The sequence below is a fragment of the Sphaerodactylus townsendi genome, linkage group LG03 (genome assembly GCF_021028975.2).
Source record: "Sphaerodactylus townsendi isolate TG3544 linkage group LG03, MPM_Stown_v2.3, whole genome shotgun sequence".
Classification (NCBI taxonomy): Eukaryota; Metazoa; Chordata; class Lepidosauria; order Squamata; family Sphaerodactylidae; genus Sphaerodactylus; species Sphaerodactylus townsendi.
In genome coordinates, this window is record NC_059427.1 from 34,082,523 (window position 1) to 34,560,358 (window position 477,836).

Below are 477,836 nucleotides of genomic sequence, written 5' to 3' on the forward strand. Positions count from 1 at the left end.
TGAATAAACGGTCTTTTACACCAAAAAGCCTTTTATTTCTGCTTCTATGGAATTCCTTACACCAAACTCTGCCTTTCCCACTCCCAGTCCATGAATTTCCCACTCCAGAGCTGACAGTCCTTAGAACAGGATGACAAATCGAAGAATTGCTGGTTTCAGCATTTAAAAGAAGCAATTGTAACATAACTCAGAGGTTGTAACTGAGCTATCATCGTTGTTGGTCTCCAATAACTCTTGGACTCTGATCCTGTCAGAAACCTCACTTCGGTGTAATTGTTGCAAGATATATGTAATCTGCCTGCTATATGTAATGTAATGGGCCATTCCTTTCTCTCTCCATCTTTATGGCTCAACAAGGAATGTAAATAACTAGACTGACCCTGGTGAGTTACTCCCCAGGGAAAACAGGATATGTCTATTGCCCTGCGGAGGTAGGCCAGCCAAGTGGCTGTCCCTATCTCCGACCTTGGGGCGCCTAAGCCCCAAAATAACTATTTTCACACATTCTCTGGGAAAACGGGAGGGAGGGTTTGTTGGGGATAAAGGGGTTCGGAAAAGCCAGGTCTGGCAGAACTGACTATCTGAAGCTGGGTGCTTCGTTGCCTTTCAATAAAGGCTACTGATCAAAAATCCGGAGTCGGTTTATTGGCTAAATGTCTGAAACCTAACCGATCCCTTGAAGGGCTGGGGAAATAAAACGCCCTCCCGCAACGGTTCCTTTCCGCTAAGAGGGCTGGCAACCATACAACCAATCCTAATCAGCTGGTTGGCCGGCCACTCTTTCACTCCGCCTTCTGCTCACGCGCTGTGGTCGCTGCGGTGCTCCGGACGGGAGAGGCGCGCGCGATGGACGTGCAAGTGGCGCCGTTGAGATCCTGGGACGATTTCATTCCCGGCCACGATCGCTTCTCCGTGCCGGATTTCAAAGACATTTCGAAATGGAACAACCGGGTAGTCAGCAATCTGCTCTATTACCAGACCAATTATCTGATGGTGGCCGCGACAGTGATCTCTATCGTGGGGTAAGCAAACGGTGGAAGGAGTTAAGTGTCATGGGCGGGGGGGGGGGGGGGCCTTGTTCACCTGGACGCCCCCAGTTCGACTTGGCCTTCTGACTGTCACTTGCAAACTTGTCCTTGTAACCTAAGATAGGTGAGGCCGCCTTGTTTTGCTGCACGGAATTGTCATTTGCAAAAATCCCCCCCCCCCCCTTTCTAACCAAAATAGTGGCGATTTTTTATTTTGATTTTTTGCGTTGAGTACGCACTTGCTGCAGCCTCTGGTCTTCAGAATTTTTTTAAAGATGGCGAGACGCTATACGAAAACCTAGCAATCGCAACGAAAACTAAATCCGGTAGTCGTAAACGGTGTGTATACTCGGAGAGCACCCGGTGGCTTAAGTGTCACTTCCTCCCAAGTGAAGACTGCTACTCCTGGCTGAATAAAGCAGGCGTTATTGCTTTGAATTTGGCTTCCTCGTGATTTCTTGAGCATGGCTGCCCGATCGGGTCTTCTCTACCAAAAAGGATCGAGGTCAACTCTTTTGCTTAGTCCCTTGAATGCATTTCTCAAAAAAACGGATTTCTCAAAAAATGGATTCTGAAGCTCAGCAGAAGCACATGGAGCTGTGGTTATGTGCCTGCACAGAACAGGCTAGCCCTGGCTGCGGCATTTTTGCTGTGTTATGGTCTTAACAGCAGTAGGCTATAAAAATAAAAGGTCTTTGTATACTTGGAGATTAATCCTAAATGCATGCATATTCTATTGGCAGGATTACTTGTTTATTCAGTCTGTTATTGTTAAGGAATCTACCTTTAATTTGCCACCCAAGACATCTATTAGGGTTGCCTTGTTTAGGTGTGGCGGAGCAGGTCAATTGTTGGCTTTCCGTTTCAGATGTTCCTTTTGAACCCGGCTTTGATTGCCTCTGCTTTTAAACTCATCTCCACTTGTACAGTATAATACAGTCTTGCAAAACAATAACAACAACCACCACCCAGTTTCCTCCTGTGAAATGTAGCTAACCCAAGAGAAAAGCTCCAGTTAGGACTGTCTTTGCTGCCTCCTCCATCTTGCTCACCTTTTGTGTATCTTACATTTGTTTGCATTTGTAGGCCACTTAGTGGCTTTGATGCATAATTTATCCCTGTTGTACAAGATAAGCAATACAGTAGTCAATATGTGTTTGACACTAACGTGGATTTGAATTATTGTTATATTGGTGGTATCAGTCACACGCATAATGTCAAATGAACTGCTTGTACTAGTCACAGCTGTTGAATGGACTGTGATAGGCATAGCTTAAACCCAGCCCCCTCCTCAGGCCTGGCACTAAATGCAGCCTTACCTAGTTTAAGGAGTGAGCATGACAGTTTTTAAGATAGTTGACTAGCTATTACTGGGGCACAAAATCCCAGTGTTCGACATAACTGGAAACAGATGGAACCAGTGCTCAGACTTCAGCTGTAACTTTCTATATGAGTCATGTTTCTCCCACTGCATCTGTGGTATTTCATCTTTAAAAAATAGTTCCTGGCAAGTCTTCTTGTGGTATGCAAGTCCTCCCGGCAGTGTGGAGCTAGTAATGACTCAGTCTTTCTCTTGTGTGGCAGGTTTTGCTGAAAAGACTTCTGACTGGTGCTGGTAGTGACTCAGCCTGCTTCTAACTTGGAGTCTTCACAGACTCAACCCCACTGCACAGTCATTGTGACTGGAATCTTGTCTGGATGCCTCCCCTGTTAATGTTCTAGAATCTGGTCTCCCATTCATTTGTTTTTGATCCGGCTTCTTGTCAGTGGCAACAAACGTTCCCTAAAAGTATTTCAAAATGTTTATATGTGTTTGTGCTGTCAGTTCACAGCTGACTTACGGCGAGCCTGTTGGGTTTTCAAGGCAAGAGACATTAAGAGAGGTTTCCATTGCCTGATGTTTCCTCATGAGCTGAGAGAGTTCTGAGAGAACTGTGACTAGCCCAAAAATCGCCCAACAGGCTTCATGTGGAGAAGTGGGAATTCCAACCTAGTTCTCCAGATTAGAGTCCACCGCTCTTATCCACTACTCTACGCTAGCTCCCCTTTTAGCGTTATTTAAAAATGTCATCATGCTTGTCTGTGGAGAACTACAAAGGACTGGCAGGAAATAGCCAACACACATTCTGAAAAAAAATTTGCCTGTTATTATCAAATGAGCAATGGATTTATTAGAACTTTCCGGAAGAAAGAAACTCAGATTGTTTCTTTTCAACACAGGCTGGGAGGTTTTTTTCCTGCCAAGGCCAAACACAGATTAGTTACCATTGCAGTTTTCACCAATGCTAAATCTCCTGCACATAACGTTGTTGACTCGCTTTAAGCAACCTCACTTTGACTGAATGGTTGCGGACTGGTTCCTGCATCATCATCAGCTGTTCTGGTGTAATGGCATTTAAGTGCCGAATAGCATGATTGGTGATGTCATGCTAGCTTAGAAGTTGACCTGACCCACCTATGCAATAACCAATCTGTATGGAAATAGCTGTAAAAAAAATGCTGCCTCTTTAGCAACTTGAAGCTTCTTTGTCTGCAGAACGTCATAAAAGCGTAGCTAGAATTCTCAGTTTTCAGGAGGCACAGCGACATAGCTGCATACTTCATCATGAAACACAGAAGGTGCAACCTGTCCTGTCTATCCTTTCATGCCACTCTGGGGTTGGATGTGAACAGCTCTGCCACTGCTTGATGAGGTGGGCACACACTCAGACACACACTTTGTAAACCTCTGCCCAGTAGACAAGCAGAAACAAAACATTCAAGGGAGAAATACATTCAGTGCAGCTTGGGCCCTTGTCCTAAACACGCTTGCTTAAGGGATGATATTTTATTGAAATAAACAAGTTTTCTTAAAAGTAAATGCTTCAAATCCACGTGCTGGTTATCATTAGTCATTACTCGTACCAGTAAACCTCTCTGAATAATTGGGTGCTGAGGGGATGCTACTGGGTGTAGAACCATTATTTTAGGTCACTGGTCTAATTTTGTTTGTTTTAAAAAAATTATTATTAGTATGTATGATTACTTGTGTCAAGGCTGCTGATTCAGCTCTTATAATTACTGCTGTTCTGTTAGATCACACAACAGGCTGTTCCAGTGTCCCTGGAGGCTAGGTACTTCTGGCAGCATGTCCCATAAATTGAGGTAGTAGGGAAATGTGAGGAAGGCTATGGTGCAGGTGATATGTTCTCTACTTGGTAGCCATGAAAATTTGGGGCCCCAACATCAGTGCTATAGCAGTGATGACTGCTGATTCAATGGTATATCCAGGGTCTAGCAGAGAATGGGACAACGATCTGAGCCATTCTGTCACTTCTTGTGAATAGCTCTGAATTGGAATATGAAAACTGCACAATTGTAGTATTTAGAGCAGTGGTGGTAAACCTATGGCACTCCAGATGTTCATGGACTACAATTCCCATCAGCCCCTGCCAGTGTGGCCAATTGGCCATGCTGGCAGGGGGCTGATGGGAATTGTAGTTCTTGAACATCTGGAGTGCCATTGGTTCGCCACCACGGGTTTAGAGGATGGTGTTGAGCTGCCATGGTTCCATACTAAAAATGTTGCTCAAGGTCCAGATTGCGTTTCAAACGTCATTCCTTGACCATGTTTCTTTTTTCACTCCATCCTTATTTATTCCATTCGAACAAACTGCCTCTCTCATCAATGTTTTGAACAGTGATCAGGGATCCATATGGCTACTTCTTATTTTTAAGTTACCCTATTACAGTATGTTGTGAAAAGTACTGTCTTCAGTAAAGGCAACATAGAAACTCCTAATGTTTAAAATACAAGTGAATAGCGTTTTTGTTTGTTTTCCCAAAAACATTTGTGTGAAGAAAATCAGTGCAGTTGGGTAAAATATGCAATCCAGCTGGGATACAGTTTGCTACAATATTCATTAGGAGATACGGAAGACCAGTGGTTCGATCTAGAGGAAGCTGCACGGGACCTTCATGCAAAAAGAGAAACTAATAATTCTGAAAGCGGTTAGGAACTGTATCCAAAGAGAAGTTGTTTTATGGCTACCAATCTTGATCTTCTTTGATCTGAGATTGCAAATGCCTTAACAGACCAGGTGCTCAGGAGCAACAGCCGCAGAAGGCCATTGCTTTCACATCCTGCATGCGAGCTCCCAATGGCACCTGGTGGGCCACTGCAAGTAGCAGAGAGCTGGACTAGATGGACTCTGGTCTGATTCAGCTAGCTTGTTCTTATGTTCTTATGTTAATGGCATTTCTTCTGACTGGCGGGAGATGTCCAGTGAGGGGCCACAGGATTTGGTTCTGGACCTGGTACTTTTCAATATTTTTTGTAAATGATCTCAATGGGAGTGAGGTTGGAGAGACGGCTCATTATATTTGCAAGTGACGCTAAATTGGGAGAAACAGCGAACACCCTGGACGACAGAGTTTAGTGAGATCTGAATATACTGGAAAAGTGGGCAGATGGGAACAAGATGCAGTTCAACAAGAATAAGTGCCAAGTTAAACATTTGGGTTACAAACATGAGAAGCACACATAATAGAGGAGCAACAATGTGTGCGAACAAGATCGTGGAGTATGGGTGGACCTTAAGTTAAATATGAGCAATCAGTGTGATTCAGGGGCAAAAAATGGCTGATGCAGTCTTGGAATGTATCAACAGAGGCGTAATATGCAAAATGTCATTAGTCAGACTGTATCTGTACTACTGTGTGCAGTTCTGGAGGCCTCACTTCAAAAAGGACAAGGACAAAATAGAGCAGGTGCAGAGGGGAGCAACAAGAGTTATCAGGGGCCTGGAGACCACGCCCTATGAGGAAAGGCTGAGGGACTTGGAAATGTTTAGTCTGGAAAAGAGGAGGTTGTGGGGGGACATAATTGCTCTCTTAAAATATTTGAAGGGCTCACAGAGGAGGGCAGGAGCTGTTCCTGTTGGCAGCGGAGGATAGGACTTGCAATGGGTTTAAATTACAGGTGGAAAGGTTCCAGCAGGATGTTAGAGATATGGGTTTTTTTTACTATGAGAGATGTTGATCAGTGGAAACAGCTGCCTAGGGAGGCCATGAGCTTCTCCTCACTGGTAGTCTGTCCAGTTGCTGCTTGAAAACACTTGTCAGGGATGTTCTAGTCTGATCCTACATTGAGCAGTGTGTTGGACTAGATGGCCTGTATGGCCCAGAGGTGGGATCCAGCAGGTTCTCACAGGTTCCCGAGAGTAGGTTACTAATTATTTGTGTGTGCCGAGAGGGGGTTACTAATTGGTGATTTTGCCACATGATTTTTGCCTTAGTTATGCCCCTCCTCTCAGCAGTAGCGCGCAGAACTTGAAGCAGTCTAGCAGGAGGTGCACCGGCGTGCGTGGCAGCCTGCGCCTGTGTGCATTCATTTCCCACCCAAGGACCGGCGCAGCGGCTGCGTCCTTGCCACAGCCCCACCCAGGAATGCCCCGCCCCCGGAATGCCCAGTCACGCCCCTTCGTGCCCCGCCCAGCCCCATTGGCACTATGCCACAGTTTGAATCCCACCACCATGGGAACCTGTTACTAAAATTTTTGGATCCCACCACTGGTGTGGCCCCTTCCAACTCTTACGATTCTTTGAGAATTGAGGTGGCAGGCTAAGTAGTAGCGATGTGCTAATTTAACAGGAATTAACCACATCAAATGGAGTCAGAGTTGATTCTCATGAAACGAATATGGGAGTAGGCTGCATAGTGTATTTTGCATTGATTGCCAGTGAAAGAGCTATGGTAACAGCTTGTGAGGAGTGGTACTTTGCACAAATCAGCAAGTTCATTGGCTTTTGTCAATAGATGAAAGTGGAAGAAAAAGAGCACAAATCACAACAGTGTTGTTCTGTGTAAAACTGCTGTAGGTAATATCCTGTTTCACACCATTGTGCTTAAAGTTCTGTGGATGCCAATTTGATGCTGCATCTGCAGTTATTGTGAGTCTACATACTAGTCTAAAAAGACTTTCTTTAGTTCAACACTTTTTCTTTTGATTTTCATTTAAATGAGACAACGGTATTGTGATGACCCTTCCACTCATGGCCACCAAATGCAATGTCCACTCTTTTTCTCTGTATAAATAAATATACAAGTGCCAACTAATATTTGTTCCCTTAATTCTTCCACACATGGTAGCTGCCACTAGGAATATAAATTCCAAATAACTCCTTTATCTCCTTTTGGTAGTACGTATGAGTTTATAAGGCAAAGTGGTCCTAAGGAAAATAGGCTGGGATTCCAATGTTTCTTCAAACAAAGTAAGACTTTATTTATAACTGATGGGTAACTTCAGGGTCTCAAGCAAAAGACTTATAAAATAAAAAATCAAACTGAGGCAAGAAATATTTTGAGGACTTCACTCAATATAAATTCACTTTGATACTTTCTGACAGCTTCTCTCTCTCTCTCTCTCTCTCTCTCTCTCTCTCTCTCTCTCTCTCTCTCTCTCTCATAGTTCTTTCAGAATCTCTATTTTGTCTAACAGTTTATTGAGGCTCTGACTTCCTCTGTATACACTCTGATGCATGAACTAATTCTTTCAACACTGGGTCTTTTCACTCAGAAGCCCTAACACATTCTTCCCTGCTCACACAGAGCTTTAACTCTCTCTGACTAGAGCTTTGGCACTCCCAGTCCTTTCACTCTGAAATCCTGTCACCTTCTTCCAGTCTGGCTCAGCTCCCCCCGGCACAATCTAGAATCAACCAGTCTTATCTCGCTCTCATTCCCCCCTCTCTCTCAAACTCAGCTCTCAGTTTAAAGTCTCTCTAAACTCTCTCTCTCTGTAAAATAATTACAGGTATCATTAGGTGCAGATTGACTTCCCCTTCAGAAAGGATGGCTTCAGTGTTGTATACTTTTAAAACAACATTAGTATGAGCTAGCCAGAAAAGCTGGTAGGATAAAGGTATTTATCGGGTACCTAGCGTTATTATAGCATTTCTCAGGTAAAACTTCTGTTTTTAATGTAATGTATGCACCAGCCGTGTGTCAAAAGTGCTTGGACTTCCCAAAACTGAACACTGCAAGATTTTTTAACTACGAGACCACTAGTGAACTGTAAGGCTCTGGATAGTGCTGCTACAGCAGGTCTTGTGTTCTTGTTTCTGAAGATTTTTCCTGTAGTTTAAAAAGCAGTGTTACAAGCAGTCCTATTTGATCCGAATCCCATTTTCTTCCTCCTTTACATTCACGCCTCAGAAATACCCCTCAGTCAGCTGTGTGAGAAATTCTTATAATGCTTAGCAACGCCAGTGAACGGTCTCTCAGTTTTTCTAAATTAAATTTGAATTTTACATGATTACATTTTACCCTTTTATTTCGTGGCTCCCTGCCCTGATATTTTCTTTCGTACTTTCTACAAGGGTTGATAACTCTGGGTTGGGAAATTCCTGGAGATTTGGTGTAGGGCCGTGGCCATTCTGGGAGGGGCTGATGGGAATTGTAGTCCATAACATCTGGAGTGCCAAAGGTTCGCCACCACTGGTGTAGGGTCTTGGGAGGACAGGATTTGGGGAGGAGAGGGGCTCAGCAGTGTAAAGTGCCATAGACTCTGCCTTCCAGAGCAGCCATTTTCACCAGCTAAACTGATCTATATTGTCTGGAAATCAGCTGCAATTTCAGGAGATCTCCAGGCCCCACCTGGAGTTTGGCAGCATGCCTTTTACATAATTATGTACGTAGTGATGAGCCACTCAGCAGGTCCATAAAAGCGTGACGAGGAATAAAATGTTGTTACTCTTGAAGGTGCCACTAGATCCCTCCTTAGTTTTTGCCTTTCTTGTGAATCTCTCTTCAAAATATGGAAGTTGTGCAGAATGCAGGAAGAGCCTGTTAGCTTAAGTTTGGAATAAACCACCAGTTGTGCGACAGTTCTTTATATGGTTTTAGTTACATGCCTGTCGCCCAGGCTGATTCCGCATGGGCCAAAAACAGTGGTGTGAAAATGTTGTGAAAACAGTATAAACCCTTTTACACCATTTTAAACCCTTTTACACCATTTTCACACCGTTTTCGCACTGCTGTTTTTGGCCCATGCGGAATCAGCCCCAGTGTCCTAGTTCTCTCTCCAATATTTCCTCAGATATTCATCACTTAATTTTCATCAGTGCTGTGTGCAGCCAGTAGTAATTTATTCTGTTGCCGTATACATTTATCCCTAGCACATTAGTAACAAGTAATTATTTTGGAAATATTATCATGGCACTACTGCAAGGAGGCAACTATTTCACAAAATCAGTGTGTCTGTGTGCATCGTCAAGTCACAGCTGATTTTCGGTGATCCTGGTACAGCCCTGTAAAGCTTAGCATTTGTAAAACAAAAGTAAATGTTAGAAACTGTGATCATGGAGGCATCCTCCAGTGTTAATTAATTCAGTCTAGGTTCCTTCATAATTTAGGAGGCAACTTTCCTTGCCTCTTGGCTGCACAACCAGGTATCCTGTGTCCTTATGGTTAACTTTTAAATTAAACTATCAGGCAGTGATAGTTTGGAAATATGCATTTGCTAATGTCGTGCAATGGTAATCTATTGCTTGAATGTCCTTGAGGAATACTACGGAGGGAATCCAACATCCCACCCCCACCTCCCGTTGTTTACCTGTTGTTGGAGCTTACCTGTTGTTGGCCGAACAGAACCCTATTTTGTTAGGACTTTGTTTTTTCTTTGTAGATGTTTTCTTTCTCTCTTCTCAAGAGACTGTCCTCCTACAGGACTGTATCAAAGTCCTTTTTTTCTAGAAAAGTGCTTATTCCCAATCTAAAATTGCTTGTTTTGCCTACTGACCAAGGTTTTCGATCCCTGCTGGGCTTTTATTCAATCGAAACAAATTGAGATAGGGAAGCACAATTTCAACTGCAGTCTGTTCCACATCTTTTTTCTGCTGTTGGTTGCTCAAAGGGGAATCTCCCAACAGAAAAAAACGGAATCGAGGATCACTTCTTTCACCTCCCACAGTTTCTTCGGCTGGTAGCATTTTCCCAAGAGCTGGCACCTTGTTATAATCAAAGAGAGGGCAGAAGTCCTCCAGTTAGCAATCTATTTATGTTGTGTTCTTCACACCTCCCTGATTATCCCTGCCACCAGTCGGTAACCTGTTCTAGGCAATAAGAGCTAATCACCTTCTTCCCAAGCTTCTGTCTTCTCAAGCTGTCCAAGTAACTTCCACCTCAAATTACTACCGTGCTACCATGGTGCTGGGTGTTTGTCCATACACTGAGGCAGCCAGTAAATCTCGCTAATGAGAGCTATATTTAGAGCGTATCCCGTAACTAACCTTGCGTCTGACACCACCTGTGGTATCAAATGACCGTGTGGAATTTGGAGAACTTTAGGTGCACTGTGGCGAATGACGAGAACAACACGAAGTAACTAGTTGCTTTTCTCTTCTTGAGAATTTTTTGATGCTTCATTTGAGAGAAGGTGACATACTGGCCCCTGTAGCTCATCAGAGGTCCCAGTTGCTCCCTGCCACCACTCAAATCCCATTGAACGCAACTGCCAGGAAGTTCTTGGCAGGAAGTTCAACTGACTTTGGAGGGGCATGTCTAGTTAGGGGTTGTTTGTGGTTATTTTCATTTAAGTGGCTGTTACTAAATGGGATCTGTACAGATTGTGGCAAACTAAGATGAAACTAACCCATCAATCTCTACGATGGCCTTCTGGGTATTACTCATACATATAGATGCCTGGATACACTATGGGCAGGGAGGCAGGCAGGCTTATGTGGCTGGTGGCAGGTCACCACGTGGCTTGTGAACTGTGCTTGGCTCAGTGAAGCACAAGATGTGCAGACTATAACGAAGTCCAAAATATAATTGACGCAATCATTTTTAGAAAGTGAGAGTTTTCTCAGCACTCACATGTAATCTTGTGAATCAGACACTGGAGTGATTTCTGCCTGGAATTACTGTTCAGGCTGAATGTTCAAGAAGCTTTGATCTAAATATAGTCTTTGGCTAACCACGAGCGACTAGGATGCTGCAAACAGCAAGCGGATCTGACTTATTTTTAATATGACGCCCTGAAGCTCAGATGAGCAGTGGGAACAGGTGGGGAATGAACTTGAAGATGTGAAGGAAGGGGAAACTTTTTCCTGTTATCAGTCCAAGTTGTACCCTCTTCATTGTGAAGCGATAACGGGAATAAATCTGCCCCAAAGTTCCCTGTGTTCAAAAGGAATAAGGAATTGTGATAGGAGTGTGCCCTTTGTGAAATGCAGCTCCTTGAAGGACTTTCAGAGGTATATTTCAAGGAGGCCTTGAGGGTGGGGTGTATTTTTTTGTGTCCCTTGTGCCGAGCTTCATGCTTCACCTTTCTGCTATCAAGTCAGGTCATCGAGTGTCAATTAGTGAAATATGTATTGTGGCCTCCTGGGTCATTTTTCTGTGTGGAAAATTAATGGCAACTTTAAATGCTGATAACTTACTGGTGAGCTGTTTGGCCCTGTGGGGGCAAAGGCTCAATGTGTTCTCTGCCCTTGGTGAGCCAAACCACTGGCAATAAAGCTTTTTGCTAAGTACATCATCCTGAGTTCCATGGAGGAAAGGCAGGATGTGAATGTGAAGAATAAAATATATGACTGATGCACTTTCAGGATAACGCACTCTTATTGCTCTGTGTCTGTACCCTTTAATAGCCAAACCTCTTTACACTTGTTCACACAAGCTTGGTTATATTCTTTTACTATCTTGAGTAAAAAATGATGTAATAGTGGTGTCACCCTCGTTTGCTCTCTCTAGGGCCCCTTCCGCACATGCAGAATAATGCGTTTTCAAACCACTTTCACAACTGTTTGAAGTGGATTTGGCTATTCCGCACAGCTTCCGCACAGTTTGAAAGTGCATTATTCTGTATGTGCGGAATGAGCCTTGAAAGGAAGGAGTTAAATATAGGGTGCTGTGTGGTTTCCGGGCTGTATGGCCGTGTTCTAGCAGCATTCTGTCCTGATGTTTCGCCTGCACGTGTGGCTGGCATCTTCAGAGGATGAAGAGTTAAATATATTCTGCAACTAATACTTTAGCTGATCAGCTTTTTGAAAAAGCCATTTCAGAATCTATAATGCCTGAGTCTAGAAGAAATCTGGAAACCACAAACAAGCGCAGCATGAGCAACAGTTTCAGAAGTGATAATTCTGGGTCTGATTTCTTACATATGTGCTTAAAACTGTGACAGTTGAGCCTCTCTGCGATTTGGTGTTATGGAGTTTGGAGAAAGTAACACATATAAAGAAACCATCTCAACCTTTGCATGTTCAGATGCCACAAGAGTATTATGGACAAGGATGATTTGAGACTAATTACTGTAGCTGAATTAAATTGCAAGAGGATTTTGCCTTTAAATCCTTTCCATTAGGGAAGCTATTTCAGTGAAATGGTACATAATGTTCAGTGAATGGGTCTCCCTGGAGCTGTGCATCATTTTATGGTATACGGACTTAATGTTTTGGAATTTAAACTTCAAGTCAGCTGAACTTATATATGTATCTTGTCTAAATATAATATATTACATTTCTTTCTATTTAAATTTCATACATCTGGTGACTTTTAGAGGTTCAGAAACAGAGAATTGAACAGAGCAACATAAAAGTAGCCATCCTAGGTGAAACCAGTGCTCTATTAATCTTTGCATGCTATTCCCCAACAGTACCAGTCAAATGTCATATGAAAGTCCACAAACAAGGTTCACAAAAATAACCTCTTGACATCCCCCCCAGCATTTGACAATGAGGACTCCTCCTGGCTAACATGGCTAACAGCTGGCAATGGACACGTCTTCTTTAACTCTGTTCAACTCCTGTTTAAAGCCAACTACACCAGCAGTCATCTCTACAACTCATGGCAGGGAGGCCCCCAAGCCCAATGGACCCACACTGTCCTTCCACTGTGAAAGCTGTCCATTCTTGGCTTCCTCTTCTTTATTTACTTGCTGGTTATTGAGAGGACATATTCTGTTTCATGACTAACTCAGAGGTCTTTTAAGCCACTCCGTCAAGTGCTTTCAGGAAGTTTAAGCAAACAGTGTGTACTGGGTAGCCCTTGTCTACATCTTTGTTGACACTCTTAAGTGAATGGTAAGGCAGATCTTCCCTTTTCAGAAGCCACACCATTTCTGCTTCAACAAGGCTCCGTGTTTCACAATTCTGTTTTGAACACTTTATGCCTATTTACCTGGAATGGAAGTTAAGCTGACTGGTCTGTGTTTTCCATGTTGCCTCTGGATTCATTTTTTTAAAAGGCATAATGCTGACTATTTTCTAGTCTTCTGGCAGAGAGACTAATGTAAACAGCAGCATTAACTGGGGGGGGGGGGGCTGGTGAATGTGGATAAGAAAAACTGTATTTAATAGGCAGTTTTTAGCCATTCATTGGTTGGATGTGGGGGAGCTTTTAAAAAAAATGCATTAGGCTATAAAGTACGTTATGATATTGAACTCAAAACCGAGTGGGTTTGTTGCACTAATTGCTGTTTTTTTTAAATTTCCCTTCTCTGTCTATAGATTTCTGAGTCCACTGAACATGATCCTTGGTGGTGCTGTGGTAGTCCTGGTGTTCACAGGATTTGTGTGGGCGTCTCACAACAAACAGTTTATCCGCACGTTTAAGAAGCAGTATCCCGCTGCGTTCGTCATAACCATCATTTTGTCAAGCTATTTCCTGATATCCTTTTTCGGAGGCGTCATGGTGTTCATGTTTGGAATCACGTTTCCTCTGCTGTGTGAGTTTCTCTTATGCATGCACGTTCCAAACGCTGAGTAAAGATGGAGGCTGCTTATTTTAGAAATGGAAGATGCTTTCGGTGTTGCGGAGAGGCACCGCATGTCCCTGGCGAAAGATTCTCTTTATTCTACCACCCCCACTTAAGGAAAGAAGAACAAACAATAGGAATGGAAGAAGGAGGAAATGACATAATAAACTCCACTAACTTCAGTGAGATTTTTTTTCTCCCTCATTGTTGCCTCTCAGTAAGGCAAACCAGAGAAAGGCATGCATTCATGGGGCTTGCTGAACAGAACACAGAAAAACAAATCTAGGTTATCTTATTTTAGCTTTTGCGTAACCATGGAACCTAGAAAGGGCTCGGTTGCTGCAGCAGAGCATATTCTGTGGCTTCAGGTCAGGCAGTGGGGTAAAGTGAATGGCTGCTGATTCATAGGCAGACTCTTAGGGCTTCAACCATGGTTGGCTCAGCCAGGGCTGATGCTGGATATTCCTTTGCTGTCAGCGAAGGACAAAATGAGACTGATGGCTTCTCAGGGGCCCAGCTCAACCTGAGCCGTGGGGATTTTGTTCTCTTCGCCTCCCTTCTTGACAATTTTGGCCATATTGTGCCAGTCGGCAAACTCTTACATTAGCCACAGCAACACTGAGAAAACCTGGAGATACTTTTACTGTTGGAGTAGGATGCCATGTGGAATTCTCCCAGAATTATAACTTGTCTCCAGGCTAATCAGGCCTCCTGGAGAAAATGACTGCTCTGGAGGGTGGACTTTGTGGCATTATACCCTGCTGGGGTCCAAACCTAGCCCACCCCAGAACTACCCCTAAAATTCCAGGAATTTCTTAATGAAGAGTTGACTGCCCTACGTTGGAGGGATTTTAAAACTTTGTTTTATTTGTTAACAGATATGAGGCTTGTTAAGCCACTTTCTGTAGTCCGTTATCTTTTCTGTTCATAACTATGCTTTTTAGCTGAACCCGTGGCTTGCTCTTGGGGCTAGGCTGTACATGCCTGTGTCCAGCTGCAAGAAGAAAAACTAAAAATGTGTTATGCTATGTGTTCAAGCATTACTTTAAGTGCTGCAGTCATTCCACTGCAGGGAAAATCCTAAATGTCTTGCTGCACTTGAATTTGTGTTGTGAGCTGCTTCCGATATGCAGATATTTTACATTTGGTTTTTAAAAAATTAATGCAAGACCCTTTTACTTCTTGGTGTAAATCCAGAAGACAGGACATTACGTAGTCCTTTTGGTGCTTGATTAGCCATGATGTCTCTGACTATCATGCAAACCCCTCTGAATTACCATCCTGTCATGTATGAAACATATGGCTGACCCCATGCTGGTGGCCAGAATGCTGAGCTGGCTTTGACCCAATATGTTCTTTTGGGGATACTGCAGAGGTGGGATCCAGCAGGTTCTCACAGGTTCCCGAGAGTAGGCTACTAATTATTTTTGTGTGCCGAGAGGGGGTTACTAATTGGTGATTTTGCCACGTGATTTTTACCTTAGTTACGCCCCTCCTCTCAGCAGTAGCGCGCAGAACTTGAAGCAGTCTAGCAGGAGGTGCACCAGCGTGCGTGGCAGCCTGCGCCTGCGTGCATTCGTTTCCTGCCCAAGGACCAGCGCAGCGGCTGCGTCCTTGCCACAGCCCCGCCCCGGAATGCCCCACCCAGCCCCATTGGTGCTACGCCACAGTTTGAATCCCACCACCATGGGAACCTGTTACTAAAATTTTTGGATCCCACCACTGGGATACTGTGATAATAAAATAGGGATTTATCAGACAGTATCTATTCACTAATATATTTTTCCCCCTCTTTCAGTGATGTTTATCCATGCTTCCTTGAGACTTCGGAATATAAAGAACAAACTGGAAAATAAGATGGAAGACGTAGGGCTGAAGAAGACTCCAATGGGTGTCGTCCTGGATCTTCTTGAACAACAAGAAGGAAGCATTAACAAACTAGCTGACTACCTAGGCAAAGTGAAGGAATAATGTTCTTTTGATGGGGGAAACTGGTTGATCTTGTCCAAGCTAATTTTTCAGTCTTTACTGGGGGAGGTGGGGGTAGGAAATACAAAGAGAAAACAAATCGCAAGCTCTTCAGAGCTCTTCCAACCAGGGTGGGGAGGAGACTATAACCTATACATAACATGCGACAGTGCATGGGGCACAAATGCTTTTGGTAGTTCATAGCACTTGCTTGTTTTCAGGGAAATAACAGGAAGGACTACTTTTCTCTTAAAAAAAAACCCTTTTCCTGTACGTTAGTGTTTTTCTGAAGTGTGGACATTTATGTGATAGTGTGCTAAAAGCAAATAGACCCTTTTTAAACTAACAAAGGCACTCTTGCCTACATCCAAAACTACTAGGGCTAACGAGTATGTATTTTCAATAGACCTTTTTAAAGATCTGTTTCCAAATAAAGAAATTGAGGGAGGAAGTAGAGAGAGAGAGAGAGAGAGAGAGAGAGACGTATGATTTAGCCACATAAGGAAAATTTTGGAAGTTGTGACAAATCTAGACCTTTCTCCTGTTTACAAACCAACTTTTTTTCTGCACCAGAATTCCAAGTCTGCATAGATAACATCTTGCAAATAGACATTCCTTCAGCACACCTTTTGCAGAATCTATAGCAGTTGGGGAGGGGGTGGTGGTGGAGGAGTTAATAACAAGAAGACTGCTGTTTTGTGCATGCCACATCTGACTGTAACATACATGCTTTAGTATATATGTAGTGGGACATGTAGGTAATTAAAAATAACTCTGCCAAGGCTAAGTATCTGCTATTTAATAGAATTATGGCTGTTAGGAAGCTTTGATCACTGTTGATGTGTTTATATAGATATATTTTACAGAATAAATGAACTGGAAATACCTTCCTCAGTGTCTCTAGATTTGGTTGTTCATACATCATAGTAGCAGTGAGAGTATCTTGGCTTTTTTCCCTACAGACGTGGCAGGGGGCATTTGAAGCCACCCCTTACAGCATATTCCATGCATCTTTAACTTTCTGCCTGAAAGCCAGTGGCATGAGTTTTGTGTGCAAAAAAAAAAAAATTGTTCCTTGTTCTGCAACACCACCCTCTTTTTTCTTTTCTTTTCCGATGCATGTATGCACTGACCAGACTGTTATTTGCAAATATCCACACAAGAGAAACCTCTAAGGCCTGGTTAGGGCAATGCTTTCTTCTTCCCCCAGAACTGAGAGTTGCAACACCTCATTCCATATATAAATTATAACATGGACAGTATTTTGTTGAGGATATATTTTCAATGTATTCCAAGGTTGTTGTTTTTTTTTCAAAAAGCCTTTGCGGCGGGCTTGATTTGTATGTTGTCTTATGTTAATTATATGGACTAGTTCTTGCAACAACTAATTTAGCCTGTATTTCACTATAGTGAGAGTTTTTAAAGATTAAAAACGGCAAAGAATAAAATTGATTAAATACTCAGAATATTGCTGTCGTTGTTTTAGTGATGCTTGTTAAGAATGAAGGCTTTCTGCAGGCCAGTGATATGTGCCAAATGAAGCTCAGACAACTCATGGGAATGACACGCATGGCTGGCAAACACAACACAAGTGCTCTTTGGATTTTGGCTTCTAAACGGACAGGGATAGTACAGTGACATGGGGTTTATCTTACCTCCACTGCCTGTGTGTTGGTTTGCATTATCCCGAGAATGGAGAGTTTCATCTTAAACGTTCCTTGTTCATTGGTGCACTATTTTCTGTGAATTGAGATCCGGAGGCCTGAGGAATGGAACTGGTCACTTAGCAACAACCTGTGGAAACGCAAGTAGCTTTCTCGATCATAACCCCTGTCTTTGGGCTTTACAAGATGTATCTGACTTCGTTCTAATCTAAAAGTTCAAAATTCTCATATATCCTGTAAAATGGGGGGCGGGGTGTAATTTCAAGTTAGAATTGTAATTTCTCTCATGGTGAAGCAATAAGATCACGACTGCTTGGATATACCTTTTTGAAAAATTATGGAAGAATCTAAAGTTTGGATCTCATCAAATCTCTGATGAAGGAAGAACTTCTCAGCCACTTCCACCCTCAAATGCTGTGATTGGAGAGTCAGGGGTCCCATGAACTGTGAGGGGATAAGTCATGTCTGCAGAGGGAAGAGGCAAGAAGGTTGACGCAATTAATCTCTTTTCCTCTGCAAAAATGTGCACTAGGATCCATCCCAGTAAGTGTGACTTGTGTACTCAAATGCCACTAAAAAGGGGGGATGTCATGCTTATAATTATTATAACCTTGTGTATTGTGTATGTATACTTTTCATTGATAAATTTCTACTTTCAGTGTCTTCCCTTGCCTCTAACAAATTATCTCTACCTGCTGTTTAAAGTTCTGTCTTTCTCATAAGGTATTGTGTGTGCCTGTGAGAGAGAGTGTGTGCGTGTGAGAGAGAGAGGAACATTTATTGTATACAGAGCTAGAATGTACTTTTGACCTGCCGGTAATGCACAGATGGGCTGGGTGCTCCAAGGCACGAAACTTGAAGTCCCATGCCTAAGTTTACAAAGAGATGCCATGTTTAGAAATGCCTGTTGGCAGTATTCCTACAGTCAACAGCCCTCACTGCAGCTGCTTGTGTCTGGCTGCTGCTACCTGGAATTCTGCAGCTCACAGGAAGAACTGTGATTGCCCCCAGTTAACTTTTTTAAAAAATCAGGTTCTAGTATTCTTTTTTGAACATATAAGGTACATTAGAACTGTACTGTGTGGGTTGCAGAATTCTATCAGTCTCAAAAGAAAGCCAAAAAGAAAAGCATGGAATCAAACTTATGTAAAGCTGTAAATTTGTGTATGCTTTTCACAAGAACTCTTGCAGTTCTCCATATTAAGCAAGAGGTTTCCTCTGTTGTCCAGTACAAATACTAGATTGTGGGGAATCTGTGTTCTAATTCAGCCTTGGATTTGCAGGATAATCTTGGTGGAATTTACTCTTAAACCCTTTTCTGTAGAATACGGACCTTGATGAAAGAACTTTAATTCATATAAGTTGCAATGAATTCTCCCACCACACAAATCCTTTTTCTCTGTAGACTCTATAGGTATCTGCAGTGGATTCGTTGCCATATATGTAGGGACTCAAAACAGCCTTGCCGCATCAGACCAGTAATCGGTTTGATAGTGGCTAATGAGCTGCCTTAGAATGCCAAAGCCAGAGCACAGAGGCCCAGGCCTTCTAATGTTGTCTCCCAGCACTGGCCTTTGCAGGCTTGCTTTCTCTGGATGTGGATGTTTCCAGTAGTTATCAACATAAGAGACGAGTTTGGATTTATACTCCTCTTTTCTCAACCAAGAAGAGTTTAAAGCAGCTTACAAACGCCTTCCTTCCTCCACAACAGACACCTTGTGAGGTAGGTGGGGCAGAGAGACTTCGGAGAGAACTGTGAGTAGATCAAGGTCACCCAGCAAGCATTGTATGTAGGAGTGGGGAAACCTAGTTCACCATATAAGAGTCCACTGCTGTTGTGAAGGAGTAGGGAGTCAAACCTAGGGCCTTTCCCCACACTCTTCGATCCCCCCTATGCCGCGCGCTGCTCTCAGCGCGCGGCATCCCAAGCGCGCGCCCGGGTGTCCCCACGACCCCGCGCTCTGTGCGGGGTCATCAAAAGGCGCCATTAAGAAGAGCGCCTGGGATGCCGCACGGTGAGGGGGCACGGCAGCGGCAGCGGCAGGGCGGCTGCGCTGTCGCCGCCCTTGTCGTGGGGAGTGCCTGGGGACCCTGCGCTACTCTCCTCAAGTAGTGTGGGGCTTAAGGTAAGTGGGGAAAGGCCCCTAGTTCTCCAGAGTAGAGTCTACCACTCTTAAGCACTACACCACTGCTAGGTCTATCATCTATGTTTGACTGTTCCACTTTTAAAGCCATATATGCTTGTGACCGTAACTCCATACACTTGTAAATTTTATCACACTTTGAGTGAAGTACTTTTTGGGTGTGGTACATCCTAAATCTGTCATCAACACGGAATGCTCCTAAGTTGTAATAATATGGAAGAGGGAGAAGAAGTCTTCTCTGCTTTTTCTACCTCACATTCTTTCTTTTTTAAAATTGAAGTTTCAGACTCCTCGGCCTTTTCTTTCAGGACAAGTCCCTTAATCATCTTGCTTGCCCTCTTCTATGTCTTTTATATATATAAAATATTTATATTTATATATATAAAATTATATAATTTATATATATATAATTTATTTATATATATGGTTTGGTGGATCTTGTTCCTAACGTTTCGGCTGCATCTGTGGCTGGCATCTTCAGAGGTGTATCACAGAGGGAAGTCTGTTACACACTGTGTCCAGTGAGAAGGGAATGTTTTAGTGGGGTATAAATTGCCACCTGGGGACATGACAATTTATACCCCACTAAAACATTCCCTTCTCACTGGACATAGTGTGTAACAGATTTCCCTCTGTGAGATACCTCTGAAGATGCCAGCCACAGATGCAGCCGAAACATTAGGAACAAGATCCACTAGACCACGGCCACATAGCCTGGAAAACCCACCAGAACCAGTTGAATCTGGCTGTGAAAGCCTTAGACAATTTTACAAGGGTTCATTTTTAAAAGTGTATGGGTAGGGAATTAAAATAGTGTTCTGAATTGCTGGGCTGGTAATAGCTATGCAGAACCTTGGTGCTCTACTTCCCATGTACCTTCTTGCACCTTGGCGGAACGTGAGTCTTCCTGGGATGCTATTGTTTTTCATTGTTCTTTTCATGCCCTGTTTCTGTTCTGCCTAAAATTATGGCAAACTTCAGAAATATGGGAAGTATGGTTAGACCCATCCAAAAGCAATCAGTAGTAATAGAGGAATCGCTGTATACTCTCTGTCATCCTTGGACCCAGCTTAGCAGTGGAACCACTTACCATGGAATGCTCGTATTAACATTTCTACAAGAAGAAGAGTTTGGATTTGTACAACGCTTCAACCGTAAGGATTCTCAAAGAGGCTTACAAACTCCTTCTCTTCCTTTCTACACAACAGATGCCTTGTGAGGTAGGTAGGGCTGAGAGAGTTCAGAGAGAACCATGACTGGCCCAAGGTCACCCAGCAGGCTTCATGTAGAGGAGTGGGGAAACTAATTCAGTTCCACAGATAAGAGTCCACCACTCTCAACTGCTACACCATACTAGTTCCTCTAAGGTACATTGGGAGTTTGGGATGGGGTGAAAAATAACTAGGCAGCTAGCACTGTGACCCCCTTTCTTACAGAAGGCCAGTGCTCAAGGATGAGGGGAGGCCACCTTGTGGTGACAGATTTTCCATTAACGGTCTGAGATAGGACTAATTAGGACTAATAAAAGGAAACACTTCTTCACGCAACGTGTGATTGGTGTTTGGAATATGCTGCCACAGGAGGTGGTGATGGCCACTAACCTGGGTAGCTTTAAAAGGGGCTTGGACAGATTTATGGAGGAGAAGTCAATTTATGGCTACCAATCTTGATCCTCTTTGATCTGAGATTGCAAATGCCTTAACAGTCCAGGTACTCGGGAGCAGCAGCAGCAGCAGAAGGCCATTGCTTTCACCTCCTGCATGTGAGCTCCCAAAGGCACCTGGTGGGCCACTGCGAGTAGCAGAGAGCTGGACTAGATGGACTCTGGTCTGATCCAGCTGGCTTGTTCTTATGAGATGACAGTGTGTCAAAATTTGGCAGCACCATAGGACTTGGACACCCAAGCCAAGCCTGCTAGGACCAGATTGAGGAGGGGCAAAATGAGAAAACGGTAGGAACGTTGTTTGTGTGTAGCCATCAGATGGGTAAAAGCCAGCAAATATGCATGAGAGCTTGCTGGGTTTTCTTGGTTATTAAACAAGAGTCACTTCTATGTTGATCTGCACATGGGCCAGCTTGACCTCTAAACAGTAACAAGATATAATTCAGGAGCGGTAAGTGTAAACCCTGTTAGGCAGTATCTGTAGAATGCATCTGGTGTCACGGACAGACGCACAGTTTCCTTGGCAGTGAAGCTAATTTAGGCAAGCATCAATGCCTTGTTCAAGCCTGTGGTGTAGATCAGTCTTGGGGGTGAGGATCTATGCTTGTTTGCCACCAGTCAAATTGATAGATTTGCATCGCATAGCTCAAAGTGCACAGCCAAAAGTATTGCAGCATGTGAAAGTTTTATATTCTATTCACGAAAAGTGTGCAATGCAAACTGCTGCATACATGGGTATCCTGTGAGCATCACGGGGAAAGGTGGTTGGTTAGAGCAAGTCGTTTGCAGGTGTCAGCCCTGAGAAAAAACAGTAACTGGACAATAAGGTATGAAGGAAGTAAGGGGCAGGGGCTAAGTAGTGCTTGGATTTGGATTTATACCCTGCTTTTCTCAACTGTAAGGAGTCTCAAAGAGGCTTACAAACCCCTTCCTCTCCCCAGAATAGAGAGAGAGAGTTCTGGGAGAACTGTGACTGGCCCAAGGGAACCCAGTAGGCTTCGGGTGAAGGAGTGGGGAAAACAAACCCTATAACACTATATGAGAGTCCACCTGCTCTTGATCACTACCCCACACAGCTTTATATGTTTGTCCAGTGAAAAGTTTGGCATTAGCAAGTTCCTATAGCCGTGGTGGCAAACCTTTGGCACTCCAGATGTTATGGACTACAATTCCCATCAGCCCCTGCCAGCATGGCCAATTGTAGTCCATAACATCTGGAGTGCCAAAGATTCGCCACCACTGCCCTATAGTCAATATAAGTACAGTATCAGAACTGGAAGGGCTATAGTGGATAAATTAGAAGTATGAACCAGATGCAAATATTTGCTGAAAGGAAGATGGAACTTTTTGCACAGAGCCCGGACAAAGCTGTCAGCCTCAGTGCTAGGAGGACCAGGTAATCCTAAAGGATAAAGATGGCAGGAATGAACATGTCTGTGTTTTCAAAATATTATTTCCAAACAGGAGGGGCTGTGGTTCAGAGGCTTTGCATGCAGAAGATCTCAGGTTCAATCTCTGGCATCTTTAGTTAAAAGGATCAGTTACTGGGTTTTGGGAAAGGCTAGAGACCAGGACAAACACTGCCAGTCTGAGTAGACAGTACTGACCTTGAGGCACCAAATGGTTGACGGTCAGCTACATGTGTGTTCACTCCCAAGTTGAAAGAGAGATTTTTTTTCCCCTACACACTGTCGTTTGGCTTTCATCTTATGACACAGTGATGGTTTTAAAAAAAAATTAAAGTTGCTGAGCCAGTTAAGGATTTCAACAAAACAGCATTTGGAAACTGACCTGGAGAACCCAGGCAGGTCTGATCTCATCAGATGTTGGAGGCTAAGCCGCCTTGGTTAGTACTTGGAAGGGAGACCACCAAAGAATACCAGGGTTGTGATACTGGGCTGGGCCACCCCTGAATGCCTCTTCCCTTGAAAACTCATTGGGGTCTCCATAAGTTCAGATGTGACTTGACAGCCAAAAAAGGCAGGGGGATTGTTCAAGGCTTTAGCTCTTTTGTATCCAGTGACAAATCTTCACTCTTTCACATTAGAATGTGAAATGTCCCAAATACCTGGATTAAACCATTGGGAAAGGGTCATATATGAGTGGCTGAGCACCTGCTTTGCAACAGTTCAGGATCAATCTCCCAACACCTGCAGTTAAAAAATATGGCCGTAGGTGATGTGAAACGCCTCCCCCTGAAACTCTGGAATGCTGTTGCTAGTCAGAGTAGTCAATACAAATTTCAGTAGACCAACAAGGGTCTGACTCCACATGCCATGTCTGACTTTTAAAGCAGCCTTCTGTGTGCACCCAAGGAGGAGTTTGGCATTAGCAAATTCCTACTGTTGGTCAATCATCCTAAAGAGATTACTGAATCCATAGAGATCAGTTTCTGAGATGCAACTACAGAGATTGTCTTTGCTTATGGGGAATGAGAGAAAGATATAGCAAGGACAATAAGGACCTGCCAGGCCAAAACAAGTCCCACGAAGTTGTCTGTGAGAGAGAGCGAGAGCGAGCTTGGAATGCTCTGTTTAGGTATCGCCAAGCACCAGAAGTCAAATGGCATACTGTGCCCTGTTGTTTGAAGCTGCCAAGTTTTTGCTACCCATAGGAGAGCCCCAGTCTTTATCAGTAGGACAGTGCCTTCAGGATGAAGAGTATGTTCTCTTTTCCCAGAGCCAGTTCAGCTGTCTGGCCTCATTTGCCTTGAGATATAACTGTAGGCAAATTTAACTTGCCTTTTCTTACATCTGTTGAAGCTTATCATTCATACCTCTGCGGCTTTTGAAAAAGGAGCCCCTCTCTGTAAGCTTTACCCTTCACCCTACAAGTTCCCTGTGCCACCTGCAAGAATCTGTAACAGAAGTTGCATAAAAGCCAACTTTGTCTATATAATAGAAATACTTCCTTAACAAAATTGAAAAGTAACTTTGAGAAGTAGGTTGAAGTTGATGGTGAAAAAACAGCATGATTGAATAAATGCATTCTAACGTTATCCCTTAAAAAGCTGTCTGATTTGGCACAGCAGTGTTTTACCCTACTTATTCCTTCATTTTAGGGTTGTCAGCACCCCCAGGAGCTTTTGAATGGCAGAGTGCAGGGAGAGAAAGTATCACCAGTATGGCAAAGTCAGTTGCAGATGATTACCCAGAAGTGATATCACAGCCTCCTCACCACCACTCTAGAAGTTCCCTCAATCTCTATGGCATATACGATAGAGACTTGGGAAATTTCTTGAGCATCATAGCTGTGGTGACCAGAAGTGATGTTGTTGCATCTGCAATATCAACCCCCCCCCCCTTTTCTCACACTGAGAGAGGAGGGAGAGCCGGCTATACGCCTACTTCAGTGCCTTGAGCAGTTGTCTTCAGTGCATAGGTAAAGGGGTTGCTTTGGGGGAGGTAAAGGGGTTGCTTTGGGGAAGGATCTGCTGCTGGTGCACATGTGGAGTAAACAAGTGGCCATCTCTATTTGCACACACCCTGAAAAAAACAGCAGGGTGATGGGACGTGGTCCGCCGAACGTGAAAAACATTTTGGTGCAGATAGGCCTGTCCAGATATTCCCTGGCTAGCCCCATACAAGCTCTCCCTTGCCTTTGCCCAATCCTGCCATTCAGACCTCTATACTCTGTTTCACATAAAGATGTTAGATTGTATATTCCTCCACCACAGAGCAAAGCATGCTGGACCTTCTTTGTTGTAGAATGTTCCACCTGGGTCCTACCTACCCCTGTGCCTACCTATCCCTGTTCCCTCCATCCATTTGAAAGTTAGAAAATAAAAATACATTTTGGCATAAATGCTCTTGTACAAAGTTCAGAAATGTTTAATAATGCACAAATAATGGTTTTGACAAGGGCAGTGTGTAACGGTCACCTCTAGAATGGATTATTGTAACTCACTGTATGCTGGCCTTCCTTTGGCCCTGATCCGGAAACTAAAACTTGTTCAGAATGCGGCAGCCAGGCTCCTCTTGGGAGCACATAGTGTCCATTGGCTGCCGATCGAGTTCCGGATCAGGTTCAAGGTAGGCCCCTTCTACACACGCAAAATAATGCATTTTCAAACCACTTTCACAACTGTTTGCAAGCGGATTTTGCTATTCCGCACAGCTTTAAAGAGCACTAAAAGCAGTTTGAAAGTGCATTATTCTGCATGTGCGGAATGAGCCGTAGTTTCCCTAACTCTCAAGACCAGATTTTTGCAGGGCAAGGCAGATGCATTTTAAAATAGTCTTTCTGATGTACTGGGCTTTTGACACATCAGAAGGCTGTCCGGCAGTTTGCGTTTGTTTTTGAAAGACCCCTCAAGGGTCAAACAGGTTTAGATTTTTCTTACCATGTCTGCAGCCAGATAAGCATAGATGCACACTGATCTCCTCTGTTAAGTAAAGATTTGTTTCTGTTCCTGTGTAGTGCTAATCTGGTTCCCCAGATTAGAGTCCACCTGCTCTTAACCACTACACCAAGCTGGGAGAAAGCGAGGTATAATGTCGTGTCCACCTTCTCAGCAGCCATTTTTTCCAGGTAAATTCATCTCTGTTGACTGGAGATCAGTTGTAATCCCAAGAGATCTCCAGGCAATTCTTGGAGGCTGACAATCCTAGTGTTTCATGTATGTGCATGTGTGTGTGTGAGAGAGAGAGAGAAAGAGAAAGCAACTAATCACCCACTCACAAAAGGATACCACATGTTTCTGTCAAACATGGCGACCGAAAGTAATAGTTCCAACAATGTTTACTAAAGGAAGATATAAAAGTGGTAACATGCTTAGTAACTGATATAAAGTACCACTCTCCCCTCTCCACCCCTGGAAGCAATTAAAATTAAGTGAACTGGTATAGACTGGGAGGCAGCCCATGATTTCAGAGTGGATGAAAACCATTCACCATGTATTCTTGCATTCTACCTCTTTTGCTCATCACCTCAACAGGAAGCATGCTTCACACATTGTTCCCACACCTTATTTGTCTTCCACCTGAAGGAAAGGGCCCCGAAATGATCTGAAGCAACACTGGCATAGTCTGTATATTTTCAAGTTGTTTCCTTCAACTGAATGGGGTGCTTTACTCCAGCTCTTTGGGAACAGGTACCTGTGTAGAAAGGAACAACACCAAGAAATGTTAATTGTGAACAGGGGAGGAAGGCTTTTCTTTCTGAAAAAGAACCTTTGGTTAAAGCAAGAGAAAGTCTAGTAAATGCTAAAGGAAATCCCAGGATGGGGAAAATGTTTTTCAGATGATTGAATATTTGTACGAATTCTCCATATCTAACATTTAAAGCACAAATGACATACAGCTATTGTCTGTGTAAGGGTTGGGGGGTGGGGAGGTTTGTGACATTCTTGGAAATCATTTTGTTGAAAGGAAATTGCCTTCTCCCAGCAATGAGATTTTTTCGTCTTGTTCTTTGAAGTTCGACCTTTCCAGTCATGAAAGATTTCTGTCTGCATGGTGTAATGCTCTTGCTTTCCATTGCCTACAGAAGTCCCGAATTGTCACTTGAAACGCTGTATTTTGGGGGCCATTTTGGGCTGCAATGGGAAGGTGAGAGGTAGGAAAATGGGCAGAAAAAAAATTGCCCTGCAGACACGCTCTGAAATAAGCAAATCTGTAAAGCTGCAAACGTTTGGGCCCCAATATGTATCATTCTGAGGAAAGGCAATATGGTAGGGCACAATTACAAAATATCTTTGAAGCTAAGCAGGGTTAGTACTTGGATAGGGGACCAACAAAGAAGACTCTGCTGAAGAAGAAGAAGAGTTTGGATTTATATCCCCTCTTTCCTGTAGGAGACTCAAAGGGGCTTACAATCTCCTTGCCCTTCCCCCCTCACAACAAACACCCTGTGAGGTAGGTGGGGCTGAGAGAGCTCCAAGAAGCTGTGACTAGCCCAAGGTCACCCAGCTAGCGTGTGTGGGAGTGTACAGGCTAATCTGAATTCCCCAGATAAGCCTCCACAGCTCAGGTGGCAGAGCGGAGAATCAAACCCAGTTCCTCCAGATTAGATACACGAGCTCTTAACCTCCTACGCCACTGCTGCTCCTCACTTGCTTCAAAGTCAACGATAGATCACTGCTGCTTCTCACTTGCTTCGAAAGCCTCTTTAAAGCCAAAGTCAGTTGTGACTTGATGACCCATAATACATATGTATCACTTTGCATTAACATCCTATCTCATCTTCCATCTTGTCTGCCATTCCATTGCTTGTTCACCAAGGCTGAGGAGACCTATTCTTCACATTCTGCTTGTCTGACTACCTCTCCTTTCTCCATCCAAACAATACCCCGAGGAGCTGTCCTCTTGTCCCATACATTTCCATTTTTCTTCACAGAAGGCTCTGCCTTGTCTACATATGAAGGAGAACCAGCTCCTCAAAAGCTGAGGTTGTAGAACTGATGGTGCTGCTCAAAACCGCAGGTGGAGACGCCTCGGTGAATATTCCCCATTGTTAAAAAAACCTTCATGAATATTGATTAAAAATCTTTACACCACACCTTATCTCTTACCTCAAGGCAGCTTATAGCACTATATTAACTAGAACAGGGGTAGGGAACCTGCGGCTCTCCAGATGTTCAGGAACTACAATTCCCATCAGCCCCTACCAGCATGGCCAATTGGCCATGCTGACAGAGGCTGATGGGAATTGTAGTTCCTGAACATCTGGAGAGCCGCAGGTTCCCTACCCCTGAACTAGAAGAACAGGAAGAGAAATTGTAGGCTGGGTCATTTTCTGTTCTGTTACTTTCTGTTTACATGGAATACAGGGATCAGCAGTGGGGGGAAGCAGGAAGGGAAGGCAAGAAAGTCGCCCTTGGTGGACAGAAGTTGTTTCATCTGTGGAAACCTTCCAGCACATCAAAGCCTGTCCATACATTTAGAAGTGGGATCTCTTACTTTGTGCCCAACTAGGAATGGTGTATTCTACCCCCTCAGCATCCTTATCACCTCCTCTTTCTGCTGTGTGGACAGACCAGGCCTCTTTCTGCTGTGTGGACCAGACCACGCCTACCAGACCAGGCCTACCAGACCAGGCCTACTTCATTTTGGCTCTTGTCTGGGGATGCCTTCAAGCTACCACTCCAGCCTCCACCAATGCCCAGTTCTCCAGATTAGAGCTCACCTGCTTTTAACCACTACACCATGCTAGCTATGCACATTATAAAATAAAACACTCTTGTGCTACCCAGATGGCTTGCACCATTAGAGCTGCACCAAATCAAAATGAGAAATTGTGAAACCCATTATAATTGGTATGCAGTTGTTTTTTCCTGGGCTAAGAACTAGTTCAAGCATCTTAATAAAGATGCTAGTATCTATGATGGATATTTCTTGGGCTAAGAACTAGTTCAAGCATCTTAATAAAGATGCTAGTATCTATGATGGATATTTCTTGATTTTCAGCCCTGGAAAATTATCTCGGCACTCCTGAAGGAGACCCAATGAATTATAAATGCTATGGGTGATCCCAACGATTAACAGGTGCAACACACTGGACTTGATCTGAGTGCAAGTATCTATGGAATGTGTAACATCGTAAGGATAGACATCTAGTGTGGACCGGCTTGTTCAGAGGACAGCTGCCCAGCTGTGTAACTGAGAGGAGGGATTTGTTGGGTAATGCACCCCATAGCTTACAGTGCATTCACTGGCTGACATTTGAGATTCCCCACTGAGGGTCAGAAAGGTTATTAAAAAATGCTCCTCCAGTGGAGCGACTGGAGGGAAGATAAAAATGAAACTGTGAAGCTGATAACGTCGGTGTAAATGAAGGAATTACACTTTTGTTATCAAGATGATTAAAATGAGGCCAAAGGATAGATTGGTTCCTTTCGTCCTAAGAACACAGATTATCTTGCCGTAACAGTAGCTGTAAAATGGATAGTGATAGTAAAAACATAACAAACATTTTGATGGACACATCCAGAAGCTCATCATTTCATGAATAAACTGATGTTTGAAAAGTGTTCCTCGAATCCTCTGCTCCTTTTTCTGTTCCCCTCTTCTATCATCCCTTTAGCACCTTATTTTGTTTAGCAAGGATATGCTTGCAGAAGAGACAACGCTTCCATCCAGAATAGGGTTTGCTATACAACAGTGCCCAGGGATGTAAAGATAATAGTTCAGTCATTAAGATTACATTAACATTACTACATTACTATTTGTTGGTGGTCCCCCGCCCCTCTATGATGCAGCTAGCCTCCACCAGGGCCAGGGCTTTTACATGGAATGCTCTTTCTCCAGCTGTCAGGGCCCTGCGGGACCTTAGGGAGTTCCGCACGGCCTGCAAAACCGAGCTGTTCCACCGGGCGTTGGGGGGGAGGCTGGCCGCTGAGCTGCCGCCCCTTCCTGATGCCCACGTATCATCTGTTTCTCTTCAGCTGTCTGCCAGGCCCCTCCCAGGGTTAGGACTGGATGCCATCCACCAAATTGGGGGTGGGTTGTAACACTCCTACTGTTTTTACTGGTTTATGTATTTTAATATTATTATTCGATATTTTTTGTATTTTGATATTTATTGCCTGTACACTGCTCTGAGCACTTTGGGGAGAGCGGTTTATTAAGTTGAATTACTACTACTACTACTACTACTACTACTACTGCTGCTGCTGCTGCTGCTGCTGCTACTACTACTACTACTACTACCAACAACAACAACAACAATAATAATAATACATCATTACGCTAACTCTTGTTTGCTGGAATTTCCAATTTGATGGCTACCTCCTACAACAACAGATGAAATTTAAGAACATAAGAACATAAGAACATAAGAACAAGCCAGCTGGATCAGACCAAAGTCCATCTAGTCCAGCTCTCTGCTACTCGCAGTGGCCCACCAGGTGCCTTTGGGAGCTCACCTGTAGGATGTGAACGCAATGGCCTTCTGCGGCTGTTGCTCCCGATCACCTGGACTGTTAAGGCATTTGCAATCTCAGATCAAGGAGGATCAAGATTGGTAGCCATAAATCGACTTCTCCTCCATAAATCTGTCCAAGCCCCTTTTAAAGCTATCCAGGTTAGTGGCCATCACCACCTCCTGTGGCAGCATATTCCAAACACCAATCACACGTTGCGTGAAGAAGTGTTTCCTTTGATTAGTTCTAATTCTTCCCCCCAGCATTTTCAATGTATGCCCCCTGGTTCTAGTATTGTGAGAAAGAGAGAAAAATTTCTCTCTGTCAACATTTTCTACCCCATGCATAATTTTGTAGACTTCAATCATATCCCCCCTCAGCCGCCTCCTCTCCAAACTAAAGAGTCCCAAACGCTGCAGCCTCTCCTCATAGGGAAGGTGCTCCAGTCCCTCAATCATCCTTGTTGCCCTTCTCTGTAAGCTATGGGGTGCATTAACCAATTTATCAAAGTCAGCAACAACAACAGCAAAAACTTTGAACCTACAGATCCAACATTTCTAAGAACTGTATTACAACAGAGCTTGATAATCAATGAGTTTACAAACTTCAGTTTAGTGCAGTGGTCAAAGCACAGGACCCACCTAGCTGCAACTAGGTACAGGAAGTCATGTGACATTTGAGTCACATGAAAGGAAGGGGGAAGCTAGGGTTCTGATCTCCCCAATGACCCAGGCAGCACGCCAAGAAAAAAAGACACACGCTAGGAGGTGTACCACAGTGAGAAATGAGCCAGGCGTTAAATCTGCAGAAGAATCCTCACTGAGCCACCTCAGCTCACCATTCTGCAGCTTTCTCAGCACCCGTGCAAGAAGAGGCTGGAGACTTGCTGTCAGTTCCTGAATGCTAGCACTAGGTCCAAAAAGCAGCAAAAACTGCCAGCTCCATAGTTCCTTGCAATCTAGAAGGCAGGACTCCAGGATGTTGAGAGGGATAAACATCCCAGGCTACTCAGACTGGGAGTGGCTCTCCAATTTAGTTGGTTTTTATGTTTATTGAATAGACTATTGTAAAATGCCCTAAGCCCCTATGGCAAAGAGCAGCCGACAAGCTGAATGAATAAACAAACAATCCTCCCTGTATTTTTCTTCCCCCCTGTATTTTTCTCTCCTATTTGAACGGGGCCACCTGGCACACTACCTGTATTGCTTAATAAACCCTGCTCAAAGGAGAGCCATAATGCTCGCCAGGTTTAATGTTATGCCTTCTACCTTGTTACATGGCAGATTTAATAAGCAAGAAAAGGCAAAAAGATTGTGCCCATGTAACGATGGCTCAGTTGAATCTCTGGCCCACCAATTACTACACTGTCTCAGATTCAAGGAAATCAGATCCAAGTATGTGAATCTTACTCCCTTACATTTACCAGATCTCCCCAATTTAATTAGATTACACTACTTGTACTCTGTATGATAGTGGAAGACTTTCTCCTGGAAATTACTAAACGCCAGTAGATTTCCTTCGACCTAACATTTATTTCCTGTATTGTATATGCTTTTTAATCCATTTTTTTATTGTTGTACTGTTGTCTATGCCAATAAAGGCTTGCTAATAATAAACAAACAAACAAATACATGCATACATACATGCTATTAGAGATCCTTTTAACTGGAGATGCCAAGGATGATACCTTTCTGCATGTGAGGTATTTATTCTTTCTGTAATCCAGCTCCTACTGCAGCAGTTCCTTATTCTAACAGTGTTATCTGCTTATTTTGAAAACAGTAACATTCTACTCGTAGAGAGGTGACAAGCATGCGAAAATTATATTTATGTAATACTGACCTCAGTGCGCAAATAAAATTACTTATGCTCTTTACAAGCCGCATTTTCTCCACAACATACAATTGTCCCGACACCCACATCCTTTGATTTTGAAAAGAACGATATCCTAATACCTTCCCGGGATTGCAACATTTCCCTACTTGTTTATGTTTCTCTGTTCTGGGTACTTACCGGTTTAAGATAAGCTACATTGCTCTGACGGATATCGCTCAGCAGCTTATCCCGAGGGGTTTCGTCTACCAGAGGAGGTGGCCGCCTTCTCGGAATAGGTTTAAGAGTCTTGATCACGTCTTTGAGGTTGGTTTTTTCAGCCGGCTCGACGTATTGTTCTATAGTGGGTTTGCGCTGGGTTCTCTTGAGCTTCACGATTTTGAAAGAGGGTGGATCATCACTCCTTTCTTGTTCAGGGGCTGGCTTTCTTACAGGTTCTTTTCTCCTCGTAACCGATGGGACTGGTGACTTTGGAGGCTGCATGGGTGGAGGCACCATCGAAGGAGGCACTGGTGCACCTAACATCTCCCACATTCCAGGAGGCAACCCAAATCCATTCTCTAGCATGGCTATTAGCTCCTTTTGCTCTTTCAACCGCTGCTGCTTTTGTTCATCTATTCTTTTCTGTCTCTGCTTATCAAGGTTTCTGCTGAGAAGATTGGTAACCACCATCCTGGGACCCGGAAGTTCAAAATGATAGCCAATCTTCAATAACGTTGGGTTGGCTTTCAATAGCCTGGCAATTTCCATTTCTGCTTGGTGACCCAACATATTTCTCTGGTTGTGAAAACGTAGCTCAGTCAGCTTCTCATTATATTGCAAGCACCTCATAATGGCCACAATGCCTTTGCCTGAGAAGAAATTGGATTCGATGTTCAAAGTAGTGATGCTCCTGTTTTCACGCAGCATATTGGCCAGGGCAAAAGCAACATTGTCATCAGCCCCCACATTGGCTAAACTGAATGTTTTGATATTCTTGTTCTTTTTCATGGCATTGACAAAGTCTACTAGCATTTCCTTGGGGATATTCTCAATGTTGTTCAAGTTGAGTTCTGTTATACTTGGATCATTCTTTCGGACTTTTCTCAGGCTCTCATCTAAATTAGTTTGATTTCCTGAAGGCCTTGCACTTAATTTCATAAAACTAGTATCTAGAGCTAGTTTTGAGGGAATATTTAGCTTTGATGGTTTCTTTTCACTGTTTTCTTCTTGTTCAGTTTCCCTTGATTCTGTGCTTCTGCTATCCTCTTCATCATATGGTTTCTTTGTTTCCAGATTTTCCTTAACATTTCTATTCTCTTTATTTTCTTCCTCCTTTTTTCCTTCTTCCTTCTCCACCTCTTCTTCCTTCTCCACCTCTTCTTCCTCTTCTTCATTTTCTTCTTCCTCTTCCTCTTCCTCTTCTTCTTCCTCCTCCTCCTCTTCTTCTTCTTCTTCCTCTTCTTTTTTATTCTCCTTATAGTCTCTCACATCTCCATTTATTTTCCCTGTGCCCAGTTCAGTGGGCTGTTCATTTTCATAGCTTTCATTTCTCTCTACTTCTGTGCTGCCATCGGCCATTTCATTCTTGTTGTCAACATCTGTTACATTTTCTTCAGACCTTTCTCCAGTGAGTCTCTGCAGGAAACAGAATGCTAAGAGCTGAAATAATTTAAAATAGTTTTACCACATCAATTAGATAATGTTCACAAAGTTGATATAACACATGGTATCACTGAGCTACTATGAAGGTCCTTCTGAGGTAGGCGGGGGTGAGAGTGTTCTGAGGGAACTGTAACTAGTCCAAGGCCCCTTCCGCACACGCAAAATAATGCGTTTTCAAACCACTTTCACAACTGTTTGCAAGTCGATTTTGCCATTCCGCACAGCTCCAAAGAGCACTGAAAGCAGTTTGAAAGTGCATTATTCTGCATGTGCGGAATGAGCCTTAAGTCACTCAGCAGATTTCATGTGGAGGAGTGGGGAATCAAACCTGGCTCTCCAGATCAGAGTTCGCCGCTCTTAACCACTATACTCAAGAGTAATTATTTTATGTCTTGAAGGTTCATGATGCTGATCAAAAAAGGGAGAACTCACACAAATCCTGAGCTGAGCCCACATCAGGCAACTCTCCCACTATTTCTGGATGGGCTGCAACTAAAAACTAAACATGGCCAGGTGTGCTGTCTTTGCTGTGGCTTCCTGCCCCTTTGGCCTGTTTTCAGCATAGCTGCCAACTACTTGAAGAGCAACAAAAAAACTCGTATCCATGACTCTGTTTCTCTCTCTGAGATAGTAAATGGACACTGATAACAAAGAATTTGGGTTGTTTTACGCATGCAATTATATCCCAGGCAGGGCAATCAATGGGCAGGGGGGTTTCAATTTTGCAAAGGTCGATGACGGTGCCACTGCCACATTGCTGCACCACCTCCAAAGAAGACCGGGGAGGCACAGAGAAGAACCAAAAATGCGGACATTCCCAAACCTCCCAACTCAGCCGTGAAGCTGTGTGGTACCCTGCTGCCGGCGTATTTGCGTGCCTCCTGCCAACACATTTGCCCCTTGTGCCAACATAAGGTGTAATCATGTCAGTGCACCCTCACGCCACATCTCTATTACTTACTATGTTTGAGATGAAAATTCTTTTGGCGGCTTTGGTTGGTGGCTTTGGTTGCACTTGTTAAGTGCTCATGTGATTTTGTAATCAGGTATTGGATCAGACTATTCCTCAGTATTATCTGCACCAATTGGCAACAGCTTTCCATGGTCTTAAGCAGAACTGGAAGAATTCATGGAAGGTGTTGGAAAAGCCTCAAATGCAAAATGCACCACAAGACAGGGGGTGCAGTGATCAAGGGAAATGCTTGTGCCACGGAAGTGGAGAAGAGAGGTAATTGAACTTTATTTCTCCTCATTCCCCCTCCTGCAGCCCATTTTGCTTGCAAGTTTTCCCAAGTCCTCAGATTGGAGTTTGGAGACAAATTATTATTTAAATGCAGTGGTGGGATCCAAAAATCTTAGTAACAGGTTCTCATGGTGGTGGGATTCAAACTGTGGCAATGGGGCTGGGTGGGGCATGACGGGAACTGGGCGGGGCACGACGGGGGCATGGCCAGGCATTCCTGGGCGGGGCTGTGGCAAGGATGCAGCTGCTGCGTCAGTCCTTGGGCGGGAAATGAATGCACGCAGGTGCAGGCTGCCACGCACGCCGGTGCACCTTCTGCTAGACTGCTTCAAGTTCTGCACGCTACTGTTGAGAGGAGGGGCGTAACTAAGGCAAAAATCACATGGCAAAATCACCAATTAGTAACCCCCTCTCGGCACACACAAATAATTAGTAACCTACTCTCGGGAACCTGTGAGAACCTGCTGGATCCCACCTCTGTTTAAATGTAAGTACAATATAAATATAGGCTCTAAACATTAAAATAATTAAGACCATATAAAACACAGCGTACAAAATACAGCGTCCAGACGATCTTAAAAGCCCCTCTTGAGAGGGAGACGGAAAGGTCCAGAGATGAAAATGGGCCGCAGAAGTTAAAAAGGGGGGGAGGGGGGGTGCCGTCAGCGGCCAGCTTCTCCAAAGGCATGGTGGAACAGCTCAGTCTTACAGGCCCTGCAGAACTCGCCAAGATCCGGCAGGGCCCGGAACGTTGGAGGGAGAGCGTTCCGCCAGGGCCAGGGTCGTAAAGGCCCTGGCCCTAGTGGAGGCCAGCCGCATCATCGAGGGACCGGGGACCACCAGGAGATTGGCCTGTGCCAAGCGCAGAGGCCGAACTGGGACATGCAGGGTCAGACAAATGGCAGGCTGCTAAGGGAAGATGGAGGCAGATCCACGCCACCAAAACCTCTGTGAACTCTTCTTGTAGATCCAATCCTGTTTGCTACGTGTGATCCTTTTGAATGTAAATATCAAAAATTACACCTGGACCCTTCTGCGTTCAAAGCATGGGCTTTCCAATTAAGCCACATCCCTGAACATATAAACACATGAATCAGATCACGGCTCTGTCGAGGCCAGTATTGTCCACTGGCTTTCCGGGGTCTTAGGACGAGGTCTTACATATCACCTACAACCTGACCTTTTTAACTGAAGATGCCAGAGACTGAATCTGGGACCTTCTATATACCAAGCAGCTGATTTATCCCCCCACCACATCCCTGCCCCATTGTTCCTCCACACTCATGCAAGCAGGAATTCACCCTTAAGGGAATGTGTCTGTGCTTTCTCTTACCCAACATTTATTATATTATACCTTTACCATATGGTACATTGATGGCCCAATCTGGGGTGGGGGGATCCGGCTCTGGGTGCAGTGTGGGCTCATTGAGACACGTTTGCCCCCTCTGCTGGTGGCAACCCTGCCAGGAGAGAGGGCAAAGGCACTGGTGTACAGGTGTCCCACAGTGGCCAAACCCAGAAGTGGGCACTGCTGTGGAGCTATGCTGGTATCTGTGTGGATGCTGGCACAGGGGTGGGAGGTGGACTGGGGTTTGCCGGGGGTGGAGCCAACTTTACTTGGCTTCCACCTGAGCTTTGGAGCCAGGAACACAAATTTAGGGGCCTCGGACCTATGCCCCCCCAAAAAGTGGTGTAACTGTTGAGCCCTATAGAGGGCTTTCCAAGCAGCCAAGTGTTTTCATTTTTTCACTGCCTTCCTGCTCCATCTGAAAGCCGTCTGGAGGCCGCATGGTGGTAGAGCTGTCCCCAGTCATGGCGGCCTATGGATTGGGCTGCCAATGTTGTATTATGTATCTCAGCATTCTCATCTCTTATTCATATTAAAACCACAATGTTTATGAAAAGAAAATATCTTGGACAAATTTTTTTTCTCTGTAATGTACAAGCTTGCTCTTAAAAGCATTTGCTAAACCTGGTGCTATTTTTTTTTAATGGATAAAATAAGATTAGGTTTGATTTTGGCGCAAGGGCAAATAATACTTTAATCTTGGTGACCTTTCAGATGAGAGCTTTCCCTTTTGCGTGTCAGGGGTCTCAGCTTGTTAGTGGCAAAGACAGACCGTTAGAAATAACAGCACTTGAATCAACAAGGCCCATAATTGCAACAGGAGGCAGGTGGTTAACACATGGTGAACTCTGGGCAAGGAGAGTGCGTGACCCTGGGCGGCCAAACGGCAGAACCTGACCACCCGGCAATGTCGTGCGTCACACATGGGGCAATGGGTGGAGCACGGTCCCTATGTATTAGGCAGCACGCGGTTGCTTCAGCCTCTTTTGGCGCTTTTAGCAAACTGACCCTCCCTCCCTCTTTAGGGACAGGGTTTTCAATGGTAATGCTACTCAGTCGTAGTCCTGGTGGCTTGGGCCGAGGAATGCATCCTAGTGGGGAGGCCAGAATAATGCAATGGGCCTCTTCACAGTTCGGGGCCTCCAACAGAGGCTTGGGGTGGGTTGGGCTCAGGAAGCATGCCGCGGAGGCCCCCCAGCAGTTAGGGGGCCGCAAGGGAGCGAACGCCCGGCGGCCTTGTACCTCTCTGTCCTCCCCAATTGGAATTGGGGCTGTTGCTGGGTCAACCGGGATGCTGTCCAGCTGTAAGATACGCTCCTCTTGCTCACCCAGCTTCAACATTAATAAAGGGCTGTGGCCCATTTTAATCCAGAATGTATCCTGTGGTTATTCACCTAGGAAAGATCTGCACATCTGCCCACAATTATCAGCGAACTGATCTGTAGCACCTTCCCTGAACCCTGGTGTAGTGGTTAAGAGTGGCAAACTCTACTCTGGAGAATTGGATTTGATTCCCAACTCCTCCAATATTTGGCTGATTTTCTTGTAGTGGAGTAAGTTCCTATATTTGAGAAATCTGAGCGCATTCTCAGCTCTCATTCTTGAAATGAAGTACAATGAGATGCCGAAATATCAAACAATGGATTTTTGTTTGGGCACAATTTTATTTCTCTTCTAAAATAAAAATTAGCTATTGGTCAAAATACTCCATACACATCCATCTTGTAATCCTTATAAGGGCCTTGTTAGGTGTCGTTTTTCAGAAGAGGGTCTGAGGCGGAATGGCTTCCTGGAAGGTTATGGCAGAGGAGAGATTTGAACTGGTCTTATTTCAAGCTGCCCTGCAGTGGACCTGAAGTGATATGTGAAAAACTGGAGCGATGAAATAAAAACGAAATATCTGCAGTATGTACAAGAAAAGAGTATCGATTAAAGTACATCATGAGTGTCTCTAAATGCTTATGACTAGGAGTTTTGTGATAAGGATCTGATCAGGCCTCCCAGACTGTAACTGAAGCAACCTGTTTCTCTGTGTACGGCTAAACCGGCTTTAATGGGGAACAGTGCTAGGCCAACCAAGTCAAAATGAATCCTAGTTGAATTGACTCTTTGGGGAAAGTGTACATGTGTGCACACTGCTGTCAAATCGCAGCCAATGTATGGCCTTCAGAGGCAGTTGTCTAGCCTCAGCTTAAAAATCTCCAAACAAGAGTCCACCACCTCCTTTAAAAGCCTTTTCCATAGAGGAACCACTCAGGAAGTTCTTCCTAATGGTTAGCTGAAAACTCTTGGATTAATTTCAATCCGTTGGTTCTTGTCCAACCTTTTGGGTCAACAGAGAACATCTCTTTTCTCTACTATGTTATGTTCTTCCAGATGTTGCCCCACTTCAAGAAATGACAGTTATTTAGGACCCATTGCACAGTGGTTCTTCGAGTGTAAGCCATTACAGCAGGCTTAGGGCTCTTTCCCCCCCTTTTGACACAGCTGGGAACCACCTTAGCACATGCGATTTAGTTACAAGGACAGTAAAGCTGGGATGTACTGTGCTTACACAGCAATACATAACTTTTAATAGTTATATATAGTGCTCTTTTGGAAGAATTATCCAATTCAGTCAGATGCCAGGGCAGCAAAATAGCTAATACAGCAAAGTATTAACTTAGCTTTGGCAGAATATCAGCCTGAGGCGAAACAGGTAAGGTTGTGTAACTCTAAATCCGATTTTTGTGACTCTTTGTTTTCACTAAGTCTGTTTGCTGTCTTATGGGGGAGAGGCAGTGAGTGACTCGGTGTCTTCCTCCATCCCCTACCTCACTCCCATCTCTCTGAGCTTTTTTCTGTTTGTTGTACTACACCTTTTTAAAATTTCTTTTCTGTTTATCATGTTACTGCCCTTTCTCTCCTGTAGAATTACTGTCACCAGCAGTTTCCCCTGACCGCTCTACACAGTCACCTGGCCTACACTTCCAGTTTTATGTGACTTTATGTTACATCCTTATTGGTTAATAATATGTATGCATTGGTCAATGGCTGAATTCTAGGGTTACCAACTTCAGTTAGGAACTTCCTAGAAGATTGAGGGTAGAGCCTGGTGAAACCAGAGTTTAGGGAGAGAAGGCAACTCAGTGGGGACAATGGACACGATGCCATAGATTCCATTTTCTGAAGCTGCCAATTTCTCCAAGGGAACAGATCTCTTTAGTCTGGAGATCCATTGTCATTCCAGGAGAACTTCATGCCCTGCCTATATGACTTCCTTATTTCTGTAGGGGGCTCCTATGAGGCAGGCTCTCTCCACATCTTGTCCTTCAGGGCAGTCTGGGACCACATCTCTTCAATGCAGTCTTGCCACTGCTCCGTCAGTGTGGTGTGCTGGGTGTCGGACTAGATGCTGGGAGATCCAGGTTCAAATTCCCACTCTGTCATGAAACTTGCTGGGTGATCAATTGACTGGTCACATTCCCTCGGCCTCACCTGCCTCAGAGAAGCCTTCTACAGACATGTGCTTGTGCAGGCTGTGTCTCAGTGATTCGGTTACATGGAGAGACAGTGGCCAGTTTCGTGGCTATGTGGAGATTTGAGTTCTTTCTTGCCATTCTCAGTCTGACCACTATCTCTTATGCAGCTCTTTAAAACACCATTGCTTCTCCTTTCCCTGGTTTGATTGTTTGTTGTTCATCAGAGGCTGAATTTACAATTTCACGTCTCCTGGCCTGTTATCAAGGGTTTGGCGTTGTCGAACTTCTGCCTCAGCAGAGAGCACACCAACATTCTCTAGAACAGTGGTTCTCTCAACCCTCCTAATGCCGCGACCCTTTAATACAGTTCCTCATGTTGTGGTGACCCCCAACCCCAACATTTATCCATTTTACAGATGGAGAACACTGATGCAGAGAGTCTTAGGCGACCCCTGTGAAAGGGTTGTTCGACCCCCAAAGGGGTCCCGACCCCCTGGGTTGAGAACCACTGCTCTAGAATTTCCTGGCCTCATTACTCCTTTTAGGCTGCTGTTGCCTGACCTCTTTGAAATAACAAGTAGTGAGAGAACAAGAAGATATTTCACTTTCTCCCTTTGGGTGGCAGTATGTATGGGCCCACTTGGAGTATGGGCTCAGAGGAAGAGCATGAGCCATTTTGCCATTGCCTGTCCCAGGGCCCACTTGGAGAGGTGAGCCTCACTGAGGATACACTGACCACAGCCCCCCTGCCCCAGATGTGGCCATAAGCTACAGCCTAGATCTCTCACAGCATGTCTCAATGGTACTGGGCTTTGACATGCATGCTGTCCATGTATGGCAGCATAATTGTATTACACAGGCAGAAGGGAAGCAAGGGCACAGCAGCCCTGATGGTTTCTATTGTACTGTTGCTTGTGTTGTGTTGGTCCCCAAAGTGGTGCAAAAATATTTTTGTTCACTTTCTGGTGTCTAAACCCTCACACTTGATCCTATGAGCTATTGTGCTGGCCTAACAACTCACAGAAGCGGATCATAAGACAATCATATTTAAACACATGAAAACACAAACATTGACGACAGTTAATTGAGTAGAACCAGGCATGTTGAAATGAGCCCCCTGTCTATTTAAGATGTAAGACATAGTCCCAAGGCCCACTAAGCATGGGACCCCCTGAAATGCAAACACATGGCTGGAAATCATGTGTCATCAGAGATATGTGAGAGGAAGAGGGGATGCAAAATGACGAATTCCCTGGGTTCAAAGTCTGCTCTATGAGCATCAGACCTATAAGTCAAGGACAGGAAATGCATCAGGCACCAAAAGATGTACCACAGTGAGGAAGCAAAGGGTCAGAGCCACCCCTGAGTGATCTCTCCTCTCCATCTTGCTGCTCCTCTAAGCAGCACACAAAGATAGGCAGAATATGTATCATCCTTGCTTTCCACTCATGGGCACTAGCAGCACGTGTCTTCCAAAAAGGACTGACATAGTAGTGGCCCAATAGGGGCTTGCTATCTACTAAGTGGTGCTCTGTGACACACCTGTGGATTCTGACCCATGGATTGGAAACTGTTGGTCCAAATGGACAGGTGTATTTGGTTAGGTCATGAAGCAGGACCTCTAGGCAAAGATTCGCTTGAGGGACCCAGACATTTTTGGTCCCATTCACATTCAGAAGAACATAGACAATATGTTTGATTAGAACAGGTATGTTGCCTTTGTCCCCCTAAAGCAGGAGTCTTCAAACTATGGCCCTCCAGATGTTCATGGACTACAATTCCCATCAGCCCCTGCCAGCATAGCCAAGTAGTAGGGCTCATGGGAATTGTAGTCTATGAACATCTGGAGGGCCATAGTTTGAAGACCCCTGCCCTAAAGTATCCTGCCTGGATTTATGAACCCCAGTGTGAATCAGGCCTCTGAAATTTTGTATCGCCTCATCCTTCCAACTATTGGTATCCCTGGTGGTTCTTGACTGTGCAACTCCCTCCCCAAGAAGGCCCACCGGAGCCTGTCTTTGCTTACATTTTAAAAAAATGTGCCAGACAATTCCTTTCCAGGAAGACTGTAACTTGCAGCTATACAGCATCTTGTTTTAGCTGTGCCATACGCCATGTTATCAGACTGGATACGTTTACTTTAAAATGATTTTATAACAACAGCATTTTAAATTTTGTAAGAGAACCGATTCACATTAAGACATTTCTTCACTAAGATAAATTATGAAGCGTTACCCATCCAGATCCATGCATCTTATCTGGAAGTACCAGATCACAAACTCTAGAATAAAATCCCCGAAGACTTCTTGAATACAGTATAGGCAGTTGGTAACATCAACACGTTTTCATTTAAAACGTGCAAATGGCTGATTGCTTAGAAGTCATTTTAATGTATGCCATTAAAGGTTAAAATGAAACGAATGAATGCATATCTAAAAATTCAGAATACCAAATGGCATTTCCGGCTGCTTACCTCCGAAGGTAAAAGAGTGACTGGGACTCTTTCATTCTCATGTATGTTCTTTGATTCCTTCTGCCAATACAGGTAGTCAACAAGAGATCTGTGATCAAAATTTCCTGTCGGAGGTTTCTCAGTCTGGTCACGCTGTATCATTCCAACTGGCACTTGAGGGTCTGGAGCCATGACATCCATTTCACTTTGTAGTTCCCTCAGTTCTTCAGGGGACAGATTTGCTAAGATTTCGTCTTCATCCAGCTCCTCAGAATAGATCTCTTCTTGATCAGAGTTTTGGCTGAATTCGGACATTTTCCTTTCTTTTTTTTTTAAAGGACCTAATATCAAACCAAAAACAAAACCGACCACCAGGATTGGTGAAAGTAGAGCAGTTCTACAGTTCTATTAAATCCAGAACAGCCATATGAGCTTTTGGTCCCAACTGATAACGCAACTCAGTCATAGAAGATACTCATGTTAGAGTGAGTGAGATTGAAGCATATGGTAAATCTATATTAAGCAGTGCTTGGCTAGTTAAAGAGAATTTGTGGAGATGCTGCCATGTTCTGTTTTCAGCTGCTTGTGTCAGCTGTGTAAGCCCGTCTGACATTTCAGTACAGCTGCTGCCCTGTAGTGCCTTCACTATAATGTTTGAGAGGATTCCCCTAAGGATATGCCTCTTGATGGCTCATTATATATACAAAATATTTGTATATTGAGGTAAATGTAACACTTGGTGACCTGTGCTTGACTTCTGCCCCTCTTTCATGTAGCTAACGCTCATGCTTTGTGATGGTGATGACTTTGTACACCAATCAATTTCAATCTCTGAAGGTAGCCTTTAACAGATGTTTGGAAAATGATTGATTTATGAAGGCTTTCTGAAATTACATTGGCAAACATCACTCTATTTATTGTTACTAGTCTTGAGCAGTGCCCTCTGGGAACTCTTTGGCTGAGTCATTGACATTTTGTGTTAATAAATCAAAGGGGTTGAGAACCACTGAAACAATATCTGACCATCAGCCAAATAGTTTTAAGAGACACATTTGTTCGTGATAAAGGTTGGAGTCTATGAAACATCTCTGGTCACTGTGTTCTTTTCCTTCAGCAAAAGGAGACATCCACCAGTGCAAGAACCTCTTCCATGGGGCGTTGACAGCTGAAAAGACCCTCAGAATCCAACCCAAAGAAAACTGGAAATCTTATTGGCCTAACTAACTCTTTCTGGGGAATCTCAGGGTTCAGTCTTTTAAACAAGATTGATGACTGCTTTTATCACATAAATAATTGATTTGTGTATTTACTTATGGCTGCAATACTGAGATGGACATGTTTCATAATGTGGATGAAATTTTAGAGGCATGAAAGAGGATGGGGACCATTTGCAACAGAGATAGCAAATGCATTAAAGTAACCAGTGACATAACAAGTCCAGATGACCTCCCTCCCTCCTTGCTTTGTGAGCTCTTCGTCTGTATAGTTTGTATCTCGGAATGTCTATATGGTGCCCACCCCATTCCTTCAACATTTATCTCACACCAAACCCACCTGATCTGTGAAGATTTTAGTTCTGACCTGATCCCCAATGAAAATAAAGCCTAAGTCTCTGTAAATTGCACTTGCTTGCATTTATCTGTCTTCCTTTTGTTGTCCATTCCTCTCCCCTTTCTTCCACATACATATATGGATGGCATTTAGATAATAATTCCCATGGAAGGGGAAATTGTTTTGGTTTATACTATAGATAACATATGGATTGATGGTGCTTTATGTGTGTGTAAAATGCTGTCAAGTCAAAGCCAACTTACGGCAACCCCAGCAACGGGTTGTCAGCAGCCCCCAGCAAAGGCAAATCAGAAGTAGAGGTAGTTTGCCACCCCCTTCCTCTGCAGAGTCTTCTTTGATGGCCTCCCATCCAAGTATCAACCCTGCTTAGCTTCTGAGATCTGGCAAGACCAGGCCATTACAATGCTGCCTTCCCTCCTCTGATGTTGCTTTATACAGGAGAACAAGTACTATGTACAACATGCAGGCTTTCCTGACTCCCATACTAGACCTCCCCAAAGGTATAATGCTTATTTATAGACTCATGGGAATAATTTTGTATAAAAGCACCCAACCAATTTTTTTCTCATGAAAATTGTTTGTTTATTATTGTTGAGGGGTAGGTTATGTAGATACAGTGGTTTTTGTTTTTTAAAAAGGGTGTCATGTCTTGTATGTAAGGTTGAACTGATTTCCACCAATTCCCTCCCCAGGACTTGGGAGAGCCCTCCTTCCAAAAAGGTGCCAGTATTCAGTACTGATGACTACTGTCACAAAAAAGTCCTGTATTGACATTTGAGTAAAGCATTTGCATTGTTCAGAAACATGCAATACCTACTGGGAAGCTGAGGTATTATTAGACATCTATTTATAGAACAAGGTTCCACTTTCCCCTGTGGCATGTAGTGATTTTGTTCTACACTGGTTGGCATTCCAGCTGTAGCTGTTCCTGGATAGGCAGGATTTGGCCACAAACTGATCACAACCAGCCTGGACTACCACAGTGCAGTCTCTGTGAGGCTACCAAGATGACTCTTTAGCAGCCTTAATTGATGCAAGATTGCTGATCAGTGCTAGTTACCAGAACACATCTCATCAGTTGGAAAACAGTGGCACTGACTTCTGGGCAATTGAAAAACCTGGTTATTATGTTTAAATGCCTCTATGATACTTAAATGATGGTTTGCTGCCATGATGTCTACCTCTTGGTCAAGGTTGCTAACTGGCCAGTTTTTCCACTTGCATGACTGCTGTTTCTCCTTTCTGGACAGTTGCTGGGTGAGGATTTATCCTTATAATAAAGTAGAAAGGTTTATTTTTCAAAAATTACACATTTATAATTTCAGAATCAGATGTCCGCTGGGCTTTCCACAGTGACCAGAAACAAGGGGTGAGGGAAATATATCTTCTGGGAGATAGAAGAATTTCTAAATCAATTCCTAATTCCTAAGGGAATTATACTCAAAGGAGGATTCTCTGGTGTATTAGTATTCTGCTTATCTTCTGAGGGAGATTTCTATAGAATGAGTGTCTAGCAGTGAAAGGGTTGGGTATACTGAGACAAAGGGTACCAGCCAGCTAGAACCCAGAGTCTTTGTGAATTCATAATTCAGTAACACCTAAGAAATATAAGATGAAACTGCACCTTCATGTGAAAGATGCTTATATTATATTTTATAACATTTAAGAAACATAGGCCCCTTCCGCACACACAAAATAATGCGTTTTCAAACCACTTTCACAACTGTTTGCAAGTGGATTTTGCCATTCCGCACAGCTTCAAAGAGGACTGAAAGCAGTTTGAAAGTGCATTATTCTGCATGTGCAGAATGAGCCAAAGAGACCAAAAACAGTTTTCAAAATCTCTAAGCCTGTAACAGCAAAAATATGTATATAGTTTACTCATGCTTGATTTCTATTGATTGAAATATCTCCTAATTCCATCTTTGTGTTCAATAAATCTTTGTTTTTATTTGTTGAACTTGCCTCAGTTCACTAGTGACTTTAAAAGGGAGTTTTGTTTTAAATAAAAAGCTTCTTTCAGGAATTCCTTGGGCTGAGCAGATAAGCCACTGAAATACCTACTATAGTGTGAGACAATATTAGAACTATAAATCCTCACACGCTACCTGAAAAGCTGCTCGGTCATAATAAAGGCAGGGAAACCTGCATCCTCAAGAGAGAAAAGAGTGTTGGGATGCCACAGAACCTCAGTGTCCCTCCAGGAAAAATGTGAAGCAGAGAAATGGCAGAGTGGAGGGGTGCTTAGCCTTTCTCTGCTTGCTACCTGTATGCTTTAAATCATTTCCCCAACCTGCTTTTTAAACATGTATGTGTTCTTGTAAAGACTGGCTTCTGCACAGAGAGGGGCAAATGGGGATAGAACTAAGAAGTCTCATTTCTTCCACTGCTTTTTTGCCCCAGATCAACCCTCCCAAAGCAGATTTCTTGTTGAGGGAGCCATCATAGTCAACTACAAACATTTGCCAATAATATGTAGTTAGACTTATCTCCTCACATTAATCTCAATATTGTTTTAATAATATTGTGTGTTTACTTATTTAAACTATTACAATACATTTTATTTTCTGCCCCACGCTTGTTGAACTTTACACTGAATCAAAAAACTTCTTCAAAGATGCTGATATGAGCTTTTTAAAAATAGGAAAATTTTCCTTACAGGAGAACCAAGCAACTAATTTGGTCCAGATGGCTGCTAGGACAGTTCCTGTTGTGATGAGCAGATTATTCAACCAGAATGTGGAGAGGAGGTCAGACATTAAATGACCCCTAACAGTGCCCTTCAAATTTTCAACTGAGATCTGTGTGGGAGAAAACTAGCCAGTGGAGCTCATAAGCAATCGCTGAACCATAAAAGGCTTAACCCATTATTTCTGCATGTGTATTTATCATAATTTTAAAGTTATCATGCCTAAAGCTGGAACTACTCTGCCACTATAAAATGTATACTTCCACAGTGGCAATTGCAATGTGTTTGTCAATCCAGTCTCAGAATGTTATTAGAGCTTGGGCTAGTCATGTTTGCTTGAGTGAATTTAGCTACCCAAAATACAGGGAGGTTGCTCAGAAGTGTAGCGTTAACAAGATGCTTGCCTGTCTTGTCTTGTGCCAATGTGCCATTGAATGGTTGCCTTCAGTGATGCTAACCACCCTGAAGGAGGTAGTTCTAAACTACTACTAAACAGTGGTGTATCTGCCTAGGGATGGGTGGGGTACCCTCTGTCCCTGGGCGCCACTAATCTGGTCACTAACCCATTTTCCCACCATATGCCTCTGCAGGAGCCATCCCTGGACCCAGCATGTTGGACTAGTAGTATCAACTACTAGTATCAACTAGTAGTAAATATCAACTAGTAGTAAAGATTCTCAATTGGGACATGTACATATAATTTCATACATTCTTTGATGAGACAGATTACCCATTTCAATCTGACTTCTGGCCTGGTTTTAGGACAGAAATACCCTTGTAACTTGACAGAGGATCTTCATCATGGAACACAGGCCATTTATGCATTAAGTGTTTACCATGCAACTACATGCTTTACAACTTTCTGTTTCAACAGTTTCTCCTGCTGTGAAGTGATTATTTGGAACTGATCCACTGCCTAGTAACGGTGATCCAATCCACCCTTTTGCCCATCCTTAATTTCCTTGTTCTATCTGTGGGGGGAGGAACTGCTGTTGTGTGGATAGGGATAGTTGGGAGGTGTGAGGAAACCCAAAGAAAGCAAAACACATGCTATTTCCCTTCACTTTCCCTACAAATGGGGGTGGAGATTCACATTTTGCCAGATTTCAAAAACTGTAGGGTTTCTCTGAACTGTGCCATAGTGAGTTCAGGAGCCAGGAAAATGTGTGTGCAACCAAGAATCTGACCTGAAGGGAATGTTCGCTCACTATGAGGCAGACAACAATGGCTTAAATGGCCAGAGAGTGGGAATACAATGTCTTTGAGGGCATTGAGCTCTGCCTCTTCTAGTACTAGGTAGTGGATCAGTTCCAAATAATAGTGCTAGGGTGAGGGGACACCTGCTTGGCTCCCTCGTATTTAGGCTACGGCATTCCACAGAATTCCATCTTTGTCCCTATGCTGTTTAAAAATTTACATGAACCCATGGGAGAACTTGCTTAGGGATTCAAAGTAAAGTATCAGCTTCTTTTAGTCAGCAAAGTCATGTCAAATAGTAATTCTTTTAAGAGCTAAGTAGGGTTGGCTATGGTCAGTACTTGGAGGGGAGACCACCAAGAAAGGCTGGGATTACTATGCAGAGGAAGACAATGGCAAACCACTCTGGCAAACCACTCTGCTCATCTCTTGCCTGGAATATCCGGTGGATCACTGCAGCTCGATGACACATTATTTGTCTTCTTAAATTGTTCTAGTTTCCATAAATCAGCTGTGCCTTGATGGCACTTTCCATCTCCATGATGCCTCAAAGATTTTTTTACAGAAGAGAAGGTCAATAAATATTTTAAATAAAATCAAACTTGGCAGATTCTGCAGTATGCCCCAATCAGTTCCTGTTTTACCTTACAGTGCAAACTGCAGAGGAGAATGGCTTTTTCAATTACTTCTATGTGCCAGGATAATTACTTGAGTCAGTGTGTTCTTTTCTTCTTCTTCTTTTGGTTTATGTAATCTGTGAGGGGAACAAACTGGGATTAACCAGTATTCAATTTTTTTTAGAAAAAGGAGAAACAAATCACTTGAAAGTATTAGGAAATACAAGTTTATAATAGTGTGTGTACATGCACCAATAGGACCTGGCCCCTTCAGGGATAGTCATTGCATTGTTTTAGCAGCTTTACAATCAATGATGAGCTCTTACAATCTAGATAGGACAAAATATCCTAAACCTTAACACTGAAGGATATGATCCACTCAACTTCCCACTCACTGGAATTAATTGTATCTGAAAAAGTGTGCTCTAGTCCACAAAAACTTACGCTGGAATAAAAAAATTATTAGTGTTTACAAGACCACACATTTTCTGTTTGTTATCTCTGTCCTAGGTGCTGGATTTATTTGGCATATGTGCATCCCACCCTTCTCTCAAGGGTTGCAACAGTGTTCACAACACCACCTCATTTTTATCCTCACAGCTGCTCTGAGATGTAGGTCTGTATCCTTCCAGGATTTTTATCCTTGGTCTCTCTCCCTTTCTTTCTCAGACTGCTTTCTACACATGCGTTCCTCTTTTATTTAAAGTATGGCCGTCCTTATTTTTTAAACATTCTAGATACTTTAGAATGCAGCAAGGCAAGAATTCCAAAAATAAGTCCTTGTTTCACATCAGTGTGAATTAATGAATCTTTGCCATTCTCCCTGTTGTCTTAGCCACTTGTAAACTTGACTTTGCCTGGCTCCTCTTGATGGATGTGGTAATCAGACAGCGATTGGCTAAGGCTAAATAGCATTTCCCAACAGAAAAAAATCCCTTATAAAAGCTGAGGGAGCTCCCTGAGCTGGGAAGTAGAGGCCTTAATAGATGGCCAGCACCACAGTAATGGACACTGGCTAACTGCCTGGATGGATAACTGGAAGGCTACCCATTCTGCACTCCACTTGAAGCAAAGGGTTGGGCATCCCCACGAGACTGGTGGGAAGGGGGCTTTCTCTAAGGGAATCCTGCCACACTACAACTTCCAGTCTGTAACCAGAAGTGACCTTGTTACATTGTGGGACTTCCAATCACACAGCCGGAAGTGATGTTACATCATTGTGGGGTGCTGTTTTGCCCCCATATCCTCCACTCCACCTTGCTATGGGCAGAGAAGGGATGGTGACAGGAGGTGGGGGAGGCTCAATTGGTCAGCAGAGATGGCTTGTTCTGCTCCTGTGCTCCTGTGCCTGCCCCCCCAATTAGGCTGTTATTAGGAAGTGCCGGAGGCTCAGTTGCCCAACTGAGATTGCTTGTTCTGCTGCACATGCTCTCTGTTCCCCTAATTAGGGTGCCGCTAGGAGATGGGGGAGGCTCACTTACATGGAAGAGATGGCTCATTCTGTAGCACATGTGCCCCATTCCCCCAGTTAGGCTGCTGGGAGGAGGTGAAGCAGGTGAGGGAGAGAGAAAGAGACCTCAGGTCACAGCAGAATCGCAACCCTTGGTAAAGCAGAAGCTGCAGCAATTAGTTGGGAAAGACTATGGTGAGCAAAGGCAAGAGAGAGCTAAAGGTTCCTGAGGAGACATTCAAAGATGTCAGCTTCTGTGCAGTGAGAGACACAGACCGGCAGGTCACCTTCCTTGGCCTTGCTGAGCTCCCTCCTTTTCTTGGCTGAGGCACCCTCAGCTCTTCCGCCTGCAGGACCCTCCAATTTCTTGTCTTCCCTGCCACCTCCTTTGAAGGGCCACACAGTGACAGTGGCTGGGGTAGGCTTTGGGCACACAAGGTTTCTTGTCGGAGGCTTAGGGCGTGTTCTACACACTTACTGCACGAGAAGAGTTTTGGGGGCTGGTGACCATTAACAGTTATGGATGCCTCATGCACCCCCATGCCTTATGCTCTGCTGAGGCACTAAAAACCCTGAAGTAGCTTGGAGTCAAAGGGGGTAGAGGGGAAGAGGACAGGTTCTTCTTTTGCCTCCCCACTTTAAAATTGGGAGCTGTGTTATGCTTGGCTTTGCCAAAGGTCACCAGTAGCCCTAGAAGAGAAGAGTTTGGATTTATATCCCCTCTTTCTCTCCTGCAGGAGACTCAAAGGGGCTGACAATCTCCTTGCCCTTCCCCCCTCACAACAAACACCCTGTGAGGTGGGTGGGGCTGAGAGAGCTCCGAAAAGCTGTGACTAGCCCAAGGTCACCCAGCTGGCGTGTGTGGGAGTGCACAGGCTAATCTGAATTCCCCAGATAAGCCTCCACAACTCAGGCGGCAGAGCTGGGAATCAAACCCAGTCCCTCCAGATTAGATACACGAGCTCTTAACCTCCGACACCACAGCTGCTCCTACCCCTTTATCTGATAGGCTTGGCCTTCCCCAAAGAGCCTGATTTTACACTTTGAGAAGGAGTGGGGGGGGGGGGACAAGAATGGAGGTCTGTTCACATGTGTTATGTTCCATCAAGTCGCTTCTGACATATGAATCAGTGACCTTCAGAAGTCCTCTCATTAACAGCCTTGCTCATGGCTCATTCCGCACATGCAGAATAATGCACTTTCAAACTGCTTTCAGTGCTCTTTGAAGCTGTGCGGAATGGCAAAATCCACTTGCAAACAGTTGTGAAAGTGGTTTGAAAATGCATTATTTTGCGTGTGCGGAAGGGGCCCATGTCATGCAAGCTGAGGGATGTGGCTACGTTTACTGAGTCAATCTATCACTTGTTGGGTCTCCCTTTTTTCCTGCTATGTTCAATGTTTCCTAGCATTATTGTCTTTTCCAGTGACTAAAGTACAGTTGTTTCAGTTTAGTCATTTTAACTTCTAGCAGCTTTTTGTGGTCTATACATATCAGGCTGTGAAAGAGAATGCGATGTGATTGGTGTTGCATATGTAAAAGTTATACATACTATATTTTTAAAAATGTCTGAGAAAAGGCTAGGCTGAAAAACCTTTTTGGATTAGTTCTTTATGTGCGCAGAGGGATTGTGGGAAGATTCAAACATTACAGTTAGATAAAATAATGTAAAAGTGTAATTATTCATTATGAGTTTGTAAAGGTCAGTTTAATTTATTTTATCATTTAAAAGAGTAGTTGATTATATATGTATGTATAAAGAAAATATGTATACATAATATATGAGGGGCATAATATTTTTTACTTTTGCACCCCTTCAAAAATGTATCTTCAACTTCTTTCTGTTTTTGTTTTAAATTAAATTAAGATGGTTCTGTTTATTGACAGCAATTCAGTAATGGCTAACATGTGTTCCTGATATTTGTTCTCTCTTAATGTCAGCTGTGCAGGCCCAAGATGCACATTTTACCCAACAAAACCATTTGTCTCAGTGAATAATGATTAGCAAGCATCTTTCTTTTGTTAATTTCTGTTTCCCCCATTTAATATTAATGTATGCAATATAATCACAAGCATTACATGTTTTGCTAATAAAAAAAGTAGAAATGTGCAGAAGGCAGAACATTTCAGTTTGATCTGCAAAAACAAGATAACCATGGGCAAATTTCCAGTGGAAAAATGTGCCCCCCCCCCTCCCCGGTTCCATAAGATACAGCACTTTCTCATCTCGGTCTCTGCCTCCCGACCGCAGCATGCGTCTGTTGAGGGGGTCAAAGTTAATCCCAGGATCAAAACCTGTAACTATTTCCATGAGCCCGCGATCTGTTCTGTGGCTATTTCCGATTGGCTGTTGTGTTGGAGTGGGAGCGCAACCCCATGCACGCCCCCTCTGCTTGAGGAAGTTTTTTTAAAAAAATTCTGGCTGCGCAGCTTCATAGAAACATAGGAAGTTCTATTTTTTTAACTTTTTAGCTGTGCAGCTTCATTTGTACACACACTCAGTGCTAGCTAGCACTCCTTCTCTTTGTAGGTTTATGCCTACGAAGCCATGACCAGCACACACAAAAAAACACCTTTGCGCGCTCTGTGCCCAGCCCACTGCTCTCTGATTGGTGCGTGCCTCCTAGGGCGGGAAAAATGAACCATATTGTTTTTCTGCTGCCTCCCCACTGATGCGGCCTCGGCCCGCATTTTTCAAAAAGGTGTACCTTCTTGCTCATTTTTGAAAAATGCGGGGTGGGGGGAGAATGCACACCAGGGCCAGGATGGAGCTGAGTTGGGCACTGAAACAGTGGGGACTCCTCACTCAAACCGGGACTTTTACCATGATTATCACATGCTTTTTTGACTGTGGGAAATTGCTCCATGTGGGGCGATTTCCCACTGGCGATTAATCCTGGAAAAGTCACCTGAAATATTTATTTATTTATTTATTTTATTTATTATTTAAATTTTTATACCGCCCCATCCCCAGGTTTCCTCACGATCTCCCCACTGCCGAACCGCAAAACACAGATCAGTCCCATTTCTTGCGCTCCCCTCCCCCTTATCATGGGATTTTCCTGGACCTGCTTGTACAGGCACCTTTTTGAAAAAACACTCCAATGGGAGCTAATAGGAGGTGTGGGCTACACATTTGAGGGTCCATAACTTTGGCCCCCATGAACCAAACTTCACCAAACCTGGGTGGTATCATCAGGAGGATCTCCTAAAGATACTCTGACATTTTGGTGCTGCTAGCTTTACAATTGCACCCCTGACAGCAGGCACCTCCCCCCCAAGGGGCAGGCCTAGACGTCTTCATAAGAAACATGCTGCATTGAGGATGTTGGAACCTGGATGAAAAGGCGCCGATTCTTTTGAAACTTGGTTGTATCCAGATTACATTTTCAGTGGGAATTTGGCCATGGACATTCAATTCCTGCTTATTCTGGCATCCCATAAAGGATGCATCCACTCATTGCTGGATATTGTTGTGCAATTGTAGTCTTTTGCAACTGGGTTCTTCTGGGCAGAAAAGACAATCCAGGAAGACAACAACTGCTGTAGGGCAGTTACACTACCAATCATGTGTCAAAGCAGCCCAAGATTCCCTGTTCTAAAATCTTAGGGCACAATACAGCCAAAGGTAGCTACTCTTAAAATCATTGATGTGAATGGGAGTGTTCAGCCAACGTCGAGTTCTCTTGCATTACATTTAGTTGCACTTAGAAATCTTATAATGTTTGGCTGGTCATGCATATACACAGAATCCTTGGCTGTGTCTACACGTGACTGGACATTACACAATTATTAAGCAATAGTTTGCTTGGCTTTCGGGGAAGGGCGGTCTATAAATTTAATTAATTAAATAATAAATAAATAAACACCAGCCAGTCACAAGTAGATTGGCTTGTCCACACAGGAAAATCCTGTCGTGGATTATTACTATAGCATGACAACAGCTCAATGCCCAACCATGCATGAATGCAGCCCTGCTAAAGTTAAAGAAGTAAGGAAGTACTGGATTCCCTCAGGTCTGCTATTTGTCTGCTGTTGGGCATTTATGTAAACCTATTTTTTGTACAGTGGACACACCCGCATTCTGAAGTGGAAAAGGAAGAGTGTGAAGTAGGAGACATCAATATGGATATTATAACATGATGATGGTGACGATTTTACATGTCAAATCTGTTGTTAACTGCACATATCCAACCCTGTCCCAAAGGCATAAGGCGGAACACAGCAAGGGCAGCTACTAAAAGTTAGTAGACGTAGAAAGGTCTTGCTTTGTGCTGCTGGCTTAGGCCTTGGCAAGTCTCTAATGGAAAGAATATTTCAAAATTGGAGAATAACATATGAACACATCCCAAATTCCAAGGCAAAAATAGTACTCATTTAAAGCAACTACCAAGAAACTAAGCTAAAAGTGACAAAGAAATTAGCACCAGATCTTGCTTTACATCTCTCACATTTGGGTAATCTTGTTATTTTGTATTATGCAGGCATAAGCACTCATAAGCCCTCCTCCTATATCAATATCTCTTTTCATACGTGTTCTAAACCCCAGGATAGTCATCTCTAATATATCCCATAAATGGTTTCCTGATGCTATCAAATAAATCAACCGTGGTCTCTAGCTGGCATCTTATTCTCTCAAACCATGTCATTTGGGTCACTGAAGCTATCCATTCTCCACTTGCAAATCTCCTGCTGATTTCTTGCCTGTAAATAAAGTACTTAGCCACCCTCTTATATTTCCTTGGATCTGCAACCATGCCATCTTGGGACTATGAGCTTGTCTGATCTGTTAAGTTAAGTAGGGTCAAGAAGACTCTTGTTATAGGCCCTGCAGAGAAACTGTCAAGGAACAGAAGATAGGGTTGACATGAATTATCAGCAATTTTAATTTGGCATTTCTGTTTATGATTATGAGAGCTATATTCACATTAGGATAAAGTCTGCATGTCGGTTTTGACATTTTTTTTCTGTTTGAAGTACTGCTATGGAGCAATTAATTAACAGCTGGAAAATAATTTTGGCCAGCTGTTGAAAGAATTAGCAAAATAATCCTAAATACTTTGAAAATGGTATTACATAAATGCTAAATATTACCTCTGTTCTACTATCTAAAGGACACACTGCTGGAAGTAGTACCTGATGAGTATCATGAGACTTTCATCTGAGTAGTAGTAGTAGAAGAGCTTGGATTTATATCCTGCCTTTCTCTCTTGTAAGGAGACTTCAGGTGGCTTACAAACTCCTTCCCTTCCTCTCCTCATAACAGACACCTTGTGAGGTAGGTGGGGCTAAAAGAGTTCTGAACAAACTGTGACTAACCCGAGGTCACCCAGCAAGACTGTAGAAGTGGGGAAACTTTGCCAGTACCTGCTACATGAAATCCATTAACTAGTGATGTCACTGACTGAATGCAAGACCATCTATTTACAAAGCATGTTGCTCTTCCACCCACCGATACCCTTTCTATGTAACACCATTTTGAGCCTAGTTTCATTTTCCTGTCTCACCTGTGATGGAGCATTATGATATAATGAGAAGTGATGGAAGATAATAAAGTCTCATTATCCTGCAGAGGGACATGTCCACACATATAATGTATGTATGTAGGTATGTATACTGGTAATTAAATTTCATTCTCTTCCACTATTTCACACTGTACATTGTATCATTGTATTCCTCCCTCTCCCCCCCTACCCACACTAATCTTTTAATCATTAAACCCCCTTGAACCTCGACATTTTAAACCAAGAACTGGAGATTCTATCATCTAACCATCTCTTTAGCTGGCATGTTCATGTATGTTTTATCATATTTCCCTATACAGAGGCACTGAATAGAATTTCATTATTCCACATCGTTTTCCTATATTCACAGAAGGATATGCTGGCATGGTGTGCTTGTGACATGTAATCAACGTCTGTGAAAAATGCCGGATCTGATGAATCTGTCTCAGTGCAGAGAGCTGGACAGTGAAGGACCCTCAGCGGCCTGCCACCCAAGCCGGTCTGTGATTCTATATACATTGCAAGGATGCTTGAGAGCCCTCAAGTATGGACCTGCAAAAATGACATTGTCCTTGACAGATGCCCCATTCAGCTAGGACATATATTTTTAGCTCAGTGATCTGCCGCACTGTCAGTTGCTGTGCATGGGGTTTCTTCCCCAATCCAATTAGCAAGCTGGCAATAGCATTGCTCGGTTTTTCAAGTCAGGGAGTGTGGTAATTGGTTTTGGTTTTCTCACTTCCCTCACCCTCCTAAATTGCAGATAATCATACCTGCCAATTTTCTGAAAGGCTGCTGTAGGTGTCCTTGTGGCTGTGGGTCCTTGCAGTAAAAATCCCCTTCTGTGCCCCCACCTTCACAGGTAAGGTGGGTAGAGACCAAAGACAGGGCTTTTTCAGTGTTAAATTACCATCCCTTGTAAAGTTCACCTGGTGCCTACCTTACTTTCTTTTAGGTGCCAGGCTAAAATATTCCTTTATACCCAGACTTTTAACTAAGGCCCCTTCCGCACACACAAAATAATGCGTTTTCAAACCACTTTCACAACTGTTTGCAAGTGGATTTTGCTTTTCCGCTCAGCTTTAAAGAGCGCTGAAAGCAGTTTGAAAGTGCATTATTCTGCATGTGCAGAATGAGCCCAAGAGGGCCATTTTATCTGGCCATTTTATCTACATTTTAAGGCTATTTTACACTCTTGTTACCATGGTTTGTTTTAATTGCATTATTTTTAATGGTTACATTTTATTGCCTTATGTATCAGCTGCCTCAAGCAGATCTTTAGAAAGGCAGCATATAGTTTTTCTAAATAAATAAATATGCATGCAATGCTGGACTGAAGCCATGAGGCAAACTCCTGACCAGGTCCAAAGTCCTCCAAAGAACTTAAGGAGGAATATGTTAAAAGTATGTGGAAATAATTCAGACAGTTAAGAAATATAGGGGGGGTTTTTTAGTCACAAGTGAAATAAATAATTTCAACTGTCGTGTGTCTGATAACAGATTATCATCAAAGTTAAGCACTTTTCAATCCCCTTGGTTTCTGTGGGGTTGACATGTGCTTAATTTGACAGGACCATGCCGAATTTCATCATCAGCATTCTCACGATGGTTTTTAAAGGGGAATGTACACATCTGTGGAGGATTAATCCATTAATGGCCATGGGCCATAATGGCTAAACAAAAAAAAACCCCTCCATGTTTAGAGGAAGTATCTTTTCGAATTGCCTGTTGCTGGGGGAGGGGGTCAATAACAGGAGCAGCCTTTGTTTTCTCTTTGTTGTTTGTGGGTCTTTCAACGTCATCTCATTCTTAGCTGTGGGAAACACTATGCCGAATAAGATGGTCCGCTCATAATTCTGCTGATTCATAATTATTGTGTCAGAAGGTTAAAAAAGGAAAAAAGAAAGAAAAATGCAGGGTCAAATCTGGATATAGCTGGTGAAATATCCGTACTGCTCCATTATTTATGAGAATCAGGATGACCCACTATGTATTTAAATTTCAAGGAAATTCTCACATATTACTTCTAAGTCCAGCTGAGACTAATTTTAAACTCATTGAGGGTGTTGAGTATTAGACATGACAACTTTGTTACTGTGCTGCTTGGAGTAGTTTTGTGGATCGTTCAAGTGCCAGTTTGGTGCTAACTAAGCAAATGGTTGTGGTAAAAAGTGCCATCAAGTCACAGCCGACATATGGCGACCCCATATGGGGAGTAGCTACAGAAAATGGCACCTGGGGCAAGCACCAAAATTGCACTTGCCTGCCCAGACTCCACTACTCCACCACAGTATCCACAGTGGGGCAGTGAAGTCTGGGCAGGGGAGGGGTTGTGGTTCTGAGCCACCCACCCTAGCTGTGATGACTGGAAGGAAGGAAGGGAAGAAGAAAAGGAAGGCAGGAAGGCTGATAGATAGAAACTGGGGAGGAAATGGAAGGAAGGAAGGAAGGAAGGAAGGAAGGAAGGAAGGAAGGAAGGAAGGAAGGAAGGAAGGAAGGAAGGAAGGAAGGAAGGAAGGAAGGAAGGAAGAGTCAAGTTGATCCAAGCTGAGGATTCCCACATCCAGACTCTGCTGCCCAGGGGGCGCACTGAGTCAAGCAACCCTCCGCAGTTCCAGCATAGCCTCCACAGCCCTTCCTCAGTGAGGAAAAGCTATGGCAGTGATGGCGAACCTTTTCGAGACCAAGTGCCCAAATTGCAACCCAAAACCCACTTATTTATCGTGAAGTGCCAACACAGCAATACTGAATACTGAGGTTTTAGTTTAGAAAAAATAGTTGGCTCCAAGGCGTGCATTAGTCAGGAGTAAGTTTGATGGTAGTCAGTGGCTTTGTTTTGAAGCAACCGTGCAACTCTTCAAACAGGTGAATCACGACCCTAGGAGGGTTTACTCAGAAGCAAGCCCCATTGCCAGCAACTGAGCTAACTCCCAGGTAAAGGATCGCACTTTAGTTCTTTTCATGAAAATCAGTGGAGTTTAACAGCGCTTAACAGGGTTACCTACACTGCTTCCCCAAAACTAGGTCTTAGGTTTAATGCTAATAATCGAGCCCAGCGGCCCAGGCCAGCCTAGATGTGTGTGTGTGTGTGTGGGGGGACTCTGTTTGCATGTGCCCACAGAGAGGGCTCTAAGTGCCACCTCTGGCACCCGTGCCATAGGTTCGCCACCACTGAGCTATGGTGACTGTGCTGGGGCACCACATTCCTCCGCTCAGACTCTGTCATCCCAGCGTGATCTTTGCAACCCTTCCTCAATTAGGAAGGGCTGTGGAAGCTAGACTGCACAACCCAGGTTGGGGTGGTACACCAGAGTCTGGGGGGGATGGGAAGTACTGAGCTGATTAACTCTCCCCCCCCCCATGTGACCAGTAAGGACTCAATAAGGAAGTGCTGTGGAGGGACCAATGGTGTGCAGATTTTGGGCAGGGTGGAGGGTCTGCTCAGAGGTGATTTGCCATTGTGTTCCTCTGTATAGCAACCCTGGACTTCTCAGTAGTCTCCCATCCAAATACTAACCAGTGCCAGTCCTTTTCAGCAGCTGAGGTCTGAAAAGATTAGGTTAGCCAGGGCCATCCATGTCAATAAGCAAAGAGGCTCAGCAAATGAACACAGTAATTTTGAACTGCGACACTATTTTGATGGTTGAATTTAAAATGTTCAAAGGACATCACATTTTACCATATAGCTGTTCTGCAGCACTAGAGAGATAATTTTGCACCATCATAGTTATTCACGAAACTTATGGACTCATTTCATCCTCAGCAGTTGTGATCATGGAGTTAATCACTTGCTAGCTGGTTCAAATACATCCAAATGAATTAGATGTGTGCCCATTTGCATGACTACACTGCTTGCAGCTGTGGCTCCTTTTCACCCTTCTGCCACTGCTGCCATCCTCAGTTATTAATGATAGGACAATTCTGGAGGACTTTGATTCATACGGTTGCCACGCATCAGATGTGACTTGATGACACTTAATACACAGAGTGTTACAAGAAAAAAATCCGCTTGAGATTTTTGAGTTGTAACTTGTTGCTTGGATATGTCCGCATGACTTTGGTGTCTGTCTTTGAGCCTATGTAATCATAATCAATTCACGTGATCATGTCACACACAGATGCTGCTGGCTGCGGATGTGGAAAAACAGGCAAATGTTTCAAAGACTCCTATCACTACAGGTCAAAAGAGAGGATGGCACGCAGGTGATTCTTTGCTTAGCAAATAGATCAATGTAATGATCCTACCACAGTCCCATGGCACATGTGTTTTTTTTTCTAGTAATCAAAAAGATTTAGTTTGTGGATTGCAAGCACAAACGTGGCCACAAGATGTGGCAGACGTGGCAAAATGTGGCAAAAGTATTTATTATTACCATAAAAGCAAGGCAAATCAAGCTGGTGGGTATGCCTGGTGGTTATGATCGTGTCAAAGTTCTCAATATGTTTGATTTTTTCCCAAAACTGACTTATTTGAACAAATGCTGGTTGTATTAGGATATTTCAAAACTCTAGTTGTCCTAATGGGATTAAACAGAGTTTGTTTTTGTGCTTGCATGCACTGTTGCACCTCGTCTTTTCACATTTTCACTGTTTAAGTCTTCCTGGTTTTGGCCGTGGAAAGTACCATCAAGGGTTTTCAAGGCAAGAGATGTTTGCCATTGCCTGCCTCTGCATGGGCTGAGAGAGTTCTGAAAGAACTGTGACTTGCCCAAGGTCCCCCAACAGGCATCATATGGAAGAGTGGGGATTCAAACTTAGTTCTCCAGATTAGAATCTGCCTCTCTTAACCAGTACACCACTCTGACTCCTGGTTTTGGAGGGCCTTAATTCAAACTCTAGTTGCCATGAACTGTAAATCCAGACTTCTATAAGAACTGGTGATTGTTTCCTACTCACAAACCAAGATTCTCAACTGGGATTAAACTGAAGTTTAGCACTCTGATTTGTGTAGAACAGGGGTAGGGAACCTGCAGCTCTCCAGATGTTCAGGAACTACAATTCCCATCAGCCTCTGTCAGCATGGCCAATTGTAGTTCCTGAACATCTGGAGAGCCGCAGGTTCCCTACCCCTGGTGTAGAAGAAGCAAATTCCAATTAGTCTGAACATCTACACTAGTTGGATTTAAGGCTTTTGATGCCATCTGCACTTCCATCAAACCATACAATAGAAGGAGGTAGGAGCTTGCAGACATCTGAACAAGCTGTGCCCAGGCCAGTCAGTTTTGTAGTGACATCTGAATTGCATTTCCCCAGAACGCCCAGCGTGGAGCTATCACTGTTAAAAGCAATATATTATACTTGCTGATGATTCCAGCAGCTTCTACCCCCATGGATTAAAAATGTAGTAAATGATTGGAGGAAGGAAGGCTCCTTATTTTGTAATGTATGATGTTAAACATAGTACTTTAGGTGTTTATGGCCGTCAGTAGGAGCTCAATAGCCAGTCAGCACTACCGAGGCAGCAAGAACAGTACAACCGTCCACCATACTTGGTTGGTCAATCACGTAGACCTTTACAAGGGCCAAACTAAGCAGCATGTTTGGCCATGAATTCTCCAAACATGACTTGCTTTTGCAGAGAATTGGCTTAAATGATGCAGGGTCAGCTTCAGATCGAGACCACGGCGCTGGGGGAGGAGGTGCTCTAGCCTTCCAACCAGGACTATTTTTTGAGCCAAAAACTGACCTGTAGGGATGCCTTATGCTCTGTTGCTGGACTGTGGTCAGTTCACATTAAGATTGCCATTTGACAGGTGAAGGAGAGGAAACTCTCACCTCCACCCCTATTGTTTGTTGTTGCTCAGGCCGGTGGGAAGGGTTGCCAGCCTCCAGATAGGGGCTGCACTTCTCTCCAGAGAGATCAATGGAGAAAATAGCTCCCTTTGGAAGGTGGGCTGTATGGCATCACATCCCCAATTAGGCCCCTCTATTCCCTCAAATTCTTCTCTTCTCCGGCTCCTTGCCTCCCCACTCAGCCTCCAGGAATTTCCCAACCTGGAATTGGCAATCCTTCAGGCACGGGGATATGGGTGCCAGCACAAGGTCCTGTGATACCATGAAATTATTTCTAGTTGCATGGCCATAAGTGGGATGGATCACTGCAACCCTAGACATCCTAGCATTCACCCAAAACTCTGTCATTTGAGAGGATCCTAGATTATCCAGTGATAGAGTGACATCACTTCCACTGATATGGCTAGAAATAATGCAATGGCATTATGGGGCATTGTTTTGGTGAATCTCCATCCTCCAAAGATTTTTAATATGAAGATCTACAACAGGGCAAAGAATGATCTGGTACCCCCTCTCCCACCTGAGGTTTCCCTGAAAATGAAGTCACACCGTCAGCCCAATGGGAAATGAGTTCTGGGGTGAGGACTCCTTGCTTCTGCTGGGCATGGTGGTTCACAGAGAATACAAAGATGGGGGGTTTGAATTGGTAATCAAAACTGTGAGCAATGCGCAAACAATGGCTAGCAGTGACTAGGACTGCATAGCTTAACACTTTACTAAATCAATAGTGTGAACAAAGTCTGCAAATGGGGTGTGAAATAGCTAGTGCCCCAATCTCTACAAGTATATGTCAAAGCATACAATCATTCATACTTTCAAACCAATGTAAGCTTTTCTAAGCTAATTAGAAAATCCACAATGAGCTGCCAGTATCCGGTAATTATCTGGTTTCAATGAATCTTCAAGGCTATGGTGACCAGACGTCCCGCTTTTGGCGGGACAGTCCTGCCTTAAAACAATTTTTGAAGTGTCCCGATTTTTGGAAGGCTGCCGCACTGCCTTCTGGGGCACAAGGCAGTGCGGCAGCCTCCTGCACATCGCAGTCAGGAGCACTGCCTTACGCCTCCCGCTTCCTGCCCCAGACAGGAAGGAAACGGGATTTCCAGAAGGTGCAGTGAGCTCCTCTTGGCAGCGCCTCTGCTGCGCAGCTGGTCAGCCACCACCCGTCCCGGTTTACAAAGGTGACCATGTGGTCATCTTATTCAATGCTCATGGGCATGTGTTATTTTCAATGTACACAGGATTTGTCCTATAGAAAGAGGTTCTTACAATTCAGTTCAGACCGCGTTATTCTTTGTGCTGCTGTCTCTTGTTGCAAAATGTCCTCCATGGGGGTGGCAAACCTACACCATGGTCCAGATCCAAATTAGGCCTTGTATGTTAAATACCATGCACATCACTTTAGTATAAACAAGTTGGGGTGGGGAAAACCTGCCGCCAAATGTATCATGTGCTTTGTCTCTAAATTAAAAATCCAAACAATCTGGAGCTGGAATCAACAAAGATTTTATGCCAAGGATGATACAGGTTCCCTTTGAACCTCAATAAAAATTACAACATACCCATTATCCCAGTCGCTTACCTCATAATCCTATTATTTTTTCCAAATATTTCCAGAAAGTTTGTGGGGAAACTGCAGGGATTTTACATGCCTTTTAGAGAAAGCTCAGAAAATATGCAAATGGAATGTGTGTCCTCTCTAGTTTGCTAGTTCCCCTTCTTTCAAAGAACAAAAACATGCCCTCGAATGGTAACAGCCAATGTGGAGGTCTCACTAGATAGGAGAGGAATAGGGTTTATAGATGTATCATTGCTAGTTGTAGGTGACACACAATCAGGAACAAGAAACTATGCCCAGAAACAGAGAGGACTTCAAATTCAGTGGTCTCCAGAGGAGAAAACATGTTCCTGGTTGCGATCACAAGTTTTATTTCTTGGTTGGCAAGCTCCTCTCACACATGACATCTCTTCTCAGAGGGATTTTATCCCCTTGGGGATTTGCAACTGGGACTGGCAAAAAGAGCCAACTCCATCACAATCCAAGCCTAAATTTGGAAAGGCCTGCCCTTGGCTCATAAATGACTGAGGCTTTCCAGACTCCCAATTCTGAATCCATCTGTAATGGTTCCTAATGCACGCCATATGGCATTTGGCCTACTGCTAAGGACTAGTATGGTCTGACACAAAATATCCATCTGGACTGCTTGGACTGGAAGTGTGGAAGGTGTGCCATGGGTTTATTTCCAATTACAATTCTACAGATCCAAAAGACCAAGATCGACTAACTTGGTTGTGGTTCATTATGATTTTAAACAGCTGCTGTTTATTTTTTTAAAAAAACAGCTAGACATATTTGAAAAGACCAGGCAAAGACACTGTTTACAGCATAAAATCTTTGAACTATAGAAAAATATTTTGATCAGAAACTTGACCATCTCCCAAATCACCTGTGGCTTGTTCAAAGTCTGTGATACTTTTACTGGGCATTGTTTGGGGAAAAATTGACTCCAATTTGAAAAACTTGGCTTCTTCTAGCAATTCTCCCAGTTGGCATTTGGAGCAGCATCTTATTGACATGAGTGATTAATGCCTCTTAGAGAGGTCCCAAAGTAAGTACACTAAATGCCACGTTAACAACTTTGTACCTGCTAGAAAGGGAACATCAATTTTTAGAACTGGCTTCAAATTTAGAAGCACAACTCAGAAGAACAACATATTTTCTGTAATTATGTCTGCTGTATGTAATTACGTATGCAACGTACAGACACTTAAAATGTTTTATTTGCATTCTCAAGTAAATTCTGCCATTGCCCTTTTACATTTTTGGTTCCTTAGTATTAAAGCAGTACATATGAAAAAAATCAAAATAGAAATAACTAACTAACTGGTAAACCAAAAAACTCAACATGTACCAACTTTAGAAATACAAATAAACAGCATATACATTTTTTTAACTGGACCCCAAATAATGCAACCTTACGATTTGGTTTCTTCACCCAGATGAGCCAAAACAGCCAGGAGCATGTATCAAACACCACATGTGTGTGCAACCCCTTATTTCTGTTACCCTGAAGGCTAGTATATTCATTTAAAAAATACAGGAAGTCTAAGCCATGGAACTTTTAGTAAGATCAATGGATACTGCCAGAACTCTGACATAGCAATTGTCTTAACACTCACGCTGTAATACCATAGTCAACACCAAAACAAAAAAGTAAAAACAGTGTCTATAGTGCATAACAATCCTGAGCAGAGCAGTACCTTTCTAATAGGTATTGACCTTGAAGTCAATGGACTTAGAAGGGTATATTCCTGTTTAGGATTGTTGTGTGGGACTCAGTGCATTTACTTGGAAGGAAATGCCACTGAAATAATTGTGAATTACTTTTAAGTCAGTGCATTTAGTATTCAAGGCTAACCTACATAAAAAATACAATGTTGAGGGTATTCCATAGCATTAATCCAAGTACTGACTCCAGAACAGACCTTCTCAACCAAGGAACACCAAGGAACATCAAAAATCTGTGGTTTCAAAAGCAAGAACTTACCTACAGCTTGGGTAGGAATATGAATCCCGGGAGAACAAAGCACAGCCCCGGTTTTTCTCAAGTCCTATGCATCTTCTTCAAACACTTTGGCCTCTCCGTCCACCTATAAGCTAAAAGCCGGCTCAGATAAAAGTGAGGCAGCAACAAACACATTCACCAAGGCTGCCTCATATGACACCATTTTAATCCTAGGTAGTGGGGTCATCAAAACATGCCTGAAGTGCCTCAAATGTTGAATGGGTGCTATTTTTAAGATAACTGATGGGACATGTGCTGACTCCAAATACTTCGGAGCAGATTCTGCCCCTCTGGCTTTCATTTTTTTTGCTGATAACCCCCATCTCTCCCTGCCGTCATATACTGCTCTCTCCAGGCATTCCCTATGGTTGTGCCAGAGCATTAACCGGATCCAATTGGAGGAAACGTAGCTATGAAATTCAAACCGAGCATCGTTTGTAAACTACTGTGTAACTAAGCATGATGGGGAGGGGGGGGGGAGTCTAAAGTTGAAGAACAGTGACAGGCACCACATTATGCCCCTCAAAACCCTGTAATGTAATATGGAGATTAGAAAGGGTCAGAGGAAAGCTTTGTGAGAACAACATTGGTCTTGGTTACCAGAGGAACCATAGAGATGGCTTGTGGAAAAGGATTCTGTAGACCCACCCCAGAATACAAAAAACTTCCCTGGTCTAGGTGCCTTAGTCCTCTGTGTTAAGAAGCAACGCTAGCATTCTGTGCCAGTTTCCTGGTACCTAATGGGACAAAGGTAGTAGAATAATGAGACCCCCTCGATCACATTATGGCTCAAGAAGTAGCATAAGTGTAAGGAGATCTGTTCAGGCAGTCCAAACTGGGCTACAACAGGGATATAAAACTGAGTAAATAAGAAGGAAAGGGAACGAGTGTGTGTGTAAGAGAATGAATGAGTAAAGCAATTAGATTGGATCCCCATGTGATTGATTATGTGCTACCACAGTAATTCACAACCTGAAAGTTCATGATCACACAAGAAAGTATGAAAGATGAGTGATGACACCCATTGCCATGTGGATCCTACTTGAGTTTCTCTCCTTCCTTCTGATCCTGTAGGGTTGCCAGATGCCTTCTAGGAGCACCTTGCTGGTGCTCCCCACCCCCCACATGCTCAGCAGAGAGGCAGGGGGACAAATGGGGAGATAGTATTGTGCAACACTTGCACAATGATGTCACTGCTGGCAAGGAACACAGAAATGATGTTTCCATGTCACCTGACACTCTAGTAATTACCCCAGTCTCTATGATTTTTACCATAGAATTTCAGAAGATATTAGAGCATCACACAACCTAATAGCACCACATTCTGCCATTTTATCTGGCCTCCACCATCTTCTTTCCCACTGGTTGCCAGTACTGGGTTGCGCTCTCAACTAAACAAGGCTTGATAGCCAGCAAGTCAAAGAACCAGAAGGTGCTATTACTGAACACTAGGTTGGCCCAGTGGAAAATATTTTCTATCCAGGCTCTGACTGTAAGGAATTCCATAGAGCAGAAATAAAAGGCTTTGTTGGTTGAAAGACCGTTTATTCAGACATCTTAGAAAGCTCACGTACACGGCGTGGCAGGAATGAAGTCTTCCCGCCAGACCCACAGGTTATAACTTTCTCCGTCCCATCCCCCTCCCGGTTTCCCCAGTCCCATTCTCATGGGAACGGCATTCTCATCATCTCTCTCTGTGAGATAAGGCCTCTACCAGAGTAATCGCTGCCGATTCTGGCCCATCGCCTCGGAGCCCTGAATCTACCCAAGGCTGCTGCCGCTGAGAATCAACACTATTGAAACCTTTGCACTCTGTGGGCTTCCCCTTAAGAAACACTTTTCCCCTGGTTTGTGTGGGAAGGTATGATGAAAGCAGAAATAAGGAGGGGCGTCAATATTTTCTGAATACACCCATTGATTATAAATCCAGAGGAATAATCAACCCAGGAAACCAAAGTATTGCCGTTTCGCGATTGTAAAACGAGAGTCCAGGATGGCGTCAATTTCATAATGCTTGTGGCCATCAATTATAGTCGGCGGGTATTCTCCCGAGGGTCGGTACAGGCATCGAGGCGGAAGCTGACTCCTTGAGCAAACTGGAATGAAAGACAGGATGGATATTACTTAAAGAATTAGGCAGATCTAACTGGGCAGTAACATCATTAATCACTTTCGTGAATTTAAAAGGTCCCACTAACTTTTTTTTTGCCCAGTTTGAGAATTTATGCACGCCTCTGAGATTTTAGTAGACAAGTAGACCCGCCTAACAACGCGAAAGGAAAGTCAGACCGATGTTTATCCCGCTTGAACTTTTGGGAATCTTTAGCTTGCTGCAAGGCAGTCTGAACCCGTTTCCACCCCTCAGCCAGAGATGAAATCCAATTGCTGGAATTCTGGAGGATGAAGCCCGGTAGTTGGGGCAATGGCGGGAAGGAGCGCTGACCAGACACAATTTCGAAGGTCTTTATGTACGGCTATGAACGGGCATTGTTATAGGCATATTCCGCGAAACGGAATTAAATCGCACCAGTTGTCTTGGTGATAGTTGGTGTAACAACGTGAATACTGTTCAGTTCTGTTCTGCTCTCCGACTCAATCAATACTTTGAACGCGGTAGGGCGCAACTGCCGGGTAGCCCCCAACAAGCCCAGGAAAGCTTTCCAAAATTCTTGAAATGAATTGGGCCCGCTGGGTCGGACATCACCTTGAGGGGAGGAGTGTAGACGCATATATATGTTGAATGAACAATCGCTACCAATTTAGGAGCCGGAAGAATGGAGGTGCAGGGGATGAAATGGGCTTGTTTGGAGAACAGGTCCACCACCACCCACAAGACTGTGTTTCCCTGGCTCTCTGGTAACCGTAATAAAATCCATTGAGATAACTTCTGTATGGAGGCAACGGAGAGGTTTTAACAGACCACATATGGGCTTTCCCCGGATGGATTTGGCCTCCGACAAACAGAGCACCCTGATATAAGCCTCAATGTCTTTGCATGGCTACCACCAGAATTGACGGCGGGTAAGTGCAGTGTCTTGAGAAAGCCAAAATGTCCAGCTGAGCGGGCATCATGACAGCTTCGAGAACCTGCCATGGCTGGGAGGCATCGTATCAACAATTTCCGGCTTCCAAACACCATTCACTAAGCTTAGCTGGGAGTCAGCCCGCTGCAGGCAGTTCCTGCGAAGACCCGCCTCGAAGTTCCTGCAGGAAGGGGAGACAAGGCTGGGAACGGGCGCTGAGGGAGGAGCCGGATGTCTGGGATCGAACGCCAACCCCAGTTGGGAGGGGAGAGGACAGCGCTGGATGTTCAGTAAAGCAGCTCCACCCTCCCCGAAGGCTGCACCGCAGCGCATCAGCTGTTTGTTGCTTTCGTAAAAATGGACAGTGAAAGAAAAGCGGGAAAAGAAATCGCCCAACGTAGTTGTTTTGCAGACATTTTGAGGGGGTGGAGAGAGCTGCTTAAGTTCTTGTGATCCGACTCAAACCTGAAGGGGTGTTTAGCCCCTCAAGCCAGTGGCTTGCCAAGTGGAAAGCGCCTGCCTCTGGGGCGCTCCTGGTTTCCCGCCCTGTGACACATGAGCGCGCAGCCACAGGAGTGCATGTGTCACGTGGCCGCAGGAGCACTGCCTTCTGGGGCGCTCCCGTTTCCTGCCCTGTGACAGCGCGGGAAACGGGAGCTCCCAGAAGGTAGTGAGCTCCCCAAGTGCTGGGCGTGCAGCGCCTCCCTGCGCTACAAGGCGCAGCTGGTCATTTCACCACCAGTCTCCGGTTTACAAAGGTGACCATGTGGTCATCTTATTCAATGCCTGTGGGCATGTGTTATTTTCTAATGGACATAGGATTTGTCCCATAGAAAGACGTTCTTACAATTCAGTTCAGACCGTGTTATTCTCTGTGCTGCTGTCTTTTGCTGCAAAATGTCCTCCATGGGGGTGGTAAACCTACACCATGGTCTAGGATCCAAATTAGGCCTTGTATGTTAAAATACCATGCACATCACTTTAGTATAAACAAGTTAGTGGGGAAAACCTGTCACCAAATATATCATGTGCTTTGTCTCTAAAATTCAAAAAAAATCCAAACAATCTGGAGCTGGAATCAACAAAGATTTTGTATGTTAAGGATGATACAGGTTCCCTTTGAACCTCAACAAAAATTACAACATACCCATTATCCCAGTCGCTTACCTCATAATCCTATTATTTTTTCCAAATATTTCCAGAAAGTTTGTGGGGAAACTGCAGGGATTTTACATGCCTTTTAGAGAAAGCTCAGAAAATATGCAAATGGAATGTGTGTCCTCTCTAGTTTGCTAGTTCCCCTTCTTTCAAAGAACAAAAACATGCCCCCTAATGGTAACAGCCAATGTGGAGGTCTCGTTTGGATAGAGAGAGGAATAGGGTTTATAGATGTATCATTGCTAGGTGTAGGTGACACACAACTGTGGTTCAAGAAACTATGCCCAGAAACAGAGAGGACTTCAAATCTAGTGGTCTTCCAGAGGAGAAAACATGTTCCTATTATGACCACAAGAAAGTTTTATTTCCTTGGTTGGCAAGCTCCTCTCACACATGACATCTCTTCTCAGAGGGATTTTATCCCCTTGGGGATTTGCAACTGGGACTGGCAAAAAGAGCCAACTCCATCACAATCCAAGCCTAAATTTGGAAAGGCCTGCCCTTGGTCTCATAAAATGACTGAGGCTTTCTCCAGACTCCCAACCCTGAATCCATCTGTAATGGTTCCTAATGCACTCCATATATGGCATTTGGCCTACTGCTAAGGACTAGGTATGGTTCGACACAAAATATCCATCTGGACTGCTTGGACTGGAAGTGTGGAAGGTGTGCCATGGGTTTATTTCCAATTGCATACCCTACAGGATCCAAAAGACCAAGATCTAATTAACTTGGTTGTGGTCTATTACGATTTTAAACAGTTGCTGCTTATTTTTTTAAAAAAAAGAGCTGATGGCATTTGAAAAGACCAGGCAAAGACAGTGTTTACAGCATAAAAATCTTTGAACTATAGAAAAATATTTTGATCAGAAACTTAATTCATCTCCCAAATCACCTGTATTTGTTCAAAGTCTATGATACTTTTAGGATTGGCATTGTTTGGGGAAAAATTGACTCCAATTTGAAAAAAACTCTATTTCTTCTAGCAATTCTCCCAGTTGGCATTTGGAGCAGCATCTTATTGACATGAGTGATTAATGTTCTTAGAGAGGTCCTGCAGGCCAATTACACTAAATGCCAATGCTAACAACTTTGTAATGCTAGAAAGGGAACATCAATTTTGTGAACTCATTTCAAATTTAGAAGCACAACTCAGAAGAACAACATATTTTCTTTCTGTAATTATGTCTGCACAAGGTAATTACTGCATGCAACGCATAGACACTTTAAATGTTTCCATTTTGCATTCTCAAGTAAATTCTGCCATTGCCCTTTTAGGTTTCTGGTTCCTTAGTATTAAAGCAGTACATATGAAAAAAATCAAAATAGAAATAACTAACTAACTGGTAAACCAAAAAACTCAACATGTACCAACTTTTAGAAATATGCAAATAAACAGCATATACATTTTTTTTTTAACTGGACCCCAAATAATGCAACCTTACTTCATTTGGTTTCTTCACCCAGATGAGCCAAAACAGCCAGGAGCATGTATCAAACACCACATGTGTGTGCAACCCCTTATTTCTGTTACCCTGAAGGCTAGTATATTCATTTAAAAAATACAGGAAGTCTAAGCCATGGAACTTTTAGTAAGATCAATGGATACTGCCAGAACTCTGACATAGCAATTGTCTTAACACTCACGCTGTAATACCATAGTCAACACCAAAACAAAAAAGTAAAAACAGTGTCTATAGTGCATAACAATCTTGAGCAGAGCAGTACCTTTCTATTGTGGTAATTGACCTTTGAAGTCAATTTGGACTTAGAAGGGTACATTCTTGTTTAGGATTACATTGTGTGGGACTCAGTGCATTTACTTGGGAAGGAAATGCCACTGAAATAATTGCGGGAATTACTTTTAAGTCAGTGCATTTAGTATCTCAAGGCTAACCTGGTATAAAAAAAATATTGAATGTTGAGGGTATTCCATAGCATTAATCCAAGTACTGACTCCAGAACAGACCTTCTCAACCAAGGAACAATTTCAAGGAACATCAAAAATCTGTGGTTTCAAAAGCAAGAACTTACCCACAGCTTCATAGGAATACATGAATCCCTCGGAGAACAAAGCACAGCCCCGTTTTTTCTCAAGTCCCATGCATCTTCTTCAAACACTTTGGCCTCCTCATTCACCTATAAGCTAAAAGCTGCCTCAGATAAAAGTGAGGGTAGCAACAAACACATTCACCAAGGCTGCCTCATATGACACCATTTTAATCCTAGGTAGTGGGGTCATCAAAACATGCCTGAAGTGCCTCAAATGTTGAATGGGTGCTATTTTTAAGATAACTGATGGGACATGTGCTGACTCCAAATACTTCGGAGCAGATTCTGCCCCTCTGGCATTTCATTTTTTTTGCTGATAACCCCCATCTCTCCCTGCAATACATATACCGCTCCCTCCAGGCATTCCCTATGGTTGTGCCAGAGCATTAACCGGATCCAATTGGAGGAAACGTGAGCTAAGGAAATTCCAAACCGAGCATCGCTTGTAAACCACTGTGTAACCAAGCATGATGGGGAGGGGGGTGGGGAGTCTAAAGTTGAAGAACAGTGACAGGCACCTGCATTTATGCCCCTCAAAACCCTGTAATGTAATATCAGATTAGCAAAGGGTCAGAGGAAAGCTTTGTGGAGAACAACATTGGTCTTGGTTACCAGAGGAACCATAGAGATGGCTTGTGGAAAGGGGATTCTGTAGACCCACCCCAGAATACAAAAAAACTCCCTGGTTCAGGGTGCCTTAGTCCTCTGTGTTAAGAAGCAACGCTAGCATTCTGTGCCAAGCTTCCTGGCACCTAATGGGACAAAGGTAGTAGAATAATGAGACCCCCTCGATCACATTGTGGCTCAAGCTAGCGGTAATAAGTGTAAGGAGACTCTGTTCAGGCAGTCCAAACCCAGCTACAATAGGGATTATAAAACTGAGTAAACAAGAAGGAAAAGGGAACGAAGTGTGTGTGTGTATGAGAAACAACGAGTAAAGCAACTAGATTGGATCCCCATGTGATTTGGATTTTTCATGTATACCACAGCAATTCACAAACCGAAAGTTCAAGGACGTCACACAAGAAAGTATGAAAGATGAGCATGACACCCATTGCCATGTGGGATCCTACTTGAGTTTCTCTCCTTCCTTCTGATCCTGTAGGGTTGCCAGATGCCTTCTAGGAGCACCTTGCTGGTGCTGCCCACCCCCCACATGCTCAGCAGAGAGGCAGGGGGACAAATGGGGAGATAGTACAGTGCAACATCAATTTGCAATAACATGTCACTGCTGGCAAGGAACACAGAAATGATGTTTCCATGTCACCCACACTCTAGTAATTGGCTCCCAGTCTCTATGATTTTTACCATAGAATTTCAGAAGATATTAGAGCATCACACAACCTAATAGCACCACATTCTGCCATTTTATCTGGCCTTCACCATCTTCTTTCCCACTGGTTGCCAGTACTGGGTTGCGCTCTCAACTAAACAAGGCTTGATAGCCAGCAAGTCAAAGAACCAGAAGGTGCTATTACTGAACACTAGGTTGGCCCAGTGGAAAATATTTTCTATCCAGGCTCTGACCCTGTGGAAGAAGGCTGATCTGGCATGTAGTGGGGGGGGGGGAGGGAAGAGTGGAAGAAAGATTTAGACTGTTCCAGTTGTGTCTGGTTGATTCACAGCCTGCACTCAAAACACTGGAGCAGTCACCACAGGTCCACATGAACATGCCTTTAGTGAATCAAACCAATGGTCCATCAAGGTTACTATTGTCTATTCAGACTGGCAGTTGTCTTCCAGGCTCTCAGGTGGAGGTCTTTCACATCACCTACTAACTGATGCTAGAGTTAGAGCCCAGAATCTTCTGCATGCCAACCAAACATTCTACCACTGAGCCCTGGAGGGAGAAATGATTATCTAACTTGGATTAAAACCTTAGTCAGACATCGTGTATGGTGAAAATTCATAGTCCAATGTCCGTAGTCCAAAGCAAGAAATCATGAGCTCCCATGACGTCACTGCTCATTATAAACGATATAGTTTGACATAATGCACATACAAATGAAGCTGCCTTATAGCGAGTCAAACTCTTGGTCTATTGGAGCCTTTATTGTCCATTCTGATTGGCAGCAACTCTCCATGTCTGTAAGTGGAGGCCTTTCACATCATCCCCTACCTGAACTTTTAAACTGGAGATGCCTGAAAATAAAAGTGGAACCTTTCTGTATGAAGAGCAAATCATAGAATCATAGCGTTGGAAGAGACCACAAGGGCCATCAAGTCCAATCCCCTGCCATGCAGGAACACACAATCAAAGCACTCAGGACATATGATCATCCAGCCTCTGCTTAAAATGTTCTATCGTGATCTATCAAATGTATTTGCCTTCTCCAAGAGTTCTGTATTTTTACGGCTTTCTGAGAAGAATATGGTCTTGAGGAGAATTTGCAAAAAAACCCCACCTCTGTGTATTCACCAGGATTAAGCCCCTCTCCCACCCACCTGCTTATCCCCCCATGCCTTAGCCTACATTCTTATTATTCAATGAATGCAGGATTTTAATCTGGCACCACAATGTTAATCGTTCTGTAAACCCTGATCATGTGTCAACTGGCGAAGTTAAAAAAACTTACTGCTTCCTTCATCTTCTATATATATAAAAATCTAACAGTGTGTTTGTCTCCCTCAGAAGCTGCTGGACGGATCGCCCCCAAATTTTCACAGGACGTCCCTCCCTGTTGCGGGCAGGTACTCAGACCTTCAAATTGCTGAAAGTCCATACCTGAGCCAGGTAAAATAAGTTCTTTTTCCTGGCGCACCAGGCCATGAAGCTGTTTGTGTTCAACTGTCACCCTTAGAGATGTTCGGGTGGCAGCCCTGTGTCTGGTCTGTGGCTCTGAGGGGTTTTAGAAATGTCTACCGTGCAGATGGGCAGAGATGAGCAGTGAAAACAGTAAATAGGCACATGCGAAAGTGGAAGTGAAACACATACACACTTTGCCGTGTGAGACATCAGGTGGGGTCCCCCCCCCCTCACACACAGGTAACTTTCACTCTCTGTGCCTCACCCACTGCTACCACACAATTAACAATGGCCACACATCCAGCTCTCATCCTCACATTAATTCCTCACTCTGCCCTCCCTCACATCCAACCACCACTTACCCACTTTCTCACCCATATTCGCCACAGCTCTCTTTTACTAAAAGCGAGCTGGAGTTTGTCTTTTTCTTCTAAGAAAATCTGCGGGGTGGGGGCGAACCAACACTACCGGCTCCCCTTCTTTTGCATGTGGCCCTTTAAGAACCCAGAGAGCTAGCCTCAATCTGAGCGCCTCACCACCCTGCCTCTGCTGCCTGACTGGGATAGCCTCCTTGCCCCAGTTCTGCCTTACCCAAGCCAGGACTGTGCGTGGCAACCAGCCTCATAGACAGTGGGATTTGCACTCTGGACAGTACCGCTGTGGAATGGAAAGGGTTACCTTATACTAAAAAAACAAGACAGCACCATATAACGATGTGCATTGAAAAGGGAAAGAGGGATTCCATTTGACCACCCCAAAAGGCTATGCTGGGGATCATTGGACCTGCATGGACATCTGTGTGGGTTGCGGACTGTGATGAGGACAATTGCCACAGCAAAGCATGGCCGGGCCCGCTAGTAAGTAATAAGCACTGATGGTCTGGAGTATTTGAAACAAAATATATTTAAGTTGTAAGCTACAGCGAACTCTCTTTTGGATTAGAATATTGGTTGCCATTTTTTCTGCACTTTCTTCAGCACTGTTGTGATCCCCAAATCACAGTACCCTGGTCTTTATAACCAATTGTACGTATATTCCTAATTCTCTCTCATCTTTCTACTATTAGGGTGTGGAAACAACAGACACCACCTGATAGCGTAGAGGAATTATAGAAGGAACAGAACTATATTTTTACAAAAACCATCTGAAGGTTCAGGAGCCTGGACTAGTACAAGTGTGACAATTACCAACAGTTAAGCCTTTTTTTTTTCTTTTCAAAAGTACTGTAGCTCATAAAGAGTTGTCAGAACTGCTGATTGGCTGACTCTGAAAGGCAGAATTCTAAAAGGCGGTGTGAGGAGATTTTGCGGTAGAGTTCTGATGAGAATGCCAGAGTGAACAGGTGTGTATGTAGCCCTGTTCTCTGGTGGTTTGGGAGTTCTGAACAGATTGCCAGAGTGAACGGGTGCGTGCCAATTGGGCTCCATTCTAGTTGGCTAAGCTACTTTGTTTGAGGGACTGGAGGGTCAGATTAAAAGGAGAATCTGTACTACATCCATGATGTTAACAATAACAATGCCACTGCATATACCAGTGGCATAGCAATAATGGGGTGGGGGGTGCCCCACCTCAGGCTCACACCATTGGGGTCACATGGGGAGCAGAAATTGCCCCCACACCCCTCCCCCTGCCCCCTCCCCCTGCCCCGATGGCTGGAGCAGGCTGTGTTTTCAGCCGGCTGCCGACTGCAATAAAGTAAATAAAGCAGAGGGTGGGGTTCGCAGGGGGCGGGGTTCGCAGGGGCACCCCCACACCCCTCCTCTTTGCCCCACACCACTTGCCAGACCCTGGCAGCTGAAGCAGGCTGTGTTTCCAGCTGGCTGTCGGCTGAAATAAAGTAAGTGGGCGGGGCAGGGCAGGGCTCCCCAAGTCCGGGCGCCATTTTGCCCCCTACGCCCCTGGCACACACACACACATGTTGTTTGGTTGTTTTGTCTCTGATATTAAGCAAGGAATCTTATGAGAGTAGTGGCAGAGATAAAGAGAGGAATTGGCTTCCTGAAGGTTAACTGGAATTCCTGCTCTGTTAGCAATGTGTGAGCTAAACAAATCTAATGGAGAGGATTGTCTAGAAATTAGCATCTTAAGGAAATACTTACCTGAGGGTAAAAGAAAGGTTTTTTTCAAACCAACAGTAAGGACAACTGAATACAGTGTCACCAAAACTGGGGTATGTACGTCTATCAAAAATAAATTGAATGCAACATTGTGAAGACAGTAAACTAGTGACCCGAGCCAAACTGGTAGCACTGATAAAGAGAGACACTGTAACTTCTTGTATTTAAGAACCACTTGATACCAACCTCTTGTTTATTAATATTTGTTCCTTTGTCAAAATCAGTTTCTGTGTTCAGGTAAATAAAATCTTCCTGTTCCATCATTTTACTTTAAAGAGCCTCTGGTGCCTGCTTTTTATTTTCTGATATAAGGGAAAGAGGTTATTTTTGTGTTCCCTCAGAGCAGTTTCTCTGCCTGACTGAGAGGTACCCAGGTGAGCAGCTGAAGAACATTTTTACTGTTTATTATGAATATAAAAATGGGAAAAACACAAAGTGAAAAGAAATAAAGTAAAATCACATCATTCATGCTATAGCATCACAATGTTAACAGACCAAAGGGCTGCTCGTGCACAGCATAGTGGCAGTTGGAGCTTTTTGAGGGAAAATCTCCCCAGGGGACTAATGGGCAGAGGGAAGGGGCTTGGGGGTGCAACAACAGGCAACAATAAAACACTTTTTGCATTGCTACTTTCCTTTTTGAGCCTAACTCCTCCCATGTCCTTTGGATGAAAAACAGCAACTGGCTTACTTCTTAAAACAGTATACACTCATGATTCATAGGGTTAAAAAACTGCTATAAAGCACATTGCTGAAAAATGCAATGGCCTATCAACCACAAGGACCTACTGTGAGAAAGCATCCTTCATGGCTCTAGTTCAGTGGTTCCCAACTTCCCCCCGCCCCCTCACGTACCCTTTGACAACCCATTTCCCTAAAATTGTACTCCCATATTAGCAAACACATTCCATAATTTATTTTGTATACCCCCAAGCATGCTAGCATGTACCCACGGGGGTATGTGTACTCCAGGTTGGGAACCACTACTCTAATTCATAACATTCTATATCGTTTGTAGATATGGTCTTTCATAACATTGGCAAATCATATTTTTAAGAAAATTGTTAGGTTCAAACAAGTGATGTCAGCATGACCCAGAATTAAGCACATGAAATAGAAAAGGGTTTTAAATATCTCTTATAGAAACTGTCCATGGTAAGATGGTACCGGCAGAAGAACTTATTAGATTACTTCTGCAACTTTCTAAAGGTATTACTGGACCAAAGTGTAAGGAAATTGCTCTCACTTTAGATTATTCTGTTTGTAGGTTATTCAATGCAATCCTATGCAGAGTTACTCTAGCTTAAGTCCATTGAAATCAGTGGAGTCGGACTGGAATAACATAGGATGGCACTATTAATGTCCCCTCTTTTTGCAAAGAACTCAGGGTGGCAGATATGGCAGATATGGCTGCTCACACCACAAACCTGTACTGAGATAGGTCAGGCTGCGGAGGGCGTCTGGCTCATGGTTACCCAGTGAGCTTCATGGCAATCACTGCATCACACGGGGTAACACGTGGGTTGGTTTATAGTAAACACCTGCCATTTAACCTCTACTGATTTCTCACTTCACTTTGTTGGGGTACTCAGAAAGCCATGGCAGATATTGCTCCAGAAATACCTCAGTGTATGAAGTGTCGTTATTCATTGTTTCCATTCTCCTTATGGGTTGTAACTGACATTTCGCTCTTGCAGCTGAAGGGACACTGAGATCTGTTTCCTCCATGACTTCAGCCTGATGTTTGTACAGCATGAACCCTATTTATCTTTAATTTCTCAGACGATGATGACAGGCATCATTGGCCAGGTGTTCTGTAAACGTTGCTTTCCTCATAGCTATTACTTTGTATGGGTTTAGCTTCTTTGCCTTGATGGTCTCATCTCTGGCAAGCTACAGTCCTGTGCTGCTGGGCTCTTTGGCCAAGAGCCCAAGTTTCTCAGGAGTGGTGTTATGTTTCACAAGCTGCTTGTGCAGGGCACAGCCAGTAAAACCATTCTTAGTGGCAACCGAGAAGAGAAACCACAGATGCTCGGATAGAAAGAGCAACAAAGTGTATTACCACTGGCACACACACCATCTTACCTCCCATGGGCCATGACCAATTCTTCAATAAACATCTATGGATAAGTACCATTACAGATCTAAGTTTGATTTAGTTAATGCAACAAGCTGAATCAAGCAAAAATATTACACGAGTTATTGCAAAATGGTTAACCCATGCTTATCGTACACCCTGATCTCTTAATGTAACTATGAATAGGATCATAAGGGAAAGCAGGGTCATGTCATGCTGACACCAGCTTCTACACATTCATATAGTGGTCTGAATAGAGACTACTATGCACAGTTTACACATGTATAAACTGCCTCCATACAACTGGGGACACTATACATTGTGGTATCCCTGTTGTACATACAGTCCTCTTCAGTCATCACAATCACACATACTTGAAGCCCATGGAGGAAGTGTATATTGCCCATTATGCTCTCAATATGCATGGTTGCTGTTTTTGTGTGAGTGGAGTTGCATTTATTGGGAGTCTCACAGGTAGTGTGCTTCTGTGAGAAACCCATTGGTCAGCTTCTGATGCGTGTGGTGGTAAAGTCTGAACAGGTATCTCTTAAATATCATAAGAACATAAGAACATATGCACAAGCCAGCTGGATCAGACCAGAGTCCACCTAGCCCAGCTCTCTGCTACTCGCAGTGGCACACCAGGTGCCATTGGGAGCTCACATGCAGGATGTGAAAGCAATGGCCTTCTGCAGTTGTTGCTCCCGAGCACCTGGTCTGTTAAGGCATTTGCAATCTCAGATCAAAGAGGATCAAGATTGGTAGCCATAAATCGACTTCTCCCCCATAAATCTATCCATGCCCCTTTTAAAGCTATCCAGGTTAGTGGCCATCACCACCTCCTCTGGCAAATCCATTCTGAAGACAGTTTTGCTTGAAAGAATATTGGCCCTGTTTGCTCCTTGACAATCTCAGGCAAACACTAGCAGCCTCTCTCCAAACCAGATACCCAAATATGCTCTGCCAGTTGAAGGCCAGTTGGCCAGAACTGTCCATGATGCATAACTGTTTGGCCCTGACACATCAAGAGGCCACTTCAGGTTGTAAAAAACATCATGAGTTCTGCAGGAGAAACCTAAGTTGTCATATGGGTAGTTACTCATGGATAGGAGGCAGTGTGTATTCATGGAATAAAATTGAATTTATAAAATCCTGCAAAGGTCGAGTCGTTGCCTGTGTCTAAGATTTCAGGCAAATCAAACAAGACAAAAATTTGCCCAAACTGTTCCACCATGGCTTCAGCAGTGATTGAAGACGTTACATTTTGTGTGGGCATTTACCACTATTATTAGCATTTTATGTCTGCCTGAGTTGCACAGTCAGCATGAAGTCTGACTCAGGATTTTTCTGGCTGTTCCTGAGGTGGGTTGGTATATCTGGAGGTGCTGGATGAGCTTCCTGACAATGGACCCAGCATCCCACCGAATGCTCTATGTCACAATGCAAGCCCAGCCACTAAACCAATCCACAGACCATTCTAGAAACACCAGGATAAGTTTCAAGTAGTTGCGTCAAACCCTACTTTCTCAGTGTTTGAAACAATGGCTATAATGTCACATCCTGGATTCTCCCTGGCCACCCATTCTGCACCCAACCCACAATGGCCACCAACTCCACACCTCTACAGGTTTCTCCTTCTGACAGCTCTGAGCACAACCTAAGTTTGATCCTGACGAAAGTTGATTTCAGCCTTTCGACCCTCCGAGGTCAGTAAAACGAGTACCTAGCTTGCTGGGGATAAAGTGTAGATGACAGGGGAAGGCAATGGCAAACCACGCCGTAAACAAATTCTCCCTAATAAACATTGTGATGATAGGTCACCCTATGGGTCATTAATGACCAGGTGCTTGCACAGGACACTACCTTTACCTTTAATAGGATGTTATTTACCTACATGCCCTTAAAAGCTTCAGCTGCCCTTTTCCAACCATTGAGACATCGTTCCACAGACCTGTTGGCAATCCTGCTGAGAACCTATGGAAGCCTTTGGTTTAGTCTAAATCTTTTAACACTGCCTTAAGCAGGTAGGACAGGAAAACTTAACAACACAACAAAAAACAGGAAATATCTGAGTAATAACACACAAGATGGAGCAGCTTGCTGGTTACTGGTGGACCTGAAGTTGCCGCCTGTCACTTAGTACTTTCTGTTCTAGTTTATTAAAGAAATACCACACATAATTAATGAGTAGGTGTTACTGGTAAAAATATTACAATAAACACTGATTAATAGATTATATAAATTCATTTTCCCTGCCATTTTCAATCCTCATTCACCCCCTTCCTCCTGGAGACTGAAAGATGTTCTGATGGGAATTGTAGTCAATGAACATCTGGAGGGCCAAAGTTGGACACCCCTGGTTGAAGGCATCCTTGACAGGTGTATCACAGGATTTCCAAACATGATGAGTTCAACAGACTTCCAGTTAGGTGCATTAAGGATTTCAGCTGTGCAGTCCAACCCTGCATGTCCCACTGCGTTCTTTCAGTGTACCAAGCCTCTTTTAAAATATAAAGCTGCTGTCAGCATTACACCACAAACATCAAAAATTCAAACCAGGTCTGCACCATGATATACTATGATGAAAATTATATAACAAACCCAGACAAAAGTAGTTTATATTGATAATGGGAAATTGAAAAACAGACAAAAAAAGCTTGCACACACACACACACACACACACACACACACACACACACACACACACACACACACACACACACACACACACACACAGAGACCCTGACAGTGCAAAGGAGAAATTTTTTAAATGCACAGAAAGGAAACTTAAGAAGCAATCTCTCTCTGTCTCTCTCATATAGATGCACACACAAAAATGAGACCTTTTACAAAACACAAACATAACAGAGGAAACTTGGGAAGGGGGGGTTAAAATGAGCCCTGAGGGAGAGGCAAGGGGAGGAAAGGAAAATAAAACCATACAAAAGGCTAAGATGGGAGAAGAAGATGCTAAGGCTAAGATGTTGTTAATGCTCATATTCAGAGTAACAAGCGCGTAACCAAGTAGACATTCTGTTAAGTGAGTTCACATTAAAATGCCTGTACTAAATTAGACTAGACAGGGAGGGTATACATGGATGAAAAACAAGAAAATACCTTTCTAACTATCTAAGCTGCATCATAGTTATGCTGGGACTAGAAAGTAAGAGGTTAAAAAGTGTATGGTGGAACAAAGAACCATCAACTTTTACTTAGAACTCCCCCTTTCACATCTTAATTGAAATCCAATGGCCAAACAAGTATTTTACTAATTATGCGAGAGACACCTACATTAAATAAACCATTCTAAATTCAACACCCTGTTTGTTACAACTGATCTGGTTACAGCATGCAAACAAACAAACTAACTAACAAACAGCAAGTTAACGCTTTCAAGGCTGTGGGGGCTGGTACTCACAAAATCCAACAGAATCCCAATAGTGGTAGGGGAGAAAAAGAGTTTCTTCTGCCTGTCCAGCTGATGCCTTTCTGCTAACTTTCATCTCCCGCTCTTGCCATCAGCTTGCTTGTCTCTTCCTCACCCCCGCCCCCTTCAATTTAGCATGTGGTGATGCCAAGGGAAAGGCTGAAGCCTCCCCTCCCTCCCTTCCTTCCTAAACCCAGGCACAGCAAGTGAGAGGGTGGCTGCCAGCAGCAAGCTGGGTGTGCAGGCTGGTGGGGCTGGTGTGCTGCCACAGCAACGCACAGCACTGAGGAGGCTCAGAGCTCGGACTGTGCTGACAACAGTTTAGCCAGTAATAATTAAAGAGATACCAAGTCTGTGGGAGAGTCCAGCACAATATCGATCAAATCAGGAGTCAAAAGCCAGGAAGGTACACAGCAACAAGGAGAAGTCAAGAATCAAGGTCAGAAGCCAGTCTGTAGTCAGTCCGGGTCTGGAGACAACAGTGGCATGCAGACAAGGTCAGGAAGAACATACTTTGCAACCTCAGTTCCTGCCAAAGGCCATTTGTTCCTCAGAGCTACTCACCTGCGACTGCTTCTGCAAAGACTCTGGGTAATGCCTAGCCTGTAATCTTCCTGAGTGGTGCCTCTCCTTTAAGGCCAGTCTCAATCTCCATCTACAACGCTGATTTACATCTGGAGACCCAGAGCTGCTGGCATCTTCCTTAGTCCTGTTAATTAGCTCTGAGCCAGAAGCCTGGACTGGTTCAGGCTCTACTGATTCAGCTTGTCTCTCTCCAAGGCTCAGTTAACTCTTCCTTGGACGAGCTGTCAGCTGCAGCAGGAGGGACCATGACACTGGGGCTTGGCAAGGAGTGTGCTGGCCAATCTCTGCATACCCAGGCCTTGCAGCAGCCCTCCTCTGCCATGCATCTGGGCCCTGCTGGGAGATGCTTGGCTTGTTTGTGTGCATGTTGCATGCACTGACTTGGCTGCTGCACCCCGCTGTACCTGGGATACCTGTCCCCCTTTCCCCTGTAGATCTGGCCCTGTGTGAGGTCACTTGTGCTTCTCAGTCTAATGCAGGGCCTTATAAAGTTGATGTGGGGGGAAAGTGGAAACCCACCTGAGCTTCCTGGAGGAGTGAATAATGAATAAACAATGTTGTTCTGATGGTTTGTATGCTATCTGATGGGGCTGTTTTATGGCTTGATATTTTATACTGTGTGAATTTACCTTTTGTGGTTTTATCTTGAGTCTGTGATTTTGTTAATGAGTATTTTGGAGTATTTTTATCCTTTTTTAGGAACTCCCCTTGAACTAAAGCATAGGAGAGCTGGTACATAAATAGAAAGATGTTCAAAAATCACAAAAACAGGCAAAGCGCTCAATCTCAGCCTCATCTACTTTGCAGCATGGGGGCTATTTTAAAGCAGGCATGGCTCTTCAATTTATGGCAGTTAAAGCATAAATTATTATGCAAAGGTACTGGAACAACCTGTGAAAATAATGCACATATTGAATAGCTTTGGGTTTTCTATTAAAACTTCTTCTTCTGTTCCTTTGAACTTCCTCATGAAAAGCCCATCTAGATTGCAATGTAGGCAGCAAGGCACTAGAGGGCCTCACAGCACCAGCACTGAAACCAGCTTTTTGCCACAGTTATTAACAATGGTTGTGAATGCAATGGTTCTTCTAAGGAACTGCCCTGAAGCTTTCTTCAGACACAGCAAGGGGTGTGTGTGTGTGTGTGTGTGTGTGTGTGTGTGTGTGTGTGTAAAATTTAAAATACAAATATTCTACTTTTATTCTACTAAAAAAACCCCTCCAAAGCAGCTGATGATACTACTACAGTGATCAACAACAATTGCAATAACAAAAAGACAGAACATCAATAATGAACACAACAGCTGATAAAGAAAACAGCCAACAATACAATTAAAAGCAGCAAGTCAGGTCACAGCCTAAATGAGGAGGGTGCAGCTTTGGTCCCTACTACCAGTCCGAAGCCTCTTGCTTAGCCAACTAAAGTGAGAATGCAGAGAACTGACCTTCTTTTCTTGCCAAGTTCAATAATTTTAACATAAATGGCATTAGTTTAGTGGCATTTCACTCCAAGGAACTATCCACTTGTTAGGCGTTTATTCCAGGACCATGATTTATCTCTCCTCCTCTTGACCCTCACAATAACCACGTGAGATAGGGAAGCCCAACAGACAGTTTCTGGCCCACAAGAGTTATGACCATTAGATTTCATGGCTATCTAAGGGTTCCCCCCGCCCCCGGGTTTCCCAAGTCCTAAGGGAACATGCTGGACACTATATTGGTTAAACTGGGCATACCTGTTCTCCCATATGAGTCTCACAGAGAAAAAAACACTTCTACATTCGTCACCATTAATACTGGAGAGCCAGGGTATTTTTTATCCATGCCAATTAGGTTACCAGCTGGCCTAGCATGTTTTGGTCTTTGAAATTGACTACTGGATGCCAAGAGAAGGGGGAAACTTTGTTTTTAAGCTCCTGCTCCAGTCCCCTATTGTTTTGAGAAAACAGCACAACAGTAGAAACGTCTGTGCTGCCAGTTTGCATCCACTAATTTGAGAGCTACAAACCCACTGCAATTAGACCACAAAGTGACAATAAAAATGGCAGCAAGTCCTCTGTTAAAAATTGATTTTGCTTGTGGATAAGCTAGAGCAGTGATAGCCAACCTTTTCGAGACCAAGTGCCCAAACTGCAACCCAAAACCCACTTATTTATAGCGAAGTGCCAACACAGAAATTTTAACTGAATACTGAGGTTTTCGTTTAGAACAAACGGTTGGCTCCACTCTGCACCTCCCTAGCACCTCCGCCTCCTCTGCCTCTGCCTCCACTTCGGGCAGCAGCCACCTGGAACACAGGCACCAGGCCAGCCAGCCAAGTCCTCCCTGTTTGCTGCGGTGCGTGTGCACTTTGTGCCCAGTGGCCCAGACAAGCCTAGATGTGTGTGTGGGGTGTGTGATTTTCTCCCCCCCCCACGATGAACTCTGTGCGTGCTTGCCCACAGAGAGGGCTCTGAGTGCCACCTCTGGCACAAGTGCCACAGGTTCGCCACCACTGAGCTAGAGTTACCAACTCTTATCATTGTTGTCATCGTCATCTTCATCATGCTAAGCAGCATATTGGACAACAAGTGCTGTCCAGCATTTCTGGATTGGGTAAGTGTTTCAGCCTCTTCCCATGCAATACTCAATGCCTTCAGGTCTTGCTCAAATGTTCTCCTCCAGGTGTTTCGGGGGCGTCCTCACTGTTTGGCATCAAGAGGTATCCACCTCATTGTTGTCTTTGGGATCCGGCCATTCTCCATGCGAAGGATGTGGCCAGCCAGTCAAAGTCTTCTGGGTGCAACAATGGCATGGAGATTGCACCTGCCGCTCCTTTGGAGCACCTCTTCGTAAGTGATGAGGTCATATTAGCAGATCTTCAAGATCTGGTGTAGGCACTTCTGTTGGAAGATGTCAAACCAACTCTTGATTGGGAATTTTCTGGAGATTTGGGGGTGGATGGCAGAGTGTGGGGAGAGGAAGGACGTCAATGAGATGTAATGCTATGGAGTTCACCCACCAAAGCAGCAGCAGGAGCAGCAGTGGCATAATAGGTTAAGAGCAGGTGCATTCTAATCTGGAGGAACCGGGTTTGATTCCCTGCTCTGTTGCTTGAGCTGTGGAGGCTTATCTGGGGGATTCAGATTAGCCTGTACACTCCCACACACGCCAGCTGGGTGACCTTGGGCTAGTCACAGCTTCTCGGAGCTCTCTCAGCCCCACCCACCTCACAGGGTGTTTGTTGTGAGGGGGGAAGGGCAAGGAGATTGTAAGCCCCTTTGAGTCTCCTGCAGGAGAGAAAGGAGGGATATAAATCCAAACTCTTCTTCAAACTCTTCAAAGCTGCTTCTTTGTAGTCTGGATATCAGTTGTAATTCCAGAAGGTCTCTGGGCCCCACCAGGAGGTTGGCAACCATGGGATGAATGTATCACATGCTCATGAATGATGCCCAGTGGAGGCAGCATGGAAGGCTGGAAGATGGTTAAATTGATTTTGATGTTTATATCTTACTTTTCTCCCCAGTGGAGACCTAAAGGAGTTTGCAACTTTCTGTTCTCCATGCCTATTTTATCTTAGAACAATCCTGTGAGGTAGGTTAGGCTGAGAGAGAATAACTGGCTGACCTTCCTTGACAGAGTGGGGATTCGAACCTGGGTCTCCCAGATCCTATTTTGACACTTTAACCATTACCCCATGCTGGCTCATTATCATAATCACTTACTGCTACTACTGCGGTTGATCCCCTGGCCCAGTTTCATCTGGCAATACCTGAACCAGTGGAGGGAACCTGGAAGTACATTATTGGCTCAGTTTACCCCTGGAAGGGATGCATGGAGTTGACAAAGGCCCTTTTCCCACTTACCCATGTCGGAGGGTTGCTGCGTGCAATTCCCAGCGCGCGCAATTCCTGGCGCACGCCCCAGCTTCCCCACGACCCCGCGCTCTGTGCGGGATCATCAAAAGGTGCCATTTGAAAAGGCGCCAGGAATTACCCGTGCTGAGGGGGCGCGAGAGAGGCAGCGTCGGGGCGGCTGCGTTCTCGCCACCCTTGAAGTGGGGAGCGCAGCTGGACCCCGCGCTACTTTAGGAGAGTAGCGTGGGGCTTAAGGTAAGTAAGGAAAGGGCCAAACAGGGGGTAACAGTGTATTGTTGAAGGCTTTCACGGCAGAATCACTGGGGTGCTGTGTGGTTTCTTGGCTGTATGGCCGTGTTCTAGCAGCATTCTCTCCTTTTGCGGGTCGTGTGGATTCTCTCACGTAAAAGTGTACGTTCTAAGTGGTTATAGATACGGTGAGCCTATGGTGTTTTGAAAGTCCTTTTGGCGGCAAGAAATGATGGGATAGTACGTGTATCTCTGCAGCGTAGAGAATGCTGCTAGAACACGACCATACAGCCTGGAAACCACACAGCACCCCAGGTGGTAACAGTATTTAAAAAATGGCTGTGACGTGAAGCTCAACTAATTCATTGTCCCCCACCCCACTCGTACCCCCTGTGCCTGATCTCAAGTCACAATGCTGTGGAGGCAATCAAATGTGGGACAGGAAGTGGGAGGTAGTTTAGCATGGCGACATTTTAGCATCAGTCACACATACCAGGTTGTTCCTATTTGTAACGTTCTTAAAATGCCCAATCCCTTCAAGTATGTTGCATATGTGTGTCTCATGCCTAACTTGATAAGTTGGACTGACTGGTTTGAGTTATTTGCTCTGCATGCACTTTTAGCTCTGGTGCTTGTGACCCAGATGCTATCTGTCCTTGTATGAATATCACCTGGTGACAGGGAACCGGCAATGACTTCCTGTGGGTTGCATCCTTGGTACCAGAATCTGTCCGAGTACCAACCTATTGTCGATCTAGAGTTGTCAGCTTATCCAGTAAGCAGGAGTTCTCCTGCCATGGCCTCCATGACTTTATCATTGCTTGAATGCATGATGAGAAGAAAATTGAGGTTTCGGTTTATCAGCATTGCAGTTGTCTCTGAAGTTCCTGACACTCGATGGTTTTACCCATAGAGTTTTATTCGATGGTGCTCCTGTCATGTGTGGACCCGTGTTTGAAGGCTTCCTCGTTTAGGAATGTAGTGTTTGTTAGGAATCTGAATTTGGGTGCACAAATTTGTCAGCCGGAAACCAATTTGTTGAATTGCCCAAATTGAGACATCACAATAAATTGTGGTTATATCAAAGACTTTGGAATTTGCTAGTGACAACCAAGTACAGCCTGAAGCATTAAAGTCACAGATTCTGCAGAAGAGGCCAGTTTCCCCTGATCTGTAATTATGGGGTGTCACTTCAGAGTCGGATATACTCTGTCCACTGCTCAGTAAATACTTGGAGCGGCTGATTGCAGGAAGACACGGAATGGGGGGAAACAGACACCATTTGCCGGGCCAGTCAAAGACCAGCTGTATTTATTTTAGATCTCCTCATCCCTTTCCCTCATCCTTGGTCTGAGAGGGGCGGAGCAGCATTTCTACCAATCAGATTAGCAGGGAAGGGGGGGGGGGGGAAAGCACCAACCCTCATCTTGACATTTTTAGCTCTTCAAAAGCCTGGTTTCACCTTATCTTCTGGCCCTCATTTCCTATTCTATTTTTTTCTGTGGCCTCTGTTCCTCCAACTTTTCCACTATCAGCTGTATGTAGTCTCCTTGTTCTCTGTCAGGGCTCATTCCATTCTCGTTTGAATTGAACTTTCTCTCCATTTTCTGTCATCTTCTTGCCTATTACAAATGGTCAGCTCCTTTACAGACAGGGTCACTCTCCTTTTTGTTGCTTATGAAACCTAATGATAACAACGATAATGATTCGAAATAAGGGAGGGGATTCAGAGGAGAGCTGTGGAGATTCCCTTCTCTGCAGCATGTGGGTTGCTTTGGTATTTTTGGTGGAGTCAGCTGGGCTATTTCCTCTGCAGACGCCTCCTGCAAAGCACCTGCTTCCTGCTGATATCATACGATGGTCTCAAGGCACACACAGATCTGCCAGCAGCTGTGAGTGGATAGACAATCTTGCCTAACACAGGAGTTTGGATGAGATGCCCTTTGAGTTTCTTCTATCTCAGATAAGGCGTGTACAAAGCAAACCCTTTGTGGGACGGCTGAAAGACCTGCGAATGGTTGTCCTTGGAAAACGCCTAAGGGGAAATATTTGGACTTGTTTCATGCATTTGGAGCTGCCTTGAACTGAATTGAACCACCAAGGCCTGTATTGTCAATTCAGACCGGCAGTAGCTGTCCAAGGTCTCAACTTTCCACATTATCTACTACCTGATATTTTAATTGGAGATGCTAGGGACTGATCCTTCAGCCTTTTGTATGTCAGGCAGATGCTCTACCATTTATCCATGCCCTCTTATCAGAGGTGTAGCTGGGTGAGCACTCTGCATTTTACGCCCCCCCCCCCCCGCCCACTTACTTTAGTTCAGGCTGAAAGTGCAGGCTGGAAAAAGCGGCCTGTTCACTCGAGGCTGAAAATGGCCTGGTGGGAACTACACTTTCCAGGAGACCTTGGAGCTCACAAGGTCTCCTGGGAAGTATAGTTCCCATCAGGACATTTTCAGCCTCAACTGAACAGGCCACTTTCCCAGCCTGCAGTTTCAGCCTGAACTAAGGTAAGTGGGGGGGCGCCATGGGGGGCAATTTTCCACCCCTCCAGGCGTGTACCCGGTCCAATGTGCTCCCCGTCCCCAGTAGTTCCACCTCTGCCTCTTTTAAATAACTGATTGTGTTCACCCTGTCTAGGGAGAACAGCAGAAAAAGTAAATGCATGGAGGCAAATTTAGAAGAAAATTTTGAAAATCCTTTTTTTGCTTATTTGTTTTATTCACCTGTGCATTGTTTCCTAGGGAGATCATTGCTTCCTTGGAAAAGCATGTATTTCTGTTCTACCTTGCTTTCCTTATGGAACTTAAGAAAGGCTTAAGAAGGCTTAAGAAAGGCTTAACTTGGTTTCCCAGAAAGTCTCCCATCCAGGTAGGTACATCCTGTCCTCCACAACCCCATCCTACAAACTCTGTAGGCTTCCTCCAGGCAAGAAAAGGCACCCTTGGGGTTGAGTCTTATTTTGTGAGGCAATAACCCAATGTACAAAATCTTGAACTTCTTGGAGGGAAGGGAGGAGGCAAATATGATAATGAATAAGCAAATTAAGAACAAAAAGGTTTTACACTCCTGGAAATTAATCCATGGAAACTCTTTGTTGCATTGATGCCTCTAACATAACAGAATCCAGTTGGTCTTATAGGTTTCTCCTGGTTATACAATATAGCCTTTGAGTCTTCTGACTGCATATGGCTTACCCTCCTTGGCTGTGTTTACTGAGATAATCTGTCAGGGTTTCCTAACATGGCACCCATGGACAAAATGATGGCCAGCAATACTCCTCGGTGCCCACCAAGCTCGTGTGAAAGTGTGTGTGGTCATTGCAAGGAAGGGCTCATTATTGGCTGTCCTTATTCCAGTGAAAGGGTTGTGATAACAGGCAGCCACTGGAGGACTAAGGTAACTGGAAAGCACTTGGCCTTTACTTAGTCAGGATGTGATTCTACTCCCCATTCAGACTTTCTTTCTTCCCAGGTGGTGTGAGGAGGAAAATATTAGGTCGGACCCATCTCCCAGAGCAGCCATTTTGGATTTGGTTCTTGTGGTAGCCACCCCTTCTCAAAACTCCAAGGGTATCCACAGGATCAAAAATGTTGCAGACCCCTGATCTAAATGAAGTACATCGAATGCTTGAAATAAACGATAAATGCAAAGTATTATTATTACTGCCATTGCAGAGCATTTTATCATGGCAGAGCATTATTCAATGTCTTGATAGGTAAGACCATTCACAAAGTATGGCACACCTCAAAGAGTGTACCAAAGTCATAATGAAGTAGAAGCCATCGTTTCTTTAAAAGTGTGGTATGTGGAAATAAATCATTGGGAAATTTCCTTCGGACCCAACCCCCCCCCTCCCCCGGGTCAATTTTCCTTCTCCCTGCTATTTTCAACACTCCAGCTGCCCTCAATATTCTGCATCTCAAATAGCGTGCTTGACTTCATCTTGTAATTTTCTGTGTTGGAGAAGGATTGTTTTTGATTGTGCAAAATAAATATTTTTCTGCATGTTTGAAGAGACATTAATGGCCCGGTCCTAAGCAAAGTTACACCTTTCCAATCCAAATATATTTAACTGGTTTTGAAGGCTTTCATTCTGTTTAGGATTGCATTGCTAGAAAGCGTGATTGTGTGAGCGAGCGGCTTAATTTGGCTGCCTTCAATAGTCAACAAACAATCATTTACTACAAACAGGAGTGATGATGAGGAACAAATTGTGACCAGATGGGAGAGATTATGCATACCATACTTCACGGGCAGCCATTTTCCCTGTGCCCTCTCTGCTATTATTCCACTCTTCTTGGTGAGAGTCCTGCCTGAGGCAAAGAGTGAGCCAGGGTTGTTTATCAGTGGAGCTAATCAATGGTGTCTGGATCTGGATGGCCCAGGCTAGCCTGATCTCATCAGAGCTTGGAAGTTAATTAGGGTCAGCCCTGACTTGTGCTTGGATGGGAGATCATTGGAAGGTTGCCAAGTAGAGGTAGGCAAAAGCAAACCACCCCAAGAAGAGAAGAAGAAGAGTTTGGATTTATATCCCCCCTTTCTCTCCTGCAGGAGACTCAAAGGGGCTGACAATCTCCTTGCCCTTCCCCCCTCACAACAAACACCCTGTGAGGTGGGTGGGGCTGAGAGAGCTCCGAGAAGCTGTGGACCCTAGCCCAAGGGTCACCCCAGCTGGCGTGTGTGGTGAGTGTACGGAGGCTAATCTGAATTCCCCAGATAAGCTCTCCACAGCTCAAGCGGCAGAGCGTGGGAATCAAACCCAGTTCACTCCAGATTAGATACACCCGAAAGCTCTTGCACCTCCTACTTACCACACTGCTCCAAGTCATCTACTTGCCTTTGGAAAAAAAAAAAAGAAACCCTACAGGGCTATGATTAGATGGCCCTTTCTACCATCAAATTAGTGGAGGAGCTTTCTGTAGCAATGTGGGGCTCGCCGGCTCTTTTGTTTATTTCCTTGCCCCTTGATTTAGCTTTGCCCAGAGCCAGGGAGGAGGAACAGCGAAGACTTCATAGAAGTCAGCACCCGAGGCCTGCCCTACTTTTCCCAGGTAGTTAGACAGTAATTACATTAGCCTTGCCGGGGAGTTGTTGTTTTGATGGGCAGCAGCCTTGCCTCACTGGCCACCTCAGTATCGATGTTACTGACATTTTTATTTTGCTATATGAAAGGCAGCAGCCTAACTGGAAGAACTTGCCAAACCAGTGAGGGCAAGCCCAGATTTCCCCCGCCTTTCTGTCTCACTCTCTCCTGTTGTCTTTGAGATTTTGAAAGGAGCCTCATTCACTTCTGATGTGGAATTTGGACTTGTTTAATTTAGATGTTTGCATCCCATCATTCAACTGGAAACCTGGCTCTATGGGTCACCTATCCTCCAAGCCTGAAAATAAAAATCATAATGCTGTATTTTTGAAATCACATCCACAATTGGTGAGAAGTTGGAATAATAAATAATATTATGGAATCTGGAATAAATAATATTATGGAATATGGAAAAATAATATGGAATAATAAATAATACACAATTGGTGAGAAGGAATAATAAATAATAAAACATCAAAGGAACTCTGCTGAAGGACACACATGGAAGGGCAGAACTATAAGGGGAACGGGGGGTGCGTGTTCCACCGGGTGCACACCTGGTAGGGGAGCAAAAATTTCAGGTTGGTTTTTGTATTTTTAAATTGTTTTTCAGTTTTTGGCCTGCAGGGGGTGCAGCTTTCAGGCTAGCAGCACCAGAATTTCAGGAAGTTTTTGGGAAACTCTTCTGATGATACCACCCAAGTTAGGTGAATTTGGTTCAGGAGGTCCAAAGTTATGGACTCCCAAAGGGGGTGCCCCCAACCCCCATTGTTTCCAATGGGGGCTAATAGGAGATGGGGGCTACACCTTTGAGAGTCCATAACTTTGGACCCCTGAACCAAACTTCACCACACCTGGCTGGTATCATCAGGATAGTCTCCTAAATATACCCTGAAATTTTGATGCTGCTAGCCTAAAAACTGCGCCCTCTGCAGGCCGAAAATGGAAAAAACACTAAGAAATACAAAAAACACAAACGAACATGGGGTGGGGGAGCAAAACTCAGATTTTGCACCAAGCTCCATTTTCCCTAGCTACGCCTCTGCACACATGTGAACAATAAAACCACCTGAACATGTCTCAGTGAACCCAAGAGACTGCTGTTTTCAACAGGTTGCACATCTTCCGTTATCAATCTAGGTTTCAGGGAATTGTCTAATTTCTAGTTCATGTTAGAAGAAAGCTTTTATGCATCAGCAATGAAATGCCAGAAAAATCTACCCCATCCCATCAATAGTCCATCTCTAAAAATGGATAATTGCCTGAGATGCGTATTTGGTGCCTCTGTTGTAATCATCTTGAAGGCATTTCTCTTGCTTGTTTCAACTCCTTTCTTTCAACTCCTTTCTTGTGAAATAACAGAAACAAGAAACAGGCCAGTTTAAAAGAACCAAGAAAAGGTTAAGAACATAAGAACGAGCCAGCTGGATCAGACCAGTCCATCTAGTCCAGCACTCTGCTACTCGCAGTGGCCCACCAGGTGCCTTTGGGAGCTCACGTGCAGGATGTGAAAGCAATGGCCTTCTGATGCTGCAGCTGCTCCAGAGCACCTGGTCTGCTAAGGCATTTGCAATCTGAGATCAAGGAGGATCAAGATTGGTAGCCATAGATCGACTTCTCCATAAATCTGTCCAAGCCCCTTTTAAAGCTATCCAGGTTAGTGGCCATCACCACCTCCTGTGGCAGCATATTCCAAACACCAATCACACGTTGTATGAAGAAATGTTTCCTTTTATTAGTCCTAATTCTTCCCCCCAGCATTTATACCCACCAAGAGTTCAGTTTAGGTAAGAAGTGCCTTACATTGCCTGAAAACCTTAACCTGTTATTCCAGATATATTCCTAACTGCCATTTCCAACTCACAGTATGATGTTAATACAACTGTTATATTTATTGCTTAACACATGAGGCCAGTGTGGTTCTAATACAATTTTATTTTGGATTCAATGTTTTTGCACACTTTAGAAATTCATGTTCTGTGGTGACTCATTAGGTTTCTCCAAGTTAACTGCATGAACAAGCTTTGCCTTCATTTTGGGGAGTTTGCTGACTGCAAAGTCCCAACCCGACTACTGCAAATCCTATCAAGCCTTCCCTCCAAATTTACAACATTTGCTCACACATTTTCCAATTAATTTAGCAGGGATAAGCCTAGAAACTTGTATTTGTGAAAATGAATGAAATTTTCAGAATGCTTAACTTTTCATTCAGTGCTTGATTATACAGACCTCTAGAAAGGAACAAACACGGAGTCCTTGATCTTAAAACCCTCCTAAGCAATTTCACCCATGATAGTGTGGGAAATCAAAATGAGAAATAGCAGCAAATCTCTCTGTGTCATTCTTTTCTACCCTTGTATGAAAATGTTTTGTTTGCTTAGTTTGGTGTTCCTTCATTAATGCTTATTAGACCTTCTCCGTATCTGTGTTTCTTTATATGTTTCTATTATGTTTTCTTTTTAAAAATATTGCATACAGTGGAACCTCGGTTTTCGCCGCTAATCCGTCTGGCAACAGGCGGTGAAAACTGAAAATGGCGTACTCCGAGGTATGCCGTTTGCGCATGCGCAACGCAAATGGCGCACTGGAGATATTAAAAAGTTGCCTCGGAAGCCGATGGAAGCTGAGGCAACCACTGATCTCCGAGGCGACCAAACGCCCGGGGGACACTGGCAAAGATCGAAACAGTCGATATTCAAGGGCAACGAAGACCAAGGTTTGACTGTATCTATTTGTATTTTAAATGCCTTTTCAGTGTCTGAAATGTTGTAATTTGTTAATTATTTCTTTTAATGTTTGCCTCCTCGGAAACCCTGAATTGGGTGGAAAGGAGGCATACAAATATTTTAAATAAAATAAAATAAGGAAAGTCCCGGTGGATCTACTACGGCATCCTGTTTCCCATAGTTGCTGATTCAATGTTTTGGGAAGGGTCATAGTGCGGCATAGAAGCCAAAGCCTCTCTCACTTGTTGACCATCAACAACTGGAATTCATAAATATACCTCCTTGAATGTGTCTCATGTAACAATTAACCACCGATGAACGTAACCTTCACAAAGCTGCCTGTACTTCTTTTAAACTAATTGAAGATAATGACCATCACCATGTTCTGTAGCAGTGAGTTCCACAAGTTAATGACATATTGTATGAAGAAGGTTTTTCCCCTCCCATCTGTCCTGAATCTACAGGTGCTGTTTTAAACCAATGGCTAGTGGAGTAGACTAAATTATGAACAAATAAAAACATGTCCTGCTGTGCAAATAATGTGGATTGTAGAATTCCGCTTGTATTTGTGTAGACTGTTAATATTTATCGGGTACAGAGTTCTAGTATGACCCTTCCAGCGAAAATGTCATCTTCGGCCCCCTTGCAGCGAATTCAAATCGTAAAATCAGTGCATGACACCATTTGTGCAGGGTCACTGTTCCATCCCTTACCCTGGCCCTCTTTCAGTCACCCCAGAACCTGATGCACAAAAGCAGAACAAAAGCAGAGACAGGCGCACCAATAAAACTGAGACAGTTCCGAGCATCAGGGAGCTGTCTGACCTGTTTCGTTCTAATATTATGAGCCTGAGGACAAGTTGTCGAAGGGCTATTCTTCACAGCGTTTCCATTGTTTACGAAGGAAAGATATGCGTGCGCGCATGAGAAAGAGGCTTCCGACTGCCATGCTCACTTCTTTTGTTTAGTGGGGTTCCTGCTGTGCTGTCACTGAGGGAAGGAGAAACGTCAATGGGCGCATTGAGGGGAATGACATATTGAGACTGACTGCCAGCAGGATTACAATGAGAAGACGTCTCTTGGTTTTATCCACAGTCCTCATGCTGTCGTGCCAATGATTAATCAATAGCTCTGCCTATCAACCAGCACCTGAGAGTTTTAGCACATTTGTGTGTGTGTGTGAGGGGGGGTGTCACAGAGCATCATTCCAACATGATGGCATCATTCCCCATATTCTCATTGGTTGGCATCTGAACATGGCCCATCCACCCTAGCAGAGGGAGAGGATGGAGGGGTGGCATGCAAGGGAAGGAGGAAGGGAGGGAGGGAGTAAGGCATGGAGGGAGTAAGGCGTGGCATGCAAGGGAGGGGGTCTGGCATCTGGACATGGCCCACCCACCCTAGTGAAGGGAGGGGGAGGGGTGGCATGCAAAGGGAAGGGGAGTGAGGGGTGACTTGCATGGCAAACAACAGAAAATGGTGTTTCATGGCTTAATTCTCGCCATCCACCCACCAACCTAAATTTTATCAACTTTTGTCACCCACCAACCTAAATTTTATCAGCCTTCAGCTATATTTATTATTTCGTTTGTGCCCCGCCTTTCTCCACAATGGGGACCCCAAGCAGCTCACACAATTCCATTCCATTTAATATTCACAAAAGCCCAGGTGAACATGTGATTGTCAAGGAGAAATAGAACATATTGATAGGATGGGTAAAGGTCATCTGCTGTCCAAGCATTGGGTCATTACTGACCCAGTGGGTGGTGTCACATCATGACATTTGCCAGGCAGGAAGGAGGAGGAAATATAGCTGTGGACGCCTGGAGCAAGCCATCATTGTTCACTATCAGGAAACAGTTTTGATCCCGTCTGAAGACGTTTCCAACATCTGCAAAGGGTGGCAGTGAGTGATGTCACCTTATTCCTCCTTACTGTGTGTTTTTAAACAATGGTTTGTGAGGTGTATTGTCAAAGGGCCACACAGCCCGGAAAACCCACCAGAACCTGTTTGTGAGGTGGTTTGCCATTGCCTTCCCCAGTCCTTTACAATTTACCTGCTCCAAGCAAGCTGGGTACTCGTTTCACTGACCTTGGAAGGGTGGAAGGCAGCCTTGAACTGGCTACCTGAAACCAACTTCTGTTGGGATCCAACTCAGGTCATGAGCAAAGCTTGAACAGCAGTACTGTAGCTTAACACTCTGGGCCGTGGGGCTTATTTGATGACAGTGACCAAAACAACCCAAGCTCCAGTACTTTTGAAATTAGTAGCATAATCATATATCTACCGAACAGCAGTGTCTGGTGGCAGCTGCAACTGGCAATTGGCATTTTTCTTCTGGCTTACATTTTTTTGTTTATAAAAACAGGAGGGCTGTCTTGGGTAGCAGCGTTTTAAAAACAAGAGCCTCTGTATCAGAGGTGGGATCCAGCAGGTTCTCACAGTTTCCCGAGAGTAGGTTACTAATTATTTGTGTGCGCTGAGAGGGGTTTACTAATTGGTGATTTTGCTACGTGATTTTTGCCTTAGTTACGCCCCTCCTCTCAGCAGTAGCACGCAGAACTTGAATCAGTCTAGCAAGAGGTGCACCGGCGTGCATGGCAGCCTGCGCCTGCGTGCATTAGTTTCCCGCCCAAGGACCGGCGCAGCGACTGCATCCTTGCCACAGCCCCGTCCAGGAATGCCACGCCCCCAGAATGCCTGGCCACGCCCCCGTTGTGCCCCGTCCAGCCCCATTGGCTCTGCGCCACAGTTTGAATCCCACCACCATGGGAACCTGTTACTAAAATTTTTGGATCCCACCACTGCTCTGTATCCTCAGTGCGGAGTAGTATCCCACACAGAGCAGGAGCCAGAAGGGCTGTGTGCATATACTGCTGCTCCTTCAGATACATGTCACTTAGCATGCATGCTAGGTAGCTGCCATCCTATGTATGTCTTCCAACATTTTTTTCAGTGGGTGGAAGACTAAATGATTTCCCTTTGACCTCCAAAAAACGACATGCTGGAGACCATGAGACCTACTTGGACAAAAGTCACGCAGGACAAGGGCTGTGATGAAGAAGGGCATTAAGAAGGATTCAGTAGAAACACAGCTTGGATCCAACCCATTTTTTATTTCTTAGGAAATGAATGTGATCTTGCTGAAGTTAAGTGCTTTCAAAAACTCTGTTGATTTAATGAAAGAGAACACATTTCATTCTCCCATGCAATTTAATAGGCCTCGGATATGCTTGATTGTGTGTTTTATGTGTTTGTGCCTCTTATCTTTATGCTTTGTTTTTGAGCTGTAACCATTTTTGGGATAGTATAAAATAAAAACAAACACACCCCACTATTTTAAAAAAAGAGAATGCTGGACGTGTTTAATGGGGTACTTTAAAGTTTATTGACCTACATAAAATCATAGGCCTTTAAAAAGTCATGTGCAGTAAAAGAATAAGCAAAAAAGATTTTTCTTGTTTCTAAAGGCTATACAAATATGCACAAAAGAAATAAATTATTATTTTTTTTGTTTCATTTTCGCATGTTTATTCCAAACTTTAATTCTAATCATACAAATGACTAAGGACCAGCTTAACAAATTCAGACTCTCTCAGCATATATATCTATATATAGATAGACTTATTTTTACATGCTTTGGAATATCTGTAAAAAAAGGTCCAAAAACTTATTTTCAGAAACTATTTACAGTATGAACAAGGAGTGATTCATCCTGTGTGTTTTTTTTAAAAAGACAGATCCCCCCAAAAGCACCACTGTATGGAATCCTGAAGCACACAGTATATCTGAGAACAAGAAAAAAAAAGAGGGAATCGGTACGTTTTGCAAAATTACACTAAATCACGCTGTTAATTTGTTCCTACGGACAGGTGATATGAGGTAGGCTTATTCCTCCTAGATAAAACCTGCAGTTAATTCTTCTCCCTGCCCACAAAACAATATTCAATTATTTTTTTGTAAAATGTGAATTTATCACTCAGTAGGGAGAGTCCTGATCTACAGAAGTCAATCCACACGTGAAAACGGACTTCCAAATCTGGACACCCTGGCAGCAGCAAAAATAAAAGGCTGCTCCAGGAGGGGGAAAACCATACCTACCAGGTGATGCACAAAATGTCTGCTCTTGGTCCCAGTTCAGGCTCCAGCCTGGACTCATTTCCAGGAACTCTTGGCCTGTCCTGTCCCCCCAGTCCTTCCCTTTGCTGACAGTTGATCAGAACTGATCTTAGGTCGTTTCCCCACTTACCTGCTGCTACGCGCGACTCTCCCCAAGTAGCACGGGGTCCCCCGGCACTCCCCACTACAGGGGCGGTGACAACGCAGCCGCCCCGATGCTGCCGCTGTTGCGCCCCCTCAGCGCGCGTCATTCCTGGTGCTCCTCAAAACGGCGCCTTTTGATGACCTGGGAGCGCGCCAGAAATGACGTGCACTGGGAGTAGCGCGCAGCAAAGCGTGGTCGAGGTAAGTGGGGAAACGACCTTAGATTGAAGTTGGGGGAAACTTGTGGAGAACAGCAGATAATTCACAGCCCTTTCCTCTTAGGTTTGGTGCAAGCAACCCAATAGTGCAATCCAAAGCAGGCTTACCACCCTTATAAATCCATTTAAATCCATGGGCTTAGAGGGGTGAAGATCTGTTAAGGATTGCATTGCCAACAGTACTTCGGCTATTCAGATAACCATTTTTATGCCCTTTGCTTTTAAGGCACCACCATGGTGTTACATTTTAATGTATTTGCATCCGGGTTTTTTTGTGGGGGGGGGGGAGAGGGGGAATACTGGCCACCATAATAATATTGTCCAATGCACTGGTGACTTTTTCGCATCTGCAACGCATGCCGTAGCAAATCTGCCGTTTCTTATGACATACCTAGTATTTCTCTGTGCATTCCCCGTATTAAAATCAAAACCTTCATGCATCTTTGTGTAAGTAAAGACGTATCCTGCAGAAGTGCATACGCCATTCGATCAGGGCAACGGTCTCCCACTCTTGCTTCCTAGAAAACACCCACCCCGCTGGATTAGTTTTCATGCAGTACATTCCAAAATGCAACTGCTGCTTCCTTTTTCTACAGTGCTGAGAACAGAAAGAGACACTCAGGACAACACACTATAAAAACCCCCCACCCCTTTTCCTTGTACAAAATACTGTTTAAAAACCCCGAACGTCCTTCAAGTAAATTGCTGCAATGCTTGGCTTCCCCCCACAGGCTCATGTCGTCCTTCAATAGACCACAAAGTTGTCTTGATCAGAAGATGCTACGGCAGAAGGGCCTCGGACATCACGACGATCTGAATTGTGCTCCTGGAAAAATCCTGCCTTCCCCAAGAAGAATCTCTTTTTTTTTCACATTTTTGTTGGAAGTCAGCAGCTTCGGCAACTTCCCGGCAGCTAAAAAGTGCTTTTTAAAAAAAAAACAACTTCAGCCAAAGGTTGTGTTTGGGAAGAGATTAAAACCAAACCGTGGAGATGGCTCTTCCTCATTTAGACAACGTGGATTCACGTCCAAGCAGCCTAACAGAGGAAGGGCTTGTACGGGTAAGAGACGGGGGTAGCTTGGTTGCACTGGGCCCTTCATTTCCCCACCCAAGTTCTCGTTTTTTAGTCGTGCTGGGAAGCTCATGGTGTGCAGGAACAGCATATGGTGCAAGGCACACATGGTCACCGGAGCAGAGAGCAGAGTCACACTAAAGTCCCAGGCTTTGAATCCTCGTGCCAGAACAGTCTCTGTTCACTGCCTTGCAAATCACCTTCCAATGAGTTCCGATCGCCGCTGCTCAGCTGGCTCGTCTCGGCGTACGTCCTGCCAGACAAAAGAAATACAGACTTGAGTGATGTGCATGACAAGGCCAGATTTCGAATGCTTGGCCACAGAGAGAGTGCCGCCCGGAGAGCCGTCATTATGCAGGATTGTCCCTGGGATCTAAATCTGTCCCTGGTAATTAAGGCCCCAAAAGTTCAGGCCTCAGCTATATAATAATAGCCCCCACTAAATATGGGTTTAGGTCACAGACAAAACTTGTGTGGGTTCCCCACCCCCCACGAGCATGTTGCCACTGGTCATTTATAATGTTCTTTGTAAGATAATATCCATTATAATGAGGTATGAAATCAGTGGTGGGATTCAAATAATTTAACAACCAGTTCTGGTGGTGGGATTCAAATGATTTAACAACTGGTTGTTTACAAGCACCATTTTAACAACCGGTTCCGCCAAAGTGGTGCGAACCTGCTGAATCCCACCACTGTATGAAATGCATTTATTTAGCTTTCTCTTCTATTTCATTTGGAAGAGTTAGAAGAGGCAATACACAGTTGGAGGAGGAGGAGGAGGGCTGGTTTTCATTCCCCACTTTCCTTTCCTTTAAGCAGTCTCAAAGACGGCTACAATTACAATCCCTTCTTCTCCCCACAACAGATACCTTGTGAGGAAGGTGGGGCTGAGAGAGTTCTGCAAGAACTGTGACTGGCCCAAGATCACCCAGCCGGCTTGTGGCGGAGGAGGGGGAAACAAACCCAGTTCACCCGATAAGAGTCTACCACTCTTAACCACTGCACTATGCTCGCTTAAAACAACAACAAAAATCAATAATAACCATGACAACAACAACAACAACAACAACAATAATAATCCTTTATTTGGCATAACAATAATCATAACACAATAAAAAACCTGAGATAAAAGGTACACAAATACAAAGGTTTAAGATAGAATATAAATTATTGATTGTGCATCACCTCCAGTAAAAATTGTGCTACCAATTCACAAGTTTCATAGTCAGAATTGTCCACCATGACATTATGTATAGTTTTAAAAACCGGGAACAGAAGTAAGGTGAAAAGAGGAGAGCCACTTCTATGCAAGTAGAGCTTGTCCAGTGTCCCTAACAACAGACAAATGAACCGCTTGGATTCAAAGGGGCTCCCTCCGGCCCTAACTGCAATTGTGGCATTGGCCAGGGCTCAGGACCAGAACTTTGGTGAAGAGCTGCCATACTAATGACAGCACACACCTCAATGTGCTAAGCCCTGGGGTAAAGATAAAGGTAGTCCCCTGTGCAAGCCCAGGGGGCTTACTGACCCATGGGGTAATGCCACATCCCAACATTGACGAAGCAGACTATGTTTTAAAGGGTGGCTAGCAACTGCCTTTCTCAGCCGACTACCCTTTACCCCTTGCCAGGATGGAAAGCAGAGTCCACCTGCAGCTGGCTACCTGAAACTGACTTCCGTTGGGATTGAACTCATGCCGTGAGCAGAACTTGGACAGCAGTACTGCAGCTTACCACTGCTCAAAAAAGTAGTAACTGATCATTGCTGCTATACAGCTCTAAACAACTACATAATAATATTCTTAAGAAGTTTGGTTAAAAGCCAGCCGGCATGGTCTGTATCCCTCATAAAGGACCATTTCGGAGGCCTGAATGAATGCTAACACTTCACTAGGCAATTGCCACACATGAAGCTGTCTTATGTTGAGTCAGATGGCTTTGGTTCTGGGAACCTGAGAGAGTGCATCTGCCCATATATTCCTGCTTGGGCGCTACAATTGGGGGGTGGGGGAGGCTGGCTGTTCTGCCTCCCCCTTTGGAAGTAAGGGGGGTGGGGGCAGTCTGGTGGGCCTTCTTTACAGCGGTCCCTACAATGTGGAATGCCTTCTCTCCAGAAATTCGCCGGACGCCTACTCTCATAGAGTTTTGGCACCTGGCGAAGACTGTCCTCATCACTGGGCGTTTGGCTGATTCCCCCTGCTAGGAGGGGAGGTCCTAGGGCCGTGGTGGCGAACCTTTGGCACTCCAGATGTTATGGACTACAATTCCCAATTGGCCATGCTGGCAGGGGCTGATGGGAATTGTAGTCCATAACATCTGGAGTGCCAAAGGTTTGCCACCACTGCCCTAGGTATTCACACACCCCTCCCTTTTTTGTGGGTGTGTGCGGGAGATTTTATATGGTGTTTGGGTTTTTAGGATGGGCTTTTACTGTGATTTTACTGTTGTGATTTTATTATTATTATTATGGTTTTTATTGTACTGAGACTGCAGTAAAGGGGAGGAATAAACGTAAACAAACAAACAAACAAATAGAAATAGACTAACTGGTCCATCACGGTCAGTGCTATTGACTTGGACAAGCAGTGGCTCTCCAGGCCTCAGGCTGAAATCCTTCAGATCATCTATTACCTGATTCTTTTAATTTCAGACATCAGTGACGGAACCTGGGACCATCCGTTTGCCGGGCAAATTCTGTACACAGATCCAAAGCCCCTCCCCCTGAGTGGAACTTCACACAAGACAGGCTAAGCAACAATAAGCTTGCAGCCGGCCCATCAAAAAAACAGGCATGTGCACACACTCAAATCTGACAGGTACTGTCTCTGCTTACCATGCAATCCTAAATGGAGTTACCCCCTTCTACCTCCATTGAAGTACATGGGCTTAGAAGTGAGTAGCTTTGCTTAGGATGACACTACAGATCTGCTTAGGATGGCACTACAGCTGCTAGCCTTAAGAGTATTTAAATACAATCTCATTCCTACAGGCACAATCCGTCCTTGGACAGAAGGGCCTTTGTTCCGATAGATAACAGGTGGAGTTAAAGAACGAAGGGAGGGAGTAGATGCAAAACGAGAAGCAGAGGCATGAAAAGTTTTTTTTGAGTGGCACTGGAGTGACACTCCGGGGAGAATCACCATCAGAAAAAAGCTGCATGGAAATGGCCGCTGAGAAGGGCCCCCGGAGCTGTTTCCATAGGGCAATTTCTCTGTTGCATGGATATCCCACCCCAATCTTCCAACAATGGGAAGCACTAGCCTCCTTCAAAGCCGGCTCTCATGGGAAAATAGGTATGTAATGAGTACAGTTCCAGAAGGGGGACATTCACGTATCCACCTAGCTAGAAAAGCTTATTTTTCTGCTGGGTGTTGAGGCATGTCAAACTCTCTCAATCATGCAAAGAGTACCAGAGTTTTTACCACAGCTTGGCATTCAGTTGCAACTTCAGTGCATCTTGTTCTAATCCCAGAGTTATTCCCACTCCTGCAGATGAAAATGGTTATCTGGTTCATCCTTGGCCAAAAGTCCCCCTTGAATGCTGGTGGGATTAGAGATGATGCACGCTCCATCTATCCATGGAATGAGCTGCCATGTTGAGTGTGCTTCCAATGAGGCCCAATTTGCATAGCTCAGGTCGGGGGGCGAGGTCTATGTGCAAAATGCTTATATCACATGTTACTTTAGACCAGGGGTAGGGAACCTGCAGCTCTCCAGATGTTCAGGAACTACAATTCCCATCAGCCCCAGTTAGCATGGCCAATTGGCCATGCTAACTGGGGCTGATGGGAATTGTAGTTCCTGAACATCTGGAGAGCCGCAGGTTCCCTACCCCTGCTTTAGACAATGGAGGAGTAGAAATTCATGTCCCCCTCCATACCTCACTGATAAACAAGATCCTCTGCCTTTAGCTGGCTGCAGTTCATGTAAGAGCATTTACGTGGCATATGTGTGGAGCCAATATGGTGCAGTGGTTAAGACCAGCGGACTTTAATCTGAAGAACAGAGTTTGATTCCCCACTCCTCCAGATGAAGCCTGCTGGGTGACCTTGAGCCAGTCACAGTTCTCTCAGAACTCTCTCGGCCCCACCTGTTGTGGGGAGGGGAAGGAGTTAGTAGGCCACTCTGAGCCGCCTTAAAGGCAGAGAAAAAGTGGGGGATAAAAAAAATAATCCAATTTTTTGCAGCTTTAAACAGTCACTTGGTGATTGTGTACATCAGCTGGTCACTTACATCAAATGCATGCTGGAACAATTCTGCAACTTCTGCAGTGTGCATCCAAGTTGCAACTGAGACCCAAGCCAGCTTGGTACCTCAGTGACTGATGAGCAAGTCATACTTCCTGGAATAGAAGCAATTGGAAACTTCCAGTTCTATCCGGTCTTTCCCAACCAAGTCTGCCCACAGATAAGGATGGAAACCTGGCCTCCTGCCAGCGCCACCACAGGCTCGACAAGAGTGTCTTCCTTCCTCAGCAACGTGTCATAACTGCCAGGGATCTAAAATGGCAGCAATGGCATACCCTCTGTGAATGTGGCTGCACTTGATTCCTTCTGGAAGAGGGCTAAAGTGATGTACAACCTTTCCCACCTGAGAGTTCAAATTACCAAATGAATAGCAGCTAGAGATCCACGCTTTCATGCAGTGCCGAAGTCTAAAGCCTGCTCTGGAAATAAATGCTCACAAGCGGAACTGTCCAAAAATGCAGGATGTCACATCATGCATCCTGGAAAACTCCATGGTGTAGAACTACATGGTGCAGGCTGATAAGAGGCTTGTTAGCACTGGGGCCTAAATAAAGAGGCTTGGTTTTTAGATTTTCTAAATCAGGATGGGCCTTAAGCCTGCTAAAGGTTTCTCCTGTAAACTGAATGTTGTAGGAAACAGGATGGTGAGCACAGACTGGCTTACGTTGCCTCTCCAGCACAATCTTCCAGGACATCAGTGAATTCCTGCCTTTGTCCCTTTTTAGTCTAGATCCAGGCCAGAGGGAAAGGTTTGCAGGAGGCCTTCAGTGATGCTGCCGATGATCAGAGATAAAGCAGCGAATGAGCACGGGCTGCTTGAGCGCCCCTAATGAGGCTGGCCGACGCTCCGGGAGGCAGCTGCTCCACACGCATTCTGACCGCAAGGGTGAACCAGCAAGGCTATTATTATACGCCACTCACCTGCTGTGCAGTGGATGGGTGCCATACATAGTTCCGTAAGAGCTGGCGTAAGAGGAATGAGACAACGTATCGTAATCAGAAAGCGCGATCTGATTCCGCCAGTTCCCAGAGGCATTTGTAGAAGATGCTAAAAGAAGGGGGGGGAAAATAACTGGTGAATAATTTTTTTAGCTGGCTAGCAATCTTAAGAGCAAGAAGAATTGGTTTTTGCACCCTGCTTTTCTCTAGCTTAAAGGAATCTCAAAACGGTTTACAGTCACCTTCTCCCCTTGTCCTGTAACAGTCCACCGCTCTTAACCACTACTGTCTTCCACAGATGTGTACAAATGTGCAGAATATGGCTGCATTTTAAGGCTGTTTTGAGAAGGCTTATGGGTCAGACCAGAAGCCTAGAATCCTGCCTCAAGCAACACTGACCTAGGAAACTCACTGCCACTAGAAGCAGCAGTGACAGAGACATGATCAAGGGAGATGAATTCACAGACGATACTGACAAACTCGATCACCGACTCGGGAGAATGCAGCCTGTTTAATGCCACTAGATCAGTTCTTCTGGAGTCACCAAGTGAACAACAGCAAACTGTGCACTCTGCTGCTTTTTGTGATTATTTTTGTTGTGATGCTGTATATATTACAACAGAATAATCGTGAAAATACCGTGACTCTTTCCCTCTGTACACATTTCTCAAGGTTTTTCTTGCTGCAAGAACTATGGCTTCTGTCTTAAATAATTTACCAAACAGTGGAAACCATAAACAGAATTATACACAATCTAACTCCTTTGATGTTGGTGGGTTCAGAATGGAATATCCCGTTTAAGATGACCCTGCAAGTTCAGATAGGCCCCTTCTGCACATGCAGAATAATGAACTTTCAATCCACTTTCAATCCTCTTTGAAGCTGTGTGGAATAGCATAATCCACCTGCAAACAATTGTGAAAGAGGATTGAAAGTGCATTATTCTGCATGTGCGGAAGGGGTCTTAAAGTCAGAGGGATTTACTCCCAAGAACTGCATTGTCAGCCTTTTTGTTAACTTTAGATTTTAATCTATCCTCAATTTGCATGCATTTCTTTCTTGCTATTTATCAATTAAATGTTATCTTTTTGGACATATGCGATTAGAAGGCCCCATGCTGTCACACTTTTTCGGGTCTTCCAAGAAATATCTGCCAGGACTTCTGAAAGCTTGCGTATTACAATCATTTTGTTCGATAGTCTCACATTACCTCTGACCACTTCCTTTGGGTCAACTGTCTTATCAGAACATTCGGCATTTCTTGCATCTGCAAGGTTCGGCAATAATGACCTAATGGTTGAAACTGCAGCACCAGTCCTATAATTTCTATGTGCTTGCCCCACTGTACAAGCATTTTGGGTGCCTCTGCTGCTTCCTGCTGTGGTTTAAGGAATGTCCTTAACCATTTGGACCTGGTTCGTGTGGGTGGCAGGATATGGGACTGGTGGAACCTCCTGTGTGAGCCAGTAAGCTGGTCCCTAGTTTCTCAACCTTCAGAGTACTCTTCATGGCCAATTACTTTGCAAACCAGTTTGGGCATCCTGTCAAAACCCATAAGGCGGGGATGGTTGCACAAAATACATAAGCTGAATCCAGAGCAGCCGGCTAAGCATGGAGGCAGCCTCTTATATAGTATTCTATCTAGGCTGTCAGAATGAGAAAGAGTATTTTTTACCTAGGGAGTCAAGTGAGTACAGCAGGCAAATACAGAAGCAGCAAATTGCCTCGAAACCAGTCCCATTGAAAGTACAAGCAATAAGAATTTGTATCTTTAGCCAACCATATACCTAACAGTAGCTTTTGGAGGAGCACCAAACTCTATACAGAATCAGATAGAATTATTGTAGTGAGTATGTTAGTACAGCCATGTTGGTTCAAACCAATTGTCCATCTACTCCAGTATTCTGTTTCACACAGTGGGTAATCGGGTGTCCCTGACAGGTCTGTAAACAGGGGGCTTAGTAACGTTGCCCTCAGCACTTGTATTCAGAAGGATACTGCCCCTGAACACGGATATTTTACATAATCGTCATGGCTTATAGCCGTTGATGACTCTGCCCTCCATGAATTTCTCAACCCCACTGTTACGGTCATCCGAACTAGTAGCTGTTACTCTATCCTGTGGCAGTAAGTTCCATAAGTTAATTCCTTATGAGAGCAAGCCAAAATGATTGACAGACAAATAATAAAAGTTGTCAAAATGATTTTGTTGCTTCATATTTTAATTTGGAGAACAGGTGGTGGTTTTTCTTGCTTACCCCTGAACAGTTCATACATACACATTAAAAATTATAATACCGGAGGGGTTTTTTCTCCCTGAGAAAGAATTCAGGCTAGGCTACATAAGAGAAGACAAAGAGTTTGGCTTTATACTCCACCTTTCTCTCCTGTAAGAAGACTCAAGGCAGCTTACAAACGCCTTTCCCTTCCTCTCCCCACAACAGACACTTTGGAAGGCAAGGTGGGGCTGAGAGGTTTCTGAGAGGACTGTGAATAGTCCAAGGTCACCCAGCAGTCTTTATGCGGAGGAGTGGGGAATCAAACCCACTTCTCCAGATCAGAGTCCATCTGCTCTTCACCACTACACCCCACTGCCTCTCACAAAGGCTAATGAAACCCAACAGAACAATAATAAAACCAAAGGGAAAAACCAGCTGATGAGCCACCAGAGACTAGGCTGGGAAGGATTCTCCCGCAGGATGATGTACTGACAGAGAAGGCCTCCTCCCACGATCCTGTCAAACTAACCACAAAGCGGTTGGGCCTCAGGGGGGATCATATGAGGAGAGCCGATCCTCACAGTGCACAAGGCCTAGACTGTCTAGGGCTTAAAGTATTATTCACCTTGCCTTGGGCCCCAAAACTAATAGGCAACCAATGCAGCTCCTTCCCCACACCTGCCTTATAGTTAATACCTCTCCGGAGCAGGAATCTGCATTCTGCAACCACTGCACTTTCCAGGTAGGTTTTGGGATAGTTCCAAGTGCTAGGCATTGATGTAATACAAACATGAAAGTTGGATGAAAGAAGCTTTCCAGTGCCCGATTTTCCGGAAATGGAGTTTGTCGATAACTCTGATGCCATCATTGTTCTGAAAATTCTCCCCCTGTAGTTGACCTGACTGCCAAGTGCTCCCGGGGGCGGGGTCTGCCCCATCGCCAGGACGGTCACTCGGAAACTCAGTGTAGCAGCCACAAGGGGGCCTGTCATGATGGCAGCAAGAAGGGCAGCTGCAACAGCAGGGGTGCAGCTGGAGCCCTTTGAGACCCCAATGCCACTGCTGCCAGCAGCTCTCCAAGGTTCAGCCCATCTGCGACAATGGGGAGGGGGGAAGAGGCTGTAGATGCAGCATTGGATTCTCTTGACACCTTGCAGAATCGCTAACTCTTGCAAGACCTTAGAACCGGCTTGGAAGCAGTTCAATGAAAAGGGGGCTGGGCTCTCTCTTCGGGGCATGTGGGTCAGCCTCAGTGGAAAGGAAGGGGAAGCAGGACCAGACACAACTCTGCAGGGCCTGTAAGACGGAGCTGTTCCACCAGGCATGCAGAGGAGGAAGCGACGGTGCTCTATCATGCGGCCTCCCTCCCTCTCTTCCTCCCCCTCCCTTTCCCTTCCTTTATTTTGTTCTGTCATTCCTTCTTACATAGGTATGAATGAGGAACATGAGAGATTTATCTGTTCAACGTGCCAAATTTTAACACAATCTCGAGGGACTGCGTTGATTTCATTGTCACTTTATGCCGCAAGCCGCCCTGAGCCCACGAGGGGAAGGGGGGGCTGAGAAATAGAACACAACCCATACATAACAAAGCAGATGCTGCAAATCCCCTCTTTAGTCCTGAGCCTCTGGAAGCCCCAAACGGGGGAGGCAGAAAAGGAACACAAGAGGTGAAGGAACGTCTGAGGACTCCCACTAGCTGTGATATGAATGACTCTATGGATGAATTTCTTAAGAGCAGCGGCCTCACCTGCGACTCAGTGCCAAGCGGACTGGTAAGCCATGCATCTTTGGACCACTGTCCTGTCCAGAGCCTGACTCTGTCCAGAGCCCTGCTCTGAGACAGGCAGGAAGCTCCTACATGTGCCTGCTTCTCCACTAATCACAACAGAGGAGCAGCTCTCCACGAACAATAAGGGTGAATGAAAGCTATACCGAAAAGAACAGGGAGGCTGCTTTGGTCAGGGGGGCTCTTTGCATTGGAGCCCCTGTGCCTGCAAGAGATTGCTCGAGCGGGTTAAGACATCAGTGAGGACCACACAGGCACAAATGAGGGAAAGACAACTGTAGCAAAGGGCTCGTTACCTGATGAGAATGATGACGCACGGCTGCTTGGACAACACGGCACCTGCAATCCGGCAAAGCCCAGGCTCCTCTGCGATCCCCTGTCATCAAAGCCCACCTGCAGGCCGAGAGCCGGGTCTTTCTGACCAGAGGCACGCTGGTACCAACCGCGAAGATGCTCCGCTACTAAGGCCTTGTGAATGTTCTTGGTGATGTGCTCAGATTTCGCAGACTGCTTCCGTGGCAGGCGCAGGGTGGCGTAAGGGTTGTGCGGCACTCGTTCCATCTGGTCCTCGTGGAAGGACCTGAATTCCCGATACCGACGCTCGTATCCATAGTGTGCCGATGAACGGTAGGAAGGGTTGACCGTGTATTGCCCCTCTGTGCCATTCTCGTACATATAAGGACCGTTACAGTACACGTCATACTCCACATAGGGGGCGTAGCCAGAAATATAGCTGTTGGCCGGTGGCTGCACTTGATTTTTGTGATACACACCATTGCGGACATCTTTTGGAGCCAGGTTTGGCATGCTTCCTGAATTGGCAGTGGAAATGTTTGGTTTCTTAGACTGCCTTCTGTTCCTTGTCCGATTGTCCAGAGTCTGGGCAGTATAGCAGGGGTTGGGGGCCACACAATAATATTCTGTGCTCGACTGGCTGGTGTAGGACGATCCGTCGTCCAGGATTTCTGTACTGCTGCTTCTCTGGGATTTTGAAATGGTAAACAATGGCTTTTCACTAGAAGTCTCGGACAGTAAGTTGGTTTGAGACTCCAAGCTGCCTCTTCGCTGCCTGAAGTGCTGAGGGGAGACGTCTGGCCTGGGAAGACAGAAAATTGTGTGTGTTACAAACACAGACAGCGGCTCTATCCAACACTGAGAAGCGCAGGGCGCAGTATTCCTGGATTACAGAAAGGTATAGACTTGGGCAGCTTCTGTATGGGGACGATTCCCTGTTTTGCTCAGCTGCGGCAAAAGAAAAGGCATTTGCGGTGGCAATGGAACTTCTCCGTGCGGGTTTTCCTTTGCATCCACAATCCCCACCAGGCCTTTTGACATTTTTGAAAAAATGCGTGATTGGTGTTTGGAATATGCTGCCACAGGAGGTGGTGATGGCCACTAACCTGGATAGCTTTAAAAAGGGCTTGGACAGATTTATGGAGGAGAAGTCGATCTATGGCTATTAATCTTGATCCTCCTTGATCTCAGATTGCAAATGCCTTAGCAGACCAGGTGCTCAGGAGCAGCAGCAGCAGCAGAAGGCCATTGCTTTCACATCCTGCACGTGAGCCCCCAAAGGCACCTGGTGGGCCATGCGAGTAGCAGAGTGCTGGACTAGATAGACTCTGGTCTGATCCAGTAGGCTAGTTCTTATGTTCTTATGTTCTTATGGAACTGTAGCAATTTCTTGCGAAGAAGAAAAAGCAGAGTTGGTTTTTATACCCCACTTTTCTCTACCTATAAGGAGTCTCAAAGCGGTTTACAAACTCCTTCTCTTCCCCTTCCTACAACAGGCACCTTGTGAGGTAGGTGGGGCTGAGAGAGTTCTGAAGGAGAATTGTAATTGGTCCAAGGTCACTCAGCAGGCTTCATGTGGAGAAGTGGAGAAACAAATCCAGTGCGTCAGATAAGAGTCTGCCGCTCCTAACCATTTAACCATGTTGGCTCTCAAACAAACTGCTAAAAACCCACTGATGGTGGGTTGGGGAAAAATGGCAGGAAGGAAGAGAAATGCTGGACGTGGGCTGGCAGTTGCAACAACCCACACCTTCCTCAAACCTGCTCTGGGTATGATATTTCCTGAAAGACAGGTTTGGGAAAAACTGGAAAGTAGGGGAATGCATGATAATGTCCCATGGAAACACAAAGAAAAAAAAACTGCTGCTGTTGACCTGGAGCTAGAACCCCGTGTGGAAGCAACCCCAGGTTGAATGATGTCAAAAACTTCCTATGTCTCAGAGCAGTTCAGTTATAGAGCAAACTACACAGGAAATACTATAATAGGAGGCTGGACTACAGGGTCTATTCTATTCTACTTTATTTTATTCCTACATGTAGAAATGCAGTGTTCGATTATCATAGATGGTGTTAAACTATGAAGCACAGCTGTGATTTACATGCATGCACATCAGTTAACACACAGTGAAAACCAGTGGTGGGATCCAAAAATTTTAATAACAGGTTCCGATGGTGGTGGGATTCAAACAGTGGCGCCACCGCACACACGCACCTGCAGTTCTTATTGGGCAGGGAGGTTGCTTTAGTAACCCCTTCTTGGCACTCAGAAAAAATTAGTAACCACTTCTAGAGAAGTGGTGAGAACTGGTTGGATCCCACCTCTGGTGACAACCCAATGCACTGAGACACATAGCAACAGAAGTCAGATTAGATGCTGTGAAAGTTCTCTCCGGTATTGGAATCAAGTGATGAATATGCATTTCTGAATTAGCCACATTCACCTGGGCTAGGCCTTGAAAATACATCAAGAAACAAAACTTAGGCAAATGGTATTGCTACAGCTCCGTTCAGCATCCTTTTGATCAATAGAAGGGGGGGGGGGGTGGTTCTCCTTTAGGCAACTGATTCCCTTTCCCAGTATCTGGGGCTGTTGATACATTTAGCGGAAGATATTTAATAGCAGGAAATAAAAGATGGGAGTTAAAGTAAACATCCAGCTTATAGGATGTACAGAGATCCCAAGACTATGAAAAAGTACATATCACTTGGGGCAGAAAATTACAAGGGGATTGTCTTCAGGGTTTAAAACAATTCTGTAAATTTGACGTCTACCAGTATAAAACCAGCCTCACAGGCAGACTATTTTATCTGTTTTAGGAAGAGAGTAGCATCCAGTCAGTCTAACTATTTAATCGCACAAGAGCACAATCAGAGAGTTACTGGCTGTATACATTCCACCATTTCTAAAACTCTGATTTCTTTTAATTGGACGCAAATTCCTTAAAGCCAACCTTTGATTTTGCAGAAGACATTTGTGCTGGAGGATCAGGCACAGTGCAACATCTGTTGCAGTCTTACATTTGCAAATATTAACGGTATTTTTTTAAAAAAGTATGTGTAAGTAGAACCAGATGTTGGATATTCCTGGCACTAATTATGGAAAGAGCAATCCTTTCTTGGGGCTGGTTATACACGTTTAGCTTTTAGCGTTTTTATCGCATGCCAGTGGACCAAGAAATGGAGATCAGGCAGTGGTGGGATCCAAAAATTTTAGTAACAGGTTCCCATGGTGGTGGGATTCAAACTGTGGCGTAGCGCCAATGGGGCTGAGCGGGGCACAATGGGGGCGGGGGTGGGCATTCCTGGGCGGGGCTGTGGCAAGGACGCAGCCGCTGCGCCAGTCCTTGGGCGGGAAACAAATGCACGCAGGCTGCCACGCATGTCGGTGCACCTCCTGCTAGACTGCTTCAAGTTCTGCGCGCTACTGCTGAGAGGAGGGGCGTAACTAAGGCAAAAATCACATGGCAAAATCACCAATTAGTAACCCCCTCTCGACACACACAAATGATTAGTAACCTACTCTCGGGAACCTGTGAGAACCTGCTGGATCCCACCTCTGAGATCAGGGCAGGATAAACACTCCCACTACAGTTGATGGGCCTTCAGCAACAATGCAGTCTATTCCAGCTCAGATTGCTGTTGGGGTTTTTTGGGCCCGTTCAGATCCACTGCCTGGCAGCATAAAACTGAGGAAGAATTCAACACCTCATTTTTCTCTTGACTGACAACATCGGTAGAATTCAAAAGCGTGCTGACGGTGCAGTGCATGACTGTAATCTTTGCCCGTGACAAGTCTCTTGAAATGCGGATACATTTGTGTCAGCACGAGAGCGGATAAGGAAGGAAATCAGCTTACTGTAAGTGCGTGCTGCTGTAGGCGTTGCGCGTGAGAACAGGCGTCGTGGGCATGCTTCTGCCACCGTGGCTGTGCCTCTCCACTGTTCTGTACGGGCTGCTGTGGGTCGACAAGGGGTCTCTGCGATTATAAACAGAGGAATCCAGTATGTGGCCACCTTCCCAATATCTTCAATAAAATGCAAAGCAGAAGAGCATTGGCATTACTTGCCTACAGACAGAAAGCACAAGATTTCTAGAAGAGAGAGGGCAAGTATAATAGCAAGGAGTGAAGATGGTCCCGGAAAGCGTCTCGCTGTGGAACAGTTTGCAGAACAGCCGTTACTTTGAGAACTAGGAAGGTGGAAGCTGATAGGCATAGCAGAAAATAAAAACAGAAAATGAAAAAATAGAAGTATTAAGAGGACATTCATGCCTCACAGGACTAACAATAACCAGCATTCAGGTGAGGTAGTCCCAGGCAAAATAGAATGGGAACATTTTCAAATGCAACCTGGGATTTTAGAGTAGGTTTTTACATTCCTGCTTTTCTCAACCATAAGGCTGCTCAAAGCAGTTTACAAACTCCTTCCTGCCTGTAGGATCAGAAACCCAAGCAAGATGGTCACCGCCTCCAGTAGAAGACCCATGGCTGAATTCATGCAATTCCATGTATGCTCTGGGGATCTCTGACATTTCCATCCCTGCTACAGTTCCTTGAGTTTCATGCACAATCACTCAATCTTTGGAGCAGCTTTCCACAAGACAGAAGGAGCTGCAGTATGAAGAAGAGGTTTCAAAAGCCCTTTGTGTGTGGGTGGAGGTGCGCTGGATCCAGCCCAGAGTCAACAGCAGCTTTAATTACAGGCCACACAGTACTATTATGTTTCTTTTAACCTAGTTCCTGGAGCCGTATGATAAAATTAGAATCTCGGATTTTCAAAGAAAGACATCGAAGTCGCTCTTAAATACTCAGACAAAAGCTTAGAAACTTAAAAAGTACATCTTAAGCTCCTTTGCATGATTTTTTTTTTGTAGCAAAGGGCAACAGGTAAGTAAAGACCTTAAACATAATGCGCAAAATCTCATCACATGACAGTAGAATGACTGCTTGAATGGAAAAGTAAGCAGACCAGGATAAAGCAGGTGCAGTTTTTTTTGGCAGGGAGAGGAATTCAGTACCTGGAGTGTCTTGATTCTAGGAATGGCTCATTCATGGATGACTTCCTGAGATGAATTCTGTCCACGCCAAGAGATTTGGGTGGTGGAGATTTTGGAGAAAAGGGCATGTGGTTTGTTCTTTGGCCAGGAACAGCAAGGGAATCACTGCCTGCTTTAAAAAAAAAAAGAGAACAGGATTAAGTCTTAGGGGAAGGGGATGTAACTTCTTGTGCCATTACAGCCTCTGCTGTTAAAACCTTTTTCAGGACAGCCCATTCAGATACATGTGGTGCTTCTTACCCAAACATGAGTGTTGGGCTTTGGGGAAAACATTGGTGCTCCTGAAGTGGGACCAAGATGGGGGAGAAATATTCTCGTATGTAGCCCCCCCCCCCCCCCCCGGCAAAAGAAGAGGTTTTGTATGCAGAGATCCATATTTAGATGGGCACATTTTAGTGTAAAAGAAAACTAAATTAAGTCAACGAAATGTGAAGCTCTGAAGGAGAGGACTAAACGTTGTTCTTTTCATGAGTTTAAGCTTGGAATGCCATCCGTTTGGAAGCAAATGCTTCGTGGCGAAGCAGTTGTTGGCTCTGAGTTGCATTCTAAGTCTCTTTCAAAAGCAGAACAGCTGCGCAAAGCAGTTACAGATAAAGAAACTCTATAGAAGGACTACTAATATCACACTAACATGGCACAGTCTACATTTAGCTCAGTCTAAGAGATGGGAACTCAATTTGACCAGTACCCTTAAAAATGGTTCATTTTCTTCCATTGTAAAAATGACTGTAACTCCTTCTAAACAGATCTTTATTTGTTTAAAGGAAAAACTTGTTACCTGGAAACACTAAGGCCCCTTCCGCACACGCAAAATAATGCGTTTTCAAACCACTTTCACAACTGTTTGCAAGTGGATTTTGCTATTCCGCACAGCTTCAAAGAGCACTGAAAGCAGTTTGAAAGTGCATTATTCTGCATGTGCGGAATGAGCCTCTGGGACACTTCATACTCTCCCCACTCATTAAGCTCTATGCTCACTGTAAAACAACAGACCTTCCAAAGCAAAAAGTTTTTGCACAGAAGACGATTGTGAACACTAAAAAGCTAGATCCCAAATCACGTGATTTATTCCAGTACTGGTGGAGCTATAACTAATGTGACTTGGCATTAGCAGACAATGAAAAAAGGGTTGTCAGATCAAAATTACGGGGCACTTTAGACTGTAGAACTCAAAGAAGTCATATATTTTGGCTTAAGTGATAATGAACAGGAAGAGAGGGAAGGTGTTTCCTGGTAGCTAATGACTACTTAAAGGAGCACGGTTATTTCATTCAGACCATAGGTTGCAGGCAGGAAATACCCTGCCCAGGTATTATTATGGCAATTAAATAAATCTGAAAATCCTGAAAACATCCCAAAGGATCCTAATTGCTTGTTTGTACGTTAGAAAAAGAGATGTACCTTTGGAGATTAAGAGACTGTTACCAGACAGGTTTCCTTCTTTTTGAAATGTCGCTAACAGTTAGTTCTTTGGAATGCTGATAATTTCATTGTTGTGTGCACGATGTGTGTGTGTGTTTGCAATGATTCTATGGATGGAGAATGAATATTTTATTAACTTGGTGAGAAGTTTTATTTTAATAGGGAACTGTTATTTTTTTCCAGCTTACATGTTTGTGAGCAGCCAAAGGATGAGACTTTTGTAATATCTGTAGGGACTCATCAGAGACACACAAGCAATGGACCAGCTTCAAGGAGCTTTGCCAGGTGCCTGATACTTTCACCTCACTACTCGCCCCCCTACAAACAACCATGTCTTGATCCTCTGAAGATGCCAGCCACAGATGCAGGCGAAACGTCAGGAGAGAATGCTGCTAGAACACGGCCATACAGCCCGGAAACCACACAGCACCCCGTTGTGGTAACGATGGGATTAAATACACCTTCGAAATGTGATAAGTGCGATTAAAATATTATTTAAAAATGGGAACTGTATTTTTTATTTGAGGCTGAATCAATTATGTAAGATTAATAATAATAGTAAGATTATTAATTTGTGAATGATTAAGATATAAATAACTGATTATTAGATGCCTATTTTTGTTTTGGAGCTAAAGGTTAGAAGGCAACACATTTTTATAGTATAGTATGTTCTTTCTAAATGATATTAGTGTTATAATTTTAAGATCCAATTAAATGTATATAACCTATGGGTAGTTGTATTCCTTTTCTTTTCTTTCTTTTTCCTGTTCTATATTTCCCTTTTCATGTTTGTAAATTATATTTGAGAAAATTAATAAAAATATTATTAAAAAAAGAAATGTGGTAAGTGCGGTATGTGGAAAAAGGTCCCAGTTGCTAAATTTATCTTCGCTGAACTGAGTGCACCTGCCTGGCTGGGAGGTTAATTGGATGTTCTCCACACTCCCAGATTGCACAGGTTTCTTGTATGGCTTTTGGAATAATTTTTTATAGACCCTCACCTGTTACCTGGTGGTCCCCCACAATGATTTGGGCCATCCTTTTTATGCATTCATTATTGAATGCAACATGTATTGACTCGTGATTTTTTCCCCCAGAACTTTAGCTGCAGTATCATTATTCTGGAGACTTTCCAAAACACACATGGCCAAATGCGTAGGAGGAAAAAAACTATAAACAGAGAGAAGACTGAAATACTCTGATCTCACTGATTATTACAGAATGATTTTTGAACCTCAGAGGCTGCATACACAGACCAGTCTTCCTCCTACCCAGTGTCAAGTCAGGTGAAGGAAAACGTTTTCCTGCAATTTATTGTGTACAAAAGATAAATGTTGTGAACTTGTACGATACAGCAATATACTGCACTTTACTGTCACATCTTTGAGGGTTTGTTTGTAATGGCTACGCCAGAGTCCTCAGGCGCCGTAAGTCAATAGTCCATTATTATGAAGCATGTCCTACTGTGAGGGATTTGTGTGCAAGGAAAATGCATTTTTAACTTTGATACGCTTTCCAGAAGGGGGGAGATGGTCTCTAAGAATACAAAAGTTGAGCATCCCAGCTTGATAATACAACTGCTTTCAAATGCCTTGATCCTGCTGTGGTTTGTTTAAAATGACAATGAGCCAGCAAGTCCTCATGCTGTCTCTCCCCTCCACACATACAGTAAGATGAAAGATTTCCTTGTAATGTTGTAGTCTGATTGTTTCCCTGCAAACTGAGGTTTAAAACTAGGGTTCACAACAAACTGCAGTTTGCAATGAGGAAGCCTTGGTTTTTTTGCATTACACGCAGCATTTCATTCTGAAAAGGTACTCCTTTTCATCACAAAATGAAAGTGGCTACACACATTAGAATCCAGTTCATGATGCTGATATACTTGATCGGAAAAACAATAGTCACATACCATCTTCACATGTTGTCGTATCGGATAACGAGCTGCTCTCAGATGGGATTATGTCATCTGTGGGAAAAGAAAAGGGAATCTTTAAAACTATTACTATTTCAAGTTATAATTTCAACAGGGATACAGTTATCAAACTAAACAATGTCACACTTAAATCTATCCCAATAGCTGAGTCATGGTATACTCTTAGAAATATCTCTAATCTGGTCAGAGCATCCAACTAAGCACTGACACTAGAAGAAAATGATCCTGGACAAGTCAGCTGTCTCTTTTGCGATGTCATATTGTCAACTGTTGTGGGGCCACACACACCATTTGCTGCCTCTGGCGCAAGCGTTAGCTGCTCTGCAATGTTTGGCAGTCCTAGCAGAGCATTCTGCAGTCAGCCAGGACTTGCGAGCAAACAGCCCGCGACAAGTGACATCAACAGGAGTGTGGGTACGACTGCCAAGTACACACTTAATCTCCCATTCCCCAAGGACACCAGAGAAGGAGTCTGCTATGACCTTTCTCACACAATGTTGCCTATTGAGATGCTCAGAAAATCTACAGCTGCAAGGGCTTCGCAACTTGTACCAGAAGGCCAATCCATGATTTTCCGAAAGCCACCAGAACAAAGAGAAGCCAATAGTTATTTCCGAAGGATGAGGTGGCTAACCATGGCCAAAGGATCTGCACACACAGTGTTAAGGGAGAGGCAGATGAAGAGTGAGTATCATAATAGAAGGCATCACTTTGTATCCATAGCAAACAATCCAAAGCTGTTAAAAATTGGGTCAAACACGTGGGAAAGGTTGATAGTCTAGTTATAGGGCAGTTTAGAGTTGTGACTCTGGCAGAGTCTGAGAAATAGATGTCAGGCACTGTGAAATGGCAATTATTATGGGGAATTTCCCAGCGTAATTTACCGTTAACATAACTATGAATTGCCCAAGTCCTGTGAAGCAGTATTTGAAGTGTAATGACTTTTGGTAAGCATTTTTTATCTTCTTAAGTCTTGGACCTTATTAAATCAACAGTTCTCGTTCTGTTGGAGAGACGTAAATTTTAGTGTAAGAAAAACCTCCTTTGCTCTCTTGAGCCATTCTCTAACCTCAGGCATCACTGGATTACCAATAATGTGCAAAAGTTAAATGTGATGCAGTAATTAGATACAAAGCTATATCTCATAACCTAATTGGTACACAATTCAGTAGCAGATCTTGGTACACAATTTAATAACGGGTACTCTGGATTATTTTCTATTGTCCTTTCCAAACCAACACTCACCAAACAACAAACCTTCTTCCAGAAAGAAACAGTTCTTGGGTGAAACACCACACATGAATAGAATCAGCTAATTCTGCATTACAGTAGAAGCAAAATCCATTTTCACTGTAGATTATTAAGTGTCCAGCCCTCATATTTTCAGAGATATTCTGAAATGTAGCCAAACTTGCAGTGTCTGATTGTCCCTATCTGTGTATGAATCTTCTGTTTTTACCCAATACATACTTTTTGGCATATTTGCATGTGCCCCCTCCCGCATTTTTTTGGTTTTGTCTTTCATTCCCAAGCAGTTCTTGAGAATTTTTAAACAACTGTTTACTTTTTTTAAAATTATGTGTTTGACTTTGACCTCACCCTTTGACCTCACCTCAGGCTCAGGGCAGCTTACGATAAAAACCTTAACAATTAAAACGACTAGATAACAGTGAAATAATGAAATCAAACTAGATGGCTCTCGACACAAAAGGGGACCAGTCAAAAGGAACGGGCAAGCCAAAATGAAATTCTAACAGGACAGAGAAAACAAAATAAAACAATAAGAGAAAAGAGGAAAAGGAAAGAGGGAGGGAGGGAGGGAGGGAAAAGGGGAAGGGTCACTGTACTCAACCATAGGCCTGGCGAAACATCTCAGTCTCACAGGCCCTGTGGAACTGCAACATGTCCCACAGGGCCTAGGTCTCACTCAGCTCCCTCCCAGCTTACTTTAGCTGAGGCTTAGAGGCCTCCCTTATTGGATCAACCTGTCCACTAGGTGTCCACCTGTCCACTAGGTGTCCACCTTATTGGATCAACCTGTCCACTAGGTGTCCACCTGTCCACCTTGTGTCCCCAGCCTCATCCACCCCAGGGCCCAGTATCCCTGCAGCCAGCATTTTTTGTTCCCGAATAAATTTCCACAGACCATATAGTAGATACAAGGAGGATATTCTAGAATTTTTTAAAAAATGTACGAGGTGTCACAACCCCCCCCCCTTTTCACAAATATCACATCCATCTGTACAATTTCACTCCTATTGATGAAACCACAATTTGCTTGTATTTCCACTTTTGATTTGTACTGCAAAGATTACACCAAAGGTCCCCTCCTTAACATTAACAAGCCCAGAAGTGTAAAATTTAGCCCTTGCTAGAAAAAGCCAACACTGTCTACAGGCAAAACGCGTCTTATCCCCTTTTCACTTCAGCCCCCATCACTATTCCTTTGCACTGATCCTGCAGCCCCAGAAATTATGTTTCTGGGGACAGAAGGATCTGCAGGAGCAGAGAGGAACATGAGAAGACTCCATGGCCCCTTCCGCACATGCACAATAATGCACTTTCAATCCATTTCCAACGTACTTGGCAGCTGGATTTTACTGTGAAGAATAGCAAAATCCACTTGCAAACAATTGTGAAAATGGATAAAAAGTGCATTATTCTGCATATGCGGAAGGGGCCCATGTGCCTTCTCTGCATGGACAGTCCTGCTAGCTCTGGATCAAACTATTGGCATGTATTTCTCTTCTATATTTATGCTCCTTCATGTTTGCCTAATGCAACATTGATCACACTGACAGCTACTTCTTTTCACAGCACCAAAAAAAATGCTTGGCAGCTAGATAAACTGTGTATCTTTATAACAGCAAGGTAATCTGGAGCAAATCAAAAACACCTTTTTAACATTGTCAGAGCTTAGCTGGGCTGGTTCCAGGCATTTTGGCGTCTTATGAGAAACAGGTTTTAAAAAGACAGAGAGGTTAAAATGAAACTCCTTACACAAGTGGGTTATTATTTCTGCTTTGATCTCTAAGGCATGCAGATGAGTCCAGATACATGGCCACAATAGCAGTGATAGGCACACAAGTAACAAAGGCCCTGCTGGGAGCGCCGCCTCCTCCTTCAAGCATTCACACATGCAGTTGTTAGCAGTACAGTAATAAGAATCCCAGCTAGGGTGGTCTTCATCAAGGGCAACAGGTAAGGAGAACCTGAAACAGTTCTGGACTCTATTTGGCATTCCAGACATAACGTTGCCATAATAACCTCTTTTCACCACGGTTTTAAACTGAGGGGGTTCTTTTCTAAAAGCTAGTGTTATGCTCTGCTTCTCAGTCTGAGGAATGTCCTAGAACTTTTATTATTTCTTTATTTGTATGCTGCCACTACAGACTAGGTCCGTGGTGGCGAACCTTTGGCACTCCAGATGTTATGGTCTACAATTCCCATCAGCCCCTGCCAGCATGGCCAATTGGGAATTGTAGTCCATAACATCTGGAGTGCCAAAGGTTCGCCACCACTGGACTAGGTTGAGGTGGCTCACACCTAAAACAGTAAAACAGAGTGAAGCAAAGAACGGTTGAAATATTTTTTTTAAAACCCACAATCAATAAAAACCATGCAGGGAATAAAGGCAGATACAAGCATTCCAAATGAGGAGAAACTTAGGGAGCTGGGTACGTTTAGTTTGGAGAAGAGAAAAATAATGGGGTCCAGAGAAGGGCGATCAAAATGGCAAAAGGTCTGGATTCCATGACCTGTGAGGAATGGTTTAGGGCAGGGGTAGGGAACCTGTGGCTCTCCAGATGTTCAGGAACTACAATTCCCATCAGCCTCTGTCAGCATGGCCAATTGGCCATGCTGGTAGGGGCTGATGGGAATTGTAGTTCCTGAACATCTGGAGAGCCGCAGGTTCCCTACCCCTGGTTTAGGGAGCTAGGAATGTTTAGTCTGGAGAAAAGAAGGTTAAGGGGTGACATGACAGCCATGTTTGAATATTAAAGAGATGTCATGTTGAAGATGGAGCAAGCTTGCTTTCTGCTGTTCTAAAGGCTGGAGTAATGGATTCAAGGTGCAGGAAAAGAGATTCCACCTAAACATTAGGAAGAACTTCCTGACATGTATTGTCGAAGGCTTTCACAGCCAGAATCACTGGGTTGCTGTGTGGTTTCTGGGCTGTATGGCCGTACTCTAGCAGCATTCTCTCCTGACGTTTCGCCTGCATTTGTGGCTGGCATCTTCAGATCCATACAGCCTGGAAACCACACAACTTCCTGACAATTTGGGCTGTTCGACAGTGGAATACCTTGCCTTGGAGTGTGGTGGAGTGTCCCTTCTTTGGAGGTTTTTAAACAGAGGCTGGATGGCCATCTATCAGGAGTATTTTGATTGTGTCTTCCTGTATGGCAGGGGGTTGGACTTGATGGCCCTTGTGGTCTCTTCCAACTCTATGATTCTATGATTCTAAAGGATGGTGGTGATGGATGTACAAAAAATGGACCCCTCTGTTAAAAGCCTGGGTAAGGAGAAATATTTTGGCCTGGGGTCTCAAGGAAGGTGCCAGGCAAACCTTAAAAGGGTGGTGGTGGGGGGGCATTCCAAAGGCAAGATGCCACCAGCAAACAAGTCCTGCGTCTGGTTGCTGCTCATCTCATGTCCACAGGTGAGGATACAGAGAACAGGACACGAGAAGAGGCTGGACAATATGGGAAAAAGCAGTCCTTCATGCTTCACTGGTTGTTTTACGACTGTTTTGAACATCTTGCTTATTATTTATACTGTTTGTCTATTTGTTTGGACACATATCAGAGCCTATGTGCCTAGGGTTTTATTGCATTATTTTACCTTGTGAGCTGCCTTGGGCAGGTCTCTAGCAGCATATAAATCCCCCCCCCCCCCAATCTGTTTCTCAAGCAAGGTTTGGACTTTGAGAACTGAAAGACAAGGGCCCACAAGCAGATTGAGAACAGTCTAGGCGACGTTTGCCCCAATTGCTTAGTGCTGAACCTGTTCCTTGCCACTTCTCCATTCTGGTATCATCTGAGAATTCCAGTTCTCAGCAGACATGTGCCTTCCACAGCCTCCAATAAATGTACGTTCATATCACAATGGCTACCTTAGAACCTCTTTTAAGACCATCATTCTTCTTGCCTTTCTGCGGAGTCATAGACCACAGGTGGTTGTTTCCCCTTCTTGCTCCTCAACCCATGTGGACTTTCCCAACACTTGTTATAACCCAACAGGGGCAGAAGAAATCAGTGCTCTAATTATGTGCTTGATTCATAATGGGCTCGGTGTTAGTCAAGAAATCTCAAGTGGCAGCCAATTTCTGCACAAATCAGCAAGACACAGCATATAATACTCAACAAAATAAGGTACCAAAGTAGTTTTGGCTGGAACAATGCCACCAGCTTTTCCTGTGCACAGCAGTTCTTTGATTTGCTTTTCCCCCTTCAACATGCCCGCGCTTGAGTTGTATTTTACCTGTATTCCTTGCTAACCACATTTTACATGAAGCATGACAAATTATAGGTGAGCTCCAGACTTTGCTGAAGTCAGGGGGCTAAACACCTATTGATTTCTTCTGGGCAGTACTGCGTCTTTGCCCGTCAGTTGAATCAAGGGCATGTTTTTATTCCCAGGCCAGTACCAAGCAAGAACACACACAGACACCCCACATTTGAGCAAAAATCACCACAAAGTCTCTCCCCGCATGCCCTCTCCTTCCTAATATTGCAGCATTTCTAGTACCTGTAATGGCTGGGGTTGATTTTGGAGCAGGTTTCTTCCCGCATTTAATCCTATACTCATTAATGGAATTTTCAATCTCCTGGAGCTTCTTCACTGCTTCCGTGTACCCCTGCTTCCTTTTCTTCTTCACATTTTTGCACAGGTCTGGCTCACCAGCAAGTTTCTTGGCGGCTTCCACTAGCTTTTGCTGAATGAGAAAGTTGTTCTCCATGTCCTGCAGGGCTGGGTCCTACACATAGAAAAATGAGGTATTGGCCATATTGTAATATTGATTTAAAACACATCTTTGAAGTTTCAAGTGAAAGAAGTACCGTCTATTCCAAAATGTCTCAGAGGGGTTGACAGATGGGCCATAGGTCAGCAGTGTTTTGATTCTGTATTCCTGCATGGCTGGGGTTTGGTCTCGGTGACTCTTGTGGTCTCTTCCTACTCTATGGCTCCTTCCACACATGCAGAATGATGCACTTTCAAACTGCTTTCAATGCTCTTTGAAGCTGTGCGGAATAGCAAAATCCACTTGCAAACAGTTGTGAAGGTGGTTTGAAATGCATTATTCTGCGTGTGCGGAAGGGGCCTATGATTCTAGGGCAAAAAGCACAGCTCTAGATCCTACCACTGTCAACAGACTGGAATGGCCCTTGTTAAAATATTCTGCCCCCATCTGCCTTCTCTAACCCATCCACCAAATACCCAGTGAAATCCTGCTCCTGGGAGACAGAGACCCCCTGGAACAGCATGAAAGTGAATCTGCTACAGGAGATAAAGCAGCAAAAAAGATAATCCCTTATGAGCCAGGCAGTTTTGCTTCTCAAGTGTTTACAGGAGCACAAACAAAAGGATGTTTGTTTATGCTCACCTCACTTTGAATGATGGGAGCCTGTTGGCAGAGAGATGTTAAAAGCCCACAAAGGAAGTAAAACCAGCCAGCCATGGCCTTTGGGACAATTTCTCAAGTTACTTTTGGAATTCATAAGCAGACACTGATAAAAGGCAAAGATGTCATGTGAGAACTAGAACACCAGCATCTCTTTCTCCTTGGTTTGTTCGTTTGTGCTGGGGTACATGCAGGTGGCATTAGTTTCTATGCTATATTCCCGTAGACACGATCTTCATTTAATGCTTTCCCTTTATATTAGCTTTTTGACTAGGCAATAAAGTACTATCCAGGAACAAGGAACTCAGTGAGACTGAAAATTTTACTGCAGAACAGGTTTTAAAAAGACAGGTTCAAGTCTGAGCCAATGCATGGAATTTATACCCATCTTAAACATCAGGAGCTCTTTGGCACAGAGCGGTAAGCTGCAGTATTGCAGTCCAAGATCTGATCACAACCTAGGTTAGATCCTAACGGAAACTGTTTTCAGCCTTCTGTTCATCTGAGGCTGGTAAAATGAGTGCCCAGCTTGCTGGGGGCAAAGTGTAGACGATGTGGGGCAAACCAACCTGTAAACATAGCACCCTATAAACATAGCACCCTATAAATCACCCTATAAACATAGACTGCCTAATAAATGTTTTGATGAGACATCAAACCGTGGGTCAGTAAGTCAGAATCCCTAGTGGCATGAACGCACATTTTTCAACTCCCAACAACCGGGGGAACAAACCAAGTGCTGTTTTTCAGCAACAAGACAGAGAATAAAATTCTAGTAAGAGCACCTCTTTGCACGCTCTGATTTGATCAAAACCAGTGGTTAATATTCCCAGCGACTTAAATGAAGTGAAATCAGAACTGGGACTAGATAGCTTTTAAAGACATTACATAAGTCGGGAATCCTGCGCATAAGTAATTAAGAGTGCTTTAATCCTGGCTGCAGAACATTTCCCCACACATTTCCGACAATCCTCCGATTTGCAATCTCTGCTTACTGACCTGACACAACCAAAAGGCAAACTATAAATATCAAAGCCAGCAGGAGCCAGCTGAAGAGATGCACCACCAGCGCTTTTGGCTGCCCTGTTGTGACTAACAAAAACTCCAAACGGGCTGCGTGTACCTCTTCGCTGGGAAGCAGGCTGCCGTCCAATTTGAAAGAGGTGCCGACACGCCTTCTGACCTGAGGAGGTTTCTCGCCTGTGTTCAGAGGGTATTCCCTCGGCATCTTCCCAGTGAGCTCCTTTGCAATAGAGGGAAAAGATCAGCTTCAGAATCATTAGGACGAACAGGTTCTATCCCCCCCCCCCTCGCTCTCTCTCTGCAAACACGAAACAGGCCTCACCGCCTCCCGAAGGCATATCTTCTTCAGCTCTTCAACTTTCTGCAGGAGCTTCTCTTGCAAAAGCTGCTCTTTCTTTTTCAGTTCCACGATTTTCTCTTTTTTCAGCTCTTCGCTGACCTCCGAATCTTGAGACCCTGAAAGATCAAATGCATTGGAATGCCAATTTTCCATCCATTTCTTTTCTTGGTCTTCAACAACGGGCATTACCTGGCAGGTTTTCTTAGATCAAAGCGTACCTCTGCGCTACAATAAAAGTCACTGGCTGCCTTCCATTTCCAGCTGAGCTGTGCGCGCCCGCACCCGTGTGCACACACACACCATACTTGCAACTGTCATCTGGTCTTGGGGTAACAAGATTGCATTAAGCAACCCAGATTTAGGAAACTGATAGATACAAAAAGCCAGTTTTTCAAACTTGTTTGATTTTTTCCCCCAGCTTTTAAATTATATTAGGGTAATTTTTCAAACACCTGACCCATATTCCTTGAAAATGAAGAGCTACAGTGTGGGCTACAGATGTTAAACACAAAGTTCACTAGATAGGCTGAAAGGCTTTGGGGGTGGGGGGAAGACTTTAATTGTGTGCAGCTGAAAATATATGATGTCCCTTCCCTGCTTAGTTATTTCCCAGAAAAACTCATGACCCAAACTCCATTTGACTTCATCTCCAGTGCAGCAGAGCCAAAGGTAAAGGGTGTGAATGAAGCAACCTAAGATCCAGAGTGCTTGGTCACCTGGGTGGGCCAAAAGAAAGTGCTGAATAGAACTGGATGTCCTGAGCTTGCCCTGGCTAAATGTTTGCTGAAGGAGTACAGCTACTTATCCAGACGGGACAGGCAATGAGAGAGACAGCAGGCAAAAAAAAAAAAAGGTTTCTTAATAGCTCGGCAAGAAAAACATTCTAGCTGCCAAGAGATCGGAATCACATACTGCTTCTTTCATTTCTTCCGACCAGGAGAAAAGGGAATGCAGGGATGGAACCTGGCAGGCTTTAAGGCTGTGGAGAGGCCACAGTCTGTCTAACTGGAGTTGCATTACCTGGCGATAAGGGATGGAGGATGTTACATGGCTGGGAGAAGCCAAATAAAACAGAAACCCATTGGCACCTTTAAGACAGACAGCTTTTATTTCACCATGAGCTTCCATGAGTAAGCGATAATTTCTTCAAGTGCATGAAGAAGCCAGCCAAAGCAGTACAGTGTGTGGGGGAAACCATTTTGCTTCCCTTGTTCTGACTGGAAAGGAGGTTCTAAACCAGCAGTTGAAAATGCTCTAGGCCACAATCTGAGCAGAGCTGCTTAGGAATCTATTTCTTGAGAACAGGAAATCCCAAAAGAGCAGATTGGGGGGTGGGGATGGGGAATCAGAGAGAGCCAGGATAAAGGAAGGGCCTGACAGTACCCCACCAGAACTAGATATTCTTGACCAGGGATGAATTACCTTCTATCCACAACAAGAGCAGTAGAGAAGGGAGCCAATGAGACTGCGGCATAATCCTGACCTTACTATGGTAGAATTTATTGTGAATGGCCTTAGGCTTTCAACAATAAACAAATTCATTCATGTAGAATTGGGGGGGGGGGAGTTACAAAAGAAGAACCCTTTCTTGAAAAGACAGCAGGGGTCCATGTAACACTCTGGAAGGACACTCTGAACCTGAACTTTGCCACATTGGTAATCTGAAACTCCTGTGACAAGAATCAGCAACGGCATGACTTGTGGGAGGTCTGTTTTCCTTAGCAGCCTTACACCCTTCAGGACAGTACTGACACAGCAAAAGCAGAAGCCACATTCTTGGGCAGTCAAATGTACCCCTTGCAATTCGAGAAGTAATGAGTCTTCCCAACTGTACTGTGAAACATACTGTTTCTCTGGCGTAAAAAAGGCCCCCCGCTATTCACTGCACACATGCAACCACGTTTCACAACACCGTTTATAAAGACTCAGAAACTAGATAGGTTACCTGAAGAGATTAAGCTGCCATTGCTAGCCGTAATAAATGGATTCTTGACTTCCAAAGTTGCCAGTTTCGAAACCTTTGGTGTTCCCATCTCTGTCAAGTCCATGGCAATATCATCCAAGCTTCTGACTGAGGGGATTTTTGCCTGAAGCAATTTAAACGGGCACACAAAACTACTCAGCAATTGTGTATCAAGTGACTTCTCAGAAAACTCTAGACAAAGGGTCATGGAAGATGATACTTCACAATAAACCAAGACCTAAATACAACAAGACCCACTGTAGGTTATTTCACTGCCTACGTTATCCCCCTATTTGTTAAAACCACTTGATTACCAATTAGGGAGCAAGTGAAAAAGGAGGCTGAAAAGATTTGACTGAGGTGTACATGTGGCAGATTTCTTGTGGGGCTGCTAACTGAAGGTCAAATAAAACTGATCCATTAGCTGCGTTATTATCAAATAACTATAGCAAAGCCAATCAGTACGTAATCTAAGCTTGCCCATTCACCTGTGGCAAGCAAGAATGGCCTCTAGTGACTAGATAGGGAAGCTTTTGCAAACTAGAAAACGCTTCCTCCTTTCTTTTAAGCTATCTGTATGCTAGACACAGGTAGCAAAGGTATATTTGTGCAGGTGAGGTAGTAAACATTTTGTGGGTGTCTGGAATGACGTGCAAGGCTGATATAATCTTGAGGAAGCACCTGCCACCTAAGACAAATATGCATTTTCAGCAACTAGGCTAAACTTTTTTTTTTTTTGGCAGACAGTAGCATGCTTAATAACTCACTTTGCTTTGTTTTCTGTCCAGGTAAAACTGATGTTGGCTAATTGCCATAACCCAGATGGATTTGATCAGAGAAGTGTTCGCATACCAGGTTCGCACCACAAGACCACTCTGTCCAAAGGTTCTTCTTGATACTGAAATTCTAAAGCATAAACACCCAAAAAATGGATTTCTTTGTTATGTGTTTAGATGTTACTCTGCCTTTTTCAATCCGATTGAAAACAAAACAAAAGACCACTTGCTGGAGTGATGTAAGATGCCCCACCCACATTCCCAGTAACTGGCAAACCTCTCAGAGACCAAACTAAATTTCTCTGGGCCTAGTTCATAGTTATTCTACAAGCCATCACACACGCACACACGCACACGCACACACAAAATATCTCATCAGTGGCGTAGTGCCCATGGGGACAGGTCGAAATGGCATGGTGGGGGCACAAAATCATCCCCACCCCGACCTGGCTCAGCTGGGTTGGCGTGGGCAAGTGCCTAAAGACAGAGCGTGGCGCCTGTCCGAGCTGCCTCCTTCCCTCCCCAGGCCCATGGGGGTGGCTCCGATGGGCGCCGTGGCAGCTGGCCGGCACAGGAACTGGCTTACTGCTGCGGTGCCTGTCCATGCTGCCCCTGACCCCCAGCATGGCGGGGGGGGGGGGCACCCAGAGCAGGTGTTTTCCCTGGGCGCCATTTCCCCCCGATACGCCTCTGAATCTCATAAGTCAGGAAATACAAATTTCTGTTTGTTGACTGAAATGACAAATACACACCATACCACCACAACAGGTTTGCAATCTGGGCTGAGACCCCCTGGACCTCAATCAAATGTACACCTCAACTCTGACTGGAACCTGATCCTGTTGTTGGTATAGCTGACCTAATTATTACTGAGATGCTACACTGGTGCTTGGGTTCAGACTGCTTACATGACTGAATGCTTCCTGAGGGCCGGGGAATACCCTATACTTAGCAAACTATCATGTCAGGGGAAAACTAGGTTAGAAACCTTCCCTGCTAACATGCCAGGTTTCTATGCAGGGGGGAGGGTCTTTTTTTTTTAAATGAAAGAGAATTCAGTCATCCGAGTCTTCACCCGAAACAGTCTGACGTGGCAGGGCAGAGATGGACAACCCTGGTGAGAATTCATCCTCTGTTACACCCAGACTTTTAAAGTTCTGAATCATGTGCACCAAATCTTTCCGACAAGAGTTGCATGACATACTGTGTTACACTAAAGGAAACTGCTGTCACTGTCAACGAGCAGCTGAAGTTCTGGGGATGCTCTGAAGAGGAAGAAGATACCCGCCCAATTCATGTTGCTGTTTCTAAGCTGAGACACCACAAGGAAGCTTTTCCATTGAGTATCAATCACCTTCATAGTGAGAGAATAGAGGTGCCAGCCTCCAGGTGGGACCTAGAGATCCCTTGGAACTACAGTTCATCTACAGACTACAGAGCTCAGTTCCTCTGAAAATGGGTGCTTTGGAAGGTGGACTTTATGGTCCTTGGTCTCCTCAGGCTCCACCCTCAAACCCCCAGGAGTTTCCCAACCTAGATCTGGAAATACCCCATCCCCTACCAGTGACCAGGTGGGACCCAACACGCCTAAGACCGATGATACTGAGAGTTTAGTCAGTTCTCATCTTGCCTGTCCTCCAAGAAGCTCAGAGAGCAATGAAGGTTCTCTAGTCCTCAATTTCATCCCTGTGGGTTAGGCTATGCTGAACATCTTAAGGTGGTCTTCATGGTTGAGTGGCCACCTGAGTCGAGTCTCCCCGGTTTTAACGTTTTTAAAACTCTCTGGTTTGATTTTGAGTTGAATCAATATTAGGAGAAGGTGATCTGTTAGGCATGTTGTGCCCACTCTATTTGGGAACGAGCTCTAGTACATACGTAACTATCTCCAGTTCATTTTTAGAGAATATTTGCAAGATGGTGCTCTCAGTCCTCACAACATTTTCTCAGGCAGCTTTTCCGCCACGTGTGTCAAAGGTAGCCTTATTTATTTTTGAAATAAACCCAGCGTAACCAGCTCCCCTTGGCGAGGCAATTAAAAATATATCTGCGAAAACATTTTGCAGAACAAGATAAAACCCCCATACAATCCTTTTGCATTATTGCAGACTTAAATAATGGATAGTGCTATGTTTCCAGCCCAGCACTCAGTACTGGGAACTATTCAATGAAATAAATTTGGCCTGCGATGGACTAGCTGTGACATGGATACAAAAGTTTGGATTGGAGCAGCAACTGCTCACCTTCGAGGGTCATGAACTTCCACGGCAAATTTCTTCTCACGGAAGTAGAGATTCTCCAGCTGTTTCCATTGAAATAACTGGAAGATGGAGAGAACAAAACAGAAAAGGCAATTTATCAAAGAACCAGTTTATCTTCTTATGCTGCTCCATAATTAATATTTTTTTTTCTGAGCACTGAGCTGAGAGAAGCTCAAATGATGCCGGAAGATTAATTGCGTAGAAAGTCTAAAGCCGTAATTACTGGTAAGATGAAAAGGCCCACGTCATGAATGTATACTGCTTGTTATAAACAGCAAACTGCCAACTGTGGGCTGCACGTGTGTTTTGGCCCACAGATGGCTGCATCTCCTTCCTCTCCTAGACCCCTCCCAACAAAGAACTTATATCGTATTCATGTTCTACGAACCTTGTTATTTTAGGGAAGATAGTGTCATTTTGATGCAAAATAGACATAAACAGCAACAGAAAAAGGCCTCATTCCCTGGAACTTTTGCTTTCCAAAAGACTGTGGGACCCAACGTGTATTTACCTTGATGACAACGTCTCCTCCAAGAAAGGTCACCAAGAATGAACTAGGGGAGGGTTCGCTGTTTAGTAAACCAAGCTACGAAGAGATGCATAGATTCAATAACACCACTCCCAAAGAGACTTGTTTTTACAACCTAATTTCATGGACATTGCTTAAGAAAGGGGGTAAATGCAGCTGCTTGCTCCCCTCCCCCAACAGTCAAGCAGGTCTTTGCAGAAGCAGTATACACATCTACGATAAATGGCACAACAGCATTGATGCTGCAGGCAAGCTATACTGGCGGCAAGGTATTGTGCCGTTACAAATACTGTGTATCACAATGTTTGTTATGATGAATGGGATTGTAGTCACTGCTTCTGTTGGCTATTTCACACCTGGCAAGAACTACTAAAAAGTCTGGGGAAGAGATCTGCTTCGAACTGCTGGTCCATTTAATATTATCCCTGACCATATCTCTTATAAGTAATGTGTATGTCTGTCAAGTCCTTTCACAACCCCACCACTTGCAGCAACAAAACAGGACCTGTTTCCTGGTACATGGTGCCAGGTAGATCAAGACCTGTCCAAACACACAGGCGTGCCAAGCAGTCGCTTGGGGCAGCAAGTTTGGGGCTTATGCATTTATTTTAATACTCAATTGAAGATACCAGTCCAGAAATCTGTGACACAGCACAGAAGACAATTTATCTAGCATCAAAAATACAGATGAAAGAACACCCCTTCTGTCATACATGGACACACAACAAAGTAACACAATAGTCACAGAAAGGTAGTCCATCTTAAGAAGACCTGGTAAAAAGCCTTTCATGTGTGTGTACACAATAGCTGTTTTCAATGCATGCATTCAGCCTCTGCTGCTGTATATAAACATTAGTCTTTGCAGTAGAATATATGCACTTGCATAACATACATACATACATATCAACAACTGGAGCTCAGTAGATTAGATCCAGTCAATGTATTGTTTTGCCAAACTTTGGCCAATCCCCACCCTTATTACAACCACCATTCCTGTTGAATGATGTCTAGGTGGGTCATCTGATCCCTTGTATGGCCTTTTTGGTGGTCAAAGGGTTCTCCTTCCTCCCTTTTTAATGGAAAAACTGGATGAACCCAGCCCAATATGATTAAGATGATTGGCTAGGTTATTGCAAACCTCAAATTTCAGCCTCAGTGAAATGGCAATGAACCTCTGGCTGAAAGCTCACCTGCACAATTTTGCCAGTCCAAAAGATACATGCGTATATATAGATAGAATGGAGAAGGTGCAGAGGTGAGCGAGGATGACGACCAGGGGCCTTTCCCTATGAGGAAAGGCTGAGGGACTTGGGAATGTTTAGTCTGAAAAAGAGGAAATTGAGGTCTGGGAGATGTTCCTGCTGGCAGCAGAAGACAGGGCTAGCTATCATAGGCTTAAATTATGGGCCAAAAGGTACTGGCTGGATGTTAGGATTTTTTAAGCAGTGGCTGGAGAAACACTTGCCAGGGATGCTCTAGGTCCGTGGTAGTGAACCTTTGGCACTCCAGATGTTATGGACTACAATTCCCATCAGCCCCTTCCAGCATGGCCAATGCTCTAGGTTGATCCTACACTGACTAGATAACCTATATGGTTTCTTCCAGCTCTATGATTCTATACATACACATGTGTGGGGATTTGTTTTGTGCCAGGAATGTTACATTCCGCATTTGACACAATAAAATGATTTCAGTCTAAGAGGTGCCGTGAAAAACAAACTTACTTGGGAGGGCTTAGTGTCTGGGCTGGGTCCAACACCATGGAAGGGTGGAACTAGTAGCCAAAAGAATGCAGAACTACTGCATACAGTTTGTGACCCACATTTGGGCAACACGCTGTACTTGCGGTAAACTTTGGAACCAGGGCACCAAATGACTCATCCATGGACTAGGGGACCGTGGGAAAGGTGGCAGTACAAATGTCACATGCATGCAGTGATCACGTCTAGAAGAGAAGGACTGCTTCTGCTAGTCCCAGCTCCTTTCAGAAAACATGACCTTCTCGAAAATTTACACGTGCAGGGGAAGGTTTGTTGCTGCACAGCTCATACTTTGCGCACAGAAAGTTCCAGATTAAATTATTGGTATCGTTAGTTAAACGATCTCAGGGTGGGACAGACCTCACTTTGTCTGAGACCATGGAAAACCTTTGCCAGAATATGAACTAGAATCAGTCAGCATAAGGCACATGTGTGCAAAGTATGTATGTGCAGGTTCTATATGTGCAATGAAGGACTCTTGTCAGTTCCCGACTGGGTTTACAAAATATTTGTGAGCAATTTACATGCACACAGGCTCTTTCAGAAAGTTATACTAAACATGTCCTGGGTGCAGTACTTCAGCCAGCTTTGTTCCCAATTTCCCCACAGAAACTTATAGAACCTTCTCTCCAAGAACAAGTCTGTCAACTTTTAGAGTCAGAAACATACATGCTGGTACAGTATATACTTAATTTTGGGAGATACTCCTGCTCACAGAGAACAACTTTCTTAAGTAATAGTTTCCTTAAGCTATTCCTTTCCCTATTAAACAACCTGCCCTGCTAAACATTGAAATCAGAGGGAGATTTTCAGGACAATCATCTTGAAAAATCCTCCAATCCTCGGTGCACAGAGGCAGGAGGGTGAACTTGGATCGTTGTCGCTTTTGCTGGCATTGTCCTCTGCTGGCTTCTCTTTCCTAAATCGAAGGTTTCGTGTCGGAGATTTTTAAAAACCTGGTTTTGAAAAGTGGGACAGTGTTCTAACAGCGCTGCACTGTGATCATTCTGTTCCTCCTGGAATTGCATTTGCTGAACGCACACTAATGAAAATACAGGTTTTATATGACCAGCTTCCTTTAGTAGCCCCATCACACCACAACAATGTCGTCTACTATACAGCCATATTAAAGGTGGAAAAGACCCCATGGTGTGACTTTCCCTCTCAATTATCACGTGGTCTGGTGAGTGTTCTCTACCTATTGAGTGCTTGGGGGATTTTCCAGTATTACTATATCTAATAATAGAGTGGCTGTCTCTTGTGCAGATCCCTAGAGTTGTACAATGGGGCGCTACACACACAAAATAGGGGATTTTATGCACTTAAAGAGAATCCTCAGGTACGAAAAAAAAACTTTGTAAAAGGAAAAGGAAAGGCTGGCTTGATAAGGACTGACTATACTCCAGGAGGCAAGGAATGCTGAAAGCAGTTAAATTAAACGGGGAAGGGAAAACAGCTTGCTCAAGCTTGTGAGAGCTAACTTAATGCTTGCAAGGGTGGTTTGGGAAAAGGACTTCCAAATTGTTTTCCCCTCAGTTCTTTACAGGCTCCCAGCTTGCATGGTAAGCAATGGTGTTGATCTGCAAATGTGGGACGTTTACAAGTCTGCTTCCAAGTGAAAATTTCAGGGGAAAACAAACTAGCGGGATCTTCTCCGTGCAGTCACGGGAACCCTGATCTTCACTATTGCCTACCAAATTGGAGCAAAAGGTGTTGCTGAAGTTACCTTTGCATGAGATTGATGCCCAGTGTCGGCTGACCCAGTTCTGCAGAAAGCAGTTCGGTAGCATAGCTATTCATGAGAGCAGGAAGTGAAGTGGAAGCAGAAGTACAGGGGATGAGGCTAAAGTGCGAATAATAGGCGAGCGAGTACAGGCAAGAGAGTGGAATGCATCGGGACTGGCGAGCGATGCAAGGGAAAAACATGAACGAGCACAGCAACAGACAGGTGTCTGCCAAATATATGACCTATATCATTAGCAAATGATTATCTGCCACAGTTTTATCTTGCCCTCCCTCCATGGCACACAGGGCAGTATCTGAAGTTCTCTTCTCTATTCTGGTCTCACAACAACTCTGGGCGAGAGTAGCTGCTCAGTCCAAGATCACACAGTGAGCTTCTTGACGATGGTGGAGGGATTTGAACTGGGTCCCCCAAGTCCTTGACCAACAATCTAGGCATCACACTAAAGCCTTCCCCACAGTGACCTGGCTCCTCCTATGTTTGACAATCTAGGAGTAGCCCTGTCACAATAACTCAGTACTTTCTGTAGTCATCTCTGAAGTAGAGGCCTAGTCAACAGGGAAAACGAACTACAGAACATTGTGCTGCTGTGGTTGATGTAGGGGGGTAAGAAATTCCTTCGGGTCTAGTGTTACAGAAAAGGAAACTTTCACCCTCAACACAGGACAGCAACTGCAAAAGGGGAATAAAACTGGAGCCCTGAGGCACCTTCAAGATGAACAAAATGAATTACAGCGTACACTTTCTCTTCATCAGATACGCTGGAGCACAAAAGGGAAAACAACTTCAGTACAGTTCTCAGAGATCGGTTGTTCACCCGTTGAATTATAGTCCTTCCACATCCTGCGCATAATTAGGTACTGTAAGAAAACTCCAGTGCTGTAGCTTACTTTTAAGCAAGTATCCTTTTTGGACACAGCCCTACAACTCGATTCTGGAGTTTGCTTAAGAATGACCAGCAAGGGTGCCAAAGAAACTTTAGGAAGGAAGCCAAGTTTTGCTGTAGTCCTTCATCTCAACCTTAGACACACTTCATGCACAAGATCACAACCTCGCGTATGTTTGCTTAAGAAGAAGGACCATTAAAACACAGTGGGAATAATTTGTGACTAAAGACTTAAGCGCTTATTGTATACAGCAGTTTCTCAGAAAAGATCAACACCACCAAAAGAACTTTCTCATGCTTCAGATTCTTCATATAAAACACTGGGACAGAACACTTTTAAACAAGCGTATGCCATTATAGTTGCTAAACATAAACTCAGCACTCAGCAACCACAGGTTTGAGAGGCGTGAAGATGACACCTGTATTTCCAATGCACTTATCCCATGTCTTAAATAAAGCATAATCCTTCCAATATATGCACGACAGAGCCACAAAACTGCTCTTTTTACAAGACCTCCGTCTTCACAAATCCTGCTAGATCCAAACTACGCCTGCGGCCAAAATGTACTTGACGATTGTTACTTGATTCTTTTGCACTGAAAAGCACCGCAAGTCGTAATCAGTGGGGCTGTAAAAACGCCCTGTTTATGGTTTGCTGGAATGTTTTACAGACCCTTATTGCTGAGAAGCCCAGCTATCTTTCCATGAAAAGAAAATAGAACATTCTCAAAACAGCCTGTTAAATTTCTCTTACCAGCAACCTACTGTTACAGAAAAGAAAATTTCACCAAGGGAGAAAATGGGGAGGACTTGTATTAATGAAGTTTTTTGATGTGTAAGAGCAACCGCTAGGCAAAACTATATGCTAGCTAACACTCTCAATTTAAAACAGGTCTCAGAAAGGCTGATTTCAAGTGAAGTATGCCCAGTTAGACTCTGCCTCTTACACCGAGAAGTCTTCCTTTCGCTGTACCTCTTGGGAGGAAAAACAACACCATTGCTACATTTTTTTGTTGCACTGACCCTTCATTCCTGGTCGAAAGGCAAGTGAAAAGCTAAACACAATGTCCTCTTTACTCACCTGTTGGTCTCGGCTCTTTGCGGAAGTCCCCTTTTTTACATTCCGTTTGTTAATCCAAAAAGTCTCCAAAGCGTCATTCTCTGTTGGGGTGGTTTTGCAAAAAAACTATGCGCGTGGTAATCAGTCCCGTCTCTTAAGCCCCTTCCCCGGGCACCCCGGAGAACTTCCTGGCTCAACTCCGGTGCCTGGCTTTCAGACACTTAGGTGTAACTCCGGTTTCACGGACGGCCTCCCTTTGCTGACATCACCACATTATCAGACGGGGCTGCCTCCCGATTCCACGCTCTCTCCTCTGCAGCCCACAGATAAAGAACAAGGGGAGGGAGGGAGAAGGAAAACCAAAGGGTGTCTCACAGGAGAAAGGTGGTGCTTCAAGCCAGCACTGGAAAGCAGGAAGGGATTTCAGTTGCAGCTCTGGACAAGATGGGGAGCACACCGTAAAGAAAGACAGTCCTCTTCACTGCTCTGTTATGCTCCCGAAAGCAACAGGTTTTACGAGAAGAGGATGAGGCATTGCAGCTTCACTCCCTTGAAGCTTGGATATTCGGTTTATTCAGCCAAAGACGGTGTGCGTGCCTTCAAAAGTGCCAGAAAGAAAGGAGGAGGAGGAAGAGGAGGTCTGGGTGAAACAAGATCTCTTGGAAGCCTCAGCTATCTCTCCCTCTGACTAATGATGACTCCTGACATGCCTTCCCCTTCTTTATCACTTCCTTGGAATTTTTAATTTAAAGCATCCAGCGTGATGCTCCCTGCATACCTGGAGGCTGTGGGAAATTCAAAATGCGCAGCGAAGAAGAGACAACCTGTTCTACCAGAAGTCTGCGAAGGTGGGAGATTTTGGCACCTGAACATTGCAGGCTCCTTTCACCTCAGTGATCCCTCCTGGTTCACACCTGGCAATTGCCTGCATAATCTCCCTAGGCGGATTTGAACGCAGTGCTGAGAAGCACCCAAACAGGAACAATTTGCAAGACGACAACAACTTTGTGGGAATACATGAAAGAAACGCAGCTCTCTAGGGTGCTGCATAAGAGCTGAGCGATGAGAGTTGGTGTGTGGAAGTGCTGGAACTCTTTCCCCTATATCAGGGGTCTGCAACCTGCGGCTCTCTAGATGTTCATGGACTACAAATCCCATCAGCCCCTGCCAGCACAGCCATGAACATCTGGAGAGCCGCAGGTTGCAGACCCCTGGTGTAGGCTGTTCCTGTCATTTACCTCCCAAATGCATACCACCACTGCCCAGCTTAGGCCGGACAAAGCAGTTGCATGGGAGGGGGCATATCAACATGTAGCATCTATCCTGTCTTGCTCAGGTCCAGTGTGGGGTGCTGTGTTGGGCTTAAATGAATTACATGGGCTATTCAACTGAATCTTCAGAGGGGATATTAATCTGCACCAGCACATCTGGACTCCCAGTCAATAAAACTGAAAACCGCTTCAAGTTTGCAAGTGCTTGAAAAAGTTGTGGTGAGGATATATATTAATTCAGATATTTGTAAACTGCCTTTCCTTTTGGGTCAAGGCACCTTACAAGTAATAATTAAAACCAGCTACAGTTAAAAAAATCCACAAGGAGGGGAACAAATTGGAAATTTTATCCCATACTTCGAAATTTCCCCTGCATGATTCAGGGGACCTGAATAGACCCACATCCGTCTTTAACGGACTCTCAGCATTTTAGGTGCCTAGAGCAGATTCAGTCCTTTCAGGCTGCTTCTCTGTCCTTTTCTTTGGCCAGATTTGGCAGTCATGTTTTCGTGCACCCTTAGGGAAGCCCCCAAGTAGGTAAGACCCCATGATATTGCTCTTTCAGCATTTAGTTAGGGCTGGTCAGTTCACTACCTGAGACAATAGTAATGGATTAAGGCATAGGTGTCAAACTCGCGGCCCTCCAGATGTTATGGACTACAGTTCCCATCATCCCCTGCTGGCAGAGGATGATGGGAACTGTAGTCCATAACATCTGGAGGGCCGCGAGTTTGACACCTGTGGATTAAGGAAACTGTGACCTCCAGAGACAATGTTCTGCTGAATGTGGCAGGAGGGGACTGCCTTCTTGCCTTGTGTGTGGGTTTCCTGGGAGCATTTGGCAACCTTTGTGGTAAAGAGGATGCTGAACAGAGCCTTCTTTGGTCTTTTCCAGTAGGACTCCTCTTAAGTTCTTAACTGACTATACTATCACAGACAGCTTCTATGAGCTAAGCATTATTCTTAATTTCCCTATTTGTTCCTTTTTTTAGCTTTAAAAAAATGCTGCCTATTACCCAATGGCCATAGCAATAAAATAGCATTTTAAGTGTTTGGGAGGTGGCCAGGTGATGTTTGATATTCTTGTGATCCTGTCATTAAAGTGAACAATTTATTTAGACGCAAATATTCTGAGACTCTCACTTCTTCATGAACACTATGCATACAGATGGGAGCAGCGGCAAGTTCTAGTTCGAGAGGCGGACACACGTTCAAGGGCTGGACAGAATCTGTAACTGGGTTTCAGTGACTTGAAGACTTCTTTCTCCGCTCCCTCTAATTAGCAGAAACGGAATTTATGTGATTACATGGACATGATTTTAATTGTATAAAGCAGAAAGGTTGGGCAATGCAGAAGCACATTCATAGCAAAGAGATTTGGTTTTTAAGAACATGGATCACATACCATTGCCTTGCAAATAAACAGCTCAGGACTAAAACATGACATTTGAACCCTACAAGCTCATTAAACACAAGGAACCTTGGGCCAGTCATTTTCTCTCAGCCTGATGTTGTTTGGAGGATAAAATGGAAGAGAGAAAAATGATGTTATAAGCCTCCTGGGATCTCCTTTGAGGAAAAAAGCAGAACATACCCATATCTATTTAAATAAACAAACAGCCTACCAAATGAATAAATAAGTTTCCCAGTCTCACATCTTCTCCTGAAGTACCTCTGCCTTTGCCTTAAACTTTCAAGTTCTCTGGATTGGGACTGAGGTACTAAGTTCTATTTAGGACCTGGGATGCTACAGTCACTGTGACCCAGACAGCCCTAGCTAGCCTGACCTCATCAGATCTCAGAAGCTAAGTAGGGTCAGAACTGGTTAGTACTTGGATGGGAGACGGCGGAGGAATATGAGGGTTGGCTGTGCAGAAGAAGTCAATGGCTAAAGCCAGTGGTGGCGAACCTTTGGCACTCCAGATGTTATGGACTACAATTCCCATCAGCCCCTACAATTGGCCATGCTGGCAGGGGCTGATGGGAATTGAAGTCCATAACATCTGGAGTGCCAAAGGTTCGCCACCACGGGGCTAAACCATCTCTGTTAGTCTCTTGCCTTGAAAAACCCACGGGGGGGGGGGGGGCGTAAGTCAGCTGCGACTTGATGGTGCTTTACACACACATAAGGCAGGCCTGAATTATATCAGGGATCCGAACTGGATAATATCCATGAGAGTGGACAGTCAACCATCACCAGCTCTTTTGTGGATGAAGCAGAGCTTTTATCAGGGGCAATACAGAACTTTACAGAACTTCCTCCCCAAGACAGCGCATCTACTCTTCTCAGATGAAGACTCTTCTTCTCTCAGGCATAATTAGCCCCTCTCTCTCCCACGGTCCTGATCTTTTCTCCCACTAACTCAGCTTTTAGCTCTGCTACTTTAACACTAACAGTGCAATCCTAAGCAGAGTTACACACTTACACGTTAACTAATATCAATGAGGATTACAAGGCTATAACTCTTTGTAGGGTGGCACTGCTAACCTCTGTCTAACATCCCTTCTTGGATTTAAAGCCACTTTAACCAGGGACCATCCTTATATAGTGTGGAAAATCATGATGCGTGAAACAGTTCTCCTTTTTAATCGGAGTTGAATCTGTTTTCCATCCATTTTACTGAGTGGCCCCAGGTTCTGCTACTACGAGCCAGGGAGAAAAACCCCTCTCTGATCTCTTTCCCCAGACAATTTATAATGTTATAAATAACTACAATGTGCCCTCTTTTCTGAAAAACAACAGCAAGAACCGAGAAGGCAATCGACCCACAGGAAAAAAAAAACCCACCTCTTTCTTTGGGATTGCTCACACAATTAAAAAGAAAAAAATCCTTCCTGGATAGCTTAAAAAACTGTCAGTTGTATCTGTAGATCAGGCATTGTCAGATCTTGAAGCTTTAGTACGGCCGGAGGGGATGGGGGAGACTGCATGCTCTGTGGGGGCGGGGGGTGGGGAGGGGTGTCAGAAGGCAAGCAGTGCTAATGGAAAGCTTGTGGATCAATAGCTTTGGGGGGCGCAGCTCTCCCATCAGAACACTGTGCAGTTGCCAGGAAAGATTCCTTTCTAGTTACACCATCAGTTCACCAGGGGGTCTCTCCTCTCCTGGCTCCTCCTTTTCACCCCAGACTCACTGTGCATCGTGCGGCACTGAAGAGCAAGTCAGGAAAGAGGCCGCCAGAAGTCTCGGCTACGTGGGCTACCCAGCAGGTTCATATGGACGTGTTACTGACAACATCCTGTTGCCATCTTTTTGTGGGGTTCCAAAGGCTGCTGCTCAAAAGCCAGCAAAAATACTGAGGTACTTTATCTTGAAGTCATAATGTGAAGTGCGCACAGCTAAACACACATTTGCTGTGTACACATGCAATGGTTCCAGCGAAGCTGCTTATCAGTTCAGGTATCTATGTCAATCTTTTAGGTCCACAAGCACAGCAGGCGAATTGAGTGCCTGTAAACTCAGGTGGAGGAATCTGGACCAGCAGACGGAGTGAGAGGCTGAAATCCCAGCACTGTCATAAGAACAAGCCAGCTGGATCAGACCAGAGTCCATCTAGTCCAGCTCTCTGCTACTCGCAGTGGCCCACCAGGTGCCTTTGGGAGCTCACGTGCAGGATGTGAAAGCAATGGCCTTCTGCAGCTGTTGCTCCCGAGCACCTAGACTGTTAAGGCATTTGCAATCGCAGACAAAAGGGCACTATGATTTTTGCGTGTTGGTTAATAAATAGTGAGGAGCTGCACCAATCCCCTCTTATCATTCATGCATTCGTCACAGAGGACCTGACACTGGCCCTTTCCACACAAACCTCAAAAAACATTTTGAGGCAGGGAATAAAACGTTTCCTCCATGCATTCCTCTGCATAGTTTCCACCCCACCCCCCCCCAATGTTCCGAAAGCATTTTGTTTCCAGACTGGAAATGTTTTATCTGAAAACCATTTTACAACAATTCTTTTGTGTGAAACATTTTCAAAATATTTTCCCTTGCTGTGTGGCATATTTCTTTTTTCCCCCACTGCATTTTCCACACCTCTGTGCTGTCCCCAAACATTTCCCACAGCAGCATTTTATCGCTTCATTTTGTCGCTCCGTTCCCCCTTGCCTCTTTATTTTCATCAGCTCTGTGGTTCTTTAAAAAGTTTTTGGGTCAAATCTTTTGGTCAAATATTTGAAGCATCAATGAAACTACAACAACAAAGAATCCATGCATTGAATCTTCAAAGCATCGATTCTACAAAAAACAAAAAAAGAGAGTGAAACCCCCTCATGGCGGCCATGAAACATCTTGAGGGGGTGAGTGCGAACAAACGGCGGGGGGTGGGGGAATCAAAAACATTTTGCAGACATTTTAGGTGATGCAGAAAGGGCCAAAATTTGTGTGCGTGAAATTAGGCCTGATGTGGTCTCTCCACCTGGCAGCCCAATATTACAGTCTGGCTTTTGATGAAGCAGCACTAAATAGCATCTTGTGCAGCTGCGAGTACAATGCCTGACTAGGAAGGAAAAATCATCCAGCTCATTTTTGCTTCCTTGACTATTTATTGTACATTTTTGCACCACCCTTCCACCAATGAGCTCAGAGTGGCATGCATGGTTCTAGTTCCCCCTCCCTTTCACCCTCACAGTACACATCTGCAGTACTAGTAAAACAGCTACTGGTGGGCATAGATTGAAACCAAACAAGCACATCTGTTTGCTACCAGCAAGGGCAGAGAGAAAGCACTGTGAAGTCAACAGTGTGTCTTAGAGCCAGGTGATGAAATAGATCCACTTGTAAAACAACAAGTTGAGAGCCTGATGAAACAGTTTAAAGGTTACTGTTTTAATTGTAAATGAAAGACATAAATGTATGAAAATACACCCCCTCAGAGGGGGTATCAATTTCAAACCAAACTTTGGACGTCCCTAGGTCCTATGTTCTGACTGACATACAGGAATCATCACAATAAGGTTTCCTTGGGATAAATGAGAAGTAGAAAGGGGCTCCCAACCTTTTTGAGCCTGTAGGCACCTTTTGGAATTGATTCAGGGTGGGCTGCCGCAGGAGGTAAAACCCACCATAAAATTGCTGCTGCTGAAGGCAGAATCACGCACAGAAGAAACTCGAGTGCAGAGGAAAAGTGGATTAACTGCTGTGCCCCATGAAAAACTCAGGATTAGAATATTATATTCTTTATTGAAGTACTGTAGCAGTATATTGGCAAGTAGAGAACCACAGACAGATCTAAACATACATGGCAGGATGTTTCCAGAAACGGGAAACGAATTGGAATCGTTGGTCTGAGACGATTTGAACTGGGACCGAGTGTAGTCTATAGATATGGGCTACAAACATCTGGGCCAACCTCTGGCCAGAAGGGATGCTACCACATGGAACAAAATGGGCCTGCTTTGAGAACAAATCCACTACCACTCAGATGACTGTTTTGCCTCCACTAGCAGGTAAATCCTTTACAAAGCCCATAGAAATCACCCACCAGGGATACAACTACACAGGAAGAGACAAGAAGAGAAGAGTTTGCATTTATACCCTGCTTTTCTCAACAGTAAGGAGTCTGTTCTCAACCGTAAGGAATCTGTGGGACAGCTGCCATGGAAATAATATTACTTTAATCTGCCCAGCCAATCAGCTCTCTAATGGCCAGTCAGATGTCCTTCTGGGCAAGTGTCCCACTGGCCCCGCCCACTTTCTAAAAACACTTGGTGAGTACCAGGAAAGGTGTTGGGGGTGCCACGGTGCCCACAGATACCATGTTGGGGACCCCTGACATAGGAACTTCTCGTGTTAATGAAACAAATATCCACTGATATAGAATAGTAAATGACTGGAAAGGAAAGTACGGTGCCCACACTCTGAAAAACAGATCGATCTCTTGCATGTCTGTGCAGAAATAAATCCCATCATTAGGGTTGCTACCTTTGAGTTGGGAAATGCCTGGAGGTTTTGGGGCATTTGGGGAGGGGACGGACTTCAGTGGGGTTTAATACCATAAAGTCTGTGTTCCAAAGCAGCCATTTTCTTCAGGCAAACTGACCTCTGTCGCCTGGAGACTAGTTGAATTAACAGGAGATCACCAGTCACCACCTGGAGGTTGGCAACCCTATGCTGAATGGCGCTCACTTCCAGGGGAGTGTGCACAGAACTGCAGATTTTGTCAGGGCCCTTTAGCAGAGTGAAACACAGCAATCCAAATCCTTATGTGGCATGCCTATTCCAACTCCAGTACCACTGCCAAGATGGCAGCCATAAGGCATTACTACAAGCCAATACTTGAACCAATAAAGATGGTGATGAAACAGAAACAGATGAAACACCTGCCCTGGCACCTGACTGCTCAATGTCCAACAGTCCTGCCTTTGGAGCATAACACTGCACTCCTGGACAAAGTTGCTCCAGTCGAAGCTCGTTAATTTCAATGGGCTCAGTAACTGCAGCAACTCTGCACAGGGTTGCACTATAAATCACCTAATTCCTCATGACATATGCCCTGCTTTCTGCATAGGGCTGCTATTGCTGCAAGGTTGTACCCACAACTGTCTCAAAATCAAAACAACAACACCACGTTTCTCTTGAAGGAAACTTATGGCTTAAGTCTAGTGGTTAAGAGTGGTGGACTCTAACTGGAGAACCGGGTTTGATTTCCCCTCTCCTCCATATGACCGGCGGACTCTTACTGGGGAAATGGATTTTTTTATCCATTCCTACACATGAAGCCTGCTGGGTGACTTTGGCCTAGTCACAGAACTGTCAGCCCCACTGACCTCACAAGGTGTCTGTTGTGGCGAGAGGAAAGGAAGGAGTTTGTAAACGGCTTTGAGACTCCTAACAAGAGAGAAAGGCGAGGTATAAATCTAAACAATTCTTCTTTTCTAAAGAAAAGAAGTGGCATAGGAGGTTAAGAGCTTGTGTATCTAATCTGGAGGAACCGGGTTTGATTCCCTGCTCTGCTGCTTGAGCTGTGGAGGCTTATCTGGGGAATTCAGATTAGCCTGTGCACTCCCACACACGCCAGCTGAGTGACCTTGGGCTAGTCACAGCTCCTCGGAGCTCTCTCAGCCCCACTCACCTCACAGGGTGTTTGTTGTGAGGGGGGGAAGGGCAAGGAGATTGTAAGCCCCTTTGAGTCTCCTACAGGAGGGAAAGGGGGGATATAAATCCAAACTCTTCTTCTTCTTTTCATGGAAAGGAGCCCTGTGCGCATGTGTGTACATGTGTGTACGTGTGTGAGCGTGCCAATTCCTGACTTCAGCATTCCTCTGACTTCTCCCTCATTTTGCTGTTCTCCAGAAGCAGCGTTTAAAGGGGCATTTCAAACTGCAGTAGGTATGTCTTTAGGGCAGGTCATACTTCTCTGACTGAAAGTTCTTCCCTGCACAGAAATTTGTTGGAATTCAATCCCATGTATTTTCAAAACTCCTTTAAAAATCTTTTTTAAAAACCCCAATGCAATATATTTCATTTTTTAAAAAACGTTCTGATTTTCATTGTTTCAAAAGAGAAGAACAAAAATGAGAAACCTCTCAAACAATTTAACAGAACGGCAAAAATATTTTGAAAAATAGGAAGAACAGCCGCATATGATCAATAGCACAGTATAGGCAAGGTATAGTGAAAGCTCATATACCCTCCTCCTTTCTCTGTTAAATGGATCTGATTGAGTTGCTAAGGAAAGGGGGAGTCCCTAGAAATATTTAATAGATGGTCATTTGCCTGCCAGTGCAAAAACTAGACCCTAATGAAGCAACTGGAAATTCAGGAAGATCACAGGGTTTAGCACATACAGACGCGGAGGCACGAACACAAATTTTGCAATACTGCTTCAGGCAAAAATAAAATCTACCTGTAGAACATTTATACTTGCGATTTCCTTCCCCACCTTAAATGACATTTCCTTACAGAAGTCACAACCAATCATATTGTTGAACTCCTGAGAGTCCAATCCTAAACAGTTATATGGACTTAGAAAAGTGTAAGGCCTCTTCTGCACATGCAGAATAATGCACTTTCAATCCACTTTCAATGCACTGTGCAGCTGAGTGGAATAGCCAAATCCACTTGCAAACAATTGTGAAAGTGGACTGAAAGTGCATTATTCTGCATGTGCGGAAGGGGCCTAAGTCGGTTTAGGGCAGTATTGTAAGTATCCTCCACAGAACTAGTGCAATGTCAGCAGAAAGGTACATTTGGATGGGACGACTTGGGTCCAAATTTAACTTAGAAACAAATCTCGCTCAACCTTACATACCTCATAGGGTCACTACTTAAGTAAAATGAGACAATCCCCATGTATATCTCTCTGGTCATCTTAAAAGGATACAAATGTGCTGAACGTATGAAAAATACTCGCAGGAGAAGCTGATAACAACGTATGGCTTCTTTTAGAACTATCATTCATCTTTTATTCATGTACAAAATATGACCTCCCCAGCAAAAATGAGAAAAAAACCCTCACAGGCTTTCAAGAAGGCAGATAAATCTTTTAACGATTTTTAATTCAGATGCATTACATCACGGAAGCCTTGTCCTACCATGAAGTGCAAGAACTCGCTTTCAGTTAGGACAAGGAGACCGTTAAAAAGGCATGATCTCCAGGCTAATGGAAAGTTAAAGGCTGAAGCTCTTTTGCTTTGCTAGAGGTTGCTAGAAAGTGCAGACTGGTCACTGATCTGGAATTAAGGCTGCATTCAGATACTGTGGTAAAGCGGGATTTGTACAACTCCTCAGTTGGTACCTTTTTGCTTTTTTATCGCCCCCAATCAGCAATGACACCCTCTCCCGGGGCCCAGCAGTTGCAAGAGGTGGTGTTTAAATTGCAATTTCTGAATTCAGGCATCATAACAAATGACAACTAGTAATAATCACAATCCATAAGACAGATATGATCTTAAAGATGGATCCAGAAGAAATTGTCATTGATGGAAGGTGTGTATGTGACTTTTGTTGCGTCTCCCTTTCTGCTTTAGACCTCTGATCGCCACCCTTCTCGCTCAGTTCTTTCTTTCACAAATAGCATTCTAAGAAACGTTATGGGCTACGTAAGGACAGTGGAAGCTATCTCGCCCCACTGATGAAAATCCTTTCCATCAGAAGAGCTTTTGCATGGGATACACTGTCTAGTTTGGCACCTAACCTTTCTTTCCCTTGGTTGCTTTCCTGCCATTGTAGCCGCAGTGGCATAGTGGTTAAGAGCAGCTGCATTCTAATCTGGAGGAACCGGGTTTGATTCCCTGCTCTGCCACTTGAGCTGTGGAGGCTTAGCTGGGTGACCTTGGGCTAGTCACAGCTTTTTGGAGCTCTCTCAGCCCCACCCACCTCACAGGGTGTTTGTTGTGAGCGGGGAAGGGCAAGGAGATTGTAAGCCCCTTTGAGTCTCCTACAGGAGAAAAAGGGGGGATATAAATGCAAACTCTTCTTCTTCTTAATCACTTCTTCCCTCCTCTTCCTCTCCTTCCAACTGTGGTTATTGATGTTTGCAACAATATTTTTGGAGTTGCTAGACAACTTTCAAAATGGCTGCTGAGATCTCGTTATCAAGCAGAATCGAGAGACCTAATTTCCCCCCAGTATGTTTTACTTTTAGCTTTGAAAAAAGAGGAAAAAAATCCCGTAATTTTTCCACCATTGTATGATTTTTCTGCATATTCTGGGATTTCCCCAGTCCTATAGATTACTTTGCATCTGAATGGGGCTTTATTTTTGCGATTTGTTTTCCTTCTGTATGTTTTGGTCATGTTTAGAATTAGATAAAATGACAGACACTAACACGAACTAGAACAATGAAATTTAAAATCAAATATACAGTTCACCATATATCATGCATAATCACACAGGATATAATGCTAAACTTCTGTTTCTACTTTATGACAATGCTCAAATACATCTGTAACAACTTCTAAATTTTAGCATGCCAGATTAAAAAGCTAGTTTATTTAAACCTAGTTATTCTCATGTGCTGATCAGAACATCCATCGTCTAATCTATGACTTTTATTTAGTTAAAAATAATACATACATGCTGACAAAGGAGTTTTGCATAATCAGATCTTTCTGCCAAGAATGGTGGAATGCTATCTGCATTCTGAAAACATATTCACGAATATAATCTGAAATACTGGAAAACCTACTGCAGTTCCAGTGGTAGATTTACTTATGTACTATTAATATTCCCAACTCAGTGGGGAATACACAGACTTGGCAGTGCAGTCACTATGGAAATTACATACAGTATACTGATGGTAACTTCTGAATAAAGCTACCCCCATTTGTATAGTAAGTGCAAATTTACCCAGAGATACAGGACACTGACATTGCTATACCTAGGGCCAATTCCTAATTTAAGGGCCCCCTGTGGTGCCCTCCAGTGATGATCCCCACTAAGCATGTTGGCCCCTTCTACATGGATGTACATATACTCTTAGAGTACTGGTTCCCAACTTGGGGTATGTGTACCTGCAGAGGGTACGTAAAAAAATTACATAATGGATTTACTAATATGAGGGTACAATTTTAGAGACATGGGTTGCCAAAGGTTACATGAGTGAAAAAAGGTTGGGAGCCATTGCCTTAGAGTAAAGAATGGAGGGTCACTCTCATATCCCTGTCACTCTCATATGGAGGGTCACTCTCATATGCTGTTAGGTAAATAGGTAATACACATCCAGCTCATCCTCACACACCTCACTCTGCCCTCCCTCACATCCAACCACCACTTACCCACTTCCTCACCCATATTCACCACAGCTCTCTTTTACTAAAAGTGAGGTGGAGTTTGCCTTTTTCTTCTAAAATCCACGGGGTGGGGGTGAACCAACACTACTGGCTCCGCTTCTTTTGAACATGGCCCTTTAAGAACCCAGGGAGCTGGCCTCAATCTGAGCGCCTCACCACCCTGCCTCTGCTGCCTGACTGGGATAGCCTCCTTGCCCCAGTTCTGCCTTACCCAAGCCAGGACTGTGCGTGTCAACCAGCCTCATGGATTCGAACTCTGGACAGTTCCGTTGTGGAATGGAAAGGGTTACCTTATACTAAAAACGCAAGGCACCACCATATAACAATGTGAATTGAAAAGGGAAAGAGGGATTCCATTTGACCACCTCAAAAGGCTATGCTGGTGATCATTGGACCTGCATGGACATCTGTGTGGGTTGCGGACTGTGATGAGAAGGACAATTGCCACAGCAACGCGTGGCCAGGCCCTGCTAGTTATCTAATATATTCAACTGTGACTATGATAATTTTTATGATTCTGAGTCTTCAGTAACCTTCAAGTCATACTAATATACAGTAACCTGTGTCCAAGTTAATAGAGATCCAATCCCGAAAGATGTGTATCTACGTATTAAAGCAATTCTATTGTGAGACCTTTGTGACAGTTATTTATAATATGTCCAATCCTGCCAAGGAATCAAGCTCGTTGAGAGTCTGCTGATTTCAACAGGAGATGCTTGAGCACACATTTCTCTTTCCTATTTAAATTAGTGAGGCTAAAATGAGGTTCATCTTGACTAGACTGCAATATTTAGCTCTCCCCTGCTGGGAAAAGCCATAGGGAACCACAAGAGAGATATGTTACTTCATCTCTGGCCCAAAAAGAGTGCTACAGAATTCATTCCATATGTCTTCCTAGGCTTTTGCATGCAAGAGAAGCAACCACACTAACTCTGAAGCCTTCTTTTTCGATGAGGAAAGTGTGTGTGGGTGTGTGTGGGAACAGTCTTGAAAGGGGTAAAAGGAATTTGCACACAAACAGTGCTGTGGAAAAAGGAAAGCATAGGGTGCACGCAAGGTTCTCAAATTGATTTGCCCCTTTTAAAAAAGGTAGAGAGATATTCTGTTTTTCTTTGCCTGGGAGAAGATTATTCTCAGATGGTGGGTTGAAACTAAAGGATGCTCACAGTCATCTCTGACAACTGCTTCAAAGAATGTGGAATTGACTAAAGGCCAGAAGAAAAAGAGAATGCGGTTAGTTACCCAGCTGGAATTCTGCCAGTGAACAAGGTAACACGCCTATATCTTGGTTAGAGGTATGTATCTTTTAGAACAAATATAGAAGCTATCCAGATTTCAGTATAACAATGGAAAACATATTTCCTTGGAAATGTAGGAAGACAGTTTCACTGTATCAAAGTTCTACATCTCTCAAGATGTAACCCATTCATATCATGGCTAATCTGTAAACTATACTGAAAACTATCAAGTGTTGTAGGAAACACCTGATGTTGCAAAAGGGAAAACCGTTTTAATGGAGTGCTCACTGCACGTCATGTAAACAGATTCTGAAACAAGCATTTTTAACATAGAGAAGCATTCACTTATCATACCTCTGTTGGTAGAAACAGATACTGAACAGCTTTCTTGCCAGATGCAAACTTATTTTTGTCTTGTGTAAGGGAAGAATATAAAAGGAGGGCTTTCCCTTTTAAAAGAGGGATTAGTGTAAGGAGAGCCCTTAATCACTGCTTTTTAGATAAAATGGTTTCTGGTTTTGGCTGGTACAAATAGTCATCACAAGTCTCCGAGGTCAAATTAGGGGGACCACTGCTCTCTCTCTCTCTCTCTCTCTCTCTCTCTCTCTCTCTCTCTCTCTCTCTCACACACACACACACACACACACACACACACACACACACACACACACACACACACACACACACACTTTTTTTTCACACATACATTTGTAATGGAGGTACAAGTGAATTTATGGACTTGTACACAAGCATTTATAATGCTTTGCATTTGTTTAAATAACAGTATACAAATTAAAGCTGCATGTAAAAGATTTTATACATTGTACAAAAATATCAGCTATTTTTAGTCATTAGCAGCCTGAATAGCCCAAACATTGCCGGAGCTTGTCAGAGTGCAGAAACGAAGCAAAGTTGGCTATGGTTAGTATTTAGATGGGAGACCACCAAAGAAGACCAGAGTTGGTACACAGAGGCAGGAATGGCAAACCATCTCTGGTCATCTCTTGCTTTGAAAACCCCATGATAGGTTTGACATGTTGGTTGTAATTCGATAGTACTTATTGTTATTTTTCAGACTTTACAGCCATGTCCACTGGGAGGCTGGCAACCCCAGGCATATCCTCCCAATACATGGTCTCTGAATTCATGGACTGTTCTGGTATGTGTAAACTAATCACTGATTTTTTCATGGTTCCGGTTCGCATTTGCCAAAGCTGTATGTGCCCTATACAGAAGGTACACGGTACAATATACATCAACCAAAGCAAATACAGCATGTGCAGCGTGTACTGGCACGTCCAAACAACAATTGCACTGTACCTATGCATAGAGTTAATATTTCTTCATTGCAATTACACAATCACAACAATAGCAAAAATGCAATCGTTCACTATGCATATAGAAACAACAACTTACAAAGTTACATGACCCTGAAAACGAGTAAGGTAGAAGAAAAGTCTCATTTTCTGGAGAAAACCAATTGCAACAATTATGACACACCAAGCAACTGCACAAAGAGATGGTGAATACAAAGAAGAAGAGTTTGGATTTATATCCCCCCTTTCTCTCCTGCAGGAGACTCAAAGGGGCTTACAATCGCTTTGCCCTTCCCCCCCTCACAACAAACACCCTGTGAGGTAGGTGGGGCTGAGAGAGCTCAGAAGAACTGTGACTAGCCCAAGGTCACCCAGCTGGCGTGTGTGGGAGTGCACAGGCTAATCTGAATTCCCCAGATAAGCCTCCACAGCTCAGGCAGCAGAGCGGGGAATCAAACCCGGTTCCTCCAGATCAGAGTACACCTGCTTTTAACCTCCTACGCCACTGCCCAAGCTGTGTGAATGTATCAGAAGTGCTTTCCACTGGCTTCTCCTGAAAGCAGACTTTTCTTCTTGAACTCATGGTACATTCACGCAACTCTATGCATATGTGTATCTCAATTTTTTGTTTCAATGTGCCGATATACACATAATGCATGCTGAAGCTGTTATGCACATACAAGATCGATAGAGGATAGATGAATAGGTAGAGTGTTAAAAAAGAATCTTCCGGTTCTTTGATCATTAACAGGCAGAAGCAAATCAGGAGATAACGTTTCCAACTTCACTGATAGTCAACTGCAAATATTTTTATAATGTTTACCATATGCTGTGTGTATTATATATACAAACGTGCTACTCCATACACAGTCCCCTTTCACTGAGAAATATTTACGCTCACATAAAGCAACAGATCCACTCCTGTAAATTTGACTTATTAGCTAATCCAGTCAATGTGCATTTGATTCTATAAAATGAAGCCATTTCCCTTGTCCCTTTGCCATGTGCTAAGTCCTTGTACCCCAGGACTTCTAATCTCCATCATAAACATTTGTTGTAGTATTGGGTCTCTCACGAAGATAACTACATTCTGAACAACAAGCTGCACAGTCCCAGGAAATCTAGTGTATGGGAAGAGACTGACATGGATATTGCTAGCAAATATTCTCTCGTTCCTCCTCTAAACAACTATCTGAATGCAAAGCTCATTTGCTTGTTGCAAATGTCATCTTGGCTGACATTTGAGGATGAGGGACACATTTGAGGATGATGGCCCACAAATCAAATACACAGGTCAACAATTATGTGGTATAAAATATTGGCCACGGCCTGGTTTATTGATTATTGGCAAAGGAAGCAGAGTTGCAGCATAGTGGACAGATCCTAAGATTGGAAAGCTTGCTTGCCGAACCCAATACCATGCCTTTCGCCAGCAGAGCAGCAAGTTTTGATGAGACCCATTTGGGTGCTGGATGCTAGATGAATCTCTTATTTCTGCCTGGGGGTGTGGACCTGTTAGCAGCCCATCACTTAGGCATGTGGTATGGAGGCTGCCCCACTTCCAAGGCTCCTGGGGGTGGGGCTCCACTAATGGGGGCAGGTGCTTAAGCTCAGTCTCCCCCAAAAGGATTTGACCCCATGCACAACCCAGCAGGCTATAATAGGAAATAAAAGAACAACATGACAGACCAAACATGTTACAGAAAGGAAATACAAATAAACCATGCAACAAAGGGCAGGTGGGGGGGAAGAATGTCAGAAGCAGAAGCTGAAGACAGGCAGGCACCCACCTTGCATGGCAGGCACCCAACCAACATCATACTCCATGCTCACTAGCTCTCAATGGTCCAGGCAACCAGTGTGGATGGCAGACCTGCCTTCTACCTCCCCAGAACAGCAGTACTGGTTCACAGTAAGTCCCGTGCCATTCTTTACCACTAAGTAACAGTAATTCAGCTCACACTACCTGAGATTAGGTGGAAGGGATTCTGGCCAGATGCCACAGGGATCAAGTCAACTTTAGCCCCATCACCTCTCCATTACAAGTTAACTTATGGTCAAGGGTTGTCATGGCTGGACTGTGGGGAACGGTACCAGCAAAATTGTTGTTTTGGGGAAGGAAATAAGTTGCTTTGTTAGAACCACTGAATATGTCAAAAGAGACACATAATACAGCTTTTTGGCAATATGTCAGAATGCTCCCTACACATTTATTTATTTGCTGATAAATTTATGCTTGCCTCTTTTCAGTCATTATAACTCACTATAAAACACTACAACTCTTAAAAGTGATTTACAATTAAAAGAAATCCCTCTTTCAAAATTAAAAGTTGCTGAGACATACAGTGCTATTGGGATTTTCCACAACACTTGAAAAAAGGATTCACAAAACACTACTGACTTCCAGTTTGTAGAGGTGATGAAGGCGGAAGGCCTTAGCTTCCAGTGGCTTGCAACGTCTGAACCCTATGAAATTCTCGATCAGTTATTAGACAGGGAACATTCCAAATGTGATTCTTCCACATTGAAAGCCAAAAGGTAGGAAGGTTCCAGTATAGCAGTCCCAACAGAGACCTGCTTTTTAGTGTTCAGGGATGGTTTGATGCTTTCTAAAATAAGTTTTTGACATCATTTTACACCCAGATCTCACCACAGCCTATCCATTTCTCATGACCTGGCCAAGACACATAAACCTTTCCCCTTGCGATTGTTCTGAGCTTGACGTTTACTTCTAGCTAGCAGTTTGTTGCAAATGGCAAACAGAGAACCACCCTCTGTGTAAAGAAACTGGTTGCACTCCTGTCTCTTCTGTCATGTTAACCAGTGACTCTTTGCTTGGAATAAGTCACTGTTTCCTAAAGGTAGTTAGTATCAGTATCCACATGACACACTGGTTAGAATGCTGGACTAGGACCAAAGGCATTCATGTTCCAGTTCCTACTGCCATGTAGCAAGTGTGTTGGCAGACCCTGTGGTCAGTCCCTCTCTTTTTCCATCTAAACCCCTTGGAGGATTAGTCAGGAAAATAAATAGCTACCTGTTCTGGCTTGTTGCCATTTCTTTATGTTGTATGCACATAACTATCCTGGGAACACTTTTGTATATATGTTGGTTTGGGGTAATATTTTACGAACAGGTCTTTAGAGACAAAAAAACATGTTTTGCTCCTTTTCACTTCATCACACATCCCCACAAAGTTTGACAGAACACAACGATTGGCCTTTTGACCCTTACAAGAACAGCCTCTCTGGTAATTCAGCCAGAGGCTGTGGACGATGTTTGCGATAACTATCGATGTAATTCTGTGCAGAGTTACTCCAGTCTGTCCACTGATTTCATTAATCTTAGACTGGAATAACTGTGCACATAATTGCACTGTGTCTAGAGATGCAGGATACTTATGAAAGTTCCCTTAAGACCTTTATCCAGCCAAGAATACTTGAGCTCATTTAAGATAGCCAGGTAATCCCTGCCCCAACTCCATTAATACTACTTTTGGAAAGTTACACATAGTTATTCAGTTTGGGAGAAAACAGAGGCAAAAATAGAAGTTGACTAGAAATAGAATAGAACAATAGAATAAAAATATGCAGCTGGCAGAAGCTGTGTATAAGATGTTTGACCCCTAAATGCTCTGGGGGGCAGGAAGAATAGCAGAATAACCAGCTTTTGGCTCGGATATGCAGGTAAAGCCAAAAGGTGTGGCTGGGAAGAAACAAGGCGCGTTTCCCCTCAAGCATAATCTCTACACTTGCTTAAGTTTCCTCCCTGCACCTTTTCAAGGTAAATGAGTTCTTCCAAGGGACTTCAGAGCTCATTCCAGATGTCTAAATTGGTTCAGGAATGAACCTCATGTGGACATCATGTACCTAGGACAAGGAAAGGGGCCTCTTAGGAGTGGCCGAGGAAAGTAGTGTGGTAATGCAAAACTTCATGCTTGGGCATACGAAAAAGAGTTATTTTGCTCCAAGTAGCAGTTCATGGGCAAAAAAATATCATCTTCCATATATTCTCATGCCACATCACAGTCACAAATTGAACTGACTGGATTTCACCTCAATGAGGCATGGGAAGAATGCCTTGCATTCACAACTATAGACTGTCACAGAATACTTTGGGGGGGGGGGGGTCTGACCCTAGACCAACACACTGAATTTTAGCTTACCACTTCTTTTTGTGCCAGGGAGATCTACTAATTGTGGGTTAGCAACACAGATACAGGGCGAGTGCAGGAAGGGCGCATTCCTAACAGCAATGAGCAAGGCTTTTGTCAATTCCGCCTGCAGTGCAGCTATTAAAGGGATGCAGTTTCTGCGGTAATCCTATGTGAATCAGGAACTACAACAGCAAGAAATAATGATTTGCCCATTTCCCTCAGAATGAATTGCACAAGTAGCAGAGAAACATATGAATTGGTACAAATGCTGGTACTCTGCAGCCTAAAAAGTATGTGTTGACTGCACCTCTGCATGTCACACAGTTCTTAAACAAATCAGGAAGAAAGTGTAGCCCTTGGCCTACGTACTGCAGCAAAGCCACGGCTTTTTGTGTGGAGGTACTTATCAGTACTGAGTACGGGCACATTTAAGGGGAGGGGCTCTCCTCAGGTAGAAATTAGGGGAACCTTATATACAGTAACCAGCACTTTAAATAAACAACCAACCAACCACAGAGTAAAGCCATGGAAAAGAGATTCTAAAAAGTAAACAATAAAAAAATTAAACCCACTAGTTATGACTTCCTGTGCTCTGGCCAACAGAATGATAACACGCTACATTCATACCACTTTCACATAGGGCTGCCAGGCTGCAACCCAGAGAACTGTACATTCCTCGACAGAGCATCGTAACTTCTCCTGCTTGCTCCTCCTCTCTCACCGAGCACACCTGGAGGCCCATTTGTTACAGCAAGCCAGGGATAGGGAGAACAGGAACAGGTGAAGGAAGCTGTGGCTGCCTTAAGTAACTTGCAGGTACACACAAATCTCACTCTGAGAAGCCCTAATTAGGAACTTTGCACAGGGCTGTTGGAGACAGGTGATCTTGGAAAGATGGGATTTTCCAATTATGTGTAAATAGCATAAGACAATGGGGAGTTCATTTGCTGTTATCATGGTCCACTTCTCTGACTGACTAAACTGAATGGCTTCTGAACATGGGCGTGCCATCTTTTTAGCAGACATAAGCCAAAAGGGTACATGAGAAATCCTTCAGATGTTTATTTAATGATCCTGCAGGCTATCACATGTGTGTTGGAGTTAGAGCCCTTATACTTTCCTATACCGTCTTGGTTATCTTTTTGGAAAATATCCTGTCCACCCTATAACCAGACATAAGTCAAGAAGGTACCATTTACAAGTACAATTTATTTCCTACCCTGGTTGTAAAGAGGTCTGAAATTATTTTCAGTTGTGTCAGTATCGAAGGCACAGTCCGTAGGAAAACGATACAGTTCAATGTATTGTCAAAGGCTCTCACGGCCGGAATCACTGGGGTACTGTGTGGTTTCCAGGCTATACAGCCGTGTTCTAGCAGCATTCTCTCCTGACGTTTTGCCTGCATCTGTGGCTGGCATCTTCAGATCCTCTGAAGAACTATCAGATCCTCTGAAGATGCCAGCCACAGATGCAGGCGAAACATCAGGAGAGAATGCTGCTAAAACATGGCCATACAGCCCGGAAACCACACAGCACCCCCGATACAGTTCAAATGAGTTCAGAGGCAGAGAGCAAACTCTCAGCCAACTATGGACTTTTATTAGAACCCTCAAATGGTTATTTCTCCAAATTCACTATCCAGAAGACGCACATTTCCGAGGCCCCTAGTCAAGATTCCCCTTCACCTCTCAAAAAACACCTAGTCTGAAGCAGACAATTTAACTTGCAGAGAAAGTTCTGGTTAACTACTGCTCTGGGGGAAAAAGTCTGATTCCAGCGGCACCTTTAAGACCAACAAAGTTTCATTCTTGTTATAAGCTTTCGTGTGCATGCTTATACTGAGCAAAATTTTGTCGTCTAACACACATTGTAAATAAACTCATGGGCTCCAGATGTTATGGACTACAGTTCCCATCATCCCCTGCCAGCATGGGATGATGGGAACTGTAGTCTATAACATCTGGAGGGTTTCATGAAGCTTGGATTAACGGCGGCTAATAGATGCAACTGGACTTATTTTTCTGCTGCTTCAGGTCAACATGGCTACTCGCCTGAATCTACTCCTCTGGAAGACTACTGGCAGCCAGGAGCAAACATAGACAAGTCAAAGCAATACTGCTTACTTCTGCAGGGTCAACTCACCCGGCTTACTTCAGGGCTATTATGACTTCCCAGCCTATGTCTGATTTAGTCTGGCCCTTTACTTTTGCCACATATAAGAATGCTTTCAAAGTCCACATTTTGAATCAGCAGTCAAACAGCTGGGTTTTTTGGGTCCAGCTAGTATGAACACAACAAGCTTTTACAAGCAGTACTACAGGGCTTTGTAAAAATGCTTTTGGAGCATTTTTCACAGAGTAGATGCGGCTAAGGCCCCAAGAGCCAAGAACCACAGCAAACACACCCAGTAGAAAACAAAGAACATGCTGAATTGCTTTATGCGCAGAGATAATCTTTGGAGGAAGACAGCCATTTCCCATTTTGCCATCAACAAACGGGCACAATTCGTCCCTTCCTGTTCCATATCTCTCACTTAATCATACCAATAAGGAAACACCACCCTGGAAAAACCAAATCTTTCCATCTGCTTTTCTTGCCACGTACATTTGAACAGATACTCCCAGAATTCTGCCAATATCTGAGAAAGGAAGAACTTTCTTTTATCCCCAAGACATGTTTCATACTGAAGCTGTTTTACTGGATTCAATTATTTCAATTAACAAAAGAAACAAGTGCTGGCAGTCCATTTTATTATCCCGCCTCTGCATATGTGTGCTGAAAACACATCCACTTACTTTCCTCGGCTTGACCTTATCTTGCAAATCGTACTGGCCGATTCCTTTATAACTGATTCCAAGCCACCACGGGATTCCTTGTTTATCCTGTAAGAAGAGAAGAATACGTATAATTAAAATGGGAGAAAAAAGTTTTTTTTTTAAAAACCCACAGAGCTGGTATAACATTTATCTACTTTACTCTTCAACAAGTATCTGCAAGTTAGGCAGACGGAGGGCGCTCTCTGTTAGCACACCTGCACTCAACGGCGCAAGGATTACTGTTTAAAGGGGTCTGCCATTCCTTTCCCAGCTGGAAGATGCTGTGCAAACAGGCCAAAAACAGCAGGGAGGAGAAGCCTGCATTCTTTGAAACGGCGGCTGCGGGCGGGGCACAAGTTGGGGAGAGTCCGCGAGCAATAAAAACAATCGGGATACTGAAATAGCTTCGTCCAAAGTACAGTAGCATTGAGTCACTGAGAAGAAAGTAGTCCTCTAGGTATACTCCCTTCCATAAACTGTTTTACGAGTTCACATACAAAAGACATAGAGAATGGAAGTGGGTTAAAGTATAGCATTGGTTGTGATTTTTTTTATTGTGCCACTTTCTCTTGACAAGCCCGTGCAAGCTTTCAAGTTTCACAAAGCTCTTCTTCGTTGGGCCCCCAAATAATAACCGTGATAACACTTTGAATTCATGTAGCCCATTAGTATGTTCAAAGTGTTTGCTATCACAGTAATCCTTACAGCACAAACTGCTGGTTCTATTGCAAATTGAAAGGGTGTGATGAAGAACAAGTGATTTTTTTGTAAGGCTACTTTGTGATTGCAAATGTGCATGGGATTCAAACACACCAGCAAATGCAACTGTCAATGAATTCCCCTCAGACACATGCAAATATGGCTCACCCCCTGTGAAGTGGACAAAAAAATACAAACCCCACCATACAATCACTCTGCACTGGGCCACAGAGAGAAACACATCATGTGACATACCTCTGAAGATGCCAGCAAAACCTTAAGAGCCAAAGCAACCAGACCATGCCCACACAGGCTGGAAAACCCACAACACCCAGCTACGTTGACCAAGGATTTCCCAGTGGCCCTGTTGGTTTGCCTCAGTAAGGCAGACTGTGGCCCAGGGAAGGGAAAGCTTAATGTCCTTCCGTGCTTGGCACTGGGACCCCACATCTTTAGGAAAGAACTGACAGCTTGACTTAATTCATTCAGTTAGCCTATTTTTTTTTAAAAAAAGAACGGTTCTGACTGAATAATCCATTTTCTTCCATCTACCATGGTAAATTATGACCTTCAATATGACCTGCCTTATACTGAGTCAGTCTCTGAGGGAAATCCTGAGCAAGTCTACTTAGAATACTATGCAGGTCTATTCCAGGGAGTTTACTCCTAGGAAAATATACTGAGGATTGTTTTGGAGGTCTAGTTTGTTTGCTGTCCTCTGCTTAGACTGAGGCTCATTCCGCACATGCAGAATAATGCACTTTCAAACTGCTTTCAGTGCTCTTTGAAGCTGTGCAGAATGGCAAAATCCACTTGCAAACAGTTGTGAAAGTGGTTTGAAAACACATTATTTTGCGTGTGCGGAAGGGGCCTGACTCTCTGGGATCTCAGATAGGCTGATGGGTCTTCTCTGCTACCTCCTTTTTTGCTAGGAATGCCAAGGTTCAAACATGGGACTTTGTACATGGAAGGCGGTGCTCTACCTCTGAGCCACGGTCCCTCCCCTACACTGCTAGATGCTGAGGTTTTATTTTTGCAGTATTTTTTCCATCATGCTTTTCTTTAAGCTCTCCGACAACCCCAATGTCATGCAATAAACAAAACACCCTGTCTTCCAGCGATCACTAACCTTTACTCCATAATAGTGGACTCCATAAGTAGGCAGAGCTTCAACCAATTTCATGTACCTAGAGAAAGGTTAATAAGTATACGAATCAGATATTTTGCACAATCTTCTGTTAGAACATATTTTCTTTTCCATTAGTTAAATTCATATTACAGTTTGTTTTATACATGGGGTGTGGGGTGTGTGGGGGGGAGAGAAGCTTTAGGACAGATCAGCTAATGCTTGCGCCTCAATTCTGTTTACAAAGGAGTTCAAGCAAAGCAGCTCATTGCAAAGACAAATCTCAGGAGAGCTCAGTAAAATGGAAAAAAGCATATTTTTAGGCTGTCAAACATCCAGAGGAATTCGCCAGGTGCTCAACTTCTTCTGCATGCCTCTATGACAGCTGAGCATTACAAACTTGGCTCGAATTGTAGTGACTAAGATCTCTATACTACAGCTTTGATTCACATTGGAATTCTCTGGCATGGCTATGTTCTTCCTCAAGGTGGCCAGAAGGTAGTGTCTCTGCCTCCCCCAGGTGGTTATTTAGGTGCCTGCCAAAGTAGGGAGACTCACTGACCTGCTAGTTAACAGTTCAATACTTAAAGCTTTAATTGTAAATAATGTTGACAGACCTCCGACCTCCCGGGTCTACCTAAATAAAGGTTACTTTGTTGCAGAAGCTTTCTGGAGTCTGGAATTTATTGTAAATACTGTGAGACTATAACATCTATAACTGTTTAACTTAAATACTGTGAATCTATAACACATCTTTGACTGTTTAACTTAAATACTGAGAGAGTCTATAAATATCTTGGACTGTCTTAACTTGTTGTTGTCACCCAGCTTCCGCTATACCTAACTGCTGCAGTCAAATTACTTCCATTGGCCCCCAACTGTCAAAACCAGACGGGTTGCTGGGTAATAACTGCTATAGGAACACCAGCCCTAGGGTTTTAAAGGGACAGGAACTAAATTAGGTTCCTCCCACTGAATAATTATACAAACATAGCTAAACCCACTAATAAGTGGGAACTAGTTAGAAATAAAAGGCTCTGTGGGGCATGACACTTCTAAAACTCTCCTTCTGGAAGTTTTAATTATCAACTTCCATTAACTATACTTAACTATTCTTACTGTACTACTCTAATCACTATCTATCCCTAATACATATTATCAAACTATGCTAACTGTAAACTTCTCATAACTATAACTATAAACTTCTATGCTAACTATAAATCCAACAATCTTACTGTAGAATTCAAACCGTTTGTGGTTCACTGAAGTTCAACGCTCAGGAACCTTGAATAAAGAAGAATTCTCCATCTTCATTCTTAAATTCAGGGTTAAAGTCATTAAGTAGCAGAAAATGGATGTTTTCCACAAGACATTTATCCAATCACAAAGAGAGGAGCCTCCTTTCATGTTTGTCTGTTGCAACACCGTGGGTCTGAAGTTTCTGTGGTTATTTCTAGAGTATGTTTGTTGAGTTGAGCTGCCGTGATCATGTAAAGGGAAGGCAGCCATTCCTCCGCCTTGCTCCTGGAAAGTTGAACTGTGGTTTATCAATTCTGTGTAAAGTCTTCTTCACCTGTTGCTTTAGTTGTTCTTATTTTAACCTTGGCACTCTGTGGTCCTCCTGAACTACTTCTGCCCACAATGGCCAGAACCTCCGTGGAGATTCTTTTTTTTTTTTCCTTCATCAAGACCACGCCTCCACTTGAAGATCTGGTTGGGTTCTTCCCATTTGTTTTTTTTTTGTAACAATGGCAAATAATATTCTCTCTTCCATCTTCCAAAATGCATTAGCCAAAGACTGCACCTGTTGCCATTGTTTGTAGTGTACCTTTTAAATCTGAGGCTATAGTTATATCAGGTCCACTCTGGGATAGGTGCTAACAAAGTTGTTGGTGTTAAAATGCTTGGATTTTCTAGTCCATGAAATTGGCATTACAGGCTGACTATTGACCTAGAGCCCACCTCCTGCCATCAATGTAATCCATGACTCCCTGTGGAAGATTGCTAACATTCAAAGGCATAGCATCCAGGGAGTCTTTTTATCCCTATCACTCTCCCATGCCCCTCCCATATGGGGACACATGTGGTGGATTGAAAAGCCATTTGCAGACCTGTTTAGAAATTCTTTTGTGTTTTGTAGAGATATTTTCATTTTTACTTCCTGTTTGTGTTGGACCTGTTATTTTCTCGAACTTGTCCAGAACAACATTCGAGCCCAGGACATGTCTGGAACGCCTCGAGTGCCAACTGTTTACTATGAGATCATCTTCTGGATCTAGTATGTTTCTATCTCCTTCTGATGCACATCTCTCCTCTTTGCTGCATAGAGGATGTAACAATCAACTTATGCATCAAATCATCTATCTCAGGTTCTGATTCAGTACCATTCTTCTCACTGGGCTTCGATTTTACAGCTTAGCTGATTTTTGCTTTTCTGTACATGACTTTGTTTTTTCTCAGTTCCGCTGATGGTCGTATATCAGGTACACCTGTTATCTGATGAATTACTGATGGGATTCATCATGCTCTGCAATACTGGGTTTTTTCTATCTTCATACACTGGACATAGTACTATGCAGGTACATCAAACCTCTCATTACACCTTTCCTAGTTCACTCTCCGAACTTTCAGGCGCTGTACGCCAATGACGCATTATTTGGTAACTTGTCTCTGGGTTCTTTGAAGGCAGCATCCACTGCTCATCCTGCTGACACTCTCTCTTCATTATGGCTAGGGAAACGCTTTGTCTTCTATGGACAAGGCTGGCTAATAATATGACTGTAATTTAAACGCTTGATGACCTAACTCCTCCCATGCTAAGTGATGTTGTATCTGATGTGATTTGGTAGTCCAACATCTGCGTATCGCCCATTTGGTATATAAACCCCATGGTGAAGGTGTGTATGTTCAGGTATTCTTTTGTGGTTCAAAACAAACTGGGCCTAGGAATGGTCCACCCAGCCCTAACTCCTCTTCTGAGCAAAATGGGCATTCCTGGGGACCTTTCACTTGTTTTTTTGACTACTAACACCTCTGGACAATTCAGGCCGATAAGCAGCAGAATTTACATTTGGGTCAAGCTCTGTATCTTGTCTGCTATAGACCTAGGTGCTTGTGATGCGTATGATGCTCTTTTTATTGGGATTTGTCTTCGCCTTTAGGGAATATGTTGACATTCAAGGAGAGGTAGTTTAAAATTGCTCTGTCCCATCAGTTGGATTGCAGAACAAATCCTGTGTTGTTCTTCCCGTCATGATTTGATTTCCACTACATGTGGCTTGTGACATATTCTATCTCTTCTGAGTGTATGTTAAACATCCTCAAAACCTTGAGTGGCTAATGAAGTATCATGAAAGGCCTAATGCCACATACATAATGCTGGGCTTGATACAGGAAGCTTTTGAGTAAAACATCTGTGAGACAAATTGGATGGCACGTGATCTTTTGTTCCATCTATCATTTGGCAGTGCACGTCGCTGTTGCTGTTCTTGTTCTCCTTGGTTGTGATGGTTCTCCAGGATATTTCCTTCTGGCTCCTTGGTCTCTTTCTTGGTAACTGAAGTGGTTTTGTATGATGTAATGCTGAACAATGCTGTTCACTGGAGCATTCTTGGCACTTTACCTTTCTTTTGCATTCGTTGGTCTCTATGGTTCTTTGAAAGAGCAACATTTAAAACACAGTTTCGTTTTATGTAGGACACAGGCTTCATAAGGCATTTCTCTGAACTCTTTGCAGTCATTGAGGTTGTGCAATTTTTTTATGGACTGGACACATAATTTCCAATGGCTTGGCATTTTGAGAATTGTTTGACTGAAAGTTTGTATTTGTTCTGTCTTCCTAACCATAACTTGAGGTTTACCTTTAAACTTTGAACGACTTCTTTCTCTCTCTAAATTTTGGTACAAAAGAAGCAACCTGTTTGAGATCATTTCTTTCTTTAGCCATTCTTTGATATAAATCTTTACAAGATATGAATATGGTGGATACCTTGTTGATGGTTCTCTTTGTAATTAAAACTTCTTTACCCCATTGCTCCTTTCAGGGAAGGGCAATTGTCGAGCAACTCTCTCTTTGAGTCAAAATGCTGATCCAAAACATGCAAGTCCCAAGGTGCCTGGTTTTCTTTTGCAGACCCATCTCTGAAAGCAGATCTGTCAAATCCCACAGTTTTGCAATCTTCATTGCAAGTTTGGAAAGGTTTTAAGCCTTTTGTAGAAGTGGAAGTTTCTATTTCTGAAGATGTCTATCTTCGGCCTAATCTACTCCACATGCTCGTCTTCTAAAGCCATGGGAGGGTTTCATACGTGCTGCATATCCTTTTCTTATTTTTTGCGCCTGACGATGTTGTTCCCAAACTGGGCTATAAGCAAGGTCAGCTCTTCCCTCGGCATCTAGTTTCAGGTCTTGAGAGCTCTGGAAATGTAATTTTCCAAAGTGGTAGTCTTCTGGCTTATCAGAAAACTTCTGAATGCCTCTCTGTCTGCTAAATCTCTCTTCTAGGATTTCTGGAAAGGGTAGTTTTCAAAACATCTGACAAATTTGGGATGTCAGGCTGCATAATGGGATTTGTTGCCTGATGATGGAGTAGAGTATAACCGTGAAGCTGATACCCAGGTACAACTGTGTCTTCAGGGAGACTTCTCTGCTCCTGTCTAAAACCAGAGTCGAATTGGGCATCCCAACTGGATTTTGTAAAGGTTTTCTCCCTCATTCTGTTCATTTTACAACTGACTTGCTTTGTTGGATTACTTTAGCAGCTCCTTTTGTGGTACCTCTCCTCGTCTGCTGACTCACCACTACTGGTGCAACCATGCTATGCTGTGTTGAACTGGACCAAGTGGATTGCTGCACTCTTTGGACATCTACATTAGTTCTGTTGATCTCTGCAGCTGCCAGATGTTCTACTCTGAATTTTTCTCCTCTCAATCAGTGTCGCCTCTCTCCAAAGTTGGATGACTGTTGGATTAAATAGGAAGATACCTTCATCATAGGGTCTTTCCTCTATTTCCTCAGAGCCGAAGGTAAATAAACTCTCTTTAAGGCCTTGCCCAAAACTTGAGCTCTTTGTTATCAGCTTCTTCTCTTTTGCTCTTTGTTTTTTTTCTTAGTGTGTTGACAAGGCTGTTTTACTTTTGCTTGTCGTAGCCCTTCCAGCTTAACTGGGCTTGATGTGTTCCAAGGGCCGCTCTGGCTTTTAACTGTGCCTGATGGGCCGCCTTCCTGGGCTTTTAACTGTGCCTGACGGGCTCTGGCTTTGTGAACTGTGCCTGACGAGTCAGCTCCTGGGCCTCAAGGGAGCTTGTTCTTCAATGATTTCTTTTCGCTTTTAAGAAATTCACTTTGTCTTTGCAGTCAGCCACGCATCAGCCTTTGGCTTCCAGGATCTTCATTTCCATAGCCACCTTTTAGAACCACAAGAGGCACTGCTATAATTTGAGCCTCCGACTTAGTGCTCTTGTTCTGGTGGGGATGTGTGGAAGACGAGGTTTTAGTTGCAGATTTAATGCCACACTTGTTTGGCACTTCAGGGTGTAACCTTCTTGGAATGTGAGGTGACATTCTTATTCCTCTATTCTCTCATGTAGATGGGTGTCTACAGTTGGTTTGGTGATTGTTCTTCTTGCTGTTGGATTCTGATTGTTGACTTGTTTGCAATCCCTGAAACTTGCTGGATAAACCACACATAATGTTGTTAAAGAAGTTTGTCTTTTCTCTGATCCTTCTCCATCTTTTGTCTTGGATATTCAAGGCTTCTGATGTATTCATACCTAGAGGGAGATCGATTCTTAGCTGACCTTTCCATAGAAAATCGTTGTTGTGTTGCCCTTACAACTTAATATTTCTCTTCAGTCGCTGCATTTTCCAGATTGATAAATAGCTAGGAGGTTCTACATGTCTTAGAGCATTTGAGCTGCAATACATTCACCTGATCTGCAAAGATGCTAACATTTTGGTAGTGGTATTTTTATTTCTAGTCTTGCTTTGTGAAATAGAGCTTGTTGGCTCTGGAGGAGTTTCTTCTCTCTTCTCTGTATTGCCGGGTGCTCCTAGCAAAGAAGACTTAAATTTTCCTGTGTCTAGCTACTTTAGGGCTTTAGAACCAATCTCTTCTGCCGCCGGGTGCTCTAGCAAAGAAGCACTCAATTTTCCTATGCCCAGCACTTTAGGGCTTATAGGAACCAATCTCTCTGCCAGCTCCCAGCTAAGAAGACTTCACCTTCCCATGCTCCAGCCACTTTAGGGCTTTCACAGGAACCAATCTCTCTTCCAGTGCTCCTAGCTTAAGAAGACTTCAATATTCCCATGCCCAGCTACTTTTAGGGCTTCATAGGAACCAATCTCTGCCCAAGTTGCTAGGCAGACTTCTTTTGTTCCTCTCTTTACTTGCTTCTCACCACCACTGAAAACTTTCACTGCCTTTTGGAAACTGGAAACATTCAAGTTAGGACTGTTCTGCCCCTAGGTGGTTATTTAGGTGCCTGCACCTCGGCCAAAGCAGAATGTAAGACCCACTGACTCAGTTAACAGTTCAATACTTAAAGCTTTAATTGTAACAATGTTGATAGACCCTGACTCCTCCCCGGTCTACCTAAATAAAGGTTACTTGTTGCAGAAGCTTTCTGAGTCTGGAATTTATTGTAAATACTGTGAGACTATAAATACCTATAACTGTTTAACTTAAATACTGTGAATCTATAACATCTTTGACTGTTTAACTTAAATAATTGAGAGTCTATAACACATCTGACTGTCTAACTTGTTGCTGTCACCCAGCTCGCTGGCACCTAATCAGTTGCAGTCACCCAGCTCGCTGGCCCCTAACTGTCAAACCAGGATTGGCTGTTGGGTAATAACTTATAGAAACGATCAAAGCCCTAGCTTCTTAAAGGGAATAGAACTAAATTAGGTCTCCCAATTGAATACTATACAAAAATATAGCTTAAACCCATACTCAATTAAGTGGGAACTAAAGGGGAAATAAACAAAGGCTCTGTGGGGGCATGACAGGTAGCTGACCTATTTCCCACATTCATTGAAATCTAAGAAGAATTTCACATTGTCGAGCTCAATTAGCAGTTGCTCACATCATTTCTGCTGCTGGATCAGTAACGAATCAATTTACTTGAGCTGGGGTCCTCACATTTTTTGAGCAGGTGAGTACCTTTGGAATTCTGACTCAAGGGTGCAATCACAAAATGGCTGCCACAGGAGGAGGGGAGATCCACATATTCCTTGTAGGAAGGGCAGGATTAAAATGCAGCAGAAGTACTCTATTGAGTGGCAGAATGCCAGAAAGGTCAAATCCAGATTCCAACATACTCATGTATCCTATCCTTTCTCCAAAGAGCTCAGGGTGGTACATATAGTCCCCACCTCCCTATAAAGCTGCTTTATACATGGTATCGCATTGTTCACCTTATTAGTGGTTTTCTCCAATCTTAATGTAGGAGATATTTAAGCAGAGGCTGGAAGGTCATTTGTCAAAGGTGCTTTGATAGTGTACCTGCATGCCAGGGGTTTGGACTTGATGGCCCTTGTGGTTTCTTCCAATGATTCTGTGATCTTTCACATCACCTGCAACCTGATATTTTTTAGCTGCAGATGCTGGAGCCTGAACCTGGGAACATGCAAACTTCAGGTCTTTCCACTGAATCATACGCCTCCTTCATAACAACTCTGTGAAGCAGGTCAGGGTGAGAGTTTGTAATCTGGCTAAGATTATCCAGAGAGGTTTGTGACCTAGGTCTCCCAAATCACACATGGCTCATCATACAGTATTCCGTTAAGCATAATGGAATGAAGAGTAGGAGAAAATTCACAGTGTAATAATTTGTAAATCAAAACATACAATGCCATGTAAAGAGAACAATTACCCAAGTCATTCCTAATAGGGAACTCCCTTTGCGCTAGTATTGGAAAGAAAATTACGGAGGAGCTTTCTTTTTGGAGAAAGTTGCAGGGCACTCTTTTAAAAAGAGGGGTTTTTTAAAGCAAAAATAAAGAAATTTATCTAATTTCCACCCCCGCATTATTACGGTCTTATTTGTACCATGGATAGCCAACTGCCAAATGAATGCATGGTTAGTGAAGCTCCTCCCACTTCCCAAATTAGCCAAGGCATTACTTACCGAACAATGGCTTGCCCTCTGGTCAGCCCCTTGATTTTTACGTAATGTTCGATGACTCTATCCTCGCTGTGGAAAAAAGAAGAACAGCCCATTAATGGACGGACAAAACTGACTGATGCTGAGAACTGTATGGCCGTGTCTGGAAATATACTCATTATAAGAGAAGAGATACTCCACTGCTCTGCAAAGTATATTTGCTAATTCAAGACATGAGAGAGACAGAACTATGGGCCCTCTCCTTGATATGGTGGAGTGGCATCTATATCCCATTTATTGACTGACTGGATTGAAATCACCTGAAATCATCGGGCTCCTTACAAAACGATGTGTGTGACAAAACATGAACAATAAAACCAATCAGTAAAACAAATGAACATCACAAATCATAAAAACAGCAGGAATATTTTGAAAGTAGTGGTTTCATGAAGGGCCTGGTAAAAATGTACTTTGATAAGGTGCCATCTGGAGATGGCGTTTCATAACTGTGATATTGTTACGGGATGGTAGGCTCCCAAAGAAGGGAAGGTCATGTGGGTTCACATGGGATATTCTCAAATCCCAAGCTCTATAAGCCTTTGTAGGACATGTTTCAGATTGCATTTGGAAGTAGTGAAGCAATTTTCACCTTGATTAGATAATTAATCCAGTTACGTTGGATATCACTTGGATTATTTCATTATTGCTGACAAAATGGCAAACCGCCTCAACACAGCAGAGCTGAACTTTGCCAGAAGCTTTTGCCAAGAGCTGGGTTAGGCAACACATGCCCACCCCCTTTGTATAATCTGATGCCATCACATTTCACCATGGTTAGACTTAGTAAACGGAGTAGAATTACATTGGGAGGGGCAGCCATATCTGCCTGCATCAGGAAGTGCTGTCAATATTGCAGGAAAGAAAGATATAATGCAGACTATTTTGGGAAAGACGGTCTGACGCTAGGTGTAGACTAATGGATTCTCTTTTTTCCTCTCCCACAAATGGCTCATGCAACTTCCCAGTAAGTCCTAGTGAGAAAACTGGACTACACATGAAATTTTATGTGGAAGGCAATGGCAAACCTTCTTTTTATTAATTTAGGCATATAACAATACAGGTCTTTCCACAGGGCACTGTGCTGCGCGCCGCACAATGCCGGTGCAATGCACACACCCCCCCGACTCCAGATTAGGTTTCGCGCCTTCCTCTAACCGCTGGTTTACTCCGCCCTGCTGGCTCCCCTCGTCAAGATTGTGCAGGCCAGGGGACACGCCCCCATGGCCAGAGCCAGCAGGAGCAGGTGTCGGCTGGGTGGTGGAAACTGCCTTCCAGTCGTTGCATGCCCCTTGAAAACCTCGGCCTGAGCCGAAAATGCAATGCTTCCATGCTGCTTCAGCACTGCGAATGATGGTGTTGCTGCGTTGCAGCAGCTTCTGCTATGTGAACGCCCCCCAGAGACGGCATGCTTTGCTATCCCAGGGACGCTTCTATTCCACCTTTCAGGTGGGAAAGACCCAGAGTCATGTAACCCATTTCCTCAATAACTACTTATTGATTGTTTTAACTATGGTAAGATCCACAAGGAATTGATCCACATGGAAGATGATCCAACATACATTTATTGCCATAACCAGTATTTGGAGTGTGCACACTGATAGTGTGCAAAAAATTAATAGGGCTATGCTCACTGAAATTAGTTGCACATGTTTGGGTAAATCACATTTAATCATTGGTGTATTAATCCTGCACACAGGGACACTACTTAAATCCCAGTGATTTCAATATGCAGAATTAAGGACTCGGATAATGGAAAGGGTCTATGAACTGTCCTCTCCCACAAGAAGAAGAAAAGGAAGAGAATTCATTTTGAGACTTCAATTTATAAATATAAATTGACCTTGCCAATAAGGAGCAATAAGGAGCAAAACCTTTATATATTTGACAGCTATCACAGAGGGTGAAATGTGTTTTATTTTTGCTGAACGATGAATCTTGCTTCAAGCAGAGTTAGAAACATCTCTGTTCATTTACACACACTATATTTGAGTAACAGTTCCCATGTGCCAACATTAGTTTCGACTGGACTTTTCAGCAGCCTTTCGAAGCCATGTATTATTGGCTATTCTTTGAACTAAACTCTTAAGTCTCTTCAAACGTCTAAGGGCGTAGAAGAAAGATCTTAATTGTGTAAACTCACCGTGAAGCCAGGACCTAGATTTAGGCTTATTTAAAGGTTTCTCAACGTTGGTAGTGTTTACTTGCAGTGTCTGGGATTAAATATATCTATAGTATTTGCCCAGCAGTTTTAAAACACTGGGAAGCAAAGGTCAACTGTCATGAGAAAGATTTACACATGTATGTTTAGTTGCTTATAGGAGCCAGCATGATGTAGCACGCAGAAGGTAGGATTTGGGTCTAAACAAAGTAGATTTAACGCTTCCTCAACACATAAGTGTGAAACTGTACACATTCTTGCAGGGTTATTGCACAAATAACATAGTCCAAAATAACCATGCTAGGCCAAGTCTGAAGAAAAGGCAGGAGACCAAAGGGGGGAAAAATCAATAAATGGTTCTTACCAATAACCAAGAGATGGGTGTTCCTGAAGCGTCTTGGTAGGAAACACAGGCAACGTTTTTAGATCTTTTCTTGTATTTTCGTCACTATAAAAGGGGGAGAAGGTTTACAAATCACTGTCTTAGAATTGTGAAGATGGGCAATCAATTTTAGGAAATGGTATTGAATTTTGGCAACTCAAAAACATATCCATTCACACAATCTTCTGCAAACATAACCCTATAGACCTTGCTTGATAGGGCTGAACAAAAAAAATCCACTCACAATTTTTTTTCTCATTAGAAGACAGTTATATCCAAAAAGTTTGATTGCTGGCAGAAAGAATAGGTCACTAAATCGTGATTATTGAAAAAAAATTTCTTAATGCTATATTCTAGCATAAAGGAAAGCCCACACAAAAGTGCTAAAAGTAGATGGTAAAGTTTCCAGCCAGAACAAGTCAACTTTTAGATGAAATTAAATCAGGGCACCCCAGTCGATCTAGCTCTGGGCCAGAACAAAAAGAGTAGCTGAAAGGAATGAGAAAATGCTTCCTCTTAACAGCGTCACTAGATCTAGGGATGGGGCTGAGATTCATTTAGTTAATTTAAAAGACATATGTGAGTGTGCAGAAAACTTTCTGTTGATAAGCTCAATTAGGCCATTCAGTTTCTGCAGAATTTTTGCTGGCTTCAGCAGTGATCAGATCAAGCTCCGGCTTGACTTTTCAGTATCAAGAAATGCATTGGGGCAACTGAGTTAACAGAATATGCCTTTGCATATTCCAATGCAATGCAGCAACTCATGTGATTTATTAAACAACATGGCCAATTCTTCAAAAACAAAAATGCAGAGTTCACTTTTATTTATTTAGATATTATTTATATGCCACTTTTATCCTCAGCGGGGACCTAAAGCAGCTCACTGAACAGAAGAATTACACCTCCTTGTAGGATTTCCCTTGTGGGCATATATTCCTAACAGCATTACCTCAGACTTGTCAGGTTTCAGATTCAGCTTGATCTGCCTTAGCCTCATGGTCAAAACACTGGTCCAGAGCCAGGACAGTTCCATTTGAAGGCTCACTGTGAACTCCTAAGGAGAGTTACTCCAGTCTAAGCCCAATTAAATGAATGGGCTTAGACTGGAGTAACTCTCCTTAAGATCATGCTGTTAGATAATGAAGTATGGAGCCAGATATTATCTGCCTACTGATGACCTCCAACCCCAAAGATTCAGACAATCTCATTCAGTGGCCTCAGCTAAATATTGAAGGGCTTAAGGATCAACGCAGTAACTTGAGGCGCACAGTGGCCCCTTCTGCACATGCAGAATTGTGCACTTTCAATCCACTTTTAATGGACTTTGCAGCTAGATTTTACCATGCGAAATAGCAAAATCCACTTGCAAACACTTGTGAAAGTATATTGAAAGTGCATTATTCTGCATGTGCAGAAGGGCCCAGAATCAGACATGGCACATCTATTGGGCTCCATCAGTGTCCAACAGACAAAAAAAGACAGAAACCACTGAAGAGCTACTCCTCCAACACAACTTAATATGCCAGCCGATGAATAAGGATGATGTGATAAATTGTCTGTATCAAAGGCCCCTGGAAGATCTAAGCAGCATCAGCAAAGGATAACTGAACCTGCCCAACTTTAAATGAAGATCACCCCTCAGTCCAACTAAAGCCATCTCCGCTCAGATCCAAGGCCCGAGACCACACTGAAATGGGTTAAATGCAGATGTGTCAACCTGTAGCATTGCTCTGTCACCATATGCTCTATGCCAGCTGTTCTAAACCTGTGGGTCGCAACCCCTTTGAGGATCGAACAACCCTTTCACAGGGGTCGCCTAAGACTCTCTGCATCAGTGTTCTCCATCTGTAAAATGGATAAATGTTAGGGTTGGGGGTCACCACAACATGAGGAACTGTATTAAAGGGTCGCGGCATTAGGAAGGTTGAGAACCACTGCTCTATGATCTTCCCTTAAAAGGCATGCTGGAGATTGGGCTACATTTCGCCATGTCATCTCTTGACAATCAAGATTTTTTAAAGCACAGGTCAAATAACTGCTTCCTTCAAAGGAACAAGAATAACTTCCTTGGTTAAGGAGGCATTAATGATGAGTCTCCATGATGTTTCTCAAGCATAATTTTATAAGCCAGAACAAACATGGATCAAAAGCACACATGGTGGCTCTGAAAACTGTCATCATCTGTTGGCAACCTCAATCTGTCCATAACAAAAGGACAAACAAGTGTTCACGTACATTCAAGTACAAGAACTGCTCTCAGTTTGGCTTCCAAGTCCCAGTGGATGAAAGAGATTTTATCAGCAAGCAATTTTGTGAAAATGTCACAGCTTGAGGCCAGATTACCATCATTAGCTGGGTCAAGCTTTGGTGTGATCAGGTGTTGAGCCATGTGAAGAAATGGCATCTTCCACTGAAGTCTGAAGGAACGTTTTAACCATTTTCCCGCTCTGGGCAGGAGGGAGGGGGAAGTCATTTCAATTATTTGCCTGCCTCATCTCAGCCACCTTTTAAAAATGCTAAAGGAGGAAGCAAGGGACAATGGGATGTCAAACCCCACCCTGCTTCTCCAGGCAGGTATCACAGATTTGGAGATATTAAAAGTGTAGATGGGCATCAGGAAGAAGATTCCTGGAGGAAGCAGGAAAAGCTTCATTGACCCAGAATGACTAGGTCAAGGGGGTGGGAACTGGGAACTATGAAACTCTTGGGAGCAAGGATAAAACTCTCTTCTGGTTGGGACCATCAAAAGGGACAGAACTCTTGCTGCTGGTCTGGGGCAGGCAGCCATCTTGGCCATGTGCTATGCCAGAGGGCTGGCACAATTTTCCAGGTAGTGGGAACTCTGTGAGATCTGGAATACTCTATGCTTACGGGCCTGCGGTATTTTCTAACAACTGATAGGGCATATACAGACAGAGGGACAGAGGAATTGCATTCTCTCATTTATTTTGAATCCTTTACTCAATCTGGCACTGTGCTAACACCAGCAGGCCTGCTCCACTACAGTTCACTTTAAACAACTGAGCTGGTTGAGATTCAGCTGATGCAATGGTGGCAGAATTTCCAATATATGAAAAAATATGCAAGGAGAGTAAATGCACAAAAGAACCATTCGTTACAAGGTGTCAAACAAGTTTCTGTTTCGTGGTATTCCTTTGTAAAAGAATACGTCAATAATTTGTTTTAAAAAGCAGTCTAATTTATCCACTGTTTCTCAACAAAATATATCCCTCAGCACGATACTAGCACAGTATGGGCCCGATACAGTCTAGGTCCTACAGGGCTAACAGCTACATATAACCACAAGAAAACCAAACTGCATACCAGTGCAAGGATTTTCCTTGGCTTTGTCTGAGGTAGTTAGGTGGTTAACTTCTACATGAAGTTGGTCAAACCCAGAGGTTTTGACTAAACCCCGTTCAAAAAGTGGCCCTCAGATAAAATTATACTGGGTACAGTTCCTTGAGTGGTCCACATCAGCATCTTCATTACGAAGGCTACAACACATGACTGATAGAACACTTACTTTTTCTCACATCTCAACATCATTCTTTCATCTGCAAGTAATCAAGTGTGTAATAATCAATTATAATCAGTAACAGTGCAGTCCTAAACAGAGTTATACATTTCTAAATCCATTGAAGTCAATGGGCTTAGATTATAATTCTGTTCAGGGCTGTACTGTATGTGTTCTACGTATATGGGCGAATTACATCTATTTTGCTGTATAAATTCACCTACTGAACTTGAATGGCATTGGGGGAGGGTCCAGTTTGGCTTACCCAAATGCGCAGCCCTCTCTGCCACGCCACCCCAGCTTTCTTTGTTTCTCCTTCTATCTCCCAACCCAGCTCTTTCAGGTTTTTCATACGATCTTTTAGTCTCGTGGGACATACAGAAGTATTTTATGTGATTGCTGTCACTGCTGTTATTAGCCTCCTTTGCCTGGGATGCTGTTTATGTTTTATGCTTTTTCATTTAGTATTTTTAATATCACATTCATATAATAGTGCCTAGGGAGTCTTCATAGGGCAGAAAGGCAGCATGCTCATGTAAAAAATAAATATGATAAAATCAATTAGGAAAAAAAAGGTTCCAGTTAATCAGTTAATAATGCTAAAATTATATTACCATAGGCATACTGAAATTATATATATATATTACTTCAATGGGCTCAGAAAGGCGCAACTCTGTTCAGGATTGCTCTGTAACTCTTTGTTGTTAAAGTGTTTTTAGGAATGGATAAAAAAATCAGAGAGAGACAGTGAGTGAGAGAGAGAGAGAGAGAGAGAGAGAGAGAGAGAGAGAGAGAGAGAGAGAGAGAGAGACCAGAAAGCCTACTGTGACGACCTGCAGAGAAAAGTGAATTTTAAAGTGCAGGTCTGTCTAAAGCAGGGGTCGGGAACCTGCGGCTCGCGAGCCGCAAACGGCTCTTTAGAGCCTGTGGTGCGGCTCCACGCCCCTTCCTGGGCAGCGTGGGATTCCGCCCCCTTCCCCCGCGCAGAGACTCCATTGCCGCTGCGTTGCCATTCCGGACGGGGGGGAGAGAAGCGAGCGGCCTCCCCGCCGCCGCCACTGGCCAGCCTTCGAGAAGAAAGCCGCCTCCGCGCCGGGCCACCCCAGAGAAGAAAGCGCACCGCTTCCCCCAAGAGAAAAGCGCCCCGTGCTGCCGCCTCTGTGAGAGAAGAAAGCGGGCCTCCGCCACACCGCCCCACCTAGGAGAAAAAAGCGGCCTCCGCGCTACTTGTGGGGAAGAGAAGAAGGCCCCGCCACCGGGCCGCCCCCCCCCCCAAAGAGAAAAAAAGCCAGCACTATTGTTCCGCCCAAAATCCCCGAAACAGCTCAGCCCTGAAAGTTGGCAACGCAGGGGATTTTTTGACAGGTCGAAGAAGGGGGGGGGAAGGAGCCGCAAAAGCGGTGAAAGTGAAACCAGCCGAAGCAGCAACAGAAGCAGTGAGCCGAAACAACAGCCCCCCCCGCCCCCCCCCCAGAGAAAAAAGCGGCCCCCGCGCCCCCGCCCCCCCCCCCCCAGAGGCGGGGGGGGGGGGGAAGAGAAGGAAGTGGAATCCCCCCCCCCCCCCAGGGTGCGGCTCCATGAATTTTCTTTTCCGGGGAAAATGGGCCCAAATGGCTCTTTGAGTCTAAAAGGTTCCCGACCCCTGATCTAAGGAAATCAAAAGAGTCCAAAATAATATGAAACATGATCAGTAGGTAGAATATACCCACTGTGTAATGCAGCATGTATTACAAGGCACTTGTTGAAGAATTCTTCCATGAAATCAACATTTAAAGAGGTAGCTTATAAACAACTAGTTAATGAAAATTCCATCAGCTTGCCCAGGATTTTTTTTTTAATTTGACATATTTGTATCTTTCCCTATTTTCTCAGACTCGGGGTAGTTTACAGTACAAGAATGAGTTGCAAGGACTTAAAAACCCAAGCCCAGTAACAACACACGTCCATTGTGGTTTACTGTTATATTGATTTTATTGGAATGTAAATGCTGGAAATTTCTCTGAGCCTGTTGTAACAGGGGAGAGTAGCCTAGAAAACTGATAAAAAGTTAAAAAAAAAACAGCACAGAGATTAAAAACACGCAGCGAAATCTGCCAAAACATTTCTACCTCCCATGCCCTTTGAAATGGGACAGTCTTGTACAGTTTCCTAAACTGGCAAAAACGAATGCTCACTCTGGTAAGCTATTCCAAAGGACTGGACCTTCCACAAAGGAAACCCATGAACTGGCTGTTGCCTATGAATGCCTCAAGGAGAAGGTTTTCTGAATATGAGAACGCCTCAAGGAGAAGGCTTTCTGAATATGGTGGTTGTCATGGGAGTATGGTGGATACTGAGGCCTAACTTAAGTGTGATACTGACAGTTACGATCTTCCTTGTATGATCTTCCATATACACACTTTTGTTTAAAGTAGGTGCAACGGACCCCCCCCCCCCCCCCCACACACACACACACACTCTTCCTTAACTTTTTCAGGCAGGGAAACCACTCACTGACCTGACTTCTCAGGTTTTCCCACCCTTTCCCTTCAGGGACTGAGGTGCTTAAGAAATGGTAGCGTTTGGTATAATAAAAGTAATGTCCCTCAGTCCTGTAGCTGACGCAGAACGTGAAGGATGCTCGTTTACTTAAACCTTTCTGGGCAAACCCCACACACAAAAAATGTGGCGCTCACAAAAAATAATACCAAGGCAGATTTTACATTTAAACAGAATAAAGTTTTATTAACAGAGAGGAGATGGGAAAAGGGGATAACTCATAGAGAATGAATGGATGATGGATATAAGCAGAGAAATATATATATACACTAGAGCAGGGGTAGAGAACCTTTAACACTCAAAGAGCCATTTGGACCCTTTTTCCATGGGAAAAGAAAACACTTGGAGCCGCAAATAATTTTTGACATTTAAAATAAAGATAACACTGTATATATTGGGGTTTTTTACCCTACTCCACCCCCCATTCCTGAGAAGTTTGATGGATGCACCTGGCCTGCCACCTGCAGGGCTGGCAAGGATGGGGCCAATAGCTGGGCCGTACCGGCCGCTGGGAAAGCACCCGCCCTGCTCGAACAAGGCGGGCGAGAGGGGAAGCCCATGCACCGCTCCAGCCGGCCGCTGGAAAATTGGTGCTACCGCCCTGCTGCCCGCAGGTGGGTGGGCAAGGATGAAGTCATGGCTCGGCCTCACCTGCCACTGGGAAAGCGCCCGCCCCGCTCCAACAGGGCGGCTGCGAGAGGGTGCTCGCAGCGCGGCCCAGCCAGCTGAAGGCAATTGGTGCTTCACCCTGCCACCCGTATGGCAAGGATGAAGCCGGGCGCTTGGCTCGCGGGAGAGCCGAGAGTGTAAGGGGCAGAAGAGTCAAGATGCGACTCTCGAGCCGCAGGTTCCCTACCCCTGCCTTAGATTGTCAGTGGGTGAAGGCACTCCATACACACACAGAGAGAGAAACTCTACACAGACTCCATGTGTATTCTGGACTCCAAGAAAATGTGTAAACTGGAGTCATAGCACACGCATACCCACACACACGTGTGTGTTTATGTGACAATATATGTGGCTAATACTTAGATGGGAAACCACCACCAGGTTCATTGTACCGAGGAAGGAAATGGCAAACTGTCTCTGTTAACTTCTTGCCTTGAAAACCCTACTGGGTTGCCATAAGTCAAAGAACAACCAAAAACATTTAGAGCTTTCTTTGGCCGGGGGGCAGGGGGGGGCACTACTGATTGGCACTCAATCCCATCCAGAGCTAACAGGGAAAACTTTCAAGGTTCAAGAATAACCTTAGAGCAATAGATGTGGTCTCCAATGTATTAGATGGGAAATGAATCTGATCCCCTTTACCTGGGGATTTATTGTGATATAAGTGGGGTTATTAATGGTCTGCCTGATGTTTGAAGACTCTATCCTGAAGGCGACAGACTTGTTTTTGCTAACATTCATGGGTTCTTCCTCTCTGCACAAATGTCAGATTAGCCAAATTAGTGGTGGTTCTTTTGTGCAGTCGCAACAGTGAAAGGTTGTTATCATAGCCCTATGTGCTGATAACAAAGACACCGCATAATATACAATAGCAGATTTGGCATATCTACAAGGGAAAGGGACATCAGCATTAAAACAACTGTCCATGCTGTGTCTGCTGCACATAGTGAGCTCAGTCGAAGGACACAGGCAAGAGAAAGTGGGGAAAGCACAGAAATCATACAGTGAAGCGTGACACAATGGAACGCTTCCAATGCTTTTAGGTTTGTGTTGACTGTGTGTACAGTTATGTCACAATGGTCTAAATGGTTTCCTGACTCCATCAATGGAAGCTATTAGAGCGACCTAACTAGAGTGAATCACGAGTGATGAGATCAAACCAGCAACAGCGGCAGTAACCAAAATAACTTTTATATGGGACAACTTTTATCCAAATACTGCCGAGGCTTTGCAACAATAATCAAAAACAAAGCAGTGTCCCACAAAGAGTTGTGAAAATGTTTTCTTCCCGCAGCAGCTGCAGGTGTAGCATTAGTGTAATCCTAACCCTTGCCAGATGCCCAAACATCTACAAGGGACCGTGAGCTTACATCATAAGTGGCAATTTTTCTCTCTTGTGAGAGGAAAGGATGTTACCCTTCACTTTTACAATATGGTATCAAGTTTCTCTGTTTTCCAGGAATCCAAGAAACTTTTTGATGCTCTTCTTTATCACCTTACCACACCCTGTGCCAGGAAAAGAAACTGACAGGGCTCTGTCCTCAATCTGTTGAAGCCACAGTGTCCTACTGGTACTACCGTTGGTCCCTGACTGCCAGCATGGTTTAATGATCATCAGAGCTGGTTTAGACTCTCAGAAACTAAAATAAATTCTGGTGCGTCTCTATCTTTCAACAACAACAACAACAAAAACCACACCAGGTGAATGCAATGATGGATTTAGTCAGAAGGATCACACATTTTGCTTAAATCATGAGGTAACCTTATCAACCATAAGGAACACAAGATCTTACAATCTCACAACTTTAGGGTTCCTCAACTATTTCTTGTTTACTTGTGCACAGGATCAAATAGGGATTGGCTTCTCAGAATCCTTACAAACAGGTTTACTCTAGGTACTAACTTCCATTAGGAATCCCAGGTCCAGCTTCAAGGACAGGACAACCAGAAGAGGAAACAGAAAACAGGGCTCCCCAAAATGGAGAAGGCCATTCCTGAAGAAGAGCTTTCTCATATCTTTCACCCAACTGGTAGATTTGTCAATCCACACATTTCCACAAAAATATCTTACCCTTCCCCCAAGGGGCTCAGGATGATTTTCATGGTTATTCTATTGTCCACCCAATGTTAGATGGACAGATTAATGAGACAAGAGGTTCTCTGGGTCAGCAGAAAGGCAGACCTGGGACATAAAAGCTCTTCTGTCTTTGATTGGGTTACACTCCTATTGAAAAGTCAGGTTTGCAGTTTGGGAGTGCTATTCAACATAAAAGTCACCTTTGAAAACCAGTACCTGCAATGGTTCAGAGTGCTTTTGCCTAGCTTTGGCTAGTGCACCAATTATGCGTATTCCTGGGTCAGTCAGACCTAGTCATATGTCTTGGTTGAATATGGACTGGACTACTGCAATGCATTCTACTTGAGGCTACCCTTGAAGAGTGTTCAGAGGTTGCAGCTAGTGCTGAATGCTGCAGCTGGTCAGGGCCAGGAGTCTAGATTGCCCAACCCTGATTTTACAGCAATTACATTGATTACTAGTCCGCTCCCAAGTCCAATAAAAGTAGTGGTTTTGACTTTTAAACGTACATGTACATGGCTTGGGACAGATATCTTCTTTCATATGTTTTTGTCCAGGAACTGAGATCACAGAGATAACTATCCCATCAGTCAAAGAGCTTTTTTGATGTGTACACAAGAGTGGCCTTTTCAGTGGTAGCCCCACAATTATGGAACAAGCTCCCCTGTGAGGTGCACCTGCCCCCCCCCCCTCAATCTTTAGTAGACAGTTGAAGATAGTTTATTTAGAACCACATTTGGTTAAGTCTACAAGCAGTCCTGAGTTGTGATTTTAAATTCTGTTTTTTATGTTTTTTATGTATGTGTTTTATCTGAGCTAGGGAAGAAAGGTGGCTACTGTTTTAAACAAACAAAACAAAACAAACAAACAAATAAAAAGGAAGGATAGTTAGTGATAAAGAGGATCCAATGGATAATATGCGATCAGGATCTCTATGGCCCCTTCCGCACACACAAAATAATGCGTTTTCAAACCACTTTCACAACTGTTTGCAAGTGGATTTTGCCATTCCGCACAGCTTCTGTGGGAACGGATCAGAATGTGTATAAAAATTGTATTTAATCAAGTAACATGAAAGTCATAGAACCAAGGATTTGCAAAGAATCAAAATGGGAGCGTCTGTGTAAGTGACCAGCAAAAGCCTGCAGTTTTGCAGCAGGTCAAAAAGGCATGTTACCAGCTTGCTAGTGACTATGCAAACAAGCAAGATAACATCTTTAGTATCTTGTAACTACAGGTTACTACGTGACAGAAGACAAATGCAATTTATAACTTTGGTTTTTGGGGTTAGAAATGAATGTGATTAGTTAAATCAACAAGTGTTTTTCTATATAGTTAAATGAACACATAAATGATAAGGAGAAATTCACATGTATTAGTACTTTACTATAATTCTATTGTGTTAGAATCAGTGTATGTATAACTCTTTTAAAATGTTAGAAACATTTCATGCTGGTAAAGGGAAGTTTTATGATCTAGAAGTATGTAGATTCAAACCTGCAATACCCTGCAGGGGATAGCTCTCTCTGGGAGAAACTTAGCAAAACGGGTTTTTCTTGGAGACAGCAAGCTAGTTTTATGGCTGCCCTTTGTATATGCCTAGAAGGCCATGCACTAACAGCATGTAGCGTTTGACGTAGAATACAGGCTGCCTTCATGTGACCAGGAGACAGATCTGACCAATGGGGTTTGACCACACATGCTTGTAGCACGTGAAAGGAGTATGCGTTAATACGTGAGTAAGGGGATGGATTGTGTGACGTTTTTGCATCTATAAAAATTAAGGCTCTTTCTCTACTGGCCGTGCCTCCTTCGAGAGCCACCCGGGAGGGGTAACCTCCTGTAACGATCTAAATTCTGTGTCTATCACTCGAGGGCACCTGGGGCGTGTCTCTCCCTCGGGAGAGTTCACATTCTGTAATGTTCTAAATTCTGCTAAGTAAAAACTGTCTGTTTGTTTCTAATGTCAGATGTCTTTTGCTTTTATTTCTAACTTAGTTTTTCTTAAAACTAACTCAGCTGTGTAGGACCAGAAACGCGATCCTGGCCCCACAGCTTCAAAGAGCATTGAAAGCAGTTTGAAAGTGCATTATTCTGCATGTGCGGAATGAGCCTTTGATTTTCTCATGTACATGCTAAAATTCAGGTGGGGAATGATTAGAACAGAGCAATATCCAGTGAAGTAGGGCATCCGATATGGATGAATAGTTAAATCCACACTCTCCCCTTCAGCCTTCCAAGAAAGAGCGCTCAAATACCCACAGCCGCCACGTCTGCTCCCTTTCCCCCACAATAGACAGGGGAAGCTGTGCGCTGGCTTAACAAGCTGAAGGGAGCAAAGAATGCGATTAACACTCCAGTGGAACACAATCGGCTGATTCACGTCAAGGCAAGAGACCAGATTAAGGCCCAACTAGACAGTGCCTCAGCATACATACAAAAGAGCTCACTTTCAGCACTATGTAATTGGTCTTGACCTTGTCCTGTCTACTTGCATTAGGCAACGCTTCTCATGGGCTACTTTTATTTATACAGCATCAGTGACATACACCAGTGCTTTACAAGAGTTCTGAAACAAAAAAAAAAAGGAGCTCCCTGCCTCCAAGGATGTTAGAGTCTGCAAATTCTAACACTGGGAGGAAAATTCAGGGAGGCGCTTTTTCGGATCTGGTCCCAGCCTGGTGGAATGCTCTTTCGGGTGAGACCCAGGCCCCGAGAGACCTTTTACAGTTTCACAGGGTCTTGAAGATGGCGCTGTTCTGCCAGGCCTATGACTGAGGGCCACAACTGTACCCAACTGACTGTCCTCCTGTCCTTCTCCCTTTCCTTGTCATTTTCTTTTGTCTTACTTTGAGCCTAGTTCAACAGTCTATATTTACTGTTAATTAATTCCCCCTCTGGTTGAGTTACTGTAGTAATTCAAGGTGCCGGGATTTTGTATGGCAGTGGTTGGTTTTGGTATGTTTGTTTAACTGTTGCAAGCCGCCCTGAACCCATCTGATGGGGAAGGACGGCCTACAAGCCTAATGAATAAAAATAAACTAAAATGTGAGTAAATGAAACTCCTTGTATTTAGGATTTAATTTGGACATAACGATCTTGCTTCCTGGGCAGAGGAGTAGCTAATAAACTGGCGCTCGGTGCAAGCAGTCTATATTTTCCTCACTCTCGCATGGCCCCCCCCAGGGCTCCTGCCCTCTTTCCCCTCTTCCTTCACTTACCTTAGTTTTTATTCTTTTCCTAGAACGCCAGGCTGGTGGTCTATTCACAGTTCAGGCTTAAAAACGGCCTGATGGGAACTATTCTTCCCAGGAGTCCTTGTGAGCCCCAAGGTCTCCTGGGAACTGTAGTTCCTCAGGCTGTTTTTAGCCTGTACTGTGAACAGTCCTTTTTTTCAGCCTGAAAAAGCTCTAGGAAAAGGAAAGGAACTAAGGTAAGTGTGGGAAGGGCTTCGTGGGGGGGCGCTGCAGGGGGGTCGGGGGAAGGGGGAGGGTCCTGGGGAAGGAGGAGGGGTCAGGGGAATTTTGCACCCTGGGGAAGGAGGAGGGGTCGGGGGAACTGTGCGCCCGGTGCATGGCACACACATCCCGTCCACTGGTAGCCCCACCTCTGTTCCTGGGAGATGGAAGATTGTCCATCTTTCAGGCAAAAAAGTATTATTTCTAGTCTATATAGCAGTCAGTATGCTACCAGCGCAATCATAAGCCCATTGAATTCAATGGACACAGAAGGCTTTTTAACTCTCCTTAGGACTGTACTGTAATGGTACCAAATAAATGGGAGAGAGAACTAGCAAAAGTACCTAGCACTTAACAACAGGAGCTCTCAAAACAATCCACTATTTTAAACTGACTCACTCATCAAAAATTATAACACCATTCTTTTAAATATAATTTTGGATGACAAGCTGATATGGATGAAGGTATTCCTTGTGTTTACACTTTTCCTTTGCCTGATATGGGGACTCCTCACTCATGGTTAAACAGACAGACTTATTTACCAAAAGAATTTGAAATTTTGCAAAACACTGTCCAAATCACACTGAAGAAGTTCATAGTGAAATGTACAACTGTTGATTAGGGTCATGATGAATTAAGTAGACAGTTCGTTCATTGTAAGCTAGGGATTGCAGTAGATGAAAAAAAGAGAGAGAGAAAACAGAAAAAGAGAAAAAACCCGAGTGTGTCCTTTCGCACATGCAGAATAATGCACTTTCAATCCACTTTGCAGCTGGATTTTACTGTGCGGAATAGAAAATACATTTGCAAACAATTGTGAAAGCGGACCAAAAGTGCACTATTCTGCATGTGTGGAAGGGGCCTTAGACTTGCTCTCAATACAATATGGCAATTCTGGTTCTGACTGTGCAAGTAACAGCAACCTCCCTGCCCACCTGCCCCCGGTTTGCTCTTCATCCTCAAACACACACACAAGTAGTCATTTTAACTCGATCAAGTCACCATGTGTCAACCATTTTCAGCATAATCATGTATAGATTATTTTTTGAAAATATTTGATATTGCCAGCCTGGACTATTTATATGCCCATAGTCCCAGTTCCACCATTCCAATTAAAGATTCTCCACATATCCCATCATTCATTTAAAGAACTCATTGCCACAAGATGTGGTAACAATGGCTACTAGCCATTCATATACTGCTTGGGGAGGGACAACCAACCTCTTTGGGGAATACAGTGCTTGCTAGATGCATCCTTAGTTTAAAGCAACAGTCTTATAAATTCAGGCATCGGCAGGGCCTCTTCTTGAGTGTCTGGAGGCTGGTTGTCAGGGGTGATATTGTACTGTGACAACCCTGAGGAAGCTAGCTCCATGCCCATTTTTAACCAAGATGCCTTGGAATAGTCATTTGCTCTGGCTGTTTCTTTTAAAAAAAAGGAATCTGAAGTGATTTGAGCCCCTTGGGGTCAACCGTCAGGTTATGTGGTCTGTTTCCTTGCTGCTGAACTATACTTGAGACTGAAGAATGTGTCTGTGTAAATCTTGATCTATTTATGCCTATTAAAGGTTAATAAAGATAAAGATAAAGACACTTTGTAACTGGCAGCAATTTTAAGGGCTTGCGCTGATTTCCCCCCACTACCTCCACATGAGCGGCACATTTGGTGAACTGAATTTGTTCCCCCACTCATCCACCTGAAGTCTGCTGGGCGACCTTGGACCAGTCACAGTTCTCTCAGAACTCTCTCAGCCCACCCACCTCACAAGGTGCATGTTGTGGGGAGAAGAAGGGAAGGGGTTTGAAAGCCGCTTTGAGACTCCTTGCAGGAGAGAAAAACAGGGTATAAATCCAAACACTTTTTTTTAAAGCCAGTTCAGATTTATGAGGGAACCAGCTGTTTCACCACAGCACTGTTGTGGCTTTTTAAAAACTAGAGAAACTCTTTCCTTTGAACAGTTTCCCTGTGGTACCATGTCTAAATTAAATGTCTTTCAAGCAAATTTGGAATGTGAGACCACTACCGTTGTTCAGCATTTATACAGTACATCAAACTACATGCTGCACAAATTACAGAACTATGAAAATCCATATTCCTTTTGTCTAATGTAGAAATGCCTTGGCAATCAAGGTGGCACATCAATCTGCAGGACATAGTTTTAAACACACCACTTCCTCTCACAAACTGTGTTTATCACCCATTTAACTATAGCCCCTCTGTTCCCCCGCACTTGTCAGCTATCAGGAATTCATTACGCTGTCTGTGTTATGCTATACCAGGCACTAGTTATCTTTGCAACCCATGGGCTGCAATAGGAATCCAGTATGTCAGCTATTTAAAGAAAATGGAAGCTTTCCTGGCACCAATTTAATTAACTTTCAACGGAGTATGCATGACTTGGTCTGAGCTCAGAGAAACCTTGACACTGGAATATGAGATTACCTGTCAGAAAATAATCTATTAATAGGGGTGATGCACATAATACTGTATATAATATATGTACAACAATCCAGGCATATTTATTCAGAGGTAGGCTGATGGGAGGGGGATGCTAAGTGACAAACCTCCAAAGGTCCTAGTCACCTTGGGGATCTGGACACAGTACTACTGGTGCTCACCTGTAAAGTGAAGTGGACCTTTTATGCAGGGAAGGGAAGGGTGCAGTAGGTCCTCCCAACTCATCAAGCTTCTCCTATCCTTTTGCTGGAATCTTGGAAAAGAAATAAGCTTTTTGTCTCTGGCTTTCCTGTCATGTCATCGCATTCTGCCTCAGGACCCATTTTGGGGTATTAATATTGTTTTTTTGGCCGTTCATAGGGTCTGGATCTATGCACCTGCCCTGGATGAGCATTAAACCATAGAATCTCCAGTGATTCTGAGTGCAACATGATGTCGCTTCTGGATTTTCCCTGGAAGTAACAACACATTGTGCCAGTGTTTTTTTTTTTTTAAACTGCTGCAGGCAACAAAGGCAGCAGGCAACAAAGGTGGGCTGGCAGGAGGCCTCCTGCCATATCCTAGGATGTGCTGTGATAAAGTCCTTGGTTATAGACCTGAGAGAATATCCCCCCTCCCAATTTATAAATTAGCTAATCTTTTTAAAATTCTGAATTAGAGATCCATGCTGCTCAGAGCTTATGGCTAACTCCACCAATAAAATGTTTGCTTTTTCTAAAAAACAAACACACCCCAAAACAAAAATTCCCTCATCTGGGAAACTTTCCATTCAAAACTCCTCTGCCCAAAATTCCCTGGCAAACTCCACGAAATTCTGCCTCTTTCAAGTAGGTCATGCTGGTGCCAAACCTCTCTGGCTTTAAGCTACTACAGAGCTTTCAAATTATGTTTGAAAACAAACATTGTTTACCACCCCCCTCCCCCACCCAATATAACATCAGTGCCACCATCCCTCAGGCACTGCTGTTTCATTAGCAGCATACAATATTCTGTGTATACAGCTGATTAGTACACAAGCTGATGCCTGGGTATGACCCAGGCTTTGGATAAGAAAAAATCTGTTTCTTTCCCGTCAACAGCTCTGATTCACAGGTCAGAAAAAGTTCCCACTCAACAATCCTGCCCTGACCAGCAGCGTGTCATTTTCTCAGTTCTGGAGATTAGAAACAAAACCATCAATCCCACATTTTTTTTAAAAAAGAAAAATCTGAAAATGGCCAAAATGGTTAGGGTTGGAAAAAGAAAAGGTACTATCGGATTCCATTTTTAAAACAAAACTCCTATGTGGCGTGACTTTTAAAAAGTTCGTTCCTCAAGTTAGCTCTCTAAAATGACAGAATGTAGTATTGACGTTTAAAACAATTTTAACTCCCCCCCCCCCCGGCCCCCAAATAAAAGCCTTGTCAGTCAAAGTCTTGGGAGGCCTGAAACGTTTATTGTCAAAACTCGGTTCCAAACAGCCCTCTCTTTCTGAACCCAGGTCAGATATCAACAGACTGTCCTGTGTAAAACATGTGCTTCCCACCTGCCACTTTGCCAACTGTCCCAACATGGAATCAATGCAGTTATTGTGTCGCCTGAAGACTCACTGCAGCCCCCTCCCCCAACAAACCACTGTCAATGTTGGGGCAACTCTACTCTGTCTCAGCAAAAGTAAAAAAAAAAACCCACAAAATTATAACTGCATTTGCCACATGTTGGACCCAAAGGGGACAGAGCATAGTCGGGAACTAAGTCACAATCAGGGCTGGAAAGCCAGTCAATTATTTAGGTTGCTCAATAATTAAGAACCTTAAAAATGTGATGCTGATTAAGCAGACAGGATTTTTAAAATGTTAATTGTTTTTCACGCAAGACTGGGCAACCCACAAATGGTGGCACCCCTTGGCCTTCTAGCTTCCTTCTAATTCACACAAGGACACTGTGACTCTTGCAGTCAGTGATGTGAATGGGATTAGAAAGCTACAACTCTGCTTAGGATTGTATTATTAGCATCCTACTTAGGCCCATGCATGGGGGCTCAGGATATGAGGGGTAGATGGGTACATGATCACATGTTGCTCACATTGTCAAATATGGGGGCGATAACTTCTTTGGAGAGCCCAACACCTGGGAGCAATCTAGCTAAAACTATACTAGGTGGTTCAGAAACTCCTGAATGTTAGGGATTGTCCCAGGGGGGACACTAAGTAGCTGGTCAGCCTCACCCTCAGCACTCCCACTAGAAGATAAAACAACAAGAAGAAGAATTTGGTTTTTGATACCTCACTTTTCTCTGCCTTGAGGAGTCTCAAAGTGGCTTACAATCACCTTCCCTTCCTCTCCCCACAAAAGGAGGAGGAGGAGGAGTTTGGATTTATATCCCCCCTTTCTCTCCTGCAGGAGACTCAAAGGGGCTTACAATCTCCTTGCCCTTCCCCCCTCACAACAAACACCCTGTGAGGTAGGTGGGGCTGAGAGAGCTCCAAGAAGCTGTGACTAACCCAAGGTCACCCAGCTGGCGTGTGTGGGAGTGTACAGGCTAATCTGAATTCCCCAGATAAGCCTCCACAGCTCAAGCGGCAGAGCTGGGAATCAAACCCGGTTCCTCCAGATTAGATACACGAGCTCTTAACCTCCTACGCCACAGGCACCTTGTGAGGCAGGTGGGCCTGAGAGAGTTCTGAGAGGACTGTGACTAACCCAGCAGGCTTCATGAGGAGGCGAGGGGAATCAAATTCAGCTCTCCAGATTAGTTTGCCACTGTTAACAACTACACCATGCTGACTTTCACTGGAAACAAAGAACCGCGGGCTTGTCGAGGCTATGAACGGAACTCAGAGCTCTAACAGCAGTCTAGTGACCTAAGGAACTATACTGGTCTTCTCTCAGCCATGTGTGGTTCTTGTCTACTGAGAGATATTTTCATATACAATGTACTGACATTCACACCATTCGGTCCTTAATATGAATTCTAGCAGCCTGCAGAAGGAAGTACATCAAACGCACCAAACTGATGAGTCAAAGCTTGCTATGGACTGGTTCATACATGATGTACATAAACTGCTCATCATTTGGTTACTCAGCACATGATGGCTGGCAGCCGAATGTGTGAAGCAAGTTCAGTGAAAAGTACTGTTGCTCAGGGCTGACTCACATATTACTAGGAGCAGCTTGGGATGGGAACTATTTCCTGTAGCTGTTTCCCATGCTGTCCTAGAAATCACGTGGAAAGAGTTCATTGTGTGAACCTATCGAGGGAGACCATTCAGCTCAGTACTGACTGTTCTGATCAGTAGTGGCTCTTCAGATAACCTGAAATTCTATAAACGGAAGCTCTCAGGCTTACTCCAGGGCACCTGATCAAAAGAACTGGCAACAGGGCAGTGATGCAGGTATAATTTTTATGGGGTGGGTTCGGGGGCAGGGCCAACCCACACCCACCCCTGGGGTGGGGGCATGGCCACACCTCCCAAGCCCCGCCCCCAGCCTAAGTGCTTAGAAAAGCAGTTCTCTGAGGCTAGGGATAGCAGACTCCCCTGCCCTGCCCCCCCCCCCCCGCCACCGACTGGGCTCCCAGCTGGCAGTCCCGTCTCCCCTCCCCTCCGGGCAGAGGTGTAGCTAGGGAAAATGGAGTCGGGTGCAAAATCTGAGTTTTGCGCCCCCCCCCCCAATGGGTGGTCATTGTGTTGCTGGAATCCACCCCAAACAGCATCACTTTCAATGCTGTTTAAACTAGGGAGCCCAGATTCTCCTTTTAAATCCACCTTAAAGGGAGAATCTGGGATCCCCAGTTAAAACAACATTGAAAGTGATGCTGTTTTGGAGTGGATTATCCCCCACCCTGAAACAACATTATTTTCAATGTTTAAACTGGGAACCTCAGATTCTTCTTTTAAATCCATGCCGAAGGGGGATTTAAAAGGAGAATCTGGGGAAATTTGGGGGGTGCCTGCTGTCAGGGGTGCAATTGTTAAGCTAGAAGCACCAAACTTTCAGGGTATCTTTAGAAGACTGTCCTGATAATACTACCTGAGTTTGGTGAAGTTTGGTTCAGGGGGTCCAAAGTTATGGACCCTCAAAGGTGTAGCCCCCATCTTCTATTAGCTCCCATTGGAAACAATGGGGGATGAGGGACCCCCTGAACCAAACCTTGCCTAACTTGGGTGGTATCATCAGGAGAGTCTCCAAAAAACTCCCTGAATTTTTGATGCTGCTAGCCTAAAAGCTGCGTCCCCTGCAGGCCAAAAACTAAAAACACTAAAAAGTACAAAACAATACAAACGGGGGCGGAGCTTTTGACATTTAATGGGGGGGTTGAACCCGGGAACCCCCCCCCCCTTACCTACGTCCTTGCAACAGGGGATGGGAAAGACCTCTGCCTGAGACCCTGGAGAGTTGCTGCCAATCTGCATAGACAACACAGACCTTGACGGCCTGACTGATGGTCTGATTCTGTATATGGCAGCTTTGTATATGTAATAAGCAATGTTTTGCCAGTAGCCAACCCACGAAGGGGTTACAAAAACCGCTGTCGTACAATCATCAATTCTGCCTTGCCTCTATGTCCCCTTGTTGTTGTAGCAGCACCGTAAACAAGCTATCTCTCTTTTGCGCAAGGCAGGCTGAAGTAAAACATTAACATGACTACAGCTGACCTTTTGAATTTCTGTTTGTTCACTAGGCCACACTAATTACGCTCTCCCGCACTCCCTCCCACTTTGTAGTTCAGACATTTGTTTTTCCTTTTTATTCTTTTGCCTCTCCTGAAGTGGCTGCCAATAACAGGTAGAAATCGGGGGCAAACGGGCCACTCTGTGCGTTACTGGGAAGAACTAAGCCCACCGAGCTCAAAGCCTCTCTCTAGCCACAATACGACTGTCAAGTCAAGAGCATGACGAGTGAGGCCCCCATGGGGCAGCTGCAAAAGAAACCTTGCCCACAGAGCTCCAAAGCAGGCACCTGACAAACTTCATCTTTCCGGGCACACATCAGGGCTATTCACAAGGTGGGGTCACGAGGAGGTTCAGATCTTTTAAAAAAATGAAAAATAAAAGAAACAAGAGGGATGAAGGAGCCTGCAGAATGCACAAAACGCTGGTATTGTTCATTCAAGTTCCGCCTTATTAGAGCTTAGCTAATGTAAGCAAGCAGGTTATGGCAGGGAAAGAGAACCGTCTGATTCACACCCCATTCACAAAGGAATCTCATCCCAGTTCCCCTGGGACCGATTTGGTGCTGGGGATTTTGCTCCCGCGCCTGCGTTTAGTTAGCTCCCCTAATGGTGAACTTCGTAGAAAGATCCTTTTTAAGTGATGCAGAGTAAATTGAACAAGCACAGTCTTTCAGTTAGCTGATGCTGAAAAAGGGAAATGTAATTACCTGGAATAGTCCCCCTTAGCTTCCTACGGTTGGGAGGAAAAAAAGCAAAATAAGGTTAAAGTGCTCCCTCTTTTTCTAACAACGTGTGTCAAATGTAGATACCATATCACCTAATAGGTATTTCTTTGCTTTATTAAAACAAACCACCGGTATGCATGGCCTCTCTCGCAGTCTAAAGAATATTACTGGTTTTACACAGTTATTTTCTTTTAAAGTAATGATGTTATTCCAAAAGTACCAGGGAGCTGATCCTTGGTCTGTTCAGCTGCACCCACTCAGAAACCAAAATCACAGGGGAAATCACCACCCCTTGTTAAAGTGTTCTGGGTTAGTCCAAAACAACACCATAAAGTCACAGCGAGCACCAGTCTGCTGATTTGTTTTGTCAGCGGAGACCCGGCAGTGTTACGTGAAAACATGTTAAGCGGTAAGACAAAACCCCTGCAAACATGGCAAACTATCAAGGTTAACCGCAAGAAATTAAGCTATGTATTAAAAGGAACTTGACCGAAGTGGGTATAGATCCCTGGCTTGTTTGTTTTAACCAAACATATTGTATTTAAGGCTTTTTTTGGTAAGCTCAAATTACAAGAGAAGCCTCTGCATTCAGCATCATGACTGTATTTTTCTTCCTCTCTAATATAGTTACATATCATGTGCATTAAGGAGGAAAAAATATATTAAACTAGAACTACATTGAGAGGATGTAGCTTATCCCAATCACCCTCTGGGGGGAAAAAGTTTTCCTCCACTGTTCTCCTACTTCACCACAAATGCTGACATATTAATATCTCTCCCCTTAGCCTTATGGCTATACACATAAACAATAAATGGATTTTTGGGGACAAGGGGGAGTTGAGTAGATATTTACATATCATAAGTATATGCCAATGGTTGCAAAAATGCCAAAGTGAAGGCACACTAGAAAATGCAAATAAAACAGAATTTATGAAAAAAAAACTTACCTGCAAAATCAAAGCAGCTAATCTGAAGACTGTCTCACTTTCCACCTCAATATGTCCCTATTCAAATTAAGAGGAAAATATTAGGAAGACACTGGGATGCCCCCCTGGGGCTAGACTGAATGTGTTAGTCTGTCACTACTCTGGTTTTCCTTCAATTGCAGGCCATACCATTGTGACAGAAGGGGTGGATGTAATTTGAGCTGTAAAGTTTCCGGCACTAATAGGGCTTCCCAGAGAAAGTCAGCAAAATCATTCTGCAAAAAGGGAGGACCCAGAAGACCAGAGGAAGCCGACATGTGGATCTGACTGACTACTTTGATGAATCACACCTTTACCGTATAAACCTATCACATCCAGGCCCTGCAGGTCTCCCAAGATCCAGATTCCTAACCAAAATACTTCTGTCCTCGGGTGCGCACTGTGTTCCATACAGATGAAATTACACACATTGATTTGAGATATAAAGTAAAAAAAAAACTGTGTTGGTTCGTATCAAAATCCAAAAACAAGAGGGAAGGGGATAGATTTCAGGCCATGATCTTATGACCCCCTTTTTTGCATCCTGGTTTTGAATATCTGAGTTAGCTTTTCCCGTCGCAAAACACTTAATTGATTTCTAGTTAAATGTGTAGAATAGGGCATGAAAACACTTCCATGTACTATAGGCACTGGTTATTTGTAAAGTACTAAACAACTTGAATGTACGAGTGATATTTCTAATCCACATCTGTTTCTTACAACAATACCTGCTCTCCCCACAGAGGAGACTATTACAATTTACATTTCGTAAGTGAGGGTATTTGAAGAGAAAGTTCATATTGTGAGGGTGGGAAATTGTATCAGTGGGAGATTTGTAAACAGTTTTCCAGCACTGCATTAAACGTAAAAACAACAGCAAAGGATCCAGTTCAAACTGGAGCTATAACTGCTGGAGTTTTTTTTTTTTTTTTAAGAGCTATAAGGGAAAATATAAAAGATTTCCAACGTGTGTTTATACATTTATTTGGCTGGGCAAATGGGAAGGGGGAGCGAGGAGGAGAGGGGAAAATCTGAATCCAGAGAAGGGGGGAGAGGGGGAATAGGGGAACACCCCCTTCACCAATGCCATGACTGTGATGTTTTCCTTTATGCCTTAGAGAGGTATTCACAAATCTCCACACACTATAACAACTGTGCTCCTGAGGAAAAAGTAATCTGCTATGTTTGTCAACTTTATGTTTATTTATTAGTTTACTGGTTTGATCATGGAAACTGTGTTCAGGCAGATACTCAAGGAAGGTTGGGGTCAAAAAAGCCAGATGACTTCAGAGGGAGCCCAACATCTTCTTTAAAAATAGCCTTACACTCTCCTTCTCACTCTCCTTCTCTTGCCCCATGACTTTCCAGGTTCTGCACTGCTTTGCTACATCCTTACTCAGGTTGCAGAATGTTCTAGAAATCAAAAGTTGACATGACTTGTCCAAGGAGTATCTATGGCTAAATAGAGATTTGCACTCAAGTCTCCCCTGTCCAAGTTACAATAGGTTGCCTAATGAAGTACATTTGCTCTTTTTCAACACGGCGGATTTACTTTCAGTGGAAAGCAGAAGCTACACATCATATTGGCACGCCTTCCATGGAGCAAGTGATAACTCATTACAGATTAATCTGGAATAAAGAATGATCTTGATTACAAAGAAGAGAATGCACAAAATAGATTCTCTGGCCATTTTTTTAAAAATTATATAAAGCACTCACAATCACAAAACTGCAGCCCTAAGCATTATCACTGATGAGAAACCTTTCTACAGATTTATGCATTTAATGAAACAGACTTGGGAGGAGTTTACCATACTTTAAGTACCATGAATGTATGAGAACCTGATTAAATAAAATGCTTCATCCATCCATCCATCCATCCATCCATCCATCCATCCATCCATCCATCCATCCATCCATCCATCCATCCATCCATCCATCCATCCATCCATCCATCCATCCATCCATCCATCCATCCATCCATCCATCCATTCCTCGAGCCCTTTGGGGGTGAGGCGGCCTATAAATCTAACAAACAAACAAACAAACAAACAAACAAACAAACAAACAAACAAACAAACTCATTCATTCATTCATTCATTCATTCATTCATTCATTCATACATACATACATACATACATACATACATACATACATACATACATACATACATACATACATACATACTCACTCTGCTTTTTTCCCTGATGGAAACCCAAAGAGGTTACAGCATCATTCCTTCCCCCAGTTTATTTTCACAACAACTTTGTTAGGCCAAAGCAGTGAGTGAAAGATGGGCTCAAAGTAACCCTGTGACTATGAACAACTACACCATGCTAGAAAATTGAAACTGGGCTTCCTAGTTCCCAGAAACAAACTCAGTTCATCTAAGCTGCTGAACTGGGTTGCCCTAATCCTTCAGGTGACCTTGGGCTAGCCACAGTTCTCTCCGAACTCTATCAGCCTCACCTCACAAGGTATCTGTTGTTGGGGGGAAGGGAAGGCAATTTTAAGCTGCTTTGAGATTTCACTGGGTAGAGAAAAACAGGGTATAAAAACCCACTCTTCTTCAACTCCTCTTCAAATATTGGTCCAACATTCTAACCACTATATCAAACTAACCAAACCTGCACTGAAAGAGTTACTGAAACTCATAAGGAATGCAATTCCTGTGCCTGGAATGCTGCAGAAGAGAGGATTTCAGCAAACTTAGTTTCTCCTGTGGTAGTGCTGCGTTGATGATTTGTCTCTGTTTTCTGTGACTCTATTACAAGCGCATGATCCTCCAATTTGGTAATTCTACCTGGCAAGCATCCATGTGGAAGGAGTGGCCAAGATGACACAGCTTTAGAAAAGAAAACAAAAAAGAAAAGAGTAGCACATTTAGCATTTCTGTCCTGCTACTTTAAGATTTGTGGGTATCCTCTGGTTTGATGGCATCAAGCCAATAGGGTATACAATAAGATGTATGCGGTTATGAATTCTGTGGGAACCTGTGGATATTAATGCAGAATGTAACACTGTGTATTCAATGAAACTGAGTTCACACAAAGTGGTTCAATGTACACTGAAAAACAAACACACAAATGGCATGTATATGAAAGTGAATCACTAATTTGGAGCCAAGTAGTCTATGCTCTGTTTCCCCTAAACAGGTAAAGACTTCATTAAGCAACTGTCTATTTCACAACTATGTATTTCCCAGCGTACTGTTCAAATTGTTGGTGTATTATGTTTACATATAAAATATTTATGCCTCGAGACAAGACATGGTGTGATGAGATGGGTTCTGTTTAGTTTCTCAGCTTCGGCAGAAAAGAAAAGAAGAAGACTCAGCACAAAGGGAACAGGCTCAGCACTTGTACGCATGGACTTTATTTATTCTTCCAGATACATTCTTCCACTGAAGGATCAGTGGTAAGGTGGAAGAGGGAATAGTATGCTTCTGCATTAGAAAATAGTCCTGAATGAATGTGAGAATTATCATTCATTTTTAAGCACTGCCTTTGTCAAAACCATTACTGTATATTTAAACATAGCTTGGTGGGTAGGGGAGCAAGAACCCGTCAGGGAGAAACATCTTCAGGCCGCCTCGCCAATGAGGTGGGAGGTGGTTGCGACAGTGGGGCTCGGCAGGTGGGGGGAGCAGGAACCCGCCCGGGGGTCAGGGGGAGAAATCTTCAGGACACTTCGCTGATGAGGCAGGAGGCTGCAGCAAGGCTTGGCTGGTAGGGGGAGCAGGAGGATGAGAGGGAATGCACAGGCAGGCACAGGGGGCCAAATACACACACAGTCACTCCCACACACCACACCCAGCATCTTAAAGGGGAAGGAGTGACGGCCAAAGGTTAATGGAGGGGGAGGGAAGCAGAACTAGGTAGGCACTAGGATCAGAGGTGGGATCCAGCAGGTTCTCACAGGTTCCCGAGAGTAGGTTACTAATTATTTGTGTGTGCCGAGAGGGGGTTACTAATTGGTGATTTTGCCACGTGATTTTTGCCTTAGTTACGCCCCTCCTCTGCTCCTCAGCAGTAGCGCGCAGAACTTGAAGCAGTCTAGTGGGAGGTGCACCGGCGAGCATGGCAGCCTGCGCCTGCATGCGTTCGTTTCCCACCCAAGGACCGGCGCAGCGGCTGAGTCCTTGCCACAGCCCCGCCCAGCAATGCCCTGCCCCCAGAATGCCTGGCCACGCCCCCGTCATGCCCTGCCCAGCCCCACTGGCACTACACCACTGTCTGAATCCCACCACCATGGGAACCTGTTACTAAAATTTTTGGATCCCACCACTGACTAGGATCCAGGCAGAGTACTCTATGACAGAGAAGGTCCAGCATGTGGTGGATGAACATTCATCTGTACCAGGGGTAGGGAACCTGCGGCTCTCCAGATGTTCAGGAACTACAATTCCCATCAGCCTCTGTCAGCATGGCCAATTGGCCATGGCCAATTGGCCATGCTGGTAGGGGCTGATGGGAATTGTAGTTCCTGAACATCTGGAGAGCCGCAGGTTCCCTACCCCTGATCTGTACTTTAATCTTTCAGTAGAAAAGTGTATAATTATATTCAAAATGTCTGATAACCCCATTCAATGGAGGGGGGAAGGGCTTTAGGGAGCGGCACAGCCGTACACTAATGCATTTGCCCTTCCCAGTGGAGGTGGCAGATGTGCTGGTGGTGCTCATCCCTCAGCCCCATGTTGCAAAACCTGGAAGTCTAGGTTGCGGTGGGGGGCACTGGCATAGTGGGGGGGGGACAGGCCAGGGCATTCCGGGCCAGGAGTGCTGTGCCTCTACTCTTGGACTTATGCCACTCTTTGTCTTGCTCCCCACGCTCCCAGAAAGCCCTCTTGGAGGCAGAGGGGCACCACATCCAGTGGTGGGATTCAGCAGGTTCGCATCACTTCGGTACAACCGGTTGTTAAAATGGTGTTTGTAAACAACCAGTTGTTAAATTATTTGAATCCCACCACTGACTGCATCCCAACACCTCCGTCTTTAAATGGGGAGGGAAGGTGTGGCATGCAAGGGAAGCGGAGGGAGTGAGGGGAGGGAGGGCAGGGGGCCCGGCATCTGGACATGGCCCACCCACCCTAGCAGAGGGAGGGGAGGGGGAGGGGTGGCATGCAAGGGAAGGGGAAGGAGTGAGGGGCGGCATGCATGGGAGGGGAGGGAAGGGAAGTCAACATGTTAATAATTCCATCTAGTCAGCCCCCCACCCCCACCCCAGTATCTGCTTTAAATAAATCCTATTGGATAGCTTTAATGGGATAACTGGTCATGAAAAGCCTCATGTTGTAAAAGGTGCCCAAACTTAGCTTGCTTTATGTAATCTGGACAGAAATACCCAACAACTTTTTTGGGAGGGGGTGGGGTGGGGTGGGGTGGGAGGGAATGGAACTGCTAACTGATGCAATGTATGTTTGCCAGTCCCAGCCCCACACATGCCTTGCGTGGTTTGACAGACAGGACTTTCCCTTTCAAAGTTACAGGTAAATCCTTTCTGAAAGGAACTAAAGCTTTATCTAAAACTAGCGGGGCCCGGCCACGTGTTGCTGTGGCAATTGTCCTTCTCATCACAGTCTGCACGTGTTGCTGTGGCAATTGTCCTTCTCATCACAGTCTGCAACCCACACAGATGTCCATGGAGGTCCAATGATCCGCAGAATAGACTTTTGGGGTGGTCAAATGGAATCCCTCTTTCCCTTTTCAATTCACATTGTTATATGGTGGTGTCTTGTTTTTTTTAGTATAAGCTAACCCTTTCCATTCCACAACGGAACTGTCCAGAGTGCTGTAATCCCTTCATTGTCCATGAGAGGCTGGCTGACACACACAGTCCTTGGTTTGGGCAAGGCAGAACTGGGGCAAGCAGGTCATCCCAGCCGTAAGGTGGCAGAAACAGGGTGGTGAGGCTTCAGATCCAGGCCAGCTCCCTGGGATCTTAAAGGGCAATGTGCAACAGAAGCCGGAGCCAATAGTGTTATTTTGCCTCCACCCTGTGGACTTTCTTAGAAGAAAAAAAAAAAAACTGTAGCCTCGCTTTTAGTAAAAGAGAGCTGCATGCGATTAGGGTGAGGAAGTGGGCAAGTGGTGGTTGGATGTGAGCCAGGGCAGAGCGAGGTGTGTGAGGATGAGCTGGACAGGCATGAGTATGTGTGTTGTGTGGTAGCAGTGGGTGAGGCACAGAGAGTGAAAGTTACCTGCGTGTGGGGGGGGGAGAACCCCACCTGACATCTCACACGGCAAAGTGTGTATGTGTTTCACTTCCATTCATATTACCTAACAGTATTACCTATTTACTGTTTTCACTGCTCATCTGTGGCCATCTGCACGAACATTCTAAGCCCTCATACCAAAGCCCCTTGTGGGCCACAGGAAATGCTGCACGTAACATACTGCGGGTGACAGCTAAACACAGCCAGCTTTACAGTCTGGTGCGCTTGTGGAAAAAGACATTTTACCTGGTTTGTAAGGGACTTTAAGTAATTTGAAGGTTCAGATTACCTGCCCGCAATAGGAAGGCAAGGGATGTCATAGAAAATTTGGGGGCTTATCTGTCCAGTTGTTTCTCAAGTAGGGGCATGTAGGGACTAACAAATTCCCTGTTAGCTTTTTATATATATAGATGGGTCCCTCCACTAAACCTAATGGACAATGATGGAAACACTTGTATGTATCTGCACTTAATCTGAAAGCATTTTGAGGAAGAACTCTGCAGAGCTTTCCCCCCAAAATGTCCTCAGGATGTTTTATTTGGGCTCACAGAGTCTTATTTAAACGTTGCTAAAATGTGGACTTTCCCCCCAGGAGTCCTCTTTAAAATGTCTCCTGCTCGGCTTTGCAGAATGCAACCCAAAAGACATCTTATTTTCCCCAACTTCTACCCCACCCCCCATCCCCATTACAGCATTTACTTTCATTTTTGCTGCACCTTGCTCCCACCATTTTCAGCAACCTGGGATCTCCCGCTGCTGCCATTTGCTGCATTTGTTCCCCACAGAGGTTTCCTCTGCTTGCAGCTCATTTGATTGTTATTTATCAAACATTCATGAATAAAATTTGTTTTCCCTGGCAAACCCATACATGTGTTGTTTTCCCCTTTTTTTTGTTTAAGGGAAACTGTATTCCTAGCTACGATTACACAAATAAGAGAATTGCAGCCACTTGGAGGACTGATCTATCCACCATTAAAAAGTATTAGGTAGACCTGGCCTCCAAGAAGCATCTTCGTTTTCTAAAAGACTGTTTGCAGACAATACATGGCTGACATGGTCCACATCTGCGTAAGAACCTTTCTCTTGCTAGCGACAGGAATGTATTTGAAAGCAAATTTAAACTCCTCGCAGACTTGCAGGCGTGATGTTTGGGGTGGGAGAGACATTATGTCAATCTTCACCCATGAAAGTAGTCCTCTATGGGGCTTTCCCCACTACAGAAGAGGCTAAGGTCGACTCGGTTCCCTTCAGTGGAGGGCGATTCCAGGCTGTCCCCACAGCAACTGAGTTGGCCCCCTTTGTGAACCGAAGCGCCTAAGTAAGTGAGGATCATCTTGGTGCCTGTTTCGCTCCTCGATCATGATTAGCGCTTGTGTTACGGTAGGAAACGGGAGCGTTATATTTTTTTACAGTTTTTACAGTTTACAGTTACATGCCCACCACGACTCTTCCGTTCTGCGCATGCCACAAAAGCGGCTCATGATTGGTTGAATGGATGAGGTGTCGTTTCGATGCTTCCCCACTTCGAAGCTTCGAAGCGGTATCGACCTTGTTCTAGCAGAAAAGTGTAGTTCATAACTGCGACAAGGATGTCGCAGTTCTGAGGGGGGGAACTGAGACAAAACAATGTTGAGCTCGGTGGCAGTGGGGATTCACTGAGGCGAACCTAGGTAGAAACCAGTTCAACTCTGTCAGTGGGAAAAGCCCCTATGAAAACACTTTGTGAGTTAGAACCCGTTTCAGGTAACGATAATTTCCTGCACAGATATTACTTCGGGGAAACCACATCAACCAATATATACATATCATAGTACAAATAAACACATAATGCAGCAAATGTGCTAAGTAGATCTGAGTCTGGTCACTCCTTGAGTAAGAGGCATCTGGGAATCCTACGTGCTCTGCCAGGAGTTCCACGTTAAAAGAAAGGCTCTGATGCAAGTGTAACAAACAAATGCGTGTCAGCAGGGCAAATATGCTTCTGGCAGTCTTTAATCTGTTAGCTCCTTTGTTATCACTTTAATTTAAAATGCATTCATATTTAAATCTCATTTAAATTTAATATGAATTAATTGTCTTTTAATATGATTACAGGCCACCTTGGAGGCAACAGCCTCCAGAAAAAAAGGTGGTGGATGTTATGAAGTACAGGAATAAATGCTTTTCTATGTAGGGGTTTTTTTCCCTGCATGCTCAAGTTATTCCTGATTTTCTTGCCAGTTGATCCACAAGCACTGGAACTGACATTCTGCCTGTTCCTCCGAGGAGTTGGGATAGGATTTAGCCTTACAACAACCCAGTGGGTTGGGTTAACCTATATGACTTACTCAAGGTCACCCAGCGAACTTCATAGCTCAGCAGGAATGTGAACACACAGGCAACCCCAGCTCGCTAAACTCTACCTTGACCTGATTCCCAGTGGTATGCCAAGCCTTTATTTGGGAGGGCTTGATAAAATCTTAATTTACAGGAAAGAAGAAGAAAAGAGATGGAATGGGCCTACATACACTCAAATATAAGAACATAAGAACATAAGAAATAGCCTGCTGGATCAGACCAGAGTCCATCTAGTCCAGCACTCTGCTACTCGCAGTGGCCCATCAGGTGCCTTCGGAAGCTCACGTGCAGGATGTGAAAGCAATGGCCTTCTGCTGCTGCTGCTCCTGAGCACCTGGTCTGCTAAGGCATTTGCAATCTGAGATCAAGGAGGATCAAGATTGGTAGCCATAGATCAACTTCTCCTCCATAAATCTGTCCAAGCCCCTTTTAAAGCTATCCAGGTTAGTGGCCATCACCACACCTCCTGGGGCAGCATATTCCAAACACCAATCTGCGTTGGCGTGAAAAGAAAGTGTTTCCTTTTATTAACCTCTAATTCTTCCCCAGCATTTTCAATGAATGCCCCCTGGTTCTAGTATTGTGAGAAAGAGAGAAAAATTTCTCTCTGTCAACATTTTCTACCCCATGCATAATTTTATAGACTTCAATCATATCCCCCCCTCAGACACCTCCTCTCCAAACTAAAGAGCCCCAAACGCTGCAGCCTCTCCTCATAAGGAAGGTGCTCCAATCCTTCAATCACCCCCGTTGCCCTTCTCTGCCCTTTTTCTATCTCTTCAATATCCTTTTTGAGATGTGGCGACTAGAACTAAACACAGTACTCCAAGTGCGGTCGCACCACGGCTTTATATATCAAACCTTAAATTCCTCAAAGGGCAAAGATCTACTGCACACTGGAAAAATGATAAGCATTAAATCATTTGCCATCAAGACTTTAAACCTCGCACCTATTTGCACACTGAGTCATGGGCACAGAAATGAGCTTCCCTTTCAGCTGTAAAATTGGCTTTCTTCCTGAAGGCGGGTGTCATCCAGTGGAGACTATCAAACTGGATAGAAAAGATTAAGATATAGTCAGTATGACTGAATTGAGGGCAAGTGTGGTGTAGTAGCTAGCATGTCAAACTAGGGTTGTGAGACTTGGTTCAAATCGCTACTCAGCCCACTGGGTGACCACAGCTGCTAACAGGCCTGGAGAAAAATGCCTCGTTCCTATTATTATTATTATTATTATTATTATTATTATTATTATTATTATTATTATTATTATTATTATTATTATTATTATTATTATTATTATTATTATTATTAATTAGGCTTGATAGATTGCCCAACCCCCGAAGGGCTCTGGACGGTGTACAATGAGACATAAAACAAATACAATATAGAATCTTATAAATACAATAGCGATAAAACATTAAAATTCATTAAAATACATTATAGCAGCAATTCCAAAAATTACAGATAAAAATACATGCACAGATGCATGCACAGATGGCGCCCAACCCAAAGAGACAATTGAAGTAATAGACAGTAATAGACAGTTGAAGCTTTTCACATTATGGGGGTAAGTAACGACATCTGTAAATAACATCACATTAAGCCTCTGTTAAAGGACAGTCGTTGATCTTCAGGCTTGTTGGCAACCCTATGAAAGTTACCCTTGACCAGTCACTCTTTTATAGCTACTTTACTTCACTTGTGAGGACAAATAGGAGGAGGAGTGACCCAGGCGCGGTGCCCTGAGCTTCTTAGGAGAAGTGCAAGGGAGGAAAAAGATAATCACTTCTCTGTGACATTGCTTTCCAGTTAACTGACTTTCCAGTTAATTTCATTCATTTTAAAAATAAAAACATATATTACTAACATTGACCGTCTTGACACAGTTTTCACAGATTACAGAATAATTTCGAATAGGATCGTTTATACTGTCAAGATATTCCTAAAAACAACTTGGGGTTAATTTTCACAAGAATGGGAAAAACCAACAGAACAGCTGGGTTATCAGTAAAAGGTAAGGGTTTTTTTTAGTAATGCTATACAAGGTGAATGCGAGATAATCAGTTAGATCTCTTTTGCTGTTTAGTCTTTAATTCTGATGTTTATCTATTCTTTTAAATGTCACTATACGGGCTATTAGTAGTTTCACAGGGGACATAGGTTGACACTATGCATTTTCTTTTCTGATTTCTTTTCTATGTAGGGTGGCAGGTCCATCATGTTTGTAATTGTTCTAGATGATAATTTTTTAAAAAAAAATCGTTTATGAATGTGGCTTGGAACCTAAACCAGTTCAGGAAATGAAGTGCAATAGCCTCCAGACAAGGAGGCTGCCCAGTGGAGGGATCCAAAAATTTTAGTAACAGGTTCCCATGGTGGTGGGATTCAAACTGTGGCGTAGCGCCAATGGGACTGGGCGGGGCACGATGGGGATGTGGTCGGGTATTCTGTGGGCGGGGCATTCCGGGCGGGGCTGTGGCAAGGGCGCAGCCGCTGCACCGGTCCTTGGGTGGGAAACGAATGCACGTAGGCACAGGCTGCCAGGCACGCCGGTGCACTTCCTGCCAGACTGCTTCAAGTTCTGCGTGCTACTGCTGAGAGGAGGGGCGTAACTAAGGCAAAAATCACGTGGCAAAATCACCAATTAGTAACCCCCTCTCGGCACACACAAATAATTAGTAACCTACTCTCGGGAACCTGTGAGAACCTGCTGGATCCCACCTCTGAGGCTGCCTGAACTGGGTAGTCAGGAACCAGCTAGTAGTAAGAACAACCAAGTCCAGTAGCACTTTGGAGACCAACAAGATTTTCAAGGTACAGATTTGAAGGTTTAGATTTTGAAAGAAAAACCTCCCTTCATCAAATCTTGTTGGTCTCTATAGTGCTACTGGATGGATTTCTTGTTGTTCTACCCTCTGAAACAAGAATATTGATATACTCACATTGACACATATGAATGTTGTATTTGTCATATATATATTAATTACAGTGGGGTTTCTTTTGTTGAAGTCTTGACTTTGTAGTTTCATAACCACACAATGTTATAGTGCTAAATCACTCCTTCAATGTGGCTGGCACTTGGATTGGAATGTGCTTTTGCAAAGCCATTAAGTTGAGCAACCTTCTTCATGACTGTCAGCAAACAGCCCAGTGTTGCTTGCAAGTCTCAAGTGTGCTGAGTCAGCATGCCTGGCATTCCAAAAACTGTTTCCCCTGCAAAGCGGCTGCCGTGTTGAAAAAGTTGAGAACCTGCAGCAAACAGTTACCAGACTGTTCAGATCATCTGAAGATGCCAGCCACAGATGCAGGCGAAACGTCAGGAGAGAATGCTGCTAGAACACGGCCATACAGCCCGGAAACCACACAGCACCCCAGTTACCAGACTGCAGGATCACAAGCAAAACTCACCTACAGCACATTGTTTAATTTAAGCAGTGTATCTCTGCAGTCGAAGGGTAGAAAAAGCTCCTACTCTGAAAATCTTGTCAGTCTCTAAAGTGCTAATGGACTTGAATAGAGCTCTTTTACTGCAGACCAACATGGCTAACTTCTGAAATCACAATGTTTGTATATGTTTTATAAGCTGCCTACCTCCAGAAGCCACCAGAAAGATAATATTTTATTCCCATTTTGCTGTTAAGGTTGTCAACTGACCTGGAGAAAAGAATGTCCTGTCCCTTTTAATACAGACTCCAAACTCTTCTTCATCATCATCTAGTCCAACTCTCTGCACAATGCAGGAAATTCTCAACTACCACCTCCACACCCCCAGTGACCCTTGTTCCATACCCAGAAGATGGCAAAAATCTCCAGGATCCCTGACCCAGAGGAAAATGGCTTCCTGACCTTAAAGAAGCATTACCGTGGACATGTAAGAAAGTGTCACGAGAGCCAAACACTGACACAACCTTCCTTGCCTTCCTTCTCATGATCTGCCAAAATTGAACACAAGGTTCACAGGGATTCTCAAGAAATATCCTATCCAACCAGTGGTCACAAGCAGACCTCCTTAGCTTCAGTAAAGTTGCTGCATTATGTGTTTTTCAACCATAACCTGGATCTTACATGTTCTGGGTGAATCTTAAAGCACAACACTGACATGGTGATGTCACTTCCAGGTTTGTGCCAGAAGCCACAATGTTGGCACATTTCTCCCTGCTAGCCTGCTGAGTGGCAGTGGAGAGAATGAATGAGCAGACCATGGGAGGTCCATTGCCATCTGATATCCAGTCACAATCCAGAGATACAGGTCATCCTTAGCTGGAAAACATGAATTGAGTTTTAATCATCTGTGGTCGTTACCTTATGTTTTGTGAACTCCAGGTAGCACATCCTTAACCTTTCACAGACAACTAAACCTAAGGGATTCTGGCATTCATGAAAACCTCTCCATATGTGCATTTTCAGGCTGTCACCCCCTCCTCCACTATGGGCTTGTAGGAGCTCTATCTTTAGAAACAAAATGATAAATCTAGTCTGCTGCAATGTATATTTAAGTAGTCACAGACCAAAACAGAACATCCTTCAGAGCAAAAACACTCCTCTGCTCCAGACACGAGACTGGGGAATTGTGCAATGTTTGTTATAGAACTTGCTTGCTGTAAAACTTGCAAGAGCTGTGGGTTTGGGGTTTTTTTTTTTTGCAAACTGGCAGGAAGCCAGACATTGTAAATGCTCGGAGACCTGCTTCAGGAATTTGAGTTTTCCAGCAATGTTAACTGGCTATGTGTACAGAACTGATGGCAGATGAGAACCGAAACCTACTAATTTTAATTTGAGTGGTTTAAGTAGTTCTTGCAAATCTATGTCAAGTACTGAACAAAATCCCTTGATTGTCCAATTAACAAACACTGTACCATGAGTACAGAAAAAGGGCACGTGGAATCCAATTTAGTGAATGGAATTAAAAGTCTGTCAACGTACCACATAGATGGTATGCTGCATATAATCACTGAAAGTTGTTTAATTTTAATTCCATTGGAGTTCCACAGAACACTAGGTGGTATACCTGGTTCTTCCTTCATTTTACCCTTACAACAACACAATGAAGCGGTCCAGGGATATATGGCTTTGAACCAGGGTCTCCCTGGATCTCATCCAACACTCTGACATGAGTATTTCTATAATACTTTTAAGATCTACATCATTTGTTTTCCACATTTGGTTGATTTGCATGATAATTTGATATTCTTCCTTCTAAAGCCTATCTCGAGAATTCACCCCAACTAATGGCCCATTCCTATCGGGGGATGGGGGCAGATGGGCCCCACCGGTGACAAAATGAGAAAGTGGCTGCCATGACAGAGGAACACTGGTGTCTGATTGGACACCAGTGTGTGTGGAGAGGGCAGTGGGCTGAGGTGTGCCCAGAGGTAGGCTTCCACCCAGATTTTAGGGCCGGGAATGCAGTGGCCAGGCTCTTGCACTTACATCGCCCAAAAGGGTGGAGTAACTCCATTTAACCCTATGGAAGGCTTTCAGGTAATGGTTTTTTTTTTGTTTTAGCTGCCTCCTTGAACCACCTAAAAGCCCTCTGGAGGTGGCAGGGTGGCATGGAGTAACCTATCATAATTTAACAGTAACCAATTTACTGAGTGTTCAAATTTACTGATTACTTTTCCTGTTTTGTAAGTGGATATGTACACATATATGGAGTTGTCATCCTTAATGTTTCAGGTTCCCTGTCAATGTCTCTAGGAGTGGAGAATTCTTGAACATTCAATAATTTGATTTTTAGGTTCATTTCAATGATTATTTTATTGTAGTTATTTTTATTTTATTTATTTATTGTTTAGATTTAGATTTAGATGAGCCTTCGGGGAGGGTGGTATACAAATACAATAAATAAAATAAATAAATTTGTAGACTGCCCCATCCCCAAGGGATCCCCCATCCCTATTGGACAGAAATGTTGGATATTATTATTTTCAGCGAATCAGTGAATGAATGCAGCCACCATGAAGTGCCTGGTGACAACTGAACAGTTTCCACTGGTTCGTTTTCCACTTTCACAGTTCAGCTCTGTTCAATTATTTGTTTGCATTTTACTGCTGGTAGTGCATTGTTATGTAATTGTATAATCTACCTTGAGTCTCTAAGAGAAAGACAGACTAGAAACAAAAAAAGCAAGCACCTAGTTTCTACACTGACTTCAGAAAACAAACAGGATTGCCTATTTAAAACGAAATTATATGACATACAACTGGCAGATATTCATCCACATATCATGGACATTCAAGAAGCCTTCAATGTAGGAACAGAAACATGGCAACTCAACAAAAGCATTCCTCAGATCATTGTTGAAATACTGGTAGATACTGAACGTCTATGCCCTTAATTATCCCAGCCAATGTCTACTGCCTCTTAGCCAGAAATTGGGTCACTATGTCCAAACTCCAGTTGAAACCGCCTGAATGTGCATCTTAGTAGGTGGCTATTTAGGATATGAGTGGGTGTGACAATGAGCCTCACAACCACACAGGGTGACCTGGGCAGTAGAATCGGAGACATGAAATGCAGTACAACAGGAACATAAATAAGGCAGAGTGCAGGCAAGCTGCGTAAGACATAATAGCTATAAAAGCACCAGGTTTCAATAGTAGTTGAATGAGCAAAGGGATGCCACAGGGGACAGGTTCTAGAACAGGGGTCAGGAACCCGCGGCTCGCGAGGTGCATGCGGCTCTTCCGCCGCTGTTCTGCGGCTCCATGAGCCGAGCCGGGGCCCCATCTTCGCCCGCTGATTTCGGGGGCCAAGGCCCGAGCCGCGGGCTTTACCTCTTGCCCGCCCCGCTGATTGCGGGGCGGGTGCTTTCCCGGTGGCCGGCCAGGCCGAGCCGCCGGTCCCCTCTTCGCCCGCCCTGCAGGAAGCAGGGCGGGCGCCATCCCAGCTGCTGGCCAGGCGGAGCGTGGGCTTTACCTCTTGCCGCCCCGCTGGGTGCAGGGCGAGTGCGCTCCAGCGGCGGCCGGCCGATGTCGAGGCGCCGAGCCCATCTTCGCCTGCCCTGCAGGAAGCAGGGCAGGCGCATCTCTTGCCCGGGCCAGCCAGGCCATGCCGCAGGCTTTCCTCCCGCCCGCCTTGCTGGTTGCCCTGCGAAGCGTGGGGGGGGAATGAGCTGGCCAAGGCGAGGGAGCAAATGTCAATGCGGAGGAAGCCCGGACAGAAGCGTCTTGGCGAGCGGAGTAGAGGTGGAAGTGGCGGGGGAGGGTGAGCCAAATGGCTCTTTGAGCGGAAAAGGTTCCCGACCCCTGTTCTAGAAGGTCCTTCCAGTCCTAATTACATTCCAATGGCGCTTCTTCAAGCAGCTTCAAATTTACTCCTGAATGTGTGTGTTAAAAGTCAAGATGCTTCCAACTCATGGTGACCCTATGAATCAATGTCTTCCAAAATGTCCTGTCCCTCATTCCCTCCCCCTTGTTTCTTATAAATACTAGAGTGGTGTGTCCCCTACCCTTGGGCATATTCTAGCATCATAGGCTAACCGTTTTATACGTTATTGTTATCTTGTTTTTGACATTTTAATTTTAAAATTATTATTATTATTATTATTATTGTTGTTGTTGTAGTAGATTTCACAGCTGCCAGATCTTTAGCTGGTTGTTGGCCTTCATTACAATTTGAGCCTCACCCAGAGGCCTAGGAAGTTGTAATGTATCGGCATAGTATTCGTGCGGATTCCAGCAGGACTGCCTATTATTATTATTATTATTATTATTATTATTATTATTATTATTATTATTATTATTATTATTATTATTATTATCATCATCATCATCATCATCATCATCATCATCATCATCATCATCATCATCATCATCATCATCATCATCATTATCATCCTCCTCCTCCTCCTCCTCCTCCCCCGGAGGGCTCAGGGCAGTGAACAATCATAATATAAAATACAATATAAAATATCATTTAATTAAAAACCAGGAACCATATCATGTCAGATGGTGTTATCCCTCCGCCTCTCCCTCCCCCCCCTTGTGCCCACGGGAAGCCAGATGGAACCGTAGCGATGGTCTTATCCAGGCTGGCCAAATGCCTGGCGGAACAGGTCCGTCTTACAGGCCCTGTGGAAGCTCTGTAAGTCCCGCAGGGCCCCGATCTCCCTTGGGAGCCTGTTCCACCAGGTGGGGGCCAGAGCTGTAAAAGTCTGGCCCTTGTAGAGGCCAGCCTGATTGCTTTAAGCATAAGCATAAGCATTTTATTGTCATTGTGCATACAAGCAGAAATTTACAGCAACTTCTCAGTGCTGTTCAGACTCATACAATTTCAGACTCATTGCAATTTCAGACTCATACATCATCATCCTCCACCCCATCCTACATAGCCCAAATACATCAATATGGAAGCAGCGGAGTTTAGCATAGCCACAGCTCTAGAGTAGAAGCTCCCTACAAGCTTGCCTCTGTCCTAGTTCTGAGGCCCTGTATCGTCTGCCAGATGGTAGCAGTTTAAAAGAGGTATTAACTGGATGGTGATTCCCTTAGAATGTTGGAGCTTTATTTGGACTTCAGACATTGAATTTCTTCCAAGGAGGAGGGCAGCCGATAATCCTTTGATAAAGTATTGATCACCCTTTGGAAGCCTTCTAATCGCCACTGTGCAACTGGAGAACCATACACAGATGCAGTATAGCACGAGGTAAAGGACACCAGAAGTTTTCCATCTAGTTGTTGCTTCCTTAAAAGAAGTCTCAGAAATTACAGTCTTTGCTGGGCTTGCTGAACCACCGCGGGAGTCTGTGCTCCCCAGGTCAAGTCGTCTTTAATCTTAAGCCCAGGAATTTAAAATGGCCACCGGCTCCACTTTGATCTCCATTTATAGTCGGGAGGGCTGAATTTCTGAATATTCCTTCCTATGTCCTAGACTCCTTTGTGTATTCCCAAAGTGTTAAGAACCAGGTTATTTTCCTGCACCATGAGCAGTCGGTCCACTTCATTCGATAGGCAGACTCATCCCTCAGAGATGAGCCCACCACCGTTATTAATCATCAACAAGAGATTTGATAATGGTGTTTTATGATAGACAGGAGTACAATCATATGTATAAAGGGTGAACAGTAAAGGCTCAACACACAGCCGTTCCATATTTAAGTAGAACTGAGGAAGCGTTTCCCAGTCTAACCCTCTGGGAGCGACCAGACAAGAATCCCTAATCCACAAACAGATTGAATGTGAGAGTCCAAGATCACAAGTTTGTCACCAGTCTTTGTGTGAATTGTATTAAATCTTCGGAACTAAAGTCCATAAAGAGCGTCACTTACATAATTCCCCTGCTGTTCAGATCGTCAAAGCTGTGTGGAGGCTAATGGCAATGGCGTCCTCCATTAGATCTATTGATAGATATCTTGAACTGATGTTTATCAAATGTATCTGGAGGCAGAACTAGCTGCTATAGTTGAAGTTGCTTGAAAACACTTCATGATGATGAAGTGTGAAGTGCCACTGGTCTATAATCCTGAAGAAGATTGTCAGCAGAAATCTCTTTGGTAGTGGAACAATGGTGGAAGCTTTCAAACAAGATGGAATGGTGGACTGGGATAAGAATCGATTAAAGATCAGTAAAAAACACCAGCCAGTTGGTTAGCTGTTCGCTAACACCGACGGGAATACCATCGGTCAGCAACCTTCGCCGGATTACAGCCCTCAAAACTTGCCTCACCTCATGTTCCTCCACAGTGAGGTGTGAGCTGCAATCACCTGGTGGCTGTGTGTCATCTCCTTCTGATAGACCTGTTTCAAAGCGGGCAAAAAAGTGATTTAGCTCCTCCGCCAGAGAAGAATCCCCATCCACAGAAATGTCATTGTTTGGTTTATGGTTGGTAATTTGTTTAGGGCCAGGGATCACCAACACGTCCTCCTCCGAAGAACGGAGGGGCCTGACAGGGCGATATTTATCTGTAAACTGTAATTAGATGTATTGGAAGCTGCTCTGAGCCCACTTTGGTGGGGGAGCAGGGTATTAAATCAAGTAAATAATAATAAATGCCTTGCTCAAGTCTTACAAACTGAAGACCATGGCTCATGTTGGTCTTCCTCTTTTCCCGCTGTCTTCAACCTTTCCTATCATCACAGTCTTTTTCAATGACTCCCGTCTTTGCGTCATATGACCAAAGTATGACAGCTTCAGTTTAGCTTCTATCTCTCCTGAATGGTAGCTCCTATATGTGCCTCAAACAATACAAATATATGCAAGCCATCATTGCCACCAAACAGGATATAATGAATGGGTCTACTGCACTATCCCAGATAGTGCGTTACAAGCTGCAAGTGGGTCAGTATAGAAGATCTTGATGAAAATAGGATAAACTTCCTAGGTTGTTTGGTAATGGGGATCTATTAAAGCCAGGAAAACGATCAGACAAGAAGGAAGAAAAAGACTAGGCAGGGGTGCATCTACTGGGCTTTGGCAAGCACAGATTGTGAAGCAGAACCTGCTATCTGCTACAGAATGTCACTTCCTGGAAAGCTTAGCTCTGATTGATCAAAGAGCAGGAAATACTCCACAATAAAGCAGGCAGAGATTCTGGGGTTGAGCCTGCCTCTGTACTACCAGTCCAGTGAGCAAAGTTAACCAATCAATTAATTAAAATATTTATACCTCACAATTCATTTTGGCTCATGTTTGCAGACCTCTTACAATCTAAGAAGACTTCGTCCATCTTAAGTGGCTCTTCTGTTGGAGAAAGAGTCACTGAAGTTGGAAGAGGATTCATAGGTTGGAGAAAGGCTACTTGGAGGACGGTTGAATCCACTTCATTAGCTACCTTCTATTCTACTCTAGACAATTTTTGCCAACTCATCTACCCCCACACTGCCTCTGATGTGTATCTATGCTATCAATTTATAGAATCTACTTTAAGACAGAAATTCATGTTTTTATGGTGCGCGTATCTGGCTTATTTTTATGCTGTTCTTTTTTTATGGGTAGTTTTGCTGTGCCCGAATGCCTTGATTTTGTGAGCTGTCTGGACCAGATCCTAGACAGAACTTTATTTTTAAATGTACTTCAAAATAGCTTCAGTACAATCAAATACTGGCTAGAACACAGGGCTGAACTCAGAAGGTCCACTGTCTCCCTTTTAACCTTCCAACGCCACATAGCAATTTCTGCTACAAAATCCTGCACACAGTACATCCCAGGCAAAGGCCAAGAAGCCAACAAGATGGCTGTTTGACAGCAAGGCTGATTCTGTAAACTTAGGTCATGAGAAGGAGTCTAGGAATGTATGAACCCAGACTTGACTCTTGTGGCCCTTTCTTACATGCCCAGGGTAATGCCAATCACCACTGGGGGGGCGGGGTCTGGAAGGAATTTTCTTCCAGTCAGATTGGTCAGGGATTGGGGGGGGGGGGTGTTACATACATCAGGGATAATTGTGGGGAGAGGTATACATCTTAAATACATCAGGGATCACTGGGGGGAGAGGTAGCTATGAATTTCCTGCATCATGCAGGGGGTTGCACTAGATCAGTGGTGGCGAACCTATGGAAGGCGTGCCAGAGGGGGCACTCAGAGCCCTCTTTGCGGGCACGTGGGCTGTTGCTCCAGTTTTGGCACTTGACAGTGGCATAGCACCAAGGGGACGAGGGGTGCACGATACACTGGGCATGCGCCCCTGTGGGGGCATGGCAAGGGCATTCTGGGGGCATGGTGGCAGTGTTCCAGGGCATTCCAAGGCAGGGCGGGGGCAGACAGGGGCATGGCAGGGGCATGGGACGCACGCATGCCCCGGGTGCAGTTTCCCTTTGCTCCACCCCTGGCACTTGGTCTCTAAAAGGCTCGCCATCACTGCACTAGATGACCCTGGAGTGTCAAGACTCTATTAAGACATGTTAGCATTTTACCTCTTCCCTGGTTCTTGCCATGAGACTTTGGAGTGGGCAGGTAGCTATGTGGGAACTCCTGGCTTGTTTTCTTTGGTTTTAGGTACATAGTAACTTTTTCATCCTTTGGGCTGTCCAGAACCAGGTCTTATCTTCAATTTGGCCTTGTAAACTCTGAACTGCTTGGGAACACTGTTAGTAATTTCATTCTGCTGGGACCTTGAGGGTGGGGTTGGGGGGATATTTTAAAAGATATTAACCATGAGATTCTGTAGTGGAACTCAGTTCCAGCAAAAGCTAGTTTGCATGCTGTTTATAACAACCTGCCAATAAACCAATTTCTGAACCCAAGTTTCTGGCTATTGCAGGGGTTGACAGATCCTGACATGGAGGTCCCTTCCAGCTCTATGCTTCTGTTTTCTAAGAAACAACATCATGAGATACATGCCATCTTAGTAGCTCCTGACAACCCCAAGAGACTTTATCAAATTATAGCTACAGGAGACAGCAAAAAATGACCAAGGTCACAGCCAACTTCACTTGAACAAATACCATTTTCCCAACCTAAACACAAGACTCCATTTCCCCCACCACCACCCACTTTTTTCTATGGTGCTAATCTCCTCACAAGAACAAACACAAGATTAGTTATACTAGTGTTTGGTGGAAGTGTTTAATTTGCCTTAAGGGGAGTTTGTGTGCACAATGCTATTTATGCTCTCCTCATGACCACAGCATAGAATGAAACAAGTCAGGTGGAAAATGAAACAAACACAGAACTGAACTGCGCAGGCAGGTTTTTTGTCAATAGGTGTGTGAAGTGGTGGCTTTAATTGGAAAGACCTTGTGCAATGCTCACTGTCACAGCTTGCCTAGTGGCATTGAAAAGATGTCATCCCTTGTCTCATAAAAGCCTGTGGCACCAAGGTGTGTGAAAGTAAACATGGCCAAAAAGACACAAAATCCCATTAGGGACCTTGCCCCCCCCCCCTCCCGGTCCATCTTGTACTTCTCAGAGAGCTGAAGAGAGCTCAGAGGAAAAAAGGGAAAGAGGGAAGAAGAGGGAGAGTACCTACATTTCATCAGGTGTTATTAAGCCATTTGCTCCTCTGCAGACTTTGGTACGCCGCAGTATAGTTAGCCTAGAGCAAGGGAGTTTCTGGACAGCTATGGAACAAACAGGTCAGCTCATACAGTAATTGATGTCTTGGTTACAACACGAGCAATGCAGCCTGTTCATCAGTTTGCGTTAACTGAGGCAACACACTTTATGGAGGAGCTCCAGCCTGCATTAGGAATCCTGTTCTACTTCAATTACAGAATGACTTGGGGTTGCCTAGAGATCCCTTGGGATTACAATTAATCTCCAGATTACAGAAATCAATTCCTTGGGAGAAAATGGCTGGCTTTAAGGCTGGCATTATAGTTCCGTAGCATTATACCACTCTGAGGCCCCCATTCTCCCTAAATTGCACCCTTAAATGTCAGGTGAGAAGACAGCAAATAGTCAGAACCCTCAATCATGCTTAGACCCAACTTCAGCTGAGAGGCCCTATCTAAAAGGTCATTAGAAGGAAGACAGGAAGTAGCCAGGCCTCCTCCTAGCATGCTTGACTCTGGTTCTAGTTGAGAGCTCCCCCCTTTCCACTTCCATCAATGAGATCATCAGAGGGAAGATAGAAAGCAGTAAGGATTCCTGTATTGTGCCTGGACTGAACTCCAGCTGAGAGCTCCTTCCCTCCCACTTTCAACTGCCATCCATGAAGCTATCAGAAGGAAAACAGGAAGCAGAGAATCATGCCCTCTTCTGTCTCTGAAGCAGCTCAAGCCGAGAATCCCTCCCCCATGGATCTTTCTACTGATTTTAAAATGTCATTTGTAATAGTATTTTAAGTACTGGACATTGTCTGAAAATCTTGACACTGGGTGCGAACCAAGAGGGGTGGCGCAAAAAATCCAGGGTCATTTGTGTTTTTTGTATTTTTAGTGTTTTTTCAGTTTTTGGCCTGCAGGGGGTGCAGTTTTTAGGCTAGAAGTAGCAAAATTTCAGGAATTTTTTGGGAGACTCTCGTGATGATAGCACCCATGTTAGGTGAGGTTTGGTTCAGGGGATCCAAAGTTATGGACTCCCAAAGCGGGTGCCCCCATCGCCCATTGCTTCCAATAGGAGCTAATAGGAGATGGGAACTACATCTTTGAGGGTCCATAACTTTGGACCCCCTGAATCAAACTTCACCAAACCTGGGTGCTATCATCACGAGAGTCTCCTAAAGACACCCTAAAGTTTTGGCGCTGCTAGCGTAACAATTGCATCCCTGACAGCAGGCACCACACAAATTTCCCCAGATTCTCCTTTTAAATCCACCCCCTTCAGCATGGATTTAAAGGGAGAATGTGATGTCCCCAGTTTAAACAGTGAAAGTGATGCTGTTTCAGGATGGGGGATAATCCACCCCAAATCAGTATCACTTTCAATGTTGTTTAAACTGGGTACCCCAGATTCTCCTTTTAAGGTGGATTTAAAAGGAGAATCTGGGCTCCCTAGTTTAAACACCATTGAAAGTGATACTGTTTGGGGGTGGCCCAGCTACAACCGCAGTCGCCCATGGGGGGGGGGTAACTCAGATTTTGCACCAGGCTCCATTTTCCCTAGCCACCCCTCTGAGGTCTATTGCCATTTCTACCACTGTGCAGAATGGTCCATTGGTGGAAACCAGGCAATGGGGCTATTCAATGGGGCTTGCTTACTTTAGAATTGCACTGCAAATGTAACAGGTAGGGTGATACAAAGATTTGTATCTCAAAAAGTAAGATATAAAGCAAGCATTAATCTGACTTTCCATAATATTATGAGTTCACTTTTTAATCCAGTCAGTGCCGTCATAGTCTTGCTTCCCTTTATCATGGTCTCAATTAAAAAAAAAATGCATGTCCACTTCTATATCCTAGTGGATAATTGTTTTTCCTGTTCTGCAGCCCTCTCGATGGTTATTTGTTTAAAAAAACCTCCCCAAACCTTTTTCTCAAGGTTCTTCAAGCTCCTTTCCTTCTATTAACAAAGCATTTCCGTCCATTAAAAAGTATTAAAAAGCAGCAGTATGTTCCATAGCCTCACACTTGACAGTTTAAAAAGAAACCAAACAATTTGTTTGATGTGCAGGGTTCACAAAGGACACTGCATAAATGCCAGTGCGGAGCAGAAGCTACAGTTCTGAACTAAGACCAGGAACACCTGCCTTCAAATCTGGACTTCAACATGACACTCCCTGGATGACCTTGGACGACCCTTGGTCCCTCGGCCTCATAGAGTACTATTGCAATGACAAACTGTGTGTGTGAGGAGGAAATCACATGTGATACTGGGAGTTCCTTGAAGGAAGGGTGAAATAGAGGTCGAACAGATGGCTAGGTAGATATCTACATAGATAATAACAAAAGTAACTGTAAGGAAACAAAGCATTCAATGTGCAGACACAACGGAATAAGCTATATACAGGAGTTGTTCAGTGGCACGGAGCATGGTGCAAGAGCAACAGAAACGCAGCCACTCCTTGTAGCCAAGCAAGCAAGACATTCTTCAGATGGTATCCTACAGAACTTCACATAAGCCATCCAATTTGGCCCCTATTCAGAGAAGCATTTAAATGAATTGGTTACTTTTATTATGTGTTTAGACGTTCTTGGAGTGCATTCCTTCAACAGTTGGACATTAGTAAGTTGTCTAATACACCTGGGATAAAGGTCTGAGAGTATAATTGAGATATTCTAAAAGATAAAGTTTCCCCTTCATTCGTGTTCGACCCTGGGGTACGACTGCAAGCAGTGATTTTATTGGCAAGCCATTTTTGTGGGGTAGTTTGCCATTGCTTTCCCCGGCTATTCTTTACGCCCTAGCTATGTGCTAGGTACTTATTTACCAACCAAGGAATGGCTGGCTGGCTGAGTTGACCATGAGCCAGCTGCCAGGATATCTGACCCACAGGGGGCTCGAACTCCTGACTGTGTGAGTGGCAGTGCAAGCACTTAACCACAATGCCACGTGGCTCTTGGAGATATTCTAAACATCTGCTATCGATCTATCCAGGTTTCTGTACCACACCCCTTTATCTCAGCATCTTTCCTTTTGGGCTACCACATTCCCAGCCCACACATGCTTTTGGGAGTTGTACAATATGTTGGATACAAGTCTCTTTGTTTCATGGTTTAAGTAAGTGTAAGTTGATTGGTGATTAGTTTCTTTTATCACATTTAAAACCATTAATTAGGGGGCAGTAGGAGTGTCTCTAACTCTGTTTGGTCTAGTTTCATGGTTCCTATCTGTTTGATCTATATAAATGATGTCGACATAATCCTAGGGTGTGGAAAACCCACCATCTGCAGTTCAGATCCATGGTCCTCCTGGTTGGTAAAATCCTGTAAGGAGGTGTTAAAAATTCTCTATAATAAAAATCGTGAATATCTGGTTGACCTCAGGGGCTTTCCTTAAGCCTCTTGAAGAAAATGTTATTGGACCACTGTTGAAAATGCTTTTCCTGGAGAAGAATGTGCTGGCGAACTAACTGTAGACCTCCAAGATTATTGAGTAGGTAGAGAAGAGTAGCCTTGGGTTATCTGAACAATACATCTGCCCATGACTCCTCTCAGGATGGCTTCAGGCCTGGTTTAAGAACACACTCAGCTTTGGTGACGTACTAGTGGATTATCTCTATTTACACTTTGATGTAAACGCATCTCTGCTGTTGCTGCTGAATTAATCTGCTGCTTTTTAATTCAGAACATTCTTGAAGTAACATGAAGAACATTCTTATATTAAATGGGTTCAAGGAAGAGCTGTGTTTTACACTTGTGGTCTAGCACAGCCTGGGGCAACTTTTAGCCTGCAAATTATATACTCAGGCCTGCCATGACCTTTGATTTTTCACATTAAGACGGGCCAGAAAAAAACAAAGTTTAATGTTGTGTTCTGAATGGTGGACTACAAGGTCCAACAGATTACTTCTGTATATGGCAAGGAAACCATGACCTATTTCTGCTGAAGCAGTGACAGAGGTAGTGCTGCTGAGCAGGAAGGGGAGCCAAGAGAACTGAGGAAACCACACTTTTTCAGACAGTTGCAATTCTCAGACTGCCACCTTATAGTTGTCCCCACCGCTTTGTTGGCAGGTAAGCCCAAGGTCAGACAGAGGGGGTCTGTTTTTGGACAGTGCCCTCCCTAGCTGTCATCTTTATTGGCATCACAGACAGTTCAGGCTAAGAGGGGTGCTAAATCTTAATTCTGGACTTTGATACCAAGCAAGGGGCTTAGCCTGAAGCCATTCCTCACTCCCAATCAACACACATGACAACAAAAGATTTCCTGGCAGCTTTCTACCAGTCCATTGACAGGACAGTGATAACAGCCTCAGAAAATCACATCTATGCTCAGCTTAACAAGGGCCAGGGCAACTGCCTGGTGCCCGAATTAATTCACACTTTGCTCCTTCCTTCCTTTTCTGCATGCAGCCATCGCCTGCCCCATCTCTGAGAGATCTAGAGCTCTGGAGCATTTTAACATATCAAAGGTGGACTCCTCTCTGATTGAATAGCCCTCAGCATCCATCTTGTGATCTCAGCTCCAGAGTAATCAATACTCTGGCTATAGTTCAGTACAGTCATCATTTCCAAGCATTTGATCCTGTCTGGAAACCATCATTGGCTTTGTCCAGGGGGTGGGTTCCCTCTTTAGCATCACCAGAGGGCCAAATGTTCTTTTACTGAGACTCTCCAAACCATACTTCCCTGCCCATTGACCCTGAGCTGCCTTTGGCTTTGGTTCAGTGTGGCTGACATAGTTTCTTCTTGACACTACCAGTGCAGGAACTGGTTTTTGCTCTTTTGGACCTCTTCAGGTCAGGAAAGGTAATTATCACCCAACCCTGAAACTATTTCAATCTATCTTCACCACTATCTAAATCTCAGGCTTCCCACAATTCTGTGTGCATGTATTACCACAGTGGTGCTTGACCTCTCCCCCCACCCCCCATAAGTATTGCCAAACTTATTCACATAAAACCTGGTCTCCTAAGGATTTCTACGGGGAAAAGCCCTGGTATGATTGGTGGAGATCCTATAGCCCATCCTTTTGCAGCACAAGGTTTGTCCCTCTAATTTCCCAGCCAAAACCAGGACAGATCCCTCCAATTTGGATAACAGCTTAGGGTAGCCCTCTAATGTCAATCAGAGCCCAGGCCTTTTCTACTGTAGTTTCCATTTGGATGGAATGGGTTCCCTGAGAAGATGAGGACTTTACCATCTCTAGACCATGGATGTCAAACTCGCGGCCCTCCAGATGTTAGGGACTACAGTTCCCATCATCCCCTGCCAGCATCATGCTGGCAGAGGATGATGGGAACTGTAGTGCATAACATCTGGAGGGCCGCGAGTTTGACACCTGTGCTCTAGACATTTTTAGGATGCGCTGTAAAGATATTCTATTTGACTGGCCTTTTAATGAAGTATAATGTATCTTTTTGTGGTGGGCAAGTTTTGGGGGGTTTGTTTTATTCTACACATGTTTAATTTGGGATATAGCATACAGAATAACCTTGGAGATGGATTGGAGAAGCAGGAGTTATGGTATTTCCTAGAGAAGTACACAATAAGGGAGAGGTGTGGACTGCGTATACAGCTGCCCTGATAATTATAAAGGGGAATCTGAGGCAGACATGAGGGTTGGGAATGCTCACCAGCTGAAAACAAAGTTATTATGATGGCTGAGGCCTAACTGGTAAAACATCAGGGCACAGAGTTCACTCCCAGTCTGTGGTCCCAATCATTTCACCAGACAATCATCATTATCACCATCAGCACCTCCAATTCTGTCTCACATCTGTTTATGAGTATGAAATGCTTGCCCAAATGAATGGGTACAATCCAGTCAATACTAGCCCAGACTCAATGTTTTCATTAGGAGTGTTAAACATGTACTTATTTCTACCATTAAAACCAATGTGACTTCAAACATTTACCTCTGGATGGTTTGCACTCTGTGTTTCAAATCTGTACTACTATGGAGCAATAACTAACAGACAATAACTTGAGCTTGGACTTGGACAGATTTATGGAGGAGAAGTCGATCTATGGCTACCAATCTTGATCCTCCTTGATCTCAGATTGCAAATGCCTTAGCAGACCAGGTGCTCAGGAGCAGCAGGAGCAGCAGAAGGCCATTGCTTTCACATCCTGCACGTGAGCTCCCGAAGGCACCTGCGAGGGCCACTGCGAGTAGCAGAGTGCTGGACTAGATGGACTCTGTTCTGATCCAGCAGGCTAGTTCTTATGTTCTTATGTGCTAAGCCTCTTTGAGCCAAGAGGAAAGCTAGGGTATAATTATTTTAATAATAAGCAAACTACATGAAGCGTTAATCAAAAGAAGAGTTTTGATTTATACTCTGCTTTTCTGAACGGTAAGCCATCTCAATTCAGTGTATAAACTCTTTCTCTTCCTATCCCCACAACAGACACCTTGCGAGGTAGGTGGGACTGAGAGAGTTCTGCAAGAACTGTGACTGGGACAAAGTCACCTAGCACATTTCTTGTGAAGGAGTGAGGAAACAAACCCAGTTCACCAGATTAGAGTCTGCTGCTCAGGTGGAGGAGTCGGAAAATCAAACCCAGTTCTCTAGATTAGGGTGCACTGCTCTTAACCACTACACCACACTTACTATATATTTCTTGACCCTTGAAGGGGACTATGTAAAAGCCATCTTTAGAGAGCTATATAAATTAACCAATATCATATGGGGAGCAGCTAATCTGTAAGGATGGTTTTCCATGAAATTCTGTCTAAATCTGTCTTGTAAAATTAAAGTACGCAATGATTGTTGACAGTTAACGAGTTCTTAATTTAAGATTTAAATTAGCTATCTATAAAGTCATGGGGACACAGATGTACTTGCCCAGACACATTCACCTTGCCTATTTTGAATGAGAAAACCATCAAAACGTTTGTGGCTTGCCACTCAGCCAAGTGCTCTTGGAAGACGGACAAGCAGGGCATGGAGGCCAATGACTCCATCTATTGATTAGGATCCACTGGCAGTGGTAGGGGCGATGTAAGGAATACACTCTCCATGGACAGAAATCATTTCTGTTGGTGCAAATCAGCACAGGATCCAAGCCGTGGTTGCCCTCAGCATCTGTCCGCAGCTTCCTCTGAACATGGAGATGCTATTTAGTTATTGACGCTAAGTAGCCGCTGATGGACCTTTCCTTCCCAAAGTAATATAACTCACTTTTACAAAACCAGTGAAACTAGTGGCCATCACTACATCATGTGCTTTGACAGTGGTTTCTAGAGGTTAATTACCTCCATCCTTTTGTCTAGCCTGAATCTCCTGATTTTCACTGGATGCTTGATTGCTTCTCTGAACTACTCACCTGTCTGCTAGCTTCTGACTTCTAGGGACAGCTGTTTTGCTCTTGAGCTGACAGGCAGGCTCAGCAAGAAGCCATCACCTGGCATCCTCTACCCTGATACCAATTAAAACACACCTAGCAAATGAAAAAAAAAAGGCTGTTCTCACTCAAAACTGCCCACAACACCCTTTGAGCCTTTAAATAAACTGCTGACAAAGCACAACATCTATAATTCCGCATCTGTGCATCAGTGTCATTCATTAACCAGTTCAACTCAAAATGTGTTATGTGAACAGCAGTGATAATTTAAGTGTCATAAAACTGGGCTAGGTGACAGCAGCAGTGTTTATATTTTGAGCGTTTTCTCTGTTCCTTCTGCATATATAAATATGTACACATTCATCTGCACACCCACATGGACAGCTACACCCAGCTGTTTGGGTAATCCAACAGTACTTTCATACCTACTTTGTTCTCGATTTACACTCATGACTAATGCAGAAAGATTTTTTTTTATACTGTTTCATCAGAAACCTTTATGCCTGGTTAAACAGCTTCAACACTCCCAGAAACTATGCTTATGAGAATCAAGATGCTTATATGAAGAGGAAAAGACAGCTAATTCTGAAATCTTTTCTTACTGAATGTAGCTCAGTGGATCCTAAGAAGCACCACTAGGTTTTTGCTGATAGAGAAAGCTTGTCTTTCCCTCGACTTCCCCAGAGTGAGGAAATTCCTAAACACAATGCAAACATTCTTACATATTATGCTAGATTTTTTTAGTAGTCATGCAGAAGGGGGTGCTTAATCTTTCCACTGTTTTCCAAACTAATCATCAGTTTTTGTCTTCAACACTGTGTGGGAGGGGGCTTCCTAAAGTGTTGGATTTGCAATGCTGGGCAAAGTTACACCCTTTTCAGCCCATCAGTTCTGCACCCTTACACTTGGTCTCAAACTGTGGCTTTCTCCTAAAGTGTAAGTTCATTTAAAAAAATCCCCCTATTCTGCTCTCCTAAATGCAGTATGTGTAATTAGTACCATTCTGAAAAAAAAGATTCCTTGCTTGTGAGAGCAACTGTTCTTATGGGTCCCAAGTGCAAAATAAAAACTAAAAATGGTGCAAGCAGGACATGCAGTCAACTAGTTGTGTACGTAGTCTGCTTTGCCATGTGAAACATTTATTCTTGAGCACTAAAATAGTGATCTCCTGTGGCTGAAGGGCACATTTCCCTTTGACAGGGCCTCCAGGAGAACCTCTATGCATCTTTCCAAATAGCTGAAGGCTCTCAGAAGCCTTCCCTCTGGACGAGAGGACAGGCCAAGCAAAAGCAGGGAAAAGACCAGGGGTGAGGTGTCAACTGAAAGTAGAAGATGGAACTCTGGGATAAATCTGGAAGTGACATAGGGTAGCTCTAGGTTTCTTCCAATTCCTAGAGGGGAGGGGAGGGGTGGAATGCAAGGGAAGGGGAGGGAGGGAGGGGTGGCATGCAAAGGAAGAAAGGGAGGGGAAGGGGGCCGGCATCTGGAATGGCATGCAAGGGAGGGGAGGGAGGGGGCCCAGCATCTGGACATGGCCCACCCTAGTGGAGGAAGGGGGAGGGGAGTGAGGGGTGGCATGCAAGGGAGGGAGTGAGGGGTGGCATGCAAGGGAGGGGAGGGAAGGGCTGGATGTAACTCTGTCTATCCAGCAGCTGGTATATATGGATAACCTGTTCCTTATGGTGCTTGTGCTTAAGAGCTCTTATGTGCATCAGTCCTGCCAAAGACCCTAGAGTTGTAAATGAAGGTGTTTTTATTTTGGATCTTTTGGGTTTACTCTGTGAGCTGCCTCGAGCAGGCTTTCTAAAGAGGTGGCATACTACATAAATAACTACTCTAATAAAGGTCCATTATTCCCATTTGCATGCTACACCGCACAGGGTGTCCCCAAACAGGCAAATATATTTTTCTGCAATGACAAATAAAAGAGAGATGCCAAACAGGAAGCCAGGGCACCACTCATAGAATCACAGAGTTGGAAAAGCCCACAAGGGCCATCCAGTCCAACCCCCTGCCATGCAGGAACACACAAAGTACTCCAAAAAGATGGCCATTTAGTCTCTGTTTAAAAACCTCCAAAGGAGGAGACTCCACCACACTCCGAAGCAGTGTATTCCACATTCGAACAGCCCTTACTGTCAGGAACTTCTTCCTAATCTTTAGGTGGAATCTCTTTTCTTGTAGTTTGAACCCATTATTCTGAATCTTGGTCAAAATAGAACAGAATCACAGAATTGGAAGAGACCACAAGGGCGATGAAGTGCAACCTGCTGCCATGCAGGAATACACCATCAAAGCACCCTTGAGAAATGGCCATCCAGCCTCTGTTTAAAAACCTCCAAAGAAGGAGACTACCACTGGCTGTATTCCAATGTCAAACAGCCCTTTCTGTCAGGAAGTTCTTCCTAATATTTAGGTAGAACCTCATTTCCTGCACCTTGAATCCATTACTCCTTAGCCCTAATCTCTGGACTAGCAAAAAAACAAGCTCACTCCATCTTCAACACAACATCCCTTCAAATATTTAAAGATGGCCATCATATCACTCGTAACCTTCTCTTCTCCAGACTAAACATATCAAGCTCCCTAAGCCATTCCTCATAGGTCATGGAATCCAGGCCTTTTATTATTTTGATTGCCCTCCTCTTGACTTGTTCCAGTTTGTCAATATCCTTTTTGAACTGCGGTACCCAGAACAGGACACAGTATTCCAGGTGAAGTCTGACCAATGCAGAATACAGTGTAACTATACTCCTAGACACTATACTATAGATCTAGACACTATACTCCTATTGATGCATCCCAGAATTACATTGGCTTTCTTGGCTACCACATCACACTGTTAATTCATGTTCAATTTGTGGTCTACTAAGACTCCCAGATCACTTTCACATGTACTGACGTCAAGCCAGGTGTCATCTTATATCTGTGCATTTCGTTTTTTCTGCCTAAGTGTAGTATCTTACATTTCTCCCTGTTGAGTTCATGTTGTTAGTCTTAGCCCAGGTCTCTAATCTGTCCAGGTCATTTTGAATTCTGACCCTGTCCTCTGGGGTATTAGCTACCCCTCCAAATTTGATGTTATCTGCAAATGTGATTAGCGTGCTCTCTATTCCATTCTCCAAGCCATTGATAAAAATATTGAATAGCACTGGCCCAGGACAGAACCCTGTGGCCCCCTGCTAGTCACTCAGTGGTCTTGTCAGCTGTGTGCTCTGGAAGGAAAATCAAAGGCTTAAAACATGCCTCCTTGAGAGTTTTCTAAATCTGCTATTTCCACAAAACCTAAAGAAGCAGGCATCAGTTTTCTTCTTATGCCATAAAAGGGAAATGTGGGTATTTAGCCAACCAGAAGCAGCTTCATTTCGCTCAGGACAGAGATTTAGAGCTGCTGAATCAAATGACCCACCGGCTGTACTGTCAGGAACCTGTTTTATACGTGTGTGTTGGATTCCCTCACATTGGCAGAATAGGCAACAATTGAACCCACCTGTTTCTACTTTTATAGACCCCCCCTCTCTCTTTTTTACAGAGCTACACCTGTACCTGCATTCATTCATTCCTTGCCCTGTCTTGTCCAGCAGCTGCAGGTTTTCCCCATCCCTCCCCACAAACTCTATGGGGGCCAGAGAAAGAGAACAGCAGTTGTTCTTTATGTCACTTGACACTAACCGTTTGATCACTAGCGAATGGCTTTTGTGATAATCCTCCCACATGTTGTACACTTTTACACCTCACATTTCCCTTTGCAGATATTCAAGTCCCACCGTGGAGCCGATCCCTACAGGATATCATTTTAAAACATACAAGGGTTTGGGAACATTCATCGCAGCAAAATCGCTATCTTCATAATGCAAATATATTTTCATCAGACATTTTTGGAAAGAAGAACCCGTTCCATTAACAGAAAATACATGCTGTCCTTAGGCCATTTTTGGTTTTAAATATTTGTTGATATCAAGGAATTCTTCTCACAGTTTATGGCAGATCATGGCTTTGATCCAGTGGAATGTTCCCCTGGGCAAAATGATTTCTATCCAGAAAATGCAATTTTTTCTTGCCTCCCCCTCTGCTGCAGGAAAGTTGCATTTGTTGGGTGGAAGACATTCTGCCCAAGGCAGAGGCGTAGCTGGGCCAAACTGTGCCCGGTGTGCAGTCTATATTTTCCGCCCCCCTCCCATGGTTCCCCTGTGGTACCCTGCCCCGCTCCCATGGCATCCCCCCTCCCACACTTACCTTAGTTCCTTTCCTTTTCCTAGAACTTTTTCCAGCTGAAAAAAGGCCTATTCGCAGTTCAGGCTTAAAAACGGCCTGACGGGAACTATGGCCCTTTCCCCACTTTCCTTAAGCCCCGCGCTACTCTCCTCAAGTAGCGCGGGGTCCAGCTCCCTCCCCCACTTCAGGGGCGGCGAGAACGCAGCCGCCCCAACGCTGCCTCTCTCCCGCCCCCTCGCGATTGCCCTGAGGAAGATTGCTGGCACCTTTGAGTAATGGCGCCTTTTGGCGACGTGCAGCGCAGTGCGCGAAGTCATGTGGAAGCTAGGGCACAGCAGCCCGTAGGAACTTTGCCCGCCCAGCAAACCTCGGAGCAAAGAGGTGGAGTGGGAAGGGCCGCTTGCTTCCCAGGAGACCTCATAAGGATGCTCCGCTGGGAACTGCTGGATTTCCCTCCAGGCCATTTTTAGCCTGTGCTGTGAACAGGCCTTTTTTTCCAGCCTGAAAAAGTTCTAGGAAAAGGAAAGGAACTAAGGTAAGTGTGGGAAGGTGGGTGGGGGGTGCTGCAAGGGGGGCGCCGCGGGGGGAGGAAAAGGGAGGGGCCTGGGGCCCTTTTCCACCCCCCCAGGCGTGAGCCTGGTGCATGGTGCCCTCAGTCCCCTTGCAGCTCCGCCACTGGCCCAAGGTACGTACAAGATCACACTCATGGATACGTGGTACTTCTCATTTGCAGAAACTGCTGAAGTACTTCTGCTATTTCAATTACGGACAATACCTAACATTTCAAATATGTCTCTAAGAGGATTAGTACATTATCAAAGTTGATCATCTATATTAGGGGATAATAAGAAACAGAGTGCACTACCCTAGGTAGCACTAAAAGAAAAGAAAGGTCTGGAGGATGGGAAACATGAAAGAACATTTTCTTAAAGTACCTATGCTGAATTACAAGCGATTTTGTTTCCTTTTTTTGAGTAGGATTGCACAATTCTAGAATGTGAGCAAAGGGGGAAGCTTCAGCTATTTCTTTAATATGTCACACAGCCCAGTCCAAAGCGGGGGTGGGCAGTAAGGAGTGGCCAGAGACAACAATGGGTGCTGCCTCCAAAGAACCCATCAGTGGTGTGGGCGCCTGGAGGAGAAGGAGAAGCTCCTTTCTGTCCCAGGAAAGCCCACAGAAGCATATGACTTATGTCACACCTCTAGGTGGCGTAAGTCTACGCCACTGAAGGGGGGCGCTCTGGGTCTGAAACGCCTCTGGAAGTCAACTAAAGTCATCTCTGCTCTGGGAATACTTTGGGAATGCTCCACTACATGTTGGAGCAGCCTCCTGTGGTGCAGAAGTGGTGACATGGAGTGATATGTCTGAGGTCTACCGCCGTGGAGCTGCATGGCTCCCCTGTGCTGGTCTAAGTGCCCTTATGCCAGTGTCCATGCCTCGTTGCCCAGCACTGGTGGCACTGGTGTAGAGGTCATGCCACATTTAATGCTGCTTCAGCCCCCCTTTGAATTGCAGTCTTAATTCTGCCTTTACATCACTTTACCATAACAATCACCGTATGATGTAAAGCATCCCAGGTTGTTCTCAACCAAACTTGAGAATACTTTTTTTGCATTAATACTTCTATGCCTCACTCAGTCTGATCATGGAAATGTGGATGAGAATACCAAGGTTTGCCACTGTTGGTTGTCTCACTTATGCGTCCTGCAAAGATTATGGTGTATTAGGCAGAAAGTTATGAATGGAATTTCTCTTGATGGCAAATCCTAATTATAGATTCATACAAGATTAGTGTAGCTCAGTGTGATGCCTACTGAGCCAATGGGCAAAGCCAGGTGGGAATTTTGCCCAGCAAGGCTTCTGATTGGCTTTGCCACTTTTTAAACACATTGTTTTTGGCAGCAGATGCCATCATAGCACAAAGGTCTAAACTATATAAGCTGTGGCAGACATCTTGCGGTTGGCTCCACCTTCTGTGACACCCGTTTGTGTCTATATCCATCACCATGTGTCAGAATACCAAAGGTACCCCACAGGCTAAAAAATGTAGGGACCTTTAATAGATGTACAACTATTTGAGACATTATTAGAAAGAAACATTATTTTCAGTCAAATTTGTATTCTATTTTTCTTCCATCATAAACCTTAAAGTGGTCTCACGGGCCTCACATTGAGCAGATCCAGACCTGCTTATCTCAACAAAACAGTTACAGAGTGTGCCATAAAACCGGACATCACAGAGGCTTGTGTAAAAATGTGTGAGATGACTGCTACTATTGGCAAGGTTATTTTTTCATTTGTCCCCCTATCTGTTATCACAAATACTGTGTGATGTTCAGATGTGAAGGCATGGGACTGAATTAAGCATACAAACAGCAAGCAAATTACCTTATGCACACAGGCCTTGGCATTCAAGAAGAAGAGCTCTACTGTAGTTTTGTCTTTCAGAAAGGAAATACTTTCAATGTAAAATCTGGAAGAAAAGAAGGAAATGAGACAATTGACTTATTGCGGGGTTCCCACTATGAACTAGCAGTACCTGTAGGATTGTGATACAACACAACAGATCATGACAGAACCATGAAAGGACAATACATGACCTATGGTTATTGAGACATAATGAAAAAGGGACCTTTTGGAAAATACATGAAAAATAGTGTCATCAAAACTGCAAGGTGAGTATGTGCTGTCAGAGTATTTATTTATTTAAAATATTTATATCCCACTTTTCTGCCTTTACAAGGGCCACAAAGTGGCTAACAGTTTAAAATATACATAACCATATTTTAAAACCGTTAAAACCAACCCTGCAACACACACCATTAAAACAAACTGATAACAGAATTAAAATACGTACAAAGCCTTGAGACAGAAATTAAAAATCAGGAAGCAGAGATGACTGAGAGAATGCCAGACAAAACAGGGACGTTTTCATCTGATGGAAGATGGCAACAGAAGGGAACAGAATTATGTATTTATTTATGTGATTTCTGCACCTCCCTTTCCCTTCTGGGCTCAGGGCGGTTTCCAGTCTTCATAATATACAACAATGAGAATAAATAGAAGACATAAATACAAGTTTAAAATTTAAAAATTTAGCAGTTGTCTCTTAATTGTTCTAGACTAAGATGCCCATTTTCTTAAAAGCATATACCAGTTCTTCCAGATGATGAGAAACTTGCCATGAGGAGAATAAGGGAAGGAACAGAAGGCAAAGGGAAGGGGAAAGAGGGGAAAGAAAAGGAACAGATAAGAGATAATGGGCAACAGAAAAGGAAAGGAAAAAGGGGGAAAGGGAGGGAAAGAGAGTTCCAGAATTTTTGGTGCCGTGATCAAGAAGGCTCTTTCCTGGGTTGCCACTGAGCTAGTCTCAGAAGGCAGGGGCACCTGAAGGAGGGCCTCCAAAGATGACTGGAGTGATAGGGCAGGTTCATAAGGGATTAGGCAGGCCTTCAGGTAAATTGGTCCCAAACCATATAGGGCTTTGAAAGTCAAGACCAGCACCTTGACTCATGCCTGGAAACAAATTTGCAGCTAATATATACAGGACAATGCTTGAGTGATAGGATTCCTGTGAGCCACTCTAGTCAACCTTCTGCAGCATTCCGTACCAACTGAAGTTTCTGAACACTTCTCAAGGATAGCCTCATGTAGAGTGCATTGAATTAATTTGATCTAGATGTAAACAGGGCACGTTCCACAGTGGTCAGATCTTTTATGTCCAGAGAAGATCACAGATGGTAAAAGGCACAAATTACAAGAGGAAAACAAAAAAAATATATAAAAATAATTGTTTAAAGTTCAAGTTTAAAGATCCCTAGACACATTCTGAATTTTCCTAGTGTTGGATGGGGATTAGTATTTCATAGTGGGATGTGAAACACCCTGGTTTACATTCCCCACTCTGCCATGAAGCTCACTTGCTGGCCACGGACCAGTCACCTTTTCCCGGCCTAACCTACCTCACACAATTGTTATGAGGATAAAATGGGGAAGGAAAAACCAGGTATATCGTCCTGAATTTCTAGGAGGAAGAGTCACAGTGTATCTAGTGTATCTAGAGTATCTAGTGGGGTGGGTCTCGTGACCCAGGCGCCACTTGTCTCAGTCATGGAGGGGGGCATATTTGGCCATTGCCGCCTGCTGAAACTGGGAATCCTTATCACATCCTGAATATGTATTTTCTTTTTCTACTGTTCAACCTCAATTTATTAAGTGACAGACTTTGAAAGTGTTTATTTCTTTTAGACTATCTTCATTCTTCTACACTACAATATGCACTGTACATTCTTATCACTACCGAATGGGCAACGCTAGTCAGAACCACAAGCAGATAAGGATGATGATGAAGACAGTGGCCAGCGTGTTTCCTGCCGTAATCTTTTGCGGTCTCTGCCTGTCGCTGTTCCAAAAAGAGTCAGACTTCCATTACTTAACGCATGCAAACTGCGCAATATATTGAATTGCGTCACAGCACGTCAAATGCGAGTCTGCTGTGCTAATTCAGGCCACTGTGTCACCTTTGAAGGATTGTGCTTTTCAAAAGTATGTCTCATTTGTTGGAATGTTGAAGGTGAAAATATAAAGTCTAAGGATGTACTATTTAACAGAAAAGCCTTTCTAATGGCTTATACACTCACTGCACTTCACTCTTTGATGGCTCTGTTTATCTCTAGGTAGCTTCCAGAATATAGCCGAATAATGGCTAGAGCAGGGGTAGGCAACCCACGGCTCCGGAGCCACATGTGGCTCTTTCAGCCTTATACTGCGGCTCCACGTGGCCTGGAGGTCGGAGGGTAGCGTAGGCGTGTCCCTCCAGCCCTCCAGAGCAGTGCTGGAAGGAAAAGTGAGTGGAGGGGCCGAACCAGAGGCGGCTCCATGCGTGAGGGCACTGCTTTTCGTGTCCCCTCCACTCACCTCTTCTTCCAGCGCTGCTCTGGAGGGACACGCCCAGACTGCCCTACGACCCCTGGAGGGTGTGTCCCTCCAGAGAAGCTGCCATCCCCACAGCCGCCACCCCCCTTCTGCCCCATGGAGCAGGCGGCTGCCTGCTTCGTTGGGCAGAGGGAGTTTCCCTGCCCGGCACCGCTGCCTCCCGCAGTGTGAGAGGCGGTGGCACCGGGCAGGCCCTACAGAGCAGCGCTGGAAGGAAAGGTGGGTGGAAGGGCCAAACTGGAGGCGGCTCCATGCGGAGCTGCCTTTCCGGCTTAGTAGATCTTTGGGTCCGTGGAAAACGGGTCCAAATGGCTCTTTGGGTGGTAAAGGTTGCCGACCCATGGGCTAGAGAAAGTTAATTAGAAGGAAGCAAAACGTCTTTTGACTTGTAATTGGCACCCAACTATATAGAAGAACTACATAACTAGTTACCTATCAAGAGAAAATTCAGCCCACCAGTGATGTTTAGGGAACTCTTGGGTATTCAAAAGTCCCATAATTGCCATCCCAATTCCTCTGTTCCCAAGAAAATGCCCCCCCCCCAAAAAAAGGAAAAAAAAACCTTGAATGGTTATTGGGCTTCTAGTGGGCCATGGTATCTTTTGATGTCCAGTTTGGTGACTTACAAGTTATTCAAGTCAGTTAAAACTCTTGATTGGATTTTGTGGTACCTTAAAGAAGATCATGTTTATTATCGATATCCTGCTATTTGGTGATCAATGGAGCTCACACCTGCTTAGAAATACTTTAAAACAAGCCATTCAACACCTTCTTTGCCGCATTCCCCCCCCCCCAAAAAAAAACCCCCAGTGTTCAACTGGGGGGAAATGGATCAGAAGATACAGTAGGGGAAATTCAGCACAGAATAAAGAAAGAGCTAGTACAATTGCCTTGTAGTCGACCTATGGGTGGAGCTGGTCTCGCAGATACAAGGGTCCAAAGTCATCAGGAGTTTTAAAGACCAACTCATTGACTTAAGCATGGAAGCAAACTGGGGGACAATGTAACAATCTTATTGTGTTTTATCCCCCTTCATTAGGTTGGTAAAGTTCATTCTCAACTAACACAATTTAATATAGACACAAGAGAAAGGAAGGTATGAACATGGGTGAAAAGGTGAGGGCTGTGATATTTCTATGCTACACTAAAGCTGTTAATCTGTGTGCTGCTTCAGGGCTCTTCTTTTGTTTATCCTGCAACAGACTAACAGACTTGGTCCACTGGAATGTATAACAGTACCTAATTTTCCTCAGAGTGCTTTGGTTGTCTGACTTTTTCAATGTATACATATACACACACAGTGTTACATCTAACATTTTGAGGAACCAGACTAAGATTTAAATACAGAATTGAAACATGACATAGCATGCTATGTTCAAAAGCGACAAAGATGTGTGAGGCAGTCCTTATAATATGCCATTACTCAAAAAAGGCAGAGAATTTTTTCCCCACAGCATGTTTTTTCCCCCCTTTCAATTATGAAAAATTACAATTTCAGATTTCATACCGTGAGTTTATTCTACGTTGTAATTCTGCATGGGGTTAATACTTACCTAACAGCAAAGTACAACGGTACTGGACCTGGTTTCTTGGGCAGGTCGTGCTCCAGAACTCTGTGATCTAGCTGTAGCCAGATAGTCTGACCTCTATAGTGAATAAATACAAGGAAGAGAAGTTAATTGATTCAGTACAGATTGAGAAAGAATAGCTTTTTTACACCTCATAATTCAAACTAAAGAAGTAAAACAGGTTGCCCATGTCTGCTTGTCAATCATGCCTCTGAGGCTTTTGACCTAACAACTGGATCCTGTTAAAAATGCTGAAGAATTCCTGTTCTGACCAGAATCCTCATAAAGATAATGAAAAGTGGATTCAACTACACACAACTGACTCAATCCATGGCAGAACTGCTGGAAACAAGGGATTATAAAGAGAACTAGGCTCTGGGAGTCCTGTGTTCGAATTCCCACTCTCGCCAAGGAAGCTCATAGGCAACTGACTGGGGCAACACTGAGGCAGTCACTCTTCTCAGCTTAACCTACCTCACAGCGTTACTGTAGAGGGGATAAAACTAGAGACAATGATGGTGCAAACTGCTTTGGGTCCCCACTGGGGTGAAAACAGCAATATAGACAAACTGATAAAATGCCTCTACTGGAAAACTGGTTATTCAGTGCTGGATGAAGCAAGCAGGCGAGCATTTGAAGCATACACTGACTTAGGCAAAATTGAGAACTTAAGCAGAAATGTTGGCTGTGTTTGGAGACATGGCCAAATGGTTGCATGCTGGTTTGTCACCCTAGTAAGGGGTAAGCGAATGCAAACTGAGGCAGTAATTGCTCTGCTCAGTTCAAAATGATGCTTCATACATTCTATTTGAATGAATTCCTTACTGCATGTAAAATCCAGGAGGAGAAAACAAGTCTCGTGTTTCTAAATAAAATGTTCACTTGTGAAGCTAGCATTATTGATCCCTCTTAAAGGGTTCTTTTATAATGGAGTATAAGGAATATATGAAAGCACCTGTGCAGAGGGAAAATCCGAGCAGAGAAAAGCCATTTCTACAGAAGCAGAATTCATTATTAACTAGCGGGTCACAAAATAGAATTTGCGTCATAAAATCTTTGCCAGAAGCACAGTTTGCTATGTGGGTTTAACAGGAGAGAAAAAAACAATGTGCTGAGCTGCTAATAATGTGAAAACAAAATTGGGGGGGAAAGTTCTAAGAGTAAAGACTTGACCGCCCTCTAGAGGTGGGAACCTCATATTCCACAACATGAAGGGCTCCCAAGACTTCTCCAAAATTAAAAAAAAACACCTGCTTTGTAGCTGAGGAAACTATAACCCTTGAAATAATTTTGTCAACCACATCAAGTAGAAATGCTCCAAGAAGGGGGTTGGGGGTGGCGTTCAGCATGAAAACAGGTAAACAGAACCCATAGGAGTTTATAAAAAGAAAGCATTTTCCATTTGTGGGTGAAGGATGCAGGTGTAGAATGAGGGGGGAAAAACAGTTCTATTTTCCAGGAAGATTTCCCCAGGTGGGCCTGTTCCTCCATAAATATACTAGTGAAAACACAGGAATCTTCAGAGAGAAAACTAAGTTGTTAACAAAGATAGTAAGAGAGAACTAACATGGTACAGTGGTTCGAGTAATGGCTTAGGACTTGGGATACCTCGGTTTGAATCTTCACTCTGACTTGGAAGCTTGGTGGGTAACTGTGATTTACCTCACAGAGTTCTTGTGAGGGGAAAATGGAGGATGTAAGCCACTTTGGGTTTCCACGAGTGAGAAAGGGTGTGTGTGCAAATAAACAAAATAAATTATACTTTCTGACTAGGAAAGCATGCCACAAAAATCCAGCATCGTCATGGTAAAAATATATATTGCATACATACTTGTGTACAAAAAAAATATCCTGCAACTTTTTGAGGAGGACTGGGAGTAGAGAAAAAGGTCTTAACTATTCCCCTACCTACAACTCTCCTGTTTCGAATTGCCCCCTCAAGCTACTCCCTTCCCAATTCAGACTTTCCAACTTGTATATGGAAAGAGGCAAATCTGTGTATGGCATTCTGTAGAGAGGGGATGCTGGTTTGGGGGTACTTGGTACAGACGAAAAGTGAGCTTATCTCACGTTGCCCGCATTTCAAATTCTCCTTTTTGTAACATGATTAAGAGTGGAAACCATAATTTCTCTCTTGTAGCAGTTATATCTGAAGATGGGTGCATTTTATACCTATGTGGAAATAGTAGAGTAACCATGTGGGTGAGTTTTTACTCCACAATATGTGATGCCATCTTGGTAGGGGTTTGCTAGATGGTTCCAACACTTACCACGGACTGAAGGAAAGGATGGCTGAGCAAGATACAAATACCTGGGTCTGTGATAATTACCCTATGCTTAACACACAGGTCTTGGAATAAATTATCTTTAAGATGGATGCCACAAATAGGGTGGGATTCCATTTCAACACATGGCTCAGCTTGGGGATCAAGGAGGGAAACACGTTCACACACACTGAATAATACTTTTTCAATCCACTTTCAATGCACTCTGGAACTGGATTTTACTGTGTGAAACTTGCAAATGATTGCTGAAATGTATTAAAAGTGCATTATTCATCATATGCGAAAGCACCTTTAGACTGGTCTGCAGAAATTCCTTGACCCCCTGCAAAGACCCAGAAGTCAGTTGGAGATTTAAAGAGACGCAGACAAAAGTACAGCAAATTGAAACGATTTTCACCTTTCACTACATCATTACTGAAACCATTAGAGAGTAATTTCTCAGTAGCCAAATCTCTTTTTTTGGCAGCAGTAATAAAAAACAATGGACAAAAGTAGATACTTACGTATCATCTATAAATGTTATCCCAAAATATTCCTTTTCTTTGAGGCTGAAATGCGAAGCCACCAGATCCAACAATTCCCGAGACAAAAGTTTAGGCTATTGAAAAGAATTACATTGATTATATGAGGGTCTAAGCTTCCTTTCTTTGAACAAATAACCTCTACCCTGTACTGTGACCCAGATGTTATGCTTGGCGTTTGGCTTTTGTGTTTATCCTAATAGGCCCATGCTTCTCTGATCAAACTGACAATTTGCATTTCCAGCCCCACATATGCAAATCTTTCTCTCTCTGCAGCCCAAAGAATCATACAATAAAAAATAGAGGGTTGGATCCAGTGGTCTGTGGGCACAGAGATCTCAGACCTCCCTCCCTCAAGTAATACTTTCTGACCAGAGGAATATTGATTCCTAGCACAATCAAATTTGAGACTAATTCCTGTGGGTCATGAAAAAGGTTGAAAAAAAGTCTTCTCCATTTTCTGTCACCCAGAAAAGGGAACTTTTAAAGAGATGTTCCAAAATTATTCACTCAAAATTACTCAAAGCACTATGGTGAGAGCCAGTCCATGCAAAAGCGGTTCATCTATTCCTTTATCAACCGTGCTAAAACACTTACACAGACTACATTTAGGATATATTCACTACTGCAAATAAAACTCCAATGTATCTTGGAACAGTCAACTGTTACCAATCAAATCCATCTTTCTGGCAATGGAGTGTTCCACAATACTCAAACACCAAGAGACTAGATAATACACTTTCACATAGAGTGGAACATTTTCGAAGCAACAGAACCAAGTTTTTTGAACCCAAGATATTAAAAAAATTAATGAACTGTCATAAAGTATGATGGAAAGAACCTACCATAACTAACCGCCAATACTGTGGTTGTTTGGGAGTTATTTTCTACCTCAAGTACATGTCTGTCTGGGGTGAGGTAAATGTTCTCCTCCAAAGCCCATTGTCCTCTGAAGCTTAGTGTACTGTAAGGTGACCAGATGGTCACCTTTGTGAACCGAGACGGGGGGTAGGCGGCCGCATGCGCGCGCTGCCACAGGAATCGAGCTGGAATTACAAGAATTACTGGAATCGAGCTGAGTTCGAGCGTAGTTCCCTGAAAAAGTAGTAGTTCCCAACTGGAGTCGGAAATTTGACCGTTACACGGGGTGAAGCTGGTACAAAACCACATCGATCCCAGTGGTTGTGCGGAGCACGTAGGTCGAACGCAGCTCGAACTTAGGTCGATAACCCGTGCAGAATCGACCACAGTCTCTTCCTTGTTTCGCTTTCTGTTACTTAGACATATTCAAACATTAGAAAAAGAGAAGAGGTTGGATTTCTACCCCGCCATCCTGTCCTGTAAGGAGACTCAAGGAGACTCCTGTAAGAAGTCTTACAAACTCCTTTCCCTCCTCTCCACACAACGGACACCTTGTTAGGTAGGTGGGGCGGAGAGAGTTCTGAGAGAACTGTGACTAGCCCGTAGTCACCTAGCAGGCTTCATGTGGAGAAGCAGGAAAACAAATCAAGTTTACCAAATAAAAATCTGCTGCTCATATGGAGGAGTGGGTAGTCAAACCCAGTTCCCCACCAGATTAGAATATACCACTCATAGCCACTACACCATGATTAGCCACTGCCAAACTGAGCCCAGGCACAAAACATTGCTTTTGTGGGCTGAGCTGATATTCATCCCACTTGGGTTTTTGTGTTGGTAAGGCCAGAGCTTTTTTCAAAAATGAGACCTTTTGAGTCAGCGATATACCATTGAAATAATTTGTGTAGGGTATAAGGCCATATTATGACAGCCAGTAGGGTGGAGAACTCAGGAACGACTGCCATGAAGTTTGCAAGATTACCATAGCCTTATCATCTCCCAACCTTATATATAGGGTTGTCTGAGGATAAAAAAACAGGGACTGAAAACTCCTCCATACCGCCCTGAGGTAAATGAAAGGAAGCTGATGGTAAACTTGCATGAGGGGCTTACCTGAACCAGCAGCTCTAGCTTCCTGTCATCCAGTAGCTGTACTTGGCAGTGTCTCCCTTCTGTCATCTGCAAAAGATGAGACACATTATGTATAACAGTGAAATGGTAACAGACCTTTGCCTTTACAAGTAGCCAGAGCAATTAGTTCAGGCACAGCATCCTATTCACTGTTCTACACTGGGATGCAACCAAAGCAAAACTATTTTATAAGTTCATCTCTCTCTGTATTGTCGAAGGCTTTCACGGCCGGAATCACTGGGGTGCTGTGTGGTTTCCGGGCTGTATGGCCGTGTTCTAGCAGCATTCTCTCCTAATGTTTTGCCTGCATCTGTGGCTGGCATCTTCAGAGGATCTGATGGTAGGAATGGAAAGCAAGTGGAGTATATATACTGTGAGGTCAAAAGGTGAGGCCATCTGAATAAAGTAGCCTGGCATGTGAGTCACAGAGAAGTCTGTAACATGGGAGCAACAATGAAGATAGCAAGGTCAATAGGTGGATGGATCTGAATAGAAGTATCCTGGTCTTTGTTCCCTTTGATTGCTATAGTCTATAGTTGTCCTGTGTTTGTGTGGAGCTGATCAGTCACTGTCTTGATTCTAGAGTTTTTCAACACTGGCAGCCAAATTCTGTTCACCTCCCCCTCCCTCCCTCTCTCTCCCTCTCTCCCTGTCAAAACTCTGTACTATTAATTAAGTGCTCTTTCATTTTTTTTCATTCCCAATGTATTCTTGACAGGAGTATTTGTGACTCTTTATGGGAAAAATTAAACAAATATTTACCAAAGGACAAAGTACAGCAGGTAAGAAGAGTAAGCCTGAAATGCTAGCTGGGGGAAAATTCAGTGAAATTGGCCTCTAAGTAATTGTATCTTTAACCAGACTGCAAGAATCACACCAACATTACTTACTGCAAAAACCACAATCACATTTTTTTCTGTTAATGGTGGGTCAGATCCTAATATCTGGGAGTTCTGCTCACAAACAGAATATTTCCTGCCTCCCACAACTATAGTGTCATAACTCATAGCTGGCACCTGACCAAAAGTACTGGTGCAGATATATGTAAAATGTAATGTGTAGTTCAGCCCTCTTGAGGGTTGAGGAATTATGTGAGATGCATTGTGGAAGTGTACATCTCGAGGAAGAAATCTGCATAATTGCAGATCATCCCTCTCCCCCAAGCAGATGTACCTTCCATTCATGCAAAGGCATCTTAGAAGTCAATCCCAGGCTATGTACACAACCTACTTTTATTCACTGGTATTTATCCCTGAACAAAAATACTTAAGATGAAGGGTAGTGCTATGACTCAGAGGGCAGAGCATATGCAGCTCAAGGTTTTTGGCAAGAGGTTTCTGTGCTTGCAAACCTCAAGAGTCACCATTACTCCAAGCAGATAATACCCAGCTAAATGGAGCAACAGTCTGCCTCAGTAAAAAGTAGCTTGACATGTTTACAGGGTAATTTTAAATGCTATCAAGTCACAGCAGATTCATGGCAACCCTGCAGAGTTTTCACTATAAGAGATGTTCTGAGGTGGTTTGCCATTACCTGCCTCTGCACAGCAACCCTGGACTGTTTGGGAGTCTCACATCCCTGCTTAGCTTCTGAGAGATGACAAGATTTGGGCAGCTTGAACTTTCTAGGTCGGAAGGGGGGTGCTAAGTCCACAGTTTGGTTGGCAGATTTGGTATAACAAAACATTTCAGATCCTCATTTCCAGGAGGACTCAAAAATCTACTTCTGAACTCAACAGAAGATGTAAACATTCCCAAGCTTAAAGAAGGTTGGAACCATCAGGTAAGCAACAGGACTTATCATGGCCGTTTTGTGAATGGGATAGCCCCAACCTAGCCTGATCTCATCAGATATCAGAAGCTAAGAAGGGTCGGATGGGCAACCCCCAAAGAATTCCAGGGTTATGATGCAGAGGCAGGAAAGGGCAAACCAGCTCTGTTTCTTGCCTGGAAAACCCTCCTAAGCCACCATAAGTCAGCTCTGATTTAACAGCAAAAGAAAGAAAGAAATTGAGAGAGAGAGAGAGAGAGAGAGAGAGAGAGAGAGAGAGAGAGAGTGTACATGTGCTCAGTAGATTTCTGAGACAGTCCTGAAGGGAAACTTAGTAAGGTAATTTCCCCTCTGCTCCCCAATATGCTTCATATTGGTCCTCCACTGTAGAGGTGGGGTTGTATTTTTGTGAGATCAAAATAGTTCAAGATACAAAATAAAACAAATCCATTTGCTGTCAAGGCCAGTGGCTTGCATACAGAAAACCTGTGAAACAGGTATCACAATAATAAAAGGTATTGAAACTAGAGTATCAGGGAAAAAAGAGGGGGAGCATATGTTCTTGACTATGTAAACTTCATGGCCATCCTGTAAGCTTATACTACTTTGGAGTAAAACCTGCAGGATATTTGTGTCATTTCTCCCCATGAGCTGCATCCTCTTCACTCACAGCATGTTGTTAGAGGCAATATTTTTAGACCCCGCAGTGTCACCAAGTCATACACTAAACATATTTAGATTCTGTATAAACAGGAAGCCTCAGGGAGAAAATAAGCTTAACTAAGGAAATAAAAAAGCAAAGGCGAACCTGCATGCCTAAATACGGAACAGTTTTGTAGCAAGGAGGTGTTTAGAGTCGCTACATATGTCTAAACCTAATTCATCCTCCAGCTTGGACTGTGATTTTATTTTCTACTTATAGAAAAAAAAAACCAGTTGGTTTGGCAAGCTTTGCCTGTCACCCTTTCTTCCTTTTATGACAAGTTTTAAAAAAAAATAACGCACCCAAAGAGACAGGATTTCTAAAAATGGTTAACCGGATTTCTAAAAATGGTTAATTGGAACAACATATAATTTTAGGATATAACAGTCCAGGGATTAGTTAGTATCAAAATACGCATTTTGACTCATTTCATTCTTCTGGGCGCACTTCTGCTTGCTACCATTTCTATCTTTCCCAACTCTGGGTTCTTTGCAGTTTTGCTTCCATTCTTTAGATGCTGCTGCTGTTGAGTTTTTACACAACAGTCTAGGGGTCTAATTGCTAGAGACTGCCAAGATTTGTTCTTGAGAATGTTTATTTATCACAAGCATGGATCACTACCTTTTGGGACAACAAGATTTTTTTGTAGATGTTCCAGGACATACTGAGCAATGACCTCAAATGTATGTCGAAGCGTTCACATTAGAATAAATGCCCCCAAACACCCAAGGAGCCAGCTAAAGATAGCTTTCCATGTTTCCATCCCTCAAAAACACAATCAGTTCTGACCTAGAAGGCAAAGGAGCTTCCTTTCCTAACTCCATCTCTGGTCACCAGCCGTGCGCCTTAGGAACATATTTAAATATTGCCCTCTGTGAATTGGCTTCATTGCCACAGTCTCCTCTTCTGGCTAGGCTAAATGCTTTCCCCTCTGCTGTTTGAGTAGATTCTGGGGAGCACTCTGCTCAGATATGTGTGTGGGGGGCTGGGGCAACTGAAAGTTTATTCCATAGTTTCTTTGACTGTGTGTTGACTGCCCCTTTGAGAGATCTGTGGATATAGCCGGTGATAGTCTCCAAGGTTTCCATGCCTTTCCTTCCTGCTGATACCAATCTTGGTATTACTAGGGCAGTGGCTTCTATGTGACGATGGAAATGGAGCGTGGTATTTTTAAGACTGATTCCGTCCAAGACTGCTGGGTGAGTGGGCTGTTAAATAAAGGCTACTTTTCCCTCAAGAGTTATCAAATGTTTATATTTTCTTATATTCAGGATGAACAAACTAAGCAACTGTTGTATCCATTGCCAGAGAACATAGTGATAACAAGAATAAATGGCTTTAAAAGAGGATTTATGTAGGCTAGGTCCACCTGTCAGTGGCTACTAGTCATGATGGCTATGGTGAACCTCCATATCCAGAGGCAGAAGCTCTCTGAATATTAGTGTTAGGAGGCAACATCAGGGGAAGGTGTTGGACTCCATGCCTGAAAACAAGAGCCTGCTGAATCATACCAGATATCCATCTTGCCCAGCATACTTTTTCAGACAAAGGCTCACCAGTTGCCCAGGAAGTCTAACAAACAGGGCGTGGAGGCCAAGGTTTTCTCAGTTTGCTGGACTTCCAAGGCAACCGACTGAGCACTATGCAAAATGTGATTCTCAAGTAGACGGACAGTAGATGTTTATGGAATGTTGAGAAGCAAGGAGAGCATAATAGCTGAGCTTAAAAAGGTTAAAAAAGAGTCTCCTGTCTAAGCACCTGGTCATTACTGACCCATGGGGTGATACCACAATGTTTACGAGGCCGACTATGTTTATGGGGTGGTTTGCCGTTGCCTTCCCCGGTTGTCTACATTTTACCCCCAGCGAGCTTGGTACTCATTTTACTGACCTGAGAAGGATAGAAGGCTGAGTCAAACCTTGAGCTGGCTACTTGAAACTGATTTCCATTGGGATCGGACTGAGGTTGCGAGCAGAGCTTGGACTGAAAGTACTGCAATACTCTGTGCCCAGGGCTTCTAATAGCTGAGCTTACTACTTAATAAAACCAAAGCACCCTGGAAAAGGGCAGGTTTTTTTTAAAGTAAATTATTACAAGAAAGAGCCTGTTTGGTAACAGGATTTCTAGATGATCAAATACCACTGGAGAATCAAGTTAAATTTATATATTTACCCTTGTTCAATTAAATTTATATATTTACCCTTGTTTACTTTTGTAAATCATCTAGGAGAAATCTCCCCCATTTCTCCAGCCACTGTGTTAAATCAGATAAGCTCCTTTTGGAATGTCTCCCTGATTTAAGAGCAGTTTATCTCATATTAGCCTAATCGCATTACTGGATCAATGAATGCAAACTGAGGTTAATTCACTCTTAATTGAAAAGGAAGAGTGTCTATGTGGTGCTTTTTGCAAAACTAGTTTAAATTTTCACATCTCATAAGAACGGATTCATATACCCAAGATTCATCTTGTAGGCAGTAACAGAAAAAGACAGCGCGTCTTCAGCTCTTTAGATCAGTCTATTACACTCAGAGGTTTCTAGATGTACGCCAAAGTAAGGATCTGTCACTTGGTGCCGTGATCTAATATTCTTTTCTCTCAGAAGATCAGGGTACTAATTCAAAAGATTTGTAAATGTGTCAACATCTGTCCTGAAATAGTTAATCATTAAAATCTGGATTTAAATGCACCCTAAACTCTGAGTTCCAGCGGAAAGAAGCATACAACATCACCAATGCCAAAGCCTATTCAATGACAGAATCCTAAAACCTGCACTTTTTTTGCATTTTGTGTATTTATTTATACTTATTTATACTTATTTATACTTATTTATACTTACTTATTTATTTATTTATTTATTTATTTATTTATACATACATACATACATACATACATACATACATACATACATACTTTAGGCTTCTATACCGCCCCGTCCCCGAAGGGCTCTGCTAGTGTTACTAAACTGGGGCCCAAGCAACATTTTTTTATAAACATAAACGTATATAAACGTATGACCATCTGTTCAATAGTAATTAAAGAAGACATGCAATATGTTGTTTCGTACTCAGCCCTGACTCTACTTCGGTGTCCCATCACAATTGTGATGTCAACATCTCAAGCTAATATGAGTAAGAAAAGCGGGAAAGAGTATTTTTACATGCAGCAAGCCAATAATCTTTGATAATCTCTTGACTATTGAAGATTATCGATTTTGTGGAGAAAAATGACTGCCCTGTTCATGGAGGCTTAACACGTAGTGTTAGAGGAGATTTTCACAGATACTGTGAACTGCTGAAAAAACAAGTAAGTGGGTTATAATCAAATCAACCTGAACATTACCTAAAAATTAAAATGACTAAAACTAGCTCACTTGGGTCATCTAATGAGAAGACAACAGTCACTGGAAAAGACAATAATGCTAAAAAAAAGAGTTGAAGACAGCAAGAAAAGGGGAAGTTATAACACGAGATGGAATGACTCAGTCAAGGAAGCCAGGACTCTCAGGCCCTTTCTGCACGGGCCATTTACAGCGCCCTAGGGACAGCAAAAACGCCGTCCCTAGGGAGCTGTTCGCATGGGGGGTGCAGCTGCATCGCAGCCGTGCCGCCCTCGCTCTCCCCCAACGGCGCGAAGCCGTTGTTTCCAAACCTCGCTCCCTGAGCAAGGTTTTCTGGAAACAGCGGCTGGAAGTACCATCCCGCGCTTTTCCGATCCAGCGTACCTTCCCTCGCCTTCCGGTTACGCATCGCCCAGTAGCCTGGGGACCACGCCCCCCTGCCCTGCGAGCTGCAGAGCTGTCACGCAAGGGCGGGGGGGCGTAATCAGCCTAAGCGCGATAATGCGCGGAAAAGATCTAAGCAGAAAACGTCGATTCGATCAGGCAACGGTGCACAGCTGCACCGTCTTCCCTGCTTTTACCGGGACCATTAGGTGAAAGAGCGGTCGAGGAGGGTGTATTCGGCGTTGTATCTGCCGACGCACCCCAAGCGATGGCCGTTAATGGAAGCTTTGGCCTCCCCGAGTTTTCAGGACTTGAGCAAGGCTGTTAATGATACAATGTTTGGGAGGTCATTAATTCATAGGGTTGCCATAACTCAGAAGGGACTTGACGGCACTTAACACACACCATGTAATGGAAACAGGCAGTTGAAATAAATAACATCACCTAGTAAACAGCCTCCCATTAAGCCTCTTTTAAAGGGAGGACCATTTTTCTCCATGTTCATTGGCATTTCTATCATTATTTGACAACAAATTTAGTCACACTTAAGGCAGCTGAAATCAATGAGCTTAATTACACCTAGTTTTATTTTGGACTGTGGCTTTTGTGGGCTCTGTGTGGATTTAATTAATACAAGACAGAAAGCAAAAAGAATCACTTTTCAATATTCACTGTTATACGTTAAACCTACAGCCACACCAGTCAGCTGTTCTGCACGTTCTTGCATCAATCACTGACTGGCTGGAAGAACCTACATGTATATCCTGTGGCAATGCCCTGCTCTTTTCAGGGACTTTATTTTTTCTTTTAAAGCATATTATACTACCTTCCCTATTACAGAAGTGTGGAGTGAAAACCTCTCCATAAAAATGTCTAGTGTTTTATTTTTCTGAGGAAAATTGTTCATTTCTCAAGATTCCCCGTTTCATAAAATGAATAACAATGAACAGATACTGTTGCCAATGCACTAACAGGCAAGTCTAGCAGTTTCTGAGCTGTAATTATTGTTCTTCAGCTGATTTTCACTAGGAGTAAGTAAATGGGAAAGGGCGAGTAAAACCACAGACACATATAATAATTTAAACAGAAATTAAAAGTAATTAATCTGACTGGTTTTGATTTAATCTGCACAGCCAAAACTGACATTGTTTTTACATGCGTCATCACACATGGTGGAAGGAACGTTGCAGTTACCAGTCTGATATGGAACTATCAAGTAATGTTTTAGAAAGTGATAGTGCAAAACTTTTCTGGAAGGGAGTTAAATTGTATTGACATAGGGGAGTAGTATATCATGCAAAGTTTCTTGCATATATCAACAGTTGTTGGTACTGGCTGTTGTGGGTTTTCCAGGTTGTGTGGCCATGGCCTGGTAGTTTTAGCTCCTAATGTTTTGCCCGCATCCATGGCCACACAACCCAGAAAACCCACAACACCCAGTTGATTCTGGGCATGAAAGCCTTTTTGATACCTTTGGGGGTCTCCTTAAATTGAAACAACATAAGAGAAGGACATGCTATATTGTCTTTTTTTTATGAGTACAGTTTTCATAAAACCAATTTCCTCAGGGAGCTTTGCATTTGTCTGAATGTAGCTTTTTAACTATAATAGTTCATGTGCCCTGTTACTATTGGGGCACAAAATTAATGAGGCACTTTATTAAGTACTGTTTCCAAAATTTAAGCCAACATGAATGTGATAAATCAGATCATACTGTGTTTTAGGCATCATAAATGTTTTTTGGAGAATTTTCAAGTTGTGCTACATACATCCTGATTGTGTAAAAAGAACTTTGTCCATGACATTGCCTTACTTTTCATAGCAAGGTAGAAGAAGAAGAAGAGTTTGGATTTATATCACCCTTTCTCTCCTGCAGGAGACTCAAAGAGGCTTACAATCTCCTTGCCCTTTCCCCCCTCACAACAAACACCCTGTGAGGTAGGTGGGGCTGAGAGAGCTTCAAGAAGCTGTGACTAGCCCAAGGCCACCCAGCTGGCTTGTGTGGGAGTATACAGGCTAATCTGAATTCCCCAGATAAGCCTCCACAGCTCAGGTGGCAGAGCTGGGAATCAAACCCGGATCCTCCAGATTAGATACATGAGCTCTTAACCTCCTACGCCACTGCTGCTCCTAAATTTCATGGCACTCCAAGAAATATTATCTTTAATGTAGTGGGTTTTGTTGTTGTTAAAATGCTGGTATTGATATATAAGGTTGTGCCAATTTGCACCACTTCCCCCGTGCCTCTGCATTCCCCAATTAGGCTATTATTGAGGCTCCACTATCTTTTTCATTGGCTGAACAAGGCAGGCTGGCATATAAGAATCAGAACTTCAGAGAGCTCAGAAAAAGGATACTAGTGTACAGTCCAGGTGAGTACTATGACAAAAGAAGACACTGGATTCCAAAAAAAGGAAAGTCTAATTGTTTTATGCATTTTTGGACAGATCGCTTATGCTAGATGAAAGATGTGAGATTCAGAAGCTTAAGAAACTGGGGTTCAGGGCTCATGACAAGGGATTATGTGTCCCCAAAGGTTCTATGACGAGAAGTCAGCCTTGATCCCTGCAAACACGTTGCTGCTATATTTTGTTCTTCCAAGCAGGTGATAAAAGCACAATATGCTTCTTTATTAAGGATGTCCTTCATGATTAAGTTCTGTGCTTTTCTGTCCCAAAAATGCAGTATATTTACTAAAATCGATTATAGTGACTGCAAAGCATTGATGCCTTAGGACTCTGAAGCATGAATGTATAAAAAGAGGTATCGGTCCCAATATTATTATAGAACTGAAGGTTTTCGTTATCGCATAAAAATATTCTGCATTCACTGTTTCAAGCTAGCCAAGTTCTCAACAGTTCTGACAGGCAAGGGGGGAATTAAACAGATTCCAAATAATATGACAAAGAAAATTTGGCCATTCCCCCACCCTTCATTATTAGATCAAGAATTGGGATGGATTCAAAGAATGGTCAAAACAAGGGCGGCAAGAACTGTCAAGAGTGGTGGACTCGAATGTGGTGAACGGGGTTTGTTTTCCCTGCTCCTCCACATGAAGCCTGCTGGGTGACCTTGGGCTAGTCCTAGTTCTCCCTGAAATCTCTCAGCCCCACCTACCTCACAAGGGCTCCGTTGTGGGAAGAGGAAGGAAAGGCATTTGTAAGCTGTTTTGAGACTCCTTAAAGGTAGAGAAAAATGGGGTATAAAAACCAATTCTTTTTCTTCTTGAGAAGATGTCAATGGTGGGAGGATGCCTTAAGAACTTGCAGGCAGAAGAAGAAGCAAGTAGATGAGGATGCTCAATTACTGGATGGGTTGGTGAGAAGCTGGGAGGCAATGGAAGTATAAGTGAAGAGCAAGGCCAGAACTGGCCCAGGCCAAAGACCCATAGCTTGGGCCTAGCATGGTTTTGGGCCAGGACTGCAGCAGCGAGAGGGAGGTGAGAAAGACTCCCTTCTCATGCAGAAATCCCACCTGCAAGAATGCTGTACTGGATTCAGGCTCACATCTGAAGGCAATGTCGGCGTGGTGAGGGAAAGTGCTGCCAAGCCACAGCTGTCTTTTTGCAACACTGCAGGATTTTCAAGGCAAGAGCTGGCCCTGTCTCTCTGCAGCAACCCTGGGCTTCCCTGATGGTCTCCCATCCAAGCACTAACCAGGGCTGACCCTACTTAGCTTCCAAAATCTCATAAGACTGATCGGGTTGGCCTGAGCCATCCAGGTCAGGGCAAGACGAGCTTAGTGGGAAGCAATTGGCGGCTTGGAAGCTGACAGAATGCTCATTTTTCTTCTTTATTCTGTGTCCCGGAATAGCTCGCCACATACAAAACAGTTTGAATTCTAGTCAATGCTTACACCTACAGAAACTGCACTGGGAAAATAACTGCTTGGGATTGATGATGGATGGAAAGCTTGCTAAGAGGATATAAAGAATAGCAAACTTCATGCCTTCTTTCCAGGACCTTCATCCTGGAGAGGAGTGACTATACCTTGTTCAGGATAAAGATGACAGGAGATTTGCAAATTCATCTGCCATTTCTTGGACCGTCCTTGCTCTAGAATGCTCCGCTTGGGTCCTAGTGCCTTGGGTAAAGAACTAGGTAGACACTAAGATCCACGCAGAACATTCTAGAACAGTACAGGAAATGGCAGATGAATTCACAAATTTCCTGCCATCTTTATCCTGAGCAGGGAATAGTGGGGTGCCACAGAATTCTGTCCTGGGTCCAGTGCTATTCAATATTTTTATCAGTGACTTGGATGATGGAATAGAAGACATGCAAAGCAAATATGAAGGTGACATCAAATTAGGAGGGATAGCTAATACCCCAGAGGACAGGGTCAGAAGTCAAAATGACCTGGACAGATTAGAGAGCTGGGCCAAAACTAACAAAATGAATTTCAATAGAGATAAATGTAAGACACTACACCTAGGCAGAAAAAAAATGAAATACACAGATATATGATGGGTGACACCTGGCTTGACAACAGTACATATGAAAGGGATCTGGGAGTCTTAGTGGACCACAAACTGAACATGAGTCAGCAGTGTGATATGGCAGCCAAGAAAGTCAATGAAATTCTGAGCTGCTTCAATAGGAGTATAGTGTCTAGATCGAGGGATGCAATTGTACCTCTCTATTCTGCATTGGTTAGACCTCACCTGGAATACTGTGTATAGTTCTGGGCACTGCAATTCCAGAAGGATATTGACAAACTGGAACAGGTCCAGAGGAGTGCAACCAAAATGGTAAAAGGTCTAGATTCCATGCCCTCTGAGGAACATCTTAGGGAGATATACGCATTTTTAATTTGGAGAAGGTTAAGGAGTGACATGACAGCCATATTTAAAAATCTGAAGGGATGTCATATTGAAGAGAGAGCAAGCTTGTTTTCTGCTGCTCCAGTGACAAGGACAAGGAGTCGTGGATTCAAGGTGCAGTAAAAGAGATTCCACCTAAACATTAGGAAGAACTTCCTGACAGTAAGAACAGTTTGACAGTGGAATATTCTGCCTTGGGGTGGGGGTGGAATCTCCTTTGGAGGCTTTTAAACGGAGGTTGGATGGCCATCTGTCAAGGGTACTTTGTTGGTGTATTCCTGCATGGCACGGGGTTGGCCCTTATGGAATCTTTCAACTCATCTATGATCCTAGGTGTGATATGTATTAACCCACTGCAGTTCTATCTTGACTTTTAAAATGGAATATAGTGGTAGGCTTTGTCCTTTTTGCATATTAATCTTTTATGATGTTTTCTCATGTACTGAAATAAAAGGAGCAATAGAGCTGGGCTCCAAGAGCTTTTTCATTCTGCTGGACTGGGGAGGGGGGGCTCACATTTCTCTCAAATGCTAACGGCATTCTATGGGAAGCAATGGCAGCCCAATTCCTACCCAATGGTGCTTTCTTTCCAGGGACTTTTGGCTGTGTAGTGTTGATTCTGGCTGAGTCGCCGAGCCACTTTGGGATGGTTTCATAACTGTTCAGTGAAAGCGTGAAGTTTGATTCTAGTGTAGTTTTTTTTGGTCTACAAATAGAAGACTGGTCCTCCTCGTTCCCCCGGAAAAAAATGTTTTGGCTCTTCCATAGAATCAACTGACTTTCATGTAATCTCTCCACCAGCTGAGCCAGTAAAAAGTCCTGGCAAAGACTAGCATTCTCTGCCCTGACTGGAGGAGTGCCACTGTTTATTCATCAGGACTCTAATCCTTAGACTCTGAAAACCCAAAATTCTGCACCCAGGTGATCTCCCCTTTGTGCCAAGAAAACTAAGGATACAGATTTGCTTATTATGCATAACTCCTTCCTTTGCTTCCAATATACTTATGTACTCCTTAAGCTAAATACGGTTGTAGCAAAATGGAACTGGCCAGAATGGAATTTTTTAAGTAAGGGAAATTGGGTTGCAGTCAAACAGAACCGTTCAGGGGAATATTTTTTTATAAAGGGAACAGGATTCTGACTTTAAAGTTAGAACATTTTAGACGGCTTTTAAAAAATGAATCTTGTATTTTTATTGTATATATTATGCTGCTTTCTAAACTATTTTCTAATTTTGCAATCAGTTTTGTAAACATTGTTTGTACTATGCATTGCACTGCGGTATTGTCTGTATTTATTATACTGTTTTTAATTGCACTGTCATCCCAGTCAGCAATCCACCCTGAGTCACAATGAAAAAGGCTGATTATGAATTAAAAAGTGAATTACATGAATTTAAAACAAGTAAAATTCTGGTATTTTTAGGACAGAGTTAATCAATGAGAAGAAGGAACTCAGGTGGCTGTTTAGGATGGAAATACTAATGGGAAAAGATAAAGAACTGAATTTTCACTCTAACACCATAAACAGGGCTATATATCCTGCTTTGGTTCTTGATTGTGCTTCTGATCTTTTTCACAACTTAGATTTGGAGTCCACTTTATCACTCCTTCTTTGCAACTTCCTACATTTCTATAGGCCATGAAATTTCTGGTGCTTCTCTACAGCCACCATGTTTTTGCTGGAAAAATGTCCACGGAATGACAAGGCCCTAATCAGCTGAACTGCAGTGATCCAAAGTCCACTACTAACCTAATGGACTTTGACAGTAAATCCTATTCATCCTCACACTTGGGTTTCTAAAATTTCACCAGGTATTTTTCTCTTGTTTTCCCTTCTGGGATACTACATGTTCCTTAATAAAAGAGGAAGTTGTCAGAAAGACATTTTCTCTGGAAGTTGTCAGAAAGACATTCCAGATCTACACAGAAGGAAAACTAATAGTGCATACGGTCCACAGACACAAGCATCTCCAGAGACAGAACTGAGGAAAGAGACCTGGTATTTATTTGGATGCCAAGACTACTGCCCAAGTCAAAATAATGCTGAAATTTTGGGAGACTCGTTTCAAGAATCTAAACATTTTAAAGTGTTTTCTTTTGCACTTCCAATCTGAAACAAAATATGACATTTGGATCACTGGATCAGAAATATCCAAATGCCACCCCCTAAGAACAGCCCTGCGCATGCCTCCACTATTAGAGTTAAGAACACTATCAGAAAACTAATCAGTTCAATTAGCTATCAACTCTGACCCAGTGAAATATTCTGTGTACATCTGATCTTCGGCCATAATGCGTCAATGAGCACTTATGCACACTGCACTGCATGCATAATGCTGGCCAAAGCATAGCAAGTTATAGTAACCTGTCAGATGCTCCTGCACACATTTTCTCCCAATTTCTTGCACTGAACTATTACTGCATTTCCAGGGTAGTCTCATGAGACTGGATAATTCCTGTAGTATTAGAGCAACAGTTCCGGTAAGAAGCAATAGGATGGAGCCAAGAGTAAGAAACAAAAATATAAACTAAGGATCTTATGAACTGTATTCCTGTCTTTTCAATATACTCAAAGTATTGAGCAGATCCTTAAACCTGACTCTGGTAAACGTACATGTTGGCACAATGAAGTACCTAAGTACCTTTTAAACCATGTTCATAGACATTGTTGGCAGGGTCTCCCACAGTGATCACAATTTTTTCATTGGGATGGGTTTTTTGCTCAATATAGGCAATGGAGAGAGGGGTCTAGTGCTTCTTCCTGCTTTGTATTGTTGACCTCCTATAGCTTGTATTATAAACAGTGGCGCATGGCCCTAGGCACAGGGGGTACCCTCTGTCCCTGGGTGCCACTAATCTGGTCACGTGGGGGCACAAAATTGCCCCCCACATGACCAGGAAGACATCATCTTGAGATGCCCTTGGCCCCACCCATGTCATCATCAACATGGGCGGGGCCAAGGAAACCCGAGGATACCACCCCCCAAGCCTCGCCCCCTCCTCCCGACTCCCAGCCAGCAGCTGGCAGTACCTTCTGTCCTCCCCTCTGGGGACAGCAGAAGCAACTAAGGCTCCGTCTTTGTCTCCTTTACTTTTATAAGCACGGGGGTGGGACTGGGGGTGGAGCCCCGCCCCTGTGCTTATGAAAGCAAAGGAGATGAGGCCGGAGTCCCAGAGGGGAGGGCAGAAGGGATTGCTGGCTGGGAGCCGGGAGGGGAACGGTGCTGGGGTTTAGGGGGGTCCACCCCCCTGAGCATAGGAGGGTACCCGGAGAACAGCTGTCTCCAGGTGCTATTTTCCCACCATACGCCTCTGAGCAAGGTTAGGGTACCTCGAGGCCATTGTTATGGCTTATGGGGCCATTATGGCATCTCTCCTGAGATAATCACCACCAAGTTTTGGGCTGCATTCCCCTTTCCAATTCCTTGCACTTACCGACCAGGGAACTGAACCTCATGAGCATCTTAATCTTACAACACATAAAGTTAGACTGCATTATTGTGAATTTATGGGAGCAGCTCATGTTACATGGATTGGCTTCACCTTCTCTCCCTCTCTTTTGTCTGTGAGAAAGAATTCCAACACACTGGACAGAGCTGGGCTTGTGTGGCTCATTGAACCCTCTAAACAAGGGTTTGAATCAAAGATTTCTTTCTCCTAATGAGCTCCATGCCTGACATGGCTCCTCCCAGTGCCAAACCCTGCGCCAGATGAGATGGGGACAGAGAAGAGCTGATCTCACTCATGAGACGTTCAACGGTTCTAAACTGAAATGAGGCTTCTGTGCCAGCAACTTCCTGCCTATTGTCAAGAGGCTTCAGAACCATCCCCAGTTTACGAGAAGCCATGTGCAAAATTATTCTTTCCGTTTACACTCAACTGACGCTGAAGGATGACCATGTATGTATTACAGCTGTGAAATAAGACACTACAACTGGCTTGTGGACTGCACGATCGGCAAGAAGAAGAAGGAGAGAATAAGAGTTTGGATTTATATCCCCCCCTTTCTCTCCTGTAAGGAGACTCAAAGGGGCTGACAAACTCCTTTCCCTTCCCCCCTCACAACAAACACCCTGTGAGGTAGGTGGGGCTGAGAGAGCTCTGAAGAACTGTGACTAGCCCAAGGCCACCCAGCTGGCGTTGTATTGGAGTGCACAAGTCAATCTAGTTCACCAGATAATAAGCCTCCACAGCTCAAGTGGCAGAGCAGGGAATCAAACCCGGTTCTCCAGATTAGGGTGCACCTGCTCTTAACCACTACACCACGCTGGCTCAGAAGAGTCAGAAGAGATTTTTCACTTCTGGAGCAATGGCAATAATACTTCATTGACATTTGAATAAATACATACATCCCTCCAGATGCCTTCAACCATCCAGACAGAATGCGGCACTTGCCTGCATCTGACAAAGCGGGCTCTGGATTAAAAAAAATATAATCTGCCATGAAATTCTTCGTTTTACCAATTGCTCTACAAAGGAGAACAAGCAGAAACACTAACGGTGCAATCCTAAAAGGAGATACACCCTTCTAAATACATGATGCGCAATGGTTCAACTCTGCTTAGAATTGTACTAGAAGACTTACTACTCCATTTGCCATTTTAGCATGTTTGTCTCCCTTCTCTGCATCCCTTAACTTCAAAGTTACATTGCATTTTGATTTTATTACAACTCATTTACTACGGCCAACAATACAAACAACCCGTTAAAAGACAAAATATGAAACCATGCTCCTACCTTTGAGCTCACAATCTGGTGGTTTTAAAGAGCTGGATGGATCACAAAAAATACAATACAAACACTGCCGCTACAAAGCTTTTGGATAAACAAATGCTACTTGGAGCAGGGACTCACACAGTCCCAGACTTCTTCCGTTGCCATATAATATCTAGGAAATGACCTTACTCTTTGTTGCCTTGATTACATTTTTTTGGAAACAAAAGGCTTCCAGTGTGAGCCAGGCAACATGAGAATATTATGGATTTGTACAAAAGAGAAAGCCAAAACCATACTTGAAAACTTTTTTATTGGAAATACTTCTCAGTGCAGTGAAGTTCTTTGCTGCTTACAAGTTTCAAAAAGATGATAAAACAAAAGAAGGCTACATCTCCAGTCCCGATCTCTGAGCGTATCAGTGCTGGCTCATGTCCTTTTGCTACCCCAAGGGCCTTTCTTGGGTCCACAATTCATGCTTTGGATCCAGATGGCATCAACACAAGTTTGGTATGAACCACAGGAAGTGCCTCCTTCCCACACTGCAACCCTTCTGTTGCTATGATGCCTCAGGTTGTTGCTTGGGTTATGTGGATGTTAAACTGGTCCCCCCACCTGCTTAGAGGGCTCATTCACACATCATGAGTCACTTCATCTCTCAGAGAACTTGATGTTCTGCAGCTGAATATGTGAACAAATTCCACTGAAAATCATAACATTCTGATGATAGGTGATAAGAAAGTTCTGTTGGTAGAACTTTATCTGTGCTGCTTCAGTCACAAGGAGATGTAGATATGGAATTAGGCACTGCAACCACTTTTGTGGAATAATATTCCTTCAGATAATTCTACTAAAAGATATATGAAGAGCTCTGCTGGATCAGACCAGTGATCCATCTAGTTCAGCATCCCACTTCACACGCTGGTCAACTAGTTACCCTGAAGGGCCAACGAACAGGGCCCAGAGGCCCAGATGTTGTTACTATTAAAGAAGCGACCTATGCAGGATTTTTACAACCTGCTTCTTGGACCAAGATCACCCATGAGGGCAAGAGAACAGCTTTATTTTCAAATTAATCAAATCTGCACTAGTTGGTTAGTTCAAACCCAGCTTGTGGCCAATTTTGGACGCACACAGCCAGCAAATACAAGACAAAATGACACCAGAATTATTTTTTTGCCATTCAATATGCCCCCATTGTATCACCTCAGTTTCTCCCTCACACCTTGACAGCAACCAGACAGATGCTAGGGTGAAAGCAGGTCTGGTTTTCATGAGGCACGAGGCAGAACAGCATTAGAAGTCAAACTTGATGAACAATTTAAAATGTTGTGGGTTTTCCGGGCTGTGTGGCCGTGGTCTGATAGATCTTGTTCCTAACATTTCTCCTGCATCTGTGGCTGGCATCTTCAGAGGTGTATCAGAGAGAGAAGTCTGTTACAGGGCCGTGAAAGCCTTCACAATTTAAAAAGTGTTTTGCAGAACAATCTTAATTATAACAGCCTTAGAATTTTATACCAATAAAGGCTTATTAAAGTTAAAGCAGGCTTAGAAGGATGTAACTCAGCCTAGTGTCTCGCTGGTAGCCTATCCCAAATGCAGAAAAATGAAATCCTGTTAGTGAACCATAATTTTTTTAGCTTCTTTAGATCTCAGGGAGATTTAAATGTGCCAACTTCTTATTCTACCCCACCCAGATACAGCCCAATAAGAATAGATGAGTTACATATGGTTACAGCTAGACTCAGGGAGAGGGGAGATTTTTCAGCAGAAAACTTGCTGATGTCTTAATTCCCAGAATATGGTAGTGCTGGAGGAAGAATGACCGTATCTCTATATCGGCATTGCCCTTCCTCTCAATGAGTTCAGACATGATGGTGGTTTAGCACTGTTTTCTCAGTCTTATGTCATCAACAAAGTGTGCCACATGGCTCAACTGGGTCTAGGACTCATTGCGTAAACTGCTGGAAGGAGTGAACACTTTACCACTTAACTCACTGAGCAATGGGAGAGGTGAAAATTGACTGAAGGAGGAAAGAAAAGTAACTGCGGTAGAAGGGCAGAAAGGTCTAGGCCCGTGGTGGCGAACCTTTGGCACTCCAGATGTTACAGACTACAATTCCCATCAGCCCCTGCCAGCATGGCCAATTGGCATAACATCTGGAGTGCCAAAGGTTCCCCCACCACTGGTCTAGGCTGATGATTGGATAACCTATAGACATAGAAACTTGGGGAAGGAAAAAGGGAAAGGAGAGAGTAAGCCATGAGGGAGAGCAGAGACAGAAGGAATCATCCGTGGAAGACCTGGCATACAGAGAGAGAATGGTTTCAAATCAAACACTGAGTTAAAATGATTTTCTATAGATAGCTTAAGCCCTGATCTGGATGGGTCAGGCTAGCTCGATGTTGCCAGATCTTGGAAGGCCTGGTTTGTATTTGGATAGGAGACCAGCAAGGAATTCCAGGGTCCCCATGAAGAGCAAGTCATATCTGAATGCCTCTTAAAGTCCCTTGAAAAACTCTGAAAACCTCATGGGGTTGCCCTAAGTCAGTTGTGACTTGAAGGTACTTTCTACTGCCACATAGATAATTTAGCAGTGCAGTCCTCTTGAATTTCACAAATTCCACTCTCGTGCTTTTTTGAATTGTGCACCCCTGATTTAGCTGTCTCCTAAATGAATTGCTGTTTCATTGAGAACATAATGAATAACATCTTTGTTCCTTCCGCTTCCATCAGACACCAATTCCTTGGGCATCCCCTTGATATACTTCCCCTGACATGCTCTTTCACGCACTCCTACATGATCCTCTGATCCTGTACCCTCCTGCAGTGTGTATTAACCAACGAACTGGCTGAGCAGGATATCTGTCAGAAGCCCTCCTACACAGCAGGTAAGTATCGGAGGCAGATGCCAGAGGCTTAGACAAAGGCTATACAAATTGGAGTTCTGTTGACTGGTAGGCTATAACACACAAAAGGATTTCAGGAGACAATACATATTTCACAGAAAGTCTGTGTCCCCAGCAGAATGGACAACACCAAGCCTCCAATTCTGAAGTTCGATCTGAACAGCTGTAACCACTGTTGTTCTTCTGCAGACAAAAACCATTCCTGTTAAGCAGCTGTCTGCCAAATCTGTACTAAGACCAACATAAAAGAAGAGAAGGGTGTGAACCAGCCCAAAACCAACACAGCAGAAGTGTGTGTGCCTGAACTCCACCTCCTTTGTATCCTACAACAGCTACCTGCTGACTGGCTACAATACTCAATTTGATTTTATCTTGCCAGGTGAACAATCTGCTTTTGTGACTGTTTTAATGTGATGTTGCTTTGTTGGCTGCCTTGAGATTACTGAGATAAAGTGGAATATAAATGTTTTAAATAAATCTGGATTAATGTAATGCAAAAGCAGAAATGGCGGTCTTAGAACTAGTAATTCCCCCGGTAAAATATGTCCTCAGTTGGGAAGAGAATGAACCTTTACCTCTGCTTTTTTGGGGGTCTGGGATGATGTTGCCAAACTACTCCCTTGAGTATTTTCTGGATTTCTATAGGGCCAAACTAACAAGGCTTCAAAACTTTCAAGAACTAAGAAAACTTGGTTGGAACAATCCAGCTCACCTGGACGCTAGGTTAATTCATCCATATATGTTAGTCTATAACCCTTATGGCTGGGCCCTCAAGTGGTGACAACTGGTATTTCACATTTCAGTCGGAATATTGAAAATTAGTATGATTTGCAAGATTGCAGGGCCTTCTTTCTTTATTATCCATTTAAAATATTTCTGTCCTGCTTTGCAATGACCCTCAAGGTGAGATAAAACCTTCTAAAATAAAATTGGCTTTGTCTGGTGTCTAAAACCCAACAAACATGGGGCACAGAATGCCTGCTGCGCTGAATGTTTCGGGAACAGTTGAAGATGGTCTCACATAGGGATTATGGAGGCTGCCTTTACAGAGATTCCTAGGTTTCTTCACTGCAAGATGGAAATGGCAAAATGCCCTCAGGGTTAGAGGGTAACACAGCCTAACCATCAACTAGTTGGATGCAGAACTCTTCCAAATTCTCAGGTTCCTCCCTCAAACGGTGTGATGTTGGCAAGAAGAATATTCCACGTGCGGGAACATTCAGTCTTGCAGTTTGAAATGGAAGAGTCCCAAGTATTTCACACCACATAAGCAATGTGTAGAGACTCAAGGTTGGTTTTAAATCCCTAATTTTCTAATCTCAGCAAGAGGATTATCCAGTGGCTTAGTCACACAGGGTTCTATAGGATAGATTTCTTGAGAGCTTTACGGAGCTTTTCTTTTATAGTGAGGGTATGGTCAAACCCAAACTTTGAGGTGGAAATGATTCATCGAAATAAACAATATCTGTGAAGGCTTAAGGGCGAATGAGTGACGATAGGCGTAGAAATGGGTTTATCCTAGTGCTGACAGTATTATCCTCTTTGTGATCACTGAGAGAACATGTCCATCTCCATCTGTACAGGAGATCAGTGGAATTGCTAATGACTAATTATGACGCAGTAGTATTTGGCACTTGGGTTCGACATGATGAAGAAGCAAAAATGGTGCACTACTATTTCAAATGCAGACACAGCCTTAAAGAAAGAGATGGAAATATTAATCAGAGGGGGATTTGTAAACGATTGTCCTAATTGAAAAAGTAAAGTTTCCCCTTCAGTCGTGCCGACCTGGGGTACCACTGCAAGCAGTGATTTCATAGGCAAGCCGTTTTTGTGGGGTAGTTTGCCATTGCTTTCCCCGGCTATTCTTTACCCCCTAGCTATGAGCTAGGTACTCATTTACCGACCAAGGAATGGATGGATGGCTGAGTTGATCATGAGCCAGCTGCCAGGATATCTGACCCACAGGGGGCTCGAACTCCTGAAAGTGTGAGTGGCAGTGCAAGCACTTAACCACTACACCATGCGGCTCCTCCTAATTGAAAAGACTGTCCTAAATGAAGCAGCAAAAGATTGTCCTAATTGCTGAAGGATTTATACTTCTTTAGTAGTATCTGGATGGGTCATTCTTTTGAAGGACAAGGGTAGGATACAAATATTTTCAAATAAGCCGCTGGTAGAAACTGCAGTCAAGTTGCAGTCGACTTATAGTGACCCCTCATGGGATTTCAAGGGATGATGATGATGATGATGATGATGATGATGATGATGATGATGATGATGATGATGATGATGATGATGATGAAGAAGAAGAAGAAGAAGAAGAAGAAGAAGAAGAAGAGGAGGAGGAGGAGGAGGAGGAGGAGTTTGGATTTATATCCCCCCCTCTTCTCTCCTGCAGGAGACTCAAAGGGGCTTAAAATCTCCTTGCCTTCCCCCATCACAACAAACGCCCTGTGAGGTAGGTGGGGCTGAGAGAGCTCCGAGAAGCTGTTAGCCCATGGCACCCAGCTGGCATGTGTGGGAGTGCACAGGCTAATCTGAATTCCCCAGATAAGCCTCCACAGCTCAGGCGGCAGAGCTGGGAATCAAACCCGGTTCCTCCAGATTAGATACATGAGTTCTTACCCTCCTACGCCACTGCTGCTCCTTTGAGGGAAATAAAGGTTGTTTGCCACTGCCCGCCTTTGTGTAACAGCCTTGGGTTTCCTTGGTTGTCTCCCATCCAATTAGTAACCAGTGCTGACTCTGCTTAGCTTGTGAGATCTGACAAGTTTGGGCTGGTCTGGACCATCCAGGTCAGGGCTTAAATAAATCAAACAATGTATATTATTCAGAATAGAATTCATAAAGAATCCTTGGGGCAGCTTAAAGGCTAACAGGTTTCTTCCAGCATAAGCTTCCGGGGACTATTCATCAGCAGATGCATGAAGTGTGTTGATGACAGATTTTAAATCTCTCTCACAGATTGGCACAAAGGAAAACAAAGTCGACAATGGAGTCAGAGCACAATGCAATGCAAGGGGAATGATCTGCAACATTTCTATTCAACACACAAACATGTGCAGGGTAGCCCCAGTGGCCATTCGCAGCATTAGCAACAGGTGATGACACAATCTTGTTAGATTTGCCTAGTTCAGGGGTAGGGAACCTGCGGCTCTCCAGATGTTCAGGAACTACAATTCCCATCAGCCCCTACCAGCATGGCCAATTGGCCATGCTGACAGAGGCTGATGGGAATTGTAGTTCCTGAACATCTGGAGAGCCGCAGGTTCCCTACCCCTGGCCTAGTTAATACACCTATAGTGTGAAACTCGGAATACCTGGTGAGCTCTAATAGCATTATATTGAGCTTTCTGATAAATTCCAATTCAGCAAAAGTCACGCTGGGTTCTCCCTTTGGGGCTCTTATATGTGTTTTATTTATTTGTCAAAATATTTACATCCCCTCTTTCCTCATGGCTCAAGGCAGTTCACTAGTCACTCCACTTATATTGAAGAATGGTGGATTATAAATCAGCAACACTGCCTCAGGGAATTTACCCCCCCCCCTTTCCCACAGACACATTCAGCAGTAGTTTGTGGTAGCTGCGTAAGAGGAAATAGATCCGGTTTAAATTTTCCAGTGGCAGAATGGCACTTTTCTGCCTCCCATCCTCCACTGAACTTACTGGCCTCCACAAAACACTACTCCTGGAAAACAGGAGGCCCTGGGGAATGGCAGAAAGCAGCCTGCAGCAGAAAGAAGAAATCAACAGAAATTGATAGCCCCTAAATCCAACCCATTGGCTTATAATCCTGACCTAAATATGGCTGAACTGAACAGAAGGCATGCATTATGAAAAATGCTGCACTTCTTTAAGAGCTGTCAGCTCCAGTTTGGGAAACTCCTGGAGATCGGAGGACTGAGCCTAGGAATGGCAAGGTTTGGGCAGGGGAGGGATCTCAGTAGGGTATGATAGAAGAATCCACCTCCCAAAGCTGCCATTTTCTCCAGGGGAACGGATCTTTGTCATCTGTTCCAGGGAAGTTCCAGACCCCACCTGGAGGTTGGTAACCGTACATCAACCGCAATATGCGATCCTGCTCATTTTCACCACAAGGGGCAGGATTTCATCCATTCAGATTAAAGGCTGAAAGCAAACCTGACTGGCGACTCAGCCAGCACCCACTGGGCAATTTCTGCACACACCAAGCAGAAAAAGCAGTAGACCTTCTGCAGTAGACCCCCAGAGGGCCCCCCAAGGCCTTTTCTGGGGTCTGCAGTCCCCAGATGTGGAGCTTCCCCTCCCTGCGCAGGGCCCTTGGGTGATGGAACCTTCCCTCCCTCCCTGTCCTGGGGGTTGTCCTCCCTAGAGGTGTTCTTTTCCAATTGGCCTGAGGGGCCAAGAAACAATTTAGCCCACAGGGCGCCTGGTGTTGAAGGCTGCCCCCTCTGGCTTCTCCCACTGTCTCTTCCCTAAACCCCCTGCGTGTCAGGCCCAGCCCCACCGCAGTTGCCTTACTAACAGCCGGAGTTGGCTAGACAGCTGACGCGCCACACCCAGTTGCCTCACTGGACGAGCGACTGCTGCCTGCCGGGAGGTGGCCCTGGCACACCCTCCCAACGCAACCTCCTCACGAGCTGTCTGGCCCTTCCACCACTCCACACCCTTCCCACGTCACCCTGCTGCAGCGGCAGCTCCTGAGCTTTCCTTTGCTCTCCCTTAAATCCCCTTCCCAGACTCAAAACCCTCCCCCTGCCCAGCTGCAGCGCGTCCATGCCGAGTGTCCAAATCCAGGGCTCAGCAGCTGCGCTCTGGGCGCGGCAGGAAAGCTACTGAGCCACGGTATCTTGAAGCATTCTTGCGTCCCGAAGTTCGGCCAGCGTTTCTGCGCCGGTCCCGAGGAACCCCCCTGCCCAGCCGACCTCAGGATCACCGGCTTCAGTCCGGGCGCGGGGACGGCTACTATCGCTCCGTCCGCGCCCGGACACCAGAAACAGCATCAAAGCACATAACAAACGGAACGCGTATGACAAAATCACATTTTAAGACCATCGAAGCTATTGACACTGTACCTCAAAATTATTCTCATCGTCTCTAATTATTCGGGATGAAGCGAGTTAAAAGAAAGGAATATACTGAAGCCGCATTTCTTTTCTATGAATACAGAAACGGTCCCTAAATTCTGTTGACACAGACTCTGCGAAAATATTGCGTCCAATATTATTTCACCAGATGCGCATAAAATTTTACATGCCATGCGAGCGACGTCACCACAGAATAAATAACACACACACACATTCCCCTCTAGTGAATAAGGGACCACTGTTAAGAAACTGGTCTTTGTGCTACACAGAAAGAAACGAGATGAAATATGGAGTCTGGAAATGAAATTCGTCCAGAAACGGGGAAGGAAGAGCCATACAAAACCTTATTTCATTCAGCCACCCCCTTTATTTTTTTTCTCCCCAGAAGCAAAACATATTATTTCACAGGTTGAAGTGGAAACCAGCTTGGCTGAGAGAGTTGCAAAGCTGCTTTTGGGAAGTTAAACGAGCAAAGAGAAAGTTAACCGTTAATTGGCAGGAGAGGCTTTACTATACTTTCAAAATTTCCAGATGAGTTTCAATGATTTATAATGTTCCACCCATGGAGGGGAAAGAAATTCATGGCATAAAGGGACAAAACTGGTATTAATAAACCTCATGTTTTGAGAGGATGATACCAAATTTCCTTGGTTCATTTGCACGTACTTGGTTAGGAAAGAAAACATCATTTTAGAAGACAAGCTCTACTATTAGGACTACTGTAGTTGAGTTTTAAGGGGGGGGGGAAGTATGATGTTAAAGTATAGGGCCCTGCGGGATATCGTAAAGCTCCACAGGGCCTTGAAAACTGAAATATTCTGCCAAGCCTACGGTTAAGGCAGTCAGGACTTGACATTTTATCTGGCCACCTCTCCCTCCTTCCCTTCTCCCATCCCTTTCCCTTTCTTTTCTTCTAGCTTTCCCCCTTGATGTATTTAGAAATAGGGGGGGGAGAGTTTGGGGTTTTGTACATGAACTAAGAGGGTTTTTTTTTTGTTTTCTGGAAAGGCATTTATATTACTGAGATTTTACATTGCCAAGTTAATTAACTATAGAAGAACATAAGAACATAAGAACAAGCCAGCTGGATCAGACCAGAGTCCATCTAGTCCAGCTCTCTGCTACTCGCAGTGGCCCACCAGGTGCCTTTGGGAGCTCACATGCAGGAGGTGAAAGCAATGGCCTTCTGCGGCTGTTGCTCCCGAGCACATGGTCTGTTAAGGCATTTGCAATCTCACATCAAAGAGGATCAAGATTGGTAGCCATAAATCGACTTCTCCTCCATAAATCTGTCCAAGACCCTTTTAAAGCTATCCAGGTTAGTGGCCATCACCACCTCCTGTGGCAGCATATTCCAAACACCAATCACACGTTGCGTGAAGAAGTGTTTCCTTTTATTAGTCCTAATTCTTCCCCCCAGCATTTTCAATGAATGCCCCCTGGTTCCAGTATTGTGAAGTTCAAATGATGGAGGTTTAATCTGAGATGTATTGGTTGTTAGATGTTTTTATTGATTTTATGTATATTATGTTACGATGCTGTTGTTCACCACTCAGAGCCTGGCTTGCTGGGGTAGGTTGGGGCGTAAATTTGAAATAAAAGAAAATAAAAGTATTTTGTGATGTTTTAAGAGGTTAGTAGACGAGAGCCACACCTATCTGCTATTCAAAATTCAAAATTGGCCAAAGTAAGTTGGGGTGTGTGTGTGTGTAAATATATGAAACTGATGATATAGCAAAGATCCATGTCTTGAACAAGTTTTAACAAAAAGGCCTATTTGCACCTCAAAACAACAGCAGCCAGCCCAGTGTGGAGCCAGCCCAACAAACGATAAGACGCTCAGTGGAGCATTCAATTGTATCTCATGACTTCAAAATGAGCTAATCTACACATTCCTGAGATAGACTCGTATAGTCTATCGACAATCTCCACAAAGTAATTCATTCCAAGCTTTTATAATTAGAAAATTCTTTCCAAACTTAATCTACAGCTAATATTTAACCCAATGTCTACCTCTTTATAGATCAAAGTCATTGCACCATTTCTCACTGGGAAGGGACATGTCCACCAATTCCTCATATCAGAAGTCCACACATACTATCAACATAGGGTCACTAGTGAGGGAGGGAGGGAAATAGCATGTTCACATACTAAGAAATTCATAAAACTGCAAGATCCCTCTGAATTTAGGGGGGCTTGCTTTCCATTTTTTGGAAAACAGTGAATCAGTCTATTGGTACCCCAATTTTCACCAACTGAGGAAACAAAGATTTTCAAAGAAATGTGGCAAAGAACTTCTACTTGCAGTGACCAAATCAAACTATACAGGAAAATATTTCAATTAACTGAAAAATGAAGTCTAAGAGGGGCAAAATGCAAAGATACTGTAACAGCGGTAATAAACATTTCAGAAAATCAGTCCAAGGTGGGGAAGCAGAGGAAATATACACAGTTCAGATGTCCAGATCTGAAGTACAGGAAGAAAAAATCCCTGACTTTCTATTTTATTCCTCTGTCCCAAGTTAATGGCAGAGCTGTAGTTGTTTGTTGCCAAGCTTATGTCCTGTGTTTAAGCGCATTATCATCAATTTTGTCACCAAACCTAAGAAATAACCTTCCTCCAACCTCTCTCTATGTGATGCTAGTTCAGTTGCAGTAGCTTTAGGTCAGCCAATCTTAGCTGTCAGCCAATCTTAAATTTTCAGGCATGCAGTTTCCATCATGCTTCTTTACTCCTTTGGGTTTGAGTCTCCCATTTGTGGTACTTTATGTTGCCTCATCCCCAGAGGAGGCTCCAATAGGAGAATATATTCCCCTGTGATTTAGGTATTCCCTCCATGTGGGAATTCCTCCCCACTAAGCCATAGTTCAGTGTTAGAAAGTATACTACAGTTCCAAGCTTTCTTGAAGCACAGCAGTATAGGATGCCAGCCTGGAACCCCAGAGATCTGCTTCCAGTCAGGGAAAAACAAAACAAAACAAAAATGAGCCAGATCATGTGTCTCAGGACATGGCAACTTCAGAAAGTAATAACAATGTAAATGGCAGTAAGTTGTATAATTTGTGTGTAAACGATACGGTGTTCAGTTCCTGGTTTCTCAGGAAGCCAGGCCAGATAAGAGGGGAATTGCTGCTGGTCAGAAGAGGAGCAGCCCCATTCAAGAGGCCAGGCGGCCACCCCACCGCTCCCAGGTTTCTCGGTGGCATGGGGAGGGTCAAAAAGTGAAAAAAAAAACTGCCCACCACCAAGAAACCCCCACTGGGCTTCATAGATTTACACTACTTGTTTTGGTGCCATAAGTCTGAATTCCCAGTTGCTGATTTAAAGTGGCAAATGGTCAGAAGGAAGCTGACTAACGTGGGCTCCTTCCCCGACGATGCCCACAACGCACCCCTGCTATGCTGGTGGCCATAGGGGAACTGGGATGCTGGTGCTGGGGAGGGCTGCAGCAGCCACACGTCGGCAGATTCGCCCCTTCACTGGAGCAAGTACACCGGGGAAAGCAAATCTAACAGCATGGCCACACGCCACTCCCACAGGCAGATTCAGGCCCCACCCCCACCCGGCCCCACCCCCTTTGGATGTGGCCGAGAATGTCTGTCTCACTCATTGTTCTCTAGAGCCAATTGTGGCTCAGCAGGGAACCAAACAGTTCTTTATAAAAGAAAAGAAAATCTTTCAGTTAAAATATATTGGAAGTGTAGATGGCACGCTCAATTGCGAAGGGATGGCAGGCAGAGTTTTATGGGGCTGAAGGGCTTCTCAGAGATGCTGTGCAGAATGAAAAAAATGATAGAACAGCTGCCATTTTCCCAGATGTGAACTATGAAGAAGAGTTATATCCCCCCCTTTCTCTCGTGTAAGGAGACTCAAAGGGGCTTACAATCTCCTTTCCCTTCCCCCCTCGCAACAAACACCCTGTGAGGTGGGTGGGGCTGAGAGAGCTCCAAGAAGCTGTGACTAGCCCAAGGTCACCCAGCTGGCATTGTGTTGGAGTGCACAGGCTAATCTGAATTCCCCAGATAAGCCTCCACAGCTCGAGCAGCACAGTGGGGAATCACCCGGCTTCTCCAAATTAGAGTACGCCTGCTCTTAACCACTACATCACTGCTGCACAAATTTATGCCAATGTGCTAAAACAATCACATGGGACGTTTCTGTATATACTTATTACGAGATCACACGTGTGCCACTTTTTAATTAAGGACTCAAAACAGCACATCCTTGGGCTGTGGAAATTATCTGTTATTAGTCAACAAGTCCATTATCAGCACTGTCAAGTTGTATTATTTTCAGTTATGCAAGTGGCTTTCTTGTCCTGGCTGTTTGTCAGTCTCTCGCTCTGGCTTATGAAGTAGTTTTCTTCTTTAATTATAAAAAGTTGCTGAACCCTGACCCCAACTCGCTACTATGTCAATTCCCTGTCTGTATGTTCAAGTTTTAGTCACAACAAAATTATTCCAAAAGCATGGGTTGAGGCCAGATTTTGGAACAAGTGAACTACAACATTAAGGATGCATATATAGAGAACACGTTATTACTAATCTCGAGAGACACTCTTACTCACAGCTGTTCTGCCAGGCGTATAGTTGAGGACAGCTATGCAAGCTCAGTGTCTATCATGACTGGCCTTCTTTCCTTCCCTCCCCCTTTTCCATTATTGGGGCTGAACTGGGGAACCAAAATGTTGTTCTGCCCTCGATGCACCATCTTGGATAGTTTTTAAATTGATTAGAGTATTTTAAAATTGTATATATTGTGTTTGTTTTATATTCTATTCATGCAGGTGGTCAGCCTCTCTGAGCCCGTCTGGCGGGGAGAGCAGAATGTCAAAGTGAACAAATAAATATTTGACAGCCCAATCCAGGGTGTGGGGACGGACTCTTGGAAGCGGTACTCACTTGTGCTGATGTGGGTGCCCACCCCACTGACGTAAGGGTCAAACATGCCATCAGAGAGTGTGAACATGCAGGCACTCGGGTGCCACACAGCTCCGTGGTGCTGCGGCTCTACTGATGTGCAAAGCCATGCCAGCAAAGTGGGAGAGGAGGTGCTGGAGGCATTCCCAGGGCTAGAGCAAACTTTAGTTAGCTTCCACTGGGCTTTCAGGCCAGGAAGAAGAAGAAGAAGAAGAGTTTGGATTTATATCCCCCCTTTCTCTCTGCAGGAGACTCAAAGGGGCTTTGATATCAGCATGCAGACGTGGGTGGGGCTGAGAGAACTCCAAGAAGCTGTGACTAGCCCAAGGTCACTCAGCTGGCGTGTGTGGGAGTGTACAGGCTAATCTGAATTCCCCAGATAAGCCTCCACAGCTCAGGCAGCAGAGCTGGGAATCAAACCTGGTTCCTCCAGATTAGATACACAAGCTCTTAACCTCATACGCAACTGCGGAACACCCCCCTCCCAAGCTAGGCTTAGGGTACCAGAAAGTGGGGCATAAGTTGTTTTGAGCCATTTTTTTTCAGGGGGGGGGGAGGGAGGTGTGAGTTGTTTTGTGCTGTTTTGTTTTGGGGCTTGTGGTCTTCCCACGCTGCCAGAAACCTCTCTGGAGGCGGTACTGTCCTTGGCTGCCCTGTGCTCTAAATTGACTACAATTGTTCCAAAGATTCCAGGGGGATGCCAACTATCTCCTGAACAATGAATTGAGGGGAATTGTTTTCAGACTGTTCAGATGAGCACCTATTCAGGAGAATAGGGAAAGCAGTACAGAAACTGAAGGGGTATAGAGGTGGGAGGGAGGAAGCATTACTAAAGGTGACAGTTTGACCCCAAAGTAGAGGAACATCTCATAGTACAGGAAGTTGGCATCTGTTTGGCCTTCTAAACAAGAGGATAGCATTGGTGGAGACTTCTTAGCTTCAGCCTGTATTTGGGAATCTAGCCAAAGGCTAATACTATTAGTATTAGCTCACACTGACTTGTAAAGAACCCTGCCTGGATTGTGGATACCCCTTGTGACAACTCCTCCATCAGCATCTTCCAATGTAGGTTAATCGCAAGCGGCTAGGTTATGTGTGGAGCCTGCGAGACAATATTATAGGTTATAATGCCATGGTTTTCAGATAGGTAAATGTTCTGTTAAATCTAGGTTAAAGAATATAGAGTACTGTGAGGGAGAAAAGGGAGCAGGAAAAGGGGAGATGTTATGTGGGTTTTTAGGGAAAGGAAAAAGTGGAGGATGGGAAAATGTGATGCTCTTTTGCAAGTTCTTGCAGTCCCCGGCTTGTCAATAAATTTAATTCCCAACACGACCAGATTTGTGGTTACTTAAATTGGAGACTGAAGTCATGAACAGATAGCTCTGTGTACAAATCTGGGAAACATCACAGATTGGGAGAACAATCTGAAATCTAAACAGACAAACCTGCGGGGAGTTTAAGCCCCAAACATAATAGAAGTAGCATCTGTAACTTTCAGAAACGAATGCCCTCAGTGTCCCTCGCTAGGCAACTACAACATTATTTGCAGCCTTGAAGCCTTGGTTATTGTCAGTGAAAAGCAAAGGGAGGGGCAAGTCCCTTTCCAGGGCTGTTGAGACCTTTGAGAAACAACTCACTGGGGCCAGACTGGACAGCTGTCATCAGACAATCAGATTTCACATGATATATATGACTCATCCAGGATTGGCTGCTTGCTACTGTTTCATACCAGTTTCCCCCCAGGTCACTGTGGTGTAGAAGTTACAGATTAGGATAAGGGGGGAAAAGGTCTGAATCACCATTCTGCTGCGGAAGTTCACTGGGTGACCTTGGGCTAGTTACATATCCTCAACCTACTTTTCCTCACGGAGTTGTTGTGGGAATAAAATGGAGGACAGCAGAATGATGTACACTGCTTTGTGGGAAAAGACAGGGTATAAATGAAGTAAATAAGTAATAAATATAGCTGAAGGGGGGCACATAAAAGGTAGGTTGGGTGGTGGGTGGGAAGATCAGTTATACCAGTGGTTCTCAACCTGTGGGTCACGACCCCTTTGGGGGGTTGAACAACCCTTTCACAGGGGTCGCCTAAGACTCTCTGCATCAGTGTTCTCCCTCTGTAAAATGGGTAAATGTTAGGGTTGGGGGTCACCACAACATGAGGAACTGTATTAAAGGGTTGCGGCATTAGGAAGGTTAAGAACCACTGAGCTATACTCTGGGAGATCTCCAGCCCCCTACCTGGAGATTGGCAACTCTATGCCAGTGTGACAAGAGAGCCAAAAAAATGCAGAATAGCAGGAAAAGTTCTGGGAACATGCAGGACAATTTCCCCCAACAGCTTAGGGAATGGCTGAAAACTGAGGATTTCCCCGAGGACTGAGGGTTTAATGAACACCCACGGAATAAACACAAATTGAATGGTAATGTCCTGTTCTTCAAATCCACTTTCTAAGGCTGAAACTAGGCCTCCTTGTCACCATTCCTTCACAGTCCTGTGTTCTGACATATAACAGTCATTACGTTTTAAATTGTAGGTGAGGTACAGTCTCAGACTACAATGCTGGATGGGAAATTTTCAGGGGGGTAAAGCCTTTTGGGGTGGAAAGGTGGCACAGAAATATTTTACACAAATAGAGTTCTCTGATCATTTCACCTCAATACATTTCTCTTTCCCATGGCTCACTTGATTTGACAATTATATCGGCCCTGCTCCATGATCATAATTCATACAATCATTTTTAGAGAGCCCCCAAAATGGCAGTGGCAGCATCTTAAATCAAAAGATATTCCTACACACATATATGCAACTGTGGGAATATTTATCTTTTAAAACATGCTCAGTGGCAAGCTTCCATCCATCACAGGACAATGAGAAAGCCCCAAACATTGAGGCTCTTCTTCTCTTGTCTCTGGAAAGTAGATCACTTTTTTAAAAAAATGGGTCAGGATTGTGAGTAAAGGAAAAGCTGATAAATTGTTGAGTATGCCTCACCAAGTTGATGAGTCAAACCTAAGTGATGCTTGTCACCTCCCTGAGTAATCAAGAAGGTGACATACCCCCACTTCAAGCCAAAAATTCAATAATCTCTGGGATGTGGCCTTGACATTTTAAGCCAGGGGTGTCAAACTCACGGCCCTCCAGATGTTCATGAACTACAATTCCCATCAATCCCTCCCAACATGAGCACTGGCTATACTGGCAAGGGCTGATGGGAATTGTAGTTCATGAACATCTGGAGGGCCGCGAGTTTGACACCTGTATTTTAAGCAGTATGAAAAATACCCTACCTCAATTTGCAATATCATGGGTCCAGTAAAGCCCCAAGACTAAAAAGCTGGGTGACCCAACAGCTGACACCCAAATAATCTGTTAGCACTGAAAGAAGAAGATAATCTACTTGCATTTTGCATACTAGGTGAATTGACATCTCCATGTGTTTCACTGAGTGGCTGCACCAGACAACAGACAATCTCAGCTGTCATTCTTAAGTAACTAGTTCCCATGTTTGAACAGAAAATCATTGAAACATTGAACTGCTATGAACCCTATGAAACATTATTTGGAGGCAACAACAGCTGGGATTGATAGCTGCCTAAAAAAGTGATTGTATATGTTGCTCAAGCTGCAGGTATTAAGCCAGAGAGGAAGCCAGGAGAAGGCAGCCTGTGAAGAAATCACTCTTAAGTCTCACATGGGCTATGATGTATACAGAGAATTCCTGCATAAGCAGGTTACCCTTATGCATTACACAAGTGAATAGATGCAGGAAACCGAGTATATGAGAGTTAATGACAGGGACTGAAGGAACTTCTGCAAATATCCAGGGGAAGATACCTGCAACCAAAGTATTGATGGAGTCAGTACTTGAAGGTATTGTGAGCCAAGGAAAGATGGACATCTAAAGGGTTAAATCTATAATTATTTGGCAGGCTTGTTAAGTCAGTACATTCCCTTAAAAGTCTTTGATAAGCCCCAAAATCTACACAGATTAGCAGCATATAGAATCTAGAACAGGGGTAGGGAACCTAGGATCCATATTTTGATTAGCCACCAGCATGGCCACTGGTCATGCTGGTAGGGGGGGGGGGCTGATGGGAATTGTAGTTCCTGAACATCTGAGAGCCGCGAGGGTCTCTCACCTCATCTAGAAGCTCAAAGCAAAAAAGAAATGGTTGGTTTGTTCAAATATCAGCTCACTCTCTCTCTTTCCCATGCTCGCTAGTCCTGAATCTTTCCCCTTTTTCTCCTCTCTCTTCCTTTCCTTCTTCCCCAGGTAACCTCTTCTCAGCCCACCATCCGTGTTCAGCTCTGCTATCTCTGGCTCCCCTTGCCCCTTAACTTCCTTACTTCCTGGTTTTTCTTTCCATCCCTGCCCCAGAAAGTTACTGTCTTCAAAGTCTTTGCAAAGTTCCAAACACAGCTGAATGGACAAGTTCTCTTTTGCACACAGAAACAAGGAGAGCAAAAGTTCACACAGCTTTGATCTCAGTCCACATAAAACCTAGCACTTTCCAATGGACAGAGACAATTCTTTCTAATGTTAATCCAATGCAGAAAGTTACCTAGAAATCATCCGCCTTAAGGGGGAAAGTCTAAACTTCCTTTAAGGAAGTTACGAACAAAACACACAGCAAAAATGTCACAGCATATTTTGATTCTATGGTCTAATAAATAACTCATGATCAGAAAAAGGATGAATGGAGAAAAAGAGAGGATGGAATTTTTCCTGTCACAGCATTTCATGCTCTCCCCATTTGGCAGCTGGACATGAAGACCTGACACTAAATTAACTCCATTTAAATTTGAAAGCCAACTAGTGGCGTGTGGTGCCACCTTTAGAAAGTACATACAGCGACAATTCATTTCAATTACCAGAGGATGTTTTGCCAGGGAAAAAAAGTTTTCTGAAAGCATCATATTTAAGAATCAAATCAAGTTGCTCCACAGATTAAAATATCACCGCATCACACTTCCCACTTGGACAAATTCAGTGGGCAAAGGGGGATTCTGAAAAATCTAAATCTGTACAAATGTGGACATGTACAGTAAAAAGACTTTGGCGTTTCAATTTCAGCCTCTGCTGAAAGTGACTCTGCAGGTGAGTCCCTCAGGAGTGACTTTTTCTTTTGTTTACCGTTAAACAAAACACCACATAGCTTAAGAGAGGGGGGGGGGGAAGCATGAAGGGTTTACTCCGGGATGCGATCCCTTGTTCCACCATGTCCTCAGAGTTTGGTGGCAGCCCCTCACTCTCTGCGTGTACCACCTCCTCAGCGTCGAGACCGTTAAGTTCCAAACGAAGCGGCTGCCACTAAACAGCAGGTCTTCAACTCCGCACATGAACACCGAAGCCATAGTCCGCTCTTTCGGTGCCTTCAGTTTGACAAGCCGCGCTTCTTCCTGCCTGGGGACCGTTACTCCTCTTTTATAAACAACTTCTGTTCTAGCCGGCTCATTTTATACCGGACAGAAAAAAAAGGTGGTAGGGTAAGTTGCAAGAGGCTTGCAACAGGCCGCAGCAAACTCTTCTTTCATCGCTTCTAGCAGACTTCAGACATGCCCTTGGTACCGTTTGAAGTCCACCATTGCAGCCAGCCAGGCTGGAAGCTCACACAGCAGCCTTGTGTCCTTCTTAACGGCTTATATAAATCTCTGTTAAGCTTCGGTAGCTACTACTATGGATTCTAATTAAATGTTTAACCCATTTCTTCTGTGGCATGCCTCTCACGAGCACCTCATCTAAATACTCCTGCCCTGGAAAAGGGGGGGGGGATGAGTGAGAGGGACTATAAACAACTCCTCTCAAGTAATTCAATACTCTCTTTCCTCTAACATTTCAAGACTCTCAACTTATGGAAATGAAAGCTTTGCGAGAAATCACGCGAATATACCCTCGTTACCAAGCTTGAAAGAAATAAAACAGTCCTCGTTTGCCTCCAGGCTTAAATAAAAATGTGAAGGAGCCTAGTTTCTCACTCTCTGCCTCACACACAACTTTAAAATCTTGTGCAGAAGAAAACCCTGATATATATTCCCCCACCCACTCCACTTCAGTTCTTAGATCACAAAAACGTGAGGACACTCCTCCCCAGGTAGGGTGTCGATTAGATTCCCGTGTCTCCAGCTTCTCTATCTAGTATTCTGTCTCCCTCACAGAATGCTCTCTTGCAAGCTACAAGAAATGCAATTTTGATTCTGCGTTAAGAGTAACTGTAATCCTATTAATGCAGCATGTCCAGCACAAGAAAAACAGAACAGGCTCACGCAGATGCAGCTTTTGCCATTCAGACCACAGTAAATAAACAATCTGTGAAATAATAACGCACAGGAGAATCAGCAGCCGGTATAAAATTAGACTGCCAAAGCCCTGCCCTTCTGGGAGTTAAACTGTTAATGCTTGAAAACGATGCCTTTCATTCTGCAGGCAATCCCCTGCAATGTACTGTCGGAAGCATTCACGGCCAGATTCAACTGGTTGTGGTGGGTTTTCCGGGCTTTGTGGCCATGGTCTGGTGGATCTTGTTCCTACCATTTCACCTGCATCTGTGGCTGGAATCTTCAGAGGTGTATCACAGAGAGAAGTCTGTTACACACTGTTACACACTGAAAGATTTTGAGTGGGGACAGTTGCTCTATGTTGCACACAGCAAAAACTAATTTATCTTTTCAAAAAGATCTACCAGCTTGAAGATAATTTTATGTTTTGGAGGGAAATGGGGGTGTAAGAGATGACTTTCTTGCTACCATGTTCTACCTATTCATTATAAAGCAGATAGTAATAATCCTAAACAGAGTGAAGGAACTTTTTGTAGGCAGAAAAATAGAAAGTGTCTGAGAAAAACTACAGCAGTACATGACAGAATCCATACAATAAACTGATGAACTATCACAGGTCAATTCCCCCCCCCCCCCCACCATTAGCCCTCACGCAAATACCCCGGTCCTAAGCGCAGCACTCTCCACTACACCAGTAGTGTCAATGCAGCGACAACGCCACCCAAAGTCACCTCGTATTCTACCGCTTCCTCCCACCCCTCAGCCACACATTTCGATCCTGGTGGGAAGAAACGTTCCAGACAAACACGGTATAGCCTCCACTTTCACTTTGAAGTGGGAACGGCCCACAGAAGTATGAAAATGGTTGTAAGTCTCAGAACAGAATCTGAGAGATCCTGGTTCAATTCTCCGCTGTGCCATGATACTTACTTGCTGAGTAGTTTTTGGTTACTTGCTCCCTCTCAATCTCACCTACCTCACAGAACTGTGTAGAGTATCGGCAGGAGCAATTGGTGAACTAAGTATAATACCCTGAGTTTCTTTTGGACAGCAAAGAAGTGCCACGATAAACTACAGCAAGTAATAGACTTTGGGCGACACTGTGAAGGCACAATTCAATTTGCGTAGAGGTTTGTTATTATTGCCACTGTACGATACCAATTTAGTGACATACCAAAAAACATGCATATTGTTAAAAAAGAAATTGGGAGCAAAGAAAGTATTAAAGAGAACTGGCAACAAGATATATATAGAAGCCGAGTTAACATTTTTCTAGTAATTTCGATATTAGACGTGCTGCATCTTCAGAGGATCTCTGTAGATGCCAGCCACAGATGGTACAAACGCCAGGAGAGAATGCTGTTAGAACACGGCCATGCATGCATTCTGAAACCACACAACACCTGCGATTCCTACCGTGAAAGCCTTCTGACAGTTTCGACACAATAACATAATTTAGGTTTTATTTTTCAAGCTTTCCAAATGGGATGTGCCTATGGAGATGGAAAGAACTCTTCCCAGTTTTACAGGCTCCTTGCTGAACCCCTCCCCCCTTTGCAAAGCCTGGATTCAGCTTTGCAAGTGGGAGATGCCTAATGAGATGGGGCAAACTTTCCCCATCTTCACAGGCGCCCCGCTGGCTCCTCCACCCTTAGCAAAGCCGGTATCCAGTTTTGCAAACAACAGTTTTCTACAGCCTGTTATATTTTTTTCACACAACAGGTTTTATTGCTAGTTTTTATTATTATTCTTATACAGCTGGTCTGGCTAAGAGAATAAACTCACCTGTTGCAAATTTACTAAGTGTTTCAGAACCTGATCTTCAATAAAGGGATAATAATACTGGTCCACCTTCCATGACTGCTGTAAGGATTACTATGACAATATGCATGAAAAGCTTTGAACACTGAAACAGTCATACAAATTCTAAATATCACTGCTATGTAGCTCACACTAAATCTGTGAAGAAGGATTCTTTAAGACAACACATTGCTCAGGTCTTCGTAAAAAAACACCGATTCAAACTTGGCCACCCACACCCAAGCAAAACATCACAACATCAATCTTTTATTTCCTAGTCATGTATTAAACCACACTGACGGTTTTATTCATTCATTTATTTATTTATTTACACAGTGATTATTGTACGAGCTACTGAACAACACCTCAGAAATTTGGTTTTCTGGCAGTTTTCTCCTCTTTTAAGAAATCCTGAACAATGGAACTCCTATTTCCATAGATTATTTCACATTTATTGCTATTCAGTTATATTTTTACTTGCTGTCTTTCAGTAAGGCGGGAACCATCGAAAAGCAAATAATTATCGGAATATTAAGAGACAAGTTCACAAAAAGAAATCTAGGGGGAAAAAAACATGAAACGCTTTGTGACATCTGCACATAATAGCACAATCATCTCCAAGCTGAAATGAAAAGGAGACGAAACAGGGAGACATAATTTCAGTCATTTGCTGAATTCCACTGACAACAAATGGTTATTTTAAAAGGAATAAATACTATCTAATCTCAACACAGAAGACTGCAACTTGCCTTCTCAAAAGTCAATCCAGGCCTAATTAGCACTTGGCAGCCATCAGGACACAATTGGCTAAACTACCAGCAGCACAGTAAGAAGTCTGTCTGGGCTTAAGGAAAACCATAGCATCCCCTGCCTTGGAATGTAACAGCTTTCCACATTTTTATATATTTGTTTGGAAAAGTCAATAACAGTCATCGGTGGCATTTATGACAATGGATGTCACTTACCTTCAGTGATGCCTTCAGTTTCAGTATTATTTATTATAGTTTCCTAGAGGAATAATTGAATTGCTCAGCCATCACAATTCACCAAATAACAGGAAAGCATGATCCTACTACACCTGACCAATTTTGCAAGAGCTACTCGAACACCAGACTTTTGTCAGGAGGAATGCTATTACGGTCTTAAAAGTGTAACCGGCAATATGATGGGCAAAAACCTATGAGTTACTGTATCAACATCCAAATAAAGGTTAAAGGGCTGGGTTCATAAGACACTGATAACAGAGTGATTAATACTGGATTCTACTGGACACAGCCAGGGAGACAAAGGGCACATCAGGTCTTCGGGGCACCATCGTACCACTCAGTCCATAACTGTTGCAAAAGTTGGAAGTATGAGCACATAATATGCAGATGTCAGCCAGCCTGTTCAGCCCTGCCTGGGACAGACCCTCCTGTTGGTCACGCACTTGCCTGCCAGCCAGCAGGGGGGTCCCGGGGTGAGCTGCAGCCACCGCTGCCACTGGGAAGGAGTGAGAGTCCTTCCCCACCCACCCCATTGGGAACACCTGCAGGGGGTGGGGCCTGGCAGCTACAACAGGAGTTCCACCAGCAGCCCAAGGCAGCCAGCCTGTTCAGCCCTGCCTGGGACAGACCCTCCTGTTGGTCTGCCTGCCTGCCAGCCAGCCAAGCAGAAGTCCACCGGGTGAGCTGCCGCCTGCTGCCACTGGGAAGGAGTGAGAGTCCTCTCCCCAATTCCACCCCATTTGGGAACACCTTTGCAGGGGGGTGGGGCCTGGCAGCCTACAACAGGAAAGTTCCACACCAGCAGCCCAAAGCGCAGCCAGCCTGTTCAGCTCCTGCCTCGTATTGGTGTAATCTCCCTGTTGGTCTGCCTGCCTGCCAGCCAGCCAAGCAGGTGTCCAATGCGAGAGGCCGCCTGGAAGAGTGGAGGAAGTCCTTCCTTACCCACCCCATTGGGAACACCCGGCAGTAAAAAATTCGGGCAGCTACAACAGGAGTTCCACCAGCAGTTTTCCGTCATGCGCCAGTCTGTTCAGTCTGCCTGGGGACAGACCCTCCCTGTCGGTGCTATTCGCCTGCCTGCCAGCCAGCCAAGCAGAAGTCCACCGGGTGAGCTGCCGCCTCGCTGCCACTGGGAAGGAGAAGAGTCCTTCCCCACCCACCCCAATGGGAACACCTGCAGGGGGTGGGGCCTGCCCAGCAGCTACAACAGTGAGTTCCACCAGCAGTTTCTCCAAGGCAGCCAGCCTGTTCAGCCCTGCCTGGGACAGACCCTCCTGTTGGTCTTTCGCCTGCCTGCCTGCCTGCCAAGCAGAAGTCCACAGGGTGTTGAGCTGCCGCCTGCTGCCACTGGGAAGGAGTGAGAGTCCTTCCCACCCACCCCTACGTGGAAACACCTGGAGGGGTGGGGCCCGGCAGCAGCTACAACAGGAGGATTCCACCAGCAGCCCAAAAGCAGCCAGCCTGTTCAGCCCTGCCTGGGACAGACCCTTCCTGTTGGTCTGCCTGCCTGCCTGCCAAGCAGAAGTCTTATTACTACTTATTGAAGGTCCGTACATCCTGGTGGCGGCAATTTTTTATCTGCCAACCAATACCTTCTTCTAGCCCACTAATAAATATCACGCTGATCAGTGAAGAATCTATCTATCCGATCGCTGGCCCTTTTGCCTTTGATACTTGGCCTAGTGGCTATAGTTTTGGCCTTTGTATTAATGAATTTAGGATTAGTGGGGATTAGTTGTTTAGTACTGTTAGCAGGTTCAGCTGATGCAGTGTAGGAAATTTTTTCAACCTGTATGTTTGTCCTTAGGGATTAAAGAAAATTAGAATAGTGCTTATAGCTGCCTAGTGGTGGGGCTGGGTCCACTCATTGTGGGAAGTGGGATTTGAGAGCTATAGAGTTTGGGGTGGGTGGTTGAGCAATGGGGGCACCTGAATTGGGGCTGGGGATCCCGGTGTTGATGGGACGAGGGTAGATATAGCGGTAGGGCGGGGCCATATGATAGAAGACTGCCAATGAGGATATGGCTATGCTTTCGTTAGCCTTCTGACCTCCGACCTAATCCCTAGGGACCTGGGCGGTGATGGGGGTTCAGGGTTACTCTGCTTCGTCTCTGAAATTGTTGATCAATGCCAGGTCCATTAACAATAAAACCACCTGTGCTTTAGCGACTATCCTCGAAGCTTCCAGCAGATGAACCTGGCTTGTATCAACGTAAAACTTTAAAGGTGCGCTTGGTGGGACCGTGCCTTGGGCTTAAACCAGCCACCGGTTCTCGCTGCGGTTTCCACCGGTCACGAACACAGGGCCGGGGGGGAGGCGTGGCATTGTTCATCCGGGATTCCATTCCCTTCAGGGCTGCCCCTGTCCCAGAGATCGCTGGCATGGAGTGTGTCGGCCTAGAGTGCCATGGTCCGACCATTATGCCCTGAAGGTTCGGATGGACTTGTCGCGCCAACCCCGTCTAGGCGAGGGGCTGATTTATGCCCGCCCGCGGAGACTTATGGATCCACTTGGTTTCCTGAATGCTCTACGGGACCCTGAACCCGTTGGCACACTCGATGAGCAGAGTGGAGGACTGGAATTCCCGGCTCTCCGATGCCATCGAGATTATTTGCTCCCAATCGTCCTCTTAGCCCCCGTATTAGGCTGGCTCCATAGTATACCGAGGAGCTGCGCTTCCATATGAAACGGGCTTTAGACGACTGAAGAGCGAGTGTGGAGAAATCCTCCTGCGACGACGCGGTGCCGTAACATCTGGTAGGGTTTATGAAGGCCTATGAGATGGCAACGAAGGAAGGCAAAGAGAGCTTTCTTTCCTCACTCTCTTGTGTCTGCTAGCTCCCGCCCGGCACGAATTATTTAAAACAGATAATTGGGTCTTTGACCTCCTGGCATCAGAGAGGTCCACAAATCATCGATTGGCATGTTGGCTGTGAGGCTTTTATGAGCTTTTTTGCAGATAAAAGTCCACGTCGGCTCCGCCAGGACCTTCCTGCCACGTTGTCTACAATTAGTGAACTGGAGGCTCCCTTGCCGTCTTCGGGCCCAAGTTTAACGGCCCAGTTCTCCCTGCTCTCCGATGCCGCTGTTGACCAAGGGCCTTGGCTGCTGTTAGACCTACTTTCACCTGTCCTTTCTTCGGGTATCCGGCGGCTCCTCCTGGCTTATAAAAGCTTGCCGGGCGGAGCTACGCACCTTACCCATCTGTTGAATATCATCAATGTGCTCCCTTAGGCAAGGGAGTCTTTCCGGATGGGTTAGGAAAGGAGGCAGTGAAAAAGTCCTTCCACTCTTAAAAAGACCATCGTTAGATCCGAGTGGATCTGGCCAAATTTATCGCCTCCGCCTCGAATCTTTCGTTTCTGGGGAAGGTAATTGAGAGAGTGGTGCTGGAGCAGCTTCAGGGTTTCCCTGGATGACACATCGGCTTTTCGATCCCCTCCGAGTCCGGCCTAGAGTGCTGGGCATGGAGATGGAGATTGCTACCTGCCAGCTACCGCCATCACGGATGCGCTCTGTACCAGCTTTGATCGAAATGAGATCGGCGCTTGCTGGTTTTGTTAGATCTTACCGCACGCGCTTTTGATATGGTGCGTATCCACGCACCTTTGACCCACCACTTGGCCGCCTCTGGGGTGCGGGGCACTGTCCTTCAGTGGAGTTGCCTGGTTTCTCCGGGGCACGGAGCCAGCAATGATGAGGTGCTTGAGGATGAAGCCTCCCGGTGGTGCCCGCTTCATTGGCGGAGTACCCTCAGGGGCACTATTATCCCCGCTGTTATTTAACATCTATATGCGACCACACTTCCTGCTCAGCTGAGTATCGAGCTTTCTGGGCTGATTTGTCATCAGTATGCTGATGACACCTTCCAGCTCATTCCTGTTGATGGAGGGGAGCGATCGCACCTGTGGCTCTCCAGCATTGTTGGAGGCGGTAGCTGGTTGGTTGAAACAGAGCAGGCTGCAACTATGAATCCATCGAGGCGACGTGGAGGTCCTCTGGCTGGAGCCATGTGAGGGAGAGGCTGGGGATTTCCAGGCGCGGCGGTGTGGGAGGGGGTCTCATTAGGCGCCGACCTCCCGTCCGCCTGAGCCTGGGGGGGTCCACCTGGATTCATCTCTTTCTATGGAGACCCAGGTGGCCACTTACAACCCGGACTGCGTTTTTCCATCTTCGCCAGGCCCGGCGGCTGGCCCCTTTCTCTCCTAAATGGACCTGGCCACACGTGATCCATGCAACGGCCGCCTCCAGGCTAGACTATTGTAACTTCCGGCTTTACGCGGAAGACTGCTTCCCTTCGCGTTTGATTCGGAAGTTAAAGCTGGTCCAGCATGCGGCGGCTTCGTCTTGCTCACAGGAGGCGCTTTTAGAGACCATATTCAGCCTGTGTTGGGCGCCAGCTGCACTGGCTTCCAGTCGAGCTAAAGTCATCTTCAAGTTGTGTGGGTTTTGACCTTTAAAGGGGCCTTAGCGGCCTGGGACCCTCGTACCTTCGGGACCGCATCACCCCATATATCCCTACTCGAAGCCTCTGCGATCCAGCAGAGGAGCCAATTTGCTGGTGATCCCTGGCCTGCTATGATGCGGCCCTGGCTCCACGGCGGGCCAGGACTTTTTACAGCACTGGCCCCGGCCTGGTGGAACACCCTTCCTCCAACTGTCCGGGCCCTGCGGGACCTGGGTGAGTTCCGCAGGGCCTGTAAGACTGTGTTGTTCCACCGGGCCTTTGGAGTGTCTGGCCGCTGATATGGTGCCCCCTACTGCTCCTTATTGCCCTCTGGTTTTCAGGGCTGTTACATCAGGGTCCCCTCATATTGAGGGGCCTACGGAAGTCTACCCCTTTTTTCTGGGGGTAGGTTTTAAATTTGAGGTTGGACGCCTGCTTTTATGCTTTTATGTATTAATTTGTTTCCGCTGGTTTTAGGTTATTTTAGTGCTGACATGAGATGGAGCTTATGTCTTTATATTGTATATGTGTTTTGCTCCTGTTGTCTCTGAATCCTTGCTGTTCACCGCCCGGAGCCCTTCGGGGATCGGGCGGTATAAAAGCCGAATTGATAAATAAATAAAAAATAAATAAAATAAATAAAATTCCGCCACGCAGCAACTCACTAGGATTCCGGTTCAATAGGTTTCCAATAACGTTTAATTTAACGTAGGGTGGATATGATTCAAACCAAATCAATTTAAATCACTATCACTAGTCAGCAAGACTTGATTTAAATCATGGTTTCCTACATAAAGACTCATACTTGCTGGTTTAATCTTAATATTTGTAACCAGATGAAGGTTTCATTTTTCACAATAATACCTGTCACAGGTAGAGGAACTTCATTTTAAAAAGTCCCAGGCTTAGTCCCTTTTATAACCTGCTTGGTCTTTTTTATGAACTCTTTTTATGATAACCCTCAGGCTATACATGCATAGATCCCAAGATTTGTGGAATGTTCTGCTCAAAAGGTTTCACTTTCATTTTTACTGCTTGCCTCTCCCTCCTCACACTTACAGCCCAATCCAAAGGTGGGGGAAACAGAGTGGCATGAGGGGGGCGGGGGCTGAGGGGGCTCAAGCCTCGAGCGCAACTTGGGGGAACAAGTTGAGGGACACATTTGGTCGCCTCCTCCTTCTCTTCCTTTGCTCAGGAGTGAGAGACTGGAGGGTTGCCTCTTCCTCCTGCACCTCCCCTTCGCCACCGGTCTCTACCTCCCACCTCCTTCGATTGCCGCTGCTGCGGCTGCTGGTCTTGACTGCTGCCAGCCATCTGCCCTCCACTCAGGCTTCTTCTGGGGGCTGGGCAAGGATGGCAACTTCAAGTAGTGGCTGGGGAGAACCAGAAAGGTTCCCAGGAGTGTGGAGTCGGGGGGGGGCATTTTCACAGCCTGTGCCTCTTTCTCCTCCTGTGCGCCCCACACCCCCCCCCCCCCGCTTTGGGGCTGCTGCCACTTTGACTGCCCAGCTGTCTCTGCCAGACTTCCTGCCTGCCCCTGTCTGGGAGCAAGGAGCTGGAGGCACTTTTGCACTGCCTGCTCCTCCTGTGCCCCTCCCCCACTGTTTCCTCAAGATGCCCACAGAGCATAGGCATGTCTCCCCTGCTTGGCCAGGGAGGTGGGTGGGTTCCCCCTCTGTGGTTTCCTCCTTTATGCTCAGGGATTCCCCCCTCTTCCAGGCCAGGGAGGGCCCAGTTGGAGTGGAGAGGGGCCAGGGACTCCCCCCATCCAGAATCAGGAAGGATGCTTTGTGGGGGTATGTGGCTGTTGCTCTCCTCTTTCTACAGGGCCCCTTTTCTATTTTTTCTTCCTGACTTTCTGTCTTTCTAACTGCCTGACTTTCACTCTTCCTTCCTCCCTTCTTTCCAGTTTACATAACTAAGGTGGTTTGGCACACACACACATGCACCCGCCGCCCAGATTGCACTGCTTCACTGCAGAGGCTGTGCCAGGGAAGCACGGGGGTGTGTGTGTCTGTGTGTGCAATAGCACCTTGCCTTAGGTACTATTTTCTGTAGCTATGCCCCTGTAGAGCAGCAGCCAGGGACAGCACCACAGCATCACCTACAAAGGGGGAATTGGCAGCACAAGCACCAGAAGAGAGGGAGAAATAACTCATCTCTCCCTCATGCCACGATTTTTGGTGACTTAAGTCTGTGCCACTAGAAGGGGATGATCCTGGGCCAAATGTGCATTAGGAACTGACTAAAGTTGGCTCCACCTCGAGGAATGTCCCTGGAATGTCCCACTCCACACCAGTGCGGGGATTTCCAGTGGTGGCTATCCACCACAGGGCCTAATATTCAGGGTTGGGCGATGCAGTGACTGGTCACCAGGGTAAGTCCCTCACTGCTGGCATCTGTGCTAATTTGGATGGCAGTGGTGGCATGGAAACCAGCGCAACCCTTCTGTTGCTTACAGTGTGGCTTGAGCACCTCCCGCCCCATTTGAGTTGTACAGTCGTCTCTTTGGGTAGATCTATTCCACTCTAAACAATCTTCTGTTCACTGAATGTCTTGAAACATAGAACTTAAGAGGTATGGGGTTGATTCTGTGTAGATTTGCCAAGGAACAATGGGATTAAGGTCTTTTTACACAACTTTTTATTTCTATTTTATAACATTTTTACTTTGAAAAAATTAACAGTTTCATCACTGCAGACAGAAATTCACTACAGACAGAAATTCAACGTTTTGAGAACTGCAAAGCCAAACATCTGGGATAACTTCTAAGTGGAAAAACGGCCCAAAATAATCTAACAAAAATAGCTGGAAAATCATGACGTTGTGACTGGACTAATGTAATTCATTTACCAAACAATTTAAACATGCATGAATATACAGATTCATGCTACATAATTCAACAGTAATCCTTATTTCATGAGATACCTTTGGACTACAATGTATCTTAAAAAGAAAACGAAAGTATACCTTTAGATAGATTTTTCCCTTAAAAGGCCTTTTATTTAAACAATCTGATTTAAATAAAAATCCAAGTAGAAGGGAAGCAATCAGTGTGATATACCAAAGAAAGAAAATGTGTACCACACCCATGTATGTATGAAGCAGGGTGAAGGAAGTCAGGGGAAAGAATTGTGTTCATAACCTTGAAAAAAGTAGAATATACAGAGTGTATGCATACCTCTGAATGGATCTTGAGCAAGGGAATAAAAAATGTAGTAAAGGGGCAAACAGAAAGATACAATTTCCAATAGACATCCTCTAAAAACACTGAGCCTTATTTCATGAAGTCAGTTGGATCTGTCGCATAGAAAAGGATAGTAAACAAAGAAATTACATTTTTATCCAGGGGTGAAGTCCCCACACCCGAATTTACATGGGCTGGTGGAGGCTGAGATTAATTTTTTAGAGAGTCAGCAAGGTGTAGTGGTTAAGATCAATGGCCTCTAATCTGGAGAACCAAGTTCGATTCCCCACTTCTCCACATGAAGCCTGCTCTCTCAGCCTACGAGGAGGAAGGCAATGGCCAACTACCTCCAAATGTTTCTTGCCTTGTAAACCCTTATGCGGTTGCCATTAGTCAGTTGTGACTTGATGGAGATTAAGGGGTTAATGGTTAAGGTGTTGGACTAGGACCTGGAAAACACAGGTTCAAATCCCCACTTGCACAATGGAAACTTGCTGGGTGACCTTGGGCTAGTCACACGCTCTCTGCCCTGACCCGGACTAGTATTTGGATGTGAGACATCCAAGGAATACCAGGGTCATGCTACAAAGTCATGACACAGAGGCTGAAAAAGAAACTGGGGAGTGCATTTCCTTAGAAGAAAGTGCTAGTATCTCCAGATACTGGCTTGGATACCACCAGTGAGAGGCAGCTTTGAGTTCAAGGCAATGGTTGAATGCTGAGTATGGGAATAAGATGGGGAAAACTTTACTCACACATGGCTCTGTGCTTCCAGTTTCATGTGGGAAATCAGTTTGTGCCATCAAGTCACAACTGACTTATGGCGACCCCAGAAACAGGTTTTCAAAGCAAGTGAGAAGCAGAGATCATTTCCCTTTGCCTTCTTCTGCACAGCCTTCCCTGGTGGTCTCTCCTCCAAATATCAATCCCGTTTATGTTCTGAGATCTGAAGAGATCGGGCGATACTATGCCACCTTTTCTCTGGGAAATCGTAACAGAAAAATAAAAAAGTGATGCAATATAATGAATAGGACTAGTTCTGACTGGCGGTGCACAGAGTAAACTTGGAAGTACAAGGAGTTCTATTTCTGTCAAGAGCCAGGGTGGTGTAATGGTTAAGAGCGGTACACTCTAATCTGGAGAACCAGGTTCTATTCGCTACTCCTCCACACAAAGCCTGTTGGGTGACCTTAGGCCAATCACAGTTGTCCCAGAACTCTCTCAGCCCATGCAGAGGAAGGCAATGGATATCACCACTGAATGTCTCTCACCGACGAGGCACCATGAGTCAGCTGTGACTTCACAGCACAAATACACACACTTCTGTCCAAGATGAAATGATATTATCTCACACACAAAAAGGATATCTCTTTTGACCACCACCAATGCTATGCTGGAAACCATGGTTCTCACATGAACAAAAAACACCGGGCATTTTGAAGAAGAAGAAGAGTTTGGATTTATATCCCCCCTTTCTCTCCTGCAGGAGACTCAAAGGGGCTTACAATCTCCTTGCCCTTCCCCCCTCACAACAAACACCCTGTGAGGTAGGTGGGGCTGAGAGAGCTCCGAGAAGCTGTGACTAGCCCAAGGTCACCCAGCTGGCATGTGTGGGAGTGTACAGGCTAATCTGAATTCCCCTGATAAGCCTCCGCAACTCAGGCGGCAGAGCGGAGAATCAAACCCAGTTCCTCCAGATTAGATACACGAGCTCTTAACCTCCTATGCCACTGCTGCGTTTGACTGTAATGTCTGTACAGCATCACAGCTGCTTTCCTGCATCCATTCAACCAGTGTCTACTACAATGGCTTTCAGATGACAGCTGAAAACACTTGGTTTACATGGGCTTTTAGCAGCCTCTAATTGGACACCTTCATCAACTGGTGATCTCATTTTAACTACTGCCATTAATTATTGCTGTTCTATATTTGATAGTTACTCCGTGACACTCAGCTATGATCTATATTGCAAACGACCTTGAAACTTGGGATATATAGTTTTCCAAATCCATGCTTCAATTCCTTAAGGAAAATGTGTCCATTGTATCTTTCATATGGCTTTGGCGGAACAAGATCAGGCACTACCTTTAAACTCAGCAAGAGTGCCAAGAACCAGCCTAGAGTTTTCTTGTGCGTAATGCAGGGCAAATCTCTCTCTCTCTCTCAATCAGCAGACCACATTGTTTGTGGTGCTATCAGTTGGTGCCCAGGACTGCCTGGTTCTGATGAGATCACAGTACACAAAATGTGTACACACACAGATGCATGTTTCCTTTTTTTTTGCATTCAAAGATGTAGCAAAAACCAGCTGCAAGACTGGAAGAGAAAATACAACCGAATCGCCTGCATGCCATCCAAGCCAGCACAAAATGAAGACTTTTGGGGCGATGATTACATTTCTAAGCACGATTACAGTCTAAATAAAACCCACGGCAGAGTTCATCCACTACCAGACCAGGTGTTATACGAGAAAAGATCTTTAAGTTCTTTATACCTGTTAACAGACTGACCACCCTTTCTTAAGCCTAATCCCCACCCACCAGGCACAGCTATAAGAGAAGCACACTTTAGATACTATCTTCAGGGGCAAAAAAAACCAAACCCATCCTTTTTTAAACTGCGGAACACTTTGTACTGTAATTTCAGGTTAGCTGTGAGTGTTGGCAGAAAATGCCATCAAGTCAAAGCTAATTTATGGTCACTCCACAGGGTTTTTTTAAAAAAAGGTGTGCAGAGGTGGTTCCTCTGACTCGAGACTCTGGACTTCCCTGGTGGCCTCTCATCCAAATATTAACCAGGGTTGACCCTGCTTAGCTTCCAAAATCTTCTGCAATTAGGCTAGCCTGGGCCATCCAGGCCAGGGCTGCTGTAAGACGGAGCACATCAATTCATCTCAAACCCTTCCGTTTTGAATTGCCCAACTCCCTTCAATCTGCTTTCGTGCTCAACTATGAATATCATTTACCAGAGGCCAACTCAGAAGTGAACATTGCCCTGAAAAAGGACTGAGACCTTTCCCACCACTGCACATGATGGTGGGCCAAAGAGATGGCTGGAGAGGAAGAAGACACCACAGCACTCTTCTAACCCAGGACATGATGATGAAGAAGAAGAAGAAGAAGAAGAAGAAGAAGAAGAAGAAGAAGAAGAAGAAGAAGAAGAAGAAGAAGAAGAAGAAGAAGAAGAAGAAGAAGGAAGAGGAGGAGGAGGAGGAGGAGGAGGAGGAGGAGGAGGAGTTTGGATTTATATCCCCCCTTTCTCTCCTGTAGGAGACTCAAAGGGGCTTACAATCTCCTTGCCCTTCCCCCCTCACAACAAACACCCTGTGAGGTAGGTGGGGCTGAGAGAGCTCCAAGAAGCTGTGACTAGCCCAAGGTCACCCAGCTGGCGTGTCTGGGAGTGTACAGGCTAATCTGAATTCCCCAGATAAGCCTCCACAGCTCAGGTGGCAGAGCGGGGAATCAAACCCGGTTCCTCCAGATTAGATGCACGAGCTCTTAACCTCCTACGCCACTGCATTCTCCTCCTTGCCAGATGCACTGCCCTTGAGCCTGCCTCATTGGCTGCTCCACATTCAGGGCAGCAGGGTGAAGCTGAATGCCACTATGTTCCTCCTTGCTGACCCCACTATATAAGTGAGTGTATGTGTGTGTGTGTGTGCGTGCGTGCGTGCGCGTGCGTGCGTGCGTGGAGAGGATCTGTGAATCCAGCTCTGGTTGGTAAATATCTGAAGATTTGGGGTGGAGTCTGAGAAGGGTAGGGTTCAGGGGAAAGAGGGACTTTAGTGGGTACAATGCCAGAGTCCACCTTCCAAAGCAGCCATTTCCAACAAGGGGAAACATCTCTTTCACCTGAAGATCAGTTATAACCCCAGGAGATCTCCAGCCACCACCTGGAGGTTGGCAACTCTATCTGTGGAACAAACTGGGATTCTTCCTGGCAAAATAACTGCTCGGTCCATGCCTGCTTAGTTCAGGAAGGTAATACTGTTGTGTGCCAAGATGAGAAAAATTCCGCACTAGAAAACCTGTAGTGGATGCATATTTTCATTTGTTCTTGGTTAACTGTCCATCGTCTACTAGTCATGGCAGGGGGAGGGGAGAGCAGTGAGCTCCTATGGTCATCATAACTATTAACCAGTTATCCATTCTGCCTCCCAAGACTGTACTATGTAAACTGCCAACACACTTTCAAGCCTAGCTAACAAACCCTTAAAAACAGGCGTTGAACGGTTGGCTACCCAGAGATAGCACTTAGCAGCTTCCTTCCTTTCCCTCATTAAAAAGTCATCCCCGCCTTTGGCCTGCTATTTTGCTGAACCTATAGAGTGCCAGGGAATGCCTTTTGAAGGGTTTTGACATCATCAGCAGACAACAGCGGCAGCAATCAAATGTACTTATGTCGACTTGAAATCAATAACATACGAGCACGATTAATTGTGAGGAATTTTCTCTCTTGGTGGTCAGGCGTACTAGAGAAATACCGATCATTCGATGGGAGTTTGCAGAGTACTTTTTGAAGTGAACAGGTGTAGAAGCTTGATGTGAATTTTTGAGTTCCCTAGAACATCAGCCTATTGTAATTTCCAGCTCTGCCCAGCACCACCCAGTGTAGGGCTGGGCTGCCCTTGCCCTTCTTGATGGGAGTAGCACAGACTCTCAACATCTGTTTGTCCCCAGGGTGCGGCTAGGCGGATTTCCTCTTCTTTAGCTCACGGTTGTTCCTGGACGGCTTCCATTCTCTAGCCAGCAGTGTCCTTCCCATATGGCTGAATGCCAAATTTTATTTGTGCCTTGTTAATTCTGTACTTAATTTTCATTCTTCCAGTAGTGCAAAAATCCGCTTTTAAAAAATCGGTCGTTTCATTCCATTGTTTTCAGTAGGAAACACGTTTGTTTTCATGCAACTCGGATCAACTTGGATCAAGTTCTCAGGACCCCCGCTAGCCTCAGCCACAAGCTATAACCTGTCTCTACTAAACCAACGTGCTGGTCATTCAGAATTTTCCTGGTTTGTATCCTCTTTCTGTGTTTGGATGCTTTGAGCCTCCTGTTTCCCTTATTGGTTGAAAAGGCACATTTGCCAGCCAATCCACAATGTTAAACTTTCATCCAATTAAATGCATAAATTTGCTTCTTTGGTTAATAACAAGATCTGTAGTAAATGGAAGAAGAAGAAGAAGAAGAAGAAGAAGAAGAAGAAGAAGAAGAAGAAGAAGAAGAAGAAGAAGAAGAAGAAGAAGAAGAAGAAGAAGAAGAAGAAGAAGAAGAAGAAGAAGAAGAAGAAGAGAGGAGGAGGAGGAGGAGTTTGGATTTATAGCCCCCCTTTCTCTCCTGCAGGAGACTCAAAGGGGCTTACAATCTCCTTGCCCTTCCCCCCTCACAACAAACACCCTGTGAGGTAGGTGGGGCTGAGAGAGCTCCGAGAAGATGTGACTAGCCCAAGGTCACCCAGCTGGCATGTGTGGGAGTGCACAGGCTAATCTGAATCCCCCAGATAAGCCTCCACAGCTAAGGTGGCAGAGCTGGGAATCAGACCCGGTTCCTCCAGATTTGATACATGAGCTCTTAACCTCCTACGCCACTGTTGCTCTGAATGAACGTTTGTAGTGTTCTGCCTTGGATGCGTTTGGAGCTTTTTGGGGTGTACAACCTGCTTAGCTGAACCTCCTACTGAACACACATGCTTGAAGCCATTTGGGAAACAATCTAGAGGTCAAATTAAACATGGCAGTTATTAAAGAGCTGGATCTGGAATCCCCAGACTTGCCTCACTTTCCCCACAGCCACAGAGAAGCTGCAGGGAATGTCATTTTAAAAGCTGGTGGGAATTTAGTTCAGCTTGGAAATCAGCTCTCCCACTGGTTTTTAAAACAAATTTCCCTACAACTTGGCTCCAAGACAAGTATTATATCGGTAAGTGAGCCTGAGAACTTGGTCTGGATTTATATTTGGTATCAGTCAATGAAGAAATATCTTGATACACCTAAAATTACACTGCTGATTCATATATGTCAGAACAACAACAACCAAGACTCAGAGGGAAAATAGATAGATTCGTGTGTGTCTCTGTGTATATATAGTAAATACTGAGCATAACAATAAAATATTCACACTTTTTGTTTCATAAAGGCAATGTACCCATCATCCCATGTGATGGTGAACAAATCCGGTTTTAGGAATTATAAAGACAACTAATGCTAGTTTTTATTAGTGAAGTATTGGCGTAATGAAGATTTGACAGGCCGGGGCAAAGAAAAAAGCTAGTAAAGATCTACTACTTGAACAGGCAGTGAATCAATAGACATTTTTATGATAGTAGATTAAACTTGGCACAAATGCTGCTGTGAGGTACACTAAACATCTCGAAATCAGATCTCAGCATTATTGGGGGCATTTGACCGTGGATCAGAAAACGACTCAGCAATTCAACACTCATCTCTTTTCCACAGAGCTTCAAACATTATTCAAATGAAAGTGAAACAGATCCATGACAAAGCTTAAAAGCTGAGGGAAGTTTCCTACCCCCCAACCAGTGGTGGGATTCAGTAGGTTCGCACCACTTTGGCAGAACCAGTTGTTAAAATGGTGCTTTACAATCCCACCATCGGAACCGGTTGTTAAATTATTTGAATCCCACCCCTGCCCCCCAACCCAAAACTAACAAGGACTAAAAATGAAAACCATTGGTTCCACAACAGTACCATGCCGTGGAGATAAGAGACAGATCTGCCTTTTACGGAAACTTTGGACTAATCAAAATACTGAGCAAGTTACACAACAGGTCCTTGAGTAAAGTACTGTCTGCAGTTCACACTCATTCTCTGTTTCGTGCTATTGACACTTCCCACGTACAAGAATTTCTTACAATAATCAACAGCCCTGATTGACTAAGAAAAAGCAGAGTACTCTTTGTATACTTAAGTACAGATAAATATGATGTTTGAACATAGTGCAATTCTCTACCCATGTGGCCTGCAGTAGCTTTCTGCTGTCTGGATTTCATTGAGAATTGACAACCTAGGCCAGTAGATGCTTCTGCTTATTACCCACAGAACAAGAAGAACAGGGCAGAAGCAGCATAGCTACCGTGTGTTCTAAATAGGAGTGCAAACAGCTAGCATCAGTTCCTTCAAAATTAAGACTACACAGAACTTTCCACGCAAGGATGATTTTCCAAGACGACTGAAGTGATTTGCACTCCAGAAGGACTGATGCATCAAACAGCTCTGACGTGCTCGGTCCAAGAACGGTGAGCTGCTCTATCCCACCTATGTAGCCAGGGCAACCAGGGACCTAACCATTCAGAAGTGGTTTCTCTCTATTACAATAAGTCTCTTCAGCCAATTGGCCATGGTGGCAGGGGCTGATGGGAATTGTAGTCCATGAACATCTGGAGAGCCGCAGGTTGCAGACCCCTGCACTAGATGCTTCCTTCTGCCTCTTATCCCCTATTGTACTTCATCACTGCCTTCTTTATCCCAGTTACACCTATACCTCTCAGCATACTGCCATACTGCCTGGCTCACCTTCCCATGCGCTCCCTTCCATTTCTCCTCCCCCTTCCACAAAACTTCCCCTCACTTATCCCCTCACAACCTTCTTGTTGCTTGTGTCCCTTTTGCCAGTGGATGGCATACCTCCTTTGTACCCCAATCAGCTGTCCAGGCTTGATGACAGTGCTGGATCACCTACTTCCTACCAACAGCTCTGATATCTATACCTTTCATGGAAACCTTTCCCCTTATTTACCAGAATGTTAATGCACATTCCATGACACTGCAACAAGACTGCCAGGGGATAGAAATTTAATTTCTCCAATTTCTAGGCTTGTTTGACTTTGTTAGAGAGGCTTCAATGCCTTATACACAGAGTTGCCAGGCACTACCTGGCAACCAATGGGAGGGGGGGGGGGGAGAGAAGTGTCCCCAGAGAAACTGTGAAAAGAAAAACATGACCTCATCTACTTACTGGAAGTCTTCACCATAGAGTGCCTGCCAATTCCTAGAGCTATTCCCAGACCTTTCTCACTTCTGGGTAGCTCTAGGAACTCTATGTCAGAGCTTCATGTCAGTAACCAAGGTCTTCCTTTGTTTACATTTTCATCCCCAGGATGTTCTACAGAAAACAGTGCCTGGGGCAAGTACGGGCATTGTGTCCCTGTCCAGACATCTGACTACTTCTCCTCCCTCTCCTATGATAAGGGTGTGCTTGCAGAACAGAGAGAGCATGCAAACCTCTCACTTGCACCTTCTTTTGCCATCAGCACCGAGGCATGCAAATGATCTCAGGGATCTCAGGTAGCAGATGGTGTTAGGGAGCTGAGGCAGAGAGCGTGGTTGTTAGTCAGAGGGGCAAAGCCGGGCTTAACAGCAGAAGACAGCCTCTTGTGTTCATGCGGTACTTGCAGTACTTCCTGTAAAAGAAGGCCCCAGGAAGGGAAATCTATGAGCCTCTGTGAAGGTGGGGGGTAGGGGATGTGCTGCTGTGCAGCTGTTTATTAAGTCCTATGAGGGATTGCCCAAGCACTTGAAACCTTGACTTTTAGTGAGTTTTAACGAGAAGGGATCCCTATGATTATGTCCTGCTGGGCTGGTGTTCCCTGAATGTTAATTTCCACAATGGGATCTTTCAATGTAGCCTCTCTTGCAGGGTTGTTTGTTTTCATGAAAACACTTTCTCCCTGCTTCCCCCCATCTCTGCTGATACCCTGCCATTCTTTTTCATGGGGGTTGAGGTGGGATCCTATGCAGCCTCTCTGCCATTGGGGCAGACAGATGCTGTCAGGGCGGTTACCTTGCATGAGGACGTTTGGGGGGTGGGGAGGGCTGCCAAGCCCATGGGCTGCTGGAGGAAGGCTGCTTTGTGGCCCAGAGGGACCAATCACCAGGCAGCTTTGCAGGCGAAATCAGGTCGGACTCCCAACTGGCTTGATGGCGTGGCCAGGTGCACCCAAAGCAAAGAGCATATGAGTGGGGTGTCCCAAAGCAGACAAACAGGCTTCCCCCCTTGGTCCAGAGGTGCTGCCTGCCTATCCAGGAAGCCACCCAATCATTGTGGCACGGTGACACAGAGGGCAGCTGCATAGTCGGCCATTATGCTCTTGAGCTCTCTCCCCATCAGCCCTTCTCCAACGTGGCCTCCCCCAGCCAGCGAGTGATGGAGAAGCAAAGTGGAGGGCATCAGTGGGTGCTAGGACCAGGAGGAGGAGGAGCTAGTATGTCAGCCCCAAGAGGTGAGTGGCCTCTCCCTAAACCCCATGGAGGCTCATGGATGGCATGACTGCATCCTGCAGACACGGATGGCACCCCCCTCTAGTGGGGCCCAGGGCATGTACCATACCTTAAATACTCCACTGGATTTCAGGCCCCCTTTTGATCCCAGTTTCTTCCTACAGATCACCTGAACATCAGCTTGCAAGAGCTGCAATTGGTTGGTGATTTCCTGCTGCTAGCGGACAAGTAGGAACCTACTTAACGCTATTTCTTTTTCTTCCCAATAACAACAAAAAATCCTATGAATTGTTTGGGTAAATAAGAAAGAGTGTGGCCAGGAGGCAGAATCCATGCATTGATCAAAACTATCACCATCTCCTTACAACCACAAGTGCCCTAAATTCAACACCGTGATGCAAAACAATACACACGCGCACACACGCACACACACAAATACAAAATTGGTCATAGGACTGCAATAACGTTGGTAGAAGAAATATCATCCAACGCTCACATATTTACCTCACACATTATGCAGGCAGGAAGAAGGAGAACTGGACAGGAGCTGACTTTCCTGCCATGAAGGGTCAGCCCAGAAAAGGCAGGAAATCCCCACCTCTAAATTTGTTTGTTGTTCTTGATAGGATGACAGCGATGCCATTAAGAGCTTGGTGGTTTCTACCTTACAAAGGACAAATGAACTCTAAAAGAGGAACAGACCCTGTGAAACAACATACTTTAGCAGTAGGGTCATTGGTTTAAATATTTCAGGGCACAAATCAATTTTGCCAGTCAATGAGTTGACATCATCAGCAACCACATCAAGTCGGAATGCTGACATTGGATACGTCAGAAAAACTAACAGTGGGAAAGGATGTTAGAAAGGGAAATTCTGGAGGTGGAAATTGGCACCGCCCATACATATTGTCCTAGCTTAGCGGAGTCAGCTTGGAGGATGGGGAGGAAATAGAATCTATGCCACACCAACAAAGGGAGGGGGGAGGAAGAAGGAATCGGGTTGCCAGCAAACCTGGAGGAAACTGTCCTTTCCCTTTAACAAAGACTTACGTGTGGAAATGGACACTTGGAGCTTTTCACAGCATGGAAAATCACCTGCTAAATCACATCCCATTTATCCTCTGTTAAAGGAACAGGATACTATATTTTTGTTTCAGGCAGTTGGTCACTTTAGGAACAGCACAAAGGAAGAATAAAGCAAATTAACAAAATAATCCAAAAACTACTTTCCTGGGAATAATCCCTATTGAATAGACTTGAGTAGGTAGTCTGACAAGGATAGCACTAAGATTAATTTATAGTTGTAAGCTCACAATGCTATCCTTAGCAGATCTATTCAGAATCCAACTCAATGGATCACATTTCCTGAAAAATTTTCTTTGATTACACTGTAAAGCAGGGACTCCAGGGAAAGTCTTCTTGAAATGGGAGCAGTTTAACAACCTTCCAAGATAAGACCTATTTTGCTATTTTTATTCCTGACTTTTATTTTATATTTTTACAATCTAGTTTTAGATCAATGTTTACTGTATGTACTAAAAAAGGTAAAGTTTCCCCTTCAGTCGTGTTCGACCCTGGGGTACCACTGCAAGCAGTGATTTCATAGGCAAGCCTCTTTTGTGGGGTAGTTTGCCATTGCTTTCCCCAGCTATTCTTTACCCCCTAGCTATGTGCTAGGTACTCATTTACCGACCAAGGAATGGATGGATGGCTGAGTTGACTATGAGCCAGCTGCCAGGATATGTGACCCACAGGGGGCTCGAACTCCTGACTGTGTGAGTGGCAGTGCAACCACTTAACCACTACGCCACGCGGCTCCTACTACCAGGGGCTTTAACCATTCTGCTTACTAATCTCATGTACTCACAATATTTAACAGTAGTTTGAACAGTGAATAAACCTTCTGCCTCCTCTTGAAAGAGTGGCAACAATAACTAACTGATGAAGCAATGGCAAGAAGGATGAGGGTGTGTTTTTTTTGCAATCTAGAAGTAAAATTAAATTTAAAATAAAACTAAATTTATAATAAATGTCACACCCCTCCTCTCTGCCCCAGGGGGACCCAAAGCAGCTTCCATGGTCCTGTCCTCCATGTTATCCTCACAACCACTCCATGAATGTAGAGTTGGCTGAGAATGCGACTTGCCCACAGTCACCTAGCAAGCTTCCATGGAAGACTACAGATACAAACCTGGGTCTCCTATATCCTAGTCAGGCACTGTAACTGCTGCACCACGCTGGTTTTGACAGGCCAGAGAAGCTGTTAAGCCTTCCAGATCCTAGTTTGAATATCTGACCACTACATCATGCTGGTTTCCATGTTATGGGGGCTGTTGAACAGCAGCAAGCAGTCATATGACAGCAAGCCACCTGGTTATTGCTGGTGGGCCTCACTCCAATGACTCATCCCTCAAAGGCTAAAATTGCCCTGGAAAGGGTCATAACTCCTCCTTTTGCCTTCTATTGACAGAAACCAAGGCCTGAAGGCTGGTGATACTGCGTAGTTACCTATCAATGGCTACTGAAGCCCTTTAAATGACAGGTGCTGTTTCTATCCTTTTGAGGGCAGGGTTAAGCACCCGATTATTTCTTTTCCTTTAATTTTAGGTTTTTCTGCAAACCTGGTGCGTTTCTCAGGCTTGCGGAAATATCTGTCTTGCCTTTTCATGGCACCAGGCACTGGATTGTACTGTTTACAGATCTGGCCATGTTGAAAGTTAGATATAGTGATTTTTTTTTAATTGCACTGTTGCTCTTTGATTTTTGTGATCAGCCTTGACAGTGAGAAGGGTGGACAAGAAGAAGAAGAAGAAGAAGAAGAAGAAGAAGAAGAAGAAGAAGAAGAAGAAGGAGAAGAAGGAGAAGAAGGAGAAGAAGGAGAAGAAGAAGAAGAATCCCCCTTTCTCTCCTGCAGGAGACTCAAAGGGGCTTACAATCTCCTTGCCCTTCCCCCCTCACAACAAACACTCTGTGAAAAAGGTGGGGCTGAAAGCTGTGACTAGCCCAAGGTCACCCAGCTGGCGTGTGTGGGAGTGTACAGGCTAATCTGAATTCCCCAGATAAGCCTCCACAGCTCAGGCGGAAGATGGGAATCAAACCCGGTTCCTCCAGATTAGATACACGAGCTCTTAACCTCCTACGCCACTGCTGAGGTAAGACTTGTTTCCATTCTTTGAATGGCTTCATTTTCTACTATTGATCTTTATCATAGCTACTGCATGTTCATCTTATCTAAGATATGGCTCTCAACAGCTTGGAGGGGGGAAAAGTCTTGCCCCACCACCCACCTATGGAAATGGGCAGCAGCTGAAGAGTTTTAAGATATGAAGGTAAACAGCATCACCTAGTAATATCCCATTAAGCCTCTATTAAAGGGTCAGCAAGAAAAGAGCTTAGGCTGAAAAGCAGAAGAAATACTGAACTGCAGATTTTGTAAGGCTACACGTTTGATCTACATATTGACCACCTTGTTTTACACTTTTTATTTCATATTATTTACATCTGAGATTACTGTAGAATAAAAATCATGTAGAATAAAAATACTAATCAACGTAGAAACTGAATGGCATATATTCTATGGTTTTTCTCATTACTGCCATTTCTGTTTCTATGAGCAATTCAACTGGATTATTTATTTTTCTGCAACTCTGGGTTTTCTTTTGCCAAGAGCTCATAAAATACTTACCTTATGTCCTCTCTAATAAGGCCTGTCAGAGGAAGCCATTTGGTTCAGGAAAGGGATGTCTGGCACCAAAGTACAAGTACTCATAGATAGTCATTGGAAGCTGTCTAGCATTTCAAAGCTCCTTGTTATTGACACAACCGGACTGGTGGAATTCTTCTTATGCATTTTTATCCTACTCTTCCTTCAAGGAACTTGATGTGGAGAAGGCTGTACACGGTTCTTCCTTCCCCTTTTTATCCTCACAACCACCCTGTTAGGTAAGTTAGTCTGAGAGACAGTGACTGGCCCAAGGTCCCCAAAAACACTTCATGTAGAGTGAGGAAATATTTTTTTAAAAACCACAAATTCTCTATCATGTTCCATAGCCTTATGGTAGTTAACATATGTTCAAATACTAGAATTGATCATGTTAAACACTGCCATATATAAATATTTCTTTCTTTCTTATATCGTCCACGATGTGCATAAATAGTAACACTTCACTTGAACGTGGCACACTTATAATTCCAGCTACTACAGGTCTCAGAGCCTTTGTGAGAAAGCAAGATAGCAAATTGAATGCTTGAGGAAGAGACTGTAGCTGTCTTTGGGCCTAGTTTCTGAGGAAAACTGGCTAAAGATTTTGTCAAGAAAGTACCATTTTGTTTGTACATTTGTTATGCCTTAAGAGACTCCATTCTGATGGTTGAAAGGCTTACAAAAATCCTGTTTTCTTTCTCTCTTGTCTTTCACATAGTTTAGAAACAGGTGTCCGCAGTTAGAGATAGGCCATACTACCCACCAAGACCAGATTCCTCATTCTGGGCATGAAATTATTTTCCATTACTTTCAGTTAAATACAGCCAGTCAGCTAAAGCCCCAATAGAAAGTTTCAGAAAGGTGGAGTAACTTGCTCACCTTCTAGAGTCATCTCACCAATGGATATTTGGTTGGTTCATTGGCAATCATTTGGTGTGGCCAGCCTATGCTATAAATTAATCACATTAGAGTTAGTAATCATTTTTCCTTTGCCCATGTTTGCCTCTACTCTGCTCGAAGAACTTTGCTTATGCACTGAGGACTTCTATACTATTTTCTTTGCAAGTATCTTTTCCAGTAAGTTTGATTGTGTACCTGAACTGCACCTTATGATTTTATGTTCACTGTATGTCTTTTAAGACGTTCTTCTCACAACCTTTCTTTTATTAAAAATATATATATGAAAAATAAGGGGGGGGTGTGTTATACTGGTTCAGGGCCCAGGGTTCAGCAATTCTACCATCCAAAGACCGGGTCAGATCTGTATCTCTGACAGACTGTATCTCTGGGAGAAGCTCACATTTACACCATTAGAGTTCTAAGAACACGGGAAAGCCAATATTCACCTCAATAATAAAGTCTGGCTGATAACTGTTCTCTGTACCTGGAAGCTGACAACTGAAACATTATCACAAAATGATCCCGGCAAAATCTTTATTGCCTATAAACAGTCCTAAGCCTCTTGTATCAACATCGTTATTTCCCCTATCCCTGGTGCTGAAGAGAAGTTATTGGGTTTTTAAAATCCTGTTTCCCTGATATATCATATGGAATAACTGCGTTTAGGAGGCCACCTGGTTTCAGTCTGTTAGCAGAAAAGATGGGGTAGAGACCACACTGGTCAAATTACATGGCACACTGCTTCTGTTTAAGCAGCATTTAAAACCCCAGACTTCACAGTAGACAGCTCCAGAGGTAATATACTACTCTGGAAAATGTATGTGCTGATATATGCAGTATGTATAGAAGCACATTTTGTACACTGTGCTTCAAGGTATCCAGGAAAGAAAAAAACCCACACTAAACAGGATACAATTTCATCCTGAAGAGGAAAAAAACAGCTAATCTCAGTAAACAGAATATCATTTCATTCTGCCTCTAGGTAAATCACATTCCCACTGCGTCACTTGGAATGTAAAGGGTACTTCTTCGTTGCGCAATTACATGCCCACCTTCCATTAGGTAGAACTGCAGAAGTATACCATCTGTTACCCAATGAGGTATCTCCTGATGGCAGTATCCAGGATTTGTTGCAATGTTCACTTCAGTATGCTGCTGAGATTAGAAGTGTGGATGGTTTTTACCCTCCAAATGAGACATCTGTCACTAACATACTAGACATTTGGGATACTGCCTATTGGCAAGCTGGGGATGGCTTACTTCTTCAGCATATGGCATATAATGTGTATAATACCAGTTCGAACAAATAGCTCCTGATGACGCTCCATGTCCACAGAATATTGCAGATGCACATTTTCCAGCTGCCTGTTTGTTATGATGGAAAACATTAATGCCAGCCGTTTCATTTCTAAGCATTCAGTATTTCATTATGAGACCTCCTCAAAGATGATTTGGGGGATGAAGGAAGAGGGGAAAAAAATGATCACATTCAGCATTTTTTAACAGGGATTTTTATAAATAGACAAATCGGAGGATGTGTGTCTGGTAAGAAATGGCTAAAACTGAAATCTTAAAAGCCAGCAATTTCACATTTGGGCTCCTTCCGCACATGCAGAATAATGCACTTTCAAACTGCTTTCAGTGCTCTTCAGGAGCAGCAGTGGTGTAGGAGGTTAAGAGCTCTTGTATCTAATCTGGAGGAACCGGGTTTGTTTCCCAGCTCTGCCGCCTGAGCTGTGGAGGCTTATCTGGGGAATTCAGATTAGCCTGTACACTCCCACACACGCCAGCTGGGTGACCTTGGGCTAGTCACAGCTTCTCGGAGCTCTTTCAGCCCCGCCCACCTCACAGGGTGTTTGTTGTGAGGGGGGAAGGGCAAGGAGATTGTAAGCCCCTTTGAGTCTCCTGCAGGAGAGAAAGGGAGATATAAATCCAAACTCTTCTTCTTCTTCTTCTTCTTCTTTGAAGCTGTGCGGAATAGCAAAATCCACATGCAAACAGTTGTGAAAGTGGTTTGAAAGCGCATTATTCTGCGTGTGCAGAAGGGGCCTTGGAGGCTGGAGAACCTTAAAGGACAGTACTGCCGAACACCCAGCATGCCCTGCTTCCATCAAATTACAATCCATTCCCATAATCTCACTGCCAATCCTGGCTGGTGCCATTAGGGAGATACCATGATGGGTACTATAAAGCCAACAGTGGCTAAGACTTGACTTTTCTGATCCTCGTATCAACCTGATGTGGCCTATCCACAAGTGTGGAATCTCTCAATTAAACATGGTCCTCAGGGGACAGCTCCAATGTCAGAAGCTCTACCAGAGCTAACCAGATATCCAGAGCCATTAACAGATTTGCATAATTAGGGAGAGATTGTATGGGAACAGCTGCTCAGGCAGTCACAGCCTTGACAAACCCTACTCCTTTCCAAAACTGAGAAGTAATTTAAGGGAGCAGGTCTACTCAGAAGTAACTTACAGGCAGTGGTGGGATTCAGCAGGTTTGCACCACTTCGGCAGCACTGGTTGTTAAAATGGTGCTTATAAGCAACCAGTTGTTAAATTATTTAAATCCCACCACTGCTTACAGGGTATTCCATGGGGCTTGCTCTCACAAATGTGTCCCTTACCGTGTTTCCCCGAAAATAAGACAGTGTCTTATATTAATTTTTGCTCCCAAAGATGCGCTATGTCTTATTTTCAGGGGATGTCTTATTTTTCTGTGTTCTGTTTGTCGGGCATGCTTCCAAACAAAAACTTTGCTACGTCTTACTTTCGGGGGATGCCTTATATTTCGCACTTCAGCAAAACCTCTACTATGTCTTATTTTCAGGGAATGTCTTATATTTGGGGGAAACAGGGTAGAATTGCAGCCTAAATTACAGCACACTTTGCACATGACAACATTCCTATCTTCCATGCAGAAATCAGAGTAAAATTAAAAAAAATGTAAAGGGAAATGGTATATAAAGTAATGGAGGAAAGGGTACTGATAATATATTTGGTATTTGTGCTGATGGTATGTTGAAGGAGGCAGTGGGGAAGCCGCTTTTGAAGAAACCATCATTTTAATCCAGCCAACTATCACCCAATATCAAATTTGTCATTTCTGTGTTACTCGATCTCTTATCAGCATTTAACATGGTCAACCACGAGTTGTTGACCCATCTCTTCACTTTCATTGGATTAGGTGGGACATTAAGTGGGTATTGGCTAACCTCGTTTCATCAAAGCCAAGGACAGAAGGTAGTACTTGGGAAGAAGATCTCAACACACTACGTTCTGGTATGTGAAGTCCTACAAGGAGTGATTCTCTCTCCAATGCTTTTTTACATGTAAATACGCCTCCTTACCCAGCTAGTCAGGAGTTTTGAGCTGGGATGTCATCAGTATGCAGATGACACCGAGCAGAATGGGTTGACGGACAGCTGGCCAGGCACTGCCCTGGAAAATATGCCTGTGTGCTTGAAGGCTGTGGTGAAGTGATTAAAGCAGAGTCATCTGAAATTGAACTCACCAAAGGCGGAGGTCCTGTGGCTGGGTCACAGAGGCACAAATTGGGGAATTCAGCTTCACAGTCTTGATGGGGTCCAGCTGGAGCCAGCCTTCTTCATCAAGATTTTGGGAATAACTTTGGATGCCGCCCTTTCCTTAGAGGGCCAGGTCACACATACTGCCAGGATGGCATTTTTTTCTTCTTTACTGGACCTGGCAGCTGACCCCCTACCTGTCTCGTACCAGTCACCTCTAGACTGGACTACTGTAACTCGCTCTGTGCAGGGCTGCCCTTGAGACTGTGCTGGAAACTGCAACCAGTCCAGAATGCAGTGGCGTGGGTCCTGATAGGGATCCATGGAGAGCCCACATATACAGCTGGTATTCAGCCTTCAAAGTCCCAAATACTCCGGGATCATTATATCTCCAGGACTGCCTCACCCTATATACCCCTCAAAGAACCCTCTACTGGAAACAACCTTTTAGTGACCCCATCCCTAAAATCATTTGACTGTCCTCAACCATGTTGATAAACCTAGTTACACTACCAAATTTCTGTTTATATTGAGCCTTACAAATTCAGTAATGCAAATGGAAGGAAGGTTTTGATCTGAAATAAGAAAAGCAAAGAGAACATCCCGTGGTGCAATGGGGTTCCAGAATAAAGGCTGATATATTAAACATCAAGCAATTCAAGGATGGTTCGTTTTATGCTCTACTACAAGACCGGTACTACAAGATTATCGATTCATAATACTCCCTCTACTGGTCACTGCATACAATTAAAACTGAAGGATCACATTCCTTGTAAAAAGAGATCTGCATAGTTATCGCAACTCTCGAAATGGGAGTCACGAAGCTAAAAGAGGATTATTCCCGTAAACTCCATCAATAAATATACTGAAAAACTCCTTGTCTACATGTTGAAAATAGTGTGGCTAATGTGTGACAATTTCTGTTTGTTCTTCTCATGTATTTATCTGACGTTCGTCACTTCTCCACTCTTTCTCCCTGTGCACAGCGCCTGTTTTTCTCGATATATGTCATGTCCATGTAATCATCATTATTTGCCTCTCTTTGTAGCTTTATATCTTTTCTCCATATTATTTTTTTTTTACTATTCTGGGGTCCCTTGTGAGCCATGCCATTGGGTTTAATTGGAGAAACACAGGAACTAGACAGCTGTAGAAATACTGGGTTAGATCCAAAGTATCACTACCGTAGTGGCAAACCTTTGGCACTCCGGATGTTATGGACTACAATTCCCATCAGCCCCTGCCAGGCCATGCTGGCAGGAGCTGATGGGAATTGTAGTCCATAACATCTGGAGTGCCAAAGGTTCGCCACCACTGCACTAGAAGGTAAGGGATGCTTATTGGTGGTCAACCAACAGACAGCAATAGGGAAACGGTAGGGACTTGCTACAAGGCGAAGTTAAGCTTTTTGTTGTGGCTGATCTAGGTGAGATAAGGGTAGGCAGGCTGAGAGGAAGATGCTGTCGAGTCTCACTAGTCTTGATGGGAACAGCTGTCTTGAACTTACAGGCCTTTTTCCTGTAGTGTCAACTCTCTCCTTGGGCCCCCCAGGGCTGTTAAGTAGGAGTATCTCAGCCTTGGTAGAGCAGCTAGCCAACCCATTCTTGCACAGCAGTAGCCATGCCTGGAAACATAGCGGAGACTGTCCTACTTGCTTGCGTCCCAGTGACCTTGGTCCTATGAGGGCTGCATTCTCCTCCTGCTGGGGGAATTGGGTTCTGGTTCAGAGTAGCTACTGTGAATTGTACCTTATCTTACATTAGAGGAAGCCATACACTATATATCAGTGGTGGCGAACCTTTGGCACTCCAGATGTTATGGACTACAATTCCCAGTCTGGTCGTGACCTTGATCACGAGTCAGTGATTAAAAGTGTGAGAAAAATTCTTCAGGAGACCATCAAAATGGATACAGGACTATGTACTGCAGTCTAGTATCTACCACACCAGGGTCAGGCTGTCAGCTGTAGTGGAGTGAAGACAGAAATGCCAGAGGGGGCTCATGGTGTCTGAAAACCTAGGGGCCCAGCCACGGGTTAATACGGCCCTGCTCCCAATCCCACATAATATACACCACTGAGGCACTGCCTGTATTGAAAATTTCAGTGTCCATAGGTCAAGATTTTATTCCTTCCTGAAGAAGAACCGTCCATAGCTCTGGCAAGGTACTGAAAAGGTTTATACCTCATGATTCAAATGTATTACAGAACAAAACCTCAAACAACCACATCAGACCTGCTCATTCCTACCGTCCTTGTTTATAATTTATATATGGAGACAATAATGATTGTTAATTTAAAAAAATAATTTGATGATTGTATCAATTGTTTTCCTTTGATGTTTGTTGGTGAGATGCAAAGGTGGACAGTAAGTGGAGGGAAAGGGGAACAGAAATATTTCAGTCAGACCTTTGCTACAGTTCAACTACAGCTGTCATTTCTAGAAACATCACATGGATTCAGGAAGAGAAGCCATCTTATGTACCATGTGGCCGTATCAGAACCTCATCCACTCACCAAATGTGGAATTCTCACCAGGCTTTCAAAGTTGAGCTTCAAACCCATATTTTTCTTAGGGTGACAATATCTGGGCTGCATCATCACAGCCAACTTCAGAAATGGCAGAAGCATTCGTCAAGGGCCCTACCTTTACCTCGGGCACAGTCTTCGGTCTACGTGATCCTTGTTGCAGTATTCTTCAGCCTTCCATGACAATGCACCCCTTTCATCCTTCCAATTCTTTCAGGCGTTCGTTGCCTTTATCCATCTTCCTGCAAGGAAAAGGTCACAAGGGTGTAATTTACCATTTAGCAGAAGGTTCTTTCACACCATTTCCCTGCTCCTCTAAGACAAGCTTTCAAGAGAGGCAGTCGGGCCAGCCGGACTCCACAAGAGCACAAATGGAAACGTCTGACGTGGTTTCCCCATCAACGCCCATAGAATGCAATATGCTCATTAATGATGCAACGTTTGAGATGCTCAGCATTGCTGCACTTTGGCCAAGCATACGAAGTGGTTCCTGAGAGAATACAAGAGTCTATGGAAGCATATATGTGCCCCTGGGGTCCCATGAGCTTTTTATAACACACACCTAAAAGTGGTCCATCAGTTCAAAACTGCCTCCTGTCCAAAGCAAGGGATGGGGAGAGAGAGAATGCTGATATTACATACTGCTAGGACTTTCTCACATGTCTATGCCCTGCGAGCCAATGAGAGGCAGGATGTAGGTGGGGCACAATTATAGCACACTCACTTAAACTGCATCATTCCCTCCTCAGAGTAATCCATCATATAAGGTTGCTGTGTGGCTGAAGCTCTTCTATCTTATGGTCTCAACAGAGCTCAGGACAAATGCATACCAAGCAGCTCTAATCGAAGAAGAAGGAGGAGGAGGAGGAGGAGGAGTTTGGATTTATATCCCCCCTTTCTCTCCTGTAGGAGACTCAAAGGGGCTGACAATCTGCTTGCCCTTCCCCCCTCATAACAAACACCCTGTGAGGTAGGTGGGGCTGAGAGAGCTCCGAGAAGCTGTGACTAGCCCAAGGTCACCCAGCTGGCGTGTGTGGGAGTGCACAAGCTAATCTGAATTCCCCAGATAAGCCTCCACAGCTCAAGCGGCAGACCGGGGAATCAAACCCAGTTCCTCCAGATTAGAATGCACCTGCTCTTAACCATTACGCCACAGACAGCATAAGACTAATGCCCATAGTTGTATTAATACTCCGACAAGATTTCCTGATAGATGCCGTGACATGGAGGAATACAAATCAATGCATCCCAGAAAAGGTGGGAGATGACAGAATGTGGCATCTATTGTTTTCAGTTCCAAACCTGTCTAATTTGCTGCCCTTCTTGCCTTTTCTGTTTTCTGAGTCAATACCTTCCTATGAACACAAGGGGGAAGACTATGCAACTCAAATAACTGAAGCCTGTTTTGTAGTTTCTGTTTTGAAAAGCTTTTGCTCTTGCATCCACACCTCTGAGACTCAACAGAGCACACAATATGAAATGGCCCACTTGGCCCTAACCTGGAAATACTGGACATCTTTCCACCTTTATTTCTCAGTGGTCAGTGTTAACATAAATGTTTTATGACAAATACAGAGAAACCTGGATGGTCCAGGCTAGTCAGAGCTTGTTACATCTTGGAAGCTCAGTAGGGTCACCTTGGTTAGTGTTTGGAGGGGAGATCACCCAGGAAGTCCAGGGTTGCTGCAAGCAGGCAGGCCATGGCAAACCACTTCTATGTCTGTTGCCTAGGAAACCCCACGGGGTCGCCGTAAGTCAGCTACGACTTGATGGCAGTTTCCACAAAAGACGAGAATCTCATGGTTTTAGGCTACAGAATAAAACAAGACCACAGTACAAAAGCATGATAGAAGAAGAAGAAGAGTTTGGATTTATATCCCCCCTTTCTCTCCTGTATGAGACTCCAAGGGGCTTACAATCTCCTTGCCCTTCCCCCCTCACAACAAACACCCTGTGAGATAGGTGAGGCTGAGAGAGCTCCAAGAAGCTGTGACTAGCCCAAGGTCACCCAGCTGGCGTGTGTGGGAGTGCACAGGCTAATCTGAATTCCCCAGATAAGCCTCCACAGCTCAGGCGACAGAGCGGAGAATCAAACCCGGTTCCTCCAGATTAGATACACGAGCTCTTAACCTCCTAAGCCACTGCTGCTCCAGGCACAACAAAGATCATTCTGCCACCCTAGACTGTGTCTGTATAAGCCAGTGGTTCCCAAAGTGGGCGGTACTGCCCCATGTGGGTGTGTGTGATTACCTGGGGGGGGGCACTAAGAGGCAAGGGGGCAGCAATTGTATTGTTCATTTATTTACAATAGATTCAGCTATGGAATCGTGCTGGCAAATCTGGTGGAAGCGATGACAATTTTTTTTCTGGCTTTGAAAAACTGGTATCATGGAGTCAAGTCCATCAATTTTGTTGAATAAATTAAACTAAAAAGTTTTAATTGGATTTTGAATACTTGCGACCGTTTTTAATTTAATTGCTATCATCTTCCTTGGTGAGTCACGCAACCCACTGTTTTGAATAATGTTTTTTATAGGGTAAGGAGCACTGGGACGAGTCCAGGGAACCAAGACGGCGGTGGCCTGAAAATGTTTGGGAGCCACTGATTTAAACCAACGACTACCACAGAACAAGTGAAGTTACAACCTCTCAGTCTCGCAGGAATCTCTCAGCCTACCTGGGGTAAAAGTAATTTTTAGTGGCAATCCTAAGAACCCTTGCCTGAGAGTAAGCCTCACTGAATGAAATAGGATTTGCCTGTTACTCTTCTCTTTTCATTTTAATGCAACTGCAAATGTTACAATATGGTTCCTATTTCTCTTAATTTTCTGTTCTGTTTATGCTTACGAAAATAAAATAAAAATAAATTGGAAAAAAGAAACATTTTTGCCTGCAGGGTCATATACAAGTCTACTCCCCTGATATTTTGTGGTTAGCTCTGTCTCCTTTGGCGTGGTGCTCACCACCACCTGTTGGAATTCCAGAAGTGGCCAAAGGCCTGAAAAAATTGGGGACCCCCAGAGCTTGAGCCTGAGATTCCCCCTCCCATTGCTCACATTCACCTCGTTTTATTAGTTAACTAATGATACATTCCTGCTTGCATGACAATAGCCTGCGGTTGCATCAAGGACCTAGAAAAGGCGCCCAGAGTTCAAGGGTTTTCCCAACATTTATTACATGACACAGTTGGTGTGCCTTAATGAAACCATGTCCAGCTTTACAATTAGGGAAGGAACCTAATCAAGGAAATGAAAGAACAGCGCCCAAGGCTCATCAATAAACTATTGACCGTGCTTGTTGTTTTCGAGCTCCCAGTCCTGCTAAACTAAAGTGATACAAATGGAAACGGCAGATTTAAGCCTTGAACAAAGGGCAATAGGCACAACAAACCAGATCCCTCCAGTTTTCATGAAATAGCTCCATCCAGCAATCAAGAAATTATACTAGTCATTTATGGAGAAATCTGGCCATTATCCCTGTGACCTTCAACCCCACATCTTTGCTGAGTAAGGCCTTCCCACATTTAAATAGCATCTCACACAAGTTGTAATTTACATCAGAAGACCAAGCAGAGTAGAAGAGAACACGGCACCGCACATTACAAAAGTCAGAAATTGTATTCCACTGAGCACTTGTAAGCACTAACTTAACTTGACAATGTATCTGCAGGGAAAGGAGGCAAAGAGACCTCTGATAATCGCTTTCCAATACAGTCCTACCCTTAATAATTGCTTGCAAAGTGGCACGGCTCTCCTAATAAGAGCTGATTTCTAAAAGCTGCCTTGCTGGAATTGCTCTCGATAGCTTGAATCTGGCCTTTACGCCTGGAAATGTCTCCCATGATATCCTTTTGATATAATTTGCACCAAATCTATGCAATGAGGCTTGTAGAGACGTACCCTGAGGTTAAGGTTGCAAACTGGCCTGGAGAAAAATATCCCGTCTCTTTAATAAAAGCTAAATGGGAGGTTATCTGCCCCTATGCGCCCTGAAAAGCGTCAAGCGGACATACATCAAGCCTCTGTGAAAGGGATGGGAATCCTTCTCGAGTCCAGTTAGCAACTCTTCCTAAGACTGTCGCACAGATATGGACTGCTTCAGGTGACTTGCCTGAACTGTAATGTCAGGCATGTCCAGGAGCGGCAAGGGTGGCTATATGCTAATGAGGAAGCACTGCAAGGGGAAAGAGCTGTGGCTCAATGGCAAAGCATCTGCTTCGTACACAGAAGGTCCCAGGTTCTAACCCCAGCATCTCCTGCTAAAAGGATTAGACCAGTGGTTCTCAACCTTCCTAATGCTGCGACCCTTAAATACAGTTCCTCATGTTGTGGTGACCCCCAACCCTAACATTTATCCATTTTACAGATGGAGAACACTGATGCAGAGAGTCTTAGGTGACCCCTGTGAAAGGGTTGTTCAACCCCCAAAGGGGTCCCGACCCCCAGGTTGAGAACTGCTGGATTAGACAGTAGGTTTTGTAGGCCTACAGTTGCCAACCTCCAGTTGAGGCCTGGAAATCTACAGGCAACCGAGGCCAGGAAAATAGCAATGATGTGGGCAAACGACACACTTTCCCAAAAGATCACACCAGTTCCAGCAAGGTGGCGGGGGGGGGGGGGGGGAGAGATGGAAACAGGATGAAAGAGGATGACGTCATGTGGACGCTCCTCCAAACAGTTAAGGAAGCCACAGCAGAGCAAAACATCCATGTGGAATCAGGAGTCTGTCACAACAGACTATTGTTAGCCCTAAACAGGAAACTGGAAAGGAAGGTGCATGAGAGAGAAAGAGAGAGAGGAAGGACAAGTCTGTGACTCATTTTTCATCCCTTCTCGTGACTTCGTGGATGATTTGAACTGACCGTTGAGTTATGAGATGTCTGTGCTTTTGTGAGCCTGCCTCAAGAAAATATAACCCATAAAACAATATCATAGGCTTATGCCCAAGTTGAATATTTCCTTTCTAAGCCTGCTTGAATTACAGCTGACCCTGAACCACCAGTTTCTAGAGTTTTACCTACGCATCTGTACGCAGGGTCTTTTCAGTCTTACAAGCAACAGTTGAACCATTGTTAAATTACCCATCCACCCATTTCTGTAGAACTAAATAATGCACCTGTGAAAATCACATGAAACTGTCGGAAAGCATGCTGAAGCCTGGATTTCATGTAGTGTGAATGTTTTTGTATGCATTACTCATTATTTCTGTTTGCTTCTTAAACTTTCTGAAGTTGGGGAGGTGGGCAGAGCAGTTTTGGGTACATGTGTGCCAACACAGAAGTCTGGAGGGCTAAGGGCTTTTCTGCAACGTCATGTTCCCCTGTTCGACTTCCTGTTTCTTGGGGAGGGGGAAGTTCAGTTCTTCATGTTTGGCTCCCTCTAGTGGTCGATTCGGCATCACGCACCTTTACATAGAGCATAAAAACTCCTATTTAAATATGCAAAGAGACATGCTTGAAAAATTTGCCTGGCTTGGCAAAGATGGAAAAGCTCTGGGCAGTATTTGTGACCTGTTACTCCAACATCCCCACTAAACTCCCTCCTGCCCTCTCCGCTTCCCCAGGCACCGCCTCAATTTTGTAGGCCACAACTGGCAACCATAATAGTAGCATTTCATCCCACTTTCCAATGAACTAAGCAGAGTTCATAAAGGAAGGAGAATTTTAAAAGTGGAGCAGTGTGTGTGGTTTTCCGGAATAGACTGTGATCAGAGGCTTTAATTCTGTTTGTTTGTACTCTAACCAAGCCACAAAGAGCTATCCTGGTTCCCCTAGTCACAGGGGAACGCCATGGTGTGCACGGGGATGTTGCAGTTGCAATTTTTAAGTTTCACTGCTTTTTCTACAGGTTTCTTTTATGGCAACTTGAAAGCAATTTTGCTGCTCTGAGGCTCAGCAAGAGACATACAGACAGGGGCCAGATGCTGTTTCATCTGGAGGCCAGAGAAGTGAGATAAGTGTAAAGACAAAGCTAGAACTACATAATTGCTTTTGTAGCTTCTCCTCACAATCTTAGATAGGCTTGTTCACATTACAGTGAAAGCATACGGACCAGGGGTATTGAACTCATTTGCTACAAGGACTGGATGTGACATAAAACGGGCCCTGGGTGAAGGGCTGCCTCAGATGGAGCCCAGACAGGCATTGGGGGGGGGGGGCTCACCAGTGGGCTCGCCAGCCCAGAATGGCACTTGACACTGGGAGAGGTGGTCAGCACTGGTGGGGGGAAGCTGCCTCCACTGACAAGTCTGCAATGGGCTCGCCATCCCAGACTGACACTGGGAGAATGACATGCCAAGTCAGATTGGGAGTGAGGAAGGCGGTCAGCACTGGAAACCGGGCTGGCTGGCAAATTTGGTGAGCCACAGCGGGCTCACCAGCCCAGATCAGCACTGGAGGGGAAGGCTGCACAGATCAGCATGGGGGTGGCTTGCCATTTCAGGAGACGGGTGCCTGGACTGATTGTCATGCCCCCACAGAAGCTTTTGTTATTTCCCCATTAAGCTTTAGTTTCCCCATAGTTAGCATGGTTTTAGTTAAGCCTTCTAAGGGAGGGTATTTTAGTTAGCCCCTGTCCCTTTAAGACATTTCCCAATAGGCAGTTTCCTCTCTTTACCCAGCAATCCCCTGTTTTAGCTCCAGCCAGCCAGTCAGAGGGAGGTGCCAAGGGTAGTTGGAGACTGGAATATTCATGACGTATATGGTGGTCCATAGAGCACAAGTAAGTTCAACAGCAGTTAGAACTGGATAAAGACTGAAAGAACTGAAAGGAAGAAAACACAGCGGACTTCCTTGAAATCAGCCAAGAGAAGACACAGTCTGCAGCTTCAAACCTGCTCAAGACAAGCAAGTACTCTGATTTAGATAGGCCCAAGGGAGGAGTTAGGGTCTTGATTCTCTTAAGTAATAAACCTATTGTTGAACTGTTGAACCTGGCTTGTGTCTCCCCTACTCTGTCCTAGCCAAGTACAGGGCACCAAAAACAGATTCACTTGGGGGGCAGAACACTGATGACTCCACAGCGGGCCAGCCAGGCCAGATCAGGAAAGGGGATGGGTCGTGAGCCCATGGACTGGTGAGCTCATAGTGGCCTTGCCAGGACCAGTCAGAAGTGAGGAGTGTGCGGGTGCCTAGATTGGCGAGCCCACAATGGCCTTGCTAGGCCAGATTGGGAGGGGTTTTTTTTTCTCAACAAGCTCATAGGCCTGATAAGCCTTCTAAAGGGGCCAGATCTGCCCCCCCTCCCCCGGCCACATGTTTGCTACTCTTGATATAGCCCCTGCATGGACGTGTGTGCATCTGTTTGTGGAAAAAAACAGTTCATATGAATTTACAACTGAAACCAGTGACCATACCTGGATAAATGCAAGGGGTATACCCAACGTTCACCTGTATGTGCACTGAATGCAACATGAGAAAGGCAGGTATTTTGAAAAAAATCAAGTGTATAACATTCATTGGTTGCACTTGTGTGCTCTGTGACCTGTGAATAGGGTTTGTGTTGGCTCCACTTTGACGGTCCAACCCAGTGGTTCCCAAACTTATTTGGCCTACCGCCCCCTATCCAGAAAAAATATTACTTAGCGCCCCCTGGAAATTTTTTTAAAAATTTTTTAATAGCAATTAAACAGAACGATATATGTATTAATGTTTCTACCTGTGGTCATCACCGCCCCCCTGGATCGCTGCAGCACCCACCAGGGGGCAGTGGCGCCCACTTTGGGGATCACTGGTCTAACCATACATGCTCATCTGTGCAGTTCCTGGAATATTTTCCAAACGTAGTTATCAGGCACTTGGGCGCCTGTTTGGATGGGGACTTTGATATGGGACGACAGATTTAACCCCTTCCCCGCTCCACTCGAGTTGCCACTTTAAACTACAGAAGAAACAAATTCTTAATGTGTGCCCATGTAAACTCCCCCTGCAAATAAAAACCTCAGGGAAGAAAAGTTTTTTCCCCAGCCTTTCATATCATCACTAGGCTGCTCCATCAAAAGAAAACTATTTAGTTTTGCTGACCAGCTAAAAAACTGCACATCAAAAGTGACAGATGGGGGGCCTCTAGGTGAGCTTGCTACAAGTACCGGACAGCTACCATGATGTCAGTAAACCAGAGATGGGGGTAAAAAACCATCTAGACACATCCATTAAAAACGTTCATAAGCATAGTCAGTGAGAAAGTTTTAAACGGAGCAAGGTGGCATTTGGAAATTCTTTCTCTTCACTGGTTGGAGCAAGCGGAGATTTCGCACACAAGCACTCCAGTCACTGACATGAGAAACTCTCTGCCCATGATGCCAAGTTTTATTTATGAACTGTTACTTTCCAAGAGAATTGGGAAATACATTTACAGAGCCTGAGAAATGTCACGATTTGGCCATTTTCCAATAACAGCACATTCAACACAGAAAGAGAGACATTTGAAAAGGCAACTGGTACGCAACTAGTCCACCTCAAAAATAAAACACCCCAAAACATAGGCACACCAGAAGCAATGCTATGCACAACTGTGTATTAAACACTGCCTAAGCAAAGTACGCTAAATACACTAATGAACCACAATGTTCACTCTCAATCAGTTCCCATAATCCTGTAGTCCCCCCTAAATTCTTTGAAGAGTTGCTTAAAATTATGTGAACTCACATGTGGCGAATGCAACCGCTGCCTTGATCTTAGATTGATCGGCTTCCAAGGTTTAACGTTAACTCATTTCCAACATCTTCACATGAAAACACGGTGTGAGGTTCACCCGCTTACATCTATTTCGAAAGGGGCTTCTTCTAAGACAGTGGTGGTGAACCTATGGCACTCCAGATGTTCATGGACTACCATTCCCATCAGCCCCTGCCAGCATGGCCAATTAGCAGGGGCTGATGGGAATTGTAGTCCGTGAACATCTGGTGTGCCACAGGTTTGCCACCACAGTTCTAAGATCAAGCTCTTGCTGAAGTGGGGAACCTGCTTTGAGCCATACCACTTCAGGCAGAAGTTGAGGGCTCGTATTATGAATGCTCCTGAATTGGAACAACACTGTCTGTGCAGATCAGGGGGTCCCCTACCTTTTGGATCCTGCAGGCACATTGGGAATCCTGACATGGCGGGGGCAACAACCAAACGGCTGCCACAAAATGACTGCCACAGCTTACCTTCAGTAACAGTGTAGACCCTTGTGCTGTGCTGGCAGCTAATGCCAAATCAACATTTTTAAAAAACTGCATGGTTTATCCAATCTCCAGTAGTCAAGCCGAAGCCTTGCTGGGCAAAAACTACCTGTTCCCACTCCCTTTGTAAAAGAAGTTGGGGGCGTGGTAAAATATGTCAGTGAGTTCCATGGTTCCCTTGGGCACTATATTGGGGGTCCCCAGTACAGACAAAAGTGGCTGAGAGTAGGAGAGGACTATGCTAGAACCCTTCTTCTAGACATCTTGTTTACTATGGGGGTTGTATCTAGCTGAAGATCTGGAAGAGTGAGGGAAGCAACCATGCCTAGTTTCTATCCTGGACTGTTTCCCCACTCTCTGTTTGGTGGGGGGTACTCACGGCAAGTAACCCGGGGTTGCGGTGCACTCCCCACTGCACCACTGGCGACAACGCAGCCACCCCGATTCTGCCGCTCTTCTGGCTCCTCAGCGCACGTCTTTTCCGCTCCTGCACGGAAGGGCGCCTTTTGGAAAACCCTGCACAGAGCCTTTCCCCTCTGCTGGCTCTGGCCGTGGATCGCCCTCCCCCCCCCCTTGGGTTTAGTCACCGGCGCTGCGGGCTGGAGAGCGCACGAGGGAAGAACGGTCGTGGGAGGGAGGGAGGGAGGGAGGGTGAAGGCTGTCTGGGGTGGGGAGACATTAAACTGCGCTCAAGAACACCCATTTCTTATGAGCATGGTCTGCTTCCTCTTTCAGTTGAAGTGGGAAATCAGCCCTGGCTGAAGGACACCCAATGGACTTTATCCACCAGGTTCCAGTGAACATCAGAAGAACCTTTTCAGGGATCAAAGGTACTGGGAGAAGATGAAGAACCAAACCATTTTGGGGTGAGAAAATTCAATCCTATGAGGGTACTGTCAGAACATCCTTAAACCAGTCAATTGAAACAGTTGTTGATGAATAATGGTTCCTTTATTGCAGGTAAGATTAGTCCAGTACAGTACAAAGACGTCTCTGGCTGCCCCAGCCAGAACGTATCTATTTTAAAGGAACTGGCAAGCCCAATTTCCCCGCCCACCATACAATCTCACAGCTGCACTACAGACCAAAATATTTGGCCTTCACTAGCTGAGCAGAGGAGAGAGAAGCAGTCAGGAAACAGCAGAAGAATAGTTTCACACAGCATATTCACACAGACCAAAGTTCCCATCCCACAATACTCAAGCCACCCCGACAGGTACAGTCTGTTGTTCAGTGAGAATGAGGTCATGGTCATAAGTTTTTTAAACACTGCAAAGGCACAGTAGTGTTATATACTGACTGGCTTTACTGTCTCGCTGCTTCTCTTGTCACGCATGTACACAGTGGTAGGAGGCATAGTACCCATGCCCTCTACGCATGTACACTAGCAGCAAGCCTTTCCAACAAAGCAGGAAAAACAGGGAATCTATACGGGCTCACAAAATAGCAGGTGGAGCAGTCTGAGGTCCAGTTCCTCTGCACCTTTCCTGGTGCCTGGATCATGCATACTCAACCATGATTTTTTTTGTTTTTATACTTTTAGTATTATATAGTTCAACACTCCTCTTTTACGGCACTGGCCCCAGCCTGGTGGAACACCCTCCCTCCAGCTGTCCGGGCCCTGCGGGACCTGGGTGAGTTCCGCAGGGCCTGTAAGACCGTGTTGTTCCACCGGGCCTTTGGAGTGTCCAGCCGCTGATATGGTGCCCCCTCACTGCTCCATGCCTTGGTGCAGTTATATCAGGGCCCCCTCATATTGAGGGGCCCCGCCGTCCCCCCTTCTGGGGGTAGGTTTTAAATTGGGGTTGGACGCCTCTTGTTTATTTATGTATTACTGTTATTCGCTGTTTTATGAGTTTTAAGTTATTTTATGGGATGGAGCCTATATATTTATATTTTGTATGACCGCTCCTGTCTGATGCTTAGATAGTGTTGTTCACCGCCCGGAGCCCTTCGGGGATCGGGCGGTATATAAATTGAAGAAATAAATAAAATAAATAAATAAATAATGGAATGAGAAAGGGTAGACTGAGATGGTGCATCACCGGGGGGAGGGGGGTGTCCAAAAAGACTCACTGGCCTCCCAAAATCATGCTTCCTATGTCAAGATAAGCTGCATGAAATGTATGTTTCCCCTTGACAAATGAAGGAGGATACATGCACAAGCAAGATTTCCTATTGAAGTGAAAGCTAAGCAAAGACACACGTTATGCAGGGACTTAAATACAGCAGGGCATTGATTTTATCACACACTAAATTTTCTTCCTTAAACCGCTAAAAGCTTTGTGTCCATCCAGATGGATATTTGGCCATACAACTGTGTGATTTATCCGCCAACGTCATATTTGTAGATGTCACAAATCGACTTATCCAGATAAGTCTTGCGCTATTTTACTTTAAGCAACGCGGTATAATGCACCATATGATCAAATGCATTTTAACAAGCCACAGCTGTTCTCAGTTATCAAGGTGCCACAATTCAACAACAACAACAACCTTTATTAGGCATTTAAAATAGGCTCTGGAGCGTTACCAGACATTTATGAAGTACAAATCAAGAGTATATTCAAAACGCAGACAGAAAGACTGTATACAGCAGTATACATTACTTAGAAAGTTCTGTCACTTGTAAAAGAAATGTTGCTACTTTTTCCAACAGCATGATATCTGTATTGTTTAACAGAAGCTCCACAGCAGAACTGTCAGAGTCTCTTTCAGATTTGTCTAGGGCCAGCCTGGGAGAGAAATTCCTAATGCCCACGTATCTCGGACAGTCGAGTATAATGTGAGCAAGAGTCTCCACTTGGTTTTTACAGTGTGGACAAACCCAATCCTGGAGAGGGATAGATAAGTAGCGACTTTTTGTAATGGCCGATGGGAAAGTGTTGGATCTGGCCCTTGTGATAATCCATCTCTGTTGGGGTTCAGTTAATAATTCAAGATATTTGGCTAATAGCCAGTACTATTCCAACAGAATGGGGTGAGCATGATTTATTTGCTTGCCCAAACAAGATATGGTATTCCTGTTCTAAAAGTCTGCTTTTTAAGGTTTGGAAAATCTCTCTGGGTGACAGCATACAGAGATCTTTAAACCAATTGAGTAAATTTTTGATTTGAGAAGTTGATACCATTTGGAGGCAAATGGGTCTGGGCGCACAGTATATGTTAACTGCGCACATTTCTTCAGAGTGGTTTCCCTAGCCACGTTTGTGCTGAAGCAGGTGCAATGGCATTTGATACACCTCGCAGGTACACATCTGTTTAGGGCTGAAACCGATATCTTAAAAAACTAGGTGGTGATATAACAAAGAGAAAGCCCTAGTTAAATATACCAAAACTTGACTCAAAAAATGTGTATGGCCATCTGTGAACATATCCAACACTGCACATCATGAAAAGTCCTTTTGAATGGAGATATATACTACCCATGTAGCAGAGCAGCAATCTTCATCCTTTCCTCACCTTTAACCCCTAGGCAACCCACTCAGCTTCAGGCAGGAATTACTATGGTCATGTGACAAGTCCATAGTGAAACAGTACGGTGAAGAGATGAAAAACTAGGAGGCCAAAGTTCAAATTCTTGCTTGATATAACCCTTATTGGGTACCTTTGGCCAGTCATTCTCTCTGGCCCTAACCTACCTCACAGAGTTCTTGTCAAGGGAGAAGTATGTACCCTACCCTGAGGTCCTTGGAAGAATGGGAGGGGGGGGGGATCAATAAATTAATGTATTTTCTTCGTTTCCAGAACTCTCACTGCCAAGGCGACAAACAACACATATCTAAAACAAATTTAAGCTATTTATTCAATTCATTAAAAATATGGGAATGTACAAACACAACACAGCCAGGGAGAGGGCTAATAAGAGTTACTGGGGGTTCATCAAAGGAAAGAAAAACGGTCTTTGCCCACTGATGGAAGATGAGCAGCCCCATCCAAGGGTCAGGTGACAAGATGACGCGTCAGATGCGCGCCACCCTGCCATTCCCAAGATGTCTTTCCAACAGCATGAGGAGGCAAAAAACACAAAAAAGCCTCCCCACTTCTGGAAAGCCCCACAGAGCTTAATGGGCTTACTCCACCGAGAAGGTGGTATGAGTCTGAAGTGAAACAAGGAACAATGGCCAGGTGGAAGCCAACTAGTGACTGCTCCTCCCCTCGCCTGGCCCTGCTTCACTGGCAGCAGGGGCACGGGGTGGGCGTTCAGCACAGCATTCCACCACCGTGGAGGGCTGTGGTGGCCGCCTACCAGCAAATCTGCCTCTCTGCCAGGGCAAGCACCCTGGGGAAGTCCACTTCGCTTGTGCGACCCCGTGCTGCTCCGAGTGGCAGATCTGTACCCCTCCTTTGGATGGGGCTAAAAGACAAAGGGAAACTGACAACCCCCTCTGGGAAGGAAATTCCAGCCCCTCAGTCACGAAGGCACTTTCATGGATTGCTACCCTTCCAGACTTAGCTGGTAAGGAAACCCACAGTGGAACCTCTGAAGATGACTGGATTGGATCAGCAAGTTCTTATGGATGCTGACGATATAAGGACAGCAGCCTAACTCAATAATTTTATGTCTGGGTGTCCGTTCAATCCATGGACCTGACCCAAAATAACCCCCAATTACTTTTTCATCTTTTCCACCGTGCATATGCTAAACCATGTAGAAAAAGACCCGGGGGGGAAAGAGAATAGAAAAGCATGTATTTGTATCATTCTGAGTCCTCTTTATTTAAAGAACTCTCACATTTATATCTATAAAAAGCAAACCGTGAGTTTGTTCCTGATGGTCTAGCACAGGAACTGCTGGGACAATTCCTCTGAAAATTTCCAGCCACTGTAGTCAGCCAGGCGAGAGTATTTTTAGATGTTCACATACCTGAAATTTCACACCTGGTCCAGGTAAAACACCTTTTCCCTGGCGCTCCATAGTGAAGGACATGAAGCTGCCTGTGTGTAATAGTCACCCTTAGAATGTTCGTACCCTTAGAATGTTCGCTCAGATGGCCAGATATGAGCAGTGAAAACAGTACATAGGCAATAACTCGAGTGGAAGTGAAACACATACACACGTTGCTGTGTGAGATGTCAGGTTGGGTTCCCCCCCCCTCACACGCAGGTACCTTTCACTCTCTGTGCCTCACCCACTACTATCACACAATACACATACTCTCATACACATCTATCTCATCCTCACACTCTTCACTCTGCCCTCCCTCACATCCAACCATCACTTAACTACTTCCTCACCCATATTCCACACCCATATTGAACAAGATTGCATGTAAAAGACAGGAGGGAGGGAAAGGGAAGAGGGAAGGGGCGGAGGGGGAGGCATGCAAGGGAAGAGAAGTGAGGGAGGGGAGAGAGTGAGGGGTGGCATGCAAGGGAGGGGAGGGAGCGGGCCCAGCATCTGGATATGACGCACCCACCCTAGTGGAGGGAGAGGGAAGGGAGGGAAGGGTGGCATGCAAGGGAAGAGAAGTGAGGAAGGGGAGAGAGTGAGGGGTGGCATGCAAGGGACGGGAGGGAGGGGCCAGCCAGCCTACATTCCCTGAATACTGTGGTTACAGTTCAAAAAACCAGGCATGCGTTACTCAGGAGTAAGCTCAGTAAAGCAACCGTGACATACTTTGAATGGCTGCGTCCTGCCCCTCAGAGTGTTTACTCAGAAGCGACACCCATTGCCACCAACCAAACTTACTCCCAGGTAAAGGATCGTGACCACCCAGCCTAGATGTGTGGGAGGGGTGCCTTTCCATTCCCCCCCCCCAAGGAATGCGGTCACACACATCAATGACATTGCGCAGTATCAGTCAGCGTGTTTCCATGAGCACGTACTGCTGGCCTCTGCAACTGATTTGCTGCTACTGTTCCTTTCCCATTTCACCACAATAACCCACAGCAACGCGTGGCCGGGTACCGCTAGTTCAAGAATAGAAATAATTTTACTCTTAATGGCAAAAGCATTTCACCGTCTACTTTCTGGAGAACTAAGCAAAGTAGTAATTTATCTTTACTATAATATGTTTGGTTTACTAAGGGTGGACCACTATGAAAAGCAACACCAGATTCATTCATTTGGCATAAGAACTTGGTGGAATCGTGCTGCTTTCTGTCAGACTCTCTGTTTCTTTTCCAAACAGCCTTCATCCACATACTGTTACTTTGCTTCACGCTGTGGGCATGCTTCCAAAATCTAAAGACGATTGGCATTTGTTCTCAGGATAGAAATGTTACTGCTTTCCCACTGCCATGAATGCCAAAACAACTTTTAGAGCAAATGCTATTGAGTTGGTAAGTCGAAATCCCAGGCAAACAGAGAGTAAATACCATGATGATATGAAAAACTGAACCGACAAAGTCGATCAAAGTTACAGGCAAAAGTATTGCACAGGCCTCTTTCAGGAAAGCTGTTCTCTGTTTTGAAGAACTTAATGATGAAAGCAAATATCATCTGTTGGTCCAGTGTAATTACCATCCCTTAATGTTGTTGTAAAATAGGGGATGAAAGTTTTACAAAGCTAATTTTATTTTCCCAGCACTCTTGAAATCCAGTTAAGGTTGCTTCCCTACAGAAACAATTCTCCTTTGTGCTCTCATTACTGCTGTGAACGCACAGGGACTTCCCATGTTCTTCCTAAGCACCTGTCATTCCCCTCTCCACAGAGTCTTCTGACAATGTTTTAAAAAATAAGTAGTAAGTTAATCACTACAGTGTAATGACATTATAGTGATGTCACTGGCTGCCCTTAATCAAATGAAAGGGGCTCTTCTTAGTCAATGGGTGGTACCATTCCCGCTTCAGGTTTGAAGTATGCCATTTGGCTCCACCTTCTGTGACAGTCATCTTGGGGTGGCACTCACCACCCCTCTCAAAATTCCCACTATACCTAGTCTCAAAAAGGTATGGGGACCTCTGGAGTAAGGAAGTACTGATCTTGACAGACCAATGATTTGATTCAGCACAACACAACCTCACACTGTATTTCTTTATATTAGAAAGTTGGAACATCAAACATTAGACAAACTGGATTTCACATATAAGCTCTGGTCCTCTTTGGGGCAAAAAGGTTGCTTAATATGGCCCTATTGAGTCCAACCGCCATTGGCTTAAATAAATTTCCTTCCTTTTCCATTACTAATTTCAGATATTGGCTTGGAATTATGGTTTTGATCTTCCTTTGGCTCTTCCTCTCTCCCATGTGCCCCAATTTAGGTTCTGCCCGCCCCACTCTCAGCCATCCACCATCTGCCTCCCTTTCCCCTCTTAATGGCTTACTCAGAAAAATCCCCTCCTCTTGTCTGATGCTCGCTCTTCTTACTACAACAAACCCTAAGCTTCCCATATCAGCTTGGCGTTTGGATCTAATCTGTGTCGGATCTGAAGCACATCTACAGTATTACATGCAAGATTTAACAAGAAGATGATTAATTCAGTCCTGTTCTTTTGGCATACCAGGAAAAGGGAAAAAATCTAATTATCTTGTGTGATCCTTGGTGGATCAAAGACATTATTTATTAAATGAATATCTTTATCTCTGGAACAGAAACAAAGGCTTTTTTTCCCTTTTCGTTGAAAAAAACTTCATTTACTACTAGTTTTCTGGATCTTATTCCTGTTCAACGTAAGCAGCCATGCCTTAGGACTAGGATGTCTGTTTTTCATCCCTAGCTAAAAAAAACCTTTGGGTTCATTGTTACAGCTTAGTTATTGGATCCTAGCATGTAGGTAGTACAAAACATGCATATACTTCAAACATCTCCAGACCAGACTGAATTCAGAAGAAGTGTAACATCTGGTCATCGACTGGCAAGGTCTTGCTATCTCTAGGGTAAGGGCCTCAAAAAGTGAGATCTGGGTCCCTCATTGTCTCATAACATGGTGTGAAATTAATGCAGATTATTCTTGGGAAGGAGATAATGCAGAAGCTAAAATTCATCAAATCTAGTAGATTGCACACTATGCTACACACTTATCTTCTGTAACAGGCATCAGGGATGGGCAGTCTGGCATACAAACACATTTCACACTCACACAAACTTATCAACTACATACTGGGGTGCTGTGTGGTTTCCAGGCTGTATGGCCGTGTTCCGGCCGTGAAAGCCTTCGACAATACAACTACATACTGTTTATGCACAAGCGAGAATGGATGTGTGCATGTGAGTGTAGCTTTTATATTTTGGATGCCTTCCTCTTAGCAACTTTGAGGCAGAACAGTAAGGGCTTGCTATCTTATTTGCATGTCAATACCCACAAAGCTTTCAAACTAAAGCACAATTTTGTAGCAGCTGAATGATATTAATCAGACAAGCTTGTCCCTTTCTGGTTTCCAGTAATAAGAGACAGGTGGCTCCTCACAGTATTGTGAGGGTCTTTGAAAGACAGCTTGCTCAGCAAACTGCCGAGTGAGCGGTAATAATGTGGACAATTAACATTCATGCTTCAGGGCCTATCAGAAGGGGAAGGCATTTCACTTCATGTACTGATGAATAATTGGGTAGTTTAGTGCAAGTATTTTGTACAGGGAAGTTGAGAAGTTTTCAGCCAAATCATCAGGGATTTCAACTGAAAATAGAAAGGGTGAGTAGACTTGGACCATTTTAGATCAGTGTGACTTGGAGAACCGTATCTCTGTCTTAATTTGGCTTCTCTATAGCGAAAACTGAATTAAGCATAATTTTCATGCAATTTAGTTTTCGCAGACGGTTTTCTGTAAAATGTCAACATTATTTGTGTGTCAATAAATCAACCTTTCATTTACACACATAAATGATGTACGCTGCATAAACATAATCACAGGAAATAGTGGATATACATGCCAACAAATTTGTCGGCTGTATAAATGAACGTATAAAACCCACAGTGAAGAATAAGGAATATAAAAAGAAACAAAATAGGGAATATTCATCAATCCCTAATCTAAATTTAAGTCCCACTTTAGCCTTCATCAGTGGATGACTCGTTCAGTTCTCTTAGATCAAGTCCTCACCTATATAATGGTGACTTATACTATTTCTAATAGTATAACCAAATCAGTAATTTTTTGATATAACTGTAAAACTAATCTGAAAAAAGTTATTATTCTACAAGTGAAACCTTAATCTGATTGTAAATATTAAGATTGTGCCAGCAAGAATAGAAGACCATGATTTAAATCCTGTCTCACTGTCTAGTGATTTAAAATTGATTTGAGGTAAATCAAATCCACCCTGATTTCTGGTGAAGGTTAAAGCAGGAAGCGCCAAAGCAAGATTACAGCTAAACATCAAGAAGACAAAATGACTAGTGAGGAATTAAACAACTTTAAGTTTGGTGATCAAGAAATTGAATTGTTCAAGATTTGCTACTCTTTGGCTCCATCATCAACAGAAAGACAGCAGCCAATTATGCACAAGATGTTTGCTGTGCGACGGGGGCAAATGTCCATCACAGCAAGATTTCTTGCACAGACATAGTTCCTCAAGCCCCACTTTCACTTTCCATTCTCCTCACGACAAGCAAGATCACTTCTAGCACAGTTTCAATTTGCTTCGCCACCAGAGTGGGACAGATCTGCCAGGGAGTGGGACAGATCTGCCAGGGAGCACAGCTTTGTCCTGGACTTCTTCCCTTCGCCCACAGCCAGCCTTCCTACTCCCTCACACTGCCATTCATGCCTTCCTACTCGCCCCCCCCCATGTTGCCAGCTGCTTCAAGTCACAGAAAAGAATCTTACTCACACAGGCTCAGCCAAAACACACCAGCCTCTAATTCTCATATAGATACATTGAGATGTCAATATAATACAGAGAGCGCTTGTAAAATACAAGTCTCTCTGTACTCCAGCAGCAGCAGCAGGAAGTGTGTGTGGGGGGAGGGGAGGGGGGAGAATATTAGCACTAGGAAAATCCCCTTCCTTAGCAGCCTGTGGTCCACTACTTTGCCTCTTTCATTTGGGGGCAGGGATTATTTTTAAAACAGTAATATCAATATAAGTGCAGATGAAAGGGCCAAGTCAGCAGTCTTGAGATCCGTAATGAGATCTGTGCCTTTAAGGATTAGTTGTTAGGCAAAGTTAAGGGAACCAGGCCCAGGAATGTTCTCTGCAGAAAAGCTCCTCACGTGTAAACAGAGAAATGCAAGGTGAGAACACTACAAGGCCACTGCGCAGAAAAGAGACCCAAAGTAAGGATTCCATGAATAACAGGCCAGACTGTTATTCAAGAAATCAGGAGACTGAGAGTTAGAAAGGCTGCCATGAAGAAGCTAGAAAAGTGTCACTGGCGTCCATGATAATTCATATTGTAATATTCCCCATTTCTATGTATGGGTGTGAGAAGAAACTGGACAGGAAATAAGTTGATTCATTTGAAATGTGATTTTGGAGGATACCTTTATGGATACTGAAGGCTGCGAAAAAGACAAATAAGTGAGTCCTAGATCAAACCAAGCCTGAACTCTCCCTAGAAGCCAAAGTGACTAAACTGAGGCTATTGTACTTTGGTCACATTACAAAAAGACAAGACTCGCTGGAAAACTGAACAATGCTAGGAAAAGCTGAAGGTAGCAAAAAAGGATGGATTGACTCAGTCAAGGAAGCCATGGTGTTCAGTTTGCAAGGCCTGAGCAAAACTGCTAATGATGGGATGTCCAGGGCTTCATAGGATTGCCATAGGTCAGAAGTGACTTGACAGCACTTAACACACACATACATAGTCTGCCTTTCTCACTGAGATCCAAGACTGGGTAACACAGAGTTAGTCAAAAACAATCAATGGCTGGACATCCAATAAACTCAACAGGTTTTGGATTACAGAAATCTGAAAACAAGCAGAAAGTGGAAACACAAAGCATAAGCATTTAAACATGACTTGTTAAACAACACAAAAATTACAAGTAGTACATACACCACACAATGGTACAGTCCATTCACACATGTAAACTCACAGAAGCAACCAGTGTATTTGTAAACTTGTATTGCACATAGGGAATACCCATTGGGGAGCTGAGATTGGCAGAGCATACACTCGGGGTTAATTACTTGGTATGCTCTTCATGATGTCTAAAATAACCTTGAGGCTGAGTGACTGAAAACACTTTCAGACACTGCAATCGTTCAAACATACCAACCAATGTAACGCAAATGTACACAACCCACTATCTTCCTGATACACATGGCTGCCATGTTGTATGACCACAGGCAATGTGTGGCTCCCAAGGCAAGTTCTAGCCAACTTGTTCCACACAGGCCGCCTTGCCTGTAACATGAATTTTGCACACATGCCTCTGAAGTTCAAGTTTCATCCTTCCCTCAGTACTGGCTGAATAAATCCAACTCTTAAGATGGTATCTAATCAAAGGCCAGTCCTCCAGGGAGAAATTATGTAATGGAAAATCTTTAAGAGCTACTAAGTAAGAGCCAATTTAAGTTCCTCCAATGTGGTATAGGAGCACTGTTTGCCTGAAATTAATATAAAACGAACTCGTAATCAAAAGTAACTTTCTTAACCAACAATAATTCCATTATGCTTATATGGAAAAATCTAAAATATTCACACACACACACACACCAACGGAAACCCAGTCCATTGTTGTATTTGCCTGTGACTCCTGATAGCATCTATGTCCTGAGAAATATAAAATGCATTTGTCCTCTCAGCATTCAGGGAAGTATAATTAATCTCATTTCAGAGATGGGAGTCCAAAGGAAAGAAACAGTAAGGGTCAAATTAATAAAACTACATGGCAGTTCTTTTCTCAGCAGAGTTTCCAGCAGCCTGCTGTGTAGGCATATTTATAAAACCATTCATCTGGCATATAAAAAGATGCCTCCAAAATCAGACAGCCCCTGGGTTTTAACAGGACCACATCCAGGTTATCTGCCCAAAGGGGAGTAGACTCCAGATTGCCAGCTGGTGAGGAAGAAAACCCAGCGTGACTTCTTTTGCTTTTGAATCAGCTGCCAGAAAAACAGAAAGGCAGCAGAATATCCTCTGTTTCACACTCCTAGGATTGCTAAAATATCGCTGAAATCTGATAGCCCCTGAGCCCCAAGGCCTTTCTGGACTCCACCTCCAGAACCTACATATTTTAAATTCTGGGATAAGAAATTCCTTGAGGACAAACAGGAGCAGATTGGAAAGACCTTCAAAATATACCACCTTCCTCAGTCTTTCACTTTATCTCAAACAACTGTGCCTGCCTGTAGGACCAATACACTGTGACACTGGCATTTTCCCAGGAATTGTTAGTTTCTGCTGAGGTAGCTGTTGGTATTATTTATTATGTATTGATGTTTAAAAGATGTACGCTGCCTCTCAGCACAAGGCTTCTGAAGCAGCTGACAATAAAATAACAATACAACATTGCCTCAAAACAGAGTGTTAAACATCAGTACAGGATAATTAACCAATAAATATTAACCCAGCAGGAGGAAAGTAACCCCAGAATTAAGTCAGGGCAAAAAGAAAAACAAACCACACAAACACAGATGGCAGTATAGCCAAACAAGTACAATCATTACACATAGTATAGTTTCTCTTGAAATTTGGGAGCTAGGTTCCACGCCGGTATTGATACAAAGGGAGTTCCTCAAACCTATTTTATCCAGACGGCTCACTGGAACACTAAAAGTCAAGTCTAATGGTTGAAGGAGAAGGAATATAATATAATTCTGAACTGGTACAAAATGCGTATGTGATATAATGGTTAGAGTGCTGGACTAAGACTAAGAAACCTATTCAAATCCTTGCTAACCCACATTATTCAGTTGGCTACCGTGAGCCAGTTACTCAGTTACTCAGCCCAACAAACCTATCAGGAATCTTGTCGGGATATAACAAAAGAGAAGGGAAACCACACATACCTTTAGAGCCTCCTTTGATTAGTGGAGCAGAGCCATTTCCTAATAATTCGAGGTTTTCATATCCACCCCATTTGTGCCCTTCTCTAGTCTTGTCCATACATAACAGTGAACATCCTGCATCGATGTGCATACATTGTAAGAAAGAGCCAAGGCACATTCACTTTACAAATGAAACCGAAGACCAGTACCTGGAGTAATGTGGAGTTTCAATTACACTTTCAGCAGTACATGTGTTGAATGTTACATGAGAATTACTCAACACATATATCAAGAAAAATCAAGTACACGGATTGTTATGTGCATTGTCTCTCCATGTCATGTTTGCCTCTCACTCTCCAGTTTTTCTGAGGAAAACATTTCTGAGGAAAAAACATTGCCACATTACATTTTTCTAAACTCACAGACCTATAGAAGGGTGCACCCCTGTTTAAAACACAAGAATATTTTCAAAGAAGCAATCCCCACATGTACAATCTGAGGTGATACATTAATAGAAAAGTCTCTTCCTTATGGCCAACTGAACACATCAAGTGAACTCACAGGTTCGATTTGCTTAACATGACTTTTCAAGTTGTCTGATTGCTATAAGAACTATTTTTCTATTTCATAACAATTCAAGGAAAGAAAATGCCGCCCTGTATAATTAAAAAAGCATGCCAAGATATTAAGTGATATCCATTAATAAAAGGGTCTCATTTGCCTCAGCATTCTTATTACAAACTATTGGAAGACGTTGGGGCGGGGGGTGGGGGGTGAAGAATCCAAGTCATCCCTCAGAGACATATTCTATTAGAATAAGTCTGACAACAGAAATTAGATAAATAGGAAGGGGTGTGAGCAGAGTCATCATGCAGCTACCCTGTAAGTATCAGTAGACTGTGAAACAAAGTCTCACTTACTTATAAGCCTTAGGTGTATAGCCTTTATCTGGCTATTGGGGGCACTGCTTCCCCCCAGAATTCCCAAGCATGCAGGCTGAGCACTTGCCAAAACAGTCTGCATGCCCGAAAGATTCATTTGCACAGTCTAGAGACGCCCATCAGTCAAGAGTGGGACTTGCTAAAGGAGCGCCAAGACACAGCTACTGATATATAGTACTTTTCATATAGAAAGTGCCTCCAGGCTCCCGTTGGGTCTTTACAAAAAAATCCTGCCGAACAGATCATTAACATTCCTGCTTTGTAGACCGGAGCTTCCTAGGTAGAAAAACTTGACCAAGGTTGAAGATAATTTAACACAAGTTGTAAATGGAAAGAATACAAAGAAGAGATATCTCCCTTTCGCCCAGCATTCACCTTCACCTTTACTGAGGAGAGGGGTTCAGCTTGAGGGGAAATGGGCACAAAATCACCCTTTCCCCTCTTGCATAAGGTCTTCCAAATGAAGCAAGCACTCACACAATTGGGGGAAGGGGGATTTCTTCTCGCTGCAGCCCTTGACTGCATTATTCCATTGCTGCAGGTTCCCTGACCCACCTCCCTCCCCCAGGAGCAGGTTTTCCAGGAACAGAGGAGACTGCAGGGCTGGGAGGGAGATCCAGTCTCTACAAATTCTCTTCAGTTGTGGTTTGTTGGATCCAACCCACTAAAAAACCAGGACTTGAACTCTATTACCAAACTGACACACCAGACTTCACTGTTGACATTTCAGACAAGCAAACAAGGAAATTCAAGTTCATCAATCTTTCTTTTCCTCAGTCACTTGCTCCCTCATTACCGTAGCCACGTCTACCTGGTAAAGTGCCCCTGGACCTATATGTTTGAGGAAGCATGTAGGCATAAGGAAGCATATAGGGAACCACGGTCAGTCACATTTGCCTGGGCAACCTCTTACGTTTTGAGGTGTTTCTCCACTTTAGATAGGAGTGTGAACCCCGGGCTAGGAGAAAAATGGATTGCTACGACATATCCACTCCAAAAACTCTGCACCTTTTAATCTTTTACCAATGAAACGGCTCATATAACTTCACAAGGACACCTTTGTACTGCTCTCTTTTATCTCATATGCATCTGGAGCAGGAAAAATGTTCTCAAAGATGCATCATGCAAGAATTCAATTCAGTTTTATGCTAGCCCATGGGGTGAATGTGCAAAACAATTCCATTACGGCCTTACAAAACAACTGTAGTCCTGCCAGTTGTTAATATTGACAACAACCTGCATTTCAATTACACTGCACTGAAAGCCATAACACCAGCTATTATTGAAGTATGTCAGTAGCCACATGGATATATGAAGCATCAAAGTCTTTCAAGACCCTGGAACTATTCTTAATTATTTCCCACAGAGACCAAATCTTGCTACAGAAATAAAGACATTCCAACTTCATGAGTTATAGCTGAAAATATGCAAATGCAAGACGCAAAAACCAGGTTGAACTCAACAGATACCCTAATATGCCACAATATGTACATTATCTTTATATTCATGTACTACACAAACCTTGCAATAAGGTATCTACCTAGGAGCACATTTAAATGTTGCCTCTTTTGCAAAGTCTGGAAATACAAGCTATTAGCCCATTTGCATCCGCAAATGCCTGACTAACCTTTGCAGTCTTGGGTGTGGGATCTCGGCTGGGAAAACTTGCATAAGGAAAGAACGGAGCACAGGACAACCCCAACTTGCTGTCATTTCTACACCACAAACTGTCCCCTCCTATTGCTGCTCTGTGATGGCCAAACTCTGTAGAACAGTGGCGTCGAACGTGTGGCCTGGGGGGCAGCTTTTGTCCCTTGAGAGAGTTTATCAGGCCCACTAGCCAGCTGAGGCAAACCCCTTCCCCTTGTTTCCAGTCCGGTCTGCCCGTCCAGGCAATTACCCCATCCTGCTGGGGGCTCGCCAGCCCAGGAAGTCACCCCTCGCTCAGTCCGACCAAGTCACATTTATGTTATATCTGGCCCTTGTAATAAATAAGTTCAGCACCCCTGCTGGAGAATTTAAATTAGACAAGCTGCAATTCAGGTTGCTAACTTCCAGGTGAGGAGAATGCAAAGAACAAACCTCTTCCATTTCAACTGACCTCCAGACTGCAGAGATCAGGCCCCCTGGAGAAAATGGCAGCTCTGAAGGGTAGACTCTACAGCAGGGGTCTTCAAACTATGGCCCTCCAGATGTTCATGGACTACAATTTCCATCAGCCCCTGCCAGCATGGCCAAGTGGTAGGGCTCATGGGAATTGTAGTCTATGAACATCTGGAGGGCCATAGTTTGAAGACCCCTGCTCTACAGCATTACACCCCGTTGAGGTCTCCTCCCATCTCCAAACTCTGCCTCCAGCCTCCTCCCTCAGATCTCCAGGAATTTCCAGACCCGGAGTTGGCAAACCTAGTCACAATTTCAGAACACAGGCGGACTCAATTTTTTTTTTCTTTAAAAGGAGCCCAGAAATACTTGCAATTGATAAATTTTAGCGATTTTTTCCTGCGGCACCAAAAATAAAAAATTAGCAAATTTCAACCTTTTTAAATAACTACATTAAAATTAGCCCACAGCTCAGAAGGAAGCGGGGCCAGTACTTGGATAGGAGACCACTGAGGGAAATTGCGACTGCTGAGCAGAGGAAGGAAACGGCCAACTGTCTCTGACCAGCTCTTACCTCCGAAGTTCTGTAAGGTGGAATTTCAGGGGGTTGCCTTGAGTCTGTTGTGACTTGACGGTACTTGGAAAGGTTTGATCATTGCTGCTTCCTGAGGCATTTCTGTGGAGCCCACCTTTTGTGGTAATAGCTAAAATGAATAAACTAGTAATTTCCTTGCAAACTAAACCTTATTAGAAGGGGGTGGGGGGGTGTAACCTCATGCCATTCCAAATTATAGGCCGAATCAGTAGTATTTGCATTTCACAGCCGGGAAGATTCTTATAAGGACCTGAGAAACTTCGCATCTCACTCTATTTTGAAACAGGCACAGGCTCAATAAACAGGAACTTTGTCTGGGTTAACATAACAGTCACATGACAAATTCCTCTTTGTCACCTTCATTAGATGTGTCATGTGAGTTGTATTTTGAATTTGGCTTTAACTTCCAGTGGGGCTAACTGAAAAGTGAAAGGAGCCATAAAACAGTAGACATCTTCAAACCTGTTCAGAATAATGGAGCTTTACGTATTTCTAGTCTGATGTTCATAAGCCATTCGATCAAGCATGCCCACATGGCAGAACCAATAGGGTTGTCAGCTCTGAGCTGGGAAATTTCTGGATATTTGAGGGAGGGGTTGAACCTGAGGAGGGTGAGGGCGAGAGAGGGCTGAGAGCTCAACAGGATATAAACCAAACAATCTGCCCACCAAGGTAGCCATTTTCTCCAGGGAAACTTCAGTTATTTCCCCAACCATTTTCTCCCTCATCTGGACATCATTTTTAATTCTGGGATATCTCCAGGCTGTACTGTTACCCAGGATGGAGACACAGTCTCCCAATAATGTGGGGAAAATTAGCTCAGAGGAGACTTATTAATATTGCAAGGGGTAGGGAATTTTTAATACCAATGTATACGAAGATCAGCTCTTGGAAGAAACTCCACAGAGAGGAATATAATGCAAATTTAACGATCTTTATTGTAGGTATAAGAGGTTCACAAGCACTTGATTCAATGCAACGCACACACACAGAGTTCCTAAGATATAAATAGGTTGAAAAATAGGTTTGGAATAGAAAGGAGTATGGAATATAGATATACATATGGGTAATACAACCTGATCGCGATGTCAAGACCAGGGGTTCGGAACCAACCGGCCAACGTCTGGTTCCAGGGGGCAATGTGCTGGGTACAGTGACAAAGACAGAAAGGTGTCAATGGTACTGGGCCACTGGCCTTTTGGAGGGTAAGATATTTTTAGGGTGAAGAACCACCTGGGGGGGAGGTGTCAGGACAACCTTTGGGAGGTGCTAGGATAACCTCTGGGAAGTGTCCGGATAGACTGTTTGAGAAACAATAGAGTGCATTGTAAGGTGGTCAGGAGAAGTTAATCACAGAAGGGAGTATCTAGGTTAAAATAATCAGGGAAGGCAATGTCATCAGAGGTCCTCTTGTGGCTGGAAACGAGTACCCATTCATCAGGGCTATTGCATCATGTTGAGGACACATTCTTCCTTGGCTATGGAGCTGAAAATGTGCTGCTATGGCAAGTAAGCTGAGAGCATGAGAACAAAAAGAAAGAAAAAAATCCTGAAGTTCCTTATGGGTAGACCTGGCTATTGCCAGAGAATGGGCTCTCCATCTGTGCAACACCAGCATCACCTTTTAGAGATACCTCTGAATAAGCACTCCACCCCCCACCCCCCACCCCCGGCTATGCCACAGAGGTATGATAACAGCACTTGTAGGCTGGCAATCCTAAATGCTAGCATTCCTAGGCCCTTTCCCCACTTACCTTAAGCCCCGCGCTACTCTCCTCAAGTAGTGCGGGGTCCAGCTGCACTCCCCACTTCAGGGGCGGCGAGAACGCAGCCGCCCCGACGCTGCCTCTCTCGCGCCCCCTCAGCGCGCATAATTCCTGCAGCCTTTTGAAATGCCGCCTTTTGATGACCCCTTTTGATGCCACCTTTTGATGACAGAGCCGTGGGGAAGCCAGGGTGTGTGCCAGGAATTGCGCATGCTGGGAATTGCACACAGCAACCCTCGGACAAAGGTAAGTGGGGAAAGGGCCCTAATTAGCAGTTCTGGGTCTCAACAAGAGGGTTTTTTTCCCCAGACCCGGGGTATGGCTGGGAGACCTACTGGCTTGGATCCATCCAGCTCTTTCATTAAAATCTATCCAGTTCCCTTCCTTATCACAGTCTCAATCCCACATGACTTTTGTCCATCCAGGTCTTGTAATCCCCAGACTAGCATTTTCGGATGGTCAAAGGGCACCACTCATTTCTTTTTCACCAACTGAAAAGTGGCTGGATCAAACCCATATGCTAAAGCTATGCACATCTGGGTCTTTTCCACGTCCACGTAGGGACAGACTTGTGTATTTTCCCCACAGCTGCTGCAGCTACCAGCATGGGTAGTAGTTAACATCAGGTGGACACTAATCTGGAGAACTGGGTTTGATTCCTCACTCCTCCACATGAGCGGCAGACTCTTTATCTGGTGAGCAGATTTGTTTCCCTGCTCCTACACATAAAGCCTTCTGGATGATCTCGGGCTAGTCACAGTTCTCTCAGAACTCTCCCAGCCCCCTGTTGCCAGACTGACCTGTGGTGGACCAAGGGGCTCTGTTTTTAACAGAAGACAGTGTTACCGCGCTGCTCAGGATAACACTTTCCGTTCCAGAGGTATCCCGCTCTCGGCAGCGCCCAGGAACCCAAGCAAGACCCGACAAGGCTTGGATAAATAAAAGTGATTTATTGAGATGCTGACCTAAGTGTCAGCACCTCCCTTCCCAAGGCCTAAACACTTTCGCGCTGCCTAGCAGCCTTTGCAAAGCCTTAAGTACACTTCTTCACTCCGATGAGGGCCGGAGAACCAAAAGACAGCAACCACCACCTATTCATTAACAAAATTCAAAAAAACAACCAACTTTCATTCATTTTGCAGCATGCAGGGAGACAATCAGTGTCCGGATAGGCATCCCTTCTCAAGTTTGCTTAGAGGCCAGAGCAGGGCGATGGCGATGTCGCCGCTGTGGGGGGGGGACACACAAAAGGTTTTCTCCAGGTGTCGGGGTCAGGAAGCTTAAGAAGGCGATGACGTGAGTCCTTACGCCTGCTGGCGGGATTAGAGCAGGAACTTAAGGCGCCGACCGAGGTTTTTCCCACTTCGTCCGCGTGCGTATCAGGAGACTTTGCGATAGATAGGGAAGTGGTCGGGTGGGGCAGAATGGCTCTCTGCCTTGGGCCAATGCTGAGGTTCCATACGTCTGCAATGCAGGGAAGCTTTACGATCCTATTTCACCACCTAATACAAACCAGTTTCTACCTAAATAAATGCAAAAGCGGAATAAATCCTCCAATCGCTTTTAGGATTCAGACACTGAGTCCAGGAGCGGGATTCTCTCCTGGCTCGGCTATCATTCCCCTTTCTGGAACTTTCATGCCATGGCCATCATGGCATGGATGCTGAACAGTGACACCTGGCTCAACCGAGGAGGTTCGAGGAGGGCCCTGGAAGCACCCGGGTAATCCAGAAGTGCGAGGAGCATAAGAGGTCCTCTTGCCAGACGGGTGGGAATGTCAGCGCTTCTAAGAACACATCATACACATACAAAACAGAGCATCACAATTGCACCTATAAACCAGGAGATCATACACGCGTAAACCCAAATGCTAAGAAGGGGACAAAGGGGTAGTCCAGGCATTTTCTGAAACGTCAACTCCGAATAAAACGTGGAAGCGATGGAGGTATTCCGGCAACGGAAGACCTGAAAGGGCTGAGTTGAAACAAATACCGGCACGAAAGGCTGGCTTCAGATGGAAGTCTGGGTGATCTTGAGGACCAGTAGAAGCGAGGGTCTAGTTTGAACACTGGCGGACTTGGCGCATGAAGGCGGTTGGTGATCCTACAGTTCGACATCGAAACCCAAACGCTACACACACACTGCGGCTTCCAGTCCAGGGAATCTCGGCTGGCGCCTCTGTAGAGATCCTTATGGCATCTCGGGTGCTTAGCGGGGAGTGCGGGGTGCCGTATTACCGGAAAGCGTCAGTGGAGGCTGTACTCCCCGCCGATACTTCTGACGCCGGGTGGCTGTCAGCTGGCATGGCACCGCTCTTCGCTATCTGGCAACGGCGAAGTAGGTCAATGGCATCGCCGGGCCAGGCTCCTCATGCACCAGAGGCGAGCGGCATCTATCCCAGGCCAGCGATCTTCACCGAGTAACATCCCAGCGCAGCGAGGCATGAGAGCATAAAGCGTGGCTTGTCCAGATCTGTTGCTGTCAAAACTTTAGACCGAGTCCCACGTGTAGAACGCCAAAAAAGTCCATAATTTTATGAGGGGTGAAGTGCCTGGAGACCTCCCATGTTACTTGCTAAACAACCTTTACGCTGGAAAAAACACTCAAACGACCGATTGAAACACGGTATGAAATTTGGCAGGCAAGCAAAGCCCGAGAAGAGGAGGAGAGTCAAGGCGGTATAAATCCTTAGGGCAAAGGCGAGAGCCTAAGCGTGGCGGCGGCGTCAGCATGAAGTAAGCGTAACGGAAGCTCCACAATGTCTGGACCGCCACCACCAACCTGGGCTGGCAAAGGACAGAATCAAAACCCAGAGGAGCACCTCCACAGAGGATGGATTTTAACAGAAGGGGACATTAAAGGAGTCGCAACAGGAGACCTATGCCACAATAAGTAGGGCCATAATAACGAATCACACTGACCGCCCAAAACTACCCTCCGTTCCTGGCGTGCTTTCTGCTGCAGAGAGGTCGGTTTAAAGCAGGGTGCAAAGACCTGGCCAAAATATAATAGCCAAATAAGCGGGAAAACCTGGCGCCGGGTGACCAAAATGGGTCTAGATGCTGGTGGAGCCTTCCAAATGTCATAAGTAAAAACATACACCCAAACATAAAATTAACGTGTAAGTGGGCTCTGTCCCAACATTCCACAGTGGCACCCTGAAGCGGACCTCGTCCACAGTATCGCGGTTTTCAGTGGCAGCTGTGCCAATATTCTAGCGCATTGTGGATCACGCGGGAAGCTCTGTTTAGATTTGTTGAGTCTGCTCGTCTAACAAGGGAGGCTCTACCTTAGGGCTGGGAGCTGAGGTGCCGGGGTTTGACGAGTTCGAGCACGTGTCAGCCTTGAAGTTGCTTCCCAGCAGGGGACTCACAGCCACTAGTCCCTTGTCTAACGAATTAGCTGGGGCCCCAAAACTGAAATTCTGCTTATGCTCTGAGGCTGCAGTGTCTCTGAAAGGCCGAAAAAAAGAAAAAACTGACTGGTTGGATCTGAGATATTGCATCCATTTTAAATGTGGTCTGGATTCTCTCACCCCCCCCTCTGGAGGCCATATCTCAGAAACAACGCAAGGGCCCAGGAGCACCAAACCGCGAAATGCAAGAATCCCAAAGAGCCGGGGGACGCAAAAGAAGCAAGGAGGCGAAGGGGCACAGAGGAGGCAAAAAGGGGGCGGGGAGCTGGACCACCCACAGGCTGCATGAGCCAGGAGGAAGCGGCAAGCCGACCCAGTAAGAGGCCGAAAGAAGGAACATTCGTTGGGCGGCAGAAACAGAAGACCAGTGTGCCTGCCTCCAGAGCTGTGAGGAGCAGTAGGGGCCTGGATACCCAGCCCGTCCACAAACAGAATTAGATCACCGGCTGTCCCTGTTGCATGACAAGTGGGACTGGGAACACAGGACAGAGCAGGGAGGCTGGTGAGCCTTCCTCCAAGCGTGGAGAGTCAGAGAGTGGGCCAAGAAGTAGCTGGGACGAGGCCACCCCAAGGCAGTGGGAGGGACGGGGGGCTGGCGAAGTCAAAACAGGCTGGGAATTCCCACACACGGCTCAGAGGCCACCCGTCTACGTAGCAAGCATGGGCAACTATAAGCCCAGCGCACATTTACAGAGCCCGGGGTGTAAAGAGAGAGGAGAACCTGACATCATTCCCAAACTCAAAGAGGCGAGGGCAGATCGCATAAACTCCGACACACCGTTTGAGTCAAGGAACCTTGATCCGTGCAGCTAGGTGAGCACCCCAGAGTCATGCAGGCAGCGGGCGGGGAGCACATCGGGAGTAGGAGCTGAGTCTGCAGTCCGGAGGACTGATTCTGTGACAGGGGCAGTCAAGAGCAGAGGCGGCGAGGGTCAAAATTCCCACATCAATCCAGGGCCCAAAATCCTTGAGCAGCCAGAGTGAGGAGAAAGCGAAAGGGAAGGCGTTCAATTTCGAGGAAACAGCAAGTCGCGGCATTTAAAAAGTGAGACCGGGCAGAACGTCCTCCATGTTGAGGAAGGAATGCTCGACATACACCCGGGCAGACGGAGGCGAGAGGTTGGAGCGGCGAGGGGAACAAGCTGCATCTATACCATTACGCACTTACGACGTGCACCTCCTCTCCCGTGCGTGTGAACGGGACGGTAGAATTCAGAACAAGAATAGAGGAGCCCCACGTATCAACCAGCATGGGGATAGAGAGCCCCCCCACCAATACAGGAATCTCACGCAGGTGGGAGAGAGATAAGGAAGGCGAAGCGACCAGAGAACTACAGGGCGGCCCCTCCAGCAATGGTGGGCGGCAAGAAGGCTTCATACACCGACTCTGACACAGGCACTGAGTCCATGGCCAGGTCTACTAGGGCGGACGGGCCATCCGGGGGAGCAGAGGGGAAAACGGGTGCAGGAAGGAAACTCTGCACATGCTCTGAGGCACCAGAGGAGGGCTGGGCAGCCCGTGGAAGGGCATCAGCCACGGGAGGGAGTTCCAGAGCCGGCGGGGAGCACCTCGGATGCACGAGAGGCGCACTAAAAGCCTGGGCAGCCTCCGGGACCAGGGTGGGCTGGAGGACCCCAGCAACCACAGCCCGGGGTGCTAGGAGCTGAGGACAGGGGAGCTTGGGAAACAGGCTGAGGTGGGCACCACCAGCGAGCGAGCTGGGTGAAAAGCTTTGTGCCAAGCGGCAAGACTCCAACCTATCCACCCGTTGCTGGGCTTTAGTAGGGGAGCATTCCAAACGTGTGGGAGTCCTCTCAACCCGGCAAGGGGGAGAACTGGCGGTTTGTTCAAGCCCAAAGATCCCAGAGCCTGCCTGCCGCTCCGGTCTCCAGGTCCGAGTGCCCAATCCAAAACGGGGGGGGCTCACGCCTGAAGAGAGGGTTGAATATCCCAGCGAAGGTTTGGGGAGTACTGCAGCTGGGATTCAAAGTAGGGAGATTGAGGCGAGGAGAACCCAGGGCAGAAGCCTGCTGGCAGCTGTTTCCTAAGCTGCGGGGGGCTTAAGCGATCCCCCGATGCCAACCCTAGCAGCACAATTTCTGCGCCAATGGTCGCGCTGGTGGCAATAGCCTTCCCGAGTGGGGTCCCTATCTACAAAGGGCACTATGCAGGCAGTGGTGGACCGCGGGAGAGTCCCTGGCAACCCAGGCTCCTGCCAAAATCCCGATTCCCACCCACAGTGGCTCCCAGTGCTCCTACAGCCTCCTGCAGAGATTTCTGAATCTAATCTAGGAGCTGGTGCCATCGGAGCGTATGGGGCGGTCTTGGGTACATTCCCATAACGTAAACCGACCCCAGGGTCCCGGTGGTTCTCACAGCTGCCTGCAAGGCTCCCACTAATTAGCGGTGGCGGTTCTCTTTTGCCTTCTCCCTCGCATCCTGCGCAGCCTCCTCCCCTCTCCAAAGAGTACACACATTATTGGCGATGCCCAGGAGATCTGCACTGGGTCCATAAGAGGTATTGTCAGGGATCCTGTTCAACTTCTTCCTGATATCTGGGGTGCTTCCTCCAATAAACACGCTGTTAAGCAGAGGGCGATAGACTGGATCTGTGGGATCTACCCGTGTCCATTTGCGGCACTCGGAGCGGATGTGTTCCATAAAAGGCGTGGTGACTCATCCTTGTTCTGAACTAGCTGGTGGAGCTTCGACAGATCATGGCGGCGTGGGGCGCCATTTCGGAGCCCCGAAATTATAAAGCGCCGATAATTCCCCAGCTTGTCTCGGTCTGCCTCTACGTTAACATTCCACCCTGGGTCCACATCGGGAAACACCTGGGCCAGCGTGGCGGGGTTTGCACCTTCCTGGTGATCATCTACGTACTGGGTGGCTTCTATCTTAGCTGCTTGCATAACTAGGGCCCTCTCCTCCCCAGTCAGAAGAAGTCTCAGCAATTATGGATATCAGCATAAGTGGGCAGAGTGAGTAGCAAAGATAGACTCCACCAGCTGGGTCATAGCCAAAGGGATCAGTTGTATCTGGAAGGGACCTCTCTTTCCAATTATACAAATCTGAGGCAGATAAAGGGGCGATGAACATACAAGGAGCCCGGGGTTAGCCATTTAAGTTGTCCCATTTGAGATGCCCGGATGGGATACATGCCCGCCGGCACTAACTGGGCATTAGGGCTCAATTCTGACCTGAAAGGTGGTTGGGAGGGGCGTGCACCCTAGACGGGTGGTGGCCGCCATTCTCTCGAGCTGGTAGACAGGGTGGGCCGGGGAGAGACAGGGTCTCTACTGATTCCATCGAGGGGGAAGCACTCAACTGTGGGGACAATGCTTGCAATGTTGGGGAACTCCTAAGGGCAGACTGCATGTTCTTTACCTGTGAGACCACATCCTCTAGCATCTGTGTTAAGTGTGCTTTCTCTGGGAGTCCAAAGGAGGAGAGCTTTAGGGGAGTTCCCTTCCCTAGCTGGGGGAGGAGGTGCTTAGTCCCCACCCTGGGGGAAGATGATGAGGTACTGGGGTGCACATCGGCTGTGGCGGACTGGGGGAAGGAGGTCCATCTCCCTCTGGAGGAGGGAGCAGATGGCTGACCAGAAAACTAATGAATCCCCGTTACTATGACCGGCCCGAGAGGGCTGAGGCCATGCTTGCGGAACAGGAAAATCCAGCAAATTGTCTGGGGGAGGGGACAGGAATATCCAAGGGGGTGGCTCCTGAAACTATAGATTCTCCATTGGACTCCTGGATTCCACCACTAGCATAATCTTAGTTCCCTGAATGCAGGAATAATTTTTAGAGTTTTCCTATATATTTCCATAAAAGGTTCTATCTAATGTTTTGGCCTGTACCTTTAATCAGGTACTCCTCAAAAGCCTGATAAAAGATTCCTGGAGGATGGGCCAACCTAAAGGAACCTGTTGCCACCCAAGAACCAGCCCGACAAATTATAATTGACCCATTCTCCCCTGCACCAAGACTCAAACTTCTTCCTTGACACAGGGGGCTTGCGTCCGAGCCTGTCCCAATTATACAAGACACAAGCCAGTGGGGTAGATTCAGGCAGAGACTGGGAACCTCCATTCTTAGATCCACAGACTCCCATTTCTGCCTTGCAAAGGAAACTGAGCACAACTCCTACTCATTCAAAGCACTTTCTTGCTCCTGACTTGGAGCTTCCGTTCCAGTCCTTCCTGGACAGAAATGCATTTCCTGATTCCTGAGCCTAGGGACACATGGGGTTGAAACCTGGCCTGGGTTCTTTCTTGTCCCTTTTGGACCAACCCCTTAATGCCGAGGCCCTCCGTTCCTTCTTTATGGCTATACCTAAATCCCCCCTCCCCTTTCTCTCTCTCTGCTGGGATCTCCCGTCCCTTCCCCTTTCAAAAGATCTGTCTCACACCTGTCCCTGCAGAGGGCGTCCACAATGGCCAACCTCAGACAAAGCGAGGTGCAGATCTGGCAAACAGCTACCGTGCTTTGGAACTGCACTCCGCCTGTCGAGATTAGGTTCCTCGAGCCTATCTAGACAGGTTCTCCCGTCGGTTCCAGGAATCCCGGGATAAGGCCCCAACTGTTACCGCAGCTGCTCAGGATAGCACTTTCCGTTCCAGAGGTATCCGGCTCTTCGGCAGCGCCCAGGAAGTTAAGCAAGACCAGGCAAGGCTTGGATAAATAAGTGATTTATTGAGGTGCTGGCCTAAGTGTCAGCACCTCCCTTCCGCTTCAAACACTGCGCTGCCTATAGCAGCCTTGCAACCCCTTAATTACACTTTCTATCCGTCGGAGGCCGGAGAGAACCAAAGACAACCCACCACCATTCATTAACAAAATTCAAAACAACCAGTCAGTCGTTTGCAACATGTAATACAGGGAGACCAATCAGTGTCCGATAAAATCCCCTTCTCAAGGATTTCAGCGCCAAATTTTAGAGGCGAGGCGATAGCGTGTCCACTGTGAGGGACACACAAAGGTTTTCTCCAGGTGTCCGGGGTCAGGAAGCAAGAGAGCGATGGCGTGGGTCCCCTTATCTACCTGCTGGTAGGATTAGGCAGGGCAAGGCAGCTTCGACCGAGAGTTTTCCCTTTGTCCGCGTGCATCAGGAGACTTTTGCGTGAATGGGAAGGGTCCCGGTGGGGCAGAGATGGCTCTCTGCCTTGGGCCAAGGAGGTTCCATACAATCACAAATACAGGGAAACTTACAAATCCTATTTCTACCTAATACAAACCAGTTTCTACCTAAATAAATGCAAAACGGAATAAATCCTCCAATCGTTTTAATTCAGACATAGTCCAGGAGCGGGATTCTCTCCTGGCTCCGCTATCAACAGCACCTCTACCACCTCAACCAAACCTTAGGATGCCCAGCAGCAGTGCCAAAATAGAGAAGTTTGTTTTGGGCAGCCTACAAGGAAAAATAACTTTGTCTGGACTTGTTTGGAAGTTAATAGTACTGGTGTTCTCATTCATTTGATTTAGATGGTGGGAGAAAACTTAACACCTCTTTCCAGAAATAACAAAAATAGCTTCTTGAAAATAAAATGAGGCATCAAGTCAAAAATTTTGGCTCATGTAGCAACAACATACTCATGAAAAATGCCCACTAGCCATGGTCTGGCTACTAATGTATGGCTGCGATTTTTCTTGGTACATCTGTATAAGCCTCCAGTACACAAAGATCTGAGTCTTTGCTTCTCTATTGCCCAAAGTGCAAGTTGGTCTGTTACACACCTAGATTTGTAATAACAAGAAGTCTGGTGAGCCCTCATGCTATGATAGAGTGATGTTTTTCTTGAACACCATTACCCAGATTCTTAGAAAGACAAACAATCCCAATAATTAGCTGGAGTGCAAGGTCACAAAGAAGCTTTTAAAACCAATAAGGTACACTAATTTACTCTTGCTAGCCGTGACCTCACATATCTTTAATTACCTCTCAACTTAAGCACATTTACTCTGAAGCATATCCCACAACTTTTGTGGAACTTTTGATAGCGGAGCCAGGAGAGAATCCCGCTCCTGGACTATGTCTGAACTAAAACGATTGGAAGATTTATTCTGTTTTGTATTTATTAGGTAGAAACTGATTTGTATTAGGTAGAAGTAGGATTTGTAAGTTTCCTTGTATTTGCGATTGTATGGAACCTCCTTAGCCCAAGGCAGCGAGCCATCTCCGCCCCACCTGGGCACATCCTATTCACGTGTAAAGGTTCCTGATGCACGCGGACAAAGGAAGACCTCAGTCGAAGCGCCTCGCCCTGCCTAATCCCGTCAGCAGGCAGATAAGGGGACTCACGTCATCGCTCTTTGCTTCCTGACCCCGGACACCTGGAGAAAACCTTTGTGTGTCCCCCGTCAGTGGACACGTCATCGCCTCGCCCTGCTCTGGCGCGAAACTTGAGAAAGGGGATGCCTATCGGACACTGATTGGTTCCTGCATGTTGCAAATGAATGATTGGTTGTTTTGAATGGTGGTGGGCTGTCTTTGATTCTCCCGGGCTCCCGACGGGAGAAAGTGTACTTAAGGTGTTGTAAGGCTGCTAGGCGGCGCAGTGTTTGTGCGGAAGGGAGGTGCTGACACTTAGGTCAGCATCTCAATAAATCACTTTTATTTATCCAAGCCTTGTCGGGTCTTGCTTGGGTTCCTGGGCGCTGCCGAGAGCGGGATACCTCTGGAACGGAAAGTGTTATCCTGAGCAGCGCGGTAACACTTTCTCCCATCTACCTATGGGGGTGGGGGATGCATTATCGCCTTATGATCTCAAGAAAGTCTCATCATTAAACATTTAGAAAGTCGTCCCTTGTAGAAAACCTTTGGCATAATTTCACCCGCCACATACTTGGAGGCTGGAGGAAATTTTAAGTTGTAAAATCTGCAAAGATATAAAGCAACAAAGATATCAACAAAGATATAGTGCAATGCTACGCTATAGGAATGAAAAGGAGGATTTTTAAAGTTCAAAAAAGAGGATACATTCAAGCAAACCCTCTCGCTCTTCTTTCCCATGCCATTTGCTAAGAATGGCATATCTCTTGGGTAACTAGGAGTTTAAAGCATGTTCTCTAGGGCTGCTTCAGCTTAGGTTGCTATATTACTTAACAAACATAAGTCAGCAAACGTCTTTCGACAATCTCCCCTGTGGAGAGGACCAATGAGAAATGTGAACAAATAAATTAGAAAGTAAGGGAAGGTGAGTATAATTTAGCACAGATATGTTTTTACAACATTTTTCTCAGATTAGGTCATACGAAAATAAAGGCAGTATCAGCAGCTAAAGGAAAATCTTCCGGACCGAAGAAGAAGAAGAAGAAGAAGAAGAAGAAGAAGAAGAAGAAGAAGAAGAAAGAAGAAAGAAGAAAGAAGAAAGAAGAAAGAAGAAAGAAGAAAGAAGAAGAAGAAAGAAGAAAGAAGAAAGAAGAAAGAAGAAAGAAGAAAGAAGAAGAAGAAGAGGGGGAGGGGGAGGGGGAGGGGGAGGAGGAGGAGGGGAGGAGGAGGAGGAACAGGAGGAGTTTGGATTTATATCCCCCCTTTCTCTCCTGTAGGAGACTCAAAGGAGCTTACAATCTCCTTGCCCTTCCCCCCTCACAACAAACACCCTGTGAGGTACATGGGGCTGAGAGAGCTCCAAGAAGCTGTGACTAGCCCAAGGTCACCCAACTGGCGTGTGTGGGAGTGCACAGGCTAATCTGAATTCCCCAGATAAGCCTCCACAGCTCAGGCGGCAGAGCTGGGAATCAAACCTGGTTTCTCCAGAGTAGATACATGAGCTCTTAACCTCCTTAGCAAACTGAGCCTGGAAGTTTGGGGGAGGGGGCAATGTTCCCTGTAAGCCGTGTGGCCACCATATTGGTGCTACGCAGACTGAGCAGTTGCCCAGCAGGAGGAGCTCTCACAGGCAGCAAAGCTCCGCTCAGTTTTAGGGAACTTCTGGGCTGAGACAGGGAACGTTTAGAGGGACTATTGGGAGGGGGGGGGATCTTGGGATATGCTATGGCTTTTATTGAGGTAGTTTATAATTACAAGACCCTCTAAGCTTGAATACTAACATTGTTTCTGTGTCTGTCTCTCTCATGTACTTAGTGCTTTCCTCCTTTCACCTCAGAGGCCAAGAAGAGTTAGTTGAGATTGCTGAGTGGCATTCTATTAGCCTTAATAAGCTGGAGACATACCTCAATGATTTCTCCAATCCAGGGCAACTTATCTAAAAGTAGTGAAAAGTGCCATCAAGTCACAGCCGACTTATGGCGAACGTGTAAGGTTTCTAAGGCAAGAGATCAACAGAAGTAGTTGGCCATTGCTTGACTCTGTGTAACAGCCCTGGACTTCTTTGGAGGCCTCCCATTCAAACACTAACCAGGGCCGATCCTCCTTAGTTTTTGAGATCTGACGCCAGATCGTGCGAGTGCAATTTACTCTCTGCCCTTTGGCTTTTGGCCCCAAGGCAGAGCTTCATTCGAAAACAATCGCTCATCGAAAATATACCATAGGCTGCAGTACTGTTTGAAAAACTGATTTAAGTCATCAATGCTTGTCAAGCTACGTCTGCAGCTTTGTCCTTATACAGCGATGTAAGTTGCTCACATCAAAGCAGGCCCGAGGTTTATGCAGCATTCTGCTGTCAAACAACATTATTTCTTTATTGATTTCATCCCACCCTTCCTCCATGGAGCCCAAGACAGCATACATGGCCCCAGGGATGGGCTCAAGGTCACCAAACGGCCATTGTGGATGAGTAGGGATTTTAAGTCTGGTCTCTCCAGCTGTAATCCAATGCTCCAGCTACTGTATTATGGCACTGCAAATGCAAGTTCTGTTCCCTAAACTACTACATGCACAAGTGTCATTAAGTCATTACTCATTGATGGTGACCCCAATAAGGGGCTTTCAGGCTAAGAGAGAAGCAGCAAACCACAGTTTTGTGTTATGCCTGTGTCACTGTGAAGTCTGGTCCTTTCCCCATGAAGGACTTCCTCCTCTTTATCAATCCACATATAGATCAGGTCAGTGGTGGGATCCAAAAAATTTAGTAACAGGTTCCCATGGTGGTGGGATTCAAACTGTGGTGTAGCGCCAATGGGGCTGGGTGGGGCATGACGGGGCCGTGGCCAGGCATTCCGGGGGCGGGGCATTCCTGTGGCAAGGACGCATACGCTTTGTGCCGGTCGCCAGTAGGAAGCGAATGCACGCGAGGCGCCTATGAGGCTGCCATTAATACTGCATGCCTCAGGTGCACCTCCTGCTAGACTGCTTCAAGTTCTGCGCGCTACTGCTGAGAGGAGGGGCGTAACTAAGGCAAAAATCAGCGGCAAAATCACCAATTAGTAACCCCCTCTCGGCACACACAAATAATTAGTAACCTACTCTTGGGAACTTGCTGGATCCCACCTCTGGATCAGGTCTTCAGAGGCTGTTCCTGCTGGTTCCATTGGTCGAACAGTTATGATCTCCCATAGCCAGATCTTGCTCATTCTCAGTGCTAGCCCCTTCACTGTAGACCAGTCTTCTATGTGAGGCTATTTTTGTCCCAGAGGGCACTTCCAGAATGATGATAAACTGGGGTTGGTGGAATAATTGTGAACTTTTGTCCTTTCTTTGGTTGCAATTTTGTCTTAACGACTGAATTTCAACTTTCGTCTGCCGCAGCTGCTTGAAACAAAGTGAGGAAGTGGGCTGTTCATTTTTTGACAAATCAGTGCATGAGTTCGAGCTCTGGAGCGTCTGTACACTAGGCAATGAACTTCTCTGCCAATAAGGGACATTTCCCAAACTGCTCTTTCCCTTTGTCCATAAGGCAGAATATAACGGAGGCTTTCCCTGTCCATGGCCATGAACAACCCTAAAAAGAACTAGCACAGATGAATTTAGAAACAAAACATCCGACAGCATGTAGATAAAATTCCCCGTATTACAACCCACAGTGCAGTAATGTGAGCGATAAGGGAAGAAGTCTCTGTGTCTTTAGAACTTGCTCAAGCCCAGAAGCATGAACTTTGATTAACATTATTATCCTAGAAGAGGGTACGTGAAGAGAGAATTAATTTCCTCATAAAACAGCCCTTTAACACTTCAGCTGCAGCATCTCTTTTCCTGCTTGTTATTTATATGTTCTCACCCATTCGAATAAAATTAGGAAGCAATTAAATGTCTTTTTTCCATCTACCCTTTTTGGATTTACATTCCCCTTATGTCGTTTTCATACCAACACTCCTACTACTCCAGGTACTAATATTTCTATCCTGTTCTGTATCCTGGACATCTGAAACCTCATCCACATACTCCACAAACTAATTATTCCTGCTTTCTAGTCAGGAGGAGACTGGTTGAAATCCCTACTTTTCCATGAAACGCACTGGATGACCTTGAATCAGACCCTGTCTTTCAACCTAAACTTCCTTACAGGGTTGTTATGAAGCTAAAAGAAGAAGCAAGAATCAGGAATGCTGCTCTGAGATCCTCTGGAAAGGGGGAGGGCGTAAAAATTATTAGGCAGACAACACTGGCTTGGGTCTACCAGAGATTTCTGTGGATGGAAGCAATTTCTGTCTGCAAGGTGGACATCCTCTTCCTGCAGCAGTGGCGTAGGAGGTTTAGAGCTCGTGTATCTAATCTGGAGGAACCGGGTTTGATTCCTCGCTCTGCCGCCTGAGCTGTGGAGGCTTATCTGGGGAATTCAGATTAGCCTGTACACTCCCACACACGCCAGCTGGGTGACCTTGGGCTAGTCACAGCTTCTCGGAGCTCTCTCAGCCCCACCTACCTCACAGGGTGTTTGTTGTGAGGGGGGAAGGAAAAGGAGATTGTAAGCCCCTTTGAGTCTCCTACAGGAGAGAAAGGGGGGATATAAATCCAAACTCTTCTTCTTCTTCTGTTGAATTTCCAAATACCCCCTGATTTTTTTTAGTGTACTTGTTTTATTTATACCTCACTTTTCTCACCAGAAGAGACCCAAAGTGCCTTGCAACATTCTGCCCTTCTCCATTTTATGCTTACAACAATTCTGTGAGGTAGTTTAGGCTGAAAGTGCACGATTCACCCGAGAACCCCCAGCAAAGTTCAAACCGAGGTCTCCCAACACCAGTCTCACAGTCTATTATACTGGAAATGCTGCTCTGGGTGGAAAGGAAAACCGCAAAAGGCACATGAGGTGTGAGTAAAAGATATACAGAATGACAAAGTAACTAATGAAAATCACCTGCCCTTCTGGACCACTTTTTATTATTCATTCATTCATTCATTCATTCATTCATTCATTCATTCATTCATTCATTCATTCATTCATTCATTCATTCATTCATTCATTGGTTTTTTATACCGCCCAACCCCCAAAGGGCTCTGGGCGGTGCACAACACAGATTCTACATATAATATATACAGACAAAACCCCATGAGATTAAAAGAATTTAAATTTAAATTTAAAACACAGTGGTAGATTCAATAAAAATGGAGTCAGCGAGAACCCCAATTAAACCCTCCCAAGGAGGGGGAAACAGAACAAAAAGTGGGTCCCCTAGATGGCAATAGGGACTCCGAAACCGGAGGAGTAGAAGGGGCACCTCAATCAGCGGCTGGACACTCCAAAGGCCCGGTGGAACAACTCGGTCTTACAGGCCCTGCGGAATTCACCAAGATTCCGCAGGGCCCGGACAGCTGGAGGAAGAGTGTTCCACCAGGCAGGGGCCAAGGCTGAAAAGGCCCTGGCCCGAGTGGAGGCCAGCCACACCATTGAGGGGCCAGGAACCACCAGCAAATTGGCCTCTGCAAAACGCAGAGGCCAAGTGGGGACATGTGGGGTAATGCGGTCCTGAAGGTACTTCAGCATAAAATGCTACTTTATTTTTAATACATAAAGGCCTGCACACATATACTTTGTATACCACACCCTGAACAGTTCCCTTGGCAGACATTAATACAACATAGAAAAATAACAAGTTGAATGACATAAATCCACATTTCCTCCAAGATTATAACATCTGGGCATTTGGGAATGCAGCCTGGGAAGAGTGGGATTTGTGGAGGGAAGAGATCTCAGGTATAATACCACAGAAGCAACCATTTTTCTCCAGGGAGAAAGAGCACCATAGTCTGGAGATCAGTTGCAATTCTGAGATGTCCTGCAGACCCCAAGGGAAGGTTGGCAGCCATCCTCGCCTCAATGGTATTTGAAAAACACATTGCATGATTACTCTTTCTGTACACCATAAACCCTCCAGGAGCATTTCCATGGCTCTGTAAATTCAAGCAGAATGACATGTACAATTAAATGCCTACTGAGGCATAAACACCAAACCATTTTTAGTCTCTCTGTTTTTGTGGCTACTTCCTTTCTGGTCAGTGGTTCCAGCGTGGTAGAAATTTAAAACACGGTGACTGAAAGTCAGCCGGGTGTTCTAATTTTAAATACGAGAAAATGCCGTTTTATCTTCTAACACGAAAACAAACCCACCGCGTGGGTGCGAAGTTAGACTGAGATAAAGCAAGATCTTTTGTCCTCAGCAACAAAAAGGTTTGTATTACATGCAGAAGAGGGAATGTGGGAGGGAGCTAACTGCTGTGGGAACCCACAGAGAAAGAGCTGGAAATTAATAATGCTGTCATAAAAGGTGAACACACAAAAATTTGTAACAGAGACAGAAGTTTTAAAAGCAGAAAAATATGGGCGTTTCCCATGCAGAATATGGCACTGGGCGGCTGTGCTTGGCTTTGCCCTAGCTTTGCCATGCACCCAAGCTCAAGTGTGCGGTTTTGAACAGAGCTGCATAAGCCTCTCCAGATGAAGGAGAGAGCCAGAGAAGTTGCATGTACTCCTGAAGCAATCTCCTCTAGGCAGGACTGAGTGGTAACACTCACCATGGTGGCCAGCTGGAGTTGAGAAGCTGGAGTTAGCAGTAATTGCTTTTCCAACTTGAGCTATTGGTCCCCCTTGGGAGGAAACATTTAAGCCATGTATTCCTTATGGATGGAATGAAGATATAAAGAGAATGAAAGAGGAGTCCATATCCTACTAATAAACTTGACAAAAAAATCAGGAGATCTTCCTAAGAGGAATGGAATGACAAGCAAATGAAGAATATTTTAAAAAGAGTTTAAATAAGGTTATACTAAAAGATATTTTCAGATGAGAAGGCATCAGAGTGAGAAAGCCATTTTAAGGCAAAAAAAAAATCCAGATCTTATTCCCCTCTCAGTTGGTGGGTTGCCAAAACAAAACCAGAAAAGAAATGATCTTAGAAATACATCAGCGACCAAAGAGAGGGAGGAATTTGATGTCTGCATTAAGCTACTGAAAACTTTGGGAAACTGTGGAAACAGAGATGTCTAGTGGGCAATAGCATCTATTAGAAAGGGCTCTGTGTGTCCCTTGAAATTGGCAAGATGGCCACAAATATCAAGAGCATATCTACCAGTATGCTAAGTCTCACCATAGAAATAGACTATCTGAAAGACTCTGTAAATAACAATATTCCCAAGATGACATCTCAACTTACACAGTATATTAAAGAAATGAAAGTTGAATTCCAAAAAAATAGCAAAAATAGAATAGAAGGTGGAAAAGACCAAAGAGGAAATGAAAACCTTAGAACAAAATGTGGATTCTGTACAATCGAGGTTAAATTATCTAACCACAGTTTGACTGAAATATCAAATCAAAGAGAGACTTAAGAAAGGTACCAGATGATCCAAATTCAGCAGAAGAGCTGGACAAGTAAATTGCCTCAGTCCTGGCCAATCATTTGAAGATTGAAGAAGAAGAAATGGTGTCAAAGATTGAAAAAATCTATAGAGTTCACATCAAAAAAATCCAAAAGTGAGAGAACTGTGTAGACACATTTTTTATCTATTGTAACACTAAAGAAATGGCAGATCAGATTTTGGAACCACACAGGACTCAAGAAATCAAAGTAGAAGACAAGGACATCATCAGGATGAGGGAGATTCCTTTAAAAGTCTTACAGAAAAAGAAAGATTGTGCATTTTTGGTGGACACTTTAAGAAGAAACCAGATAAGATGTCCATGGCTTAGATAGGAAGGGAGTTCTCTTCACTTACAAGGGGCAGCAGCAAAGAATTACTTCAATAATGAGTGCTAAAGAGATCGTCAAGAAATTTTTAAATTTAAAAAATTTAAATTTTTATTAGCGATTAATGATAAAGTTGGGATTGTAAATTCAGATATTAGTTTAAGAAAAAAGGGGCAAGGAAGGGAAAGGAGAATTTGTGTTTAAAATCTTTGACTACGGGAAACCAGGTTAGGAGGATAAGATTTTTGTTCTGTTTCAAATTGTCTCCAATTGTAAATTGATTTATTAGAAAAGGTTTGATGAAAAAAAGAGGAATCTATGTTTGGGGTTGAGGTTTAATAAACAATGAAAAAATGTTATGGATAAGATTGACAGCAAAGTACGGTCAGGAAGTCAGTTAGATGTAGTCTTTCTTGTTTATGTAATTTAAACCTTTGTCGTGTAAGTAGAATAGGGTGGTGGGTAACCTTTGTTTTTTCTCTTCTATGTTAGTTTTGTTGTAGTTGTTAAAATAACAATTATTATTTTTTAAAATGCAGAGAAATGTAGGTTCATTTACATAGGCAAGTAATTCAAACAAACTGTGTAAATACAGCTGTTTGGTTATCATATGGTGGCGGCAGTGAGTGGTAGTGAACCTATAGCACACGCAAGTGCCAGAGGCAAATGGCACTCAGAACCCTCTCTGTGAGACGCGATGCAACACAGAGTTCGTCATGCGGGGGGCAGAAAATCATCCCCCCCCACACACACACACATCTAGGCTGGCTTGGGCGACTGGTGCCTTTGCTCCGGGTGGCTGCTGCCCCGGCGCCAGAGGCAACAGAGATGCTAAGAGAGCACAGAGGCAGTCTTGGTCGGGACTTACTGGAGGCTAGAGCAGGCGGCGGCCCCTGCCTGCTGCCAAAGCGGAGTCAGGGGTGGAGGAAGAAGGAGCCAACTGGTTTTTTCTAAACTAAAACCTAAAACCTCAGCATTCAGGTTAAATTGCTGGGTTGGCATTTTGCGATAAATAAGTGCTGTTTGAGTTGCAATTTGGGCACTCGGTCTCGAAAAGGTTCACCATCACTGTCACAGGCAAAAAAGGAGGTACTTCACATGTATTTTAAAAGGCTGCTTGATATATTTTAAAAACTAGATGAAAGAGGGAAAATAGTAATTGTAACATTCTCTGGTTTAACTTACAGCCCCATCCAAAGTATGTGGGGTGGAACAGTTCAATGGGACTGGCGTTTGCCACTCTATCCATGGCTGGCACCCTGGACTTATGTCACCAAAAGGGTGGCATAAGTCCATTCAGCCTCATGGAGGGCTTTCAGCTGGTTGAGGAGGTTTGTTGGTAGCGAAGAGAGACAGGGCTATACCTGCAAATGTGGGGGGGGATTGATTATATATGTTACTAGCAGACCCGGACACGCTTCACTGTGGCTCAGCCGACCTTCACGGTTCTCGAGGGGGGACGGCTGGCTCCCTCCTTCCGCCCCTCTGTTGGCAGCGTTCTCCGGCGGTGTGGGCCTGACCATCTGCCCCCCCACATTCCGGCCCGGCCCCACTGTGCTTGGTGGCGGGACTGGGCGCAATCGGCCGTCCGGCCGTCCGCGTGTTTCGGCGGCTTCCGGCTGGCTTAGTCATTCAGGCCCTCCACTCGCGCCATTCTCCTGCACCAGTGTGCGGGCTGCATGCAACGGCTGTGAAGTGAAGCACATGCGCTCCGGATCGCAGCCCTGTCACTCGTGTTTACCTGGCTCAGGTGTGTTCCCTGAGCCTTTTCAGGGGCGGAAAACATGCTCGGCTGGCTGAGCAGCATTTCCTGAAAATTTCAGGGCATTTGCTCCAGCGGTTTGTGAGTTAGACCGTGAGGAACAAACGCACAGTTAGCTTTTTATATATATATAGATTATGATCTGTGGCTGTTGTGGATATACAGGTTGTAAGAGAGGGTGGGAATGGCTAGGAGTGGTAGAGGGGAGGCCAATATAGGGTCAGGGATCCCAGTTATTGGAGGAATGGGAGGTATGGTGGTATGCTAAAGCTAGGAGATATGGGCAGGCTCAGTCCTCTTCCAACTTCTGTCCCATCCCGCAATACAATGGCTAGAAAAGTTGACCCTTATTGTTATATTTTGTGCTGAAAGCCGGCCTGGATAACCTATAAGCAGAATTAAATAAATAAATAAACAAACAAACAAAGGCAGGCTATAATTGACAAGCTCCACTGAACACAACTGAGCCTCTGAGTAAGTGTACTGTCATGAGTGGGGCACTTAAGTCATGACCAGCTACCTCACCTGCCTGTTCTGTGGTCACCTTCTTGTTGGTGGCAGAGGAGGTTACCCAAGCACAATGGTGGCAAACCTATGGCACTCCAGATGTTCATGAACTACAATTCCCATCAGCCAATTGGCCATGCTGGCAGGAGCTGATGGGAATTGTAGTCCATGAACATCTGGAGTGCCATAGGTTCGCCACCATGGCCCTAGCAGTTTGTGAAGCCAGAACAGCCAAGAGAAGAAAGGGGAAAACATCAGGTCCTACTAACCCTCCTCTGAGGATCTCAAGGCCATTCACTATCCTGATCTGCAGAGAGAGAAGAGTATAAACAGCACCCTGTCTTATTCTTCTCCACTTGGCCTGCACCTCATACCAGAAAGCAAGTTCATGTTCCTCCTCTGGAGTCATGCCGCTCCCAACTCCCACCCACCCAGGGCTAAATCATTGCCTCCACACATGTACATAGAATTAAACTACACCACATGCGCTTATCTGTGAAGACAGTGGGATGGGATATTTTGTTGTGGGTCAAGATAAGGGTACTCACTCAATGTTCCTGCTCTCTGCTTCATACAGCAAATATGAGTGTGCCAAAAACAACATCTGTTCAGCTGTAGAGATGGGATCAACTGGTTTCAGAACAAAAGAGCTCTTGCAGTCTACACTTGCAGCTAATAAACAGAACTAAATAAGCAGTGATTCCACCCCATGAGACTAAAGAAACTCATGTAAACATCAAGGGGAAGCACACCATTCCATTGTAATGTTCGCAATAAATATACCACATGATAATACAGGCTTGATAACCTCATTAAATATAAAATATGATACATAAAACAAACGTAGAACTTCTTATAAAAGATAGGTATCTTCTCCAATCTGTCTAATCTGCATGGTAGGATACCTATTGCTGTATCATTTTGCTTTTAACTTGCTAAACAGATCTATTTTTATTGCAATTTTATATTAGATTGTATTTTTACATTGATGTGTAGGGGTATTTATTGTCATTTGCTCTGGCTATTTCTTTTAAAAAAAAATCTGAAGTGATTTGAACCCCTTGAAGTCAACCGTCAAGTTATGTGGTCTATTTCCTTGCTACTGAACTATACTTGAGACTGAAGAATGTGTCTGTGTAAATCTTGATCTATTTATGCCTATTAAAGGTTAATAAAGATAAAGATAAAGATAACCTCATTTTGAAGTATTTTGATCCACTAAACCTGAATGAGGGATGTCCCTTATAAACGAAATGGACCTTGGCACTGGGGTAGGGAACAGCAGCCAGGAGAAAGAAATCTGGCAAAATAGGCTGCAACTCATACATTAGTGAAGAAAGCTTGGCTCAGGGGTTCCATTTTGTTTATGAGAGTTCTCCTCCCCTCTGCAGAGGATTCTCAGAGCGCAGAGTGTGCTGCTGGGGGAAGGCAATATGAGGGAGGATCGACTGCTTTGGTAACATATCAGTTTGGATCAAATCCTGAGGGCCATCCGACTATGTCTGCAATTTACATCAAGCCCTTTAGAATTTAATTGCAAGCTTCAACCGGAGGTGCTAACCTATGGAAAAAGCTCACATTGTATATTTTAATGAGATGTAAAACAGCTCTAAGAGCTGTCCTTCCAGACAGTTTTATTTTATTCCAAAGCAGGATCATTTTAACAGAAGGCGAAGATTTCTTGGGGGGGGGGGGGTGTCCCCTTTGCCCACATATTTCAAGAAATAAATGTGACTGCAGAGCCCTACAACACAAGTTCTTGAATGCAGATTAAGCATCAAAGAGGGAATTTCACCTTCATATTCGATGTAATTTGTAATCATTAAAAAAAAAACCCTAAACATTCTTTTTCACTGCTTTCATAGTAAGAAGGCGACGTCGCATCCCGCCAACAGGAACTCCATATCTTCTGATGATCAGCTACAGCGTGCCAAGCAACTAAATGAGTGCTTATGAGAGTGCTATAATCGGGAACTGGAGGCAAAGCAAAACTACCCTGTCAAGGTGATTAAAGCAGCTCTCTCAGGGCCAGTGGAGTTAAAGGCTTTTGCTGTCACACCTGAAAACACCTTTCCTGTAGGATCGAGGACTCAGCTGTTTTCAATTTGCAGCAAGAAGCACTAGTCTCAAATATGTTATCCTCCCTATGATGATACCTTTCCTGGGAACTGCATTTAATCTACAGCTGTTTTCAAGGATAGATTTTTTCCCCCTTTTTCTGGCCAGAGGAACTACTGGTAAAACGTGATTTATGAAAATGCTGCAAGGAACCACTTAATAGAAACAGGGGTAACGATTAATGAAAAGGAGAGCTGATCCTCTGGGTTGCCCTAAGCAAGGTGGTTGGTTGCCAACTTCTCAGCCTTCAAGATATTGCAGAACGTGCCACGGCGGTCATACGCTGACTGATGGCGCATGCAGAACGCTGCATTTTTTTGATCAACACATCACTGGAAACCCTATTTCATAAAGCACACTAAAGTTCTTTTTAATAAGTTATCTTTGTTATCAACTTCAGAAAACTTCAACAAGAAGGAATTAACAAAACTTGGCTACCAGTAATTAAAAATACCAGAATCAAAGGCCAAGGGCATGATTGGTTCATGGACAATGGACTCCACCCAGACACAGGGTTTGCATTCACTAAGACTGTTGCTGCTGCAAGGAATGCAAATGTGAATCACTCCCTGGACTGAAAAACCCCACCCACATACAGTACTATCAACCACACCTTTGCACAGCAAGTTCCACCCAAACACTTACTGATTGGTTTCCCACCCTGGGACATGGAAAATAAATACCCCACCAAAACAGTCCCTTCTCATTGGACATTGTGTAACAGACTTCCCTCTGTGATACACCTCTGAAGATGCCTGCCACAGATGGAACAAGATCTACCAGACCACAGCCACACAGCCTGGAAAACCCACAACAACCTGAATTTGGTCGTGAAAGCCTTCAACAATACATTGGTTGTCAATGTTTGCAGAGAGTAGCTTTTGCAAGAAATCCGCAGGAGAGCAAAGTAAAGTTTAAACAAATTTATTAAATAAATGTACCAGAACAGCAAACAATAATCAAAGTAGCAGAACAGATACACACAGCCCTAGGATATATATAGAGAGAGTTAAAGGTATAGGTCTGGGAAAGCAGAAGGAATTGGGTGATATTACCTGTTCCTGAAGGAGACTGATCTAATGAACAACCCTAGTGACCTGCACTAAGCTCCAGTAGAAGAAGCACTGCGTTGGAGACAATATCAGTAGACAGAGTGGTGTCCAGGAGATATTGAACATTCACTGCTGGGAGAAGGGACTACTTATAGGGAGAAATTGGTCCTCTGGTTAAGCAAAGAGACCCTTGATCTGGTCATACAAAGACCAAGACAAAAGGAAAGTCCTGTCTTTCTGGAGAAAGACAACAGAGGAACATAAATGTAAGTGTTCGATAGTTACTCTAATGGTTTGAGTATTTGGCTTTATGAGCTAAGCTTGGGAGTGTCTGAAGGTGGGGAGAGAAACTGATCTAATCACAACTGTAAAACAATGGCAATGTAATAGTGGTCTGGAGCTGTTAATCAGAGGAAGAAACTAAGGTCGTTTCCGCACGAATGCGGAAACGGCCGGGTCGGCGTACTTGACGCCGACCCGATGACGCTAGGACAGTCCGCACGGACGGTCCTGGAAAGAGCCGGGCAGCCGGCACCGCGGAGCGCCGGCGCCCGGCCGACCCAGCATGTCCCCGGGCCTCCGGCGCGTCGCCGAAACCTGGGGACACGCCCCCCCCTGGCCCTGCGCGCCTGCTCCAGTGGCGCATGGGCAGGGGGGCATGTCCCCAGGCCTCGGCGGCGTTTGCCAGAGGCCCTGGACAAATATATGCTGGAGTGCGAGGAGAAGTCGGGGAGGCGTCTCGAAGCCGCTGCTGTTCGCTTCTGAGCGCTTCCAAGCGCTCTGGGGAAACGCCGGCTTCACGGCGGTCGGGCGCTTCCGAGTGCTCTGGGGAAACGCCGGCTTCGTGAAAGCGGTCGAGGCTGGCCAGCGATGCGCTGGCGCGGCTTTCTGATGCCAGCGCACCCTGTCGCGAATGGCGGCCTGGAGGCGGCATTTTTGCGCGTCTCAAGAGCCCGCCATCTAAAATGCCATCGTTGAGAAACGAGCCTAAGAATTTCAGCGGCATAGAAATTGCTGACAGGCAGAACAATTCCTTTGAAGGAATCATATTAGCATGTTCTTTGTCTCAGTGAGGCAGGCAGGCTTTCCCGGCTGAAGGCACTGTTTCACCTTTAATCCCTTTACAAAGAGGTGAGGCAGGCATTTTGCAAGACAGATATGGGTGAGGGAAGGTTTCCTTATGGGTACACTGAGCCAATGCAGAAAATGGCACTTTGGCATTGCACTGCTAAGCACCCCAAGAATTGGCAGGATGAATAAAGACAGGGCTCCCCCAACCCACCATGGTTTTACATGGTTTTACATGGTTTAAATTGTTATAATACTGTGTGCTACTAAATTGTTATAATATTGTACTACTAAATGTACCACTTACAATACCATTTTAAAAAATAAAATAATGGAAGTTAATCTCAACACACAGAAGATTGCTTGGAGGCCGCCTTCCCAGGAGGTCACACATGGCCCTTCCTCCATTTTATCTTCCAAGCAGCCTTGTGAAGTAGTTTACATTACATTAATTGGCCCAAGATCACCAGCAAGCTTCATGACTGAATGAGAATCTCAACTAAGATTTCCCTGATCACAAACTGAACTAACACTCTTACACCACACCAACCCCCACCAAAGTCCTACCAATAGTGTTTTTAAATGTATTTATTCACTTACATCACTGAGACTCAAGCCATAATGACCAGATAGGATGACTAGTTGCAGTTTGGGAAATTCCTTAAGGTTTGGGGTGGAAGGGACAGAGTTTGGGAATGGAGCTCAGCAGGCATGCCATGCCACAGAGCCAGGGGCGTAATGTTCATTGGGCAAAGTGGGCAGCTGTCCAGGGCACCACCTTGTGGGGAACATCAAAATGCAGGGTTCGTTTTTGGGTATTTTAGTGGTTTTCCATTTTTGGCCTGCAGGGGGCGCAGTTTTTAGGCTATACGATGAGATTTTGGTGCTGATATGTCTAAAAATGCACCCCTGCAGGCACCAATGTCATGGTGCAAAAAAATTTTTTGGTTGTGGTGGAGTGGCCACCCATGGGGGGCATCCAACTCAGGTTTTGCCCAGGGCTACAGTTTGCCTTGTTACGCCCTTGCACAGAGCCCACCCTTTAAAGCAGCCATTTTCTTCAGGGAACTGATCTCCATAGTCTGGATAACAGCTATAATTCTCGGAGATGCCCTGGCCCCACCTTGAGGTTGGTAACCCTATGACTACATGATCATGGCATGATTAATGCAATGTACGACTCATCCTAAATCCCTGCGAGGTTTCAGAACATCTGTGATCGCCGTGTGTTATTGAATAGCAAACGAAAATCATCCTACGCACAGCAACACTCAACTATATGTACACTAGAAGCTCTTGCGTGATATTTGTTCAGAACAGAGGACAAGGAGTCCATAGCACAAATCAACATTTTCTGTTCCTCTTTTACAATTTACACTTGTATGTCAGTGGTGTAACACACCCAACATTTCTGTAACACATTTTAGGACGGAAAAGAGAACATTCTCAGAATTTGAGATCTGTGACAAATTCCTAACTGTCTGCAAGGAGAAAAAAATAGGTCTTCAGGAAGAATGTAGGATGAAAGTGTGAAGTTACACCAGTTTAGGATTTACCACCTTGGAACAGCTGTGTTCACAGCTGAGGCCCAAGAAGTGTTCTGTGTATCAGGAATACCTGGAGCATTGTGTCCTCAGCTGCACTACTCTGGTTGGACTCCTGTAAGCAAAATGTAATGAGATTCAGGAAAAGAGAAACACAAATAGGGTGCAGTGGCTGGAATGTATGATGCACAAAGAAAAGGTGAAAGGAAAATATAGGCAATTTTTGCCTAGATGCCAGTGAAGGAGAGCAATAATTTTCAAACAACTAAAAAGATTCTAAAAAGATTGAGCCAGTGTAATGTACTGATTAAGAGTGGTGGACTCTAATCTGGAGAACCGGGTTCAATTCCCCACTCCTTCATATTAAGCTGGCTGAATGACCTTGGGCCAGTCACAGTTCTCTCAGAACCCTCTCAGCTCACATGGAAGCAAACTACCTCCCAAAGTCTCTTGTCTTGAAAAACCCACGGGGTCACCATAATTAAGCTGTGACTGGATGGCTTCTATATGGAATATTCAGGGCAGGGCATCTGATAGTGCAGTGATGGCGAACCTTTTCAAGACCGAGTGCCCAAATTCCAACCCAAAACCCACTTATTTATCGCAAAGTGCCAACACGGCAATTTAATCAGAATACTGAGGTTTTAGTTTAAGAAAAAACGGTTGACTCGGAGATGTGCGTTACTCAGGAGTAAGTTTGGTGGCAGTCGTTGGCTTTGCTTTGAACGGGTGAATCATGACCCTAGGAGGGTTTACTCAGAAGCAAGCCCCATTGCCAGCAACCGAGCATACTCCCAGGTAAAGGATCGTGCTTTAGTTCTTCGCATGAAAATCAGTGGGGCTTAACAGGGTTACCTACATTGCTTCCCCTAAACTAGGTCATTGGTTAAATGTTAATAATTGAGCCCAGTGGCTCAGGCCAGCCTAGATGTGTGAGTGGGGGTGGGGGAGAGACACTGTTTTGCGTGTGCCCACAGAGAGGGTTCTGAGTGCCACCTCTGGCACCCATGCCATAGATTCGCCACCACTGTGATAGTGTGACAGTGGGTGCAAGACACAATGCAAGGGAATTGTTGGTCTAAGTCAGGGGTAGGGAACCTGCGGCTCTCCAGATGTTCAGGAACTACAATTCCCATCAGCCTCTGTCAGCATGGCCAATTGGCCATGGGAATTGTAGGGGCTGATGGGAATTGTAGTTCCTGAACATCTGGAGAGCCGCAGGTTCCCTACCCCTGGTCTAAGTCCTTCACTTGGCTGTAAAGATCACTGGGTGGTATAAGGCCAATCTCAATCTCTCTCTCAATCTCTCTCTCTCAATCTCTCTCTCTCTCAGGCCAACCCACCTCAATGGTTGTTCTAAGGATAAAACAGGGAGGGAAGAAACATCTGTACTTCACTGGCTCTCTCAAATGGAGGGAACATGACATGTAAAAAAAAAAGGAGCAGGAGTACATTCAAACTGCAGCCAATCATTTTCGTTACTTCATGTGCTGCTCAAATGAGCTTATAATAAAAGGTTGATACAAACTAGATAGCACAGGGAATCCTAAGGTGTTGGCAGGCAAGACCTTGTCTCTTAAGCTCATTCCGCACACGCAGAATAATGCACTTTCAAACTGCTTTCAGTGCTCTTTGAAGCTGTGCGGAATAGCAAAATCTACTTGCAAACAGTTGTGAAAGTGGTTTGAAAACGCATTATTTTGCATGTGCGGAAGGGGTCTTAGACTCAGTAAGACTTTGCCCTATCTTACAGACTAGTTAAAAGGACCACAGAAAGAAGGTATGTGAAGGGATTCCCACACTGAAGTTATTTACAAACTATTTTTCTTCTTTGCACCTATTTTTCTTCTTTACGGTGCAATACCAAACAAATAAAAATGGAGGTGGGGGTGAGGAATTACTGACGACAAAATAGGAGGAAGTGTGCCCTGGTGACCAGGTGAGTCTTTTGATCCACTCCCTCCAGAAGAAATCTCCAACTTACTGTTCAGTTCACAGCTGGTGATCACAGTCTGTCCCTTCCAAGGGGGTCAGAATCTGAGGCAGGTTAACAGCCAGACAACTAAGGTGACATTTTTCACTTGCTTTGAAAGCGGTGATAGGTTATTATTATTAAAGCATCGTATCTCAGGAAGATAGCATGAGGAAGACAGAAACTCTCATGCTTTATGGTACAAAACCCACCAGATGAGATGGATCTTGAAGAAACCTTTGATTACAGGCAGACAATTGTGACAACTCCTTGACAAAGGGAATCTTCCTTTTGTTATAACTAGTACCTATTCTGGTGGAGAGAAATTATTCACACAGGTTGCATTATAGTACATGCATGGCGATTGCAATGTGGTTGGATTATTTTGGACTCTGAACAAAATAATCTGATGGAGACCAGACTTGTGATAGTAACGTGTCCTTTAAATGCAAAGCTGCGCACTGTTTTGGGGGCCTCCCACTGAGCCAATGAGCTGGAAGCCCAGACTTCTGCCCTAAAGTCTAGTCCAGACTCAGGGTGGTCCGAATCTGCCAGGTTTGGGATTCGGCCAATCTGAGCCCAATGACCCGAATCTGGTCCGAATCCGAATCAGGCCGAATCTGGCTGGTATTGATCAACTCTAGTCCAGACAAAACTATTAAGGAATTGTTTCAGCATTGTTGTATAACTCACATGAACGCTGAATGCACTTTTAACAAAAGATTTCTAGGAACACATAGGCAGAAGCATTGCCTGTTCATTTAAGACTCAAGGGGTTTAAATACAAAAGTAATGTAAAAGTTGGTATACATTTTAATAGATTCCTGTGGCTTGTTTAAATTAAGAAACAGGATTTGACGGCTGGAAGGCAATTGCTTCTTAAGAAACACACACAGCAGTTCTTCCCCTTGGTTGCAGACACACCTTGATCTTCTCATTGAAATTCTCTTCTCTTATACAAACCCAGACATGGAAACCAGAATCTGTGCATCACATCAGTCAGCGAAGAACTTGGTATTCCAAACAGAGATACAAATACGCCCCAGCCTTAGTTCTATTCTTTTTGAAGGCAGCCTGTTATTCAAGGCTGGGTTTGCCTCAAAGTGTAAACTGAGATCTCGCCTCATGTCCAGATCTTTCCCTAAATGTCTGGCACAGCTTCTTCATGCCAAGAGAAATAAAACCAAAATAACATGAAGATACGGACTAAGCCCCGTACTATGTCTTGCCAGAGCAAATCCTATTTTCTTTTTGTCCTCAAACATCTAGGTTGAGAAATAATTCAGTGGAACTTTAGAACATGTATCTTACATCTTGAACAAACAGCAGTTCTGCAGAAGGTGTGATATTACTTGCCTTTGGGGAAGGAAAAGGTACACAATAGACACAGAAAATGACCTTTGCCCTTTAAAACATTCTACCATCGCTCTTTGACAGCGATGTGGCTTCCCCTTTCTTCCCCTGAATCAAACTGTGGATGGAAGATACGATATACACATAGCAGATGCTCAGCACCATCCCTTGGAGCTACATGACTGGTTGTCAGGTTACTTTTCAAAAGAAACAGATCGCCTCCCCCAAGTCCAGTGTACATCTCAGCTTTTTCTTTGTGTCTTAAGACATCTAAAATGGAAGCAACACAGTATGCCAAGTAAAGATTATTACACAAAGGAACACTGCTGTATTCCTTTAGAGATTAAGGCGACCACACTTTCTGCTTTGTTGCAAGGAAACTGACCTACTGGCTTCCTTTCCTACATGCCTTTTTTTTTCAGTACCAAAGTTCAAAAAGGCACACATGATTTTACTTAGCACAGTTTGGGTATTCTTGTTTACTAGCAGATATGTGGACTTTTTCTTGTGAGAAAACTCTATTTTAATTATTCCATTTGTGTATCTCTTTGCCTTATCTGAAAAACAGAGTCCACTTACCCCAGTCAACAACAAATCATCATAGTCTTTCAAGTTGTAAGAAACCCATCTCTCTGTGTGCTTCTCCCCACCCCACAGCTACCCCATTGAATGGGATGGCATTCAATTCTCTATCTAGGGTCATCCTCCATGAGATTGAAATTTGACTGGTGGGAACATAACACAGCCTTTTCTATGGGTGCACCAAAACTATGCAGTGCATGGGAAGACGTGTGTGTGTGTGTGTGTGTGTGTGTGTGTGTGTGTGTGTGTGTTGTGGGGGGTTCAAGGAAAGAGACAGAGAAGTGGTTTGTCATTGCCTTCTTTAGCATAGCAACCCTGGTATTCCTTGGTGGTCTCCCATCCAAGTACTAACCAGGGTCAACCCTGCTAGGCTTCCATATATCTGACAAGACTGGCCTGGCCTGGCCCATCCTGATCAGGGCATGTGGATTACCCTAGGCCAGGGGTGTCAAACTCGCAGCCCTCCAGATGTTCAGGAATGACAATTCCCATCAGTCCCTCCCAACATGAGCATTGGCTATACCAGCAAGGGCTGATGGGAATTGTAGTACATGAATATCTGGAGGGCCACGAGTTTGACACCTGTGCCCTAGGCCATTATGGCTTTTATTCAGGAAACAGATAAAGACTCTTCTAATTCAGCAGGCACTGGAGATGTTTTATCGTTATGATTGGCCGGGTAGTCTTTTGGCAGGGTTCTCTGTAATATGTTTTCCTGATTTATATGGCTGCCTAGATTTTAACTATATAGTATATGATTTATATTACTATAAACCACTTTTAAGGTCTCTTTGGGCAAAAAGGAAAGAGATAAACAATGGCATCACACTGAACAGCGAGATCACTGGCTCCATTTCAATGAAACCGTGCTGTGCAGTAGTCAAGAGTGTCAAAGGAGGACCAAGAGTCCAAGGTTCAAATCATTACACGGCCATGGCGCATACATGGCAGGTCAATCTCCCTCAGCCTAGCCCCGTGGTGGTGAACCTTTGGCACTCCAGATGTTATGGACTACAATTCCCATCAGCCCCTTCCAGCATGGCCAATTTGCAGGGGCTGAAGGGAATTGTAGTCCATAACATCTGGAGTGCCAAAGGTTCGCCACCACTGGCCTAGCCCATCTCACAGGGCTCTTGTGATACCAAAATGTAGGGGGGAGGGGACCATATATACCAACGCAGAGAGAAACAAAAATGCAATGAATGGGGGAAATGTGATTGGAAGAACAGACTGCTGGTCCAGGATATCAATATAAGATATCAAGGGACAGGAAGTACACCTTGCATTCAGAATTAATAATGGTATTTACTGTACCACAACAGCACAGAATAATACTCCCAGAGAATCTATACTGAAAACTTTGTAGCTGCAAATATATATATCAATACACACAGGAAAATATCGCATCTATTACTCAGTTATCACACGCACATTGCTGGAATTTTATAGCACAATGTTAAAATTTCACTATACCACAGGCACATGAAGCACTAAGATATAAATAATGAGAAAAGAACCCATAAAATGCTAATGAGATAAACCAGTGTTCCAAGGTAGGCTTTTTGTTATGAGAGAAAAAGGAAAATTCATGCATTATTAATTACAAAAACAGTCTGTGGAAAATAGTTCTTTATACCTGCAGCCCAGGTATAAAATAGTTCTTTATACCAGAACAGCACATGAAGATACACAATAGCCTTAAAGTCAGATCCAAGATCTATCATGATCAATACTGTCTATTCTGTTGGCACTGGCATTCCAGAATATCAGGAAGAGATCTTTCACATTAACTACAACCTGAGCCTCAGAGACTGAGCATGAGAAATGCTCTCCCATGGTACCCAAGTACCATTGACAATCTTGTATACTTTTATTGCATTCCATAATCTTCTAAGAGATGACAAACTTCTAAGATGCTTATAGGTTAGTCACAGTAAAACACAGGACCTGGGAGCAGGCAGAGTAATAAAAGAAAAGGGGAAAGGGCCTTTAAGTGTTTTAAAAGCTCAGTACATTCAAGTGTAGTGTGATGTAGTAGTTACAGTGTCAGACCTAGCCTTGGGAGAAAAGTTTCAAGTCCCTTAATGCCGTGAGACTGATGGATTTCCTTGAACCTTTCACTCCCTTTTAGTCTCATCTACCTCAAAGGATTATGCAGATAAAATGGAGAATCATGCATGTAACCCTGAGACCACTGAAGGGCAGGTGGGATAAAAATGGAAGAAGAGTTTGGATTCATACCCTGCCCTTCTCTCCAGTAAGGAGACTAAAACTGGCTTACAAACTCCTTTTACTTCTTCTCCCCACAACAGACACCTTGTGATGTAGGTGGGGCTGACAGAGTTCTGAGAGAACTGTGACTAGGCTAAGATCACCAAACAGGAATGCAGGAGCAGGGAAACAAATCTGGTTCACAAGATAAGAGCCTGCCACTCATGTGGAAGAGTGTGGAATCAAACCCAGTTCTCCAGACTAGAATCCACCTGCTCTTAACCACCACCCCACACTTAATACATGTACTTAACATCAGTGGTGGGATTCAAATAATTTAACAACTCGTTTACAAGCACCATTTTAACAACCGGTTCTGCCGATGTGGGGCAAACCTGCTGAATCCCACCACTGCTTAATATGTGCTATCAGAAAAGGAAGACAGTATCAGAGTCCATATCTCTGTCACACTGATAGGCTAACAAATGTCCCGCTCTCATGATTTTCATATCCTGTTGACATTCATACTGACTCCCAAGGAGTGAAGATGGTGTTTAAACAATTCCAAGCAGTTTTGCCCTGACCTGGATAGCCCAGGCTAGCCCAAACTTGTCAGATCTGGGAAACTTAGTAGGGTAACCCCTGGCTACTATTTGGATGAAATACCTCTGAGAAAACCAGGGTTGTGACATGGAGGCAGGCAATGGCAATTCACTTCTGAATGTTTCTTGCCTTGAAAACCCCATGGGGTCACCATAGGTCAGTTGTGAATTGATAGCACACACACAGTTGCTCACTATGATAAGGAACATCAACAGAGAGATGTCTAGGGATACTGAACAATGGCTACAGGGAGAGGGGGTTTCTTGTAGGGAAAAAGGGTTATGCAGAGTGGCCCTTAATCTCCTAGGACAAAGAGGAGGCCTGCCTTTCTGGGAAAAGACAAGGGACAGACATCAACCTTAATGGTTTGAGTCGTTCATCTAATGGTTGAGACATTAGCTTGATGGGCCAAGCTTGGGAATGCCTGAAATGGGGAAGGTAATTGATGGAATTACAGCTATAGGACAACAACATTGGAAATGAGGTGGCCATTAGATTAGTCAGAGAAAAAAGTTCTTGGGTTAGTACTTGACAGGAACACTCAGGGCAAACACACCTTTGTCTCTGCAGGGGTATATAGAGCAGAACTGGAGATGGGAACACTCTCCAGAGCAGGATCATTGTATGCTCTCTTAATTCCTTCAGGAAAGATGTGAGATAGATGCTTTGCATGGTAGATGTGGGCAAGGGCATGTCCAGACAGATTTTTCTGTGTCCTTGTGGGCACATGAGCCAATGCAAAGAATGGGCTTCCCATTTTGGCACTGCACTGGTAGGCACCCCAAGGTTGGCAGGATAAGTAGGGACACTGTTGTGTTAAAAGCAGGCTACCTCCAACCCACCATGGGTCAGTCTGGTAACACCAGACTAAATCCCCATTCTGATATGGAAGATTGCTGAGTGACCTTGAGCTATCACTCACTCTTAGCCTAGCCTACCTCCCGGATTGTGGTGAGGACAAAAAGAGGAGAACAATGTAGTAAGCTACTTTGCCTCTCCATTAAGAAACAAAGCAGGGAGCAAATCAGACTGAAAGATACTTTGACAATTCTATATACAGACATTTTGAGACAAGTGTAACTGTTCTGGGATTATGCAGCAAAATCCGCTTTTTCTTGACTAACCCAGAGTCATAACTGCTGGAGGCAGGATGTTGGTCTTTGGAAAACAATGGACATTTTTTTCCGAGAAAATCCTGAGTTCCCAGGGACCTCAGATGCACAGCAAGTCAACAAAAGCTAATAATAACCAAGGGGGCGACAGGAAAGCAAGTATGGTACATTATTATTTTTTTCTCTCAGGACCCAAATACCTGCCTTTCTTTCCCTTTTCAGCTGAAGGCACTGACCAAAGAGTTCTGCTGACCACTGCCGCCACATGTTGGTTCAGAAAAAGAAAGGGTTTTGTTGCTCTGGATGCATGCACGAGTGTGCTTGGGTTGCACAATTTGATCCTACCACCTGCCTCTCATAGCATTAAAAATATATGGAGGAGCCTTCTGATCAGCAAGGCCAAAGTTCAGGCCTCACTTTTTCTTCCATGAGCAAACTGCTCTGGTTCACTTTCTGTTTCTCAGTTTCAAGGTGAGAATAATAGCAGCTTGTATTACGGTGCAATGATGATCGAGTTCGGTAGCCTTTGTGTATAAAGCTACAATTCTGCTTTCCCAAATAAAATGGGACTTATTTCCAAATAGATCTGCTTAGGATTGCTCTCTGGCTGCTCAATATGGGGATGGGGGAGGCAGACCTACCTTGGGAGACAGGGCAAGCTTGAATTGGCATGGGTGCCCACTCCAGCAGCACAAGGAGCAAATGTGCCAGTGGAGGGCACGGTATGTGGGCAGCCAGGCACCCCTCAGCCCCACTGGCACAACAGTCATAATTCCCATCCACGGTAGGGCTGCGCTTGTGTCCAAAAATGGATGCCGGCATAGGGGACAGGGTGGGGTGTTCCCAGAGGTGGAGTCAACATTAATCAGCTCCCATCCAGGGTTTGTGACCAGTTGCCCTGCAGCCCTGGCCCGGACTTATGTCACCCTTTTGTGTGGCTCAAGTCCGTTGGCCGCAATGCAGGGCATGCTGGATACAGGGACGGTTTATGCAGTTTTCTCCCTCCCTGCGCCTTCAGAAAGCCCTCTGGAAGTGGCAGAGTGGCATGGCAGCAGCACCATTCCTGGCGGCCTCCATGGTCTGGATTGGGCTGTAAAGCTGTAATCAGTAACTACTAGACATGGAGCCTCCATTTAGAAGCAGAGAAGTAACCCTGACACACACAAGCTTATGCAAAACTAAATGCTGTTAAGCCTTTTAAGGAACTCCTTAACTCCTCTGTAATTTTGATATAGCAGACTAAGGGCACTTCCCCATTTTCACTTTAACCTAGTTTTTATCCACTGCTGCCCCAAATTCATGTAACTTCACTCATGTTAAGCAATTTGGGGAAGGCTGTTTTAAACAGTATTTCCATCTATTTATGAACCATACATAAAGAACTGTGTCCCTCTCAAACAACCCCATTTTTTCTGGTGCTGCATTTTAAAAAAAAAGTTTCCAACTTTTTTGATATGGCAGAGTTATATTGAAAATCTGTATCAATTTTTTAAATAGGAAAAAAACACAGTTTTTAAAAAACAGAAAAGGATGCGCTGAAAATGGCCAGGGAAATAAAAAGGAAGTGTTTGCGGAAGCATCACAGTTTTTTAATCAGTACTCTACAGCAAATAAGAAATGCACTGAACACCTAAGGATGAGAGGAAAAGGTTAAAAAACAACAACACTTGGCCCTGCATTGCAAACAGGCTAGAAACGGCTTTGTGTAAAAAGGCTGGGAAAAATCCATTAGCAACTGGCAGTCAAAACAACGGTGTCTGAAATGGCACCAAAATTCCAGCAGCCAATACCCTTTACAACTACCCTGTTTCCCCGAATATAAGAGGTCCCCTGAAAATAAGACATAGTAGAGGTTTTGTTGAAGTGCGAAATATAAGGCATCCCCCGAAAGTAAGACGTAGCAAAGTTTTTGTTTGGAAGCATACCCGACGAACAGAACACAGAAAAATAAGACATCCCCTGAAAATAAGACATAGTGCATCTTTGGGAGCAAAAATTAATATAAGATACTGTCTTATTTTCGGGGAAACACGGTAGAGTTGACAGCTCCTGGTTTTGAAATAGCTAGAGATTTTGGAATGGATCCCGAGGAAGGGAGGGACATGAGTGGAGTATACTGCCAAAGAGTCAACTTTCCAAAAGTGGCCATTTTTTCCCCAGGAGAACTGATCTCTGTTGCTTGGAAATCAGTTGTGATCCCAGGAGATCTCCAGTCGTCACCTGGAAGTTGCCATCCCTATTCACAACAGTAGTGTGAAAGTGCCCAATTGCAACTACTCCTCTGGAAATATTTAGAGGCAGCAAACCTCTAGATACCAGTGCTAGCCAGTAACATCCTGTCAGGGTCTTGCCCTTTATCTCCTCTTTGTTCACCTTCCAGAGCAACTGGCTGACCACTGTGTGACTGTAGATGCTGGACTACATGGACCACCAGGTCTGATCCAGCAAGGACCCTCTAATATTAATGCAAAATGGGCATATGATCTGTTCCCATGGCTGCAATCTTTTACACACTTACTAAAAAGTCTCTTCACAACAATGGAACTTACTTCTGAATATACCTACTTATGATCTCAAAATCATGTACATTCTAAATACTGTAGAGGAGCCTTAAAACAAAGGATTAACAAGCCTTTCCTGAAAAACAAAACAAAAACAAAACGATGCAATCAAGAGCAGGCCTGCCAACAGGCATGAAGTTTAAAATGAAAACATTGGTAAATGACTGTTTATCCTCTTCCTCATCACTGAACACATCTTATACTTAATGTGGAGGGAATCTGCTATTGCTTATTGACATTTGTTACTATGCATAGTATTGTGTATAGGAAACAACATGCAGTATATCTTTAGGGAATTTGTCCTGTTACACATTTCTTCTATTTTCTTTCAAATCTGGCCCCAGCATGCCATTTGCTTCTGGGTTTTCCAACAGATATCTCAGCAACACTTATTCTTGGCCTAATACTGCTACTGCATGGAATCCAACCAAATATGAAGAGTCATTTGCTGAGGAGAATAAAGGAAGTGGCACATACAGCTAGACAAAACAATCTGACAAAGAAAGGAAAATTGAATCTAAACAGTCACCATTCTGTTTTGTCACATTCAAATAAAGTCCTCCGTGAATTTAAATCAGCATCCAAACACCAAAGCCTTTGCATTTATAGCCAGAAACCAGAAGTATCTGCAGAAACTTTAAGCAGAGATATGTACGCGCTTCTGAAATTTAAGGGACAAGCTCCATTTATTATTATCCAAAACTGGTACTACTACTTACAATGTACAAAACACATTTGCCTAAATCCAAACATTCCTACTACCTCAAATATTTTTTTCTTAGGGGGCCAGAGCCACCCATGTCCTGGTAAGAACCAGTCTCAGCTGGTTGCTCTAAGCTTTTGAAGGTAATCTGAAAACTTCAAGTGATTCAGAATGGTACAGTCATAGAGTGTGAATAGTGGCTGGTTGTATGCAACACTTACCTTGTATTAACTACATTGGCTCCCAAAACCAGGGGTTGGTTTTGATCTTTGAAGAGCTCGTATGTTTGAAGGAGGTTCAAAAGACCACTTCCATCTGTACATACCTGTCTGTGTGTAAGGCTGCCAACTTTTAAGCTGGTCCCTCTAGCATCCCCTTTAATATCAGTTTGATCTGCAGCGAACACCAGGTGGTCCTTTTTATCTCAGTGCCATGAAAGAGCTTCAGCTGCCCAATTCCACACAGTAAGTCTCTATTAAGAGGGCAGGGCACCTTTAGCCTGGCCAACTGACAACCTTAACAGTACACAGAGTCACATTTCTTGAAAAGTCTTCAGATTTTTTATCCAGAATCAGACAAAGAAAAAAACTTAGGTCATGCATTCAAGCCAAACATACCATTTTTTAAAACACAACAATCTTTTCCCTGGTATGAAAGCGAAAGAAATGGGATTAGCAAAAATGAACTAATTGAAAGACTTCAGATGAAGCTGAAGTGTCACATCAGAATAGATAAAATCTTGTGAAATACCGTATAAACTCGTGTATAAGCCGACTCGTGTATAAGCCGAGGCACCTAATTTTACTACCAAAACCTGGGAAAACGTATTATTTCAGTGATAAGCGGAAGGTGGGAAGCCGGGAGGCAGAGGGAGCCCCTTATTTGGGCAGTGACTCCCCCTGATGTCATTGCCCAAATAAGGAGCTCCCTCCACCTCCCCTGGGTTTGAGGAAGCCCAGGCAACCAGGAGGTGGAGGGAGCTCCTTATTTGGGCAATGACATCAGGGGGAGTCACTGCCCAAATAAGGAGCTCCCTCTGCCTCCAGGCATATGAGGAAGCCCAGCCAGCCAGGGTTCCCCTGGAGGAGGGCAGCAACAAGTGGCTTGCCCAGCCACAGGGAGGTCCTCCCGGCCATGCCCCGAACCTCGGCAGAGGCCAGAAGAGCCGGCTGGTAAGCAGTGACTCGTGTATAAGCCGAGGGGGCATTTTTCAGCCTTAAAACAGGGCTGAAAAACTCAACTTATACATGAGTATATATGGTAAGCTAGCTCTGGCCCCAAGACCCACACAGAACACCAAGGGACTTACAGTGCAGTACTAAACAGAGTTACACCATCCTAAAAACACTGGCTCCAATTGGTTTAGGCAGGTATAACTATGGCCCTTTCCACACAAACATTTTAAAACTTTTTGAGGCAGGAAATAAAATGTTTCCTCCATGGAGTTCCACATTGTTTTTACCCCCTTTGGTTCACAAAACATTTTATTTGCAGCCTCAAAATGTTTTAAATTAATATTCTTTTAAAATGATTCTTTTGTTGAAACATTTTCAAAATATCTTTAGTTGCCTCTGCAATCTCTTTAAGATGTTTTCCACGCCTCTAAGCTATCCCTGGACTTCCTTCTTGGCACCCATTTTGGAGCTCACTCCATTACCCCTTGCCTGTTTATTTGCAGCATCTCTTTTTTTTTAATTTGGGGGGCAATCTTCAACGTATCGGGTATACGAAGAGTAGAGAATTGCAGCACAAGGCTTCGAAGCATCGATTCAACACAGAACTCAACCAATAAAGAAAAGTCACGTAATGGCAGCCATGAATCGTTTCAAGGGCGTGAGTGTGTACATTACAGTAAAGGGGGGGGATTGAAATGTTTTGGAAAAGTTTTAGGTGATTTGGGCAGAAAGAGCCCATGTTTAGGACTGCACCGTTGCTAAAATCCCACAAAATACTTTTGTCATGCTTCATGAACAGCTCCAAGTTGTGAGACTGGCTAGTAATCACCGCCCTGAGCCCTCCGGGGGAGGGCGGTCTATAAACCAACCAACCAACCAACCAACCAACCAACCAACCAACCAACCAACCAACCAACCAACCAACCAACCAAATAAATAAATAAATAAATATTTCAGTAAATTATAAAATGATGCTTTATTGAAAGAAATGCAAGAAAGTCCTTTAAACAACAGAATTACAGATTGGCGCAACATGGATACATAAAAACAAAAAAGCTAGCTAATTTACATACTTACTGGTCCACAGCAGTTTAGACATTCAGCATTGCAAGGTTTAATAGGCATGCACAAAGTTCCTTCGGTAATGCAAGGAGGGGGGAGGGAAAAGGTCAGTGGAAAGGATGTCAGCTGATACATTACTAAAGTTTTATACAAAACTAATAAATAAAACAGTAAATAAAATAAAGCACAGGATACTGAACAACAAACGTTATTTGCCCCCTAAGCAAAGGTAACAGATCCAGTCGTTATCAGTGGATCTGGGTAACATGTGTTGAAGTGACCCTGAAACTGATTTTGGAAATACTGTCCATTTCATCTAGCCACGTGCCCACCTCTACTTGGACATTCTGGAGTTGCTGTCTCCATAGACCACCCCCCACCGCATGCAAAACTGCACCAAGCTGAGTAGCACAATACAAAGTCCTCTTTTGCTTCAGCACTTCTCTTTAATTAACACCCTCCCCACCCCTGCAGAAGGAGGCAATTGACTGCTGAAGCTTTTGATTACAAGTATTCTGCATGCAGCTATAAAGAGATATTATGTGCACATGGGGAAATATTTGTCCTTAGCTAGTTTTATTTTGTGCGCAGAACACACCATAAAACTATAGTTAATAGTTCTCCTCTGAAGCCACGACTGCATGATGAAATTTTGCTCATCCTTGCACAACTTCCTCAGGGAAGATGTATTGTGATTGTGCTAAATGTTTTTCCCCCTCCCCCATACCTTGGATTGGATTTGTGGATGTGGGTTACATATGTGAAAATCACATCTCACCACTTCCTGGAGAGTTGTTCTATTTGTCTAGATCTCTTGCACATTCACAACCTTGTTCTGCATTTACAGACTGCACATGGTGCATATGTACAGTCTTGTGTATTGACTAAAACGGTGACATGTCAGGATCTGTCTCTTCAGTTGAGGTGTAGTAAAATACATAGCCAATTTCATAGCCTCAATGGTATCTTAGGTGGTTTAAATACCAAGTGAGGTTACTGTGGACAATGTTCTACATATGATGTCCTAACACCGTGGTGGCGAACCTTTGGCACTCCAGATGTTATGGACTACAATTCCCATCAGCCCCTGCCAGCATGGCCAGTTGGCCATACTGGCAGGGGCTGATGGGAATGAATCGAAGTCTCACCTAATCACTGTCCTAACATATAGTAATAGGCTGCTTTCTACTTACCCTCCAAGCCATTACACTACACCACCTCTTAAATTACATTGATAACATGGGACCTCTGCTTCTCTTCCCCTGTGCCGACAGATAACATGGGCCATGTAAAGAAGTCACACAGTTCCTCTTCCGCAAACCAGAATCATCCTGCCTAGAAACTAAAGCAACGTTGGCATGAAGAAGAGCTGCAGTATCAGATCCTCTCATCCAGCATCACATGATGGAGGCACACTGCAGCTGTTGCCAATGCAATATAAGAAAAAAAAAGGCTGCATTGACAAACAAGCATTCACAGTCTTGGAAGCATTCAGGATAGAAATATAGTCTTAATGGAATAACATCTAGGAAAAGATCCAAAAATGACTTGGCAGGTCATCCCCTCTGTCAAAGGTACAGACTGCAATGTCCCCAACACATGAACATTCTTCAAGCAGTAACCATGCTAGCTAGCTCAGGGGGATAATACAACGTTAGTATCCTATTTGTCAAGGAACACTCCACCAAATAAATGTCTCAAGCATTGCAGAAGGGACAGAAAATTATCACTGGTGTCATGATCATTTACACAGCCGCCCAAGGGTCTAATGCAGAATCCACTGCATTTGAGCACCTGAAGCTGCCCCATACTGAGTCAGACACTTGGTCTATCAAAGTCAGTATTGTCTACTCTGACTGGCAGACCTTCAGGGTCTCAGACAGAGTGCCCCCCCCCATCTTGAGTGCTGCTGCTGCTGCTGCTGCTGCTGCTGCTGCTTCTTATTATTATTATTATTATTATTATTATAGTAGTGTAAACTGTTAAATTACCACCTAAAAGTCTCCCTTATGTAGAAACCTCATGCAGTTTTTCATTTTATGCACTCATTGGTTAGAATCATAGATTTTATGCGTTGGTGTGTATTCACATTCAATGAAGATGGATTGGTCTACTTAATTGTTAATAGAAATGGACTGCTCATAAAAGAACAAAACCCTGCCTTCTCCCCTACCACAGTGAAGCACTGATGCTTTAAATATTTTTTTTCAAAGCCCAGATCCTATACAGGAAGTGAGTCTGGTGGGAATAGAAATGCTAGCTACAGTCATTTCCCTGTATCCACACTCCAAGTACTCAAAACTACAAAATTACAAGACATATGCTAAGGTTGCATCCTAGTTCAGATTAAGGGCTGCTGCTTCTCTGAAAATCCTATTTATGCATTCTTTAATGAAAACAGTAATACTAAAACACCCTTTCATTTTAAAAAAAATTGTGTTTGTAACTCTAGTTTTCTTTCCATCAGGAAGCTCTGTGGCACAGAGTGGTAAGCTTGCAGTACTACAATCAAAGCTCTGCTCACAACCTGAGTTTGATCCCAACAGAAACTGGTTTCAGGCAGCTGGCTCAAGGTTGACTCAGCCTTCTATCTTTCCAAGGTTGGCAAAATTAGTACCCAACTTGCTGGGAGTAAAGTGTAGACAATTGGGGAAGACAATGGCAAAACACCTCGCATACACAGTCTGCCTAGCAAAAGTCATAATATGACATTACCCCTTGAGTCAATAATGATTTGGTGGTTTAACAGGGCACTAACTACCTTTTTTTCTTTCAGCTATGAGGACTAGAAACCTAAAACCTGTTTTAAAAAAAAGGATTTAGGAAGTTTAATCCCACTTTAGTTTCCAACTAAATTTACATCAATGTTATTAAAAACTTGCTTTTCACCAAGTGCTCTCTGATTATGGCATATTTGGAATGAAAATTCCAATTAGGTTTTAATGAGCCAGCTGTATATCAAATTAAATTCTGGCCACTACTCTCTTCTCCCTGGGGCATCTCCTTTAAAAGGGGGTTTAGCCCACATTACTAAACACTAATAGTACTATTATACAAATAATAATAGGAATGTAAATTAAACAAGCCTAGCAGGAGAATATCTTTTTAAACTTTTCATAATCCAGTTTAATGTGTATCAGCCTTGCTCAAGGTATAAATTCCTCAATGTTGACCAAAAAAATTAAGTTCATTTGGGTTTATTCGGGTTTCAGCTTGATTTTGCTTAGTCACATCATTTTAGGGTCCGTGGCTTCAATGTTGCAAAAGACTGTTGCTTCCTTGAACCTTCAAAGTATTCTAGGGAAACTGTGTTGCACAATCTTTTTTTTTCTTTTCCTTTTTAATTAAAGCTTTACAGGGTTTTTAAAACTAATGTTAAATTCATTAGTACAGGTTCCAAATATTCTGCATCTTTAGACTTGTGACTTTCCTACTTGCGAATGAAAATATGATAGCTGAAAATGAAACCCTTACATTCAGGACAAGTAGATCTCTGGTTGCCAGATCCTCAGGAGTCTGCTACTGGCAACTTCCCTTCCTATTTCAGAGAAACAGTGTGAAATGTGGAAACAAAGTCAGACTTAACTAGGCTTTCTAGAGAAGCAACTTTTGCAAGGTTTGGTTACTTGTATGGAACAGGTTCACTTTTAGCCAATTTGCGAGTTTAACATCTTGTTTGGGTTTTTCATCAATGGAAAGCCAGGGGGGAAAGACTCTTGAATAAATATCATGCTGCCATGGAAAATTACCAAAGGACCTCTGCAGATATTCTAAGAGAATGAACTATTTAACGGAGGGAGCAGCAACACAGCAACAACTTATGCACATCTACTGGAATCCATGTATCAAGTGTATGAATGTAGAACTCTCTCAAGCTCTTCACAAATGAACGTATGTGGATGTGGAGTGAACATATTGACTCTAACCACACTCAGAGTTAAACACAAACACCTTTAAAGATAAAGGTCCCAGAACTGGGTCATTACTGAACCTATGGAGTGATGTCCCATCATGACGTTTACAAAGCAGACTATGTCTATGGGATGGTTTGCCATTACCTTCCCCAGTCATCTGCCCTTTACGCCCCACAAGCTGGGTACTCTACCAACCTCATAAGCAACGGTGGGATTCAACTAATTTAACAACCGGTTCCGGTGGTGGGATTCAAATAATTTAACAACTGATTATTTAAAAGCACCATTTTAAACCCACCACTGCTCATAAGGATAGAAGGCTAAGTCAACCTGGAGTTGACTACCTGAAATCGACTTCTGTTGGGACTGAACTGAGATCGTGAGCAGAGTTTTGGCAGCAGTACTGCAGCTTATCATTCTGTGCCACAGGGCTCTTACACAACACATAACACATGCACAAACTGCCCAGATGCAACACCTTACACGTGCACAGACTTTCCAGACTCTGTCTCTATGATAGGAGACAGTGTTGTTTGAATTATAATTCCAAATGGGCACTCATGTTAGTCTGCCCCAGAAAAATAAAACAAGAACTCAACATCATCTTAATCACTGGGGGAAATTATTCTGCCTTGAGCATTCATGAGTCAGAGCTTATTTCATTCAGATTTATCTGTTGGACCTACACACAGAGGAATGGGTGGAGCCAGCACTCTCAGTCACAAGAGGAGGCAGAATTTGCACACTGGCTTCCCCTCTTTGCATTTTGATTTTCTGCTACACAGATTGTTCCTGTAGGGCAGTAGTACAATTAGGAATCCTGGGGAATGTGGAGTTCCCAATTGTACAGAGACATGCATATGCTTTACCATGTAATCTCCATGCAAGCAATTAGTCAACAAGAGAACATCAATTGTAGGACACAGAGATGTGAGACAGAACATATCCACAGATATTTTTCGAATGCTACATTTTTCCATGGAAAATTTTCTGCCCCAAATATGTAAATATAGACTGTTGATCAATAACTTACAGGGATATTATGTTACAAATCAATCATATTAGAAGGACTAAATGTGGGTTATGGAACACGGACAAATCCCAGTGCATGTATATGATCCAAGGCATGTATATGATCCAATGTACATGATACATTTGCCCCCTTTTGCTAACATATATATTTTTGTAACATCATTTAACTTGTTTATTTAACATTTGAATTGAAAAAACAAACAAACTTTTTTTATTCAAACCTTTCTGGAAAACCCACATTACTAGTCAGGAAACCCCAGTTTATTCATTTTTACAGCCATCCATGTTAGCAACATCCTCAGGAAATGAACTGCACAATTTAATTATATGGTGCACTGAAGAAGAAGTACTTTGCTCAGAAGTTAGGAAGGAGAAATGTTCTGAAGCACCAGAGACATTAGGCTTTGCAGGCATCATTCTGAATGCCACAATACAAGAAGCGTGTTTGGAAACAGAAATGGGTACTGAATAAAGAAGCCACCAGTGATTCTTAACAGGGCAACACAATCTTCCTACAAGGAGTAATCAAATCATAGGGGCATTCAGAATTGCGAGGCAAATGAAGGTGGGAAGAATTCAGCATGTCATACATCCCTTTATCCATGCTAAAAGACAGTTATTAGGAGACAGTTAGTATACATCCCACCCTGAGGACAGAATTCAGATCCTAAGGTAATCCCCCTCACCCTTAAGAAGTGGCACACAGCAAACAGAAATCACACCTAAGATGAAAGTGTTGACCGATGAACCTCACTGAATGTATGCCAGAGATCTGCATACAGCACACATGTATTATCAATATGACTATAGAGATAAAAAATTTCCTTCTCAGAATTTTTTTAATGTCTCATTTTTATCTGGTACTTGAGAGCCTTCTGAAGACAATATTGTGCCCTTGGTAAGTGGCAGAAGATTAAAAGTTAAGACCCGCTTAAGTAACTAATTTGCATTAAATAATCATATGCATTTACAACAGACTATTTGGAGGGGATCACACCAGCCCAGAGACAAATATAATGTTCAACAGCTGAAACCACCAAGTTCTCATTTGGCTGACAGCTCTTTGAATTAAAAATTCAAATGAATAAAATAAAATGAGGGGCAAGGGAAATGGGGAAACATCAGAACCTTAGGAAGCAGAAAGTAAGCAAAATGTACATGTTAGCAGGGTAAAACCTAAAACGGGACACAAACAGGACAAACCAGGGAAGGAACCTTCTCAGTAAGTGCTCTTTCACACTGTAGGGACCAATGGACTCGGTACATGCCATTAAGACTGCAACTCTCATTTTATCGTGTTTATCTCACCCTTCTTCCAAGCAGCTCTAGGGCTGTGAATATGGTTCTCCCATCCTCCATTTTGTCCATACAACAACCTAATTACGATGGTTAAGATGAGAGAGAGACTATCCAAGATCATTCGGGGAGTTCCGTGACTGAGTAGGAATTTGAGAATGGGTCTCTCAGGTAACTTTAGCCACTGGAGACCACATTTAACGTGCCCTTCTCTGCACACTTGTTTGGACTATGAAATGTAGTGGAACTTACTTCTAGGTAAGTAAATGTCCACAGGATTAAGCAACATATTACATTCAATTTAGAAGGACTTACCTTAGCAGAGGGAGAGGGGAAGGTTGCTGCATAACACTGCTGCTCTACATGCTATCTTGAGAGAAAGCGAACTGAGTCCTATTAAATTCATTGAAGTCATGTCTAAATAAACATGGATTAGATTGGGTTGCATGGAAGTATTATTATACCTGCATTGGTCTGCTTTGTCCTAAACACACTGTAATGGTGATACTCTGGGAATGACACTGTTACAGCTTTTGTGCCATACTTAAATATAAATATTGTAACAGCCAGAACAGGAGAGCACAATGATTCTATTGTATGCTTCTAATGGCAAAATTGTTCTAGAGAAATTGAGAAAATGGCTGTAAAGAAATTGAAACAGGGAGTGAAAGTTGCAAGAGCACAATTACAGCAACCCACGATAAGATCAGAGTCCCAAACATTATGCAAACCGGACTCTGTGGGCAGCAGCCATCGTGCAATGGCCAGCAGCCATCGTGCAATGGCCAACATGGTGGGAACCAACATAAATTCCCAGCCAACAAGAAGCCAATTCAAAGGATAGTATTAACTCAGCAGCTGCAATGCTTCCCCGCTCTTCCCATTTAACAGAGTCCATAATTATAGGCAGCGCTTTGTCAAAACCTAAACTGTTGGGAGCAATTTCCCAGCAGTGCTATTAGCACACTGGAAAGATATTTTCAGCTTCCATTTTATTTTTTTAAAGGCCAATACAATCTCAAAGTTTGGCCCATTATGCATAGAATGCTTACCTTGGGGCTCTTCAGTGTGCAGTGGGCTTGCAGAGGGGTCTCGTGTTTTTCTGTTTACACGTGAGGGGCTATTCTCTGCCTGCTCCAAATCTACCTTGCTGGTCTGAATGGGTCTCTGCAGCTTTTCTGGTTTTCTTAACTCCACACATCAACTCCTCTTAAAGGCACAGATCTCATTATACCCATAACTGCAAGATTGCATTTATATCAATATACCTGTGAAAGCAAGTATATTGATATTGCAGACCCTTTCCCAACATAACCCCCCCCCCAAAAAAGAGGCAAAGCCATTCCCTGGACCACATGCTACTGAAGAAGAGGACCTTGTGCTAGACCCCCAGCTCTTACCCTCTACATACACTCTCTCTTTTTCCCTCTCTCTCTCTTCCTGCCACTGCTACAGCCAGGGAAAATACAGTCTTGTTTGAATTAAAGTTGTAAAAAGTCCTCCTGATCATCAGGGAGGGAAGAAGCAGAGCGAGGAGGTAGGGTGGAGACAAAAAGAGACCCTGATCATGTTGTTCCTTTGCAAAAGCCATAAAGAGAGGCTTGTTTTTAAAATAGAAGTTTGTCTGAAAGAAAGTTTTTTAAACGTCCTCCCAATCATCAGAGAAGGCAGAAGCAGAGCGGAGGAGGTGGGATGGAGCCAGAAAAAGACCCTGCTTGTGTTGTTCCTATTGATATACTGATAAAAGCGTTTAAAGAGGCAGAGCGGGAAGGATGCAAAGCAGCGCAAAGGAGTGGGGGTGGGTGAGACTAGGTGGGCTGGCTGGCTGCAGGGAAGAGGTCCAGGGCAAAGCTATGCCCACTGGCAACTCTGCCCATTCTGACAGTGAAGCAAAATTAAATTTGTGCTAGAAGCAGTCTCACTTGCTACGGGGAGAACAGAAAGTGAAAGCGTGACTTGAGGAAATATGCCCATACAAGAAATCTTACAGCAACGCACATTTGCCCCCATCACACAGGAGATGCCTTGTGCATAATTGGCCTTTGACTAACTTTCCCCTACTGCCACCAGATACAATAATGAAAACTTGTTTAATTGGCTTCAAAAGTGGATTAGACAAATCCATGCAGGAGAGATACATCAACAACTATTAGCCAGGTTTACTAAATGGAACCTTCACATTTAGAAACAGCTGTCCCCTGAATACATGTGCTAGGAGAGAAGAGAAGGTGGGCCTCGGTTTCCATGCTCAGCTTGTAGACCTTGTCAGGGTACCTAGTTGGCTATGTGAAATAACATATTGCTAGGCTAGTCAGATCATGGGTCTGATTCACCTTATAGTTGCCTCAGAAAAAGATGTTAGTAGGATTGTACATTCCTGTCACAGCACTCTTACCTTGTTTCCCTGAAAATAAGACAGGGTCTTATATTAATTTTTGCTCCAAAAGATGCATTAGGGCTTATTTTCAGGGGATGTCTTATTTTTTCCATGATTTTGCGTCCCCCCCCCCCCACGTGACTAGATCAACTGTGCTGGGGAATCTGTAACTAGGCCTTCTTTTTGGAGTAGGGCTTATATTTCAAGCATCATCCAAAAATCCTGAAAAAGCACGCTAGGGCTTATTTTTGGGGTAGGTCTTATTTTAGGGGAAACAGGGTAGCTATAGAATGCTCTGCCTGGGTCCTAATGCCTACCTAGTCTGTCCCCCCCCCCCACCCGCCCCCCAGCATGTTTGAAAGTAAAAATACATTTTGGCATTCAGTTCTTGTATCAAAGTACCATGTTCTTGTATCAAAGTACCATGTTCAATAATGCACAGATTTATGGTTTTGACAAAAGCAGTGCGTAAAAATAAATGACTATTCTCATATTCGTTCGGGACTATATTCTAATGCAAAAGCAAACAAATTTCTCGAGTGCTGCACCTCCACTGACTGTACTAGCGTCTTTTTCTGAGACACAGTATAGTCATTTCTACATTTTTATGTTCTTATTTGAAACAATGATGAAGGTCTGGAACAACACGATGAATCTTAAAATATCCACCAACCTTGAGCTCCTCAAATGGCAAAGACAACACAAACAGGGCAAGCCTTCCCATGTCTACTTTCTGCCATCGTACTTCATAAAGTAGGTGTGAGAAAAATGGTTTCCATAGTATTTCTAAAGTAGGCCTTTCCTGTCATAGAATCACAGAGCTGGAAGAGACCACAAGGGTCATCAAGTCTAATCCCCTACCATGCAGGAATGCACAATCAAAGCACTCCTGACAGGTGACCATCCAGCCTCTGTTTAAAAACCTCCAAAGAAGGAGACTTCACCACACTCCAAGGCAGTGTATTCCACTGTTGAACAGCCCTTACCAGAGGTGGGATCCAGCAGGTTCTCACTGTGTGTGCCGAGAGGGGGTTACTAATTGGTGATTTTGCCACGTGATTTTTGCCTTAGTTATGCCCCTCTCAGCAGTAGCGCGCAGAACTTGAAGCAGTCTAGCAGGAGGTGCACCAGTGTGTGTGGCAGCCTGCGCCTGCATGCATTTGTTTCCCACCCAAGGACCAGCGCAGCGGCTGCGTCCTTGCCACAGCCCCGCCCAGGAATGCCCCGCACCTGGAATGCCCGGCCACACCCCCGCCGTGCCCCGCCCAGCCCCATTGGCGCTACGCCACAGTTTGAATCCCACCACCATGGGAACCTGTTACTAAAATTTTTGGATCCCACCACTGAGTGTATTCCACTGTTGAACAGCGCTTACCATCAAGAAAGTTCTTCCAAATATTTAGATAGAATCTCTTTTCCCTGTTCCTTGAATCTGTTACTCATTATTAGGATACATGAGTTGGGTGATATAAACCAATAACCTCTTTTGGTCCATCTCCCTGTTGATAATGCACTTCTTGTGCAGTTCAACCACTGATACTGGATGAAGAGTTTAGAGAAAAACACTACACAAATGGCTCTTCCCCCACATTTCCCCCCTTACCATTATTAATATTTAATCTAGCAAAAGTTTGAAGTTGTCTGTTCGTCAAATCAAAGATCTGGGACATATTCAAAGCAATCTGAAATGTGGTCTCAAATCACAACTTCTCAAAAGCGGAGTCATATCAGACAAAGCAATTTCTAGCCCATTTCTGTGATCACAGCACACCCCGCCTTTATGGTATTTTATCCTCAGAGGTCAAGAAATCATTATAGATGGTTGAGCCACATAACAGAAAAACATGAAGAGTTAATTGAAATATGGGCTTGTGGTGTTTTCAGTGCTGGCAATCCAATTTTTCCGTGGAAGCTTTGATCATTTCAATTTACTGCAATCTGGTAGTGTTGGACATTTTAAAAAATACTTCTTTTTAAACCCTTTGAATTAATCACAGCAAAAAGCATCAACCGAATGACATACTATACAGAGTCCAGGTATTGCTTTAACCTTCCTGAATCCCAGCAATAATAATATTCCTGTAGAATTTACCAATGGGAAAGCAAATAATATTTATTTACTTAATGTATACCCTGCCTTTCTCCCCAGTGAGGACTCAAAGAAGCTCATGCTATTCTCATCCCCTCCACTTTATCCTCACAACAACCCTGCAAAGTAGATAAGGCTGGCATTATGTGACTACCCAAAGTCACCCAGCAAGCTCCCATGGCATTTTGAACCTGGATAACCCAGAAGCAAATATGACACTAACTACTACACCACAATGGCTGTACTAAGTGAGCTCAACTAAATAGTCACTATCAGACAGAAATCAGCTATTAGTAAGCATCTTTCCAAAAAAATTCCATGTTTTTGTAGATTTTACGTTGCAATTCTGCACCAACATATGCATACTTAAATCTTACGATTTCAGTGGGATTAGTATGAGCTACACTCAGCATAGGATTGAATTGTAAATCTAGGTATTCTACAGGTTTACACATTGATGAGCCCCTCACAGCATATGACCTTCACATCATTCACCAAATTCTTTACAAAGTCATATTAACATGCAACACCTTAGTACATGTAGGCAGCAATTTACACCTTTCCCAGCAACACACGGGAAACAGTTCAGAAAGCATTTGTCCATGAGCCCAGTTAGCTTCCACAGCATCCAATTTGCACAGAAAGACAGAACAGGAAAGACACCGAGCAGAGAATCCACGGAGGAAACATCAAGCAGAGACCATAAGAGGGTAACTAAAAATAAGTGAGCTCACTTTTGAACTGAAAAAGTTAGGTGCAATAATTCGGGCAAGAGACAGAACCATTGAACAGGGTGGCATGTTTTGATAAGACCTAATGCATCAGAAGTTGTGCCAGGATAGGTAATGACCAATTCTTGCCAATTTCCTCTTTCCACAGAAGACTCCCATTTTCTCCACATCCTATGAATCAAGATTGTCCCCCCTCCCAGAACAAAATTTCAGAGAAATCATTGGGTAAGAGTAGCTCCACTTCATTTACGGATCTCATGAAATAAAATAAAGTTTCCAGTCTCCAAGTGTGACCTGGTAATCTCCTAGGATTGCAACTGATCTCCAAAAAACAGAGATCTGTTTCCTCAGGAGAAAATGGCTGCTTTAGAGAGTAGACTCTATGGTAGGACGACCAGACGTCCCGCTTTTGGCGGGACCGTCACGCCTTTAAACAATTTGTCCCGCGTCCCGCGGGTTCTGCAAATTGTCCCGATTTTTGGGAGGCTGCCGCACTGCCTTCTGGGGCGCAAGGCAGTGCGGCAGCCTTCCGTGCGCCCGGCCGCAGGAGCGCCCGGCCTTCTGGGGCTTGCCGTTTGCCGCCCTGTCACAGGGCAGCAAACGGCAAGCCCTACAAGGCAGTGCGCTTCTGCGGCTGCGCGCGCACGCGGCCGCTTCCCCGTCCCGGATCACAAAGGTGACCATCTGGTCACCTTACTCTATGGTAGGGGGTGTCAAACCTGTGGCCCAGCGCTGGGCCTGGCCTTCTTGAAAGGGCTTATCAAGCCCACGAGCCAGCTGAGGCAACCTCCGCTACCCCACTCCCAATCTAACCTGGAGAGCCGCCCCTCCCATGACAATCTGGGCTGCATAGCCCCCTGCATGCTCAAACTGAGGCAGACACCCCCTCAAGTGCTGATCTGGGTTGGTGGGCCTGCTGAGGGAATTCCAGCTGAGGCAGCAACACCCCTCCAGTGCCAACCACCTATCCCGGTGCTGTTCTGGACTGAGAAGACCACTGTGGGCTCACCAGTGGAGACAGCCACCCTGCCTTAAGACCCAGTCTGAGCAAGTTACATTTATGTCATACCCATCCCTGAATTTCACACCCCTGCTCTTTGGTATTATACCAAGCTGAAGTCTCTGAATTACTCTCCCAACTCCACGCCCCCTAGGCTTCCCTCCCAAATCTCCAGAAATTTCCCAATTCGGATTTGGCAACACTAGATACAAGCCAGGCTTTCTTCACCAAGCCTGTAAAATACCAGTTGAGATGACCACATATACTGAAAGCTAAAGAGGTAATTCAGGAACAAAGGAAAATTTTCACCTAAATGATATCCTAACATAACAATTAACACTATCCAAAGACACTGGCACAGTCTACCTGTGACTGGATGGTACCATTTATACAATGTGATGAGTTGTAGATGGAAATATTTTAGATGAGGACAAATGGATGTAGGGAAGGAGGGCTCTAGTGTAGCATTTTCCCCAAGAGACTGCTTTTCCACATGCAGCTGTTGTTCTCCTCTTACTCAAGAGTAGAGCATTCATTCCCTCACAACAATCTTACACTAGCAGCCTAGGTCATATTTGAACTCAGTCATATTTCATTGAAATGTTTCTAAAGAAACCAAACGTGGGGGAAAACCTCCAATAGCCAAGTGGATCTGCCTATCTTTTCAGTTAATACCAGTGACAGAACTAGCTGATGCTAGTCTTAATTACTAACAGGCAATGCACTCGGCTTTCTCTTTATCAGTCCAATTTAGAACAAAGTGGCAGGGGAGCCATTCTGTGGGGATTTGAACAAGGTTAGTAAATGGCTATCTATTCATTACACATCTGCCTCACCCCACTCTCTTTTGCAGACCAGATTTAATCTGACTGGTTCGGTCAGGTAAGAGAGGCCACTATTAGTCACCAACCTCTATTTTAGTGATTGAGGGAAGGGCCACAGATGAAATCAGCATAAGGGAAAGAAGAAATTCAGGTTGTCAAACCATTTGTTTCAAGTGGGGCCCCATCCCTACCTTTATTATTATAATTTATAGTGCATCAAATTGTAAAAGTTTTGAATCAGTAACACATATTTCTTTACCAAAAATAGCCATTTTAAATAAACTGTATTGGGCAGCCATTAGCTTTGTAAATATCGTTTTAGAAAAGCGTGGCCTACATTCAAACATTCCCTTGCAAAAATTAATTTTTGTCAGATAGTAATCTGTCCAAGCACCAGGTCACTACTAACACATAGTGTGATGTTACATTATGACATTTACTAGGCAGACTATGCCATTGCCTTTCCTAGTTGTCTACACTTAACCCCAAGCAAGCTGAGTATTCACTGTCTTCCAATCTCGGAAGGATGGAAGGCTGAGTCAACCTTGAGACAGCTACATGAAACTGACTTCTGTCAGGATCAAACTCAGGGCATGAGCAAAGCTTTGCCACTCTATGCTACAGTATACATAAACAAATCTATTGTAGCTAAAACTTATCTTTTGATAAACTGGCTTGCTTTATAACGTCTTTCCAAATACTGAGGAGAGTTTTACCAGTCTTACACCCGACAAGGAAACCAATGATACATTATTCTTTATCATTCTGCAAGACTTCAGTCCAAAACTAGTTTACTAAGCAATCATTCACTGATAATTCGTTGGTTTGATACAGCCTTATAATCTTTATGTTTGCATAAAATCAACTGAAAACATAATCAACAAAAAACACAAGCTGCAGAATATAAACAACATAAGAGGAGGACAGTAAAAACCAAGTTACAAATGAAAAGAGCAGCATATTAACAACTTTCAATAATCTTGACCAGGGGTAGGGAACCTGCGGCTCAAGAGCCGCATGCGGCTCTTCTGCCCTTGCACTGCGGCTCCACCAGCCGAGCCACCAGCCCCATCCTTGCCCGCCCTGCAGGCAGCAGAGCAAGCGCACCAATTGCCCGCGGCCGGCTGGGCCGCACTGCGGGCTTCCCCTCTCGCCTGCCCCGTTGGAGCGGGGCGGGCGCTTTCCCGGCAACCGGCAAGGCCAAGCCGCCAGCTTCATCCTTGCCTGCCCTGCAGGCAGCAGGGTGAGCGCACCAATTGCCTGGCTTCCCCTCTTGCCCGCCCCGTTGGAGCGGCAAGGCCGAGCCGCTGGCCCCATCCTTGCCCACCCTGCAGACAGCAGGGTGGACGCATCCATGCGCTTCTCAGAATTAGCGGAGTAAAAGGTAAAAAACCCCAATATATACAGTGTTATCATTATTTTAAATGTCAAAAATTATTTGCGGCTCCAAGTGTTTTCTTTTCCCGTGGAAAACAGGTCCAAATGGCTCTTTGAATGTTAAAGGCTCCCTACCCCTGATCTTGACAAACACCCCTAGGCACTCAGATAGCAATAAATTCAGATAGCCACAAACAATTAAAAGACTAGCCACAAACAGTTAAAACACTAAACCAACAGCAAAATATGAGACTCCTTTAAACCAACAATTTGTAAATGGTGAGATAAATGAAAGATCTGTGTTGACTGACGAATGTCAGCAGTTTTGGTATCAAGTGAAGGCTTGGGAAGCCATTCCACAAAGGAGGCACCATGAAAGAAAAACACCCTGTCTTCCACAATAACTGGTTGGCTATGTTCACATACAACATTCCCCTCTTATGATGAACCCACCTGGACATCTAAACTACCTTAAAAGGGAACTCTCTCATCCCAGGGTGCCTTGGTTACCTATATCATCCCAGTAAAGAGTGAAGGAAATTTTACCACACATCAAATTGTCTATGTATATATGGTGAAATATGTGGCGACATGACCATCGGAAAAACAAAGAAAAGTCACTTAAGTCAAGGAAGGCATGACACTTTGCCAACGACAATGGTAGGATATATATTGGTTATGTTTTTGTTATTTGAAAGAACTGAATCCTTTTAGTCAAAGGAAATAGTTCATAAAAGACAAATGTCAACAATGCAACAGAGTAGAAATCCATACATCAACTGATCAGTCACCCACAGTGTCACATCCAAAGTAACACATGAAGAGGAAGTGAAAAGAAAAACAGCAAACCTTAACTAACCCAAAATCTTGGCAAAGAGCCAGGTTCTCGCCCTGTCTGTGAAACTGCTCCTATCTGATGCCAAGAGCAGCAGAGGAAATGCCCCATAGGTGTACTTCTTACTGAAAGGGGTCGATCTCCAATGGCCACATTTGGCAGTAGTGCTTTGATACAAGAACTTTATGGTTGGGCCAGTATCCAGGAGTCAACAATGAACTATCTCTTTTAGAATTACAGAAAGAAGAAACGTCCAAAAGCATTCCAAAGGCGGTACGGTCTGTATCTCAACCTCTATAAATTGGAGGTTGAACAGAAAGCAACAGACCAAAACCGTGAAGAGGCCAAACACATCATCAGGAAAGAGATAACACTCAGAAGCAAGCAGGGAGGAAACAGACACAATGCAGAAAGATGGTCTATTCTAGGAAGTGGAGGAGGAAACGAAATGGAACCACAGAGGAAAGGTGGCATAGCGGCAGGAAAATGACTAAATTAGACACATCAACACAGTATGATTTCAGGACTGTTTCTTTCCCCCCTAAACTTATTCCAGACTTAGAGAAGTGCAAATTGAAACAGAAAGCAAATTAATTCCAAAAACAAAACAACCCTGCAAATCATTGCCAAGCGGTATGGTTAGGTTTGAGTTTCCTTAGGCTGAAAAACAAAAGGCTATGACCCCTGTGATTTATTTAGATAAGCAGCCCACTCTGGGGATGAAGAGGGAACATCCTCTTCCTCTTGCCATTTCTTGCTTGACACATTCATTTGCAAACTACCTGTTCGACATGAAAAGCTCACAAATCCACATTCCCTCCTTAGGTGGGTTATCCCAAGCAGCCTTTGAAGTGAAGAAACGCCACTCTCTTAATCTCCCCCGTTTGTCATGATGCAGTTATGCACTCTCACTTCTCAGGATTCATAGACATTGTCACATTAGGCGATTAAAATCTATTTTTATATGATATAAGAGCATTAATATATGATGAGCACACAGGGAACTTGAAAGATTGCATCATTTTTAAGCCATAACCTCGTACGAGTTCATTAATAGCAACACGTTTGTTATCATTATTGTTTTAACAAGTTTCTATGATCCCACGAACTTGTCATGTTTCATTTTTCAAACCATCATGTAACAATTTATTACATTACTGACATCGAAGTTGTAATTTGAACTGCTTTTTAGTATTTTGAATTATTAGTATGCGAGTTAGCTGCCCTGAGCCTGGCTCAAGCTAAGAAAGGGCAAGATCGCAAGGCAGGCAAATAAAATAATAAAATATTAATAACAAAACATTTTGGTTGTTATACCAATGATAAGTTTCTATAATGGCATGAACTGGTTACATGGAATCAGACCTTTAGTCCAGTAAGGTCAATATCGTCTGCTGGGGTCTTTCATACCACCTACTCCCTGATCCTTATTCTAACTGGAAACGCCTGGGATTCAATCTGGGCTGTTCTGTGAACAAAGCAGATACTCCAGCAGACAGCCCTGGCCCCACCCCACACTGTTATTATCACTGGCATATCTGCTAATCCTTTCCTGGTTTTGGATTTCTCTCTACATTGTCACAACCTCCTCCCTCCTGAAAAGTGATAATCTGCTCTGGAAATCCCGGGCACTCCCAACTGCACGGATTGGAACCAGGGTGAAAATTGCTGCCTCCGGGCACCTCCGCCTGGGAAAACAGACCTGGGCCATCAAATCAGGCAATGGTTCCTTTAAGACCAGGTGTTATTTACGTCCTTTCTCTCAAACCCCCTCCCCCCCCGCCCACAAGCACGAGTCCCCTCCTTTTCTACAAGTTTCTGAACAAGTCAGGCGGCCCAAGCCCGAGCTATAACCTGGGCGCCGCCACCCAGATCGCACCCATTGCACCTGGGGGCTGAAGCCCGCCAAGCAGCAAATCCTCCCTCCTAGTAGGGTGAGAAAAAGCCTCGCTTCGCTTGCATTTGCTCGCTTCAGTGTCTCGCGCCCCAAAGTGACACCTTGAGAAGGATCGGGTGGGATCCCGGGAATCCGGGCTGTTAAGAGACCCCCACCCCAATGGTTTGAATGGTTTGAACAAATTCTCTTCCTTTGCACCGAAGCGCTCTTTCAGATGGGGGGGGGGGGAAGGGGGCTGCAGGGGCACCATGCCTTCCCCGCTCCAAAATAAAACATCCCAGCTTGGTTTTTTGAAGCGTGCATTTCTCCTTCCCCACCCCCCTTCAAGAACAAAGCACATGGCTGGAGGGTTGCACTTTGCAAATCAGAGGGGAAGGGAAACAAGAACAAGGCTTTTTGTTGTGGTTGTTTTCTTTTCTTGCAAAAAGGGAATGAGAGGACGCCGCACATCCCCACCCAAACTTCCAGCAGGGCTAAAGTGTAGCCTCTGGGTACCCGCAGCCCGACGCTCTCTCCCCTCGGCTCGGCTTTGTTCCCGGGGAACACCCAGCCCCAGCCCGGGAGAGTGCTGCATCCTCGCCTCGGCTGTCGCTGGGCAAAGCGGCGCGGCTGCGGGGAGCGGTTAAAGCTGACAATGGCTATTTGTCTTCGCGCCTCTCTGGCTCCTCGGTGGGTTTTCCCACTGCAGAGAGAGAGAGAGAGAGGAGGAAGAGGAGATCCCAACCCCGCACTTGCACCGGCGCCGCGCGCTGCAGGAGGACTCGACAACAATACCTTGCAAAGCCTTTGCAAACACCTTACCGCGGCTTGCAGCCCTGGAGTGCCGGCTCTTGCTTTCCCTTGCTTGCAAGCTGGCTCCGGACGAGCGACGGCTGCTTGCAACTCCTCAGTTTCGGCTCTCTCGTCTCCAGCACGTGAAAAGGTCTGCTGCTCCGCCCGCCACAGATTTACTGCCGCTGCCTGCTTCGCTTCCTTGCACCGGGCGCTCAGCAGCCGCTTGCTGGGTCGCCCCCTTGCCCGTTGCAGCTGCTGCCTCGCTCGTGCCCAGCAGCAGCCAGCCCAGGTCCCTTCTGAGGCGCGGATTCGCCCCACCAGGCATGGTATAGCCTGCGCCGGCTGGGTGGAGGGAGGGCTCTGGCGGCTGGGAAAGGGTCCCGTTCAGCCGCCCCACCCTTCTTCCCATTGATCTCCCCCCGCGACGAATTTTATTTACTGGTTGTATTTTTATCCTGCCCTCTCACCAAGAAACTCAGTGTGGCACGATCCCCCCCCCCTTGTTTCGTCCTCACAACAACCCTATGCGGTAGGTTCAACTGAGTGAAAGGGCTTGTACCTGTATCCAAGCCAGGTTCATGATCCACAGGGATATGAGCCCCAAACTGCTCCATCTAGTCCAGCGCTCTAACTCCTGCACCACGCTGTTTCCCATGATGTGCCTGTGTAAAGTGCTGTCAAGTCACAGCTGACTTGTGGCATCCCAGTAGAATTTTCAAGGCCAGCAACCAACAGGTGGTTTCCCATCACTTTCCTCTGTATAGCATCCTGGTGTTTCTTGTTTCTTGCTACACCATGTTACGTTTCCATGTCAAGTTATTACATTTCCATGTCAAGTCACAACTTACATGGGTGCATGAAGAACAGAACTGTCATGGCGTCACAGTAGAGTTTAAAAGATATATCTCTACTTATGTTACTGAGGGTCAAGAAGTATACTTGTTTACAACTAATACTCGATGCTGATGAAATTGGAAGTCCCTATGATCAATATATCCACCTATATTTGTTGTCTTTGTAATTCTCTTTTGTTGTCAAGGGATGATTTTGTTTAAAATAGATCTAGCTATCTCGTTTTTATTCCACCCTTTCTCAAGGTGCTGAAAGCAGCATTCATAGTTACCCTTTCTGCCCCTTTATCCTGTGGGATAAGTTAGATGGAGAGGATGGCTTGACACAAGATCACTCAGGGAACTTTATTGCTGAATGGAGTTTGCACCTGAGACGCCCTCCTTCCATGCCACATCAGCTGTCCAGCTCAATCCTTTTCAGAGAATTCTGTTCCCAGTATTCTGCTGCTAGGCATCCCAGGAGGTGAGACAGCCAAGTAATCTTAGAAGTTCAGTGGCCTTTGGCCCAGTCATAGCCACTTATCCTAACCCACCTCACAGGGATGTTTTGACAATAAAAAACATTCTGCCTGGGTATGAACAAGATGCTCCTTGAGGGGATAAGAATGGAAGAAACCAAATAATATAAATGCTCATATAAATCAGTTCCATAAACTTTGGAGTGAGCCTTCACCGTCCCTCCTGCACATCTTCCACTTCTACATAAGGGAAGCTGATAGGCATATCACCTGCAGCTCCTTTGCAAGGGCAGAGCTTAGAGATGGGAGGCCTGACAGGGCAGTTTTATACTGTGCCCACTAGGAAACTAGCTACCATGATTCCACTGAATGTCTGGGATGGCAAATGTTCTCCTACACAAAGAAGAATTCTTGCAAGGTACGGAACTGTCAGTTCCTAATCTGAAAACATTGCTTGCTGTCTCTTTAAATGGAAAGCGGACTTCACATCTATAACTTCTACTCACCTTCGGATCGGTTGGGGGGCCGATGCTTCAGGAGCTCACAAAATCTATGCACTACATCCTTGGACTTCGCTTGCTTCAAGGAGCTCCAGAGTGGTATGCATGCTTCTCTCTTCCTCCTTTTATAATGGTCCATTCCGCACATGCAGAATGATGCACTTTCAATCCATTTTCAATGCACTTGGCTGCTGGATTTTACTGTGCGGAATAGCAAAATCCGCTTGCAAACAATTGTGAAAGTGGATTGAAAGTGTGTTATTCTGCATGTATGAAAGGGGCCTCTGTGAAGCAGGTTCAGTTGTAGGGCAATAACTGACCTACCAGAATGCAGCATAGCAGGGTTGAACCTGGGACCTAGTCCAACACTCACTCTCTCTCCCTCTCCCTCCCTCTCCCTCTCCCTCTAATCCACCTGTCCCCTTGCCCAGATTCATCTCTCATCGACTGTTAGCATTACTGGAGGACACAAGCCAAGTTGAAAGAGTGCTTAGCAAAGCTGTCCCAACAGAAAACTGCAGCCCTTGAAGGGCATTCAAATCTTTCCGGAGATTGTAAGCATAGAATTCCGGGCCAACTGGAAGAGTCTTGTCTCAAAACTAGAAATTACCGGAACCTGGACCGTGTCTGGAGACTGGATACGCAGTTTTTTGTATCTGTACCTTAAAACTGCATTTTGGTTGAATTTTCAGGTTCACGCTAAAGCATAAGAATGCTATCATGGTAAAGATGTGTGTGTCAAAAGAATTTAAAAAGTGGATGTTCTTTTTAGTTGATCGTAGTAGACATTTTAAGAACTTGAACTTATTTGATTACTAAATAGTTTATGCCAATGAAGAACCTTTATTCTTCATTTTTGTGTCTCTTGTTTGTATTTGGAATCTAAAATTTTGGTTGAGACATTATCAAGAACAATTGCATAGATGTGTGTGGATGGTTGCTTTAAGGCATTTTCGTGAGTAAGCCATTGAGTGCAATTTCTGTCGCAATATTAGTGAGTGAGGAATTGGGCATGAGGCACAGCAGTAGCCTCAGTTGCAAACATGACAAGCCTCATTCATTAATTTTTTAAAAAATGTTGCTTTCATCAGAAATTCCACTCGGTCTTCTCTGCTTACCATTAACTCTGCAGTTTTGTATCCACATGGACAGGGTAGTCGGAGGTGGTTCCTGATCATCTCTTGGCAGCTCCTTCACAGTTATAATTTAAGCACAGGAGTGTTTTCTTCCCTTTGATGGCTACTGCTCCTGAGAGATGACAAGTGTGTGCCAGTATCAGCCAAAACTTCAACTGGCACACACAGGTGTCTTTTACAGAAAACAGCTTGTCATTTCAGGAGTGGGGGCAGCGTTATCCTCCCAGGTCTCAGCATGGCTCCTACTCCCGCCTCCAGCTAGACTCCACTGGATCATTGGCCTTGATTACAAATGCTTAGGGATCAGACTTCGTTAATCTTCCTTCAGGAATTATCCTATCCTGTTTACTCCTTTCTCCTTTTCACTGGCGTCCTCGTCTGCCTGCCCATCTTTGAACAGTCTTAATTTACTTCCAAAAGGGATCCTTTGCAAAAATACGATCTCAAATATTTTCCACCTGTTCCTTGGAAACTCAACTGTTTTTAAAATAGATCTGCATTTGACACACAGTGATATTTTATTTCAGTAGTGGATAACTGATGGTCAATATTTTGCAGCATGTAATGTTTCGTGCAATTATATTTAGTATCTGACAGTACTGATACTTGGTACGCACAGAAGATGTGAAACTTTCTGGCTTCAATATTGTTTTCAGCCACACTCTATTGCTGCAGCTGCACCTATTCCAATCTCTCAGACGGAGATTGTCTTGGAATTACAAAACCCACCTGATCTAGTAAGGAAACAGAACAACAAAGCCAGAATGATACCAAGGGATAACCTGCTACAAGATAAACTAAAATAAAACAGCAACAAATCACCACTTGTGGTTACATACAGCCCTGAGCTCAAACCAGTTCAATGTATCATTAACAACCTACAACCTTCTTCCCTCTCTTAGGCATTGGGAAGCAAACCTTTTCTTGCCCACAGACAGCCTCCTAGGGCTGAAACATTTCTAGGGCTAAACATTTTACATTTGCTTAAAAGTTTGCTTTGCAAAATATTTTGCATTGGCATATTTCAAATGCTGGCAAATATCCATTTCAGTTTAGTGTGATCACACTTCACACGCAGAGGTTCTTTGCTGCCTGTGTGACCCTCTGCTGACTTACTATTTCAAAATGAGTCACAACATATTGAAATCTTCAATATATTCATATAGGAGTAGGAAGATAGAGAATTTCCACCACCAAGTAAATAATGTGATTGTGTGAGTCAGCCCACTGTGAAGAAACCTTTTTATTTTTGACTTTTCTACTAGGAATAAAATGGAGCTAAATCCATGAAAAAGGCCAGTGGCACAACCAATACTCATTAAACTAGCTAGAGAATGTTTGAAGCATAGTAATTATAAAAGTTTGCACATTTTATGATATAAGAAAACAATGTATGGCAGTGGTTAGAGCATTGAGCTGAAAACTGGGTTCAAATCTAGTTTGCTTTATCCCTCTCTTCCAACCTAAGGGCTGTCGCGAGGATAAAATGAGGAACAAGAATCAACACTTTGAGCTTCTTGGAGGAAACATGGGGTAAAAATGGAATCGATGTAATTGTTTGTAGGTATCATCCCTAAAGGATCATTCATACGATCAGTTGAGCATAGGCACATGTGCTTTCAGTCAGTCTAACATTCAGTTATAATCAGTGTGACGTAGTGGTTAGTGTTTTGGACTAAGATCTTGGAGATGCAGGTCGAGATCCTTTCTCTGCTATGAAATCTAATGACATGGCCTTGAATCTATGGGACCGTCTCACCCCATATGTCCCGAGTCGCGTCCTCTGCTCAGCGGAGGCGAATCTGCTGGTGGTCCCCAGCCCCTCCATGATGCGGCTGGCTTCCATGCGGGCCAGGGCGTTTACTGCCCTGGCCCCTGCCTGGTGGAACGCTCTTCCTCCAGCAGTTAGGGCCCTGGGGGACCTTGGAGAGTTCCGCAGGGCCTGCAAAACCGGACTTTGGGGGGGGGGGGCGCTGAGCCCGCCTCTCGTGTTGCCCTGCACACTGGCTATATATTTGACCATCTGCCAACCCCCTCCCTTCCAGGGTCTGATCACTGGGGTCTGATGCCAGATGTCTCCTATTATTAATTATTTATTGAAGGTTACTGCTGCTATAGTTTTAAGGTTTTGCATTATTTTTAACTGGGGCTATTCGATTTGTTTTATTGTGTTGTTGTTTGTTGTTGTACACCGCCCTGAGCCCTCCGGGGGTATGGCGGTTTATCAAATCGAATTAATAATAATCATCATCATCATTATCATCATCATCATCTACCACATGTTCTCACCACAAACCAGCAGACAGGTTCATTGTGAAGATAAAATTGTGAAGATAAAAAAAAGAGATCAGTGTAAAGGTGAGATATAAATGAAGGAAATACATAGATCCATGATGGCCCGGTTGTGTAAATGCATAGGGCCACAATGCGCAGAATTTGACATGACTTGATCTTTAGCAGTACCATAAATAACTTGGTTCTTGCCACTGCCACAGTTTAAGATGGCTCTGTAAATGAGGCATGCCTATTTGGTGTGTGACCATTTCATTGAGAGTGTAGCCACTAACAATAGAACTGGCCAATACAACAGCTGGTGAGGAGATTTGAACCATGGGGGAAGGCCATGCCCTTGCACCCACCCTAATTGCTATCCCTGGCAAATGCGTGCCTTTTTACAAGCACAGCCCAATACCGTAAGTGTGCAGTTATAACACCAGTATTAATGTTCTGGGATAATAGTGGCATCACTGGCACGCTCAATGAAGAACGCGTTGAGGCACACACACAGTGGTTATCAGCTGGAGTCCAGCAGATAATCTCAGTAATTGATCCTTTCACTCAAACGGGAGACAAAACCATATGTTTTGGACATGTGGGGTGGGAGATAGCTACACATCAGTGGCAAGTTTGCAGCTTGAGAATTCATTGTGGTATTCAGTTGCAAAATGATACATCTCAAGTTTCCCATACCTCATTATCTTGTCAATCTAGCACGTGAAAACTAGAAGGTATCACCGTATACCAGACTGTTTTTAAAGAGATCAAGGAAGATCTCAGGTGAGAAAAGCCTGCCTTGACTTAAGACAAAGACACTCTTGCCTTATTCTCCAGTCAAGATAGAATTTAATTTGATGATTTAAATGAGTGCATAGGACAGCAAAATCACTGTCAGGGATGGTGGCTTGAAACTACGCTGATGATCAAACACCAACAGCTAGTTCAAGAGCAGTTTAATAAGCAACCAAGCCAGACCCAGCAAGTTCATTGGCCTTTTGTATCAGCTGATTTGAGAGGAGTTTGTAGCCGCAAGAATACCCCGAGGTCATCTTCTGCGACATGGAGAACATCCTAACAATCCATTATCCAGTGTGAATGTAAGTTGTTGGGGTCCCATTGCTGGAATCTCTGATTCAGCTCTATTGGTACTTACAACCTCCATTGGTACTTATATCACAGCACCATTTGTTTGCATGCTGAGAAGACATTTTGCCACAGCTGTAATTCTGGTTTATCTAATGCAGTGGTTCTCAACCTTCCTAATGCTGTGACTCTTTAGTACAGTTCCTCATGTTGTGGTGACCCCCAACCCTAACATTTATCCATTTTACAGATGGAGAACACTGATGCAGAGAGTCTTAGGCGACCCCTGTGAAAGGGTCGTTCGACCCCCAAAGGGGTCCCAACCCCCAGGTAGAGAACCACTGATCTAGTGTGTTCACACGTTTATTGCCATCAAGTCCTGGCTGACTTATGATGATTCCATAGGGTTTTAAAGGCAAGAGATATTGAGAGGTGGTTTGCCTTTGCCTGTATCTGGGTCATGACCCTGGTATTCCTTGGAGGACTCCCATCCAAATACTAGCCAGGGTCAGGGCTGAGAGCATGTGATTGACCCAAGGTCACACCACAAGCTTCCATGGCGCAAGTGGGGTTTCAAACTTGGGTTTCCCAGATCCTAGTACTCGCCTTAATCACTACATCATGCTGGCTGTCTTCCGCATATGTAGTACACATTAACGTTTACGACAGTTGGATAGCTCCAAGCAATACACAACCAACGCAGATTTCAATTAGCACATGATCACTTAATCGTAGTTGCTAATCTGGTAAATTATTTCATTTTGTTTTCTTATATGGATCCAGAAGCAGGTAGTACCCTTAGATCAGGGTAGCTCTGTAACATTTAATTAAAACATCCAGAAAATGCATCTTGTCCATAAGAAAGTACTGCTTGAGAACACAGGCTGGGCTTGGAATTTTCACATTTTAAAAAGAAATTACTGCATGTGGAAAAACAGCAGAAGTTAAAATCCTTTCTTGTAATTTGCTTAATTTCACATGTGAACAGTGTTTCACATTAGGGTGTGCATTTAGCAAAGCAAAACTACCCCCCCCAAAAAAAAACCCATATAAGTATTTCCTGAGGGGTTTTTCACCCCACCCCCCAAAAGGAGGCAATTTAAAGGGAGCCCAAAAGCAGATCCTGAATCTTACTGAATTTTTTTGGCATGATTTGGACAACTTCGGTCCTGCTCCTGTTTTTTAAAACATTCCCTTTCCCCTCTCCCTCCCTTTCTTCTCACTTGCCTATTATTCTGCTCCACCCCCATGGCTTCTGGATTTCATGTGGACACCTGAGCCCATGGTGGGGCCACGCTGTGAGCCTGGCTCAACCCAGCTGAGCTGTGCGTGCAGCTCTCCACTGCTGCAGCTTCCTGGTTCCATGAGGACTCAGAGACTGTGGTGGGTACAGAGCTGTAAGCTCTACTCAGCCCATCCAAGCCAGACTTGCAGCTCTGTACAGAGCTCTACCACCTTGCCCTCCAAGTTCCATGATGTGGGGCTTGGAGACCTAGTTGGTCCCAAACACCATTGCCATGGCCTCCTAGTTCCATGTGGGGCTCAGAGGCAGCCATCCCCACTGCTGTAGTTCAGGTAAATTAGGGGAGGGGCAGATAGGGGATAGAAATGGGGGGTGTAAAATTCAGATCTGGATCCAATAGGTCCAATTCTTTTCAGGAATCTTGGATTTTCTGATATGGCAGTTGGGAAATATCTGGGATTCCCAAAACAATTTATGTCAATTAGATCTGAATTTTACCAGTATTTTTGACACACCCCTAGTGAATATTCAAATGTGATAATCTACACAAATTAATTAGGTTGTAGGCTGCCTGATCAGTATGGTAAAAAAAAGGGGGGGGGGTGTTCACTTCGTTTCCTTGAATGTTTCGGAGCCCCAAGGCTTTTACAGAATCAATTTCCTTGTAAAAAGAAACAGGGTGGGAAAAGGTGTGGGATGTGTATTGTCGAAGGCTTTCATGCTGGAATCACTGGGGTGTAGTGTTGTTTCCAGGCTGTCTGGCCGTGTTCTAGTAGCATTTTCTCCTGATGTTTCACCTGCATCTGTGGCTGACATCTTCAGAGAAACCACACAACACCCCAGGTGTGGGATCTTTTAAATATCTTTTCATATACAAATATACATACAAAACAGAATAGAGGCAAACAGACTGCGCAATTGCAAAGCCTGCATCAGAACCCTTAAAGTCTGAGCAACAGTTGCATTCTCTGTTCTCCTGGGCTGGCTAATACCTCACCAGGCTTTGATTCTCCCATCCCATATTCGGACTGCAAAACCATTTGTTTTTTTTTCTGCCCCATGAACCCAACAGTAGAACTCTGGTCTTATTTTTCATCCTGCAAGCAAATTGCCCATTAAAGAAGCATAAGTAGGCATTAGTGACCACTGAAGCAACAATAAGAATCACCCATGACACTGACAAGCAATTAGCAGATGTCAATTACATTTCCATCAAAATATGTAGAGATAGAGTGGGGAGATTATTAGAACAGGGCTGTGTATAGTCAGTGAAGCTATTATGTTTGGGCGAGCCCTCTCCCTTCCCCAAGCCCTGCCCTCCTCAGACTCTACCACAAAATCCAGGAATTTCCCAACTTGGAGTTGGCAATTCTAGCCAGGCCTGGCCCCAATTAGTCTTCCCTCAAAGGCCAAAAAAGCCCTGGAGAGGGCCATGCCATCTCTCCCTGCTTTTTACCCAGAAACCCAAATGTGGGATCTTGTGGTTGTCTAGCAACAGCCCTTGAGGAAATCCATTGCTTAAAGCTACAGGCATTCCTTTTATCATTTTCAGCTTTTTTAAAAAAATGTATTTTTGTTTAGATTTCACATTTTTCTGCAAACTGTTACTCTTTTCAAGTTTGCAGAAAGATCTGCCTTGCCCATTCACAGCTCCAGTTATCAGATTTAAGTATCCTCAGATTTGGTCAATTTGCCATTAGCATAGACAAATGAGGGCCTGCAAAACTTGTGTGTGTGGGGTGGGGGGTGGGGGGTGGGGGATCTCATCTCCATCTCCTGCTTGCCTTCCAGCCTGTCTGCAGCATGGCTCTGCCACTGCCACAGACAGGCCTAGAGTGGCTCCCAGGTGCCACCACACCACAGATGGACCTGCCAGTGGCTCCGGAGATCTGTTGCTGCAGCAGATAGGCCCAGAGTGGTTCCTTAGCTCCACCACTGCAGTAATATGACAGCAGGGGCCAGTATGGGCCAGGAGGGTTTGGAGGCAGATGCTCTGTTCCTGGCAGGGCTGGTGGGGGACAGAGGCAGGTGCTCCATGCCCAGCTGGGCTGACTGAGGATGGAGGCACTCCATGCCTGACCAAGCTGGTGGGCGATGGAGGCAGCTGCAAAAGGTAGGTGCATTTGCTGTGCATGCTCAGATAATGCTTTTTTAAATGGGGGGGGGGGGTTAACCTTTTTGCTTGTTTGAGTTTTCAGATTATGCTATGAACTTGGGGAGTACCCGAAGTTGGAAGAAACATCTGTTTGGGGTAAGTGTGACATCAGTCTGTGGATTTCGCCATATGCAGACTTGGGAATTAGATATATGGAAAGACACTTGAAACTTTTCAGGGCATGAAGGTAAACAACATCATCCGGTAAATGATAATATAGTATTAAGATTCTGCTGACATACTTGCTCTTGGCAATCCTGGTCCCCACTCTGCCGTCAAGATTTTTGGGTGACTTTGAGACAGTCATTCTTTCTATCAGCCTAATCTTCCTCACAGGGTTGTTTGTGAGGATAAATGGAAGACCATAGCACAATGTCTTCTGCTCTGAGTTTCTTGGGGGAGATAAAATGTATTAAATAAATTATCGACCCACCACTTCCAAACCTGCTCTCTAGAAAAGGTCACGAGGCTCCCTCTCACAAGTCTCCATCCTGCAGCAGCAGATACCTATTGATGACTGTTCCATAGGGTTGGCAGTCCTTCAGTAGTGGTGGTGCACCCCTTACCCACAGCTTCTGTTTTCCATGCCACTTTAACTGTGCAAATTAAGTGAAGAGCTGAAGCCACACTGGAAGCAGGGAAAGGTTGCACCAGCATCTGGAAGCAGGGAAAGGTTGCACCAGCACCAGGCCCTTCACGGCTTGGGACCCTCATACCTTTTGTGACCGTCTCACCCCATATGTCCCGGGTAGGCCTCTGCGGTCAGCAGAGGCAAATTTACTGGTGGCCCCCAGCCCCTCCATGATGCAGGTGGCCTCTACCCAGGCCAGGGCTTTTACAGCCCTGGCCCCTGCCTGGTGGAATACTCTTCCATCAGAGGTGCGGGCCCTGCGGGATCTTGGTGAGAGGTATTCAAGGGGCCTGTAAAACAAGTTCTGTTCCACCGGGCCTTTGGTGAGGCCAGCCACGGATTCCCCCTCTAGGTTGCCCTTGTGTTGCATGCCATCATTGGCACACCTGATATACTATTTAATCAGTACTGTCCCTTCCCGGCCTTGGGATCGGGCGCCATATATTATTGCTGCTGCTGTGTTTTATGGTTATAAATTTGTAAATTGTTTTAAATCACCTTTGTTTTTATGTGTACAATGTTGTTTTTAGCCTGCTGTGTTTAATGTTATTATGTATTGTTATTGCAGGCCTGCTGTACACCGCCCAGAGCCCTTCGGGGATGGACGGTTTAAAATCTAATATATAAATAAATAAATCTATTCCACTGTGCTGCTCAAATGGGCGTAGACTCCTGTGCAGAGGGAATTATCTTGGTGAATGGCTGCCACAGTGGCCAAGCCCAGAAGTTTGTCTTGTGGCAGTGAGTCAACCACAACACTGGCATGGAGGGGGGTATTCCAAAGGACTTTCAGCCCAGGAATGCTCCCCTTCAGCACTGCCAGTTTCCTCTTTGGTGGCAGTGCAGTGGTGCCATCCCCGGCCACTGCTGTGCTCTTTGGATTGGGCTGTCCGGGGTGGTAGGAGAAAAGTAAAATTAAAATACCTGTCAAGTCTATGGCATGCCACTGCCAGGGATTTTGCCATAAAGTTTCTGGCAGTTCCTAGAGAGGGATCATGCTGATGGTGACAGCCCTCATGCCCCCCAGTCTCCCACTAATTGCCAGGGTGAGCCTGGCAACCTTAATGCTCCACCTTATAGGCCACACCTGTTTATACCTCTTTTACATTCTTACTTATGTTTCACAAAGTTTTGGAAGCCATCTTGGGATGGGCAAAGAAATCTACTGGGGAAGGACAACAGTAATCTATGCTGCAGATCTGACTTACCTTGCTTTTTCTCAAAAGGAGACCTGATAATACTTTGCTTGTAGTTCCAAGATTGTTGTCTAAGCAGAGTAAACAGTGGAGTAGTCTTGTGTGTTACCACTTTAGGCCAGGGTAATTGCATTGGCAGCTCTCTCTGTGTTGTGTGTGCAACCATTTGCCTTCCACAAATAATCTTAAATCAAAGTCAAAGGGAGGAATGAGTGCCTTCTCTAAATGGATTCTAAAGGTCAGCCAGAATTTATAGTTGCTGAGATAAATACTCTTTATCTATTTTATAGCTGTATTACTATCAAATAAAAAAAGGTCCTGTGAAAATATTTTTGGCCTACTCAGCAATATTAAAGGAAGGCTTACAGATAGCAGTAATATATAAAACTTTTAAAATTACCTGCAGATGGACAAACTCTTCTTACTGTGTTTTTTTTTTTTTTTTGCACATAATCTCGGGCTGCCCTACTTTGCAGAGAAGTCTTCTTGAGTTTTTAAAATGTATTTATTATTGGTTTTATACCCTGCCGTTCCCCTCACAGGCCCAGGGCAGCGAACAACATTTAAAATACAGAATCAATTTAAAATCAATAAAACCAATACATGATTTACTAAAATTTACAGAATAAGAAGGGTTTACTTCCAATAGAGTTGCACCTGCAGAACTGGAGCTGACAGGGATTTACAAGATTGTACTGTGAACGTCTGTTTGTAAAAATGGCAATTTTGCTTTCCGACGTTAAGTAGTACAAACAATGTGTCTGCCTCTGACTTTTTAGTCTAGAGGAAAAGAAGGCTAAAGATTGACAGAGGTTTACAGCGGTTTATAAACTTATAGTCAATACAGAGAAGGTGAATTTCTGTCTCCCTTTGTTCATGATACTGAAACCGGGAGACACCAAATGAAACTGATTGCCAGTAGGCTTAAGACAGATGACAGAAACTGCCTGTGATTAGCCAATGCTCCAAGATTGGTGCTGATTCAGAGCATAATTTGTGGGGAGTTGTGAATGGCTTTTAAAAACAAGAATCGTACGGGGAGATAAGTATTTGGATTGGAGTCACACAGCAACAGGGAAGTGAATATTTTTTCCCCTTGTGCTATTTGGAAAAATTTAAATCCCACCTCCTCAGAATTGTTGTATATTCAATAAGAGAAACATATAGCTACTAGCTTCTGAGGAACATTTAAACCATAAAAATGGGCTGTTGGAGACGCTCATTTCTCATGTAACTGAGCATCTTCAAATGCCATCTACACTTTTACAAACCCAGGTGAGGTCCAACCACAAACATCCTGCTTAGAATCTAGTTTAAACCATAAACCTGACCATTTGTGGTCTGGATTTGGTCTGGCTCATCTAAAACGGATGTGGTCTGGCTCATCTAAAATCTGAAAGAATCTGGGTATCCTGTGATATATTCTAAAGACTAGGTCCCAGTGAATCCTATTCACAACAGCTGAGTGGAAGCTTTGTGTTCAGAGCATGGCTCTGAATACCAGTTGTTGCCCATCATAGAAGGTAGCCCTAGTGACTTGCTTATGGGCTTCCCACAAGTATCTATCTGGCCACTGCAGGAAACATAATGCTGGTCTCAGTGATCCCTTGGTCTCATGCAGCAGTGCCTTGCTTATATCTACAATGCTTTAGCTTTTCCCAGACAAGTTCCTTTCCCTGTTGACTTTTCAGGTTCTGTTCTCTTGTACAGTTCTGTCATTCTGCCTCATTATTTTAAATAATACATGCCTGCAGCTCAAAATTCAATATAGTGTTTACAAGATTAAAATTCTTTATTTAAAGTCCCACTGTCACAACACATAGCGTAGAGCACTCATTTCATGAGCTGCCTTCTTGATAGTTTAATTTAGAAAATACATAATACCGTGGCGCAGAAAATTGTTTTTATTTTCCATAAGGCAAAATCACCTTTGATAAATCCAGCTGTAAAATGGAAAAGACACACGGCTTCGAGAATCATCATTTCTGTTGGGGAAAGTTAACTGCTGCAGAATGCCAGATGGAAAAAAGAAAGGGGAAATACAGTAGAGAATTAACCTCATGCCGAGTACAATCCAAAGCACTTTTACTCAGAAGTAAGCCCCACTGTTTTAGCATCTAATACATTTGCAAAGGATTACAGCATAAATCTGATCTAAAATGATACTTTAATGTTTGCAGTATGTTATAGGAGTTACAGTGTTAGACTAGGGGTCAAATCCCTACAAAGCCATGCAACTCACTGGATGACCTTGGGCCAGTTATTTTCTCTACGCCACAGGGTTGTTGTCCCAATGTGCTTCCTCTTGCCCCATGCATGCTTCTCGCTTTACATGGGGAAAGCGAGAGCACTTCTGGAACAACTTTTCGCACCAGAGCCAGGCGAGGGCGGAGATCAGCTGGCAGTGGGTCGTCAGCCAGTGTTTCCCCTTTCCTCACTTTATCCTCCCAGTGACCCCATAAATTAGGTTGGGCTGAGAGAAAGTGACAGGCCCAAGTTCATCAGCAAGCTTTATGTGCAAGTGAGGAGCTGAACTCAGGGTTTCCAAATCCTAGTCTGACTGTCTAACCCTGCACCATACTGACTGCCTATTATGATGCGTACAGTAATCGACTGTAGAGAAAGTAAACAATGCTTTTACATCTATGAATGTCCCATTCCTGACAAATCTGGGCCCAAATTCCCCAGCAAGCCAGATAAGCTAATCAGCAGGGTAAAGAACATGATCCCGATCAAGGTAATATAAACAGGGCAGGGAGTATTTAACCAGACAACTAGAGCTTGAGATGTCAGGATCTTATGAGAGAGAAGTAGTGCAAAAGCAATGTCTAAACTAGGGATCAGTCACTTATGGCTCCATGTCCCTGTACAAAACTGAACATGACTTTTTAAACAACAAAAGAAAATCTTTTAAGTTAAGATACATTGGAGGGGTAGGCGGGATGCTAGAATAACCAGGAATAACAGACAAAGGCCTCTTCCGCACATGCAGAATAATGCACTTTCAATCTACTTCCACAATTGTTTGCAAGTGGAATTTGCTATTCTACACAGTAAAATCCAGCTGCAAAGTACCTTGAAAGTGGATTGAAAGTGCATTATTCTGCATGTGCGGAAGAGGCCAAAGATCTTTATGGAATTCAGAGCTTCCCAGAGATGTGCTCCAGAAAGGGAAATGAGAGAGGTAAACGGTTGCCAGAAATCCAAGTGTGAACCATGCACAGATTCGTGCCAGTGCACTAAAACAATTGCGCTGTGTGCTCCTATGTATATCTGTTACTTATCATGAGATCTCGAGTGTGCCGTTTCCTAATAAAAGATTCACAACCTCCAGTGTTTGGGCCGCAGAAGCTGTATGGATTATTAATCAGCGTGCCCGTTGTCGATAATGCTAAAGTGTATTCTTTCAGTTATGCGAATGGACTCTCATATCCCGGCTCTTGGTTGAGTCCTTGCTGCGAATTTTGACGACGTTTGTAAAAAGTTGCAGACCCCTGGTCTAGACAGCTGGCGAAGAGCTTATTCACTGGCCCTGAATCTCTGCCCCTTCATGATGCCCAGAATGGGCCAATCTTCCTTTTATTGGGCTCAGGATCTTCACTGCTGCATGACTTCAATTTCCCTACAAAATAATCACATCATTAAACATGCTATTTTCAGCCAGCCTCTGTAGATTGCCTTTTTGAAACACTACTGCTGTTAGAAGAAAGGGGGGGCTCCTGATTTTATATTGGATTGAAAGGAGCTTTATCATAGACAAGATAATCTTTTTTTCCCTTCTCCCTGCTGTGTTCTTGCTTTGCAGTAGTTCAGCTTTGTGAGGCTGGACCAACCATTGGCCTCTCCGGCTTAAGACAGGGAATCCTGTGGCCATTTATATAGACATACCACAAAGCACTTATTGAATGAGAGTCCATCTTCTAATTGCAATGAAGCAAACACAGCTCTGCAACAATGCATTCGCCATCAATAAGCAAAGCAATTGAAACCTACCTGTTGGAGCAGATGTATAAGAGCGGGCTCAAATCAATTCACCACGGGAGCTTTAACTTAGATTTATTTCTAGAAAAGTGATGGGTACTGAGAAGCCAGGCAGAACCTCAGCGGAAGTATTTACAGAGCAATCCTAAACAGAGTTACACCCTTCTAAGTCCACTGAAGGTAGTGGGCTTAGGAGCAGTGGTGGAATTCTAATGATCTAACCAGCTATTTGCCCCCCCCCCACTGCCCACTTACCTGGCTTCTGTGTCCCCCTTTTGATGTTGGGCTGGGGGGAGGCGAAGGAAGGTGGCGGCTGTGCAGGAAGCAGCCAGCATTGGAGTGGGCCACACGCCTGGGGGCTGGCAGTACAGCCTTTGGTGGATGCCTGCTCGCACCCAACTGCTACGGGGCTCTAAAAACTCCCTCGCTCCCCATTTCCCAGGGGACAGAGCTTTTAGCTGCTCTGGGACTCAGCTGCTCTGGGGCTCAGAAAGCCCCCTCGCTCCCTCTTCCCTAGGGTGGTGGGATTCAACCGATTCACCAAACTCAACAAAAAAATAGGTAGCGGTTCTGCGGAACCGGTGCGAACCGGCTGAATCCTAACATGGCTTAGGAGGGTGTCATTCGGTACATTGTATTGTTAGTGTACCAAAAACACAATGGAAGAGGTCAGGTAGGGCTGTTAAATAGCTAACAGGGTGGATACTGCTCCTATTCTATGCCTCCACTGAGCAAAACTGAGCTCAGACAGATGACCCTGAATCAGATGACAGATGACTAAATGCACAGGGCAAAGACCGCCCCTTGATTGGCCCCAGCATTTGGGATTGTGGGAGATTAAAATGATTCTGGGACCCCATCCTGGACTTTTGTCCAGGGCTTCAGAATCACTCAAGTAAGTGGGTTCTAGATCAAATGAAAGCTGAGCTCTCCCTAGAAACTAAAAAGACTCACCTGAGGCTATTGTACTTTAGTCATACAATGAGAATACAAGTTTCACTGAAAAAGACAATAATGCAAGGAAAAGTTGAAGGAAACGAGAAAATAAGACCTCACATGAGATGAGTTGACTCTATAAAGGAAACCATTCAGCCAGACCTGAGCAAGGCTGCTAACAGGATGTTTTGGAGGACATTGACTCATATGGCTGTCACAAGTCAGAAGTGACTTGATGGCACTTAATGCACACACAGAATCACTAACACCACCCCGGTTGCAGTGAATGCCATATCTTTCTGCTGTGACCCCACTTCTCTGCATACATGGCCTCTGACTTTAAAACTCCTGAAAATGGCGTTTGTGCACGTACAAGGATCAGCACGTACAAGGAGCAGCAGTGGCGTAGGAGGTTAAGAGCTCATGTATCTAATCTGGAGGAACTGGGTTTGATTCCCAGCTCTGCCGCCTGAGCTGTGGAGGCTTATCTGGGGAATTCAGATTAGCCTGTGCACTCCCACACACACCAGCTGGGTGACCTTGGGCTAGTCACAGCTTCTCAGAGCTCTCTCATCCCCACCTACCTCACAGGGTGTTTGTTGTGAGGGGGGAAGGGCAAGGAGATTGTCAGCCCCTTTGAGTCTCCTGCAGGAGAGAAAGGGGGGATATAAATCCAAAACTCTTCTTCTTCTTCTACTTCTCAGAGGCTCTTTTTGCCCAGACAGTTAAAAACGCTTTGGGAAAGGAAATGAAACATTTCCTCCAAGGAGTTCTACATTGTTTTTCCCCAAAAAATGTTTTATTTACAACGTCTAAACATTTTAAATGCATTCTTTTGGAAATGTTTTTAAAATGTTTTAAATAAGGCTTCATTTATGTGCTGTCCCTTTAAGGTGCTATTTTGTGAATTCACTTCTTGCCTGCTGAAGCCCCTTGCCCTGTTTTCAGGGCATTTCAGAGCATTTTTGAGATTTTGGGGGGCTTAATCTTCACAGTATCGACTACAGAAGACTCAGGGAACTGCAGCAATGAGGCTGTGAACCAAGAAACACTGACTTGTCCACAAGCTGGGAAAAACAGAAAATAGCTGCTCGGAATCATTTCAAGGTGGTGAGTGCAAACAAAAGGGGAGATTGAAAACATTTTACAAACATTTTAAGAGATTTGTGTGGAGAGGGCCAAAGTTTCTTTCACTTTGGCCTTATTTGTTTATTACTGAGTCCCAATTCAAATTGGGATCATAGTAGGACCTAGGTTAAGTCTTCCAACTGCAACGGTTTCTCAACATAAAGCATCTTCTGCGAACTGCAATTTGTCCAACTGGTGAAACCTACCAGGAATTATGCATCGTGGGCACCTTAACCCTTCTCCTCTCGTGTCAAGGTCCCCTTATGTCTGATAGTTGAATTAAAAAGGAAAAAACAACTGAGAACTCCACTGGTAGAAATTTCAGTATTTTGTTGCGACATGCCTAACTTCTACACCTGGCAAGCTCAACTAGAGCTTGACACGCATCTCAAGTTCTAGAAGATGTCTTGCAAAACAAAATACCAGTATACTCCACATATGACTTCCAGCTACTAACCAGAGATCCTGCCTGCTACATTACCAGCTTGAGAACAACACAGCACAAGAAAATGGTTGCAGCAGTGGCGTAGGAGGTTAAGAGCTCGTGTATCTAATCTGGAGGAACCGGGTTTGATTCCCAGCTCTGCTGCCTGAGCTGTGGAGGCTTATCTGGGGAATTCAGATTAGCCTGTGCACTCCCACACATGCCAGCTGGGTGACCGTGGGCTAGTCACAGCTTTTCGGAGCTCTCTCATCCCCACCTACCTCACAGGGTGTTTGTTGTGAGGGGGGAAGGGCAAGGAGATTGTCAGCCCCTTTGAGTCTCCTACAGGAGAGAAAAGGGGGATATAAATCCAAACTTTCTTCTTCTTCTTCTTCTTCTTCTTCTTCTTCTTCTTCTTCTTCTTCTTCTTCTTCTTCTTCTTCTTCTTCTTCTCCTCCTCCTCCTCCTCCTCCTCCTCCTCCTCCTCCTCCTCCTCCTTCTCCTCCTTCTCCTCCTCCTCCTCCTCCTCCTCCCACCTCACTCTTCGAACGGGCCTGCTTCTTTTAGGAAGGATTAAGGACTGGGTTGGAAGTAGTTTTGCAGTCTCTGTCTTCCATGCGGAGTTTGTGCTGGGATGGGAAGATATAGGGTTGCCAGGTCCTCCCTGGCCACCAGTGGAGGTTGGGAGGAAGGTTGACAGATCCAGGCTAGGAAACACTGGAGATTTGGGGCAGAACCTGGGGATGGCAAGGACCTCTGTGGGGTACAGTCAGTGGTGGTATTCAACAGGTTCGCACCAATTTGGCAGAACCGGTTGTTAAAATGGTGCTTGTAAACAACCAGTTGCTAAATTATTTGAGTCCCACCACTGGAACCGGTAGTTAAATTATTTGAATTCCACCACTGGGTACAATGCCATAGAAACGCCGCCCCCCCTCCAAAGCATCCATTTTCTCCAGGAAACTGATCTCTCTGGTCTGAAGATGATCTGCAATTCTGAGGGGGTTCCAGGTCCCATCTGGCATCTCTAGCAGGATCTTGGACTAGGTATTGATCAACCCTGTCCTCCCTTTCACTTCCTTTGTTTCCTTCCAAGAACACTTTGGCAAAGATGATGGAGAGTATCATTGAGAATGATGGCTGAAAGAAGTCACTACAAAGAGAGGTTACCCTGTAATGTGTCTGCATTATCAGCTTTGCGGCTTTCCTCTCCAGTGTCAATTTAAAAAACAATGCTTAACCAACTGGCTAACATCTGGCACTGTGGCAGTGATAAATGGTTCAGCTGCACAAAATGTTTTATTTCTTTGCTTTCGGACAATGTAGAAAAAGATAGGTGGGATATGTAGAGGCTATTGTCATGAATATTCATTTCCATTTTAAAAATGAATGTGCATTGAGTGCTTTTGCAAAGTGTGTTGCAGCTTTGTAGTACATTTCTGTAGCCAAATAGAAGTTGGTCATTGACACCTATGTCTTGTAGATGCAGATTAGATAAGCAGGTACATTCTGACTGGGAACCAATTCTTTGAACGTAAAGGCGGACCAGCGTTCGTGCTGCCGAAGTTGTTCAAAATTCTCTACCTGCAGACCTTGCCAGGTGACAAATTTACAGTCTTTCAGGCAACAAGCAAAAGTGGCGATATTCTCTGAGGCTTCTTAAAATCTCGTTTGTTGCAGAGTTGGAACTCTCATTTGTAAAAAAAAAAATCACTCTTTTTATGCCATTACGTTTGAGAAGGTTTTGTGATGTTCTATTTTAACTGGTGCTATCATTTGTTCTGGTCATTGTGCCGCAGTCGTATTTATATTTTGCTGTGTTCATTGTTTTAGCATTACTTGTTGCATTTTGAGTTACCTTGTAGACATTTGTATAGAGTTTAATTTAATTGTGTTGGGTTTAATTTTTTTTTAATTACATTCTTCATCAGGCAGAACAGAGGCATAGATCTCTTTACCATTGAGGGAGGAAGTTGGAGCAGGGTTGTCAAGTGGGTGAGGGAGACTTACCAGGAGTAAACAAAGCCCTAGACTGGCATTGCTAATGCTGTGGTGATGTCACTTCTGGCATGCATCAACAGTGATGTCATCCTGCCACCAGCAATGCAAGGATACTATACGGACAAAAACTCTATGGTAAAAGGCATTTTTACTATAAAATTTTTGTCCTTAATATCAGAGCATTCTTGCATCACCAGCAACATGATGAAGTCAATTCCAGAGTGCACTTATGGTTGCCAGTCCAGGTTGGGAAATACCTGGGGATTTTGGGAGTGCAACCTAAGGAAAGTGGGGTTTAAGGAAGGAAGAGACCTCAGTGGAGTACAATACCCTAGAGTCCAGCTTCCAAAGCAGCCATTTTATCTAGTTGAACTGATCTATGTCATCTGGAGATCAGCTATAATAGCAGTGGATGTCCAACTACCACCTGGAGAAGGCAACCCGATGTGCACCAGAAATGATGTCATCACTTTGCCAGAGAGGTAGACCCAGGCCGTCTCTTGTAAGTACTCTGTAAGTGACCAGTAAGTACTCTGCTAGCCAGCTGATTGGTGCAAGAGGAAGAGGCCATAGAGTAGGGAATCACCCACCCCTTGCAGCCAGCCTAAATTAGAGGATGAATCTTTTCCCAAGCCCCAACCTTTAGGAGACTTCCACACATCACTCTTCAAGGTGGAGCTTCTAAGCCCTAATTCAAAGCCGCATTGTAGAAACTCCAGAATGTTCTGAAGAGATGGGTGTCTGGGTTCACTGAATGGGAGTTGCTCCACCTCACAAATGCCTTCCAGGACAAATTATAGATATTAACCGTAGACCGTTTTCACGCTGCTAAGATAGTGTTGGTTACTCTTGCAGAGAATCCTTTGTGAATCAGTCTTCTCCTTTCACAAGCCACGCGGTCAGCTGTAGCCATTCTGGGTCTGGGAAGCTGATCGGGCCCTGCTTAATAATGCAATTGTGTAAAAAGGAAGGGCACAATCAACATAGGGTTGCCAATCTCCAGGTGGGACCTGGAGATCTTCTGGAATTACATCCCTGCAGAGATTAGTTCCCCTGGAGAAAACAGCTGCTTTGGAGAGTGGACTGCATGGCATTAAACTTTACCGGGGTCCCTCCCCTCCCCAAACCCCACCCTTCCCATATTCCACCCCATGGATCTGCTTTGGGTCCTGAGAAGCAGATGTGTTCTGGGAGTTTCCTCACTTGATGGCTTCCCAGAACATGTAAACTGATTTCGTTGCTTTGCAGCTGAAAAGAGGGTTTGCACTTCTATTTGTGATATTTGACACATGCAAAATGATCCTTGTTGATGAATGAGATATGAACACTTATTGGCTGCTGAGAGTGAAGATGTGTTGCCATTTCATACCCATGCAAAAAGTGTCCCTAATCAAAGTGAGATCTTTCTTAAGGGCAGCAAGAGTCACCATAGAGTCAGGCCCCTTCCGCACTTGCAGAATAAGGCCCTTTCAGCCCACTTTCACAATTGTTTGCATGTGGATTTTGCTATTCCGCACAGCAAAATCCAGCTGCAAAGTGCACAGAAAGTGGATTGAAAATGCATTATTCTGCATGTGCAGAAGAGGCCTCAGAATGGTGGCAGGATCATCCCCCCCAAGGAAGGAAGGGCTGGAAGGAGCAGAGTAAGAGATAACAAGGCTATGATTTATAGAGTGATTTCATGGAGTCGTGTCACTCAGGAACACATTTCACCCATGTATTTAATTAGCTGGAGAGAAAAATAAAATAAAATCGGCCTGTTCATAATCTTTAAAGTCTCTCAGAAGGCTGGCCTGTGGCGGCATGACTAAAACAAATGTTCCAATGGCGAATGGGACGTTGCAGATGGAAGAAGGGTAATGAACAAAGCACCTTAAAGCCCTTTGGTTATGCCCCTGGAGAGATGGGCCCAGACTGTCGCTGTCACTGCTCTAGCATGAATAATGAGACATCTAATTAACAGGGGATGCAAATAATGAGCATCTGTGAAATCAGACAGCTTTGCCCCAGGAACACGAAGCAAGGACTGGGACTCCAAAGACGGATGGTACTGTATGCTGGGGCCTAATAAATGCTTGTTTTTGAATGATTAAGTGGAGGTCTGGACTGGCTGTTATGCTTTGGAGAGGACCTGTGTCCTTTTTACATGCCTCACCAGCATTGCAGATTTGGAAGACCATAAAAGGAAGAGCCAAACTGTGCGGGTGGTCAATAATTCATATCCGGAAAACATCTTACCACTCTTAAGGGAGTTGGATTTTGTGGAGATGATGGGAGAGTGCAGGAGGACCCCAGGAGATAAGGGAACTTGGGCTGAAACTCATTGAACATGTTGTGATTTTTATGGCTTGAAAAAACATAGGCAAGTTATACCTTTTTTTGCATATGCCATTCCTTTGCATTTCAGGCAGATGTCTGTTGTGTTTAGAAAAGAGATTCATTGTTTGAGCAGCCAAGAACAAGCAAATACAATTCTGACATACATTTAAATCACTCCCAAATTCAAGTGGCTGAATGTTAGACTTGGAAAATTGAGATAGGTGTTTGTTTTTATTTAAATTAATTGTTCCTCTGCAAATTGAGAGCCAGGGTAAGTAAATATATACTGTAGGAAACATGGTTGCATAAAGCAAATTTGATTAGCTAGGTTTTAAAGGTAGCTAACACCCCGGTCCAAAGGAGGGGGGGAGATGATTGGCTCAGTGGAGCCACCATGAGCTTGCGCTGGAGAATTTACTTAGTGGGATGAGCAGCTTGGAAGACAGGTGGGCACCAAGGACCTTAGCAGCAATGGACCCAGAAGGAAGGCTGACATTCCGAGCAACGTTGGCGACCAATTGGATGCCATCAAAGGGGGGCGGGCCAGGTTGTTCTGAGTTAACAATAGTTGGCTCCCACCTGGGCTTTTCCACCACTGGCACCCCATGACTCATGCCACCCAAAATTCCATTTAGCTGCATGGAAGACATTTGGGTGGCTGAGGAGGTTTTGGCTTTTTCTGCCTCCCTGCGCCACCTGAAAGCCCTCTGGAGGCAATGGTATAGTGTGGTAGCTGCACAGACCCTGGCCGCCTGGGACTGTCGATTGGGCTGCCTGGTTTACAGCATCAATATTTTTAGTTATACTGAATCAGGGTAATTTTGCCTTATACTGAAGGTAGTCCTGTGTGCAAGCATCGGGTCATTACTGACTCATGGGTGATGTCACATCATGATGTTTACCAGGCAGACTATATTTATGGGGTGGTTTGCGATTGCCCTCCCCAATCATCTGCACTTTTGCACCAGGCAGGATGGGTACTTATTACACACCTTACATAAACTGTTAGGGTCTGTGATGTTCCCTGCCATTACACCTCACTGACACCTGGCTCACATTTTCCACTTGAATATCCAATTGCAGTCCTGGATCGAAGATCTTGCTATTTACATATGCCAGTTTTGTTATTTTCTCCCTTACTCTTGTGTGATGGCATCAAAATTATGCACTTTTCTTTTTGTAATAGCTACATAACACTTCTGTACAGATCAAACTATAACCACGTCCCTCTACATTAAGGTGGTTGTACACTACATGCAGAAATGTTGAGACAGAATTCCATATTTCAGTCAGAACTGAGCTGAACAAGTCCAAGGCTGAATGAACCCTAAAATCTAAAAAGGAGCTTCTGCAGGAAATGTGGAGTGGAGAATCTATTATGATCCAATAAATGAAGTGTCAATTTCCAAAACTGACTATTCATATCGGGCAATTTGCTATTTCTGCTTTTAATACAGAAGGTTCATAACAGTCACACCCCGCGTTAAGTGGAATGCACAGTACGCTCACTGCAGATCCTGCAACACATTTTCTCTGTGACAGAAATTATATTCTCTCAGAGTCCATCTAGTCCAGCTCTCTAGTCTCTGGAACCAGCAGAGAAGAGTAGCAGTGGAGTGGAGAAGAGGAGAAGCAGCAGTGGGGAAGAGGACTGGGTCAGAAAGGTCTGAGAGGGAACTGCTGAGGTTGCTGATAGGTGGGGCTGCTGAGAGGTGGGGCTTTTCAAATTTTTAAATCTTTTCAGTTAGTCTCTGGAACCAGCAAAGAAGAGTAGCAGTGGAGAAGAGGACTGGGTCAGAAAGGGCTGAGTGAGCTCTGGTTTTCTTTTTCTTTTTAAAGGGCTTTTCTCAAAGCCACATCTTTTAAGCAGTGTATTTTTAATAGGGGTTAACAGGGGTTTTCTCTTTTTTCTCTTTGTCCTGGGGCTGCTGATAAGTGGGGCTGCTGAGAGGTGGGGCTTTTCAAATTTTTAAATCTTTTCAGTTAGTCTCTAGAACCAGCGGCGCGCGCAGAGAGCTGGACTAGATGGACTCTGGTCTGATCCAGCTGGCTTGTTCTTATGTTCTTATTCATGTGCATTTCAGGATGTTTGTTTCCAAAGCAAAAATGCAAAGTTAACAAAAGGCAATCTCAACTCACTGTTGACCTCTCTCATTGTTACACCTGAGAGGTTTGGTGGCTGGGATTTTAAGTGTTTATGTCTGTAATGGTTTCGTGCTTCACAGACAGTGCTTAATAAATTGCATCCTTGTAAAAAAAGAATGTGTTTAGATTTGTTGTCAGATTGTGTGGAATTATTACCTTGAGCCTTTATTAATCAAAACAAATATATGATCTTTTATACTCTCCTAGACAGGGAAGGTCAGAAATGTGGATTCAGTGCTCTTCTGGCCAATTCATCATGGGCTGTGCATGTCTTCCCTTCTGCACAGAAGTGATACTGAGAGCTGAACTTGCAACTGGCCAACTGAACAGGCTCACGATCATAATTCCTTAGCTTCATTTTGTGCAATACAAAGACTGACATAGAGCAATAATAAGAGGATTTATCCTTGGGAGGCCATGCAAGCTAATCAAAATCAAATTATGTTTTGTTGATTGTTAGTTTACCCCACTGATATCCTATCTTCTCTCCAAACTGACACACTTTTGTGTGTGTGGGGGGGAGTGTTGTATCCTTTTTATATTAAGAACTATCCTGCAAGGTATTTAACAAGCTAGAAAATACGTCTGGCCCAATGTTACCTTGCATGCTCCCTACCTGAGCAGGTCATTCTGGCACAATTCAGAACTCTTCCTGATCTAAGATTCACTTGGACTTTCAAATGACAAAGGTTGTGTATGTGTGGCCAATTATCCACAAGTGTCTGAGTCACAGCAAGCAAGGTGTACGTTGGGGCAAGATTTCTTATACAGACGTATTTCACTTTCCAGAGTTTAATTTTCTTCATCGCCAGAGGAATGGTGATTTGCCAGTGAGCACATATTTGCCCTGGACATCTTCCCTCCACCCACCGCCAACCAGAGGCGAAGCTACAAGGGGAACCAGGGGGTGTGCGTTGCACCAGGCACGCGCCTGGGGGGCGCGTGCAAAATTCAGGTTTGTGTATTTGTATTTTTAAAATGTTTTTAAGCTTTTAACCTGCAGGGGGTGCAGTTTTTAGCAGCACCGAAATTTCAAGGTATCTTTAGGAGACTCTCCTGATGATACCACCCAGGTTTGGTGAGGTTTGGTTCAGGGGGTCCAAAGTTATGGACTCCATCAGGGGGTCCCCCATCCTCCATTGTTTCCAGTGGGAGCAAATAGGAGATGGGGGCTACACCTTTGAAGGTCCATAACTTTGGACCCCCTGAACCAAACTTTACCAAACTGGGTGGTATCATCAGGAGAGTCTCCTAAAGATACCCTGAATTTTGGTGCTGCTGGCCTACAAACTTTGCCCCCTGCAGGCCAAAAACTGAAAAAACACTAAAAACATACAAAAAACACAAACATGGGGGGGGGCTGCAAAACTCAGATTTTGCACTGGGCTCCATTTTCCCTAGCTACACCTCTGCCACCAACCTACCTAGCTTCACCCTTCCATGTATACCTTGCCCTTCCCCCCTTCCCTGTGGCCACCTCCTTCCTCCTCCTCCTCCTGCCTTGATCGTCCCCCTGCCCAACTGTTTTGTGACCAAGTTGGCATTTGGACCCAGGAAGATTATTGTTAGTGCTGTCTGGACACTTGTTAGTGCTGTCTCCTGGACAGGCAGGAGACTAAGCAGTTTGTGTTAAAAAGAACACATTGCCAGCAAAATAGCCTGTAGGGGGAAGGGAGGGTTGGTGATCGGTTGAGTATGCCAGAAGGCGAATCATGCTGCATATGGCAGTTTGTGCCCCGCTATCGCCATTCCCACTTCCCTCCCATCAGGGGCAAGCAGCAAACAAAGAATCTTTTCAGATTGCTCTATGCTGAGATGTACTGAGATCTGAACAGATGTGGCTTTATCATAAGGCTTAATAGGCTTTAAGTTTTTATAAAAGGCTTATTTTAAAAAGAGATGGGGGAAAGGAAAGGTGGTTTTATTTTTTAAAAAATGACAACTAAGCAAAAGCAAAATATATGTTGTTACAGTAAGAAGGGGAAAATTGTGTCTTTCCTTACTGGGAAACTCACTTAGACCAAGGGTTCTGTGAAAAACACACTGCTAACCCACCACCACCCAGAACCTCCTAAGAACCTCCATAGACTGACCCACTGAGGTGGCACTCTTGTGTATTTGAACAATATTATAGTATTTGAACAATAATGGGAATTGACAGTAGTGGGAATCATATTTTCTCCCCAAATGAAAGAATGTTAGGTTTGCATACTGTTGTTGTTTTTAAAGAACCACTATAGGTGATGATACTTAATTTTTAAAAAAGATATTATGGTACAAAACTTATGACTTTAGTAAAGCAAGTATTTCCTGTGCTGGAGTGGGGAGAAGCTTTGGTATATGAATTCTGCAGAGTCGTCAGGTATGACAAATACATACTTTGTTTCAATATTAAGTGCTTAGGTGGGAAGCAAGACAGAAGATCTGTTTCAGGTTTCCTGTTTCTTTCACACAGATATTGGTTCATTTTCTTTCACGTACAAACACCTTAAGGGACTAGACAAACAGATCTGCCTTTGTTTCAGCCTGATGAATATTTACCACGTTTGCACATTATGACAAAAGAATCATTTGCTTAACTCCCGGGAGTTGCTTGCAGTCATAGAAAATGACAAACTGTATAACACACCTTTTTTTTTTGCACCTCAGTGTAATAGGCATGCATCTGCAGCTAACTGAGACCATGCAGCCCTCATGTGTTTTCATTTTGGAGTCTCCAAGTGTGTGTGACCTCCTTGGCCAGGTGCTTCCAATTCACTGCATGAATAATGAATGGCAACACTTACAAAATATGGAGCTTTTGCTGTTGAAAGGGGGCTAATTGATATTCTTTTTTAAAGATACAATCCTGAACATAGTGGATAATATAGGCGGAAATTTGAACTGAAGCACTGTGAGTTTCTGAGAGGATAGAAAGAAACATTTTGTAAGCAGTGGTGCCTCTTAATGTATATAGTACCTGTATTTGCCCGAAAAGAAGAAGAGGAGGATGAGGAGGAGCTTGGATTTATACCCCACCTTTCCTTCCCGTAAGGAGACTCAAGGTGACTCACAAACTCCTTTCTCTTTTTCTCCCTACAACCGATGCCTTGTGAGGTAGATGGAGCTGAGAGAGTTCTGAGAGAACTGTGACTAGCCCATGGTCACCCAGAAGGCTTCATGTGTAGGAGTGGAGAAACAAATCTGGTTCACCAGATCTACCACTCATGAGGAGGAGAGGGGAATCAAATACGGTTCTCCAAATTACTGTCCACCTGCTCAAACACTACAACACATTGGAAGACAAATCTGAATTAGGCAGTACCTTCAAAAGGATCTCACAGCTGACCTATTGCAATCCCATAGGGTTTTCAAGGCAATAGGTGTTCAGAGAGCGTTTGCCATTGCCTGCACAACAACCTTAGTGTTCCTTGGAGGCCACTAGGGTTTGTCAATACTAAAAAAATTCGTTAAAATTCGGATTTGGGTATTTTGGGGCATAAAATGATTTGTATACCCGAATCTGAATCATAGCCGATTCGGATATGCCCGAAAATTTGGGTAAATCCAAAAAATTCGGGTCCGTTTTATTATTTTTTTGAATTTTTGGTGTTTTTACACGTTTTGGCCTGCAGGGGACACAATTTTAAAGCTAGCGGCACTAAACTTTCAGGATATCATCTGGAGACTGTCCTGATGATTCTCCCCAAGTTTGGTGCGGTTTGGTTCAGGGGGGCAAAGTTATTGACCCTCAAAAGGGGTGCCCCATCCCCCATTGTTTCTAATGGAAGCTAACAGGAGATGGGGGCTACACTTTTGAAGGTCCATAACTTTGGACCCGCTGAACCAAACTTCACCAAACCTGGGGAGTATCATAGGGACAGTACTTGTATGATACCCTGAAATTGTGGTGACAGTAGCTCTAAAAGTGCACCCCTCACAGTCACCCAAAGAAATTTCCCCAGATTCTGTGCTCTGTTGTGGCTGGCTGGCTGGCTCCATTGCCGCCAATGGGAAATTTCTGTGGGAGGGGTGTGGAGTGCACATTTCTCATGGTAAACCCACAAAACTTTCAGGGTGTCTTCAGGAGAGTCTCTTCATGACACCATCCAGGTTTGGTGACCATTGCTTCAAGGGGTTCAATGTTATGGGTAGGGTCCATCTCCTACTGCCCCCATAGGCAAAGTTCCTCAAACCTGGATGGTGTCATTCAGAGACTCTCCTGAAGATACCCTGAATGTTTTGTGACTGTACCTTGATAAATGTGCACCCCACAGCCCTCCACCAGAAATTCCCCATTGACAGCAATGCAGAAGTCACTGCAGAAAAAATATTGGGCAAATTTTTGGGGGTGCCTGCAGGGGCACATTTTTAGACATATCAGCACCAAAATATCACGGTATCATCAGGAGACTGTCCTGATGACACCCCCCAAGCTTGGTGCAGTTTGGTTTAGGGGGCCCAAAGTTATGGATCCTCAAAATGGTAGCCACCATCTCCTTAGCTCCCATTGGAAACAATGGGGGATAGGGGCCCCTCTTTGAGGGTCCATAACTTTGGCCCCCCTGAACCAAACTGCACCAAACTTGGGGGTGTCATCAGGACAGTCTCCTGATGATACCCTGACATTCGGTGCCACTAGCTTTAAAAATTCTGGTTTTCATGTTTCACCGCTCCTGCACATGAAGCCTGCTGGAGTAAGTGACCAGTGAAACACGCAAACCAGCATTTTTAAAGCTAGTGACACCAAACTTTCAGGGTATCATCAGGAGACTGTCCTGATGATGCCCCCACAGTTTGGTGCAGTTTGGTTCAGGGGAGCCAAAGTTATGGACTCTCAAAGGTGTAGCCCCCATCCCCTATCAGCTCCCATTGGGGGATAGTTGCACCCCTTTTGAGGGTCCATACCTGAACCAAACTGCACCAAACTTGGTGGGCAACATCAGGAAAGTCACCTGATGATACCCTGATAATTTGGTGCCGATACATCTCAAAATGCGTCCCCTGCAGGCACCCCCAGAAATTTGCCCAAGATTCTTTGTTCTGCAGTGACTTAGCTGTATTGCTGTCAATGAGGAATTTCTGGTAGAGGGCTGTGAGGTGCACATTTCTGAAGGTATGGTCACAAAACTTTCAGGGTATCTTCAGGAGAGTCTCTGGATGACACCATCCAGGTTTGGGGAATTTTGGGGGTTTAATTCTATGGGACCCCAAAAGGGTAGGGCCCATCTCCCACTGCCCCCTGAAGTAAAGTTCCCCAAACCTAGATGGTGTCATCCTGAGACTCTCCTGAAGATACCCTGAAAGTTTTGTGGGTTTACCATGAAAAATGTGCACTCCACAGCCCTCTATCAAAAATTCCCTATTGACAGCAATGCAGCTAAGTCACTGCAAAACAAAGAATCTTGTGCAAATTTTTGGGGGTGCCTGCAGGGGGTGCATTTGTAGATGTATCAGTACCAATATTTCAGTGTATCATCAGGAGACTGTCCTGATGATGCCCTCCAAGTTTGGTGCAGTTTGGTTCAGGGGGGCCAAAGTTATGGACCCTCAAAAGGGTAGCCTCATCTCCTTAGTTCCCATTGGAAAGAAGAATGGGGGGGATAGGGACACCCCTTTTGGTGAAGTCCATAACTTCCCCCCCTAGAACCAAACTGCACGCAAACTGGGAGAGGTATCATCAGGACAGTCTCCTGATGATACCTCTGGAAATTTTGCACAGTTACCCGAGCATATGTTTAAAAAAATGCGCCCCTGCAGGCCTGAAAACGTGAAAAAAAAACACCCAAAAAAATAAAAAACGCATGGTCGAAAGCTGGTGATCCGAATCCCATGGATTCGGATCTGTTAGGATTCGGACAGCTCAGATTCGGCCCCTGCTCGTCCGAATCCATCCGAATCAAGTGCAGATTCGGTAAAAATCCAGATTCGGACTGTCCGAATCTACAACCCTAGAGGCCACTCATCCAAATACTAGCCAGGTTCAGGGCTGAGAGAGTGTGTCTGGCCCAAGGCCACCTTGCAAGCTTCCATGGTGTGGTTTCCCAGTCCCTAGTCCAATACCTTCAGCACTACACTACACTGGCTTTCAAAAAATAAAATATTATTCACAACCCTTTTGTTACTGTACATGACTGTAACTTGCATGCATGAATTGAAGAGACCCGCTCTTTTTCTTTTGGGGGAAATAAAAAAAACTTGTCCATACATTCAGAGGTGAATTGTCATTGCTCGCCTCTGCATAGCAATTCTCCCATCCAAATATAGATCAGAGCCAATCCTTTTTTACAGGGGTATAGCTAAAGAAAATGGTGCCCAGGGCAAGCACAGAAATTGTACCCCCATTCCAGAGAGCATAAAATTGCATTCCATCCCTTCCACAACCTGGAGAATGAAGCAGGGGAAATCCTGGCTATACACCCAGATTAACTGCCCTCGACTCCCTGTGGAGTGGCGTGCCTCACAGGGGTGCTGTTGCAACTGAGGCAAGGCAGAGGCCCAGGCATCTTGAAAACTTTAGGTCAGGGGTAGGGAACCTGCGGCTCTCCAGATGTTCAGGAACTACAATTCCCATCAGCCTCTGTCAGCATGGCCAATTGGCCATGCTGGTAGGGGCTGATGGGAATTGTAGTTCCTGAACATCTGGAGAGCCGCAGGTTCCCTACCCCTGCTTTAGGTGATGGCGAACCTTTGGCACTCCAGATGTTATGGACTACAATTCCCATCAGCCCCTGCCAGCATGGCCAATTGGCCATGCTGGCAGGGGCTGATGGGAATTGTAGTCCATAACATCTGGGGTGCCAAAGGTTCACCACTCACCGTCACCAGAAATTGGAGGGAATTTGATGGCCCAGGGGTTTTTTTTGGTAACAAATGGGTTAGATTTGAAACACCAGCCTAGAAAAAGTAAGAATTTAAAAAAACCAACACAGAATAATTCTTCATATAGACAACAGTAGGCAACACAATACACCAGATATGTGACAGAATGGGATAAATACTGCATCACTCAGCCATGTGTATACTGGCACCTGTAACAGTCGGAGCATTGGATTCTTGGAAATAAAATATTGCCCTGAGTGAGCCAGTCTACTGAACCTAATCCAGGATTTTGGAGCACTATAGTGTATATGAGGCTCTTCAGCTCTTGGGGCGTGGGGGCAGTGGTGGGATTCAAATAATTTAACAACTGGTTGTTTACAAGCACCTTTTAACAACTGGTTCTGTCGAAGTGGTGCGAACCTGCTGAATCCCACCACTGGGTGGGGGTCTGAGAACTGAAAATGTGGGGGAAAAGAAGAGGGTCTGAGAAAAGCAGGGGAAAGACAGTTGGGCTTATTTTTAAAATGAAGTAATCTACTATATGATTGTTAGAACAGCAAGATTTGAGTCCAGTAGTTCCATCAAAGTCGATGAAGAGACCCTTGTCTCTCAAAAGCTTATACCCTGGGAATCATATTGCTTTTTAAGGCGGACTCGAATCTTGCTCTTCAACTGCAAATCAACATGGCTACCCCTCTGACAGTACTTATATGGTTTTTACTATCCCATTTGATCCATAAAGTTATGTGCGTATGTATTTGTTTGTTGAAATTGTATTTGTGCATTCATTTTATAGCCCACTTTGAGTCCCCAAATGAAGGACAGGGTTGAATGAGGCTTATGGAAAATAAACGGAGGCTTGCTTGCTTACTTTCCTAGTTAGGGGGTAAGTTATCCACATCCATCTTCCAAGGTTATTAACAATGTATTCCTAAACAGAGCTGCACTCTGCTAAAGCCACTGATGTAACTCTAAATAGGATTGTATTGCTGGGTTTCAGATATGCAACATTCTTTGCCTAGCTTATAGCCATGTGTCAACAAAGGTACTAAGAAACAATTCAGCAAAGTTAACTGAAGAATGAGAAAGCAGGGCCTGTAATACAGTAGTTCCTTTAGATGCTGTTTCCTGAGTACAGTTAAGCTCGCTCTTCTGCTGTTAAAAATACAACTCCATTCAAATCGACAGCAGCCTTCTAGCTATTTCAGCCTAGTCATGTTTCTTACTCTTTGTAATCTGCAGGTTTTATGACAAGGGAAGGTAGTGGGAAAAAACAGCTACAAGCAATGTGAACTGCTGAATAAAAAGCTAGCCTTGATTGCTTTTGGAGGAGGAATACATTGGAAAGTAAAACAACATTGATCCATATCACTAAGCCGCGAGGCATTCTTGTGCTTACCTGGTTTGTATTCCTTTGCATGAGAGTCTTATGGTGTTTTTGCTTTATTTACAAATGTATAGGCAGAACAAAGATACAGGTATTCACTCCTTCAGGGCAGCAGGTCTGCTACTCCAAATCAGATCTCCAGAGAGCGAGAGCGAGAGCGAGAGCGAGAGCGAGAGAGAGAGAGAGAGAGAGAGAGAGAGAGAGAGACTTCACTCCCAGATGCTTCAGTCAGTTGTTCTCACTAGTGTCTGGCTGTTCTTTTTCAGTGCCTTCCAGTATCTTAACTGCCACTGCCAGTGTGCCACCTCCTGCTCTGGATTATCCATTAAGAAAAATATGCATGGACTTGGGGCCTCAAGTAAAGATGGCCCCATAGAGGTTTTTTTCTCCTTATCTCTGTCAAGTATTGAAGCAGATTTATTATGTCAGATTAATTTTGAGGATATGATCAATATGACTTTGGAATTTAAAAAAGCAGGAGAAAACATTTTGTAGTATGAATAAAGTTATAAGTAAGCAACAGTAAACATTTTGCATCTTTGATTCATTTTGCATCTTGAAGGCAGGAAACCAATGGAACAATAGGTGTTTTGTTTCATACAAATAGCAATATTTATTAATTAGAATATATGTATTTTATGGTTCACTATTGTTTTTATTTTGAACTAGCGGGGCCCGGCCATGCATTGCTGTGGCTCAGATTAGAAGGGGGGCCACAGGGCAGCTTCCTCCCAGCGAGCCTCCACTGGTGCTTTCCTCTGGCGCAGGGCGTCTGGGCGTCTTCACCGTCTCCTGTAGCTGAAGGAGAGCAGGGGCGTCGAGAGGGACAGGGTGGGGGGCACATGACCTGTTAGGTTTTTCAGCCCCCCACCACCTGTTGTAATGCACACATACGGGCCGACGTGAGGAACAGGCCGGGGTCACAGGAATGTTCAGTTCTTTCTTCCCCCCATCCCGCCTCCACCTCTGCCTCCAACGAGCTCGGGGCCAGGACTGGGGCCCATCAGCTGGGCCTGTGCTTCTCCTGATGGCGGGCGTTGCGGTTCCTCCTAGCGGCCAGCTGCTCGCGCCTTCCTCTGGCAGGGGCCGTTTGGCTTTGTTCAATGTCTCCTTCACGTCACACAGACGGGCCGGCGCATGCGCACCAAGTTCTAGCCCCGTTTTTGGAGTTTCATGTGATGCAGGTGTGTTCCCTGAGCCCGGCGAAGGGCGCATTACCTGCTTGCCACGGGAAGGGACGCTGTGTGAAAATTTGGGGGCAATCCGTCCAACCATTTCCGACTTAGACCATCACCACAAACGGACGGCCCTGGCCACCTCCCTTCAGTTGGGAAGGTGGCTTCCTTCTTCAAAGCTCAGATGGGCATTTTTCCAGAGACATTCCCTGATACCAGAGGTGTAGCTGGACCAAACTGTGCCTGGTGCGCATTCTATATTTTCTGCCCCCTATGCCCCCCCTGCAGCACCTCTCCCCCTTTTCACACTTACCTTAGTTCCTTTCCTTTTTCTGAACTTTTTCAGGCTGCAAAAGGCCTGTTCTCAGTAAAAACGGCCTGATGGGAACTATATTTCCCAGGAGACCTTGTGAGCCCAGGGACGATTTTCTGCGCCCCAGGCATGCGCCTGGTGCACAGTGCACCCCCCCCATCCCTTGTAGCTCCACCACTGCCTGATACTTTCACCCCATCCACTGAGGAGGTGTCTACTGTTGCTATGACATATCACCATTTCTTTTGTGTTGCAGGGCAGACTGATCCAAGGAAATAAAAATCCAAGTCCATAACATTTTGTGGATGGAGAAACCTAACTTTGCATAAAAGTTGGGTCTTATTTATGCAGACACATCTCTGTTAGGCAGTCTGTCAGATAAATAATACTTTTCTAGGCCTGCTAACAAACCATGGTGTTTACTTATTGGCATGAAACTGGGAATGCAGTAGCCCGAAATGGCACTTGGAGTTGGTAAAAAGCCTGAAATTGGACGATCTTAAAAACCTAGGCATTTAGCTTTTCAATTGATGGGTTCATTGCTAATGTGGTTGATTTAGCGGGCAAGAATTGGAAGAGTGCTGAAATTTCCATGGCAAAGCATTCCATGTACCTGCTAATAAGAAAAGTACATTTGTTCGATGTTCACTGGAACAATTCAGCTTTGTCTGTTCTGCTGGCTGAGGTTTTATTTAAAGCTTTGTCATAATTCATTGACTCGAATTCAGCAAGTTCGATCATTTCACGTACTCCTTTTGTCCCCGCCCCACAAACCTCTTAAACGTGGGATTATTTCCAGCATTGACATTTTCACTGCTAATTCCTCATAAAAGCAGCACTTGATAAGATGTGGTTTCCCACAAAGCTTCTTAGTCATCTAATTTTCCACATGCTGCTGACTGCATGAAAGATGCCTTTGAAGGATGGAAGCTGACAGGGTGGACAATCTCATCTTTAGAATGACACCGCTCGATGTTCAGATATAATTTAATTCATGCCTCTGCCAATTGACACTGAGGGTTTAGAGGCCTTAAACACCTGTAAGAGTTACCATCTCAGGCATCTGTGATAAGACAGGTCTCTCCTTTGTTTTAAAAGGCCCCCGTGGGAATACTTGATAGTGCTTGAAGATTTCAAGGGAAGAATGAAGGGGAAATTGCACAACTAGTGTTCGAAGAAAAAAAAGAGATGTTGCTGTATAATTTTTAGATTCTGCTCTTATTCTGAAGAGTTCTGGCAGCATTTGTAACTCTTCTTTTTAGCTGCACAACATTCCTGTGAATGGCTGAGAAGGAGCAACCAGGCACCTTGTGAGCTTTGTGGCTGAGTGGAGATTTTATTCTGAATCTCTCTCATTTTAGTGTAACATTCTAACCACTGCACCATACTGTTTCTCAGGGACAATACCCACAAAACCTGTCTTGTCTTTTAGAATGTTTAGCATGTTAGAATGTTTAGAAGGAGCAGCAGTGGCATAGTGGTTAAGAGCAGGTGCATTCTAATCTGGAGGAACTGGGTTTGATTCCCAGCTCTGCCGCTTGAGCTGTGGAGGCTTATCTGGGGAATTCAGATTAGCCTGTGCATTCCCACACACACCAGCTGGGTGACCTTGGGCTAGTCACAGCTTCTCGGAGCTCTCTCAGCCCACCTACCTCACAGGGTGTTTGTTGTGAGGGGGGAAGGGCAAGGAGATTGTAAGCCCCTTTGAGTCTCCTACAGGAGAGAAAGGGAGGATGTAAATCCAAACTCCTCCTCCTCCTCCTCCTCCTCCTCTTCTTCTTTTGTATTTCAAACCATTAACAAGTCCAGAATACAGGTGAATAATCATCACAGAGGGATGACAGGTTTTAATTTATATATCCCCAGAAAAGTGTGAGGTACAGGTTGAATAAATTAATAAATTGAAAGTGTAATTCATGTAACTGATATAAGGAAAAGAAGTTGTCTGTAAGAATTGATGCTCTTCATTGCTATGATTGTTTTAAAAATTATAAAATCAGTGGACTAAAAAGAAGCAAGCATTAAAAATAAAATACATAACATTACAATAAAATACATTTTTAAACATTAGCTAAGCCTTACATGATTCTGTACCATTGTACTGTACTGTCCATAAAGAATGCTCCTAAGTAGCCATTATTGCAATCTCCTTTGTAGAAAAAATGTCTGTGAGGTTCCCCCTCACAGTAATAAATATAAGGGATTTTGCTGTTCTTCACATCTCTATGCAATGCATTTATATTTCAGCCTTTGACTCTAGAGATCATTATTTTGATCCCTGGTGTGGTAGATTATGCACTGATACATAGCAAAGGCCAGGATTTGATGCATCAGCGCTGGCATGTTACAAAAGTGATCCCATCAAAGTGTCTCATGGGGAACAGGGGATGGTCAATGCACTTAATGAAATCTGCGCTCTCTCTCTCTCTCTCTCTCTCTCCCTCCCTTTGCAATGCTTTTAATTGAACTGAAGTTGTCAGCTTAGGTTGTTAGCTGGGGTAACAGAGGGGAGCTCCGATATGTTAATCCGCAAAAGGTTAGCAATGCTGATTTTTTTTAGTTGCTCACCACCAACACATGTGACAATCAATGCAGTCATTTATAGCCTCGTGGAAGACGGTTTTGGTTTACAACATCATTTTCAAACTTCTGCACCTTGTCAAATTGAGCCAACCCCAAATAAACAATTGTAATGCAAAGCAGGGAGGGCAGATTTGCAGCCCCATCAGTCTCTGCATAGCCTGTCCATGTCAGTGACAGATCATTCAGCGGCTGTAATTTATTCTAGCCTGCTAACTTGAGGGCAAATTTTATATTTAAATTAAATCTTTCCTACAGAGGGTGTATTTTACATGCGTGACGTACAGAGGAAGCACTCTATCATTTTATGGGCTCCGGCCTAATGAGAGAATGGGGGTAAAAAACCCCAGCAAACTTGTCACATTATTGGTGCATTGCTTTTTGATATGAAAAGCATCTCTAAAGGCTAATTTTAAAATGAATTGCTGTGCTCTTCATGATGAGGTGTTTTGACATGCATGCTGACAGCTACCAGTTAAACATCCATATTATAATATGAACACAAACCAGAATATCTTAAGAGCATGGATGTGACCAGTATGATTATTATAACCCTCCTTACCATGGAGGTAACACATTTTTTCTCATATCTCAGTTAACACCTACTGCAAATAACATTTTTAGAACCTGCCACGTGTGCATGATAAAACAACAACAGCGTCCTCGGAAAGGGATCTTTTTGATTGGACTAAAGAAAGGTTCTTAAGAATGTGCTGAAAAAATCTTCCAGATTTCGCTTAGTTCTACAGTCAAAATCAATACATCACAGAATTTTCTTAGCCATTCCTTTCACTTGATGCAATTTCTACAAACGAACATTTGGAAAAGATAAAGCTTGCTGCAAAGAGGTCATTACAGATCTTGTAATTGCATGTAAGAAACCAACTTCTGCACAACACAACAAAAATATCTAAGGGGCTAAAGATAAATGAATTGTCTTCTTTTCCACTACTGTGTATACTTCATCATTATCTAGAAGGCCTTCCCTCTGTCATGGAGCCACCCCAAGTGAAAACAGCCTTTTTATGGTCAGCACAAAAACAACATTTCCCAATACTATTTTGATATTCCTTGGGTGTTTTCCATGGTATAAGATGCCATCTAGAAACACACTTATTGAAAATTAGAAGCATTCACCAAATTAAAAATGCCACACCGAATTTTTTTTTATTTATTGCCAATGGATTAATATAACCATAGAGAAGGATAGAATAAATGAATAGTACGTTTTGAGCGTATTGTTTTACAGTTTTGTCAGATACCAGTTGACCATGCCAGGGCAAAGTTTCAGAGAGAAAATGGACTGGTGGTATGGCAAAAATTGGCTACCTCATGTATATTTTGGTTATGAACATGTGGTGAGGCAAGAATGAACCCTTGAACATGAGGAAACTCATTCAGAAACCACTTACAGATATTTCATCATTGAAAATTGTTGTGTGTGGCATGTAATTTAGACATTCATGCTAGGGAAAATTCTGTGGTACCAGAAAACTGTAGGATGGTCTTGCTTTGGCCATTCCTAATATAACAAAGATAATAATACTTTTTGAAAATTGTTGGAACATTAACCTTTTGAGGTATGCACATAGCACCATCTTTCTGGCAGAAAATAGTAAAGACTTGAAATTACTGATGAAGATTAAAGGAGAAAGTGCCAAAGCAGGTCTACAGTGGAATATCAAGAAGACCAAAGTAACGATTGAGGAATTATTCAGTTTTAAGATTTAACAATGAAGAAATTGAAGTTGTTAAAGATTGGTTGTAGTGGGTTTTCCAGGCTGTGTGGCCGTGGTCTGGTGGAACTCGTTCCTAATGTTTCGCCTGCATCTGTGGCTGGCATCTTCAGAGGTGTATCACAGAGAACATAAGAACATAAGAACTAGCCTGCTGGATCAGACCAGAGTCCATCTAGTCCAGCACTCTGCTACTCACAGTGGCTCACCAGGTGCCTTTGGGAGCTCATGTGCAGGATGTGAAAGCAATGGCCTTCTGCTGCTGCTGCTCCTGAGCACCTGGTCTGCTATGGCATTTGCAATCTGAGATCAAGGAGGATCAAGATTGGTAGCCATAGATCGACTTCTCCTCCATATATCTGTCCAAGCCCTTTTTAAAGTCAGAGGGAAGTCTGTTACACACTGGCTGTGAATCCGGCTGTGAAAGCCTTCAACAATACACTGTTAAAGATTGTCTATTCCTTGGCTTCATCATCATCTGAAAGAGATACTGCAACTAAGAAATCAGAATGAGATTGAGACTGGAAAGGGCAGTCATGAAGAAACTAAAAAAGATATTTAAGTTTAAAGTAAGTTGCTAGAAACCAAGATCAAGATAATTCACACTATAACACTCCCCATCACTATATATGATTGTGAGAGTTGGACAGTGGATGAAACTGACAGGAAGAAAATGGACTAATCTGAAATGTGATGTTAGAGCAGAGTTTAACAGATACCTGAGATAAAAAAGACAAATAAGTGAGTTATAGATCAAATAATGTCTGGATTCTCCCTAGAAGGTATTTGGATCACATCATGGGAAGGAAGTCTCTCTGGAAAAGACAATAATGCTAGGAAATGTTGAAGGCCCAACATGAGATGTAGTGACTTAGTAATAAAGCCACAGGCTTCAGTTTGCAAGACATGAGCAAGGCTGTTAACAACAGGGTGGTTTGGATGTCATTAATTCATAGGGTCACGTAAGTCGGAAGCGATTTGATGGCACTTAACACACACAATAATACCCTTGCTCAAAGAAAGGAGCACACCACCTCCTATTCTGACATCCCTGTCCTTCACTGCTTTTCCTTTTTTTCCCTTGCATTAATAAGCAGCACAAACTTCATTTCCCCCATGGTTGTTACAAAGGCAATGAAAAACCCTTCTGAAAATCTATTGAGCTCCTTTGTTCGTCATCATTGTTATCCCTTTATATATGTTGTTTAGACTCTTTGAAAGTTCAAACTTTCATTTTCATCCAGCAATATTATTGCATGTGTGTCAATGTCAACCGGTAACTCATCCCTTGATAGATAGCTTTTCTCTGTCCTTACAATAAAAAAAGATCCTGTTGAAAAGATGGGCTTTAAAAAAGATAGAAGAATCTTGAATTCTTCTCTTAGCTTTTTTTTTTTTAAGGGGGAACTTTATACTGCTAAGTCAGTTAATACACTGTTGACGTTAAAGGTAGCAGCAGTAGTAGCAAATGAAACTTTAAATAATGTATGGTAGAATGACCGACAGTACATTACATATTCCATCCCGGTTACATTTAATAGTGTTCAGGCAACACTTCACTGATATTAAATTTATGACCGAGTGAATGTTCTGCAGTTAAATATTAATTTAAAACACTTTTGTTGAAGTGTTCTTGGAAGGCCTCTGTGTCTCCTACTGAAGCAAACCACTTGAGCAATTCCAGATACATTATTTCTAGATTTCTATTACTGTGGATTCTTCTGGAAGACTTTGTGGCATGGAGTTTTCAGGTAGAGTAAAGAAAAGAGAGAATAAAATGGAGAAGAAGAGACCCATGCATTCCACTTGAGCTCCATACAGGTAGAGCTCGAGGGGATTGGTGGGTAGGTGGAGCCAACTTGGCACTTCCTTGTAATGTTAAAATTACTCCAAGATGTCATAGAGCCGTGGTGGCGAACCTTTGGCACTCCAGATGTTATGGACTACAATTCCCATCAGCCCCTGCCAGCATGGCCAATTGGCCATGCTGGCAGGGGCTGATGGGAATTGTAGTCCATAACATCTGGAGTGCCAAAGGTTCGCCACCACTGTCATAGAGTAAGTCAGGGCTTCATGGACATTTCCTGAGCAGTTACAATCGCACCACCTCTTTATTATGTAGGCCCATTCCGCACATGCAAAATAATGCACATTCAATCTACTTTCACAACTGTTTGCAAGTGGATTTTGCAATTTCACACAGTAAAATCCAGCTGCAAAATGCATGGAAAGTGGATTGAAAGTGCAATATTCTGCATGTGAGGAAGGGGCCGTAGTTAGCAACCACAAGACATGATCTTTAAAACCACCTGTTACTGGGTCTATTGCTGGAAGTGCCTTGCGTGTGTTTTGCTTTTTTTATGTGCAAGAATTCTAATGTAGTGTGACAGACATTCTTTTCAGATAGTAATACGTCCAAAGCCTTAGAGGTGAGTATACTATGGGTACATTAAAAAAACAAACCTTTTGTTCTCAGAATTCCTGTAAAATCAAACAGGTGGAAAATCTTCAAATACTCATTGCTTTAACATTTTACATTCACAGTAAGGTATATGGGATCTAAGTAAAGATTTTCTAATTTCTTTCTGACGATCAAGCGTTAACCACCAGGCGTGTGACAGAGCTTTCCGTGAGTTTATTATATGTTTCCTTTCCTTACCTTCTTGGAACGTAGGAAAAATCATTAGCATTCTACTGTCGTCATGGGTAAGAGTAATTAAAATGCAGCGCAACAGAGCATATCAAATAAAAAAGCAGCTCTAATACATAAAATAGGTTTTATCATCATTTCCATCTCAGCAACACGTGCTGCTAACCAAATCTACAATGGACACATAAGTAGAAATAGGTCTAAGTGATGTAGTGCCACATACAACATCGCCGTATTTTTAAAATTTGTGTCCCACACGGATCTGTATTCTGCTCCAAGTGGCAGTGGTACAAAAATTTTAAAAGTACAGCAATGTTGTATGTGGCACTACATCACTTAAGGGGAGAACCATATTGTTGCCAGCCATTCCTAGAACTACCCTGTCACTACCAGGTTTCCCCTGGAAGTGAAGTAGCATCGCAGATTATGTTGTTTGCTTGTTTGTGCCCCCCTCCCTGCCAGCCCTCATCTCTGTACCACAGCACCTTTGTCAAGATGGCCAGTCTAGGAAGGGCCCAATGACAGTAGGCCAATAAGATTGAACAGGTCAATAAGATCTACCTCAGAGGTATAAAGCTGCCGCCTCTAGGGTAGGCCTTTTCATCTGAGCAACTTGCCTAATAATGGGAAAACAACTGCTCTGATCTTACCAAACCAGGGTTTTGATTCTTGCCTGGTTTGACCTTGTGTTTTGCTGCTGCCCTGGACGTCTTTTAGATTCCTGACTTCTGGTCTAATCCTGACAATGCTTTTGCAAGCCCGATGTAGTTGTTTCCTATCTGTGACCCTCTGGCTATCTGATCTTGGCTTGACTGGACTCCTCCATCATGCTGCGTGCATCTCTTTCTGATGTTCCTGAATGGATTTTTGTGCACAGATGGAGGCTGTAAGTTCTGAACTCTTACCATTAATAACAACAATTATGCAGTCCTGTCGTTTCAGATGGTATGCTATTAATTTATGCAAAATTCAGCATTACAGTTTATTGAAATGAACAGCACCAACTTTTCACTTTTTCCACCTATTAACACTATGAATTGTTAGACAGTCATTTCCTAATTCTCCCACTGAAACAATTAGGTCATAAAAATGTGGAAATTTGGCTGGATAACATAATGTGTATGTGCATTTATTTTTGCAGCTATTTAAACTGCTTCTATTTTGCTTGTCTACCCTTTAGACTGCTGACAAAATACTAAAATGAGAATTAAACGATAAAGATATAAAACAGATTAAATGGAAAATTAGATCAATATTAAACATTGAATGCCAAATTAAATAACATAGTAAACCACTTCTATTTTATTGAAATAGATCATGATGGAAATAGAACCATGTCTGTCTGTCTGTAGTAGTAGAAAAGAACAAGAGTCTTGGAGCATCTTAAAGATGAACAAAATTTCTGGTAGGGTGAGTTGTCATAAGTCACAGCTTAGTTGTTCAGAGGAGATATTCAGGTGCTACTGGACTCTTGCTCTGTTTTATTGAAATAGGATATTTTTTTACTTAGAACCCAAAGGGAAGAAGAGTATATCCAGTGGTGGCGAACCTGTGGCACTCCAGATGTTCATGGATCTGTGGCACTTCAATTGGCCATGCTGGCAGGGGCTGGTGGGAATTGTAGTCCATGAATATCTGGAGTGCCACAGGTTCACCACCACCGGTATATACTGTGTGAGCATCTCTGGGGAGGGCATTCCTCAGCCTGGGCACCACCACTAAGAAGGCCCTGTCCTTAATAGTTGCCTTGCTAAGCTCTGACAGTGAGGGTACCTAGAGCAAAGCCATTGATGACCTTAGTACATTGGGAGACAACAAAGATTATTCTAATTAAAATGTGTAAACTGCTTGTCTTATGCTAGCTCCTGCCATTCTTACAGAAACACTGGCTCTCTCTAATATACAAATGTCCACCAAATTAAAAAAAACTGTCCTAAGGTCCAGTTTTGCTGGGCAGAACGACTTAGGTCAGCAGAGAGCAAATAGACTTTAGGACATAAAGATACATGATCTGATACCAACGTGGTACTGGAGTGATTTCACACCATTATAACTGTGACACCAGAACAGTCATCTTGGTGTAGCCAGCGGTTACAGTGTTCACTAGGACCAGGAAGGTCCAGGTTCAAATCTTCACTCTGTCAGTGCCGTGCAAGCTCAATGGAAGGCCTTTCTCTTAACCAACTCACAGAACGGTTTTTGAGGGCAAAATGGATGAGGGGAGACTGATGCCCTGAGCTCCATTGAGAAAGGGCAGGTTCAACATTTGTTAAATATACTCACATGACACTGGTGTAACCTGGTTGGTGTAGGGGGCTGGAACTGAGTCATGTCATGAGTGTGTTGCGGGAGAGGCAGGTTCCTTCACCCTTTTAACTATTCGTGGCAGGCTTATTTATTTATTTATTTATTTATTTATTTATTTATTTATTATGAGATTTATAAGCCGCCTCCCCCTCCTGAGGTCACTATAGAAGAACACAAGTACACCAGATTGGAAATCCACCCATGCGTATAATTCCTGTTCTAACTGGCCTAGGGATTCTTCCATACCCAGAAGATATATTCTCTTTTCTTTTATTTATGGTCACTGTGGAAAGTCTCACTGCTATTCCGCCATCAACATCTTTAGACAACATCTTTTCTATGACTTGAGCTGTTTTGATTTGTGGTATATGAAGTGTTTAAAGCTTATCTGCTCAGCTTTAGGAAATTCAGAAAGGTGAAGCAAGCCTGTTTTTCCCTTTTGGCATATCCCCCTTTTCAAGGCACCTGAAAACTGAGGCACATTCATCAAACAGATGTAAAATGTATCGAACAAACTAGATGGGATCAGGAGACATTTCAAATGGTTGGAAATTAGGCAAGAGATAACTGTCTACAAATATATTTTGACACAGGCACAGTTCCTAATCAGTTTCTTCAGTTGCTTAGATGTTTTGAGAGCTTCTTTTCTTTAAGATGTTTCAGAGAGATGTTACTGGCTAATGGATTCACAATATTGTTGAGTTCTAACAGGCTGGTACCCTTTCACTCGAACACATACAACCTTGACACTGTTAACTACCCATTTCACATAAATCTCCCTCCTGAGGTCACTATAGAAGAACACAAGTACACCAGATTGGAAATCCACCCATGCGTATAATTCCTGTTCTAACTGGCCTAGGGATTCTTCCATACCCAGAAGATATATTCTCTTTTCTTTTATTTATGGTCACTGTGGAAAATCTCACTGCTATTCCGCCATCAGTTTTGACCACTAAATAAAACTTCCAGTTAAGAACATAAGAACATAAGAACAAGCCAGCTGGATCAGACCAAAGTCCATCTAGTCCAGCTCTCTGCTACTCGCAGTGGCCCACCAGGTGCCTTTGGGAGCTCACATGCAGGATGTGAACGCAATGGCCTTCTGCGGCTGTTAACCGATCACCTGGTCTGTTAGAGGCATTTGCAATCTCTCAGATCAAAGAGGATCAAGATTGGTAGCCATAAATCGACTTCTCCTCCATAAATCTGTCCAAGCCCCTTTTAAAGCTATCCAGGTTAGTGGCCATCACCACCTCCTGTGGCGGCATATTCCAAACACCAATCACACGTTGCGTGAAGAAGTGTTTCCTTTTATTAGTCCTAATTCTTCCCCCCAGCATTTTCAATGAATGCCCCCTGGTTCTAGTATTGTGAGAAAGAGAGAAAAATTCCTCTCTGTCAACATTTTCTACCCCATGCATAATTTTGTAGACTTCAATCATATCCCCCCTCAGCCGCCTCCTCTCCAAGCTAAAGAGTCCCAAACGCTGCAGCCTCTCCCCATAGGGAAGGTGCTCCAGTCCCTCAATCATCCTTGTTGCCCTTCTCTGCACTTTTTCTATCTCCTCAATATCCTTTTAGAGATGCGGCGACCAGAACTGGACACAGTACTCCAAGTGCGGTCGCACCACTGCTTTATATAAGGGCATGACAATCTTTGCAGTTTTATTCTCAATTCCTTTTCTAATGATCCCCAGCATAGAGTTTGCCTTTTTTACAGCTGCCATGCATTGAGTTGACATTCCCATCGGACTATCAACTAAGGCATCTCATTGCTTTCCTGGTCTGTGACTGATAGCACTGACCCCTGTAGCGTGTATGTGAAGTTTGGATTTTTTGCCCCTAGGTGCATCACTTTACATTTTGCTACATTGAACCACATTTGCCATTTCTGAGCCCACTCACCTAATTTATCAAGGTCCGCTTGGAGCTCTTCGCAATCCTTTGTGGTTCTCACCACCCTACATAATTTGGTATCATCTGCAAACTTGGCCACCCCGCTACCCACCCCTACTTCCAGGTCATTTATGAATAGGTTAAAGAGCACTGGTCCCAAAACGGATCCTTGGGGGACACCACTCCCGACATCTCTTTATTGTGAGAACTTCCCATTTATACCCACTCTTTGTTTCCTGTTTCTCAACCAGTTTTTAATCCATAGGAGGACTTCCCCTCTTATTCCTTCATTGCTGAGTTTTCTCAACAGTCTCTGGTGAGGAACTTTGTCAAAAGCCTTTTGGAAATCCAAGTAGACAATGTCCACCGGTTCCTGCCCCTGTCCACATGCCGGTTTACACCCTCAAAGAACTCTAGTAAGTTTGTAAGACAGGGCTTGCGCCCTCTGCAAAAGCCATGCTTACTCTTCCTCAGCAGGTCTTGCTTTTCTACATGTTTTATAATTTTATCTTTAATGATAGATTCTACTAATTTACCAAGAACAGATGTTAAACTGGCTGGCCCTTATGTAATTTCCCGAATTACTGAATCCTTTCTTAAAGATTGGTGTGACATTGGCCCATCTTCCGAGTCTTCAGGGATGGAGCTTAGCCTGATTTCAGGGATAAGTTGCATATTAAAGTGAGAAAGATCAGCAATTTCATGCTTGGGCTCTTTAAGAACTCTTGGGTGAATGCAATCTGGGCCAGGGGATTTGGTAACATTTAGGTTATCAATGGCTGCCAGAACTTCTTCCCTGTCTGCCACTATGCTTGGCTAGTTCCTCGGTTAAGCCTCCTAAGAAGCTTGGTTCAGGTGCAGGAATGTTTCCTCACCTCCTCTTGAGCGAAGACAGATGCAAAGATGTCATTCGGCGTCTCTGCAATCTCCCTGCCGTTTTTCCGCACACCCTTTGTTCCTTTGTCATCTGACGGATTTTGCGCTTCCCTTGCTGGCTTCCTGTTTTTGATGTGCTTGAAGGGCTTGTTTGTTGCTAGTCTTGATGTTCACAGCCATGCGTTCCTCATAATCCTTTTTTGCCTCCCTTACACGACTAACTTGCTTCTCTTTTGCCACCATTTGTGTTCCCTCTCATATTCTTCATCAGTCAAACTGGACTTCCATTTTCTAAAAGACATTTTCTTTGTTCTGATAATTTCCTCAACCTCTCTTGTTAACCATGGTGGCTTTCTTTTGGACTGGGTGCTGCCTTTTCTAACCTGTGGAACACATTCCAGCTGAGCTTTTATTACTGTGTTTTTAAATAACCTCCAAGCATCCCTGACAGTTTTGACTCTCTTGAGTTTTTCCCTTTCGGCTTCCCTGCGCACTATCCCCCTCATCTTTTAGAAATTTCCCTTTCCTGAGAAGCCGAATGTAACTTCTGCAGTAGTAGTTGCCACTTGATTGCATGCTACCAGAGATACTGAATCCTGACAGCGTTGTGAAATTGCGGCTGTTCCCTGTCCGGCTCCAGCAACACTTTGAGCTTCCATACTTAAGGTCCTGCAAGGTCCCACATAGAATTAAGATCCACCGGATCACCTCTCCCCTGGTTGGTTCCACAACCAAATCTGCTCCTAAAGCCACAGTCATTTAAGCATATCCGGGAATGCTCTCTCCTTACTATGACCTGAACGTACATTTTTTTTTTTCAGTTTATAATAGGGGATAGTTAAAAAAATCCACCCATTACCACTTCCATTTTGTTTTTTTTGTTGGCCTCTCTAATTTCTTTTTCCATCTCAGAATCCTCTTGTGCACTTTGGTCAGGGGGGCGATATTATATTCCTAATATTAAACTGTCCCTTCACACCTGGTATTGATATCCACAGTGATTCTGCAGGGAAACCGAAAGCTCCCCTTGCATTGTCTATTTTAGCATGTGATACTATGCTCTCTTTGATGTAAAGAGCAACTCCACCCCCAATAGCCCTGTCCTATCCCTTCCTATAGAATACGTAGCCTGGTATAACAGCATCCCACTGGTTCTCCTCATTCCACCATGTCTCTGTAATGCCCACTATATCAAAGTCCTCCTTCAAAACTCTGTACTCTAGCTCCCCCATTTTAGGTTGAATGCTTCTATTATTAGCATAGAGACACCTGTATACCCTGTCTCTGTCCTTAACCTGGGATTTATGTGCTTTACCCTCAAGTCTTTTGTAGACACTATCCCTTGTCACATGCACATTGCTATGTTCCTCGCTTGTATGTGGTTGATTTAGAAAAACCTCCCTCTCTGTCTGCATCCCCATAGATACTGTATTCCGAACCGAAGTCACCTCAGCTCCTGTCGGCTTTCCCCCAGTTCTCCTGTCTGTGTATTCTATGCTTTCAGCACACACTGAACTCAATATATTTCAAGTCAGTTACACTCCGTGACTGAAATTCCCTCAGAATAGATATTTTGCACACACAATTAAGGGACTTGATGTTAACTCACTGGAATCTAAATCCAAAAGCCTTCAAAAGTTTTCCCTCAAAAAGATACCTCCTCCCCCTCCAAGTCAGCTGGTGCTCCACCAATCAGAGAACAGGTCAGTTTACCCCTCCCCCCCCAATTTTTTCACACTCACCCCCTCAAAACAATCCCTGGTTACCATTTGCTGATTGGGGTGTTGTGTGGTTTCCGGGCTGTATGATCGTGTTCTAGTAGCATTTTCTCCTGATGTTTCACCTTCATCTGTGGCTGGCATCTTCAGAGGATCCTCTGAAGATGCCAGCCACATACGCAGCTTATCAGGCATCTTACTAGAATTTATGTCCCTTCAACCTGAAATCCCCACAAAGCTGTCGATCCTAGCCATGAAAGCAACCGACCATTTTGCTGATTGTTATTTTTTAAAAAACTTTTCCATGGATCCAATGCTTTGATGCTTCAAACCCTCATTCTGTGATTCTCCAGAGGTTGGATCTTTATAGCTATGATGGCATAACCCTAAAAAAAAACCCTGATAAAAATAAACAGGCAAGATAATGGAGCAAGCTTAGAAAATGGTGCCAAGGAGGAAGTCCAGGGACTGCAGGGAAGTGTAGAAAACGTTTAAAGAGATATGCACAGCAAGCCAAATCATTTTGAAAATGTTCCCACAAAAGAATAGTTAAAATAGACGATGCATTTAAAATATTTTCAAGCTAGAAATAAAACATTTCAGGCAAAAACCACTTGGAACACCTTGGAGGAAATGTTTTATTTCCTGCTTCAAAATGTTTTATTTTGGTTGTGCAGAAAGGGCCACTGACTTGCACTTTTAAACCTCTAATTTTCTGTGCAGTCCGTCACACAAGGAATAGATATGATCCTGTCCTCTGTCTACACTCTCTCAGGCCAGAAGTCCATTCCTAACTCTAGTGTAATTGCAATTGTCAAAAGAGGTGTGTAAAATTCAGTCTGCGCATCATTTCATATTGAGCTGTTGTTGCACTATTGTAACCATTTGCCTCTTGACTGTCTTGCCCACAGAGGAATTGGTGAGATGTATAAGAAAGAACCATTCTATCTTACTCTCCAGCAATGTATGGATCTTGCCAAAGTCAAAACAGTAGCAGGGAAAAATAACTGAACAGATCACTATTTCCCACCCACCTATGAAGCCTACCCTAGGCTGAAGACAGGATTCTAGCCAGCTGCATCTAGTCACAGAAGGGCCCCTCCCTTGTATAGGAAGTAGGCTTTGCTTGTCAATTACTTTCGCTAATGCAGACTCCCGCTTTGTCCATTATGCTGTCCAAGATCATCCTCTGTTTATGATCATCTTATCACCAGGATAAGAATTTCTTGGGGCCCAGAGAACTGGAGTAAATGGGGCTGGAAATTTCCCTCTCCACAAATTCCACCATGATGATGATCTTATGGGATCCAAACCAGTGGTGGGATCCAAAAATTTTAGTAACAGGTTCCCATGGTGGTGGGATTCAAACTGTGGCGTAGTGCCAATGGGGCTGGGCGGGGCACGACAGGGGCGTGGCCAGGCATTCCTGGGGCGGGGCATTCCTGGGCAGGGCTATGGCAAGGACGCAGCTGCTGCGCCGGTCCTTGGGTGGGAAACGAATGCACGCAGGCGCAGGCTGCCACGCACGCTGGTGCACCTCCTGCTAGACTGCTTCAAGTTCTGCGCGCTACTGTTGAGAGGAGGGGCGTAACTAAGGTAAAAATCACGTGGTAAATCACCAATTAGTAACCCCCTCTCGGCACACACAAATAATTAGTAACCTACTCTCGGGAACCTGTGAGTACCTGCTGGATCCCACCTCTGATCCAAACCATTTTCACTGTGGTGGTATAGGGAAAACCCAAAGCAATGTCACAGCTACAAGATTTTATAGATGGAAGTGGCAAAATATAATATTATCAGATGGTAGCACTTTGGGGAAGAGTGACTGTCCATTGGGGTAAAAGAAAAATCCCACTAGTTAGCATTAGTTAGGCACACAGCCAATCAATGTTTGCTGGTAATATGTCCAGATGAGACCAGTAATCTTTAAGGCAGTCTAACTCTTTGAGTCAGTATAATGCAGGAAGATATCTAGCAATCTCTCTCACATGATCACTGATAACAGATCATTTGAGGTATTCCCTGATTTATCTCAACTATATTGTCAAAAATAACTTGAACAATCTTGTTGACTGTGTGCAGTCATGCTGTTGCAATGCTTTAGTAAAGGATGTTTCAGCCATCAATTAAGCAGAGGCTATCAGGACAGTTTTGAGCAGAGGGGCCAATTGCATGCAACTGATGTGTACCTGCAGGCAAACTCTTCATGGTTTATTAGCAGCAATCTGCTTTTCATATGTTTACCAGATGTCTGGACAAGAATTGAGAATTATTTCACAAAGTTTCCAGATTTGAGGTCTTGCTCAAGGAGTTTGTTATGTTTACCATCCATGAAATGGAGCACAAATGTTGCAGCTGTAATGCTTAAGTTCAGCAGGGGTTGGGGCAATATATATGTTCTGCACACATCCTCATTGACAAATACCTACTACTTTGGGTGAATAGTTCCTATGGTAGCTGACAGAACGATCTGTTGGAATGCTAAACACTTTCATATCAGTATGACCTACAGGGCATTTGGGTCTGGGTGACTTAAGCAAATCCTTAGGCCTATTCATGAACAGCAAAGAAGATAATAATATCTGGACTGTATAGTGTGCATATCCACATGACCACTCTTTGAACATATCCATATGACTACTCTGCTCAACAAAAAGAACATGTACAAGAAATGGGAAAAGGGGGAAATCACCAAAGAGGAATTCAAACAAATAGTCAAGATGTCTAGGGAGAAAGTCAGACAAGTTAAAGTGCTGAGCAAGCTCAGGCTTGATTTAAAAAAAAGGCTTTTTTGATTATGTCTGTGGCAAAAAGAAGAAAAGGACATGGTAGGTTCACTGTATGGAGAAGATGGCAAAATGCCAACAGGGGATGGAGAACAGGCAAAACTACTTAACACCTTCTTTGCCTCAGTCTTCTCCTAAAAGGAGTGCCCAGCGAGGGGGAAATGGAACAGAGGATGCAGTCGGGGAAATTCAGCACAGAATAAATGCAGAGGTAGTAAAGGAATACCTGAATACTTTAAATGAATTCAAATCTCCAGGGCCTGATGAACTACATCCCAGGATATTAAAAGAACCGGCAGAAGTTAAATCAGATCCACTTGCAATAATCTTAGAGAATTCCTGGAGAACAGGAGAAGTCACTGCAGACTAGAGGAGGCTAGGGTTGTCTTCATCTTCCAAAAGGGGAAAAAAGAGAACCCAAACAATTGCTGTCAAGTCATCCTGACCTATGAGGAATGGTTTAGAGAGCTTGGTAAGTTTAGTCTGGAGAAGAGAAGGTTAAGGGGTGACATGATAGCCATGCTTAACTATTTGAAGGGATGTCATGTTGAAGATGGAGCAAGCTTGCTTTTTGCTGCTCTAGAGCAAGGGCAAGGAGTAATGGATTCAAGGTGCATGGAAAAGAGATTCCATTTAAATATTAGGAAGAACTTCCTGACAATAAGGGCTGTTCAACAGTGGAATACACTTCCTTGGAGTGTAGTGGAGTCTCCTTCTTTGGAGGTTTTTAAACAGAGGCTGGATAGTCATCTGTCAGGGCTGCTTTGATGGGGTATTCCTGTATGGCTGGGGGTTGGACTTGATAGCCCTTGTAGTCTCTTAGGTTTCATTTTTTTCTAGCAAGTTTCTAGCCCTTTTTTCTGTGGAGATACACATTTCCCCTTTTATATCCTCAACAAAAGGGGATATTTAGTGTGTTTTTTAAATGAAAACTGGAAATTCAGAGACCCTGATATGCAGATTGTTGTTATTAAAGTGACAATTTTTAAAAAGCCTCCTGGTGGCTGGGGGAGGAAATGTCTGCCATGATGACAGAGGCAGGGAAAATGGCTGCTGTGTTGGAGGGATCAAGAAAATTCACCCATGTAGGAGCTATCCAGGCTTTGCTGCTGTCTTTCCCAAAACTTTTCATCAACACAGGTTAGAAAGGATTGGAAAAAAAACCCAGTGAAACCCTAGGAAATACACAGATGCACCACTATACTGTGTGGAAGCAGGAAGAACCTACCTCCCAATAGCATTTAGCCCAGGCAAATGTAGAAATGTCCTAAATGATTCCCTTTTTTGCTTCTGCTGTGTGTAAGAGAGTGTGTGGCAATAGTTTTTCAACACCCTCAATCCTACTGAGTAATCATTTATAATTCCCAAAGGTTAAAAGGCCCCAGATACAGTTCCATCAAGAGACAGGTCTCTTATGATGATTTCATCAATGAACATTTCATCTTTGTTGATCTATTCATAAGGGTTTTCAAAGGCTCCACTGGTCTGTGATGGCCTTTCATGATCTCTTTTTCCAAACTCCATGTTGTCTCTTTTATTTTAAAATAGCCCAGAAGACAGTTTGAAAATCAATCTCATGTCGCGATAACCATAATGGTAACCTTTTTATGAGTTCAAGTAGCAGGGTATCTGTATCTGTAGCCATTCTAAGTAGCCAAATATCTTTAATTGCTCAATTTTAAAATCGGGTGGAATCTTTTAGTGATTGCAGCCTGGCCTTCATTAACGTTTTCACTCACTTTCTTACTTAAAATGTGTAATTTGCAATGACTGAAAATAATATTGATTACTTTGAACCAACGCACTTGCTATTTTATCTTTCAAAACTATAGCCCAAAATGTCCACCCTAGTCAAATCTATTAATCCCATTGGAATGGTTAGAAAAGTGTTGCATGCCTTCTGACTCTACCTGCTGAGCATTTTAGGCATCTGATAGCCAGGTCCCCGCCCTCTGAAGAGTCCACCCTCTGAAGCAGCCATTTTCTTCAGGGAAACTGATATCTATAGTCTGGAGATAGGCTGTAATTCCAGGAGATTCCCAGGCCCATTTGGAGGAGGTATCTCTAGCAGCTTACCATACAATTCACAGTAAACAATATTTTTAAGGGGGAAAAGTGCTAAGGTTTCTCCCACAATGCATTTCAGGTGGGACAGACATAGTTCTTTTCCCCAGGCAGGGGTTCTTTCTGTGCCTCAGTCAGGGGAGGGAAAGGCTGAGCGGCTGATTTTATATGAACGCCCTTCTGAGATGTTCTATGGATTGACACAAGTGTGGAGGAATTCTTGACCTCTTCACTCTGGTGATCCCGCTAGGTGGGAGCCGCAACAAAGAATGCAAGCGTACATGAAGCTATTCACCTTGACCGTACCCATTTACAGCATGGTATTTTCAGAATACTTTGCTCACAAAAGCAAAGCTTCTGCAGTTGTGTTTATTTGGAGAGGTGGTCTTGCGGTTATGTGGGAACTAGACCACAAAGGACTTTGTAGGCAAATTGTGTTGGCCTGTTCAGCACTCAAAGCACTGAACTGATTACAAAGTAAAGAAAGCTTTATTTATGAACTAATTGGGTAGGAAAGAGAAGAGATAAACCTAATTGCCTCACTAGCTGAGAGTTCTAGACTGTCCCAGATGATAAACCAAGGAACAGAATTCTGACAAAACAACAAGGAGAAGAAACTTACAATTGCCTTCTGTTCCTCTCCCCACAACAGACACTTTTGTTGATCTGAGAGTTCTGACAGAACTGTGACTAGCCCAAGGTCACCCAACAGGCTTCGTGTATAGGAGCAGGGAAAGACATCCAATCAGGGGCGGAGTGAGGGGAAACTGTGCTCGGGGCACGGACATGCCCTGCACCCTTGCCGCAGTGCCCCCTGCCCCACCCCGGAATGCCCCCTCCATGCCCCCGCAGTGGTGCCGCCTGGGGCATCGCACCCGCCGCCCCGTTGGCACTATGCTACTCCATCCAGTTCACCAGATAAAGAGTGTGCCACTCATGAGGAAGAGTGGGGAAGCAAAACCAGTTCTCTGTATTACAGTCCACCCTTCTTAATCACTATACCATTCGTTCTTTTTAGAAAGAAGATACTCTTTCAGCAATCCTGTCTAGAGCTTGCTGCCTGTTAGGAACTTGGCAATCTATGTTCCAGGTTGTAAGTGTTGCTGGGATCCTGGCCTGTTTAGGAGTACTCACTCTGCTGGTTAGCACTGAAATTATTTTACATAGCAGGTGTTCATGGTCTAGCTAGCCTCACAGTAATTGGGTTGCTGGGTGGTAGTCCCAGATGCTAGAATAGGTGGCTTGACACCTGCATGAAAAACTCTTCTCCAACAGAATGTGTTCCTATGCTGCAGAAGCATGGCCTCACATCCCATTGGTTTGGTACAATGGAATAGTGAAGAGTGCTTCTCAGAAATTGTGAAGGTCGTAAGCTTTTAAAGTTTTTGGATAGCCACAGTAACAGTGAAGTCAATTTTTTTTATTTTGCCTATCACTGAGTGATTTATGCATTGCAACACTCTGTAAGTTAATAAGCTTGATGTATAACTTAGCTCTGTTGAGAATCTCTGATTTGGATGTGGGTGCACCCCAGAACAAACTCAAGAGACTGGAAGATTAGACTTCGTAAAGACCGAATCTTTTAAAAAGGGGAGTGAATCCTGCAGTGACTGTTACCAGCACCCAGAGTGGGAAGTTTGGGGCATCCTATCCTTATGCTGCCCTCTGCAGGATCTTATTCTTGCGTGTAGACAAAGATATTGCTACATTCCAATGCTGAACCTGGGAACTAATCGGCAACCAATGGAGCAACTGCAGAGCAGGTATAAAAGGCACCTAGTTTCCAATTGTAATAGAGCAGGAACATTCTGTACCAGCTGGAATGCGTGAAGTTGAGTTGTCTTCAGGGGGAAATCTGTGTAGAGTGTGTTGCAATATTAGCTTATACGTGTCCCACGATGATTGTACAAACTACATTTGCGAGTGTCAGTTTTCAATGGACTTTTTTCCTATCAGACAGCTAAACTGCAAGTTCACGATGCTTGTCTTGTTCCTACTGTGTATTCTGTGCCGGGAAATTGTGCTGGCAGACAATTTTAGCCATGCAACTAGCTGGTTAAACAATTCCTGGCAACGTTGAGCCCCAATTTGGCGACCAAGCATCTCATTTCCAAATGGCCTGTGATAACTGAGGGTTTCAATAGCATTTGAAGTGCAGGTTCTGTAGAAATTTTAATGGTGTGCTCTGGTCTGACTTTATACTTGTTTTTGCCAGTAGCATCTTGGAACTTCAGTCGCTGTGCCTTCACAGATCTCACCAACAAAAATAACTAAGAAAATAAAATCACTGCCAGAATCACTCTCTGTTTTCTTGCATTCACAGTAGACCTTTAAAGGAACAGATTTCCAAAGACATTTTTAAGCTAATAGGGTCAGGACACAGAAAGCCATAAACCAGCTGGAAGTCCTGCCTATCAGTCAGTTCCACTGCATGGCTCTGAAGCAATGATTTTAAGTGACTCTTGTGCAATAAGTTTCCTGACACTCACTCTTGGTAGCTGTGATGGCTTTCTTGAATTTCAGAGGAGTTAGGCTTGTAAGAGCAAATGCTTGCACTGATATTTCAGTGCACAGCATTTCCACTTCCTATCAGTCACTGTGCTGGCAGTGCCAGCTGTGGGTGGAGCCTTGGAGAGGGCAGGACTTAGAAAGGGGAGGGACTTCTGCGAAGTATGATGCCATAGAGTCCGCCCTCCAAAGCTGCCATTTTCTTCAGGATATGGTGAAATGCCAAAACAGAGATCAGGACATAGAGTGATGCTAACAAGGAGATCAGTTGTAATCCCAGGGGAACTCCAAGCCCTACCTGGAGACTAGCAAACTGAACTATGGAAGCTGGCTGGCTGATCTTGACTCAGTCATTGGCCATTGATGCACTTGTGGTCTCCTTCGCATTGAGCGTACATTCCCTTCAGATTGGATTCTTAGTTACACACACACTTTCCTCCCTCTTCAAAACTCATTGCGCTCTCAGATTAGAGAATCTCTGTGGTTTCAGAAACCTGGTAAACTGCGACTGCCCCGCCCTCCCAGGGAAAATGAAGGGAGTCAGTATATGTTTTATGACATGACTCATGAGCCAACCCCTGGGTACTTACCAGGACACAGAGGACTCTGAGGCAGAACCTGAGGACACAGTGCAGTCAGAGTTGGCTGCTCCTGGGGAAGACCAGGCAGCAGAGCCAACACCCAGTCCTCCTCTGCCTGATGACATACAGGTGTAGACCTAGGGAATCCAGTGATGAGCCAGCTGTGCATAGGAGGCAGAAGCTAAGGCTGCTACTGCAGAAGAAGTGCTCGTTTGGCAGCAAGGTATGGGAGATTAGAAGTCTCTGCAACTGATGAGAATGCATTCCTCACAGAATCCCAGCCCCCTGAACAAGGCTCTCTATAAAAGCCTTGCTGTGAGCTTGCATCTGCCTGGGCGCAGCAAGTGTGTTACCTGTCGCTGCTGTGTGCCTGGTTCTTCATTGATTCCTAGCCTGCACCTTAGTTTTCCTTGACCTATTGGACTGTGACCTGACTGTGCCTTGCCTACTGCCTGCCTTGACCCATTGGACTGTGTCCTGACCACTCTTGTGCTTGCCGCCTGATTTGACCTGCGGGGTCAGACCCAACCATGCCCTTGTCTGCTAGCAGCACATTTTACTTTCTTCAGATTTTCTTGCTTCTCCCTCCCACCCAACAGTAGTTCGTCTGACTCTCCAGGCCAGCATTACAGAGCAATCCCAAGGGCTGCCTTTTTTTATAAAAAATTTAATGTTTTAGGTTTATTGCTCTAGCAATAGACCCTTGAAATTGACATGAGATCTATAGTTTAGTGAAGTACCCCTAGAGCACAAATGCTCTCCCTGCTGGCCCTGAAAGGCAGCAGACAACCTCCTAAAAGGGAGGTTGAGCAGAAAGATCAAGGTAAGCAGAAAGTGGGCAAAATGGTGGCTCGGCTGAGGACACTTTGCAGCAGGATCCCTGTTGAAAAAAAACTGCAGGGAAACCCACTGCAATGCAACCAGCCCTTGTGGGGAAGCAGTAAGTGCACAAAAGCCCAAAGACTCTCAGCCTAATGTAGGCTTCCAGGCTGATTTGAGGAGAAAGTGGAGGGGAGGAGAAAGCTGTAAGCCACTTTGGGTCTCTACTCGAGAACAAATAAATACCCATGTCTGTCCTTTGGTATGTATTTGGCAAGCCACACAGGGCTTAACCGTTGTCTATTAGCTACAGGAATGTATTTTCAAGGTGAGGACCATAAAGAATTGTCCAGTGAGGGGATTTTTTTCCCTCAGCCACCCCCTCCTCAAGAGACTGTTAGGAGCTTGAACAGGTTAATTTCCCCTCCCCCCCTTGATGACTCAGGGGCGTGAGCCTCCTGATGAGGCTGAGATTTCTCCCAGAATTACAACTGACTTCTAGACTACAGAGATTGTTCCTGTTGAGGAAACGGCACCTTTGGAAGGTGGATTCTAGAGCATTCCTTCCTCTCGGAGGTCCCTATTCTTCCTAAATGCCACCCTCAAATCTCTAGGAATTTCCTGGTACAATCCTACTCAACTGTTCAAGCTCACATTGGCATCAGGATATTGGTGCATGTGTAAGGGAGATATCTGCTTTTTTACACTTTTTGCTTGGCATACGTTGGGGTTCTCTTGCACATGTAGAAACCCTTTCCTCATCTGCTCTTCTTTGAGGACCTCCTAATAAAGGCATTGCATTTTAATGACCCTTTATATGGATTGGGGTGGGATATTGTAGTGACTTGTTCACATCTTCTTGGATGTATCCATATATGGCTGTGTTCACAGCTGCTCTGAATGAATTTTGTGGGAAATTCAATTATGTTCTCAGGGAAAAGCCAACGGCCATTTATCTTCCATGCTCCTTGGCTAAGTTTAACATTGGCTTGGTTCCTTGTGCTGTAAAGGTGCTTTCCCACTGTTAGTATATTATTTTTCCTTGAATAATCTTGTTGCTAAATTAAGCCTCTGATCAACATTGGCTTACCAAGTATTCAGTATAAAAGTCAGGGGTCTTCAAACTATGGCCCTCCAGATGTTCATGGACTACAATTCCCATCAGCCCCTGCCAGCATGGCCAAGTTTGAAGACCTCTGATAAAAGTGATAAGAACATAAGAAAGAGTCTGCTGGATCAGACCAGAGTCCATCTAGTCCAGCTGATATTCATATTGAACTGCAAATGACTCCTATTTTGACAGGACATTTTAAATGCGGAAGATGCTCTCAATGTCATTCAACTGACCTTGGGAGGATGGAAGGCTGAGTCAAAATTGAGCTGGGAATTCCTGAAACCAATTTCTGTCAGGATCAAACTCAGATCATAACTAATCCTATCAGCATCAACAACAAGGATTCTTCTGGTTGGGAAACTCCTGGGGATTTGGGGGTAAAGTCTGTGGAGGATGGGGTTTAGGGAGGGGCTGGGTATAATGCCATAGAGGTCTTTGTTCAAAGCAACCATTTTCTCCAGGGGAACTGATTTATGTAATTTGGAGATCTAGGGTTGCCAATGTCCAACTGATGCCTGAAGATCAGGAATTACAACTGACCTCCAGATTGCAGATACTACACAAATGCTTTGGATGGTGGACTGGATGGCATTATATCCCACTTGGGTCCCTCTCCTCCCCAAGCCCCACTGTCCTCAGGTTCCACCCCCAAATCCCCAGAAATTTTCCAATCCAGAGTTGGCAGCCCTATTAAATTTGGGACCTCTCTAAGGTATACCTGAAGATTGCCAGGTCTACTGGTGTGTCCTTTCAGTAAAACTTCCTGCTTAAATTGGAAGCCACTGAGGGTAAAATTCAGGAAGCATGGATTTTGCTCAGATGCATCCAGAATGTGAAATACTGTCAAATTACATGTCCGCTGGGTTTTCCCATTGTGGTCAGTGGTAGAAAAGTCCCCCTATGGCAGCACCTACCTAGTCATGAGTAAGAGCAATGCCTGAGTCGCTCAAGGTTTGCAGTTCTCCTATCCTGTTTCCATTTGACTACATGATGGGGGACACCCTTTTGTACAGATGCTGGGGCCCCTCACCTCCCTTGCATACCACCCCTCACTCCCTCCTCTTCACTTGCATGCCACCCCTCACTCCCTTCTCCCTCCCTCCACTAGGGTGGGTGGGCCAGGTCCAGATACCTGGCCTCTTCCCCTCCCCTCCCCTCCCCTCCCTTGCATGTCATCCCTCACTCACTCCCCTCCCTTGCATGCCACCCCTCCCTCCCCTCCCCTCTCCCTCCCTCTGCTAGGGTCCACAATGAAGAATACCTCTAAGGTTATCTTTGCCACACTGGATTAGGCAACCTCAAACCTCTGCCTCATGACACAGTAGCATTCCACACAGTTTTTCTAAATAAAGTGAATTGTGGAAAACAGACTAACTGTATAACCAATCTTGCTACACAAATCATATCAACGAGAAGGATTGTTATCCTTCCTGTAACAACTAACCTCTAAAGGAGTTGCTAACAGATGCACCTTCCCTCCAATAACTGGAAAAGCAACCCTTCCTCAGAAATACAGGCACAACAGGGCCAATCATTGCTGGGCACTGCCACCTGCTGATGATTTGCCAAATGACAACCATCTTTTGAATATTCCATTGAATTTTGAGTAATATGCTCTGTCCACTCAGGTTACATACTCAGATTTCATAATTTCAGTGGAAGACTTAGGTATGCACTTAAATTGTGTGTGTTTAGGTGTGTACTGTACATACTCAGCTTGTCCCATAACTTAGTCAGTCTGCTCCCAGATCATCTATTTGTGCATGTTACCTCCAATAGCGGAGCAAGATGGCCCTAGAAAGCTCAGAATCAGGCCATGCAGGCGATAACCCTTCCCTATTTGATCACCCCGCCCCTGGTCCTGCTGAGTATATTGCATATCCTCAATAGAAATGGTTTCATTTTTAAGGAAAACAAAACAAATCTTGTGGCACCATAAAGACTAAAAACATTTGTTTCAATATGAGCTTTTGTGGGTCATAGCCTGTTTTGTCAGATAGGTATGTGATGGAAAACTGTATTGGGGGATTTTTGTGGGGCAGATGCGGGGGGGGGGGGGGGTCGGTCAAAGCTTGGTGTGAATTTTATTAATTAATTTATTTGATTTTAACCCGCCATTTCCACCCTCTGCGGATTATACATTGCATAAAGCATTTATGAGTCGTGCTGATGGGGAGAAAAGTGACATATAATATTTTTTTAAATAAGCACATTTCCTTTTTCCCCTGAACCTACTGCCAATTGACTCAATTGGGTGACCACCAGTTTTACTAGCATAGAAAATTTTCAGGAGGGATTTATATAGATAAAATGTCGTCTAAACCGAATCCCCTGTAGCAGGCTGGGATTCAAAGGTAGACTTGTCTCAGTTAGGGGTTGTGTTTTCCAGATGTTCACACTCCTTATCAGCTTGTCAGCTGGCCACCACTGGTAGCTGATTGGAATTGTAGTTCTGAACATCTGAGGAGCCCAGGTTCCCTACCCCGGTTAGGCCAGGGTGGGAACCTGCGGCTCTCCAGATGTTCAGGAACTACAATTCCCATCAGCCTCTGTCAGCATGGCCAATTGGCCATGCTGGTAGAAACTGATGAGACCAACCAGTTCTAATGAAACATCTGAAAACAAAGTCCTAGGTAAACAAGCCTATGATTCAGATGCTCAGAAAAATCTTTTCTTGCTATCTTTCTGCATGCCAGGATGGTATTGAAAAAGTAGAGGACCATCAGTAAAGATTTTTAAAAATGGAGAGGACATTTTACTTAGAACAGTTGGCAATTTTACTACGAAGGTGAATTAATAAATCAAGAAGGGGAGTGAGGAAATAAAGAGACCGCATCAGGGGCCTAGACTTCCCACTTTCTGGGAGTGTGGGGTGGGGCTGGGTCTAAGACCCCATGACATCATTGGAAGTAGCCAGTGACATCACAGGAAGAGGCCTCTATTGCCACTATCTATGGAGGATTGAGGGAGGGGTAGTGTACAGAATTCAGAGTAGTATCTATCTCCTCACAGCAAACTCATATCCTGTATGTGAGTAAAAGCACATTTTGAGGCAACGATGCCCATAGTCATGACCATAAAGAAAACCTACAGTTGTGCTATCTAGGATTTCATATACATTGCTTTCTTATCACACCACTTAAGAACTCCACCTTAAAAACACAGACATTCAGAATAAATTATTATTAAAATCACATAAATCAGTCTATGGGAAAGGACTGCAATCCTGAGCATAGTTAATTTCTGCTTTTTAGGTTCAACGTGTAAAACACATTTGGCTTCAACAAATGCTCTTTAGATACCTCACAAAGAGACGGAGATACCTATATTTGTCACATTGAGTGCCTGGAAGAAAGGGTAGTATACAAATCAGAGAGACCAATTAGGAAAGTCCACACAGTCTCCTTCAGTATATCCTCATCTCACACTCTCTGCTCCTGTGAAAGTGAGGTAGGTATCAACTACAGATGGGGCCTTCTCCATGGTGGCTCCCCATCTTTAGAATCCCACATCTGCTTCTGCTGCCTCCCCTACTAATAATTTGCTACCAGAGCAGAACATTGAGCAGGCTTTGAATCCAGTTGTTCTCCTGTCAGCTGGCTTCTCCTTAGGAGCAGCAGTGGCGTAGGAGGTTAAGAGCTCGTGTATCTAATCTGGAGGAACCGGGTTTGATTCCCCGCTCTGCCACCTGAGCTGTGGAGGCTTATCTGGGGAATTCAGATTAGCCTGTGCACTCCCACACACGCCAGCTGGGTGACCTTGGGCTAGTCACAGCTTCTCAGAGCTCTCTCAGCCCCACCCACCTCACAGGGTGTTTGTTGTGAGGGGGGAAGGGCAAGGAGTTTGTCAGCCCCTTTGAGTCTCCTGCAGGAGAGAAAGGAGGGATATAAATCCAAACTCTTCTTCTACTACTACTTGTAGGCTAGCAAAGAGTTTTACACCATTTGGCATTACCTACAATTCAGGTGTATGCTGCTGAGCTGTGGGGGCTTTATTGTTTAGTTTTATAGAATGGTTTGTGTGTTTGTTTTTAATTTTCACTATTTGTGCCATGAGACTCCTCTAGCAGTTTTTGTTGTACATAAATCTCCTAATTGGATAAAAACAACCACTTACCAGCTGATGGTGCCCCTAAAGACACCCCCTCCCAAATTTTCACAGGTTTTAGCTGTACAGCTCTTCTCTTGTGAACTCGCATATCAACAAATCATCTCTCTTTAAAATGCAGCCATTGTCACCGAATTCCTTCTAGATCATCCCAGATATCATTGCTTCATTGGAAAGTTCTCCTCTCCACAGACAAACCAGCTATGCCACGTAGTCCAAAATAGATGCCTTTTCCGGGTTCTTGTGGAGTGAAGCTATGGGAAACCTGGAGGGTTTTGTTTCCTGCAGAGTGGGGTTTTTGCTGGTTTTGCCTATGGATACAGCAGGAAGGTAGAGCAGTCCTGGGCCTCAGCTGCCATTGTAAAGGAGTTCCTCATGTGACTCTGTCAATATGGCTTGGCACTGGTTGTCTGGGGATGGGGAGCTCAGTCTTCCCTGGCCAAACCCTCAGCACTCTTCCCCCCTCAAAAAGTTTACATCTGTGGACTACATTAGATATGCTCATGGGATTCAAAGAAAAAAAAAACAAGGGAGAAATTGCAGGCTTCGTCTATAGCTAACAAACAGGCTTCAATCAATGCTGCTTAGCCTGGGGGTGTTTCCAATCTGCATGTGATGGCAACTGCCAGACAGGCTGCGGTCATCAGCAAAAGGGGGATATAGGGAAGTCATGCCAGCAAAAAGGGAAGCTGACATTTTGCATCTCTGCAGAGTTTGCTTATTCTTCCTTTTTACGCAATCTCGCACCCCTCGGGGGTGTTTACTGTCAGCTAACATTCATAAATATTTTTTAAAAATACGTCTAAAATATATGCATTTAAAGATTCCTTTGATTATCTTTATTTATGAAAGGGTAATATACAGAACGGAGGCATTCAAATTCGTGATCCTTTCCCTCACCTTTTAATTTTTATTTCCGTTTCATTTCTCTTTTTCCGCTTCAATAGGTTAAGATTGATTTTTCTGGCACCTTAATTGTATTATAATGCATAAACATGTGCTGTTTGAAGGGGGGGAGTTACATTCTGTTAAGGAACCTATTACCGTGCCAGAAGCCAGGAAAGAAATGCGTGGAAGATCTACCAGAGATGTTAATTGAATGTTATATCTCAAGAAGCACTGTCCTAAGCATAGTTATTTAAAAGTAAACCTCACTGATTTCAGTGGGCCTTTCCCCCTAGTAAGTTAGTGTGTTTTGGAATACAGATTGAGCCAGCCGTTGTGAAACAAACTATGGTTCCTGTGATCCAAACACTGGGAGATTGAGTACAAGGAAGGTCATTTGCCTTCAGCAAGAAAGTGATACAGAAAGGGGCTTACACAATGTATCACCTAATAGGGGTCTCTACAACATCACCATCAAATTGATTAACCAGCAACTGTGCAGAAAAGAGACACAGCAATCCCACAGCAATTAACAATCACAGCTACCTACAGTGCAGCAATAGACTGGGCCTATTTGCAAAGGCAGAGATTCTAGCTGCCAGGAACCGTGCAGTAAAACTCAACGGTGCTATTTCCTGTGAAATATAACTGGCAATGGAAAACCATTCCATTTATAATAATAATTCAGTGGGAAAGGTCTAGGCTGAGTGAAATAATTACAGTTCAAGTGGCAAAAAATATTTAAAACAGACTAAAGCGAAGCCTGTGAGAAAGTCATTAATCTATGGCTGACTGATCTTCATTAAAAAGGGGGAACCAGAATGAAGAAATCAATCCAAGAAATTGCAAATCAAAAAGGCCTCCATATGTTATCCCGTCAAGCTGCTTTTTCACACTAGGCCAGAAAAATAAAGCTATACCTTGACCCCTTTTGTCACTCTAGCCCCGGGGTGGCAAACCTATGGCACTCCAGATGGCCATTGGCCATGCTGGCAGGGGCTGATGGGAATTGTAGTCCATGAACATCTGGAGTGCCATAGGTTTGCCACCACTGCTCTAGCCCCTGAGACAGTAACAGGACCATGGGGATTATATCTGAATGAGGGCTCTGACTAGGGTTGCCAGCTCTGAGCTGGAAAATTCCTAGAGATTTTGGGGGTGGAGTCTGGGAAGATGACATCCAATTTTAGTATATGTGCTGCTGAAGCGAGCACGAAGATGACATCTTCCTGGTCACATGGGGGGGGGCGGTTTTGCACCTCGGTGACCAGATTAGTGGCGCCCAGGGACAGAGGGCATAGGGGTGGCATGCAAGGGAGGGGAGGGAAAGGGAGGGAGGGAGTGAGGGGTGCCATGCAAGGGAGGGAAGGGGAGGGGGCTCAGCATCTGGACATGGCCCACCCGCCCTAGCGGAGGGGAGGAAGGAGGAGGGGTGGCATGCAAAGGATGGGGAGTGGAGGAGGGAAGGGAGTGAGGGGTGGCATGCAAGGGAGGGGAGGGGGCCCAGCATCTGGACAGGGCCCACCAACCCAGCAGAGGGAGGGGAGGGAGGGGTGGCATGCAAGGGAGGGGTGGGGGCCCAGCATCTGGACAGGGCCCACCCACGGTAGCAGAGGGAAGGGGAGGGGAGGGGTGGCAAGCAAGGGAAGGGGAGGGAGTGAGGGGAGTGAATGAGGGGTGGCATGCAAGGGAGGGGAGGGAAGAAAAGGGAGGGAGAGGTGGCATGCAAGTGAAGGGGAGGGAGTAAGGGGTGGCATGAAAGAGGGGGAGTTATGCCACTGCATTTGACCCCATATGTCCCCCTGTGTGGTACACCTCTGCCAGCTACCATATGGAGTTTGGCAACCTCAGCTATGATTCCCATGCTAACTACTGTTTGATGTCAAAAGCACATAAGAAAAGCCATGCTGGATCAGACCAAGGACCATCAAGTCCAGCAGTCTTTTTACACTGTGGCCAACTAGGTGCCACAAACAAGATGACCGCAGCAGCAATATTTTGCCTGTGTTCCACAGCACCTAATATTATAGGCATACTTCTCTGATATTGCAGAGAATAGGTAAGCATCGTGACTAGTAACCATGGATATCCCTAGTGTCCATGACCATGCCTACTCCCTTCTTAAAGCCTTCCAAGTTGGCAGTCATCACCACATACTGGGGCAGAGACTTCCACAATTTAACGATGTGTTGTGTGAAGAAATACTTACTTTTGTTTGGTTTGAATCTTTCACTCAGATCTGAAGAAGTTGGTTTTTATACCGCACTTTTCTCAGCCTTTAAGGAATCTCAGAGCATCTTATAGTCACAATCCCCTCCCCTCCCCACAACAGACACCTCCTGAGGTAGGTGGGGTTGAGGGAGTTCTGAGAGAAGTGTGAGTGGCCCAAGGTCACCCAGCAGACTTCATGTAGAGGAATAGGGAAAGTAACCTGGTTCACCAGATTAGAGTCTGCCATTCATGTGGAGGAAAAGTCCACTTCTCCAGATTAGAGTCCGCTGCTGTTCAACGACTGCACCATGCAGGCATCTGTGTACACGTATATGTGAAGTGGTGATTTTTTGCCCCAATATGCATCACTTTACACTTGCTCACATTGCATATCAACTCCGCCTGTAAGACGGAGTTGTTCCGCCGGGCTTTTGGAGTGTCCAGCCGCTGATGTGCGCCCCCCTCCCTCCCCCCTTCTACTCTAGTTCTTGTTCTAGGGTCCCTCCACCATCTATGGGACCCCTCCCCCCTCCTTTGTGGAGGTTTTTAAAATTGGATTTTGTTGCTGACGCTGTTTTATATGTTTAAACGCTGTATCTATTTTAAATCGACTTGATTGTATGTTTTAAACTGTTGTTCACCGCCCAGAGCCCTTTGGGGGTAGGGCGGTATAAAAAACCCAAAAATAAATAAATAAATAAATAAATAAATTTTCTATTTTCATGACCATTCCTCCAGTTTGGAGAAATCTTTTTGGAGCTCTTCACAATCTGTTTTTGTTTTAACCCTCTGAAATAATTTGGTGTCATCTGCAAACTTGGTCACCTTGCTGTTAACTCCAATCTCCAGGTTATTGATGAGTAGGTTGAAAAGCACCCATCCCAAAACGGATCCCTGAGGGAACCCATTGCTCACATCCTTCCATTCTGAGAACTGACCATTCCAAGATCCAAGGTCCTCCATCCTTCCTGAAAACCCCTAATGACATAATGTCTCACTTGTGCCAACTACATGTCTGGAGCATGTTTAAAACCCATCTACTGAGAATTGCTCTAGGAACAACATGAACAAAGAGTTTCCTAGGAAATCCCAATGTCTTCCAAAGCCTTTCCCTCCATGCCTGTAAAACAGTGTTGCATTTTCTTCAACCTGGGGTTTATAATTGGCCTAACAGTCTCTGGGGGCATGTCCATATCTTGTGTAAAGAAGGTGTGAAAGCTCTGTTTACCATGAGAAGGAGATATAGAGGCACAGGCAGCATGAGGTACTTGTGTATCCTGCATTTCTGTCACATCAAAATCCACTTTTATGGAGGAATCACTGGGCAGGGTGTAGTCATCCCCGCAGGGTCGTCGCTAAGGAAGAGGCGAGACGCGGAGGTTTCATCTGGTGGAGAGCGCCAGCAGCGGGAGGCCTTGGTGTCCGTGTTCTAAGCTTAACTCTACCGCGATGCTAGTTTCCTGGCATCTTTATTATTGATTCTAGCTGGCGAAGTGTGTGCAGAAGAGGCGGAACGGCAGGAAATCCGGGAGAGAGGCAGAGGCCCGGGGGGGGCTGAGAGATCATCATGTGATGCATGATCTCACCTGGCTGCTCACGATGCGGAGAGGAGCATCAGCGTCTGGGCTAATCCTCACCTGGGGGCAAGACCATTGTCCCTTTGTCTACAGGACACCCGGTGGTTGTGAGCCAGGTAGTTCACTTATTATTGACTCATGGGGGGGTGAGGAGTGGGAGGCGGTCGCGACCAGAAGGAGCCATTAGGAAGCCGCCGTGTGCCAGCTCTACTTACCGCGCTGCTGGGTCAGCAGCTCATCCCTACATCTCCTCCTTTTTTACATTTAGAAGGGAGGCCGAATCGTTAGAAGGCTGATTTAGGGGACGGCTACCTCTCCGCCTCGTTGGCCAAGCTGCTATCGAAGCTAAGCTTGTACAGCAATGGGGAGAACTTAGTTTGCAATGTAAAAGGGAAGAGTCAAAAGGGTTTCTTTGCACTGCGTTACAGGCAAAAGTAGATATGCATGTCGAGGCAAAGGCAAACTCCAATAATAAAGCATACAATCAAACCAATGCAGGAATTGAACAGTAGTACAGTATCTGGCAACTCATGCACTTTCATATGAATCCTCAACAAATGACAAACAATCAGTAAGCGTACGATTAGAATTGGTGAACCGCCAAGGGCACAGGCCAGAGCGGCCGATAGTCTTGGTGTTACAGGAAATAAGTCGAGGATTCCCACACAAGGGGAAGCTCGCTGAGAGGCTGCTCTCACGCCCTTGGCTAGAGCCGCCCGGCGTGCGCTCCGGCAAAAGGGGGAGCGAAGGGAAGGAGGAGCGGCGGCAGCGTGGAAGCTTCAGGGGTGAGCCTGAAGGCAGAAGACGATAGTGGTGGCGGCAGCAAGAAAGTTCCGGCAGGCGGATGCAACAACAACAAATAACATAACTTCTAAAAAAATTAAAGCATGCAATAACTTCCATGATCAGCTGGGTTACAGTACTCAATATGTAATTCCTTTGGAGTGCGGCTCCAAAGAATAAAATAACAAGTAGAGCCGGAAACGAAATAAACATAGCTAAACAATACAAGGCATAGGTAATGAAAGGAGAAAAGGGCAGCCCATGGCTGCATTAATTGATCAATGCACGCTGACTCTTGCTGTTTGGCCACCAAAGCCTTTTAGAAGCGATGGTAATTGCAGAGTCCATAGATTTCTCAAGGCGTAAAGAGAAAGAGCTACTGATAGTCTTTAGCATTGCAGAGTTCAGTGACTCTCCACGAGCAAGGAATGCGAGAGAAGGCATGTCTCGGATAACAATCAGGTGGCTGGGAAACAGCGGAGAGTTCCCAAAGGTTAACCTATCAGGAATGTTCCTGGCTGCAACTTCAAACTCCAGCCAGGGGAAGGCAGAGAGGGTAGAGAATGGCTGCTGTAGATGAGAACAGCGACACATTACAGCGTCAACCTCCTCTGGAGCCATAGCTGGCCCAGGCAGAAGGACAAAACGTTAGTGGCGGCAGTGAATTGCTCCCAGATGTTGGTCTGGTCAAAGCTCATCGGGGGGTGGCCGACTGCCACCGGCAGAGGCAACAGAGCAGGCAGAAGAATGGTGACTACCCGAGTTGGCGGTGATGATACATAAAGATGGTAGCACAGAGACCCCTCGGGTGTCGGGATATGCTGCTTGGCGCCCAGCAGCTCTCGAAAGCTTAGCTGGTAGTTTGCCTTGGCATCCCCACAGGTGTCGGACCGCTGGACCCGTCCGAGCGTCCCGGCGTTAAGCATGTCTCCGTTAGGGCAGGCGGGAGGATCCTCCAGAAGTCTGTTCCATCTCTGGATGATGGGATTGAAAGTTTCCTTCCTGGAGCCATTCCATGGAGCCAAATGGCGGTCATGGCGAAGTCGAGTCCACAGGGGACCAGTAGGAAGAAGGACTAGAAACACACCCTTCCCCAGGTTATGAGGGAGGGGCGGGTCCCGCCTTAGGCTTCGGGTTCTAGAGCCCGGATGGTGAGAAGAGGTCAAGATCGAGGATTTTTGTTTGAGTTAGAGTTTAATATAAGAAGGCTTATTTTGCAGCCCATGCGTGAAGGTTTAGCACAATGCAATCTACCCATGGGGGGCGCCTACTCCTCTTTCTTTAAATCTGTTTGACAGGAAGGGCAGAGGGTAGAAGCGATCTGATGGAAGCTGGCTTCAGAGCCGTCAGAGATGCGTCAAAGCGAGGGTCCGAGCCACCGAGGAGAAGGGAGGGCTAGCGGACCCTGAGAGGGAATTGTAGGTGCATGCTTAATTTACAGCACAAAAAGAGGGCTTGGATAAGCTTTTGGGTGATGGATGCATCCGGGGAGACAAAAGCAATCAAACGATTAGGGGTAAATTTCACACAAAGAAAGGGGAGGGGGGTCTTTTCTTTGCAGAGAAAATGTACTTACCGTGACCTTGGTAGTTGCGTCGAGGAGAGCTGGAATGGTGCTGAATTTGTAATCGAATTATCTTGGGGAGATACTGCCCGCTGAAGACCGCCTCAGCAAGGGCGATGAAGCGGTCGAAGCGCCAGGAACCTGCATGCTACAGATCCATACAGCTGCCCTGGGCGCTTTGAGCCACTGCATCCACCCAGATCATGAGTGGATCTGTGTCTGCAGCACCTCTTTAATGCTTAGGGCCTGTCCTGGCAGTGCGCAAGTGTACCAGGATGGGCCCAGATTTTTAATCCAGGGAGGCCAGTCCAGCCAAGTGGCCCTCCCGCCTTTGCTGGTTGAAAAAAATAGAAGGAAGAGGAAGGAGGGAGGGGAACAGCTCCTGGGCGAGGAATTTAGGAGTGAATTCAGGGAGACAATACAAAGGGCGGTATGCAGAAGAAAGAAAAAAGGGTGGGGAGAGGTTTTGGAACTTTACCTTCCCTCCTGTAAAGACCTTCTTGGCGGTTTGAATCCTAAACTTCTCTACCTTCCACGAAGCCGGGCTGTATGCCAGGTGTGGCTGAGAGAGCCCCAGGCATTATGTGACTAGCCAGGTGTTCCCGGAAAATGTGGGAGAGCACGGAAATAATTCTGGCTCCATATATATAAACTTGTGCTTTCACGTAATGTGGTAATGTAGGCTCAGACGGCCAAAGAAAAGGGTTCTCAAGGAAAGAAAGCTTCTTTAAAGAAGGAATTTGAGGGTTTTAACTAAGGATGGAGCATGCTCGAAGCAGGCTCCACAGGCATCCTAGGGAACATGCAGGCTGGTGTGTCCCTGCTCAGGCTGATGCTGTAATGGGTGCTGGGAAACCTTTCAGGGCACTGGCACACATAATCAAAGGAGAAAAGAAAACTTTAATTGAGGCACAAAGAGCATAGCTTAGAAGCAATGGAAAAATCCCTCTTATGAGGGAAAACTCTAGAGGGTCTCTGAGGAAGGGAATGCAACACTTACAGAACATATATGGGCATACAGAGCACACATGCCAAAGTAATGGGGAGGATTGCATCTCTGATTTGGAGGTCTTGCTCTCTGGATCTTGCAGGGCTGATTCCTTTGCAGGCCTGCGATCCTGCTTTCCCCTGAGGAAGAGTACTGGACGATTTTGCACCCACTAGAACTTTGAGCTTAGGGCTTTGCACAGGCTCAGAGGTGGCTATGAGGATTTCAGTTTGAACCTTACAGCTGGAGAGACCCAAGGGACTGCTTCTTCATGAAGGACTTTGGGCTTAAGGCCGTGTGCGAGGAGCATCTTCCCCTTTCCATGCCTCTCATTGTCCTGTAAGATTGGCTATGGGGCATTCTGGACAGGGGAAGAGTTCAAAGCGGCAGTCCCTCTTGGTTAATGAGGCGGACTTCAGGCACTTAGTGCCAGAGATGTTGGCGTTCTCTTCCTCGGCTGCCAGCATTTCTTTCTGTTGCAATCTCAGTGACTGTGGACTCTGCAGAGATTTTTTGAAATCTTGGCGCCACTCTGTGGGCACTGGCCCGGAGAGCATGTAGTGACTTTGGAAGAGTAGAAGGGGCTAGCAGAGCAGGAAGTATAGGCGTGGGGAGCAAGCAGCGAGATTTAGATTAAGCTGAACTTTAGATCAGACTCTCGAGTGGCTTATAGCATAGAGGCAGGATGATCCCGGATGAACTTGGCAGTTCCTAAGGGATGTTTGTCCACACCTGGATGTGGGCGGCTCCCTGAATGCGCGTGGAGTGCGATGACCCCTGGGATGATGGGCAATCCCTGTTCAGCTGACAGAAGCTTTTAGCTTAAGACCAGCCCAATGAGTCTCCGTGGGGATGGGATCACTACACTGAGCTGGAGCTTAGCCGAAGATCTCATAGAGAGCTCGGGGGGAAAAGGGTTTGAGTCGCGGATCTTGGTTCCGGGCTGGGGAGATGCAGGCCTTGAGCTGCTCCCAAAGGCGGGCATTGAGAGCACCTGGTCTTAGACCTCCCTGGGGTCTTAGCCCTCTGGGGGAGCCCCCCCTCCATGGCTGAGCTGTAGGCCCCCCCCCACGAGGCAGCCCTACAATCACTTACGGAGGTGTGTCTGGGCTTGTTGCAATTGAAAGAACCTCGTCTCGGGGGGCTGTCTCGCGTAGCGGCTTGAGGAAGGGCTGGGGAAGCTAGAAGGCTGGGCTTCTGATGGGCGAAAGACCGGATATCTGGCAGGCAAGCGTATTAGAATGTCGGCCGGTTAGGAGTTCCTACCTAGACCCTGTGACTGCTGCGGCACTCAGCGGATTCTCTTTGGCAAAGGCGGCCAAGGAGCTTAGCCCTGGGCCTCCTGCGTTGTCAACCTGCCTTTTGAGTGGCCTCTTGGGCCTGTTCCGCAGCGGAGTCGGCGCCTGGGGCTCCTGAGGGCTTCTGCTGAATGCTAGAAAAGCTTTTGGGCTGGCGTCGGTGCTAAGGGACTTTCAAAAATACCTTGTAGAGAGCATATCCAGAGGCTTTTACGTAAGGGTGGCCTCCGGCAGAACAATTTGTGCTAGTTGGGGTTGGTAAGCCGCCATAAAGCTTGCTAAAGTTTGGCGCACAGCGGTTTTAAGCGCCGCCAGCTAAGGCCTGCTCCTCTGCTTATGCACTGCTGGCGGTACTTGCTTTCCCAGGAGTCACACATACCAATGCGGGGGGTTTAAAGCATCGCGAAAGGTGGTGGTTTTCCAGTCCCTCGGAACCATTAGGTGGTTTCCTGGCTTAACTGCTTCAACATGCCTCTCACATAGGGCTGAGTGATTCCTAATACGTCCGTATTGCCTTTGTGGAGCTCGAATTGAGAATGTTGTAAATCCTAGGGAAGCTGCATTTTCGACAACTTTCGCTGAATGATGCCATCCTCCCCGTTATCTGTATGTAGTGGGCCGGGGCTATGGCAAGGATTACGGCCGACGGGTAAAATCTTCCATCAGGTTTCAACTTCTTTTGCAGATCGTGGCCTATCGGCTCTGTTAGAGTTTTGAAACCAGCGCCATTACGATGGCGCCGGCGAGGTGCTTGATGGCTTTTAGAAAATGAAGAAGCTGGCGGATGAAAGGAGGGCTGAGTCACGGAGAACTTGGAAGGAGTGCTGGAAGCAAGGGAGGCAGAGGGAGGACGAAGCGTCCAATTTAGTGACAGATAGAAAAGTTGACTGAGGGGTGAAACTGAAGCTGAAGAAGTCGAAGGAGGGGCGATCTACAGCAAGGGAGCCATAGACCTGCAGGCTGATAAGGCGACATAACATACTGCTATTCTCCATCAGTCAGTAGCAGTGACACTCCGGTGGCCAGCGAGCTCTGTGTGAAGAGTGTGCCCGGATGTTTTCCCCAATCCTTAAGCCAGATTCAATGTCCCCTTCGCGCCTGGGTACCATGGACGGTGAATAATCTCCTCAACCAATTTGCGCAGCTCCCCTCTTTATGGAGAGACTCCCACCGCGATTTAAGCTAAGCGCTTTCCAGTTACCTTCGCGTGCTTGTCATAAAGCCCTGCTTTGCAAGCTCCCCATACTTACCGTTGGTTAGATCGGAAGGCGACTTAGAGAGTGTCCTAGAACTTCGAAGTCCCTGGATCGCTCGATCCAGCCGGATGGAAGCGGAACCGCAGAGTGGGTGGGTCCCTGGATGCGCCCGATCCAGCGGATCGCCGTACCGATTGCAGCCCTTTCTGGCGCTTATCACGGTAAGCAGGGTGGAGGTTTGAGGATTCCCACGGGTTTCAGGCACCAGCTTGTAGTCATCCACTTGAGGGTAAATTAGCTAAGGAAAGTGAGGTAGACGCTGAGGGTTTCACCATCTGGTGGTGGAAGCGCCAGCAGCGGGAAGCTGATGGTGTCCGGGTGTTCCTAAGCGACTCTTACGCTGATGCTGGTTCCTCGGGTACCTTTTATTATGATTCTAAGCGGTATGTAGAAGGGCGTGGAATGGGGTGAAATCCGGGGAGGAAGCTGGGAGAGCTGGAGACTGAGAGATCATCATGTGATGCATGATCTCACCTGGCTACTACGTCTTGAGGAGAAGGGAGCATCAGCGTCTGGGCCTATTAATCCTCACCTGGGGGGGCAAGACCATTGTCACTTTGTCACCAGGACACCGGTGGTTGTGGAGAGCCAGGTAGTCTGGCATGACCCGCGTGACTCATCGCCGGAGTGAGGGAGGGGGGGAGCCGGGTACTTGACTCAGAAGACCGTGAGGGAAGCCGCCTGCGGTGTGCCAGCGCTCTACTTACGGCGCTGCTGGGTCAGCAGCTCATCCCTACACAGGGCTTAGTTCCTAGCCACCTAACTTAAACTTCCCAGCAACTAGCTGCTTACAGGGTATGCTTGTAATCTTGTCACACACAGGTATGCTTGTAACCTTGGCATGCACTAACCGAAGCTCCAGAACTAAAAACAGAAACACAATTTCAACAATATATTTAGATTTCTCCTGATGTTCTTTTTTCCCCCTCAATCATTTCAGAGAAGCAGAACTGCACAGTTAAGGGTCAGACAACATGCAAAGTTGCTCAGATGATGCCTTGTGTAGTTCATCCAGGCCACGAGGAAGAAGTAGGGACTGGAGCTGTGGTGACCAGGGTTAACTCTTGCCCATGGGCCAATTTCCCCAAATAGAAATGCCCTCCACTTAGCTGCAGTAAGCCCCATCAAGGAACAAAGACAGCTGCCTCTATACTAGAAAACTAGAACCAGGGGGCATTCACTGAAAATGCTGGGGGGAAGAATAAGGACTAATAAAAGGAAACACTTCTTCACGCAACGTGTGATTGGTGTTTGGAATATGCTGCCACAGGAGGTGGTGATGGCCACTAACCTGGATAGCTTTAAAAGGGGCTTGGACAGATTTATGGAGGAGAAGTCGATCTATGGCTACCAATCTTGATCCTCCTTGATCTGAGATTGCAAATGCCTTAACAGCCCAGGGGTTCGGGAGCAACAGCCGCAGAAGGCCATTGCTTTCACATCCTGCATGTGAGCTCCCAAAGGCACCTGGTGGGCCACTGCGAGTAGCAGAGTGCTGGACTAGATGGACTCTGGTCTGATCCAGCTGGTTTGTTCTTATGTTCTTATGTTATTATTGTGCCTTTCTTTTTTCTCTTCCAGGTGCTAAAGCAGCCTGGGTGGAAGAGGCATTTTACATCAGAGAAACAAGGTTGGAAAGACTTCAGTGCCTATTTTTTACTTTTTGAAAACAATTATTGAGAAATTTTAAATTTAGAAATGAGAGGGAAGGTGGCTCAATATAGCTCAGTCTCATCAGATCTTAAAAGCTAAGCTCCAGTCTGCAGAGGAAGGCAAAGGCAAACCACCTCTATTTCTCATGCACCTTGAAAGCCCCTTGCTGGGGTTGCCATAAGTTGGCTGTGACATGATGGCACTTTACATACACAAACACAAAACCTAGAATATCTAAATTGGGCAGGCTGTGGCAAAAAATAAGTTAAATAGCTACGAAGTGCACTTCGTAACCAAACAGGTTCAGTAACTGGGAACACAGGAAAATAAATACCACAATCATATTAAGGACTTACAACAATTATGTTAAGGACCTACCAGCAAATACTTGAAAAATGGCAGGCACTGCAGTATACTAGCCTGCAGTGTACTGCTCTGGTGACATATTTGTTGAAAATTCTGATAGTTTCCTCCAAAGTTCAGCGCTATTCAGACGCAGAAACTTGGAGTGCTATTTGCCATTATGGTGTCATAGCCTGGTCGATTTTAAATAAGCAAATTACATGGTCAACCCCCACCCAGCATCTTCACATCATCCCTTTGCCTCTTTGTGTCCCCCTAGGTCAGTGATGGCGAACCTTTTTGAGACCGAGTGCCCAAATTGCAACCCAAACCCCACTTATTTATCGCAAAGTGCCAACCCAGCAATTTAACCTGAATGCTGAGGTTTTAGTTTAGAAAAACCGGTTGGCTACCTCTTCCTTCGCCCCACCCGCTCGAGCAGGGCCAGCCTGCTCTAGCCTCCAGCAAGTCCCGCATATACTGCTCTGTGCTTCTCTGTGCCCCCCACTCAGGCAGCAGCCACCCAGAGCACAGGCACCAGGCCTGCCAGCCGAGTCCTCCCTGCTCACCATGGTGCGCGCACGTCGTGCTCAGTGGCCCAGGCCAGCCTAGATGTGTGTGTGTGTGGGAGGGTGATTTTCCACCCCCCACATGATGAACTCTGTGTGCGCGTGCCCACAGAGAGGGCTCCGGGTGCCATAGGTTCACCATCACTGCCCTAGGTAATCCCACCACATACTTTGAGAACCATTGACCTAAATTATGATTCCCCCTTGATGCTGCTGTTGATGATGCAGAAGATTTTGCACTACATGTAAATTATTCTAAACCTTCCCCCACCAGTAATACAATTCCAATCTGTTGTTTTTACTTCAGAGACTGTTGCAAGGGGAGGGTTATGTTTTCCATCTCACCCATGTAATGGAATTTTCAGGTACAAATTTAGATCCAAGTGTTGTTGATGTTAGGATGACACGATTTAAAAAAAAAATAATGAAAGCCATGAATAGAATGTTTGAGAATAGAACTCTGAAAGGTGATAGGAATAATTTTGGGGGACTGCAGACTTCATACTGTGCTGTATTGAGCAATTAGCTTTCCTGCTGAGAATGCAAAATAAATTCTTCATTTTGTACCACCATGGGAAACTTCATGAGAACAAGACATGGTGTTAAACCCAGAGGAAATGTGTCAGCCTGTAGGGGGAGCTATGTAGTCAATTCCTGATTGGAAGCCTTACCCATCACCTCTGCAGAGGCATAGCTGGGCCAAACTGTGCCTGGTGCGCAGTGTGTTTTTTCCGCCTCCCATGGCCCCCCCCCGGCCCCCCCGTGGCACACACACACACTAGCCCCCCTTCCCACACTTACCTATGTTCCTATTCTATTTCTAATACTTTTAGGGGCTGGCAGCAACAGGTGATTTTGTTTCCCCCTTTCATGTCTTTTAAAGGGCCAAAACAACTTCCCCACAGCTGTTCTCCAAGACTTAAGAGAAAGAAGAGGAGTAGTAGTAGTAGTTTGGATTTATATCCTGCCTTTCTCTCCTGTTAGACTCAAGGTGGCTTACAAACTCCTTTGCCTTCCTCTCCCCACAACAGACACCTTGTGAGGTAGGTGGGGCTGAGAGAATTCTGAAGAACTGTGACTAGCCCAAGGTCATCCCGCAGGAATGTAGGAGTGTGGTAATCTTGAAGGGATTTTTTTGATTGGGGAGGGGGAGTCTTAATTGTTCTGCTCACCAGCAATTCTTTGTGGGACCCCAGCATGACATTTCTCATCCCTGGGGCAGGGGCAAGATGTCTAAATGTGCAGAGTGTGTGCAGAGTGCCTTCAAATCACATCTGACTTATGGCAACCCCAGCAAGGAACTTTCAAAGTGGGTGAGATACGTGGCCCCCTATCCATTCCGCTTGGATTTGGCCACAGTGTGCCATGTGACAGTTCCCTCCAGGTTGGATTACTGTAACTTGCTGTATGTTGGACTGCTTTTGAGACTGCTCTGGAAACAACAACTGGTCCAGAACATGGTGGTGAGAGTGCTCCCCAGGACTCCAGTGAGGGAGCAACTGCACTGGTTACCAGTGGAATTCCTGATCATCTTCAATTTTTTGGTGTTAACCTTTGAGGCCTTGAGCAGTCTGGGACCATCAAATCTTTGGAACCATATCTCTCCATACCACCCAAGGAGGACCAGTTCTCTGATGGCAATCTGTTGGTAATCCTGGGTCTCAAGGACATTCGGCTAACTTCAGCCCCAGCTCCTATCTGGTGGAATTCACTTCTGGTGGACATCAGGGCTCTGAAGGATTTAAACCCGTTCCACAGAGCCTGTAAGATCGAGATGTTTTGCCAGACCTGAAGTATCTTGGTGCATATTGTATCACACAGGCCCCCAAGACTATAACCCCTCCTCTCCTACCCCATAGGACAGTGGTGGCGAACCTTTGGCACTCCAGATGTTATGGACTACAATTCCCATCAGCCCCTGCCAGCATGGCCAATTGGCAGGGGCTGATGTGAATTGTAGTCCATAACATCTGGAGTGCCAAAGGTTCGCCACCACAGCCATAGGATTTATAAAACTGGGGTGAGAGTTGAGTTTTGATATGTGGGTAGTGTGGTTATTCAATCGCCATCTTAGAAATTACTCTGTATTAGAAACTTTTAATGTTATTGATACAGTGTTTTAATGATTGCGACTTAAATATGTTTGTTCATTGCCCTGAGTCCAACATTGGTCAGGGAATCAAATCAAAATAAATAAAATAATAAAAAAGCAAGGTGGTTTGCCATTTGCTTTCCTTGGCAGTCTTCCTTAACCATCTATCATCGAAGTACTGACCTTGCTTAACCTCTGAGAACTGACAAGATTGGGCTATTCCATACGTCCTTCCCACCCCCATACTGTTCATAAGACAGTCAATACAGCTACATGTTCTCCCTTCCAGAAATAATTTTAAAATATTCCATCTGAATACTTGGCAACTTCTGATTTGTCACCCAAAACCTAACAGCAGATGAACGAACCATGTGTTCTGACAGAAGGCATGTCTGTTTCGTGACAGAGATCTCTACCCTTTTGTATTCTTCTGCAGTGTGGATCTTTGGGGCCAGTGTAAGATAATTGGGCCAACCACCACTATAAAAGCAAAATGCACAAACAAAATAACTGAAAATAGCTGGAAACTATCTGTAGGGCTTGCGTGAAAAAATTCCAAAATCTTAGTTCATTCGTTTTGGAAACAATTGTGGTATGGAAGATTTGTGAGAGGTTTTCTCAATTCCCTTGTCCTTTCTTCCAGCAGCAACACGTGGGAAGCATTCCTTAGTGAGATGGAATATAATCCTGAGACCCTGGAGACCTCATGGATGCCAGTTAAAATAAACTGTACTGAAACAGGTGAGTCAATTATCTGACTTGGTATAAGATGGCTGCAGGTGTAACTTCACCTCATCTCAAAGGACACCTGAAATATAACCCCAGTGAATAAGATATTATTTATTTATTTCATCAAATTTATATACCCCCCCCCCCCAAGGGCTCAGGGCGGTGTCCAACATTAGCTATAAAAACAATTAAAACAAACAACAACCAATACCGATTAAGAAGAACCATATATAACTTACACATGGCTTGAGACCCCACCCCTCCCCCTTACTTGTACCCACGGGAGGCCAGATGTTTATTATGTGGCGAGAGATCGATATTACCCCGGCTGGCTGAATGCTTGGCGTAACAGGTCCGTTTTGCAGGCCCTGTGGAAATAAGTCCCGCAGGGCCCTGATCTCACCCAGAAGCCTGTTCCACCAAGTAGGGGCCAGGGCTGTAAAAGCCCTGGCCCTTGTAGAGGCCTCCCCCCCCCCCCGAAAACTTGTTAACATATCTAAAACAGCAGCTTGAATTTTGCTTTAAAATCTTACAATTGGCATATTCTGTAGGGGCACAGTGTACTCTTTCTAAAAAAAATCTGCTGAGTTATCTTCTGCAACAACTGTGACCTTCAAACAGTCTGGAAAGTGAGTTTAACATAGCATACGTTGTTGCATAAAGGAATTGGTGATGGTTTCTAGCTCTGAACGAGAAAGGAAAGATGGGTTTTAAGTCTTTTCCCCAGGTGGTTAATGGAGTTGATGTAAGATTACATTGCTGTGATAAAAAGTTCCAGGTACACTAATATGCCAGACATCCTTATTACAAACAGAGGGTACTACAACAGCTATGCATTTGGATAAGCATTATTCTATTCAATATTTCTGTATGACAGACTAAATTTATACTTTGAGCTCTGGATAAAATGCTATAACTATTTCTAGTAGTCTCAAAGTCTTTCATGACCAGAATCAACTGGCAGTTGTGGGTTTTCCGGGCTGTATGGCCATGGTCTGGGAGTTTTTGCTCCTAATATTTCACCCACATCTGTGACTGGCATCTTCAGAGATATGTCTTGACAAGATGTGTTTCTCTCTGTGTCTCATCTCACCAGGACATACTTCTGGACAAGATTCTCTCTGTGCCACATCTCACCAGGACATACTTCTGAAGATTCCAGTGCCGTAGGGCAAAACGTTAGAAGCTAGAACTACCAGACCATGGCCGTACAGCCTGGAAAACTCAAAACAGCCAATTGTTTTCTGGCCAGCAGATTGCCAGATTACATGTAGAAGCCCCTGTGAAGTGTGTCATTGGACAACTGTAAGATAATATTACACTATTTGTGTAGTTAGGCCTCTTCAGAGGTGGAGAACCAGTTACGATGGAGCCAGAGGCATAGCAAGGGGGGAAAGCGCTCGGTGCACTGGTGTGTCCTCTGCCCCCGCCCCACCCCGGAACTTCCTGCCATGCCCCCGTCACACCCCCACAGGGGTGTGTGCCTGGTGAGTCACGCCCTCCCCCCGCTCCCTTGAGCTATGCCTCTGTGATGGAGCACCTCTGGAGAATTTTTCAGATTTCTTTGGAAGAGTTTCTGCTGACGTGACTGGCAATCTTATGAACGATCTAGAGGACTTCTGGAACTGGAATACCTCATATAGAACCCAAGTGATTGTCCCTAACCATCCTCTCATTTACTCTGAAGTTTCCCTGGCCACCTAGTTCACAGTGGAACCAGTGAATCTTGACAGAAAAATGACAGGAAAATTCAGGTCAAGTCCAACCAACCACAGGTTAGAAAGCATTTGAACGTCTTCTACACTTTTCTGCTACCATTGCATCCACACAAAACCATCCAACGATGCCATTTAGGGTAACTTCAGCTTGTTGTGGCACATTTGCTAGGCATTTTTTCAGATAAAATCATTTACGCCCAGTCCAGCATGGACTCCGCTTTAATGACAGTCACAGTGAATGTTCGTAATGCTTTTGCTTGTAGTCATACTTATTCAACTGGAGGATACAAATAGAAAACTTGGAGAGGCGAGACCTTCATATACAGTGAAATTGGTCAGGGAGGGGCTGACAAATTATCAGTTGTTCACTACAGGAAGACACAATGCCTGAAATGTTAAAAGAGGCTATAAGATCTTTTTTTGGTCTGGATCGAGAACTAATTATGGCACAGCAATTATCTTGGTGACCTTGTTAGCTGATCCACATCGGTCAGCCAACAAAGGTAGTGTGCCCCTTTTAAGGCTGCAGCCCCCAATAGCATTTTGATGACAGGCAAGTGCACTCATGTCACTTTCAGGTTTTTTTGGAAGTGATGTCATGATGTTGGGGAGATGCTTTAGGATTAGCAAAAGCTAAAGTATCCCCCTGATGTCATGACATTACTTCCAGTTTTTCTACTATAGTACAAGACCTGGCAGCCTTCTCCGTATTGTCCTTTTGGAAATCTCAGCAGTTTTTAATACCATCAACCATTGTATCCTTCTGGTCACCTTGGCTAATCTGAAACTGGGAGGTTTGGTATTGAGATGTTTTATTTCCTTCCTTCCTGGCAGGCAGGTCAGGTGGGCAAGTAGGCAGGCACCATAAGGTGATAATTTAGCTCATTGGCTTATGGGGGTACCACAGGGTGCAATCCTGTTCTCAGTTTTTTCATCTTCTATATGAAACCACTGAGAAAGAACATCCAGAGATTTGGAGCACAGTGTCATCAGTAAGCAGATGACAAACATATATCTCTCTCTTCATGCCATCAAAATGAAGGGAGGTCATTGGAAGCATTAAGCTGCATATGAGTTTGTCACACTGATCCGGCATGTTAAGAACATACAGGTATCCATGTTGGTTCAAACCCATGGTCCATCTCATCCAACATCCTGTTTCCTACACTGGCCAGTCAGATTCCATGTTGATAATAAATCCTCAGTAACTGACAAAAGTTGTTGAGAACAAATCCTCAGGGACTGACAAACAGGCATTCTACCTCTGAACCTGGAGGCCTCTTTCAGCTCTCATGTCAGTGACAGAACCTCCATAAATTGGTCCAGCCCCATTTTAAACCCAACTATGTCAGGGGCCTGTGTGAGGTTGCACCCACTGTGTGGAGTAGCACTTTTCTTTGTCTTTCAGAAGTTTTCCCCAGTTCTTTGAAAACACCCCAAAGGGATGTTCAGTATCTGTGTGGTGAGTTGTTCTTTATGCATGGATTGCCATGTGAGGCCAGCTACCACACGGAGCATTTTTAATGTGTGTCATAAACTTTCTGTGAGGTCATCCAAGGACTGGCCAATTACAGACTTCTTACGAGCTCTTTGGTGCCAGCCATAGGGATGTATGCAGAATATACATTATACAGAGTACTTACGCTACAACAAAGTTCCTGGAATGACTTGGTCCTTCTCTAGTGGCCTCTTGGGACTGAAATGATCTCTTTATTTCCCTCATAGCATTGATAGTATGCTTGTTAATCCACCCATGTGTTAAATGATGCATGACAGAACAATGGCATCCAGAATAAAGTGTAAGATTAAATTATTATAATATTATACTAGTAAATCCCATAGTGGGCCTTTTTACTATCTACACAACATGACTTGGGAGTGGCCAGAGTGCAGTGCCTGCCTTCCACGGAAACTGCATTTCGGCAGTCTGCTTTTTGTTTCTAACTCTCTTTTGGCAACCGTTGCATTTTGCCTTCCACTTGGAAAGCCAAGAAGGCATTAAGCAAACAACACCTGCTGAAAGGAAGGAAGTGCTTTATATGACTCAGCAATTGCACTATTTGTTTTTTAAAGCTCATTAGCCAGGTGTGTTCCTCCCAGGCAGGCAATGAAAATCTGCTACTGGTTTGAAGGTACAGTGTGAGTCTTGTGCTGACCCTGGAATGAGAAATGAAATGAAAATTTCAGGCTCATCGAATGAGAAAAAAAAGTGAAATAAAAGAAAAGGAAGCCAGCCTTTTGTCTTTGCACCAGCTGCATGGCACGATAAGATGACGGCAGTAGCATCGCAAGGACGGTTTCTCTAAGGGAGCGTGCAAGCGTCATGGAGATTTTATTGCCAGTTCTACTGAGTGTGCAGGGAAACTTATGCTTTCATACTAGAGAGTTCAGATGGCCTTGTGAGACTTACAGCCCCATCCAAACTTGGTAGCAACAGGGCTGCGGGGCTGATGAGGCACCACCCCACCACTCCCATGGAGGCTTCCTGGGAGCAGCAGTGGCGTAGTGGCTAAGAGCAGGTGCACTCTGATCTGGAGGAACCAGGTTTGATTCCCCACTCTGCCGCCTGAGCTGTGGAGGCTTATCTGGGGAATTCAGATTAGCCTGTACACTCCCACACACGCCAGCTGTGTGACCTTGGGCTAGTCCAGGGGTAGGGAACCTTTAACATTCAAAGAGCCATTTGGACCCGTTTTCCATGGGAAAAGAAAACACTTGGAGCCGCAAATAATTTTTGACATTTAAAATAAAGATAACACTATATATAGAGGGGGTTTTTTTACCCTTTACTCTGCTCATTCTGAGAAGCGCATGGATGTGCCCGCCCTGCTGCCTGCAGGGCGGGCAAGGATGAAGCCGGCGGCTCTGCCTCACCGGCCGCCGGGAAATGCGAGAGGGGAAGCCTGTGGCGTGGCCCAGCTGACCGTGGGCAGTTGGTGCACCCGCCCTGCTGCCTGCAGGGTGGGCAAGGATGGGGCCAGCGGCTCGGCTCGTGGAGCCACAGTGCAAGGGCAGAAGAGCCGCATGCGGCTCTCGAGCCGCAGGTTCCCTACCCCTGGGCTAGTCACAGCTTCTTGGAGCTCTTTCAGCCCCACCTACCTCACAGGGTGTTTGTTGTGAGGGGGGGAAGGGCAAGGATGAGTCTCCTGCCGGAGAGAAAGGGGGGATATAAATCCAAACTCCTCCTCCTCCTCCTCCTCCTCCTCCTCCTCTTCTTCTTCTTCTTCTTCCTCCTCCTCTTCTTCCTCTTCTTCTTCCTCTTCTTCCTCTTCCTCCTCCTGGCGGCATGGGGAGGTTTGAACAGTAAAAAACAACCCATCCCTGCCACTGAGAAGTTCCCATTGGGCTAAATGGACTTATGTTGTCTTTTTGATGGTGCAGATCCAAGGCCCAGGCCACTGGTGTAACACTGGCAAAGGTCGGAAGGGAGCTAATGTCAGCGCCTCCCCTGGCCATGCCCCTGGCCCGCCCCTGCTACATTGGAAGTGGCAGGAGCCCTGGGACTTTGGCACTGCATTCAGCACTACATCCCAACACTGGGGAGGGCTGCAGCAGCCACATGCCAGCGGAATCACCCCTCCACTGAAGCAAGTGCTCCAGGGAAGGCAAATTTAGTGGTTCAGCCACATGGCACTCCCACAAGTGGGGCCTTATTGAGACATAACATGAAAATCATGGCTTGCTTTAACAATTTCATTTCAGTAGAAGCTCTTCTGTGTGACTTGAAGCTGCAAAGCATTTTGCTACTACTCTGTTAAGGGTCTTCATTTGTACCATGCATCACCCCATAGCTTAGTAGTAGAGAAGAACCAAAATGGGAAGGTGCTCAGCTTGGAAAGTTGGACATTTTACGGTCAGGAAAGATGCTAAAGTCAAAATGCAGGGGCTGCAGTGCAATTTTGGAAGTCTTGTCTAGAAGCAGGAAGGCCACTTATCCAATGGGACATTTCTTTGCGTTTGTGTATGTGTTTAACATCCTTTTCGTAGAACAAGATCAGGGCTTTGGATTGAGTCCATCATTTAAAAAGCTGTCTCCTTCACTGATTTTTTTTTATTTGAGTCCATCATTTAAACAGCTTTCCCGAAATACATAAACTGTTCCATGATCCCATGAAAAATGCGGGCACTTTCAGTGCATGATGAAAACTGGTTATAGTCTGAAATAGTACAAATGTCAGTGAGTGGTTAGTTGTGTTCTCACAAGCTAACATTGCCTCCTTCACTGATTTTTTCTTTACATTAGGGAAGATTGTAATTCATTTATAGTCTCTTCATTTGGGAACAAGCCTCCTTTACTTTCTTTAATAAAGCATCTGTGAGCTATCACCTGTTACGTCAGCATGAAATTTTACAGCTCTGAGAATAGCACTGGATAGCTTATGCTATATTGGGAACAGCATGGTGTGAAGTTGGCTATTTGGCCCCACGGGGTTCACAATAAGATCCCAATCTGGCCTTTTTAAAAAATTTAAACTTTTTTAAAAATTAAAGTTGCCACTGGATTATTAACGAAAAAGAACAGACAAAATCTTAAGACTTAAAATTGCTCAAAAGATGTTGCCTTTATTTCAAAGGTGCCTAATCCAAAGCAAGCTTGGATAAGAGCACAGCATTAGAACAGCTCATACGTTAAATTTTCCCTACATGGCAGTTATATCTTGAGATAGAATGACATGTTTTTTTTTAAATGTAGAGAATCCAGCTGTGGGGGAGAGAGAACCAGTGTGGGGCATTGTGGTTAATGTATTAGGATAGGAGGAGGACTGTGGTTCAGTAGAAGAAGAAGAAGAAGAAGAAGAAGAAGAAGAAGAAGAAGAAGAAGAAGAAGAAGAAGAAGAGGAGGAGGAGGAGGAGGAGGAGGAGGAGGAGGAGGAGTTTGGATTTATATCCCCCCTTTCTCTCCTGTTGGAGATTCAAAGGGACTTACAATCTCCTTGCCCTTCCCCCCTCACAACAAACACCCTGTGAGGTGGGTGGGGCTGAGAGAGCTCCGTAGAGCTGTGACTAGCCCAAGGTCACCCAGCTGGCATGTGTGGGAGTATGCAGGCTAATCTGAATTCCCCAGATAAGCCTCCACAACTCAAGTGGCAGAGCGGGGAATCAAACCAGGTTCCTCCAGATCAGAGTGCACCTGCTCTTAGCCACTGCTCTTAGCCACTACGCCACTGCTGCTCCTCGTTTTGCATGCAGAAGGTCCCAGGTTCAATCCCCCTATTGCCAGCTACAAGGATAAGGTAGTAAGTGATATGAAAGATGGGGTGCTGTGTGAACACGTGCTGCTAGAACACGACCATACAGCCCGGAAACCACACAGCACCCCAGTGATTCCGGCCATGAAAGCCTTCGACAATATTTTATTTTATTTATTGTTTGGACTTTTATACTGCCCCATCCCCGAAGGGCTCTATTTCAGTCAATAGATATGAAAGCTCTCCACTTGAGACCATGGAGAACCACTGATGGTCAGAATGGATTATACTGACCTTGACAGACCAAGAAACGTACTCTGGCCAGAGCAGCTTCAAGTGTTTAGCCTTATGTTAGAACAGAGCAAGTACACCACCAATTCCTTGGAGTAAAATGCAGACAAGATTTCACAAATAAATGTGACTCTTTCCTGCCATCTTCAGGCAGTTTCTACCCTTGCATTGCTCAGTCATCTTACCTGCAGCTTACTATTAAGCTGAGTTACGTTCTTTTAAATCCATTAAAGTCAACGGGCTTACTAGAGCGGTTTAGGATTGCTTGTCAGAATCCACTTTTCATGACAAAAAAGGGGGGAATGTGGGTGTTTATATTACAAGGTGAATGTCACTACTTTTAAGTTTCACATTATAATGCCCTATGTCCCATGGTCCCAATCTTCTTCAGCAAATACAGTGTCGGAGAAGAGTATGCTCCACATTTTGCCATATGCAGCTTGCTGTACAACAACATTTCCTGGGCAAATAATGTATTCCCATTCATTCATGAGACCATAACAGAAAGAATATTTGGGGCAGGGAACCTGAAAAAAAAGTTTCAGTCATAGAAACAGGACTAGTTCCCCACTCCTAAGCATTTACTCTCAGTTTGGCTGCTTTAACCTTCCTGTAAAGGAGTTTGTTTGTTTGTTTGTTCGATTTATATACTGCCCTCCCCCAAGGGGCTCAGGTTGCATTGCATTGTCAGCATAACATTATGTTTTAGGAAACAGCACTTACTCACAGTATATCACCCATGATCCTAAGCATTTATGAGATGACATAGTAAGAATGAGGCTTTCAACTGGCCTTAACATGTATTTTCTGATCTAACTAGCTTGTAAACCGAGCTGTCCACTACATAGTATCTGCTGAAACCACAAGTGTTTGGGATTTGAAAACTTTGTCAGTGAGTCAATAATTACATTGAATGCAAATAAGACCACTGAGGGAAAACTATTTGCCTGCAGCAAAAAATGTTGGGATCACTTTAATAAGCTACTTTGAATATTGAGTTACAAAAGTAAAAATCCTATAATCAAACCAGTGGGATATTTTGTGATAGAGTATACCTTATGTTTATGACATTTGCCCCTTAAATTTCCATGGTAAAACAGTGGGTGAAGATTATTTCATATAAAAATAACTTTCCATGCAGAAAACTAGATATAAGGGAGAAGGCTGTAATAATTTCTCTGTTACTGTAAAAAACTCTTACTGTAAAAAAAGTTCCTAATTTCCAGCTGGTATCTTTCTGTCCATAATTTAAACTAATTATAGCAAGTCCTATCGTCTACTGCCAACAGAAACAACTACTTCTCCTCTAATTGACTGCCTGTCAAATACTTAATATTTTCAAATACTTAATTTTGTTTCTAGAAATCAAAAGAAGGATACTTTCCTTAAACAAGGAACTTTACCATATTTCTAAAACATGTTTTTCAAACAGCCCAACAGGGAGAATTATCCCGTTTTCTACCTTCACTAACCAACCACATAGGAAGCAACAGGACTTTATGATTTTTGGACCTAATGGAATTTCTAACGGAAAAGCCAACCCAATTAGTAACCCCCTCTCGGCACACACAAATAATTAGTAACCCACTCTCGGGAACTGGTGAGAACCTGCTGGATCCCACCTCTGGAGCTACCTGAAACTTTGCAAAAACAGAGTAAAATAAAAGAGTGGTGGCTTTATGCTCAGTTAAGGGATAGGTACAGCAAAGACAAAAAAAAGAATTTGCATTTGAAAATAAGTCTGCATCATTGATAACTGATGAAAAGTAATGAAAATTTGATTGGCAGAATATACAAAGAATGTCTGACCTTAGAAACTGAGAGTGAGTTTGTTAAAGAATTCATGACAACCTGGGCGATAAATGTAGGCCATAACATCCAGTTAGAGGATTGGCAGTATGTGTTGAAAAGGGGTGTATAATTGACAAACAGTCACTAGATAAGAGAAAATAAATACAAAATGCATCACTGATGGTATTTAACACCATCAAGGATCTCAAAAATGGGTAACAATAATAACAATTTATGCTGGAAATGCCACAAAGAGGTGGGTACTTTTTACCACCAGTGGTGGCACTGAGAAAAAGCAGAACAATTTTGGAAAGGAATCCATAAAGAAATCTCTACAACCTTGAAAAGAAAGATCACATTTAAATTCGGAGGCATATTTGCTTGGCATTCTGGATAGATCCTTGGGAACAGAAGTTGGGAAACTTTCTAGATATTTTTCTGCTGCTGCAAAAATAATATGGGCGAAGAAATGAAAATCAGAGGAGGAACCCACAGTTTATTAATGGCAATTTAAAATTATGGATCTAGCCAATTTGGCAAAATTGACTAGATCAGAGGTCTGCAACCTGTGGCTCTCCAGATGTTCATGGACTACAATTTCCATCAGCCCCTGCCAGCATGGCCAATGAACATCTGGAGAGCCGCAGGTTGCAGACCCCTGGACTAGATATATAGAAGATAAGTGGATTTCAGATTTCAAGATGAAATGGAAGATGCATTGGATATAATGAACAGAAGTTTTAAAAAATAATAGTTTGATTTTAGGATATATGGTATGATAAGGATGATTATAAGATTTAAATATAAAGTATGATTATTATATATTGTTTCTATTTTTTTCTGTTTTCCTCCGTCTCTTAGATTGACTTTTTTTTTTTAATGTTTAAGGCAGAAACCAGATAAACAGCAAGGGTTTGTGTTCTTTGTAAGGAAAGTCAGAAGTTCTTTGTAACATTTTGTTAAATCTGGGGGAAATTATGTAATAATGAATTTATTTTTTTTCTTCTCCTTTTATTTTTGTCTACTCTGACCGGCAGCGGCTCTCCAAGTTCTTAGGCAGAGAAAGCTTTTTGTAGTGTCTACTACCTGTACTCCTTTTAACGGGAGACAAATCGGAATTGGTTCAAAGGAAATCAGCACGGGTGGTTTTCCAGTGGTCTGGAAAGCAAATGAGGTTATTGCCACTGTGGCATGCCTTTTCTTAAAATGGCAAGTGTTTCTGCCATTGGAGAACACATATGAATATCATGGTTTACATCCTAAGCAAATTCTGATGCTTTCCTCCACTGGATGTGGCTGTTGAGCCAAGGGAAGAGCTACCTGAGAAAGTCCTCAAGTAGGACCAAGCTTCAGACTTTGCAGAGTGGACTATCAGGAGACAACCCAGCCTTGCTCGATATCTGAAAGGGGTTTCACCTTCCATCCTAAGCCATATTCCTGCCATATTGTCTGTTGCATAAAAATGGGAATCCCAAAAGCATGACTGACCTTATGCTTCTTCTTTTCCCCCCGCTGCTGTCACATGGGAAGAATGGCTTGTAATGTGCTACCCACAGGCTCTTCTTCCCACACAGGCGCAGCAGCAGGGACAGAGAGACCGAGCATGAGTCAGCTTGTGTTGGTGTTCTTCTCAGGTTCTGCTTCTGTGTTGCCGTATAAGCGAGTAGGAGGTAATGGGAGGCATTACTCTGCTGTAAACATTCTGGCTACCCAATCCGTTGCATGCCTCCTCCAGATTTCCCCCTCACAGTTTCACAAACGGTCACCACTGCCTCCCTGCCCTCAGTTTTGACTTAATATAATGATAAACATTCACATAACATCTTTAAAAAATATTTAAAAGGGAATGTCAGCCATGATAGAGACAAACAGAACTGCCTTCTTTTCAGGCATTACACACTCTGTTCTACCTGTGTTCCTGTTCTAGAGATTCCATTAACGCCTTCCTCATTCGTCTGCTATTCACTTTGGGAGAGTCAGGATTTCAACAGCCAACACAGGGAGCAGAAGCTCAGGAAACATAATTTGCTTACAAACCAGTCCTGACACTGTGCCAAACACTCATAATGTGTCTGTTAACTATGGATTTGCAAGCTGTTAAACACTGAATCATCGCCCATCATTATATATTGTGACAGGACAGCATTGTTATGTCCGTGCCTCATAATATTGGAGAAGATGTCATGATGCAATCGTGGGCCCTAGTGGTGAAGTCAAGACATTGCCTTCAGGACCAAACACACAACTTGTAGAACTTAGTGCCTGCAGAGATGATACTACTAACACCTGTGGACAACCATAGGTGGTTTTTGAAAGGCGTTGGTCAAATTCATTTGGCAGATCACTCTAAGACTATATATATATTTAAATGCCAGTTGACCAAGGGGGCAGCAATAATAAGGAAAGGCTTTGGCCTCTGTGCCCCGCTTATAGGCCTTCCAGAGCATCTAGTTGATCTTTAAGGAAAACAAAAGTCTGGACTCTGTTCAGCTGGGCTCTTCTGCTGTTCTCATTTTTCTCTTCATATACAAAACAGGAAACATTTATGGACATTCATTCATTTAGAGGAGACAAAGTAAAGAGATACACTTGAAAGACTAACAGCCCAACCTAAAACTGACGGGCAGCCAGGGAGAGCACTGCTCCAGCACCTCCCCAGAGGGCTTTCCCGCAATACAGGAAGTCCCCCCCTCAAGTTTTTTTTAAAGACAGGTGAAAATCCCCTAGAGTGGGGAATAGATATATGCCATGAAAATTGTGGTGTATCTCCACCAGTAGCTCTGCCAGTGGCTCTGAAGGCTAAGGTCCCATGTCGGTCTCTGCGTTTGGCAGAGGCCAACTTGCTGGAGATTCCCGCCCCCTCCATGATGCGGCTGGCCTCTACCAGGGCGAGGGCTTTCACGGCCCTGGCCCCTGCCTGGTGGAATGCTCTCCCTCCAGCTGTCCGGGCCCTGCGGGACCTAAATGAGTTCCGCAGGGCCTGTAAGACTGAGCTATTCCGCCGGGCCTTTGGGGAGGCCGGCTGCTGATTATGCCCGTTAACAGCTTGGACCCGCTGTTCCCGCTCTCAGAGGAGTTTAAATGGTCATACACCATCTGTATTTTAAATGGTTAAGAACTTAAGCACTGCATTTTAATATTTTATATTGTATTTTATCCTTCCACTTGTTTGTATTAATGTTGTAAACCGCCCTGAGCCCCTCGGGGGAGGGCGGTATATAAGTGGAACAAATAAATAAATAAGGTCAGCTCCACCTCTCCCCTGCCCCCAGGATGCCCCTGGTCATGCTGGCACAGCGTTTTATGCTGGAGGGCCTGGGTGACAGAGGGAGCTTCTGGGTTGGGTGCCGTGGAGACACACAGTGCTGGGCCACTTGGGTAAGCTGACCCTCCACTGGCGTATTTGCCCCTTGTACTGGCAAAAAGGGTATTTCCACAGGCGCTGGGGTGGATCGACTTCAGAGGGGGATCACCCCCCCCCCCGGATTGGGCTGTAAAAGCTGTCCCATGCCCTTGACAACTGTCTGCAACCTAGGGTTGCCAGCTCTACCTTGGGAAATTTCTGGAAATGTGGCGGCAGAATCTGAGGAAAGCAGAGTTTGAGTAGGGAGAAGGAGTTCGGCAGGTATGAGATTCCACGTCTACTGTTTGACGCTGCCATTTGCTGTAGGAGAATTGATCTGTTTGTCATTCCAGAAGAACTCCAGGGCCCACCTGGAGGATGGCAACCCTTCTGTAACCTCAGCATCTGTGTCTCAGCCCTGTCTCTGCATAGTCTTAGCCTGGATTGTAACAGAATTGTGGTGGGATATTTAAGAACTGGTTTTTCTATGCATTTACATCTAAATATTACAAGGGCTCTGGAGTCTTTGGCCCCTTCCGCACACGCAAAATAATGCATTTTCAAACCACTTTCACAATTGTTTGCAAGTGGTTTTTGCTATTCCGCACAGCTTCAAAGAGCACTGAAAGCAGTTTGAAAGTGCATTATTCTGCATGTGCGGAATGAGCCTTTGTGATGCCAACAGGGTAACAGTGCTACATGACCTGTTCTTCCCATGGTACAGGTGGAAAACTGTGACTGGGTGAATATGATTAGCCAAAGTGGCAAGGATGGTTTTTATTCATTTAAATCATATTTTTAAGAGCTCAGTTTTTGCAAAAGGGCACCAGGTTTCTGTCACTCTTTTGGGCATGATCAGAAATGGAGGGAAGCAGAGAACTGAGAAATTCTTCTGATCTGTCATTGGGATGACAGACACCCTAGATTAGTGAGTAAGTGATTTTACACGTCAATTGCAGTAAATTACTACCTAGGAAATAGTACTCAGAACTGAGAGGGTAGGTGAAAAGTGGATTTTGTTGATGCATGAAATAAGGAATTCAAATCCTTGTCAGTGATTAAATGTGTCATTATTATAAATGAATCCAAAACAACAACTGAAAAGAGCCTTGAGGTAGGTCTGTTAAATATGCCACAGTACTGAATGTTTGTAGAAGCTTGAAATCCATTTTCAGCTACTGGAATTAAGCTTCAAGCCAGTCTTCTTCTTCACCAGGGCTCTTCTTCACTATGCCTTCGTATGGATGGAGCAAGGTAGTCCTTCAGTCCCAGGGTCTGCCAGCTTTCTAAAACTGAGCCTGAAACAAGACATACTGGTAAGACAGCTATAATGGGCTTTTCTGAAGCAAGCACTGTTCAGACCAGATTATAAGAAACAGAGACTTTACTAATATAGGATGCAGGGCATTTTTAGTACTGCAAGCCTTAATTAGAATAATTGTAATAAAGTTGCTAAGAGAATGAGAGGCCATCAACAAGATGTCCAATCCCAATTACTTAAGGTGGCCTTAAGATGGTTGCTCTTTTTCAATCTCTGTGTTCCAGTCTAAACATGGGGATAATGTTGGCCTACCTTACCTTACCTGTTGCAAAGATTACAGAAAAGCAACTTAGATTACAGAAAACCAATGTCAGCCTGTCATACAATCATGTAAGAACTGCAAAAACAACACATGTCAAGTCCAGTTAACCCTAAAAGCACGTTACAAATAATTTTACTGATATATTGTCGAAGGCTTTCACGGCCGGAATCACTGGGGTGCTGTGTGGTTTCCGGGCTGTATGGCCATGTTCTAGCAGCATTCTCTCCTGACGTTTCGCCAGACTACTTCTATTCAGATGCCCTCACCTATTGACCTTGCTATCTTCATTGTTACTCACAGGTATATATACTCCACTCGCTTTCCTTTCCTACTGTCAGATCCTCTGAAGATGCCAGCCACAGATGCAGGCGAAACGTCAGGAGAGAATGCTGCTAGAACACGGCCATGCAGCCCGGAAACCACACAGCACCCCAATTTTACTGATACATGGTGAAACAGCGCTTTAGCCACGAAACCTACTTTCCATGAGAATGAAACAGGGACCGGGAGAAAAAAGCGCCTCTGAAGCATGTGCAGGCTCATCCCTTCTTCGTCTGTTTCCACACATACGGGATTTTTTAAAAAAGTAATTTTGTGATGAAGTCTATTTGTTTAGTATTTTTATCCTGTCCTGTACCTGAAGGTATCAGGGCGGGTTGCAAGATAAGACTAATAAATATCATCAAATTCAATAAAAAACCCCAAACAATCAATAGACCTTTTTAAAATTTATGAAACATACTAAAAATAATTAAACCTATTCATAAATTAATTATACTGCCCAAAAGAGGGAAGCCATCTCTTCAACCAAGGACAGGGAAAATAGGCACCTCTTTTCCTAAATAAATGTAAAGAAGATACGTGATGTGACTTGAGGGGAGATCATTCCACAAGCTCACAGTGACCTCTGAAAAATATATCCTTCTCATATTGCCACCTTTTTAAAGATGGTGGTACCACCAGAAGGTTTTCATCAGCTGATCTTAGGGCACGGGTCAGTCAATATTACGCCATCTTGTAATTAACTGGTTTTAAACTGCTTTTAGTATTTATAGCTTTGTATTGTTGTATTGTTTTTATTATGTTTTTATCATGTTAATCCTATTTAAAAAGAAAAGAT

At 44.4% G+C, this 477,836-nt stretch overlaps 3 protein-coding genes across 14 annotated transcripts; 1 reads left to right on the forward strand and 2 right to left on the reverse strand.

Moving 5' to 3' along the window:
* Positions 1-789: 789 nt before the first annotated feature.
* Positions 790-17,202, forward strand: ARL6IP5 (ADP ribosylation factor like GTPase 6 interacting protein 5). Its single transcript, XM_048490658.1, has 3 exons — positions 790-1,022; positions 13,521-13,738; positions 15,567-17,202. The coding sequence occupies exons 1-3, from the start codon at positions 847-849 to the stop codon at positions 15,737-15,739; spliced, it is 567 nt and encodes a 188-aa protein (XP_048346615.1). The 5' UTR covers positions 790-846; the 3' UTR covers positions 15,740-17,202.
* Positions 17,203-25,014: 7,812 nt separating this feature from the next.
* Positions 25,015-64,648, reverse strand: LMOD3 (leiomodin 3). Of its 3 annotated transcripts, none has more exons than XM_048491701.1 (5): positions 64,417-64,648; positions 48,215-48,260; positions 42,070-42,389; positions 32,081-33,517; positions 25,015-26,303 (listed from the first exon to the last, which is right to left on the reverse strand). In XM_048491701.1, exons 3-5 carry the CDS (start codon positions 42,361-42,363, stop codon positions 26,277-26,279), a joined length of 1,758 nt encoding a protein of 585 aa, XP_048347658.1. In that variant the 5' UTR covers positions 42,364-42,389; positions 48,215-48,260; positions 64,417-64,648; the 3' UTR covers positions 25,015-26,276. The 3 variants fall into 3 exon arrangements, with proteins under 3 accessions (XP_048347658.1, XP_048347657.1, XP_048347659.1); XM_048491700.1 differs by having other exon boundaries at positions 48,151-48,260; positions 64,417-64,647; XM_048491702.1 differs by lacking the exon at positions 48,215-48,260.
* Positions 64,649-98,217: 33,569 nt separating this feature from the next.
* Positions 98,218-385,305, reverse strand: FRMD4B (FERM domain containing 4B). 10 transcript variants are annotated; one of them, XM_048489959.1, is made up of 24 exons: positions 384,994-385,305; positions 300,726-300,849; positions 235,366-235,431; positions 233,377-233,471; positions 230,574-230,666; positions 226,474-226,558; positions 191,031-191,087; positions 190,066-190,088; positions 169,970-170,053; positions 167,412-167,477; positions 159,285-159,342; positions 157,436-157,522; positions 129,937-130,013; positions 127,688-127,826; positions 126,903-127,044; positions 124,940-125,073; positions 124,718-124,837; positions 122,721-122,949; positions 116,946-117,002; positions 113,576-113,723; positions 112,416-112,535; positions 108,562-109,361; positions 104,241-104,367; positions 98,218-99,323 (listed from the first exon to the last, which is right to left on the reverse strand). In XM_048489959.1, the coding sequence occupies exons 3-24, from the start codon at positions 235,429-235,431 to the stop codon at positions 99,203-99,205; spliced, it is 2,928 nt and encodes a 975-aa protein (XP_048345916.1). In that variant the 5' UTR covers positions 300,726-300,849; positions 384,994-385,305; the 3' UTR covers positions 98,218-99,202. The 10 variants fall into 10 exon arrangements, with proteins under 10 accessions (XP_048345916.1, XP_048345914.1, XP_048345912.1 ...); XM_048489957.1 differs by having other exon boundaries at positions 112,416-112,583; XM_048489955.1 differs by having other exon boundaries at positions 112,416-112,583; positions 113,576-113,726; positions 300,732-300,849; positions 384,994-385,304.
* Positions 385,306-477,836: the final 92,531 nt, after the last annotated feature.

What these genes read in the sequence shown, in the direction of transcription:
- LMOD3 (XM_048491702.1), bottom strand. Translation starts at nt 42,363, where the DNA reads ATGTCCGAATTCAGCCAAAACTCTGATCAAGAAGAGATCTATTCTGAG. An exon ending in TCACTCTTTTACCTTCGGAG is followed by an intron (nt 33,518 to 42,069) that starts GTAAGCAGCCGG and finishes TGTTTCCTGCAG; the next exon opens with AGACTCACTGGAGAAAGGTC. An exon ending in ATGTAGCTTATCTTAAACCG is followed by an intron (nt 26,304 to 32,080) that starts GTAAGTACCCAG and finishes CTTTCTACACAG; the next exon opens with GTACCTGTTCCCAAAGAGCT.
- ARL6IP5 (XM_048490658.1), top strand. Translation starts at nt 847, where the DNA reads ATGGACGTGCAAGTGGCGCCGTTGAGATCCTGGGACGATTTCATTCCC. An exon ending in ACAGTGATCTCTATCGTGGG is followed by an intron (nt 1,023 to 13,520) that starts GTAAGCAAACGG and finishes CTCTGTCTATAG; the next exon opens with ATTTCTGAGTCCACTGAACA. An exon ending in AATCACGTTTCCTCTGCTGT is followed by an intron (nt 13,739 to 15,566) that starts GTGAGTTTCTCT and finishes CCCCTCTTTCAG; the next exon opens with TGATGTTTATCCATGCTTCC.
- FRMD4B (XM_048489964.1), bottom strand. Translation starts at nt 269,377, where the DNA reads ATGGCTTCGGTGTTCATGTGCGGAGTTGAAGACCTGCTGTTTAGTGGC. An exon ending in TGGACAGAAAACAAAGCAAA is followed by an intron (nt 127,045 to 127,687) that starts GTGAGTTATTAA and finishes AAATTGCTTCAG; the next exon opens with GCAAAAATCCCCTCAGTCAG. An exon ending in TACAGCAGCACGCACTTACA is followed by an intron (nt 109,362 to 112,415) that starts GTAAGCTGATTT and finishes CTGTCTTCCCAG; the next exon opens with GCCAGACGTCTCCCCTCAGC.